Source organism: Apteryx mantelli, chromosome 6 (assembly GCF_036417845.1).
Source record: "Apteryx mantelli isolate bAptMan1 chromosome 6, bAptMan1.hap1, whole genome shotgun sequence".
In the NCBI taxonomy this organism is placed as follows: domain Eukaryota; kingdom Metazoa; phylum Chordata; class Aves; order Apterygiformes; family Apterygidae; genus Apteryx; species Apteryx mantelli.
This window is the reverse complement of record NC_089983.1, coordinates 12,860,585-13,409,263: the sequence shown is the minus strand read 5'-3', so window position 1 is coordinate 13,409,263 and position 548,679 is coordinate 12,860,585. Positions and strand designations below refer to the sequence as shown.

The 548,679-nt window shown below is 42.8% G+C and overlaps 2 protein-coding genes across 14 annotated transcripts; both read right to left on the bottom strand.

Moving 5' to 3' along the window:
- Positions 1-28,820: 28,820 nt before the first annotated feature.
- NRP2 (neuropilin 2) lies at positions 28,821-94,286 on the bottom strand. Of its 5 annotated transcripts, none has more exons than XM_067298778.1 (17): positions 93,963-94,285; positions 85,655-85,832; positions 73,175-73,356; positions 70,973-71,203; positions 70,711-70,866; positions 68,789-68,958; positions 67,644-67,799; positions 61,784-61,928; positions 61,225-61,574; positions 59,730-59,874; positions 56,047-56,163; positions 53,393-53,545; positions 46,017-46,279; positions 44,927-45,023; positions 43,720-43,740; positions 34,105-34,173; positions 28,821-32,301 (listed from the first exon to the last, which is right to left on the bottom strand). In XM_067298778.1, the coding sequence occupies exons 1-17, from the start codon at positions 94,033-94,035 to the stop codon at positions 31,997-31,999; spliced, it is 2,811 nt and encodes a 936-aa protein (XP_067154879.1). In that variant the 5' UTR covers positions 94,036-94,285; the 3' UTR covers positions 28,821-31,996. The 5 variants fall into 5 exon arrangements, with proteins under 5 accessions (XP_067154879.1, XP_067154880.1, XP_067154883.1 ...); XM_067298779.1 differs by having other exon boundaries at positions 28,821-32,250; XM_067298780.1 differs by lacking the exons at positions 28,821-32,301; positions 34,105-34,173 and adding an exon at positions 38,594-40,741 and having other exon boundaries at positions 43,699-43,740.
- Positions 94,287-102,899: 8,613 nt separating this feature from the next.
- Positions 102,900-543,302, bottom strand: PARD3B (par-3 family cell polarity regulator beta). 9 transcript variants are annotated; one of them, XM_067298768.1, is made up of 25 exons: positions 543,096-543,297; positions 513,084-513,185; positions 397,041-397,212; positions 396,681-396,740; positions 375,933-376,042; positions 344,947-345,038; positions 334,748-334,834; positions 331,016-331,141; positions 326,252-326,610; positions 323,107-323,246; positions 322,219-322,347; positions 307,901-308,086; positions 300,770-300,940; positions 297,294-297,423; positions 291,167-291,269; positions 288,895-289,010; positions 276,640-276,684; positions 265,505-265,579; positions 246,195-246,401; positions 244,942-245,176; positions 203,464-203,574; positions 186,865-187,161; positions 155,096-155,231; positions 135,048-135,127; positions 102,900-106,947 (listed from the first exon to the last, which is right to left on the bottom strand). In XM_067298768.1, the coding sequence occupies exons 1-25, from the start codon at positions 543,213-543,215 to the stop codon at positions 106,587-106,589; spliced, it is 3,750 nt and encodes a 1,249-aa protein (XP_067154869.1). In that variant the 5' UTR covers positions 543,216-543,297; the 3' UTR covers positions 102,900-106,586. The 9 variants fall into 9 exon arrangements, with proteins under 9 accessions (XP_067154869.1, XP_067154870.1, XP_067154875.1 ...); XM_067298769.1 differs by having other exon boundaries at positions 155,096-155,228; positions 543,096-543,296; XM_067298774.1 differs by lacking the exon at positions 186,865-187,161 and having other exon boundaries at positions 543,096-543,302.
- Between the last annotated feature and the right edge of the window lie 5,377 nt (positions 543,303-548,679).

Sequence of the window (548,679 nt, the reverse complement as noted above, 5' to 3'; positions counted from 1 at the left end):
GCACTTGCTTGAACTTGCTCAGAATTTTCCAGATATTCAATTGTGCTTGACTACAACTGTGATTAATTTGGTATGAAGACAAACTTTTTTTTTTTTTTTAGAAAGTGATGCAAAGCTTCCTAGCACGTTAAAAGGCTAACTCAGCATCATGTTTTAGAGGTGAATATCCAAAATGAGAAAAGCAAGCTCACTGGAAAAATCTTCAGTTTTCATCCCCAGGGAGAGACAGGGAGTTGAATATGCATGTTTCCCGTGATGAAAGCAGTGAGCAGAATGCAGGCTTGTGCCCTGGGTAGTGGTGGTGTCATCCAATACATCAAGAGAAACACAGCTCTTTCCGTGTTAGACTTAAACGGATGTTAAAATGAACTGTGAATAAGAATTGACCATTGAGGAGATTTTAAAATGAGCTGCAGAGTTGACCATTAACATGCTAGTACTTTGCATCTTACTGTGTATTGAATGATTTTGCTTATGCGAGTAGGTTGTGTTTTTGAGTCTTTCCTGTTTCCTGGCTAAATGGGGCTTCCATGTCCTTTTAGCAGAAAGCAGCTGTCAGAAACCTGCTCAGTCACACTTAAGCACTGTTGAAACTCCTGCTAACTTATGCTTCAGTTTTAATGGAGAATGCTGTTCCAATTCTGTCATCGAGCCTTATTGCATTCCACACTTTGAATATGGATGCGGCACTATTTTTCTTGGCCACAATTCAGCCATGGGATTTTGTCTTCCTTGCATTTCTATTAGAAAAAGGTAACTGATGTACTGTCCCATCTGAGCTTTCATGCAATCGTCCACGAAGAGTTCTATAATACATATGTTTGGGCGTGTGTATGGGTATGTCTGTGTACTGTGTGTGTATAATACATATTTATATGCACACATATATTACGCTATTTCAGTTTGTGTATGTGGAGAACGTGCCCATTGACTCTCTCCTGATATATACTCATGCATACGTATATTAAATATGTATATAGAGTGTAGATGTCCTGCATATACATGTGTATATGTTACAAACCTTGGTTGGCAGTTTTTTTACATTTCGCAAATTGCTGTCCTTTACGGAATATTTTCACTGAAACTGCATTATATAGAAGAAATGGAGAAATGTGTTATCAAAGTTTTATTTTAAAAAGGAGACTCTTAATTATCTAAAGCCATTTGTAATTGTCTTTTGACTTTTTACTGGAAGGGTTGTCACAAAATGCAAGCAGGCAACCCCTTACTCCCACTGTCTGTTAGATGGCCCTAAGAAAGAAAGGGGAACACAAGTTTCTAAGTATGTATTTCCTTCAGGATTTTCGGAGCCATACTGTAATCACGTTCTGCCCCAGCCCCCCCTTTTGTCCAATTACAATTAGTGATTCATAGTTTCTTTTCCACAGCTTTCCCTCATTACTTTACCTTCGTAAACCATTGTTCACCTCCTACGTTTAACAGTACTGATCTCACTAAGAAGATTTCATGTTCTTCTGTCATTTCAGGAAAAATATCAGTTCATCACTATTATTGTTTCACATTTTAACATACTTTGTAGAGGATGGATTTTTTCATGAAGCTGTCTGTAACAAGTCTTCAACTTACTTAATGTGAGAAGCCTTCACTGGAATCTATTGCTTGTTTCCGAAGAGTTTCTGCAACTTTTTTCTCCATCATCACATTAAGTAATTCCCTTCTGATTTGATGCCTGGGGTTTTGGGGTTTGGGTGTTTGGGGGATTTTGTTCTTGTTCTTGTTTTTCAGTCCCCCACCAATGCATTTATCTGCAAGTGGAGCAAAACAGATGCCACAAGCCCAACCAATATCCTTTGTGCAATTAGCAGTAAATATCTTTATCCTAGATTTAATTAAAAAGAAGATGGCAAATGGACAATCTGAAGTGCTTAGAGGGAGCGATCACTCTTTTTTAAGGCTGTCTCAGAGAAGTTTGTGTTTGGTGTCATTTTAAAGGTAGCTTGATCACGCTTTGATATCAGAAACAGCCTTGTAACAAAGAGCCTCGTACAGTAGTTTGGCCACTAGAGTTTCAAATGTAAACAAGTTGCAGTGGGAAAGCAAAGGTGAGGCAGTGTATTTTGAACCAGTGAATTGTAGCTTGCAAGCGTAACTGATTTTGAAGTAACTGCATGGTAGCAAGGATTAGCAGTCTCTTACACCCCTTCCTTGTTCCCTTTCATCCCTGACACACGTGTTCAACAAACCATACATTGGGAAAAATAAGCAACTTTATGACAGCAAAGCTAAACCCACTTGGCGACTGCTTAAAGGGAACATGCAAACTTGCCCTGCCGCATCCTGTCTCACGCCGTTAGCTGCAAGACTAGCTAACAGGCACAAAAAGCCCGGTGCAGTTTGCTTCTGCGGAGGCGCCGCTTTTGGAGGAGGCGCTGCGAGGGGATGCCCGAAAAGACGGGCCGCGGCGTGCGCGGGCCCGGCGGCAGCGGCGGCGACAGCAGCTCAGCCCACGGCCTCGGGCAGGAGCGCTTCCGGACAGCATTCCAGGGATGGGTAGGAAAGCGCGCGTTTGTGCTTTCCCTTTAAATAGGAAAAGTTGGCTCACATGTTCCTCATACTTCTCAATGAATGTACTGTATTACCATAAAAAAAAAAAAAAATCAATGAGATGATGATAGATTGGTCTCCTTTTGTTATCTGGTCCTTGTTTAATTTGTTTAAGGGTTTTTGTATACAAAAGTTTACATTTTTATGTATATTTTTCTTGTGTAAAAACTGATGTAATATGTGTATAAAACACTGTATGTATTATCTGTATATAGTGTGACAAAATGATTTTCTTTCTTTCTTTTGGATGTATTAATAAATCTTGCTGTGAAGTAGCTGTGTTTACTATGGTGAAACCCTCTTTCCCAAGCCATTTTGCGAAGTCCAAGATGCACGAATGTTGCCCAGGCTGAAATCTAATCCATAAAGAGATTTTTTTTTTTACGGTGCCTAAGTACAGTTATTAAACTGTCCTTTGCTCAGATAGCTGTAGAATCTGATTCTGCTCTTGCTTATTCTATAGTGCTTTCTAATAACATTAGCTAATTAGTTCTGCAAACAAATTGGGCCTTCAGTCTCACTCTTGGTTCTAATTATAGTGCTTTCTAGCTCTGCATCGCTGACCCGGAGAGCAGATCCTCTTTGTCTTGTTTTCTGTTTTGAGTTGCAGAACGGTACTTGAAATGCAATTTAAGGAGTATAGAAAATAATTTTGGCTTATATGTTGCAATGTTTTCTGAGATTTAGAAAATATATACCTGCTTTGTCACTGCAACTGGTAAGTAGCAATTTGGCGCTATTTTGAGGCCTGGCATGTGAATGAGAAACGATGGCTGCCGAGCTGCCGGCGGGGCTCCTGTCGGCGCTCGGGCAGGACTGCTAGGCAAGGGCGCGCGTGTGGCGACGGCCCGAGTCGGTACCAGGCAGGGAATCGCGTCTCCCTCATTTCTGAGAGAGGCAGCTGTGCATTAGGAAAAAGCTGCAATTCCTGCCACTTTGCTTAGACTGGTACTAACCTTTCCGTGCAGCATTTGCTCTCCGAGAGTAGCGCTGAGGACTGGTTCCTTTTAGACAGATCTACCCCTTGGACGCATCGCAGTAAGTAGCCGGTTGCTGTATCTTCCTTCCACTAATTATATTTTGTGAAGTGTTCCCTTTTCTTTCTGACACGAGGGTACGTTCCCACAACTGGTTTCCATCTCTGATGCCTTTGAACTTGTGACTTCCAAGCAAAAGGCAGCCATGGCCCAAGAGCGACCACAGCCCAGCTTCTGCTTTTCATAAGCAGTCTCAAAGCTGCCCTGGTCATTGGAATAATAATCAACAGAGATTGATGAGTAGGGGATTCAGTAATCTGACTTTTCTTTTTAATGAACAGTGGCCCCGCCATTCCAGACAGCATAATTAGAGCTGCATTTCACAGTGCCTGATTGCAATTTGGGCCAAGGGAGAAGTGGTGACAATGAATGATGTAGTCTTCCCTGCTAACACCTACGTACTGCGAAGGATTAAACCGGCTTGTGCTTTTATATCTAACCTTCTTGGGAGGCGGGAGTACACTGGAAGTACCACATCTGAGTGGTCCTAGCCATTCTAGGGAATTTTAATGTTATGAGCATATGGCTGGGCACTATAGGGGTAATAGTTAGCCGGTGATTGGGAAATTCTGTGCCACAACTGATGCGATTTTGGCTGCGTGCGTGGATGTCACGTGCTGGATCTGGAAAGTGCTCCTATTTCTGAAGTATCCCTTGAAAAGGAGCTAAAATGGTGAGAGATTTGGAAGATTTGATTCCTATGAAAAAAATAGATTGGGGTGGCCAAAAAATCTGCTTGTAAGAAAACAGCTTAAATTTCAAGAGTAAGTTGCTATTCGGTGTAAGACTTGAGGTCATGATGAGGACTCAGATGGCGGAGGTTAGGAAAATGTGGGCTCTTTCTGGGGAATGACTCCCCAGCAGATAGAGCTGGCTGGTCTGTGCTCCTGAACTGGGTGTTCCTGAGCATGTGCTTGATGCAAAAATGAGCTAAGACCCCTGCACTGACTCGGAGAGACCGAGTGGGGCACCTGGGGGGGTTTCCAGCACTTCGTGAACCCAAAGAAATGCTGCTCTTACAAGACTGATGGCACGGCTCGCAGTCTCCACAAAAAGCAACCGGCCATGGTGGCGGTGCTGTATTTCAAAATGCAGATAGGTTCTGATCAAAGCATCACTGCGGGAAGAGCAGGGTGCGTCTTTCTTTGCGTTATGGCAGTCTTCTGGAGCGCCAGCCGCAACCTTTTAATAGCCGGCAGTTGTTTTCTCAGGAAAGCTCATTTAGTTTGTACTTGAAACGCAGGTGACTCATTTTGTTACAAGAGCGAGTGGTGTTCTTGCATTCAGTGAAGCAATCGGAAGGAGAAACCTTGGCTAGATTTAGGAGTTGGCTTCGTGCAGAGGTGAAGAAAACCTCTCTCTGTGCACAGCCATGGGCGATTGCCCCATCTCCGGGAAATAACGGGGACAGGCTCCCTCAGCCTCTCTTGGAGCCTACAACCCACGCCCAGGGCCGGTACTCCGCAGCTGTCCGCTCTGAACTGAAGATGTGCAATGCTTGGTTAAAGGGGCTAAGAGGTGACTGTTGTGTTTACTGGCGTGAGGTTCGGTCTAGGAACGGCTGCCTTGTTTTATTGTTATTGCTGATTTATGGCTTGTGGAGGGTGCCTGGGAATAGTCATGGTAAGAAAGAAGCATCTGGTAAGAAAACTAAAAAATGCCCCTTCAGTTTTATAAAAGGAAGGTAGCTTTAATATTCAGATGTATCTCTGTGCTTCTGAATGGGAACGGCAGTACAAACTTTCTACTCCCACATCCAAGAGCTCTCTTGAAAGGCGTCCTTAGGCTTTCTTGTCCCGTTCACCCCTTGCCATGCCACCATCCTGGGGGCCTCTTGCAGGTCCGACCTTCAAGGCCCTCTTTGCTGTGACGGCTGCCAGAAAACTGGCCTCAGTTAGGCTGCCGACGGAGATGGAAATGGCTGTCAGGCTGAGCGGTGTTTTCTCTCGGCTAACTCCCACGTGTTCTTCGAGCCCAAATTTACTGGGAGGGAGTAAGGGACTTCAGCTGCTCCGTTCCTTTGTGTAACTTTATGCCAGGTAAAGGGGCAGGAAACAGCGAGTTGTCTGAGGAACCATCACCTGCCAGCGGCTGTACGGGGCCTAGGACCCCCATACCCTGGTCACAGCCCTGCAGCCTCTCTGCTTGGCCACGGCCTTGGTCATTCCCGTTAACTGCTTCTCTCATGTCTCCTGGCAGTGCTTCTCTATTGATTTAAAAGCTCAGACAAATTTGAACAAACCTCATCTGCCAGCAATAGACTCTCTCCTGATGGCACCTCCAGCTTCGATGTCCTCTGCCAGCTGGAGCCTGTGCTACGACACTCCCGTAACTAACAGTGCAAAGCTTTATGTTCCCACAAAATGGCTTGCGCTGCTGTGATTCATTGGAGTCAAGGCTTGCTCACTTCTGCAGGGGCTTTTTTTCCTTCCACCCTTAGTATAGTCAATATTTTTCCAGCGTTCCTCTTTATATGTTTAAATGTGTTGGAGTGTTTCTTCTCAGGCTGTGGCTTTCTTGCGTCTGTGGCTTTGCATGGGCTGAGAGTGGCAGCAACACCATAACCCTGCCTCCCGCAGCTGGGGCCAAAGCCTTGACAGGAGTAAAGGTGGTCATCCATGTCAGGTTTTGGCAATACTCTGCCAAAGTTTAATTTCAGTGGGTTAAATCCAAGATATATGAGGCACCTTGGGTTCTTCTCTGCACATTCCTACTGCCTGTTGGTGCAGATGTTTAAGCTTGTTGCCTGAATCGAGAGACACGTATTAGCACAAGCAGAGGATATGTCCCTAAGTGTGTAGTCTTCTCTAATTTTTGCTCTTAGCAATTTGCTTGCATTTGCTGTGGCTGCTTTAGTAAAAAGCCTTTCTAGGCCAGCTGAGTGTTCAAAGTCAGTAAAGCCACTTGACTTATATCTGAGAGCACTTGTTTTTTCCGCCCCAACCAGTTTAATGCCTTGTTTAATACTGCCAAAATGAATTTTTCTGTTAACCAGCATTTGTTCAGTGGAGCCAGCCAGTTACCTTCTTTATTAAACTCTTTTTTTTCCCTCTCTCCCTTGGGTCCTGCTGTTTAATATAGCTTTTGATTTTTTCTTTCCTTCTCTTTTGCCCAATGTTTTGCTTATTCCATACAATGTTTTTGTCTTGTCTTCTCCCTCTTCTTTCCCCTCAGACTGCAGGTAAAATTGTTGCTGAAGAGACTCTGGTAAGCAAAATTAGATTCCTATCGCCTTAACCTTAGAATGGTTCCTTGTCAGATTTTATCCTCTCCGCTTTGCTTCTTTATTTATACCAGTTCTGCCCAGGTACGAGACCTTGCTTGGCACAGTTGTTCCTGATATCCACGACTAAGACACCAGAATCAGCCAAGGTCTCCCTCTAATATATAAGTTCTCCAAGGTGGGCCCTTCCAAGGGTGATGGAGATGAGGGTCTGAACAAGCCATTACCTAAGCGCTGCCCTGTTACACTGAAAAAAGTCCAGCGTAAGGACTAACAAGTCAGTAGAGGTCCTGCAGGAGGAAGGGTGTCTTGATCTCTCTCTTTGCGTTAGTTGCCGTAAAGAGGGAGCTGTAACGTGCACTGAAGATGGCTCTGAATTAGTTGGGAGGAAGAAATGGTTGATCGTCAAAATTGCTTTCAATCTCTCCCCGACTTTTAGAAAAATTAAGCAAAGCTGCTAGGGTGTTTTGCATGCCTTGTGAAGCTGGCTACCTGTAGCAAATTTCCTGTGACGACGTGCTAAAAAGATGATGCCTTTATCAGACACCCTTTCCCATTAAAGATGCTTAGAAAGCTCGCAGAGCTGCTAGCCCCTGTTCTCCGCTGGCCGTGGTGCCAGCTGCTTTCAGGCAGGCGCTGTGCTGGGGTGAGCAGTGCTTTTCCACTGGCTGTTTGGGACCTGTTTTGCAGCCAAAGATGTTACTTGATGGAAGGGATGCACAGATCAGAGCAAGCTGCATCAGCCTCTTCCACTTGGAGTATTAAGTTTTATGGCTTTCCCAGTGCTATGAAACCAACACATGCTATTTTATTTTTCATTTTAGGCATTGTTCTGTTTATTTTTCTTGCAAGGTTTTATACCAAGATAAGTGTTCTCAGAGGTTTTCAGTTGCTCTGAGAAATGCCTTGGCAAAGGAAAGTATTATTGTGCAAGGCCTGCATTGTAAAATGTCTGTAATTTTTATGTGAAAAGTACCAGACTGTCAACAATGGAAAATGAAGCTTTTCTACTTCTGTTTGCAAACAGGTAATTTGCTAATTATTTACCTAGGGATCATACTTTGCTCTTGGAGTATCTGAGTCCCTGGTGTGCTTATAATAGTCTTGCCATCATGATCTGTGCATGAGGGAAACGCTGTTTGGGGTCAAAAGCAGAGAACGAAGGCACTGGCTGGATGGAGGGAATTGCCTGGGAACTGCCGCGTGTCCCCGGCGGTCACCGTGCTTCCTTGCTGGTGGGTGCGTGGACACCACTGCTGCGGTTCGGCAAGGAGCAGCAGGCCCTGGCAAGGGATTTGTGCAATAAAAGCATCGCCTGAGTTTTTAATAATCAGCCCGAAGCCTTTCCCGCCCTGCGCCACGTTGTGCCGGGGTGACCCTGGGCGCGGCGGCCGCCCGGAGGAAGCGGCAGCGGCGGCCGCGGAGCCCGGCCTCGGCCTCGGCGCGGCTGCGGCGCCAATTGTTCCTTTCGAAACCAGAAATTACATTCGGCGATATGCGGTATGGTCTGCGCGGAGCCTCGCCGAGGCAGCGGGAGATAAGGGAAAGCGTGGGGAAGTGGAATATCTTTATTACTTTTTTCAAGGGGAGGTTCTCACTCACTTTTCATTTCCTCTTGCGTTTCCTTTCTGTATTTGTGCTTTAACATGAGGTTTGATTCTGTCTCGATAGCATTCAAGCGGAGGCTTACATATTTCATCAGAATTGTCTCTTTTGCTTTCGGGGCTGAGAGTCCCAAACAATATGAAGCACTCACAGCCGCGTGCACATCTGGATTCCTTTCATCCTCGCCAAACCGCCACTTTCCTTTATTCCTATTCACCCTCATTACTTAATTTCCTAAAGAGGCTGCGGCTCTTTAATGCCTGAGTGACGTATGTCAAAATGTCTCACTAGGCTCTTCCACGATGTGATAATTCAGTATATCCTGTTTCCAGAGCTGAGGAAATACATTTCCTTCACTTTAGCTCATTACTCTTTAGGAAATTGCTTTTCTTCAATTATCCTGACAGCCTGGATTTTGACAGCTCCAGAGCTGGGTAAAGCTCCTTAGAGGAGTCTCTGCAAACTTTTTATTTTTCCATGAGACTTCTCTATCTGCCATGTCCTTCCTAAAGGGGACTCTTTATCTGGGATTTTCCTTACCTCTGCTGATGGAGGTTGGGTGTCAGGACGCAATACGTGAGGTGTTCCCATGCGATGCTGGTGCAGGAGGCAGCGCAGATGGAAATCTAGATCGCTTCATAAGAAGAGGACACTATGCCAATACAAGGGACTGTTTCTGCTTGATGGGAACCTCTTATTTGGATGCTGGCCCTTAATGAGCCTCTCTTTTCTCCAAAGCTGCTTCCCTCCGTTGGCGTGAGAGCGTCATCAGCAAATCGCCCACCTCTCCTAGGGCCGTCCTGACCCAGTCACTCATCCGGCTGCCGCAAAAAAACCATTTGCCAGCAGAATAACTCTCCTCTTCTTGTTTTCAGGTTTCGGTCAACTTTAGATGACAAGTCTGAAGAGGGCAGTCCACGGCTGTCCCCTCACCCTCTCCCCGAGATGTAAAGGGCTCCCGGCTCTTCCCTGCCTGGGTTTCTGATCCCCCCCTTTTTTTTTAACCGGTCCCCAGCTAGTGGCACCAGCTAAGATGCATTTATTCGCTTGAGACTTGCAGACACGTGTTTATGCTACTGCCTTCCTATCTGCTGCTCTGAACATATATCTCATTTTCAGGTGTAATGAACCTCTCTAAACGTCATCTTGTCTCATTCTCAGCTTTGAACATTTTTTGGCGTTTTCCCATGACAAGCCTGATGGGACAGAAGCTTCGCTAGATGAGTATCTTGCTTTCTGATTGTTTTTTTCCTCTTTTGTGATGAAAAAGCCCCTGTTCGGTATTCACCACCTGGGCGCTTGCTCAGGAAAGAAGACAAACCCTCCAGCGGTGTTTTCAGCATCAGACGGCTGTCGAGTGAGTGGGTCTCATGCTCTTTTTAGGGACATGCAGCTGCGTCTGTCCAGCTCTGCAAGCAGAACCAGCAGCTTTGTCCTGTGCAGGAGGCTCTTCTCTATATTTCATTAGTTTACCTTAGTTTGGTCCTATATTTTGTAGCTGTTTTGCTGCTGCTTTTTAAGCCAGCCCTCAGAGCTGCAGGTGTGCGCTCCTGTTGACAACTCTGTTGCCTGCAGTTAAATCCAGACACCAAATTGTGGAGAAAATTAATGACACCTGCAAATTACGTGCGCTTAAACACCGAGCTGTTTCATTTTCAAGTGCAGTCAGGTATTTTGGCATCGGAGGCCCGTGCCCTCATGCATGCGCATACCTTAAGCATGTGAACAGCTGGAATTTGCTCAGCAGAGCCGCCCCTGTTGAAAGTCAAGCAAATTGCTGCGGATTTGCACGACGAGGTTGAAAGGGCTGCTCTGCACATCTGGCGCTGCGTATGCCGTGCTGGGGATCCCCCAGCCCCGCGCGCTCCTCCGAAGCGCGGGGCGACGGTGGGACGCTGCCCCCGGCGGCGCTGAAAGGGGAGCTTCGAAAGGCCAGGCAGGCAGGGGATGTGCCAGCGCTGTTCGTCTCCAGCAGCTGTTTCGAGGGCGGCAGGGCCAAGTGGCCGTTTGCTTCCCCAACTGCCATGCAGCCACGGCCAGGAGGGCCCCGAGGAGCCCCTTGGGGCTGAGGCCGGCGCGCGAGGGCCTGATCCAACAGAGCAGAATTACCAGGAAACGCAAAAAAATCAAAGCAAGTCGGGGGAAGCAGAGACACTGGAGGGATGAAGAGCTCAGCAGCTTCACAAGGTGGAGGCAGCTAGCTAGTGTCTCCGTAACACCCCAAATGCGTGTGCTGACACAGCAGCCCTCTGCCTGGCTCTTCGCTCTGCAGGTGTGGCGCTGAGTGCGATACCAGCTCTGAGCACCGTGCCCGTGGCAGCAACGCCACTGCGAGGCCGCGGGAAAGTCTCGCTCGCTGACGATGATGTATTTAGCTCTCTTCCAGTTGTCTAATATACAATTCCTTCTGGGCTGACTGGCTTAATCACAGATCAACTGGAAAAATGCCGATGACTGGAAATGCCGTCAGCTGTCCGTGGGCCAGGCTGGCCCCGAGCTGATAAGGAGCGATGCAGAATATAAATGTCAGCGCGGAGCTGGCGAAGCACGGAGGCTGGTGGCATCTCCTCCCCGTCTTGTGGGAAGCGGAGCCACCGTGGTGCCCACCCGTCCTGCCGCTGGCTTTCCCCTTAGTCCCAGCTCGTTGGATCGGGTTGCTTCTGGAGAAACTCTGCTCTCTCTTAGAAGGGAAAAAAGTGGCGCGATCCCATGGCTGCGGAGAAGTGCTGAAACTCTCACCCCGCAGACTCGCACGCAGAGGGTAAGTAGACCTAACTCTCATTGCTTTCGCTGACATTTTTAAGGCCTACTTTGTCAGGTGCTGGGTTGGAAGCTTGCTTTCTCAAAGCCGTGGGTAGATGATGTGGACAAGGGGCCTGGCCCATGTCAGGTAGAGGCAGGGGGCTTGGAGCAGGGTCTGGGCACTGGGCTTGTGCAGCTGGCGCCTGTCATACCTCAAGGGAAATACAAAATGTGTGTTCAAGGTTTGGATCCCATAGGAAAACCAAATATTGCGTTCCTTGGGAAGGAGCATCGCCAGAAGTAATTATTTAAATGTATCCTCTCTGGAGAGAAGGGCATATTAATTCTATATGGGGACTGAGCTGCAAAGCTTCAGCCTTGCAATTCCCAGAGGAGACGTGTCTGAGAATGTCCCTCAGGCCTTGAATCTTTGTACTTCCCTTCTCTTAATATATAGAGCAAATTAAACCTAAAGAAGTTTAGGGGACTATAGTTGCACAGCAGGCAGATTATAAGTAACCTCTGAACACACGAAAGCAACCTCTGAACATTTCCATCTGTGTTTTATTGGGAAATCTTTGAAAGAAAGTCTGGGGGAGAAGAGAGGCAAAGAGCAATATGCAAAGGCTGCAGCTGGCATCAGTGCTGGATTCACATTGCTAAAGCGTTGGGGTTTAGGAAGAAGGGGAAAATCCAAGTATTCCTCATGCCGTTGGGCTCCTTGACTGATCTCTGAGCTCACCCACCTTGTGGGATTTACCTGCTCTGCCCAAGCTGCAGCAACCAGCCTAGGTTGGTCGTGCCACCCAGGAGGATCTCCGGGTACTTTTTCCTGCCAGCACTGATGTCAGCTGTGCTCTCCAAGTCCTTGTTGGGCGCTGCCTGAGCTTGCTGCCTGGTTCTGGTCTCGTCCTCACAGATACTGCGCAGGTTGGACTCTGCAGGCAGCTGAGTGGCTGCTCCTGATTTATGGTGGCGTCAGGAAGATCTGGATGAGGGCTGATTGATTCTGGCAGCAGAAGCGTCCTAATGCCACCAGGGAGAGCGCTTGTCCTCGTGACTGGGACCACAGGGAATTGTGGATCTAACCTTTTCTCTAGCTTGAAGTGCATTTTTTGGAGATGGATGATCATGCTGTATGTCAAGCAGCATTTGTCACAGGATAATGCCAGCTCTGACCTGCAGTGAGCAGGGCTTTTCAGTAGGGCCAGTCAACAGCTTCCTTCTCTGTCGCATCCTATGGACTTGCCAGCAAGCTGCAGCGCAGTGTTGCTCTGGTTAGTGGTGTGGGGACGATGCTCTGGGAAACGCTCAGCCTCTGGGCATTTTTAGGGGGATTTCCCCAGGGCTCAGCTATGCAGGATGACGTCTAAAACTTTTAAGAAAGTCCCAGAAATGCCACAGGCCTTGGCTGAGTCCCACTAGATGGAGCTCGGAGTTCACAAACCGGGAGCTGAGCTGACCCGGGCTCCCCGCACTGCCCCGCTCCCAGCCCAGCCGGGGAGCCGGGAGCAGCCCAGGCTGGGGCTGCTGGTGGAGTCCCCACCGTGCGTGGGGCCCCTCTGGTGCAGGAACGCTCTCCGTGCTTCTCCGTGACCGCCAGCGACGCCCAGCAGCTGAGAGCAAACGGTCCCCATGGAGCCGTGACCGAGGCATCTCACGAGACGTCTGCGCTGATCCCACACAAGCCGTAGTGTCCTGGTTGTCTCACTAGGCAGGGGGTGGGGTGCCACAAAAACGACACTTTCCTGGGAGCAGCTACTCTGCACCCAGAGCCAGCACAGCTCCTGCACGCCAGGACCTTCCCTTCCCTTCCCTTTGCTTCTCCTCGGGCTCAAAGATCAACATAGCTTCTTGCATGTGCTTGAAAGCAGGGAGTTTCTCTCCCCGCAAGACTTTAAGGAAGAGGAATACCTTCCTTGCTATGTTGCCTGGTTTCTGTGTTGCCCTGGTCTCACTAGCAGCTTGTGTCCGTAACCCTGGAGCAGAGCACGTTGTCAAGTTACTGCAATCACCACTTGCTCTCTAAGGAGCAAGAGCATCTTAAACCCTGTGAGCTTCTCATCAGAGGGGAAACCCATGCTCATCCCATGGAGGGGAAGAAGAGAAGACATGGATGTTACCAGGGACAGATGGGCCTGTGCTGCTGGGCTGGCCCCTGAGCTCTGCATGACCACAGCCTGTGGGTGACCGCTGGGTGGTCTTCTTGGGCCTTGTGTCTGCATCTGGCAATGGGATATGAAAGGATATGGGAGCAGGGATGTACAAGGCAAGGCCAACCTCACATCTGGATCCAGCAAGATAAAACACATGAGTTGGTTCTAGGTCTACTGTTGACCTGAACTCTCAGGCCAAACCCTGACACTCCCTGCTTTAGCTAAAAATGGAAGTGGTGGCTTTGGGTGGCAGCCACTAAGGAGCAGGTAGAAAATGAACGTGGGAACAGCAGAGGAAAATGATGCAATGGTGAAGATTAGCATGAAAAATATCACCCTTGTTGTCAGCCACTGCCAAATGTCTTCAAAGCATTGTAGCAAAGATGAGTTTTAAGGAGAGACGTGAAGGTGCACAAAGAGGTGGCCTTGCAGGCATTGAACTCCTGATGTGTAGATGCAGGGAAGAAGAGAAAAGCTTTGCTGGAACTTTTATTTTTTGAGTGGGTAATTTAATCAGTGACATTAAGCCCTCCCAATTATTTCTTGCCATGGATACTGCCTATTTATTAATTTTCCTAATATAAATCCATCAAGCTGTTGTCATGCAGCAAGGAAGCAAACAAAAGCACCCCAGAGTTTTGATTGGACCATAGAAAAGCAATCGAAGAGGTTAATTATTGCTGTTAATTATTTGCATTGCAGACTTGGTTGCACACAGCGTTGTCTGGTGCCCTGGGTGCTGGGTGCAGAAGGAAAGCCAGAATGGCTGGTACTTCGGTAATCAAGGCAGCCATGGGAAGAGGGAAGGGAAGCCCTCCCATCTTTGGGACGCTATCGGAGGCGTTGGCATTGCCCCTTCAAGAAAAATGGCCAGGTGCTAGTATGCCCAGGTTGGGACGGCAAGATGCTTTTTCAGAAACCTCCAAATGCAAGCAGCTTGGCTAAGAACTTGTTTCCCTACCTACCAGAGTGATTTGCTTAATCAGCCTTGACTTCCTGCTTAATCATCGTGGCTCTGCTGGCACGGTGACCGCGGGTCCGGCCTGCCCAGCCCGCGCCCGGAGCACGGCCTCCAGGTCTGCAGGAGGAAGCGGACAAAGGGGCAGAGGTCCAGCAAGAAGAAGGTTCAGAGGCCCGGAAAGCTTTTTTCCCCAAAGGGAACCATGAAGGAAGTTAGAACTAATTTAGCATAACAAAGGAGAGGTTAAGAGGTGATTTGATCATCATCTCTAAGTACTCACATGGGAATGAGATTTCTGGGAGTAAAGGGCTGTTTGATTTGGAGGACAAAGGCATACTAACATACTGCCTGAAAGCTGAAGATGGAGGGGAAAAAAGTGGCAACTCACTTTTTTAATGCTTAAGATTATCTATGAATGTACTTAGGGGTAGTAGAGTCTCCATCCTTCAATATCTTTAAATCTAGATTGAAGATCTTCCTAAAACACATGCCTAGGGTCAGACAGAAATTATGGACTTGCAACTCTGTGGCCTGTATCTTGCAGGAGTTCATATTAAATGATTTTATTTGATCCTTTGGCCTTAAGATCTATACATCTACTTGCAATAGCTAACAGCTGCCGCAAACCTGCTAAATCCATCTGGCAGTTTGTAGGTGACCGCAATGTCAGATAGACTTTGTGTCCACCTTACCTCACCAAACGCTGTCCTGATCTACAGCCTGGGCTGCTATGTCGTCGGGCACAGCAGGGTTCTCTGGAGCACTGATTTCTGTGGTGCAGCATTTTTCCCACACCGTTTTTCTGTCGAGGGATGTATGAAGACTTGCTGCTGTACAGTTTGATCAGAGCATGCTTAGAGGTCTGGGCTCTGCTGTTTGCTGAGGACTCTTAAAGTATACTGCATCATCCAAACAGGCTGTATGGCTTTGCTTGCGCCGACTTCTGGCTACTCTTAAATGCGACAATCCATGAAATTGTAGGAGCCAATACCTACTTTTCTAGAAAATGTTACTGTTTGGGGGAAGGAATCCTCTCCTGCCCCCAGGAGATAATCAGGTTTTTGATGGTGAAACCCAAATTTGCCTGTCACGGGCATGATCCCAAAGCTCTCTGCAGCCAATTTCTCCTGCTGAAAGCCTGTTGCACTGACTGAATTTCCTCTCCTCGGAGACCTTGAGATGCTGAGCCGAGGGCTGTATTAACACTGGGCTCTACGTTTGATATTCCTCCCTTGAATTGCTACGCTCTGCTGCCCAACCATGCAGTGGTTCCTCGGCTGATGTAAATCAGTTTAGCTCTGTTGCCTTTGCTACTCCTTCCCGTAGCCCGGCTCAAGCTTTTGGCGCAGAGGCAGGCACCACAGAAACCTTGCTTGCCCCTGTGAGCCCCCGTGTAGGAAAGCAAAGTGTAGCTAGGGATGTCAATTAAAGCCAAGTCAGCCGGGGCAGAGCCTCGGTGGGAGCGGTGCTCTTGTTATCTGCATCCTGGGGCCAAGACTGGTGTTTTTCTCCTGCTCTGGGGAGTAGGCATGGGAAGTTTTGCCACCCAGCAGGCTCGTTTTCCCCCCTCCTTGCTGGCGGTGCGGAGGAGTCAGCCCCTGGTGAACGTTGCCACGGACAGTACGTTAGAAGACGGCATCCTGCAATAGGCCTTGACTTCAGCAGGCTTCCTCACGGATGAGGAGACTTCCAGCATGACTAAGGGTATTGCAGTGTATCCTTAAGATAACATCTTTTGCTTGCCAACGTGCGGGCTGTCTGCCAACGGTGGGGGAGGAGATCTGTTGTGAGTCTTTTGTATGTGCTCACAGTAAATAGATACATGCCAAATTGATTGCACTTGCCTTCCTATTTCTCCTCTAGGAGTAGAAAGGAGGGAAGAACGAGTCCCTTGCAGTCTCCCCCAAACCACCACCCTGTGCAGCTTGGGACACCCGAGGCAACCCACCTCTGCACGTGCCTGGGGGAACGGGGTCGGGATCCAGCTTCTGCAGCGTGACCGGGATGATCTCCCTCTCTGTGTCTGAATGTGCCGCTGGGGGATGGAGGTGCCGGTGTCCCTGTTGCATGGTAAGGGGAGCTGGGGCAAGGCAAGGCGACTTGACCGCGTGGCCTGGCTGGTGGTGCTGGAGCTGCTGGCCAGGTGGCCCCTTGCCTGGGGTGGCCCCTTGCCTGAGCTCGTCGCCGTCCTGCAGATCCAAGCAGCACGTTGTGATGGCTCGGACCAAGCTTGTGCCCTTGGTCCTTGACTACTTGGAAAACCTCAGGACAGCAAAGGGTTTTGATCTACTGCCTTGTTGCCCAAACGTTAACTTTTAACTAGTTTAAACACTTAATATGATGGCCTTATTTTTAAGACTGCCAGCTGAGCTGACTGTGCTTAGGATTATCATTTTCAGCTGTTCTCCAGCAAGGTGCTTTCTCAAATGATTTAAAAAAAAAAATCAAAGTTGTAACCACATCTGTGGCTGCCTTTATCTCTGGGAGTCAGGAAAACGAGCTTGGAGGCCAGGAGGTGCTTTCTGAAATGGAAGTCTTTTCCTGCACATTGCCCAGCTTCTAGCGGTGGATAGATCAGCCACAAACGTGGCTCTTGCTGAAATTTCTGGCACTGGGGTTCTGCAGCAGAGTGAAAAAGAGGAGTCTAAAAGTCACCTGATTTAGGCTGTTATCCTAAATCAGGCGTGACTTCTCTCTATGAACACCATCCAACTGTGCTGATGCATTATCCGGCCAACCTGGTAAGTAGATCTATAATGTTAGTGAGTGTTTTTATTTACATGCTTCTCTTTCTATTAGTTCTTCCTGGGCTGTGATATCAGTCCATCACTATTTCCTATCGCATTTTGCAGAGGAGGAAGTAATACGCATTTCTACCTCGGCAAAAGAAAACAGCAGATGTGAAGAACACAGCTGGAACAGCCTTCTGTGTGTCTTTTCTAAGTTAATGGGCCAAATTCTCAGGTGGTATTAAAAAATCAGTGGAATACCAATGAGGTTACATCGGTTTACTTCAGCTGAGAATCTGTCCCCATCATCTCTAGAAAAACTTGATTAGGTCCAGTGCGTTGCTGACTTCTTTTATGAAGAAGCTGTAAAAAGTTCTTTTCTTCTGCTAGTGCTTCTCTCCAGGGAGTTGTTGGCAGAGAGAGTCAAGTCTCTCAGCAATAATACATTTCAAAGTTATTATGCCAGCAGAAAAGAAACATGGGGATTTGAACTTGGTTATATATATATATATATATATATATATATATATATATATTTTATGACAGACCAGAACACTAAAGGTGTGCGTGGGGAAAGCACGCAGATCTCCCCAGACCTGCCGATGCGATGGGCGTGCTGTGCCCATGGGGAGCTGAAGGGCTGCAAACAGGGACCTTGTTCAGATGGGGGTCATCCCTCTCCCTCCACCCCTCTTCTGTCATGGGCTTAGCTGTCGCGGCAATGCATTCGGATAGCGAATAGCGCAGCCGAGCCCAAATCTTCATGCTACTGTAGTAATAATAGAGCTTTCATGTAGGAAATGGCTGAATTATCAGCTGAGACCTCCTCTTTTTGTAATGATTAACCCTCCGCTAATGATTTGCTATAATATTGGGAGATGTTGAGTGCTGAGATATTGATGTTTAATGTGATCCAAAGCAAAGGCCCAGGAAGCAATAAAGACTGACTCTAGCTAATGTGCGAGGGACTGGGTTTCTTTCTGGGCTCTACGTTAGCTGATGATCCGAAATGTTTGCCATGGTGTGGCAGCCTCACCTAACGGAAGCTGAATTTCTGGCTAATAATTTAATGATGGGTTTGCTGTATTTCCAATTACTGGAAAAAGCCATGATTCTTTTTTTTTTTTTTTTTTGCTACATGTCATAAAATTGCCCTTCGTGCTTCACAGAGGCAGGGAGAGCACCTCGCCTCTCTCTGAGCAATTGCACCGCGCTGGGGCGCCTACCTGGTGCTGGTGCCCAGCCTCCAGCCAAGGTGGATGGAGCCGGCCGAGGCTGGCGCCACTCAGAAATAAGGTGGCGTGGGAGGAAAACTTGGAAGGACAAATTACAGCAAGTATTGATTCCCCCGGCTGCTTGCAGAGGGGATTGCATTAGCAAGGCTGCCAATGACATTATGTGCAGAATCTTGTCCACGGCTGGTTCAGTGGCATTAAGAGAATTACTTTGGCCTAATGAATAGGAATAAGAATATTTCAGCCTCCACCCTGGAAAGTAATGGTGGATCATCAAGTGTACAGCCAAGTTCAGTGCTAGTCACTTGCCAAGGGAATGCAAATGAAAGATTTCTTTTATTTAATGGACACCATAGCATGGTGTCCAAATTTGTGGTCTCTTTCCCTGTGGATTAGTTTTTTCCGTCCTTCTAAATCAGATCTTGTCTCTGTTCCTGACTGACTTTTTTTTTTCCTTCAAGCAGAAGAGAATTTTGCTGACTCTTACACTGAAATCTGTCTATGGATTGCACCAAAACTCCTCGATCAGCTTTATTTTTATGTTATGATCGAGGTGAGAAGCTGGTGTGCCGGAGGGGCTCAGCTCCGCGCTGCAGTGGAGCCGGGTCCCTCCTGCGCTCCTCCAGCGCAGTGCTGGTGAGCCGCTTGGCCGAGCTCGCCGCTGTCCCATCCCGCCGAAACCGAGGGGACGTGGTGGAGCCCCTCTCCCTGGTGTTGGGCTCCTCGCTTGCTCCAGCCAGGCACGCATCGGATCCTTGCATCGCAAAAGCAGGGCTACGTGCAGAGACCAAACAGAGGAGTGCAAAAGAGCGAGGAAGTGGGCTAGCGGGAGAGAACAGAGTTCCTATAGGATCCAGGGCTTAATTTAGTGTTATACCAAGTTGCTCAACTCTTCGAGCACAGGCTGTGCCTCACCACAGCTCACAGATTAGATCAGCATGAGACAAAATACATGCCATAATGAACAAACATTTTCAGATGGGACGCAGCGTTTTGCTTTATCAAACAGTAATGATTTGTAACAGTAATGGCTGAGGGTGTTTGGGCTTTTTTCCCCCTCCCGGTTCTCTTGAAAAAGCAGAAAATGTTCTCAAAGTAAGCTGAAATTGCAACCGCAGATCAGTCACCTTTCAAATGAAATGAAATTCACTGGTGGTTAATCTTCGTGTGGCCTTATTTGCTTGAAGGGCTGAAGGGAGGTGGGTTTTTTTTTTTTGTTGTTTACTTTTTCAGAATCAGGGTTCTTTCCTAATTAATGTTTTAGTTGACAGGAAGAGCAGGTTTCGGCTTTGTTTCGCCAAGTGTTTTGATGTCTGAACAGAGATGTCGAGCTGGATGCGTGTTTGCAGAAGAGGCTGGCGGGAAAGATCAGAACTGATTCGTTATGTTCTCAGAGAAAGAGGCTCAATGCCCACCAAAGAGAATGGGAAACAGCTGCAGAGCACCCAACATCCACGTTTTGGAGGTGAAACTGTGGCTGCAAGCTGGTGACAAAATTCCTATTGACCTTGTGGAAGGGATGATTTTGTGCCGGGTGGCTATCACGCGGGCTGAAGACGAGCTCCTAAAGGGGAGACGCTGTCCTGGTTGTGGCAGTGCTGGGGATGTGCGCCAAGTCCACGGCAGCTGCTGGAGGGCTTGTGCACTTGGGTGGCCCAAGCTGCGAGCCTTTGGGAGCCCTTGAAGGGAGATGCGGTGCCCAGCTGGTCCCTCTCGGTCCTGGTGGGCACTGGGGCAGCTCAGGGCCCTTCTCCTGTGGGATGAGGCCAAAGCATGCAGGTTAATTAGGTGCTCCTGCTCCTCTAAGCTTGAGAGAGGAGGAGATCGGAGACACAGCCAGACCCCTCTGGGCAAGAGAGATGGGCTGCTGGGGGATTTGGGAACGGACTGTGCTGGGAGGGATGTTAGGTCTCTAACCATTTGCAAACAAGCTGTCAAATCGTGTTGACAAAAGGCCTGCAAAACCCTCTTCTGGCTGGAGCAATGCTTGGGAAATGCATCTCCCGAGTGGGGACTTTCACAGCGATGAGTCCTTTATTGATGTGGTCGAAGAACATGGCAAACACATGACCCATTGCCATGATCTGTCAGACTGGATCCTGCTAATACACTTTTTTAACCCTCTCTGACACCAGCAGCCAGAAGCTTCTGTCACTACCGAGACATTCAGCACCATCCCAAATCCCCCCAGGCAGGGGTAGATGAGAGCTCCCTGGAGGAGAGCTGACACTGGCGCCTGGGAAAACAGCAGTGCAAGCATGGGAACCGGGTCAGGAACTGGCCACGGCTGCTCCCAGCGGAGAGCAGCAGAGCGACTTCTTGGCGTGGGTGGTCAGCAGTTGTGAGGATAGCGGCGCTGATGCTGCTGGGAGAAGCGGGGGGACTTTCATCTCTTCCCAAAGCATGACTGCTTTTGAAGGCTGTCAGTCCATCCTACTCTTTTACTGCCACCTAATCCTTCATTTGCAGCCTTTGGCCCTTCATAGCAAATCGCTGCTGGAATGGGTTGTGGCCTGGGGTCCGCACTGGGATGGATGGAGGTAGGATGGATGTCCTGGGCGATCTGCTTGGACTCCACAGCCAAGACCTTTGTTTTCTGGGCAGGCTTGAGTTGCTTTGGTGATCCTCAGGGAATGGGCACCACATCGGGAGCTCCTGTTTGGGGAAGGGCCTTCACCTTCACAGGCGACAGCAGCCATGACCTGGCACCAAAGCCCTTCCACTAGACATCCTAACTTGGCTTTGTTGGGTCTCTAAGAGTACAGGCCTTCCTGGACTGACTGTCACTCACGGTGATGGCACTGCAAGGTCTGAAGTTGGTCCTGGCTGAGACGCTTCAGACGAGGTGCATAGACATGGAGCTGCACACTCTCCTCTCTCCAAAGGGTCACGGTGCCGTGTCCTGGTGTCAGCATGGGAAAGAGCTATGCTCAGTAAGTTAAAAGAGTGTCTTTCCACAATTAGGGCTGGGAAGAATTTGAGGGCATTATTTTCTTTTTAAACAATAAATAATAGCAAAGTCCATCTCCTGCCTCTTTTAAAAGCAGCTCCCTTTCCTGATGGATAGATAGATATAAGAGGATTCTTGAAGCCACAAATCTGCTGCGGCTTTATTACCTGAATTTGTTGGAGTTGATGTGATGGAAACTTCATACAGAGAGAACTCTTGAAAGGTTAGAGAGGGAACCAGCTGTCTTCAGAAAGTCTTGATGTAGAGAAAACAGGCAAGAAAACCCACATTAAAAAAAAAAAAAGTACTTGAGCTGGATGAATAGGTGTCAGGGCTGAACGCGGGTGATGCTGGGAGCCGGGTGCAGGGCAGCCCTGACACAGGAGCCAGCCCTTGCCCCGGGACACAGTGCGGTGTGGCGATAGCATGGTCCGTAGTGAAGCTGGCTGCCGGGAATGGGACGGCTTCTCCACCCTCGCGGGCTTGGGCTGGGGCTTGGGCAAGCTTGAAAGACAAGAAGAAAAGACAGTGAGAATGATGGTGGGATGTGCCACCTACCTCTTTCCAGATCTCTCCTCTCCTCCTGGGATTCAGGCAGACAGAAAATCCAGCCTGATGATCAGCGGCCTGGGAATTGCCTACCCAAAGCAGGAATAAAATCAAGATTGGATTCCGCTTTTGGAAGGCTGCATGCTGGAGAGAGGCAATGCCGAATTTCCAAAACTCTTGCAAAGGCTTTTACAGAGGCTGAACCCTCACGTCTGCGAGAGCTAACAGTGCCCTGGAAAACAGCCAGGCAATCCTGCAGGGAATGGATGCAGAAAAACATATTTTTTAAGCTGGTCACTGAATCAGCAAAGATCTCACTTTATTCACGTTTAACTTGGTGGCTTTTCTCTGCTTGGTGTAGCGTCCTGATACAGAGCCCAGCAAAACCAGTGGAAAGATCCTGATGATTTCTGGGCAATTTTGGCCATTTCTCGGCTGGGCTGGGTCCCATCTGAGTGCAATCGTTGCCAAGAAAGTACAGGATAAACGAGCATGACGGGACCTGCGCCTACCCCAGGGCCGTGCGGGAGATGGTCAGGTCGAGGAACTGTGGCTGTCAGAAGCGGTCAGACAGGGCTGGAGACAATGGTGAAGCGGGCGCGGCGGGCTGCTATTGTTTCGGGGGAACGCTGGCATTACAATGCAATGATGTCAGTATGACGGCGTGGTGCAATTAGCTATGCACGTAGCGCAGTAGCTCTTTTAGTGGAACTTTTTGTAGCCGAGACCGAAGCTTAAAACTCGCCCTCCTTGTTGCGAGGGGGAAGGTGAAAAGAGGAGTTGCGTTTGCTGGCTTTTAGGAGGACTCCTGCCTGAAATAGCCTCTGCCGCGCCGAAACCTCACCCTCGCCGGGCCAGGGAGGAAATCCAGAAAAAGGAGCTGCAAGGAGGGAGAAAACAGACGACATCTTTAAGCTGTGATCATCTAAGAATATTAACTGCACTCGGGCTTTGCAACTGCCAAAAAGTGAAGCTTGAGAAATGTGGCGCCAGGAATCTTGAAGTCACTTTTGTAGCCTTGGAAAATGCAGCTGCTTTGGGATTTCAGCCCAAGACAGTTATTATTATCCACTGTGCAGAATGAAGCTTCTGTTGGGAGCTTTTACAAAGGCCATCAGTCTTCACAAATACTGGTTGTTTTTATCACCTGGCAGTAATGACACTCTCTGGTCCCTTTAATATCCGAGTGTGTTCCCAGAGTGAGACCGGGAAACTCATCTAGGGCTTGGCCCCCTCGGAGAAAAACAGCTTACAATTTTCTGCCAGGTAGCTGTAACCGCTGCGCAAATGGGCACAGTTCACATCATAAAAACCGCTCTGACAGACATGACCTCCTGGAGGTTTATCTGAGCCGTTTGTCGCTGAGCGGAACAACATATATCACGGCTGAAACACATGCCAAGAAGCGATCCGCACGCGCGCTTTGGCTTTTCGGTAATTATTTCTCACGCAGGACAAGCGCCCGACGGGGAGCTGCAAGAGGCTGGCTGTGCTTCCCCAGCTAAAACGACGTGATCGGGGTGAAAGGGTCCTTCTGAAGGCGACTGCTGACGTACAGCTGGCTGGTGGTAAAACCGCACCTCTGAAATCCAGCCGCCCCATGCCAAGTCTGGGCCAATAGTGGGCGAAATGGTTAACGCCGCGCTGTTAGCAAGGGGCACCCGGGCTGCGCTTCGGAAGAAACCCGTTAAAAAGCAGCTCAGAAAGCTGCGACGCCTGCCCCTAACGTGTGTACAACGATGCGTCCGTGTCAACTTCCATTTTTTTCCTCGGCACCAAGATTTCTTGTTTCTCCAGGTAAATAGCGATGTGGAAAGGCCTCCAGGTGCCTGCGGAGAGCGGCCTTTCCCCAGGCGCGCCGTAATTCCTGGGCTGCCAAGAGCTTGTTCGCCGCACGCGACGCCCGCCCCGGGCGGGATCAGCTGGAGGGGAAGCGGCTCGCGCTGTGAAACCGCGGGGCCTCAGCCTCTTTAGCTTGTTAAAAAGCAGATCGAGAGGTGACTTAATGGTGTCGCGTGAATGGCCTAAAAAAAGACCCGACCCCCCCCACAATAACTTTGTGGACATTAGCAGTCTTGTAAACCTTTTTTTGAGTCACCGTTCTCTTTTTTTCTCACAGTTACTTAAACTGTGTTAAAAACAAAATCAGTTCTTGAATTCCTGTTTACCAGAAAATGAAGGTTTCAATAGGAAAACATAGTTTTGGGGGAACAAAATGACACGACGTGTCTCAGATTCCTGTAAGCAGGGTAAGATAAAACAATACTTGAAAATCACCGTGAGAACAAGAAGCAGGGTCAGGAAACATTAGTCACTTGACAATGTTGAAATTTTTGTGCATTTATTTTCCTGTTTATTTTTATGAACTCTTCCAGAGGGGTGGAAGGTGTATATTACTGTACAGAGGAGTCGCCTTGTGTTGTCTGTTGTCATTTTTAATAACTCTCTTATTTGACAGAGTTCACCTGCCATTTTGCGCCTAGAGTTATTACAGTTTCTAATATAGGTGATGCTCGTGCTCGGCTGTGACCTTATTTATTTGTTTTTCCCCTCCTTGTTGTGTAACTCGGTCGAAACGATCCGAGCCGGCAAATTCATACGCTTGCCCCGTCCCCGCCGCCCCGCAGGGCGATGGGGAGGGGGAGACGGGGCGGCGCAGGGTTTTCCCGCGGGCCGGGGGGCTCCGGGGCGCCCGCGGGAGCTGGCTGGGGCGCTCGCGTTGCCGTGGCGACCGGGGACGATGGGCGCCCAGTCCCGCGGGAGGAGGACGGGGAGATGCCGAGGGAAAGGCAATGGCATCGGGGGAGCATCCAACCGCACGGGGCCCCGGCTGGGAGGAGGCCGCGGCTCCTGCTCCTTTTCGGCTGCGGGAAAGGCCCCTGCCAGCGCCAGTGCTCGTGACGCTGCCTCTTGCAAACGTTTAAACCTCATTAAAGCGTCTACAGTGCCAAGCTGCTCCTCTCCCCCTTCTAAGAAAAAAGCCGGCTTTCTTTAAGGGACGGTAGCCACAAAAAAGAGCAGCCAGCCCGCGGTTACCATCGAGCAGACCACAGCCGATTTAACGCCGGATAAACAGAGATTTCAGCTGCCCTGCTAAATAGCGCGCGGCACGGCACGGGGCTGGGAGAGCCGGCGGCGCTGGCCCGGCTGCGGGGGCAGCGAGGAAGCGGGGATGCTGCCGCCGGGTGGGAAGGCACAGTCAACAGCAAGTTTCTCTTTGTAGCGGATAATGGTGAAAACAGCTTGAAAACTTCACACCGCGAGCAGTGAGAAGAGCCGTCGCCGCGCACACGCGCACGGCGAATACTGTCATTAAGCGCTTGCTGGACGCCGGTCCCAGCAGTTCGTTATCCCCCTTCGCTGCTGGGCGAGGCGGGCGAGGAGGGAGGGTGCCTTTTTTTTTTTTTTTTAAATAATGATTTTTTTCTAAAAAAGCGACAGCCTTGCGGCCGCCCCGCTGGCTCCCGGCCGAGCGGCCGCGTGCTCGCCCAGCCCCAGAGTCCGCGCGCGGCTCCTGCCATGTGAGCGCCGCCGGCGCCTCTCCGCTCCCGCCACGAGGCCAGACCGCCTCGGAGAAGCGGGCTTAAATCCCCCCCCCCCCCCGAAACGAAGCGCGCGCGCTCGATGGGTTTCTCTTTCTCGGGAGGCCCCGAGCCAGCCGATCCCTTCGCAGCGCCGGCGCGCTCCGGCCGGCCCTCGCTCGCGTGTCCAGCGCCAGCGCGCCCCAAAGCCGGCAGGTGCTGAGCGCTGCTCTGGGCAGCGCTGCTCTGACGTGGCTTTCTCTGCATAGCTCGCTCTTTTACGGCAGGCAATCAATCAATCAATCAATCAGATGTGCTGCCAGCTTTTCCCCTGCCATGTACACCAGCGAAGGGAACCAGATGCTTCTTGTTTTTCCCCCGAAACGCAGCCGAGCGCTGGTTTTGTTCAGCGCTGCAGGGCTGGCTGGCAGGCGGCGTCTCGCAGACCGGGCCCTCGCTGCCTCCCGCTTCCCCGGCTTCCCGGGCCGCTCTGGCCGCGGCGCCCAGGCGGAGGCGCGACGCCGGCTTTCGTTAACCAGAGGTCCAGGCTTTCGCTCTCCCGCCAGCTCAAATCTGGTGCTCTTCGGGGTGGGGACTGCTCCTCATGATGCGGCCGTACAGTATCTAATTCATTCAGGCCCAGCCCGTGCTCGCGTAGCAAAACAAGCCCTCTTGGGTGGGAAATGGGTAGAAAATACCTGCACGACCTGAGCACTTTGGGCAGGTTTTAATATTTTCTCTACCACCATGTGCGCTTCTATTTTTATAATCATTTCTCTGCTTTCAGCTCCTTATCTTCTTTAGCTTTCCCTTGCCTTTCCACTGTTTATGCCTTAAAATCTTTTCATCACCTTTTCCTTTTTTTATTGTGGGGTCTGTCCGGGCTTTATTTCTTCTCCTCGGCCAGATTTATGCGAGTTGTCAAGTCCTCCAGCCATTTGTCTCCAGCTGATGACAGACTTGCCTTCCCCCTCCCCAGCCCCAGTCAGATTCATGGCTGTTCTTACGGTCCTTTAATATTTTAATGCTCAGCCTATAAATTTCATTTTCTTTAAGCCTGCACCCTTCTGCCGGGCCGCCCTGGGCCGCGGCCGCCAGCCGGGTGCGCGCCTTGCCGCGGCCCCGCTGCGCAGCGCGTGTGCGCCGTGCCGAGGGCCGGAGGGGGGGAGAAAGCACTGGAAACGGGAAGCGTAGCACGCATTTACTTTTCCACAAGCTCAGGCGATTCCTCAAAACTTGACAGGAATTGACACTTTTTTCCTTCAGAGCCATGATTTGTTGTGGACTCGTTGTGCTTTTTATTAAAATGCTATCGCGGAGCGCTTAAAAAGGCTGGCGTTACAGCTCCCCGACTTCCGTCTTTAATAAATGCATCCTCGCCTTACATTTTTCCCCTCTGATGTGTCGGCTGGGGGACTCTCTCTCCATCTCAGACACACGCAGGCTGCTTAAATCAGCCTCATTTCCCTCTGAGGCAGGGAGACGTTTTGCTCTCGGGAACTTTTCACGCCCCGAGTTAACAAAACTTCCCCAGTGCAAGGGATGGATGTGACATTGCGCGGAGGAGTTGGTGGAAGCGGGCTAGGTTATTGCTGCTGCATGAAGGGCTCCCCAGCCCTGTTTTAAGCACATTGAATGTCTTTTTCTTTTTTCTTTTTCTTTTTTTAAATATGAGGTTGAAATTCTTTTGGCAGCCGCTGTCCTTGACGGCGGCTGGAAGCGACGCCTCCCAAAGACTGTTCCCAGTGCTGCCGCCGGGTTTTGCCAGGGAGTTTTGCAAAAATCGGGTGAGCACAAACCCCTGCTGCTCTGCCTGGGAGCCGTGTGCCTGGAGGAAGCCGGGCTCGAAGCCAGGGCAGGATCGCTCTCTCTGCACCCCCAGGGACCAAGGGGGCCAAAATAGCGCTCGGCACGCTGACAGCATTTGTAAAGAAGTCGGTCAGCTCTGTTACTCGGGGTGAGATTGGCAGCTGATCTGAGGGGCGACGAAGCAGCCCTGCACCGCTGGCCGGGGGGGCTGATAGGAAATTATCAGCAACATCTGGGAGAACTATTTCCTCTGGGTTTGTAAACATTTAACGAAGGAAATGCAAGCAAAGTCTTCTGCAGCCAGCAGGCCGGAGTCGCCGCTGGCTCGTCACGCAGCCCTCCGCAGTGGCACGAGGAAGGAGGGCAGTATTTCTTCCCTTCATTCCTGGCGTCGGGACCAAGGAGGGGGGGTAGAGCTGCTGAGTGTTTAATTTAGCTCTTTCCATTTCAGATAATTGTGGTGCAACCCGAGCTGCGATACAGGAGCCCGGAGAGGCGTCATTCCCTCTCAGCACATTAAGGATTAGTTATTTTCCTATTAAACTGCTTCAGCCATGGTAAGTTTGCTGGCTTCAGTGGGCTGCTGCGCAGAGCAGGCGTTGGGAGTAAATCCTGCACGGTCGGGTGCAAGCAGCAATACGGACCTATTGAATTCAATGCAAATTTTGCTATGGGCTTGCATGGAGCAAAAGATTGCAATCAATCAATCATCAGCCGTGGAGGACATGCCGGCGCAGCCAGAGCCCCGTCTTGGGGCAGCCTGGAAATGGTGAAATCGGTTTTGTTGGCCCGCGAAGCCTCTGATTACTCCCATGCCAGGGCAAACTCGAGCCCCCGCTGGGGGGGAGGCACCGGTGAGCATTTCGCAAGCATCGTGGTGCGGGAAACCGGCCCCTCTTGGGTCCCGCCAGCCCCAGAAGGACCAACCCCAAGGTGACCCCAGCTCATGCTAAAATACTAATGCTTTTGGTGTTACGAAGTGGACGTCTGCCTCCCCTTCTGCTCCCTGTCCAAGCGGGAGCTGCAGCCCATCTATTAGGTTTCCAGCCCAGCCAGCGCACGCAGTCTGCTGTGCCTCCCCTTTTCCTATTACCTGCTTCTGGCTCTTCGCTTTAGCAGTGGCGCGTCTGTAAGCGCCGTGATTTACGGGCGGCGTTACGGCAGGACAGGCCTGACACTGATTGAGTCGCTTATCTGCCGGCTCCGTCCTGCTCCCTGACAGCCTCTCCCCCAGGTATCAATCTGCACATCACCGCTTTATTCCTGGGTGAGGGAAGAGCTGTCAAGGTTGCAGCTACGCTGTCATCTTCATCCAAGCTGCCAGCTGCCCTTCATCGCTTAAAGAGCCTCTTTAACACCGGCACGTGGGGAGGCAGGGGGGCGACCACCTTGGATGTCGGGAGACTGCGGCGGAACGCCTCATGCGCGGGAGGTGCCTGGGGCCTGGTGGATCGGCTCTCGTTTGTCAGGAGCCCCGCAAATACACGAGAGCTGCCACGGTGTAGGTTTAGCCCTGCCTCTTTAGCCCCGCCAGCTGCGAGAAACGTCAGCTGTCCGCCCCAAGGAGCCCGCGCTGCACCAGAGCTGGGCGGGAAGAGGTGACGGCTTCCTCCCGCCAGCCCGGCCGCCTGGCTGCCGCCGTGCCTCGGTTTCCCCGGGGGGTTCTGGCAGCCCGCAGCCCTCTGCCTTCCGTTTGCTGGTGGTTGTTCTTTCACAAATAAAAAAGGCTGCTGAAACATAATCTCTACCATAATGTTTATTAAATAGTAATTTTAAAAGGTTTTTATACAAATCATATAAACACGGTTTGAATTTTTTTTTGTTTGTTTTGTTTTTTTACACTGAAGAATCACAGTAAAAGCTCTTTAAGTCCATAAGTCCTGGCTCAGCCAGTGAACGGTCAAATACCTTGAACTGCAAACCTTGGAGAAGTTCCATTTCTGCATATAATTTCTTAATGGTTTAATTTCCATGCTCACCCCCGGCACCTTCCCACCAAACGAACTCACTCAGTATTGCAGCCTGCCTGTTAGCAACGCGTCCTCACCCTCAGCGGGGTGTGGAGGCAACAGCAGATTTCAGCAACGGCATTAACACTGACTTCTTTTTTTCTTTTTTTTTTCCTGAATTTCACAAAGGGAATTGCGATCAGCAAACCTAATACAGTTGCAGAGGAGGATGCAAAGAATTGAATGCACTGACTTCTTGTTTTTTTGTTTTTTTTTTTCTCCCTGTTAAGGTTACAATCAAACACAGTTTTCCGTAGTAGAACAGTAAAGCACCCAGCAGAGGTAAGTGAGGTATCGGCTTTGCAGCATTTTCGGCCTGCTCCTGCCCGGTAAGTGCACATGCGTGGTCCCCGTACTAACCAGCGGGGAACGGGCAAGCCGTGCCGAGTTAGTGCCAAGATCAGCAGTACGCTCCTGCCCCAGGTCAAAAGGTACATGAACACGAGTCAGTCCCACGGGATAAGTCACAGACACAATACAGACAGCGAATTCACGCGCGTGTGCAAACACACTACTTCTGGATATACGGATATACGAACTCTGCTCTCTGTACGCCTACTAGACACCATAACGTTACCGTTTTAATTATATACTTTCACCTATTGTTTGCCTAAGTCAACTTTTCTACGGTATGGTCCTTTTCCATTCATCCTTCCCCTCTTGTGTGACTGGAAGGGGGTAAGATCATAGAGTAGCAGCAATCCTGCTTTGAAATGGTCTGGCACATTTCCCCTTACCGCGGGCGTCTCCTTTGCACAGTGAAAACCCCCTTGAATGCAATTTGTACGTGAGGAATGCCAGAAGGAATAAGGTGGTTCAAATGGAGGATCTGAGATACTTCCACTGCTGTTTCTCTTGGGCACACAGCGTGAATTAAAAAAAATAAAGGATTTTGTGTGTGAGTCTCGGCATGTGTGCGTGGAGACAATGTGGATGTTCTGATGACACAGCTGCTAGTATCTGCTTCAGCAGTAACACATGCATGTTTCTTAGAGTGGATAAGGGGCTTTTTTTCCCCTAAAAACTTGCTGTCTGATGGAGCTTTTCATGAAACACTAGACAAATGCTTTTCCTATTCCCAGTGCCCTGACAAACAGCTGTGGCACTGTCCCCGCTCCTCTCCTCTCCAGATGTTCCTCATCTCCCCAAACACCTGCCCTCCTGGAGGACCTGTTGCTGGGATTGGGCAAACTGGACGTCACGTCACATTGCACCTTCAGCGCTCCAGGGTTAGCAAGGAGGGGGGGGGGGGGAAAAACCATCAATCCCTAACCCAAAATAGTTTGCTAATTTAAAATCAGGACATTTCAGGTACTTCCAAAGAGCTCCTGAAAAAAACAAACCCAATGTGCTGGAAAAGTTCTCGCTTACATATGTGCAAGCTGCTTTGGACAATCCACCTGTACCAAATTGGAAATGAAGGCATTGGTTTGAGGCCCAGCACTTGAATGTTTTTCCTCCATTAAATTGTCTTCATAACACTCCTAGGTGGAGAGGTATCGACTGTGAGACAATATAGCCAGACCACTTGAAAGTAGAAGGATAAGACTTCTTCAGCGAGGCTCTACCCAGTAGAGATCCAGTGAAGAACAGCAAAACGATGGGGAAGGATGAAGGCCTCACTTGTTGTCTGATACAGCACTGATCATCGGATGGCGGAAAAATACTTCTAAGGCACTTGTTTAAAGTAAAAAACGACACCAAAAAAATGTAGCTCATAAATCAGATTGCAGGTTTTTGCTACTGATCTGAAGCAGTGTAGCTTTGCTCTGGAGGGGAGAAGACGCCGGCGCCGGCAGGAGCCTGCAGCTGCGGGGAGAGGGGAGTGCCGCAAAACCAAGCGGCCCTGGCCGGCACGCAAGGGTTCAACATCCCGCCGCGGACCGTTTTCCCACCCCTTCAGCCCGAGGCCTCTGCCGTGTGCCTCAAGGTCAATGCCTAGTGAAGCCCCCCTTTCCAAAAGTCTGAGCTTTGGGAACCGGACAGACTGTGTCTTTTGTTTGCTGCAATTTTCTCATTATGCCCCCCCCCCCCAAAAAAAAAAGAAAAAGAAAAAAGGGCAGGATCAAGAGGGGTGGAGAGAGTCAGAGAAAGGCCTTTCTGATGAAGGCCTCAGCTGTTTCAATCCAAGATCTGGATTTAATAAATGGCTCTTATTCACAAATCACTTTAAGGCTCTTCAGCGTCTCTCAAAGAGGTGCTTCTACACACAGGGTTTCCTTTCCATTTTGTTTCTTAATGACTTCAGAAAGCACTGTTGTTGCCATCGACAGTAAAACCTGCATCGTGTCTTTCCCCCTGCCAGGAGAAGGAAAGTCAAAGGCAACAACCTGCTCCCATCTTCAGGACTAGAAACTGCAGCTTCTGGGGTTTAGCATGATGTGCACAAATCCCTACAGCCAAAACAGTATCTGGGTGGGGGGGGGGTCTAAAATGGACAGGGTCTGTATGTGTGTGTGTGTGTTATTTCTAAGGACAGGACAGCTGAAGAAATCCCTCAGCCTTCTCAGCAACTTATCAGAGAAAGGAAGTGGGAAATAACAACCAACATCTAGTTTCTCACATCCAAAAGGTAAACCATCCTCCCGCGCCACAGCTCAGCCACTCACGTCAGCAGAAAATGAAGATGAACCAACAAACAAGGGTCTCGGCTCCCTGCCTTGCCCTGCACAGTCCAGGTCGTGAAAACGCCCATCCAGTCCTTGCCGACCGCGACCCGCTGGCCGGCGCTTCACGGTCGTGGCCGGTGGCGGGAGCAGCGGCTCCCCCCACCCTCGCTACTCCCGGTCGGGTCGCTTGAGATTATGGCATTCAGTTCCCGTAGAAAACAGCAAAAGGTAAAAAGTCATCCCCACCAGCCCACCTCACCGGACCGCGGTGTTGAGGGAGATCCCGAGGTGGCCCGTCAGGCCTCCGAGCAGCACTTCTGGTGGTTCATTTTGACTTTGTGCTTGATGCCGTCATAGAGCTCGAAGTTGTAGTTCTCCAGGGTGGTGGAGCTGCGCGAGGACAGGCCGGTGTAGGAGCAGGTGCAGTAGAGCAGCAGTCCGGCGCAGATGGCCCCTAGGAGGACGCCGAGGGAGCTCATCGCTATGATGGTGACCAGGATGGGATCCAAGGTGTAGAGCCAGCTCTTTTCTTTGTCCAGCTTTGGGGTTCCTGGAGAGTTAGTAGAGAACAGTGTGTCGTTCCTATCCGATCCAAAGTAATCTGCAGTGAAACGGGCATTTATTATCCAGGGATCACATTTTTGTTCATATGACACATTTCTTACATGAAGCTGTAATGGCCAAAGAGGCCACCTGAGCTCTCAGTTGGTACATCTTGGCAGGGTTTGCTAACCCCTGTCCAGAAGTGCTGAAGTACCCAATTCCCAAGAAAGTTAGGAGCCCTAATTCCCTTTTGCATCTCAGTCTATGTTAATAGCATACTAGCTCTGAGACTCTGGCCCTTCAAGGGCTACTGAGTTCAAAATTATGGAAACAATCTGTCACAGCTCCCAGACTTAATTTTCTCCATCTGCAAGTCGAAATGCCATGCAAGCAGCAATTAATGCTTGAAAGTTCAGTTCCACTTGTCCTAACACAAATACAATATATTGACTTTGCAGGGTTGCTTGCAGTTGAAAAAGGAAAGAAAGAAAAGAAAACTAATGTCTTTGTCCAGACACTAAGTCACCACTTTAATGTACATTCTCAAGTGTGCTTTGGCTCCTAAATTCCATCGAAGCCAACGTTTGTAAGACTCCTAGATAATTTTGAGGATTTCTGTCTAACTTTACAAGTAGGCACTCATACCATGTTGTTTGCTGTCTGTGCAAAATCATGTAGACATGGGCAATGTCCCCTGCGGTCTACATTTGGCACTGAAGAGGGGTATAATTCAGCAAATGAAAGGTTAGTCACCCTTGTGTCTACAAAGTGGAGGAAAGCTGGATGCTCCAAGAAGGTCAATTGAGAGAACCTAAATTACACTCTTAACGTAGATGGCATGAGTACTCTACAAAGCGTTAGGCAATGACATATGGTAAACTGCTGTGTACCAGGTAATATATCTGCCTTGACGAGAAGAAGGCCTTAGCTACAGAGCTATAATTCACTGATGTCATTTGCTATTTTCCTGTCAGTGGGCTGTGGATCACTGTCTCTGCTACGCCATGGGGCACTCTGCAGAGGGCAAGCCCCTCACCTAGAATTAGTGGAGCGTCTGTGTCAGGCATTTGTCAAGCACGTTGCCTCACCAGAAGCCTGCCCACGTACAACTCCTTCCCTCTGACAGCCTCCATGAAGCAGGGAAGGAGGCTTATTCTCTCAAAAACCACACAGCAATGACATCTTGGCTTCAAACTCGAGGCAGGGAAAAGCTTCAGCTAAAACCTCCGTGAAGATGTGAGAGCCAGAGCCTCTGTCAGGGTCCAAGGATTTCAGCAGCATTGTGCTCCTTCACTTGCTGAAGGGCAACCCATTTTGGGGAGGTTAGGGAAATTTCTGAGAGTTAGGAAGGATAAGCGGGTTTCAAAATACAAACCTCCTCTCAGATTGCTAACATTTGGCTTGAACTGGGCTGTTTGCTTTTTCTCAGCCCTACATTGCAATTGCCTAGAACTGGTGGTATAAATTTGGAACTATGGAAGGGAGGAACGACATTGGTGACTATATTGTAAAAAGAGGGAAAAGAAAGCTAACTAATTTGTCCAAGACTACATGAGAGGCCCACAGGAAGGTCAAATGAAGGCGAGGTTTCCTAATTTCCAGGCTCCTTGCTGTATACCACCTGCTTCTTCACCTTGCACAGCTCTGCACGATGTGGCAGAGGCAGAGCATCATCTGTGGAAAGGGATGAAACATCTGAGAGTCTTATCACAACTGGCGAGAGCCCGACAGAAAGGCTGCGCCAGCCCTCTGCTATCCCCAGCTACAGAGGATGTCTTCAGGGCTGGGAATAATTGTGGCATCTGACACTGAAAAGCAAGCTCCCCTCAGATAAATCACCATGTGGCATTTCAGTACCAACCATGATCGTCGTCGTCTTCAAAGCCTTGCTCGGGGATGGGAAAGTCATCCTCCATTCTTGGGAAGTTCACTAGAACAACAAAATGGGAAGCACCGTTTGTTTAAAAAGGCCATTTGGGGGCATTATTGCCAACAGTCACTTGGTTATGGGACCTGCCAGAAGAAAACAATATTTGAACTACTGCAAAGTTCCTCCTCATGTGGCCAAAGTCAGGGAATACTCTTGTACACTCGCGATAACAACAGGATCTTCCCACTACATCACATTTCATGTCTATCAAACAACCAGCTTTTAAGGAGAGAGAGAGAGAGACTAAAAAGCAAAGAATCCAGGTAACTTGAATAGCACTAAAATATTGTCATTGGTGCCTTCATAATGGCCATAATTCACTATTAACATGTTCATGGGTATTATCCTTATAACTTCCAATAGGATCTTAGTACCCATCATTACTTTCCATTAATGCTAGAGTCATTTAGCACACTCTACTTTTCATCTTTCCCCATACATCTTAGTGGACACAGAGCTCCAGTGACCCAGATTCTCTTTGGGTTTCAAATAAATTCACAGTAATTTGAGGAAGTCATGTATCATCATTACATGTTTTAATGCAAAACCTCATGGAAATGGGGAGAGTGGTAAATGGGTGTCCATATCTAGGCATTTATGTTAACATCTCTCTAATCCAAGTTCCTTTTATGCTATTCAGCATAGATCAAGCACTAGCAACCAAATGCACACGCTGCAGTCTGAGCAGAGAGGTAAGTTATTTTTCTGCGCAGTCTTCCTAGCATTATCTCTGTGTATAGAAATGATGTTTCTTTTTCAGTACTCCAGAAGAAAATGCCCTTTCATTTCAACCTGCTTAGGGTTTTTTCAAAGCTGACTGCAACTTGGGGTGCTCAGCTGAAAAGACAACTTGAGAAGAACAGGAATGCAGGAATACTAGAAAGTGGTAGAAGTCACACCCCTGAAATCGCTGTGGTCGAAAACCAAGGCTATTTTATGTCTTGTGCAGAAACAGCAGGAAGGATTTTACTTAAAAAGGAGATTACTTAAAAACAACTGACCAAAACCAAAGAATGTAACTTGTGCCTAAAAGCCATGTGCAAAGAAATTATTTGAAATTTCATGAAGGAGTATTTGCATGTATTTGGGCAGAGATTTAGGCCTGGAGAAGGCCTCCTGAATCATCGCAGCCATCTCCTTGCTCTCGCAGGCAAAGCTGTTGTGCAACCCCTTTCCGCAACACCTCGAGGCTTGCTCTCAAAGGAGGGGGCCTCTGCTGACCTCCAGCTGACTGCGCACCACCTCCTGCCACCAATCCCAGCTGTTAGACCCCGTTTCTATCTCAGCCTGACAGCATCTCACGTCAGAGGGGCTAAACATGCATCACAACCTCTGGGCAGCCTAATTGGCACGTGATTTACCTTAACTTATATTGGTGCTGTCCTGGAAGCTGTGGCAAACAGCACAGTCTGGTGCACGCCAGCCTAATCGCATCTGGGACTCCTCCCCGGGGACTGATGGCTACGATCCTCTGCCCTGGTGCTAACGATCTCTTCCCAAATACTCATTCTTGAGAACTGCCTTTTGCCCTCCTCGAAAGGATTCAAGGCTTGCTTTGACTGCTCAAGTGGACCTGGCAAGGGGGACGCACAGGCGACGACGCTCGTCCCTTCCGGAGATCGGCTTTGTGTTAGTGAGTCGGCTAATTACGCTGACGCTAGGCTGCTGTTAGCTTGTTGAGGAAACAGAGGTGCACAACATCTTCTGTAAATCCTCATTTTAGCAGCAAGTTCACATGATTTCTCAACACTTCCCGAAGTGACAGGCCCAGATGGCAACATCTTCGAGTTGGGAGAAGTGCCTGAGGGCCTCGTGCAAACGTTTAGAGCTGAACATGTGGAAAATAACTTGCAAAGCAGTTCACACTCGCAGGCGTCTGCTTTGCTAGTTCTCAGCCGTCTGAAGACAAGCAGTGATACTCTGCCATCAGCCTCACCCGTACAACCCTGCAGAAAGTGTAGGTTGCACAAACATATGCAAAGGTGGGAACCGGACCATAGTCTGCAAAAGGAAGCCAAGTATAGGGAAAGTAGGTGGAAGTCTTCTGCCTTTCAGTGTCCCAGCTCCTCTGAATTTTGTGTGAGAACACATTAGCAATTTGGTGCTCTTTTTTATTTCCCTGGGTAGTTTTGGGGTAAAAGCCAGAGAAAGAAAGTATCCGTTAATCAGTGCTTTCAAAAGAATAGCAGTTCTTCAAGTCTGAAAGGAAGGAGCATGGGGAAAACTTGAAAAGAGAACATTTATACAAAACCCTAACCCAAAATCTACTTACTCCTTCAGCAATTTTCTCAATTCCCTATGCTAATATGACTCCAACTTATGCTTAAGAACTATCTTCCTCCTCGTCGTTTCACCTTTCTCCTCAGGCCTGTGGTAGGACCTTATTAATCCGTTTTCCACACGCCGTTTGATTGCTATCAAATTGTACGTCATGTCAGGCAGCGCGCTACACTGGTTATGGAAAAATATAACTCGACTTTGCTTTTTCCATGCTGGGGTTTCTTGAGTCATTAACAAAAATCAGTTCTGGCTGTGTGGCTGTCTGTGGGAATTGAAGCTGGTGGTCTCAGCTCAGTTCCTGGTGGAGATGTTTTCCCGACACAGAAAATAGCCTGGTATTTGTCATTAATTAGGCTCCTTTGTAACAAATCTCAGCAATATTGTCACAAATGGAACAGGCCATGAAAGCTGACCCCCTCTGAAAACAGCTCACAGAAAAACCCTGCAAGCTCTTGGGCAGAACAGGGAAAACGGGTACTGCCCTGTCGTTGGTAAATGGAGAACTTCCCTCTTAAAGGGCAATTTTCAGGCACAATTTACCCGGCATTTTGAAATGAAAAAAAATTGCTAGGGAAAGGTAGGCAAGGAAGTTAAAGGGAGCCCCTGTACCTAAGCGTGAGGAGAGCTTTCTCCTGAGCCCTTCCTAAAGCGCGTGCTGAATGATGGCTGTGAGCATCTAGCCGGTCATGCTGAAAAGATGATGTTAGCGATGTCGCTGGAAACGGCCGGATGCCGAGAAAAGACTGCTATCTATTGGATCGGAGAGCAGAGCCAGCTAAAAGGCTGATTTATGGAACCTGGGAGCAGAAAGAGGAGATCCTAATCAAAGATAAGCAGCGCCTTAAGTACTGTGTCCATATAGGCTCACAGGCAGGGGGAGCGGGATAGAATTAGTATTTGCAGAGATTAAGCAGCTTTAATGTACATCCGTTTTAAAATAGTAGCAGCGGCGGGAGGGCTTGGGAGGAGGAGGGCGGCAGGTAGGTGCAAGAGCAACCGCCGCGGCCGCTGGCGCCGGAGCGGCGCCACGAGGCCGGCCGGCTCCGTCCTGCCGCCCGGACCCGGGCGCAGTGTCCCTGCCTCGGTCCCGTGCGTGCACCAGCAGAGGGATTTCAGCCCGGCTCTGCCCACGGCATTTTTTGCCTTCCTTGTCGGCAAGGCTTCGGGCACCCTCTCCCTCTCTGTTTTCTCCCATGTGCACGTTTGTTTTGAATTCTGCTCGGACAGTCACTGGTGCGCACAAAATGCAAATTGCAAGTGCATGGGCTTCGCTGAGCTTACAATTAAAGCAGACGCCAAAAAAAAAAAAAAAAGGAAAAAAAAGGAGAGACGTGGGTCCTTGGCTTTGTTTGTGTTTGAACTGCCAAAGTGAGGGATCGCATCTGATTTTTTTTTTTCTCTCTTTTTTGTTGATGCTCTGAATTCCTCGCAAAGCCAGGAAGTTTCATTGCAAAGCTAAGCCGAATGTCAGGGTGAAGAGCACGACAGAAGGAAAACAAATGCAGGAAGGAAAGAAAAACCACTCGAACTGGCAGCAAAATATACTTTAAATGAATTTGAGACACTGCTGACTCTTCCAAAGGGGCACCTAAGAGGGCCAGCTGAGCTCCCCGCCAGGCTGCGAAGGCAGCTCCTCCTCCTCCTCCTCCTCCTCCTCCCGGGGCGCCCCGCGCTCCCTTTTGCAGACAAGGAACGCGCTGCAGTTTCCATGACTGGCTTTTGCAGCGGCTCAGCAGCGTGGCGTGCTGCCGGGCCCGGGCAAGGCGGTGTCCCGTCTCCAGATCCCTGGCCCCAAAACGCCGCGCAGTCGCGGTGAGCGATTCAGCAGCAAGCCGCGCTAGCCAGACCCCCAGGCCACCCTGTGTGTCAGCCCGGCCGCCCGAAAGCCCCGCCGAGGAGCGCTGCAGGTGCGAGGCATGCAAAAGCCGCTCTCGGCAGCCCGCTGCCGCGAGCGCATCGAGCGCCCGGCCGGGAGCCGGCACCTTGCCCGCGGCGCCGCGGGAGCGGCCGGAGCTTCGCTTTGCTAGAGGAAACCGTCCCGCTGCCCCGCAGCAAAACGCCGAGGTAGGAAACGCCGCTTTGCGCCGCTCGGCGGTGTTCTCGCTAGCAAGGAGAGAAGAAGGAAGGAAAACCCCAGATGTTTGTATAAAAATATCATCATTTTATTACATTCCACACAATACATCTTCAAAGAATTTCAAATTTCCACAAGATAATTTTTCCACACACAGGCAACTGGGCAACGCTGGGGATGTCACGGCTCGAGGAACGGGGGAGAAGTGGGGGGGATAAAACCCTTGACGTGACCTTTTGCTTCGTCTTTGGTGATTTTGGTTTTAAAGACCGGGTGCCACCCTCTCCTCGCTGCCCCACCGCCGCACGCTGGCCAGCGGAGCCGGAGGGGAGCTGCTAGCGGGTTTAGGACCGGGCAGGGATCTGACCACGCAAATAAACACGAACAAGATGGAAAACCTTGCTCACTGGAGGTACCTTTTTTTTTTTTTTTTTTTTTTTTTTTTTGCCTGCAAACAGATCAGAGTTATCGATTCCAGCTGCTTTCGCATGTCATCATGCAGCAAGCTGGGTAAGGCATTTTCGCTCTGGGTCGCAGCGGCCGCGGTGCCGGGTCCCCCCGGGCACACCGGCTGGGCTGGGCTGGGCTTGCTCGGCGTCGCCAACGCTTGCAGACGCAGAACATGAGCAAATGCAAAACTCAGCGACGTCCGAGCAAGCCAGTTGGCCGTTTTTATGATTCAGCAGCTACGAATCGGGCGGAGGGAAAAAAAAAAAAAGAAAAGAAAAGAAAAAAACCAACCTCAGACCCAGAAAGGGGAATTACACTCGTCTCGTGAACGTTTCCAGCAGAAAGACACAGAGGAGCCCTCTCCCCCTTCCCCGTGCGAAAGCAAAACCGTCAGCACCCAGAGCAAGGCTACTTACAAAATAAATAAACCTCCAATTCTCACGAAACTACAGTATTTAGCATCCGCCTTAGATCTGCTGAAGTCTACGCGTTCCCCTAAGGCTGGCTTTAACGGATACAAACTAAACATTCATTATGAGCTTCTCTGGTATAAGGCAACTTCAAAGAGATTCAGTGGCGGGCAGGGGGCGAGGAGGGTCCCCCCTCCCCAGCAATGGCTGTGGCATCGTGCTGGCTGCAGAAAGGGGAGGATGGAAAGACCGTACTTTTGGGACGTTTCTGGTAGCCGTGCAAGGTGGACATTGCTACTGTCCAGCCTGGCCTGGTCTTCTCGTTTTGCACCCGGGACAGTAACGCTCTCAAACAAGAAACCCAGCCAAAGCTAGATAAGGCAACAAAAAAAGCATTGCTCTCTTCCCCAAGTAAACAAATCAGGATACGGATCATAAATGGGGTCCCAGACCTTCTGGAGGGGAGGTGGGGGGGTGGTTAAAAAAAGAAAAAGGAAGAAGAAGGAAAAAAAAAAAGCATTCCCTGTGCAAGTAGAAGCAACACAAGCAAATTAAAAAGGGGCTGTTTCTAAATATACATTCAGTCAGTCAGTCGGCCGCACGCGCTCCCATGCACACTTACATCCAGATTTAGCACACAAGCTTCCAGACTTGCCGTCAAGTTTCCTTGCAGGTTGCCTACCGGGAAGAGGAAAAAAACCCCAAAAACCCCTACCAACAAAAAAAATTACTCCCCAAACGGACGAAACGAAACGAAGCCACCCCGCCGGCCCCTCCGGCAGTCCTCGAGAAGCGCTCGAAGGGGAGCGTTGGCTCGCCGAGTGCCCGGGGCGGCGTGTCTCTTCTGGCGATCCGAGATGCAGCATTAGTTTACAAAAGTTTGTCAAAGATTCAGGGCGGGCGGGCGGGGGGGATGGAGAGGGCCGGAGATGTCTAAGAGTTCACACATATGCTAGGTAAGGAGGAAAGTGCAAAACTGAGGCAACGTATCTGAAGTCTTAGTTTCTGTCTGTCTGTCTGTCTGTCTGTTTTTTGCGTTGCGCTCGCTGCCGTCCCGCCTTCCCGCCGGGCTCTCAGCAGCGCGCGCTGGGCTCTTGCTCTAGCTTTATGGTTAGGGTGGGCTCCACGGCCCCGGGGGCCCCGTTGGCATAGTGGGAGGTTTTGTAGGCGATGGCGTGATCGCTCTTCTTGGCCGCATAGCGGAAGCGGTGGTAGTGGAGCACCAGGGCCAGCGCGACGGAGACCAGCACCACAACAGCACCTCCGGCGGCAATAACGTAATACCAGTAGGCTGGGATGGGCTGCACTGACACCGTGTCCACTGTGGGCTCGGTCCCTGGCAGCAGGGTTGCCCCTGGGGAGGAGACACAGAACAGGGTTGCGAGGTGGGAGGCATGCAGACGCGCACCGAGAAACACACATGCTCGCAGAGGGGGCGTCCTCCGGCTTCGCCGCGCTCCCCCCCTTCCCTTTTTTGTGTTTTTTCATTAATTAATCAGGCTGCCTGCATGGCAATGCAGATTCCATATGCATGCTATTTTTTCTGGCCTCAACAAATGGTTTTTCCCGTCTTTTTTTTTTTTTTTGGCCTGCTCCAGATCAGCCGCCCGGTTTTGTCTCCGCATGACAGATGTTGTCGAGCAGTGACAAAACACGTCGCGTTTCTAATTGGAGGAAGACCGTCATCTCCAACGGCTCAGGAAGTTACGGCAGAAGACTGGGAAAGAAATTAAGGGGAGAAGCATTCGTCACTCTCATGGAGACGGCAGTGAAGAAGACCTCGCCCTCCAAGCGCCCCGCACAGATTTGTCCTCCCTGGGTGCCCCACTCAGACTTAGAGAGCCACTTCGGGTTTTTTTAGGGTGAGAAAGGGTCGTTATGATTATTTACACTGACTTCCCGCAACGACAAGGCTGCAAATTTCCACCCAGCGCTCATCCGCATCAGCAGCTCGTGCTTTCTGGAGCTGAAGCAAGCCAGGACCAGGAATTCATGCTGATAAACCAAGCGCACACAGCCAGGAGGGACCGGGAAAGCCGCGTCTCCCTGCAAACCCGAGGCTTCGCTCTGGCCCGTCCCGGTTAACCCTTCCCGCCCTGCAGCTGCCGCGCGTCCAAGGAGGGGGCGGCCGTGCCTGTGGGTCGTCCCGGGACACGGCGCACACATCTGGTGCTCGTGCCTCCGAGCTGTAAATAACGAGGGAGGGACGCACTTGGGAAAGAGCAAAAACACCCTGGGGAGTGCCCGGCTTTGAAAGCAGCAAGGGAGGCCCCTCTCCCCCCCCCCCCCCCAAAACACTGCCCCGCGAGCACGGCCACCGACAGACGACGGACGGCTTGTTCTGCCACTGCCGGCACGGGAGATGCCGCGCTCGCGGCTCGCTGGCGCGCGGGGCAGAGGCCAGCAGCGTTTGCGCTCGCTGACAGCCTATGCTTACACAGCGCCTTCCCCGCGCGAGAGGTTCGCAGGCATTAAGCCTCGCCTGGCGCTGATGTGCGCGGGGCCGGCGCCGGGGGGGGAGTGCCCGGGATGGAGGGGGAGGAAGGGCGGCCGAGGCACCTGGAGAGCTCGCTCAGCCACCCTGCGTCATTACGCGCTCGCGCTCGCTCCCCTCCGAGCCTTGGCGAAGCCGGTTTCCCACAGCCGACCGCTTGCCCGGCTCCCGCTCCCCGCCGCCCGCGATGCCTGCTCCTCGGGGCGAGCCGCGGTGGTGCGCTGAAAGGTACGCCGGCCCCCCGGCGCTGCTCGCCACGCGCTCCCCAGGCCCGCGGGCGCGTGCTTCCCGCCCTGCTCCCAGCCGTCGTGAGTTTTAATGGCATCCGACCTTTTTCAGATAACCATGTGGTAGCGGGGAGCAGGGGGTGCTACAGAGTGTCTCAGTACCTCCTCTACAATCGTTCTGCTCCAGCTTCCCTTCTTCTCCAGCCAGGGACTTATCCCCTCCTTCCACTCCCTCTTTCTTTTGGGCATCTTCATCTGCCTCTCATTTTAGTAGCGCTCTTGCTCTCTCCGTTCTCCACCTTTCCTTCTCTTTTCCCTCCGCCTTGTTCCCTTTCCCTGCTCCTCTGTCCCACCTTTTCCTGCCCGCCAGCCGGGGAGCCCTGCTTTCCTGTTCTCCTTGCAGAAACATCTGCGGGGCTTTGGGAGGGGCTGAAGGTGAGGACGCAGCGGGAGGCTGGAGCAGAAGATGACACTTGCATTACAAGCCCAGAGAGGGAAGGATGCCGCCCGGGAAACGGGGACCAGACCAAGGGGAGCAGAGAGAAACGGTTTCAGTGACGACCGCCGTCAGCCGAGCACATCGTAGCAGCTTCTCAGTGACACCGTGAGTCTGAGGAGCAGGATAAATAAGCAGCCTACAGACAAGCAAGCCAAAATTCCCTGGAGTTATGGCACGGATACGGCTGTGAAGCACAGCGTTACACCCCGAGCCCAGCCACGCGGAGCGGCCCCGCAGCAGCAGCAGCGGAGGCGGCGGCAGGAGGCAGGACGCGGCGTCCAAACGAAAGCCAGCGGCGCTGCCCGCATCAGCAAAGCCTTCAAGATTTCCGGGCAGCCCCGAGTTTGCTTTCCATCACCACACAGCCCCCCAGCGTGGACTCGAGGAGACAGGCAGTAAAACAAAATCCAAACTCAAAGCGGGGGAAGAAGCCCCCCAAGGGACTAGCTGCATCCCCCCCCCGAGGTGGGATAGCTTTCCCCACCCCAGGGCGAGAGAAACAGCACCCGCGCTGCCTGCTGCGCGAGCGAGGCGCTCGCTCTCAGTCCCTTGCCCTCCTGCTGCTCCGGGGGTGCGATCGGGAGCACGCCGGTTCCTATCCTTCAGGCTCATATTAAGCTATTAAATGCACCATTTCACCTTGTTTTCCTGTTATTGACTGTCACCTCCAGAACGCCTCGCGGCTGCTTGTTCTCCCACGTCGCCTCTCCCTTTCCCAGCAGCTGCAGCAAGACACCCCTCACCGAGAGAAGGACCCTTCCCCGCGCCAGCGTAAGCCCTGCCACCTCGTTTCCCTTGTAATTGGCGGCTGATTTTTGCTTTAAGTCTTTAAGGCTTTCCTTTGCACGGGGGGCTCTCCAGGAGGTGCCTCCGGGCGGGCAGCCCCAGGACAGCGGGCTCGGGGCGCCCCCCGGCGCGTCCCCCAGGAAATCAGGCGGCCACCCTCTGCCGCGGGGCGGGGGCTTCTCACACGCTTGCCCTTCCACCGCTCAGAGCATTTGCCGTTCGCGCAAGCGCCCGATTCATCCTCCTTTTTGCCTTAGAAGCCCATGCCATCAGAGAGGAAACACTAAAATAAGCGCAGTTTTTACCTGGAGTGTGGAAGTTCTCACCTGGGAAAGCTGTGATGGGTTCTGCAAAAGAAAACAAAAAAAACACCCTAGGGTTAGCAAGAGGAGTTTTGGACTTCAGGGAAAATATGTACTAGGTTGAGGGTCATTCGGATTCAGCTGGTTGCCCTGAGTCATCCAAAGGCAAATGCCCACCTGGCCCAATGACGAAACTCTGAAAACCCCTAAAATTTCCAGCAGTTTGGGTTCTGGCTCCTGCTGGCATGAGTATCCGCAGAGGGAGCGTGTCCCTTCTGGCTATCTGTGCCATGCTCTGCTCCCTGACGGTGCCAATAAACAAAGGCAAGCGGGGTTTTTTTTTTTTGAAGATGCTTTGAAGAAGTAATCTGTTACAAATTACTGGATCTGAAAAGCAATAATCAGTGCTTATTACTGATTACTTTCTCACAGAAGTAATAGACTTCTGATTATTTTTAGATTACTCCTGCATTACGCCTGTGAGTCACACAAGCAGGCTCCCGCGCTGCTGAGTGCTCTGAAATCATCGCTCAAGTTCAGAATGCGAATGACACATTTGTCAAAGGAAAAAATTATTGTGACTTATTAGAGGTCTTTTCAGGCTGGAAAGGAATCAGATTACTTCCCCGGACTGCATCTGAAAAACAGTAGCCTGCGCTGGTGTCAGTTATTCTCCTGGCTCTCACGGCGAGGAACGGCACTGTACTCTGCCTTTTCATTATTATTTTGGCGACATCGGAAATGACCCATGAGTTATGTTAGAAGTTTTCAGTGACGGCCCTTTGTTGCAGCTGATCTGAGACAAATTCTCCCTACAGTTTCAGGATTCAGGCTCGGCTTGCTGGAATGGGACGAGTCATTCTGTGTAGCAGCCTGGTGTTATTTTTAGGGCTGGCAACGCTTGAACCTTCATAATTTACTAATGCGCGTGTTTGGAAGTATTAAGCGTTAGGTTCATGAGGCCCAAGATGCAGCAACGGTGGTGCGAGGTGAACTGCTGCGCTCGCACGCGGGTGGAAAGGAAATGCTATCGGTGTTAATCATCAGCCGTGCGTCCCTCTAACGCCGTAGAAGGCAAGGGATTAAGCCACCACAGCCGAGCCTTTGCACGGGGAGCGTGACGCATGGAGCGTGAGCCCCGCGGGCAGACGGGACCAGCAGAGTTCAAAGCACCCAGGAGGCTGGGACCGCTCCCCCTCCCGTTTTTTGGGGGTCCCGGCGCTGCACCTACCCATGCAGTTCTCCAGGGGGATGTCCGTGCCCAAGCGGATGTCGTCGAGGGCGAGCTCTCCCGGGTGGCCGTTGCGGATGAACCCCTCGAACACGATCTGCGAGGAAGCGGGACGGAAATGTCACCGTTGAGCCGGCGGAGGGGGCTGCGACGGCAGCACGCCGGTCCCGCTTCCCGCAGTCACCGGCCCGACCCCAGGGAAGGCCTCTCCGGGAGAAGAGCTCGTGGGGGACACCGTCACAACAACCGGGCCACGATCCCCAGAAGGAAGGGAGGGACACCGAGGATAAAGCTACACTGACTGTAAAGGGCTGTTCCTGTCAACATGCCATAAGAAGCGTTGAAATGTTAGAGAAGGGTCAATTTATTCCTGCTTAATCGCAGGCAAAATATATTTACAAAAATAAACAGTCGTTAGCTCCGAGAAGCGCTGAGCGGAGAGGCTTGCGATATTTCCATAATGATGCTGTTATTTAGTTAATGCCTATACATCCGCATGCAACGCACAGAGCAGCCAGCCAGCGCCCATCGCTCTCATCTGCAGGCACGCTGCGCTCGCTGGTGTTTTAAGGAAAGGCTGGGCGAACGCGTGCACGCCAGCGATGCCGAGCCGGTGCCGTGCCCGCCTTCGCTTTCCGCCTCCCGGCGCGGACCCAGGCGAGGGGCGGCAGCCGCCTCCCGAGCGAGGCTCTTCCCGGGGCGCTGCCTCCATCCGGTCCTCGCCTCTTCCCGCCCATGGGGACCACCGCGGCATCCACCCCTGGGGGCTGGGCGGGGGACCGGCCACCGCGGGACCGGCTCTCCCCCCCCCCCCCCCCGGCCTCCTCGCACGCCACCGCGGGGGCTCAGGTTGGGGGAGACCAAAAAAAGGAAGGAAAAGCGTCTGCAAAGGGGGAGGTTTGAGGAGGATAAAAGGCAACAGGCTGAACAAAGGCCCGAGCCTGTGCAGAAGACAGGCACTTGCTGAATAACAAACAGCGTGTCGCTCGGTTACTATAGCAACCTGGGAAACAGTGAAAACAGCCCCGCGCCCCGGACCATGGTGCTCCCGGAGCGCGGTGCTCCCGGAGCGCAGCGCTCGGCGCCTTACCCGGTACTCCACGTCGTAGCTGGGCAGGATGATGCGGCCCTCGCGCCACTCGTCCCCCTGGTCCTCGGCGATGACCCACAGCGCTTTGCTCTCCTGGCTGGCCTCCCGCCACACGCGCAGCATCACCCCGCCGCTGCCCCACGCCTGGTAGCGGAAGACCATGCAGACAGCGCTGCGGGGCAGGTAGATGGTGGGGCTGACGAGCCGGGCACGCTGGCCCTCCCTCCTCCCCCTGCTCTGCAGCTGCAGGTAACTCCTGCCGTCTGTTCAGGGAAAAACAAAAGAAAGGAAAACCCAATTACATTATTTTTGGTGGCCACTGGCACCAAGCATCGTGCCTCCTACCCTCAGTCCTCTGCTGGGGACCACGGGTGGTGTCCCACCTGGAAGCGGGGCAGGGCAGTGAGGTCCACGAAGATGTCCCCTAGGCTTCTTTCTTTCTCCATCAGACAACTGGACCTACCTGTAAACACAGGCGGGTGCACACATGGGCAATTGGGGGTCTGGCTTTTGGGTGGTCCAGCTGGGAGCAAGGAAGCTCTGGTGAGGACAAGGGCATTTTGGCCCCAGGCCAGTGGCCACAGCCCCACACTTCGATGTATGGGACGTACGTGGGTTGAAAACCAGCTGCAAAGACAGATCCTAGAGGGCAGGATTTGGGGACTTTGGCCCTTGGGAGGAGACGGAGACGAACCCAGCACTGCCGGAGCACCTGCATGCCCAGCAGCACCGGCTGGCTCACTCCGGAGACGCTGGCGCATCTCAAGCCCAGATCCCGCGCTTCTGCGGGGCATGAGGGGTTGAAGGAGAAGCACCCCCGCACACCTGCGACGTCCGGCCAGAGAGGCGGCTCTGTGCTCGGCAGCCCCCCGCGTGCACCACCAGCCCCACGCCAGCCCCCGGTCATGGTAAGGCACGTGCCTTTCTCACCAGCACGCCGGCATCATGGGAGACCGATTGACGTAATTAGAACAAGTTAAAGAGCAGTTATAGTCAGGAAAACTGGCGCCGCAGTAATGACATTGTGGGGGGTTCATGGTTATTCTGCTTGGGATTTGCTCCGTGAACAAGCCTGAAGCGGGTTTTTCTAACTGCCAGTGCCGAAAACTCATCTCGGGTTGGGGACATCAAGCTGTGCTCTTTCTGCCTCTTTTCATCCCCAGCAGTAAACACGCCACAATCAGGATCTAGCCGGCAATTTCTTCCGAGGATACGCGAGGCAAAATGCAAGCCCCACTCTTGTTCTTCCATAATGCAGCAAAATCGGCCCTAGGGCACAGCGCAGAGGAAGGACCTGGCCGCAGCGAGGGAAGCAAGCAAAGGGGACGACTGGGTAGTTGCAAACCTGAAGGTGGTTGAAATACAGCACGGGAGTCATTTTCTTTAATATTACTTTTTAAGTTGTGCCATGCTTTTTGTCAGTGCTCAGGGTGGAGATTTGGTACATTTGCTATTCCAGGAGACATCCAAAGCTGAGACTGGCACTGGAGATGCTTGGTATGAACACCGATAGCTAGTTCAGGTCTGATGGATCAGGGCTCGCATGGCCCTTGGCCCCATTGCAAGCTCGTCACTGCCAGGGAGCTGGGCCGAAACCAATCACCGCGAGCTGCAAAGCTTTCTAAAATAAATTCAGCACAAGACACCAGAAAGATTTGCCATCACTCTGCTCCTCGGATGTACAATCAAAACATTGCAAAAGCGTATCCATCCCATATGAACCTGCACTGACTTTGTGGCGTGAAGGACAAATCTGTCCCCGACCAGCCACATGAAGAAAGAGCAACTTTCTCCAGCAATACTTCCCAGCACCTATGAAATGTACTTGGCCCACTTGCCACTTTATGCCAACAAACACTAGCAGAAAAAAGATGAAAGCATGTTTGCCCACTTCTGCTCGAGTGACTCACTTGAAAAAGTACCACGCCGTTCCCTAATGGAGGAGCGTTCTTGTGATTTACCTCCGAGTGGTGGCGGCGGAGAGGTGGGCGACAAACAAGTGCAGGAAGGGGGGAAGAAAGTGCCAGCTGCACTCGATGCCTGAGCAGTGATAAGGCGTGATAAGTCATCAAGGTCTCCTGAATTAAAACTCTCTCTCTGTAATTCTCAGCAGCCTCTTCAAAGAAAAAAAGCGATGACGACAACAAGAAGAAGAAAAAGCAACAACAACAAACAAGGTGGCAGAGCAAATGCGACCGTGACCGCGCAGTTATCTCAGGGCTGCGGGGAAGTTCAATCTTTGGGTAACAACCCTAGGAGTGACGGGCTTGGGCACCCGCGAGCGGCTTTTACAGGGAGGGCTGAGCGCGAGCAGCCGAGACCCGTGATGTCGTGCGAGGATGAAGCTGCTGGATTGCGCTGAAGGCTAGCTGGACCTCCCGAAAACCCCGTGAATTTGCTGTGACAGCCTGAGTGAGGGTGCTTGTGGCGCTACTTGTTGAAGCAGCATGTGGGAGCCCAGCGGGTCTGGCTCTGCTTGATCCGTAAATGGGAGGCTTGGGCACCGAAAGCACCTGGACGGTGCTAAAACACTGGGAGGAAGACTTGCGATGAAGAGCTGATCAGTTCCTCCAGGATCGGCAACGCGTTGTAACCCCTTTCCCAGAAGCCAGCTTTGCAGCCCCTATTCCAGCGACGTCCCCCACTGCCCGCGCTGGCCCCAGCAGCTCAAAACGCTGGCGCGAAGGCTGCACCCATGGGCCGCGGTGCCTGGCCGCGCTCACATCCTGCCGGCCTCGCTGCCCTCTGCCAAGAAAAACACCTTCCCCCATCGGTCTGAGCAGCCCAGCTGGAGGTTTTCCAGCCAAACGCGTCAGGTAGGATGCACACAAGCAATTACTGAGATTTCAGATTCCCTGAGCGCTTCCCCCACGCGGGGTGGTGTTGCCTTGCAAGCAAGCGCTGCTCCCACGGAGGAGCCACGCTGAACTGCCTTCGCTTGCATCCCTCGCAAAGGTCACCGCGCTCCTCTTTACGGCCGAGCTGCTTCCGCGGGGCGTTGTAGCGACAGCGCTGCAGCCACCTCTCCTTTGCAAAGCCAGGCTGTTGCATCTCTGCTCCCGCGCGGCCGCCGGGGCCGGGCGAGGTCCCCCTGCCCCCTGCCCTGCTCGGGGTCCGTGGGCCGTGGCCACCTCTGCCGTGCTCAGGGGCGCCGCCGAGCCCAAGCGCCCTCGCGGCTGCAGGGTGCTCTGGTAGCACGGGGATGACAGCTGCATGAATATGCAGATTGAAATTGGGTAGGTATTACATTTTTATTTTATTTTATTTTATTTTGGGCAAATCATGCAAATTCACCTCCCAAGGTTGCCACTGTAATTTCAGTGACAGGCCTCTCCTCAGTGACAGACTTGCATTTACGAAGGGAAATCAATCCTCCATATAACTAATATTTATATTAACTAGATCACTGCATCTGATGGAAAATCCCCTCAGTTTTGATTATGTGTTAATTAGCCTGCCAAGTCCTTGCCATTTTAGTCTCTAAATCAGTCCGTGAAAAGGCATAAAACCCCACACTCGCCCAGAAGCAAGCGTCAACCTCCTCTTCGGAGGACAGGCCATTACATCCTCTCTCTTAATTAAGCCTCGTGTCCTCGAGAGCGCCGAGGCACTGCGAGTCCCTCCGGCTCCCCTGGGGAGGGCACCGTGTCCCTGGCGAAGTGAACGCCAATTAGAGCCTGACATACACGCCACTGAGCACTGTACGCCCCGTCCACCTCCAGCCGCGAGGACGGGATCAAGGCCTCCGGGCAGAAGTTCTCATGGACTGCAGCAAAAAATTAAAAAAAAACAAAAAACGTTCTCTTTTACAGATCCCATGGGAAAAACACAAGGATGGTGAAGGGTCACCGACAGCTTAAGAACAGCTCAACGTTTGTTTTCCTTACAAAGGGAGCTCTTACGAAACTTCAGAGCACTGCAAACATTCCCGGCTGGAAGCGCACTGGCGCAAGCGAAGCTCTCCCTGCAGTGCCGCAGCCGGCGCGAGCCGCGAGCCGCGAGCCGCGTCCCGACCTCGGGGCGGCCGGGCCGGGGCCCGCACGCGCAAGCGGAGGCCCCAGCGCCACACGCTCGAGCGCGCTGCGAGGCCCAGGCTGCCTCCCGCCCCGCCGGCACGCGCGACCTCCAGCGCGCCCGCGCCGCGGGGCTCGGAAGCCCGCCGCCCCCGCTCACCTGAGCGGGACGCAGCGCGCCGGCGGTGACGGCGCCTCTCGGGCAGAGCCCGGGGCCTCGGCCCCCGTGGTGCCCGCCAGCACCACGCGGGACTTTCTTTCGTAATGCCTCTGAGGAAGGGCAAGGGGAAACAAAAGGTGCAAAACACGCCTCGTCCAGCTTTCCTGCAGCGGCTTTTAGTGTAGCGCCCCGGAGCAACGCGACGGCACCTGGGGCTACCACCCAGGGCCTTTTCGCCCTTCAGGAACAAGACCCCTCGCGAAATTCAGTTATCAGTCGAGGTGCCCAACTTATCAAACCAGGTTTATTTTCTCGTCCTTAAGACCTCTGCCTTGATCCCAGCGGCACACTGCCATGGGGTGCAGCAGGAGGGGGGGTGAAGCCTCACCGAAACCTGAACTTGCTGCTCCCTGAAGCTTGCTAGATGCGGCTACGGGGAGTCTTCTTACAGATGGGAAGCATCTGAAAATGCAGAGGGAAAAATCCTGGCAGTCCCTCTTGTAGGGGCAGGGAAAAGGGAGCAAGGGTATTTTTTAGGCTTGCAAAGGGCAGGGTGACAGCTGGAGCCGTGCCGGGTTTCTGCCGAGCTGGACACCTTGGGTCCACTTTCACCAACGGGGTCCCCAGACGCGTAAGGGGAGCCTGTACGGGAGGACGTGGAGCTCCTCCACGGTGCTAAGAGCCCAAGGAACACAGGGCTAAAAAAAGACATGCAGAGCTGCCTGAAAGAGTATCTTGGAAATAAAAATAGTGGAACGAGAGCAGTGGGTGTCTTGTCAGTCTCGAGAAGAAGCTCTCCGTGCCAAAGACGGGGAGGAATTGCATGCAGCGCACAAAATGAAATCAGGAGATATCTGAGGAATTCAGGCCCGTCTCTCAACAGACTTTTCTAATCAAATGCCTTGCAGAAGATATTTCAACATGGTCATTTCCTTCCCCCTCTCTCTCATGCACCCTGAGCCAGGGCTCCTCCTTTGGTGATTATTTTTTTCCATTTTAATTCTATTTTTTTTTTGTTTTGCCATTTTCAAAAGAAACAGAAACACATCCCGCATGGCTCTTAAAGGCGCAGCGCATTTCCTCGCTACCGTGGTGCGGCCACGGGCTCTGGCCAGCACCTTTAAATCTGAGGGAATCGGGCTCCAGCAGCTTCGCCTTCCCGTCAGCGCTTGCCCTGCCTCTAAACCAAGCACAGCTGCTCCCCTTCACCCAACTGCTCACCCCAGGGTGGGGAATTCGCAAGAAAAGACCACCCCGAACAACGAACAAGGGCTTTTCATCCCTCGCTCCCTGGAGGGCGAGTTTTGTAAGCAGACACGCAGCGCTGGAGGGAGCATGACGGGAAAGGCGGGAGGAGGAGGAGGAGGAGGAGGAGGCAGCACGAGCCGAACGACGCTCCGGCTCGCTCCCCAGCCAGGGGCTCGCCCAGCCGCTGCTTCATGCTTCGCGGGTTTCTTCTAGGAGCTGCGCAGGGAGGGAAAGAGCAAATAGCTGCTTCCCTCCGCAGCTTCCCGAAGCGCGGCGCTGCCTTTGCCTGCCGGCCCTTCGCAGCCCGCGGGCAGGCCAGACGTGCGGCCGGGCCGGCCAAGCGTCCCCGCTCAGGCTCGCGCATGCACGTGTGGGAGCCTTCTGAGAAACTATGGCCAAGTAATTGTAGGGAGACTCGGGGGAGAGGAAATGAAATGAAAAATTGAGACTGAGTTATAAAAATAAGTAATTTTTATCCTACTTGCAGGAGGCTTATATTAATTAAACATTATTACAGCGCTTGAGGTGGGGAGGGTTATTAAGCCTGGGGCTGGCTGTAAGTGCTCTCTCCCGTTGCCTGAAGGCTCCAGCAATCTCCAGATATTAATCTTCTAAAGCACTCAAATGCTGAAGAGATAAACACTTGAAATATGAAAATGTTTTTCTCCATAGCAGACCCTATGTCACGCCAAAGAATTTGTCAGATGTCCATACAGGCTGCACTTATGGCACTGCTGTGCCCCTTAGAGAAACGCTGGGCACCTCAGGAGCCGCAGAGAAAAATGATGTGTGCGTTTGTGTGGGGTTGATTTGTGTGTGGAGATGTAGCAGATTCTCCTCTTCCCATATGTTTCTGGAATACATATTTTCCTCTTTAGCGCTGCCTACCAGGTGTTGGCTGCACGGCTTTCCAACTGGCTGGCAGCACCGCCAATCTGGCCAGCGCCTCTGCCAGGTGGCTAACAGGTTCGCCCGAATGTTTGCATCTCGAGAGGCAACCTCCCCCGGGGGGGCCGGGGACGAGCCCATGGCCCACGCAGCTCCTTGCAGGCAGCCGCCCGAGTCGCTGGGCGCCAGGGGAGATCCAAAGCCAGGTAAAACCAGCCAACGCATCCTTAGGGAGCTTGGCGTTTCACAAGTAAGGAGTGACAGCAAAGTGAACTGATGTCATGATGAAGCAGGCTACTGTTACACGGAAACCGGCAGATGTCCTTCATGCCATCCATGCAAGAAGTCACCCAGGGTAAGAGAAAGGTCCTGGGGCAAGTTCCAAGACGCGAAGCTAAAGAAGTTGATCTATCAACCACGCCGCCAGAGGCAGGCTCATTTCCAACCCGTGCCAGCACATCTTTGTGAAGACCTCCATAAATTATGCTCTGCCAGGCTCATGCAAATCTTCTGCTTCCAAAGCACAGAAAAGAAAAAGAGCAGAAGTCAAACAACAAGAAGCTGGCATATTTCTGCATTCTTAGGGCTTAAATCATCCTACCCGTGGAGGAGGCTGAAACCTAGCCTATGCAAGCCCAGAATGCAGAACAGCTGAAGTCAGGACTATAGTCAATCAGAGCAAACATATGGGAGGAAGAAGAGCATCTCTCACAAGAGAGGAAATGTACTCTGCAGAAAAAACACTGGGTCCAATAGAGGACATTTGGATCAGGATGTGGAACAAATCCCAAGTGAACCTACTTGGTCACAGGGGATTCAAAGCCCAGTGTCTGATTCAAGGCCATCTCAAGAGGAGAGTTAGTGTAAGTCAGTGCCAGAGGTCACAGACCTATAAATAAGACATGAACCAATAAAGCATAGCACCTGAAAGCTTCCACAAAAGAAAACATTCATGCCTGCACAGCCTTCACAACTCTCAAGAGCTATGCAATGGTCAGTTACACTGCTCACATGGAGAAAGCCCCATCAGCCCACTCCCTGCTTTGGTATGATATTAACCATCTTACCAGGCATGGACTCGGGGCTTGGTTCTGCGTTGCCAATCCAGGTGCTTGTAGGCTGAAAAGACCATGTATAACCTGTTTCCAAGTCGTGTGACCAACCACAGAGGTCTTCAGGGAGATCAAAATTGCAGTTGAAGTTTGCAGGCAGGTGGAAATCTTAGAGAAAGAAACAGAAGCAAAATAAGGTTGGATTGAAAAATGACTTGCCCGTGAAGGGATTCTATTAAAAAGCAACCCAAAACTAAAATAGCTGGCAAGCCATAACTACAGCAGAAAGCATGAAATCTCACTCACGCTGATGCTTTTAACCTATCTCACATTTCCTCAGCTCCAGGGATCAGCCTTAAGTTCTGCATCATCAAAATGCTCACGCCATGTCCTGCGGCTGATCCACCAAAATAAGCAAATACAAAAGCAGGTACCAAATGCTTCCAGACTCTAATCAGCACCTTCCCTTCATCCCCTAGAGCAATCAAATATTAAATGCCTTCTTAAATGTCAAGGAAGAGCGCTTCCTGAGTGCCCTTGTGCTCGGCAGTTCCTTCTCTGGCTCCAAAAGGAGAATCTCAAGTGCTCCAGAAACCCAGCTCCTGAGTGACAGATCTAGCCATTTGCACCAGACGGGAGCTGTCTGTCAACACGGTGAGCTGTCACTCACCGCTTCGTACCTTCGCATGGAAATGCCACCAGGGGAAACGTGGGGCCACGATGGTCTCAAGCTTTAGGGTTGCGAGTGAAAGGAGCCGGCCTCTATTTCCAGCTCTGCTATGGACGCACTGCCTGGCCTTTGGGCTAGTCATTTAACCTTTAATTTGTGAAACAGGAACTGAGCTAATTCCCCTGTGCCAACAGCTTTAGAAGCTCTGGAGGGCCTTCCTGCTGAGACCAGCTCGTCTGCGGCTAGGAGCAAGGCCCCGGCTGGTGCCCTTGGCCCGGGAAGCAGATGCGAGGCACGGAGGTCGCAGAAACGGTCTGGGATGTCCCAAGCGCTCAGCGGACGTGCACGTAAGAGAGACCAGTTTTAGGCTGGGTTTTTCCTGAGCAAAGAGGAAGCTTTAAATCACAGTGCCCCCAAAGCGAAGGGCGGCTGGGAGGAGGCGAGTGACTCAAGCAGTAGGCATGGGGGAACTTTGCTGCGAGGGGCAGAGGGCTTTCTTTACACGCTGCCACTCGGAAATAAAGCAATGCAGATCATGGATCCTTTTATTCTCATCTAATCGTGCACTCTGGAGAGCGGCATTGTTTCTCCTCGGCCGTCATAAGTCTGATTGTCCCGGGAACACCCTCATTGTTTGTGGGGTGTGAGAATGAAAGTCCTCGCTAGCCGGGAGGGAAGCCGGCGCGGAGGCCGGCCGGCTCCGCGCACCACAGCCTGCTCCGCTGCCTCCCTCGCGCTGGCCATGGGCCGAAACGTCCTCTCGGCAGCTTCCCAAGGGCCTCAGCGGTGAGGGCGTTGCACAGGCTTATCACCGAGGCAAAGAAATGAGCCCCAGGCCCATCCAGCCGCTTCTGCGACCTGCATTTCCAGAACCGAACTCCAGGGGAATCCCGACGGGAGGTGTGAGATAGCCAATTAATCTTTCTTTTTTTGTAATTTATGCATTTTTAAACCCATTAATTTTTTTCTCTGGGAACTGCGGCTGAAGTGACAGAAGCCCTGGGAGCTGCCTCAAAGGGCAGCCTGTCCTGGAGAGGTCTCTCGCTGAGGGCTGCAGTCCCCGTCCAGCGTCCAAGCGCCACCGCCGAGGCGCAGGCTCTGCTGCTGTGTAGGGGGTGCGCGTCTCCCGCACGGGCGCCGGACAGCTAACCCTGCACAGCTCTTCCAGGCCCTCCCCCTGCATCTCAGCGCTGCACAACCTCCAGGTGCTCACGGTCTGCTCGCAAGGAGCAGAAGAATATGACCTCTGGCTTTTCAGACAGCGACGTGAGGCAGAAAGGATTAACCTCCCCCAGCACTGGCTCTTTACAAGCAAAGCATGTAGTCTAAATTACCATCCAGCCCCTCCTATAGCCAGCGGAGAGACGTGAGCACCACGGATACCAAAATCATGCCACATACATCCAACAGCCATCTAGGACTAAGGGGATGAACTGCTGCCGGGAGTTAGCTTTCTCTTCTCTCTGCTGCCTGCACAGACTGTCCTCCTAATTTTTTAAGCATCTGATACTAGGGCAGATGATCCCCATCAGGCTGTAGGTTGTCCTCAGGACACCTGCCTTCTCTGTGCGTTGTGATCTACTGCCGCGGTTGTGCCCTCCGCGGAAGGAGACCTGCCTGCTCTGCAGTCTCGGTCTCTCCCCCGAATCACCTTCTGAATTTATGACACCCCACCAGGGGGGTCTGGTACGGAGGGGGCTCCACACGAGGCCCTAAGTGACTTGCTTCAGGTCACATAAGGAAGCTGGGAGAGCAGCTCTTCAAGCCCTGTACCCTAGGCACTGAATTAGCTGCTATCTCTTGCTCTTGCGTCCTTCCTTGATATCACTTATCAGATTTTGACTGGGGGCTTTTTTGAGCTTGGCCTATCACTAATGATATTACTCAAAGCTTTCCAGGAATCAGCCCCATGCATAGGAGCAAATGGGAAGATAAGAGTGTTTGCTTAGCTCTTAACCCATCATTTATCGAGATAAAGATGAGCTGCTCTGATACATACCCTCCTCTTCTCCACAGCTATCGCCACACTCTGTTGCCTCTTCATCAGTCGGGTACGGGGTGGTGGTCAGGTCGCTATTCAGGGTGGGCACCAGCGTCTCTGCAGTGGGCTTCACGTCTGAAAAACGTGGAGCAGAGATAATGTTTGGGACAGATGCTACAAAAACCCCAGGTGGGAGGAAACAAAGCATAAGGCTTTTTTCTCATGTTCGTACAACGGCAGGAAGAGATAGGACGAGAGCATCACGAAGTTTCCATGTGCTACGAGTGTCAGCAGGGCTTGAACTCCATGTGAACTGCCTTTTCTATATGGGACTTCCTTTGATTTAGAGTCCCCATTGGACAGGGCTCTCCTCTAGACACACGTCTTACCTCTTGTTCTTAATTTCTTAATCTACACTGGCATTGGCTATCCAGTTAGCTATCAGTATTGGATAGCAGAGATCACAGGCAGAACATCCTTTTCTTTCCTAAAGGCATATGACATGCAGGAAAAACACACACAACATTCCCACCAGTTGTGCCAATTTATGAAACAAGTCACTCAAACCCACAGATGACGTAACCACCGACGGACCCAGAGAGTCCCTAGTGCGCGCTGGCTCGGCCGCAGAAAGCATCTGGTTTCACGCTGCAGGCTCCTGACTATGCTTTTAAAGCATCTCTGTCCAATTTCCCTCTGTCCAACATGGCCCGTGTGAACAACCTCTAAGTAGGTGTCAGGGGAAATTTAAACAAGAAAGAGAAGGATATTAAGAGCAACAGTAAACGACATCAGGCTCCAGCCTGCTCTCCTTTTACGGGTGTGTTAGCTGAGTGCAGCAGGCTTTACGCTTTCCACTCTTAAAGAGGTTGCTTTGCTCAGTTATGTGCGATTGTGTTTCTTTGTCGGCACCCTTCAGGATATCATTTAATAAAGCCAGAAGCAGAAGGAAATGGCTAAATACATTGAATATTTTCCATAGGCTCCTTTTCCTCCTTTTATTTTCCTGTTATTAAACATGCTGCACATAAACTCTCAGGGTTTTTTTTTTCCCCCCCCCAGCAGCTGTCTTCTGTTCATGGTAAAATACCAAATAACCTCAAAGTCTTTTAATTTGTAAGTTCAAATTTGTTACAACCCCATAAAACTCCAAATGCAACCAAGAAGCAAATTGCAAGCAACCAGGCACAGAAAAAGGTCATAAAAAAGAAAAGATAAAAAAAAAAAAAAACAGCAGGTGAAGGCAGCATATCAAAAGCTGCAAGTTATTTGGAGCTGGCACATTTTTTCTTGGTTGTTGTTCTTGTATATTGAGATTTATAGCTGATATTTGACAGTGTGGAAGGACCTTGAAAGCCAAGTCCCATACGGGACACAGATGCTGAGCAGATGTAAATCAGCGGTGTTACACTGCCCTGAACAAGCCTCGGAAATCTTGAAAAATCAGTTGCCATGGCAGAGCTGCAACAAGATGGTTACAAGGGATAATGAAAATAGCAGGGAGGACAGTGTGATGCGTGAAAAGGAAAGTGAAAAAAGAGAGGTCTCCCCTGCTCGCTTTCTCGCTCCCTGGCCCAGCAAGCGTCCGTGCAACTGGTGGTAGCTGCCGATCAAAATGCAAAGTTACGGCGCAATTGGAACCAGATGTTTGGAACTTCAAAGGAGAGAAAGCCAGCTGCTAGCGAGCGTTCATCAGTCTCCGCTCTTCAGAGGAAAAATTTTGGCAGGTCTTTGAAAGAAGCCAATTGCCGACTGGTTGCTTCACGATTTTTGAGCTACTAGCCAACCAGTTTGCAAGCCCAGTCGCGGTTAGTTACCTGTTTGACTTGGTAATTAAAGATGCTAGTGGCTGATAAGAAATGGAAACGGCTGGGCAGGGTACACCAGGGCTTAGGCCCTCACATGAAAACATTTGCAATCAGTGTGTTTTAATGCATCTCTTAGCAGTGCTCCCAAGGAAGCGTGATAGCTGGAGTCTCCAGCGCCAGCTCGGCAACGTGTCGGGGCCTCCCAGCCGAGAGGGCTGATCTGGGCTCCATTGGGGGGACCGGTGCATGTGGATAAAGCCATGGACTATCTCTGCTTCCCAGGTTGCACCAGGGATATAAATGCTCTTTTAACGCGGCGAAGCCACAGGATTACGAGCCGTGCTCTGATTACAAAGCTGAATGCCGGTAAATCAATAAAGCTACGAATATTTATGTCTTGGCCGTTGAGTTTTAAACATTGCAATGTGAAAAAGATTAGATGGCCACCCTGGGAAATGACCATTGAGCACTCTGCCTGCAAAATGCACGGGCTGGTGCTGCTGATACTGAAACCGACTGGGGACATAGCCATAAAGGAGAATCTGGACCAAAAATAGCACAAGAAGTTGAGGAAGCCAAACCCCTCTGACCCATTGCTTCAGGGAAGCGCGCTGGAGGGGCCAACATGGTCACGGTCGCTGGTGACATGCCAGCAACCCTGGGGATGGCCGGGAGCCATGGGAAGCAGCAGTGTGGGGACAGCCCGACCACTTCTGCATCACGCCACGGCCCACGGTGCTCACAGCAAACCCACCACGCCTGCTCCTCCTGCTACAGCCCCCGTGGCAGGAAAGAGACCTAATCTTGATTTAGATCGTTTACACTGGATTCCCGGTTCGGGGGGAGATTTGCCAATGACCTCAAAGGTGACGAAGTATCACTGTTAATTGTGTGTATGTGTGTTTTATGCTTTGCTGTCACATGCCTGTAATGCATCTCACAGCACATCACAGGAGGAAAAGGGTAGTAGAGACTCCACGAAAGGCTGGAGAAAAGCTCCATGTCTTTTAAGCTTCCTAGAATGGGAATTCTTAGAAGAAAATGCCTTCTACAGATGTGTTTTTAAAATGGAAATCATACCTCTATCGCTGACATCTGGAGACCAGATTCAGATTTAAGCAGATTATTAAAAAAAAAAACAACAACAAAAATAAAGTACAATTAGCCCCTGGCACTGAAAAGCTAGCATCAGACTGAATGAGCTGTCGGGCACATTTTTGGCTTTTGGGGATGAAGCTATGGAGCAATCAGTCACTGCTGGGACTCAGAAGGGGCAAAGCACCACTTCTACTGGTCCCAGGGAGCAGTAAGACAGTTTTCGCCTCTGTATTAAAAGTAATGGTGGCTGCAACACGTTTCACTTGTGAAAAACAGGTGGGCAAAAGCGAACACGGTTCCCTGGGCTTAGGGAAGTTGTAGACCTGCATCGCAACCTCACCTGCGAGAAGGTTTCCACCGGGGGTCTGAAGGCAGAAGAGCAGTTATTTTAACGGCAAAGCCACGATGTGGCGGCTCGGGGGCTGTTTATGGACAACTCTCACCCACAATAAGGCCACGGGGTGAGATTTCTCGGCCTCTCCAGAGGCTAATGTTGCCTAACCCATTGAGCCAGCCTGCACGACACCCAGAGAAAAGACCTGAGAGGGGGGAGAAGGGAGGTGGGGGCACATCCCGCCTCCGGCTCTTTGGGCACGCTTGGACTGGGGCCCAAACACTGCTGCTACCGCCTGCGCCGGGGCCAGCCCCACACGCCGTTTCCTCTTAAGCTGAGGGACTGCAGGGAGGGAGAAATCGCCTTTTGCTCCCGCCTCGCTGTTTCGGCCCAGCGAGCCGGCGGCGGACGGGACGGGACGGGATGGGACAGGACGGGAGGGGAGGGGAGGGGGCTCCTACCTGTCCAGTCGCAGCCCAGCACCTCCAGGCGCATCCCAATTCCCGCGGGGGACCACCTCTCCGGGTGCACGCGGACGTACTGCGCAGGGACGGGGTCGAACCGCCGCACTTCGGGGATGTCGTAGTGGATGTTGCCCTCGAAGAGCTGCGGAGAGAGAGCCAAAGGCCGGTGAGGGGGGCGCCCCGCGAGCTCTCCGCGGGCCCCAGGGAACGCAGGGGATCGATTGCCGTTTCATCGCCGTTTGCAGCTTGCTGCCTACGAGCTGGCACCATTCCCCACGGACCGGCCCGAGGGGACCGCGCCGCACGCGGCAGAGACCCGAACCTGCCGTCGAGGCGACCTGCGCCCGGAGGCGGGTGGGCTGCAGCCTCGCCGGCGGGGACCCGGCAGGCGGCAGCCGCGGTCTGAATGGCCTGGCTGTCCAGGTCCGGCCGTCAAGGCCAGCCAAGCAGAAACTGGGCTGCTCTTCCTCGGTTTCCAGAGGAGCAGAGAGGCTGTTTCTGAGAAACTCGCACAATCTCTCTTGGCCTCTGCTTTATATCCACCAATCCAATATATCCACTTGGGTCAGATTCTGATCCAAGCTATGCAGGGGAAGCCTGGTGCAAGCCCGCTATCTTCCAGCATAAATAAAATCAGATTTGTCCTTTGGCAAGTACAGAAGCTACTGCATGCTCTAGGATTGTGTAAATGCTCACTTTTCCCCACAGTCCAAGCACTGCTGCTTTTCAGCTTATGTGCAAGGATGTGGGGAATAAACACGGGGCTAAAGATAGCACCAGGCCTTCTAAGACACGTTTGTAGGATCAGGAAAACTTAAAACTCGCCCAAATCTTAGGAGCAGATGTGTTCGCATAGAGACAAAACAGGCAGTAGCAGTGAACTCAGTCATTCCTCAAGCTCCCTGCTGCTCCTGTGCTGCTAAGCAGAAAGATTAGCAGCAACTTCACTGAAGTGGGGAAAACACGGGGAATTTCCAGGTCACACTGGTATGGAAAAAAGATCCTCATATAGCAAATTTCCCAAGGAGAAGTTGTGATTCATCCTGCTGTTTCAGAGGTGCAAGCCACATCAGCAACATGCTTTCTCCCTCAACTCGGTAACTAGTTTGTGCCGAACCTCATCCAACACCTCATCACAGGGGCTGTGGCCTGCAAGAGCTGGGCACAGCTGATGGTGATGCTCACATCCCCAGCCCTGCGCTAGAGGCCACTTCTCATCGTAGCAAACACCAGAGGGAAGTACTGGGCCTTTTGGTCCATAGCGAGAAATGAAGGGAAATTGCCCACCCTGAGGCAAGGTGGAACCTACAACCGGTAGGATGGCTTAGGGGCATGATCGGGGGACACAAGGGGGGTTTCATGGCAACAGCCCAAATTCCCAGGCCTCTGGGAGGAGGAGAAGCTGACTCCCCAAGACCTCATTAGGGAGGCTGAAGACAGCCAGCAACATATCCCCCTTTGCAGCCCTCCTGCTACCCTCGGCAGCGCCTACCTTGGCTTGCATCGTTTTGGGGTCCTGGATGAAGTCCCAGTCCTTTCCGTTCATGCTGTAGGCCACCTTGAACTTCTTCACGAAGGAGCGTGACTCGGTGGTGGTCACGCTGTCACCTCCGCGAGCCCCTTGGATGATGACGCCCCTGACGTTCTTTGGGACGCCCAGGTCCACCTGCAGCCACTCCTCGCCGGGCTGCGCTTGGGGGACGCGGGGGAACCAGCCCGAGCGGCTGCTCACCAGGCGGGCCATGCTGGGGGACCAGTCGTAGCCCCTGATGGACGAGGCCGAGATCTGTGCGTCAGGGATGAGGCCGGAAAGCATCCCCAGCAAGTTGGAGCAGGGCGAATCTGCAGGGACGGAAAGGGCATGAACATCCCCAGTGGACGAAGGGGGCACCCCCAGGTTTCCCACGGGTCGAGCCCTGGGCACTAAACCTTCTCAGTAGCACCGGGTGCTTCCCTTCACCTTGGGATGCTGGGCATGGGCGCCTGCCTGCCCGGGCGGCAGTGACAGCCTCCCCGGGCGTCCCTGGGATGGAGATGGGGGAGTCCCTCACCGGTGATGCGGCAGCCGTACAGCTCCAGCCGCAGGGCGATGCCGTTGTGCCAGCTCTGGGGACGGATGCGCACGAAGCGGGTGAGCACCGGGCTGTGGATCTTGTTGAGAACCACTTCCGTGGCGTCTTCGTTCGCCTGGAACGTCTGCAAGGGGGAAGGGGGCAGAAACACGGTCACGGCCTCTCCTGGCAGAACGAACGATCGGCTCAGCTGCCCAAAATCGTCTCAGCGGGACCCACGCCGGCTGGCAGGGCTGCGCGGAGGACGGCAGGACTCGCTGCTCGGGACATGCTGTATCACGCACCCCCTCTGTGAGCGAGCGACCGGGGGTGACACGTCCTTGCACCCAGCGTCGCAGGGGTCCGGCAAGTGCGAGCACGCGGCATGACGTGCACGGATGCTGCCTTGCCCCGGGCAAGGAGCTGCTGCCCAGGCAGCCCCTCTCCTGCCTCTCCAGCGCACGAGAAGCTCCCCGCACTGAGACAGCCTTGAGGAGGAGTTTATGATCCGACATGATGTGAGAAAGCTGCTGCCTTACCAGATGGCCGTAATCAGTAACTACCAGATGGACTTCAGAGCCACCCCTCCCTGCCAGGGTTTTAATAGCCCGGACAAGGACTGGACACTCGTGTTCCTCGTTTAGTCTGCAGTGCCACAGGTTGGAACAAAAAGGGGGGAAGAAGAAAATGCCAGCTCGGGTGCAGTTTTGGACTGTTTCTGTGCCCCAGCATGAAGCCCCAGGGCTCCCAGAGCAGGCTGGGTGCTGCCCCTCTTTGCCTCGAAGCACGCAGGCTTTCAGGCCAGGGTTAGTGCCTCCCCGATCCGCGCCAAGAACGGCACACGCACTTAGATGCTGGCTGGGCTCTTCGGCTGTCTCCTACCCTACATATGCCGCGCTAAGTGCAGGAGCTTCGCTAAGTTTATCCCGGAGCGAAAGAGGGGAGTGCAATCCCTGGCACCGGCTCCCTTCTGCTGGAGGCAGGAGGCAAACCTGCGATGCGGGTCAGGGAAGGGGAGGGAGGCTGTGTCCTGGCCTCTCGCCCCGCACGGGAGCAAAGAGCCCTTTCTAAGCCGTGCTTCGGGCCCGCGGGCAGGACAGGCTGATGCTGGAGAGCTGCCCGCGCACCGCGGCCCTGCCCCGGGAACGGGAGGCCCGTGTTCCCGCTGGGCAGGGAGGAGCAGCCACGCCGCGCCGCCTGCAAATCCGCCTGGTAATTGGGATTTGGAGCTGATGTGAACTTGGGCAGAAATGCTAATCTGGAGAATATACATCACGCTGCTACCGTTTAGCAGCACAGCGTGGTTTATGTGTTTTTAATATCCTATTTTATCCTCTCTGACCCCACTTCCCATCCTTTTCCTTGCTCAGCAGACACCAAATACCCTTTTTTCCAGCAGGAGGGCTATAAGAAGAGTGGTTACTGTGAAGCGGCCTTCAAGTGCGCGGGTGTGTTGCTTGTACATGTGTGGGCGCTCACACGCAGGCTGTAAGGATACGTTTCCACACCACAGCAAAGCCTCCGGCTTTATGTCAACACAGCGGCCGACATACAACACCTTACCCCCGAACCTAACACCGGAGGACAGGAAATGTTCATCTGAGCCCGTGCAACTATTTTAGCACAAGCAGCACCACGTCAGGTCAGCCCAAAGGTCCCTCTGTCCCAGCGAAGCAGCTCTGACGGTGGCCCCAAGCAGACGCCTGGGTACAGAAAGCCTGGAGAGCTCCTTTCCTTGGCAAACTCCTTCGCTTCCCGCAATCAGCAGTTTGAAGGCTCCACGAGCCAAAGGTTGCATATGGACCAGCATGTTTAACAGTCACTGATGAGGTTTGCTGCTCTTTTTGGTTTAACATATTTCCCGTTTTGTTCTTTTTTAGCTTGCTTAGCGCATACAAGCATCAGGGGCCAGAATCCAAATTTACACCAATGATGTGATTTGTTGCTGACTTCTGCAAAGTCAAGCTTGAGGGAAAGCAGAACCAGGACTGAGCCCAAAAGCTTCATCACCACCAAATGCATTGCTGAAAGCATCTCTCACACGACCTCAATCCCCACCACCTGCTTCCAAGAAAAGCCTCAGTTCTGCTTTAGACTTGGGGCCTGGTATCGTACTCAACCAGCTATGCAAGTTCAAAGAACCTGTCTGACTCAGGGCCTGAGTGCTCTGGACTCCCAGTCTGTGAGGGCAGAAATGACACCGGACCCCTGGCTCTAACATCAGCTGCATTGGCAGGATCTGCCCCAACCTACTTCATTTCTGAAGAGCACCGACTGATCCGAGCAAGTCATTGCTTGGTCTCCAAGTCAGCATAACGTAAAGGGGCCCAGGTTGCAGAGTGGAAGTGCATCGTGAGCCTGCAGGTCCCTACGCCGCTGACCAGAGCCCATGGCTGAGCGTGTCTCATTGCGCTGAAAATGCTGATTCCAGACCCAGAGAGGACTGTGGAAAGACTCCCATTGACTTCCACAGGCTCTGTATCCTGCCTCAAATTAGCTCTCACGGCATGGGAAGCGCTAGCAGGAAAACGTGTGAAATTGGGAGCGCCAAGAAAGCAGCGATTTCTTCCCCCTTACCAAAATAGAACATTGCTATTCCTCCCATCCTATCTGCTTTCCATCCCACTCAGCACGTATTTTGAGCCAAGTCTTCAAATGGTGCAAATCAACATGTCTCCATCGAAGTACAAGAAGTCACAGTAATTTACACCAGCAGAAAAAAAATAAAAATCTGGCTGTGAGGTGGGGAGATGGCGACACACACACGCACTCAATAGCGAGCACACGTGCACATGCACACGCACACGCGCTGGAGGGTGGCAGAGCCACAAGACGAATGGGAGAACCATTAACAAATTAAAAGCACCTTCCGCGAAGCAGTCAAGGGAACTCATTTGCACCGCTGCATCAAAAGGCCGCCAGTCGCCTCCCCGTGTACTTTATGTTTACCTCCGCCTTAGTCCAGTCGGCAGGCCTACACGCAGAATTAAATTGATAATCAATGAGAGCTGACCTGCTGAATTAGTTTGCTGCAGAGAGCAAGGGGAGGCAGAAGACGCTGGGCAAGGGGAGGATGGGGCAGGTTTTCCATGCACGCACGCCTGCTCCACCCCAACGCTTACCAGCCGTGTTTCTGATGCTTTGAAAGTGCCCCGGGCGGATGGGGGATTAGCAGAGCTGCGCTAGCTCCAGCGGGCACAGGAACCGTGCCAGCTGCAGAGTTTGGCGCGAAGGGCAGGGAGCAAAAAGCACCGTGAAGCCGAAGAGGCACGAACTGGGGCGGGGGGAGGTAGCCTCCCTCCTGCCTTATTTATAGTGTGGCTTGGCTGCTCTGCAGTTTCTTGGGGAGCTAAAGAGAGCGGCCTGGGGCGGCCGGGGAGCAGGCCAGGGACGGCAGCAGCCCTTGCGTCGGCCACGTGCAGGCGTCTCTCCAGACCCGCTAGATTTACAGCAGGATTATGTCACTCCCGCGGAGACCGAGCCCAGGAAGAGAGCATGCTAACAGGATTAGGGCTTCAGGATTTAGACAGAGAAGCATGAAGGAGAAAAGTAGGGGAGATTATTTTCCTTGACAGCTAGGGAAGGCACAAAATGGGGCATGTTTGATGGCGAGAGGCGGGTGTCCTCGTGCTGCCTGCGAGGGCGGCAGAAGCCGGCTGGGACCCGCGGGGGCTTTGGGGCGACGGCGGCGTCTCGGTGCAGAAGCACGCGCAACCTCCTGGCTGACACAGGAGCATCCCTGCGCTCTCCAGAGAGAGAGGCCACGGGACTGAGAGCGCTTCTCTCCCTCCCCAGGCGAGCAAACACGTGCGGTAAGAGCTGAAAGGATGAAGAAATGCCCCTAAGGGAAGGCACAGAGATGTTCAGCTCCGTGCAGCGTGCAACCTGCCTCCTTGCACCCGTTTGAAACACCACCTGATACACCCCATACGTGCACGTGTGTGTGCACACATATATATGCGTGTGTGTGCGCGCACACACAGGAACAGAGAGTGCCTGCCTGCCTGCCGCCGGCGCTCCCTCCCTGCTCCGCGTGGCACCGGCTCAAGCTGCGGCAGACTTGACAAATCTATTTGGCACGGTTCGCGCCGCTATTTCAGCCTGAACCGTGCAGAGCACCGCACTGACGCAGGGTGGAAACTCGCGCATGAACTGCAGACGTCTGGGAGCTTCCCTAATGCAACAGCAGCGGCGACGGAGGCGGCAGGCAGGGAGGCAGGGAGGCAGGTGGGGGCTGGAGCCCCCCGGCACCCAGGCCCTTCGGTGAGGGGCCCGGCGCCGCTCGGCTGCTGCGGGCTCGGCCTCAAGAGGGGAGGGAACAGCGTCGTCCTGATGCGAGGGGTAGGCAAGCCACCGAAAAGCAATTACTTATCCTCCAGCCTCAGGAGGTGTCTGCTAAATTGAAGCCGGAATATGGGAAAGAAGCAAGGGTGGAATAAAGGAGTGAAAAAGGAGAGATGTGATTTTTTTCCTCTTTTTTTTTTTTTTAAATGAAGGGCAGAAAACAGAGCTGAAAAGAGCTGGTAGGACTCAAGGGCCACGTCCCGAAATGGTGGCAATTCCTTTGGCTCTGGGCTGACACCAGCCTGCCCTTAAGGGCCTTGCTCCCTGCAGACCGATGTGCATTGGCCCGGCTCACGCGCCCTGGTGGGGCTCTCACGTCCCATGTCCACCATTAAAGGGATGGGAAACCTATGGCCACGCGTGACTAAAGTCACCATCTAGGCCAGATCCCCACCTCAGTGAGACTCTGAAAGGTAAATTTCCTACAACTGGCTGTTCTGAAACAGCAGCCTGGCTGCAGTGTTTATTTAGCACATCTTTCCAGCCGGCATTTTGCCGGTCCCCCATCTGCCTCGGCCCTTTGGAAACGCTCCCAGGGAAACCTCCCACTCCCCAGCGTCTACGTCCTGCCCGGAGCAAGGAAAAGCCGCCCGGGTCCAGGGAAAGGCCTGCTCCAGGTCTGGAGCATGAGAGGGGCTCGTGGGGAAGGAGCAACCCCATGGACCGGGAGGGAAGGAAACGCCTGGATGAACCCTGGACAAGGCAGACAAGGCATTTCAGGCCAGCGGCATCCATGCCAGCAAAGGGAGGGGACAGCTAGTGCAACAGGAGCGTGGAGCGAGCAGGAATTGCCAGGAAGCGCGGGTGGGGGCACTTCCCCAAAGCTCCTGCCCGTGCAGACCCCCCCCCAGCTCCCCTCCTCACCCAGTGCCATCCCGAAGGCCTGGCACAGCCAAACGCCCGTATTTCCTCACCCCCCCGAGCTCCCGTCTCAGCGCGCCTTCGGGAAGCGCGGCTGGAGCACGCGCCAGCTCCAAGGTCTCGATGCATCACTGCCTACCGCGCCGGCCAGCGTGGAGCCCACGGCTCTGACAGCCCGAATTGCTCCTCGTTATTTATTGCTCATTTTGTTCTCTGGGATGGTGCGATCCCCTCTTAGGATTTGTGCCCTTTCATTTCCAGGCCTCAATAACTCCTGAACTACAGTTTCATGCGGTTTTGTGATTGTTAACCCAGCATGCAGACAGGGCTATGGCCATAAAAGCTCAATGAATCTTGTATGGCAAAACACAGGCTGTGAAAGCATTTTCTCCTTCATTTGCAGTCAAAGAACATACTCTTGCCACCACGAAAGATGCAGCAGCAGCCAGGTTTTCCAAGGAACAGTGTTTCCTCGTTGCTGTGCAGAGGAGAAGGGACTATTTCTGCTCAGAGCATCATCGCGGTCTTTTAACAGCTCATCAGGGAAAGGGTCCCTCAAAGATTACACCCCCTGAAATCTCTCTGAGCTCTCTTCCCTGCCATCAGCTGCAAGACTCACGCCGGTGCATGCGAAAAGAGACAAAAGGGCCTTTACCTTGTGGTTTTTGCCATGCCGGTACATCATCCAGTCCTCCCCGTTGGTGCTGACCTCCAGCTTGTAGGTGCGGACGTAGTAGCCGTTCTGCGTTTCTCTGGAGATGGCGCCCTGCGTAGCAATGGCTGTGAGCACCGTCAGGAACTGGAGGTCCACCTTTCCAGGGGAGAAAGGGACAGGAGAGGGAGCGGTGACCACCGGGGAGCCCAGACTGGCTCGGGAGGTCCTCCCTCGCCTTTGAAACATGAATAAGGTGCAGATTCAGCCTGTCTCGCTCCATCCGTGGCTGCACACCGGATCCCAAAAGACCTGTAAGAACTGATTTCAATGGGCACAAAAACCCTGGGCTGACTTCCGCAGGACACCTGAGAGTAGGACCACAGGGCATAACTGATTAAGGATCCTGACATCTGTCCATACGGGACCATCACAAAGCCTTCTCCCTGCCTCACACCAGGCAACAGGATCTGCGCAGGGACTGGAAGCTCGTGTCCGTTAAAGCAGGACAGAGGCTGACTTTTTCCATGTAAAACAAAAGCATGATGTCCAATTAGCAAGTGCTGCAGTTCCTGGCTTTTCCTTTCTTTTTTCACAATGTGGGTTGAGAAAGGTCAGCTGAGCTGGCTTGGTAGCACCGCCATGAATGAAGAATGAGACATCTGCTCGAGGCAATGACATTTCACCACCTCCCCTCCTCAGTGCCCTTTAGCAGGCAGTGTCTCACGGCGATGTGACACTGCCAGAAACCCTTTGTGGACAGAGGCTGCGGATCTGGCCAGGTCCTAGGGAAGGCCTTTGCTCCGCCAGGCCCCTGCGTGATGTTCAGCCCACTCGTGCTCCCAGCATCGCTGCGGGGATAAATGCTATTCTAGCTGTTTTTCCACAAGCCTTCTTGAGACTCTGGTCCTCAGGATGGCGGCAGAGCTCCCTGAGTCTCTCTGGAAAGTCCTCCAAGTTTTTGGGGAGGGGGCTGTAGAAGGCCAGCGGGTCGAGTCAGCCCTCGTGCCGGCACGTTAATGGCTGGGCCTTGTCAGGGTGGCCTGGCCTCCGGTGGAGCCGCTGGGCTGGCTCCAAGGTGCTCGCCGCGGGTGCCCCGGGCACCCCTCGGCCACCCGCTGACGGCAAGCGCCCAGCGGCATGCGTACCTGGAGGTACTCTTTGTTGCTGTCCACATTGGGGGTCCAGCCGTTGTCGTCGCTGTTGAGCCGGCTCTGCTGCGGTGTCCACCGCCCGTCTGAGTAGGTGGAGGAGGCGCTGATCTGTGCGTTGGAGATGCGGCCAGACTCCATCCCCAGCGGCGCGTTGCACTGGAAGTCTGGAGCAGAAACACACACACGCACACAGAGCTCAGCTTGCGGTCCCTGTGCTTCACTCCCGGCTGGAAGGCAGCCACGAACTCTCCTCCCCAGCCATGCCCGAGCACAGCTGCCTGCCTGGGAAGATGAGCAGATCTGCACCATCTTGCACATTCTGCATGCTCATGGAGGGCACTGCAAAACTAAACATGGGGCGGCTTTATGTTGGGATGGCCCTTTGTGAACTAACGCAGTCCAGATCTTCCTCCACCTCCTCCTCTGCACAGTTTTGGCACACAACTCTGCCCCTTCCTTCCATCCATCCACATCAAGAAGTACCGAGACCCCTTGCCATGAAGTTCTTCATCTCCTTGGAAGCAGGAGGTGAGACGTAAGCACTGACAAGGCAAGGAACAAACCAGTTTAAAGGTTTTTTTGTGCGTGTGCGCGCATGTGTGCTGCTACACAGGATATCGGGCCCATAGGAATTAACCGGCCATGAACATGAAAGAATCTGGCATGCTTTTATTTGAGTTTCCTCATTTCTAAGGCTTTTAAAAGTTACAATTAGCTCAATCTCATTGCACATCTCATATATTTTATGGCAGCTGTCCCATAAAAACAATAACAAAGAAAACATTGATAGGAAATACCGTGTGGGCCAAAGCCCACTGCTGCTGTAGTCCACCAAACTATCTGTGTTTTTAACGTGGCCAAGTCAACTCCGGGCTAGAAGTGATGGGCCAAGTTAAGATCTCCACGGTGTCATTAAAGTTTCAATTTACGCCAGTGTAAATCAAAACAGGCCTGGCTCCTTAATGTTTTTTGTGCCTGATTTCTCAAGCTTTATGTGTTATTAGCATTTTATTTCCCAGACTTTTTAAAGGAGAGAATAGAAAGGGGATTAAAGAACAGTTGAACAAAGTGTGGCAAGTTGTAACAGGGAACAGCTTGTGCATGTCTTTAACTCACGCAGCCTCAGCGGAGACACCCCTAACTCAGTCCCAGCGCAAGAGGCCGTAACCCAGCTGCCCTCATCCCACGCGTCCCTGCTCTTGGCCCTGGGGTTTCAACCCAGGGTCAGAGACACCCTCTCTTTCTCCAGGACGGAAGGGTGGCCTGAGGGCTTTTCCTCTTGGATCACAGGCTCACAGCTCACAGAGGGCTGTAGCTCTGATGTAGAAACACCACGGGAAAGCAAACTGAATCTTTCCCAGCCTGCATGTGCTAACACAAAGAATCAAAATGCTCTTCACTCGCAAAGCACACGACTTACTGTCCTCACACCAAGTTAATTCATCTCCTTTAATAAGGGATCTAAAACAAATTTCGGTTTGAAATGCTTTGAGCTTTGGGCATTTTTTAATTAGACAGCCAGGAAATTGCAATCGGCACATTGGGGCTGTATGTTTTTGGAAAACCAGAGGGAGGGAGTATTTTCCCACATTCTTTAGCGATACTGCTGCACCTGCTGGGTTGAAGTCTTCCCCTAAGTCCTTTGGGCTGAGCACACGCATGAAGGATTTCATCCCAAATGGTATTAAGAAAACTTCACGAGCAAGCAAAAAGATAAGGAAAGGTCAGAAAATGTGATTCATCCTTAAATCTCACTGAGGGAACACACCCGGTGTCACCGCCAGCCAGGGAGACCAGCCCTCGCAGCCGCGCCTCCCGGCCCCGTTCGTGCCGTGCCGAGGCACGGGCCAGGCACGACAGCCGGCACCACCTCCGGGGCCGCGCGCGCACGCTCAGCTCTGGCGTTGCTGACTTACTTTCTGGCACTTCCTGCTGGACCAGGTCGTACTGCGCAGAGAAGCCGTCCTTGGCCACCGCCAGGTCCGTGTGGAAAGTCAGCGAGAGGACGCCGGTGGTGGAGCGGATGTCCGACGGCATCTTGGTGCCGCAGTACCGGCCGATCAAGGGGCCGACTGCAACAGAAAGAGCAGCGAAGGTAGCGCCCGCGTGCCCCTGCGCGGAGGAGGGCTTCGGGCTCCGGCGTGCCAACGCTGCGGCCCGCGGCGCGGCGCGGCTCACCTTGCGGGATGCCGTCCCAGATGTCCAGCCAGTCGTACTTGCAGTCGCCCTCCCCGGCCTGCAGCGGGTCATGCTCCAGGTCGAAGATGAGGAAGTGGAGGAGAATCTCCGTCTTCGGCTTGGCGATGATGGTGAACACGCAGTCCAGGTTGTGCGGGTACTTGTCCGGGAAGCCCGGCGACTCGATCGTGCCGTTGGAGCTGGTGAAGTTTCTGGAGCAGTCCTCGGAGCCTGCAACAGAGGGACAGACCCTGTGCACCCCGGGTGCCCGAAACGGCGACCGCCGGCTGGCCCGTGCCCCATCACCCCGATCCTGCCATGTACGGCCAGGGCCAAAATGGCACCGAATAAGGACCCTGTTCCCAAAAGAGCTATTGCCGTTCGGGGAGGGAGGAGCAGCAGAGACACCCTCTTTCTGGAGAAAGCTCTCCCTGACCGCAGGTCTCCTGCCGCTCAGTGAGCTGCAGCCTCCCCCCCCCCCGTTGGCACAGGTGTCCGTGCCTCAGTTTCCCCTTCAGAAAAGGACCTGGAGGGGGGTGCAAACGCCCTTGCCATTACTTGGAAACCCCCACGAGGAAAAGTCGTGCGGGGAAGGAAGCGCTGAGCCCCAAGCCTCCCCAAGCGGCCGCAGGAGGGACACGAGGGCCGCTCCAGCGCGCCGCTCCGCTCCGCAGCCCCGGCGGGACCGGGGCGAAGGGGGGCCGCGGCGCGAGGAGGAACAGAGCCCTCTTTCTCGCGCGCCCCGCCGCCCGCAGCAGAAATGCAAGCTATTTCTCTCCCTGGGGAAGACCCCCGCGCTGCCGGCAGGGCGGACAATGTCGGCGCTTGTGCGCCGCCGGCCCCGACAGCGGCCCCCATTGTGCCGAGCCGGCGGAGGGCCTCCCGGAGCCCTCCGAGGGGAAAGGCGTCTTTATCCACGCTTGGCCGGCTCCAGCGAACGGCGAGCGGCTCTTCGCTGCGGGGACGCGGCTTCGGACCCGAGGGCAGCTTGGCAGGGAGCGAAGCCGAGGGACGCGAGCTCTGCGCCAGCCTCCCTCCGACACGGCCCGCTGCTTCCTCGCCCTCCCTACCAGCAGCCACAAGATCCCCTTTTCTCATTGATTTAGCCCCTTCCTGGCTCCTGCCCAGGCAGACCCTTCCCACCAGCCCGCTCAGCCTGGCCCCGGCCACCTCGGTCTGAGTCGGGGCACAGACCCGACCTGAGGACAAACGCAACTCGGTGCATGGGCTCCTTGGGTTCGCAGGGGCGTACGGGGAGGGAGAGGCCGGGGAGGCCGCGGTTTGCCACCCTCCCTGCTGGCAACAGGCGAGCCGCTCAGCGTGTACCCGCGGGGGGCTGCTGGCTGCCAGGGAACATCTGGCTCCGCACAGCTGGGCTCACCCCCCGCGCCGGAGTCCGCGCGCCCTGCCCGGCCCTCGAGTAGGCCAGATGAGCGACCCCGCTGGGCGCGTTGCTGAGTCTCCAGCAGGTGCCGGCGTCCGTTTCGTGCTGGGTGTGCTGCCGCAACACCCACGCGCGCGCTGTGCTCCAGTGTGCTGCCGCGCGGGCACAGGGCAGCTCCCGTGTCCCCATCCCCAACACGCACTCGCGCCCTCGTCCGCACAGAGCTGCTTTCATTTCCTCCAGCCTCCTTGCTCCCGGACACTCAGTTCTGACAAACATTTAGACAGAAACACTATCAAAAGGCCTGCGAGCTGCGCCGACTTTCCTCTGTAAAGGAATTATGAAAAGCTCCTCTCATCTCCGCCTGGAGACGCCGGCACCGCTGACAGCCGCCCCTTGCAAAGCGGAGCTACCCCGCTGCAGACGCAGGGCTCCCCGGGCGAGAAACACGGCGGCATCAACCGGCTCCGAACCGCGTCTCCACAGAAGGGGGAGCTCCATGCGCTCCCAAAGGAGGGACGATCCCCGTGCAGCCCTAAACCGTGCGCCACTGGGAAAGGAGGTCCTGCTGGTGGTCCTGCAGGACAAGAGAGGACTGAAGGAGGACTCCTGTTTCTCACGCCACAGCATGATCTGAAGATGCACCATCACGCACCACTAACACCTCTACCCTTGCAGAAGCATGATGACACAGACTTGCTTAAAAAATAAACACATAAAAGGAGCCCTTTCTCTGCAGAGAACATGCCAAAAGTCATATTGAAAGGGTGGCTCAAGACATCTCCTTGTGCAGATCACCATGGCCAGCAGACTCTGACCTGTCTTGTAGATCTCGTAGCGCAGGGAGAAGCCGGCACCCTGCCTGGCATAGTCCGAGGTGAACTTGATGTAGAGAGAGGAGCCAGAGGAGATGATGGTAGGAGGTGCTATGTTCCCACAGTGCTTGCCCAGCAGGTCTGCTGCTTCGCTGTCCCCATCCCGGATCTCGATGAAGTCATACCTGTGGAAGCAGGGGAAACAGCAGTGAAACCACCCATCTGGGAGATGCCTCAGGATGCAGGGAACAAACGCAGAACACCTCTTTATATCTGCATATGCCACAAAACCATCGTCCAGACAGGTTTTTGGGACTCTGTCACCCCCACCCACCCCATGCATCTTTCCTTTCTGTCTGCCTGGCTGCATTTAAGTCCCATCCCCTATTGCTCCTCACATCATTAATTTACTGCACCCACATCCACACCAGTTTCAAAGCCAGCTTACAAAATTTAGGACACAATTAGCTTGCATTTGCACAGGTCTGCTTTGGCATGGGAGAAGCTCAGACACAACCCTCCTGGGACTGCTCTCCTTCCCTTACATCTCTCCTGAAGTGTTGCTGTGCTACTTAGCTCAGCTCCGGCAGCTGGCATGTCATGATCCTGCTTATTCCACTATCCAGGTGGGATTTGGCCAAGCACGTACCAAACATTACACAAAAAGTCAATGTTCGATCAATATGAGCAGGTAGCTATTCTGTGCACTGTCTGACACCACATCGGTCCTTTAACAAGTGGGGCTGGTACACTTACTTAGCGCTTGGACAGCAACACTGATCCTCTTCTACGAAGTGCTGACAAAGATTTTGGAGGATAAGTGCTGCATAAGAGGTGGGTATCCGCATTTGCCATTGCCCGTTCCTTGCAACCCTGTCACCACGAGGTGCCTTTGCCGAACGCCACAGGAATTTGCAGGTGCCCGGTTTTGAGGAGCTGCCTCCCTCCCTCGCAGCTCCTGCCACCCGGGGATTCACATGCACGCGTCCGACCAGAGCCAGGGGCAAGACTTGCACGCCAGTCTCAAACCTCTCTCCCGGTTTTGTGGCAGCAGGAGCTTGGGGCTGTGCTCAGCCCGCTGCAGAGGCCCCTGCTTGCCGCAAAGCCTGGCTGGAAAGAGAAACCGCCACCGGGGCTTGCCTCCGATTTCCATCTAGGCCATGACTAGGTAGCAGCAGGCTCTGCATGCGGTGGAGAAGCGAACAGCTTTTACGCAAACATCTTGTTCTTCAGCTGCCTTCCAGCACACTCGCTCTCCCTCCCCTCTCCCTGTCTCCGGCCAGCACGCTGCTATTTACAGAAACTGCCCATCTCTCCTCCGCTGCTCATTTGCTTTGTATCAACCTGCTTGAACAACAGGCTGCAGCTCCTCTCGCGGGGACGGGGACGGGGACGGGGACAGGGACGGGGAGGGAAGGTGCGCTGCAGCGCTGCCAGGAGTCTGCCTTTCTGCTTTGTCACAAGATCTCCTGTTTGGGAATCGAGAGCCGAAAGGAGAAGTAGCTCGCCGGATACAGGGTGATCCTCATGTGACTCATTCCCATTCTGCCGAGCACGCGTTGGCAGGCTGCAGCCTCGCAGCAAACTTGCAGGAACTCGCTGTGCTCTTCCACGAAGAAAGATGGCCTGAACAGCTTCGGTTTCCCTCCTTTCTGGGACTAAATCCGGCTGAGAGCCAGAAGCAAAATGCCCACAGATAAAATCCCATCCATGCCGGACCAGCGCCGAGCTAGTTGCAGCTAGCCAGCTTTTAACGTGGTTACGGACCCAGCAGGCTTGGCCAAGGTGAAAGAAGCCAAGCGATCTTGAGAAGCGCCTCAGAGGAGAGGTGCTGGCCCAGGAGGAGCGTTTGGCTTTGCCGCTGGGTGGAAGTGCATGGATGTCAGCGAAGAGCTCTGCTCCGTGCAGCTTCCTGTCGCCTCGTGACCCCTTATTACCCCAACGCCATCCGGCAGCACCCGCAGCGACCCTGCTAATGTCCGTCACGTGTGGCTTGATCCCATCTTCTCCCCAGCGAGGAGGAGCATAGAAGGCAGTGCGAGTGCTGCTTCTAAGCAGGGTTTTTCCCTCCTTGTTTGTCTATTTGTTTAAAGTAGCGCTGAGCAAACAGCGGAGACATTTTGTTCTCTGAGCAGTGACTTGATCTCACCGCATGTGCAGCCCTTTCACATCCGAAGTTCAGGGCTGTGCTCCAGGACCACTGACTACTAGTGAAATAGTGCATATTTGGCAAAAACGAAGCTGGCAAAAACATGACTGTTGGCAAAAAACATGGGTAACGTACTGGATTGCAAAAGCTGCTATTTGCATGGCACAGGTTAGCTGCATCCCAGAGAAACACATCTGCTTGTGTCCTCGTGGGGTTACAACTCGCCAGTGCAGTACATGGCTTCAACCATTTGACTGCAATGATCAGAGCTTCTGGTGTAGCCAACGCACAAAACATCCTATCTCTAGCCACACGGCTCTGAAAGCAACCAATACTGCAGAAGCAATTTCTGAAGCAAATTCTGGACCAAGAATTATTTGCTTATTGAATGGGTGAATAACTTCCAATAATACATGCAATTTGGGAATATTGCAATCTGCTCATGGCCAATCTGCAAATGGAAAATGAAAAGAATGAATCTAGTAAGTAAATCATCAGGAAATATTTGCCTCTCTCTAAATTAAACCTTGTTTGGCTTCATCCAAGCATCTAACTGAGCTTTCTCCTACTGGAGCTAATCCTTAATAAATCAAATGTTGCAAACAAATAAAGAAGCCCCTAGGAGAAGGTCAGGGAACCGTTTTTGCCAAATGTGAAATGAATATAAACACATCAGAGTTTTCTAGTTAAAAAATCTTGGCCCGAGCCCTCTGCTCCTCAAGAGGCAAAACTGTCTTTGTGTTCCTTCAGGTCATCTAAACAAACTGCCAATTTGGACAATATTACAGTCAGGAGATGTCTCCTACCCAGATGCACTGCAAGAGCATCTACTTCCTCTCCAACATACCAATTAAGCTTTAGGCCTTAAAAATGAGCCACCAGAGAGGCCCCTTCCCAAGCGCACGCAGTTCAGCAAGAACACCGGCTCATCCCCACCGCACTCTTTTGGCGGCACGTGCTTTGTTCGCCTCCACGTGTTGGCCCACGATCAAACAAGCTGATTAAACCCCATTCGCTTCATGCTGGGTCACCGGCCACGTTAAAAATCTAGTTTGGCCAGAACTTTGCTTCTGTTAAGCTTATGCATGGTTTCCAGATTTAGTTCTTTCCATGTGAAATACAAGAAGAAAAGCTGGAAGGAAGAAAACCCAACCCTGTGGATGCTTTCTTCTCTAACCATCTCATTTCCAGATAATTACAGCCTAGCTCACGGCTGGGTGGGACACATTCATGTGGCAGGCGAACCGTCTCGACCAGTCCCCAGCAATTTACATTTCTCGCCTATAACCGAATGTACTGTTCCAGCCAACGGGCACCAGCACACTCGTGGGCTGAACTCTCCGACATTACCTCCGCTGGGGGAGCCGCGGTGTCCGAGATCACGTTTCAGGGCCGCTTCTTCTCCCCGTCTAGGCATTGCTCCAGGGAGACAACCACAAAGACCCCGAGGGGGCTAGGGTGCAGCATCCATAACCCGCAAGGAGGGTCAACGGACTAGCCCAGTTCTCTTGCGGGGCAGGCGACCGCAGCACGATTATTTTCAGCTGCTGCCTGAGTAGGAAGGCCAGTCAGTTGGTTTAAAACCATCTCAAACAAGCACAGTTTTCACCAGGGGGTTTTAAAGCAGGGAGGCAAAGCTAAAGTGCTTATAACTACCCAGACGATGGGGGGTTGAGAAGGAGGGGACCTGCGCTGCTGAGATGCTCTTCTTGGAGCTGTTTAACAGAATTAAGCGGAAAAACGTACCGTGCTTACAAATATTGCTGCGTTTTTATTAAAGATTTTTAGTAGAAAGTGCTTTGCTGATGTTGAGAGCTTTTATAAACTAATTATAAAGCACTTCTAATGCCTGTATTACTCATGCTCGCTTGCTTTTTCCTCCCGTCAGCCCACTGCTTCCCTGTCTCTCGTTCCTCTGCATTTTCTCTCGGTGGCTCTGCCGCTGGCTCTCCAAACAAAGCCGCAAGGCACAGCGAAAGCAAACAGCCGCAGCGGCAGGGCTCGCGAGGGACCTCCACCTCCTCGGTCCTTTTCTGTGGCAAAACGGCTGATCTGCTCCCTGGCCCTTTGGCCGTGCTCCCCCCGTCCCCTGGGGCCACCACAGCCCTGCCAGGCGTCCACCCAGGGGCTGGCGGGCTCCAGGACGGCCGCGACTCACGCCGGGAGCAGCGCGGGAGCGCCCGGGCCGGCCCCACGCTGCTGCTTTCGGGAGGCGCGCAGTTCAGCTAAAAGCGCAGCGGTGCGTCTCACCCCGCTCCACGCACCATCAGCCAGCCTATCGCCCCCTCAGCCCCGAAGAGACGCCGAGTCCTTCCTCACGGCAACAGGCTTCAAGGACGTTGCAGGGACATTTGCTGAGGATGGAGAGAAACGAGAACCAAAAAAAGGCAGGCACGCGTTCTCAGCCACAGCGCGAGTGCCCCTGAACATAAACCGGCACCGTCCCTGCTTCCACGCCCAAGCAGCGCCGGTTTCCCAGGCTTCGACCTGGCTGGCAGTTTTCTCAGGCGCTTCCCAGAGCCACGGTTTGAAGAGGCTGAGGGCTCTCACACAGCTAAGCCCGCTCTCCAGCGCTTGCCAAGCAGGAGGGAGTCACAAGGCTCCAACCTGAGCTTCCCCGATGTTTAATTTGGAGCTGTATTTATAGGCATTTCCATGGGGCTCCTGATTGCACCTGGCAAACATTAATGAACGTATCCTCACAAGACCCCGGCGGGTGGGAAGCAGAGAGGAGCGGCGGCTGGCCCCGGGTCACGCAGGAGGCTCGCAGCACAGCCAGGAATAGAAGCCAGCCTTGATTAGACAGATTATATTATATTAGAGGAGTCTGGCCTAGACAGACAGAGAGACAAATAGGTACTGACGGCATGCCAGCAGCCCCAAACTTGGGAATGCCCAGTGTTGACTTAAGCCTTCGAGACCTCCGCTCTGCCCGAACCATATGCCGCCGTGCCTCAAATGCATCTGTCGAGAAAAGGAAGACAAACCGCAATTCTGGTGGAAATGCGGCAGACGGATGCATACTGTGCAGATAGCGGGGGCGGCGGGGGGGCCTTGCTTAGCCACAGCTTCAGCTGGTGAACACAACCGTTCCCTTCCAAAGGGTGGCGGGCACTTTGGTGTTCAGGAATTGTTATAACAAACATAGGGGTTTTTTTAATCCACGCTCTACGAAAAGCCTATTTCTCAGGGATGAGCTTGCAGCTGCAGTATAAAGGTGGTTCAGAAATGGTGAACCAGCAGCTCCGCGCTAGTTTTGCAATCAAGGGGCAGCTAGAATTAATGTCCATTACATGCTAGCTGGCTTAGTCGATTTTTTCTGTGTCACCACCCATCTTCGTGCTCTTCCATATGCCTCCTTCAAACCAAATCACTATTTCATGGGTGGCTACACTGTGAAAGGCAAGAAATCTTTTCTGTGATTTTTATACAATCTTAAGCAACCGCAGGACATAACCTACAAAGGTTAAATTGCTACAGAAAGTACAGGGAAGTTTTAAATACTATTTTTTTTATAGTCATGGCAGCAGAGGCAAACACCTTTGCCATCTGATGAAACCAGAGCAATGAAGTTTGATCTTAGCTGCCAGTCCTTAATCAAGGTAATTAATTATAAATACAGCAGATGAATTGGATTCTCCTTTGACTTGGACTGGTTTTACACATGCGTAACTCATCATTTTAAGGGCAATCGCTCCTAATCTACACAGGGGTGAGAAGAGAATCAGTCCTCATAGACACGGATCCAGCCATAGATCTGTGCACAGGCCTAAAGAGCACGTATCATATCTAACTTTAGCCAACTGAACGTCTGCTGGGCTACCCCTGCTCTCAGTGGAGAGCAGCCCTCGCATACGTCTCGAGAGGGGAGCCATCCTTCTTCTGCATTGACTACAGAGGTAGTTTAAATCACTCTTGTTGACGGGAACATTAAATTTTAGGTGGCTGAAGTTGGAGAGATGAATCTGGTCCTGGTTTGCAGCTGGGGCGAAGGGGCGACTCGGAGCAGGAGGCGCTCGCCCTTGTTTCGCCCTGAAGGACAGAGCTGCCCCGGCGACCGCAGAGCCCCACGGGCTCGACCCCGGCCTCCTGCCGCCGCTGCACAGCTGAAGGCATTGCACAGGGGTTTCACGACTAAAAGACGTCAAGGTGCGGTGGTGGCAGCAGCAGGAGAGGCAGGCCTGGGGGTGCGCGTCTCTGCGCCTAATGGCTCGGGATTTCTCAGAAGTTTGTTTTGACTTTGCTACATGCAATTACATCCTGAGTAACCACAGCATTGTGGAGCTGTGCAACCGCTCCGCTGTGCCTTGGATTATTGTCCTACCTCCTCAAAAATCTGACCAGAATTTCCGAGAAATGCGAAAAATCCAGTCATCCAGTCAAGAGAAAGGAGAGATGGGGGGAGAGATAGAGAGAACAACTTCAACAGATTGGAAAATGTCTTCAAAAACACCTCGAAGACAAAAAATGGAAACTACAGATAGCCTCTATTTATATGCCTTGGGCTGTTTTCACCCCCATACCAGGGCCGCTGATAGGAAGAGTCTTTTAGCAGCTACAGTTAGGTTATGCTTGGGGGTGGGGTGGGGTGGCAGGAACAAAAAAAGTGGCCAAAACGCATCTTGCAAAGGCTAAAACACGTCTTTAAGCTGCTCCTGCGGCAGGTTTGGATTCGGGAGGGGCTCTTGGCTCGTGGGGAGCTGCTGCCCCCCAGCCGGGAGCACCCAGCTCGCTGCGCTCTGCCCGTCCTCCCCGGGCTGCCTTGGCCGTGCCGCGCGGCCGGGCGCCGCAGAAGCACCCTCCTCCGGGGCACGTCGGGGAAAAACCGCTCATTATATAAGAAAACAAGATGTGCTAATGCACACTTGAGGGGGTTTCTGCAGGCTGTCATTCAGGAGATTTTTACTTCTGTCTCCAAAGCGGTCTCTATAAATTCCTCACCCTTCTATCTTTAGCTACAGGGGTCTTTTGTTGCAAGATGTCTTTGGTATTTTTGGGGGGGAAAAAAGTCATGGTAAAAATCAGCAATAACATCTATAAACCCTGCCATGAGTAGCCCCCCCTGCCAAGGCGTTCTGCCTTCTGTTGCTGCTGCTGCAATTGAACCGAGGCAACTTGCAACCCTTCCCTACCCCAAAACACAGGACACTTGAGAAACTGCATTTGCACTTTCCTCCTTCTGCTACAATCCATCTGTGGAAAAAATTAGACTTTGGTTTCTTTGTCATTTTACTGTCACCACTCCCAGGCACTTGATCACCAACCGAAAGAAAAAAAATGTGTATAATAAAAGATAACAACCTCAAGAGGAAAATTTACTGCCGAAAAGCAGCAGAGCAGGCAGAAGACAGAGGGCAAACGTCGACTTTACTCACTTTGCAAATGGGGGAGGCAGAGCCCCGTCACCGGCACCTTCTTAGGGCAGCAACTCGGGGCCAGTGTCCCACAGCCAGGCAATAGGATGGGGATCGCCTCAGGGCCCGGCTGGCCCCAGCGGCTGGAGGCAGATGGGAAGGGCTGGGGACTGTCACTCTGCTGTGCCAGCCCTGGCCTGGGAGCAGGACATCTCCAAAGGAATGTCCCAAGGGTTGGCCCACCATGCCTTGCTTAGCCACAAGATGCCCCGAGGAGCTGGTGATAACTGGGATCAGGTGGGAGCTTTGCAGCTCAGATTTCCACGCGCCACTCATTTGCCCTTGCTTTCCTTGGCACACGTCGTCAAGCACCAACAGATACCAGAAGCATCAACAAGGTTGCAAGAATAAAACCCTGAGCAGCCCACCTCGCAATTTCTATCCCGTGCTGATGACGGGTGGTCTCCCCTGGACTGGGCCGCCATGGGACAGCTTCCCGACCCCGCGGCTTCTTGGACACATCCGGCTCACCGCCGAGGAGCTGGCAAGCAAAGCGTGGCCACCAAGGCTTGCCTGCAGCCTCCTCTCCTCGGCCGTGTCCACGACACCCTGAAGGCGCCAGCTTGCAGAGAAAGCGGAGGCTGGGGTGGACGGCTCCCCAAACCCGATCCCTCCTTGCGTGTGCAGGTGGCACAGCGTCGCCTCCGCCACCCCGAAACACCGGCCCGCCGGTGCCGGGCCGAGGCGAGCGCAGAGCGAGCGGTCGGCACGCGGAGCTGGGTGACACCTCTTCTCCCTGAGGAGGGCAGGCCTGGGAGCGGGGGGACGGGAGCCCCTGCTGCTCCCGCCAGCGGGACCCGGCCCCGCTCCGTCCGGGGAGCTCGCTCGGCCCCGCTCGGCCGCGGTGGCGCGCCGCGGCGCTCTGCCCTGACAGCTCAGCCGTGGAGTGTTTACACGTCTCCCCTGCCCTCCCAGGCTGCGGTTCAGCTCCGGCGACACCGAAGGCAACAGGCTCCTCTCGCGGCGTGTGATGAATCAATTACTTCCTCTGACACTCTATTACTATAGCCCTTACGTCTCCAGATTGCGGATGAAAAGGCAGGCTGAGAAGCGGGACAGGGAAGGGGAGAGGTCTCCGGAGGTCTCCTTCAGTTGAGTTGTTGGACATCTGAAGAAATCCCCATCTGCCATATTTAAAGGCACAGAGAGATGTTTTGTTCCCGAACGGCAGAAAAAAAATCAGAAGGCTTTCACAAAAGCAAGCCTAAGAAATCAAATGGGTCACAAAACTTCAACAAGATGCAGGGAACACAGAATAATGGCAAGTCCCCTCTGCTGATGGAGATCCCAGACTTTGCTCCTGCCCATGATTAACAGCCAAACATCGGCCTTACCAAAGGCATAACATGAGAGCCAGTCCTTACACCTTCCCTTTTCTTTGTAAAATAATAAAGTAAATAAAACATCATGGAAACACTCACAAAAGAGGAAGGAAGTTGAGCAGCTGCCTCAAACTCCCGTGCTGACAACAGGGATGGGGGGTGTTCCTACTTCTTGGTGCACATCCGTCAGTAACCCCCAGCTCCGACAGGTCCCTGGGAGTTTCCGATACACTGACCACTTCCCACCCATACGCTGTGCCCGCGGCCCAGCCTCGGAGGGCCGGGGCCGAGCTCTGGGGCTCTGCCACCAACAGCGGACAAGCACTGCCCATCTCAGCAAAGGGGGACGCCTCCTCGAGAAATAGGGTCACTCCCTTCCCCGCACCTACCTCAAGGTCCGCAGCACCTCTGGTGGGAGCGATATTTGGGGCAGCCATGGCACATCCCCACAAATCCCTTGGGATTCATTAAAAAAAAAAAGTTCTTCACTCTTTCTAATGACCCACTGATCTACCCGGTAACCCAGCATAAGGAGGGCTTGCTACAGCGTGCGTGAACCGATCTATCAAAGACCGTTGCTTAAAACATCCTGGCCGTGACTTGCGGCCCGTGACTGCTATTAACTTAAGTGGAATTCCAGGACCGCCGCAGAGCGATTTGCAACGTGTTATTACATTGCCATTCAAGGGCGGTGCGCAGCCGCCCCAGCTAACGGGGACGCAGGGCTAGCCTGGTGCTAAAAACAAACCTCGCCCCGTGCTTCCAGGCGAGCTCGGCGCTGATCTCCAGCCAACAGCAACCGGATATTTCTCCTGTGTTCAGCCTGCGCTTTGCAGCCTGTTCTTTTTATTTTGCATTCATATTTAATAGCAGAACCTGCGCCTGGCCAGAAGAGACCGGGAATGAACCAAGCAGCTTATTCAGTGCTCTGTGTCATCATGCTGACAGGAAACAAGGTGTGAAACCAGATCCTGCAACCCCACGTGCCGGATATCGGCGAGGCGGTGTGACGCAGGGTCCTGAATCGGCCGGTGCCCCCGGGGAGAGCCGCGGGCAGCACCCTGCCGAGCGGCAGGACGGGCAACCGGGGCCGCCCTGACCGTCTCCCTCCTGCGCGAGGGGTCAAACGCCGTCGCGGTTAACCCACTCGCTGAGGCTTTGCTTTGGAAAATGACGGGGAATATGAACCATACAGGAGATACTGGCCAAAGTTTAAAAAACAAACAAAAAAAAAAAAACAAAAAAACCCCACACTCATTTGAAGCTGAGATGAGCTGCAGTGTCATGTTACCCAGACTGAATTATTTCCTGTGCACTGGAAACATTGCTTCTGGCTGCCCACACCGCAAACGTACCAGCGAGTAAACGCCTTTCTCAACGTCTCATCTGTGACTTCTCCTCTCTGCAAAGTTAACGCTCAACTTCTCTGGCGCTGCAGGAGAGGCGGTCACTTCCCGTTGCATCCCACTACAGAAACCCACAAATCCTGGCTTTCTGCAGCGCGGGAAGCGTTAGGAGACGGTTGTGCTGCCGCAAGGGCCCTTCGCTGGCCAGCTCGCCCCACGTGCCCAACCTGCGGTTATCCGGCCGGGAGACAGCGGTGCCGCGGGCAGGCAGCAGGGAGCCAAGGGGAGGAGGAAGAGCCCGACTCCGCCCCCCCGGGCCATCTCCTGTTTGCCTGCTCCTGCCTGCTTTTGGAGCCCCAGGCCCACGGAGGTCTCCGGGGACCTCCGCCAGCATTGGGCGTGTGCCACCAGAGGGGGCTGCAAACCACCGCGGTCGCCCCCGAATCCTCCCCAGTCTGGCTCGGAGTTACTCATCCTTTGCTTGGACAGCGTGTGCTGGGAAGCACTGCGGAAAAAGCCTGCTGGGGCCGCCTTGCTCTAGGTTGGGCTTTTTTTTTTTTTTTTTTTTTAAAAAAGCGAAAAAGCAGCAAAGCAGCAGCTTTTACCAGTCCAGAGGGACCCGCTGGGGCTTCAATTGCGCCAAATCGCTCCTTTCACGCTGGCCGGGGGGGCACGCAGCGACTGCTGCGGATACTTTAGCAGGCCTTAGAACGGGTTTTAGGAATGTAAACGTTATGCTTCACGAGGGAGAAACTTTAGCCTAATAAGGCAAAACGAAACGGCGAAGGAGGAAGGCCCGAAGGAAGCGGTTACGGAGGTCCACCTCCGGCAGCTGGAGCGCCAAGGGCGGCCCGGCCCGGCTCCCGCAATGCCAGGTGGCGACGCCGGGCTGCGCGGGACCGGGCTGCCCGGAGACAGCGCGCCACAATTGAGTGCATCAGCCTGCCGTGCTTCCGGGAAGGCGCTTCACACCAACGACCAGGTGTCAAGGGAAGGGCTCTGCCCGGAGACGCCGTTTCTTTGGTGCCGAGCTCCCGTTCCCGCTGAGGCTCCTTCCGCCCGCAGCGGCAGCAAGGCCTCTGCTTCCTCGCGTCGTACCCTCCGGCACGCAGGGGAGATTTATTTCCAAACAGTCACCTGTTAATGCTGCTTAATGCCCGAGCACTGACACGGCGCTAAGATTTGTTTCTTTTTGGTAGGCCACTTAAGATCGCCCTCCTGTCCATTTCTTCCAGGCAGTATTTGCATTGCACCGCTTGCATTTATTCAGTCGCACCTCCTATTACGCACTGCCCAGGAAGGTCTTTTAAACCCGCTCCCCTGCCGTGCCTGGAGCGGGGGGCAGGCACCCGAGCTCCGCTCGGGTCCCACCAGCTCTGCCCGGCAGAAGCCCACGTGCACTGCAGATGGGCGCCGCTCCTTGCGCACGCACGTGGCGGCCGCGGGGAGGGAGGCGCGGGCAAAGCCGGCTCTCGGGAGAGGTCCGGCACGAACGCCTGCCTCCTGCGGAGCAGCGCTGCCCCGGGGGCTGAACCCAGCCCGAGACCCAGCAAGCCCTGGGAGATACCTGGGGCCAAAACCCTCCAACACAAGCGTTTCCGCTGAAGCTAAAGTCTCCCTCGCTCCCATACTCTGCCAGCTGACGGCACAGGCCTGCAGTCTTCCGCTGCCTCCTCCCCTCTCCGAACACGAGCCTGCAAAGTGCTGCCTCCTTGCACACACCGTGACTTTGGGGAGAGCCGCCGGCGCGTGGAGCCTCGTTAGCCCACGAGCGGGGCGGATTTACGGCGGCCGAGGACCCCGTTCCCCACCTCGCGCCCGTCGGCGCATCATCAGACCCCAGGCCAGCGCTTCGCGCCCCTCAGGGCCAACGCACCAGTGCCCCCCCGGCGCCCGGCCCTTCCGCGAGCGGAGCCCCCCATTCCGCAGGGCCGCGCCAGGCCCCTTCGGGAGACCCCCGGCGCCTGCCCGGCCCCGGCGGCCGCACGGCTCACACCTCCGCGACACCACGTCGCTCACTCAGCCTTTCCTGGTGCCCCTTGGTGCCGCTAGCTACCCTTCGCTAGCTGCTAGCTCTTTCTCCCGGACAGCTAGTTTCGGAGTCCCTCCTTAGGGAAAAGCACCGCTGCCACCACAACCGAAACGCCGGTTTGCCCAGAGCAGCAGCACGAGTCCCACGGAGAGCGTGAGCGGGGACAGGCGCCGGCGCCCGCCCGCCTCCCGCCGAGGAAGAGGAGGAAGGAGGCTCTTACTTGCAGTCGTGCTTCTCGATTTCGAAGTGCGGGTTGAAGTTGAGGATAATCTTCTGGTTGGGCTCGGGGGCGTAGATGACCCACTCGCAGTTCTGGTGGGAGGGGTAGTCCTGCGGGTAGCCCGGCGAGGTGATGTACCCGGCGTCCTTGGCGTTGAGGCGGCCCCCGCACGGCTGAGCTGCGGAAACAGGGCAGGGGACAGGGGCTTGAGACGGGCCCCGCGCAGCGGCTGCGGGGCCAGCGCTCGCGGCTCGGGGCTGCGGCGGGCCCCCGAGCGCGATTTCGTCGTCAAAAAAGTTTAATCTCATGAACGCTGCAAACCAAATTTATTATTGCGTTACTCGCCGGGAGGAAAATCTGCATCGCAGGGTCAATTGATAACGCGCTCCAGATCCCAGCAAAGTCCCTTTCTCTGCAGGGCCGCTGCCGCATGCCTCTCGCATCCCTCCCGGAGCTGCCTCCAGAGGATGGCAGTGCCTCTGCACTCCCACCAAAACAGGGCAAGAAATGGCAAAACCCCTCCACCACCCCCCCCACTGAGGGGCCAGGGTGGACCTGGTGACCCCAGCCCTGCTTTGGAGACGGGCTTTTCCCTCCCCGCCAACGAGCAAGGGGGCGGCGCGTGGGGAAAGCCACAGTGGCTTTCCCAGGCACGTGCAGCGCCTCCGCCTGCCCCCACGAAGTCCCAGCCACGGCCAAATCCTGGCTCTGCCGGGGCCAACGCAAGGAGCGGGGCAGCACCCTTTGCTGCAATGCTTTTTGGAAGGGGAGGGGAGAAAAAAAAAAAAAAGGCATTTTGAATTAGCTCCCGCAGGCAGCGCGTGCCGCGCAGGGGAGCGACGGCGCGGGAAGCCCCTCGCGAGAGGCGCATCCGGCCACCCTGCCGGGGACAGCGCTTCCTCTGCCACCAGAGACCACTAGCTCTGTTTCCTCCGCGGCTTTCGTGCCCTCTCACACATTCGCTCTTTAAAATAACTGTCTTCTCACCCCCCCCTCCTGCCAAAGGCAGCGCTGCAGCCTGCCCCTTTTTCTTAAAATAGTTCTGTAAGAATTCTGAAAAATTCAAGGGGGGGGAAAGTCGCAACGCGGCCACGGAAGGACTGAGAACACCAGAAAACATCTGGTTTTGCTCCACAGGAGAGCTTGCTCAACACACAAGCATTTACAAACCCGCATTTTTTGCGCAAATCTCTTCGCCGCTCAATGAGGCATATTTGCCCACACACGTGTCTGGGGGGGTCTGGGGCGGGAGGGAGAGATAAAGAGAGACGTTCACGTGGAAGGAAGAAATTCACGGACTTGTTGACATCAATGTACAAATAGACGTGTAATTCACACTTCACTCATGTACGCACTTTCACACCTTCTCATAAAAATTCACACCTCGTTTGCACACATGTCCACCCCCTCCAGCAAAGAGAAATATTCAAGCTGCAGATTATTTTTCTTGGAAAGGGCAAAGTCTCGAAGCAATGAAAATACAGTCAATCCTTCCACACCTCGTCATCCCCTCCCCGTCTCTCCAGCTTTCACACACATGCTACCCGCTAGGCTGATACCACCAACATCACCCACCGCTCGGGAGCTGCTAGCCCCTTCCTCGCTTCGGCTACTATGAATACTCCGTGAGCCACTACGGTTAGATCTGTTGTACCGCAACCGCGACGTGAACAAGGCTATCAGCTTGCGGGGCTCCTTCTTGGCAAATAACCTCAGGAGCGGAAATCTAGCTCGACCCTGACGGCAAAGTCTCCCCCCTTGCCACGGGAGCCCGTCACAGGCCAGCAGCTCGGGAAACCCACAGGTGCGATGCTGCCTTCAGGTCGGCCTGGCGCGTAAGCGAGATCACGGGCGCCCACGCGGACGGCCCGGTTCGCTCCGGGGCGAGGCCACCAGAGCCCAGCTCTCCTCTCCTCCGGCCAGACCTCCTTGGGTCTCAGGAGCCAAACAGGACCGGCAAGCGACCTCACTGGGCGGGTGGGGGCACCAGCCACCTTCCCCAGGCGCCGACATCGTCACCCTCGCTCTGCGGCAGGGAAGGTCTCCCACCTGCGGGAAAGCCTCGTCTGCCTCCCGCAGAGGACCGGGGTTTCCCTCGCCTTCGTCTCTCCCCAAGAGGCTCCAAAGAAACGAAGAGGGCTGCGTCAGCACCGCGCCATCGCGCCCGGGCACCGCAGAGCGCCAGGGAAACAGGGGCTTCTTAGAGCTGTCCGAAGAGGCGAAGCGACCAGCACCTTTGCAATTGTTCTGTTGGGGTTTTCCCTCCATTTATTGACCCGCTGGCATCTAGCGGAAAAACACCAGCAACCAAAAAAAAATAAAATAAATTAAATCCATCACTGGGCCCTCTGACGGACAAGGATTTGCCTCAGCAGACATGCCAAGCCCTCACTTTGTATTAAAAAAAAATCAGTCCTGTTCTGCATGCGGCAGAGCTTCAAGCTGCTATGCAAGTGTCTCCTTTCCAGCCGACTGCACTGAACTTGCGCAAAATGTAAAAAAAAAAATGGTGAGCGGCATGGCTACTGCCCAGGCCGTACGCACCAGGAGTGAGACGTGCTCCGCGGCTAATGGGCTCTGGCAGCTTTTGCCAGCCCTGAACTCACTTAATAAGGTTAAAATTAAATCCTGAAGTCTCAGCCAAGTCTGCCAGGTGCGCGGGACATCCCGTTGCTCAGTAAGCGAAACGCAGGGGTTGGAAAGCCGACCGCGGGGGCGGTGCCAGCCTGCCGGCGGAGGGGACAGCTGGAGCGCTTCGCCAGCGGCGGGGCCATGGGAGAGCAGCCGAGCTCCTCGATGGACCGGCGCCTCCACGCAGTGTCGGAGCGGGCAGTGTTCAGGATGGGTAATCCCAGGATTGCCGCTTCCTTCAGGGTCACCATGGGAATTCAGTTATCCCAGCAATTCTCCCCTTGGAGGAACAACGCCAGCAGGAACACTGCGCCAGAGGAGGATGACCAAGCCATGGGGATGGGACAGGAAGATCTGGAGAAGCTCACGAAGGCAGAAGCCCACTAATGCTTCAGTGTACTGCAGGCAACTCTGCAGTTCCCCACAGAGATGGTTTCAGTAGCCAAGCTCCTTACCCTTTCCGTAAGGCTCCTTGCCCTTTCTCACCTCCTTCCCTGCTGCAATCTGCTGGAGACCACTTGACTAGAAGAACATCCCCCCACCAAGGCTGTGGCTAGCAGTCTGCACTCAGGGGTGCCAAAGCGGACGGCCAGGCCCAGGCACCTCCACCCGCACCTGGGGCCTTCCAGCTCCACGAAGAGCTCGGGACGGAAGCGGAGCGCTCTCCCACCCGAGCGTCCTGCCCCTGGACCTCCAGGAGCTCCCCGGCCCAGCAGGGCAGGGCTCACTGCGGCCGTTGGACCGCCAGCGCGCAAACCCGGGCCAGCTCTGCCCCCAACGTAAAAGCTATCGTCATCGCGGAGGCCGGTCCACAACAAGCGCGCACGCAGCCGCTCGGAGCTTGGCCACCCGACGGAGCACCATGGCGCGTTTGGGTTCACCGGGCTCGCCTTCCTTTGGGCACGTAGGCCGGGGCTGCGCAGACGCCTGCCCCAAGCCGAGGGCGTCCTCGTTGAGGGCCCGTCCTGCCGAGGACTCGTTACCGTCCTCATTCGCCTCGCCTCGCTCTAGCCCCGGCGACGAGCCCGCGTGCCGCCAGCGTGGCTGCGGACTCACAACTTCGGCAGGGGACGCCAACTCTCCGACCTACCCGATACCGCTTAGCCGCGGGGCAAGCGGAGACGCGCGGCAGAGGGAGATGAGGAGATATTTCATCCCCGGCGTGCAGCGAGCACGTTAACAGGCGCGCGGCTGCTTTGCATCGCGAGATGAAGCTTCAGAGGCTTCCTGAGCAAATTAGCGGGCAGACGCACCCGAACGCCACAGCGCAGCGCGCGCACCTCTCCCCCCGCGCGATGCCCACGCCAGCGCCGCGGGACGGCGAGCAGCCAGGAGAGCTCCCCACGCTCTTCCCATTTCGGCAGGGGCCTTCAGCTGTTTCACTAGGGTTTCGGTTAAAAGCAGAGTCGCTTTACTCTTAAATAACCGAGTGCACTGGAGGGAGAGACAGAATGAAATTTGGAGATTTCTGATATCCACCCTCTCTTTGTCGTGTTAATCCACAAAAGAATTAAATGGCAATTGGAAACAGAGACCTCCTCGAGCTTCCTTGTGGAAGAGGAGAGGGCCAAATCCCGCGAGCAAATCCAGGTAATTTGCTCCAAAACCACTGGACTTCAGCTGATTTCCACCCCTGCAGTTCTTCCACGGGCTGGCACCGCTTTGTACCGCTTGAGTCAGTGGCAACCTCAACCTTTAAAGGTTGTATTTTGGGTCTGCCCCCCCCCCCCCAATCCACTGCATCTTTGATGCGATTTCCTATCCTGCTTTTACATGGTGCTAACTTTGTTATTTGCCATCTTACAGCACAGGCAAATGCAATTCCAATAGGGCAACTGACCTAATAGTGTTAGTTTTTATATATATATGTATGTATAAAAACAAGATGTGCCCTGCTCTCCTGGCTGGCCTGCAAACGTAACTGGCGGGTCTGGGCACGCCGCCGCCTCCCCGGGGCGCCCGGGCTCGGCGAGGCTCGAGGGCTCCGCACGCCGCCCCGCCGGCGGGCCGCACGGGGAAGTCACGCGCGGAGGACGCGGCTTGCAGACCAGCCCCACGGACACCGCCAAAGCCAGGCTGGCTCTGGGGCCACAGCAGCAGAGCGGGAGATGCTTCTCACGCCGCCTGTTAAAGAGCCACGGATTCACCTAGGATTCGCCTCTACAGAGCTTCAGGCTGGACGAAAGGTGCTCAAATACTGATTAATGTTGTTGTTGCAGCTATTCCAGGAATAAAACAAAGCGCATCTCACCTCCCGCCTCCCTCACACCTTTCAAGCCCATCTGTCGCAGCCCGCTCTTGCCCTCGCTTTCCCTGCCGGCTGGTTCCCCCTCCGCCGGCCCCGGCACCCGGCAGCGCCTCGCCGGCACGGGGGACCCGGCGCGGGATCCGGCCCGCCGAGCCCGCGGCGAGGGCTGACCCTTTGATGCTGCGCATGATTAAAGCCACGCCACCGCGGCGCTCCTCCGCCGCCGCGTGCAGCGGCCCGGATTTGCGTCGCTGCTAGTATTGCAGTTTCCACCAGGGTGTAGACGGGGATTTTTGAAAATAGCCCAGCTACCTCTTTGTCTGTGTATTATAATTAGAAATGTGTCAAAGGGCTGCTGGAGAGCGAGGGGAGGGCTGGGAGCGCTCGCACCCCGCCGGCCCCGGCCTGGCTGTGCGCAGGCACATCGGCCCTCCGCGCTCCCGAAACCCCACGGGGACGCGGTGGCGGCGGCTCTGACTCCGCTGCGCAACAGGGAGCGAGTTCAGTCGCTTCCAGTTTGCCCTCACGCTGCCACAACCTGCCCCCGCCGCCACGGCGAAACGCCGACTTCTTCTGTTTCGATTTCAGATAGGATCACAGGTCTCAGATATATATGATTTATTTTTCCTAGCACAGCTGGTCTGTCAGAGGTCATATAATTTGGCAGCCATCCCAGTGCTTAAAAATTAATTTTTCCTTATTAATACAGCTGGGGGTCCCACAGGATAGGATCCCAGCCTTATCTGAGCCTGACAGCTTCCTAAACCCTGCGAAGGATGCTTTCCCCTCCCGGGCTATCCGTGATACAAGGCCACCCCATCCTGAAGCCCCGTGGCACTGGAGGCTTTTGCGAGGAAAGCAGCCCACCCGGCTCCTCCGAGAGCCCAGCAAGCAGGCTGCTGCCGCATTTTGGCCACCACGAGGTACCAAGCGTGGAGCAAGCGCCGAAGGGAGGGGGCGAAAGAGCAGGGCAAGGAGGTGGGAAGCGCCTCCGGAGAGCCGCTGGGAGCAGCACACCCGCCCGCCACAAGCCAGGGGTGTTTTGCAGCAGGAAAGTTAGAAAAACAAAATCCAGCATCCTAACCCGGGCCGGAGCCCCCCACCGAGCTCATACTGGTGGTTCGCAGTGATGCTCCCCACGACGGTCTGGTTCCTGGGCTAAAATGGCTTTTGTTCACAGCAAGAGCCCAGTTAACAGCACCACGGGCAAGAGGCATTACCCCAAACGCTTGCGCGCGTTACCCCGAACGCTGGCGTGGGCGTGCGTGCGTGTGCACGGCCGGATGCCTGCTTGGCAGCCGTTTGTTTTGGTCCCCCTCCCCACCTCGCTACATCTCCCAAGTCATTACTAAAAATACTAGCTTTTAAGCAAACCATTTGGAAGGCTTCAAGAGCGGGCTTTGCTCAGAGCGGCATAAACAGCATCTGAACGTCTCAGTGCTTGGGTCCCTCAGACCTGTTACTTTCTTACTTGATTGCTTTTGGGGGGAAGATGAAAAACACGCAGCCTCCTGATTTCCCTTCCAGGGTCTCCCACCCACTCCCCTCCGTGGCCGTCTTCACTTGGCTACGTACAAATTGGCAGCCGCGCTGTTTATCTCTTACTGTAGAAATACTGCACGGAGGCTTTTTTGTCATGCGGATTATCATATTATTGTCTACTAACAACATTTCCCTTCTCCGCTGACCTCCCTTGGGGAGCCTTAAGAGGGACCTTCATTATGGGGGAAGGCTTTCAGACACACCAGGCTGAAACATAAATCCATCCACCTCGGGCACGTTTTTCCTTCTAGGCTGGCTAATTTACCGAAGCTGACCATAGTGCGATCACGGTCGTGTCCCTTCGCTCACTGGGCTCGCAATAAAGTCATTCGAGCAGGTCTGCGGCACCACAGCAGCATCTCGGCTGGTGTCAGGCGCAGGGAGAGCAGAGCAGAGGAGAGCAGAGGACTTCCTCCCCGGATCTGGCACCATGTGATGCTCCGCTTTGCTGGGAAAGCCCCGCGTTCAAGTAAACATTTCTTACCGCGACTGAACGGCCTCAGAGACACAGCTGGCTCATAAAACCCTTCCCGGCAACAAGTCCTGATCCCGAACCCACGGAAGGGGAGGCGGCGGTGCAGGCACGCACAGGCACACGCAGCCCCGCGGGCACACGCAGCCGGGGCTGGCCAGCGCACCCTCGGGCGTGAGCCCCGCGGTACGGCCGGAGCCGCCTCCGCACGGCGCCTGCTCCGGCGAGCCCAGACCAGGCGCTGCCTCCGAAACGGGCAGCGCCTGGAGAGACCGTTTCCCTAAGCAGGGGCCTCTCTGGACTCTTCCCCTTCTCTTCACCCCACCGAGTACCTATTCATTTGTTCCTTATTTGAACAAAAGATGAGGATTTCCCCCCCCCCCTTCGTAATCGTAAGGGAGGAGGCGATGCCAACTGGCAACCGAGTGTACGCGGAGCCCATTTGCCGGGAACACCTATGCCTCGCTGCTGTAAGAAGAGAGGGGCTCTCTCAGCTGACAGCCTCTGCGACTTCCCTTCGGAGGGGAGCCGTGGCCCCGCCGGCCGGGGAGGCAGCGGCGCAGGGGCGCCGCGCACAGGGGCGCGGGGAGGGCCACGCGTGCCCCCGGGCTGGGGCTCCAGCCCCACCGCTCTCCAGCTGCTGCCTTGGCACCAGCATCCCGCCGGCAGCCCGGGGGGACCGCGGCGTCCCTCGGGCGCTGCCGGCTCTGCCGAGAGCAGCGGCAGCCCCGACAGCGCGGCCCCACGGAGGCGAGCCGCCCCCTTCCCCTCCGGGACCGCCGCCCCCTCAGCCGTCGGGGGCCCGGCCCCGGCCCCCCCGTGCCCCTCTCCTCTCCCGAGCCGCCGCCCGGCGCCTCCGACAGCAGCCGCCGCCCGGCTCCCAAGCGAGTAAATGCCCCAAAACCGCGCGCCGGCGCCCCAACCCCCCCGGGCCGCCCCGGCGCTCGCAAAGCGGGCAGGCGGCCCCGACGGCGCCGCAGCCGGCCCCGGCTCCGCGGCCGCATCCCCCGGCGGGGCCGCCTCGAAGGGCGCCGCGCTGCCAGCGCCGCCCGTGCGCGGCTCCCTGCTCCCGGCCCGATCCTTTCCTTTTCTCACCCAAAGTTTCCCCCGGCCGCCGTCGTCCCCGGGGTGCGGCTGCCCCCGCCGGGTCCCCCCGCGCCCCCGGATCCGCAGGCAACTTCCCGGCGCGGCTCCGCGCCCTCGCCGGGCAAAAGCAGCGGAACTTGCGCCTCCGCGGCGCGGCTGCGCCCGGCTGCCGCGCGGGGACGGGGCCCGGGGCGGCCGTCACCGTCCCCCCGCGGCGGCACCGCGGGCAGAAAGCCGCGGGTGGGCGACGGGGCCGGGCTCCGCGCGCCGGCGCCCACACGCGGCCGGGGCGCCCCCGCTCCCCCCGGCGCCCCGCTCGGGGGTCTTACCTGTGTCCCCCGCGCCTCCGGAGCCGGGCAAGCACAGCCCTAGAAATCCCCACGCGAGAAGGAACGTATCCATGCTTCGGAGCAAGTAATCACAAAAATAATATAAAATAAAATAATGCAAAATAAGATGCGCCCCCGCCGCGGCTGCAGGGCCGGGCTTCTCCGCCGGCTGCCCGTGGGCGCCCCACTCGCGACGGGCAGCGGGCCCCCGGGGCCGAGCGTCTCTCCCCTAGGGCGACGCGCGGGGCCGGCGCCTCGGCATCCCCCGGGGCGGCGGTGCGGGCTGGGGCTGGGGCTGGGGCCGGGCCGGGCCGGGCGCCGTCTGCCCGCGCTCTCCCTCCCCGCCGGCGCCTCGCAGCCTTTTCAGGCAGGGCGGCATGTGGCTGTCAGCGCCGCGCGCAGCGCCGCCCCCGCGCCCCCCCGCCGCCGCGGACCGCCCCCTCGGGGCGCCGCGCCCGCTCCGCTCCGCTCCGCACCGCACCGCGCCGAGCGCCGCGCCGAGCAGGGCGGCGGCGCCCCGCCGCCCCCCGGCAGCCGCCGCCGGGGCTGCGCCCGCGCGGGGCTCCCGGCGCTGCGCCGCCGCCGCCGCCGGGGAGCGGAGCGGAGCGAGCGCCGCGACACGCAGACACCCAAAAATTGTCGGATGGGGGAGCATCAGGACAAGAATTGTCCCTGCTCGCCGCCTGCCGCTGCCGGAGCCGCGCCGCCCCCCGCCGCCGCGAGGGGCGAGCCGGGCTGCCCGCGCCGCTCCGCTCCGCGCCGCTCCGCACCTGCGCGGGGGCGGCAGCTCCACCTGCCCCGGGCCGCGGCTTCCCCCCGGCTCTCCCGAGCGGCGGCCCCGCGGCAAAGCCCGCCGGCTTGCCGGCCTCTGCCCCTCGCAAGGCGGGGCGGCACTTCCTCGCCCCTTCGAGCCCGCCGCGGGATCGGGAGCCGGCGCCTGGCGAGCCGGGCCCCATCGCGTTTTAGAGGGGGAGTTTCAAAGCGCACAGGTGAAATGAATCCTACAGCCCCCCACCGAAAGGCTGCTCTAAAAATGAATGGTTTCGTTTGTTAATCAGTCCCGAATCTATAGATTATAACTTTCAAGTTTACGGTAGACAAAGGGATAAAAGCTATGTTACCTCTGTTTTTTTTTAGGTTCATAATTAGCGAAGAGACACTAGCATGTGGCAGAAGTAACATACATCATCGTGTGGGAGAGAGGGAAAGTACAAACGTTTCGGTGGCACTCGTTTAGGGTGATGAGACTTGTTGTTTCGTACTCCGCCGTCTATCCGTTACAAGCAGCATCACCAGCTCACGTCAATGAAACCATGATGCCTACCTGTCTGAGTGCGTTCCCGCCTCGGGAACTTGCCGAGCTCCTCCGAGACCGGCAAGGTTCATCGACAGCAGCAGCTTTGGCCTGACAGACAGATCTGATGTTCCAGCCATTGCCCGGAGGGCTGCAGCATCCCTGCTCTTCCAGTGTGCTTTGATACCTTATTTTGCATCTTCTGTGGCTCAGATGTGCTCAAACTCCTGTTGAAGTCAATGAAAAGTCAGTGGCAACTGAATCTAGTGCCTTTTTTCCTGTATTTTGATGTGGAAGTTATGCAACTATTATTTACTACTTGCTTATAGTTAGACTACTATCAAGCTAGCAAAGTGTGATTTTTTGTGTGTATAAATAGCCCTCGCAAACCATAACAGAGATATTGGAGTGTAATAGAAATCCACAGCATGAATCATTCCTCACTGGGGATGTGCATGGAGAAGGAAGAGGTTACCGAGCCCTAATCAGTGGTGGCCCCATCTAACAGAGCGTGCAACACGGGGGCAATTTTCCCTGTACGTTCAGGCAGCGCTTCCCTGGTTAAGGTCAGTATAGGAGTGCAAACGGGACCTTGAACAGGTACCAGCTCTGATCTGCGCTGAGTGAGGCGAAGGTAACCTCAGGAAAGAAAGTGGCGATGGGAAACAAAGTTACCTGCTGCTCCCCAGAGGTTTCCCCCAGCTGCTTTTCAAACGCTCTCTGCAAACCCGCCACGTGTTTCATGTCGGAGCTGGAAGTCTCCTCTCCGGAGCGTGCTGCTCTCAGGAAAGGAAACGCACAACTAAAATGCCTTTTGCCACCAACGCTACCAGGTGCATTTTTTTACCACTGCGGGCGTTCGGGACAGGATGGCAACCAAGCCGGTGATACTTGCCAGTCCCGCTTAGGCATGGAAGTGTCAAAAACCACCTCTTTCCAGGGCATTTAGGACTGGGGCCCTCTCTCAGGTTTGGAGGAACCTGCTGTAGGGTGAAGCTACCTGCTTCTAACCTACCTACCTGCAGTCCCGGGGCAGCCTGCAGCAGCGCGAGCGCTGCCCCGCGCACCACGTGGCTCTCCATCCTCTCCTCCCACGGGCATTTAAAACCCAGCACGCGCTCGCCAAAGCCAGCAGGAACTGCAGCCTTCTTCCATATCTGTACATTAGAAACATCCACGAGACCTCACTGAAAATGGGACAATATGTAATTTAACAGTACAGTGATATCTGTTGTACCATCTGCGTCAAATTTGGCTGAAGGAATTTTGCAGCCCGAGGGCTGGTCATTGCCGCGGTGCAGTGAGGCTTCTCCTGCCTTGGTCGCCTCCGGTCCGGCCTGGGACTCTGCTTCCCGCCCGGGGCCCGCAGGCGCGGGGTTTTCCCTGGCGCCCTTCAGCCCCGCTCGTCCCTCTAATTGCAGCTCCTTTTCCACGCCGGTCACGCAGCTGCTTTTATTTTCGGTCGCAGCTTCCTCTTTCTAAACGAGTCCTCCTCTCCCCGTGAACCGACCGTCAGGAGGTGTCTGTGGAGCGGGAACCCCTCCAGCTTCTCCTCGGAGCCTTTCCAAATCTTGGCTTAGAAAAACAAAACGAAAACCAAGGCTTGCTATGTATTCCCGTACCCGTCTCCGGGCTCCAGAGCAGCGGAACAAACAGGGCTTCTCCCCCAGTTTTATGTCAAAACACGCTACGTAAAGCACAGGGCTTGGCGGCCTTCCAGAGAAAGCAGCGCGGCCGCCCCGAGACGGGGCCAGGACTGCGAGGGGCCTGGACAAAACCGCAGGCGTCGCCAGCGGCAGGAGAGCAGGGCCGCGGACCCCTCCGGGCGGGCTGGGGCAGCGAGCGGGGGCACTGCGGCCGAAGGCTTGGGCTGTCCTCCTCGCTCACCGCGCGGGCCCAGCCTCCCGCTCGGGCTGCCGTTCGCCTCTCCGCGCGGCGCTCCGACATCCCCGGCTAAAAGGCTCGCGGTGCATCCCGTGAAACGTTCTCCTTAGTCTGTCAGGTGCATGACGACGAGGCCTCGTTTTCTAGCCGCCAGCAGGCACTAATTACCTTAGCATCCCGTTAGCCCTAGCGCTCAGCCAGGCTCTTCCCCTGGGAATTCATCCACGTTCGAAAAACCAGGCCAGCGCCCCAGCTTGGGAAAAAAGCCGTTCGGCACCGGCCATCGGCCCGGGCACCGGGAGAAGCAGGGAGGGAGAGGGGCAGAGGAGGCAGGTGGCGAAGGCAACAAGGCCGGGGGCCGCCTGGGCCCAGGGCGGCAGGGCGGCGAGGAGAGGGAGCGAACCAACGCGGTTACGGTCCCTCGTTGGATTAGCGGCGAGGGGCAGCGCGATCCTGGGCACAGGCGTGCTGCGGCTGCCGGGGCATCGCGCGCGGGGGGGCGGCCGAAAAGCCCCCGCGTCTCCCGAGCGGATGAAGAAAAGCTTTCAGGCTTGGCCGGGCCGACTAAGTTCGGCTGGATGTTCGGCATCCCTTCATGGCGCGGCGCGATGCTGCCGGCTGCCCAGCTGTGTGCGGACGGGTCGCCGGCACAGAGCCTGCAGATGAAGTTGTCCCCAAAAGCCTCCCCCGGAGCGCCGGGGCTGCCGGTGCGGGGCGCAGCGTCTTCCCGGCATGTGCCGGAGCGCCACTGCGACTGCGGGTATCATTAGCATCAAAGAGATGGAGGAATGGCAGCTTCTGGTTAAACAAACGGAAAGCTGTATTTAGTCTCTTTTGCCACATTGTGATAGGGAAGAATAAAGGCTTTTAAATATATTTTACAGCTGCCGTTTCTTAGGTTTTTCTGCCTTACAATAGTCGCCGTAGTTCTGACGGGGAAGTTGTTGCAAAGGCTTTTTGTTTTTAAGCCTCCTATTGAAATAATACGTATTAATTGCCTCATTCCTGAGTTTTTTGTTGTGGTGGAAATTTCGGATGGGGGTGTGGGGGAGGGGGTTGTAGACCGTCCCCAGCTGAGAGGAGGTGTCCTGGGTGAGCAAGGAGAGCGGGGTTTGGCCGCGGCGCTGCGAGGGAGCGGGACGGCTCCCTGCAAAGCGAGAGGGCAGGCGGCACAGCGGCCCTGGGCAAGGGCAGAGCCGGAGTCATCATCGCGCCTGCAAGTACCACTGCTTCCCGTGCAGTCGCACGCCAGCTCCAGGCCTCTCCCCGCCGGGTCCCACGTGTGCCGGCTCCTGGAGGCGAGGCCGAAACGTAGCTGCGACTCGGAAAGCTTTATTCCAAAGAGACAAAGTCCAGCTCTAAAATAAGTCCCCCCCCTGAAAATCCCATCCCGCTTCTGTTGAAGTCAATGGCAACTTTCCCACTGATTTAACCGGGAACAGGATCCTGCCACTTCCAGACAGATTTACAGCCAACACATGCTGTAACGCTCCCAAACTGCATGCACTTACTTCTCTTTCCAGCCCTGTTTTAAAAAATTATAGCGAATGCCTACGGATTTGTGCGTATGAGTTATTGTGCTGCTAATGAGAGGAAGAATTACCCGAACACGGTTTAGATGGTCATCTGCTGCCAGCGCGGGCGAAACTGCTGGGTCATTCGCTGGCTTAGTACCACCGCTCATCCCATTAGCATTTCCATTAGAATTATTGCAAAACGTAACTCAATTTCTCCCTTTTTGGCGGCCGCGGGGAGGGACGGGGGCTGTTTTTGCGACGAGGGTTGCTGAGGCGTCGGAGCTGGAGGCCGGGGCGCGTTTCTGTAACCGGCAGCGCGTGTTGCTTTTACCCGCGCGGCCGCCCGGTCCCGGGGAGGCGAGGGGGGCGGCTCGGGCGTGCAAACGCCACCGGGGCGGCTCGGGGGGTCGTTGCAAAGGGGAACCTTTGCACCGAGGTCGGCGGCGGCGGCTCCCCTTTCGTGCGCAGGGGCCTCCTCGCGCCTTCCCCGCCGCCGCGTAGCCCCGCGCGTGCGTCGCTGTGGAAATCGCGCCCTCCCACGAAGCGCCTGGCCGGCGCCGGCCTCCTGCCTCCGCCGCCACCGGCGCCTCCGCACTGATTAACCCGAGGATCAGGACGACCTAAAGCATCTCGGCTCGAGGACGCTCAGGCGGGCGTAAGGGTAAACCCAGCCCACGGCCCGCGCAGTGTCCGGCCGGCGTGGCCTGGAGCGGCCGGGTGCAAACCCGCCGGGGCCGCGGGCCGCGCGGAGCAGAGGTCCTGTGTGCCGGTGGGCGCCGGACCCGCCGTGCCGGGGCTGCTTGCAAAGCGCGGCGGCCCCGGGCCGCCTTGCTCCCGGGCTTCGATGGGCGCGTCGTTGGCTCTCGGCATCTAAAAAGCAAATGCAGCTGGATTTAAACCTTACTGGCGAGAGAACAAGCGCCTCTTGTTCAGCAGCAGCATCCGAGAAGAAACATGTAACGGAGCAGGCGGAACAAAAGCTGGGCTGCCCCGAGCCGTGCCCCGAGCCGTGCCCCGAGCCGTGCCCGTGCGTGCCAGCTGCTGCTCCGTCGCCCTCCCCGGGGCTGCAGGGCCGGGGAGGTCCCCCAAGCCCCGCGGCAAACGGACCCCCCGGGGCGCCCGCCGACCAAACCCGAGACTACGAGAAAAACCGCTTTGCAGGGCGACTTGAATCATCTGCTGGCGTCCCTTAGCCAGCACCTGCCGGGGAAAAAAGAGAGAAAAGCCCAAGTCCTCCCGCCCCCCCCAGGAGGGAGCTGCCGCCCCGCCGCCCGCAGGCCCCGCTGCTCAGCCCGGGAAGGGGAAAGCCGAAGCTCGCCCCGCCATCCCCCCGCTTTGCTAACGCTGCCCCCGAGGAAGGGCCGGGGCGAGCGCCGCGGGGGTCCAGGCTGCGCGGGCGCCGCTGCCGCTCGCAGGGCAGCGTGGCCAGGAGCCCACGTGCGGAGGGAGGCAGCCGTCGCAGGAGACGGTGCTGCGCTTTTCACATCCAAGCCCCTAAATACACCGTGCTTCGGCTGTGACCTCGCGCGCTTGCTTTTCTTTCCCTGTTTTGCCCTGCAGCAATGGCAACACAACCCGCTCTCCAGCCCACCCCGGCGCTGCCCCCGCCTGCCTTGCTCCCCTCGCTGCTCCGTCCACTCCACTCTGTTGGGCCATGAGAGCAACTGGGGGACCGAGCTGGGAAACGGTCCCTATCGAAAACAGCCCATCGGCAGGAAAAAAAAGCCTTTTTTTCCCCCCACCAGGCAGCCCGGTCACCCTCGTGCTCCCGCAGCACGTGAATCCCCGCGAGCGGGGGGGAGAAGGGAGGCAGGGGCCGGGGCGGGACCGCGCGCCCCGTGGAGGCGAGGGGGGAGCAGCAAGGCAAGAGGCGCCCGGTGGCGAGGAGGGGCCGTGCGCGTGCGTCGATGAGCGGACCCAGAACCGCTCTGCCGTCGCAAGCCGTCCGGCTCCCTTTTCCGGGCACCGCTCCGGCCCGGTCGCTGCGCGTCCATCCCTCCCAAAGCAGCAGAAGGTCCCCGTTTTTACTAACCTTTCTCGCGCGCATCCACCACCGTGACCGCTGGCTCTTCGCCCCTTAGGAGAGAGCCGAAAGCATGGCTGGAAGTATGCTGGAGGAGCGAAAGCAGCAATACGTAAGTATATATGCATGTATGTGTCTGTGCACACACACACACACACACACATATATATGTATGTACGTGTATAGGAGGAAGGGGAAAAGGAGGCTTTATTTACTTTCATTTACTTATAAGCCATTTTCTTCAGATTTCCTCTATTCTTTTTTTCTCTTTTCATTCCTAGAAAAATTACAGCAGATGAAGCCTCTTAAAATCGTAGCTTGCTAGTTTGAAAACCTCGGCTGCGATCTGGAGGAGCAATGCTTTTTATTTTTTTGTGCTCCCGGTTGAGGGATGTGATGTATGAAAACTCCAATTTAACAGAGCCTTGAGATTAAATCGCATTGCGCAGGTAAGGTTTTGGCAGAGAAGCACTCTGCGCTTCCTGACAAGGACCAAGAACTGGGGGAAGAACAGGGTAGATTTTAATGTAAGTTTACTTTTCTTGTATGAATTTTAATGACAGCTTTGCCGGCTGCTTCTGTGATTCATAAGAGAAAATTAAAAACCTACACCTTGAAACTTATATGACAATGCCACTAACATCTTGCAGTTTCTGGCATTATCTTGGAAAACCTTTCAGTCTTGTTTCTATGCCACATTGTTTTCCTCACAAAACGCATTTTAAATATAAAACACCGAATGTTCATTGCTTCTTTATAGCATTTTTATTCATTATCTGCTGGAGGCAAAGGGCACAGTTTTATATAGAATCCTCACTGAATGTCTTATTTTGCAATTTTACTCCACTGTACATATTTCCAATAAATTATTTTCTTTCAGATGCAGATATTCCCCTGGAAAAGCGAGGCAGGCTGCTTCCTGTGCGCTGAGGTTTTTGCCGCGCGGGTAGCCAACCCGTCTGGCTTGGGTTAGTCTGTCAGGCACGTTTTGGGAACCGTCCGAAAATTAATTCCCTTTTAAAGACTATAATCACCTTTTTGGTCCCTGAAGCTGGTCGAGGCTTTTTGTGCCAGGCCGGAGATAAAACAGCTTTTACACACGTCGAGGCCTCGTCCCAGGCAAGCAGGAAAGGCTCCGAGAGAAAATCCGTGCGCGTCTCGCGAGCCGTCCGCGCCGCGGCGGTGCCCGGGGAGGCTGCGGCCGCTCTCCGCCCCGGGCAGGTCCGGCCGGGACCCACGAGCGCACGCTGTGACCGAACGCCTCTCAAAATTGCTGTATCCACACGAACTGTAATTTAGCGTGCACTGACACTGACTCAGAGCTGCTCGTGGACTGCGCCTCAGGCGTAAATGCCAAGATCCGCATTGGGAATGTTTTGGGGTGCAGCGCAGCACGTGTTGATTTTCTGTGGCACTACTGCTGCAATTTCTGCTGCAGCTTGTGCTGCAAACCTGCTGTACTTTTCCGTCCACCCATTTTGTCCTTCTACTCTTTCATTTAGGCCTCTTTGAAGCAAAAAAAAATTTTCATCACAGAAATGCTACATTTTCCCTTCTCCCTGTTTTAGTGACTTTTCACTTAAATATCTGCTATTTTGAAAATTACATCACCTTACATTAAATACAACGCTCTTGCCTGCATCTCAGCGTGCTCTGCAACCCACAGCTCCGATCCCACAAGGATTTATGCTTGCGCATAACCTGGGGTATGAAGGCAGCGTCACCAGCTTCAGCGAAACGACCCACGTCCCTCACGTTAAGCACCTGTGTAAAACTTTCAGGGAGCCCTAAATCTCCGGCAAGACAGCGCCGCCGCCGCCGCCGCCTCGCTGAAATACGGCCTCGGCTCGGTCGCCCGAACGGCGGGGGCGGCCTGACACCGCCTGGGCCCTGAGCAACCAAAACGCAGCCGCCCAGGCTGGATTTCGGCCGGGACGGCGCGGGGCTCCGGCCTCGCTCCTCCTTCCGGGCAGGCCGGGAAAGCAGGACTCCGGCTCTACAACTGAGGACACACAGATGCGAGGGAATCAGGCTAAGCCTCACGAGTGCTTTTTCCACGAGACAGCAAGCGGCTGCTGTGGGCTTTTTTTCCCTTATAAAGGGCATCTTACCACTTCTGATCCATCCTGATCGCGCACGATCTGCTAGGATCAAATCACATCCAGAGGCGAGGAGGACTTTGCAAGTACGAAGAAGAGAAAGACTCAACATACAAAATATGTAATCATGTACAGTCTTAAAGCCTTTATTTTAATGCAAAATAAAACAGGTAAAATTTATATAGCCATATGTAACAAAAGATCAAAATCTTTGATGTGGTACTAGAAAAAAACCCTTTAAAATTGTGTGTTGAATTTCTGCCCCCAAACAATCACGCATGATTTTGCAGTCATCGGTTTCACTGAGACGCACGGGTGTCGCCAGGATCACTAACGCCTCCCTCCCCCCGAATAACAGAATAGCGTCTTACGAAGCGCCGTCTCCTACGCAGAGCTAGTGAGCAGCACGCCAGACTTTGCACGCAAGGCTCCCCGGCTGCCGGTGGCGCCCAGCACCCCTGCGCGGAGCAGCGCGCCAGGATGCGGCCCCGGCAGAGCCGCCGGGAGGACTCGCTTGCGGCTCTGACTCGCGGATAAACAAGGCTGCGGCGGCCGGGAGGGGAGGTAGCACGGCGCATCTGTGAAAAAAAAATCAGGCAGCACGTGAAGCTACTTCCAGGTCGGGAAGCCGGACTGAGCTGCAGTCCAGGGCTGCGTGCACTTTTTCAAGGCAGGAGCCTCTTTCTTAATACTCAGCTCCCCTGCCTTCTCCACAACTGATATTTCTTTAGGTATCTGAGGGGTGCCCAGAGGCTTCTGCACCATCGCGCATCACAGTGGTCAAGCCTGCGCAGGGGCCAGGCTCGCGGCTCGCTAGTGGGTGGTCACTCAGGAAGTCCACAGGCTCTTCTCCGTATCTCTTAGTCCCTGGACTCTCAGCGGGGCTGGCCAGATGCCAGGGCCCCGAAGGCAGCCCGCGCGCCGCCCGGCTGCCCGGCGGTGCTTTGCCCGCGGCCGCCGCTCCGGCGGCCGGCCAGGCCTCCCCGCGCGCCCGCCGCACCAGCAGCGCCGGCAACGCGGCGGCCGGACCGGCACGCTGCGGGGGAGCGGGCGCCAGGCAATTACGTGTCAGGAGCACTTCAGGCTCGCAATTTTCCCAAACATATGGACATATGGGGAAAAGAACAACTTGTTACTTAACGGCTCTTTTGGATTTTGCAAGTGTGTATTTTCAACCGTCAGTTGTAGCACCTCGTGAATTCTGCACGGTACATATTTTTCCACAATATGGTGCTAAAATCATACATTTTACACTGCAGAGAAGCTGACTATATATACTGTAGCTACACATTATACTTTTGAAAATACTGTACCTCTACCAGATACTAAACCAGCAAATGGCAATTTTCTCCCAGAACAATGGCACCAGAGATCAATGAGATGCTCTGCAGCACTTTCTGCTCTTGGTCCCCCAGCTAGGTCAGGCTGCTCTTCCTTCTTAGCTCCTTGCCTGTAGGATGTACCCATATATTATACTCGTATCGCTTTTTTTCTTTTTTTTTGGAAGAAGGAAGAAATGCCGTGCTGATCTAAAGGCAGAAGCATCCCTTAATAACCTGTTGGGCAAGATTAACAGCTCTGAAGGTGTTGGCTTGCCCCGTCAGCCTCAACCCCGCGGAGCCGACGCAGCCAAGGGAGCTGCTGAGGGGGACTCGGGTTACGGGGAGACAATTGCGCAGGTCCTTCAAAGGCTATAAATAACGCAGGAGCTGTTTCCATCCAGCTCTTGTTTGGCCCTGGCTCTTGAAATACTGTAAATAAGTTTTGTTCACGGTGCTGCGATGCCATTTGAAGGGTTAGTTGGGAGTGATTTATAAAGGCAGTAGCTTATAGTCAGAGCTGTTCTTAATTGTGGCCTGGCTTGATAAAGCCACTGTCGCAAACATATACGTTTCTTTACAGCTGGATCAAATGTATCAGGGGTTATATTTCAAGCAGGGAAAGGAAAGTATTTTAATTTGTTTTCGCTTCACTTTCAGCAGGCCTTCATGACACCATCGGCTACCCTGCGGCTGCCAAGTCCTGGCTAAGTATCCTACAGCAGCTAAAACTCTTCTGGAGAAGTACAAGGGTGTGCGCAGCACGTATGCAACAGGCAGGGTTTCCTCGGGGAATGCGCCTTATTTATGGAGGGTGCCGGGAGACATCCCGCTCGCATCCACCCCCTCCCTCCAGAGGCCTTTCCCTCCTACTTCACTAGGGAAGAGGGCAGAGAGCAACGGAGCAAGAACAGAGTGCGCTTGCTTCCTAATTGGTTGCATCCCTCTCCCTCCCCTTGCCGCCTCTCGCTCCGGGCTGGATTTAGTCCTGCCTGTGCCCCGGGGGACCCGGCCCTAGAGCTGACCCACGGAGACGTCCCCCGCCAAGCGGGCGTCCCTGGGCGGCGGGCAGGGACGGGAGCGCAGGCGCCGGCTAGGGCCCGCCGGCCGGAGGGAAAGGCTCCCAGCGCCTCGGGCTTACGCTGGCCTCTCACCAGCTTTCGGGGCGCAGAAGCAGCGGCTGGCGGGACGGACCGCCGACCCTCGCCGCTAGCTGCCGGCTGGCCCCTGCGGTGTGCAGACGCACCCTGCCCGGGGCCCTGCGGACCGCTCACTCCAACGAAGCCTTTCCCCAGGGATAGCTGGTAGAGGGACATGCTACCAGCAGGACGGACCTTCCCAGGGTTAGGTATCTAACAGCTGGGAAGCGACCTGCGGGATTTACTCTGTCGCATACCAAAGGCGTCAAAAGCACCACAAAGAAGTCCCTGTGCTAGTCCCCGGCCAGGTCCCCGGCTCTCCCTGACGAGGAGAGGAGCCCCAACTGCTCAGCGATGCTCCCGAAAGGCAGAAGTTAAGGACACTTAGAAACGTCTCAAAAAATACTTTTCTAGGTGGCAAGACTGCATGGCTTCCCTGTGGCAAAACCTGGCGGGAGACGCCCGAGTGCCCACGGCCCCGCGGGGCTGGGCGGCACGTGTCCCCGTGTGCCCGGCCTCCGGAGGGGCCGGCAGGCTGCAGAGCCTCCTGCTCCTGTCCCCAGGGCGCTGAAGCCCTCCCCGGCGCTTTCCTCGCCTTTCCCCTCACCTCGGGCTGCCGAAGCCCCCTTGGCCGCCGGCCTGGCGGCTCCGCGGCCGCAGGGACCCGAGTAGTTTGGCACTTGGCACTGGCCCGGGGCTGAGCTGCCTTTCGGGGGCTGCCGGGGGCCCTGCCCCGACCGGCGCAGGCGCGAGGCCGGCAGCGCAACCACCAAACAGAAAGAGGAAGACGCAGATCTGGAACTGCAGCATCCTTAAAATACAGAGCTGCTGGTCTGACCGTGCCCGGAGCGTGGCCGCTAGCTCCGCAGCAGCCCTTTGGCAAGCCAGGATCGCAGCGCTGGATTACACGAGATCCTCCGCTCTGCGAGAAGTCCATGCCGCGTGCCGTGTTCCCGCTTAAAGGCTCCGCGACTGTGCTCTGAAGTAAACTTTGGTGACACCGCTGCCCTTATGCAGGAGGACCGCTACGTACTGTGTAGGTGTAGCTGGATGCAGTAAATAGCCCTGAGCTGTAGTAAGTGTTGCGCTTAATTTCTAGCAGCCACCTTCTATTTTTAAAAAGTATTAAAAGTACTCAACTGCCTGGTACCTCACGTACTCAAAATTTCACTCCGTACCGCACGTGGCTTTAGTTCGCCTTTTAGCAAGCATCTATCCTGAGCCCAGCTCAGCAAGAGTGACTCCAGGTCATGTGCCAGCCTTCCAGGCAGCTTCGCTTGGGAACAGCTCTACAAGGGTGACATCCGGCGGGATCCCTGCCGGGCCGCGCTGACAAGTCCGATTTGTGGCTATACAGCCGCAGTCACGGGGTTCTTCTGCCTGGGATCCTGCTGCCTGTACTGGTACTGCTCTGGACTGGTCCCGCGGTGTCCCGCTCGGCCCATTTCGTTATAAGCCGGGGCTCGGTGGGGCTGAGGAGGGGAAGGTGGCACGTCCTGCCGGAGGGGTCCTTTATGCGGGTTCGCGACGGGCTGCGCTGGGTAGTACTGGGGGTACCTCAATTCTGCCACTCTCGTGTCTGCCGTGTGGGCGTAGTTCCCCTTAGGTGGGTGGCCAACAGGCTGTCCTCCTTGGTAGTACGGAAGATCTCTCTCTTTGTATATCACTCGTGGCCCTGTTAAATATTCCAGTGGCTCTGCAGGTCCACGCCTGAGGGGGAAGAACATAATACAGCACATAAAAAGGCAGTCTGCTAGGCCAGCGACACGTTATTGTACTTAGGACCTATGTTTACTCTGGGAAAGGAAACGCCACCTCAAGCATGACAGGTCCAGACGAGTCAAAAGAACTCGTGAAGGGTAACAAGCCTCCCACCTGCATGCCACAAAGGTCCGTAACACCCAGGACGCGGGAGGAAGGCTCCAGCGCACATCAGAGCCCGCTGACAATGGGGAGCACTGGAGCCCTGCGGCTCCGAGGCAGCCTCCCGCGAGCCATCCGCCAGAATGGAAACAAAGCGCCGTCAAACAACGCGCGGCTGACTGCGCCTTATCTGGCCTGAGGATAAACAGATGAGTTGGGTCTGCAAGTCTGCAAATCCCACAAGCTTACATGCACAAATATTCATGCTTTCCAAGCCATTTCCCACTATTTTTTTTCCTAACATGTCAGACTGTAAAACTTTCCAAACACCATAGTTGGAAAAACTGGAACTCCTGGAAGAAACACCAGGGATGTCAGTCTGCAATACCTGCGCTTAATGGGCGAGCAGCCGAGGGGGGGTTCAAAAAACCTCCTGTGATCTGGAAGGCCTGATGTTACACCAGCTCTGTAACTCGCCTGCATCAGTATGGATCTGACAAGCTCTAGTTCATGCGAAAGGCAACATGTGAACACGTCATCCCCAAGGATGTGCCATGGAGTCCGTTCTGTGCCTTTCTGCATCTTAATTCCATGATTTGCACTAATGAAGGATTGATATTTCTTCCTAGTACTGCTTAACTTGTGATACCTTGAAATGGCAAAAATAATTGTTCTCGCAGTCATGTCACCAGAGCATCCGCAAAAGTTCAACTCAATTAGGAGTTTTTGCCAGTCTGATTGCAAATGTCTTTGCACTTTGGGCAAAACCTCCCATTGACTTCACAGGAAGCTTCTTTCCGAGTGTGAACTGAAGGAAGACGGCAGGGTTTTGACCCAAAACAGGGGGCTGAAAGTATAAATCAATTACACCTGCTCTGTGGGTTTGGGACTAAACTCATCAACTGTTTAAATATAGTTTGCATAGATTTATTAAAAAGCTCATCGTTCTTGGAAGGCAGATCAGGTGTTCACAATTTGTCAGTGCCTCTCTTTTGTTCACACAGCGCTTTTATAAGCATGCTTCCCGGTGCTTAATCTGAGCTCCCAGACTCCACTGGAACTTGTTTTGCACAAAGTAAAACAAAACATGTGGTTTTCTGCTGCACTCGTTTAAGCCCATGGGGTAAATCATGGACATAGGCAATGAACAAACATTATCTGCCTTGAAATGAACCTACAATTCTCCCCCTGGAATAACTTAGTGCAAATGTTTCCTGTTTAAAATGGAAAGAGCAAAAGGAAGAATTCCAGGCCTTGGACTTTTAGGACCCTATGCTCCCCAGAGACTTTTTGCTTTAAAAACAGAACATTATAGAAGACAGGCACTCCTGGCTTTTTTGCCCCCCTCTCTCTCTCCTCGTGAGACAGTCCAGACAAAGTGCTGAAGGGCCTGAAGCCACCCTCTGAGATACTAAAAGGACTCTTAACTGCATGTGTTGAGACAACTGCTATCTCTGCTCACACACCTACGCCTTGCAACAAAGCCTAATTTCCACAGCAGGCAAACGAGTTCCTCCATGTATTTCCACGCTAGGAACGAAGACAAGACTTGTTCGCTAGTCAGTCCCATCGCACTCAGCTTTTAATTCCTCCGTGCGCAAAAACGCAAACTTCTAATCATAAAAGGCTTCTCCAATGCTAAGAACTGCTCTGAGTCAAGCAGCAAACCAACAGGAACAAATGTCAAAGCTACACCGGTTAAGATCCTGTTTATTAGATTTTAATAGAAGTCCTTGTTGGCAGCTATAATTAACCAAATTCTTGTGGAGTACGTTAAAAAGGGACTGAACTGTTACCAAGTGCGTGGAAGCTGATCCAGAATTCGCTGAAGTTATGAGGAGCTGGGCAGCTTTTGGACAGAGCTCTCACTGCAAAATTGAATTATTCTAAAATAACAAATTCAAAACAAATTGGTACAAAATGACTGCTGAGAGTGGGACCAAGCCACCAGCATCATCTGCTGAACCTTCAGCACACAGCCCATTCCCCAGCTCACACGACAGGTCTGGATGCTGCAGGAAAGGGCAAGGGATGCATTTTCCCATCCAGCCAGGCCGCTCAGCTCCCCAAGAGCTGTTTGCAGCACAGCCCCAGGAGAAAAGCCCCAGGAGAAAGCGTGACGATGCTGCCGCTGAAGCTGGGGCTGTACAGAGGGCATGCACATCCAGGCAGCTTTGATCTACGACTGCGGAAGGAAGACGTGCCAGAGCAATCTAAGCACAAGTGGGCCACAGCCGCTAGGCGCGTACCCAAGCAGCTCAAGTTTGTGCCATCAAGTCTTCTTTGCTGTTACAAAAATAAATCCATCATTGGTTCACTTACAGTGATACCATCTCTGGTTGCACAGGCAAACTGCAGAGAGGAACATGTGGGAAGGGCAAAATCTTTCTTAAAAAAAAAAAGAAATATCCAAGCTGTTCCCTCTCAGGCCCAGTTTTTCCCTTTTCTGAGGGTGAAACACCCGTAGGTGGTATTGCTCTCTGCTGCGTCTTCCTCGGGGTGAGGGATTAGCAGCTGGGAGGAGAGGTCATGCAGGGGGACAAGGCTTGAATCCATTTCACACGGATCCTTTAGGAAAGCCCCGGGAAGACAGGAGGTGTGTGACATTTTTGGCATTAATACAAGCAGTAACCTAACCAACAATTATGGGAAGCCTTGCATAGAAGCAAAGGCTGGGAAAACGCTCGTAACTCTGCCCAAAAGGCAGCCCCGGACAGCAGGACCAGGCAGGGGGAAGTGTCATGAAGGACACCCTCGTGGCTCTACCACAGGATGACACACTACCCTGCTCACTTCCCTGGTGACTCCAACCAGTGTTGGGTGTGCAAATACACCCGCGAGGAATGACGAAGCTTTTCCTCCCGTTTACGACCAGCACTGCATGTTGAAACTGAGTTATTTCCTGATGATTCATTCTTCCCCATCCACCAGCAATGCCCGGTGAAGTCTGCTTGTGGGGAGCTGCATGCAGTGTGAGGAACCCGCCTGGGGAGTCTCTGACATGAACCTCCATCTGACAAGTCTTAAAATAAAAGAGAGAACAGCTGGGCCCTTCCCACCCTAAACGTTCTTTCAGATTAGCCACCAAAAAGTCAATCTTTTTAAGGGAGAAGAAACATCTACAGATGCCAAGCTCTGGCTGTAGAAATGCTGTCACCATGAGGAGTAAGTCTGGGACACCAGGGGCAATTCTGAAGTGGCAACTCCAGACAGAAAGAGCAGGGCTCCTCTTAGCAGCACCACCTTCACTTGATAACTCAGGATGTATAAATATATAGTATTGCTTATCCTTTAAAAAAAAAATCACCATAACAACTCAAACCAAACACTTTCTACTTGGCAGCCCCTTGTAGATGCTCCGCTTGTTTCTGAAAAGCAAAACAAGCCTTGCCTTTTCTCTCGGCGGAGACTGCCACCTCCGAGGAGGCCCTAATGAAATTCTTCTCCCCTCCCCTTCTGTTTTTGTTGGCTCCTGATGAGTTCAGAGTTCACAGGGCTGTATCACACCTCCCAAGTGACCCACAGTTTGGGGGTCAAACCAATAACCTCAAGTGGAAAATCAGTGACCCAGGGGAGTGATCGAAAATCCACAAATTGGGTCAAGCAGGTCCAGCCACTCAAAAGGACCAGGCCAGGAGTGTGCCCTCTGAGAGGACATGCTGAGTAGGAGTTGCTCTGACCGTCAGCTGTTTTCCAGATTTTTGGCCAGTTGTTTGACCTGGGGGTCCAGTGAAATTAATGGCAGGCAGAAGTAGGGAAGCTGACACAATATCCTGGGAAGGAACTGATCTCAGAGCTCGAAAAGTGTTTTTGCTGATAGTTCAGCTCTGCTGGCTCCCAGTGGAAGATGCAGGATCAGTGATGTGGGTCCAGCTAAAAGCAGGGGCTGCCCACGATGGAAGCAGTGGAAGGAGGGTAGGTAGAAGCACCACCTTCAAGAAAGGAGTCAAACTGGTGGCACAGTGTGAAAATGCGCTCCCCAAAGATGTCATGGTCAAGGTGCCACTTACCAGGATGTTCATTTTGCTGTGAGAAAGAGAAATCTGAGCCTCCCCCACAGAGAAATCACAGGGCACACACAGGGAACTGCAAACATGTCTGGCCACTCTGGTTAGCCCCTGCACTGGTTTATCTTCTAAGTGATCGACCAAGTAAGAACTGTGCTCCATTTCAGGCTTTAGGAGCACACAGTAGCCTTGTCCAAATAAAGCAAGTGACTTGTGATTAATCTTCAATTAACAGTACGTGTGTCATTATTTTCCCTACAACAAGTAAAGCTTGAAGTATTTTGTTGTTTTTCTATCTTCGCTTTATTTACCTTCTAAGCGCAAATGATATGAAGTCTAATATTCTCCAGCTTTGCTGCAGAATTTTTGGGAGCTTCTGGGATTATTTAAAAATGAACCAAAGGATTCAGAATACTTGACAAAGGCTTCCTTTACTCAAAACGTTATTTAGTCATTGAAGTCAAATGGGTATCTGTAGGTTTCAAAAAACCTAACTAAAAATACTTTTTGCTTTCAGGAGTTCCACTTTTTTTAAAAGCCTGCATTTCAGTAATTCCTCAGTTGTCCAGAACCTCACAGGGTAGACTGGCCTAAATACCCAATGTTTAAAAAAAACAAGTAGAAAAAAACCATTTCATTTCAGGTTTACTGTGCTCATTGTTAACCCCCATTTGCAGGTCACCTTTAACATCAGCCATGAAGACACATGCCTGGGTTATCTGAAAGCAAAAGAAAGCAAAATGATGGTCTGGCTGTTCGTGCTGTGTCCCGTCATGTTGGGGGTTTGGATTTCATCATGACAAAAGAGTTTTTCTTGCCTCTGTTCTATCGGGAGAACCACAGAGGTCACCCTCTTAGTACCTGGTAAAAAGCAAGGACGGGAATGCTCCCTTCTTACATCACTATCTCCTTCTAGCTGCTGCGGGAATATTCTGCAAGGGATATAATCTCACAGGAAAAACTGCCTTCTTGCTTTGTCAGGGAGTACTCTGTGAAATAAACTTCAAAGACAGCCACAGACTAAGCAGCAAATGGAAAGCCCACATTTGGCTGCAGCCTCTTTCATGTCTAAGCAAGACATACAGAGACTCCGGGTGATGGCATCAGGCAGCTCGGGCTGCGATTAAAGTACTGGAGAAAGCAACAAGGTCCTATTTGTGTCCAAATTCTCACTAAAGAACTCCTTTGTATGCCTCATGATTGCATGCTGTTTGTTCTCAGCCAGGAGGATCTACTTTTAAAGAAAAAAGGAGAGGCAGATCTAAGAAATTATGCAAACAAGCAATCTTACAGTATCAAATACATTAGTTTGTCTTTATGAAGCTCTTCCTAGCATACACTAAAAACAACTGACTGAAAAGGCCATGTAGTCCCTCTCTCTCCAGATACAGTATTAAAGACACCCCAGTGCTGTTTGTAGTCAGTAGCACTAAGAACTTCTGTTGCTTAATATTCAATGTGCATATAACTAAAAAAAAAAAAAAAAAAAAATCACCGCAGGTTTTTAAAAAAATCACTACATGACTCTGAGCTTCATTAAAGTCTGTCTCTATACCTTAATAGGCTGGATACTGCTATAACAAATATTCTGTGCTGTTTCAGACCAATACTTCCCACAGCTGATGATGGGTTTTGCATTTAAAAAGTCACAGGAAATCAAATTTGGTATCTTAGCCCTGGGAAGACTCTGCAGCACAAGGAAGCGCTCTGTGGCTGCAGCCTGCGAGAGAGGCTCGTACCTCTCGGTAGAAGGCAGATGTCTAGCAATGTCATCCTAACCTCAAACACACCACACACACATTATTTATGGGCTGAGCTGGTGGAGGTGCTTTCTTCTCCTGTTCTTTTATCAACAATGCAAGGCTAAAAAATCAGATAACGTAAACGAATACAATCCCTGGCTCTCATGTAGCACATGCCATGCGGAGAGAGCTGTTTTTAGTTTGAGGACTGTGTTTGGAATTCCTTCAGTGTCAGGTTTCCAGTTACCAGCCCCTCATCCCTGGGCCAGGCACGGCTGCGGTTGGACAGGATTAGCAGAACACTCTGCAATGTATATTACATAGCTTTGACTTCTATAGGCTTTGCAGACCCATAAAAATAATGATCATTTCATGACCTATGTTACTGGGGAAAAAAGAATGGAAAAATCTCTCTCTCCTTTTCAAAGGATTCGTGTTTGTTTTGGATTTGGAGAAGAAGGGACCCATACAAGCTTGCTTGAAATTCAAGCAAGAGTACATTTCAGACACAGTGCAGGCCTGATTCTCTCCTCTTGTGTGTGGTTTTACAATGTTTAACAGCGGCTGACTGCCCTGAACGTACGAGCTTATCTGCACAGCTTTTATCTCTCTACATATCATGGCTTTGAATATTTAGAAACAAACATGGAAAAAGCAGCACAATCCTGGAATGTGAGTGTACAGAGGTATTTATATGAGTCCAGTTGAAGTCTAGCATCTAAGTGGCTGGAGAACAAGGTCCTTTTTTTTTCCTTTTTACTTGCAGAGGGCGAAATTTGGAGAGATGTTGGGCCCCACTAGCTCCTTGGGCAATTACAAGGAACTGGAAATACTTGGGTGTCCCACTTGCCTTACACCCGGGATTGAGCATAAAGTTTAGTGAGGTACCAGCTCTCCACACCCATGACTACAGTGCAGAAACAACAGTGAGACAGGGAAGCACTCATCTGGCAGATTTTAAACTTTAGTCTAACCTTATGTAAGATTTCCTGTGACAACATGAACGGTTTATTTTGCACACAAGCAAATTGAGTGTTCCGAATCCCTGTTGGAGCGAACTGAGTCACGGATTGGTTAGCATCAGAACTTAGAGCGGTAGTTAATTAAAAACCCTTCCCCATCACCAACAAAGCCGTAAAACACTTGCTGGTGCTCCTTTGCTCCGGCATTAGTTTATTTTCCATAGCAGAACTCAGGGCAGCTTCTGATAATCCCACCCTGCAAGCAAAGCTTCCCTTTCTTTCCTTCCCTAAATCCAGCCTACAAATATAAGGAACTGTGACAATCAGGATTAAAAGACTCAAATCAACAGCAACAAAACCCTGAGAACGCTTGCTGGTGCTCCATAAACGCCCAATACGCATTCAAAACAACGAGGCCCATAATCCTTCCTCAGTCCCCCACTTGTTTTGTTCCTATGCTCTCAGGCATGGTACATCTCCACTACCAGGAGGCATAAAATGAAGTAGCACCTATTGAACAAGACATCGCTATTCTGTGATCTCTTCAAGCTTAAAGGGATCTTAAGTAGATTGGTGCTTTAAGTAGCGAGTCGTTACAACATGTGTCATTTCATATGTTACTCATTATTCAACACAACATAACACCGTGCGAGTCATTAACCTCTTGGCATCGGTAACCTCCTCCCAGTGCTAAGCAGTCATGCTTGCTGCTCAGGAACCTCCGCGCTCGGCCGGGAGGGACCTGCCCGGGATTTGCAGGTCCCTTTGCTCTTTTGTTTTGCAGCTCGGCAGGGGCCAAAAGCTCTCCTAGAGCCTCAGAGTCCTCGGCCTCTCGGTCTTTGGTCCCCTGCCTCGCGTCCCTGAGAGGACGAACGGGGGCCACGGTGTGTCGGAGGGGAGAAAACTTCTTTTTAAGGGGCCTGCATTTCTGACACCTCTGAGAGAAGCAAACGCTTAGGCTTCTCGGCCAAATCCCGCCTTTGGACGCGGACCGGTGCCGATAGGGAGAACTGCCACCGCGGGGGTGAGGCGCCGCAGGGAAACCTCTTGGCAATTTGTATCCGCGCCCCGTCACGGCGCAGCAGCCCTGCGGCCTCGGGGAGCCTGCTACGCCTGCCGCGAGGAGAGCGCGACTACCCCGGCGAGCCCCGTGCCGGCCCCCGGCCCGCCAGCCCGCACCACCGCCCCGACCTCCCTGCCTCAGCCCGGGCTCTGCGGGAGAGCGCTGCTCTCCTGGAGGCTGCCGGGGGAGAAACTACAGGTGCGGCGGTGGGGCAGGAGGCTTCTGTTTGATTTGGAAGAAATTCGGCGGCCTGAGTCAGCGCTGCCCTCCAGGAGACACCAAGCGCACCACGGCAGGAGCGCTCCCGCGAGCAGGGCAGCCTCCGCCGCTCGCCGCGCTGCTGCTAGCCACGCCGTGCCGTGCAGTGCTCTCAAAGACACACAAAACCAAATTCTATTCTCCTCTCATCTTTCACATGAAATGAATTTAGAGCACAGCGATTATTCAGCTGTGCTGTTAAAATGATTTTCAACAAATAACAGAAGTCATTAACAGAATCTTCCTAAGTAATAACAACCTGGGCCCAGGTCTTTACTATTCAGCCGCTGGGATCTTAACACGCTGTCTGATCTTTAGTGGGCTAGTAAAAACCTGTAAGAACTGGATATTAATGTTATTACCAAGCTTTTAGTCCTTTTTTTTTTTTTTTAAGAGCATCTCTCATTTAAATTAAAACATTCCTTGCAGCGCTTTCTCCCATTGCCATGATGAAGCATGGCTGTCAATTCTGCCTCCGACTGCACAAACTGAGTAGTAAAATCATGCTTCAATAAAAAAGGGAAATGATTTTTTGAAACTGATTGTAGCTGGCTATTTTTCCCTCCATCTCATCATTTCTGGGTCCAGCCATTCTGTTAAATGCACTGGCATATGCCCGTCCATTTTTCCCCTTTAGCAGCGAAAGCAAAGCTCAACATCCAAAGGATGATGACAGCTACTTTTGGGGAGTGATGGGGACCTTAAAAAGAAGCTCCCGTTGGCTTCTTCAGGCATTATTTCCATGCCTATTGTTCCCCTGCTGCTGATGTATTGATTTGCTCCTAAACAGCACAAACAGCCTGTAAATACATCCTTCCCCCCCACCCCGTATATTTTCTTTTGTTAGAGCCATTCATTTCTATAAAGGCATTAGATTACAGATTTCCTGGCTTGCTGCACTCCATTAACATGCTGGTAACCACCCCTTTTCCAGCCAGCCATTAAACACCACCTTTAATAATTGAGATTTAAAGGTTCAGGGCATGATAAACAGCCGAAGGTATAACTTTACAGCTGTCTCTCCAAAGGTGTGTAAACCTCCAGATTTGGATAGGCAAATCAGTTCATTGGACTTGCATTAAGTCGCAAACACTGCAGGCGCTCTGAGTCCTGAAGTCGAGCTTTAAATAACAGGGGTCAAAGCCCCGAATCCCCCGGGGCCGGGCGGGAAGGAGCCGTCCCTTGCGGCGCCGGAGAGCAGTAGCACTGGCTGCTGCCGGCTGCGACATCCCGCCGGCCGTGCTGGCCCCTTCCAGCTGTGTTTATGCTGGCTTCTTCCTCGAGAGCTTCTCCTGTTACGCCAAGCCCAGCGCAGCCGCCGCTGCACAGCGCAGTGCCCGCCGGCTGGCCGCGCGCTGCCCGCCACGGGGACCACGCTCGCTCCGCTGCGGGGACCATGCTTGCTCCGCCGCGGGACCACGCTCGCTCCGCCGCGGGGACCACGCTCGCTCCGCCGCGGGACCACGCTCGCTCCGCCGCGGGGACCACGCTTGCTCCACTGTGGGGACCACGCTCACTCCGCTGCCCCGCGAGTGCGCAGGTGGCTTTTCCAACTCTGCGGCAGTGCTTCGCGGCTGGCTCTGAGGCCCTGCGAGCCATCAGACGTTGGATGCCGATGCGATCCGGGGGCCACTGGCCTCTTCGGGGCTGCGGGTAGTAAGAGGTTAACCTCCAGCTGTGAGGACCAAGTGTCTGCGCTCCACCTCTGCCACAGTTATCTCCCCGGTGCTGCATTTAAAAATACTGCATGTAATTAGCTGTTATCAGGCTGTTAAGCAGCGTGCTGAAGTGTGAACTTATCATTCAATTGTTTCCTTTATTTACCAAGCCCTTGCCATTCTCCCGGGCGGCTCTGGGACAGTGTGCTTGCTCAGTTAGATTAGGAGGCTTTAGGGCACCAAGTGCTGGTAGCGAGAGCAGGTCCTGGCGAGAGGAGGCGGGATGCGGCTGCAAAGGTGTGCGGGTGCTCAGACGCGCGCCCCGCAGCACAGCCGTGTGCCCCCGCGCCTGCTGCCGAGCACGTCACTGCAGCCCTGCGGTAGAGCCTCAGCTGCACGGCACTGGGGAATTGCCAGTGCGCTCCCCAGCCTCTGCAGCTCAGCCTCCTGGGCGCCCGCACTGTTTTTATTCCTATATATGGCACTGACTTTAATGCCTGTAGATATATGCGAGTTACGGGGCCCATTCACAGATGGGGAAAACAACTGCTGAGTTTTGTGCGCTCACTTGCTCTATTCAGCCCCTTCCCCCCTTTCATTCACTGGACTTTGTTTCCCTAGCCAAAAAAAAAAAAGGAGGTGAGCCTGGGAACCAGTGCACATCCCTGTGTGTTAGACCACGCGCCGGAGTTCGGGGACCTCATGTCAGGGCAGGACAGCCACGTCCCCTGCAGTCCTCCCTGCCTCGCTCAGGCCCAGCTTTGGTTTCCCAGAGCCATGGTTCACGCTTTTTGGCCAGAGCCTCTTTGCAAGCTGTGCTTTGGGTCTGCCACCTCCTCGGCTCACCGCAGCTGCGATTGCTGCAGCTGCTCCCTCACCCCCTTCGCCCCCCTCCAGGCACGGCTGCCACCGCTCCCTTCCCCTTCCCGTCGCTCTTCCACACGCTCTCCCATCCAACAACCCAGGCTGCTGCCTCCTCCCTCCTCCTCTCCTGGCCTAGGATCCTGCCTACTGTTCCCTTCTTTGCTCTCTCTTCCCCAGCAGCACTGGCCCTGGCAACACCAGCAAGGCGTCCCAGATAACACGACACACCATCAGCCCCATGCGACTTTTTCTGTGCACTCCCTGCAATGGGAACGGTGTGTCCAGCAGGACTTATTAGCATGGTCCCTGGGAACTGCAGCGTCCTTTGCTCTTTGTGACTGGGTGCAATAACCTATGTCCACAAACCTACGTGCATCCCCCCAACACTTGTAATAGATGAGATATGCAGCTTCTAAACAATTTCCTCCGCGCCATCTGCACGCCATACTGCACACCAGATGACAAGATAAAATTTGCAACAGCAAAGTTCTTGGAGCACAGCAACCTTCCAGAGACAGCAACCACAGCCTGTGGCAACAACAGCTATACCAGCTTAGTCATGTACCTAGGACAGAAGACACCAAAACGCTGAAGCTGGCGGAGGGAACACAGCAGAGGCCAGAAAAAATGCTTGAAAAACACACCAGAACACTGCATCCCTGAGCAGTGGCAAAACCGATGCCAATAGCTGGGAATCAGCGATCAATGGGCAGAGGTGACAGCACAGCACCTGGAAGACAGGGGCAAGCCAATACTGAGATAAAGAGATGCTTTGGGAAGCACCACCAGGTATGGTTTTTAATTTGCTTTGAGTACACACATAGGTCACGTGGCAGAGACTGGCTCTTGCTGAAGACTCCTATGTGCAAGGCATGATGCTGTCAGCAGCTTCATCTTAAATTATGAAGAGCACAGTCACAGAGGCACCCCCAGGCACCTAGTCCTGCTGCACCCAGGAAAGCCACTACATGCCATTAGTGAGAGAAGGGAACAACCAGCACTTCCCTCTCTAAACCTGTTACGAACCCGGCAGATATTCCAGACAGCCCTGAAGACAGTGTGTCTCAATTTGGTTGGAAAAAAAATCTAAAAAAAAAAAAAAAAAAAAGTTCTAACTTGAAACAAATCTTTCACATAATGAACCAATCAAACAATTATCTTTGCTCTAGTATGTTCAAATCAAGGAAATCATCATCGACAATAACAACCAATTTATAGAGCTCATTTAAAGCCACAGCATCCCTGGCTGCTGATTCACTAATGAACAATAAAGGTCACTCTACTACAATATCATCCTAAATATTTTCAGATTGTACGGTGTGATAGATTTGAAGTGGCATGTTCATAAAAAAAACATCGAGACACTTTGCAGAGGGAAACAGGACCGGAAAGAGGTCTGCGCCGTGCCTAGATACCAGACCGAAGAGGGAGTAACTCAATGCTGCGCGGGACCTGGTGCCCCGGCCGCATCCGGGCCTCAGCCACAGCCTCTGGATGTCAATGGAAACATTTCAGGGAGCTTTGGATTAAGCTCTTGCATAGGAAAACAGTATCTGAATGGGGGCAGGGAGGGAATGAGACATCTGTATCCTGGAATCGAGTCAGGAAGTTAAGGCCTGAAAGCCTTAGACAGCAAATAAATAGCCAGAGCACTAGATGCGGGCTGCTGAAATGCCGCGCTCCACACAGAAACGTTCCTTTCCGATTCTGTCTTTGAGGTATCCAGAGAAAAGAAAGACCAAAATACAACTGATTTATTTTTACTTTGTAAGTGCTCATGATCTAGACAGTGGTACATATACGCAATTACTGCAAAACAAGATTTTCTACTTGATGAACAGCATAACTCTGCTAGATGGATGCTCCATCTATGATTATTAATAACACGGCAACCGTGGCAATGGAGCCGAGTGTGTCCCAAATTGCAGTGTCATGTCTCTGAGTGTTACCAGAACCAGATGCTTCAGAGGAAGCTGCAATTAGCCGACAATTAATAGTTTGCATAGGCCCCACAGGACAAAAGCAACTCCTCCTCCCCTCCCCAAAACCCAATCCTAAACAAAACAATTATAGGTCTAAGTCCACATTTGCAGTGAGAGGTGCAGGTTTCAGAAGCACAAAACAGTTGATGGCATGTCTGCACTTACAGACAGCGATAGCAAAAAGAATAAAAACTTGATACTTAATTTTGACAGACCTACTGTTTGAATCCTGTAGGAAAAAAAGCACAATATGGGAGAAAGGGTCCATGGGGAGTTTCGAATGAAGTCTTTTCCAAAACTCAGTGTTAAATCTTCAGTGTTGACTTGGGTTCCTCTTTAATAAAAATATGTGAAATGCTATTTCCCATAAAATGGGATTTTCTTAAAAAGAACTTTGCAACATTTCAAAGGTCCCTCTTTTTTAATGATCAAAAAGTAAAAGGGGGGGTATTTCATATCATATCAAGCAGCTACCAAATGCAAGGAATACTCAGGAAGAACCTTCCAGTTTTCTAAGTTGGAAAACCACAAGGCAATAATACAATTCTAAGGACGCAAAATGGTCTCTGTGTACTGAAGTCCCCTGAAAAACTTTAAAAACTTGTGGTATAAACTAGTGCAACTGAAAATGAAATGTCTAAGGAGGAAAAGACCAGGGTTAAGGGTTCTGTATTGATTTTTTTTTTTCCACACTGGGATTAAAGTGATTTCAGCTGGGACCCAGCATTACAGATGTAATTATAATTTCCATTTATATTTTTAGACTGTGTACAAAGAAGTGTAATAATGGACAGCTGAACATTTTTCATTGTCCGTTAAAAACGAAATGTTTCTGATGAAATCTCTGTAAGACCAAGGACCACTGCAGTAATCTCTCAGTAACAGAGCTTTCTTTAGATGTTCGGTGACGAGAGGGAAGGGAGAGCTGTCAGCCCTTCACACAAAGGAATCAAACTAAAATGACATTAAGGTTGTTATTCCCCTCAATAATACTAAAGAGCTTCCAAGTTAAGATCAGTAACAAGTCTCTTCAAAGAAAAAGTCCTATTATTTATTAAATAACCTTTTTTGATATTATTTACAGGATATTTAACAAAAAGCATTGCATTAAGGCAACATTAAGGAGGCATTATTTAAATAACAGAAAGTTCAGAGAGTGGAAAAGTGAAATTTCTGTGAGTACCACTGACTGTCTCCCATCCTTCCCCCATGCTTTACAACATACATTTAAGTCCAGGCTTCCTAGAGGCTTCTGATAGCCAGGCGCATGATTGCTATTGAAAAGCAAAACATATTCAAGGTAAAGCAGGTGCTTAAGTGCTCTGATGGATCTGGGCCTAAAACTCCATGCTGTAAACCCCAACTCAATTTCAGCTGACTAATTGACTTCTCTTTTTATTTAAAATCCTTTTCATTTCAACCAGATCTGCTCTGCCGTTCTGCGTTTTCTGCCACAAACAGCGGTGCCATGAGGACGGTGGCGCAGCTTGTACCCAGGAACAGCTTCCCCGGGCCATTCCCAAGGGGGCTGCACCACACTAAGCAGTAAAGTGATCCTTAAAGAAAATTTGCAAAACCAGCATGGGTAGATTCAGGCAGCCTAAATTCAGCCTAGTCCCTAGTCAGTGAAAAAGCCAGATGCCATTGGAGACCTCTAAAAAGCTAATTAGAAGAGTAGCTGCAGTTAAGTCAGCCAGTAAGAAACAGCATGCACAGGGAAGTCAGGCTTTCTGAGCATGGCCGTCAGTATCCTTAAAGATTCTAGCTGATTTTGGAAATCTTAATTACTGAATGAAGAGTTGTAAAGTGTGTTTGCTGTTTGCAGACCTTTAGAGAAAACAGAGTTAGTATGTCCCATGTTAGACCTTTCTCCTATTCATTTTGTCCCACCTACAGTCTTGGGTGGTTGATTTCGGTTCAAGACGATATCGGTATTACCTCTTTAAAAAAACAAAACAAAGGGAAAAATTGGGACCATACAATGCTTCTGAAATGCATTCTTTCTACACTGAAGGCTTCTCTGTTTTCAGTAAAAAAGTATTCCTATTCTTCAAAAAACAGCATCTCAGACTGAGTCAAAATTCATAATAAAAATGCTAAACGAGGCACCCAAACCTAGTGACACATGGGTATGTATAACACAGTACGCTAACACCTAGATCCAAGCAAAAAGCCATTCACATGGATTTTCAACTGTGAAATCCTGCTGAGATGGGTTTTGCTTGCCAGATTTTGTCATGATCTACAACAGACTGCTCTCCAAGTACTTCCTTTCACCTGGAAAACAAAGGCTATTTTTCTTCTTTAAATGAAGAAAAGCTCCAGCTACTCAATATCCAAGGACCCCCGTTGGCTCGGGGTTTTGCTTGATAACCTAGGCTGGGTTTCGTTCACACGCTTCCTGCCTGCCTCTCCTCTCCCGCTGAAACCGGCTGCCAGCTTCCAGGGTGCTGCCTCAGACCATCTAACACCCAGCTCCAATTCTCCTTGCTGAATTATATCTGGAGTGGAACAAAAATGGCAGATAATTCACTTTTGATTAAAGTTAACACTCTCCTCCTCTTGCTTCCCATGTCAGTTATACAGCGGACGTGTTTGCATGTTCTGCTCTGCTTTTTCAGCTGTTGCAAGTGCATGAGATATCAATTGCTGCATGTACAGAGGATGGTGACTTGAGGAACAGCTTCCAGTTTACATGGCTCCTCACCTCTATCACTCACTCTAACATCTAAATGAATCCTGTTGGAAAAGAGTCCTGAAGCAGAGGGATTTCTTAGGTTCCCTCTCTCTTCTCCCATTTTTCCCCCCATTAAATGGTTCATCAGAGCAGATTAACTCTTTAAAACTGATGTTTATTGAAATGGCTGTAGGATCCCATCTGCTCACGCAGAACAGAGCAAGGTACTAAGTGAAGGCCACACTGATAACAGGTAGAAGTCAGTAGTTAGTATGAATTATGTCAATAACTGTATAGCCAGATTAAATTACATTTGGCAGACAAAGATTTGGAGTACAGCAAAACCGCTTACCATTATCTTAAAGACGCATTTAAGTTTTTAATAGGTGTATTACAGTATTTAATATAGTTCCAAAATAAAGCTTGCTGAAAGTCAGGCTAGGCCTATGTACTACATAACAGCAGCCACATGCCTACAAAGTTTTGCTGGCACACTTCTGGCATATCTGCACTGCTTGCTACCTGTGGGAAGGATGCAGATTCTCCCAAATAAGCATCAGTAAAAGAGCAGTATCACTGTACATCTTGTGTTTTGTTTATGCCATATTTCAAAGAACTGTTCTAGTAGAAAATTTTGTACAGGTGCTGTGACAGAATTAGTACTAATTTACATAACTATTAAATGCTAGAACAATACAATATTTTCCAAGGCTTGAGATGAGGGTAACATTTTGTAAGAAAGCAGGGATTCAATTTTCTCTATAACAGGATACAGCAAGAGTTTTAACTCCATGTTGGCTCTCAAAAAAAGTTATTGGTTTATAACCATTACTGATCTGAATGTTACCAATTATTAAAGACCTTGAATTACATTCATTTTTAAGTCCTTATTTTACTTCACTTGTATCTGTGGTGCAATGGGATGGAGGTGGAGAAGAGAACAGATATGACGCGAAGCTATATTCCTTGTCCTAAAATCTCCAAAATATGCAGAGGTTTGGACTGCTAAGATTAGTAGGCAGAATTCATGGGGAAAAACCAAGTATGCTAATCAGGTGCAATAAATGACACCAGAGTTTAATCCAATTGCTACAAAATTGACCTTGCCAGCAAAGAAATAGAGGAATATACTCTACCAGTGATTGCATTTCAGTCTGCCCTACTGCTTGCAGAAATCAAGAGGAGTATCTCCATGGATTGCAGTGGTTCTGGATCCAGCTCATACTAGCTTCTGCAGCATTTCTTGCAGAGTAAGGTGCTACTCAATTTGGATCACCCCAGACAAAGCATGACCTTAGAAAGTGTCATGGTTGAAGAGCAACATAAAAGCCTTAGGTGAATATATAGGCAAAGAAAGTTGGATAAAAACCCATGGAATTTAGAATATTCTCTTGATATGTGTTTAAGAGACTTCAGTGCAGAGAAATTAAATATGTCACCCACTCATGAAATGGAAGCAGTTTGGCTGCCAATCACATGAGCTGTGTTGAAACAGCTGCTCTAGCAACTGTTTTTACTATTAACTTCTTCAGTGATTCTCTCAATCCCAAATTAGACATCTCTTTCCTTTAATCACCAATTTATATAAAAGCTCTCTCCTCACAAGGCAGGGTTTCACGTAGAATAACAATCACCAACAACAGCAGTTTTGTTTAAATCACTGCCCTTGTGCTTCTCTGTGGATCGGATCACTCCCATCCCTATTTATTCTCATTTCTCAGTGGGTGGCACTCTGAGTGCTCATGGCTGTGTCTCCTACATGTTTGCAAAAGAACCCTTATATTTGCAGAGTCCTTGTATTTGAGTCCTTAAGTTTTCATAGCCTGTCATTACCTTCCAGCATGCAATTAAGACTGCCCACATACAATTCATTTTCCTACTTCATCATCAAAATCTCCTTTCCTGTTCCATAAACGTGTATGCAATAATACATATAACTGACTTGCTTTAAACGTCTTGCTATTAGAAGTTGAATCTTGCCATCACGACAGTGCAACTTCCTTGTACTTTTTAATGTCTTCCCTGTCTTTTTTCTGAACTTGCTTTGCAAAGATTGGAGGCAGACAGAGGGATGGCTGGATTTTGGAGAAGTAACTGCAGTCTGCCTCCAAACGATGGGCCCCAAAGCAAGGTTGTGATTCATTTACAGGAATCTAGCGGAGCTGTGATAGAACGTGTAAGATGCTTGTGCACAATGCTGTGGGAGAGCTGCAGGAGGCTTGCTCAAAAACACTGATCCAACAACCTCAAAAATCGCCTGTTCTACAGACTATGTACTTACACCTGACACTGTTGACTTCCTACACTTCTCCTTTGCTGTCTGGTTTTAAAGGATGTTCACTGGCAACAGTCTTTCAACTGCACCTCCAGACCTATTTATCCAGAGAAAGCCAAAGCCTGGAACTTGCAGTGGAGTTGTCTTTTCTTATTTTAAAAAGAACTTCCATACAAAAAGAAAAACTTGTTTCCTTACCTTAGCACCTTAAGGTCCACACTTTTTGATCAGTTCTGATTTATAACCCAACATAAGCAGCAACATTTTTACTTCAAATATCCATACTTTCTCTTATAAAGCAGTCAGCTGAGCTCCCCCGTCTGCCAGTCCCCTGGGCGATTTCAATATCCACCTCTACAATGCAGCGGATGTATTTGCATCTTGTGGCACACGTCTTATTCCCCGGGTTTCACTCAGCACATCACTCTGTTGATGCATTCTATGGGACATATGCTTTTGGTTTTTAATTTGATCTTCTTTTTAATTTGCATTCACTTATCTTTTTTCCACAGATCCTTCACCTCAGCCTAACCATTTTCTACTGACACTTATTTCTTTCATTAATATTTTGTTCCCGAATAGTTGTTTTGTTCTTTTAATCATTGGAGGCATAGCTAACATTGCTTTCCTTTCCTGTTAAGGAGGTAATGCCTCCATAACTTCATTAAATTTTATAATATTAATTCAAACACTTTTGTTTAAAGATAATATTTTCCTCAATAGCCTGTATTTTTAAGCTGAATTTAGTGCCCTTAGTTTTAGTGGGAGGTCTTTATCGCCGGTTATACACTAAAATCCCCACCAGATTCATGTTTTTTGTAAATGTGACACTTTGAAGTATTTCTATTTACTCCAGCTAATATCTTCTTGCAAAACAGGCTGGCTGTTTAGTTTCAAAATATTAATTGACTTTTAAACTATTCCACATTGCATTAACTGGCTCTTCACTATGAGGAGTTGAGTGACTTATTAGAAAAATTGACAAAATCCATCCCTGTCTGCCTCCTTCTACACTTTCAAAGTATTCTTCTGGGACATCTGGCTTTTAGCATTTTTTTTTTTTTTCAAGCTACGTCCCAGTTGTTGCAGATATTTTCTTTGCTAAATTTTCTTTAGTTATTCCCATGGAAATTACAGAGGTGGCCTGTCAGCCGCAATCCATGATTTCATGCTGCGAACCTTGACCTTTCTGAGTTTCTAAGGAATGCTTTTTCAGTATTAAGGCTTAATTTGCCTTGGATAGGGAACATCCAGTTAGTTTCAGCTGATACTTTGCTCTGTTTTGTCAGAAAGCTGAAGGCATGTTTAAGAAGCAAATCCCCTCCCTTTTGAATTCAACTTGAGAGACTTCTGTAAGTGATCCTGTTTACAATTTTACTTCCTCCTTTCAGCCAAGCCTTAGAGAAATGTAGGTCACCGCCGACACACGATGGTTTTCTGAAGCATGTCTACAGCGTGCCGCCCCTGCCCGCCTTGCTCTGCTTCCCTGCCCGAGGCTCCTGCTAGTGAAGGTACGCACAGGTTATTTATGAACTTGGCGTGTTTTTGGATGAACGTATTTAGACACGGCACACAGCAAAAGCCTTCCAACATCGTGTATGACACAGAGGTGATGTTGGTACCGTGGCACGCTCGAGCGGAGCGGGTGAAACGGGGACGCAGCGGACAAGCCGCAGCGGAGCGCTCACAGCCGCGTGCCGCGTGGAGCTCCCGCAGACCGGAGGGGCCGCCGCGGGCTCGCTCCGTCCTCCTCGCAAGGCTCCGGCTTTCCTGACACCTCGGACATACCGGGCAGTTTTCACAGCAAGCGGTTTTATTACCTTGCAGAGCTAAGTACAGTTAGTTAAGCAAATCTTAACTGTTTGATACTGGATTGAAGCTAATCTTTTAACGAGCACATCAGCTCTGTTCCCAAGCCTGTGCGAGACTGAGCTCTATTTTTCCCTTTGCTTGTATTTCATCTTGGCTGGTTTATTGCAACATTTCTTGGAGGTCCTTGACTAAGACCAATATTTCCATTAAAAATGATTCTAAATTCATCTGCCAGGACTTAAAAACCAACTAAAACCATACACATATTTCATTTATAATGAGATCATCACACTGGAAGATACAGACAGATAAGGTTTTGCTGCAATTTCAATGAAAGTACAGCTGTCAAGATAAAAATCATATTTAAAAAATATCCCTGAGTTACTGATATTACTTTAGATTATTAAAACTGAAGAGAAAGTTAATAATCAACTATGCCATAGAATATACTGTTTGAATATTATTTATATTTTATGTGACTAGGATGATGAAATTAGGTAGGTCACTCATTTTTGTTCCCTGCTTAGTTTTAATCATATTTAACTTTTTAAGTTTCCAAATTATCAAGTCATCTTAGTTTGCTGCTCTGTTGGGGGAATATTTTAAAAAATATATGATTTATATCAAAAATTAAAGTAAAATATTTACTCGCAATTGGTTTTCAAACCTTTCTCTTGACTCTCTCAATCTTTTCCTTGACATTTTGTGCAGAAATAAAGCTAGCAGAATTTAATGTATTTAAACTGTCAGCCTTCTCTGATAATGTTTGTTTTACTAAGGCTGGTTTGTTAACTTTTCCTGGCTGTTCAAGCCAATGGTTGGCAAAGTTTTGGTGTATGGGGGAGTAATTTATTCTCTTTTTTTTTTTTAATCAAGAACAATGTGTATTTTTTAAGCTTACTTACCAAGAGTCATATTTATAAACTCATCTTTAAAAAGCACAGATATTCATTAGTTCCCTGTCTTTGGAAGCATTTTTTTTTCTCTTAAGGGGCAAAAAACCCGAAATAACAGTAACAGAATGGGAATCGGGTTAGCATTCACATGGCAGTGACTTCACGCGGTCTGGTGTGGCATATGAGGGACACAAGTGCTTTGTGAACCAAGAGCAGTGCACGACAAGGGGAGGCACAGAAAGAAGCAGGCAGGATTAATGGCACACAGCGTAAAACGTTTCAGCACTGTCGAGAAACTCCTCACAACAACTGTACCCACACTAATAAGCTGGAAGAGGCAGAGAGTGGAATGACAATAAAACAGGACAGCCTTGACAGCAGTCAAGGAGAAGCAGTATGAGAAATAGGGGAGATATGGTCTTTTAACTGTACCCCAAAACTATGAAATATTTTCCTATCTCCCCGCCCCTTGCTGTATTCCACCACTTCAGAGGGCAAATCTGGGCGCTACTAACACAACATTGTGTGTCAACCCGACAACGATACTAGCTTAGCGAGTTTCTGGTTGTAACGGCTTTTAAGCTCTGTTGGCACTTAGGAAGCTTACTTCTCCCCTAAAAGTCAAATTTGCCTGGAGGTAGCCAGGCCAGTAGCGGCCTCGTGCGTGCTCCGTGGCCATGCCGAGCGTGCAGCTGGGACGGTCCCAGGGAGCCCTGCAACCTTGGGGGCGCCAGCTGGGAAAGGCCCCAGGCTGACCCAAAGGAGCAGGCTGGGTTGGAGAGGCTGACCAGGGCGTACGTCCATTCAGCAGCCTTAGCAGAGCGCAGGAGCAGCAGGGAAAGGTGTAAACCTGTGTCATGATCCCAACAGAAACAGTGAATATCCAGACAATCTCCTCTTCCTGAATGATTTTGGCATCCAAAAGTTTTGCTCAGTCACTGCACCGTTAGGTCCCAGCTTTCTGCACACCTTCAACCAGGCTACATACAGCTCAGCAATAATCATATTGTGATTGGGTAAATGACACAATTTTTGGTGGTTTCTTTTCCCCCTCCCCTCCTCTTTTTAAAGTACAGCTGGAGTAAGCGAGTCTAAAGGCAGAAGACACAGAGGTGGGGAAACTTGCACGTGGACTTTCAATTTGAGGAAACTAATTGACAGGGACAACGGAGTTTCACCTCCAGTGCTCATGGGCTTCATCAGCTTTTTTCTCCCAGACCTGCCATGCATGGATGACAAAGATGAACTTTGCAGAAGGTGGCCCAGTTCAGAAAAGGGTGCTACACTATAATCTGTACAGCAACCAACAGTTTGCAACGTAGAGGTTTATCAAGAATATACATGTATACCAAAACTCGTTAGGACTGCATGACTAAGGTAGAGAGGATGGTGCGGTCAGCAATGGCATTAGAGGGAAGGGCAAACAGCTGAATTGCTGCTCTTCCCACGACCAGAAAGATGGTTATGTCGTTACAAAACCTTGCAGGAAGCCTAACTGTAGCTCTCAATCCAAGTCTGCTTCAGGTGTACGGGGGACATTTCAAAATCTGAAGTCACCACAAGAGGCTGGTATGTCATATTACACACCAAGGTTTTGTAGAAGTGCATACTGTATGTTCAGTTATGCAGCTGCACTCCCAGAATATGGCTTTGGCGATTCTGGACTGAGTTAACAAGTTACTTCCCTGCCAATAAGGTTTTGGCAAAAAAAAAAAAAAAAAAAAAAAAAAAAAAAAAAGTTATGAAAATACATCTGTGGATGCTCTTTTGATCCAGGTGAACGATGCTACAGTGCAGACAGTGCTAGGGGCAGCACTGGCATTGCCTGCAGTTACTGCAGCCTGCATTAGCATTGCCACTCTCTCTGCAAGCCACGAAACACAATGTTGGGCTAAAACAGAAAAAAGGCAATTCAGCGGAGCCGTGTAAGGAAGAAGTCAACTGCAGAGAGGAACAACGGGAAATTGAGAGGCAGAGAGCTATTAAGAAGTGGCTGAGCACCAAGACAAGACACTGGAAGATAACTGGGGAGATCAGCAGCAGTACGGCGGGACAGAACGACGTTGTCAGCCTTATGGGAGAGCCACTGCGTGACACTTCCCAGCGCACATGGGTCAACACGAAAAACAGACCACAAGGTCAGGCCACCTGGCTGATGGTTATAACTGAGACTGCATTGTGGGGTGATACTGTGTAAAGTACTGTTGGATGTCAAGGAAGAATGCAAATGAAGTATATGAAATGAGAAAGGGAAGAGACTTTTTGCAATGTGGGATGGATTACGTTAAATCAAAGTGATTTAAAGTAAAAAATTTAATTGTGATTTAAATCAACAAGCAAGGAATCTTGATTTAAATAATTGATTTTAACCTTGCTTTTTCATCCGTGCTCTTTGGTTAGTCAATTCCCATAGGTTGGGAATGCTCTGACAAGTTGATTTGCAGCTAATTATAGTCTCTGCACTAAAATTGTGATTTCTTTTTGTTAACCAGGGGAATATACCATATACATATTTAAGTAATGCCAGTATATTAATTTCAGATTCTGCTAGATAATGCTGAATGATGACTCATTTAATATATAATTAACTTTTTCTTGTGATTTTTGGTCAAGCCACTTTCTGATGACGTCTTTGGGATTCGATTAAATTGCAGAAATCCTGCATTTTGATATAAACTTGATTAGTAAAACAAAGGCAAGCAGCTTCAACTGCAGGAAAAAGCTAATGAAACTTGCTAAGTAATCCATTCCTTCTCTTTGGGGATCCTTATCTCTTCATGACATAGGTGTTACGGAAACTTTGCTTTTGATCCAAGCAGTTGGAAATGTTTTTGACTTGACTGTAGGAGGCTACCTCATACATTGACGGCATGGGGACCCCAGCCCCTTGAGTCAATGCTGTTCTCATGCTTTGTAGTGAAAGACTTAAGTGCTCCATCTATTTAGTTTACTGAAAGGTAGGTTTAAAGATGACATAAATGATCACTGCCCAGAAGTACTGAGGGGGAGGGATTTTGCAGACTTAGTTTTTAAAATCTAGCAGAAAAAACCATCAGTACCTGGAAACTGAAATTGGACAATTTCAGACCAAAAAAAAAAAAAGGCACAATCTTTTTAACTGAAATAATTAACCTCTGAAGAATGTCATGAATTCTCCACTACCTGAAATTTTAATTCTAGGTTAGATGCTTTTGTAAACGCATTTATAAACTAATGGTATGGATCAAAATTGAGCTTTACTTTGATACAGAAATACAGAGGGTCTCAGAGGGCTCAGACTAGGTGATCAAAATGGTCCTTTCTGCCTTTATACATGGAAACTGAGCATGTGCTTCTTTTAGCTACTGCCTTAAGGAGTGCGAGTTGCATGGTCAATCTGAGCAGAAGCTTCCAGCACGGCAAGGCTTTGTGCTGCCACCGTACTGCAAGGCTAGTTCCTTAATATATTTGCCAGTTTCCCAATTTGAAGGTGCATGTTACATACACAGCTATTCCTGTGGACCAGTTACTAGTTTGCTCACCGATCTCCTCCCAGACACTGAAATAGAGCTGAACTCATCTTCACAGCCTGAACTCATTTTTCCATGCTAGGAGCTATATTCTAATACTCTTAAGCGCCTTTCCAGCCCCACCCCTTTTCTTAACAAAAGCGCCTGTTTTTCAGTAGTAGGAGGGTTCCAGAGGAAGTCTGGAATATCAACTTTCTTTTGGAATCAGCACTTCTTACCAGGAAGGTGGCTCAGCTTTCTGATCTACACTCATGATGCCAAGCAGTGTCCTGTCTCAGGGTCTGGTAGCCTCTGCTTCTGGTCACAGCCAGCTTTTCCACCACGGGGGCAAGAGGTACGTCTTCCAGACATGACACTTCTCCAACCAAGGCTGCCTTTGGCAAGATTCTCATTTACGTTAAGACAGACTTCCCTAAAAGTGAGCTCAAAAATAAAACTATGAACAAACAGAGCAGCTTCAGCTTCCTATCTGTTCCTTAGTTTCATGGGTAAAATATTTTGGACTACATCAGGAGAATGCTTATTTAAAATATATATATTTTAAAAAAAAGGAATAATACAAATATTTTCCTGGCTCCCACACCCTTGCCATGCTCCTTTTCCCAAAAGAGAAGCCTAGGGAGTATAAGAATCAAGCCATTCTCCTCCTAAGTGGGAGGATTTAACATCGCTTAATAATACTATTCAGCACTACTTAGCCTTAGCCCCAGGGCAACACGCAACTCTTGAGTGCAAAGAACTGTATCTCTCTTGGAAAGCCTTCCCGTCTGTCTTTCCCATTTTGCTGCTTTTCTGCAGACAGCGCAGCACAGTGCAGTGCCAGATGAAGAGCTGCCACTCTCCTGCCACAGTAACTTACCATCTCATTCAGGAGGTAATGTTTGCCTCTGTAGGCATTTCTAAAGAAAGTCCACACAGACTGGCATTATTTTAGCTAGAAACTTAACTACATAACTCAGCTGGCCACTCATTAAGCCAGTCACATACAAAGCCTTCCTCCAAAGACTGCTGCCTCCTATTTTCAGCTTTTAATTAAAAGCATAACCTTACACAGGAACAGATCCTACACCCATCAAAGGCAAAAAGGGCGTTGCTGAGCTCAGTGAGACTGGGACACTGGATTTGCTGCTGGGTCTACTGAAAAGGCAAGCACACTTGACACAGCTGAATTTCTCAGATACACTCAGTACAGATTTAGATCACCTGAAATCTGGCCCACAATACCTAGGCTTAAATTAGCAGCTACAGGGAAGGATGGCAAAAATACAAAACTAGAGGGCAAAGCACCACGGATGTTTTAAAGCTCAGCCTTCACAGCCCAGCAGCAGATGCTGGTGGATGCTGCTGACAGTCTGACTTCCCCTTCGCGCAGGAACAGGGGCAGTGCCTCAGGGCACCGCACGTTTATAAAGCTGTTAGGCAGGTGATCCTTGCTCCCTCCTGCCCAGCGGGAAGGGAAACCAAAGCTCTCCTCCCTCTCTGTCCAGGCCCACGCACGCTCCCAGGCAGCTCCTGCTGCCTTCTGAGGAAGCAGAGCAGTCTCCCTGGGCAGCCACCAGTTACTCCTGACACGGTACCGGTTCCTTCCCCTCCTCTAGGGAAACCCCCCGAGTCGAAGACTTTGTTGGATGTTTGCAGGCATTTTTACTGTATGTGGTTTCTCAACCAAAGGATGTGTCTATAGTTTAGTTACTGCCTTCAAATGGCATTCATGTCAGCCATCATTTTGGAAATTTCTCCTACGAAGTAGGACACTCATGTCTTCTATCATGTTTTTAGCATTGATTTTTGCAGGTTAGTTGTGTGTAGTTTAATTATACATAGTCTTTTTTATCTATTTTAAATTTCAGTTTTACTGAGTATCTACTTTCTTGTGAATTACAAGAATAAATTAGCAATTGGCGCCCAGTGTAACTCTCTACGCAATTTTTGCATTCCTCTATCATGTCTCCTTTTATTCATCTTCCCTCCAAGCTAATCAGCCTTATTTTTTCCAATCATTTTAAAATGGAAATTTCCCACTGAAATTACTTTCATCACCCATATCTGAATTCCTTTTATTTCTGCTATATCCCTTTTGAACTAGGATGACCAGAACTCAGCATGTTCCAGATGTAGACACACCCTTGATTTACACAGCAGTCAAGTGCTCTGTGTATTCCTTCTTTCCCGTTCTTTTTTAAAACTGTTGGCCTCCTCGGCATGTCCCCACAGCATACTGTTCACCACTTCTTTTCAAAGCAGCTCTGTCTGAATCAGATGCTGAATTTCACCATGTTCTTGCAAAACCTCCATTTAACTTGCTGGAAACATCACTCTTAGGTGTTACAAGAGGCCTGAGCGTTTGGCTGGCTAGGACTAGCGATTTAGGAAGCCATCCAAATGTTCAGTAAGCTTTTGGAGATCGGTGCAAGGCGTGTCGCACTGCCTAAGAAGATGATGCCATCGAGGGAGGCAGACCGTGCTGCAGCGGGATTACGCGCTCTCTGTGAGCCGTATGCCTGCACGCTCACCTGCGGGGAGCGCTCCTGCCCGCGGGGAGCCCGGCTTGGGGGTGGCGCTCCCCGGGGGCGCCGGCACTCGAGCAAGCCGCCCGCTGGGGTTTACACCCATGTTTTGTAAGTTTTGCAGTTTCACATTACCGCAGTAATTAAGCCCTGGCAGTCACAAATGACTAGATCGCTACAGTGATGTCTAAATCCAGAGGAAGGGGATGCAGTCTTATTGCCAGCTGCTAATGGAAATGAGTGATTTCTTTGTTCACATGGCTGAGTGCCCAGAAGTACACAGGAATCCAGGTAAAAACCACCATTTGCCAACCTATTTTCCATGGGGGAGCCATGAACACTACTGTAATGGGCAGCAATAAAAAATCCTCAAGAGTAAGCATCGGGTGTGCACCCTGCAAGGTGGTGCTCCAGAGGTGGTAGCTCTTCAAAGAGCACCTTCCTGCTCCCTAGCATTCTCGTATTCATTCGTGGTTTCATGTCTTTGGGTTTATTCCCCTCCTTATCCAGTTCCTGATCTCAGTCAAACTGCTAAGTCATATCTTTTTGGTATGGGTGTGGTATACAATTGTTTATGATTTTAGCCATGTAAGTCCTCTTTAATAGAAGATACCTAAAGAGGCTTCAGGTGAGAGTTGTAGATGCTGGGAAACAGATTCTTATTGCAATATTGTGTTGAAATGGCCTCTCCCTGCAAGTCTGGTGTGGCATGATTTCAAAAGTAAGATATTCTTTTTATTTTCATTTGGAGTTGGACGCAATGTTACATATTTCTCCATCAGTCTTTGCAGTAACACCTTTAAATGTAAATACCTCAGTGGAAAAAAGAAAAAGAAGCAAAAAGAAAAGAAACAATGCACCTTCACTGATTTCCTAAAATACCATCAGTACTTTATACTTGAAAATCTCTTCTGGTTGTAAACAACTTTTCTTGCTTTGCTTTTATATAGGAACTGACGTTGCTTGTAGGTCCAGCAAGTGGATGGAGCGACCTCTTGGAGGTCCTTTCCAGCCCTCTGATTCTCAGGAAGAATATTTTCTATTTTCGTTTTCTTCCCCACTGTTTCCCACTAGTGCTCTCTCGCTCCTCCCTCTGGCTTGCTAAATCTCAGTCTGCTATTACAACTCCCACAGAAACGGGACTGAAGTCTCAGAAATGCTTCCGTTTTGTCATGCCACACCGGTTTCAGATTAGAATTATTCTTCATTGAGTTGATAAGGATTAAAAATTAAAAAAAACCCTCAGAGAATTTGCTCTCATTTCTGCAGTGCTCACCTAAAGCACAGAGATGGTCTCTGGGACTAGGACTGCTAGTCAGATGGTGTTTGCAGCGACACTGGGACTTCAGTAGCTGTGGCTGCTGTAGCAGACACTTTCCACAGCAGTACTTGGTCCAGCTAGGATTATATCAATATAAAGTCGGTCACAGTTATGCCCTGCGATGACCTGCCATAAGTCTTGCAGAGCCAGCTTCCTTAATGTCATGTTCCCTCCCTGTGGATCATGACTCTTGCTGACATGTTCAGTGAGGGACACCTTTTTTTTTTTCTTTATAATCAACTGTCCAAATTATTAATAAAGTTGTAAAGACAGCATTAAATCAGCAAAAGGTGGCAAGACAAAACTGCGCTACTTTTTCTCACTTTGGGGCCAGACATCAGCTCTGGGCTGATTTCCCTAAGCACGGGAGGGAGGGTGAGGGGAAGTGCGTGTGTCCGGGGCTTGGCACTGTACCTGGGCAAGGATGCATACTGCCTTTCCATCCCTTCAAAGTGGAGGTTGTACGAGCTCCCATCTGGACCTTTTCCAGGCACCTGTGGAGAGGAGAGTAATTAGAGATGGAGATCAATTATACACCCTGGTTACTAACAATGCATCTCGAAGTGATAAGCAGGAAACACATGATGCTGCATCGCGCCAGAATCAACAAAAGGAAGGCAGGGGCTCAAAGAAGCTGCAACCCCCCCTCCCCCCACAATCTTGTCGCTGCTAACAAGAAAGGGCTCCGTATCAAACAGCTCTTTAGAACAGGTACAGTCTCGGAGCCTTTGCCTGCCCGCGTGCCAGCTGCGACGCTGCCGCCCCTTTTCTGGTCACTGGTCCTCCTCGAATGCAGCGCTACCAGGAGGTAATCTAATTAAGCAAACGCGCGCTTTCCAATTCCTGCAGCGTAAGTATTTGAATCAGAGTTAGCATATTAGTATCAAGTTTGCTGGGTTTCTTCCCTTTGCGCAAATATAAAACACGATATAAACAAGCTACGCTTCCATTCTTAACACAAACCCAGAAACTCTCCGTAACACCGCTGCAAAGCTCAGTGTCCAGCGGGGAGTTAAGTGCATTTAGCACGCTCCGGTGCCATTTCAGAAGGGAAGCTTTAGTGTGCTCAGTCCAAATGCCAGCTCGCTGCTTGGGGGGGTTTCAAGATGGCAACTGGAGTTGGCCGGAGAGCGAAATTCTCGCAAGAAGGCTCCAAGTGGGGTAGGCGACGCTGAACTTCAATGCTTTTAGCGCGCAAGAGCTCTCCCAATTTCACTCACTCAATGCCTGCTGATGGCCCAAAGTGTTAAGAGCCTTGTTAAAATGGAGCTATTAGTCTTTTCCTCCATAAATGCAGGAGGCTCTGGCTGCATTCAGTGTTTCCTACATTAGTATGTATTCCTATTCCGGTGCTGCTGGAATCAGCAGTTTTATAAAGCAATATACTAAGAGGCCATTTAAAATCCCCTTCCCCTTTTACAGATTAATGGCAGAAGGGAAGATTTAATGCCTTTTCAAACATTTTTAACAATTCATTAAAAAGAAAAGAATAAATCACACAAAGCTTTCTGCAAATGCCTGATTATAAAACGAGAAAGACAAACAAAAATTAACATGTTTTTCACGTCCTACAGGTTAGCGTACACTTCTGTCAGTCTTGTAATTCAGGCACAATACGTCATTTTCCCCAAAGAGATTTAAAAGCTGCTACAATGGGAAAGGTTGTGCACTCAGGTGTAGTAAGTCTTATCTACCTGTACAAACCTTTTTTTGTACAATCTCTCTATAATTACATAAGTCAAGTCCAATGCAAATAGAGGCATTATTGCTTGCAGCTACTAGGCAAAGTTTAGAAATTATTCTAGACAAATACCATTATGTACCTTGCCACGCTGGGGTTATTTCAATGAACATCTGAGATACTCGTAAGTGAAATAATTATTTAGCACAGACCTTTTGCTAACTCTCCTTTATCTGAATCAAAATAGAAGGGAGCCCTTATGGGACTGATGGTCAGAAGAAAATAGCCACCTCTGATTTCAGATGACTCCTACTTTAGCAGTGCCTCACTTTGGACCAGAAAAAAATCACAATAATTGCCCTATATTTCAAGAAGAGGGCAGTAGGCTAAATCGATCATTCATTCACTTTTCCACCAGTAAAAGTGACATATAGAGAGGATTTATAGAGACAGAGTCACTTAGGCTGAGAGTCACAGCCACTCTGGCCATTCTCACACTGCTAATTTGAGCAGGTTGGTAATTTCCCTTAATTGATCAGTTACTCGGCTGAGAGAGGAGCCTCCGAATTTCTGCTATTTTACCGAAGGGAGAGAAAAACAAATATATAGTTGGGTTTGCTCAGCACCAAAGCCACGTAAAATGCTGTCTGCCTGCCTGGCAGGTGAGAGGTTATCAATTACGTGCCGTGGCAAGATGTTTATGAGCTAAATGATGCCTACGGAAACTGCTGGTGCATTCCCAAGCCCTGGCAAGGGTCATGGTGATTACTTTCACACCTATCGAGAGCAACAGCAGCCAGCTAAGGCACGGTAACTGGAGCAGGTTTAGCATTGCCTTCCTGGTTAGCAGAGATCCCCAAACTTATACCAGCCACCAGAAAGTAAAAAAAAAATATATATATATGTATTTACATTGCAAGGCCTTTTTATGGCCTGAAAATATCCCTTTTCTGATGGTTTCTTACAGACCAAATAAAATGAGGTACCCCCTGCCAGTTCTGTTTGTATATATGATTTGAGAGACAGTTACCATAGAAACACCTTGGTGGTGGAGGCAATTTTACTAATTTGGTTCCATCTAGCTGCTAAATCTCCACACCCTATATAAAACAGCCCAATACCCTCCAAAAGCAAGCTCTGGCTCCGTGTCTTTAATTAAAAACTCAGCCATCTCTCCTCATTTCCCTTCTCCATCTGTCCACGCACCAGTAAAGACGTTATATCCCTGAGCTAAGAGCAAAATGGTTCCTGAAATAAGATACCACCCTGGTGAAGAGAGAAGTTGCTAAAATGGAAACACCTCCCTCGTTAAAGTTATTTGTGTACCAGAAAGAGCCAAAGCAAAGGGTGCCATGCCGCCTTTGCAAACCACGCTCAACACTGGCTTTAAAGCCACTACTTAAAAAAGACCAGCACAACTCCAACTTCTCCTTCCCCCCAAGCCGTGCAACGCAGCTCCTCAGGACAGGTGCCTACGTTTTAACATCATATTTAGCAGTCGTATGCTATTTAGGCAAGCAAAGAATAATCTAACAAAAAGGATCACAAAGTGGACGAACGCCCCGGCAGGGTCGGCCGACGTGGGGCGGCAAGGCAAGCGGCGAGGTGCGCAGGTGCCCGGCCCCGCAGGCGCGTCGCTGAGCTCGGCCCGTATCGGGCGCCTGGAAGTGCTTTGGCGATCAACACCCCGATCAGCAGAGAGGCAACAGCAGATTAAATACACATTTCGCAAATGGATGGTAATGCGCCACAGCAAGAATGATTGGAAACAGGCATCCGTATTTTTAGGGTTTAAATTAACTACATCAACTTAAAAAAAGCCATCATTACGGAGAGATCACCTCCTAGTCTACAGCAGTCTCAAATAACTAACAAGCAAAACATGAATATGCAAAAATAATGGGGTAGAGAGAAACACTGAAACAGCCATCATACCATCAGTGCAATTAAAAGAGCAGCACGCTTAAATTAAGGAAAGGAAATGCTATCTTTATTAAAAACAACAACAAACCACTCATGAAACTTACTGCTGCAAAGTAGTGCTATGGCTAAGCCCTTTGTAGAACTGAATATGAATAAATTGGATGCAGACATGAATGAGAACAACTAGCAGTATGTTGGGGGAAGACAGTAAAGTCTCTGGAGGGTTGAAGAGCTACAAACCCTCAAAGAATCAGCCATCCTCTAGAAGAGAGAGCAGGTGGGAACTTTGACTATTAGCAGGTTATCCTGCTAATTGCCCATTTTGGAGCTCTTCACTGGCTTCCCTGAAGCATACAGCAATGGTCACAGTTGAAGACGAGATACCGGACAAACGGACAAGAGACGAAGCGAGAGCAGACTGCGGGCTCTCCGCACTTCCCTGGACAGAGTCTACATTTGTTCCAAGGAAAAGAACCGTAAAAAGCTCAATAATTTCACATTCTGTAATTTGATCCAAAAGAGACAGAAAGAGAAGCTAACTGTAATGAGAAAGAGAAAACAAAGAGAAAAAAGAAAGTTTTGCAGGTGTGAATGCAAGCCACGTCCCTGTCAAATACGGGAACTGCAGGGTACTTTAGTGTAGGTTTCTAACATGAGGAAATGATAAGCTAGCAGCAAATCTCAAACCTGCCAATTTCTCCCTAAGAAAACTTCCCAGAAAAAAGTGATGTGAACATGCACATGTAGATCAAACCAGAGAACAAACGTCTTAGATCAGCCAAATGTTTGCACAGAAATTACAAGGCACGAGTAGAATATACCTAGGTTCACCCAGGTAGGTGTCTTGAAATAGTCTAGGATTTGCCTACAGGAAAACACTGGGGCTGCAAAAGACCAATTCTTTACAAGCAGAAAAAGGATTTACTTCATCCTGAAGCTTGAAACTGCCTTGAAAAATGCTTGGAAGAGCGCACAAGGCCGTGTTTTGCCCCAGGAGACATTGCATTGCATTTTGTCCCTCCTGCCACTGGCTTCCTCGGGGAGTGTTTGGGAAAAGCTAAGAGCCTCCCTGGCCCCTTCCCTGGCGGGCAGGTGGCAAGGCTTTTGGGGTCGGACAGCCGTTGTGGTACGGACAACCACAGAGGCTCTGCCTCCCCCCCAATTCCCTCCGGGGCCGCCCGAGCTGCCGGCTCGGGACCGCGGTCAGCTTGCTGTCCCCCCGGACCCGAGCGGGTGGTCAGACGACCCGGACTTGGCGGCTGCTCGCAGGGAAGAAAAGACTGATAAAGAGCGGTGCCCGGAGCGGCTGCTGCAGGGAGCTGCAGCCCGTTTCCTCTCCTGCCATACGCAGCCCGTATTTTATGCTTTGGAAAGCTTTGACCAGCTCTGCAGAGATCAATTCCTTTAAAAATTTGATTAAAGTTTCTTAATTCACTTTTATACTAAACATGTCCTCTGCCCTTTTCATTGATTTTTTCTTTTCCTTTTTACCCCCTGTTTTCATCCTTTCTGAGCAGAAAGGCCCCCTCCAAACATTTCAATTACTGTCAAGATCAGAAAGCAAATACAAAGGAGCCTGCGCTGCCTGCAAGATAAGTGGCAACACAATAACTTCATCAAGGCTGATCTGATTTTAGCGACACATTTGTGAGCCCGGTGTATAACTCCACTGACTCCACTTGAGTCATGTCAGACTCGCCCGAAATTACAGGAGATCAGGAAGGGCTTATGAAGATAAGCAAGCCAGGACTCCCTTCCTAACTTTTTACTGTGTATGCTCAGGAAAGTCGCTTGAGCTTGTGTGTCGTGGTTTTCTCCCTTAAAAAACGGCACAATAGTACAGCTGTATTTCATGCGAGTGACGTGCACTAGAAGACAGGATCCAGCACAGGACGCCGGCAGAGTGAAGCATATGCTCTGCCATCACCCAAGTGCTTTGAAAATCCCCCTCGGATCTGCTTTCCGCCTGGAAGTCTGTGTATACACGTGGCACATGGTACCGCTGCGTCGCTGAGGACATTTTTCACTAGTCTTGTGATCATCTGTTAAAGGACTTGATTCAGATGCTGGTTTGACCTCTCTTCTCAAAGCTCCTCTTTTGTCTGCGAGCGTTTCTAATCACATGGGCTGCGATTCAGCATGCCAAAAAGAGTCGTGGTACAATGGAATTTGCCCTTTAACCTCCAGGTCTCCCCTCTGCTGAGACACAGTTGGTTTTTGTTTTCAATTAAGGGAAAACTGAAGAAAAACCGAGAGAGGTAAGAGTGGATTTGCTCCCCACCCTAGTCTCAATGTTTCATACACAGGTGAAACCTCCAACTCACCCATTTGATTTTTTGCATTTTAACAGCCTTCCTGGCTCTAGTGACTGCAAATGGGATTTAAGAGGACAATTTGACTCACTAACACTTACTTTAGCTGTTGTTAAAATGGGAGGGGGCTTAGGTAAGGCAGTGAACTGGATGTTCCCTGTGAAATGAATGAGGTTGATCAAAGATGTCTTTTTAATTGCTTGCTGCTATGATATCCTAATTATCCCACCCTTCAAGACCTTCAGCATTTCCACAGAAAACATGTTTTCCTCCACCCAGCTTTTTTGTGTTTTTCATCAAAAGGTAAAAATTAAAAATTCTAACAATGTCCATGATTCAAAAGAATTTTCCTGATGTTTTCCTTACATACACAAAGAGGGATGTATTTTGCTTTCCTGGTTTTGCAATGAAAGTTGAAACAGTGATTTTGCGTTATTATAACACTCATCATTTCTCCCTCTAATTTGGATGGTTTTTAATAAAGCTCCATTGATTCCACTGAAAGAAATCCCTCCTGGCAAAAGCAGAACACACACGCTGATTGCTAAATATGCAGCAATTATCATATTCAGCAGCGCACTTTAATATCTTATTTATAGATGTATCTATCTATAATTTGCTTTAATTAAGTTGCATTGATTTTAATGACAGAAGCAGTCCTCAAAGAAGAGGCTAATGTTATATGAGCCCATCAGTACTGCTCTGCCATTGTTTGGATATAAGACAGCACCTTAGTACTTCATTTTGATATTCCTAGTGGTGCTTTCCTTGGCTAAGGGGCTGCAACGGCAAACCAAGACGACGTTGCATGGGAACTTGCAAAATCACCGCCACTGGTGGGAAAGCACTTTTAAGTGCCCCGTTACATGCCAAACTTGCACACAGGACAGTTTAAATGAATAAGAAAGGAAACAAAACCTCCCCAGCATCACAGGGCCTGAGAAACCTTGTATTCCTGCGCCGTTTCCGCTTTACAGACATCTTGGGGGTGTAGTAGCTACATGTCCTCAGTTCACCGCCTGATGCCTTGGAAGTTTTGTTTTGGCTAGGCTGGCAACTAATTTCAACTTTTCTGTTTTCTTGTTAACAGAAAATACAGGGTAAATAGTTTGGGAAGGGGAATCAACAAATAGGTGCCAGTTCACAGCCCAGTCCCCCAGGCACGGTCTCGCAGACCTTTCAAGTTCTGCTTTCTCAGTCACACAAAATGTTGAGCCTGCCTTTTCTTAAGCACATGCTCACTTCTACGCATTTATACTCCTGTTAGACTTCACTATCTCGTTTTGAGCTTATTCCAGAAACCCCTTGATACTATTAGAACTGTGACTAACATTGTCAAAAACCACCTAGGCGAGCTAAAGGAGGGTATCGCTGCAGTCTTAGCAGAGTCTCGCAGTCTTTGTTCCTGCTGGGCGCTACCACCTCCCTTGGCCCTGATTCAGGAAAGTATGCTAAGCACATATGATGGTGGTTTGTTTTAATTTCAATAGCATTTGATTTCTCTTGGAGGAATTCCCAAAGCTGACATACACCTGCATCTCTCACTGGCTGTATCTCCATCTCCTTCTCGGTGAAAATACACAGCAAGAACATCTATAGCTGTGTATCCAGTACTCGCCTTCACACACTTGAACCCAGCGTACTACTAATAATGAACTCTGCCTCTATGGCTCCAAAGTAACCCTGTAAGATATTATTGGTTCTATCTCAGAGACTTTCAGAACACAAAATATACTGAGGTAGCTTTATAACATTACTTATCTGGATCTTAATGTATCATTCACTGTTGTTAGGTTGTTCTTTTTTTTTCCTCCCTAAGTGTGAAAAATAAGTGCTGGCTTTTTAAATCACTGCCTTTTGGAACATATCAATTTATAGACTAATTTTATAAGAATTGTTCATGTTAAAATGCAAGGGCACGATCTCAAAGGAAAAGCGCCAAAGTAGTTATGCAAGTGCATTTTCAGCTTCTGGTCATCATTTTTCATTCACTGATTATTGCTTAAGTGTTGATTAATAGTTATGTTCATGCTGCTAGAATGCATTTCCCTTGGGTAAGAAAAACATCCTTGTCTAAAGGAAAAAGGAGATAGTAATCAAACCGTCCTTCCTCTTGCCCATGAGAGAAACAGACACACGCTCCAGTTACAAACGATCTTGGTTTTGCTGGTGAGTAGTTTTGACAATTCTCACTTAGACCAGCTGCACGCAGCCACAACGCTACTTTGTCGGTCAGACGGCTAGACAATTACACGTCCCTCAGTCTCTCCATCGCTTCTTTTGTGGGGGAAGAAGGGAGCTGAACAGTGGGGCTCAGTGCTGCTGCTTATATATATGTTTATATTGTCACCGTCCCTTCTCCCCGTGCAATAAACACTAGGAACACCGACGACAACAGCGCTCTGAGCCGGAATTAAGCGGCACTGATCATCTCAGGATTTACTTTTCCTCCTCAATAATACCCTACCTCTTGTTCAAGGAGGTGAAACTAATGGTTTAGAGATTTAGAGAGAGAGGAAAAATTCTCTATAAAGGCAATAGACTGAGGGAAATACAAACACAGATGGGAACTTTAAAAGGGAAACAGGCTGTTCCTATAACAGTTTAAAAACATGGCAATTGCCTTAGCTCAGTAGCAAACAAGCTCAGCATTTGCTGTATCTTGCAACGCTAAGGAGAGAGAAAATAGCAAAGATGGAGGTGAAGCCAAAACTGCAAAGTGTTTTCGCACAGCCCCACGAAGATAATACTCTGCTCTCTGAACGTCAGCTCTGCGATCCCCTGATCCCCGGGGCTGGAGCACTGTCGGTTTCCTGTGACCATGCAAAATGAGATCATTTCCTGGCCTGTGTCCTTCTCGGTGGGTGGCTTCTTTTTCCATTAGTCGCCTAATATGTTTTGGTTAATTCTACCTCTTAATTGTCTTTAATGAGCACCAGATTTGTGACACCTCACTTGCAAACCTATTCTCAGAGTACGGAAGCAAACAGAGGCCTTTGAGCCGAGACCAAAACTTGAAAGAAGTGCAAGAGAAACCCTCGGCGCGCATCAGCATTGATCCTTCCCAGCTCCAAGGGGGCATTTCAATTGCTCTACCACTGAACCAAGCCAAAGCAATTAATCTCTTCCCAACTACTACAGAGAGTAATTTAACTTGTCACCGAGGTACATCTGTGATGCAATATACGGCACACATAATATGTAGGTCTGTATACGTTTCTTAAAGCTGATCGCTCCTGGTTGGGCTACAAGACTGTACCCCTCCTTCCCCCTCTCAAATGAAACCAGTCCTCTGCCTTAGCCTCCCTTTGAAACTAAGCTGCTTCTCGTCCCTCCCAGCCTTGCATTCTTTGCTTCTCTTCTCACTGTAATTAGTTTACAAGACTACTTATCCAGATGATTACTGCTTTTAAATGACAGTCGTCTTTTCTTTTACTCCAGTTCATTGTTGTGTATCATTTTGTCTTGCCATCTGAATACCCAGTTCTCTAAAGCATTTTCTCATTATGTTATCTCCTAATATAAGACATTTTGAAATACTTCATGAGAGGCACTGTATGAAGCAAATTCAATTGAATTTTCTCTCAAAGTCAGCGGCTTTCAGCATCTTTCTCTAGCTAAGTCAGCAGAGTTCTTGGCACCCATGCCAAGGGGTAATGGCCACTCTTCACAGCCCAGATCTGAGCTTGCGCCCTTTTTAGGAAAAATGAGATGACAGTGTCAGAACCTGGAAAACAAACAGGGGACAGATCGATACTTCCACTTATGATGAGGATGGCAAACAAAACTGTACAGTGCATTTTTGAGGCTTTTACCACTCATATTAAGGTAATGCTATTTTGCCATCTCTCTCTCTACATCTGGTGTTGGTGCCGAATGCGTACGCGGGGGGTATGTCTGCATGTGTTTGTAGGGGGAGGGAAGAGGGAGGGAAGGGGGAAATAGCAGGGCACGGAACTAAATTGCAGAGCAAGTAGTGGAAATAGACAGTGAAAAGCTTCCCGCAGGCAGGCAGCTTCCCAGGGGAGAGCGAGCCTTTCATTGTCTATAAAATCATGCCTTGCTGGAGGTCCTCAAAAGTAGAAGGGGTAGCGCCTAGAGGCAGTAAATCTCTCACTGTTGTATTATTACATTCTAAACACTTAGCTACTGTGGAAGCCGGCACACCGCTTCAAGAAAAGAAAAGGAGGAAGACGGGGAAAACTGAACAAAGGGAAGAGGAGGAAGATGGCAATAAAATTGGGAAAGAACCCCCTGCCACAACGCTCCCCAAGAATAGTTCACATCAAAGAAAAACGGCAAAGAGTAAATTGTCACGGAGTTAAAAGTTAACCTCAACTCCTCCTTTTGTGATTTGACACCACTCTGGCACAGTATTCTTTGAATTTGAATGGTTAGTCTGTAGCACAGGGTATTAAATCCACCTTAATCCTGTTAAACATAGATGCCACTAAAGAGAGGCGCTCTCTCAATGGCATTATAACAAAAGCTCTCCACACTGCAAATTCAATACGGTTAACAAAAAAAATCCCAAACCTGGATTAATACTGAGCAAACAACATCAGCATAAGCAGGCTTAGAGAGAGGAATTGCTTTCCATATGCTACGGCATCAGGTTCCTCCGGATCTTCAGATACCAGCCTGTAAATGTTACAGACATTGTTTCTCCTGCTTGCAACTGCTGTTGGGTGGCGACCTTCTTTGCTTGCTGATACCAATTTAGCAGTTGGTACAGCTTCTCTGTGATCTGGTACTGTCTGTTGTTTGCTGGTACCAGATGGATACCAGATGGGTAAGTGTGGGCAATGGCTCCTCTGTGTTCCAGTCCCCAAAATCACTGCCTATAGGGTCAGTCCTGTCAGTTGACTCCTAAATGGCACTTCAAAGCAGCATTCTGAAAAAACCTCAACATCTGTTCCTTACTCCTAATGACCTTAAAAAAATGTTGCAGACATACTTCCCTTCAGCCAGGAGTTACCATGCATCTGCAGGAAAAATACAACCTTGCAGATGCTTGCAGCCATCAAGCTCACCCCTGGCTAATGGCAGCTCCAGAAGCCACCACCTCAACTCTGAAAGTCAGCACTGAATGTGAAGTATAATCAATACATTCTTTTCTGTGATAGCTCCACAAAGTAGATGTTCAGAGCTATTTCAAGGCATTTTTTCAAACAGTACTTTCAGCGGTCAAGTGGAAGAACAAGGAAGGAAAAAACTTAAAAGTGCCTTTGAAAGGCAGCAGAGATACCTGAGGGCCAAACAAAGCATAGAGGGAAAACCAAGGAGAGAGAAAGTGGTGGAAGAGATCTGTTGTAAGCATTAATTTGTGATTGGTCTTTCAAAATGTTGACCTGGTTGTCAAACTACAGGCAGGAACTGAAAGGTCAGTTAACGGTTTTGAATACTGCCTACTGCAGTTCCCTCCTATGCTATTTTGTATGACTACTACTATTTGTAAGAAAGAGGAAAAAAGTTTATTTAGGACAGTATAGGAGCATTTAGGTAAATTCTCTATATGTGCTACAGCAGAATGCTGTCTACGGAAAAATACAGCTGACATCAAAGCATATTCCCCACCCCCTGTCTTGCTTCATGGAGAAGTTATGATAAACAGGTTATGTGTTCCCTAGGGTTACCATGGAAACTCATTCTTTTCAGGCCATCATTTGCAAAGGTAAAATTTGCATTAAAATGTGATGGAATTTGATTTTGTGCGTGTGTGTGTGAAACTCAAGTGGGGTCATGCTACCACACAGTATAGCTATTATTTCAAACTCAGAAGCATACACTGAAGAGAAAGATCTATTAATCCACGTAAACACCTCAGTGACCAAATTACAGTTTAATTGCTAACTTGAAAGGTATCTTCCTAGCAAATTAAGAGAAATACTTTGAAAATTAGCTTCAAATGCAAATGTAAATGTTAATACTGATCCACTGGTGGGTACCACCAAATAGCATTTTGTTAAATTCCCCTATAATCATTGCACAGGGAAGACTGAATTTAGATTGTCAGACTGACTGTGTTTTGATGGTGGCAGGACAGAGATGGAAGGCACAGGCATGTTTGTCAAATTATACATTCTTATCATGCCTTGAAAGAGTTATTGTCAAATTACGAAGCACAGAATATAATTTTTATATAGCCATGCCTACCAGAACCCAAGCAACCTTTGGAGCTCCACAGGACCCGCCTTTGCTTGCCTTGTTCTGTGCCATATCATGACTTCAGCATCGTACTTTCACTCTAGATACCTGCAGCAGCGACTTTCCTAGGAGTACCTAGAGGTGTAAAGTGTACACCCGCTCAGGCCTCGCCAGGGCCAGTGCTCCACCACGGCCACCCCCAGGACTCACTGGCACGTGCAGCACTGGCCTTCCTAACACAGGAGCGTGTCATCTCCAACAGTAGTTGAGTCATTATTTCCAGCCTAGCAAGCAAACAGATAAAAGGACTAACACCAGAAAATTCTTACCAATTACTGACCAGACTACATTTCAGAAGAGATGCCAATATTTGTCCTCTTTCTCAGTTGTACGCAATCAGAACATACATGCTGACTTCAATACACTACTCTATGAAATCCACGATATTGTGGGACATTGGATTATTCACATATCACCTGCCTAGAATAGCAGGACCTCCTTGGAGCCAGCAGGGCCAGAATGTGTATTTCTGCTCCGAAGGCAGACAAGCCAATATCACCTGGATTACTGTAATTAGCTCCTACCATACAGGACTTACGACATACAAGCGTTGTATCATGCTGCCTTTCATACCGACAAATGCCTGCTTACAAATTCAATTTATTAAACAAAGCAAGGACATTAAAGAAAGTTTAAAAATCAGAAATGCAAACAAGAATGAACTGATTACTAACTTTTGCAGAATTCCTCCAAACTCAGCATGCTGATTAGATGGAATAAGTTCTAGCGGGATCCCAACTCAGCAAGAGTTAAGGCACCAGCACTCCTTTTTTCAAGTCCTCTTTGACAGTAAGAGTTGAGGCTGAAAATTGAAAAGAGCTGGCCTTGAGCAGAAAAGCCAAACTCATGTACGGCACCAGCCTTACTGAGTAAACGGAGCTCTCTTTTCCCATATTTTGTGCTTTATTTTAACACAGTCTTGATATTAGATTAGAATCTGCACTATAGACCTTAGACTAGGAACTAATAAAGTTATCCGCCCAATCTCTCTGTGTCTGAGGCAGTGACTTTATTTTTCATTTTAAATAATTATAACAATGTCGTCTGTTTGTTGAGAAAAATAGAGCCTTTATATATTCACAGATGATTGCTTATACACAGCACCCAGAGATACATTCTAATTACTTTTCACACCTTGGCTGTGAAGAAATCTTGAACTTTTTAGTGTTTTTAACTGCAAGACAATAATGTAGCCAGAAGACTCTGACACCCTACGCTACCGAAGCTGTGCCTGTGATGCAATTTAACAAGCAATTCTGCTAATGCATTTTGCAGTGAGGAACTTCAACAAAACTCAAGAAGACCCTAGGCCTGCACTTTAGATCTCATGTTGCAATAGTGAGAAGATCTGCATAGACACAGCATGTAAGAACTCAACCCAGAAATCAAAAGTTATTGGAAGTCTATTATTTCAGTTGGCTTCTGTCACATACCTAACTATAACAAATAAAAGATTTGTACTCTGTAACAACCTCAACAACATAGTTGTATTGCTTGCCCCAGCTTCTTTCACCCTTGACCCTGCTCTGCACACACTGGGTCAACCGTTGCAGTTTGCCTCATTGAGGTCATTCCTCCTTCTATGACATTAAATGGACAAATTTTGCAGGGCTTTGCCAAAACTACAATGTATTTTAGTGGGACATTATCCCCAGTAAGGGCAACTGGACAGTGACCAACATCTTTCTGACTAGGGTGCTGTCTGGGACAAAAGTAGCTAGGCAACTTGTTTGTATCATCAGTAATTTTGTTGTTGATTTAAGAGAGATTTTTTTTTAAATCAACAACATACTACACAAGGACATAATCCAGGGAGATTAAGCTGTGAGAATACACAAGGAAGTCAACCTTGTCAGCATCTATCTGATAAGGGCCCTGGATACCTCATGGTAAAGGCAAAGACTTCAATTTGTGCCTAGGAAGGGGTCACATCTGAGGCCCGATTTCAGGCCCAATCTAATAAATACCTAAGCATGTGCTTAGCTACAAACATGAGTTTCAATGGCAATATATACTCGTCTTGGGCTTAAAAAAATGAGTGTTGTGCTGACTGGGGCCTCTTTCCAGAAGTTGAAGCAGGCCTCTTACTAGTGGCCTGAGGAAGGGGAGGTCACTTTTAAAAGGAAATCTACTTTTTTTCCCCTTGTAGTCAAGACCCACCAGCAGCTGTATTTGATTCGACGGTATGTGGGGCACTGACTTGCTAGAGGTCGGGACCGAGCTGTCATGGAAAAGTCCGTTTCACTGAGGATAAGGGAAGGTTCAAAGTGCAAAGTATTAGCTTTGGTGACCCCTCACGAAGGCTCAGCGTTAAAATCTCAGTCCTCTTCCACCTTCTCCACGTGACGCAGCCCGAGATTTGACAGAGGAGACGCACATGCTCAAGGGCTGTGGACACATGTTCACGTACCTGGTAAATGATCTAGGAAATCCACAAGTAGATGAAAAACTGTAAAGCAAAAACTTGCCGAAAATGAAGCATGTGGCAAAGAGCCAGGTGTGGGCTACGCAGACCTGTGATGATGCCCTTGCCAGGACCCACAGTCGGCGCGGGGCCTAGCTCCGAAACGGCTGTTCCCGTGCGCGTACAACCGAGCCCCCAAGGCTAGAAGTTGCAGAGCCAAGGCCTAAGCACACAGCGCAGCAACTGTGCACAGTATTTACGGTATGGATTACTTGCCACCAACTCCCCTCATCAATACAATTACCAATCAGGGGGTTGTTTCTTGCCTCCCTAAGCACATCGCCAAATTAGGAGAAATACATCCAACAGAAAACCTCTGGGCTCTTTGCAACGCACCGAGGCGACGTGCAGCAGCTGCCAGGGCTCTGCCGTGCCACCCTCACGTTCTCGGCTCGGGCGGCATCTGGAGACCCTCCACTAACCGCAAGGGACGTGAGCGCCGGGGCACGGGTAAACACGGAGGCTCCCGGCGCCGGGAGCTCTGCGAAGAGGCGTGCACCCGGAGAGCCTGGCAGCACCCCACGCGGCAGTCTGCTTCACTTCAGCTCTTTCTGTGGAGTAACAGGAAAGCTTAGGTGTTTGTCCGCCTCAGAATCAACACCCGGCCTTGAAGCACCACAAAACCCAGTCGTCTGATGAGGTACCTCGTGGGATAAATGACACGATGCGTTTCTGGAGTTCACAGAACATTCTGGGTATAAACAGTACCCGTGGGCTTTGATATGATGACATATGGCACCAGAACCGCTTCCCCCGGCAAATAGGAGCGCGTACATAGTGTTAGCATGAAGACACGAGCGTTTCAGACTCCCCTCTGCTTCAGATATTCTATGCCAAATTTAACCTTTGTGTAAATAGGAATGACTCCAAACAAGTTATAAGAGTCACTCTGTATTACTAGTATTAATGAAACTGAATTTGGCTTTCCTTGCATGTGCCATTTGGAATAGTTTATTTTTTGCATGAGGTTTGGCAGGGATTTCTACACAACAGTTTTCCCCCCAAACCTACCCCCAAAGCCAGCCTGCAAATTTCAGAATCTCTGCTTTGCTAGAACAGCTTTTCAGAACATACCCCAAGCTGAAACCTTCGCTGTACAGGGAGAAGTAGCGACCATAAAGAGTTCTTGATTGGTGAGTTAATCATACATCCTGGTAAAGTATTTTACATCCTCTCTTAATTAATATGTTTTAATAACACATACACAAAAATATTTCTGACCCCCAGTTTTCAAAGCTGCTACACTTCATGTAATTCACCCTTTCTTTTTTTTTAATTCAATGTTTTCTACTGACTAATAGTCTGTGGGCTTTCAGAAAGTCTGGAATTCATAGCAGTTTCTGCTATATGGTTTTACATAGTACATAAAATTGTCATTTCTCCCATTGCGCTAGAAGAGAGGAATGTTATTATTCCAGAAGTTGGAATTTTGGTTTTGGTTTCTAACTGTAGTCCAACACAAACGTCTGTGCATTTTGGGAACCTAACCTATTTGAAATGCAACATCCTGAACCTGGAATTAATTGATCACGAAAAGCACAAACAGCTCCTTATTCATTCTGCAGCAAGTATAGAAGAACCTTTTGACACATTATGGAAAAATAATGCAGTTCTTAACACTCCTTTTCTTTTCTGTTTGATTTTTAGGCTTGGACCCCTGCCAGGCACACAATAAACTACTTGGCCTTTAACACAGACAGGCATGATTCTTCTTCCATACTCTTAACTGGGAACTGACAAAACTCAGTGCATCACAGATTTGCTTCAATCAAAAGGTTCAGAGCCAATACCCAGAGACAGGATTCCTTATATTTTTAGGTTATTTATCAACCTATAGATCTGATTTGCAAATGAGAAAGAAAACAGCCCTTAGAATGATTTAACATAATGTTGGGTATAGGATCCAGTGAAGCTGATGTGGTTGCTGACAGGTGAAGCACTGTTCGCAGTGTGGCCTCGGTTACATGCAGTCCTTCAACATTCATAAAAAAGAAAGTTTCAAGAAGAATTTACTGCCATCCTGACGGAAAGAACTGATGTTTTAAGTAACTGGATTTGTACGAAATCTGTAAGACAATCCAAGTAAATCCTCAAATAGATGATTAATTCCTCATTATTTAAAAGTCCTTAAATACAAGTGCACACATACACAGACACACACGCTAACTTTATGGCTCGACTTGACAACTCCTCCTCTTTTTCTCATGATCTTTTATTAGTCTGTGACTCCAGAGCCCTGAGAGTGCCTCATGCAAAAGCCCTCTAGCTCCTGAGGAGACTGTTTAAGTTCCTGGGGCTTATTGCTTACATACTTCTCTCAAGGTTTGACTAATACTGCTGTATATGATAATACTATATAAACATATTAAATCTTTTTCTGTGCACCCCAATGCCCTTAGCATTAGGTTTCTACAGAATATTTTCATGAGTGCTTTCACTATCTAACTGACACCCTACGAAGACATGACTATGTATGCACATGCCTAAACTCTGTCCTGAGAGCTGATACTTCCCAGTAGACGTCCTGGCTGTCAGAACATTTCACAGTAATCTCATGTTATACTGACAACAACAGGTACTTTTTTTCCTGGACAATATTTACGCTTACCACCAGCCTGTCCTTTGGTTAACTAGGTCTAGCTGAGGTTTACTTTAAGCCTTGTGATCTACCGTATCGAATGTGGCTTATCATTTATCCCAGTTATACACTGGGGGGGCAGGGGGGTGTCCAAAGGATGGCAAAACCAACAATAAACAGAAACACAGAGAAAACGGGAAAGAATTTCAAAGGATCTGGCTATATAGCACAGACAGTGCCATATACATGTGTCTGTTTATGGAGACCCACTAAACTGAATTATTCAGCTACTTCTTACAAAAAATGAAGGCGCAAGAGAGCAAAAATTCTTCCAACAACAGATGAGAAGAACAGAGGAGAACTGGAAATGGATGAGGGGGAGGAACGGATGATGAGAGAATAGCAGGCTTATTTGAAATGAATTTTTGACCTTATTTTTAAAACATTTATGGATCCCAATTGCCTGTCATGAGATCATTTTCCCTTACAATACTGTCTTTTCAGCCGGCTCTGCACTTTAACTTGATTTATCCCACTTTAAAAAAAGTAGCTTGTTAGAAATACCCCTTCTATTAGAAATTCTGTCCCATTACAGTGTCAGCTAAAGGCCACTTGTCAATGTCAGCTTTATCAGATAGAAGTTTGCCTCATGAGTTCTCAGATACTTTTCTGGAGGACAAGACCCAGGGTCCATTTCTGAGGCTGTTGATTTGCCATGGATAGTGTCTTCTCAAATTATCCTCTGTTATTTCCCAACTTATCTGCACGTTTCATGAGATGGAGGGTAGTGATTACAGCAGCTGCTGTACATTAGAAAGACATCTTAAAGCAAAGCTGGCTTAGGTAAAACAGCTGACTGACAAAAGCATAGAAAGAACTAATCGAGTATTAAAAATACATAGGGAGACACAGCACCTCCTTTCCAGCTGCAGCTTCCCTGGTGACATAACCTCCTGTGGGAGGTAAGAAAGCTTATACCAGAAGGTTTTCCTCCTCCTCAGCTGTCTGCTCGCTCTTTAAAGAGAGACCTGACATCCTAGAGATTAGAACAAGTTTTTATTTATTTACAATTATGCAATTAGTCATCAGCCTGTCTCTTCACTGATGAGTAAAAGTGGAGAAAATCAGCTGTTGTTCAATCTGTGTTACCACAGTACTGCTAAGGGTCAGCAGTCTGAGGTGGGAAACATGATATTAGTTATAAAATGTCTAGAGGACTGTCCTGGCAAGATGCTTTTGAGACATTTGTTTTCTTTTTAATATTTTGATTCTATTTTTGTTTCTTCTTCCTTTGAATGTATGAATGTAACATATATATTTTAAAAGTAAAACCACATGTCAGAGTAAAGCTCAAGAACTTCCAGACAGGAGCCAAAAGAGAGCGAGCTGTGGCCCCATTGCTGTCCAGACCAAAGCAAGGCTGGATGGATCAGTGGATGCACCTTGATTTTGTTGCAGTGAGAGACCAGAAGTCTTTGAAATTTGTAAGCCACTTCAACAGGAGGAACTGTTGCAGCAACAAGTTTCAGAGTATTACAGCCCTTAAGGTAGACTCTGAGTTTAAAGCAGATTGCCATTTCTCACAACAAAAATGTTTAAAAATATTCTGCATTTGAAGAAAAACCCAAAACAGTCCTGGTGCCACTCCTATTAATCAGTTCAAGACTGAGAGATTCAGAGCTCTCTTTCAGGTGCTCTGATTAAGTATAACTTACCTCATAGGAAAAGCAAAGCTTTGGACATCAGTAATCTCTGGGCATTACACCTAATAGGAAAGGCTTAAAAGGGATTAGCTACAAGGAGCCTTTGTGAATCTTAGGAAACTACGCTGGACCACAAATCTGAACATCCTCTGAGAGTTAATAAAGCTCTATCAGTTTCAGATAAGAAGTAGAAATCCTCAGGTTGCTGAAGATGTACCACTGGGCAGGTCTGGTGTCCCTGTCAGGACACTTAATATGCTGTAAGATTTCAAGAGATGGACACATTTGATGCATATTCTAATTTTAGTTTGCAATAGCTATTCAGAAGAAGAAAGGCAGCTACATAGATTCCCCAATTTGGGTGACAAAATTCAAGGCAGCAGATTGAAGTTAACTGCTCTAAGGAAAGAATTATTTTGCTGAAGGTGATATTTTTGGTAATTAAAACAGAGTAATATATACAAAAACACTTTTGAGGGTTAATAAACAAATATATATGTTAATTTATGTAAAACCATCATTTTTAACTGTATCTCTCTGTGGTTGCAATAAAATCTAGTCTCACATAAGATTTTTTTTTGACTATCACCCCAGCCGCTAAAGATTTCACTTCATCATTTGCACTGATAGCGTAGGGGGCACTAAAAACAATGGTGATGTTAGTAAAAACCTCAAATCTATTTTGATTCTAAAGATTTTAAACACAGGTCTATCTGTTTGGCGCTCTCTTAACTAAAATTTTAAATATAGCATAAATGGCATCATGTCAAAGAGCTACATTTTTGAATGCTCGTTGATTATATTTACTTCTGAAGAGACAGAGCCCAGCACTGAAATCTTGCTGAGGTGAAGCTCCTCAGTGCTACAGTTTGATCCTATAGGCCATAGCTGTTGCATTTAACACATCGAAAAATCAGATGCTCTTGATTTTATCACTGGTTCTACCATAGATTACCCAAAGATTATATGTCTCTGTGTCCTGTGACTCCCAGATATACAAGAGGGAATACAGTATGTCTCTAACAGTTCCTTACCATTGGTAAAATATTTTAAGATCCTTTAATGGAAGAGGAGCAAAATATTCCATTTTTCACTTCATAAAAGTGACTGAAGATGTATCATGGCCAGACTGCTATTGGCTTGTGTGCAGAAGGAAGGGCAGGGGCAGACATGCTTACATTTCCTCCCTCTCACTTTACAGCAAAGCACAGTGAGAGTCTGTTCTTCTAATGCTCTCATTAAACCCAGAGGGAATCACTGGATGAACTAAGAGAGTACCATAAATCCTGCTGAAAAGCCTTGATGCCACCACATGTGACTGAAAGTTTGGCAAGGATTGCAGATCTTGGGCCTCCCCTGGGAGAGAGGAAACCTGGGCCTAAATCAATACAGCGAATAGACATGTTATTTTTAGCCAAGTTTTCAGGATATCCATATTGTCTTTGGTGGGTGGGCATTAAAAGATTTCTTCATTTCTACAAAACCCAAATTCATGTCAAGTTGACACAACGACTTCTGGAAAGCAGGAACAAACCAGCATCTTCTGCAAACCCTGAATGCTGCAATAGCACTTTGCATCATGCTGTGGACCTACCCAACGCTGCTCGTAATCAGATGGTTGTGTTCTTCCCTCATCATCCTCATAGAAAGGTAAGCCCTCTCGCCTGGCCTGATGGTACTCCTTCCGTAGCTTCTGGATACGATCAGCATTCACACCACCTGGACAGCTGCTGAGGGAAAAAAAAAAAACAGTTAAATAAAACTCATCTGTACACATGTATCTTAAACACGTGCCAGATACCCACTTGAGCACACACGCGAAGTACTCGCACCTGTGAGACGAATGCACTGTGAACCTCTGACTGTCCTGACCTGCATAGTAGCTCACATCACCCCTATTTTTGCATTCTCCTATTAATAAAGCTCCTAACTGTGAACTTGATCCCCGTTTTCAAAAAAGACTCTCCCTGTCCAAAGAACTTACAATTCCAGTACACGACAAGAGACAACAGATGGATGCAGACAGATGGGGGAGCACAAGGAAACTTTTAACATTCCTATGAGCAACTATAAATGGCTATCATATTTTAATAATAATGATGATGATAAGCTGCCAGAAAAATGTTTCCTTTTGCTCCCACGCTAAATGTGGAATTTCCCTAAAATTACATTTGTTCGAGGTAAAGAATAGATTTTATTCACAAAGAAGCACAGAAAAGGTTTTATCTCATAAGAAACAACCTCCCTCCCAATTATACAAAGAACTAAAACATCAGCCATGAAAATACAGGGGAGGCAAAAGAGATGGGAAAGCACACTATCAAATCTTGACACCATTTTTTAAAGTGGTAATTAGGCAGTAATCCAACAAAGACTTGCTTGCACGCTGAACTGCATGCTCTACAGACTGCTTCGGCAAAGCTAGTGCAGTTACTCAGTTTGTTGAGTTAAACACACGCATGTCTTTGTGGGTTTTGAGCCTCGTAAGCCTTCCAAAACCTTACAGCTGGACTTACACAACCGTGGAAGCTCATGCAATACCTGGAAGGATTAACCACCACCCCCACCCCAACCTGAAAATCCCCAAGAATAAAACTTCAAAAAATACAGCTACGTTCAAAACGGATAAACTAAAAGTTTCCCGCAGCTATTTCTAGCCTTGCTCTAGTCAGCACTGGGGTGGATACTGACTGCATGGCTCAGTAACATTTACCGGCATTCACAGGAGATTAACGTACAACTTATTTGGGGCCACTCCTAAACCAACACCAATAAAACCTGGTTATTGCAGCACATCCTCAGATATTCTCTTACTCTGCAACCTTAACTCTGCCCCTCTGAGAATGGGCTACAGCAGGACGGATTTATTCACATGAACCACCCTCCACGGAGCATCTTGTCATACCTCCTTCCCCCGTGTTTGCCAGACTCTACGGAAGCTGTTTATAGGATTTTTCATAGCAAACTGAATTTATAAAGCACATATAAAAGATTGGACATAAACCCATCAGTTCAATAATAAATAGTTTCTAGTATCTAATGGCTATCTAGATTGGTGGCTAAATTAGGTTTGAAATTAATTTCCAATGAAGGGAGATTTCATATAGAGTGCAAATGCAATGGAGCATGCAGGCAGCACTGGGAATGTTTGCTTGCAGCATCAGGATGTTTCCATGAGAAGCGAACACTGGAATGACTTGCTTCCGCGGCTCCTAAGCGATCTGGGCCCCTCTCCTCTACAAAGCCCCGAGGTCTCAAGCTTCTTTGGCTGGCTTACCCAGCTTTTCCAGAGCACAGGAAATTTTTCTCATCATCTGCCAAGACGGTGCAGAAAGCTTGTACAAACTCTGTGGTCTATTAAAAAAAAATGCACATTCCCTCTTTTTCCTCCTGACTCTTTCCACAGTCCTTGTCCTTGCATGTGAACAATTTCACACGTGAAATCTCGTTAACTAGTGGAGAACCTCTCCAGTTTCCAGGATACTGGGACTGAGACTGGCTAATGGGGGATACCACTTAGGACAGTGAATTCTGGAGCACAATGCAAGATCAATACAATACCTGTGAAAGCCTCTGACTGTACTTGTGTCTACAGAAAATAAAGAGTTTAATTAGGGCTGCCACCATACAGAAGAGGCCCAAAGTGCAGTGCTGTCCTTGTTGCTTGGCCAACATCATTACCCCCAAAGCAGCGGAAGCTGAGAGGGGGAAGCAAGGAAACACAGGCAACGTCTGGTTTGAATCAAGCTGCTCTGGCTCCCTGCAGCTCTCTGCAAACTGTATTAGCACCTGCGACCAGTGGTCTGATTGCCACATACCCACTTTTTACCTCCAAGTATGTTTTGGCTGAAGAGGTAATCTGAAAATATCATAAAGTTTTTTTTTCTTTTTTTGAATGAAACTTGAGATTCATTCATTCAAGCAGAGTGTCAAATACTGTGAGAAGCAGCAACAGCAGCCTGCGCTCCATTTGCCGCAAATCTCCTCTAGGTGAGCTTCCTTTTGCTAAAGCCCATCTAGCCAGCAAGTGGAAGGAGCTGCAGGACAAATGGAGATTGATTATATATATATTAAAAGTCTGGGCTTGACAGCTTTTTCTTTGGCAAACCTCTGCCATGCCATATTAAAGTACAAAACCTAACCATGAGAATGAGTAAGAATATTTGAATGAAAGATAGCACCAAATGGAAATTTATCCATCTGGATTAGTGCGAAAACACAAGCATAATCTCTGTGGAAACAAGCAGCTCCATGAAGTCTGATTTTCTGTGCCTCTCCTCTCATGCGGATTCTCTGGTGTCTGATAATGTGACTAAGTTCACACTGCAGTGTTCCTCCTGGCAAGGGCATTAATCTGGGGCTCTCTCTCGCTGCTTTTTCATGAAACTTATGGTGACTTAGTGTCTTTGAACATCATCTGTCAAATCTGATCAAAATTGGCCAGTACGTTCAGAAGTTGTTAGAAAGGTGCGTGGGGGTAGGGTGGGAACAGACTGGCAGAGGGATGATCAGTACAACAGCAGCTTCATTTTCTTAGGAGAAAGCTTAAGACGCAACAAATCATTTTTTTTCTCCATCACTGCTTATAGGCACAAATATAAAAGACTGGCTTCTGAAGGAGCTGCGTATGCAGCTTCCCATGAAAGTTTTACCCACTCCTGAATAACGTGAGATGAATATGATGCCCTATGCAATGATCACGAAACAGTTCTGAATTTCAAGTTGGCTCCCGACAATTATGTGAATATATGAACCACATTCAAACTCACCAGATGAATTCAATCAGCACTGTGCAAATATCGCATACATAATCTATTAGTTTACCCCAAAGAAACTGAAGCATTGAATTCAAACAGAATGAAGTCATCAGTAATATAAAAAAGAAACCGATAAGGCAATATTAAAAAACCCCACAATTTTCCAAGATTTGCAGAGAAGATCATACATTGACTGTAAACTATTCTCTCATCTGCCTATAAATACATAATTAAAAAATATTGGTTTGATCAGATAGCAGTTCTCAGACAGGGAAACGATAGATGAATACCGGTTCAAATGTTTAGGATGCATAACTATTTATACTGAAAAGGAACCTGAACTTACAGAAGAAATATAAAAACAATACTCCAATCAAAGTCAATTTATTTTAAGGAGACTTACTGAAGCTTTTCACAAAGACTAGTAAGGACAGGAGACATTTCTTTTACAGTAGCTTCACATTTAATGTAGCGCTCCCTCCTCAAGGAGATATAAACTGTCCTCGTCACATCTACAATTTAGTGGAAAACTCCCTTCTCTGCCATGCACTGCAAGTCCTTCCCACAGGGCTGCACAACCACACGTTTCCCATTGCCCCCCAACACATACACGGGCTCACAGGCACAACTAACCGACCCACCAACTTCTCAGGTGTCACGACAAAATTGAGAGAGAACCATCCACTCCACATGGGAACAGAAGACTTGACAATTGACTTCAGGATGGTTTTCTACAATTGCGCTAAATGCAAGGAGACCGACTCAGAAGTGGATGATGCTGGGATGGAACTTGAAGCTTTTGGGGGAAGTTTTTAAAGAACATGTAGGTGGGGAAAAATATCTGAGAAACTTTACATAGACTTTAGCGAAGATTCAGAAGCTGATTTCATACAATGGTAGCAAAAACCCTCCAAAATCCCAAGCACAAAGTAATCTTAAGAGGAGAAGTTCAACAGTCTGAATAAGCTGCACATACTGCAAGGACTTTTTTGGGGGGAAATTAAAAAAAAAAGATATATAAATAATAATACAATAAAATACATAATTATCTCATATGAACAATCAGAAGAGGAAAAAAACAATCAGCCATCCTGTAGTTTTGCTGGAGATGAGCCTTACAAACCAAAGCTATCTTCTGGCTTGAAAGAAAGAAAGAGTTTCTGGGTTGCTGGGCTGTATCACTAGCTAGACAGACAGCCGCCAGAAAGCAGGGGCTGCAGCCTTGCATCTGCATTTGTCAGAGTCACTGAACAGGTTCCCTTTTGCTTACTGCAATTTTAAAGAGAGTTTTTTTTAAAGTTTGCTGGAAGTCAGATGCCTCAATTGCTTTACAACAGTGGGCTCTGGGTTTCAGTGAGGAACTGCTGACAGTAGCGGAAAGTCGCCTACTATTTCATTCATTTCGATTAGGGTCTAAACTTCTGCTTCTCTCAGACACTCTGTCTGCAAAATAGGACTGATAATATTCTCTTCCTCCAGTGTTATATACTTGGAATGTCACAAAAGAAAATTGCTCTAGAGCTGCTGTCACGACAGCTCCCCAGTCCTGTTTTCTGGATTCAGACCAGTCTGTGTGTCCAGATCCAACCACTAGACCACATGCACTTTCAAAGACTTTTCTTATCCACAGTTTACTGGAAAAAGACAAAAGATTTACACATCCATGATGGAAAGAGCAAAATCCTAAAAGCGATTGCCCTGGTTTGTACCCCCAGGAGTTTTGGGTGTCCACTGACTTTTTGGTCAGGTGGCCCTCTAGTTAGCCATGTTAGCCAGGTTGCTTCTTATGGTGCAAAAGTCTCCTGTCTTAGATGAGCAGAATTTTTCAAAGCTTTTCCTCCATGTGCTGTGAACTGGGAAGAGAGGGTATCTATGCTCTTGCATCTCCCCTACTGGTAGGGAACTCGGTGTTTTAGCAAAGAAAGGACAAGCAACGCTGATGGGCTCCGACTGCTCCATTGCACCTCAAAGACTGCCCAGAAGGTGCCAAAGATCTACAAACGGCCACTTGAGCATGAAGTCAGAATAGGTGTCCCAAAACAAAATGGAAACTGTAATTTGGCACGGGCTTTTCCTCAAAGTCCCTCTAACATCATCTAAAACATGACTGTGAAATTTCATTCCATCATCTCTGTAGAGCTAGATGAGCAAGCACCACAGCAGTACCATGGCATTCCTAACATGAAAGATGAGTTATTTTTTCAGTGAATCAAAACATCATCATTAGTATTTAATATATACAATATGGCTCAGCTTTTGCACAAAAATATCCCCTCTATTTTTCCTGTAAGTAACTAATCTGGATTTCAATCATTCAGGTTAAAAATGTCATTTTTCAAATTAGTGACTTCTTACTGCATCTCTCTAGATAGCACAAAATTAAAAACAAGTGTCACATGTACAGGCTAAGATGAACCACTTAAAGCTGTATATAAACACACATTTTCTGAGGCAATAAACATTTTGTTTCCAGTGGTTTTCCTAAATGCATTAATATTGCACAGGGCTTTTTTGCCAGCCACTTATTTCCAACGCTGATTTCACCCAGCTGACTGTCAGCCTCTAAACAAACAACTTCTGTTTCCAAGTTGGAAAGAAAAGAAAAGAAAAGAAAAGAAAAGAAAAGAAAAGAAAAGAAAATTTTTTCTTTTAGTGAATTTTCCATTAGGAAACAAACACAACACAAAACTCGATTCACACTGACTCAAGAGAATGGACAATCTTCCAGTCACAATCTGCTATAAACCAAAACTGATTTTATAGACTGAAAGGAACATACTGGTCTGCACAGAGATGCACAACATAAAGGAGTCCAACAGAGTGAGTAAGAGAATATTTCACTTATGGTAAAACTTTCATTTTGGAGTTACAACAAATGAATATTCAAGACATTATTCTTTCAGTTCCAGCCCTTGTTTTCCCACCCTGAAGTATTACACTGCTTAGGAAGATATTTATGCAACCCTAATAGTAGGAAGGAATAAAAAGAATGGTGGAAAGCGATAAAAAGAAAATCAATGATAAGAACATAACTCTACAATATTTCAGCTTTCATCTTTGTCACCCACCAAGGGAAAGCGAGTTTAGGAAGAAATGAACATTTGTTGTTTTCATATGTACTCAAGTAAATGAATGATATTGCAATAAAAGACTTGTCAGAAGTACCTCATTGACAGTACCCATATTGCCTTGTAGGCTCTGGGATCATCTCTGACGTTCAGACAGAAATAGCTCAGGTCTCAGCTATGCACATCGCACAGTGAGGACCCAATTTAAGGACCATGGCTCGCTAGCTACTGGAACTATGGGAACTGTTTTATTGGGCTCTACACCACTTGCTCTCTTGCTCAGGGCAGGAATATATCTTGTGTATACACAATCACAGTGTGTATCAGTGGAAAGAGGCCTGAGTAGGACACCTGATTTGGAAACTTGTGAAGAGTGGCTGGAAGGAAGACGGTGGGCCCAGTTCCATATAGACAGGACTAGCCTGAAAGGGTCCAGATAGATGGGCTGACAGAGAAGCAGTAGGTGGATATGTTTCTCTCCATCCATGTGTGCGTAAATACACACAAAGTTAAGGATCACAGATAAACCGCACAAAACCAAACTTCACTGAAGTAGCTATTTACATTTATTTGAACTTACATACTGATGTCCCTGAGTCGTAATCTGCTTTACAATACTTAAAAAGAAGTCATAACTGCTCTTTGGTGGAACATACGCTGTCACCTCTCAGTTCTTTAGGCTAACATAAAAGCAGTACAACCACTTATGTCCAAAAGGTCAAAGACTCCTAGGGCAGCACATGACTACCATTTGTCTGGATGTAAATTGAGTCCTATTGACCTGTACCATCACTACTGACCCCTTGACATTAGAAGCTTAGTGGAGAGAAAGAAGATAATATTCTTAGGTTCCTAGAGATTCATTAGGAAGAAAGAAGGGAAGAGAACCTTGCATGATATGAATTTGCAGTGCCATTAACCTTTTCTTTTCCAAAATAGCTTATAACATGTTTACAGAAGCCTCACAAGAATTATTTGGAGATTGAGACTAACAGATTTGTATCACTTTCAGTTTTTCCAAACTGTCTATAAAACATCTCTCAGTGGCTTGACATGAAACGTCCTTTTATGTTTCCCTCCTTTCACATGACATACAACACCTTTTCCTGTTTGTCATGGCAGATGGCCTAGACATTCAAATGAGCATCATCTCTTCAATCAAGGGCACTTCTCGTCTCCCTTTCTCTCCTATATAACCTATAGCTGGCTACAGCTGGCCAGAAATAATGGGAGGTATAGCCTAATTTGTTGCTTTAGGGAACAGAACTGGCACACTAAGGTTTAACTTCATCCTAACACCAGACGTGGTATGTGCTGCTCCAGCAGAAACATGTTATTTGCAATCAAGTGGAGGGGAAGGAAAAAAAGGGGACATCATCTTGTTTATAGTCAGCTTGTTATCTTTACCTGAAAGAAAAGACATCGTTTTTTTCTGCTCAATGCTTTGTATCTCATCAAGGGAAGCAATCACTAGATTTTAACTAATAATAATAAAAAAGATGCTTATAGTTCAGGCTGGCTAATGGCAATGTCTGTGTTTCTGGCATGTGACCAGTTTACTGCTGTCTTGTTGATCCGAGATGTGCACGTGTCTCCAAAGGGCTAGGAAAGCAGAGAGATTAGGGACTCGGCTGCTGACAACAACCAAACTCTCTATAAACAATACACAATGAAAATAATGAAAAACAGATTTTCCTGGTATTTTCAGTAGCCTCTAGACAATGCAACAGTTTCTGGTTTCTTCACTAAAGATGATATCAATTATGCCTTTTATCCATCATGCAGAAGTCACGTGTGAGGCATAATTGAGGGCCTTCTCTCCAAGGTAATTTCTTCTGGATTTACATGGCAAAATACTTAAATTGCCTTTTTTGGCACTTTGTATTACAACAGGGCTTGGGAGGGGGGTATTTTACTTTACTGATGCAAAGCAGCTGGCATATTTACAATAGATAGGTCACACCAACACACAGAACAGATTTTCAGCCCTCCAACTTCATTTACAGCAGCTTTAACAATTCAACAAAGCAAACGCTGAATGCTAAATCATTGCGAGGAAATGTAGCTCCATTTCTTAATGGCTATCACACCTGCCTGCAACTGGCAGCTAGTTTTTTTCATTTGCAGACTATTGCTTTTTTGCACTACAGTTTATTAAACTTATCGCTAAAGCTGAAATAATAAGTACTCCACAGGCTTCCAATGAATTAGCCATTCGGGAGTCCCTCTGGAATTGCCTTTAGCACACCAAGCAAAAGCAGGAAGCAGCGAGGGTGCCGATTCACTCCAGTGGGGATTTCTGTTCTCCCTGGGGATGGCAAGGATCGAGGATCTAAGGATTCGCTCGCAGCAGATGATGCTGTCCACATTCGAAAACACATTTTGCTGAAAACTACAAAGCCAGGAGTAACTTATCCATTTTCTCATAGAAATTACTTCTCTGAGTTTCACGTAAGAGACCATATTCTTCATTCTACACACATGCAAATTTATGCCATTGGAGTGGCAGCAACTAATCCTCTCTGTGGTTTGTTTTTATAATATCTGGCCTAGGTAGAAATGAGGTAAAAATATCAGCCTCAGCTCAACAAGTCTCTATGTCTGCAATCCTGTTACAGACACAGTTTACACTTTTTTTTTTTTTTTAAAAGAATTTATTTATACCACGTGCAAAGTGTCAGGGAAAATGATAGATCTCCAGCCAAAATGCATCCATGCTATAAAGTTGGGTTTTTTTGGTGTTTTTAATGAATGATCACTACTAGGATAACATTAATACAGTATCAGGACTTTTACGGGGAAAAGAATACAAATGTAATTTATCTTTTTTAACTGTCAACCACATTTCTACTAAAGCTTTAAAGTCTGTAGCTTCCAGGGGCCTTTTGTCTTTGTGCCATGGCAGGAATATCTTGGACAGCTGTAAGAGCTTTGTAAGCCATCCTTCTCAAAATCCATTAGCTAATTCAAGGAACCTAATTAGAGCTGCCATTTTGATGGAGCATAGTGAATTCTCAGTATAAACTACTAACACCATCAATGTTTATTAAAAATTACAAGAACCGAAGCTCTCAGTTCCACATAAATACTAATGGACAGATACACAATACTTACTAAAATACACAGTGTTATGTCCACAGAAATACATGCAGATCTACTTACAATAACCGTACATGCACAGCCCAGTGGAATGCATTTATTCACAAATACTGAAGTATAGAAGTAAAACCTAGGGACAATTTTACACAAACTGTTGAAAATTGACTGGCTTCCATTTACACCATCCTTATGTGCATTAAAGGAAGCAAAGCACACTAAAGATGATTTGTTTCTTGTGTTTTTCCTGAGTAGTGTGCTGACAATTTGGAGCGTATTTTGAGCTTACCTCAAGAATGCACTCCAGCTGGAACCGTTTTATAGCTTCTCTTAAACCAGCCACTCCAATCACCATGCTTTGTAGACATTTACACGTATTCCAGCACTACACTGTTTAAGGCATCCAAAGATTCAAAGGGAATTTGCACTGTTGAGCTAAAACTCAAATTTTGCTGTAGACAGCAACAAAACTGGCGAAAGGAGCCAGACATCTGGAGCAACGCTCTCCTACATTCTGCTGTCTAAAAGCCCAACCACAATGAAAAAGCAACTCTCCGACAATGATACAACACATGATATACTGACCATTCTCAGCATATATCAGAGATCTAATTGGGTTAGCCTGTACAAGCATATGTCTTCGCAGCAGAAAGAAAAAGTTATCTGGCTACTTCACAGCTTTGTTTTTAACTTGATACTTCATAAATGGAACTGCAGAAAACCTCATATGTTACCATTTCAATCTGACGTGCACTTTCATACGCATCTAACAGTGCCTGGATTCTATTTATATGTACAACTAAATATACGTGCATAGAAAAATCATCAGATTTGCTACAGAAAGACAGCAGATGTTCTTATTAAGCCACTGGCACATGCAAGGTGAAGCATGTAAGCCTTATAAGGAAGGCATTTAACATTCTAACTACAAGCGAAAGAAAAGGAAAGATAACAAATGAAATTATTTCTAATGCATTTTGCTAGCTGACAGTGCAATGCATAGCAGAACAAAAGCACATTTGAGCATGCTAGAATGGTCCTTATAATCTATGAAGCTTCTCACAGAGAGAAGTATAATCCATACTCCCTCTTTCTGGAACACCCCAACTCTAATACAGCAATCCAAAGTCCACCCATTCTGAATATATATTGAAATGACACAAGGAACTTTTAATAGAGGTACAGGAGAGACTCAGTTATATTTTCTACATTGTAGTAGTGCAAGGGGCTAGAAATTTTATGGCAATGATACTGCAGAGACAACCTCTGAAGGTAAATTCATTTCGGCTCTCTTACTGATAGGGCAGTATTTCCAAACTATAACTCAGATCTGAGAAGCTTCACAGGAACACACTCAAATGTCAAAACAACATTTACCACTAGCTTCTCTCAGGAATTATATATGGCAAATTTAGCTTGTGGTTACTGCTCAAAAGAAACCCTGCCAGATGCTGAAGCAGTTGATGGATTTTGCAAAGCTCTGCTGCCTTCAAGGCCACCCTACCCAGCTTTCCAGCATCCTCCCCTCTGGGGGCATCTTTTCCCCTGCAGCTGGGCTTTGCACCACGCTTTGTTCCCCTCTGCAAAGACCGAGGGGCGCACGTTCCTTCAACCAGTCTTCATTGCAAGTCCCATGTCAACAAAATAAAACACTGAGCAGAACTGTGTTTTGGAGAAGTATTTCTGAACTCAAAGGCCTAAAGTTAAAAGTGGAGCTTTATTACTTTTTATTATTGAGCAGAGCGAGGGGAGCTCCAGGACTTTCAGACATGCACAGCATCGCTAGCTCCTTCTCATTAGGGCTGCAGCTCCACTGCACCCCCTTACAATTACTCCCACTGTTTTACTTGGAGAAGTCTGGGCTGATTTTCAGATATTTAAGATGGAAGGTAAGGGTCCATCCTCCTTTTTAGTAACTGTATTGAGAAAATGTTAAATTAAGATGGAAAAAACGAAGTCACAAAATCTTCCAGCACAGACTTCAAACAACACACAAATTTCTTTGTGTATCTCATCCTGAAGAGAAAGAGCAAGGCTCTCTCTCCACATTCGGCTGGGATGTCCTAGGAATGCCAAATCAAGCGTTCAGCATATCTCTGCTGAATTAATCCTCTCCCTTTCCCCAAAGAATACGGAACACTGTCCTTAATTTTCTCAGTTTCTCCATTTACATTTGCTCATATGGTTTCAACTGCTGTCTTTAGTCCCACTCTCCTTCCAGTACTCCTTGAGATCTTCCAGAAGTATCTCACAAGGCAGTCTGCTAGTAACCATCAGGCTGCAGGTGGCTTGGGACACCAGACAGCTCTTCTTCCTTTCTGCATTGTTTCAAAATGCTCATGAACATGCATTAAGCTTCCAGTGTGTCAAGCTCTCAAAAGGAAAGAACTGCCTCTACTTTGAAGCACTTACTTATCTCCCACTGCTCTGCCCTGACCCAGCACCTCCCCATATACACCTCATTTATTCATCCCAGCTCTAGCTGCTCCAGCAATCCTGCCTCTTCCCTGTCCTGCCCCTCCATGGCTTTTCCTATGATTTGGCATTCAAACCGGCTGACCCTTTTGCTCCCAGAAAGGTGTCTCATAAGAGCAGGGGGACACTGGTCATATCCAGGTCCCCTCATCCTCTATTCCTGCACCAGGGACCTCTCTGGTCCCTGCAGCCAGGAGAACCTACTACTTGGAAAATATGTCTAGGCTCCGGCACATCAAGACTAACACTTTTGGCAAAGTCAGCAGCCAAGTTTCTATCATGTGTGTGGGAAGTACTCAAAGTCTCACAATTCAGTCAAATTGTCGACGTTCAGGGGATGGCAAAAGGCACAGTCTGGTACAGGACTAGGCTGTGTTCCCTTCCTAAATATAAAGCCCCTGTTCCAGGGTACGGAAAGACTACAGCTTCTTACTGAAAAGAACCATATGCTTCGTATTTTTACTTTTTACAGAGGCAAAACAGACCTTTGTTGCCTCCCTCCAGGCCCCCCCAAAACAGCTGTCATCATGTTCCATATAAATTCAGCTTCAGGACACCTCCCACATAGGTGTTTTCAACCCAAATGGTTAAGAGCTGGTTATTACCAGCTGGAAATGCAGTTTTCCAACGGAAGCCAGGCCACCAGCTTCCCTCCTAACTGGAGCAGTAGGGGTTGGTGGGGCTGGCCCCCTCCCACATCGCCCAGTTTGCCTCTGGGGACTGCACGCTCCCGCCTCATGCTCCTGAAGGCAGCGTGGAGCTGCCTCGCTCCCGGCCACCCGGAGCATGAGCGCTGCTTACCAACAGCCGTAACACCTTTGAGGTATGGCTCAGGAAGCACGCAGCACTCCCGCATGTGCTCCAGATTAAGCTGTAGTCAGCTTAATGAGAGAGTTAATTGATGAGTGCTACTTCCTTCACTTGTCCATTAAGATAAGTACAGCACATGGACATTTCAACCCATCAAAGACAAGAAAATGCATTAATTTTGGTTTTCTTAGAGCTGTTAATAAATCTGACACTGTCTGGCAGTTTTCTTCATTTCCTACCATTTGACAGATACTGTGATCACAAGTTACAGAAGATGTTTTTTCCTCTGAAATTATCACTCCAGTTATACAAGCCAGAAGGAAACTTTATCAAGATACAGAGAAGCTGGGTATCATTTTTATTTTTAACTTTAGGAAGCTGGTTTGTGAATATCTCTTAATGTGATAAAAAATAAATTCATAATTCTATACAGTACTATTAAAAAATACACACACATTGTAAATGACTATTAAAACAAATAATCACGCTGTAGTTAGTAAAAGTCAGTACTCCTCTCGTATAATCAGCCTGACTCTAGTTAGACCTCTTTACTGTAAAAACTCCTGCAACTGTTTTCTTCTCTTTTTCTCTCTCAAACTGACATTTGTACAGAATCAAGAAAAATCTTCCTTAATAATTTTTCATTACTAATGGCTTTTTTTGGTATGTGTATTTGAGGGGAGGGAAGGCAAAGGGCAGGAAAAAGCTGCTTTAAGTGCTCTGCAAATGATCCTCCTGAATCTGGGCCTCATAAATCCTATCAAATGTTATATTTCATCAATAGGCTGGAAAAGCTTTTTTCTCTGCAATGATGAAGCCTGGCTTTAAAATTTATGGTTTCATTTTAGAAATGGACTATAAAGAGAGTCTGACTTAGCTGTCTATCAACTGTAGCTGACATTAGCAAGTAAGGTGTGGACTTTCAAAGTGTTATATGTATTTTTTTTATTTATATACATGTACATACATACATGTGGAGATATATGAGGACATATATATCACTGTGGGTTTTTGCATGCATAAATACATGCTTTTTTATCTTGTTTTAAAAAACATTTTCTTCCAGTGCAAGAAGGTCTGAGGTATTCAGCAGATTAGATTGCAAAGTGATAAAAGCGTCCAGACCAGAGTTGGTTCAAAGATCTGCAGCAACACAAGCGAAAGCAAATTGCATTTTGCTGCCCAGATGATGGAGATAAAGTAGTTTAGTTTGTCCTCATCTGTGGGATGGCAAAATGCAATTCAACATTGGCAAAGCAAGTTTCAGGAAGAGGCAGTAGAGATTTCAACAGGCTGGGGGAAAAAAGGAGGGAAGGAAAGGGCCAAAAAGTTTTAGGTGGGGGAAAACAGCTAGGAAAGGACTGAGAGATTGTGAGGGCAGAGCTTCTGCACCTCCCATGCATGGGGATGGAGGGGGGCAGGCTCCCCTCGTGCAGTTCTACCCCACCTCTCTTCCGTAAGCAGCTCTGCCTGCCCAGACTGCTCCTACTTGCTCTCCTGCACTCCCTGGGGGAAGAAGAGAGCAGAGGATACCATTCCTGTCACCACTGATGGGAGCCGTGTGGCTGCAACGGTTGTCCCCTGCGAGCCCCACAGCTTGCCCAAGTGGAGGAGGAGACGGGCTGCGCATGCTGCGGGAACGGCCACTCCTTGCCTCCTCCATCCCTGCCGAAGCTGGAGGTCTGAGCCACTGACAACTGCATAGCTCCCCTAGGCTTAAGCAGTGAAAATGTAACATTTCTAATAGGAGCATTACTGTTTCCCCCCAAATTCTCACCCCAGAGTGCTTGAAAAACAAGCCATACTAACAATAAAAAGATAAAACAACATAGCTGCGGCCTGAGAAAGTGAGGCTCTGCTCTGAATGTAAGGGAGCCTGTCTCCCACCATCCTCTACAGAAGAGCCTCATTTCCTAACTCAGACAATTAATGATGGATTATGTGAATACAGGAATACAGCAAATCAGATCATGCTGTTGAGGCTTTATAAGAACCAAATGGAAGAGTAGTTAATCTAAATCTCATGTGGGATGGTTCCTATTGCATGTTGCCATCCTTGCTGCTGAGCCTGGCTGAAACGTTACTTTTGGTGGCAACACATGCAAAAGAGCACAAGTCCTGTTCCTCATTATAACACAAGGAAAAATCTCACCCTGGGGAAGACGGTCAAAGCTGACAAGTGAACACTAAAGAAAAGATATTGAGAAGGAGGGCTTAACAGTAAATGTATTCCAAGTCAAGAATAAGAAAACAAAGCTCTTCTACTGCTTTTATCTCATAGCATGAACAAGATGAACACAGAAAGAACACCTCGTCAGCGTGTAGGATCCTTATACGCAGCGTCCTCATACCTTCTTGGGAGGACACTTCCAGAGGTAACTCCGGACTCCCCTCGCCAGGTCCCTCTGCGGAGGGAGGCCTGTACCAGAGGGCGACGCAGGGCAGGACCCCAAAGCACCCATCCCCAGGGCCTCTTGTGACTGCAGAGGGGCAGCCTTGCTCACTGCTGTCAGTGACGGCGTACGAGACCAAGGGGCAATCCTCCCTTCGGTATCACCAAGCAGGGCAACAGGTAGCAGAAATACCACCCACCCACCTTCCAGTGGTTCCATCGACGTTCTTCTGACGCTACGTTTCCACTGTGAGTATATAAAACAACTTACAGAAATGAAAGGAGCTGAGCCCCCTTTATTTCCACAAACTGATACTTGTATTATGGAAGGGTGACTATCACATCTTAAGCCATATGTAGCACACCTCTGGAATTGTACATTTTTTACTGCAAGGAGGCACATAACAGCATCACATCATGTGAACAGAAATTATGCAAAAAAAAAAAAGACTAAAATAAAATCTTAAAATGTTTTCAGAGTTATACAAGTTAACTCATTTAACAATCAAATCCAGGACACTAAAAACAATATTGACATGAGCAAGCTGTTTTCAGACACTCAAATGCACTCACACAGATTACAAATAATTCTTGCAGTATATTTTCTCCCATAGTTTTCCTATGTGTTTCTCTTTGAAGGTTTCACAATAATGCATGCATATTATTCAGATTTCAGCTTTCCCTACAGATCTTGTACTTTTTCATACATGAACTAACTCTCCTCTATACAAACCTCTTTTGCTAGTCTGCAAAGAGAGGCTCCAGGCACTGTTCATACTTTTTAATCTTTTTCTTCCTCTTTCTTAATTTCTTCCCTTTTTAAAATCTTTTCATTTGATTTTTTTCCCCAAAGGATGCTTTCTTTTTCTCTTTTTCCTTCTTCCTTCCTTGCCTCCTTATTTCCCATTTTTTTCCCTGAGACCTATCTCTAACCTTCTCTTTTTTCGTTTTTTCCTTCCTTGAACTCTTATGAAACCCCAACCTGTTTACAGGAAAAAACAGAGCTTAAGGGCTAATGTTTTACCCTTTACTCACCATCCTGTATCTGGCTGCAGTCAACGGTAACCAGAATTCATCACCATCAATGGATTTTCAGTGACATGCACTGTATTTGCTCAGGTAATGGCCCCATATATCGCCTTTGAAATGAGGGTGTGACCGTTACTTAGGGATATTCTCAAGAGTCAGTAATTGACTTTGCTGTGGAATATGCTTGCATAGTGTTTTCCAGGCAGACCTGCAGAAAAACAAGCTCTGAAGTTTTTTGGGGATGGTGTTGTGCTCTCAAAAGGTCACACCAATATTAGCCTGAGCACATCACCTTTGCATGGGAGCAGGCCATTAGCTAGCTGGTTTGGAGGCATAGGGCCGCCTCTGAAAGGGCAGGCAAACACATGAGGGCATGAGACCTTGCAAAATTTGGCACTGAGGGCCAAGGTAAAGGCTGTAGGCTGCAGTGGCCTTGCTCCAGCTTCTGACACATAGCTTCCTTCCCTCCCTGTAATTTTGAGATGGCCCCAGATCTTTCCAGACTGCCTCATAAGTACCTGTACACAAAATGTCACTGCAATGCCCCAGTCAGAGATATGACTCTCCTTGCCATCAGCCCTGTACACGTGGAAAATAGAAAGACAGTCCTGTTCCCGTGCACAGAATAATGACGGAAACAGTGAAGGCAGATGGGGAAACACAAGGTAATATGGAAACAGCACTGGTCAGCAGGGTGTAACAGTGAGGGGGCAGATATACTGCACCTGGACAAGTTACAAAGACAGTTTTAGAGTTTTTGAGCCCCACTGCTGCTTGAATACATTTCAGATAGATAGTATACTTCATTTAAACCAAAAAAATTGTAACAACTTGATAGAACTACTGGACTAATAGGATAAAGCAGCTTTGGTGCCAGGTAACCGTAAAACACATGTGCAGAAAACCGGTGCCAATGCAGCCTCCAAAGTTGCTATTTCCAGTGTAGGACAAATGTCTATCCACTTCACTAGTCCTCAACTTCGTAAGCTTGCCAGCTGAGCGCAAAAGTGGATCACAGCCTCCGTTCCGGGAGCAGGAGGGAGCCTGAATTACCGGCCGTGCTGTATTCAGCCCGTCTCTGTATACCCGCCCACCTGGAGAGAGCGAAACAAGCTGGCCCACCAAGATTCAGGAGAGGAGGGGAGGAGAGATCGCTTCCATCTGCTCCATTTTTTCCTTAATGGCCAACGTTTGAAATCCCCATGGAGGTACATTATCTCTGACTTAAGCATAGAGACCATAACATTTTCTCTTCCCTTGTTTTTTCTATGTTCAAATGTATTCTCCATTAATATACAAAATTACCTTTTTTCCATCTAATTCGCTGCTCCCCACGGGACAGCCATTAAGGCTGGTCCATGAATACACCACATTTACAGGCAAAAGCAGGAACAGAGAAACCCCCTCACTGTCTCGTCCCTCTCCAGGAGAGGGCTTGAGACGCACCGTATACAGAGCCCTTCAATCTTCTGGCATACAGCTTAGAAATCAGAATGGGATTTCCAGCTTGTATCTCTTGCTTTATTACAAGAAGTACGGTCCTTAAAACGTGCACTTGGCTTTGCCCCATTCTGTTTTAGGGTCTAGCTTTCAGTTTTGTTTTTTTCTGCACATTGCAATAGGTAGCCTCCCTCCTTCCTGCACCGCTCCCAACAGCCCCAGCTGTAGCAGCGGAGATATCCACAGGATTCAGGCTGCTGAAGGAAAACGCAAGACCCTGGGTCTCCATTCTCATCTGTGCTTCACTCCTGATCACACATCTGGATCCAGCACAGTGATGCCAAAGCTGCTATCTACATCATGGCGTGGGATTAGGTCGGAGGAGCACTGTGCCAGCTTGTGTTTTGCCACATTGAAAAGAGCAGTGCAAGCTGTTCAATGCTGCTGCGCAGAGCAGCGGTGGAGACAGTAATAAAGGATCACTCGTCACGCTAACAAAATCCTTCACCCCTAAGCTGGTGCAGAACCAGTCAATTTTGTGACCTTCAGAGGAAAATAAAATAACAGTCTTATATTACCACTATTCAACTGCATATTCCAATAGTATAAGCTTATGAGAACGCAACTGAGGCCAGCAGGCAAATTTGTTTTAAGAAAATAGATTGCATTCCAGGGCATACTGAATAGTACAAAACCAGAAACCCTGAAGAATGGTATTTCTCAATTTGTCTTTTAAGAGGTCTTCTTCTGTAATGCCATAGCTGCATCTTCTAGCTGGTCCCATCAGAGGGCTACACTGGCCACCGTCAGAATAGCAGCTGGAAAACCAGCACCCTATAGCCCTCCTCAGCATCTGAGCTAGACTACGCCTTGAGGCAGCAGTACTGTATTCCCAGTTCAGAGACATCCCCAGTGTGCTTGCTTAAGAATTCCTAAAATTTGTAAAGAGATTAAAGGCAGACTTCTGGTCCTACAGTGGTCAGGGAAAATAACAGAACAGTGGTTACCAACTTTTAAATGTTACTCATCACTATCCCCACTAAAACCTACTTACACCAAAAACAACCATTCCCCCCACCAGCACACAGTAAGAAAATCTGCTTAAAAACAGTACAGAAAGCTTTTTTTGCTAAGCAGAAGCTAAGTTCAGCTGAAGAGGATTCCAGCACCTACATACAATTTTTTGTTTCATAGAGGCTGTGCAACCATTCCTCCTCTTACATACAACTGTGCATATCACTGTGTCAGTGATGCTTTTGCAAAGAGGGTTTGACAACAATAGAGAGTCCCCAGCCTGCTAAATAAGAAGTGACAACTCCATTTGAAAGCTGTCTCTGGATGTGTTTTATGTGCAGAAATTATCTGTGACAGTTCGGATCAAAATAGAGTTTTCATTTCATGTGGGAGGTAAATGGACGATAGAATAGGTTACTTTAAATGCTGTAGTCTAGTCCAATTAATGTTTCAGACTTTTTTTTGTATGGATTTCTTCTGTATTCTGAGCTCTAAACTTTGGGGTAAAAAATGTAAAACTCACTTTGTCAATAGTGTGATGCAAAGAACAGGCCAAAAGGTAATAAAAGTGGTTAACAAAAACATCCATGCAAAAGTATGGCAGAAAAGCTCAAGTTACAGTAATCTGGCTGTGAAACTAATAAGTATAAAACAGAAAAGAAAACATCACTTCATCATTCTTTCAGGGAGAACCAGGCATGGGAATCGGTCCTGATTTCCCACCTCAATCAACAGAAATTTTGTCACTTACTTTGATGGAAACGGGACTTATGTATCATGCTTTTCAACAGCAGACAAATCCACACGCTATCATTTGCTTTTCAGATTGGATAAGATAATTTTATAATTTCTAGCTCAGTAACAATGACAATTTGTACTTTCAAAAAAATGTGAGATCCAAAATATTGCTTTGACCTCTGATGCAAGGATACACATTTTCATGTGTTCTGGAAAATTATACCTGCTGATTTTTTCAAAGATATGCCTCATTAAGTACCAGCACGCTATGCTATCAGAAATAAGACAGGATACACTATGAAAGCATTAATGATTTCATGTGTTCTTGTATCCTTTTATGTGCTGTGGCAACTGCTGCTCTCCCATCACATATAGTGGTTATCACGTTACTACCGACATCTATAGAAATGAAGCACACACCACCAAATTTATGTAAGTATTTATCTAAATTCTGATGTGAACTGTCACATTTCTTCCCAATAAACACAAATTCACATTTGTTACTTGTACATCAACCAGCCGTTTCCTGACTCATTTTCGAGAAAGGCGTTTTCGTAATGGACAGGATCCACTGCTGTGCTACTCGAGCATAACAGTGGTTCTGCTGTAAAGCTGGAAGGAAACCGTGCTGCCTCTGGCCCCCTTGCTTCCTATCTGCCACAACTGATGCAGAAAACAGTAGTTTGTACATTGTTTTTTAGATATAAGTACTATATAAGCAGTAAGTATTATCATTAGAGAAGTTATGAAGCCACAAGTGAGCGAAGTCATATCAAACAAGGGCCAATGGACCTTACTTCAGGCATTTTGTTTATGCCACACTTTAAACAATGCATATTTTGAATCTTTTCTGAGGAACAGCATTTTTCTTGGCACTATTTTCAATTTCCACCCACTTATAAGAGCAGGTGTCTCTATGTATCATTTCTCAACCCAATACAGAAAACATTCAGAAATACGTTGAAATTTTTCTCCTAAAGCCAGGAGGGAATTAATTTCAGGTTCCATGGGCATTACAAAAAAAAAAAAAAAAAAAAAAGACCTCCACTACGAATGTATTGTGCCACTAGAAAAATTAAATGAGACAAAATATTCAGAAGATATTAGACCTCAGTATCTCCACCAGCCATGGACCAAATACTGGTAGTCTTATTCCTCAGAGGCAGGTTTTAAACACAAAAGAGAAATGAAAATACACTTATGAGTTAGAGCCTTTAAAAGAAAAACAACAGCAGAACAATGAAGCTGCTCAGACGCTTCGTGTATTCACCATAGCTAGTAGTAATGAGAGAGAGGGCAGAGTGCAGATCAAAGGCTAAAAGAAATACTGTTAATCATTTCAGAAGCCATACAGATGTGTAAAAATATCAGTATTTAGACTAATGAGTCTAAATTTTGGGAGGAATACCTGAGCACTTATTATATTTAGATTGATAATCTATTTGCAGCAGCACTCAAAGAGAATTAGAGTTCAACCTATTCAGGTCTGGAGCCAGAACATGTCAGTAAGTGCAAGAGACTTTTCAAGCTCTGTAGCAAAGAGGTCAAAGCATCAACACTGATGCAGACAGTGGTATTTACTGAGAAAAGGAGGGAAAGATCATTCCCCCCTCCCCCAGTCCCCTTTACTCTCCCTCTCTGAAGCAGCCGCTGCTTAAACATTGCCATTGTATATACAGGCACAAAATAACTGCCTCCTGGATTTTTTCACATCAGGGACAGGAATAGCAGAAAATGTCAAAGGAAGAAAGCAACACCTTATTCAGGTGAAGGACTGCAGACTGTTTGCTAGTAATTCGTGTACTGACAATCAATAACAATTAGGAACAGGCTTCCTGCTCCTTTGATGCTGTTCCCCAGCCGCCCTCCGCAAGCTCGCACCCTTTTGCCATGCCGTGGAAGTCAGCGCTGATTTTTAAGCAAGGACTGGCATTGCCGCAAGCCTCCTCTGTCATTACCTGGGAACAGGGCAGAAGCAAGCCAGGTCCCCCATTAGCAGCACACTTACTGCACACAAGTGCTCAATTAAAGCAGAGCTCAGACAATTATTGAGCATTATGGCGACTCAGACACAGAAAACAGCCTTCCACCACCATCCCAAGATAGAACACATTTTCAGCGTGCTTTCATCCCTCCGAAGGTGCGTTGCTGCTTACTGTGCAGCAGCAAAGGTGCACAGGAATTGCCAGGTTCCTACTGTTTTCATTTCCAGGCCATTCACAACACTTGCATCTCAAACATGTCCTATGCTTAAACTTACAGGCCATTCTCAAGACATTTGTTTTTCATGCAATTTATGTAAATACCATAATGATCACTTGAGATTGATTCCCATTTACAAGGTAATAACCGTATCCAGGGCTAAGTAAGCATCAAAGCCTAAAGCCAGAAGTGTTTATAGCAGATAAACTCCAGGGCTGAAGAACAGGCTTTAGTTAATACTTGTTTGAGAGGAAATGCCCTTAAGATACTATTATGCTGAAAAACGTTATCCAGAATTGAAATTTTAAGCGAATGAAGAAATTAAACCATAAATATGGGTCAAAGACTGAGGATGAGATGTTGTTCAAAATGATAAAACATTAGCTAGCTCTGTCTTCCATCGTTTCTCCTCACTGTTCTCAAGTCACTGAAGGGAAGGGCTGACAGGCTCCCACCATGCGTGTTCAAGGAGGACTGTCACATGGACCTACAGGTAAAGAAGTGGGGAATGGGAGAGAAAAAAGAACAGGAAAAATAGGAAGAGAGAACTTACTATTCTCCAAGTTTCCACTTCTAGCACTTTCTAAAGGTATCTTGCACTCACTCCCTTTGCATCTTCCTTTTTAACATAGATTTTGTTTTGCCTTTTTTCTGCTTCAGCTTGGTAGATGGAAAAAATGAAGGCAGCTACCTGTTTTGCAGGCCACTGAAGAGTATAAAACCTTTCATGCAATCACCACCCTCCATTGGTTTCTAAAAACAGCCTCCAGACATCAAGGACAAGTTAGTGATTAAAAAAAGAAAAAAAGAAAAATAACCTGTGTGGTTATCTGAAGCAGCATCATTTTCTCACGTGCCTCTCCTAATGAAAGACCTCACTTTCCCTCAGATGCAGGCCACAATACACTTTAAAACAAGTTATTTGTTTCCCTTCCAAGGCAGCCCAACATCAGTCTCCGCAAAATGGACAATTCCTTTAAATCTTCCCGAGACCGATACAGATACCTTGGTCCAGGTCAGCAAGTGATCTGCGACCAAACGGCCTGCCAGAGAAACGGTGCTGCGGGCGCCGCTCGCCGTGCTCCGGGCAGCGCCAGGTCTCCGTGCCAGACGTGCAGACGCCCTCAGAGCCTCAGTACAGACCAGCGCAGCTCCATCACGAGGCCAGAGCCGATGAAGGGACAGAAGACAGTACTACTTCTTGGCTTGCTATGACCCCTTGGATTACTGTCTGCAACAGTGGACTTGAGATTTTGGGCAGAAAAACAGCACGTTTTAGAGTTTGTCATCGACTGTGTGCTCTGCACAGCTGTCAGACAATAATCACAATTATTTTCTTTTTATTCCGCATCCTGTTGCCTATTTAACCAATTCTCTCACATCCCTTCAGTCCTCCCAATATTTTTGCTAGCACAATATTGAGTGATTTCCAGCTTTTCAAACAACATGAATTCTTACTTTTTTTGCTGACCACAAGATTGGGTTTCATGCCTCTGTCTATACCTGCTGCAGCAGCACTGCAGTTTTAGTGAGTCCTTGGATGACCATGTGCCAGTGGCATCCTGACACCAGCAGGGAGCACTGTCCCGGCCTTCGCTCAGGAGCGGTGGGCTTATCCTGCTATCAGATGCTTGAACCCTGCATGAGGAGGTTCCCATCGACTCATCCTGAGGTCACCTCTGTGGCCCTACTAGCGCTTGACACAAGATACGGAAGATCTAAGTCACCCATTGAAGCAGAACTAAAATGAGCAGAAAAACCGTGCAGAACTGCCAACAAATACCCCCGGTAACCTGGGACTGCAGGAAAACCAGGGTACAACTAGCCCGCTCAGAACATGTAACAACTCCCTACGACCTTATGGGAGCCTAGAGACCGGTTTCCCCTAGAGTTAAGCTGTGTGACCACCACACAGACCACAGCACTTGGCGGGGACAGGAGCAGTCATGCTGAAAAGCCCTAACAGCGTCACCGTATCGTTCCTGGTGGCAGCATAAGCTGGCAATGCTGGCAAGGTGTCCCCTGCGGTTCCCTGTGCTGCACTCATCTGAGTTGGTGTAGGAATCGCTCCTGGTAAACTGAGGAGAAAACCAATTGCTTATTTTGAGAGCACACGTGACATTGTGAGATGCCTCTTGAAGACTCTCAGGACTCAGTTACACTCCTCACTGCCTCAGAAGAAAAGGGCTTTCTCCTGTAGCTCGCAGGAACCAGTTAGCACAGGTATTGCTGACCTTGATAACTCAAACCGAGGACACAGTAAAGACATTTCTCATGGCTCCAGTCAGTCTACGTCCCTTTTCCTTGTCACATCTAAATGTTACTTCTCCATCCTTATTAGACATAGTATCACTGCCTTCCTAACTGGATCCAGTCTCAGCATTTTGAAGCAGGCCAGTAATAAGACTATTTTTCACTCCTCCAAACTTAACCATTTGTCCATTACTTTAAGATTTTGGGGAGACAATTCTTTCTCTCCCACCAAACTTTGACTATTTTTAAAAAATAGTTTGACCAGAAGCCACAAAATTAGCTTAACACAGGGAAAGTCATGCCATCACCTGCAGTCTGAACAGATGGATGTTCATACACACGAACTGGTGTGTGTTCCAGCCTCTTCCACCTCCAAAAAATGACATGGCCTTAGTATGCACAGACTTAAAAATGTAGTACAGTAAAATCCCATACCCTCATCTACTGAATAGTTTATTAAAACAAAGATTATCTCTACCATGAATGAAAGAAAGAATTCCTTTCTTCCATTTAACTAACTGGTAGCAGCTCAAAAAAAATTAGGAAAGGATGTTTTTGAAAGTCATGGGTTTGGACAGAGCGCGAGCTCCCGGAAGTCAGCAATGCAGATTCAGGTTACACTGGGCTGTGCAGCAAAGCCTGCGCAAGGCTAGGTCACCAGGGCTTTCTCTGGAACGACTTGCATGTCCAGAAGCTAGAAGATGGTAAGGCAAAATAACTGTGCCAGAAAGGTGGGGGAAAACCAGCAGATGGTAACAAAGAGAGGTGGGAACCTGGCTGAGAGAAAGAGAAAACAAAAGAAAAAGCAACGGAAAAGGTTTCCTGGCATGGGCTGCATTGGAAGGGCAAGCCGCACCACTGCAAGCAACATAATGACCTTCTGCTCGTTGTTCCTCTTCAGCCAGGGAAACGGGACTAGGTTAACATTCATCATTTAACCAGAACTGCAGTATGGAATAGACCTGATTGAGAACACATCTTTTTTTCCTTCTTAGCTAGCACAATTCTGCAAGGCTAACAGCGGGGCTGAAGAGACTGATTCTGACAGGAGATGACCTCAAGTCAGGCACCTTGAAAACCCCAAAGTGCATTAAGTAGAACAGACTACTGGAGAGTAGCAGGAAAAGAAAATCACATCAGATTTAACCATATCCCCTATATTTTAATTAAAATAAGATTTAGTAATTTTATTTAGGATTACCAAAAACCCAGAGGAAAGGCATTTCTCTGTCTGTACCGTTACCAGACAACTGTTAATTATGGAAAAAACCTGCAGTACACAACACTACATATATGCATCCATACTGCACATCCAGCAAGGTAGTTTTCCTTGTTCAAGGAAAATATCCCAGTTCCATTTAGCAGACAAGGCAATGTAAATACCACATGCTATTAGGGTTTGCACTTTAAGTATGCAAGTGACTGGCCTATAAACAAGATTTTAACAGCTTCTCTTTTGAACAACTCTGACTGTTTAATTAATCTTCAGCCATTAACCATTCATTTAAAATGCCACTTACGAAATCTTAATTTTGCACATTATCAGCTGGTTCACAAATAGCTATCTATGAGCAGAAGTGTAATGATCTTCCTCTCTCTTCCTTGGAGCTTACCAACCTTATAGTCAACTCTGGCTTCTTAATTAACCACACACATATTAGCATTTAAAATGAAATGGCATTTTGTAGGAAAAAAAGAATTAATGTGCAGGGAAAAGTTAATACACACATTATTCTGCTGCTGATTAAAGAAGCAAGCATGAGCTTTTGGTCAAACATCATCCTGTGTAAGGCAGAATTTAGCATCTCTTGCTCACACTAGAGAAATATGCTGTGGCAGAAACACAAGCAAGGCCATATAATTGCATTCCAGCTGCATGGACGACCTCATTTTGTCTTTATTTGTATATTTAAGAGGCTGACAACACCATCTGCATTTTACTCTCTATCCTCTGGTATGGTCTCTTCTTCCAGTAAAAGACCTGCTCTTTCTCCAGGGACTTATGTTTTGCATTTGCATACAAACAACTATAAGAATGGGACGTTACCAATAAATAGGCAGAATTAACCTAAAATAATTCCATGCAATGATATATCACATAAGAAAAGAGAGGGCTGGAGGGGGAAAAAAATTTGAATGCCTATGAATGCTTAACACAGCTGCCAAAACTTAGGCTCACCAGCATCTGCTGCAGGACAGTCACAAGGGAGTTGTGGGAGTGTAGTATATAAAATTTTACACATCTGTCAATAAGTGAGGTGATCCAAACGCAAACCCTAGCAGTCAGGAGGCATGTAGGCAGATTTGTGACTATTCCTGACAGACTTTAGTTCTGCTGAACAATGCATGGCTTGGAACAAGCATGCACGCATTACATGGGAGCAGCAGCTCTGCTCGGGTTAAACTCTGACAATTCCCTGCTGTTCAGACACGCTCTAAAATCCTCCGGGCTACACGAGTTCCACAAACCCTCGGGCATCCATGAGAAGCAAACGATAGGGTGAGGGTCCCAAAGTTGGGAAGATTCAAACAAGGGGTCTCAGGAAATGGCACTCAGAGCTGTAGCTCTAAACAGCTTTTCTTGAATCCTATCAACAAAAAATATGATTATTTTTGCACATAGTTGGGAAATCAAACTAAGGCTTGTTTAAACATGTTCCAAGTGGTCCCGTTACTCAACATTTTTCTGCTTGGTATAATTAGTACATGGTACTCATTGCTCTTTTCTAGAAAGGAAACTGCAAGTGGTGCCAGGAGCAAAAACTCAGTGCAAGTCCAATTGAACAACCTACACTCTTGCGAAACTGGTTGCCAAAAGTATTTCTGGACTGCCCTGCTTCCACAACTAGGCTAGCTCTAGGGCTCCCACAGGAACCACTGAGCCTCTGCTATACCCTGCTTGTGTCAGTTTGGATTTAACTTCTGTCAGAAATCTAGCAGGCAGGAAGGACAGTAAACGTTGCCACAGGTTGTGCCTGCAAGACATTTGGTTTCTTTCTTTTTCTTTTTTTCTTTTTCTTTTTTTCTTTTTAAGCATTATGGGGAAAAGCAATCTGATTGCAGTCACAAATTCACAAGCTGCCCTGGCAAGTTTGAGAAAGAAAATAATTCCCATAGCTAATGGAAACGGAGGAGAGTCTTGGGGGTGCTGGGCAGCAGAGGAGAGGAAACGTGAGTAGATGAGTTTAGGACAGCAAGTAGACGAGGCAGATCAAGAGGCTACGTGGTAAGACAGAGCAATGGCTTGCTCTTACTAGCCATGCTTTGTAAATCAAAATATTTCAGTGCATGATCATAATTCTTTTCCCACCGTAACTCAGGGAACAGTAGCAAAGGGCGCTCAGAAATTACCGAGCTTCATTGCATTTCTGCCTTGCCTCTGCAATATCAGTCTTACAGAACAACCACACCTGGGTTAATGACCATCCACTCCTACAAGAGCAGATTGCTTTTTTGCTATTCAGTGATAAGAGGTGTTGCAGATGCATGAACAGTGAGCAATGCTTGTGATATGTTGTATTGAGTTCCAGAAAACTTTGGTTTCTGGATTAAAATAAATACAAGGCTCAGTAACATACTGGGCAAATCTAACTTGCCCTTGCTTTGAACAAGCTTTTTCTGCACAGCTGTAGATTCGTACGGCCTTGGTTCGAACAGGACAGCAGCTACTTACACCTGCCGGAAAGACAAACATTTAGCCTGCTCTTTAGAAAGAATGCTGTTTGCTGAATTTTAAAACTCTAGAACCTTTTTATTCCCCCCTCAGACTTAAACATGGCTTATACTTAGCATTTGGTTTCTCAAGGTACACACACAACTTTTTTATTTGATCCCATTCAGGGAAAGGTGGACTGTTTTGCAGGGAACACAACAGCTCTGACCGGCTTTGAGGGTAGGATGCAAGGGGCAGAGTTAAGGTTGTGCAGAGGTTATTCCTTTCATTTCCTTGTTCGCAGTTCTGCCTTTTGCTAGACTGAACAGTCTGGAAGAGCACACATTTCCATGAGGAAACTTTTACCCTGAATTAATGAAGACTCATTTTTCAATTAATTAATTAATAAGTTCTTCCACAGTGGGACCAACACTGCATCTCCAAAACCAGAAAGCTGGACCAGACCGGGGCTTTGTACTCTATTCCTATGTAAAAAGAGAGTGATTTTTTTTTTTTTTTAAATCTGCAACAAGACACAGCTCTGAATTTATTCCTGCTAAACAAAGGAAAACTGTATTCATTTTTGTCAGACCAGCACTTTGAAATTCCCAAAGATAAGACACATAAATAAATGAAGAATTATACTTGGCAATGAGTTTGGCATCAGACTTTAAAATGTTTCATACTTCCAGGCTGAGCAAATAAGTTGAGCGTGTCTTCAGAAACTTTCCGGAGATGCACTCAGAGTGTTTGGATATACTTGACAGCACCATGCTCAAGGAAGGAAAAAAGGAAATTGCTTATTCAAAACGTGAGAAAGGGTTGCAACATGTGTCATGCCTGACATTTAAGTGATAACGGTGCTGTACATATGCTCTTTTGGCTTTGGTCTGACACCTAGGCTCTGCCATGGTGCAACTTAGCACTGCTACGGTACAGCCCTGACGACTAAACTCGGCGGCTGCGACTTAGCACCGCCGGCAGTGCCATGCAGCCTGCCGAGACGCAGAGACCCGGCGGGTTCCCCAGCTGCACAAGGTGGTTGTGCAGCCTGCACCATCCTTTGGGATGGCATTTGCATTACAGAAAATTGTGCCTAATTAGAAATAAACAGAAAAAAGCTCTGATTTACAAAGAAATGTGTGATTTTGTCAGCTAATTTTTTTACTGTCTTTAACTTAACATTCACAGAATACACTGATCATGCTAATGCTTTTTGCTGTCATTAATAAGGACAATTTACATTTATATAGCACCTCTCTATCCCAAAGCTTTCAGCAAAATATACACAAAAAATTACATCTATTTCACTGAATATAGTCATCGGTGGAAAGAAAATCAACAATTGTGCAGCAGTGCAGAAGAACGTTACACAACAGACACAAAGCACAAACCAGAAACAACCCAAAGCAAAACAAACTGAGATCGCAGAGGCAGTCTTAGGTAAAGGGGATGTTAGCCTGCAAGCAGCACTGTGGACCGGGTCTGTACATGCCGTGAGAAGCAGCGTTTGCAGGCAACAAATGTACTCCATAATGATTCAAGAAACAGCGTTCATGCGCGTGCAGCCAACTGCTCTCTGCACCCTGCAAGAGTCTCAGTTCAAGCTGGGACTCTGCCGAGGAGGATGAACTGGCTGGATACTGGGAATGAGAGGAGGGAAGGTGCATAAGTGCAGACAAATTATCAGCACGGATCTGACCACAAAGATTCTTTCTTTACAAATGGCCTCTGAATTTTACAAGCCATTAATTATGTTAATACATTCTTCTGCAAAAAAACAAAAACAAAAATGAACTGCTTGTTTCAAATGAAGAGTTTTAATTCTCAATCATAATGACACATAACTGGAATTCCCAGACCAAAATGAAATCATCTATTCTCTCTTTGTTCAAATCCCCTTTCTACCCCCCAACTTCATTTACTTTAGTCACTGCTCAAGTCTCCACACACTATATTATATGTTGAGAGTCAGAGGTGGAAGAAAAAGCCATCCATCTAAAGTAGAATTAATAGCAAAACTTTGAGAGAGAGCATGCATGCGTTAGCAGGACCAAAACATGAGCTATTACACGACAAATGTGTTGATAAATGTTCATCCCTGCAAACGAAAAATAACTTTAGTTGGGCTAATAAGCATCCATTATGCCCCTTTCCCATCATTTTTAGGCAGACAAGGTAGTTTTCATACACGACCCCTGAAAGCAGATTTGTTTTTATAATTAACATGTTATCCAGGGGTTATTTTTTTTTCTTATCTCTTTCTTCTTCCAGTGCTCTCCCTCCAGCCTAGAAAGATTTCCTTGCCTGGAGTTGCCAGTATATTCCAACAACTGTTGGCTGAGACCTCACAACCCACTGTATAAATTCACATCAAATTATTCAGGTTTGGCACATTTCTAATGGTGAATAACAACCACCTTTTTGTCTCTGAGACAAAGGAAAGATAGAGTTAGAAAAAGAACAAAGGCAGCCTAATAAGAATCCCACATTCCCTGTTTTTTCCTAATCTAGTTAAACAGCCTCTACAAGCCCGAGAAATTCAACAAAGCTAAGATGTTGTGGACTGTTTGTCCTCCTGGAGAGAGTCAACACAGACAGAACAGCTTCTCAGCATGACTTCTGATCACAGTGTCAGACATGAGATAACTTTTTTTTTTTTTTTTTGCCTGTTACAGTTTTGGTTTTAGTTTTTCCAAGAAATCATCATGATATAACATGCAATTACAGCTAAATGCATGCCAAAATCCAGGAACCCAAGACTGTACCCAAACTTGGTTGGGACTTCAACTTTGTCCCTACAGCAAGTCAAGAGTTCATTTACTGTAGTTACCAGCATGATACGAGCAAGCAATTAAAAAAAAAAAAAAGTCAGTGGGATAGATTTGGCCATTTCTTTCCAGCTGCATTCAAAGCAACACATAAAACCCACCTCAAAAGCGATGACATTTAAGATGTTAAGCTATAAAGTCCCTGTTAAAACTGAACTTATGAAGTGACCTTCATGATAATGTCTTAATACCATGTCATCTTTCTGAGTTACAGCTATATACATTAGTTTTTGAAAAATATGTGAATCAGATATGTGGACTCCCTCCTGTTGAGAATTCCCTGATCTTGGTTTACCCAGTTAGTGTGACTGGATTTCTGATCCCTTCCCTATACACGGATGCTCATGTGACTTCAGTGACGATCACCTCAAGACTCTTCCAGGAAAGCAAAACCCATTAGATGTCAATAAGTTGTGATAACTGCTTTTCACCCTCCTCATCCTTACACAGTAAGGAAAGAGTTAATAATAAGGAAGAAGAGAATTAGCAATGTCATTATGTTTGGAAAGCTCTCTCCCATATTGTATTTAGGTGAAAAAAGCAAGACTTGGCCTATTCCCTGCTACACACTTAGATTTATGTCACAAGCATTTTATTACTATTTATAACAATGACTCAGTAGACATTTTTAAAGTACGATGATGCCACAAACTGAAAACACTCCTATATCTGTGCTCACGCATTTCTCTAAAATTAACAAGTGTGGTATCACATAGCACAGACTGGGGCTATGGGGAGACGCTGCAGATCACAGCATGAACTCCAGGCATACACTTGTACATCTTGCCTACACACACATACACTGGTCTGAAAAACATGACATCAATTTATTAACACCATGATACTAATGAAGCCTTATGTTCTTTTAGCCCCAAATTCCAGAAACAACCAGTTTTAAAGCCCTCATAATGGTGAGTGCATCATAAACTCAAGAGGAATCTGTTTTCTTTTTAACCCAGGGAAAAACTTGACCATCTTTCTTTAATGCTATCAACCTGGAAGCTTGACAGTAAGGATTAAAAATTGCTCTTTCCTTCCCACTTGGTTATTGGAAAGGCTGTGAAAGGCAATCAGTCTTGTGAAGCCACACTTCACAGTCTGCATAAAAATGCCATGATTCCCACTCTTCTCCCCAACCTAATTGAAAGTGCATAATATCACACAGCTGGGGAAAAGTAAACTGTAAACATATGCAATATATCATGCTATCGTACAAAACCTCTTACTAATAGGCACGTGATGATCAGTAGGATCAAAAGGGATCTGAAAACAGATGATTTTTGCCGCAGTGTAAGAACTTTTCCTGAGTGAAAGAGGAAAAAACACTCTCTCAGCAGTGCGGGAATTGGACTGCAGCCGATTCATTCATTCTGTTTGTGAAATATGGACTTTTCTTTAATGATTTCTTTCTGACTGCTGCCTTGCATAGATGCTCTGGGGGCACTACTGGAGAAAATTTTTTTTTTGCTAGGAGGAAACCCATGGCTTTCTGCTCAGTAAATACAGGATATTTGGGCTTCTGAACACCCAATCCCTACCTCCACCCCCCAAAAAAAAGAACAACTGCCAATGCATCTTTGTTTTTAAGGCCAGGTGGTAATATTACCTGTCACCAGGAGTCTGTGGGTAGTGCTGCTTGTTTATTTTTGCATATAATCCTTCCAAGTGCTCCCTCTCCATTGGCGTTGAAGCAGCATCACGTGGATATACAAAGGTTTCTGCTACTGCTGGTGATGATGGCCTGTAGATGCTTGCTGCTGGATAGGCCTCTCGGAAGTGATTTACTCTGGCATAATTTGGATCCACCTCATCATCATCAATGTCAGGTCCTCCCAGTCCAGTAGAGTAATCAACCAGACCTCTCACTTGCTTTTGCCGTAGCTCCTGATGCTTTGCACCAATCCTAGCAGTGAGAAAGAAGCAACAAACATGCAGGTGGATCTACTGCAGCAATGGACCCACAGCCTGATTCATCATGCAGATCTGGAGCACCAACACTGAACATAACTGTTCAGATTTTCCAGTACAGTGTGAAACCAGTGCCAGGTAAAACAAAATGGTACACGTGGCAATTTTGTTGTCTATCTCTGACAATCACCTTTGTAACCAAGACAAGTCATCATTCTGATGAAAAAAATTAATGATGAATATAGGGTGGCTTTTCACAAGTGTGTACAGTTTTAATTCTACACCTGCACTCCACTTTGCAGTTAATATTTTAGGATTACACCTCCTCAAAAGGTCTGTATTTAATCCGTGCCAAAACTTATATATCTAACCTAATCCTGAAACTTTTCATCTAAATTAGCTAATAAAAATACTACTGCCCCTTGGTCACTTGACCCACCCAGATTCTTCTAAATAAACTAATTTGTGAAAAGTGGATTAAACATGAACATAAATGCAGGGATGGCACAGTTGTCTGAAATCAAAGGACCAATTTGCTGAAGATTTAATTTTTTTTTTTTTTTTAGTTTGGCTACATAAATGGGGAAATCATCCCTCATTATAAAGGGGACAGGGACAAAGTAAAACAGTGAAGAAATTAATAGAAACCTGACAGAGATGAATTGGTACATATAAGTGAATTAAAGACTATTACTGGCAGTACTCCACTGTGATAAAGCCTTAAGTGGTATTGCAAAATGCTGCTGCTAATCAGGGCCCTTGTGTAATCATTTTGGAATAGTAAAACATATTCAGGTAAATTTCAAACTCAGCTGATCTTCAGTGATTCAACATTTACTCTGGCAAAAAAACTTCAGCAATGTTCGATGAGCATGCACTGCCTGCTAACTGTTCAGCTGCTCTTCAAGACAGCATAATTAAAAGCAGTGAGATGGATCAGGCAGAATGCTGACCACAGTATGTAATAAATAACATTTACAGAAGATAATGAAGCACAGAGGAAAAAATGAAGAATGGAAGACAGATACGCACAGGCAGTGACTGACAGAAGTCAACATGCACTCTTGACTGCATCTGAAATACAGCAGCATCTCCCTGTACTGCAAAATAAAAGTGTAGAAGGAACAGTCTAATTTGTACTATAGAAGAATAACTACCACCAGTAAAACATAATGGGTTCAGGACTCTGGATAGTGAAAAATGAAGATGTTCTGGAGAAAGTCTGGAAGATGAATGGAGAAAATGGTGCCTTTAAGAAATAGATGAGCACACTGGGAGCTTAGTGCTGTTGATCCAGTCTGTCAGACAGGAGCCATTAACTGGAGAATGTGATTGATACTGTTTATGTTGTTTCATTAACATTTATTTTGATGATATAATTTTAATTATTTTTCAAATAATTTATAACTAAAAAGATTCACAAATAATTCTAATCAGAACAACATGCCTTTTTATACATACACTTGCATACATTAATGTACATCATGCAAGCTTTCAAGTTACGCCTCTCCCTTATCTGTGCTAGAGCATAACTAGAGGTGACACGAAGTAAAACGACTCGTTTTTAATACTTAAAATGTAGTCATACTTTATAGTGGGATGAGCCTGCATATGACACAAGGGCTTTGGCAGTCAGAGAGGGTGCCCACTCTCCACTCTGCCTTTCCTCGGCGAAGCAGATCACCCTTCTCCTCTAATTATTTTACTATAAAGACTATGTGAGAGAATATCATCTTCCTAAGACCCTTTTTCTGCTTTTCCCCAAGTCACTGATCACAGCCCAGTTAGTACATTTTCTTTAATTTTTTAAAATATCGTTACATTAAGGCTTGGTGGGTATTTCTGATCCCCTACACTAGTTCTTAGATATGAAAGGACGGTAAGAAGAAATAAGCTACAATCCATCTATATCCTTAAAATCTCTCAGTTTTCTACATTTATGCTTCTCAAGAATTTATCTCCTCCTTGTTCCTTCCCTGAATTTCTCTTCTCTGCACAATTTCCCCTCCTCTTTCCGTAACCTCCACTCCACGTGTGTGGTGCCGCAGGTTTCACTAGTCTGCATTCAGCGGCTGGCCTGGCTCAGGCAGGCGCCATCAGCGAGTGCAGCCTCCTGCAGGGTTAGGCAGCGTCCTGGAGAAGTGGCAGGCTTCAAAGCGAGCCTTTGGGTCTGCACATTTCTTAGTCTATCTGTAAGGGAGATTTTATTGGGGAAACCTATGGAAGGCATGGCCTGATGTCAATATATGATAAACTCAGTTAGTAAGGCACATATTCTCTCATTTTACTGCCAATTGCACCGGCTCGGCTGGCTAATGGCTGAGGGTTTCTTGGGATGGTGAGAGTTTAATGGCATTTGCAGAATGATGGGACATACACATTATCCTTTGTAAGACCAGTGGTGGCATTGGGAGAGACCTGGGTAAAAGTCATGCTTTTATTCATAAAGCAATGGATAATAGTGGGGGGAGAAAGTCAGCGCTGAGGAGCTATATATGAAAACAGAAAGTAAAAAGCAGTGGTCAGCTTTCATTTCTAACCAAACCACAAACCACTGCTAGCAAATGAGTAATTAGAGAGCAGCTGAAAGTATGCAAAAGCCTTTATCCTCCAAGGGCTCGTGAATAAAGATAAAAGAGAGATCATGCAGCAGGGACTGGTGGAGGGAGCCAGTCTGCCCAGCTCCGTGCGTAACAGTTTGCATTCATCGTCCACAGAAAGGAATTGGGGGCAAAGTTAGCACCCGGCCCATCCATGCTAAACCCAGTCTTTCCAGGTAGCTCATCGCCTGAGAGCACTCACTGTACTGCAGCGACAGGGGAGGATTTCCATTGCAAATAAGGCCTCAGACATCAGTGAAGCAGGGAGGGAGGTCTACACTGCTGATTTCCATCTTTTATACATAAAGGGACTTCAAGAGAAACCCTCTTGCGGAAAGATTAATATTTTACAAGTTCCACATGGGATTATGTTTAGAAATGTAAAAATGAAGGCACTGTCTTTGTTTAAAGAAATTCACACAAATAGCTGTTAGCTTCTGCATCCAATAACTGTCAGTTGGGTCCTTGCTTCTGATTATCCTGCTTTTCTTCTACTAAAAATGCATACAGTGGTTAGAGATTGCTGCTGTCTTTGAGATGAACTCTGAAAAAACACTGATTATTTGAACGTCCTTAAAAACCTGGGAAACAGTGGAGGGCTTCACCCTCACCTAGTGATTAAAAAAAGCCTAACAGACTTTGGTGGAGGAACAGATCATCTGAGGTAAAGGCTTCATGGCACACAGCAGGGAATTTCTACAAGTGCAGGTGGGATGGTACAGCATGGACAAATGGGAAGACGTTGCATTTCAAGGAATGGTCTCTCACATGCCAGTGCAAAAAGCATGGCACACAGTCCCAAGAAGAGTTGTAACTGCTTCTCAGAAAATGATGAGACAAAATATTCCTTGGACCAATACATCACCTATCCCCTAGGAATTTGAGACTTTGAAGGCAAAAGAGCAGGGCAGAACAGCAGCATCACGTGCATCTTGCTTTCATGTCTGACAGTGAGAGTAATTTGTCCCGCTATCAATACTGGTATATTCTGCACAACAAAAGCTGGAATTAGGTCACCACAATTTTCTTTTGTTCCCGTGAATAAGCCTAGCTTCTTCAACTTCTCCTTCTGAATGCAGCCTTCAATTGCTTGCATTATTATAAGTTGAACCTGCTCAAGAACAATTATTTCCGTTCTATGTTATACTGACCAGTCAATACCAGGTTATGTGAATTTCTTCATGATCAATGTTTCATCTTTTCAACATTGCTATTATAATTGCGTTAATATTTCTTGTTTCTTTCTCACTCTTCCATGGAAATCTATAAAATTTGCTCAACGATCTCTCTTTTACCCTATTTTTCATTTCAGTCCAAATGCTCAAATATACAGAAATAAACTGTCAGATGGTCGATTTCTTTCTTTCTGTTTTCCGGTCCTTCCATGCCTTCCCTTACATTTTTCACCTTAGAAGTTTCTTTGCATTTTTCTTAAGTTTTAAATACCCTCACTGTATATCAGCATCATGTTTTCACCCAGTTCTAATGCAATTTTTTCTTTAACACATCCCAGTAAGTGCCCAGGAAACCTTTACTGAGGTGTGACAAAATGCATGCCCTTCTCCTTCCAGCACTCGATAATGCTCTGCCAACCCAACTACGCAGGCCAGGTCTGCTATACCGCATCCTATTCCTCTGCCATTTCTCCACTTTCTCTCCTAAATCTGAAACAGCATTAGATTATATATATTTATTCCCCATTACTAAAATATACATGTATATCTGTCAAATCAACAGAACTATCACAGCAATCGATTAACAGTTACTAAGAACACACAACAATCACAAGAGAGCCCAAAACTGGAGCACCACAGGATGGGTCTGGTTAAACAACTGGTGCAAATTTGTGACAAAAGATAAAACGTCACTCAGCACCATGACACTGGCAGTGAAACCAGAGATGAGGAGAGGCACAGGTCACCATCTGAACAATTTAGTGTAGCAGTAAGGTTTCCACAGACTTCCTGATGAGGGAAAGGGAAAAGAAAAGCTCACACAGAATGAAGGGAAGTTAGATATATTTCCTTTCGGGTATCCCATATCAATCCTACTCGCTTTCTTCCGCAACCTGAAAACCAAGCTCTCCAGTTAAATCACTGCATGACAACTACATCAACGTCCCTTAGCTGCGTTTCTGTAATAACACAACCTTTTCACACAGGCAGCTGGAGGACAGGCGACACAGAAGTGCTGCATCAGGCAATGCCCTTTTTATTTCCTGTGACCCATCTCTTTTTCATTAGCATCCAAACACATATCCTATCTAAATCTTTTCTGTTGCTTTCAAGATCCGCTAGCTATCACCACAACCTTTCTCTACAACGAATGATTTCAGCAAAAAAAAGCAGTCCTATAAAATATATAACCTGAATAAAACTATGGGTAGCATTTTCAAAACATGTTGCACCCCATTTTTAGAAGTCAAATGAAGAGAGGATCCTATATGCCTAAGGTACTTCTGAAAGTGGGACATGGTATTTTGCAAACGCTACCCTGCAACTCAAGCACAGTTTGGCAGCACGGCACCAGAGGTGTAAGCCAAGAAAGCACTCCTATTTATCCTTCCCACAATCTTCCTATCTGATGTATTCAAAAAATCGTACACACTGATTTCTCATGTACTACCCCATGAAAAGATGCATAAACCTAGACTACAGCTGCCATAAAAGGGTTAACAGCCCAAAGAGCTCCTCTCCAGCTGCAGCTCAGAGCTCAGACACACGATTGAGTTACTGTGGCTTAACAAGTTATTGTGTTTCTGCTGAGCTACTGTCAATGACCACATATGTATTCGCCGCCTGCGACAAACACAATGTAAAACGCTTTAGCTTGACATCAGTGACAGAGATACTGACAGGCACAAGCTGCCTTAAAATACTGCCGCTCCAGCAGAGCGAGGCAGCTGCGGGAAAGGGTAGGGACCACCTCAAGAAAACTCCAGAATAAAGGAGCTGAGCAAGAGCGACTTAAAGAGCAGACCCAGAAACGCTTTCAGGAATGGCATGAGGACTAGGAAAGGCAATAAAAGCTATTCTTCATCTCTTGCCCCACCAGGCCAAAGTCAGGGGGGTGGCTGCGTTGGGAGGGAGAAAACGCCGAAGCCTCTAAAGCCTTTCTTACTCAGGAAGCTGCAGGGCAGCACTTCGCGCCCGAGCAGAGTTTCTGATGCAGAAGAACTGCCCCAAAGAGGCCCGGGACAAGGGACATGCAACCTTCACTGCAGGTGTTGGACCTCCTCCCCCCTCGCGCTCCCCGCGAGCTCTGGGGCAGCCTGTCAGCACAAAGTTTGGCAAGAAATGCCTCTGCGGAGGCCCTCAGCCAGCTCGCGCGCAGCTCTGCGGGGCAAAGCCCCTCGGCACACTGACCCGAGGCAGCCCTGGGAGGACAGCCCCACGGACACCGGGCTGAGGAGCACCACCGCAGAGGTGGGCTCAGCGGTGCAGGAACGTGAGCCTGAGGCAGACGTTATCTGAAATTTGCTCCAGCCCACAGACTTTAGAGCTGGAGGTACGAACCCTGCTGTCACCACGCTTTCAGACAGCAAGTATTATGCAGACAGCCAAGTACCTGAAGGTACATTTGCCGTTTCCAGATGCCTCAGAGACCTTTTAGTCTAACCTTTGCTAGCTATTTACTGAAGCAGCTTTTCCCAATACTTTCTGCTAAGCTGTTACAGCTTCAGCTGTATCCACTAATCATACACCCATACAAAATATCCAAGTGATTCCTGTTCACTAGATGATGATGTTTCTTTTTTCCTTTAGCTGGAAACAGAACATGCTCTGTTTGTATCTCAAGACGGGCACAACCCGCAGCATGCAAACCCAGGGGTGCCAGTCAGCACCTGCAAGGAAGCCAGGAAGCTACATTTTTACCCGCTGCCCTCAAATGTAAGGGCAGCCTTTCTGCAGAGATAGAGTTCAAGGTCTACTGACAGCACTGAAATTGTTCAAGGGATCCAAGAAAGCAGGCAATATATTATTTTCCTCTGATTTTCCAGGGAAAGCAGAAGAGTGATACCTTTTTTTTTTTATTATTTACTATGTAGCAACTGTGTGCTTAGTACTGAGCAGAGCACAAAGAATGACATGATTTGAGCCCCAAGGTGCCAATCTAAGTAGTCAAACACCACAATCGGACAGAAAATATTTGGTGACCAAACAACGAAATTCACAGAGGATGGTTCAGGGGCCTTGTTTCATTCTTAGGATGAATACAGCAAAATTTCTTGTATGGCGGGTTAAAAGCACAGATTTTATGGAAGCGCAAACAGATGTATGAATGAGATGCTTGTTAAGTCATGAAAGATGTTCCTGGGGGAGAAGGAAGAATAGCAAGCAAAGATAAAATGTGCAACAGAAATAAACAGGGAGGGAGCCAAAGGTCTTTTAAGATAATTTCTATTCTGCTTGCAATAAGAAGAGCAGAATAAGATCAGGAAAGTGAGTGTGTGTTCGTGCAAGCAGTTTGAGGTATACCTAAATTGCAAAGAAAAAAAAAAAAAGACCTGATGCTTTAGGTTAGAGATCATTGAGATGCTAAACATTTTTCCACTCGTTTGGTTGTTCCTTGTGAACAGCAGAATAAAAGCTACTGCACTGCATTTTTCCACTCATGTGACTCTCCCTGAGATCTACATACCGCAATGATTACTCAATTTACATCTGATTTAGTATCTTAATACTTCAACTGTGATTTTACATAACATTTCTGCTTTTGTCTCTCATTTACCTAATTCATACATATATTGAGTAACGGGTTGTCTAGGGGAAAGCAGCCTATTTCTGCAGGAGGTCACTTAGATTTCCATTGGGTTTAATGTTTTAATTCCTTTCTAGCTGCTAGCAAAATATATTTTGGTAACTAAAATATTGTATTTTCATTCATTTACATAATAGTGGACCGGATACATCCTGCCTTCAGATATTCATAAGCCATAATCACTGATGGGAATGGGTATATTTCACTTGAATATCTGAGGAGATAAAAAAATTAAAAGCACTGGACTGAAATTATTTCATAATTGTTGTTCAGACAGGCATGGTCTATAATGCCATTAACAATATTATTCAAATCTACATCTTTTATCAGGAAAAGACTCATTTGTGTTTTTTCAACCATCATCTAGGAAAACTCAAGAGGCAAGCAGGTCTCATAGCTTAAAAAAAAATTCTCCTCTTTTTGCCAGTAAATTGAGGACATCTGATATGGACTCATCAAGACTCAAACAATATCTAATTTAGTATTATCTTTCAGGGTATTCTGTTGGCAGCATATTTGTCAAAAACATCCTCTCCATAAGCTATGCAAGCGTTTCTTCATTCTATTGTGCTAGATTTGAACAATTTCTCCCCCATAATTAGTATCTCTAATTGTAAATAAGAACAGAAAGAGTCTTGTAAATAAAAAAGGCATGCCACAAAAATTCAAGCCAGTAAGAATGTAACTCGGGCTAAACAAGACAGATTTTACAACAAAAGCATTAACTAGCCCAGTGGTAAGAAACATTAAACATTGCCTGTTCTAGAGATCTGCAAAACTACTCCGCAGCTCCTGTATAATGCTGAACTGACCAAAGAAGCTGCCTTTGAAGGCTTGTGAGCAATAAACAAGGGGGACAGAAAAACCTAAGGAGACAAAGCTGTAATGACAGCAGAATTTATGTTTATGACAAACTGATTTCTTTCATACTTCAAAATGAGGATTTTGCTGAAGGCCAAGTATGAGTTTTGGATAATCAAGACAGAGGTCTTAATGCTCTTCCATTTATTTCAGAGATGGCAGGGAGTGATTACCACCTCAGACAGGACCCTGCCCGCTAAAGCAAATCTTGGCTGTAATGAATTCAGTGCATTTTATTCCTCATGAAGTTTGATGAGAGCAGGATTCTACCCTTGTTGTACAATCTTGGAAAGTTTCCGTACATCTTTCTTCTTAGTTGTACTCCTGGGTAAAACTCAGCAGATTACTGAAAGCCAATTATCACCTCAATTATATAATTTTCTCTATTCATAACTATCCTGAGTTGTTTTTTTTTTAAATGACAGTATCATAGAGAAATTTAGGTTGGAAGGGACCTCTGAAGGTCACCCTGATCAATCTCCCGCTGAAAGCAGGGCTAACTGCACGGTTAGATCAGGTCGCTCAGGATTTCATCAACAGGATGTTTCTTGTTTTGTGGCAAGGCAGATTAGATAGTGAAATCATTCCAGGTTTGACAAAATTATTTCTTTAGCGACTTTCAACTGAGACTTTTGTTCTGAGGCCTTTAAGAACTTCAGGCTCCTCTTGCAAGACGGCCTTGCATCCACAGGATCCTTGCAGACCAAAAGTAAGGATGTTGCAGGCCTAGTTCTGAAAGGCAGCTTCCAGGTTTTTCTTATGGCCTCACTGATTTTGGGGTAGGCCAAGAGCTGACCTCCATTCAGTACTGCATTGAGGAAATCCCTAGACCAGATTAGTCTGTCTCCTAGAAAGCACTCTACAACCCAGGTTGGCTAGTATACTGACAAGCTTCACCGTATTCGTGTGGCCTATAAAAAGTTGCTAACAGCAACATTTCTGTTTTACAGTGTCATTTTTAAAAACATCAAACAACAAAACTCCCATACACACCGAAAAGTATCACACATTGGCACATTAATGCAAGAAGGAGCCAGGCCATTGACACTGAGCTGCTCTGACCTTTCAGCTGGGCAGGAGCAAGGTCTTTGTAAACTGGTCTCCAGAGCAAAGTGAAACCACTGCCTCAATGAAGGGCAAATCAGGGACATTATATGGCTTGGGTGAAACTTTGGGGAAATTTAGCGGGCCAGGCTACGATGCCTGAAGAGTACTGTATCCAACAGTCTCTGATAGCTTGAATAGTATTGTGATAGTGAAAGAAAAAGACCAGTCCCATGTGACACTCAGTTTTTTTCAATTCCGAATGTTCTTGAGCTAGGACATTCTGGGATCAACTCCCAGCCTACCACTGTCTTAAAAGGTCCTCCGCTGGCGATTAGCCACGTGAAGCAGCTCAAAAACTGCTGTTTGGTTCCAAATGCCATGTCACAACCTGTGAAGGTAGTTGAGAACTCTATATCAGCTACTCATAACCAAATATCAGTCTCTCAGTGTTCAGCGGTAGGCTTTTATTACATGTTCTGCTATGCATAGCGGCAGCAGATCTAAAATGAGAATCATTCAGAATCAATGGGTTGGGATTAATCTGTCCTCCTGTCCAGTGCAAGTGCTGTCACAGTAATAAACAGAAATCTGATAACTTCATACTGTCAGCACAAAATGAAACTATGACCTTGACCTGTGCAACATCATCCAGTAATTTTTCATAACTTCAACATACCGTACTACACTGCCATGATCTAATAAGAATCTAAAAGTAATTAACTGGAATTTTTGAAAACTGAAGCCTTAATCAAATATGTATTCTTATCAGGGTTTCAAGCCAGCAGTAAATTGGGACATTTAAAAAACTGGGATCTAATCCAATCCATGATCTGATCAGGGTTCAATGGTTATAATAAATTGGGAGTATTAAAACTGGGATCACATCCAACACTTTATTTTGTCTAAACCACAGGACCTAGCTGTGCTGCAATGTCAGGAATATTCAATGAACAGATACGCCATGTTGGATTAACCCTTAACAAATAAGGATATAAAAACTCAGGAGTCCCCAAAACACGTGGTTTAGGGCAGAGCTGAACGGTGAGAGAAGCAATTACCAACACTTGATCAGAGATCAATATGAACTATAAACAACCATAATAATACTTTTAGACTTGGCAAGACTATAATACAGGCACAAAAGCTACATGGGTTTGTTAACAATGTGCACTTGCATGTGTGCCCTTTAACATGTATTACACATTTAAAAGTCATACTTCTGTTTTTGTAACAGTCTGAGTTTCAACTTTTGATTCTGAACAATTTGGCTTTTGTACCATACTGCCATGGATGCAGCTATTCTTGTTTTCATTTTGATTTCCAGTAACAAACATATTCTTTGTAATTAAATATAACAAAACAAATGCTGACAGAAAAGGAATAAAGTTTCACTCACAAGTATGCTCTCATATACAAACGGTCTCTAAATGTTTTTATTTCTGTAAATGCATTCTCTTCATACAGGGATCTCACAGCTGCAAAATTAAATCTCTGTTTGCCAAATATCAAAAACATATGAATTGATTTTAACCATGGGAACAGGCAACAAATACCATAGCTGATAAGATGAGAGAGAAGCTTTCTTCAATTTCTGGAAGTTTTCCGAAAAAGTAAAGGAAACTCAGTCTTTAATATAGAAACTGAAACCATTTAATCTACCCAAATTTGAGATTCACTGTTACTAAAGTATTCAGTTCAGACATTCAGGAAGCAAGGGCCAGATGTTCCTTCTGCTTCCCTAACTCTCTACGTAAAAATTTAATACTATTTAAAAAAATTCCTCAATTAATTCCAAACAGGAGTACAAAATGAAGACTGATTTAACAAAACAAGCTACTACTCCTATGAACAAGCATAGAGTATTATTATTATTATTTACACAGAGTGCCTCCATATTCACCAATTCATATGTTACTTATTAAAATCACCCCGTTTTCAATAAGGTGCTTCATTTTGTGAAGTTTTATTCTAACATCAAGAAAATGTTCAACTCTGCTGGAAAAGAGACTTTGGTCTCAGCAGGAATATTCCAGTAAAATAATCCTAAACAAACAGGAAAAAATTGTTTTCTTTCAATTGATAGTCACTGTATTTGCATTTGAAAGGCAAACAAATTATTATGTGTAAAACTCAAGTGCCTAATATATTTATCTAGTTTGTTTTACAATGATTTTCAAAGGTTAGAAAATTAAAAGGCAACCCCATGTGAGTGGGAAAGAGATGGGGGAAGGGAGGAAGAGAAGTCTTGTTTTGAGGGAAAGAAAAGGGAGAATCTCTTCCAGTATTTAATAATGTAGTGAACATCTTGTTGTTAAAATGATAAATTCTGAGTAATTTATATGGAACACACTAAAAATACAGATTTGAGTCAGCTTGATCAAAACAAACCTCAGACATCGCATTTGCTTTTTCCTTTTATGGGCAGATTCTAGACCTTTGGAGCCCATGTTTTATTACAGCCAAACTCTTTGAAGCATGAACAAAATGATGAGTTTATTTAAAACAGGGCCTCAGTCCAATGAGCCACTTGACTTGTGTCAGGGAGGACAAACCACTCCCTCAGAGAATTATATCACGAGTTAAGTCAGTCCTCCTAAGCTATCTCTGCCATGAAGTCCTGACTTTCTCCGGGAAAGTGTCCATGATGCCGCATTGCTGTGGCACGAGAGAAAGCGAAGGGAGGTAGGGGGAGAGGGAGCAAACTGTGAAATTTAGAGGAGGTGCGGACTTCGTATTCAATTGGACACAGATAAGGCTATTACTAAACAAGGAATGCCTAACATCCTAAATTCCCCTTAACCATTTGGAGCCTGCAGAAGTAGCAGTCACATAATAAAATCCTGGCTTTGAAAAGAAAGGAGACCTGGTGCTGAGGTCTGGGACAAATTCCTAGCCTCACAGGGACTTTTTAGGAACCTGGACAAGCAGCTGCACATCAGATTCCCACCCACAGGATACTTTTTTCTGCCAGATTTTGTCTCTTCTACCTAAATTGTAAGTGCTCAGTGTCAGGTCCAAGCTTCCCTGACAGCAGCTAGCACAACTAGAGCCTGCTCTTGGCCGGGACTGCTAGGAAACACAAGCAGCAGGAAATAGCAGTGTCAGCATTTCAGTGCAGGACGTGGAGCTGCTGCGGAGGACTGCAGCTACAAGGGAGTACAGAGAGCAGGACTGAACACTGACACTAGGAAGGTGTGGAATGGAAACAGAAATTACTAAGCTAGAGAAACACAAATTTTATTTTCACTTTTTAAAGGTTCAGAGCTGAAATGTGGCGGCCCACAAAGGGGCTGCCAGGCAAATCTGTGCTGTGGGCTACTGTGCAGCAAGTCCAATCCCTCTGGGAAGCATCTGCACTCCAGTGGAAGTGCTGTATGCTCTGTCTGCATACGCCTACTAGCTCTTACACGTTCTGGATGTGTCAGACTTGTTGCACATGCACTGTGCAATTCCTTCCCTGTGCAAGCAGTAAATCCGACCTACTCGGAGCATGAGGGACTTCTGCTCATGCAGCACACCTACATGAGGCCTGATGTTTCTTGTCAGTGCCAGAGCCCCCGAGTTTGTACTGAAGAGTCGACCCATAATTGTGCAGTGAGCACATCTGACATTTCTGCATGACCGTAAATCTTGTCAAAGTTTCTGGAAGAAAAAAGGCCGCATCCAGGGAAGGACAGATTTATAACAGGCTTACCCCCGAAATTTTGTGAGATATTATTGTTCCCATCCAATACCAGTCAAAAAAAACCTGCAAAACTTGAAGAGATGGCCTTCTCCTGTAAACTGGAAGTGCACTTCCTACTGAAAGATATTTCTTGGCTGAGATCTTGGAACAGTATTTTTGTTTTTTTGGAGACCTGCCAAGTATATAGTGCATGCAAAACCAACCTCCAAAACCATGCAAGGTCCACAGCTGCTAAGATGCTGAAATGAGCTTAATCATTAATCCTGTCACACCCTGCCCAAAAATCAAATACTCTGACCTCTTCCACTAGTGCCCAAAATGGACAGCTCAGCCTCTGAAAAAACCTGTCAGATGAAAAAACATGCGTACTGGTTAGTATGACAGATCCTGAAATATTCAGGCAGTCAGCATTTAAGAAAACTGAAATTTAAGCAAATAAACTGAGCTGAATTGAGGATCTGAACAAAAATTATTTATATAGTTAATCTTGGAATGATAAAGTTAGATATATGTTTAAGTTGATTTTAAAAAGGTTAGATGTTAGAAAATAAATCTGTATTTTGTTCAAGCTGTAAAGTACAGGATTTGTTCATAGATATCAGGGGACAAAACATGCTACATTGCTATCAACAGTTCTGTAGTCTACTTGTTCTACTATTACATTCTTAGTAGTTTTAAAATGAACTCATGTTACTCAAAAAGAACAAATCTGAAAAATACGATGCCTATGTTCTAGTAAACTTCAGTGGAGCTTGGTTTTATAAAGCTGAGACCAAGTATGCAGAATTGCAGCTAGTGAAGTCATAGAAGCAGAAGATCTATGGTGTGGATGTGCTGCAAGGTTTTCTTTGCCAATATGTGCATTAAAATCTTGGACTTGAATTACATTAGAGAATTACTGAATCTTGGGACAGGGCTATAAAACTTGTCTTTCCTGAGCATCATCACTAGGTGAACAGTCAACAACACAGCAAAGAGACTGAATTCCCATTAAATCAGAAAATGTTTCCTTCAACTGATTTTCTTCAATCGCCCAAACAGTTTTTGCCCATATGTGAGAACTGGCTACATTATAAAATTTTCCTCGAGGAAAGATAGTCTCTTCTGTCTTATGATCAACAACTCAAGCTGGGTTCAAGAGTCAGCCTACAGATAGTCTTATGTGGGCAAACATATAGATATGCTCTTATTTTATTTAGAAAGTTGAAGCGACTTGCTTGTATTTACAGTATATGTTGTTGCATTGCTTTGGGGATAGTGTAAGGAAATTTTCTCCTCCTCTCTCTTTTTTTTTTTTTTTGATCCCAAGAAGATATTTGATCCCAAGCTGAATTACCTGATGGAAAATAGGGTGATATTTCTATTCTTGTGCATTATGAAAGAAGAATCAAATAAGTGAGTTAAAAATATCATCTCAGTTCATCCACTTCTCAACACACCTGCTGTTCTCCATTTCAGCATCAAACTTCCAGGTCAAAATTGAAATCATTATTAGAGAAACCAGAATGATGAAGACACCGAGCTGCCAGTTTCTAATGCAGTTTTACCAAGTTACTGTCAATCAGTAGCTGTGATTTTTAAAAAAAGCATTCATCGCTGAAGAAATATTAAGAACAATTATCTCGTGTCCAATTGGAACGTTAGACCTCTAGACAGAAGGGTTCATTCCTTGCAGTCTGCCAACATTTTAGTAAATGACACTGGCCCTTTAACAGATGGGATACATGCTTCTTAGCTTGCCAGGATCCTAATAAAAGACACTGGCTTCTTTAAAATGAAGGACACATACCTCTCAAATTGCCAGTATCCAAATTGGGAGTCAGCAGTTTAAAATAAAGGCACTCAATCTGGCAAAATCAGGGACGCGATACAAGAATTTTAAAGTAAGTGGTACAAAGTTTCTGCTGACATTATTTAACTGGGATGAACTAAATGCTGGAACTTTGGCTAACCATATCCAGTAGCAGCACTGTAGCAACTGGATACCTTACTAGCTTTTGAAATGAGTAGAGTAAATATTAGCAGCAGACTTCAAGGGTTGGAATTTGGATTTCCTTTTTATATTATTTAAATCGGACCCATTAGCTGCAGTCATAAGGCTGACTGTGCAGTGCACGACCCAAATGGAAGCAGGGCACCTCTTCCCGGGGCACTGACCAGCAGCCCAAGGACTGGCCTGTGCACCACTCTGTGCATCGAGGAGAGGCACTGTCTGCTCAAAGGGAGCAGCAATACCTATTTCCTTCCCCTCTCCCAGGAGCAGGACACTCCAGGAAGGGAAGGAGACCTCCAAAAGCTTTCCCCATGCCCCAGTAACCCATATTACTATAGCTTGGAAAGTCTTACAGCAACTGCAGAAATCTCGAGAGCCAGCAGCATGTGGTCATTAACTTTTCTGATGGGAGCCACCAGAAAGGAGCAAAGACCGTCTTTGGCACACCATGAATGACACCTGGATGAGCCGGGGAAGGGGAGAGAGGAGTTTGCTGAACCTTGTCAGCGCTTACAAGTTCTGCCCAGTTCCTGAAAGGCAGGCACGGGGGAAAGCAGAAAACGATAAATTCTTTGTCTGGAAAGATAATGAAACTGTTAAGATTAGGCAGCAGAAGGGAGTATTTTATGAAGAAGACAGAGAAGCAGGGTTATTTACATCAGTGGTTCTTCAGAGCTCACCTCGGAAACGCTCACAGCGGGCACGCGTCCAGCAGCGCCGGCGAGCCTCAGCTTCTTGCCCTCCCTCGCCTCGCTGCTTGGCGACTGCTGCCTCTGACTCTTCAGAGTAATTTTAACCATTTGACCATGCTTTCTTCCTATTGTCTCTGGGTCTGTGCAGCATTTGTTGACTATTACGCCAGCGTAGGGCTAAGCAGCAAACTCGTGCAGCAAAGAACATACCTAAGTACAAAAGCTACCATCTGAGAGCCCAGCCAGCTGGAGCCACGCGGGCCTGGAGCACGGCAAAACACAGCAGAGGTGGGCGGGCGGCAGGGAGGAAGGGAAGGAAGCAGGCTCTTGCTTTAGAGAAGCGGAGGAAAGAAAACCAGCAAGTCAGCCAGGCTTGGGAATGGGCAGAGGGGAAATGGGCTTTGGAGGAGCTCATCTTTACCAGTTCCATAGATGTTGGGATGTGAACAGCAGCTCCTGTGGGGAACGCACAGAGACGGCGGCAGGACGAAGGGTTGCCCCAAGGCACCGGGAAGCTGCGCAGGCCCCTGCACTGCCGAGGCCCCGCTGCTCGCGGCACGTGCTGGGCCTTCTCCAGCCAGGCGCTGCTGTCCCCTAGCTGCTCCTTGTTTGGGAGTTTTTCATCTGGTGAACAAAGGTGCTGACACCATTTACTCACCTTTCACGCTCGTCTTTCATTTTCTCCAGTTCTTCTTCTTTAAGTACGCTGGGCTTTGGACTCCCCTTCTGATCTGCTTTCCCACTTTTATCTTCTTTCTTCTTTCCAAATCTGTTTAATATATCAAGGGAGGGTCAGGAAGAAGTGGTTACTAGAAGAAAAAACAGTACTTACCTATCATAAAACACAGAGGTTTTAGGCAATCACAACACCGTGAACTTTTATCTTGATCTCTCACAAATGTCGCACATTGCAGAATATGTTACAAGTTTTAAAAAGGCTATACGCAATATGAAGGGCTGATTACAAATTGATTTGGACCCTGAGCACTGTTTGAAAGAGAAAGTTAAAAAACAAGCAAACAAAAAACCACCCCAAGCCTGAAATGCAAGGCACTGCAGGGCTAGACTATTATTAGTGCACATTTTAAAGTAGCCGAAGGTTCTTCTTACCACAGGGCGGCTCTCTGAAAGTAATCTGCTGTGGCTGTGGTGCCGGCACACAGGCTGGACCACATGTTCTGCTCTTATGATAACCGTTGTCTCTCACTCATAGCTGGTCTTAATTTAAGGATTTGTTCTTTGTTTAAACTGAGGGTGTGATCAGAATTAAAAAAAATCCCCCGAACTTGCAATATTCTGAGTGTACAAACCTAGACAGTTCCTAAGAGCTCCTTTTTAAAGTACTTCTTGGTTTGTCCTGACTAGTAATATACTTCATTTAATATTTATGCTGTGAAAGTGCTCCAGAGACCCCAGTCAGGACTGGGGTCCCACTATGCTATACACTGTGCAAATATGCATATCATAATAGTCTGCTTCATGCAGCCTGTAAAATGTGACTAAACTGGGGAGCTACATTCCATTTCTTATGGAGCTAAACATAATTCTGGGTCAAATATGCTTATGGATAAAGGGCCAAAAAGCATAAAACCCGCCCCTTCTCTTCCCCAGTTTGAAGTTCTCAATTCCACAAATGATCAGCTTGTGTCTTCCTATTCAAATTAATGTGTCCTTCCATGCAAATCAATGATAACAATGTTAAAAAAGTAATGATTTCTTCAATCTTCAATCAAAAGTAATGATTAAATATGCTATAGTGCCAGCTAATTATTCCAACTCAAAACTGCAAACTCTTCTCAAAGTCTTCAGCATTACCTGGGTGATCCTTCTTTTACCCGTTTTATTTTTCATGTCAACTTAAACTGCCTCAAGTAGAATAGCTGAACTACTGTGCATATAGTTAAGTTCTAAATTATTGACTTTAGTTTTCTCCTCTGACCAAAGCAGAAATCCTGCAAATACTCAGTCAGTCTCATAAGGTAACGATCCAAATTTTTAGTGTATTGAATCAATAGTTCTGAGCCTGTGGTCAGATGAAGTTCTTAGGCAGCCTGCAACAAGTTTTCCAGACAATGAGAACTTGGTTATAAAGGGAATGACAGGCATGAGACAGACATGTAACATTTGGCGCTAATGAGAGCAAGGGCAACACTACAGGTACTAGGCGTGAGATGCTTTATCATGGCTCTGCCATGTGTGCTGGGCGTAGAAAGAGCAGTGTCTCAGTGCACAGCTTTTCTTCCTTTTTCTTAGATGTGACAATAAAGCTGGTGCCTTACACTCTTTCAGGGATCCTTTGATGGAAATATATATGTAGCTCATCTACAAACCATTTTCAATTCTCTTCCTATGGTCTCACTCATTTCAGTACTTCCAGAACGATAGCAGATACTTTCCATGCTTTTGCTTTTCCTGAGAAGAGAGCGACGCGCTGATTGCACTGCTGGTTTCCAAGTGCTGGCAGTCCCCAGAGGCTGGAGAGCCACAAACCCCGCCTGACACGGGGCAAGAGCAGGAAAGTGCAGGCTGTGAGAAACAGAAAGAAGGGCTCACCGATTGAGACCACCCTGGACTAAAACACAAGCTAGATGAAACGTCGCATATATTGCTCTCCTCTCGGCCAAACGACAAATGTTCCTGGGATGAGCCCAGCAGGCTCCACCTGGAAACCCTCTGCTTTCTGCTACTCACGCCCGCCGCAAGGTCTCCCAGCAGTTCCCTCAAGAGACGCTACATTAGCACGTGCATCTTGGTCCTAATCTAACTCTGGTACTGTGTTTATATTCAGTCTGCCTACTTTTCTCCCACGGTTTCAATTATGGTTTTGCAGAGTCTCATATTCGACTGTAGTATATATTGATTTTGAAAACATTATTCTTGAGTATTTTGTATTGCTGCAGGGAGCTGAAGTTGGATATGTTGCATACTCAAGAGGAATATAAAAAAAAAAGATTTTACATCCCCTCACTTTCTAGTCTAGGTATTATTCCTTGCTTACCGAGGAAATACATTTTAAACAAAATAAAGCGACAATTTTGATTGTAATAACTGCTAGCTTGACAACTGTCAGCAAAAATAGCGCTGTCTGCTGGTATAGCTGCTCTTGCCACAAATTGGCAAGTTCTAGTGTAATTATAAACTAGGAATAGTGAGCTGGTCTTGATGAAAACTTTTGTTTTGTTTTTTTGCTATTTTTGGCTTCACATGGGATTTGTGCAGCCTTACAACATTCACCTGTTATGCTAAATATATAGCATATAGCTCAAGGCTGGAAAAATGTTCAGATTTTTGGCCTCTTTTTCACATTATTAAATCCTAAAAATCCATTCCTTTTTTATTATTATTGTAATAAGTTTTGCAGCTCAACAAAAATCTCACATAAACATTAAAAAATAAGAATAGCAAAAATTTAACGCTGTTAAGGAAAGCAATACAGAGTACGCAGCACTAAACCACAAAAATCCAGCATCATCTCTGCCTGAATTTATACACCATGTCCTAAAATTTATGGCCTGTTCGCTGGTGTGTTCTAAATTACCATGGACTTAAAATGATGAAATTAACTTCTACCCATTGTAATTTTGCACAGTTTTGTGCACTACAGGCTTTATGGTTCTCTACTGCTTATAGGACAAAATATAGGACAAAAAACAAAAGGGAAGAGTGCTTGCAGTCCAACTGGGTTTGATCCTGTTTACACTGGAGTCAGTGAGAGGTCCACTGCCGACTTCAATAAGGGCAGGATAAAACCTATTGTCACAATTATATTAGGTAATTAATCAAATTCATATTAAAATTCTATGAAAACTGAATGGCTTTAGGACTTGAGGTTTCCAAATCTCCAGGCAGCAAATAATTGGATTATGGTAAAACCTGCTGTTTATATTAATACTATTGACAGAAGAATAAAAATATTAATGAAAAAATGTATAGCACATCAGTTTTTGAAAGGTCTATTTTGCTACACTGTATACAGTAAAATTCTCTTAAGTTAGTATCTGACACAATTGTTACTCTTTGAAAACTTTTATGTAGCAAATGGAGGAATTTAATTAGAAGACCTGAAAATAAATGGATCATTTGTATCCTCTCATTCTATATCCCTCTATATGAGTTTAATTCAAGCGAAGTCACTGGTAACCATAATGACAGGAAAGAAATCCCTAACTTCCCAGGTTGTTTGAATGGCTGCCCCAGTACTCTGACCACCCCCTGTAAGCGCCTGGGAAGTACTGTTAAAGAAGTTAAAGTGCTAATGCCCGTAGCGTACTGCTCGGTTGGGAACGTCAGAGCTCCGACTGCTCTGAGCACAGCCCTTCTGCACGCAGAAGTAGAAAGGGATTTTCTTTACATGATCAGATCTCAGAGACACAAAAATGCAAATGCGTCATCCCTAGGGGAAAAGCACATGTACAACATGTTGTTGAAAACATGTTTTACTACGGCAAGGAACCATCCTATTGCTTTATCTTTCAAAAGAAAATACCAATGTCATGCAAATAACTACCATTTTCTCCCCTAGAAGCGTTAAATGAATGAAAGCTCTGAATACCAAATGCGTGTCGCCTTTTTGCTGTAATTATTACTATTCCATTGGCTATGGTATAAAAGAATATGTACGCTTCAAAAGGCTTGTAAGGACAAAAATTAAAACAAACCTTCTATAGGCCTGCTCTGCTATACTTGGCATAAATGTCTTATATGCAAGACCTAGAGCTGTGGTCATGGCAACACTTCATTTCTGTGTGGAGCTGTGAGCTTCCAGATCTCAAATGTGTTGATATTTGCTTCAAGGATTAAAAAGCAGGGAGGTCTATAAAGTCCCAGACTTCTAAGCAGGAGAAACATCTGCCGGATAGAGCCCTAAGCAGCTTGCTGACTAAATTCAGCCATTTGGACTTTTTAGTTAATTCGGTTGCTCCAGATCAGTAGGTGTCACTGCAGCTAACAGGGTATATACTGGAATTGCAAACATCTGTGGGGAAATAATTCAAGACAGCATAAGACACAGTCAAGCAAGATACACAGCCTAACAACGTCATAAAATCTTGACATCTGCAGAAATGATTTGTAAAAAACCAGAGTGATTTGTAAAGTATATATAACAAAAGCTCTGGCTCTTAGTCATTTCACAGCAAATGGGGAAAAATGCTGAGATTATTAAAGCAGCTCCCTTCTGAAAGACTAGAAATAACCCTTAAAATTAAATTTAAATGTGAGTAAGAATGAATGAGTGAGCAAGAAAGATAAAGATACTAATAAGGTATGATTTTCAGGTCCACACAGGGACTATAAAAAGCTTATTAACTGCCACTACTGCCGTGTGTTTTAAGTTATTTTATCACTCAGCTTTACAGCAGAAGAAATACTCTAGAAGCAGTGCTGTGCTTTGATTAATCACTTTCATACATACACTTTTACAGGGTATTAAACATTGCCGTAAAGATCCTTAGTGAGTCAGACTTGTTTGTGATTACAGGCCAGGCTCATTTTACATTTATGTTAATGGCAGTGTTAATGAAATACATCTTTTACATTTTCAGTGGTTTTCTAAATACCTAAAAGGCTTCTTATTAAATGTTTACTTATTGGACAGAAGTGCGCCATTGAGTGTTAATACTAGGGGGACCAAAAGCTTCATAAAAGCTGAAAAAGCTACAGAAAGAAGAGAACTTGTTTTGGAGCAGAGCGGGCTCGCAGCGAGGCTGGGCAGCACCGCTCGAATCCGCCCCGGCGCCCCAACGCCGGCGCACGGGCTAAGCTGGCGGCGAGAGGCTCAGCTCTGCCGCGGGGCCAGGCCCGGGGCGCCCTTCCCTCGCGGCCGCCCCTGCCTGCCGCCGCTATCGCAAAACAGGAAAGGCTGATTTGGGGGGGGGGGGGGGGAGAAAAGCCGCTGGTTGGATTTGCTGCTGGTTGGATTTGCTGCTGGTGTCTCCCTGCCCGCCCGCCCGCGGCGCTTCCCTTCGGCGGCGGCGCCAAGCAAGGCGCAGGCGGCGGGGAGCAGCACCCTGCAAGGTAATTCAGAGAATCAAAAATAGCTCCGCTGAAAAGGGAAAAACGGTCTTACCTCAGATTTATTGAATCAACCGAGGTGTAAGACAACCTGTTAAAACTTCCTGTGCTATAATTACGATTCGTGTTTCGCAAATTTAGCTAAACTTCAGGAATGTCAGTATGCTCATACTTAGCCGTCTTCGAATCCATTTGGGAGATAATCTGCATTATTCTAAAGCTGCAATCACAGTAAAACTCATTATGGACAGCAAGAAAAGAAAAGGTTATGTAGGAAACACAAATAAGCTAAAGATTTTTTTTTTTTTTTTAACAGTGAAGCAGTCTCATTAAAGAAATTCACATTATCAACACCAATATTTTGTTGTTCCAGTTTCTTTTGCCAGTGTTGAGAGGACAAGCCCCTCCACCACCTTTTTTCAAAATTTACTGTATCTGTCTGCTGAAACTAGACTAAAATGACTGAGCTTCCAGATCCAGTCTAATGGGAGTCAAAACTTAGCTTTTTTAACAACTCTGATTAAACACAACCTCCCCCCCCTATTTCTTTGATGCTCAAATTAGCATCTTTTCTCCAGCATGCTGAATTAATTAGTACAGTGACAAAGAATTAGTCCAGATAGGATCAAAGCTGAAACCATATTTATCTAGAATTCCAAATTAAGAGCAGGGAGCATTAACCCTCAGCATTTCATGCAACTTCCCTCATTCCATACTACGTAAACCTTCCAGAAGTTCATTCAAAATATATCGAGTGCAAATTTTTTCCCACTGAAGTTTTGCTAAAGGGAAAATAAATTCGCCATGAAATCTGCTACAACGGGGAACTGCCTTAATGCATATACCGCATATACCACTCATTATGTAACTTGGAGGCATCAGTAGAAGAAAACAAACAAAGTTAAATCACATTTGTATAAGTGCTTGGATCATCACATTGTGCACAGATTTAAGGGCTAATCAAAGAATTCATAACACCACATCTGACAAGCCTGCCTGCTATAACACCTCCCACGTAAATAATGGATCTATAATCTCCAGAGAGGGTGACTCTCGGAAACGAAACATCAGACAAAAGCCCTAAATTACACAGTGAAGCTTACCCTGAAAAGCATCAGCCGTGTGGACAGTAATAGAAAGAATTCTTCATCGCCAGCACTGTTGTCTTGAACGCTATCTGCGTTTCAGCATCAGAGAAATGATTGGAGGCTGTCCTCCATGTGAAGTGCAAGAGGCTGCTCCTTCGCCTCGAAATTGCAGACTAAAGGTAATCTAAACTAACATCCCAAAACCTTTTCACGCATCATCCTCCCTAAGCCTGGAGCTCCATTTTTCAAATGTGAAACTTGTCCTTAATGTAGCCAGGAGTGAGTCACAGTAACTCATTCTGGTAATTAGGCATTAGGAAGACCTCACCAGTGAGGTAGCTCTGTCCATGAGCACCATACACCAAACGCTACCTCCACAGCATAAGAAATGTCCAGAGACTAAACCCAATGAATATGATGGTACCCTAAAATTCAGGACACCTCAGTTAGAAGTGGCTGCTGCAGAACCAGAAGGGGTCTGTCTCTTAAATCAACGGAGTGGAGTAACTCTCATCAGCTACTATGTAAATATAGACAATAAACAGCAGCTATGAAGAGTAGTCCTTAATATTTCAAGGAAATTATTTTTAGAAGACATGCTGGAGTTGTCAGAGGGTGGGAGACATTGTCTGTTAAGATGGTTCTCCCCCCCACTATTATTTGACTGGAAAATTAGTGATATTGAACAGCAGCTCTGCATTTGTTTCCATTAAATGATGTTTCAAGCACTTGATGGCAATGTGGTTGGGTATTTTTGGTTACCAGTACAAGAATTCTGCATCCCACATCATGTGTATCAGGAAAGAAAAACCTACAATAATACAGCACAGCTATGATTTACCGCTTGACCAGAAGGAGAAGCTGATTTATAGTCTGTCCAATGCACCAAGCCCTACTTGCTTGTCCACCAGACTGTGTAATTACCCTTCACCCAAGTAAGGAGTTATTCCCATATATTCTTATTTTTCCCTATTTTCCTACAGCACTAGCCATTTTCCCCCTGCTTTGTTCTGTCCTACAGGCAAGTCATTTCTTCTGAAGTGAATACTAATTCTGTTTTAGACAGTGCGCAGAAGCACAGCTATCGCTGTTCTGTACGGAGCCTGCAAACGCCAAACTGGGGGCAACAAGGCAATCCCACCCATGCCTTGGGCACAGCGACTCTGTGCTCAAAGCACAGCGAAAGGACCAGAGCAGAAACGTCTTTTCCCTTGACCCTGCCTGCCTAATTTCTGTTTCACAGCCACACATTTTCTCATTTCTCCACCAAAACAAAAAAAAGCAGCAGACATTCAGGATAGCTAGCAGTTCTTCCAGGAATTTGTTACCCTCTGTCATGTGGGAAAAAGAGGAATGCAGCTGCTGAGCAAACCCGCTCCTCCGAGGTTCAGGCAGGGAGGCAGAAGCGAGGCGCAGGCGACTCCCGGGGCAGCCTGCGGGAACTACTTGCTGATTCGGCCATTTTCTCAGATGTGGGTTTGGAAATTGTGAGTCAGGCAAGAGCCAATGTCCTCCGTGTCCCACCAGCGCCTCCAGCCCTCAGCAGGTGGCTGAGAACGACAGGGACAGCAAAAAGCTGAACTGAAGGGAGGAAAAAGATAGTCCTTTGGGAGCCAAACTTGACAAAAACAGGCTGCTGGGTTGTTTTTTCTTTTCTTACATGCTTTCTCCTCCTCTGTTCTATGTCTCTTCTTCTTCCCCTACTACTAGTGGCACAGCCCCAGAATTTACTAGAGTTATCAACTACATATGTATGTATAGTATACATATATTATATGCATGTTTATGATAGTAAGGACTCTTCATCTTTCTTGTATCATAACTGATGATATTTGATGCTTTTCTTAGCATTTCAGCTGCTAAGGCACTATATGAGAATATCCACTCACACTACAAAATATTTTGCTCAACCCTCTTTGGCAATGGAAGAACAACTTGAAACTGTGACATTGTGAGAACTGCAGATACAAAAATCACAACGCAAATTAAATACACATAACACATTTGCAAAACAAACCCGAAAACCTGCTACATTTGCACTCAGAGCCATGATACTTTGAGGTGTCAGACTTGCTAATCATCTCACATCAGCAACATTCACCTTCTCAACCAAACCACATGCTTTCCTCCCCTCTCTGACACAGTGGGAATTTGTCAGGGCTTATCTGACTTTCACGTAGTGAAGCTGCTCACAGCAAGCTCCAAGGAGACCTGCAGGGTTAGTAATCTCCAGGAGACTACACGACCCTTGCAAAACAAGCAGCAATATAGAGGACTCCCCTGCTTTTGGATTGAGACAACATCCTGGCCTCCACGAAAGCTCCGGGCTCTGTAGGAACATAACTACTCTGTCATGATCACGCATGGTAAGCAAATATCATCATACCCTTCTACAAATGAAGAAATTGGAACATCAAGGGTAATGACAACTTGCCCAATTTAAGAGGTCCTATACTCTTTCTCTACTATTCACCTTGGAGTTATGACTATGGTATCGTTGCATATCTACTTGCCTTGTTTTCCTATCAGTTTGTTAAGTGGCTTTTTCCCTTTTACTACTTTCCCCATCTTCTTTGAGGTCTCTCCGCATTCATTTTCTCCTTCTCTCCTCACTCACACTCTTCCCCCCGCCCTTGCTCCATCCTCCTTTCATGTGCTCTGCTGCTGCACTGCTACGGAAATACCTCTTCCTGGAGATTTCTGCTGGAAACTCCACAAAAGGAATGTGTCTTGGGAAACAGACCTCACGCCTCCCAGACACTGCACAGCAATAAGCTGTGGAGGCATGCAGAGATTGCTACGGTAGCTGAGCTACCAAAAACACATGCTCCTCTTTCTCAGCAGGACGCATTAGCCTCTGCTGGAGCTTTGCACTGCTTGGGCAAACTGCTCACAGCATTTGAGAAACACTGAACTAAGACAGTACACCATGAGGAGACTCCGAGCCTCTTTTGACGGGAGGCTTGCAAGAGGGAGAGGTATGGATGCTGAGTAGGAAAGGGAGGTAGAAAAGGCAAAGGGAAAACTTCAGAAGACTTTTGTTAGGTTCCGCAATGAACTTTGGAGGTTAAAGCGTCACAAATCCCAGCCCTGCAGCCTCTACTACAGTTGACATTTTTACAAAGCAGCAACATTCAAAACAATGCCAAAATAAGACAAGGAGAGGGGAATTATATATACTGCATGTTGAAAGATGTGTTTCAGCATAATAAATAATAGATGTTTTTGCATTTTTAAACTGTCAAAATCAGTCCTTCTGATAAATAATACCTTCCCTCCCTGGCCTTGGCTATTGTACATTACTAATTAGACATAGTAGTTTGTGGTTAACATCCTTCCCTACAGATTTATTATTAGCTTGTATATTCTGTTCAGTAGAATTCTGCTAATGGTAAGGTCTGCTGGAGGCCAATTTCATGAAGCCACTGGGAGGAGAAATCTGTTTGCCTGTCAAAACAGTGGCTATCAATTAGAACTTGTACATATGATTCCTTAAGTGTCCTGGATGGTAGCAGAGATTTCCAGTGATGCTTTAGGGGGTTGAATCATTTTTGTATCAAACTAAGGGAAGCTTTCAGACAAACAGCTGTCCACATGAAACAATTTCATCATGTTTTTTCAGGGCAAGTCCAGAAGAACCCGTCTGGCCTTCCAAAATTCCCTCAGCTATCTTCCCAGAAATCCTAACTTTAAAGCATTTTATGTGACGTACTGACGAACCTGATACTAGCTTATTTCTGTGGTTTTCTTAGGAAATCTTCTCTTAGGATAGCTATAGCAACAGGAGAAAAAACAAGGAAGTTGCTGAAAGACACAATGCATCCAAAAAGAACCAGTGGAATGATGCAATTCCACTGTTCAATGATTTAGGACTGAGCCCTGGAAAACAGGTTGCAATTTCCCCTTTGATACCACACTCGGATCTCATTAGGATCGATAAGAGTGGTGTGGACATACTGATGTGAAGATGCTCCCCAGTATTTTGCAGGGAATTAACAAAACTCACTTGGGGACTGAAGGAGGCAAAGGCTGTCACTCTCTGCCAGTTCATTAGGCAAAAACCTCTGCTACAAATCTCAAGAGGAAGCTCTTCCCTGTTCTCCTCCCTACAGCAAAAATCGACACCAAGCAAAATGTCAGGAATGGGAGCTGGAAAGTGGTGACATTCAGGGAAAAGATAAACTTCAACCTGCCTTTGTCAAGACTTTCTGCCACTAGGTTTTTGTTGATTTTGAAAGTAGTTATTAGAAAACAAATTGATTAGTAATAGCCACGCTCACAAAATGGCTCTGGCAGCTGAAGGACAAGGGTTCAGCATGGGGAAGGCTTCATCCAGTTGCTGTACACAACAGACACTCATCAGACTGGGAAACTAGACTGAACTTATTAAAAAGTTTTCCTCAGTGCCACTTTATAAATAAAGAATAAATATCAGCACTAAGTGACTGAAATTTTCAGTCAATTATGTGAACTACACAGCTCTGTCGTATCTGCTTTCAGTAGTATTGCTCATGAACCATGTGCCAGAAACTGTCTTTATAAGGCTTCAATCAAGACCTGGCAATCATTTCTGTTTCTTGAATCTTAAAAGCAATCATTCTTGTGGAGTAATCAGAACAAGAAATAGGTTTTACTGGACCAAATCAGAGAAAATTTCTAGAATAGTGCTTAAAACCATTAAGTACTTTTGTTTTGCAGGCTATTACAACCATGTAGCCCAAAGCTATACAAACAACAAACAGCCCAGATTCCCAAATCTTTTTCCTCCTTGCACATTTCTTGCCTTTCACACATTGACTCCCTGCCACAGATGTGTATAAGCTAATTTTAGAAGATTCTTTATTAATGTTTAAATTACCATCCTCTTGTTAGTTTTTGTGTGACAATGTATGAAAAATCTATTTCTCTGCTTTTGCATTCGGATATAGCGATGTTTTATTTGCTACACAAAGGCTTTGACTTCTGTTCACAATATCCCCGCAGCTCCATGCTCTCAGGTGACATTCGTTCATTCAGCTATTTGCAAAACTAAAACAGTGATGTTAATTTTATCTAGAGACAAAAACATGCACAAATATCCTACAAATTCTGCACGTTATCATCCCAGCGTAAAAAAAGTAAGCCTGAAAAAGAACTTAAAAAAATGAGGGTGCTAAAATGAGAAGATGTTAATTCAAAGCCCACAGCAGCACAGAAGGCCGAAGAGCACAGATAAAGTTTGGCACCCATTTCACTAAAACTTATGTCATAGTAGATGCCAGGAGAAGACAGCATTATTGTATATAAAAAAGAAGTAAACGGTGTTGATAAAAACTACTGTAGGGCTAACTATGTCAATGAATTTAACACTTCTTTTGTTTCCAAACTATTCCAGATACAATCATGGTTCTTCCTGAATGTGCTAGTTGCTAACCTTTGTCCATCAAATAATTTGTAGGAACAGTTTTGGCTTACAGGTGTGATCCATGAACTGAACATGATCATTATTCACTACAGTGAACATTATGGTTATTCATGGTCAACTGCAACCAGTTGCATGTGTTGTTTCTCCTTCCTGACTGGATGACTCATCCTTCAGAAACCACCTTCACCAGCAGAGAGGAGGAGAAGCCACTCCTCACTTCCTGAGCAAACACATTTTGGCCAGGGGCCCAAATATTTACTGCATAAAAAACCCCACAACAGTATGAACAGAAATGTCACCACACGAGTGCTCACAGTTGATCAGTTATGTCTAGCTGAAAGTGTTTCATTTGTAAAACAAACTAGAGACCTGGCTGTGAAACAAATTAAGCATATGCATTTACATTTCTTTACTGTATCCTTGATTTTCTACTAAGAGGAAGAGTGAAAAGAGTGCCTCATTTATCATCTATATACCATTTGTTATTTGATGTCTATATACCGCCTCTTCTTTCAATTTATTAGATACAATATTTAAAAAGTAATTTTTCTCATAATAATAATCATTTCTTTAGTTGTCTTTGTACTCTTATATTACTGTTGTGCGTCTAGACAAGTGGACCAAAGATGAACAGAATTTTCAGATGAAGCTGCATTATTGATTTATAATGGCATGATCATGTTTTTTGTCATGCCTTCTTGTAACTAAGGCAGCCAGTTGTCCGGCCTCAATTTTGTTCTTCTTCTTCCTGCAAGGAAATGAAACCCTTTTACTCCTTTCCCTGCAGTCATACAATTTCCTGCCATTTTTGGGCTCACTTATACATGGCTGCTCACTTGTACCACTGTCTCTTTTCCATCTGCTACAGGATAGGTAAGTATCCTTACAAATACAGTCCACTGAACTTTGGAAAAATGTAGTAAGAGGATATAAAGCAGAATTACTGTCAAATCCAAGGTCCTGAATTTCAATATCTGGAGAGCTGTATACCTGGAAAAAAACATTCCCCCAAGTCCACTCACAATAAATGGAATTAACATCTGCATCTTTTGTGCATTTAATGCTCCAGTGCTGCTGTTGGACATCTTTAACAAACACTGCTAATATTTTAACAAATTGGTCAAAAACGGGATAAACATGAAAAGGTACAAGCTTCATGTACTGTATTTTCACATTAAGTGGAGCACAGCGATAATTTCCTCTTATGTAATATGGCTAGTATTTTTTGAAAGTGAAGTAACACTGAAAATGCTCTAGTCTTGCTCAAGAAATATCAAGGAGAAGCATTGGGAAGTCTGAGAAGCAAAATGCTTGGACATGGGAGGAAAGTAAACAACAGATTTAACTGCACTAAAGTGCAAAATATTTGCTTTTTGTCAATGTGAATACAGAAGAATTCAAATGTAGTATTTAGATTTAAGCTAAAAGGGACAAGGAAAACAGACATATGGGAGGAACAAATTTCATATCTGCGTTACTTCTGTTGTGGGGAATTACCCTGGGGAGGAGAAAACACCAATATTGAGATAGATGTCCAACATCACTAATATCTTGACCTGCAGAATGTAGTTCAGTTGATTTCCGAGTGTTAACTAAGCTTTTTAAAAACATGTTTACTAGATACCACATTCCAATGTGCTTTATCAGCACAACTGAACAAAACAAATGCACAGAGAAGCCCAAACAACATCCCATCTGAGAAAACCCCTCCCCTCTCTCCAGGAGTCACTCTCCTGCATTTGAACATGGCCTGGGAGACAGAGCATCGGCTTTCTGTGTCCTTTTGGTTCCAATCACAGCATCTGCTGAGGAATGCTCATTTCCCTGAGGCAGAGCCAAAAAGAGAAAGGTCTGTTTCATTCTAGCCCATCTCTTGAATTCCCTAGTAGATCCAGTGTTTACCATTTTACAGAACAGCTGCTCAGAACAAATACAAACATTGTGTTTGTCCTGTGATATTCAAGTTATCGTACCAGAGAAACTGAATATCAAACAGAGAGAAATCGAAAATAAGCTCAATACAACTTTATCAAGACATGGAAGAGACTTGTCCATCTAAAATGAAAACATTAAGATAAATGAGGAAAGGCCTCTATTACAATCATTAAACACTAACCTAAGCCCAGGATTAAGCTTAGCCAACTTAACTCTATTCATGACCCCAATTTTTTGAACCAACTCTCATCATATCCCTTGAAATGAAATGAGCTCTCAGACCTGTTTTCCCCTGAATTCTTTCTGAGAAACTGGTGTGATCCTCCTTTTCCGAATCTTGCACTTGACCCCAAACCAGCACCCCAAAATAACTCAACAACCCATATTCACAAGATGAATAATTACAAGTGCTATGTAAATTCCTTCTATCACTAGCCTGCATCCTTAGCCTCTGGGCCCTTCCACACCCAGTAAAGATGCTCAGTTCCTTGCATCCTCCTTTCCCAAATTCAAACCATAATTATCTCCATCAATGTCAAGGACAAGCCACTGCACTCTTCTCTCAGTAGTCTTCATCCTCTGCTGGCGAGCTTTAAGGATCCAGCAGTAAGACAAGCTCTCCAACTACTGCTCTCCTTAACTGCAATCCTAATCATAGGGCTAATGAGGGAACCATACACCTGTAGGATTCAGGTATGTAGGATTGCACAGACTCCATGGTTCCTCCATCCTTTCAGCTCTAGTGACCTCGCAGAATCCACCAAAACCACTACAAACCTTCTCATCCCAACTTTAATACTAACCCCAGTGTTAACAACAGATTAGTATTTAGATTCATAATTGAGATCAACAACAGCATGAGATTTTGCTGGCACCAGCCACCACAGTTTTGAGGACTTTGCAGGGCAGAAAAAGTACCTGTGTTCTTTAACACTTCTTTTTCTGAACCCTAACTCTAACTTAATTAATTCTAAGTGTTAATCCTAGACCTAAAATACAGCCCAATGACCTTAAATCAGGGCTAATCTTGATTCTTTCCAACTTCTGGCACCTACCTTTGGCAATGTCCCTAAAGGCTAGCAAGACAACCAAAAATGGTCATTCCCCCTGAACCCCAAGCCCTTGAACCCAATCTGAAGCCTAGTTTTCAACCTGGGCAGACAAATCATACCTGCACTGACAGTAACCACAGACCCACATGCCTGACTGTCACCAGCTCAAATTCCATCCTTGTTGTCCTTAGAAAAGCAAACTATGCGCTTCCCCCTGCTCCTGTTCTGAATCTCACCTCTAATCCTTCCATGGCCCTAGAGTGAAAAATAGGTGACTATAGCAACTGTATCTGCAGCAGAAATAATCATACATCATCAGATGCAGCTTTTACCAGCTCTCAAGCTTACTGGCTCTTTGCTGCCAGCAATACCCAAACTCTTCCTTTCCTGAGCTCTTATTGCAGTGTAAACATAAAATCATGAGTTAAAACTGGGGTAGTCACTTGTCTTTGTCACTATTAATCCTAAACCATTTGACTACATTCTGACACACTGGCTTAAAGTCTTGTAGCACTTGTGAATCCACTAGGAATCTGTGGTTGGAAGGTGCCTCAGTGGCCCATGATGCCCTTGTGTATTTGAATGGACAGGGGACTGCGAGTTCTCTTTCCTAGCATCAACTTGAAAATTGTCTCATCTCGATCTTTTCTGCATCTAAGATAGGCTGCTGCAATGCATCCTTGTCCTTGCAGAGCACCTGTAGAGTCAGCCAGTGTAGAATTAATTCCATTTGCTCCCTGCTGTTCTTGTACATGCTCTGCAGGCTATTGGTGACTATCTTAGATTGGGGATATGGCTATCCACCAGACTGCTTTCCACTCGATACCCTTTCATCATGATGAGACCAGATGGGATCCACTTTTGGAGTCTGGCTGGAGCACTTTCTTACTTGAGGATCAACATTTGTGGAACTTACTGGTCTTGGAGGACTGCCAGGTCCAGAGTTCAGTGACATTCAGAAAAGAACATTTTCTTCAAATATTTTGTTATTTGTATTTGCATGTATGTGATAGAAGACAGTGAGGGAAGAAGAAGCAGCTGATGCAGCTTAACAGTACAGTCAGAATGCATATGATAAGGACTATGAGGAGGTTTCAAAGCTTTCTAGTGTTTTATAAGAACAACTACATTACAAGGTAAGTGCTTTGTAACAGTATAAATTTTAAAAGTGCAAGCTGTCCCTTATTTCCTGAAAAGTCATCAAAGACTGAGAAGAGAAGGATGAACTCAGTGGGATAGCTCCCACCAAGCTAATAATAAGTGTTAAACAAGAATTAGTCTGGCATCTGTCATGAATTCACTATCATATAAACTGTGTGATCTCTCTGCACCACCATCGACCAAAAATTTAATCCATGTGAATAAGCTATTGTATTCATTTCTAGTACTTTTCAAAGCTTGTTAAAGCCACGCAGAACTAGAAAAACTGATTTTTTTCAATAGGCTTTTAACCGTAGGTGCAAAGCATATTCCCCCTTTTCCACCCCTTCTTAATTTGCTTATATAGGGTGATTTTCAAAGGCACAAAGTTTGGCCTCCCCAAATCTGCAGAACATGGTGGTTCTTTCTTCTCTGCAACATGCCTTTTAAGTTTTTTTCTACCAGAGCATCACGAGCCAAGAGAATGTGCTTCTGAATGGCAGAAAGACTTTTCTAGCTCCTGCAACATCTTAGAAAAGTGTACAGAATCATAAAATAGTGGCACTTCTGAATGGGTAGCCCGTGTGCCAATTGATTCTTCTGTACTCGGGAAGAGGTCTCAGGAGAAAAGCAGAGAAAAGGATGAGGAACGATGCTGGAAACTTCTTTAGTTGCTGAATCCTCAAGACACTTGGCAAAACCTCTCCAGAATCACAGAAACTTGCCTATTAGGCACAAGCAGAGCAAGCAGCTGCCTAGATCAGCCAGCTGGCTGAGGAAGTTGTGGCCCCATCTCTTCTTCCTCAGCTTCTACCTCCACCACACTCCTAGGGACGAAAGGGGTAGCGGGACTTCTGACCGCTCCGCACTGCGAGGATGGGCAGGGGCTGGAGACGGCCTCGCAAGCCCCATTTGCTCAGAACAGACCAGCCATCTGCACCCTGCGCTGCCAGTCTGGTGCCTGCCACGGCGAGGTGACATTCCCTAGCAGTTGGTGCCAAGAGGAAGTTAGAAAAAAGAAAGAGCCATATCCATAGAAATTCAAATAAATTCTTCCAGGTCCTCCTGCCCCCCAGAACTCCCCTTATTCCTCCATCAAAGGAGGCTCTGACTTCCTCTCGTGTTGCCTGTCACCCCCTCCCAGAATACGTGAAAAACAAAAAAGAAAACTCAATGCTGCTGCTGTGCACAGCGAGGCTCTCAGCAAGCCTCCCAGTATGAAGGACCTGAGGGCCCATGGGGTTCGGGGAGAGACAAAGCCCAGAGCCCAGGCGGAGTGTGGCTGCCAAAGGGAGGGGTAGGCTGAAAACAGAATTTTTCCATGAGAACTTGTTCATCAGGGATATGGCTGGAGGTCTTGGGCTAAAGTTAAGGTGGTGATATGAGATTATTTAAAAAAATTCTTAGCTGTGTTGCCTGCATATTGAAAAAAAGGTTGTTCTTTCCCCTGCTTTAGCAACAAAAATAAATAACTACTGGAACAAATGGAACTAAAATCAAAATAAACACGGCTATTTTGATCTGACATTAATTGTACAGTAGAGCGTGTTTCATGCAGTGAGCAAATTGTTCATGCCAAGGTTGAAAAAAATTAAAATAATTAAATATACACTCAGTACTTTTTCATTCCCACCTACTAGTTCTACTTTAAGAAATCCTTAGAACTTCTCAGCTGAACTCTTTTAGGAAAAAAAGCACATGCAAGACCCTGTCCCGTACATTACCATACATAAAAAAGAATATTTGTTTATGCAGGAAGTTACAACACTGCTGCTGAACTGTCTTTTTCAGCGCCCCTCTCTAGACAGCCTGTATTCACAGGGGAAATGCCATCAGTCCACTTTTATTCAATGTCATAACTGTACCTATACAAGACTAGCAGTCCTCCAAGTGCTCTGCTTGGGAAGGGAGCAGGGACGGTTCCTTGTATTAATATCGAAGCTTGCTTTAAGCAGAGCTTGCGTGCCCCTCCAAAGGTTTCAGACAAACACCCGCCTGACGAACAGCTCAAGCCGTTCCTGCAGAGCTCGAGCTAATAGCTGGCTCGGTGCTCAGACCCGGGGCTGGCACGCCAGCGCCTGCGTGAGCGTGAGCAAGCCCACGTGTGAGAGCAGGGATGCTAGCCAAGCACACAGCGCGACTACAGCTAGCAACTGGCACTATCAGCTCCAGTCAACAGCAGTATGTACGTAGGCACCTTCAACCAAGCACAGAGCATGCAGCCTAGCTGCAAATATATTCCTTTTTCAGCTCCTTTCTGAATTAAAAACCAACCAAGCAGTCCAAAACAGGCTCTGAGGAGAATATAGCTAGCAAGTTAAAACCTACTGCATCAGAAACAAACAAAACCTTATAATCACCAAATTATTTTAAAAACCTTTTAGAACGCTATTATTGTGTCTCATGTAGTTAGCCCTGCCTGATATCAGGTGCACGGGGAAGAATAGCAAAGACTGATTTAGAAACGTAAAGAGTTACTCGCTTCTGCCTGTCTGATCACGAGTCAGTTGGTCCCTACTGTAATTATGGTCCCCACTGACACTAGCAGAGGCAGGATACACGCAGCAGCGAAGCAGGAGGAGCTGGGAGCCAGCGCGGGGCTCTGCACGGCTGGAGCCCCTCGCTTGCCCGAGGTGGCGTGGGAAGCGCGTCCCGACCCGCTGCAGCGCAGGGCAGCCTGCTGCCTGCCACCCGTTCCCCCGGGGGACAACCAGCACATTGCTTGGGTACCTATGTAAATGTTTGCTTGCTTAGCTATGAACATATTTAAATATGCACATAATCATGCCCATATGTAAATATCCCACATTTTGCAATAGACACTTATTTAAATGCGTACATGTTTAAATAAGAATCACAAGTAGGAGACTAACTTCCCTCTTGCTACCATCAATGTGGGCCTGATCCGGTGCCCAATAAAATGAACAGGAATTTGCAAACTGTGTTCAGTGAGTGTGGGACTAGGCCTCAGAAGTCCCCCGTGGCTCCCTCCTACTATCAAAATTCTCCACCAGCTCCATACTTCCTCAGGCCATGTATTATAATAACTGAATCAGACTAGGGAATATCAGGACACAGAGGCCTTGTGAGAAGAGGTACCTGGGAGCCTCAGACTAGTGAAAAGGCAGAGATTTCCTCCCATGCTCCTTTCAGCACATACTTTCTCATCAGGTAAATATAAATAAGTAGCGCAGCAGTTGTTTAGTGAACAGCTTAGGGACATATTGTTCCCAGTGTCCTAATTTTCCTGACACAATTGGTAAATTTAGACATCTAATTAACAGTCTGTGCCATTTTTCAGGTTACTTGTTGCTGTTTTTTTTAAGGCTGTCAGTTAAGCTTTCCATACCTTAGACACATATTCTCCATCTCCAGACTGAGCCCTAGGCCTCACACACAGAATGATTATAAATGCCTCTAACACACCCTCATTTTGTTTATATGGGCTCTACGTAGCTCCAGGGAGATGAACTAGGGTCATCTCAAAGGCTAGTTTCAAAGTAATATTGTAACACCTGCATGCGTGGGATGGAGCGGACCAAGCAGGAGAAAGGATGGAAGAATTTACAGTTCATTTCTAAAGAGTCAGCTGGGGTACAAAGGGATCCAACAACAGACATAATATAAAACATCTACTGCATATTGGTTGACATTTTCATAATTGCATTCTTGACTCTTATTTTGTAGGTCCCTGTTCTAGGTTCATAAATGCATATTTTCACCCTCATTTGTCTTCTTTTGTGGCAGTAGCTCTTGCCTCTAAAAAAAAAAAAATTTTCCATAGTGAACAATTGTTTAACCTTAGCAGTGACACTGTTCGATTTCAAGTCCCTTTTCATCACAGAAGGAGCAAAAGAAATTAAGAATCTTCAAATAAAAAGGAAAATCTTTTGCAAGTTCATTGCCACATGCAGATATAAAAGGAGCTTGTAATGTTATGACAGAGACGCAAGTTTTGTTTGCAGTGTGAAGAGTCTTTGACCAGATCAATGCTACAGGCCTGCACTAAAGTGAATCCTCTTTAACAAGCCCTGAGTTTATTATTCACTTCTTTACTAAAGGATAATAATCATGTATCATATAAAGTATACACCCTCTCTCTCTCTTCCCACAGAAGCAGGGTAAAAATTAGTCTTCTAAGTTTATACTAAAAACAAAAAAACAAAGCTAAATACATGTATGTATCAAACTTCTATAATGATATTCCAGACTGAGAAGGCTTGATGCAGTTTGGAAAAAGAAATATGCCAAGAGAAAACTAGGTTCTTTTCACCTGTTTTGAGCTCCTGGACCATTTGGGTAATTGTCAGATACCTATGTCCAGACCCAGGCAAAGGGAAAAAAAACTCTGCAGAAATATCTATTTATACATGCTCAGATGAGCCACAACATAATTCTTCATTCTGTTACTAGTAATGATCAAACTAAAACTGCAAAGGTAATTACCTTCAGGGTCATGCCTCGACCACATGAAATCTGCCTTGCAGAAATCCAGGACACTAAAAATCAAAAATGCCTGCAATGAATTTCAGGGGGAAAAGATAATCCATAACACTATGCACGGTGAAAGAAGTCTCTGCTATATCTTTCTTTTTTTACAAACATGCTTTAAATATTCAGTTTCCAGGGGGTGGCTGCTGTTTCTTTTGGCTACTTCTATGAGGAAGAAGGGGTGTGCAGCCCCATGTAGAGCTAGAAGGAAAAATTCTGACACTCTTTGTCAGAAATCAAGCGTCTTGTAGTACAAAATCCAATCTGACATCATGCTAATGTCAAGTAACGAAGGCCTCCGCTATGCCTCCCCGGCAGCTGCGGCCCACTGGGACAAGCCGGGGCCCTGCAGCAGCCAGCTGCTTTGAGGGCTCTGCTCTCCTTGGCACAGAAGCTCAGCCTCAAGGGTGGGTGCCCAGTGAAACTAAACCGCGTTTTCAAAATATCATGACACCCTTTTCGCTGCCTTCCTCATCCCTCCCTGGATGCTCTTTAGCGGGGTTCCAATTCTTATATTCTGCCTGGAGATGAAATGAGGTGCTCTTGAAGGTAATTTAGTAATAATAAACTGTGCAGTACATGATTTTTAAGGCTTTCTGCTTCAGGTCTTTTGGTAGCTCTTTCAATGCCGTGGATAAATTTCTACAGGAAAAGCAGCAACCCGGGTTTGCTGGATCTGTGTCTCCGGGGGCTGCGCACATGCCTGGAATATGGGCCGGCCAGCACAGGCAGCTCTGCACCATTGCCTAGCCAGATATTCATGTCAGAGATCATCACAAACCTCCACAAATTCAGGTCATGGGGAGGTTATTCTTCTGAAAGGGATAAAGTATTAGAATTCAGAATAAAAAAGCATCTTACAAATTTAAGCACAAGGTTGTGACCAGTGGCTACTGAAATACCTAGAAAATGTCTGTGAATAGAATAATTATTACTGGTTTCCAAGGTGAAAGCTAGCACCTTTGACTGAAGAGTAACAACTAACTTGGGTTAGCAGAAAGCTTGATTGAAACCATTATGTTTCACTCACTCACTGTGGTTGATCATGCCTACGGAGACTTCCTTCATTATATAAAGCGTGTAGGAGATAAATGGAACAAAAATCTCTAGGATAGTTAGGTCAGACGACATACACCACAGTGACACATTTTCCTCTATGAAGCCAGAAATTTCCAGTCCTCAGACGTGATAGATGTGTCAAGTTTACTTTTCAGGGAGAAAAAAGGTGCTGTTACAACTCTGGCTAACCTTTGTAGCAACCCTTAATTCACAGAACAAGTGTGGCATCTTCCCTGGGAAAAGTTGATCTCCTGCTTCATGCCTTGAAGCTACTCTGTGCCTTAAGTACCATGACAAGATTTTGAATCAGACAATAAGGATGAAACACGGGAAGAAGGTCTGGTGGGTCACAGGGAGGGAAAGGCAAGGAGGAATCAGAACAGCAGATGGTAACATTTGTTACGTTTCGCTTTTACAGCCCAAATAAGTCTAAAACCCAAAGCAACTATGCTGCTTCAATGTAATTAAGTGCTTCACTAATGTGAAAAACCTTTCTTTATGAGACACAGCAGAGTACAGAAGAAGGTTGCCTCTGAATGGCCACTCCAAAAAACCACCCTAATCAAAGACATTTGCCAGCCTTATCGAATACAGATGAACAAAGTTAGGGGCTGGAGAACATCTCTGTTAGCAACAAAAATTGGCAGCAAGTCTTGGGTAGATTCAAGTACCTTAAAACAGAATTCAACTCTTCATCATACAAAATCCTAAATAGATTTGGGAGGTTCTTCAAAGTCCAAACACATACAATAATGTTCAACACATGTCTGTCTTCAATGTACTTTTAACTCAAACTCAAGTATTTAATAAACCGATCCAGACTACTGCTCTCAAGTAGATGGGAAATGAGTACGAAGTACTGACCTTACCGGGGGAGGGGAAAATTCAAGAGGCTCCAGCTGCATTTTACCCACAGAAATGCCCAACTTCCACAGCTGGCTGCTGAGATCTGGAGAACATTCACTTTGCAGAGTTACTAGTATGTCCTCAAAACCCAGCAGGCGCTGTGTTTACCTCTGTGTTAAGAAAAAAAATCCTTTTTCTTTGGAAAAGAAAAACAATAAACTCCATTTTTTAAAATGCATCATGAACAAGACTTCATTGTACGTTATCTATGAAAAGTTAAGTACAGCTATTCAGAGCACAAAGTATAACTCAGAAGTAATGAGTCCTGTGATAAATTAAGACATTGCTTTCATACATTATAGTGCATTCCCTGCAGATTAAGGCATTTTGAGCTACAAAGCCAACCTACAGCTTGACTGGACTATTTTTTTAATAACTGATGGGATTACATGCCAACATTTATATTTTATTTTGAACAATTTTCTTTAACCTTATCAGAGACACTTTTCTGAACATTAAAATGAAATAACATCAGATTTACGATTAAACACTGCTTCACTGAGTTCACAAGTTAAATTTTGGAGCAACATTATAAAGCAAAAGGAACAGCATGTGCAGCTGACTCATGCATTTTCATTGTCCAAGAATCAAGTGGAAAAGGTAGAAGAAAATGCACACCATATATGGTGAAAAGTAGACTGGATTTTTAAAATACTTCCAGTCTTTCAGTGTTATTCTAGGATATTTTTAGAAATCCAGTTAAAAAAAAAAACACAAAAAACACCACTTTCAAGAGATGCAATGACCACAGTGACTTTTTTCACAAGCTCTGAAATCACACCAACTACTCAAGCCGTGCTAGAAGGGGACCAAGAAGGGGGCAGCAGCAGAGACCATCCTTGAAAGGGAATGGCCTGCCCTCACAGGGGAGATTTCCCTGCCGGGTCCTGGGCACTGCTCTGCACCTGGCAGCAGGGCAGCCTGAGCATCCAAAAACTCCTGCGATTCCCCCTACCTCCCGGCATTGTTTTATTTGTATTTAACCCATATTATTTACTCGCTAAGATGTTGCAATAAATAATTGGTGTTTATGAAGTGGTATACTGATTTTTTTATTAAATTTACTACTACAAAAAAAAGGATTAGCTAAAACTCAGACGTGATTGCAAAACAAAACAAAAACAAAACAAAAACACTCTACAAAACTGACCAGAGATTCATTTGCTCTTCATCCCACTTCCTAATATCCACTAAGAAATTCAGCTGCCTGACCTCTGCTGCCCAAGTTCCCTAAATGAATACTTTGGAGAGGCAAACAAACAACATAAAACAGTAAAGCTAAAGAGATTACCAATTTCTCTCTGATTTCCTGCTGATCATTGCCAGGCTACGTTTCTGCCCCAAAGTGCAGACTTCATTATTAAAGATGGACAGAATGCAAGCATGTTCAGTGGAGGCCGGTTGTTCAGGAAATAGCTATAATTTGGTAAATAGCATAATAAACACTTTAGCATCCTTGATGCAATGGGTAATGAGCCAGTGCAGTCATAAGTATGTACATAACAATGTTAAGATCATACTGTATTTCACATTATATATCTACACACACACTCATGTAGAAATGTCTGTATAATATGTCAACTATTACATTTGTTTCCCTCCTGACATAAATTTATTACTTTTTCCTCTGTACTCAACCAGTCACTCGTAAAAGAAAACAACATTTTATTTTCATTCTTTGCTATTTCTCTTCCATTTCACTTCTAGTATACCTACATAAACCATCAGAAGCTTTTGTTCATCACGGCAACTGAATGCATTATATTTTGAAGCACCAGAGACCCTGGAACTAAATGCAATCTCACAGCAAGTCATCAGCATGTCTGTAGCCCATGCGGTGGAAGGCGATTTAAATCCCCAGCCTGTTCTCCATGCCGCCATGGAGAATAATGACAAACCATAACATAACCCATTCATCTCACAGCTGAGGGGGTAATGAATTACAGAGATAATTCAGCCACTCACTATTAAAAGATTACAACATTAAAAATGAAGGATTTTTTTTTAGGGCAAATGATTATGTTTTCACATGATGCAAGTGAAATAGCTTACAATATTATTGATTCTCTACCACATTGTAAGGGCTAGCTTGCATCCAAGCTCTTGGAGTGAACTAGATTTAAAGTTAGCACTTCTCTAGTGTGAATCTCAATCCCAGTTCAGACTGTTTACTCCAAAAACTGAAAATATCAGTATTATTTAATAGGAGTCTCTAGACTTTCTTGCAGCTATTTTCCTCTAATAGCATTACCCAGTTATAATGAAACTGCAAATACCTATAGTAGTTTTTGCTTAGTATCATTACTCTCTCTCCACCCAAATCTGTCTACATTGCATGGTGCAAACTATGAAAAACACCACTGGAACAAAGCCTGTGTTTACATGCTGGCCTTTTAAGTCGATATAGCCTATGGTTTCAAGTGAAATAACAGTGGCTTCATTTCAGAATAAACCTGTGAGTTGAAGTACTGAAAAAAAAAATCGTTATCAAACAAGCATCAGTCCAGTCTTTCCATCCAAGGGATCTGGTTACCCATAGACTTTTCAGGTTAATTCAGTGACAGATGAAATATGTACAGAACTGAAACTGCTCCTTATGTACTATGGGTAAATGCATGTTTCCACAGGAGACTACTCAATCATTAGATGCAGGATACAACATCATCTAATATAAAGCGACTTTCTAATACAGACCATCTGCAACCTTTCTATCAGCTCCATCAAAATGTCTACCCAGGGTCAATTAAAAAATACCTCAAAAGTTTGATTCATAACCTTTTCGCTTTCCCAAATACACTTCTGCTCTTTGCAGAGTAGGAACCAGGAGGCGAGGAGAGGGGAAGGCCTACGAGAAAAATTAGGTTGTCAGAAAATGTCAATAGCCACAGTGAATCCACCGTAAATGATTTTGAAAGTCTGTTTCACTTTAGGTATAGCTGAACAACAACAAGCATAATGCCAGCTCTCATTTTGGAAGCCAGCCGAGAAGGGTCTCTGTATCCAGACGCAGCCCCTGAGCGGCTGAGGCACCGGCGAGCCCCGCGCGAGGACGACTGCGGAGAAAGCACCTTCCCGGCTGGCGGGGGGGCCTGGAAAGCTAATGCTACCGGGCCGAAAGGAGGGCAAGGAAAGATGATTACAAGCTTCACGTTTAGCCCTCCGTAACTATGTTGAATTTGATCTCTATTTCTTTCATTCGCTCGCAGGCATTATATGGCAGCCTGCTTGGCAGGGCCGGAGAAGGGCTGCCGGAGGGGGCCGCCCTTCCTCGGCGCCCTCGCGGACCCAGCCAGCTCACCTTCTCCCCCGCGCCAGACTACTAGGCCATTTTCAAGAACCGGCCTGGCCGCTTCAAGCTGCTGGGCCCCAGCCAGCAGTCACATCACATCGTCCACGTCGCCGAGGCGCTGGGGCGGGGGCTGAGCGCGCCCCGAGCAGCGCCGGCGAGAGGAAGCTCTTCCACCGGCGTCGCCCGGCGCTCGAGAGGCACGCGACGCGCTGCGCGCTCCACTGGCGGCCGCGGGAGAAGCACAGAGACATGTCTTGCTTTTCACGTTCGGTATTCCCGCTCCACTCCCGGGGAGCTGCCAGTACCCTTTCTCACTCGTTTCCAGCCCATAAGCCTGCCGCCAGCCCGCGAGGGCCGGTGCTACCTTGGCAGGCTCTTGCTTTCCCCAACGCTGCCGGCGCCACAGCAGAGCCTAGAGAGCCCGAGCAGCCGCCGCCGCGGCCTGACCCGCCATCACCGTCCTTCCCTCGCATTTATGAGTCAGTGCTTTGTTGAAGGTTTATTACTATTACATACCTTTCTGGACCATCAGTTGATACCACTTAAAGTTCCCTTTAGTTTTGCTCCCTGCTCCAGTAATGTTGGCACAGGCCAGATTTTTACAGTTTAATAGCAGTGACGACTTTACAAAAGAGGTTACGTTTTCCACCCACATCTCACACATCTTTTTATAAAGTTACACCTTAAGTTCAGTAATTACAATGGTCCTTTTCCTAATATATTATAAAATATACTATACTTCTCTTTTCTAGGCTAGTAAATTTTATTAAGCAAGCAAACTGTAGAGGTCACCAGTTTTTCATTTGATAAGCATTTTCTCTTTGTTTTTCTGGGAAGCCAACCACTAGAAGAGATCAGTAAAGTCACAGGTTGAATTTTTTGAATTTCAAAATTGTCATATTTTCTTGTATTTTTACAATAAAATATCTTGGAGTTTAATTAGAGTGACTCTTCAGATGAGTACTTCAGCCCAATTATATTAAAAGGTTTCAAAAAGGAGAAATCAAGAGTAAAAATAAAATATTTTAATTGACCCAGTCTTATCTTTTTTTCAGAATTATCCACTCTGTCATGTTTGAGGTTTTGAACTGCTGCCTCACTCGGGCAGAATCACTCAGTGAATTCTTAAACCTCCCAAGGACAGAAACCCTGCTCCCTCCCGCCAGCACTGAGTGCTACATGACAGAAACAGTCTGTTGGATGGTTTAAGACTAATCCATACTTGCTTGAAACAGCTGCTAGTTTTTTCTTTAGTAAGACTGAAGGCTCCAGGATGCTCTCCACTATTTGGAATAGCTCCTGGTTATTCAGGCTCCCGAAACCCTTCCCTATCTATCACCCTCTCCTTCATTCTGGTCATTCCCCTTGGCCTCCCTCAGTATTTGCATTTTGTTTTCTACAATCAGATCTGATCACTTGTGCAGCTAACTCTATTTCTCCTACTTTTGTCATGAAACAATAAATATTTTCACTGTTAACCTCATCACTGGTCATGTAAATTTAGCCTGGGCTCCTGGAATTTTTCTGTTGTCATCTATATACACAAGTTCTAGCTGTTTTTCTAAAGGAAATAGGTTATAAACCTGCTTGTTACAGTAATTTCTCCTCAGTTTCTTTGTTCTGTGTTCCAGAACTACTACAATATGTTGACTTTATTAAAGTTTCATTTTTTTCAAAAGACTGACACAATTATTATGAAACTGAGTTTCAAAATGGACAGATACTGAACTGAAACTGCCCTATTAAAGGTCTGTAATGATCTCTCTGTGCTCAGTCAAATGGGTTGTCATCTGTGTTGGTTCAATGCAACTTGTCCGTGACATTCAATACAATTGATCACAAGATGCTTTTATAGAGCATTTGGTTATCCTTGAAATTTGGCACCCAGGGGCCTTGCAATGCCCACAGCTTGAGCTGTTCTTCACTGAATACCTTTATTCATAGCTGAGAGTAAAATTGTTCTTTTATCTTGCACCTAAAATTCCCTGCACACATTCGGCGGGATTCTGTTTGAGGCCCACTGTTTTGTTCTTGATAGCAACAGCCACTGGATGATTTTAATTAAATCTCATGGCTTCAATTATCTTTATGCAGACAGTATATCAATTTAAGTTGCTTTCTAGGTTTCCCTCGCCCCTCCTCCCTGAGGTTTTATTTTGGTTTTCCTCTCCTCTTTTCAGTCAGTTACTTGAGAAGGCTACTGAGCAAAATTTGGGTTTGTTTTTTTGTATCACTTTTTAAAACTCATTTTAATTCAATATTTACAAACAGAGTGAAAAACTCATACTTCAGTGCTTCATTTACAATCTTCTCATTTTAGCTTATAAATTAGCATGACATTTTATGCAACCAATTTAATTTTTTATCTTTTCCCTTCCTCTGATCACTGCTGTATATGAAATCTCCTCTGATTTATACGACAGATTTCTGCATCAACCTTTATATTTGCAGGCTTGTTTTAGGTCTGTGTCTGCCTTGCATGATGATTTTCTTGCATCATTAAACTGAAACCTAAATGTTCAACATAATTTTCCATTTAGCTTTGTGGAAACTTAAGGATGGTGCTGGTCTAAATGCAGCCAGATGTCATAAAATGTTCAATCCCTCTGGATGTGGATTTATCTCTACAGGAGGGAGCAGTCCGGTTTCAAGCTGGCTGGCATCTTCTAAAGACAACACACAGGATTCCTCACAAAGAAGCCTACTCGAACTGATGACAGACCAAATTCACCAAGCTGTCATCTACCTGGAACAGCTACACTAGACCTTTCTATTGAGTTTTAATTATTGTGCAAAGGCATTACAATATCACTGCAACAAATGCAGTATCAAAGTCAACAGCAACCAGTGCTATCGCAAGCAAGCAGCCTCATGAGAGTGACTTAACCTTTGACCAGTAAATTTTATCTATGATGGGTAATTTGTGTCCCAAGGTACTCAGCGAACAGCAGACATAGGCAAAACAAACAAAGACTGAGAAAGACAATAAACTGACAGCCATGATCAACAAATCGTCTGGGCATCCCATGAAGCCATTAATACAACACCCCATTAAACATGCTCATCTCCAGAGGTGGGCTGTTTTAACAGGTTTGGGTGCGTCTATCTCCTTGAGAAGACGAGTGAGATATGTTATAGCGATGTGATGAGATTGTTGTACTGTAAAGAAGCTCCTTTTAGCATAGGGAGTCATTAGCATCCTCCTTGCCCCCCTCCCCTGGAGGGCTTATAGTACTAACACCTAAATCCACCACCTCCTCTTCTAACCTTTGGCAGTCATAGAAGAAATAGCATGTCAGGGAGACCCAGTTGTTACCAAATACTCTGGAAGTTAATTATATAATACTTTAAAAGATTTTATGTACTAATGCAGCAGTTTGATAAAAATACAAGAATACAGATAACAGGTTAAAATAGCAAAGGTAGAAAAATTTGGACTCTGTGTGGGTACGTTTCTGTAAATTAAATATATACACATAATCAACACATCTCAAAAAGAGTTACCTATGTATTTGAATTTTAGCTCCACTGTAGCCTTTTACTATGGTGTGAATGCATTGTTTTAATAAAGATCTCGCGCAAAGACGACAGCAGAGTATATAATACAGCTGTAGTTTATTGCTTTGTTCTCTGTTGGGCTGAGGCCTCAATAAGTTATTAAATCACTGAGGTAAATCCTGAACTATTTAGTTATTCTAAACCTCAATCCTCTGAGAATTTTTTCTACTCTAGGGTTGTGGGTTAGGTTTTTTTTTTTTTTTTTAATCTTTCCCAGTGAAAGATTATCTTTTCTGTGCTCTATTTTCAATTGCATGTAAGTGCATGGCCAGCAGTCTATGGTATAACATAAGTTTTCTGCAATAGGTCCAGGGCTTGTAGTGATTTTTTTCCCCACAATGACAGGATCATCTTCTTTCAATTTCTTTAAACTCTGGCCTAAAACCAGAAAAGATTAAACTCATTCTCTCCAATTTTAAATATCTTCACAAGAGGAAGCTGGTATTTAAGCTAGAATAAATATGAAGCATGAACTAAATAAATATACTGCTATTGGAATATTTTTGTTAGCACGCTTCAGATTCTCTAAAACTTGCTGTGCTTCTAATTAGACTGAGAGAGCACATATTTCGTACAAGAGTGGCTTCCTTCCTCCCATCAAAGCATGCACAAATGTATAAGTCTTTGTAAAACACTGAAGTATCTCTACAACACAGATTTGTAATAGTAATTTCCATGCAGGAGATGCAATAAAACCAAATCCACTTTATTACAGCAGCAGGGACTAAAGCCAGTTATCCACTCAGAACTAGCAAGCTTGCATGCCAAATCGGTTTTCACTACTCACTGGGTACAACATAGTTCACAGGCAAATCAGCAAATTAGGCAGTTTACAGAGAACTGGCACCATAAGGTCTACAGGCCTCATCACAGGGAGGTCTTGCACAACATCGTCAGCATTCACACGACAGATCACATAAATACAACCTCCACTTTGCAACTGCAGAAGTCAGGAAATATCTCCCATGCATGAACAAAGAGGCTAACACTACTGCTACAGGCAGGCAGAACTCAAAGCAGAACTATGGCTAGAAATTGCTCTGTGTTTCTCTACGTAACAGCAAACCATTTCAGCCCAGAGCTCCTGTCACAAGCCTGAGTCTTCCTTGAGCACCCTCCATTGTACCAGACGAACGATGGCAAAGAGGTAGGTACATTAACCTATTGCAGCACTTATACCCATAATAATCTGCCTTTTTAAAGGAAAGAAACATTTGCTAATTTCTTTTAGAATAATTTAGGTCAAGTAAGTTACTCTCCAGCATATACTCTAATCTTAGTAAAAATGTTCTGCAGCCACACAGTGGCTTTTAAGTTTTACAAAATCTTCATATTTTGACAAAGCTCTTGTATTAGGAATTATACTTACAGTGCAGACTCCATTAAAACAAACAAGCAAAAATTAGTAATTTAAAAACATGAACTAAGATGACTAAATGACTAACAGGCTGAGCTCCTCAGCCGTCCTTCCTCACTGCCTATTAGGGAAGCTGAACAATTTAGGAGCACATGAATAGAAACAAGCACCTCCAAACAAAGAAATGGATATGGAAAATATATTTGGAAAGAGAGGAAAGCTAACTTTGAATAGTTTATTTCCTCAACCTAGTTTTAATTAAAACCAGAACATTAGCATATCTGTTATACTAAGCCACTGTACTACAGGTTTCCACAGTAGAGGATAAAAAGCTAAACAAAAGGACGGCAGAGGTAGAAGGAATAATGCCCGACTCATTACTCACCATGGTTCTTTGGCTAGAAAGAAAATAGCAGACAATGCCGGTGGCCTTCTGTCACCAGCAAAGAGCTTTGCAATTCTATTTACACGTTATTACCAACCAACCTGATAACATGGGGTGACTGCGAGGCCAGGTATCCACTGCTTTCACATAAGGGACAATGAATGGCACAAGCATACAGCGAATTACTTCAAACCCAATACTGAAGCTAAATGCTGAAAGACTGTAGTAGATACTTAGCAGTCTGTATAGGCTGTGTTACACACACACACACACACACAGAGATGGACAATTTTTCACCTTGTGAGTCAACTTTTAAGATTCTTTACTAATTCCCCTCAACAATAAGAAAAACCAAAAATTAAGAAATAGGCCAGCAGTGGGAAATTGCAAACCACAAAGGGAAAAGGAAGCAGGCATCTTGTTTTTCATCCACAAGGAATTAGTCAAAGATTTCTAAAGAGCAAGATCAAATCCTTTCAAACTGCCCCCCATCCAAGGCAAGACCCTAGAGAAGTCACTTCAACTGATCGAAGGCAATATTTCTGTGAAGGAGCACTTGCTAGCAACGTTCACCTTTAGGTCTGCATCGCGCTGGGTGCAGCCACCAAAGAACCGCAGCACTTGCTGCCCAGTAGAAGCGTACGCAACTACACCGGTGTGTTACTGCTGGCCAAAGTGGGGAGGAGACTGCGCTGGTGGCTGGGCTGGGAGAGGCAAGCGAGGTTGCGCTCCCAGTGGCGTGGGCAGCCCCCAGGCCCAGAAAGCTGGCAGTGGCCAGGCACCAGGAGCCAAGCGGAGAGGGAAGAAGCCGAGACACAAGTTCAAGAAGTTTCACTGTTTCTTGTGTGCGGTCGGGTCTTCAATGTGTTGTGCAAGATGGCAAATTTTAGAGACCATCTCACTGAGTGGGTTTAAGGGTCACGGGAGATGACATCCCATGCAGGGGCTTTTGTGCAAAGGGGGAAGGTGCTGCTAGTTTCCATGATGACAGAGTAAGGAGATAAAGAGGAACAGTTGGTAGAGAGAAAACGAATTTGCCCATGTTAAATTTGAAATGAAAAATCAATTTTCCTGCCAAGAAGGTATAAAACCAGGGTAAAAGGTCAACTAATATTCTGAGCCACTGTATTCCAAAGCACATTTCTGAAGGTAAGAACATCTGCAGCTAGGAGGTAGCAGGGAGAAGAGGAAGAGGAGACCCAGGGGGACCTCCCGTGCTAGCAGCAGCAAGAGGAAGGGCTAAGGGCAAGCAACCCAGTCCCAGCAAAGAGCTCCTTCCAAAAGCACAAAAGCTTGTGGACTGGGCTTGTTTCAGCTTTTTTTCAAAGAGAGAAGAGACCAAAGTTTGCTAAAACTGCATGGAAAGGTGAGTCATAATGAGGAAAGGTTAAAGAGAGACCTGAGAGACTCTGTGTGGAAATGAGAGACTGGGCAATACGAGATTAAGAGAAAAAAATGGAATCATTGGAGAAAAATAGAAGGAAAGACACTACGAAATCTGCAGAGAAAGAAGAAAGTATCCTAGAGACCAGAGGAAAAGAAGATGGGGAATCATACAAACCATACTGCTTTTTGATACTCATTTTCTTAAAAATAAAGCTATTTGTCTGCTATACTTTCATGGAAGTAGCCAAACTGTTTAACATTCTTATTAATATATTTAACCTAACAGTGACTATAAGAAGCAGGGAAACGCTACTATTTTCATTTTATATAAGGATAAAGGATATCCTTTATATAAGGATAACTGAGGCCTAGAGCAGCTAAGTGAGTTAACCAGTGCCATTCAGGAAGCCAGTAGCAGAGCAGCACTTGAAACAAAGTCCCTCACAGACTATATTCCTAAATCCTAAACCATCTCTTGTCTGCTTTCCCTCAAAAATCCCCCGAGAAAAAGACGATGGGAGAAAGGGACAGGGTGGCTCGAAGGGGCCAGGTTTTTTCTGAAGCTAGCGTTCTTCATGCTCTCCGAGATTGTGACTGCCCTAAAAGGAGCTTTGTTCCTTTTATATGTCAGCAAAACAAAAGGTCAGACCATTGAAATATTGGCCAGGTCTGACTTTCTTCTATTAATAACAAATAGAGACACATTTTTTAAAGTAATAGTTAAATAAATGGCTACATGTCTGCAATCATTTCAACTTAAAATGTCAACTGGATTTGAGATGCCATGTGCATTTAATCAATGACTCTGCATTATAATATAAATATTACTTTGGTTTGACTGCTTTGTCTGGCATAAATCATAATTCAGTGAGATGAGTACATTTCATTTTCTCTACAGATGGCTGTTAATGGCAATACCTATTAAACTGGCACCTGCCAGCACTTTGTAGTTAAGGAATCTGTCAGGAGCCCCCCTCTGTATCATTTTGCTGCTAATTGTTGTCTCTCCCCCTCCTCCCCCCCATTTACCACATTCATACGATAAGAAATACTGAGACAGAAAGTCAACAAAGCAGACTTTTTTGTCTCAAGGTAGAATTCATACTCTGTACTGCATTTCTGAGGAAAATACGTATTTATTAGTTAAAATGCAGCTCAGGCAGCCTTAATTCTAAACCTTGACTTTAAAACCTTCAGGATCTTTGACCGCAATGCAGAAACACACTACATACAGAAACACCCAATGGACCATAACTTATATGGAAAACCTGGTATTCAAGTTTTATCCTCAGTCAAGAGATGGATTTTAAAACAAATAATAGCCAACGATATTGAGTGAAGGATAAACACATCACCACAGTGTTCTTGATGAGGGGATATCGTCAAGAACACACTTTGCTTTTTAAGGCATTTTTTGCAGAAGGGGTTACGTGGGAGACATGCAGATGCACACTTAGAAGAAATAGGCCACCTCCAGGAAAGGCTGGCTCATACTTCCATTGGACTGGAGTTTGCTTTCATTTTAGCAGGTGTGAAATAGCCAGAGGTGAATACTGACAGGGCAGGTGTACATTTAAGGAGGCACGTCACTGAATTTGGATGCACAAAATTATCCATACAGACAAAGCATGTTATCTCTCTCTCTCTCTCTCATATATTTTTTTTGATTAATAATGACTTGAATAATGATATTTTAACTTGAAGTGAACATGCAACTATTTTACAAAAAGCATACTCCCCGCAAACAGTTTGTAAATTCCAGTCCTTTTAAATAGTCAGAGGGAACTTTCTGCTCTGATCTGTTAAGTAAATATAAATCTCGTTATCCAAGTTCAGTAATGAGAGTAAGGGGTCTATTCTTCTTCACTGCACTTGCATATATCTAACGTTAATGAGATTTATGCATGCATATTAAGAAGAGAACAGATGCTTAATTAAACAAATAAGCCTTTAGTAGGCAGTCCACGTGATCATTTTTAGTACAAAACCCCCTTATTTTCTCTGTTTTAGTCTGACTATGAATGCAACCAAGGAGAAATCAATACGGTGGAGGAAAAGGAAGAAAGTGATACATATCATTTGAGATGTGTCTTTTTTATTTTTTTTACATACTTGACAAACTCAAAATACATTAAACTAACCAGGCACCCCCTCTCTCTCATTCTCTCGTGCTCTTTAAAGGAAACAGGAGTTGTATTTACCAACTTACCTATTTGGAAAGTGGAAATATTAATTAGGCAAAAGGAAATCAAGGCCTCCGAATAACTAATTTGCCTCATTAATTGACTATCAAATACACAAGCACGATCCATTTCAGATCATTTTGCTACTGAGGACAAAAAACCTCTAAAATAACTTTAGTCTAATTAAATTATAATTTAAGCCAGTCTTGTTTTTTTGTCTGTCTGTCCATGTCTATGCATTGACTTCCATCATCCTACATATATATGTATATACTTATATAGATGCATATATGTGTATATGTATGTGTGCATGTGTGTATAAATATATGTATGCACACATGCAGACACTGCCTTTCTCTGTCAATCACATCATCATGTTATTTGCTCTTCCTTCATTATATTGCTGACTTTTCTCACCCATGCTTAACTTCTCAGTGCAACTCAGACCAGAAGAAAAATTCTCTCCATATGCTATCACAGTGCCATACTTAATGAAAGTCAATATCTGTATATTATGCTATCTACTCTGCAATACCATTACAGGCTCAACAGTGCTAGCTGTAAAAAGTATCATTCTAAGCACAGGGCCTATAACAGTAACAATGAAAAAAAGGGTCATTTCTGTCTTCCATCTAGAATGAAAAATTAAAATCACTAGGGCACTTAGCTCAAAGGAAAATTGGCAAATTAAGGGGACAAAAAATAAAATATTCATGGTTCATATTGTGAAATGGAAGGTAAATAATTTAAGATGAATTGTTATGTGAGAAAATGTACTATTTCTAGAGAGGAAAAAGCAAATTAACTAATATGCACTTACGTTCCCTCTTGCTGCACTTGCAGGTACATGCACAAATACACATCTCAAGCTGTAGTTACGTGCAATATTTGTCAGGGTTAGATATGTTCTCACCTTTACCAATTTTGAATGTATTCACTAGTACACGAGCAAAGCCAAGCTAACTTTAATGCTTAAACTTAAATACTTTAACTTGCTTTAAAAGGAGGAGCTTTTTTTTTCTGAATCAAGGGTGTAAATAATGAATGGATGAACGAGAGGGTGTTCTTCCACTGCACTCCAGTTTGGCAAAACTCTTTACTCTGAGTCACCAATTACACACTTGCTCTTAAATTTTTACATCACAAAAAATCATGACTTCAGCCTACTGGCCTCTGCCTATGGGTAACTAGCTATTAAAATTTCATTGGTGTGGCTGCAGTCCATTAGCTAACTTACCTTCATACCCATAAAGCTGAAAGAGCTACCGAGAAATTTTACAATCACTATCTGGAAAAGGTAGTAAGAGAGCCATAGACTTCTTGCATTTATTACACACCAGGTCTGTAACAACCGCTATGGGACTAGGATACAGAGCAGCAATGCGTGGCAGATGTCACATTCCCCTGATGATTTAAAGGTTCAGTCTTTCTCCAACTTAATTTAGAAATTAACTCAAAGCCTACCTTTGTTAGAAAAGAATATTTGATAGGACTTCAAAGCAAGGCAATTAAATAACTATAGATGACAAATTTAAAATCTAAAGTTTAGCACCTAGCAAACTGAGGAATAATTGTTTTTTTTTTTTAGATTAACCTCTTGGTTAGATCAGCTTTGTGTTCCTGGTACTAAGTGCTAATGTGTTTTGCATTAGTGCTCAGTGTCAGGGATTTCCACCACCCTGCACCAAGGGGTAAATTAACCTTTCCAGATAGCCTCCAGAGCCCCCCACAGAGCTTGGACCGACTTCTGAACTCACAACACCGTGCACTAGCTTAAAAGCAGAGAAAATGTTGTTTCACTACAGCATTTTTCATAGAAATACAAACACCTTCAAAAAGAAGTACAGGGAGGCTCATTTGAGGCAGACTAGTCTTCTTAAAACACACCAGGCCCTGAAAACAGCCAGCCGTGTTAGTGCAGGAAAGGGAGGAACCAAGATTTTCATGTGGTACGGCACAGTCTTGCTGCTGCTATGAATCTGTAGGGAACATACAGAAGTTTAGCACATAACTGAATATCATATCTATTCAGAAAGAGTTTAAGCACTGGTGCTAGACACTGGCTTCTTCCTGAGACTGCAGTATAAATTTAGTCACAGCTCTGCTAATGATAGTATTTAATGTAACTGTTTTCCTGATATACAATATCAATTTACTTTGCCTTCTGTTGTCTAGCATTGGGTTATTTAGTGAGTTATGATGGTGCAATGTGCCAGAACACATCAAAAAGTAAAATAATGCTTGCTTAGCCAATGTTACATACAGTTAACCAAATCAACTTCTGTTCTTTGGACAGCACATATGCAAATCCAATACTATGGCAGGTGATATATGCATCGGGACTCAAAAAAGAAAGATAATTTGTACAACCAAACAACGATACACAATCTCTACACAATCTCCACCGTAATAAAATACTGCTTTGGATTATAGAAAGTTAACTAATCAGTAACAACCAGTGTCATCTGCCTCTGAAACCTCCAGCATATTAACTTACTTTGCTCCAAGTGCAGGAGTCAAAAATGCTACAGCCAAAAATTCTGAGTAAATACTCAGAAAATACTGAGTAAAACACTTTTTTTTTTTAAAACAATGATTACAAAAATAAAAGCATGATTGTTTGATGGTCTTCCTGAATCACAGTCACCTAAATAAAGCTTCAGTCCAGGAAAAGCTTAACAGGAAAGCAATCATTCTTTTTTTTTTCGTATGTGTGTTAAAAAAAAAAAAAACAAAAACCCAGCAACTACAAGTAAATAGCAGCTGAGCAACAGATGAGGCACTAAGTGAAATCTGTTAGCAACTGCTAACAGCTTTGCTATTTTCTGTTGTTAAATTAAAAAAAAAGAAAAAAGAAAAAAACCCATGCAGTAGCAATTCCAATATGTTCAAAAATCTCAGATGCAAAAGACTAAAGCCCAACACTTACACCTTCTTGTACTACAGATAAATGCTTGGGTTTGGTTTTAATATCTTGAAACGCTTTGTTATTGATTAAAAGGCAGAAACAAGCCAATTCACATGGACATACTATCAAGATAAAACTTGTTATAGCCATGTATGACACAGTGAGTACAGCACAAAAAGCGCAGCAGAGACAAATGCGACTTTTCCAGCAGGTGCTTCATGTCTCAAACTCTACTTTCTTTTGTCCTTTATACCTGACCCCTTGTCACTCTGCAGAAAAAGCCAGAAAGTGCATGTGTCTTCGTTAGCAGTGAGCTTTCTGGTGACATCTCAGAACTAGTTTCATTGTCCTTCAGGTCCAGGAGCTTTCGCCAAGGATGATCATTTCTTGTCTCAGTCCAATTTTCACTGAGGTTCAGGAAGTCTGTTCTCCTATTTAGCGGCATCTCTGCAGCACTGCAGAGCCGTGCAGGCTCAGCTGAACCAGCTCTGAACGAAGCAGCCCAGGAATTGCAGCAATACAAACACATCGGCGTGGGGCTCCTGCTCTCAGCAGGATCAATTAGTTGCATGGCTGCCAATCACTCAGCTAGTTTGAAAAATTCATGGCAGTGAATTTGCAGTGTCCCAGGCAGATATAGTGCCTTTCTTCCAACCTCTGCCAGCTGCTTTCATAACTTCTTTTCTACTGGGTCTTCCTCTCCTGCCAGTCTAGCAGGGGCTCTATCCTGCATTCCCTGTTTTGCAGATGTCTCCCACAGGAGGGATCACAAGTACCACCACCACTTCTGCAGCAGGCACACCACAGACTCCTCCTCCACCCAGCTTTCTGCCCCTATACAGTGTTTACATTCCCAATGCCTCCTATGGCAGCTTCTCCACCCCATTTAAACTCAGCATATCAAAAACTGAAGTCATCTCTGTTTCTAAATACTTTGCTCTATTTCTTTCTCTTAAGCTACCAAGAATTAGTAGTCACCTTGTCTGCTGCAAAAGCTCACAACTTTTTGTCATCTTCAGCTTCTCTCTTTTCTCCCACAGATGTTCCACCAATAAAACATGCCAGTTCCATCTCCACAACGTCATGAAAAATCTGGCTGTTCCTTTCCAGCCATGCTGCTAAAATACTTGATCATCTAAAACTTCTTCCTGCAGTCTCCTCCTCTCTAGCCCTCCTGACAAACACTTCTCACTCTTCCCATCACTGCAAAACTATTTTAAAAAATACTTGTCAGATCCACTATTTGGACAGAATTCAACCCCTCTTAAGTTCCCCCATTCTCTCCCTATTACCTCTTTAAATCATATTCAAAATCCTTGGTTTTGCTCTCTTTGTTACCCACAGCTGTTCCTCCCTGCAAAAATACCTCCTTGTTTTTGCCCATCTTGAGCAGAACATACGCTCTCTCCAATTCTTTTGTAAACCAATGCTGTTTGCTCTTGTTCAGTCTTTACAGGTCATCATCCTTCTTTCATTTTTATCATGCCTGGGGTTCCCTAGGACTCCTGCCTTCTCAGGAACAAATTTTTTTTCAAGAACAATTTAGTAAATTCTGGAAAAACACACTCATAAGGACAGAGAACCTCAAAAACTCTCCCAGCTGACCTGTTAGCTCTTACAAACAGCCCTTCCTCTTTTCATTGTAATCTGTTGCCTCCATCTTTGTGGCTTTATACAGATTTTCAACAGTGTGAGACAGAAATTCCCATTTGTGCTGCCATACAGGTAAATAAATACAATTAGTGTCTGCTGGGAAGACTATTAATCAAAATAAAAAGCTAGCACATGAAAAGAACAGATGTATAAAAATCACGCGTACAACCAAAACGTGAACTACGTTCTAAAACAGTGAATCACTCAGACTGGTAACCTATTGTTCCCAGCTTTGCACATTGATTGTTATGAGACTTTTTTGTCGACTACAAATGCTTGGTTTGGATTTTGACGTCATCCCATGTCCTTTCTGGCTCCGGCATCACACCCCCGTAAGGAAGATCTTGCAAATAAAACTTCGTCAAGAGTCTGTCAGTGATGCATGAGCCAGAGTACTGCTGCTTTTGTCAGACCTCTGTGCCAATCCCTCTCTTCCTCCCACAGACCTATTTGCTGCAAGGAGCTAAAAAAGGGAATGAAAATAGACATAAAGCTAAAGATACACAAGAAAAGAGTTGCTGAAGTCACCCTCCTAATTATTCAGTGTTTTGACTACAGTTCCATGTTAAGCCCTATTTCTTTACACAGTACGAACACAAATGCACGTGCGCAGCGCAGGTGTGAGCATGTGCTTCCTTGGCATTCCTAAAGAGCCCAATTTGAATGCAGACTGGTGTACCCACGTGTCTCCCTAACAACTGCCGAAACCATGGAAATTTGGCACATAAGCATGCCTGTGTATTTTGGACAACATATCTTCACTGTTCAAAAGTTGCTGGGACAATTTTGAGGATTCCTATTGATGATGCATGGAAGAAAGTCATCTAAAACCTTCCATGTACAAGGTCAATATAACACAGGATGTTTGAATCTGGAGGACTTCTCAATAGAAAGCTGCAATACTAGTTCACATAGCACTATCCTATTGAACACTATTGTAAGTGAGATCACCTTACAGCTGAATTTTAGATTACCAGTTACGTGCATCTTTGACTAAGCAATGGCCGCAGCTTTTGTGTACATACCCAGCTGGCCTACAATACAGCATGCCAGGAGAAACACCAATAGCCTCCTAAAGCTAACAGTGTTCAGTACCAGAAGTAACCACATGGTCTTATAGACTATTCTCCTCATTACGAGAGATCATTAAATTTCCTCCAGATACGCTGTATTAATTTCAAAGATCTACTTAAATTAAAACACTTTAATCCTCAATACACTAAACATGCATAAGAGGCAGGGATGACAAACTAGGGTGTCTACAGTACTCAAGGCTCCAGCAAAAGCAAGGAAATGGCCAGATGAGTTTTGCCCAAACAATCCCAGCAGATTAACTCCTGCGGATGCAGCAAAAACCCATCCTCCTGTGCCCAAGCCTCCCTCTTATAATGGCCCTGCCAATCTGCCCAATGGAAAAATCCTTCCGACTTCAAACGTGATAACTAAGTTGACTCTAAACACAACCAGTGCCATCTCTAGCCATGACTCCATAGTCTCAATTTGAAGGCGGCACCACGGCTGGGTCTGAACGCCCAGCACCGACGCATGTGGTCTGGTCTGTATGAACTATGCAACTATTCTGCATTCAGGTAACAAGTCCTGCTTTGTTTGTTTGTTTCTTTTGACAAAGACTGTGCTCAGGGATTCCACCTTGTGTAAGACTTCTCTGAGCACGACACAGCTAGGCATTCACAAAGATGATTTCTCCACCATTTCTGAGCATCAGGCTATCCTGGCCACTCTCTGATAATTCCAGAGATGCAAAACCAACCAAAAGCCACTGAATAAATCCAAAATTGTGTGCCAGGTAGGGAGAAAGTTGAGGTTTTGACCACCGCAGGCAATTGCTGAAGCCACGAAAAATAAGATTTTATCATTGCTAGTAGTTTTCAGCAACTGCAAATGTTATGAGACTGTTTATAGTAACACAAGCAATCCTGCTCTCCCCAAAGCATGCGAAGGAAGAGCAGATAAGCGAGGGGAGAGGAGGTGAAGGTCTGAGTGTGGGAGTGGGTCATGTATTACTCAGAAATATTCCCCACAAAGCCATTCCCCTCCACACACTCTTGCTTGTTTTTAGCCTGAAACCTCAATTTTTTTTGACATATGGGAATGAATTTCAAAGGCACAAAAAGACATTTTGTCTGCCAAATGTCTTCTGCCTCAGCTACAAGTTTGGTGTAAAAGTATAAACTGATTTCTTTTTAAATAACATAAACATTATTTTGAGTCCAACTAAAATAATTCTTCCTCCACTTTATGAGAGTATCAGTGGTTTCATATAATATTATAATGAGCATGGGTTATTCTGCTTTTTTAAAATGCCATACCTCAACATGACACCGAAGCCTTTCTTCTTCTTCTTTTCCAGATCTTCATTTTCTTCTTTCCTTTTCTTCTCTTTGCTTTTAGCCTTGCCCTTTTCTTTTTTCTTCTCTTTCTCTCTGTTTTTTTTGTCTTTTTTCACTTTGGCTTCTACCTCTTCTGTTTCGGGATTCCCCGGAGGGATGGGTTCCATGTTTTGCGCTTCTTGACCAGAGTGAGAGCTCTTATCAGAGAAACCATCTGCAGAGATGAAAGAGCAGCAGTGAGAATGGTTAGGGGCCACTTATGATCACCAAAACATGTATGAACACATGAAATACAGCATCGGTGTCTACAGAGTGCTCAAATGACTTGCAACGCATATTCACTTAATTGAATAATTTTAAAAGCAGACTAAACATATCTAGTGAATTCAAGCAGGTTTCTATTGTAAATTAAATACAGAATTATTATAGTGACTTGTTTTCTAGTTATTATTCCTGTTATGAAAACCCTGACATGTGGTTAAACACTATTCTATTTGAAATCTGGCTTGTTAACCTCCATCAGCTCAAGAAAGCCGACACACTGGGAAGCAAACACTGAGAGCTGACTTCAACAAGAGGTTCTGGGGACTGACATAACCCACCTAGGTAACAAAATGATTTCATTCACTCCTTGGGATCTTTCTGTTTTAATGTATGAAGAAAAGAATAGATGAACTGTTCTGCCTGGTTGGAAAAGAGGTTGTTTTTTTTTTCCCCCCCTCCTATTTGGGAGCTCAGGAACCAAGCACAGTTGTAAGCTTCGGGCTAAAAGAAAGGGTATCTCCAGTCAGGGGACTGTAAGCCCATTGCAATAAAGTGAGCACTGGGGTGCTGTCAGTAGATTCTTCCTTGACCAGATCAGGAAACAAATGTCCTGGTTGGAGAAGGGGGGCTCTGGACAGTTCTGTAAAACAAACAAGATGCTTTTCAATGTAATCTGAAGAAGGCAGCTGTTTCTTGAAGCTGAAAAATACAGCTCCTTAAGGATTGAGGTCTAATTCTTCCAACCTACTCCCGCCCCAAAGGACATAAGTGAAAGACTTTCTACTAAACCCAGCCACGGCTGGATGGGGCACTGCAAAGACAGCTCCATTCAGCAGAAGACATAAGCAGCTTTTAAAATTCAACCAACTTCAACTGGACTAAATCACTTGCTTATCTACTTTACTGAGTTGACCACCAGCAGCGCTAACCGAAGGTGGTTGCTTCAGTAAGTACCAGCAGCAACATACCCTCTTCAACATCCTCAGGTCCATCGTAAGACTTGTCAATGGCAGCTCGGAAACTCTCATTACATCCCCGACCACGGACCACGTGAGGCCTGGGTCTGTGAAAAGGGAGTTCGTTCTTCCTAACTTCAGCCACAGCCGTCTGCAGACTCTCCAGAGAACTGGACTTCTTCAGTCCCAGAGTAGGACCAAAATCTTTGCTGGAAGAGTCTGGGAAAGAAATAGTTAAGGTTTTACACTGAAAACCACAAAGAGAAACGAAACTAGTCAGACAGATACATTTAATTGTGTACTTTATTACTTGGGGGCTTTGAAATAGTATGCAATCAATGTAATTTGTTCTGAAAATAACATTAAGTTAAACCTAGTTCAGTAGAGATCCCTGTTCAGACTTGGGGTGAATGGCACGTAATTTATAGACCTGCCAACAGCGATGGGCCAGAGCAAGCTCTCTGTGTCCCTTTAAAGCCCACACCGACGAGAAGGATGGAGTTGTTTCGTTTCCCTTTGACAGTAATGTCCAACTGGACGCTGCTATGAGTCTCAAGGAGGACATTATCTGTAGACTCACAGAAATAAGCACTGCTGCACAACCAGGCTTTTGGCTTTTTTGAACGAGACAGGTTGTATGAATGGCTGATATTTTCAAACACACTTCTCCTGTGAGAAGATATTATTAGTTCTCTTACAGTCTATCCAATCTTTTTCTTCAAGCTGAAACTGGTGCTATGCTATCAACATACACAGCAGGTTTTTCAAGAAACATAAATATTTCCAGCAAAGTACAGCTTAATATAAACTATGGTGCTGCCTCCTTCCGTGTTCATAGGCATGAGAAAGCAGTTTATACAATAAAGAAAGAGCAAATACCTTCCCAAGTCCCCCCATCTTTTTTCTTGTTGAATGCCTGACCTTCCCACCTTAGAAAGACTTTCTTTTGTGGCAGCTTAAGTACTACTAGGCATTAGTGCTAATTAATATTAATACAATGATAATGGAATAGGCACTAAAAGAAAAGAGTTCAGAGCACGCGCACTAAACAGAGAAAATCCCAAATGTGGCTTAATCTAAAAGTTTTTATAGTGTCTACTTAATGTTTATATGGCAGAGCAGTAAACATGATGCATAAGCACTGAGGAATAGACTTCGGCTTGCTATAGTCTTGGAGCGCACAAAATGCTTTGGTTTTCAATGTTTGTAAGTGATACTAACACAAGCAGCAGGATAACGTAAGGACAAAAGACCTTCACATACATGTCCATATACTGTCACTCCTGAAGAGGCTCAAGGGTCGCAGGAAAGGCAGATATATTAATACTATGCTGTGATTTTAGCAATCCTAGAATACAAATACTTCTGAACTCAAACAGTGTAATCAGTGAATTTCTAAAGGAAAAAAATAAGCTAAGAACTGGCACCAAATAGAGAATCATTAGTACTGTATACATAAAGCAATTTACACTGCCAGTGCAGGCTCATACGTAGCTGGAAGGAAGAAAAGAAAAAAAAAAGACAGAAAAAAGCTTAAAAAGCTTAAGGGAAACCTGGTTGCTAGGTCACAAAGTGCAACCTTCTTTCGTTCATTAATTGCCATTCTGGAGACTACCATTACTGCCAAACTAGTGAGTGCTAAAATGGGGTCTGAGCAACAACTTGCATACAACATAAAGGTGCTAAAAACCCCTCAGGTGGTGTGCGCCAGCCAGAGGCTGCGCGGTGCCCCGCAGGGCAGGGGCCGCCGGCTGCGAGAGAAGCCGGGACGGCGCCTGCCTGCGAGGAAGCCACAGTCCCGGCTCACGCTGGACGACTGCTCTTAACAAATGATGGCAGTTCCTAGAAAAAGCCAAGCTAACGCCCACGGCTTTGGAGTGACATGCCCAAACGTGACACGTGTCAGAGGTAAAGCTGCCTGTTGAGCCCCACTTCAGTTTCCGGGGTGCACACGGGCTACAGCGTGCGGTCGGTCACCTGGGCACATCCCAGGCGCTTCAGGCAGGGCTGCAAAGCGAAGGCTCTTTGTCAGACACATGCCTTAAACAATCGCCTGGGAAACACACAGCGCTATCGGCAAAGTGCGCTTCTTTCTGTATAAATAGTCTGTATTTTGCCGTTTTGTCCTAACATGAAAGTCCCCCCGAGGAATTAATTTTAGCAATAACTAGCAATAACTTCCTGTTTTCTGGTACTTTAAAGAGAGCACTTACAGTGACTCGCATGTCATATTTTCAGTTTTCTATTAAAATGAGAAAAGAGAAAGTAAATGGAGCACTCTTTACTTACCAAATAAATTCAGAAAAACATTCTTTTGGAAAACTGAAATTTTTTTTAATGCCCCCAAAGTTAGGGCAGAAACAGAATTGACTTATGATCACTTCATTGCCTAATGTTATCAAATATTGGGTTACATCAAAAAATGGAATAAAAGGGCAAAGATTAACTACTTTTCTCTCTCAGTGGCAATGAAAGTGAAGTTTCATCTGTCATCTTCCCATGTTCTGTTATTTAAAAAGTATCCTCATTTATTCAAAAGCTACTGAGACCCTTTAGTAACAGATTAATAGTTAGCATTCAGTCGCCCTTTCCTAAGGCTGTAATCATTTAGCCTGAAATTTCACTGGCAACATTGGAAGTTTCTCACTATTAGCATCAAAATCCTCCCATGAAAAAACATCTGAACCCAGGTGATAAATGACTGCATTTTTCCTTATTGATGCCAGGAGTATCAATGGAACCTCAATAAGGAGGAGAATATTTAGTCAAGGAGTTTACATCAATGGACATGTTTGCTGGGTTCATCGGGGAGAAGTTTATATTTTTCCAGTTCTGCTTTTATTCCCTTTACCTTTCACGGCAAGGCTGCGGCCATCACTCCCACTAGCGCACAGCTGAAGACACAGGAGGAGAGGGGCTGCTGCAAGCTGGCAGACCCATCAGCGTGCTTGCAGAAACGGCATCTGCAGCTGGGGCTTTCCGGGGAAATGCCCAGGACTCCGCAGCCAGCGGGACCGGACCAGGCTCCCAACCAGGGAGAGTCCCCTCCCCTTCCCCCCAGTGACCTCGGCTATTTCTGCAGACCTTTAGGGCTACTTTAAGCCTGAAAACATGAATTTTCCTCTGGGATTAAAAAAAAAAAAAAAAAAAAGCCACTACTCTCCCTGCCAAAAACCCAATCCCCCAAACTGCCATCTAATCTTATGTTATTAGCAGACATTTCTTGTGCATGAGAGAGAGAGAGAGAGAGAGAGAATATCTAGCCCTACTTAGATTTTGGATGCAAAAATATAGTAAGGCAATGAGTAATTTAATTGTTCATTATGTGCAAAAATACTTTTCCCATAGATTTTAAATTTCTTGAGGCCTCATTTATAGTATAGTATAGTTACAGTCTTATAGCATAAGGATAAAAAGTCAACTGCGGAATCCACTTTATTTTCTATAAATGGTGCATTATTTTATGCATCTCTACTGAATTTTGGAAAGAAAACAACAACTGATATCAGTAAGTGCCTATGACTGGCTGAAACCAAGTCACTGGTTCCAAGATAACATCCCTAAGTGATCACCCTTTAACTGGAAGACAGGATGATATGTACCTCCATTTTCTATTTGTTTCATTCAGTGCCAGCATGGCTATCAGAGATGGGTTTTTTCCCCTCAATGCACAAGTAAAAGTAAACTCACTTTCTGTTCTTTTATTATTATCAGATATTTACAGGCTTCTCTCTCCCACATGTGCACACTCCTTTCTCTTCTGGAGCCAAGCAGAAGGAAAGATACCAAAAGGGAGAAAATCAAAGGGAGCTGGGAAGCGCCGCGGCGCTGCGGGCAGTGCAAGCCGCCCCGGAGGCAGCGACCCGAGCGCAGCCGTGGACCCCGGCGCCCTGCAGGAAAAGCAACTCCTAAGACACTCTGAAACTTTAACGTTTATACTTATTTATCATTAATTTTACATGTTTCCTTATTGAAACCTGAAACTGTAAGAACATGCTTAAAGCATAATATTTACAGGAACAAATTTGTATGAGCTACACTAATTTGCTTTCTAAAATTCTGAAAGATATAGTGTGGTTAAAACCACTTTATGAAGAAAAAAAATGACAGGAAAGTTTTGCTGAGACTGAGAAATCAGAATAAACACAGTTTTAATAGATTACATAGATTCTGGCTCTATAGTCACTGGAGCCCTCAACATACCCACTCCTGTTTCCTCCTGCATGGCACAACATGCTGGAGGCGCACAGCATCCTAGGGAATACTAAATGGTTAAGAAGAAAACAGCAAGTCCTCTACCCCATGGGTACACAGTGCACGTTCACATGATGCTGAAAACACAAACAGTTCACTGATTACCTCCATGGACTTTTTTCACACGAATTAATGTACTGCTAAACTTAAATTGCCCCTGTAGAGGTGAGCCTGGCAGAGAAAATTTCCAAAGCACCTAAGCTTCTGCTCAGGAAGGAAAGGACAAGGCTCCTGCTGCACAGGATCATACGGTACAGCAATCAGGCTGATAAGCAGGGCCCAGCTTAAAACTGAGTCCAAATATATCCTTGCTGTAGGGCTACCATTTGTATGAGAACGAGCAGGCTCTGTTAACCATGGGAAAGATGTCCAAAGATACAGAAAGCAAGAGACAGCCAGTAAGACTTGACTGCTTTACTCTCCTTTGCTCCTTTTAAAAATCTACCCCTAAATAAATCGATGTGTAAAGTGAAAAGTGTTGGTGTCCCTTTTAATAAGCATAAGGTCAAGAGAGAAAACAGTCGCCGTTATTACCGACCTCCATGTGACAGGAACATCAGAGACCAGGTAGACAGACATGGCTCTTGCCCACAGGGTTGCAACATCATATGGTGGCTTGAATTAATTCATGTACACTTCTTTGTGAACCATTTTGTTTAATGTAGTTCCATTTATTTCTGGTAGGATTCACAGTATGCACAACTGCAAAGGATTCTTCCTCTCACTTATGTTTTTAAATTCAGATACTTCCTCAATCACCAATTGACTCAATGCAGAGAATGATTTAGGAAGGAGGGATCTGGAAGTCGTTACCTCAGTTAGTTAGTGATTTTCAAATAGAAAGCTTTAGGAGGATATTTCTGTAGAGTAGCCTTAAATGATACTGCGGCCCTTTCAATGCTCGTTTATAGTGTAAGCACAGAAAAGATTATGAAGGACTCGATAAAAAGCAAGACAAAAGCACCAGCTTTCTTGCACTCACAAATTAGAGACAACAGGCATCGTTTTGCTCATTTGATACCTCAGAGCAAGCATCTCAAATGAGAAGCAGGAATACTGAACACTGACAGAAAAACCTAAGAAAGAAAAATCAAAGTATGGGGGAATTTAACAAGTCCTCTGATTAAAAGAGCCGGTTACAGACTTCTTATTCACAGATATTTCAATCCATTTTACTACCTATAATGATTGCAATTTAGCTCATATTTGCACAAACTGCAATTTCCTCCATGAATAATGGCAGTGCACAATTTGGAGCCCAGACGGTATGCGGGGAATAAGGCAGTCATTAGGCAAGAGGCAGAAATGCAGGACTCCTGGCACCTTTGAAAGGTATGCTGGGGCCGCTGCTTTCTACAGTCTTATCACTAACACACACCGATACTGCAAGGCAGTGTATTAATATTTCAAAAAGAATAATATGTACATCATGAAACATTTCTAAAACATGCTAATAAGTTTCACAGAGCAACAACATTAAAGCTAAGAATTAGGAGTGAAAGAAGAAGGAGATTCAAGCAAAAGCACATGGAGAAACGGCACTTGCATTTGCTGTGGTAGTGCTGAATGTTGGACAAAATGCAGGAAAGCCAATCTTTGCACAAAAGAACGATGTTATCTGTCAAAATAATTAGTTTTCTTTATTTGGTTACATAAGTTTAACCTCTGACATAGCCTTCCACTTCCCAGCATAGCTCTGTATCTAGCAAAAAGTTTTCCTCGGCATTTGAACCCCCACTCCTCCAGCAGGCTAGTGTTTTCTTTCCAGTTGGTAAAAACTGAAGCACTTGCTCCGAGTATAAATTCAGCTACTTGACCTTCTACAAAACAGGAGCTTTCTCCTCAAGGATATTTATGTATATTAAATTGATTTTAGATACAGGTGTTACAACCTGCTAGGGGAAAACAGATACGGGAAAAGCAACACAGACAGGAAAAAGTCCAGTTTGCAGAAAAGATGATTCCCCGGTGACTTCAGGCACCTTGTAAATTGAACTTTGTGGAACTGAGGAGCAGTAAAAATTGGAGTGCCCCGTGATTGCCTCACTCCTGTTTCCCCCCCACACCCTGATAAGGTCACAGATTTCATTCCTGCTTAAAAGACTGGGAAATGTGACACTTTCTCAGATTAATTGATCTAAATTACACTTCTTGTAAGCTAGAACAACATTTTTGTTCCCAGAACAAAGCTTAACATGAAGTAAGAGTCCCTGCGCTAAAATTCAAGCAAAGTCACTTTTAACAGCAGGAGGCTAAATTCTAGAAAGTTAAATACGACCTGTGGGACAGGGGAGGAAACTTCTTCAGCAGCCGAACAGCAGAAAGGAAGCCAATACTTAAACTAAATTCATGGTTATGATCTATCAATTTCATTAAGCCTTAAGCCCGCATTGAAAAAGTCTGCTGAATTATTACTCAATCTTAGTCATCAAGCCTGAAATAAGATTTTCAAAAACATGGCTAATTTAAATCAGAAATAACAAATTGCAACAATGCAAAAAGTTCGTAATAAGCTTGTTTTCTTCCCTAATTCAAAGCTTTTTTGGGTTATTTACATGTGAATGCAGACAGAAATCCTCTTCTATCAATCATTTTATTCACAATTGTTTTGTTTAAAAAGTGCTATGTCATTTTTGTGCATTGAGTTTTGGCCTGGACACATTTTAACAGACGCTCATATAAGCTGCATGTTAAAGACTGCTTTAAGCATCATTTGGGGATTAATTTAGGCTGCTGCAACAACAAGGAATTTTATTAATGTAAAAGAAAAGCTAAGGCAAGGCAACAGAGAAAAACATATTGCAATTTCACTAATTTAACCAGCAATAAAAAAATTAATTGTGTAAAACACTTCTTTTGTGTCTGCTTTTTCTTATCCAAGAACATTACAGAAAAAGCTAGATTTTAACAAACTCACCTGGAAAACAGACACCCTTAGCTAATAAAGGTATTTCTTTTGCACACCTGCCCACACGCTAATGAGTGAATCCTACACGCTTGAGATGTTTACGAGCTCTATTTATTGCTACCCTACCACCACCAGACTGCCCAACAGCCGCTCTAATTTAAGAAGCTCTAAATATTGTTGCCATGGGTGACACATGAACATGGAGTAAGGCAAAGCTCTGCTAATAAAAAGGCTTTCACAGCATTTCAGTCCTTGCTCATGAGTAAAGTTAAAATTTATGGCTTTTAAAATACTGGATCTGAGAGAGGTCAGGTTAAATGGCTGCTAGTAATAAAAGGAATCAATATGCCACAGCATCTGAAGCAGCCAGCAAACTAAATAAACACTTCATCCAAATCCACTTGGCCCTGAATTAAAAGAACATAAAATACTGTATTTATTTTGTTTGCCCTCCACCAGTCAGTGGTTTGCATTGCTACATCCGCTCGAATTCAGCACAGAGCAAGCAACAAACACATGTTGGCCAAGTAGCAATTAAACTGTATGTCAAGGCTAGGAGCAATTAACTGGGCATTAACCTTATCGGGGAACCACTTGTGGATTAGCTGACTACAAACATACAAACATCTCAGTCTGGGAAGATTCTGCAACGTGTATTTACAAAGGCTTCAGAGGACTCAGACTTTCTGTCTCAGGCACACACAGGGTAAACGAGCCATCTTCAATAACAACCCTTTCTTCATAATCCCTGAACAAAACCAGAACCACCTCTTGCAGCGATGAGCATGTCCTAGCAGCACAGAACCGTAAGACAGCTTAGTCCTTACTGCACTTTAACATAAAGCAGACCAGAAGAAGTAATGATGCGACCTCATGTCTTTTAATCCTAAACCTACGTTTGGTTCAGTTTAGAGACTGATTTTCAAAAGAAGTTATGAAAACCTGTTCTCTTGTATTTATTTGTACATGTTTAAATGGTTGTGTGGAGGTTAATTTTCAGTTTAAGAAATTACTGTACATTTTGCTCGAAATTGCCAGCAAACTACCTGTATAAAAGATAAAAAAAGCATCTGGAACCTATATACACCAGTCACTGTCTGAAAGCATGCATGCCTTTGAAATTGCTTTGTTTATGAGCTTACTAATATTTGTCTTGAAACAGTTTTGAAAAGCTTATGCGAAAAGCCAGCTCTTAAACAGGAATATGCAGAATTCTGTCAAACCTATTATTAACTAAGAGAAATGGTTATCTGGCACAGCTCCGACTCAAAATCCCTACAGAATCTGAGAAGGATTATGTAGGTTTTCAGCAAAAGAGTCCTCAACACAAGTTCCTTTTTATTTCCCAGTGAGATTTTTAAGATCACTTGAATGTTTAAAAGTTTGATAACAGTATTTTATTGCAGCTTCCTAACAGCTGAGCCCGTAGTTGTAGTGACATTGCGACTTTAACCTACATTCATTTCATATGCTTCAACATTTTTTAAACTATCCTCTGGACTGAAACCTCTCTGCTTGGTCTCATTCCAGAGATGAAGATTGTTTTTGGAGAATGAAAACAACAAAACCCCAAAGAACACACCTCCCTTTGGCCAAATCTGAGTAACTGAGGAGTGGGAAAAGTGCATCTTTCCAGCTGGGTAATGCTTTTTTCCCCCCTATTCACCCATAACTCAAAAAGACTGAAAGAAACTCTTTCAAGCTTTGCATGCAAGTAGCCTGTGAACTAGGTCTTTACTACAGCTTTTAGGGAAGGAAAGTTTAATTTCCATGTCTAGGTTATTTCCTCTAACATTAGTTGGATCTGGGTAAATTTGGCAGTAAACTTACACCTAAAGTACAGGAACAGAAATACATGCACATTCCCATAGGTACATGAGCATACAATGATATTTCATATTCACATTTTCAGCCATTACAATGATCCCATCCACCCACACATCGGGAGCTAGAAAGGAATATTCACAAATGCTCCTCAACCTATGTGTTTAAATAAGACGCACAGTTTGATAAGAAACTCAAAAACGCAAAAGGGTCATGTCAGCAGAGAGAAGATAAGTAAAATAAGGAAAAACTTTAGTACTGAGAACATGCTTTAGAGGTCTTAGAACACGGAAAATATTATCAGGGCTTTTTTCCATGGAAATGAATCCATATAAAAAAATCATGATCAATTCATGGAAAAATTGGCAAGAAATTCCCCTTCTAAGCAGCTGCAGCAGATGACTTTGCTAAACTGTCCTGTAGCGTGCAAGGACACAGACTTGTATCTGATGACATCCGGCAGTCTTCTGGGGGTTTTAACCAACATCACTCACAACTGGTTTACAATCCTAGCCTTGCTTAAAAAAAAGTCAAAACACTATTTTAGCTATACTGGTTAACTCTGAGACTTAACACATATGATGTACTACTTCGCATTTTACATTTGTTTGGGTATATGGTACTAACCCTCCCTAAGGGGACTGCAGCTCCCTTGGTGGATATGTATGTCGTGATGTGACATTTTAATAAAAAGGTTATTTTTAAAAAGAAGCTGGCAAGGAGGTGAATGAGAGATCACATACAGCTGGATTCTTAAATCTGTATTTCTGAAAAACCCACTCCATCCTTAGACTTTTAGCAAATGTGCGCCTAACCTTAAATATCCCCCTTAGATAGGGAAACCCTCCCAGATCCCTCAGTTTTGTTTCCACTATCATTGCAGCCATTTTTAGTATCCTAAAGATGTTATCCTACTAATTACCGAGTTAGGTATTAAAGATTTTTACAGTAGTGTGCAGTTTACATTGCTAAAATGTGTTTCAATGGCGAATAAGAAAAACTAATAGAATTGCTGCATGGGACACAACCTAGAATATGTAGTGGCAAATGAATACATACAGACTTTTCTTAAGATCTTCTGTTGGACCTTATCCATTTTTCTTGCCTATGTGCAAATAATGGTACCCTGGTCCCTTCCACTTGCCTGACAAATGGAAAGTGGATACAAAGATGTTCCTAAGAATAATATGGTATCAGATTGCAGAAACGGAGGATCAAAGGAAAAGAAGGGTCATTCCAATTCTTCCTGTTGGCAACCCTCACCAAGCATTAGAGACTTTTCTAGAGAAGTTAGTCAAAGCACTGTCCTAAATTATGGTCAAAAATTCCAAATTTCCATAAGTTTAATATGATGGTAAGCAGCAGCTGGGAAATGCCACACGGATACTGTAATCGAGATCACTTGGCATAGGTTAAGCACAATCAAATAAAATTTTAATACAGACAAATCCAAGATGACTTATCTCAGAATGAAATGGTTTCTTTTAAGCTGAGACTCAACGTGATTGGAAAATGCGCGCTTCTGCTCAGTAACACTATGAACTTTTGAAGCATGAACCAGAGTCAAGCCGCAAGTGGATCAGGATGCATTTGGATAACCAAACTTTTAATCAACCATATTAGAAAACTGGCACAGCACCACAGACCAGCTGTAGAAGTCAGCCTTTCAGACCTCAGTTTGATCTACTAAACCACTTGGTGGTTGGGATCCCTGGACAAAATTTCAAAATCTGGTATTACAAAGGCAGCTGTTCTATAAGATCGTGCCACTCTCTTTAAAGTTATTTTGAATAAATGGCAATCCCTTCAAAATAAATCAGTACATATGAAACAACTTAAATTAATATTGAATTGCAATCCTTGCCTAGAGCAGAATCCTAAGCAATTAATAGCAACGGCAGCTTTTAGGAGCCTTACTCTAGTATCAAAGTCTCAATTTCTGATGTTCCGATCAACAAGGACTCTAGAACTGGGACGGATAATTTCATTTTCAAGCTGGTTCGAGCCTTGGAGCCAAATCCTCAGCTGGGGTAAATCAACACCTTTCCTCCGGCTGTCAGCTCAGGCAGCTGAGTGTCTGGCCTTTGATCTCTGTGCTCTGCTGGCACCGTACTTTGGCATTACACATACCTGCCCACCGAGAGTCTGCATTAACTCATTTTACGTAAGTTACCCAAGTATCAGATGTTAATAACTTCAGCCTGAGGTGGATTCAAAGTGGATACTCTCTTTATTGTTTTAGCAGTCCAAAGAGCCATCTTCAATCGCCCCCAAGACCTGCTAAGGGAGTGAGAAGAACTGAATATTTGTATGTCTTTCAAAAGGAAATGGTTTACTCTTTTGAAAGGTCTGTTTTTATTTATTCAAGAAATCAAAGCTCTGGAAAGAAATAATAGCTTTAAAAGTATAAACTGCACAAAGATGCATCACCTTTGATTATCAGGAGTTTTGAAATATTGCCTTATACTTTAAACACATCACACGTGCTGTCTAGGGCGAGAGCACCTCTGCAAACTGCAGCTCATAAGGGCAGTTTGGTGTAGTGCTTCCCCCGGGTTATTCTTCTTCCTTGTTTGTGTCTCTGGTGAGTGCTGTTCAGATAAGTGACTGCCAAAACCTCATTTCTTTTTATCTACATTACAGCAAAATTTTCAATGTATTGGTTTTCTAACTCCACAGCCTTTTTTTTTATTATTTAGTATTTAACAAATATTTGCATATATTTTAAAGACAGCTTTATAAGCAGTATGCCCCAATTTGTTTTTTTCTCTTAAGTAACAATCTCTTTCCTCCTCTGCTGATTCTTCCTGGTTCTTGGGGCAGGATTGAAAGAATCCATCTCAAATATGCTGGATAATGCTAACTTCTGAAATACTAATCTGCAGCTCTTTAAATACAGCTTTGGTTTTGCTCAAGACTGACAGCTAACTTCACTAGAGCCTGAAAAAGCATGTAGATATGACCTCTAGACAGAACACCTTTATGGAGACAAACTAACTACATTAATGTGCAAAGCAGGAGTTAATGTTGATCATCAACCAAGGAAAAAGTCTGTATATGAAGAAATGCTGTCAGACATGCAGCACAAGTAAATAAATAAATAAAAAGAATAATATATCTATTTTAACCCTTTTCTGTTATGGTATTTTGAGTGTTAGCAGGTATATAATTTTCAAATTCTAACATGATATTGCAGAAGACATTTTGCCATTTAAGATCCTGAACAACATGTTAGCAACAGTAAATGTCTTCCTTCCTAGTAATCTCATTTTGAACTGTATATTTGGCTTATTTAACACTAAAAGGATAGCACATCAGTCTCTCGTCACCCTCAAATTCCAGATGTTGTCCATCAATGCACAGTTTACTTACACATGAAGGCAAATATATTGGCTATACACACGCACAACCACACAATATAAAGGTATAAAACTGCACTCATTGCAATGATGTCACTTCTAAAGCTGCATTTCTAAATGCTAGGAGAATATAAAATAAAAATTAGATTCTATTACTTGCACTACCTTCAGTAGATTCTTAAAACTAAATAATGACAGTATCACTAATATTCTTGAAATTATAGCTTCTGCTCCAACTACAATGAAAGGCAGTCTCACACCCATTAAGAACAATGCACATTAGCATTTTGAACAATTGCAAAGATATTAAGCAGCTCTGCTAGGTTTCTTTAGCAATGTCAGAACATCTTATTTTGCCTTTTTACAGGGGCTAGTGCTGCAGTTTAAATTATTCAAGCTGACCAAACACAGAAAAAAAAATAGGTCTCATGTTCAATGATCTCCCTAAATAAAAAATCTGTCATCTATACAATTATACTAACTTCTTGTTTCTTCTACAAATATTCAGAGTGAAAACTTGCATTTGTATTCTGCCCTGCAGCCTATTTTTCTTAAAGTATTTTTGCCCTCTTTATTCTCTCTCTCTGGCTGTGAACCAATACTTGATTTGCATTAAGAGGGAAATTCAGTTAATCTGTGAAATGCATGCCATTCCATTTCCTCAAGAAAAGGAGGCAAAACAACCTGTCCTGTGATTGGGTATAGACTTATGACGATCAATTACTTCAATATTTATATAATTCTTAAAATTTCATGCATATTATCACATGGTTAATCAGAGCTGCTCTGCAGCTTCTTCTCTTGACCTTTAACGAGTATGCCAATACTCACACTGGATACCGATCCATACTAAGGAATTTACCCCAGACCAGAAGACTAAATTTGGATTTTTGAAATAGAGGCTAATGTTATTAAAGTGAGAGAGATAATGGTTTTTCCACCACATGCTTAGTTACTCCCCCTGCCAAGAAACAGTCCCACAGAAAGGAGAAGAAGGCTACTAGTTAGGTTCACATCTCACTATACGAGAAAAGAAATTACTGGACAATCAGTCAAAATTTCTCCTCATAGCAACATACCTGATAACATAAATATTTATGTGGGTAAGCTTTCATGTTGTAGATGCTAAAAGTTTACACGTGTTCAAGAGGCAGGAAAAGTCAGCAGAAGCAAAATCCCCTGAAGATTAGCAAATACATATAAGCTGTTCTGGCTCTTCAAGTCCCTGAATATAGCAAGGAGAGCTCTTGAAGAAATAAACTTGTCATGTCTTTTTGTTTCTCGTTAGGCATTAGCATTAGGTCAGTATCAGATAGAGGATACAGGCTAGACCGACTTTTTGTCTGAGCCAGTATGACTGTTACTTTCTTGGGATGGGCTACACAGGGACGGTGTCCAGAATGAAAAAAACATCCAGCATAGAAAGGCCAATATATGAAAATCTGTGTTTTAACTAGATGACACTGCTTCCTGTTCCTAATTCAATTCTTCATTACCTGCACTTTGAAAGCACACAGAGCCCCTAATCCTGGGTCACGACCTCACTGTGCTTGGTGTTATACCAACTCAAAACAGAACAATATTCAATACCTCAAATAATTTTCAATTAAGTAGGTTTAGCTGTATTTCTGCAATACTGGCTCATTTCAATATATGGTAATTCTTTTGAATAGCAAGACTATATAGTCCTTTGTTTCTGCAGCACAGTAATTTATTTATGATTTTTCAACACTGTTAAGCTATGGTTCATTCCCTGATACATCCACTTTATGCTCCTGTGCCTCTTCCAGGATGCTTCTATGCCTCAGATGCTTTCTATTTTAAATCAGAAGAAAACAGATGTTTTGACGCAATATTAATTTTCTCAGTTTTCATGTTCAGATTGAACCTGAATTGTTAAGGTAAGTACAGTATTTCAGATGAACGTTGCAAGCATCAGCCCATGTTGGAGTCGATGTCAAGTTCTTTCCTCATCTTTTAAAGAAGACATTAGCGGTTCATCTCTTTTGAGCAGTAATACAGAAGAGCTGAGCACAGAGTTTCCTGATGTTCACTTAAACTGCTTTTGCAATTTGTTTAATGATAGAATGGTCCCTTCTTACTTGCACACTGTTCATAGAATAGGTTAATTTTTCCATGAAATTGAGCATTTTAATAAAAAAGCTTAAACCTGTTTTAGCACAGAAACCTTCTGATTGGGAGTTGGTATTTTGTGACGGCATTTAAACATAGTCTTGTTGCTGACTATGTAACTCTTTAGGATCTGTGCTCTTATCTCCTAGAAGATGACTTAAATGATATTTCTGTGTGCTGAAGCACATTACAAACATACTACTCTTCTAGTTCCTTCAGTTTGATCCAAAACAGCTACCTTGAGTAATAATTAATATTGATATTTCCTTATACCATATGCCTGTTGCATTTCAATCACTAGATTTGCTTACTCTGATTAAGTAACTAAACTGGTTATCTTGAACTACAGGCAATTGATTTATATGAAGGTACTAAGAAATTCTATTTGAAGTTTAAAAACAATTCCCTACCAAAGATAACAAACACATGAAAGCTCAAATTGCAAAAGCGTATTTCAGTATTAGTGCTTCTAGTATTGTTGGCCTTTTCATTGTTTATTGATTCTATTTACTCAAGCGTTCATTCCCAGGTTCCATTTTCTAAAAATCACTAACAAAATGGGCACTCTTTCCTGCTAATGCAAATTACAGAGCAGTGAGGACTCTTCATATACTGTAAGTGTAACTCATCATCAAACTGGGAAGGGAATTGATGCCTCTGCTTCTTTACCTATAAAAATTTTCTTACAAATGTGTGAGCTCCCATCTTTCAGTTTGGATCATAAGACATTTGCTCTAACAAGAGAGAAGATAAAAGAAAGTAGGTGGAGCTCTTATGTCAAAACACAGTGCTCTGAAAGGAGTCCCAGTTGGAGACACATTTATTGCTGCTAAGGTTTGAAGAACGTGGAAATAAGCAGGACCACCTTCAAGATAAGTAACTGCTCGAAACAAGTAAGAGCAGAGTTAGCTCCACATTTGGTCATTTTACTGTTTCTTTTACTCTAGGGGAGTACGGGAAGATTCCTGCTCCTCCAGCTGAAGTAAGGTACTACGCATACAAAAGGGTGTTGGAGCCTAGCCAAAACCCTGCTATAAAAGGAAAGAGGGTTTTGCTGATCTGGTGCTAGGAAGCTGTGGTTTTTCTCCTCAGACAGAAGTCAAGCAAACATGTTATTTTGGATATGCACTTGATCACTCCAAGCCATGCCTCTTATCACTAAAAATCAATCATTACCTACATGTAATCCCTGGGTTCCTTAGGTGTCCTGCGGGGCGAAGGAGCAGTACAAAAGGCAGTGGTATGTGTCTATGATTATCTCAACCGTGCTGAGAGGTGAGTGCTCAGGTCAATTTTAAAAGATGACTTGTGGGATCCTCCATGAGGGGAAGGAGAAAGGGAGAAAAGGAAAGAAACTAGGCAAGCAGATACTCCAAAGGGATCACATTTTGTAAAATATTAAGTACTTGTCCTCTGAAAATGACATGCTTTAAGGTTTCAGCGTCAGACAATCTTGTGCCCTATACCTCATGACCCCCAGGTTATTTACATTAGCTATGATACTTAACCATTTTATATTTATGTTATATTATTTATGTTTTATTATTGTTCCAAACCCCAGAGTTTAGCCAAACTATTAGCTGTTTAAAGTCAAAGTGATTCTTTAAACCAGATGTGGCTAATAGACTGCAGCAGGATCTTTCTACATAGTTTGCTATATTAATAAAGACACATTCTTATTTGTTTACACATAGAGTAATACTGTAGTTACTACATACAAAATAAAATGCATAATTTATTTGCATTTTCCTTTCTCATTTTCTGAAGAGGCTCATGAAATTTTAATGGAAGTGGTTAAAGGAACAGACTATGTATTAAAATTATATACAAAAAATGACCTTAAAGAGTATTATTAACATTGCAAAGTAAAGCACTCAGGCTTGGAGAATGCCACAGCAGAGGTGTCCATCGTTAACTTGTCTCCTTCTACGCATGCACTATAACAAACTTCAATTATATGACCCAAATACTTGATCACCTACAATTTTATCCACAGAACTCTAGCTTCTTTCTTCCAGGGAAGAGCTACAAATACTTTCTTCCAAACGTACAGCAATTGATCACCTTTCTTATTCAATGCACACGTTTTAACATCTGCTCTGATGACAGCATTAAACATTTCTTCAAGTATTTTTCTCTGAAACACCTGATGCAGTACTAAAGTTCTTCATAAGCACCAATGAATTTATCTTTATAACATTATTTCAAGACTAACAAGTACTATCTGTGTCTTGGAAGGAATGGAAACAGAAAGATGAAGATCAGTTCAGCTTCTCATTTCAAGGTCCGATTCCTCTGCCTCCACTCCCTCTCCTGAACACTTAACATCGTGCACATCGGGGTGCAAAGCTCTGTCACCGCTGCCCGCACTTGCACGTTTGTGGCTACATTGGGCACTGCTGCAAACAAACCAGCACATGTGCAGGCCAGGCGCTGCCGAGGCAAAGGACGCGCTACCTCTTAACACTTTGCTTTAAGGAACTCCCCCCCATCACACAGCAATTCCGAGATGCAGCTGGAGCTAGAGGGTAGTTCAAGTAGCATTTAATGGCTAGAAATCAAACTGTTTCTTTTCCTGAAACCCTCCACATCATTCTCAGCACGTCCTCGAACCAGGATATACCAACCACGTACACATCTTTCACCTTCAACAACAAATGAGGTGAGGGCTGAGTCTTACAGACAACAGCCTTCTTTATGACCCTCAAGCAGAGCCGTCCTGTGCACTGAAAGCGAGTCTTTTGGGAAGAATTAGGTTTTCATTACATAGTCCCACACCATCAGCATTCACAAAATGAGGCTGAGCTAAGTCTTCATAGACAACCTTAAAGCTAGTGCTTTCTACCCAAGACACCTCAAATCCTTATTTTAATACAGTTTGTACATATAGCTTCCTAGGTTAAAAAAAAAAAAAAAAAAAAGGCAGAGAAAATTTTTTCACCACATCACTGCCTGCCATCCTTTTCTTTTACTTTCCCTAAAATAGCCAGTTTTAGTTTCTAGTGTTTAGGTTTCTGATGCCAGGGCCCTAGCCGAGCACAACCTGCTCTCCCCCATCCCAGACTTGGCACCCTCTCCGCACTGCACCTTCCCACCCAGCCACATGCTCTTTCCCTCTCTGCTCCCACCTCAACACCCTTTTCCAGCCCTCCCCCCACTAGCTATCTCTTTCCAGCCTCCAGCTATACGTTCTCCCCTTTCCCTCTCCTAAATAAAAACAAGCATCACAGAGTTATTTTAGGAGAAAGTAAAACAACCTTTGTCAAACAAGCAAACAAAAATCGAGCCTCAAATGACACTTGAACAGAAAGTTTTAGTTCAAATGGCTCCAGTTTCACAGAATCTGTAATGGGAAGTGTCATGCATGACAGTTAACAGGTGATAACACGGTGACTACTGCACACTGCAGCATTATACACACACACACACACACACACACACACACAAAAGAAAAAGCAAGCCAGCAGAGCAAAGGTTTTTCCTGAGACTTAATCATTTACCCACATTTCCTACAGGATAGTAGAAAAAAGAATGACTGGAAGAAACAATTTTCCCTAGGATCCTTCTTTTTTGAGGTATTTGCTCTTTTAGTATAAACTGATATTGTGAGTTATTCTTTGTAGCTATTTTGTGATGTACATTTCAGTAATAAGCAGTGAATTACTCATGCAACAGCTGACAACATTTAGTCCTGCACATAATGTTCATTCTTTTTAGTACCTGTAAAATTAGAGGTAGTTATTTTCTGGAAAAGAATTAAACTCTAGAAGCGTCAAACAATTTTGTTTTCAGAATTAAGCACCTGAGCAGATTATAAAGCAATAAAAAAGAGGCACCTGAATAACCACATTATATTGGATTTCTCTTTTATAATGTATCTGTTTGTCAACAGCAGTATTACAACTGGCAAACTAAAAAAACAAACAAACAAAACCCACTTCATTGAACACAGAAATTTATGCCAACTGCAGACAATACATCAAAAATTGTAACTGCACAAAAATCCCAAACAAATCAATGCCAGTTACTCCAGCCTGTGCCCCCTGCACCGCTCCCGCAGTAGAGAGGCTTGAGAACTGCCATCGCAAGTTAACTGGGTTTGCTTGGGGCCTCTGTGAGAGTAATCACCCTTCAGGGGCCACTGCAAGCTCCTGGTGCCGAGTTCGTGCCCCCATTTGCCTGGTTCGGGCCACAGTACCAAAAGGGAACTGATCCCTACTTAAGCTTCCAGCAGGGCAGAGGACTCATTTTGGATAAGCAGGTAGGATCCAGCTGGATCAAGCCCCGAGTAACTGGGTCTGATCTCCCAGCTACTCTGCTTGAAGCAGAAGGTTGGACTGGAGCCTGCTGAGGGCCCTTCCTTCCAGCCGGAGTTATTCCATGATGCTGTGACACTTGTTGATGGCACCAAGGATGGAGTCAGTGGTAACATAGACAACGATGGGAATATAAATGGATGACATAAATGAAACTGATGATCACAGAAGTGAAGTAAGAACAATTTAATAACAAGGTCACTCACTTGGGACTAAAAAAGAAATTCCTGATGTAGCTGCGAGCTGCTGAGTGAGAGGACACCTGGCACCCTCAGCTGCAGCTACCTTCAAAATCCTGTTTATTGACATGGCAACACGACAGGACTTCAAAATAAAAAAGGAGGGAGAAGAATCCTTAAAAGTGGAGAATTATAAAATACTTCCCTGTCTATATTCAAGCTTCAGAACGTAAGGAAACTGGTGAGTACCTGGTATTACAAAATGAAAAACAACAACAACAGCTAATTCTTTTGGGTGAGGCCATGTCATTTTTAACTTCTAGGTGGCTATTAAAAAAAAAAAAAATACCTGGCACACTCAGCTGTAGCAGGCAAGGTAACTCCAGAAGAGAGGGGCCAACACCCTGCACACAATTCTGACCATCTGCATTCAGGAAAGATGAATTCAAAGTGAAACATGTACAAGGAAGAATTACTAAAAGACAAATTTAACAAGCAAAATGAAGGCTAATGAGAAATTTCATCTATCAGGACATCAGGGAGACAAAGGGGTAAACACCAGAGGAACTGCTATGTTTTGAAAAGACAGCACAGTGCCATTGCTTGAAGTAGGAGGAAACAAACTGCTGATAGTTGACGATAGCTCAAGGAAGTGGTTTCTACTCTCACATGAAATGCTTTCCATTTGGGCTGCCACTGATATGTACAGAAAAACCTCTCCCACTCTGCTCTTATGTCAGAAAAAAAGCATTCCAGTAGGGCACTTGATTAGGAATGATATTCTGGGTACTTTTGGAGGGCTGTGTAGGTAAATGCTAAGTAGTATTGCTGTATTGAAAGACCCACTAAAAATAATGCTCTTTCATGAGACATACAAATAACAATGTAATTCTTTTCTTCAAAGTTAATTTCTGAACCACATTGCTGTGCACAGCTTTTATTACACAACGATGTGTATTAATAAATAGCACCAGCAACCCATTTTATATAATAAAACCTTATTTCAAATGTTGCGAAAGGTAAACACTATACAAGATATTATTCCAGAAGTGAACTGGACTAGAAATATCAATTACTGGTAGCTACCTTCAAAATCCTGCTTATTGACAAGACAACATGACAGGACTTCAAAATAAAAAAGGAAGGAGAAGAATCCTAAAAAGTGGAGAATTATAAAATACTTCCCTGTCTACATTCAAGCTTCACAACATAAGGCAACTGGTGAGTATCTGGTACTACAAAATAAAAAAAACAACAACAGCTAATTCTTTTGGGTGAGGCCATGTCATTTTTAACTTCCAGGTGGCTATTAAAAAAAATTCTGTTCCCTTTCCTTCTTCAGTCAGTAGCTCAGTTAGTTCATTTTTTTTTTTTTCCCTATGTCTCATACTCCAAATGGTAAGTTAGAGGGGCAGATGCATTATCTGGGAAGTTTTCCAAATTCATTAACTCCTTGGCACCAGTGCCTTCAGGATGTCCACTGCCAGCACTGAATGTCATGCCCAGCAAAAACCCAGCTCCTGGAGGGGAAGGATTAATGAAATGAGGCACTCAGCAGTGGCTGTTGGCCTCTTTGGTCACCACAAGCAGCTAAAAACCACAGTAGCTGCCAACACTGACCATGGCCAACTTGTCAGTACCTAATACTCTGAAGGTCTTTCCTGAACATCTGCAGACCATTCACCACAAACAGGGCTTGAAAAGCATGCAGATACTGCTCGGAGGAACACAAATCCATAGGCAGGATGGCTACGACACCAGCTCTAAGGGCACAGAGCAGCGAACACGGTGCCCAGCGTGCGAGACCCATGCCAGTGGCCCCTCCTCGGGCCCAGAAGATGCAGGCTGAAGCGACTCTTGCTGCGTTGCGCAGCAGATTCGGCCTGTCTGCCCCCAGCTAAGCGGGCTGATGCCTGAAGAGCCTGAGGGCCCCGGAAAGGCAGGAGACCACTGGCTGTTTTCAGCTGTCATCTGAGGGACAGGGGGAGCTCCATGAGGAAACAAGTTTCAGTACCAGTCACGCAGGCACTCTCATGCGCCATCTGTTCAGGCACTGTCACCGGCGAGGCTCTCTGATTTCAAGATAAACAGCAAGAGGTCCCCAGGATTTTAAACATTAAACTTTGTTTGCTGACTGCTGTGCCTTACTTTAAATCTCCACAGTTTCAATAAAAAGCACACCAAATTCACATAGGCTTGACATTCCTCAGACTTCAGGCCTATCATTTCCTATTCTTTGAATAGGGCTAATGCCAGCTTTCTTGCTGGTTAACATTTTGTCATTTCCAATGACTTGAAATTTAGTACCAATTCGTATCCTTGCTCTGAGCGTAATGTTCCAAGAACAAGAGACTCCAAGATCTCCAGTCCTAATAACCACCTCTGCAGAAGGGCAATGCCTATTACCTTGGCTGGGACACCGACCTAATGCAGTTATACTGCTTCTACTTTCAGAGATACCTCTTTATTTCTGCATGATTTAACACTGCTCATATAGGCACATCCACCATATTTGAAAGTTCTCCTGAACTTGTGTCAGAAAAAACCTGGAAAGTGAGGAGCAGAAAGCTCCAACTAAAAGCAGAAACTTTCAGCAAAGACATGAAATGTGGCAGGTTGGGAACAGAGGCAGATAGTCACAAGAAAAAGCATCACCAGTTCTCAGCAAGAAAATGCATGCCCCAAACATCCTACAATTGATTATTTGTGCCAACACTGCACCATTTGCTGGAGAATTTCAGCCCGCAGCAGATAAGGCCTCGGCAGGCACGTCTCCCCTTCAGCCCACTGCAGGCTAATACACACAGTGTATTTACCACAATTCAATTCAAACAGTAGCAGGCCATCTGGGAAATGAATGCTTTCATTACAGCTATTAGAAGTCTGCACTTTTATTTAATGTTATACTCCCAAAGATTCTGGGTTTTTTTTTTATACTCTCTTGAGTTGCTTCACTGTTTTTTGCACAGAGAGGTATTCAGTAATGTTGACCAGCATGAGAAACAGTGAATTATGAAGTGTGAACATTAAAACACACCCACGAACTTCAGTTAATATAGTAATACATCTTGAATCACTTAAGGAAATTAAAGAGAAAAAAAAAGGTAGAACAAACATGGGCGTATGAGTATCTTGGCTGGAAAAATTCTTGTGTGGTGGAATTTTTTTTTCCTGCGGTCACTTTTCCCACCTCTGTATTATAAGGCAGCTATAAGGTTGGATAGCATCTGAGCATAAAATTCCACAGGTCATGTTAAACAAAGCTGCTGCCCCTTTGCTCCTGGAGTGAGGAGCACACAAGGAGGGAAAAGGCTGCTGGCTTTGCAATCCCTGGATGCCACCAATCCACACTGGGTAATGTGTAATTCCCCTATTGCTGAGACTTGATGGAAAGGGAGTAAATCTTTCACCTCCATTGTTCATTTTTGAAGACTGAAGTTTGGCTATCTGCCACACCAGGCCTTCTCCAAGAAAAGACCATCATTACTGCCATGTGGACTTCCCTTTCCAGGTTTATCCACTTGTAAGAAGAGAGGCATTTCTGGCACCCAGAATCACTCTCCAGCATCTTGCTCTAACAAACCAAATCTCGCAGCCTTGGCAGATATTCCCCTCGCTGGGCACTCAGAAGAGAGCTGTATATGGGTCCTGTCTGCAGGAACTCCTCTGTTTCCCTTCATGCAGGGCATGCTCAGATATCTGTTTCTTTGGCATATTTTCAGGGCACAAGCTTCCTTCACGGAGAAGCCAAAGCTGCCCAGAGCTTTTGAGTATTGTGTACCTGCACTTTGTCCTTAAAATGTGAATATGAAAGGGCTTTCACTGCTGAAACTAGGTTTTATTACGCCCAGGTTACTTTTGTAGTACAGAAAATTTGCATTTGCTGGGTGAGACAGTGAAATTAAAGCTTTGAAAACTAACTTTCCCCTTAACCCATATCTTTGCATGGTCTTTTGTTCTCAAGTCCAGCAACTTTCTGTGGTCACCTGGACTGAAATAAACCCTACCAAAGGTGCGTGGCTGTGATTTTATATTACGGCAACTACAGACCTTTGGATTTCCAATCGTGCCATGATTATTCTGCATTCAGCACTGCTGTAGATCCTAAACCACACACAAAGGCATTAGGAGAAACATGTTTCTCCTGCAAGTTTGCTGTTAAGGCCAGATTCTTGCAATTCAAGGATGAGACAACAGTGATGCTCCTCTTCAGTTTGTAGAGGCTTATTGCCTTTTTCTTTTTTTACTCCCTGTTCCTGCCACCAGGAAAGTAATTTTACTCATGACAAATCAAATACCAGTCTTTCTAAAAATCAGTGCAAGTTTCTCATTAGAATTTAAATAAGGATATGGCATCACACGGCAGATCGGTTGACCTAGTGGCCAGCTGTCTCTGAAGAGCACAGGCCCCATGCCCATCCACTCGTGGAGCTTGTCTTACTCCAGCAGAGTGTTTCAGCATGAAAAGCCCAGCGCTGTTCACTTCCCATCTCCCCCAGTGCTAGTTTTTGGCTGGTTTAGCTCTTTCAACCATCTCACTCGCCAAGCCCTGGGACTTGCACGAAGGAAGGGATGGGAACCCAGCAGCTGAGGGTAGGAGGTGACTAGGACTGCATCTTTCGGTGGCAGCAGGCTTTTAGCTCAACAACATAACATCAAACTGCCCCCTCAAGCATGGGATTTTATCAACAGCTGACTTTCTCAGGGCCTAACATAAAAGGGGTCACAATGATCATCATCACACAGCTAATAAAGCCTTCAAAACCAAAAAAAAGCTGTCAAAAGCAGAGTTACAGCTGGTGAGTTATTGGGGGCATAAAATGATCCCTTTCTGAGAGTAAAGGTGACAGCTTGTTTTCCACAGAGGACAACCACCTACCCAGGTTACCCGAAAGCGCTGCTCATCAGGCACACAGGCCTGGCTGGCAGGGGCGCCCACAGGGATGGGCGGCCTGGCACTCAGGAAGGCTTTGAACAACAAAGTGCGCTTCACTTAAATCCAACGATACAGCAAATTCAGTTAATTCAGATTGCTTGCTTGAAGCACAGGAGCTGATAAGTGTCCAGCCTTCCTCTTCCTGAGTCAGTGAAAAAATCCAACTCCTCATGCAGAAGTACATACAATTTGATAGAAGAAAAAGAGATATTGCTGTATCAGTCCCATTTTTAATAGTCTTTTTAAAAATAATCAATACCTGGAATGTCCAAGTTTGAGCTTCTCTGGCTATATCAGAAAATATTAGAACTTGACAAGCATTCTAATTTTGTTTTCATCTCATTTCAATACACTTTCCTATCTCTGACAGGATAAAATACATCAAGTTCCAACAGACAAATGAAAGATTTTTCCAATCAAACATTTCCAATTTATATTTAGCACTCTAAGTACTAGATCAAATTAAAAGAGCATATTTCTCAATACTGCTTTTTAAGAGTCAGCTCATGAAAGCAGGAGGCCCAGGATTTATTCCAGGGAACTTCCAATGCTAGAGAATCCTGCAGCCCTGCAGGTCATTACAGTGCTGTCCTGTCCCAAGGCCTGATCACAGCGCAGTTTTGGTTGTTGTACAACTTGGCAGCGCTAAACAAACACCCCCTTCCTGCCCCTGCCCCAGCTCTAACCAGGGTGGATGGTTAGAGCAGGAACAACCCATAACACAGAAACCATTACACAAGTACTTAAAAAATGAAGTGCACTAAGGAAAGGGTAGTAAATCCATACTGGCATAGGGTACTAAGTAAATGAATGTACCATCCTAGATTCATTAGGCTGTGTTCGAAGAAAGAAAATAAAAAAAGTAGGCAGAGATTCGATGAAAGCTATGCATTTTAACTGCTGGAAGAGAAATCCTTATAGCCCACAACTATGTAACAGATTCAGTGTAACATCTTTGACACCAGACCTTACCAATCATAAGCATAGAAGAAAACATTAACTACATCAGTGACATACAGGAAAAATGTCAAGGAAACTTATTTTTTGGTTTCCTGGGTGCATGTGTCAATACAGAGTCTCAGATAATAACAATTTCTTTGGAACTATATGGTCAAAGAAACACTTCGGTTGGAAAAGCATAATCAAAGTATAATAGAGTTAAATAAATAAAGATCACCCCAGAAGAGAAGTCCAAAAGGTAGTAATACAAGAATGAAAATCTAAACTATTCCCAGCAATAAATTGTCGGGCATAACTCCATAGTTTCAAGACTCAAAACTTCGAGAGACCTGGCATATGGGTAACACTGTGGACCCCACCATCATATAAAGATGCTTGCATTAGCTTTTATGCGAGTCAAACAGCACAGAGCTCCACACTGGTTGATTTAAGGGAAAATTACCTTGCACAGTTTCCCATGTTGCCGCAGTGTGCTTGTCTCCACTACTCAGACTAACGTATTGAGAGGTAGGTTGGTATTTCTGTGCTGTACTGCAGCCTGCAAAGTAGGCAACTCCTCATTCTCACTTGCAAGACTGACTGACACGGCCAGGTATTATATTATCAAAGAGAAATAAAATGAACTAAAAATCAACCTTTTCCTCCTCTCTCAAACGCAAAGACGAGTGTCAGATTCTATATGCCACACACTTCCAGCTAGACAGAGGCAAGGCCCTTGTTTGGACAGGCACTTCACATTCCTACGCCAGGCAGCTCAGCAGTTTACATGAGTCTTTTTGACTGTGGTGGGGATGGGTCTAGTTACTACTGAAATCTGCATGAACCCATCCAGTGCCCCCTTTGAAAAGCTCAGCTTTAATGACATTACACCAATGAGAAGGTTTGTTTAATAAAATTATGCGAGCTGCCATGAGGAGAGGAGAACGCCACTTCTCTATGCACCTCTGATAAAACTGTGTTACCTGGAGATCAAAAGTGTAACAGAAGCCAAACTTGCTACAATTGGCACTGGTCTCATTCTGTCCAAACAGCCCTAGCAGCATCCACCGTATAGGCCTTCTTTAGTCCCTGCTTTCTCTTGTCCCCACCAGTAACCCCAACAAAATCCTAGATTAAAAGAAAGCCTTTTGTGTAACATCGGCTTGCATAGACCACTGGATTTTGCTGCTGTACTCCTAGGCCTACAAACTTTGCAGGACCCAGTTCAAAAAGAAAAGTTCTCCATTTTTTTTGCCTGCCCTTCAGTCTAAGCCAGAAATCAAATTGCAGCATTAAGCTTAGCCTAGCAGTTATTTACAGTTTTACCAGAAGAGTCTCTAACACTGCATTCTGCCCGCACTAGATCCCATCCTGTTCCAGCAAAAACTCAGTTCTTAAAATCATAGATTATGTTTTTATTTGTAAACTTAGCAGCAGCCAGGCATCACTGAGGTTACTGGACTGCAATCATCTATGCTACAAAAGCGTTAAAACAGCCTGTGGCTCCCGCTCCCACCAACACTTCCTCAAAACAGTTCAGGAGTTGGAATGTGCCAGGCACAGCCTCCAGAGGCAACCTGCAGCCGTCCTGCAACAAGCATTCAGAGCACAGATGGGGATCATCCTCTGCCACTCAACTTCAAAGTCAAGAGGGATGTTTAGTTTACTTGTATAGGCACAATCTTAGTGTCCCATGAACTTATTTCATCTACAAAGATAACCATGGCTTTAGCAATAGGCAGGGGAAGGCAAGGATGAAGCTTGGTCCATTGCCCTTTCCATACCCCATCCCAGCGGGACACATGCAACCCTGCAAAAAGCCTAACTTCTCAACCTGGCAGGATTTGGCTATAAACCTACATTTTCAAGTCTTCTTTCCTTGAACACTAATCCTACCCACAGGCTTACCCATAACCAGTTAACCACGCTGTCACGAGAAATAACAATAAGGGGCACAACTAGTCCAGAATCATCCCTTAAACTACCCCTGCAGGCCCTTCCCTGACCAGAGCCTGTCCCTAACTCTAGCCATATAGCATTACTTCAAAGCAGCTAAGTACTCAACTTGGTAACAGAGCTACCCTTATTTCATTCAATCTTGCCAGTGCCTACCCATAACCCAGCCCCATGCTCCTCATAGCAGCCAGCAAGAAAATAAGATCTTCAGCTCATGTTCTCTCAAAACCATCTCCAAACATAACCCCAGCCAAAAGCATAGTCTAGTGACATTAAAATAAAAATAGGAAAGCTTTTTTGCCCATTTTGCTAATTAATATGTCAGAGCTCATAAAGAAAAACTCATCAGTTTTTCTCCAGCACTGCATCATCTGAAAGAGCTGTGTCAGCAGAGACCTCAGCAGACAGTCAATACATATTAAAAGCGTTCTAAGCAGTAAATCAGAAGAAAAAGAAAGAATTTAAGGGAAAAAAATAAAAATAGCTGCAAAGAATTCAGTACTAGATTTCAATAGCCGATATAAATCAGGTTACAGCTGATGTAAAATAGTCTTCCCTTCCCTGTGAAGGATATCCTCCTAGCTCTCCTATAATTGGTTTTCTAAAAAGCTAAGAGTTCGTGAAAAATTGAGCTAATGTTCCCTGATTTTCAATGCCTGCAAATTTTCAGGCCCCTTCTCTGCTCTGAGATAGAGGCACCACTTGTCTAGTTCTTAATTCTCATCTGTGGAACTGAGTTTGGAGAATGCCAACACTGCATGGCTAAGCACAAAGGGAGCTTGTGGGCAGAAAATACTCCTCGGAGCTCCTGCAGCAAGGGAGGCTGCCATACAGACACGCTTTCTGCACTCTGGCTTTTTCCAGAGAGGGCCGAGCAGGCCACACCAACACAGTATTACAGGGCTTTTGCCAATGGTACTGCAGAGAACATCTGCGACACTAAGGACACAGATGAGCTCTGCACGAGTCCACATCCTCTAAAAGGACAGGCCACCGACGAGAATCAGAATGTACAGATGCATTTCTCCTGCGTTTCTGTGAGGGTGAAATACAGAAACATTTCTCTGGCCATCTTCCAGTAGGACATGCTTACAGTTCAGGGTGTGTCCAAGCATGTTTCTAAAAACCAAACCTATTTTTTAAAGGGAAAAAATGGAACTTTTGTTTGTGGGTGCAATATATAAGAAGACAAAGATGGGGCTACAGCTACAGATCCTTCTCATGCATTGGTCTTCAGAAGAACTGTGATAAAACTTTTCCTGGTTTCTTTTCTTTGAAATGAACACATGCCACCACTCCTGCTGCTGCTCAGTAACATGCAGATATGCTAGGGATACAATAGCTATGCCTAAAGCTGAGCCTAAATGCTAAAAGAGCCACTGCCCCAGAAGGAACAGAAAAGATATTTCCCTAGAGAGAATTACTCAACTGTGTATTCCGTAGAACAAGTCATGTTGAAGGAGAGAAGGGATAATTGCATTGATTGTCAGTAGGTGATAATTAATTCTGTAGAGAAATATGTTTAATTTCCTGAAGTCTAGAATAGGGTGGAAACTCTTCTTTCTGTAATGAGAAAATAACAGTGTTTTGCTCCCTGCAGAAGAGGCTGCAATGTCTCCCTTAACACATTCTTATAAAAGGTATTGATAGGAGAAGGCAGCACAATGGAAAATGTTAAAACAAGAGTTCTCTGATGTGACAGAATGTCAGCAGGATAGGGATATGATAAATAATTCCCAAAAGTATATAGTAAAAAGGGACCAGAGAAAGAGAACTTCACATTCTTGAACAAACCTTAAAAATAAATACTTGAATGGAGCAATAAGAAAGATGAAACAGCAGCTTGATTTCTGTTATGAGGGGTTAGGAAATGTTAAATGGTACTTTAGAACATGGATGGGTGAGAAGAAGAAGAAGAAGAAAAAAAACAACCCCACCCCACACTTTTCAACATTTGACCGGTATTTAGAGCAGACAGAAGCAAAAAAAATCATTTATACTCCAGCCTTCTCAGAAGTAGCTTTTTCTTTTATTCCAGAAGAAAAGAAAGATTAAAAAACAACCCATAGGATCTTTGTATTGATCCTTAGGTGATCTCTTGACCACATATTTTCAATTCCTGGTCTATGAAAATAGATGTCAGCTACCCATAAGAGGTCTACAAAGGATAAGGCAAACAAGCTTATGTTCAGTAAGCATGGATACACATTTTCACATAAAATTTTTAGGAGTCTTCAAATTGAAAAAAAAATTGAAAGACACTGTTCAAGAATCTAGAGAAGTGTGCAGAAGAAAAATCAAAATGCTGCTAAATTACAATATAAAGTTTGTTATATATGTAACAACTGATTGCCAAGGAGTTATGATCTCACCAGGTTTCCTTCCAATATTCTTCAAGAGGAGTGACTTCCACTATCTTTGGAAAACTGAATGATACTGTAATGTTTATAGCTATTTTTCTGCACAGAAAAAACAAACAAACAAACAAACAGGTGCAACATCCGTAGCTTTTCCTAGTTGACAAGATTACTTCTTGGATGCTTTCACATCCCAAAGACAAAGTAGAAAGAAGTTCTTCTCCCCAGGAGTGATAATATTACAAGACACATGAACCACCCCTTGATTCAGAAAGACAATACAAGAGGTTCACAGACTTAGGAAAGAAGCCAGAAGAATTTTAAAAGAATTTGTCTACTTTAAGTTCAGGAAAAGGTCTTCAGATAAGGAAAATCCACACCAGAGAGCTACAAGATAACAGAACTAAAGAGAACACCCAGCTGTACAGAGCAGGAATACCATGAACCATCAGAAATCTAATAGTTCACCTTTCTTTGCATGCATTCAGCCTTTTAGTTCTATCAAAAGGGTGGAAAAAGGCAACATGTAATCACACAACAAGGGGCAGCCTGGAATTTCAGGGTTTTCTAACACAGGTTAAGATAAATTGCTGAATAGCTGGCGTTTACTAGAAACTTTTCCAGGTTTCCTATGTCAGGTTAGCTCCATCTTGTCAAAATTTACCATCTTCTGTGACATTTTCTTGTAAGTTCTTATAATATGAGAGCTGCAAGTTGTACAGTACTATGGTGAGGTTTGCAGAACTTATTAAAGAATTAGGTGCAGCAATGATAGTAGTGTTGCCAAATACAATTTTTATTGCTAAGGACTGAAAAATTTAAGCAAAAACAAATATTTCTACTGCACAACCACACTGAAAGAAAAATCTTCTACAGATAAAAGAATGTCATAGCTTTTTATAGTGTTATCTTCAATACTCCTGACAACGAAAGTGGAACTCAGAGCAAAAAGAAAAAAAATCATGTTTTTTGATTTTTACATAGTTTAAGTTCTCACACCCCATGAGACGTTGCGCATTCTCCCTCCTACTTACTTGAACTCTCATCATCTTCAATTTCCAACATTATATATATATAAAAAAAAATACAGCTCTTTCTGCAAATGACTCAGCTGCATACACTGCCAAGCAAAAGCAATCCCCAATCCATCACTGTGGAAGTTGGAGGCAGAGCATGCAAAGTAATGCCTTAATTTGTAATGCTTTTAGTCACCACAGTTTCTGTAAGTTGGTTCCATTTACTGCCCATACTGCTTTCAAGTTACTTGCTCTTTCTCCAAACAGAAGAACAGCTTACCTGATGTGTGTCCAGCCAATGAACTAACTTTGCTTTCATCTGCCACTGGGGAATAAAAGAAGAGACACAAAGATCAGAAATTCATTTAAATTCATAAGCCTTTGAAACACTGTCAATTTATTTCAGACACACAGTGTCCTAAATCTTTAAATTATAATCATTTGTAAAAGGCCTTTTCTCCCTAATCCACCCGGGGTGCTTCAAAGTCCAAATACCTGAATCAAAGTCCACTGAAACCAATAAAAGGGCTACCAGCAGTCCTCGAGGGTTACAGATCAGGACCTCAGCACTTACATGCTCAGAACTGAGTTGTCAGAAGAGCAATTGCATTTGTAAATAACTCATCTTGCCAGACAAATCATGGGGCATAGGAGAGTTGTAACATTTTCAGATCAAAGGCCTCAGCTGGTAAAAAGAATCCAGATGTGGAAACCTTCCCATCTGTAAGACATCTCCATGACTCGCAGGACTCTCTGCAGACAGTGAAGGCTCCCAAAAGATGCTCTTTTGGAAGGCTTGTGCTTTTTTATGTTATGATTTATTTTATTTTATCTGTAAATCACACCTCTGTAGTACTTCACAACATCTTATAAAGAAAGACATATACAGTATTAACAGTTTGCAGACAGACTAATGGAGGAGCCGTTTCTGAATGTAACAAAAATTGTAATTTTTCTTTAGTAACTGTACTTCAGTTTATCATCATATATCTCAAGAAACTAATTAAAACACTTTCCCAGAGGGCTGAGTGGAAGAACCAATCACCATTTCTTAAAATGAATTCTATGCAAAAAAAAAAAAAGTGTTAATGTAATGTTAGGGATGATAAAACAAGCACAGGAAATGAATGTTAGGGCTGAAAGCTTGTTCCTCATTCTCCCTGCCCAAGCACTCCCCTGTGTTACGCCTTAATATATGATCTCTTTATATGATGCAATAAATTGTTGAGTCATATCAATAATATTATAAATGAGAATTTATACAAGCTTTACATAGTGGTCACCATAAAAAAGTTTACCTACAGAGTTATCTACAATGGTATAGCAAGGTGCTATTTTCTATCAAGGAAAAAGCTGCGCAGTAGTTACTGAGATTTAGCAGCTACTACTGGGAAATAAATTCATATGAGTAAGTATGTTCTTATTTGCCCTCCCTGCTTCACTTTGATGCTTACATCTCTAGGACAGGTTGAAATATATCATCCCAGTTGTGCAGATGGGAAACCAAAGAAAGAAATTAGGGAAGTGTTTTCCCCCAAAACAGCATCAGATTCAGGACTGGAATCCACAATGGGAATCGTGAACCCACCACTGACCCTTGTATCACTTCTCCACCTTTGTAATCTGATTGTCCAACATTTCCTCATCAGTAAATCTGATGTAGTTTAATTATGTTGTGGGACCCAGATGCTATACAGTATGACTAATAACGCTGACAATGTTATGCAGAGATACTGCAAAAAAAAGTACTGTTACGGCTAGTCAAAATCAGAAGTCCAACTAAAACGCAAGGCGGTTCTGCACTCCTTGTCCTTTGAACTTTTTTCTAGGTTTTTGCAGTCCCTGGAGATGACGATAACTGTTCACCTCCTCACTTTGCAGTTTAACTGATGCTGTAACTCAAAATGACTGGAAAAGGATTTGTTATAAAGCCAGTTCAAACTTTTCCCTCCTCCCTCTCCCCTAAATCTACCTTTAAGCAGAAAAAACATGGAAAACTTTATTCCCAAAGGTTAATGTTTTGACAAGTTATGATTGTGTGAAAACAAGGGATTATAATGGAAACTGATTTGCAGTCTTAATTATAGCAGTCACTAATGGCAACTGCTATAATATATGGTAATTACTTGAAGCAGGTTATGTTATAGTACATAGGAACTTAAAAAAAAAAAAAAAAAAAAAAAGAAACCTATACTGATGACTGGGTTTGCCTGAGACTAAGTTTTACATTATTAAAAGGGACAAATCCATGTGACTTAATCATATTTTACACACCAGCTACACACACAAAAATTAGATTTTAATACTGGAGGGAAAAAGGGCAGAGTAAAATGATTAGAAAATGAAAAATAATCTTACCAGAACACAAAGTTAGCATTATGAGTTTAAACACACACCCAAAAAAGGAAATGCAAAAGTTAAAGTTTGATATCAAAGTTAGAGCCAAGCGTTTCTCCTTCCCGCCATGGCTGGGACACATGCACATGCGCGACAGGAACAAATGCAATCGGGGAAGGAGGGGGGTAACCTCTGTTTCATGGGCTCTCACGGTTCGGCAGTGACCCCCCGGGTGGCCACCTTCCCTTGCAGCGCACAGGAGGGGCACACACCCGCTTGCTGGGTGAAGCTGCCGCTAATTAGTAGCCCTTTTCCTCTGCGAACAAGGGGAAGAGGAAGGAAAAGCAGGAACAGCCTAACAGGAGATGAATACTCATTTCCCTGAATTACTCTCTATATGTCAAAGTTGAAAACTTTGTAACAGAAGAGTTCATTTAGGAAGTATACAAGACGCCTCACTCTGCAAAGCTGTCATTCAGTATGTTATTCAGCTATGACAAAAATAATATTTCACTGGTTATCTTGCCTTAGCTTTTTAAACAATAAGTCCTGTTCCTTATCATCAGTAAGGACTAACTGGACATTTCTTTTCTAAGATCCAACTGATGCTGCTCTATCTATGCAGAAAGGCATCTGAAAGGTTTTAACCATGGAAAAAATATCCTCTGCCCTTAAAACTCAAATAAAAAAAATTATAATTATTTTTATATTGCAACATCAAAAAATAATTACATTGCAACTAACTATGAAAAATTGCAGCTCAAACAGGATCACACTAGGGAACGCTCAGTGCCAGACTGGAATATATCAGGAAAGCATTTATGGTACAAAATTTTAACTGTAGATATTTTTAATGGGAACACTATGAAATATATTCTTGAGGTAGAACTGTTAAATGCAATACATTTCAAAAAAAAAAGAAACTGCATAATTTGGGGACAGTAAACATAAAGCTCAAGCAAACAACTGGAAAGGATCAGTGCACAGGAGTAAACACATTGAAGAAAAAGAAAAACAAAGATAACTTAAAAGTTAAACAAATACTTCACATGTATGAGATGTCCCCAGAACTCCAGAGCATGATAGTTCATGAAGTGATTGGTGTTTGCTAGTATAAAACATGCTAGATCTTTCAGAGTAACTTATTTAATTTAGGAACTGCATTTTCACTAGAGAAGCCAATTATGTATTCATTATCAGCACTTGAAATAATTGCTGAAATAAAAGTTCTACAGCTACTTAATAAAAGCATGGACATTTGGGAAGCTAGCAAGACCACTGATTACGAAAGATGGAATATTATTAAAACATACATATCTCTCCAGCTGAAAGCATACAGCTGATACTACCCTTTTTACTATGCCATCAACCATAACAAAAAGCAAAAACAAAACAAAAACAACACGATGTAGCATGAATACTCAGATGTATTAAAATTTCTTATGATAATATTCTAGAGTGCTGTTTTGCTTTAAGCAGCTAAGAAATATTATCCAGCAACAGTAGAAATAACCACAATGCGTCCATATTCCTTCCATGCAATTTTTTGACGTGATTTTTTGATTTTTTTGATTTTGATTTCCATGCCCTACACAAGAGAACCAAGGCAGGCATTTTATTTCAATTGCATGATTTTCCATGGATTAGCACACAATGAATCTTCTGCATTGGCTCAGAAAGAGTTTGCGTTCTCTAAATACAACCCAAGTTTCATTGAAGGTCAATAAACTAGTTCCCAACTATTGTTTAGAGAAGCACAAATCAATGCTGCTGCCAATAGCGATAACCAATTTCCCTCCTTTTTTCTGTTTCAATCTCTGCACCATTATACTATTTTTCCCCCAAACAGGGAGTTACTATTATACACCAGATATGGGGTACTACTGTTCAACTTGATGCCTCTTTTCTGAATGATTAGTTTTGCACATTGACCAATAGCTACTTAAAATCTTTTAAGTGTGTGAAAGTCAGCGTTATACTGCTGGACAAACTGACGCATGCTTTTGAAGACCAACCGCAGTTCTCTATTCAGAAAAGCAGCAAACTGATTAAAATTCCAATAAATGAGAGATAAGAAGGAGACAGCCTAAAACATTGAGAAATTTCCTGGAAAACAAATCTTCCAATAGCATTATCTGTCTGGAGGAAGCTCAATATAAAGCTTAATATAAGGTAATGAATTAGCAAGGGCTGTATTCCCGAACCACATACACAAGGGAGGTTTATGTACTTTTTAAGAATCTAAGTTAGCTTCTATGGGATAAAAAAATGAAAATAAAGCAAGGCAACAAACTGGCCACTGGTTTTCCAGATGGATCGTATCTTTACACAGCCCTTTCAGCATAATGAAGGCACAGCATCATCCATTAATTTTAGTCAATGATAGTGTCAATGACATAATTCTCCTGCAGCTTTTATTTCCTTGCTGAAGTGTTTACCCATCTAGGAGTGGCATAAATTACTCACAGAGATTGTGTCAAATGTTGGCTCACAACTATTATTTAGAAAAGGCTGCTAGCTATTTTCGCTTTTCCCTGTAGTACTGTGTACAAAGACCACAGGCTTTTACACTAAAATCTGCAGGAGCAATAAGCTGCTTATCAGCAAGAAAATACGCTGTCACAGTCTCAAAATCTTTTTCTTCAGTAAATTCCCCCCTCCTCCCTCCAGTGACAGAAGGGGAAGGGGCAGAAGGGGCCCAGTTCCCCAGTGCTGGGGTCTCCTGGTTATCCACCATCAAGTCATTCTTGAAAGATTATGAGTCCCTGATAGATTCCTGTTCACTTCAACATTGAAAAGCAGTAAGACTAGCACAAAGCTCACACAGGGGCTAAGGATAAATTACATTGCTTAGGTGGTAACAAAGACAAACAATTTCCAGACTGGGATGCCCTGCTCAACACATTCAGAGTCAGGAATAAATTGGGTCTAAACCAAGATTCTGGGTTCTTTTTCTCACCTGTACAAGGTTTTCTCTAGTTTAATTTTTCAGAACAATTTTGTAAGAGCTGATTTAATATTTCAATTCAGTTGCACTCAGAGAAGGTCCCCAAGCCATGCGCCTTGTGTGCCAGCATGCGGGAATGAGAGTGCGAGTGCCTAAGCTTGCACCCACTGTTACTACTATTTGTTGTGTGAGAATCAGCAGCCCCGTTGATGCTGTCCACTGGTCACATCTATGACTACATGGAAGCTTTTCTCTTGGCAGAAACCAGCATTGCTTTATAATTTCAGGGCCAATATGATATAAATTTCTTCACTTTCTTTTCATGGCACAACTCCTCATTCTTGAAGGTTACACTGCTAATAGAGGCCATCACCTCTTCTTTTACACTTTTGTCGTCTTCCCTAGTTCTCTCTCACCTCTATTCCACTGAAACTGTACAGGGCTAAAATGGATCCAGCTCCCCTGCTCAGCATCTCCTGCATGTCATTAACACTTCTTCTCAGCTCCGAGGGTTAAACCACAAGTTCCTAATCTAATCTGTCATTCACTGGTTGAAAATGTTGATAGGGAACAGATTTTCAAACAAAGTGCTCTTAAAACTGATTTTAAATTGAGACTTCATTATCATCTGTACTTTCTCATAGTAGCTATACATTAACATAATTACTATTTTCTTCCCCTAACACTTCAATAGTCTAAGTGCATTAACAGATCAACTTGCTTCAGCTTTGTTAAAGCAGTCAAAGAAACTACCACCTCACCTATATGTTAATGTTTTCTCTGATCACCATCACAGTTCATCTGTCTGCTCCCAGGCTGCTCCACCACACACTGCCTTGAATACTAAGAGGTTTCTACAAAACCGGTTGAAAAAGTTGATGTCCCTTCCTGCCCGCTTCTGCCCTTATGCCACAGCTCACCTCCCCCTCCACTGTGCCAAGGCAAGTTGGGTATAAAGCAGAGTAATGGAGATGGCCTTGGTAAAAGTGTTCCCCTTCATAGGGGAAAAAATTCATTTATGAGTCTGCCCCACCGTACTCCTATCACTTAATAATTCCTTTTGTTTCACTCCCTACTTGGAGATCTTACAAGCAGAATTTAGAAAGTTATTTAAATGATGAAAAGTACATGTAGTGTTCATGTCTAAAAAATTTTTCTGCAAAGCGGCCTCAGAAAATTCACATTTAATTTGACAGTATTAGAAAGTTACCCATGACATGAGCTAGATGAATTTTAAAATATCTCCTGGCCCTTAATCCCCCAAGACAGTTATAGCCATATACATTACAATTTTCCCTAAATCCATGACTTTTTTTGTTTAAAAAGTCCTTCTCTTCAAGAGATTATTTGTCAAATTACTGTCAGAAGCCAATAACGTTGAGAAGTTTATTTGAATACTGAGCTATCTTCTCAGTTTCCTCATTAATACTCTAATGAACTTAACTGGCTTCTGAATGTGGTTTTAAATTCGTTTTCAACCCAAAAAACATATTCCATACATACCATGGCCAAGAAAGAAATGATTTTTAAATACCAAACAACTTTTTGTCCCACTAACACCATTAACACTCATTAGGGACCCTCCCAAAATATATTCTTTTAATTGCATCTGTATTGAAACATTGTTCAAACTGAAGAGCAACTTCCATTAGCTCTGTTTGGCCCTCATTTGGTTACCTTTTGATATATTTATGTCAATATCCAAAATTATGCTCAGAAAAGGGATAATATGTTTCAGAGCAAACCAAGAAGGTAACAGTTAATAGCATCTTGACTGCACCTTCTATCTCCTTCTATAAACCCTGTTTTCTCTTTGTTTTGAGGTGCCTTTAAATCTAATGCATCCTCTAATTATCAAAGAACTGAACAGTCGGTTACATGTTGCTTTTCTTGCAGAACACTCCATACCTTAGATCTTATCATATTCACTTGATAATTATTCCTAAATAAGTAAGTGAAGTTGGCTGATATCTCTACTAAACATACCCCAAGGTTAAGGGACTCTGAGTATGTCTAATGATGTTTTAGCAAATAATATTTCACTCGCTTTTAGAAGTGAGTAAAGGACAGCTCCATTTCTTCAGGCTGTAGAGCTTAATCAGTTAAGATCTGTGGATTTTTGGTTTTTATTGGGAAAAAAAGGGGGAGTTGAGCAATACCTTGGGAGAGTGGTCATGTGTTATTACAACAACACCCTTAAATGTAAATCTACACAGTACTTTGCCTGAATTGCTACGCTACAAAATTGCTATACGCTCATAAGATTCAATTCCATGTTGCTTCAGGTTAAAACAAGCTACACTTTCATGTTTTGAATACGCTTCCCAGGGCTGTAGCTTTTACAGTACATTTATGCATAGCCTAAATCTGTCCTAACACATACACAGATTTATGGAAAATAAGGGTGCTGTAGATAAATAATAAAACACCTTTCCCCACCCTTCTTTCTTATTTTTAGAGCACGTTGATTTTCACCTTCCAGTACAACATAAAAAATACCAATATTTCCATTCATTCACCACAAAAATTACCTTTTTAATACAGTTTAAAGAAAAAAGAAAAACTAGTGAGCACGGATTTTGATGAATTATTATACAGAAGCTATTTTCTACATGACCATGTTAATGCATAGGAAAATGTGCATATATAGTAGGTAGTTAAAGGAAAGGAAAAAACTATCCCTCCGACGACTTGTACAGAAGCCATTGATTTCCTCTTCTTCATTTTTATCTACCATTTCAGAAAAAGTGCATCACTTATTTGTGAAGTAGGAAGGCACAACAATAAATTTGTTTCTACCATTTCTGAATTTGTTTTGCTCATTTTTAGCACTCTATAAGCACAAGTCCAAACTTGGCAAGCAGTATAAATCTAATCAGTGCAGGCATGCACTCCAAGTCAGACTTTGGCTGGCCCTGCATGAATTCTTGAAAGCAAGGTATAAGCAGATGTCCTTTCTTTGCTAATATATCAAGCACTATCATTCCTAACAAAAAACTGCAGTTGACTGAAGGTGTCAAGTGCCATGCCCAGTAAAGGAAGGGGGTGACCGTGCTCCTCTGTCACTAGCTCAAAGCAAAATTAAACATAGTAAAGCAAAGATATACCATAAGACACAGGGTACAAACTCTAAAAGTGATCCAGGAAGCCCTGTCTCAGCACAGGGAAGAACATTAAACCTTGTAGCTGATTGGAAACCAGTCTGTGCTCCATTGTTCTGAATGGAGCAGTGAGCTTTGAGAAGCTTTGGACCATCGCGTTAAGTGAGAGATGCTAAAGCAGGAAACCAGGGGCCCTACAAACATTCCCGCAGCATCCAGACTCCTGGTGCAAAGACACCTGTGCATATGAGGTAGGGTTCTGCTCATGCCTGAAAAAAACAAAGAAAATGCCACACTACCACTATAGCTGTCTTTTCCTATTTTTTCAAGTTTCCACAACAATAACTCTTCCAGATATACCACTGATTTTTTTTTTTTTTTAAGTACATGCATGCAAAAATTAAGTCATCTACAAATAACTAGAGTTCTTGAAATACACCATCTTCAGAAAAAGTCATTTTTGGATTCGTACTATTTGTGAACTCAGCAGTTAAGACTTCTCTCAGTTCGTATGACTTACGGCATTTGCATGACAGCCTGAAGCCCAGCCTATACAATGAGGAAGAGCGGTTCACAAGCTCTGGTCCTGCCTAGCTGTCCAATCAATAACACAGAAATACACTAAGAATCAATAAACTAAACCATACATTACTACTGGCAAGTAACCTACAATTTTTGCTGCATGTGCCAAGTTCCCATCATTGCAAGATTTGCTTTGTAGAATGACAAAGATAAATTGATGCTACATGTTAACAGTATTGCACACTATTTGATCACCCTTCCTTACTTCCTGATACTATTCATTAAGAACAGTAATTTATAATAATAATAATCATTATTTTATAAACACATATGACTGGAAAACAAATAAAGCACTCAAAGGTTTCTGGGCCTAAAATACATAGATTCAGAGTAGAAACCCATTTAAAATTGATGTTCCTCTTTTCAATTCTATGTAATTATAGACTAGCCTTTACTTAACAGATCTGCTTCTTGTGTATATACCAACCCTCACCAAAGCCAGAGAGACCGTTACAATATAATTTCATTAGCTCCCTAAATTCATGAGTGTACTATTTTGTCCTCAGGTCCCCAAACTGCAGCAATACCTGGATTCTCAGGTCTCTCATGTCCAACATTTTCTGTTATCTGCATTATCCCATTTTATAATCCAGGCCTTTGTTGTCCTATGAATGCAATGAATGAATTATATATATATGTTTCAAGGTAGACTGTTTCATAAGTGGATACTAGTACAGATTTCATTCTGATGCCCTGTATTACACTAATATTACACTAATCCTTTTGTCTACAGAGTTCAGGTCTAGAAAGACCCAGGTGACTTCTGGACCTTGTGACCTGAAAGACTGGTTGCGTCTTTCCACATCTGTGGAGACACCTGAATCAAAGAACATTCAGTTTAAAAGGGAAAAAACTGCATCCAGGTCACATTTTCTGAAGCCTCAAAGCTCTCCTCCTAGAGTCCAATTTTTTTATTTTTCTATTCAACATATTATTTTTATTTATTTTTGGGGAGTGAAGGGATTTGCATAACTTCAGAAAAATAGTAAGTGGACAGCATCACATCATCACATGGATGGAGAAAGAAGGGCTAGCAGTTACTCAAGCAGTCTTGGATACAGGACACCTTTCCTTTTTTTTTTTTTTTTTTTTTTAAAAAAACCCACCAAATCTGCTACAGAGTTCCTCTGCAGTGCTGAAAAAGTCATTGTCAGCCTCAACTCTGGGTCTGGAAGATGAAGATAGTAGCACTTTCCACCTTTTTTGGTGCCAAACCATGTACTGAAATCAATAATGGGTACCACAGGTACCAAACAGCATCTTAGGATGAGAATTTACTTTGGATCATGACTATAGTCAAGTAATGAACAAGATTTAAAAAAGAAGGAAAAAAAAAAAAAGAAAAAAAAAGAAAAAGCCACACACACAAGAAAACCTTCCTTCTCTAAATACCCATTTCAGGGTCTGAGCTATATGCCCTATTTGGAAGCACAGCTTTAGATACTGGAATTTTATTTGCCATTAGAAAAATTTTAGATTGTAGTTATTTAACTTACAGATTTTTCACATTTATTCTCCATTAAGCTTCCCAGCCAAAAGTCTCTGTTTAACATCAGTCAAAGGTGGGAAGTCCAAGGCAGTACTTCACTTCCTGCTACAGAATAACTGCAGAAGGTCCTAGCTCTCATCTTTATCTCCTCAGTTTATTTGCCAAGCTACAGGCAAACTCATATACTTCATTTTTCAGTCAGGTAAAGAACTTATGCCTAAAAGGCTAAAGTCAATTTTTTACTCAACAGTCTTTTTCCAATAAATGATCAGCAACCCTAATAAGAAAATGATTACACTTGGGCACAACTCCTTATAAAGTCTGAATAAAGATGAATGAAATTAAAAGGCCTGAACATAATCCTTGATGGGTGCAGTTCTGTCTTGTGTCTCACCTCATCATATATGAGAAGGATAAAATATTACTGTCTCCAACCAGACTGATCATAATCTCTCCTTCCCCTTTCTTCTTACTTTCATATCAGAAGAGGCATTTTCAACAGCAACTTTCTATCAGAAACAACTATTATACATTCTCAAAGCATCCCTTGTGGGTGTTTGGAGCAAGTGCAGGTGATTTATACTGATTTTAATCTTATAATATAATTGAACACAGACTAGGACGAAAAGATGTAGGAGTTAGCTGGTAGTTTTGAATATGCTCTCAACAGCATTCCCATTACCTAATGTTCCATTGCCACTTGTGAGCCTTCTTTCCCAATGACTTCTGTGGGAGTTGTAAATGAACCTTTCTAAATAAGACTCTGAAGTTGAACTTCATTTTCTCTAGAAGGTTATATATGGTATTTTATGTTTTGACTTAAGTCTGTAACCTCATTCCACTTTTGAGCATCTACAGTATTTCCATTCTAAAAAAATCTAGCTGTTCTTATTTGTCAAAGGGGTGGGCAGAACCGCAAAGGGATTAATTTCTGTTCAGATCATGCAGTAGCTTTAAAATTCAAGTGTTACCTGCCTTAAAAACTTCCCTAAAGGGGTTCTATCCATTCTTGTCATGCATTAACAACTGTTCGACATGCCTTACACTCCATTACAGGCATACAGACATTTTATGGTACATTAAAATGACATTACATTAACAAGACAATAAAAATCAACAGTACAAAAAACAAAGACCAATCTAGAATGTTTCAGAGGAAAAAAAACAACCAGCAGTACCAACAAAAAGGCATCTTGAGACTATGCAAGATACTGATCATTTTCCATTCATTGTATTTAGTCTGATCCAACACAACACAAATCTACAATTAAATACATCCTAATGATGGCTCTCAAAACGACTGCATCAACACTTGAACTTGAAAAAGCCAGATAAAGGATGAGTGGTGCCACAAAGAAGAACGAAAAGGAAAAAGAAAAGCCTATTTGGTTTCTGATTCTTTGAGGCTTAAGAGCCTCGTGAATTTTCCCTTGTACTGCCATTAAAACATGACTCAGTTTTCATCTGCAATAACCCGTCAATCTTCCACCTGCAAACGCTTCGGCAATATTGAAAGAACCATTTACTTTCAGTTTCACCCACCCTGCAAGATTTTCTGAACAGCTTTGATGGGTAGAGGACCATAACCTTATCACTCTTCAAGCATTTATAAAGATCTACTGCAACACTTTGATTGCCCGTGTTTGCTATTGTCAATGAAGAAATATACAACTTGTCTTAAGAAAGTTAGCCTTTGTCCAGTGTAGTTTTGCAGTCATTTATGTTCTATAGGAAAATGACTTTTGTGGTTGCTGTTTTGCAGTATTTTTAGACATACAAAAATTGTGTGGCAATTCTTCCAGCTCATTTTTACAAAAGGTCTCTCTTCTCCTCAGCTAAGATTTCAATACAATGGATAGAATGGCCTTTAAGAAAAAAATAAATCTCTCTTTGGCTTCAGTAAAAAGGGTACTTGCAATTAGATGCTACAGGAGGCAGACCATTGTCCCCATCACTGCAGTTCCTCCGCAGAACTCGCTCCCTGATGTTTGTGTGGAAGAAACAAAAGCAGGAAACAGAGATGGTACAGATGTGCCGGGGCTAAAAAGCTGACCTACGTGTCACCCCACCCCCTCTTACCCAGATCCATGCTTTTTGAGGCTTTCAGATTAATTGATTCAGACCGCTTGGCTGGTGTCAAAGATCTGAAGTTGATGTGCTGATCTGCTAAATACACTGCTGAATTTATGATAGGGCTGCAGGAAAAAAAAAAACAACATGTAAAATATTTAGGCACCAGCTCAAACACAAGTGAACTAATTAAAACATGCACAGTATACATGTGTTTCCTCCTCCAGTTGTTAGCAGCCATGCATTTTAAAATCAGTCATTGATCCTCAAGTTTCTTTTGTGAGATTTAACACCTCTAGTCACTTGTTTTTCATTACATATGCAAATACAAATATAAATTCTTAGTGATAATTGCTGCTTTTACCCAATTAATATTTTATTTAGCAGAAGAAAAGAGGAACATACCCAGTGCCTGCAATTTTCTTTTTGCCTCTTGCTAGTTCCATTTGACCATCGCATTTGTAGCATGTAGCAACATGCTACAAAAGTTGGAGAAAATACAGCCAACGTTCCTGGTTCAATTCCACCAGATCTGCTAGTCTGAAGTTGCTTAAAAATCCTACCACCATGCACTTTTGCAGAGCATGTTTACCTGGAGTCTTATGTAGGGTGCCATAAGGCTCTGAAGAACTCAAAGATATTCTTTTAATTTCATTTTACTTCAATTTAGGCAAATACCTAAACATTTCAAAATTCCTCCTGAGTAAAACTCAAAGGAACTTTCACTGGTGAGGAGTCAAAATATCTCATTGCACTGCACCTGAAATCTTCCATGTCTCTCTCAAATTAGAAATTTAAGTTATTTTAAAAAATATTCTAAAACCAAAAAGCAGTTTCAAAATTAAAAACATCTCTTTTTAGAGCTCTTCAATCAGAAGCTTTTACAGTGTCAAAACATTTCCCCCAATTTTTTGCTGAAACACAACTTCAGTGAAACCAGCGTGACTTCCCACAGCAATTCAATTTCAGAGCTTAAGATTCAAATGGAAAACCAATACAACTCTGGAAAAAAGCCAGGATAGGAAGGAAGGCCTATAAATTCATCATCATCTTAATATCATTATCATTTAAGAGAATGTTTTTGCTCAGATTTTTGCAAACAATAGCAGTTGCAAATTTAGTGCAGAGATTCATTACTCTATGTAGAGTTTTGTTTGATTACACTATGCTACATATATGTGCCTGTTGCTTAACTGGGACGCCAGAAATTATGAAAATACTCCAGTGAAATTAGTGCATGTTACTTAAAAAGAAAACAGTTACAGGATTCCTCAATGTGTAAGGAATTTAAGGCATCGGTAATAAAGCACGACATACCTACTTGATACCATTTGCAGTCAGGCATTTTAAGGGTAGTTTTTAATCATATGGATACACACAAGCAAAATAGTCAGGCTAAGTCTTTTAACTGAAATGTAGACTCCCCTAATTTCATTGCAATGAAACAGTTACATGACTATCACAACTGTGAATTTACACAAAATGAGTAAACAGTATTCAACATTGAATTTTCAGCATTACAAGTACAGTAGGTTGAAATAAATGATATTTTGACTTTTATCCTATACTACTTCAGTGAAATCAATGCTACCACCCAAAGCACATGCCAGCACAAACTTGAACATGCTTACAGCTTTTCTGCACTTCTTCCAAACTTTAATATTTAATAAAACAAATTATAACTTGCAGCTGCCATCAGACATGCCAGCCTTTGGAAAAGGTACTCTTAAAATATCTGAAAAATCTACCTAATTTACAACTGGTAAAATGCCCACTGTTAATTTTTTTTCTAGACATTTAGACACGCAAACTTACTGAAACTTGATTTAATTTTTTAACCTCAAGAATTTCTTGGTTGACATTCAGTAAAAGAAGATTGCTCGCTACAAACCGAATTTGGTTCGGACTTTTAAACCTTTAAAAGACTTTAGGCACTGCATCTGCACATAGCACCCACTGGTATAGTTTAATATGTATACTTTTTTTTTTAAATTAGGATTATGTTTTGGGGATTCTTTTGTGTTTTACTGAACCCATTCTAGGCATTGTGATCCATGTATCATGGACAGGAGGCACAGTGCAGCTTAAGAACAACAGAAATCAACAAAGAACTGACTGTTAAAGTAACTTTCCCTGTTTGCACTGAAGAATCATCCCAGTGACTAAATATGATGGTACAAATTAAACAAAACAACAAGTGATTTTAAATCGGTCAAAACTATTACCACAATCACTAACGAGCAATTAGAGCCACAGATATTACAAATAGCCAAAGTCAAACCTGTGATTATTATAATCCTCACTCAGCAGATCCTCACTGGGATGTGGGGGGAGAGGTGGAGGGGTTTCATTCTCACCATTGCCATGATCAGACATTGGCAGCTCTGAAATGAAAAAAGGGGTTAAATAAGCTGCCAAAAAAAAAAAAAGTACATTAAATCAGTTCATTGATCAACGACTGGACTGGAAGGCCTCAAGCAATCCTGAAGTTAGTCACAAATTATTCAAATCCCTAAACTAACTAAACTAGAATTAAAATCACACCAAGCAGAAAATATACCCCTTGAGATTTCCTGAAGAGCTGATCTGCAGATTTGCATATGCATAATTAAAGATAAATATAGGGAAACTTTGTGCTTATAGTGAAGTTGAGTGCAAGGCCCAAATTACTTTACCCCATTAGATCTGTTGTATAGCTGCATCCTAACTGATCAGAGGCTCATGGCTTCAGTCCCTTTGACAGGGAACATTTACCACCTTTCATAAGAGAACTGTTTTCCCAGCAAAGAGCTCAAGAGAAGAAAAAATTCTGTTTTCCCATAGCAGGAGAGAAAGCAGGCAATTTCTGAATTACAGTCTTCACCTTCCTAGTATTAAGGTAATTCCTTCTTTACCTCTACAAAAGACATTCAGTTTACACCAGAAAATTACTTCAGACTGAGAGAAACATGAACTACTCAATTAAACCATCCTGTGGTTTACTAAGTAACAACGCTTACATAGCTGCAGTAAGTATTTAATATCACTGCTGTGCCTGTTGTAGGCCAGCTCATTATTGTGTCCTGTAAATTCACCTCTCAGTCTAAAGGTCCAATTTTATAAAACATACGTACATTTTTCAATGTAGTGCATGTCTTCACCCTGCTTAGATTTAACAGGAAACGTGGATACTTGATACTTCTCAGGTCAAAATGGCAGAGAAGTGATTTAACAATACTGACACATCACACTTTCACGTGCCCCGGCTCTTTTGTTGCATTGAATGTTGCTAGGGTTTTCTTCTTCTTTTTTTTTTTTTTTAAACACAATCCTGTATGAAAGTACTAATCTAACTTAAGAGAACAAAAGGTTTACAGGGAGGGGAGCAAGCCAGACAGCAACAGACAATGTGTGTTAGGTAAGAGCATGGAGACTGTCCCCTGCCAAAGCAACAGAGTTCCTAGCTCAAGGACCCTGTAAACGGAGAGCCTGGCTGCAGCTGGATAGCTTCCCAGAGATCACAATGCCAAGGAAGAGGTAAAACTCTCTCTCAGACAAGCTGAAAAAATCTTCGGAGGCAAGAGAAGATGGGCAGATGCAGAGAAAAGTTCTAGTGGGACCACGAGGAAATATGGGGTGCCAGTCGGACGCAGAATGGATGCGTTACGTTGTCGGGTAATGCGCACATGCTCGCTGCATTACGATCACACTCTTTCAGGTTGCAATTTAAAGACAGGAAACAAAGATGAGGAAATGGCATGTTTGCACAGTACAAAGAACATTTAACAAAGGGAATCTAGTACTGTTCAATATAACTAAGTGATTTGGAACACGAAGTGAATCAAGAGATGAAAAAATCTGCTCACGTAAAAATATTCAGAACTGCCAAAAATAAGCAGACTGCGAAGCTCTGCAGCAGGATATTAAGTGACTAGGAAATAAAACGCAGGTGAAATTCCAAGTCAGTGACTGCAAAGCGATACACATGGTGGGCAGGGGAAATCCTTGACTACACATACACAAAGCTGGGCTATTACGTTAGCTATTACCACTCAGGAGCAATACCACGGGAACATTGTCATGCCCTCTTTGAATACATACTCAGTGAAGTCAAAAGGCAAACAGACTTTTAGAGCATTAAGAAAATTAAGTCTGAACGCTCCATCTTACTGGTGCACCTAATTTTGAAATAGCAACTAAGGTTTCATGCACCCCATCGGAAAGAGGCTGTGGTATAATTCAGAAACATACCAAAAGGGTAGCGAGGATGGCTGGACACATGCAGCAACTTTCCTGTGAGAAATTTAAACAGACGAGGATTATTTGGCTTAGAATAACAAGCAATAAGAAGGGATGCAAGAGGAGTCCATGGAATTGTAAAAGGCATGCATAAAATGAAAAGGAAAATCTCACTGACTGTGCCATGCACAGTAACTAGAAGGCACCCAGCGTAACTATCAAGTAGCACATTAAGAAAAACACATAAGTATTTTTTCCTATATAATTAAGCATGGAATTCACTGCCATGAAAATGTTATGGAAGCAAAATTTTATTTTTTAGAAATATTAAGAAGTGGATTAAACAAAGTCAGAGAGACAAAGATTCACCAGCGGCACAATGGTCCAGACACAACCTCTGATTTAGGATGTCCCTAAACCACTGACTACCCAAAGCAGGAAGCCTGATGAAGAAATCATAGCATAGCTACGCTGTGCCTTACCCTCTTTCTCTAAGCAGCCTCTGATGGCCAGAGTCAGAGACAGTACTGAGCATATCTTGTCATTTTATGAACTTTGATTCATATTAATTAATATTTCACTTCCCAAAGGCTGTTGGGTGACTGGTTACCCCAGGTGCTGTTCCTGGAGTAGACACGTAGTAGGCACAGAAAAATGCCAGACTTCCTGAGGAAGTCGGGAGCAATCACAGGGGACTGCAGCTCCAAACCAAACGCCAGCAGGAGCAAAAGAGCAAGAGAACCGAAGAGGGAGTCACTGGCTCCATGTTCAAGACCTCAGGAGATGATCTTGGCAGATCCAGAGCGATCACAGGAACAGCTAACCCAATAAATAAATGCACTGGATTTTCAGATATTAAACAGCTTTAGGAGGGTGAATATTTGAGATTGTAAGACGCACATAATGTTCCAAGCAAAATTTAACTTTAAAATATAATTTAAAATTTAACTTTCTCTTTTTCTACTTTCACATTATCACAAATGTATGAAATCATACTTCTAAACAGAGATTCCTGTACAACCATGAAGATTTGGCAGTTTATAGTAGGAGAGATACTTTATCATGATTCCACTGCTTAACCATAAAGATAACACTAATTTCCCTATAACCCTATATTATACGGGGTTATAAGAAATATGTAAGAATCCCTAATGAAACACATTCCAGTAATCTTTCAGCACCAGAAACATAAAGCTGCTGGCACTGAAGTATTATTTCTCAAAGAGGTTGTTCTAAAAAAATGCTGTATCTGCGCAACAGCTTGGCAGCAAAAAAAGGGAGGACCTGAAGGCTGCAAGTATTATTCATGCAAAAATAGACCAAACATTGGCATTTCAATATTGGATCAGCCCTCCCTCTCCCCCCCCCCCCGCCATCCCTTCCCCCCAACTCTTTATTTAAATATCCACAGGCAAGACAAAATGTAATGTTTTGGCTGTAACCACTTTTTCCCAGACATTAGCTTTTCTTGCTCATGTATAATAAAAAGGAGTCTTAAAACAGATAGCAATATTAGCAGGCCAAGCTTCAGTGTATTTTTGCTGAGCTTTTATAAGAGCTTTATTGGTAGGAGCAGTGAATGATATTGGAAATAACTTATTGGAAAACATTAATTGAGAAAATGACATTTTATTAAACCTAATTCAGCTCTTGTCATTAAATTCTTGCATTAGATCCAGTCTTATGTTAAAATCTCTTCTTTTATTGTTATTATTTATATTCTTGTAACAACTAGACCTTCACATCCAAGGTAAGGATAGTGCACCATAAGAACGTACAACACGGGACTGTTCCTGCCTGTCATGAACCCCCCCACCATATCTGTGACTCGTTTGCTTTAGCAGGCATATGACCCAAAGTCCACAGGCGAGTTAATGAGGGTTCTGCACAGGTGTTGTGCTTTGCTTTTACAGATGCCCTGAAGGACTGAGGACTTCTATCAGAAACAATGCAAAAAAATTTTTGAATGAACGACTGGCAGTAAGGGATAGGCTGATACGGAGTTCAAAATTAGATAAATATTTCTACAACGGGCAGAACTACTGTAGGGCCAAAGCGCGCCTCACCCAGCACATTTCAGATCGGAGTCCTACTGCAGACATCCTGCAGCTGAAAGCCCTGGTGCAGTTCTCCATCAACACCACATAAGTTTTACTCATCACATAGCAAATCTTAAAAAAAAGTCGCAATACAATGATACTTCCAGTCGGTTCCCAGCAGTACTAAAAATGTCTTTGTCTGCTGCCCATGGACCCTGATCTCCCATCTGGCTCCCAGGCCAAGGCTGGGAACCCCCAGCCACTCCACACCCTCCCAAAGCCAGCTCCCAGCAGCATTCCTGAGCATCCTTTCCACATCCCACACCCATTTGCTTCTGAGGCCACGGCGGTTTTTCTCCTTTTTCCTCAGCTTTTAAAGTAGTTTTTAAAATGTAAAAGTATGTTTCTCTACCTTTTACATTCATCTAACTTTTACTTGGGAAAATATAATAATAGAAATCCACAGATCATCTTGTCAATTGATTCCACATGATTTTTATTAATTGAACAGCTAAAGAATGAGGCTGAGCTCTGAATGCTCACTATTCTGTCCATATCCTTTGCTTTTTCACTTTCATGTATGAAAATATGCAATTTATTTTTATGTTTTGCATTGCTCTGTAGACTGAAGTCTGATGCCATAAATATCACAGGCTGAAAGAAAACCTATTAAGACACACACATACACATATTGATTGTTCCTACAGTTCTTCAGAACAGTAGTTCTCAAACTCTTTGGGCAAATGAACCATCATCAGCCCCTAAAATGTCTTGCTCACTATTATGCCTTCTTGTCATTGAAAACATTGTTTTATGAATAAACTGTTAACTACTCGTTATGATCTTCTGGATCATCTGAAGTACTGTTCTTCCACAGATTTTATTTTGAACTTTAAGTAACAAGTAAAGTTACCTGTTGCCAATCACCTGTACCATGGATCTAAGCACTTATTCAGATCTTTTTAAAGGAAGTGTTTACAGGTATTTACTGCTCTGTGATGCTTTGGCAATGGCTAATTCTACAGGGCAAGCTAGCTCTGTGGATGGCCTTTTCTCCCTGTAACTGCAGAACTCAGTAGAAACTCCATACAAGGGAGATGTAAGGTTGACTTAAATACTTACTGTGCTTGAGTTTAAATCTGCAGTTCTTTGATTGGAGCCACTTTTTCAAAATATTGGTGTCAATGCAAATGATTAACCCTTAAATTAAATGGCGGCTTCTCTTGAGTTTACAGACACAGACTCTCAATGGGCTTTGGTTAAAACCACCCCACACGGTCATCACGACAGTCTATGAAATCACATTTTTCAGACCACCTAGATTCCACAGTTGTCCAGGAAAGTGGAAAAAGTCACACATAATTCATGCACAAAAACAAACTTCTTTTTCCCGAGTAGAAGGTATTTAAGCACGTGTTTGGCTTGAAGGACAAGAGCACATTTCCCCATTGAAAGGGTGGGGCCAGGACAATCTCAAATACTTAAAATTTGCAGGTAACAAGTACCTTGCTGAGCCGGGTGCAAACAGGACAGATGGTACAGTTTGCCATCAGAAAAGGAAGACGACAGGAAAATAAGCAGTCCTATGTGCTTTTACATATATGTTTACATGCATGTCCCAGACATTTAGGTTTTCTTTGTACAGTGCTCTACAAGCCTGCCTAACTTTTTAAATGAGGTGATTAATGTAATTCTGATCTGTAAATTAAGGGAGTATTTCTAACCTTTGAACAAATTTTACCATTAACTCTAAAATAAGCTAGTATCAATATAATGCTTTTGTATAAAATCATTTATCTTATAATAACTCAGGACATAAATCTAAGAATTTTATACAAAAATCATTGTACTCATTAAAGATATATATAAAATAAACATTTTGACAACATATATTTTGCACTCATCATTTGTTTTTTATCCAACCTTACGTGTTGGGGCAGCGAGCTAGAAACTGTTACTTAAACTGGAATTTGTGCCAGGAATCTAATTCACAACTTCTGAGTCAGCTCTCCCACCCTCTCTAGATCTTCATGCCTCCAAGTAACATAGTGTGCACTTACTCTAATTAACCGCTTTTCTAGTTGCTGTGGATTTCAGAAAACACAAAAACACAATGCACTTTCTTTTAGCACAAAGGAAGACAGAGACTACCTTTTAGTCTGTCCTGAGGACTGCAAGTTACAAACTGCTGAAGAACAGTATCGTTACGCCGGGAAGCAGCTGCGATGTTATGGCTCCCCTCAAACGCTGATTTTTGAAAAGCTCCCTGGTCTGAGCGTTCCTAAGGGAAAAAACAGAACCATATATTGTTACACAAAAATTAAATGTTCAACGATGCAGAGGATCGGCCATCACTGCGCTACTCTGCATTTGTGTGCCGTCTGTGAGGTGCTCATTGTACACCGCTTCTTTTCAAATGAGAAACATGAAAGCTATCTTCAAAATGACTATTCGTTATTGCTGATCACGAAATAAGACAATAACTAGGCAGTAACAATCACTAAGAATGATACACAAAAACGAAGACTGTGTTTTTTCCTGACCCACAACTGGCTGCATTCAAATTCTCCATCTGGGAGGGCAGCTTGTGACATTGTCAACACAAGAACATGGGCAATGCCAATGGTATTTTTCTGCCAGCCAGCTGGTTCCCTTCGCTCAGAGACTGAGTGCATATGTTCTCATGATCACACACTAGAGCAGTTTTGTAAGGAAGGAGTTACACCAAACTCCCAAATGCAGGTCTTCTGGCTAGCAGCTAAACAAACTCCTGTCACACCTCTAGTCAGCTTTTCTTTTGAGACCCCCCCATATACATTCCATATCGCCTAATTTATTCTCCTGAGCAGTTGCTCAAAAGGGGAAAAAAAAATAAATAAATCACAGTTTCTAAAACTGGGACAGACCCAAAAAGACATTTCTGTACTTGTTATTCAGAGAAAACAGAAAACCCACACAGGAGAATATTATGGCTAGTTTTCAGAATAACCTTTATAGTTTCTGTGGTTTTATATCCATTTTTTTTGAAGGCATCTCCAACTGGCTTCTATTTTTAAAGTGCATTTTCATTATGCCAGCAAATGTTACAGTGTAAGTATATCATTCCTTAAATTACATGCATAGTCACATCTATGGAAGAAATGCATGCACAAACCTATATCACTTATTTGCACAAAGATGTTTAAAGCATTGGCAATTGATGCCTGCATATCAGTGCACAAAAAAGGAGAGTGGGTTAAATCCTCCTTGCAACCGGCCTAACACAAGCTCCTAAATAATTATTAACCCCCCCCCCCAAAAAAAAAAAACCCACCCAAATCCATGCTTTTGGCTAAAAACACACCTCGTCTCAGAACACAAATCAATTCTGAGAGCCTAATGGTGACAACGTGCCTCCAAATCTAGTCTCAGGGGACAGGCAACACATGCTACGTTCTCCCCTCCTCCTCAGTGCAGCATGAGCCATTTGAAAAGGGTATTTGGAGCCTCTGTCCTAAGGGACAGACAAACATACACCCCACACAGTCACTGACAATTATGTTTCTTCTCTCTGCTTTAAATTCTTCAGTTTACTTAGGATTCCTTGTGTCAGGAGGTCCACATTTACTGCTCTCTCAGGTGTACTGCTGGCTAAATCAAGCCTTGCAACAGCAGAACTACTACTAAATTAAAGACTCATACACAGTGGGATAGGGAGCCTTGAATTAACAACAACAACAAATCTGCTTTTCCAGCTCTTTGATAAATGACACAATCGATATCCCAACAACTGATCAGTAACCAGCATAATTAGAGTATTCAGCTTATAAAACAGAGCTGTCATGGAAGACCTCCATTAGCGTCCTGACCAATAAAAACAATAATGCATTTCTAAACATATTCAGCTTCCACCAGGCTGTACTCAGTACTCAGGAAGCTGTTTTGGGGAAAGGAAAGAATGGGCAACAACCCATTTCTGCTGTGGTCTGCAGACTCAAATGGAATTACAATTGAACCTCAAGACTATCATATAAAAATTAATTTCTGTCTAAAACGAATTTGATTCAATCAAGACTTCATTATGTATTCTTCATACGGCACGAGTCAAGATTATTTACCTTTCATACATCTGGATAAAATACAAAACCATACGCTCAACTATAAAAAAAAGAGTTTTTATATTTTTATTAGGTCAATCTGATGTTCAACTGGAGTATTTTTGCAAAATTTGTTTTTTATCAAATGAAGAAAACTAGCAGGAGTGAGCTTTATTTGAAGGTAAGCTATCTTTCATCTGTCACAAGAATCCACAATAAATGTAACACATACTTTTTGATTCTTCCTTACAGCATAATGCCATGGAACATCGAAAAGAAAAGCAAAAATGTGTTTTCCTCTAATATATTCCAGAATTACTAATGAATATTTTTACATATTTTCCTGGCAAGACAGACATCAGAGAGGCTTGTGCAAAGTATTCTCCTGACAAAGTTAGAGCATAATGTTCAGCAAGTAATTTTCTTCTAAATATATTTCTCAATCAATCCACGATGGTAGTAAATCAAATAGAAATATAATCAGCAAAATGATAAGAGTTAACTATTTATACTACAAGACACCTGCACACTCTTGGCCCTCCCCTCTATATTTTACATGAAATCACCTACAAATTGGGATTATTCTCAACACTTTAAAATGTGTAAGCAGGACTTATTAAATAAAAAGCTCAAAGACATCTCTTAGAATTCTGTGATGGGCTTTATTACAATTTTTTAATATCACAAATCAACTTGTGTTTTAAGGAACTGCACAGCTGTTGAAATTCTAGGAAAATATTTATTTGAAGGTCAAAATCAAAACTGAGATAGTAAGTGAAGGGCAGCTAATTTGTGGCTCTCATAAATAAGAGAGAGTGAGTGAGCACATGCATGTGAGGGAGGGAATGAGAGAGATCCTAAAAACAACCCTTTTTGAAAACAAGCTGTTAATGGCACATGTCAATTGATATGAGGTCTAGAAAACTAAGTGTCAAAATTTCTTCTTGTTACCTTGCTTAAGCAAGTTTTATGTTAATCAATTCATAAACAGCCTGTCATGAAGGGGTAGCCTTCATCTGACCAGAAAAAGTAAAATATTAATTCTTTGATGGTAAAAAGGGACTGGAACCAAGAACACAAAAAATAATATGTAGTAAATTAAAATACTAATGAAAATTAAAAAAAAATAAAAATGGAAGAATGAAGTAAAATCCAGGTCACAGTCAGGTCACTGATCATGAAAACATATGAAATCAGAGGAATTTCAATCACTTGTGTCCCAACTGTTCCCTGAGGAGGTAAGAGAGTCAAAACTACCACAAAACAGTCACCCCTTTATTAAACCTTTTTGGGACGACATTATTTTTGTTCTAAAAGAAAGTTGCCAGAACGCCAAATTAAAATAGGAGGCAACTTTTAGCCTAGCCTAAACAGGAGCAGGAAGCCCATGAGATGCCAACCAGGAACACTGTGTCAATCCTGACTCCGGGAAGTCAGCAATTCATTTTGCCAGGAGGAGCTCTGTGACCAAGTCTTGGGCCACCATCTCTTGAATGCAGACACACCAAAACCGGAAAGGCATTTATCTCACAAACGCTTTTATCGCTTCACCTCTGTTTGTGGCTCTAGTCTCCGGAGAACTACCAGCTGGATCCTCCCACGAATGTTCCCCTCCATGGACATGGAGCGCCTCAGCGTCTCCATAGCTTCATGGTTTGACTTGCCCAGGAGTGACTCTCCATTAACTGCAACAAGCTGATCATTTACTCGCAAGCGACCATCCTACAAGCAAAAAATAAAACAAGAAAAAGCAAGAAAAATTAGGCGCAGGCACTACATACAGGAAAGCAAGATGCAGACAACCAGACATTGCTTTTTAAAAAGTAAGAAACAAAAGACTGCGTAGTACCAGCTCATTAAGAAAGAAAGGAGGGGAAAGAAAAAAAAAAATCTGTGTGTCCATTAATTGACCCATGTTTTCTTCCATTCACAGCATTTTGGGAAGAGTTCATAAGGCAATTACAAACATAGACATACATGCACATGCTGCTGCTTTTTTGCGTATACAATTTAATTTATACCAGTCCTATAAAGGAGAAAACAGGAAAAGGAGCTTTCAGGTAGTTAAAAGGACCCACACCATAGCTGTTAGTATCTACAGCAAAACCACGAATGATCACTGAAGTGTATTTTAAATATGTTGTTATCTGCTATTAGGATCTGGTAAGAAACAGACACCGCTCCAAAAATTATTTTGTCTTATACTCTCACTAGTGTTTATCTTGTCACAATTACTGTGCCACCATATGGGGTAATGTTCTCAGTTCAGAATGGTCATTAAGACTTAAGCATCCATATTTTAATTAACACTGTTCGTGTATTTTAACATCCAAACCTGCTGCCAATAACAAAATTGGGGTTGTGCCATCTCAAGTAGCCTGTGCTTTGAAAAAAGACATTCAGTTTCACTGCCAGGATTAACTGACATTTGTAGGTGTAATAAAATTGTGGACACCGCTGTTTGGTGATTGAGGAGTCCTATTGCTATTGTCATGATCATCTGTGATTGATTGATTTCTTCTCATATACACGTGTGCCATGGACTTTCCTCTCTTTAACAAGAAAATAAAGTCTATTTAATTAAAGAGACTAGAGTCTCTTTTAGAGCTTGTTAAGTTCACAATTAGCAGGTTGGCATCAGACCACAAAGAAAGAAAAAGGGGTAAGAGACTGAAGAAAACCAGTACAAAAAGGGCAGTGGAGAACAAATAGCAGGAAAGGAACTTGGATAGAAAAACACTCTCTTGGTTCAAATGAATTGGATTCAATCATAGGCTCATTATGTATTCTCTGTAAGGCACTCGTCCGAACTGTTTACATATCTCATACATCTGAGTAATCCAAAATATATATACTTTTCAATTTTTATTTTTTCTGTCACTATGATGTTCAATTAACTCTTCTAGTATTACTGCCAAGTCTAAGTGATCTGTGCTAAAGTGAGTTACAGTAGTGGTGACAAATCCAGTTTTCTTAAGTGATATTTTTAATGGAACTGGGTATCACGCACGTTACCACAGCAGAGTACGAGTAGCAAGAGGTGCCACAGTGCTGACGAGCAACAGCATGGACCAGAAAAGTAAAATCAGCTGGGAGGGGAAAGAGTGCAGAAAGACAGAACTGGAGGATGAGTCACGCAACAAAGGAGGATTGAGAGAGAGAACATTTTTCTGGGGAGGGTTTGGGAATGAAAACAGCAAGGCCATTTGGAAAGGAGACCGAAACCCCTCCCACCACTCTGCTCAGTGTTTTATGCCAACATAAATTTACATACAGCCAAAGTCACTATGTTAACCTCACCCTTCCTCTATGTACAACATGATGCCATCAGACACGCTAAAGTTGAGGGAGAGAAGAGTTAACATTGTCGAACAGGGAGTTTTATTACTTGCACATGTTGCAATTCCTTTGTGCTCTATCAAAACTTGCTGAAATGAATGGAGCCATTCATGGCAGCAGGGGTTTGGAGAAGAGAGGAGTTTATTTTTTGTGAGTCTCTATAAAACTTTGAAAATTTTACAGGTCTTCATGTCCCTGCTACGGCCCCACTGGCTCCTGGATTCCTTTTTTTCCTTTCTGTGGATAAACACCCATGTACAAATACTTGTTAAAGTTTCTTACAAAAATAAATACAAATACATTTTCAAATGCATCTTAGCATGACTACATTTTTTGAGTATGCAACTATCATGAATACAATGCATATTTTTAATGAATCATTGCAGCCTCAGAAACCTCTGAATTCGCCAGTTCTTTGAACTTGCTTTGCAATTCTTCCATATGAGAATATGTATTTCTTTACATTTTAATAATGTCAGTTCTTAAAGAACTACTTTGACATGCCTCCCTTCTTTCCACCCTGTCACATGCTCCACTTAAATGCAAAATTCCATATTTATGACTGGGGGAAAAAAAGGAGTACAAGCTTTACTAATGCTGATCGACCACATTTGCTATGCCACTGGTACATGGTAGGCTGGAAGACGGCTGAGCACTGTTGTGGCAGATGATCGGGTGGAAGTTACTTCACAAAGAAACTTTCTGCAGTTTTAAAGACTGAAAAACCCAAAGTCTAAACAGCTTTCAAACACAGATTTGCACATCACTGGTGTTATGGCCTGGTTTAGAAGACTGAACTGCAAGACAATCTGCTTGGCTCAAAACAAGCTAAATGTTGTTTTAACACATTTTTTCTTTCATCTCTGAAAGGTAGGCTTCTTTGTGGCTTCTGAGTAGAAAAACAACATTTGGCATTTCAGCAAAACAGTTTTCAAATGCCATCTCCAAAACTACAAGTGAGCTAACTCTCATAAAGGGGGAAGTTAATATTCCCTTGCTTATTCAAACCTGGGGTTTGTGCAGAGGGTCTCAGCACAGGCTAGAGCCTACCACCACGTGGCTACCAGAGCCAGAGACAGCCACGAGATGCCCACACTCTCCCGGCAGAGCAGGGAGACGCAACGCCACGCTCCTCACGGAGGTTCGTTTTTATCAAAGCACACCTCGTTGTTCCCCCAGCACATCAGTGACATTTCTCTGGGAAGGAGCTTTGCGATGGCATTTATCGGGATCACCCGAGTCCTCATCCACTGCACGCAGCAGGCAACGTTCATTGCAACAGCACTCAGAAGTCCCAAGCAGGCTCCAACCACGCCAGGCTTGATTTGAACAAACGCACACATAGAAAACATCCTCCTCTTTATAATCATGGCTCCGCCGCGCTTCAGCTGCAGTTGGTAGCAAATACCTGATAATCAGGAATTTGTCACAACTGAAAAGCCAAGACGTCTCAAGATGAGTCAAGCTGAAACCCCTGCAGTTACCGGGCAAGATGATGCATTTAAACTCAGTCAAATGTTCACTGGTCTTCCCGTGAAAGGCTCTGCATAATTACAAATATCAAGTGTTCTGGTAACACCTTTCTCAGAGCTGATAAAAACCAGACACACTTTAAAAATTACAAAAGGAAGTTAAGAAGGGACATGAAGGTACAATCAGTGAAAGTACGTATTTTAATCTTGCAGGATAGAGTATTAGAATTCCAACTAAAAATATTAAGGCCTATTAGTTTGTTATTTTTGGTAGCCAGAGTAGTGAATAGCCACTGGGTGTTACTGTATGACTCAAAAAAATGCACTGGTATTTCTAAAATCTTTAACTAGCACACAAAACCATAAAGTATAAAATTAGTTTTAAGATTTCAATTTTCCCTTACATTTTTCTCAAATTCCTTACTGAGCTTTACAAAGCTACTAACACATTAAAGCTAAATCAACGTGCTAACATTTTGAAAAAAATCACTAAAAAAAAGTTGGCCTCTCTTCAGACCTTCTGTTCAGAATGATAACAGACAACACCAACCAACCAAAATTATACATAACTCTTTCTCTAAGAAAAAAAAAACCCAACTGGTGAAAGAAATTTTATGAAATTTGGTATATCAAAAATGCTCAGACAACATTAAATATTAGAAGGATTGCATTTACTTCAGTGCTGAAACAAAATGGATTGACCGTCTGCCTGTTACACGTCTTCTTCTGAAGACAAGTGGTGACTGTATGGCAGAGGTATGTGTTTTGGTTTTTTTTTAAATTAGCATTAAAACAAAATCAGAACAGATTTTAAACTCTAAATGCAAAGCGAGATATAGTGAAACGATTCTCATGTCCAAAAGGCAGCAAACATTATGATTTCCCCATGTCATTTTTTCCCCAAGAAAACTTGGTATGCTGAAAAGCAAATACACATGCTTAAATCCATAATACTCTGTTTCAGAGACGGTTACAACGAATAACATGAGAAAATGCTCTGGGCGACTACCAGCTGGAAAAAAAAAGTGTTTGTATTTAAAAACTGGCTACAAGAAAGCTTTTAAAATAAGGACAATAAGCACAGATTTAAATATTTATGCACACTTTTTAACATGATACAAGAAATTTTATTAATGTTAATACCCACTGATTGTTTTGTGCTATATAGAGGTCATTAAACAGAGGGCAGACAGCTATTTTCCATGCATGTGCAACAGTAACCATGGTTCTGAAGACATACTTTCCAAAATGGTAGTATTTGGAAGTACTTGCATCAAACAAAGAGGATATGAGATTTTTTGAACATAGTTTTGGTCGAAGCTAGAGCCTCAGCTACACTCTTTGCTCGGGAGCCTACATTCCGATCTTTCACTGATGAGAACTGCACAGGTATAGAGCTATAACACAGGAGAACAGGTCACAGGACTGACGTTATCACAAGACAAAATAATCTTCCGCTCATGGTGACTAACTGCAGCAGTTGCCCATTTATGCAAGTGAAGGCACAAAGTCCTACTTTATTAGTCTGGAGGCTGCTCAGGCCAAAACAAACAACTGCTCTGGAGTAACAAACGGAGAAGAGAAAGTGGTAAATGCACAGGGCTCGGGAGAGCTGTCCTACCTCTCTGCCCTGGCAATACTAGTCAGGTAGCCAGCCCGAACGGGGCCCCTGCCAGCTTTGCTGCTCAGAAGAGTGAGCTTCCTCGTGAGGAGGCCCCGGCGCTGCAGCTGGGGTGGACGATTACGCTGGCAACACAGCTGGAAAGCAAGCAAGGAGGGCAGGCTCCTTCTCTCCTGAGTAACATCAGTTGTACGAGGCAGCAGACATGCAGATAAATTGAGTTTATCCAGCCTTAATTTGGCCAGTCAAGCCCTTAACCCATTTCTGATACATACCAAGTAGATGAGTTTAGTCTCTTGAGAAAATCCAAGCTTTGAAATAACTGTGAGACTGGGACAAGTAAATAGGAGCAAGAAAGTATTAAACATTCACATCAAGGCTAAAGTCTTGATTATTGCTATTTACCAGCTACTATAAATAGATGATCATGAAAGTTTTAATGCTGTGAATTGTCTTACTCAGCAGGCGGATGTCAGTAGAGGAATCTACATAAACTGAATTAAAAGGTTTTTTTTTTTTTGGTTTTTTTTTTTTTGTTTTTACAGAAGAGAGAATTGCAAGGAATTGCTGAGATAACACAAAAGAAAAAATTACATTATGGATCTACAACAGCTAAACATACTAACCCCAAAAGACTAAAACTTTTCTTTATAATTCCAAGAAAGTTACCTTTTTCAAGTTTTATTTGGACAAAAAATACAGTCAATGGATTTCCTAAAGCTTAGGAAGTAATTCAAATAGCTTTTAATCATAAAAATGTACAAGAGTCCCCATCCTTAGAGGGAGCAGAACAAGTCATAATACTGTCATCTACCAATTTAATTCACCTCAGAAACAATTGGTAACTTCTGCACAACTAATGACATCCTCAGCCAAGTTGCATTTTGACTAGAACAGCAAAAACATCTTGAAGAAAAAGAAAAAATATATAGTTAGTGAGGTTTTTATTTTCAGCAGAAGTTAAATGCATAATCCTTAACCTCACAGAATTACTGATTTCTAATTCTTGTAAACACAAAACAAGTTTGCGTTTTGATTGTTTTCTAGGTTTGCCCACGCCACTTTGGGCAGACCAAAGGAAGTGCGGAGAGAATGCTAAATACAGAGATGTAACTCCTCTGACGCTGAGCCCGGGGCACACCAAACCTTCCCAGGAGCTGCTGTGGGGACGCGGGGCGGCAGCCTTTCCTCCTGCCCAGCCACCCCGGCAGCTCTGCCCACCCCTCGAACCTGCAGGGCACCTACAGGAACAAGCAACTCAGAGGTAATAGGAAAACGCTTTGGAAAGCAAAGAAAGAAGCTGTAGAAGACAGAAGCAGATGTGGAACAAAAAGAAAGCACTGGAGACAGGTAAAGACTTTTCTCCATATTTGGCATTTTGAAAGTCTAAACCTTACCATTTCAAACTTGAGTAAAAGGCTTCACCCTGCTCTCTTGTCTCACAGCTCTTGCAGTCATCATCCACCCTCGACACACACCCTAGATTGATGTGTGAAAGTGGAGAGCCTACAGCAGTAAGCGCTGTTAGCGCAGCACACCATGTCTTTCGGAGATGAGAAGCCTCTGCTAACTGTCTACAGACTGCCTATAAAGTCCAACACACAAATCTGACGTTATAAAAAAAGCTTCAGAAAACAAATCTCCTAAAAATATGACAGACATGCAGTTTAAGTCATTTCGGTAACCATAACTATCAGCAAAATAGTGAAATAAAACAAGTCAAAATTAAAGGAACTATCATGTTAAGCAAAAATCAACACGGATGCCCTAGCCCCCACCAAACATATGTAGAGATTCCTTGTCCTAAGCCACAGGACAGACTATTAAAACACACCATGAGAAAATGGAAATCAGGACCCCTCTGGCCTGCGCGCATTTGGAAATCCTAGCCCACATCATCTTCACTTCATCTTCCAAAGACACCAAACAGTGTGTGGGCATTTGCACTCAGAACTATGCTCTTTATTAACACATAGATGAAATATATTGTTATAGAATATATATGAAATATACTTTTATAGAATCAAATCAAAGCTTTAACCAAATGCTGTGCATTTATATACATAGTGTAATATAATGTGTTGATAAATATATTTTTTTCAAAATACACTATTTAGAATCACACTACTTTCTGAATGTGAAAAGAAAAGTAACCATCATTATCATCCCTAGAATAGTTATCAAGCCAGATTCAGGACTGAACATACAAATGTCTGAATTCTAACACAGTCTGATGTGTTTTTTGCATACCTTAAAAGCAGCACCTCCATGAATAATGGACTTGATGAAAATCCCAAGATCAGCTCCAGTCTCCCGAGATTTGTTGCCTTTTAAACTCACACCAAGTCCAGCAGAGCCAGAATCATTCAGAGGAATCTCAAAGGTCAGCTGCTCTGTGGTTTCTGGGGAAAGAATACTGCAGTTTGGCTCTCCTTTCTGTTGGGGAAAATAAATATGAAAATATGGGTGAAAAGGGGCACAGAAACAACACACAAACTAGTTTTACAAACCTACTGAAACAGCAAGTAATAGTTGTCCTTTTGAGAAAGTAACTCAAAGAACCACAGTGTTATAAAAGGCAATGCATTTGGCTGTGTTTTGGTCACATGATGTAGCCTAAAATGTTTTATTAACAATACTTAGGAATATGCCTAAATAGAAGATAAAAATAATTTAGTTCCCCATATTATAAAACTGATGTTGCAGGAGAATATAAAAACCTGACACTTATTTTAAACACAGCTGTATTAAAAATTTAAATCATAAAACTCTGTCTACTTGTAATGGTAAATCGCATTCCTCACTGAAAACTGAGTTATCTTCTTAAAAAATTATCCTTCCCTTAAAACCTGACTACAGAGGGAAGGTGGTCCAACAAAAGTGAAGGTGAGAATTGAAAATGCAGTAACCTATTCTGCATTAACCCCTTTGCGCATACTTTTATTCCACACAGATTTTTTTTCTTCTGGTATGGGTTAATCCAAAAATTTTTGCTAGATTAGATTGTTGTTTACAAGACTGCAAAGTCAAGTATCCATATCTAGGAAAAATCAGAAACAATGTTCTTTTACTATAGACTATATCTGCAGTTTTCTAATGTTTGTGTTTCTTTTTTTTCTTAAAGCAAACTGGAAACTAAAACCTAAAGAAATTCTAGCATCAAGTATTCATACTGGCATCCCGCAGAAATAAAACTAGAAAAAAGAGACCTAGTATGGAGTAAAGCGTGCATGTAAGATATTAGCGCAAAAGACCTTTTGCATCACATCCAGTTTTATTTCACACTTCCTTTCTCATAAGACAATTAATTGGTTTATGTTTCTGGTCATTTGGATGTTTTCTACTCTTTGTAATACTAGTGTTAAAAAATTAATAGGAAAAAAATCATGAAAATGGAACACAAACAGAAGCTGGAAAAGATCACTGAGGCCTGTTTTCAAAGGTGTTTAAGTCTTCTGTTAAATTACCAACTAAAGGCCACACACAAGGAGGAGTGTACTAGCTGGGCCAATCCTCCTCATACCTAATGAAGAAGGACCATTTCCAGGGAATAAGTTGCAGTTCATACAGTATTAATGAAGCTGATATTGTCAATAAAGATGCCAGCAGTACAGATGGTTTCTCAGCAGCCAGGGTAGTCCCACATATTCTTCATCTATTATACTGTCGGATCAGAAGTGGACAGATGACCTTATACGACACAAGATCGACAAGCAATGTGACCACAAAACTAAGGGCAGAAACCAAAATCCCAGAGAAACAACAAAAAATAGAAGAAATAACCCCTGAGTGTACTCACATTTATTTCACTATGCCACTTCATTGATGAGAAGCCGCTACCGGAGGCTAGGGAGAAACCACATGACCCAGAGAGCTAGGACTATAAACCTCAATCCCAAAATATGATGTATACACCATGCACAAATTCTTCCTGGAATATAACTACATGATACCAAGTCAATACAATTAACCTAACTGCCAAATATAAAATGACATAGCACTGACACTGATAACTGTCTTGATACTAGCACTTATCTCCAGGACTTGTGCTACTCATCTGTGCTCTTCTCTTTGTTCACCAGAAGCAGACAATTCTCAGTCACATATCTGGCACTTTTTTCTTAGCTGTGGATATAGAGACATCCTGAACACAATCCCTGGAAAACTACAAATTCATACTTACTACTGTGAACAATACAGAATGAAAATTCGTAGACACTCCTACTCTGACTCCCTTCAGAAGAATTAATGCTAGCACAAAACCAGAATTAATGGCCTTCTAGCATAAGCATTTTGCATTTAACTTTCCCAAGCTTTAAGAAACAGTATTTAGGAGCGATATTTTCTTTTGTTTTTTTTTTAAATAAATAAATGCTTGTCAGCTGATGTAGAACTCTTAGATTAGGGCTCCGCAAAGGGCATGTCCTGCCTGGACAGGGGACATTCTTCTCAGGTCTCATCATGGTCGCAGACACATGATGTCTCCTGAAGTCCTTCAGGACAGGCTATTTCTATTACTTCACTGGTCCCCTGGGCAAACAGTTCCTGTGTGCTGCTATTCCCAGCTCAAAGGCTGGGTGCAGAGCCAGAATCTGAACTGGCACACTGGTTCCTGTAGTACAGACCTTAAATTCATCAGAAACACTTCTGCTGCTTGAACAGAATAGCAGATCATCAATTATTTCAAGGTACACCACTAGAAGAGGAGGAGACACTAGGGATTTTTCAGCAGTCATGTGGAGAATAAAGGATCTTTGATACTTTGCCATTCAATTTCTGAAGAGCAACCACACTGCCAGCTTTGCCGGGGCCCTACTTTTGCATCCCACTCACTGATCTCAACAGCTTGGAAATTCTGAATCTAGTCTCCACAGTCTCCCCAAGAGTCTCAGGGTCTGTCGTGGGCTTTTATCTGAGTTACGTTTTCTAACCAGTCCCAGTTATTCCTTCAGCCCTAGCTTATCAGCTCTGACAAGTCTTTCTCCCCACGTTCCTATCCAATATCATTCATTCTACACTTACCAGTATCCTACTACCAGTTCTGGTTTCCAGAGCTCATCTTGCCAGATCTCACCAGGCCATTCCTCAAAACACATGGCAAAGGTAAATTCTAGCCTCCCTCCTTTCCCTCCAAATCTATTCTTCCACTTAAACCACAACACCTACATCTTGCCCCTTCCATATATTAATAGTGTTTTCCTCTTTCACAATACCATGATCATAGCAGTGAAGTAGGTTTGTTACCACAGTACATAAAGGTGCCCTGCTCTCAGGCCTGATGCCTACCTTTATGAGAACAGTCAGAAATTGTTATACAGTATTGTCTCAGTATGAACTTGCACTTTATACAAAACAGAACTTGGTCACATTCAGGTAATTTTTAATGGATATGGCTGAAGGTAAACCCCAGCACAAAATCCTGCAATTTTTTTCCAAGGAAAATTTCTTTCCAAGATGTTTTTGACAAGAAAAAAAAATCAAGTATTTTTTCATTAGCTTCTTTCTCAGAAGTGTCTGAACCATTTTACTTTAAGCTCCAAGATGTATGTTAATTTCAAGTTAAAAACCTAAGGCATTTGTTAAAACAAAATCATAAAGCAACAAAGGCAACAGGACCTATACAAGTCCCTCAAGCCAATGTATGAATCAGAACCACATAGGTGAGTCTGGTATTGATTAGGATGCTGGACTCAAATTCAAGCATTCCCATTTTTATTATTGTTCTTGTCACTCACCCACCTTGTGACTTTGATCACAAAGCCACAGTCTTCCCCGGCTGTGTCAAAACCTCAGTAACGTCGGTAATAGGGCTGCCTATAAGATGCAGGAAACAACCCTTCTGTTCTCTGTGGTACTGGTAAAAGCTCCACAGGAGCACCGTATTCAGCTGTGGGCTTCAGGAAACAAATTGGCTGGAGTCCAGAGGACAGCGATGAAACAATCTTGTTTAACCTTGTGAAAAAGAGCCTAAAAGGGGACTTAATAATCATCTTCAAAACACTTTACAATAACATTTTTCCCCCTTTTCTTTGCAGGCAATTTTTGACATATGAAATAGCTTGTTGAAATAGCAGTCAAGGAAATGTCAGCAAGACTCAAGGAAAATTTTTACCCTTGATATCTGGGGAAAAACAGACTGACTAGGTGGTCTCTCGATGTCTCCCACTATAAAGTTTACTAAGATAACAATACTACATGTAGTTTTACAGTATAACCGAGTTGAGTTTTATATTCTGATGCAAATAAATTGCTAAAAGCAAAGGAATCAAACAAGTAACCCTGTTGTTCCATGTTATATAACATTTCCCAACTTCATTTGACATAATTATTCCATGTATTAGCTCTTGTTAGTAACGTACCAGATTATTGTCTGCATGCCTGGATGTGTTATCTATCAAACTGGAGACATTAGGATATATTCAGCAAGACACCAGACATGTAGAGTAAATCTTTGTCAGTATTAAGTTTCCTCTGCTTTCTCCAGTATCTAATTTGGAATCCATAACATTTCACTACCATTTACCTTGCTACAGTTCTCAGGGAAACAGTTTCATCATACAGAAACCTCAGTAAATTTAATTTCAATTTACACAACAGCTGCTTTTAGCTATTACCGGGGAACTCACTAATCTTTCCCAAAGCCCTTCACAAGTGCTTCTTGTTCAGTGTAATCAAACTAGTCTAAAACCTCTCCTTTGTAGTATTTACATTCAGCATTACCTTAAGATCCAGGTAAAATTGATTTAAAATAATACTGAACTTTATTTAACAGTACTGTCAAAAATGAGTTACCCATGAGGGAAAGTGAATGACATTTCAATGATTTCACAAGTACGGGTAACAGGAAAGGTGATGCATGGGGGGGGGGGGGAATAAATAAATCAGTGATGAATTCATTATAAGATTAAGTAAATACTGTCTTTATTCACTTAAAATTTTCATCTCCTATTTGTTGCATGGCATTTGATAGCAAGTGCATGGATATTCAATCTGTGAAATCGAAATCTGTACTCTCTGGTACAAATACAAGATTGAAAACCTTTCTCTTTGTGGGAGAATGTGGGAGGAAGCAGAAAGAAGAGGAAAAATAGAAGAAATCAGGAGAAACAGAAATACATTACCTAGACATTTAATTTTATCCTATACTCACTAAATGGTCAAATTTTTATCCTGATACTACTGTTCTTCACAAGGAATGCCTTTTCGTTGCTGACCAAAAAAGCTCCAGCCCTCCTGAAGTTAACAGCTCATCAATTAGGCGCTTCATTTGGGCAACTAATTTCATGAGTGATGGTCCTGTTCCTAGCGAATGCAGGTATGAATGTTAATTGCTGCTAGTAACTCACAGAGCTGAATTCCTGACGCCTCTGTTTCCCTGACATTGCTAAAACACTGTCCCAAGACATCAATACTTTACAATAGAGCAACAACCATGAACTGAGTTATGGTCTGGTAAAGCAACTCCACTCCAATGCACCAGACCTTGAACTCCTAATAGAAATACTTCTTAACTCAAGATCAAACTAGACTCTGAATTCACTTAAAAACAGAATGAATGAAATGAACTGCAACATATAAATTTCCAGACCAGGAAAAACTTCTTACAGATTTCTTCAAGATCACCAGTACTTTTTACGTTATAAAATAGCCACCCAACAATCACACCAAATTTTCCCCATCACAAATGTACTATACATCAGCACTTCAGGCATTAAATGACAGTATACCACTGAAGTTATACTCTACTGCAGACATAGGTAGGTGACTTGGTGGTAATATGGTAAACTAAGAATCTTTCACATAAACCAAAGTTCAGATAGCCAAGTGATGAGACTTCGAGACTGCTAGAGCTCTGAAACAGACTGGCCTGTACCCTTTCTTTAAGGTAGGCACCCTGAGGAAAGCAAAAGGGATTTTGAACTTTTAAGTTTTACTAAGACACAAGTATAACAGAACAACTTTTTTGGGTGGGGCAGGGTGGGGAAGGGGGGGAGGAAGAACTTCAGAGTGAAACAGGCTGAAGTAGAAAAGGCTTGGCAGTGGGGAGAGTCTCTGCTGCTCACTTTGTCCTTGTTGGGCAGGTCCTTCCTTCAGCCTTGCTAAACCTTAGCCCAGAAGCTTTCAATGCCTTCTTCAGTTGTAACAAACACTAAACTCACCCCTCTGAATACGTAGGTCTTTCTTCTCTCCCCCCACTGCAGCCTGGCCACGTGCCCCCTGCTGCTTACAGGAGTCCACCAGTCTCGGCTCCTTGCGACGCTCTCCCCCGGGGCTGCACCAGCCAGCACTCTAGAGCAGAGCATCTCAGCGCCTTAGGGAAGGCGACAGTCTCCTCTGACCACAGTGCAGCAGGCAGAAGCATCCCAAGAGGCAACTGGTCTGCCTGCCGCCCAAAAATGGCCATTAAGCAGAATGGAGCAAACAACTAAACAGGTACCATCCCTTACAAGGGAAACCAAGGCCATAAGGTTTTCATCTACCTAGCTATTGGCATGAAATTTCAATAGGAATCAGTTCTGATGTTTCTTGAATCACAAGAAACACAGACTAGTGAGCGAAAATACCGAGTTTGCTAGATTTAAAAGCAGAAAACCCTAATAATATGTACTAAATAACATTCAGCAAAGCAGATGGAAAACCTTCATCTAAGAATCTCAAGACACATTTGGTTAATTGATGTTCTGCCAGCGACTATTTAATTCTTAGATGCGCATCTACACTACAGGTCTTTGATTTCTTAATTAAAATGCTATAAATAAAGGATTCTTGAAATGTTCTAAAGTTTTAGTGATATGCAAGTAAGTCTCACCAACTAATTCCCAAACTTTTAAAGCAGAGATAAAACACTTTTAGCCTTCTCTTATGTCCACAACAAAAAAAACTGCTCAGTCACCAGTACAAACAGAACTGTAACCTTTGGAAATAAAATACTGTGCATTTTATTTTCCCCCTTCTGTTTAGTCCATGGTAATACCTACTCAATATTGTGTCAATCCTCTATCTACCATGGGACACCACTTTCAATTAGTTCTTTTATTTAATCTTACAGCGCCTGTTCTCATTGACCACTGCACTTTTTATCTGTGGATTTATGATAATCTAATGCATCTCTCTCCCTGGAAAGGTTGCCTTATTTATCCCTATTGTTCTTTTGCCAAAAGAAAAGCTTAAAAAAAATTAGCTCCCATTTAAGCCAGGAAGGAAATAGCATTTGTTTAACACAACAAGAGACCTTTCAGTACCTGTCTGATGCCCTTGACCATCACACTATTATGGTCTCTCAATATGCTGGCTGCCCCTTGTCTGGCTGCTCATTTCTGATAAGAGATGCCAACTCCCTGGAGCGCCATTCAGAGCTGAGAGCAAAAGGCAAGGGACCCAGGAGGGTTATTTTCAAAGGCTTATGAAGGAAATAAGACATTTGCATGCTTTTGCAACTATTTTCTGCAAAAACCTGTATAAGTTAAAGAGCAGTATTTAAATTGCAGCACCACATAATTATTACTGGCAGAAAAGCTTGAAAAGATATCTCCTTATTTACACTATTCTCTATGTTCTTTCCAAGAGCTTAGACACAATTAAGAAATACTTTGCTGACACAATTAAGAAATACTTTGCTGACAACTCATTTATTGAATCACCATAAAATCTACACTGTATTTTGTAATGGATATACAGTAATGCTTTTCAAAATAATACCCCAAGGTAATGCCCTGCTGTAATCTTGTCACAATCCAGTAAATAACTGAAGTCATTGCTGCATATATCCATCTTTAGCACTTTTGACAGATGCTTTCATATTGGTTCTTTAAAATCACCTATATTCCATTTTGCAATAAAAACTAAATGGTCACTAATGGCACACCCTGTTAAGATAAAAAACAATAGCAAACCCAGGGAGATACATTATACTGTACTTGGATACTTTTCACATTAACATAGCACACTAAGAATTTGTGTCATATCGGATAAAATTGTTCTGTTTTGAATTATCTAGACTCCCTGGAATTATAGCTTTGAATACTGACAGAATTGGATTCAGCTCTTTATCCAAGGCATTTCAGTTTACTATTTGATGTCACAGGAGGCTTTGAAAATGGAGATCCTCCAGTTTGCTCCATATACCTATTCAAAATGCCACGGCAAGTTTTACACAAGGAAATAGTTTGTCCTTGTGAAAGAGTTTTGTCCTAAGTAATAACTCAACGTGGCACTGCTCCTCAATGCTTAAAAATGCAGTCTCACATAACCTTTTAAGTTACATAACTGTAGAAAATAGAGGGAGACAAATTAGCAAGTTATGTCCTAAAGTAAGATATGCCCTATGGTGAAAACACCCATCCCCATCCCAGCAGTGAGCATTAGCCATGTGCTTAAGCACCCTGCTGAGCTGAAGCCTTATGTAGTTAACTTCCTTCATCATTTAGTTCCTAAAATCTTATCGTTTACAAAGATATGGGAGACTGCCTGGTATTTTCAAGGGTGAATTTAGGATTGCTGTTACTGTATGCTTTTGGAATATATTGCAAGCAGGCAGCTCACAATATTGTGATGCACAAATCCCACTCTTTTCTTGGTTGATTTACTGGTTACTGTTTTAAAAGGAAGTTAAAAAAGCACTAGGCAGGGTGTAATTCTTTTATGTCAACTTCAAACCTTAAATGCATGCATTTTACATTAAGTCAGTCCTAGAAAAAATTTGCATGGACTCTAAGGCACAGAGACTTTTAAATTATTTCATATAGTATACAGTACAAATCTGGTGATCTGCGTAGATGGCACAGTACTACAGCTGCCAAGGAAATTTAAGAATTACCCAAAGACTTAAGAAAAGTAAATACTGTAAATGTGGATAAAAGGATCTAAGACACATGAAGACTCTGCTTCTGTTGAGAAACAAGTTTCCAATCTGAGGTATACGTATTTCTGATTTCATAGACTAAGGTGTGCTGCCAAACAATTGCTGACAGCACCAGTGTTGAACAACTGATGCTATCAAGTAAACAGATTTCATCTCCCAATGCTCTGAGGCAGGACTCCTCAGAACTTGGGAGCTTTGGGCAATAATCCTATAAGCAAATACAATATCCTATGCTATGGGTAACATCATGCTTTTCATTCCTCATTTGTCTCCACTCAAAATTTTTCTTTACCAGCAGGCAGAGCACCACTGGAGGTTCTTGCAGGCAATGAGTGCTATCATCCATAGGTTTGGGACCACTCTTTTGAGGCTCTTCATATTTGCTGGAAAATAGAAGACTAGAATCTCAAAGCCAAATCACTGCTGGATTATAACGCTTATAAGGCCTTGAGAAAGAAAGCAACACCAGATGGAATACAGTTTCTGCAGCCCTCGAGACTGATGGTCATTAGCTCATAGAAAAGCACAACAAACATGTCTGCCGTCTTGATAGCTATATTGGTACCTAACAGTGAGGGCTCACTCCGCTATTGCAAAATGATAGATCTAGGTGAGAAAACATGTTTAAAATACTTGAATTACTCAAGCAATTTATTCCACATTGGAAAGGTTGGGAGACCCTCCAAAAGCTGGAAACAATAAAAATGATGGGGTACTTTTTTGCCACACCTTCTGTCCACAGGGACAGGCAAGAAAGTTCCTCATGCTGTGATTCCTTCTAAAGAATAACCTCTTACTGCCTCATATAAGCAGCAAGGCAACTAATTAACTGTGCCTCAACGCATACTTGCCAGTACTCTAGGCCACACTAAATATAAGTAACCATGCTCTGAAATAATTACATAATCAATGAAGGCTGAAAACCTTTGAGGTGCTGCACTGCACAATGCTTCCACGCTAAGAAGATACATTTGCATAGACACAACCAGCACTTTCTCAGCTATTCTAGATAAAGAGAAACTACAACCCCCAAACTAGCCACTCTCTCTCAAAAAATTCTTGGGCGCAGGTGGGGAGAGGTTTTGTAGCTTCACTGTTTGCAAAGTAATTCAAGATGAAGGGTGCCATGTGTGTTCATGATTTCCTTCTCTTTATCACGTAGAACAATTCGAGAACTGGATCTCATGTATGTTATTAAAATCCAATATATGTATATTGACCTATTTTTCTAACAGACTTTTTTCCCCTTTGAATAGAGACAGTGCAAGAGAGAATTGGTAATTGCTGGGATTATTTTGTGACTGAAAGCACTTGTCCATTTCAGGTTAATTGGGCATTAGAATCACTGCCTTAACCCACAAAAACAGGTGCAAAATCAGTTAAGTCCAGGCTGAAATTTCATCTATTATTTCCTGCAGATAAAAAGGTGAGAAACAATTAAGAGGAAGCAATAGAACATAAGCTTTGAATACTAAAAACAAAAAGGACAACACTTCAGGCATACAAGAAGTTCTCCTTCAGGCACAGAGTTCAAGGTAGTGGAAGGAATTAATTAGGAGAAGACAGAAACATAAAAGTTAATCACATGGTGAGCAGAAAAAATGCTTAATTGAACTTGCCTGTCATCATGCTTCCTTCCATTCTGTATAGTACACGCGTAAAAGAGAATCTGAGTTAAAGATCAACAGCTACATTATATACATGGTTGTTCTTTTAGCTTTTGTTGTAAAAATGCTGGTTTGCTTCCCTTCCTCTCCAATTCGTCACAGAGAATGTGCCAAAAAACCACAGAAATAGCGATTACAACTGAAACCGATAAGTAAAAAAGCTATCTTTAAAACAACATATAAAGTATAAGTAAAACTTACAGTATGTATGTGTTCTAACTTCAAGAAAGATGCACCTTAATCTTTTCAGTGCTTTATTATTTCTTGCAAGTGTGGTAAAAGGACACTTCTCTGCCTATTTGCATAATATCCCCTAGCCTGAATGCTCATTAAAAGTACAAGAATATCTGCAAAAGAAAGGGGCTAAGAATTTCATAGGGCCACAGCATGGAATGGGTCACACCAGAGCTAATTCTCATTCAAGTAGCGTTGCTTTTGCCAACGGGGGGATGCAGGAAGAGGAGGGGAAAGAAGTGATCTTTGTATCATTATTAAAAGAAATGCTACCTTCAGACCACACATTTTTTCCTGGAAAAAGACAAGATGCAACAAACACATGATCAAAACACTGTGTTTTCTGGACAGAATAGAACAGCAGCCACGGTGTGACGGGCATTTCATTTACTTTGGTAACAGCTGGAAAATCCAAACCTGTTCAGTGGAGCCAGTTTCTCTCTGTAATCTTAAGCATCCTCTAGAAAACGATCAGCATTACAGTTTAAAACCCAAACGCACCTTACAGAATGCACTAATCACAGGCCAGTCTGTAGACAGTGGTAATTAAGTGAATCAAGATCTTCCCCTGAGTTTTGGAACCAGCTCCTTACTCAGCTGTTACATTGTCAACAGCTGGCGTGAATTACTAGTAACATTTGGCTAACTGGATAATAAGGAGGAGAGCCTGTGGTTGGTCCAAATTCTACTTTACTGATCTGCTTCAGTCAGAAAAAAAAAAATCTCATTAGATCCTCTTATTCTCCCAACACTAGAAAGATTGGGCTTCCTATTTTATTCCCTCATTATGTGCAAACAATGTAACTGTATGACTCTCAGATGTTGCTAGGGCTAGCGTAACTGAAGCCCCAAATCACTATAATTTAATAATGCCCTTTTGAAACACTGATTCATCTTCACTCATATCACAGCTCTCTCTTGGCTGGTGGTAAAGGTTTGCTGCTCTGAATATATTTTTCTACTTGCTCGCAATTCATCAGCATATACCACAGTAACAACCTCCCCAAACTCTGCTTCCATCTAGCTTACTGAAGAGAAAACATTCCTGAGACCAAGCTTTCTCCAAACAGCTGCTTTGTTATGAGGGGAAGACAAACTATATTATTATAGATCCACACAACGAAATGCCACCTCCATTACTTTATTTTGTTTGCTTTGTGCCCATGCAGCTATCACATTCTTCCTAAAAATCAATGCAGGAACCAAGTTCAAGGTGAGCAACAAGCTCAAAAGTGATTTTGTGCATCATCTCTTTAGGGTCTAAATTCCAGTGGCATCTTTGCCGCAGGAAGCCGTGGAGAGCGTGCTCATTTACTAAGCAGCCTTCTCCTTTTCCTTATAACAGGTAATGGGGAAGCTAAGGAAAACATCTACTCAGATTACATTCAAGTCCCCGGAGAACTGCTCTAAGGAAGAACAAGCCTGATATCAGGCAACTACTCTATTATTGCCAGGCATTAACACCCCCTTCCCCGCGCCCCCCCCCCCCCCATGTGTGTTTAGGTAAACACTGCATGCAACTTACGTAGTCTGAATATGCAGTTACAGCTGTCCTCGAAAACTACTGGATAATCCACTGCCTTTCCTTCCAAAAACAAACATTTAAAGCATTGGCTTTTTTCTCCCCTTTGATCAAAACAGCACTGTAACTTTTGAGGTAGTAGAGGATTAGTCTAATGCAATATTATGGATAAAGCTAAAAACAAACAGAAAAGCTAAACCAATTAAAAAAATTTTTTTTAATCTCTATTAAGACTATTTTCAGATGTCTCATGATTTCTATCAAGCATCATGTTCGTATCAACATCTGGTAGCTTAGTGGTACAGCAACCCACACTTTTGCAGTGAGCTACCAAACAGATGTTGCTGGAAGGTCTGGAATTTAGAAGGACTGGTTCCATAAAATTATCTGATGTACTTCAGTAACTTGCATTTATATTATATTGTACTTGATTGAGCTAATAAGAAATACAGAGCAGTATTAGAATTCACATATCATCACTAATACCGTGAGGGCCACCACCAGTGCATCGTTCTTTCACGGAAAAAGATATCTAAGCGAAGGTCAAGCCAGCAGGATAAATGTGGCTACCTTCAGGATCTCAATCAGGCCAGTCAAAAGTAACTCACCTTTTGAAAGGTAGTTAATCCTTGCTGTAGGGGCTAGAATTTAAGAGCAGGCATGTGTGGCACGTAAAAATTATAAATAGCTTTTACATTTCTACAGCCCGTTATTCCCACCCACTGTTACCAGATTTCCAAGATAATTTGGAATAAGATGGTAAAGAATAATGCTGGGGAAAGAGAAGAGAGAAAAGAAAATACACTTAAACTCCCACACTTTCCAAGCAATGTATTTTATAACTTAAAACACTATAAGGAAAAAAAAATTGTTGATGGGTAGCCTTATAAAAAATAAACCTTTACTTAGGAGAGCTGGTGGAGAAAAAGAGATCCTAAAAAGACAATTTAGTACTTCAGACTCAGAAACTTCCCCCACATTCACAAAGATACTGGCTACACAGCTCAAGGGCTTTCTAAACAGAGCCTTACAACTTAGCTACTTTGGGAACTACTGACAAGGAACACCTAATTCCAGCCCTGTCCCAGGTTAATTATTCTGCTATTATTTATCCTCCTTAAAAATTGCTCAATCGCAAAGGGAAAGGAAAATGAAAACAAAAATAGCTTTGTTCAGGCACTTCACATGTGCTCTACGTCAGGAACGGATGTACAGGAAAAAGTGGCCACCAGCTGCAGAAGAGAAAAGGGTCACGTGAGAGAACCGAACCTACGCTACCGTTTCCGATCCTCCTGCAGGCACCAGGCACCCACACCTCAGCAAGGTCCAAGCAATAACAAGAAAACAAATGGCAAACTGTTAGCAATGTTTTGTGAGAAAACATACTGGTGGATTGTTGTAGAAGACCATGCTAACAGTTTAAAGCAAAAGGAAAAGCAAAAGGGAGAAGGCATCTTCTTGAGAGAGAAAAAAAAAAAGCGGTTTGTGTTCTTTAAAAGAGATAAAGTGAGACAAAAGCAGGAAATGCTGTCCTTCCTTTATCCTGAGGACTTCTTAATGAAAGGTCAAGTATACCCATCAATCAAGATAAGGAAGAGGCGACTAAAGAGACGACCTTCTTTGAGGGGAAACAAGTATGTATCAGATAGCACTTTTGCATTAATGTAGCCTTCCTATGTCTATTTGAGACAAAAGAGAACACAATTTCATCCTAACATAAAAAAAGTGAAAACTGAGCATTTAAGATATGCTCTTGCATGATTGCTTTTATTCTATTTTTTCCTATTAAGTCAAAGAATAGCAGCCAAGGAAAAGCCTACTTCCAGAATTTGTGAGGAATATAATGGATTTCTAACCCTCAGCACTCAGGCAGTTTGGTTTCCCAGGCTTAGAAGATGCATCACCCAGGGGGCAGCCACCGTCATTAGTTACTGATAAGCAACAGGACTCATTAGAAACACTTCAAACTTCTAGGTTTAAAGGTTGTTGCTTTTTTGAAAGAGAATCCACTTTCCGTCATGCTTGACTTCACAGTTACAAACTTCATTTACAATATTCCTCTTTGAATTATGCTTATGATGTCACTTCTAGGATGAAAATCAAATTTCACGGAATTGTATCTAAAGTGGCTAAAATCAAATGTAAATACTTTTCAAGCACAAGTCTTATACAGTTATCCTTCATTGGCTTTCTCAGCCAACAACAGTTCACTACTTTTTCTTGGGCCAATTTTAAAACATGTTACTCTTCCTGGAGAGTGGAATTGAACTAATTCTAAGTTTACCAGCTCTCGAGGTAGAAAGGCGTCCTCCTGGCGAGCCACAATCAGAGACACCGTTTCGCCTTGTTTTGTGCTCCTCAGCATAGCTACCAGCTCCTCCTGGGTCCTGCCAGCGATGTCCCGTCCATTCACCTAAGACACAGAAGAACAAAAGACTTTAAACATGTCTCTTTTTTGTCATTTTCCCCTTACCCAGGACAGGTGTCAGTCAGTGACTGAGAGCAAAGAAGAACTAGCAACAGTTCCCTCACTGCTCTCCCTCTGGCCCTGCGCAAATCACTTAACCTTTTTTGCTCATTTTCACCATCTGTTAAAGCAGGTTTGTAGTACTTACCCACCTTGCAGGGGGTTTTTGAGGCTTAATTAGTTTGCAAAGCACTTTGAAGATGAAAAGTACCAAAACAAGACCTAAGTATTATTAAAACTGTTTGCCTTAAGAGCTTTTTGAGGTTACTAAGTAGAAGTAACCCATTAGATAATGAGAGTGTACGTCACAAGAGATCTGAACATTTTAAACGGATCAATTTTAACAAAACTGCCTTAAAATGAGCACTTAAAAATCCTGAACATTAATCACAGATTTTTTAGGACATGGCTGCCAAGGCAAAACATGCTTTCTTTCTAAACTGATATTTATATGCTTTAAGAACCAAAATATTATCAGATCTCCCCTTGCTCAAACAGCCCATGGACCCTTCTGAAACAGCTCACCTTTCTCCAAATTGTGGTGTAACACAATTATTGACAAACAGTAAGAAAGCCATGGGCCTTTTTACTAAGGTCAGTAATTTTCACCATATACATCAGTAGTAGGTATAGGAAATAAAATATACATGTAAAACCCAGCAATCGATACTCAGCAACGCAAATAAAATGAATGCTTATTCTAACCTCCAGGATTCTGTCTCCTGACTGTAAACGACCATCTTTTACTGCTGCACCTTTTGGTAAAATATTCTTCACAAAAATAGGACCAGGCCCATGTACTGAAGAGTCTCTGGTAACCACAGTGAAACCAAGTCCTTCTGGACCTAGAAGATCAGATAAAGAATTCCCAGCATAAATTTCAACAAACAAATGACGATCATTAAAATAACTAAGTAATCAATGTCAATAACATATATATCACAGACACTCGTTCAAGTTAGCTCTTAAAAACAGAAAGTAAACAAAAAGCTGTAAACATGAGCATATTTTCCACATGGCCTAGAGAAGAACTATATCAATGTCAGAACACATATGTTCAAACCCTCTTGAAAGAGCGACAAATGGAAATGCTTTTGGGTAACTCGCATTAAAACAGGAGTTCCAATTTGTTCTGTATCAAAGACAATACCTTTTCTTTAAGTGGTTTTAGAATCTGCCTTCATGTGAATGTTGGTGTATCCAAGCAATCAGAATTGCTTAGTTATGAGCATAAACATAATTTCGCTGGTTTTATGAAACTTGGTGAAAAGTGGACAAACATCATGATTTGAATGCCAAAACTGCAGACTACAGACATGCTTTAAGAAAGGACAAGTGGTGTTTCAAAGCTGCTATTAATGAAGTCATTTGCAGCTTGGAAATAAACAACTCCAAACGTTAATAGGTAGATGTTTTAACAAATAAAGAATTAGGTAGTAAAATCAATATTAGCTGGTATTGATTATAAACTACCAAAATCACCCAGGAATAGCAGGGTCCATAGAAATCTCTTTATATTGAGCAGTTTGATTGCTAGTTACGTGATAGTTTCTGGAGATCTCATCATGTCAGTATCACATTCCTATCATTTCTAAAAATATAAATTACAAGTTCAAAATCCAAAGCATTACATCTAACATGGGGAAACTCTGAAGTAGGTTTTATGTTAACACAAAGCTTAAGAGTTCAGAAGTAAAAATGAGTGATTTAAGTTAAGAAATAACAAAAATTAAGAAATGACAGCTTGATTACACTCATTATGTGTTAAAAGAATAAAGTTAGACATTTTTAAAAAGGACCACTTCTAGCATCAAATTTAGCTCTTAGCCAAATCAGAGAGAGAAATTAAACAGAAAATATAAATGCTAATTGGGATCTGCTTAAGCACATTTTACTAGATGTGCATAAACCTGCTGTTCCATACGAAGACAGACATCTGCATGGAGCAGCAATTAAAAATATACACGCTAAAAGGGCAATGCTGATAGCTAAGTAACTACAGATGTAAAGAAAAGGATCATACAAAATAAAAAGGGGAAGGACACAGGTAAATCTGTGGTCAACCTCCTGGACAACACGAAATAAAGGGGAGTATATACAAACATATCTTTAAAAGAATGTCACAAAAGTACTGGTCAATTAGTAGATATGAATCAAAAATAATAAAGAAACAGCAGCAACAGACAGTTTAAACTTTTATTCTGTATTTGCAAAAAAGTCTATACTCATATCACATGTTGTTAATGAAATACTTTCCACATATTCAGGAATGGAGATATTTTAAAATCTGTAGGTCCAGATAACATGCATCCAGAATTTACAGGAAAGCCAACTTTTGAGAACATTACTGTTAACATTCCTTCAACTTTTGAAGCAGAGGAAATTCCCAGAGGGCTGGAAGAATACTAACGGTGTGTCAGTGCTCACGGCCCTGTGATGGTCAGTATTTTATTTATTCAGCTAGCTTTAAAAAAAGGCCATTACTAAAAGTTTGAAGGTGACATCAAGGAGGAGATGGATAAATAATAAACAACAGGGGATATCCCAGCCAGTAAAGAGGGATAAATAACAAATATGAAAAAGAGGTCACAAGAAGGTAAGAATGATCAAACACCTCAATATGACCAAGAAGGGGCAGGGGAGAGCTTTAACGTGTGCGCCTGCGGGCTAGGGGGCCACAGCAGACAGTCAGCCAAACCCAAGTGCTTACTGAGACATTGCAACCACAAGGACCAAAGCTATTCTGGGGAGCATAGGCAGGAGGCGTACAAGAAGCAGGAGGTTAATACTTCTGTTTGGCACTGCCTAACCATTACTGAAATACCGCAGCCAGGTTTGATGCCCACTGTTCAGAACGGCACTGGCAAATTGGAAAGAATTCAGAAAGTACCAGCAAGAAAGATTAAAGGATTGGGATACCTATCCTGCGGCAAAAGACTCGCTGAGCTCCAGCCACAGAGCATGCTGAAGGTTAGACTAATGGGAATTTTAACTACCTCCACATGGAAAAGAAATTTGATAATAAAGGGCTCTTCACTCTGACAGACAAAAGCACAACCAGAGGGTGTTGCTGAAAACTGAATAGGGACAAACTTGAAACACAAGGCCCAAAATTAAGGATTATTAACCCCTAGCACAATTCACCTGTGGTCTGGGTGGTTTCTTCATCTTTGAATATTTTTTGTCCCCTAATGTGAATTCTGTAAGTTTTTGAAAGGCATGCTCTCATTCAGCTGCTGAATGTGAGGCTGGAATGAATTTGGGGAAATACTATGGCCTGTGTCATACAGAAGATCAGATGAGGGGATCACAGTGGCACTTCTGTGGCCTTGACTGTTAGAAGTCTGTTAATCACAGCAAAGTGGTCTCTCCAGCACCCTGTGGATCCGGGGGACTGCTCTGCACTTTGGCATATTCCAGCATTACATACCAGCTGCTTGCTCTGCTTCATCTGTTTTGGGCCGTTTTCCTTGGTCCTTCTCAGCAGTTACTAACACTCTTCTCTCTCTTCTTCCTTCTGGATTACAATGCCATTAAGGCTTTTGAAGTTATAAAGACTTTTTTTTCCCTTTTCTGTTCTGGTAATTTTTTGCTATCAAAAGGTGCAACGGCTTTACACTAATGCTAAGTCTCCTTTATCCTCTTCTCTCCATGATACCCTCTTCAAATATAGACAAAATAGCGTAGAAAGAAATTCCCAAAATGTAATAGAAAAATTTTATTTTAAGCAAAAAATATCAGTGAACGAAATTGCTTGTACTCTTAATGTCACTAGTTCAGTTAAAAGTTAAGGTATCAGTAGAGAGCGCTTGATACAGAATCAATCATCTCATCATCTCCAAAGACTTACCTTTTTTCAGGTCTATCTTTATTTTCTTTGCATTTTTTTTATTGCCAAAGCCCATCAGGGGAGACAGTGAGGGCGAAGATGGCTTTCTACCCAGTCGTGGGAGGTTGGGGCTCTTAGTCTGCTGCAGTGTTGCCTGAACACCTGCCTCCAAGCTGCTTGTTCCAGAAAGATTAATCATTTTCAGGGTAGGTTTTGGATGAACAGGAGGTGGAATCTTTGTTTTTGGAACTCCTTCTTCATTATCCAGAAAACAAAGGGGAGCAATAACAGACTTTTCGTATTGATCTCGATTATAAGGAGGAAGAACTTCCAAGATGACACTTTGAAATTTCATTGCCTGACGGAAGATGTCCTGAGCCCTTTAAAAGAAAGTTATGAAAATACACATAACAAACCAGAAAATGTGGGCAAAGTTTGAAGTTGTTTACAAAGAATAAGAGAAAAATCTATCTTAAATATGAAGAAATAACATTACCTTCCAACCTACAGGGTCCCTTTTCTAAAAAGTAAGCATAAAATAAGATTTCTGTAGTACAGCATTTCCTTACATTTCAAGTAGAACAGCACATCCAGCAGGATCCCCAGGCTGCTATGAAAACATATCAGCCTGAACAAACAAGTGAAGACAATTCTTCATATAGGGCATCAAGAGAAGGGAGATTCTGATGGCAAAAGCTCACCAAAAAACTCTTGAAGTCACAGATTACTACTTTTTGGTATTTGTCTGTTACATATTTTCTTGTTGACATACAGGCACGCTGAGCACATACAACCGACTGCTCTGGTCAACAGCAGTTGTTGGTGGACACTCCTAACCCTGAGAAACCCCAGGCCTCCAGTTTTATTTATTTATTTATTTTTGAGTATAGCCTGACCAGCCCTCAGATTCCTTCACCATCCCTAATGCAACTGCTGGCTGATTCCATAGCAATAGGAAAGGACGAGGGTATGGGATATATGGACGTCTTCAGAAGAAATGTGGTGACGTAGAAGGCGCAACTATCTGCGTATTTGGCACTCCCAGATGAAAACCCCCTACCCTGGAGAGCAAAGGCAGTGGGGAGAGCGCTGTGGGAAGGTATTCTTCCCAGCATCACTCTCAAGGGTTAGACTACAGGAGAACTGTAACAGCACTGTCCCAGTGTGCCTGCAGGAGTTGTAGGTTACACACACTCACGTATGTGAAGGTTTTCCAGGACATACCTTATCCTGATTGTGAAACCACAGTATGCACACAGTGTAAGGGTGAAAAATCTTAACTGGGTTTCTCTCTCTCCCCATCCTCATCCTTGCAAGTAGCCGCTTGGTCACATGCTACAAGGTAATTTAATAACTCAGTTTCAGGAGATGAATATTTTAAAAATATAAAAGAGAAAATATAAGATCGCCTTCAAACAGAAAATAGTGGAAATAACACAAGCCATCCTGTGGGAAAGCCTAAATGGAGTCTTCAGGGGCAAAATAACTGGCTGCACTTCAAAGGGAAAAAGTAACGGATGGAGAAATTTACATTTCTTGAGACCCCAAACGCATACTTTAAAGAAGTAAGGGACTCTGTTAAAAGAGGTGCTAAAAACTCTGCAACACAACAGAATGTAATTGAATAGATTAACAGTAATTGAAAAAGCAGACCAACAGCCCCAATTTATAAATTATAAACATGGGAATACAGAAAGTAGGCTGCTGCTTTTACAGCTGCAGAAGCCGTAATCATCAGGAGCAGTACTAGAAAGCGCCACCGAAACAAACTACAATGGAAAGACACAGTATGTAACAGTCTCCACTAACTGTTAAAACAGCTTTTACAAAGATTATGAGGAACTGTCAATTCAGTATTAACACACAGATTTTCCTCTCAAGGGAGACCCTGATGACTATTTCTGTGTCAGCAGTCATGGGGACACTACCTCCTCGCATCGGTTAGCGTTCCTGCGTTCGGTAACTCTGACTTCTGTCGGGTTACTATAGTTCTCATGCCAGAGGAAAACTAAAAAGGGGATCCCACCAAGATCAACGTCAGCCTGGAAAGCTACTTCCTCCAGTCGTTCTCTACAGTCAGCAAGGAGACATGATGCAGGAGGTTATTCAGGGGAGGTAATTCAGAACAACCACCTAAAAGCCCACAGACCCGATTAGAGCCAGTCCAAAATATCCCCCCTGTCCAATCTGCAAAATACATATACTGTAGATGTCAAGTCCCCATTGCCCACACTTTTTCTCTTCAGGTCCAATGCCATTGCACCACACTACTTGTTAATATAAGGCTTCTCCAGAAGGTGACTTAGACAAACTAAGATGGGCTTCTGCTTTGAATCACCTTTTAATCACTTCTCTCCCGAAGACAGAAGGATTGCCTAAGGAGATTAGTTTCTCTGAACTACAGTTTGTCTTTGTAAATACCCCTTCCAACTCCCCACAACCTCTGACAAAATTGGAGAAAGCAAAGTGTCCTACATCTCTCATTTTCCAGGGCAAGTGACAGAGAACAGGAAAGACGATTGCAATGTTTCCAAGTATCCCAGAATCAAGTAACCTTAGAGAAAAGCACATGCTGGAGTCCTTCACTCTGCACATCCCCACAGGCTTAGGCCTCTGGAAATCTCCTCCATTCTGAAGAGAGCACAAAGCATACAGCAAATTTGTAAACAAAAAGGCACATACAATTTTGAAGGAGGTGGGTTTGATCCAGGCAAAATCTCATTTGAAAAGGATACATCTTCATTATAGAACAGCACAGGTGAAGCAACCAACATTTTAATTTTATTTCTATATAAAAGTATAGAAAGTTAACTCTCATAATCTCATATCACTCAGTTAACTCATAGTCCTCAGCTAATTCCTGTAATTTCAATTTGTATTTTCTGTATACTCGTATGAAACTATCAACTTCTTCTGTCCAAGATGCAACACTATTATACCAATTACCAGGGCTTACAGCTGTTAATAACACTGCTGTATTATCTCTAGATTCATAAGGCAATGAATACTCTACACTTGTATTCTGACCTACATAACACCATACCTATATATATCCCCTACGACTTGGCGATAAATGTGCCTGTACAAATACTGAAGGCTGGAGTATTGTTTTAGCTCTGCTAAATTTTCATTTTCCATCTTAAATCTATTCATTTTCCTTGTCAAAATCGTTTTTCCCATAGATAATTTCCCAAAGAGCCACGTATCACACAAGAGGAGATTTTTAACGTAATTTTCAGCATTTCATTCTGAGACCCAAAGACCCTGACTCAGCAGTTAAATATGCTTAAGCAAACTTCTCAAACACATGATTAAGTTTTGGCATATTCTTAAATCTCATCAACTTCAAAGGAACTTGAATATAAATTTCTAACAGTTATAAAATCTTTGACTTGTGGACTTCTTCCACGGGATGCACCAACCTCTGCACAGATTTAGCACCTATTGACAAACAGTTTGCTTTCCTTGACTACGTTCTGCAGACTTCTTAAGTAGGGTTTCACAGACATCCATGGTCCACAGGCAAGTGGCAAAACACAAGCTTTTACTTGTGCTCATGTTTAGGTGTTTTGATGAAAAGAAGTTTTTCCTAGAACTGCAATTAACCACATAAGCGATCTGACAGCACTTAAGTGATAGGAGACTTCAGCAAACAGGTTCAGTGGATGACGGTTTCCTAGTATCCCCTGTGAACATTTGGTAAAATGAAGTAGATGAAAATCCCAGAGGAACATTTTTCCTTCTCCATAGCATGGAGAGGTAGGAAATCCCAGGAAAATATTTTCTTTTATTAAAGCTGGTACCTTATACAGGAATTTTCCACTAGTGGAAGTGTATGACAAGTGCCAGAAGTTATGTACTAGCACACAGAATATATTTACCACCACGTATGCAGAAAGCAGCAACTAGATAACACACGAGGAGGCAAAAACACAGCCACAGGAACCAGGTAATACCTACTATAGAACTACAGTGGTTTTATCAAAGCCTCTTTTGCAAATATGTATCCCTAACAATGAAATTCTGTATTTGATTTTAGTCTAGAAACCTTGAACATTTGGCTTACTGTTTGGAAAATTAAGTTTTAACTCCCTTGAGATCTCAATAAGTTTTTGTTATATTATGAATAATCACTCAGCTGTCTAAACACATGGATTAAGAGTAAAAACAAATTACTATTTAATTACTACAGCAAATATCTGAACTTTGAGAGGTTATTCTTTTTGCAGCAGTGTCACATCAATTCACAGCCAATCAAAGCAACCTGTTACTTAAAGTAATTTGAGATAGATAAATGTCTACAGATTTCTAATAAAAGGTAAGACTTACTCAACTAATCACAGATTGACAGTACTAATATTCCTAAAAGTTTAAATGCTGTAAAAGCTACAGCACCAAAAAAAATAATCTAATTTCATTAAAACCATCTGCAAGAAACAAAGAAAATACGCCCCAAAGTTGGTTCATTTGGAATGTCTTGAGAAGAACAAATTAGGAAGAATATGTGGAAAAGTATGAGAAGAATTAGAAAGTGAAGATAACTGCTAAAAACTTCATGTTTTTTAAATTAAAAGCCAAAAAGGTTCACTATGAAGACTACAAGAAGATTCTGCTCCTCAAATATCACTGCATTTAGATGTTTCAGAAGGAAAACTACAAAGTTTCTGACAACTATTTTGCACGTATTTTAAATAAATATTAATCACCTCATGTAATTAATAAACACAGCATTGTATAAAATTCTGCTAGCTAAAAGTACCGATAAAACAATAAAATAGCACTCACTGTGCAAAGGTTTTATCTATAAGGTCCACGTGGTTAATTTTCACAATGCATTCATTTTCATGGAAAAGTCCATCACGTCTAGATCTGCTGTTCTCCTCAATACCACGGATAAAGAGTCCCAGCATCCTAAAAGGCAAAAAAAAGTATTGACTCCTTATTCTGTTGGGATGCACTTATACCAGCCAAAAATAGACATAAATCTCTACTGTACAGGAGAGCAGATAAACTATGAGCAGAACATTATGAGGTGCTTAATCTAAAAGAAGGATTTCCAGCTCTTTCTTTCATTAACAGGCTGGGGACTCCAAAAAACACCAAGATGAATTGTTGGACACTAAAGCTATATTACTTGCTGGAACTGCAGGAGGCATTAGTCCTGTAGGTCACACTTGGAGAAATGGAAGAAAACATCTAGATCTCCCCATCTTGACAATATTTAAATGTAGTTTATGCAGCATGTGTCTATCACTAAAAAAAATAAGATAAATTGCTCCGAAGGAAAGCACAAACAGATTAATGTTTTAACTAGACTACAATAAAATAAACTAGCATGACAATAAGATTAAAAAAAAGTTTCTACAAGCTTTGAAAAGTCTCTGAAATCTTTCAGTTCCCAAAGCCCCATGTCTTGATAAATGAGAGCAATACTATCTACCTATGTTGCAGAACAGCAGCAGAACATCAAAAATCTAAGGGGTTTTTTGTTTGTTTTTTAACCAGGTTACATGCAAATTGCAAATGGAGGTGTAGCACAGACACCTCCGATAATGCGTTAAGCAAACGAGCGTGGGTAGTGCCAGAGTCCAGTGTGGCTACCTCTGCTGAGACTGCTAGGCTTCTTCTGACCTATCCTGGCTATCTCTATAATGCAGACTACAGTCCAGTGTAGATGTATCCAATGAAACCAATATAATCTCCCAAATAACTGACAAGTGCATGTTTGTGAAGACCTTTTATAACCCATTTTTATCCACTAAATTTCCATACCACATTAGCATCAAAGACAGATGACCTTTAGAGACCATTTTCTATTGGTTTTACTCCATAAAATATTAATGTGCAATTTCCAACTTTGCCAGCACTCCAGTCGCAGAACAGAAGTATTGTACTTCTTCTCAAATTCATGATTGCCCCTAATAATTAAGTCCATTCAACAGATTCACAGCAACCTATTAACTATTTTAAAATGACACTATATTCACTATACGTCTGATTTTAAGTTTATTGCAGAATAAGGTTCAGAAATTCATGTTTATGTCTAAAGCAATGTAATTCAAATGAGAACTTGATTCCTACTGAATACTACTTTTTCAAAACATCTCACCAAATTAAAAAAATCCATCACATGAAGATTCTCTTGCAACCTGTGTTACCCTTTGCTAAACAAGTTAGAGGGACAGTGATGGTGAGAAACCCTGGCCATATTGATGATAGAAACATCCAACTAGATGCAACCAAAAAACTAAATATTAAAACCTAATTAAATATAATTAGGTGAAGATATAAGCTAATAAAAGTAGGTAAATTAAAAAAATTACAAATTAAGTCAGTTGCTATAATCTTCACTAATCCTATTGTGCCCAGATGCTACAACCATATAATGCTACAGAATCGCCCACTGGTATGAAATTCCTTATGTGCACTGTGGTGTATGAACAAGTGGCTTGAGTTAAGTACACTGTGGCTGTTTAAACTCATCACTCTATTACTTTTATTTTCTACAGTCTTAATTTTAGCATTATTTTAATGCACTTCTTAAATTTAATTTTCCGTTTTAATAATGTCTAAGTGCAAAAGAAAGGGAAGAAATTATTTCAATTAGTTTTGTAGTTTATATACAAACTAAGATTTTGTAAATCAGTAAGATGTTTTAACTAACTCTGGAAAAAAATTTGCTCTACAGCACCACGAGGTCTGTTATAAAGCCAGCATTACCTTATTAGAAGATAACAATTTACAACTGAAATATCAGATCAGCTAGTCATGGCTAGTTTGCTCCCATAAATTGTACCATATCATTAAGAGAAATAAAAGAGGCTCTTCTGTACTTTCTCATGGTTTGATGAGTTTAAGTTTATACAATAGTCTCAGGCTTGATTAAGTAAGAGGGACAAGTGATTTAAGTCACTCTAGTACTTTTACAGCAGAATCAGTATGGTTCTGACAAAGGTCTTTAAAATTTCAAGACAACTGGCTAAACAAGTGGTTTGTCAAAAAAAAAAAAAAAGAGCTTGCACTGAGGCACTCCCAAAAGCATTTGTAAATAAGGATATACTAACATGCACACAAAGTAGGTCAAGGAGCTCCACTGTTTTTTCATGGAGATCTTTGAAAGGTCCACACAATGCAGCGAGACTTCAATACAGCAACATATTATGCTGATAAAAATTATTGATTTTAATATTTACGATTTTATCACATCTTCTACCTAAGGATCTCGAAACGCACTACACACATTTCTAAAACCTTTATGGCATGCCTATAACATAAATGACTACTGTCTCCATTTCCCGATGGGTAACAGACAGAGTGCCATGCCCGAGGCAAAAGAGGCAGCCTGCAATAGAGCCAAGGACACTACTTGGACCTCCTCAATTCCCATCCCAGACCAACTTTCCTCTTAAGCTAGTGATGACATTTAGCCAGGCAGCAGGTGGTCATCTACTTTCCCCACTGGAAATAAAACATCCTGTGGGAATTTGGGTCCACCCCCAACCTCAGATCTTGCCGAGGAGACGTTTACACACACATCCCTCTACAAGGCAATCAAATCCTTCTCATTCTCTGCCCAACATAAAAGTTGACAAGTAAAGAAACATTTAAGGATTAGACAATTTCTACATTTGCAATGATAATTGGCTTTGTGTTACAGGCAGCCATTTTACTATACAGTGATGTCAATTATGGCATTGGCAATTTCCCATCTCTTATTCAGGACTGCCAGTGTCAAATTAACTCTGGCTGAATCTCTATATGTCAACTTTCAGCCTAGAAAGAATTTTTACATCTGAGTTACTTAGCTTGGAAAACAGTTATAATGAAAATGCTGACACAGTCTTAACCACAGTACATCAATATGAGCATGCTGCTATAATAGGCTTTTGTGATCTCAAGAGACTATGTTAAATCATTTATAATTAAAGTAATTGTATTGTGACAAAGAAAAGTTCATGGTATAGTACACATTTTATAAATGCTATACAACCAAATCTGAAAGGTGGCTTAAAAAATTGAGGCATGACCAGGCAAGCACTTTTTTTTTTTTTTTTTAAACACTTTTCTTGTCTGATATGCCATCAAGAAAGGGCCTGGGAAGAGAAATCCAACGGGAGGGTGGGAGGAAACACACACACCTTTACAGTTACATTTAAACACTTTTCTTGTCTGATATGCCATTAAGAAAGGGCCTGGGAAGAGAAATCCAACGGGAGGGTGGGAGGAAACACACACACCTTTACAGTTACATTATTCTACAGGAATCTGGTTTATCGTTCAGAAAAGAAAAGCAGAGGCAGTTGAAGGGACAAATAGGCCATACAGCGGTTGGTATTGTCTTAGTATATAACTTAGAAAGTAAACATTTTGGTAACGGAAGACAGCGTCATAGACTCAATCACCCATTTTCTTTTAAGCGTTTGCTCTTCCCCATGGTTTCACAGGAGATATTTTGAGAGAACCACAGTGGAAATCCTTTCATTAACATACTCCCGAACAACAAAGAAACCATCTTACCTTCCACTCAAAGATGAAAAAAAGGGCACTACATGTATTCCCAGGGGTCCACCTTCTCCAGAAATCTCCACTATTTTTGTCATTTCACTAAAAAAGAGCACAGGGAAACACACAAAATTCCGTGAAGCAGCATATGAGATGTTAAAAACATTTGTCATTTGATCTAATAGCAGAAACAAAGCCAAAGGATACTAGCCTCAGAGCTGACTAACGCATATAAAACATGATGAAATGTAAAATGGCTAACAAACTCTTTGATTTTGTAGATTAGGATTTGTGTGCCTTGAATAAGGAAAAAAGACACCAAAATAAAAGTTTTCCTAAGTCAATCCTTAAGTTAACCAGAAGAAACATTAGTATCTCAGCTATTAAGCTGAGAGACACTTCATTCTAAAAATATCTGGTTTTAACTATTCCAGATGTTAAGAATAAAGTAACTTCTATAACTTCAGCTTCACATGAGCTGCTTCAGCCAGTTTCCCCATGTAGACAAGTTGTAAACATGATCATACGCACCCATACATCACTGATGTCCTTAAGGACATCAAACAGGTAAGCAAACCAGCCGAATTTTATTTCGGCGTTTATTCTCTGCCCTCAGCTGCATGCAGCCTCACTGACATACAAAAAACAAACCAAAGGGAAATGAGAAGGCGACTCAGCTCTCTCCATGAGCAAGTTCCCCTCCCCAAACACCACCGTCAGTAACCTCGGCACTGGCTTGGCCAGCGCACCAGAATTTTTGCCTTCTCGTGGCTATGCTGTTCCAGTTTCCATAGAGCGTTTTACACCGATAGCCTTGCAGTGACCTTCATTCAATTCTGGGGGGTGGTGATTGGAAAAGGAAGGTGCTGAGATTGGCCTGGAAGCTCTAAAGGGGGGGGGGGGGGGGAGAAAAGAAACTAAAAACCTCCTTACTTCAGTAGATCAAGTTCCTACTTTCTATGCTCATCTACACTTTCCGCAAACCCTTCCCTCCCCACCCGAAACAGCACTGACACCACGGAGACAGCAGGTCAGTAGCCAGCGGGTGTCTGCGGGGTATTTCCCATCAGGTCAGGCAAACCCCAGCTGGTTCAGGCAGCGCGAAGTTCTGCCTCGGCCCCACACCGGTCCCGCAGCGCTCAGCAAACGCGCACAGCCGCTTCCCCTATCGCCTCGAAGCGCTGGAGACAGCGGCGGCGGCGGCGCACCGGCTGCACCCGGACGCGGCAACGCGCAGTCCCGCCACACTAGATAGAGCACGCAAACACGTGCATCCCGAAGCTCTTGCTCCAGGACAAGGGATCCTGGACACATTCTGGCATTGCTTTTCTAATAAAGCAGTATTTTTTTTTTTTTTTTTTTGGTTAAGAGCCTTTATTCAGTTGCATAATAATTAATCAGAAGCAACATGGCCTAGATACCATAATTCTTATCTCGCTCAGCTAAATATCGCATGGAACCAGAAAACAAGTTTATGTAGTTTTCTTTCAAGTTTTTTTTGTAATTTATTCTTCCAAGTAAGCTGCCACTGGAGTGGATTTATATTCCATTAAAATGAAATGGACAGTGCCTGAACAACAAATCATCATTGATCCCAGCATAAAAGATTTTTATATTACTATAGTGATAATACCAGCATTATCAACAGGCATGTCTATTCAGTGAATTTCCTTTCCTTTCTTCCCCTCCCTTTGTGACTCAAGCAGGGAGCTCCTGACAAAATATTTGTGCTTCTTCCAGATTTTTAGTTAATGCATTTTTTTCTTGTGAAATTGTTCAGAAAGGCTAGAGTCTAATCAGGATAGTTACAAAAAACTCAAAAAAAAAAAGTATGTGCAGAAAGTTAATTCTTCTTTCAGCTTCATCTTCTACTTCCTCCAATTCTCTTATTAGTAGACAAAAATTATAATTAAAAGGCTATTTTTATTACAGTTTGAACTTGTTTGGAACCAAAGTGTACCAGGGAATTAAGTAGCTGACACCTACAGATCCAGAAAATAATCAAAAGTAGTGAATGGGTTTTCATTTGTACAGGCAGAATTTAAATAAATTAATAAATGAAAATGAAAATTGTCCCCAGATAACCCTGTGTTGTTTAAGTACCTGCAGGGAAGAGCTGTCTTCCTAAATAACTGTAAGATAGAATAAGAATTTTCTGAGGGCAATCATGATAGACAGCTTACCTGTCATCTTAAATTAATGTATTTACAGCTATAAGCAGGCTCAAAGAAAGAAGAAAATATGAGTTTATTTTTAAAACGAACATAAAACCTACACACTAAGAAAAATAGGATTCTTTCTGCAAACAAACAGTGCGCACATACATTGTGCGTTAGTTTTTAAAACACTGTGACACATCCTAGAAGTTAGAGATACACTAAATACCCAGAACAAGAGTGCACTCTATATATACAAAAAAGGTTTTTAAAAGTATTTTTAACCAAAAAAATCATGCCTCAGAATGACTTTTCTTTCTCAAATAAATTTGCTTTAGTTACATGTGGTACTAAATGTCCCCTTAGAAAAGCATTAATAAATTGATTAAGGCTTAAGATTAAAGGCTTGGAAAAATTTGGGAGACAACTCATCAGCCAGTCAGCAGGCAGCCCGCTCTGGCAGCGGGCCCCCTGCCCCCAGGAGCGGCCGAACAGCGGCAGCGCACCGCTGCCTGCCCACCCTGCCCGCGGGGGCAGTCGGGGAGCCGTGGCTGGATGAGAGCCTAGGCTCCCGAGGCTACCAGCAAGCCGCTGACACTTTGAAGCTACATACAGGTACGGTGGGTATCTCTCAACTGTTTTAAATATCACGCGCCTGATCTGAAGGGAACTGGTGAGGCAATTCATGTTATAAAACTTTCTTGGAACATCCTTTGAAGTTCACAATCACTTGGATGAACCTTAAATTCAATGATTCTAATTATTAAACTCTGCAGGCACAAGAGACTCCAAGGTGCTAGGACATCGAGGCTCACAGAGTCAAGTTAAAAAACTGGAGCAAAGAGGTGCGAGTGTGGAAAGGTCTCCCGCTGCTGGCTGATAGCTGTGATACTGCCAACAGAAAATGTAACTTATGGACCTTCTGCAAAACTCAACACATTAAAAAAAACTCACTCCCAACAAGAAAAAAAGTTACCTTCTGAGAGTTGGTGCAAAAATCACTCCACTCCCAGCCACACTGCCTGTCCTATGAAGGCAGCCTATAAAGACTCAGAGCCTGACTGCCAGCCGGGATGGGAGGTAGGGAGCGCGGTGCGCAGGTGTGCGAGGCTTGCAGCGTGCCTGGGTGGCTACCCTGCGAGCATCGCCAGCACATTCTCCAGGTACAGCCAGAGCTATTTCCTCTGGAAATCTTGTCCTCACTGGGTTTGCAGCCCAATTTCTACACAGTAAGCACAGACAGGTTCTTATAGCAGTCAAAATAAAGAAACTTCTAAAAAGTGTTTATTTCGGTGAAACACGTCTGGACTTCAGGGTTCACCTCGACTAGAAACACTGCACTTGAGCTTCTCCAGATGCATGCTCACGTCTCCCTTTCCCTCGGCTACACTAAACCGTCCTCAGAGGTCTCCACGAGGAGACAACATCTGCTAGCATTACCTGACTCTTGTCTCCAAGACCGCATTTGACATCGCGCTATTGATTTTTAACCTGAAGAAACTATCATCATTTACTATGTAAATTCTTTATTGCTTGATGTTTATTGATTTCTGCCAGATTCTTTACAGTCCATCACATTTGTCAGGAAGGCTTACCATGCATGTTGTTAAAAATGTTGACAAGTACAGTTTAGCAAAGAGAGAATACGTGCGCATGCACATGCGGGTATGGGTGTAGTGAACATGCACAACAGTTCATTTTTAATTCAGAAAGCAAAGTTTTTAAATGGACTGCTGCATATTTAGAGTAGTTAATTATGTAACCTGATCTTCAGACTGACAGTGCCCATGTTGCCAAATACTATAGCTCTCTCTCCTGAAAAGATACTAGGAATTAACATCAAATATACAATGCGAAAAAACTGTTAGCTAAAAAAGTCTATACAAACTTCCCACCAATACCAAAAAACTAACCTGAGCCACTGAACTCACTGATGCTTAAAAGGGACCTCTCTCAAGAGATAAAGGATTTGTAATTTTGGAGCAGGCTTTTGTTCTCTAAGGGGCTTTGACCTTCCCAAATTATTAAACGCTCAGAGGATCTTGGTAGGATTTCTCTTGGGGAACGCAACTGGTGGAGCCTGTAGTGGATTAACTGCTTTGCAACTTACTGAAGACAGTAATTCCCAAACTTTTCTGGAAGAAGCTTCTTTCCACATGGGTTACCACGCAAAATCTGTCATCATGCACATGTCACAACAAGAAGCTACTGGCCGAGTGAACACAGATCAAATATTTACCATTCCAATGGCTTATTCTTTTGCCCTCTACCATTTTAGCTCTATTCAACACTTGCACGCAACTCTTCAGTCCAGGCACAACATGATGATGCAACACTCTTTGAACTCCTCACACATTTTTTAAGAGAAGGTACAGATCAGCAAGCTGCTGGATCTGAAAAAATCTCTTAGCCCAGGACATCAGTGCTGTCCTTGCAAACAGAAATGTAGAGCTGCAATTCTGAACATGCTTTGTGGCGTTTGTACTGACCACAGCCAAGTAAGAGGCAAAGAAAATGTCACTCAGATGCAGGGAGCTCACAGATAAAGTTATCGAACTGCTCTTCCTTGCTTGTATTTCACAAGCACCTTCAGTCATACCAGCCAGTGCTTACGCTCCATAAGATTAAAGCATCCATGAACAAAGGCTGCTGACATGTGGTGGAGAGCACAGAGTTATCGGCAATGTCCAGGTACCACAGAAATATTTAGAAGAGGAAGCACACACAGTTTTATCCAATAAAGAGGGTGATGACCATGTATTTATTTCATATATTAAAACAGTACAGTTGCTGATGGTAATATAATATCTGTACCCCTCTTTCCAGAGACAACAGAGACAGCCTTGCAGAGCCAGCTCAGCAAGTGGGGTCAGAAAAGCACTTTTTTTTCTTTCCCCTTTTAAACCAGATGCTCAAAGCTCTGACCAAAATGACACGGAAACCATAAAGGAGAAACTGGAGCTGAAGGTGCTAGATAGGGTTAATACAATGAAAGACATGAGAAAACCTGAACAATACCTAAATACTGATGGAGAGCACGCTGCAAGGAGAGCAAGAAAGCAACTGAACACGCAGAGTCGAGAAGGAGATTTCCAGCCAGAGTGGAGCTGAGGATACTGCTCACTCTCTTCTAAGAGATGTGTTTTTCAATTATTACCCACAAAGTTTATATACTTAATATGGAATAATGCTGAAATCCTCCAATTTCAGGTTTGAAGAGGTAATCAGTCCTCCTCTCATAACAAAAATGCGCTAATCTAGCAAAGATGTCACTGAAATCCAGATTTTTCCCTACTATATTTAACTCTCATGAGATCAACTGTCTAAAAATTTAGAGACAAATCAAACAGGCTGCAGGCAACAGGGTCCCCCCCTTTTTTCCCCCCCCTTTTTTCATATCAAGTTGCTCCACCTCTGTTTTCATGCTGTAAGACTAATGCAAGACAGAAGGATATAAGAAGGTTTAAAAAAAGTAAAAAACGGAGGAGGAAAAAATGCTGTAGTTATGCTTAATTATGTATCTACAATGGTTATACCAAGGAACTGTGACCCTAACCTCTGCTAAAAAGAAGTGGGAAGACAGCAAAACGGAGCATAATGAAAACACATAACGAATTATCTATGCATAAAATACTCTTTGAGTTCCAACTAATCCACTGCTAATATGCTAAACATACACTTCCAAACAGATTAATGTTTACTGTTCCTTAACATAGTTATTTTTACTAAAAAAAAAAAAACCCTGTAAAACAAATTTTTCAAAAACAGTATTTCTATTCTGTGTAAAGGGATTGAATTCTAGGGGTCATGACAAATTTCTACCCAACTTCTGTACAATACTGACATCCCACTATTACTTTAAAAATCTCTAAGTCCTAGTCCAGAACAGGAAGTTAAGCAAGGAAAAATACCAAATTTTATACCCAGATGGTATTAGTTTGGTTTCACTTATTCCAAACATCACCTTTATTAGGAAATCCAAAATTTAAAAATCACCTTCACAAGTTACAGGAGTATTGTCATTAGTTCTGTCTTGATTTATTCTGTTAAAACAAGTGCCAATGACACAACATTTAAAGACTCTTCTCCAGCAAAGGTCAACTTTCAATAAACCAAGTTAAGACTTCCAGACACCTAAAGGACAAGGTCCTGAAAAGTTTCCCAGTACTTTTACAGTGAAAGAAAATTCAGGTAAAGAAGCTTCCTTCTGATTAGCTTCTGAATACTTCTTGAAAGTCGCCCACACTCCTACTACTCTCATTTATTTCATTTACTTAAGGTGCAACCTTCTTATTTTACCTACTTAAATCAATGAACTGTTTTCCTTCAAATGGAAGTTTTCCTACTGAGTGAGAAATATAAAACAAGACAAGTCTGAAGCTTTTAACTTCAACAGACTAGGTTTCAAAATCTTAAAATATTAATCATGATATTCTTTTTTTTCTGCTTCCCTCTGAAATATCCATTATTGGCTGCAGCTAGATGAGGGACACTAACCTCAGATAGGTTGGTGCTCTGATGAGTTTCAGATAATTTGCTAAGGAGTCTAGCTACTATTTTTCTTAAGTGCTATATATCATAATGATCACCAGACTGGATGACAAGAAGAAATATTTTCTGGTGAAACCAGCAGAGACAGTAGTGGTTTTCTTCTTTCTTCCATAGCATGAAGGAGCTCACAATCAGACTGAAATATTAGCTTCATTAACATCATTTAATTTAACATGACATATTTAAATGAGAGTTAATGGCCTGTAAGAAATCATGACTTGGTGGTCCATCATGGCCCTAACGTCTTTGAAATATAACAAGAGACCCCCGCAAATTAGTATTATTAATAATATTTTTCCAGAAAGAACAGTGCAAAAAGAACCAAAATAGATCTTAAGATGTTAGCTTCATTATTTGTGGAAGGAACTGTTTTTATTAATAAAGAGGCTTATAACATATAATTTACTTAGATTCAGTTAAATTAAAATATCAGTAAGATATATAGATGGTCTCTAATGACTGTTTCACTATTTTTTCTTTCAATTCTTCATGGAGAAAACACTTTTTTACAAAAGTTTTTAAAACAACTATTCCCTTTTTCTTTTTATGGAAAAAGCCATAGGCAAGCACAATCACTGCCTTAACATTTATATTTGTTGACTTTTGAAATCCCAGTAAGCTTGACAGAAACCAATTTCCTTTGTTTTACAAAATAATGTTTTCTGCACTCCTCCTAAATTCACTAAATTTCAAGAAACTGGAATATATTACAAATAGATGTATTTGAATATATTTCACAATGTTGAGAAAAAAATTCCTCATACTACCCATTTCAATACTTGCAGGCAAAAAAAGTGTTTTTAATAATCTCAACATCCTCAACATAGCGTGCATGGGCCACATATATTTTACTAGAATTACTTTGCTGGGGTTCTGTATTTAAGGAAACACTGCTTCTTTCTTTTTGTTTTTTTTTGACCAATACGTTTTTTCAATGTATCAGTGCGGATCCAGATTATGAGGACTCATTATATCTCCAAACAGAACTATAAGCAATGCAGCAAGGTAGTTAGGAATATACTGTTCTGGCCCCTGCACCAGCTTTTCCTCTGCTCCCTGTCTGTTCAACACTTCGATGCTCAGTCGTCAGTTGGGTGGGCCCCAGTCTATATTCTTTATCACTTTTCCTTCCATACTCCTCCAAGATTGCAGAATTCACCAAAAGTCATAAGAGATCTACAGACAATCTATTCCTTTTATTGACTGTTATGCGACATGCAAGAGAAGACACTTTGGAGATTAAATACTTCTGGAATGTATCACAGAGACCTTTTTCACTGCCAAAGTTTCCAATGACACAACCAGAATCAGGATACGGAGACTAAAGCAAGGAACATTGCAAGCTCCTTCTGAAGACTCCCAAGTGTGAACATCAACTTGGGTAATTTTATAAGCAACAATATGCTCTCAGAAAAACAACAGCATAGGTCATAAGAGCACTCAGATGATCTAAAACACACGAGTAAAAGCATAAGGACAACAATAAATAGGAGCATAGCATGAGCAGAGCTTGATTAATCCCATTAACAAGTTGACAGATCAAAAGACATTAAAGGAACAAATGAGTGCATATATTTGGTCATGCATAATAATTACCTCAGGTGAAATAAGCTGTAGAAGTCTTTAGCTACATTCCATAAAGAGAAAGAAAAAAAACATTAGCAACTAAGCTGACTAGGTTCAATACCTGCGTGATGAACACTAATCAGTTAGTGTGTAGCTTAGAGAACCGGCAGGTGCAGAGAGTGCTGGAAGAGCACTCCAATTCTTTTTCATGACGATACCATTCTAAAAATATACATCTGTTTCAGCAGGCACATGAGAAGAAACTAGAAAATGGCATACAAAGCAGGTGATGAGGGCTCCAAGAGGGAGGAAAAATGCAAACAATCAGATGGATGAGTTCTCTCTGAAGAAATGAAAAAGACATGGAATGATGACATAGAAGAAAGACTAAGAAACTAAACATCTTGCATGGAAGAGAGTGATTTTTGATGTGCTCAAAAAGGAAAGGTGATATTTCTATCAAAATCCTGGCATGGGCCATGTCAAGACCAAAGTTAAAGTCCCTTCTCTGACTTCCCTGACAGACTTTGGGCATATAATTTCATGCCTCTTGCCTAGACCCCCTTTAGGTAAAATGGGAATATTAACATTTCTGTTTTTTCTCAGAGGTTTGTAGGGATAAATGCTCTAAGATATGCGATATTGCAAGGTTTTTATTTTATACTGTTTTGACAAATGGCTATGAATTGCAGAATTATAGCAAATTATTAATTGCCTTCACCAAAATTGAGAGCGAAATTAATTTGATTATGACATCTTTGCTGTCATGCATAAGTTTCCCATATAACGCTTTTTACTTTCATTATACAGTGGACTATTATAATACTACTACAGTCCTGCAACAAACACAACCTAATGGACATCAAAGAATTAAATTCCTTTGCCTACTCTAAAAGGTGACTCCGGTGCAATGCGAATCAAGACTGAAATTTAGGTTCATAGTGGGACAGAAGAAAAGCAGTCACATGGAATCGCTTTGTTCTAAACTTGCCATATCAAATCCTCTATTACCTCCACTGAGGATCTGACTGCCCCACTTTGTGATGCTATACTGCAGCCTGTCTTGTAATTGTGCTTTAACAAACATAAACTGCAAAACTAATTTTGTTTCAGTTCAGCCAGTCAGAATTTTCCTTGTCACTTCAGGGAACAATGAATCCCCAAACTGAATATTAGATCTGTTGAAAGCACCTGGTTTCCTTTTGTTTCAGCAGTGCAGCCATCTTTTTTTTTTCCCCAAACTCAGATCATATAGTTATTTAAATTTCACTCAAAATTTGGACCAGACAGAGTAAAAGGTGATTCTCAATCTGCCAATGCAACCTCTTCCACCTTCAGTTATAACAACACCGGCCATCTCTGGTCTGGTGTAAATGAGGAGAGGAAAAGGATGCATTCGGTCTAACTACCCTAGTGAAGCAATACACAGGGAAATATTGGTTACAGCTTTCACAGTGCATACACATAGAGTTAAGATCTGCTACAGAATATAGTGAAGAAAGAACCTTACCTTTCAAAATCAGAGATGATATTTTAACCAAAAATGTTGGTTTAGGATCATATGGTTCAGCAGTTTGGTTATTTATTGAGATATAAGAACATCCTCTACCTCAGACATTGAACACTTTTGCAAGACTGATTAGAATGCAAGAAAGACCAAAATATACAATAGCAGCATCTCCTGTACCCATATACTACAAACAGCACAAGTCAAAATCATTCATATTCATCAACCAAGGTAAAAGACTGTTACGTGCAAATAAATTCTTCAGTATGTGAATTGAGTGCATTTTTAGGATGGCAAAAGGGACGAGGAGGAAGAGATCGTGATGATGATGAGCACAATGCAGATTCACAGGCGCAGCTGCAATGAGAAGCCAGCCTTGCCTTGCATGTTGATAAAGCCTGCTGGAATCAGTGCAGAACAGAAGGTGCTCCTACCTGACAGCGAGCCGGGCCCTCTGCGACGCCAGCAGTTCTGGGGCTCCAGGGAGGGTCATCTCCCCATCCTCAAAGGCCAGCTGTGAAGCACCCTGTTGAGATTTCAAAGGACACATTCTGAAACTAATTATATATTTATGCATTTAAAACTGTATTAAATTCTTGAGTCACTACTTAAAAGGGAAAACAAGTCACAAGTAACACTACATGGTAGAGACTGAAAGGTCTGTTCTGTGTGGAGAGCACATGGTGTAGCATTCACAGAAACAGGAGGGTGTCTACAGTCGTTCTCCTCCTAACAGTCCCACCATGCTCCCTGTGACGGTCTGATTTAAATACGCTTGAAGGCCATTCCCATTTTGTATCGAGGCCACGTATTATCAACAGCCTTTCTCTCTTCTCCCTCTACCTTTATACGGCCTGCTGGGATGTTCAGAATCTCTCAGTCCACGGCGAAAAGGCAAAGGGAGGGATGAAACTAGCCGCAGGCCCATCCTAGACAAACAGGGCAGGCCATTGTAGGCCAGGGCTCCCCTTCTCGAAAAGCTGCTCTGGACGGCTCGTTTCCCAGCGCAACAGCAACAGCCAGTGTGGAAAGGGGCAGGCAGACTGGAAGGGCTGTGGAGCACCACTAAAAGCCTGTAGGGTAGGAAAGACTTTCAGCTGAGGGGCCTGAGGAGGTCACAAGCTCCACAGAGGTGCAGCAGCTACAGGCACTGCCTCCTTGCCTGCCCACCTCACCTGAAAGTCCTTCTCCCCCCTCCTGAGCCATCCCTGTTCCTGTGACAGATTCCCTAGTCCCAGAAAAACCCAATGGCTTCTTCCATTCTTTCCACCCTTGAGTAGAAGTTCGCTGGTGAAGACATATTTGCACAGTGACTTATCAGAAAGTGAAGTTATGTAACCATTTGACCAGACACTAAAATACAGTGCACGCAGGGACCTGATGTTAATGTTAAAGCTCTTGAAAACTATTAACTTTCCTTTCCTGATCCCTAGATTCTTTATGCCTGCATTTTTTACATACTGGAAGAGGGGAAGAGGTACCAATGAGATAAGACTACTGTCAGCAGGTGATATATTAGCTTTAATGTACTGTACTTCATGGCAATAATGTAAACAGAGTAAAATCTGTAACAAAGACCTTCTTTGGAGAGGTCACTTTGCCAACTCTGCAACAGGAATATAGCTGGAAGACATAAAACTTCAGCTGTCAACACACTAAGAGAACTCAGTTCAGAGCTTGATCTTAACTAGATAAAGCCTAAAGTTAATAAATAATTTTTTTTTGTTGCAGTGTCAGTTTTCCACTGTACATTCTTACCATATTAAGCTGTCCTAAGACAAACAGTAGCAATATTATAAATTAATTCCAAAGAACAATGCCAACTAGACAAGTAATTTCATTCTCAATAAGAACTTTAACTGTAGTAGAAACTGTGCATTAAAACTTCACATTTCTCTGCAAAGCTGGCTCTACCCAGAAAGATGGCTTTAAAAGTTTTGGCATTTTCAGTCCCTCAAAGATTTGTAGAACTTATTTTCAGTTTATAAGCAGCAAGAGAATTTTCTGGATTTTTTTTTTGTTTCATTTTTAAAAAAGGAATCATCTTCAGCCTTGCAAGCAAACCAATGGACTGCATGTCAAGCTGGATTCCCTTCCGGTTCACACAACACCTATGAGCTTCTGAACCTATAATACTGGCAACAAATCTCTTTGCACATTAATGGGAACATAAGCCAGAGTTGGCTTCCACTGCATAGCCAATACAGCTCACTGAAAGCTAATTTCTGTCACTAATAGAAGAACTATCTCAAAAAACATGTACAGAATAAGTGCCATTTCTTCCAATCACTTTTCACAGTAGAATCACATGTCAAAGAGCAACTCTTGTTACATCACGTATATACCAAATTAACCTCACAAATTAGGAACCCAACTTCAAGCAGTGAGTTAGCAATAAAAATCTCTCACCCCATCTTTATATGATGACTTCATCTTACAGAAGGATGGAGCCTTGGTAGCAATTCATACCACAAGCATACAAACTTCATTAGCAATTATTCCCTCCTTGCAAAGCTAACCTTCGTTAGCTAACCAATGAGAACATTGGTGCTGAAAAGCCTCTCCTTTTTGGAAGGCTAAAAATACAGTCAAGCCACAAGCAGATTTTTGGTTTGCAGATCAACTAGACTCTCTTTTCCTCCAAACGCTGGCTGCAACATAAGGCTGCTCAGTGCATGGCACTGAACTTGCTACTCATGCCACCGAGTTGTTTGGCTGTCTAAAGCTTCCCTTGCACTCTACACAACTCTGCATATACTATATTATTTCTGTTTCAGAGTTTTTGCATTACTGATGTTCTTGCTTTAGTGAGGCTACTTCCATAGTCCTCCTCCATCCACATTTCCTTGGGAAACAGATTTGACAGTAATGACATAAATGCAGGTATCAGAATGTGATTTCATCTCGCGTTTCTGTTGACACAGATTCACAGGCTTGAAACCATGAGGGACCATTTTTGATCAAAAAGTCTAATTTCATACTTAGAATCCAATTTGTTTAGTCACACAGGACAATGCTGGTAAGGGCACAGTGACACACTCATGTAAGTAAAAGGCTCTTAAGAACAATAGCAACCAATTACTTTTTTTTCTTCTATGGATAACACAAGTAAGAAATGCCTTCATTTACAACACAGATTGAATCTGGATAATAGGGTCATGATGGATATTAGGTATTTAAGTTGGATATTAGGGATACTAGACCTTCCGTGAAGGTCTTCAAAAACAGGTTAGAAAAATAGTCAGGGATGTTTCAAGGTATGTTCACTCCTGTGCCAGAATAATGGTCCAGCCTTGTGAGGGTCCTACGTTTCTATTGTTCCATAAGATAAAACTTCAACGAGGAATTAGAGGATGAGATTTGGAGTCCATTACTTCAACTATAGCTTATTTATTTATTTATTTTCACTCAGTGAGATATTCAAGTGTAAAAGCTCCTAAACAGAAATTATCCACTGCAGACCTGGGAAACCCCATGGAGGGGAGCTCAGTGCCACAGCCCCCATCCTGCACATCACTGCCTCTTTTGATTTAAAGGCATGTAGTGCTCACATGTATCACAGATTATCACATGCTAAAGCTAGTAAACACACAGCCAGATATATAAGCCTTAACTGATCAAGGAGACACGAATTGTAATACTGAAATTATAATCTGGCTCTCTGAAAGTGACTTTAGAGCTCCAGTAAAGTAGCAGTCTCTACAAAGGGGTGCACACCAATTCCTTGCACACCTTAGCATTACATCAGAAGTGCAGTAAACTCCTGCCCAACTGTGAGAATGGTAGCAACTCAACGATGTAAAAATAAGGACACAAGTAGAAGGCAACAATCCAATACACACAAAATTCCCAGTCTCTCGGAAATATCTGAAAGACTCAGTGTCAGTTTTTCAGCAGTAGAGGAATTAATGACACTCCAGCTCCCAAAACTTGACTTGGGTTCAACTGACAGTGTAATATAACAGATTTGCAGTTTTCATTTGGGAAATATGAACAAAATACTAAATGGTATGGTAAGAAGAAAAGTCAAGAAATCACATGCATCTAAGAAGAGCGGTAATTTTTTTAGTTTATTTACATAGAGATAATTGGAATTAAACAAATTTTTAGTGTTGCAAAAGCATATCCTTCAAATTAGGACTGAAACAGAAAAAAGGGAACCTATCAGAGTAACGACTCTCTGCAAATAACTTTAACCCAAATGCTTGAAAAATTCTCTCTTTATGTGACAGCTCTCAACTTAGGTAAATGCGTATGTCTAACAGTCAAAGACCACCACAATATGTTCCATCAACATTCTCTCCTCTGCGAACATGCACAGTCTTCCCAATTCAGCAGTCAGCATGGCAGTGGATTAGTCCCAACACCAAATAGGTTGGAATCAGTCATGGGACTTATTTCGGTTAGGGATTAGGAGAAACTCTCCCTTTCTTTTTTGAAAATGCTCAGTTCATAAAAAACACAAAACTTGATGGAATGTGTCAGCCTCAAAAACCCGGGAGTGGCACTGCTGGCCAGGGAGAGAAGCATTGGTTTCTGGCCAGAGAGGGAGCGAGAGACAGGCTTGGCTTCCAGCAGTCAGAGCAATTGCTCTGGTTTCCGAGGGCACGTGTAACCCCGACGGCTAACCCTGCAGGCGACTTCGCCGGCAGCCAGGCCCCTGAGCCGCCCGGCACTCCGCCAGCCCTGCGCTTTGTTTTCTTCCTATCATTGCAACACAGAAAAAATGTATTTTCAAATCTGACAAAGCCTACACCAGATCTGTTTTCCAGCTAACCTCCGCTTATGCTGAAGTTTTGCATCACCTTTTCATTCAAAAATAGCTTTCCCCGAGGTGGTTCTATCTGCAGCGCTATTTTGCATATTCACCCAAGAGCAGGATGTACCTTCTAACCCACCGGCCTGAGCTTTAGAAATACTCAGGTCATTAAAGGGCCTTTAATCCCCTCAACTGCCCCTGGTAACCTCGGAACATGATTCTGAAGGCAAGAAGGAAGTTTGCAGGTGGTATAAAATTGCAGATGTATCACTTTTAGAAAAGCTCTGTGATTTAAGCCTCTTAACACACATTTATGGAAGTTTCTCAAGCAATAGGAAAAGAAATTCATATTAAACAAGAACTAAACTGAGACAAATCTCAGAAGTAGATGAGAAGTTTAGAGAAATAGAAATTCTGTGCAACAACTGCAGAAAATCTTGAGTCCAGACTCAGAGTATAAAAAGGGCAAACACTAACTATAAATTTGAAGGAAATAAATAAGATTTATTACTTAGAAATACACACAGTACCTACTCAAAGCCTGGTACCTCTGAAGGGAAAAAGTCTTCATCTGAAACTTTAATTTAATAACCAAGTTAAAAGTGAAAATATGTGCCTGAAGTATACAGTGCTGGACTCCTGGCGGACCTCAGCCTTTGGAAGCAAAGGAAAGCCCTTGGGCACCAGGCTGTGGCGCCGGGCCGCAGCTCGCCCTCCTCCGGTGGCCAAGGCCTCTGCCAGGAGAGCGCGGGGGCGGCCGGAGCCCCCCGCCCAGCGCCTGCTCCCACCGCCGCCAGGCAGGCGCCCTTTGCGCACCCAGGAAGCCTCTCATCTGGTGCTCTCACAACAGACAATTTTAATTACCATATTTAAAATGTGAACGATTTAGCAACACTTGCAGGATCATGGGAGCATTGCTGACAGCCAGAATGAGTTTCAAAAGCCTTAGTGCTATTTTTAGCTTTAAAATCAGCACTTTCATAAATATTCCCAAACCAATTAGTAGGTGCTACAAACTGAAGGTGTTTACCTTCAGCTACGGCAACAAAAGCAACAACTGACACTGCCTACGGAAGATGAGCCCCAAACCATACAACTCAAGGGACACACATAAACGCCCTTTTCCATTCAGGAGGAATATAACCAAGCACAGGTTAACACGGGACAGCCTTAGGTTGGCAGGGTTTATGCCACTGTGCTTCAGAAAGGCTTCCCAATGTCGCACTTTGTGCTGATGGAACAAAACAGAAGCTTCTGTCATCAAAGCATAAAGCCAAACGTGTTCACGGGTTTCTAAAACAGCTAAGAAACGTTGTTCAACCACAGTAATCAGTGTCCTTCACTACGATGCTCCTGCAACCCTGACGTCACCAACAGAAGAAGGCAGCAACCCACAAGTTTTTAAAATGTTTGGAATTCAAGTCAGTATTGAAATTCCCCTACTTGGCTTAAATCAGCAATGGGCCTAATCAAAACTGTGGTCCCCAAACCCTACATTAAGCAAACACTTATCTTAACTAAGTAAAACATATAGAGTTGGGATATCTCAAGGCCAAAGAACACTTTGACAAGTGAAATACCTAACAAATTTATCAATGGGCAGACATCTGTTCTTAAGACATCCTTCTGTAAACAAGATGTTGTAACTGGGGAAAAAGATTAAAATCAGAGGCCCTGAATAGGTTAAAATTATGAACACCCACTTCTCATGGGTTATACAAAGCTCAAAATCATTCAAATCCTACAAATGAAAAGCAACTTGGTGTCAATATCTGTATTTCATCTGCTTAGCTAATCCTGCACTATCAAGCTAATATCAGACAATCCTTCTGCCCACACGACTTCACATAATAAAAAAAGCTTCCTGAAATATATTTACAAGCAGAATGGTTTAGTATTGCAAAAGAATCTATAATGTCTCAAAAAATCTCTGGATTTATTTATGTTCACATATCACTTCTTTTTTTCTTCTAAATTAGTGTAAGGAAATACAAAACAGATCCTTTCAAAACCAACCAACCAGTAACAGAAAATCAAGCATGTTTCTCAGCATGCTCTTAGAGGGCATTACAGAGCCTGTCTGAAGGAGATGTTGACCAACAGATGTGCAACCTGTCATACTTAAACCACTGTATTTATAACCACAATTAATTTATTTAAATTAAAAAATTCTTGACCATCTAGCATCCCCGCAATATCAATGCAAAATCAATGCAAAGCCATCCAATAAAATGCTGCTAAACCAAACTGAAAAAAAGATTATAGTATTTGTTACTGCATACTTCTTACTTTTCCAGTGGTCTGCTTGATTTAAATCATTCTGCCTCCATAAAACGTGATAAGTATTTTTAAACAGCTTACAATACTTCCATTTCACTTACTGATTAAACTACATCATCCTCTTGACTATTCAGAATGAAATTCATTTGAAATGGATAATTGATGCAATTGTGCAGTATCTACAAATGTAATTAATCACTTGCTAAAGAAGATTTTTAGACAGGCAACATATGAAAATAAGAATCATACAGCTTCTTTCAGTGCTGTCAATTGAAATATATTCTACTGGACTGTTAAAGGTTATTTTTCACAATAAGAATGGCTGTACATCTTCAAATACTTCTGACACAATATGCAAGGGGATTCATGTTTAATCAGCACAGCACAAAGAAAAGCCATAATACAGTATGGCTTTTGGCAATTATATGACAGTTTCAGGAACTGTAACAGCAACATTTTCCCCTTTCAGCTACCAGTGGGCTTCTTGAATGTTGTAGTGTGCTGCTCTTGGCACTTAAGAAGATATTTTAAGCCAAGGGCATAAATAGACACACTCTTGGGAGTTAATCTGGAGTAGATTAAGAAATTATTCCCCCAAATTATTTGCTACCAACTCTCTGCCAAGGGTTATCATCACAGCTGAAGTGCATTGGTGGATTACATAGACATTCCTGGCCTTCTTCAGTGAAAAATCAAGCTGGCTTAAACCATCTTTCCCTGGCTGATCAAACTACTCTGTGAGACTTTGCACTGCAGCAGATTAGGAGCATCTGTACCACATGCACAGTTCACTGACTTGCTAACTATCACCAGGCAAGGTGGGACAGTAACATCTTATGGACATGTGGCCATTTCCAAAATGACTGCTGATGCCTGAGAGCAGTGGTCAGCACCTCATGCTGAAAGACACTCTTACAGGAGTGCTTAACCTCTAATTCAGCAAAGTAAAATACAGTCTGGCAATATCAACCTTCAAAATGTTCTCCCTAAACCCTTCTGCTTTACCTACTCCCAGTTTAGGTCCAGTCTTATCCAGACAAAAATCTAGCTGATGAGCCTTCTTGTCTATGTACTGAAGACCAGAGTAGTGTTGCCAGGGATGCTTTTGAACACGATACTACACAGAAGCGTAGGACAGACGTACCATCACATTATGCAAGGGTTACAATAAAGCCTTCACTGAGTCCACAGCAATTATCCGCGTGAGCACTCCTAACCCATGGCAAATTCCAGGATTTGACTCAACTTAGTGTACAGTGAGAGTTATGCTATCAGTCCAGTTACCTGGCATATAGCACACACAAAAACCACATCTACTATGATCTTAGCCAACACACAGCAACGTACTACGCTGTGATAACTCGATCAGGTCTGAGCTGCTAGAGATCTTTGCACAGACTGACACAAAATCTGAAATTGCATGGAAATAGCAATACTCCCGTTTTTAAAGTTACAAACAAGAGTAAGTTCTCAATTTAAGTGCAGCACAGATCATTTTAAGCTTCAAGATCAGAACTGTTACATATAATTTTGGTGTACCTTGAAACTGAATATAAAGGCACCAAGAGCCCTCAAATCAAATTCCCCTCACACTGAGCAAAAGAAAAATTTCCACTAGCTGTAGCAGTACTGGAGTTCACACCTTTTTTGGCAGTTGTTTTGTATGGGTGAAGGGAAGGAAGAGGTGCAGCTGGAGCGCAAGTGTAAGAACTTCCCTTTATGAAGGGCTCACAGGAAAAGAAAAGTGGACATTGCCACAGTTAGGTCTCCAGGAGTAGCTTTTCTGCACATAAAACACTGGACTTAAGCCCAACATGTTAAGAATTTCCAGGGTGAGGCGTGAGCAATGTCTTTTCCAAACCAGTAGTATAAAGCTGCTTTTTGAAAGCATTGCTAGTACATTGATAAATATTTGGATTTAGCACCCCTACTGGCAGGGAACCAATTCTTGAAGTAAAAGGAAAATTTTGGGGAAAGAAAACCCTACAGAAAATGTAAGCAATATGGTAGACGTTTGCAACTTTTACAGGTTGGCAGTATTGGAATAACTCCTGGGAGGATGCAGCAACTGGCCAGTCATGTGACCAATCACACCGTTAAAACCAGTGACACATTTATTAGCCCTCTCCCATTTATTATGCTGATTTTAATTGCCTACCCTTGCTCAGGTAGATGTTCAAATGTCTGTATGCTACTGAAGGCTTCTGTAGGGGTTTGCATTATGAAAATCATGTTTGGATTCCAGAGGGTCTGCAGATTCTTAGGAAATGAACCTGTTTTCTACTATTAAAAGAGAGTCGGTGCAATACCAGATTAAACTCGGTTTACCACTACCTGTATAAAGAGGTAAGCTCAATGCATTTTTTTTTCTGATGTAAAGTGTATTAAAAGGAAAAGCAGCAGCAAAATTAGGTACCTCCATTCAAAAATCGGTATTCAAACATTGTACTAAATATGTCAAGACCTAGCAAAACGGAGGACCCAAGGTAAGGAGGCAGAAAGCCTTACGGGCTTCAGTAGCCCCGCTCTGTCTCCGAGTGTCTCTCCATGGTCTTCTGAAGACACATGAGCACTCTGCATTCACTCTACACTAACTGGAAACTATAGAGCAGCTTTAGCAGGTCAGGGCGCCGCAGCCGTTACTCATGTCTCAGCAAGGTTATTAACTTGGACTTACCCATGCTGTGAGCATTTAAAAGATGCTGGCTGACAGAAGCACAGGGACTCTTGTGCCTTCTTGTTAGAGATTGTGTAGATACACCCTAAGATCCTCCAAGTGTACCATTCAAATATTAATACTTTATTTATCTTTTAGCGTTTTAACTAGATGTAAAGGGCAGTTACCAAATTTACTGCCTGGAAATCTACGTTTTTTTATTTACAAGGAACATTTAGCAGTGCTATCAGGAATGCAAGACAGCAAACAACTAGGTGTTTCCAAGTTAAAACTTATCATTCCTTCTATATCACTGACTTGGAGACAGAGTCTGTGTTCAAAGAAAGTGCACAGCCTTTGGACATTTGAGTTACTATACAAATAATTTCAGAACATTCCCATGGCAACAAGCATCATTTAAAGACTGCGCTATCGTTAGTGCTATAAATGCACAATACTCTCTTTTCTAAGCTGGCTGGAAGCTGCCATGGGGCAATTAACACCGCAAAAAATAGGAATGAATTTCATATACATTTCTGCCAGAAAATCCACCAAATTATCCCAGACCAAGAGAACACCAGCATTATCTTCTCTAGCCTGACTCACTACTACTGGCCTCCCAAAATCTAGAATTGACAGAACTTCTTCTATGACATTTGCAAGTTACAAGTTTGTATTTTTGCTCCTTGCTCATTTGTGCAAAGAGAAACTGGCTGCATTCCTTCCAAAAAGTAAATGAAAATCTCTGAAAGTACTGTACAACAGGATTATTTCTACACAGCTTTACTTAGTGAACATCTAAACCTTATCTCAGCAATTTTATATATCATTGCACATCACCATTTCCCCCAAAATATAATTCAGATTTTAGTCACACCACATAAAACTACTATTATGAATACTTGAAAAACAAGAACAAATACATAATACAGGGGAAAAAAACTTCACAAATGTATTTGCAATACCAAATTAAAACTTTCTGCTTTAACAACACCAATACACAGTCCATATTATCTGAAAGGCTGTTAAAGAATGTGTATGATCTAAAAGCTGAAGGTACAAATGACACTTCAGCATGGCATCTTTATTCCTTGCAATAAATCCATTATTGAATTTAGCTGTCTTTTTCAGTCCAAATGAGAATTGTGGATATGTGGGAGAGGGTCTCTTTCAGTGATGCTCCCATTACCAAGTCTGATATTCAGAGAGAAGAAATGAGGGGAGAGGAGGCAGTTCAAACAGCATCAAATGAAAGTCCATCTTCACCACTGGCGACAGTGGGATTGGATAACAATGCTTTCCAAACTTCAAAAACTAAACCAGGTTTTAAGATTAAAAAAGGGACACAACTAGACAATATTTGTTATTTTGCTCTTAACTTCCATTCTGAACTGAGCATATAATGTGACGTCTGGCACAAACTAGGCTGGTCAACACAAATGCATGCTTTGGTTGATTCTGGAACAGAAAGGAAAAGAAAATTGTTCTCTTCCACCAGCACACCTAAGTATTGCTTATGGCCTAAGAGGGTCAAAGTTAAGCTTTGTCTAAGATGACAAAACTGCACTCACTGGTTCGGAAATTAAAAAGTAACATCTGTAAAATACGTAGTGTAGAATACCTTTATCTTGCTCTAGAAGTCATTTTCATCAACATATTTAAAGTCAAGAAGACAGTAGTTCATCAATAAGCTAAACAGATGAAACTCGGAAAAAAACATGGAGCTGATCACATTGCCCACATTTTCCCAGACATGTCTTTTTATAACACACCACTAATAGCTTATAGCCTGATAATATATACACCGGCACCAGTATATACTGGTATACCTACACTGGTACCGGATGGATCATACTAGTGCCCAAGGACTACCTGGAGTCGCAATTTGCGTGCCGTCTTCCCCCACAGACAGAAAGGCGCGCTGGGGCTTGGACCACCGGGCCCAGCCAAGGCCTTGCTCAGTTCCTCCTGACTGGGGATTGCCACTTAAGGTACATTACATTATGTTTTCCTCAGCGTATGACATATGGTAGTAATTGCTAGTTATGTTACTACTTTTCCTCATATGGGATTATCATAGTGAAGCAACAGCACTGATTAATCAATTAGCATGGATTCATTAGAGAAGAGATGAAAGATAGGGCAGTGTAATTGTGTTTACTGAACAACAGATCTCAGTGTGGTTAAAGCCAGGGCTTCCTAATACACAGCCACCTAGCATTATATATACATAATATTACAAGTATTTAGAACACTTTCAGTGCAGAACTAGAAAGAAAACAATTAGAAAGAATGTGAATATGCGTGAGCAAGTAATGCTGGAGTCTGAAGAATGCAGAGAGGGACGAGAACACAAGACAGATGGTCCTGAGTTAGGAAAATATTTTAGCTTTGACTAAACCTTTGTAAAACAGTTAAATCATTTCCTATACTATAGTATGCATAGCCATGTATGCACAGTACAGTGGCCTATGGCATAAACAAGCAGAAAAAGGTGTCGGAGAAACATTATTAACCAAATATGTTAAGCAGAAGAATATCAAGAACTAGCCTGGTTTTCTACTTAAACACCAACACAGCTATCTCTCTATGAAATAAACAGGCACATACATAGTAACTGAGAGGTTTTCTTCTCCAGATGTCTGAGGTGCATGTCCTGCACTGCTTGCCCTTGCCAGAGCTGGAACATTGAACATGGGCAATTAAAGAACATGGATATAAAACTCCCTGACGTGTCTTGTGTTTCAACCATATGATCCCCTTTAGATACTACTGCTATAGCTAAAACCTCCTGCTTGTATCTAATGGTGTCATACAGGCTGGCCAGTGATGGATATGGTGCTGTCAAGAGACAAGACAAGAATTAATTTCTTGAAAAATATGGTGCAGTCAAGAGGTATTGAAAAACCTCTCCTGCAATCTGTTTGAAAGGATAAAGACCAAACAAAAACGTAAAAGGTTACGTAGGAAATGCTTTGCTAAAAATAAGAAGGTGGAAGATATGCCCACTATACTCCGTGAAATCAGAGATCTTCATATAAATGAAAGCCCAGGGCCCCATGAGAGACCTTGTCTATAACTTGGTGCGGATTTGAATGCTCTCAGAGACCCACTCATCCAGTGTTTTCCCTGGAAGCCTCTACAACGTGCCGGGGAACCAGAGCTGGTGATTAGTTCAGAGCCTCAGCTTGGAATGCAGCCCTTGAACACAAGGTACTAAAAATCACATTGCTTGTTTAGATTAAAGGCACTTTCATTCCTGCTGGGAGTTAAGTATTCCCCCCTTAAGTTTGTGGGCTGCAAATTTATTTACTCTTCAGCAGATTCAGGCATCGAGTTAATGAAAGACTTACCAGCTTGCTTCAGTCTAAGTGGCTTACTGGTAACAGTCTGAGCATCAGACATCTAAAATATCCTTCAGACATCTAATATTTCACCATTTTCTCCCTAATTTCAGAGATGCTAAACTCTCAAATAATTTTTTTTTTAAAAAGTTGCAAGTAAACTTCTTCCAAAGTCTTATCTGGTGATAAAGACCCTGTGGAAGTGTCAGAGCACATCTCAGCCCAGGGCAGAACTACTTCCATCGAAATCCCTCTTGCTGCCGGGCTCTGGGTATTCCCCCAGGCACTTCGCCGCCCTGCACCCAGGGAGGCAGGGTGCTAGCCCAGCAATAAACCTATGCACAGCAGCCTTGCCAGCCACCCCCAGTCTGGAGATGCTCCATATTTTTCTTTTTGCATACTTTAACCCTAAGTCTAAGAATGAACTTGTCACAGGAAAAACAGGCTATTACTCTTGAAGATGCTCCTAAGGGACTGAGGGAACGTTTTAACCTAGACAGGACCAAACAAGTGAACAAGGGTTAAATGGGTGAACCTCTTCAAGGAATTGAGAACTGCCTGCATCTGAATGTAAGAAAATATACTACCCTTCATAAAGTCCTTGGTCTTGATCCTGATTCTCAATAGAAATTAAGGGAACTGTGTAGCATTTTAATTCTGTGCAACTGTATACAAAACTTTATTTCAGGATCTGAAATTACAGTCACAGTGTTACCCTGAATTTATGAGTGGATATTATTAATAAATCTGAGTTGACTCCTGTGAGCCAACACATTACTATCACTGGCTTATCTTAAACCTAGTAGGTAATTTAAACCAGAGACCAATCACCTGAGAGTATACTGTTATTTCCAACAAATCCTTATGAATCATAATGGTATTTTCACTATCTCCCAGGATTTTAAAAAGTCATCAGAAAATAATCTTTCATAAAATGATCTGGTTTCATGTTAATTATTAACTACAGTTTGAAATAACAGCACTGGTTAGTAAATAATTTGACAGCACTAAAATTTGCACTGGAAGAAAACAGGATTTATCACATGGCTAGAAGAAAGCAGGGAGCACAATATTTCTTAATCAAAGATGCATCATATTCACTGGGAATAAAATAGTGCAGCAATAATAAAGCCATACAGATGAATTAAGCTCAAAATATTGTAACGAGCAATATTTTGCACAGTTTTATCTACTTATCAGAGATTAAGAGGGGGCCAATCTTACACAGTGAGAGCTCTCTCAACTGTGACTTTTTTTTTCTTTCTTTTTTTTTTTTTAAGAGAAAATAAGCAAAGGGAATCACACAGCCAACTCCGTTTTCACACTATAAAGGTACATTTATTGACTGAAATTGCTTTTGTGAGATTATAGAGGGACTTAATTGCACTAGAGTTGTTAACTAATAGCTGCATCCTTAATTGCAAGAACAGAGGTCAGAGACTACATTGCTGTTGTGTAGGTAAGCATGACAAGTGACATGAGCAAACGAGTAATTCTCCGTAAGACAGACAATAATGCAAGTTATCAGCTCTCCTATTTCTTGTGTGCATCCCTAAACAAGCAAGCAAAACTGTGTGACCTGCTTCTGTTCTTTTGAGAAAAATAGGAGATGAGTGAGCCATGAGAAGAGTTAGTAATAAAATGGGCTTCCAGCAGAAATACCTAACTTTTGTGTATTCCTCTTTTAAAATAAACATTATCACTTATATTAGTGGTTTCCTATAAACAAAATATCCCAGGGACATGTTAGTATATATCTGTGTGCCAAAAAGTGAAAGGAAATAGCTAATCTATCTCCTCTCTAATGCCTTTATATAGCTCCATCATTTCCTAACCTCTCCACAGAAGATGCTCAAGCTGGTTTCAGATAAGCAGAGAAGCTACCCACTGTGACAAAATAGCTCCCTTGTTCCCAGCTTTTTCAAACGAGGAACCGTGGTAAATTTTACTGCAAAGACTCAGAAGCCAGAAGTCTGGCACCAAGCAGCAAAGTAAACGAAGCCCTGAGCTACTTTTAACACGTCAGCTAAATAGTTATCTACTACTTCCTTCCACACTTAAGTCTCAACCAAAGCAAAACACATTAGAGCAGTCCAACAAGTTACAAAGTAACATACAAAACAGATTAACACAGTAATATACAAGGATGTTGCTTATGTTACCAGATATGCAGCTTTCACTTCCATATTCTGTTTAATTCTGAGATTTTTAAAACATTTAAAATAGATATAAATGGCATTTTTTTCTTTCTACATTTTAGTTTAAGCAATTCCAAATTCAGGCACTCATTTAATACTTACAAGATGCTTGCTCATGTTCAGCAAGACTGAAAAGCTTTAGCTTTATGAACCTCTAATTTCAGCTGCACCCCTGTCTAGAAGACTCATTTTTATCATGGTTCATGAAATAACGGTATCCAGTCAGCACCCTGCTCCATAACTGCCCTCGGCTGAGCTGTTTGCTCTTTGTGTTACCTATTCGAGCCAGTTTGTCTCGGAGAATGGTCCAGAGCAGAAAAAGGTGAAGCAAATTATAGTGAAAAACTGTTTTATAAGTCAACACAGAGCAGCCCAGTGAAGATGCTCTTGGAAATAATGTGCATAGGCAGAAGTGGCTTACAGACAAGTCTTCCGGCCAGCTCCAGGTCCATCCAAACCTCCCCCCGATCTCTAGAATACCTCTCTCCCGCCGGCCGCCCCTCCCAAGGCTCACAACACCTTCCTTAGATTTCCTCCTTTCAGGATGCCATGACTTTTTACTGCTCCCTGTGAATACCAAGGTCAGAGTTAAGGCTGTGCTTGTGACAGAGACTGAGGAGTCCAATAGATGCACAAAGAAGTGACAAGAAGTCTGAGAACGTCTGAGTACTTAATGATGTTTCTGAGCTAAGACATATGAAGGGAGGTTGTTCTAAACATTAGTATATCCCTAACTGGCAGGTTCCTTGATTTTTAAATTTGTGTTGACAGGAAATTTGAGCAACCTCAACTGTAAGTTAACAAAGTTTTTATGTATATGAAATATTTAGGCTTTAAAACTTCAGTTCAATAAACTTAGACACAGAGTACAGTGCAGTTTTGTTTACCAGTTAAATATTTCAAATGTTATTACTTATGAATAAACCCAACATGAATTATCCGGGTCTCATTATAACTAGAAATACTCCACAAATGGAAAAGCTGAGAGAGTGGCTGCATTTGTATGTTTTTGTTCTTTTTAAGTAAACAGTATGACCTACATTAAATCCACTGAAATTTTTTATTTAGAAAAGCAAATTTGTAAGATGTTTTGTACAGTGAGGTTTCTCATGTTATCACATAGGAGAGTAAAGCTTTTTCTGAAGAATTTTGCATTATAACAATCCAAAGCACTACAAACTGCTAGACTTCGCTTGCATCTTTACTTATACTGAGAAATACTAGTCTGCATATTTTATAGCTCCAACTCTCTGTATTCTTAGTACTCAAAAGTAAAGAAACTGTCTTCTCTTACAGAAAGAAGAGGTAGAAAGAAATAGCTTCAGCAAGTTACTTTGTGAGGGAAGGAACAAGGTAGACTTTCCTAAAGAAGAGCCAAGTCAGAGATGAACTTTACCAGATTCAAAAGCAACTGAAGAAAACACTCGCTGCTTTCTTCCAAGAATGAACGCAGTAGTCCAGGACCCTTGAAACATGGTGTATCCTGCAGGCAGGAGCAATACATCCTAGACAAAAGTAGCTCTCGGGAGAAAAGAGGATCATGGAGGGAATGGCATTTTTCCAAGTAGCCGTGCATAATCTCACACAGGGCTTTACATTTCAACAAAAAAGACCGTGAATTAAGCTTCATATTTTAATGGGAAGTACTTGATAAATGAAACAAAACAATGGAGTAAGAGGATAAGACTGATCTGTGTTGCTAAACTGATGTACTGCTGCAGTTTAAGCTATTCAAAACTTCTCCAGCACATGTTCACTCTTGTATAACGGTAAAAGAGCAATCAAGCCTGGAGATCACAAATACAGGCATCTGGGGAGCTGAATGCAAACGGGGAGGGGGGGGGGAGAAAAAAGGTTTGAACAGTTCTTTTCCATCAAGGGTGAGCAGTCTACAGCACAGTGCTGTGAGCACAAAAGCAGTGTGGGTTCTAAAAGGAAGAGAGATGAGGCTTCCCATTTGATATATTCTCTCCCTTTCCTGTTTTAATGGTTATAATTTTCAACAGTAACAAGTTTAGTTAGCAAACCATCACTGAAACATTATTGACTTAAATGGGAGCCCACCCAGAACAACTTCAGTGATGGTTATACCTGATCCGGACAGAAAACATGTTCGTTTCTTCTGTGCCAGAATTGCCACGGTTGTATCCAACTCCAACACCTACAAGAGCCACTAAGCCCAGAGATCACAAAAGCAGGCATCTGGGGAGCTGAACGCCAGCTGAAAGAACAGGTTGAACAGTTCTTTTTCCTCAAGCCTGAACTGTCTTACATCTTTGAGGCAATCAAACAGGAACTGTTTATCACATGAAAGCAAATATTATTTCTGTTGTTATGGCTATTTGGACATCTGATAGCCTCAGGCAACCCAAAAGGGCCCCAACAATAACAGCTCAACTTAAAAGCCAAAGGGCAGATACCTTTGAAGTGAGAGATGACACAGAAACAGTAGTAGACCTTGAAGTTCAGTTTGATGGAAAGAACCTGAACACTTCAGGGTATTTCTCATTCATCTTCACAACCCTCTCGAAGGCAGAAGGGGCATGCTTGATAACCGATAGCGCTAAATGCCAGAGAACGTAGCAGCACAACGTGCTTCCCACAAAGACAAACTCCTCCTCGAGGCAAAAGGCAGAGACGATCAGAAGTGCAGTTCAGAAGTGTTCAGTACTTTGGCAAGTGGCACTGGGGAAAGGTTTTTGTCAGGTTCCCACTTAGCTTGCTGCTAAGAGAGGGCAGACTTTAGCAATATTTCGTGAACTAAACTTTATGGAATATTTTAAATAATTCTTTGCTAAGTGTGAGTGATAAAGTCTTTGTCAAAGAAAACATTAGCTGTCTCCTTTAATTCTTTAGCAGCCAGCCTGAACAGGTACAGAAGTTCATCAAAACCTACTGCTTGTGAGCACACTAAAATTAGTGGAAAGGACAGCACTGGATTTCTAGTCCTGTGTTTGGCTTATTGTTTTTGGAGCCCTACACCACCATTCTGGAAGCAGGTAACCTACTCCCCAGAAAATAAATGCTCACTTCTAGGGGCAGGTGGTTTCAAGTTGGACTAACAGCATGACTCAAAGTCCACAGCCAAGTCTCTCAGGTCTTTGGTTATCTTCTGAGGCGGTGTTGATACTTCTTGGCACAGGAAAACAAAATGGCAATTACTTCTCTGCTGGGAAAGGGGAATACAAGTCACTACTGCATAGGCAAGGCTGGCATGCTCAGGAAAGGATCCCACTCAGCCCCTTTGGAGAAATCATGCTTCTTTTGTCTAACTCCTGCTTCTCACTGCTGAAGAGGTGTGTGTATGTGTATAAAAGGCTTTTATATCTGTATAAAAACCGTTGTATGTTACATGGTCCCAAAGCTGTTCTAGGGACATGGATTTGTAATTCCTCTTTAAATTAAAAATTAATGGAAACTGTGCACCCAAGAATTGCAACAGTGAGAGCATTATTTACCACCTGTACTTCATCTTTTCTGTTGCTGCAGGTAATGGCTTCAATCTGTGGCCAACAGACTCCTGAAAGATGCTTGACTACTTTTAAGAGTTCATAAAAAATAACTGAAGAGCTAGGTTACTATCAAGTAGGTTTAACTTCAATATACATGGACTGTATCTTCACTGGAAAAGTTTTGGGAGTCCACAAACTTTAAAAAAAAAAGCATAATTGACAGAGAGGAAAAAAAAGATTTATACAACTGTCAGTAAAATTATAAGCCATAATTCCAGATAAGTTGGCTGGTGTTTCTGACGCTGGCAGAGGCAACTTCTCTCCTTTTGTTAGTGAAAGAACAGAGAAAATTGATTTTTTTTTTCTTTTCCATAAAGACAGAGCTAAAGGGATAGCAAGGATAGCTGCTGTTCTTCCTCATGGATTCACTTCAGATTTATTTATAGTAGGGTTCTCCACCTTTATCTGCAGGAGTCACAGTAGAGCCAGTTACTTTATCTAGTTTCTTGGTTTAATAGCTATGGGAGATATAACACATGTTCTGCCTCTGCCCCTCCCTGAAAATAAACAACACTAATCAGGTCTAAAAATGAGTTTGTCTCACTGTTCAAAGCAAATAGAAAGAGTTGGGCACAGATAAACTAATTTTCACCTGTTTCTGCTTACTGCATATACACTAACTCAATTTAGATCGATCGGATAATGTTTGCAGACTTACTACAGTGGCAAAAGGGTACTCCATCCATTCAGTTGATTTTAAAAGAGGCCCAACAAGATGAAATGGTGTTCGTGTTCCTTTTTAATTTTATTTTAGCTCTTTGTTTATCTCCTCCCTTCAAAGCACTTCCAATATGACGAACAGCCTCAGTGTGACAACTTTGGAAAATTAAAATAGAAAAAATGTGCCAGCATTAATCTGTTTTACATCGGGAAGCACAACAGCCGTGAGAGAAATGACGACATATGAGAGCACACTATAATGAACCCAGAAGCACCATCCACAAAATAGGAAAAACAGATTAGACTAGAGGTTGAACACTCCTGACACAATTTGTCTTCCCCAATAGGAGCTTTCTGTTCTCCAGTTTCAGGGTATGATGAGGTTCTTCACTCCAAAACCATGTGAAAATTATCAGTATAAAAGCTCGGCATTCTCCCTCTTCACAGAACGGTTGGGGTTGGCAGGGACCTCCGGAGATCCATCTGGTCCAACCCCCCGCTCAAGCGGGGTCACCTGGTCTCCTAGAGCACGTTGCCCAGAACTGTGTCCAGACAGGTTTGAATATCTCCAAGGACAGAGGCTCTTCCTGTCCTCTTTGCTAGCACGTCTTACTTCTTTGAATTAGTTGGGGGGGGGGGGGGGGCCAGAACCTGCTTTAAGTCCAAATTTACAAAATGAAAGCACGTAATACGACAGAGTCTGCAGGAGACTTGTGTGGCCCGTGGCCTTTTCCACCGCAGCCTTACGCCGCCCTGGAAAGGAGGGAAAACGGCCAGGGCGAGCGAGCGCGAGCCGGGAAGCGCAGCAGCTCGCAGCGCCTGCGGGACGGGCTGGCCAAGCCGGGGACGACACGAGCCAGCATCCCTCGTGCCCACGGCGGGGAACGGCCAGGGCGGCAGCAGGAGAAAAGGCTGCCGGCGCTTCCGAAGAGACGAGCCGATGGAAAAGCCCCAAGCGGCAGGGCCACGCTGCCTTCGGCCCCCGCCGTCCCGCCGAGGCGGCCGCGGGAGCCAGGAGGAGCGCCGGGGCGGGCGGCCCCGCGGCACGCGAGGCCCAGAGCGGCCCAGCCGGGCACGGCCGCGCGGCGGCCCACGCCCGCTCCGAAACACGCGCCTGCGGAAGAGGAGGCTAGAGAGGGTTTGAGGAGCCCGACCCCAGCAGCGAGGGGAAAAATCGCGGGTAGGTGCCTGGGTTGCCAAGGCCTTCGCTGTTTTCCATGTTGCTGGAAAATAAGTTTTACTTTCTGATTTTCAGTCTTAGATTCCTTTTGGACAGGCACCCTTTCATTACCTGTGAGCTGAAATCCACCTTCTCTTCATAGCAACACGTGTGAGACAACTTCAACTCTCTTATAAAACATACTGTTAGCAAAGGGCACCACATGAACATAGACACTGTATGTGCCAGTGAGGGGCTAGCACCACTTTATATTGCTTTGCAAAGACGTGCCTTCCCACTAAAAACATCTGCCGATATGATCAGAGCAGAGGTATTTTTCTTCCTTCTGCTTGAAAAAAAAAATATATATATATATATTTAAGAACTGATGAGTGCTATGAACTTGCTTTCTAACTCTATTTTTAATTTGTATCATTTTAATATATGTTTACCAAAAGCCTAGATTCATTATTTCAGCTATTTAAAAATCAAAAGAAACATTATAAAGCGTATGTACTGAATTAAATAATATTTTTTCATGTAAGTTTTTCCGGTACAAACTAAACATATCTATCCATAACCCAGAGTTGCAAACCAGTCCTAAATATGCATTCTGGCAATAGTGGAGCAGAAAGATAGACCTGAAGCAATCTTAGCAATTAAATATGAAAAAAACCTGAAGCATTTCTATGGTCATCATAATTATATCACCAACAAATTATAAATATTGAATCATTTTAACAAAAAACCAAATTACTGTAAACCTAGAACCTGCATGCTAAACCTGTGCAAAAAGGTAAATGGCATCGGATGCTACATATAAATACTTCTAATGGAACTAACATGAAGAATTTGATGTTTTATACATTTTCTATATAATTCTAAATACATAAAATAGGGATCAAATTCATTTCCCCAAAGGGACATAATCTGTTGGCATAATACCAAACTTTGAAAAAAAATTAAATTTTATTTATAGGAGCATGCACCTGGTTCTGATGAACTTTCTTTACCTGTTAATATCAGTGTTTGTATGATTGATGACATTAACAGAATAGCGTCATCAACGTGTCTCAAAACAGCCATTTGAAAATGACAGGTATATACAAACTAGATGTTGAAAGGTAAAAAGGCATAGCATCATTGCTGCACGTTAAACAATCATTTTGGTCCACAGCGTTTGTAAACCCAAGGATAGCTTTCTTATCATAATTAACACAGCAATCCCCAATTTAAAAATATTTCTGCTGTTGACATTTTCTTGCTGTGTTCTCAGCTGCTAAAAAGAAGAACATATACTAGAGAATCTCTATTTGTATAGGAACTAGGCTGTCAATTTGAACACAACCAGGTATCTTTTCTAGCAAGGTTTAGTTACATCTATGAATAGTAATCCAGAAAATTTCCCTTCTCTTCTGCAAGAGATGAGGGATTGTTTTCTCTAAATGATTACCCCACTCTTAAAAACAGGGAATCAAAGATAGACAGAATGGAGTAGACTGAAGTGGAACTTGCTTCTCCTTTTACCCCAAAGTTTACAGAATAATTTCTAAATTATAAAAAATTTTCCACTGTAATCACTTTTTTAGTCTATCCCAATTCTCTCTATTCTTCTGAGCCTCCCTGGTAGAAACTTGAGAAGGACTTGTAATAAAAGCTTAGCATTGTCTTTCCCTTTTTTTCCACAAGGAGTAAAACTTTGACTTTACCTGTTCTTACCACTATACAAAATAATTCTTTGGAGAGAGCACACCACCTCAACCAACATTTTCAGAATATGTTTCCTAGAATATTATTCTCAGAAACATAACATTATTGAATTCAATCTCTCAAATGGAAATCTGAAAGCATCCAAGAAGGTAGGTACTATGAATGAAGGCAATGTAGATATATTTATGACTTAGTACACAGTAGCCACCAAGGTGCCATACCTGTTTTTTTGTGCTGCGGAATTTTCACTATTAAGAAAAGTGCATTTTTGCAGAATCATACAGAAATGTTTGACACCTGTGCAGCTATGCTTGGTGCCTCAGATCTAGAAGAAAATGTTTCTATGTTCTTTTAAATGAAAAAAAGCATTAAGGCACTAATTCTTTGGCTAATGAGAATATCACTACAAAAATTTCTTAGAAACAACAGATTTGTCATTAAGAACTGCAGCATCACAGATTTGATTTATTTAGATCATTTATTTTTAGATGAAACACCCATACTTTGGCTATGCCTTTTGAAACCAAACAAAGGAAATATCTTTATTCCTTCTCATACCTAGAGCTTTTTCTTTGTTGCAACTTAAAATCCATGTAATCTTTGTTTTCTTGTTCCCTGGCCTTTCCTTTAACATCTTGGCAACTTCTTGGAGAAGTATTTTATAAAATTTCCCTTGGAATATGCCTCTCCTGCATCAGGAACAGAGACCTCATTTGGGCTATTACGGAAAATGTCAAAAGATGAGGAGATGAAGAATAACTGGCCCTTGTTCATCAATTCTACTGGCAGAACCTATTTTAGCCCAAAACAGTGAATTTCTGTGTGATCCCTATTCTGCTGTTTGAAGGACTTAGGCAGAGCATTAAAGAATGGGGGGCTGTGGGTCCCCCCCCCCTTCCCTTTTTGGGAGAGGAAGGGGAATGGAGCTGAACTCCAGATCTGCAGAACATTCGCCATATTTCTCAGGTTGAGATGAGGACAGCTGAAAAGGAGGACTTTCCTTTTCTTTCTGTAAAGCTGACAGGTAGGCTGTGAAACTGATTGGACTTGATAATTCTAAAAAATAGCAGAAGAAAGGAAAAAAAAAGATACCAATTTATCTTCAAAGGTGTTAAATGTATAATCACCTCATATACCACTATTCAGTTCAATGGAGCAAGTATGTCACAAAAAGCCTAGCAGCTTTCTTTATTTAAGGTTCAAGTTCATGTTACCCTATTTTAGCCAGCAGCTAAACAAACAGCAGCGTGGATGCCAACAGGGAGAGTAATTCCACAAACTTCTTAAGATACCATGACAGGCCCTTGGCTAGTCACAGTAGGCACTGCAGTTCAAACCTGGAGGTATTATCAGCATATCTTGGAACTATTGCAAGTAAGAAGGCTTGAATTATTTAGAGAGAACTTGGAAATTCATATGTTCTAATTCAAACCTAGATTTAACAAAGGCAAATTCAAGATAAAACTTAGTAGTAGCACAAAAACAAGCAAACAAACCACAAGCCACTATGCAGCTTGATTTTCAAGAAAAAAGTCTTATGAGAGCAGCTGTTCTTGTAAGATTTCTCTTGGGGGCCAAAGTTTTTTTCTTTTATATGATATTGCAATCACTGACAAAAATTAAAGTTGAGGTGTTTGATCTAAATCTTGAATCTTGCTAAACCACCCTCACCATTGTAGTCTATATTCCCAGGGGTCTCAGTTTATTACTTTCAATCCCAACACATCAAACGTGCGACTCCAAGAGTGCAGAGTACACGAGCAGTATAACATTCCTCCTTTCATTCCAGTTGCCATTGCAAGGAACTGTTTTATAGGCACAAAGCAAATGGGGACTTGCTGACCTAAAAACAGTTGTGAATTTGCAGGTTTCAAAGAGCACTATATTATAATAATAACTGCAAAAAATGTAAATCCAGATTAGTTGAGACAACAGCTATACAGGAGAAGAACAAGTCTCCAGATAAGGTCTCTCTAGTTGGATAGGTAATTTAATATCTAAGGGACCTCTCAAATAATCACAACTTCTTTGAGCACAAATAACTATCAATCTTGTAAGAAAAACAAAGACACTGATCTCACTTTCAGAAGCAGAGATATTAATCAGACAGAGAGGAGCCTCATACCTCAGCGCACTGAAAGATGACGTATTAAAAAAAAACCCTAAAAGAGTTTTTTCCTAATGCCACAGCAGTATTTGGGTTTGGGTCGCCATTATTCTCAGTTGTCTACTGGGTTGCTGTGTTCATGGAAAACATTATTCATATATTTTAACAATATATATATCAGTAGGACATTGACTCAGAACCCATTTTATTTTAGCTAAATGTTTCTAGAGCTTGACAGTAAATGATATGCATAAGCCATGTTGATTGTCATCTTCCACTTTTAATTTCGCTGTCAGACATGCAAGCAACTTAATGTTTCATTCCAATTTCAGTGCAATAAGCCTCTTGTGTAAGCTGCCTGCTATAAGCTGTTCCAGACGGAATAACAGTATTTTGTAGGACCCCAAAGATGGAGCTATAGATGAATATGTGTCAGCAGCACTGAAAGCCTCACCTTCTTTTCCTTTTTTGTCAGCAGTTCTTATTTCCACCCTATAATTTTTCCACATTCTTTATAAGATAGGCCACATGGGAAAAAAGAAAGAGTTTAAGTCTCACAGGCATCTTCCATCATCTGCAATCACATCTACCTGACTGCGCAAGGCAGAGGACAAAGGCAGAGGTTTCCAAACAATCAGGCATCTCGGAAACAACAGCAAAAGCCCGCAATATATTTTAAAATGGAAACAAAACCCAGTCCCCTACTAATCCGGTAAGTTCCAGAACAATGGAAAACTTTGATTTTTTTCATAATACATACTTTCTATCATGTATATTCAGTAAAAACCTTGCATTCCTCTCATTGGAAACAGGCTATAGAAAGCAACACATTAACAATGAGTAACTTCTTTTAACAATTATAACTTTTTCCTGATAATTTATATACTGTATCATGGAACATTCATCATTAACGCTTATTAAAATAAATTACAAAAAGTCTACTTATCCTTCTAAAATGAAAATATGTAAATTACACCCACTGCTCATCTTGTATAATACAGGTGAAACAATACACTTTTTTTTAAATGTAAGCTGTGCAAGGAATCACAAAGAAGTTCTTCCCCTCCCCACACACATACCTCTTTGCCCCCTCAAAAAAGGAAATTACCACAGGGCACTTTTGTCCTCTTTTTCAGATGATCAATTCAGCATGCTGAAACATTTCGAATATTTAGATTTCTTAGTTTCTCCTCTACAATACATAGCTATTTCTTTTTGGTGAATAATACCACAGCACACTGTACAATGAAGGAAAAAAAAAAAATCAGTGCAGGTTTGAAAAACAACAGAAAAAAAAATCAAGAACAAATGGCTTTTGTTAATTTGACAGCCCTCAGCTAGCTGCACCATCGTCTTTGTAAGAGGTTCTCCAAGAGCAGTGGTTTTCCATGGTGCAAGACTGCCACGCAGCTCCGGCTGCCGCAGTGCCTCGCACCACCAGCTTCAAACCCAGTTCACTGCACATCTCCCTATGATCATCTCATCAGACATCAAAAGAAATACAGTGACAAGCTCCTGCGCTGATTAGACGTATTCTATACATGTTGCACAGCACGCACAGACACGCAGCAGTTACTTTAAAAATGGATTCATCTGAGTCAGAACTCTGTTGTAAAAAACACAAACTGATCCAATTCTCCCACCGTTTGAATGACAGAAAATTCTTTCTAAATCCCTCCAAATCTTCTGCTCACAGTTCCATGCAGCAGAATTTCAAGAGCTACAAGTTAAATTACTAATAGGAAAACTTTCACTAGAAAGAACAGTAAATGCCTTCCAGAATTTAAAAACCTTGCTATTCTGCATGACGGTCTGAGACCACGCTACTTCCGTGCAACACAAACTTGCCCCCCCAACAACACTCATTTTAATACCTCACATATGTTTCTGTTTCCATTTTATTTGCTACCTAATTATTATATATTGACTAGCACTGGACAAAGCATTACGAGTGCATGATCATTCCAGCACTGCCAATTCCTGAAGAATTACTGAATTTCCCATGATACTCACTTTCCTTCTCACAGCCCCAGCTCCTGGAATTGCACTGTTACAGGAGAACTGCATATTGAAATGCTAACATGCGCAAAGGAAGCTGAAATCAAAACTACCTGGCCTAGCCAGGGTGAGTAAATGCTTGGCCTGTTAAACACACTGGACAAGAGTTATCTTTTTTAAAAGAGACATATCCTCATTCATTGCAATGCAGTATCTTAGCTGTTGCGCTATTAGAAACAAACCTGAACAACTGGAGCTACAGCTCTACAACCATGATTTGATCACTGCCAAAAAAGATCTTCTGTGCCCTGCAGTGCTTTTAAACAGCATGATTATATGAGGTAATATTTTTGCCTTTTATCCTTATAATAAAACACCCAAACACTCGAAAGTACTATTGATAATCTTTATCCCAGAAACAAGCTCTGATCACAACATTAATAACTTTGTTTACATATGCATATAAAACAGTATGTAAAAGGAACAAACAATAGATCCGCATCCTTTCGTATACTCACATTATGTTAATCTGCAGATACTTAATCAGAAAGACTAGCTAATACGTTACAAACACAATTAATTGGCAGAAGAAGCAGGGGAGGTTTCAACCCTTTTTAAAAAGGTCTTGAAACATAGTGTTCTGATTATATACAAAACTTATCCAAAATTGCCAATTATATGTCCACAATGCATAAAATACAGTCAAGTTTAAGAAGCATTTAGCTAAAACTTGAGTCTGGATTGAACCACAGGAGCAGCAATTCAATTGATCCAACATCTCACTGTATCTTTAAGTATGGATAAGTACAATTTAATCAGTCATTTCTATTAATTAACTCCAAGTTAACCTAAGTATTTATCCAGGAAACATGGTGCCCTTAAAGAAAAGCAGGTCATACAGAATGTAGCATCCCCATAACAGATCAGGAGATTAACAAGAGGAGGTGAAATCTCGGTCCCACCAGAATTGATGCAAAACTCCCATCAACTTAAATGGGACCAGAATCTTTCTCAGTCTCAATCTCATGAACCCATAGTTAGGATGGATGAAGCCAGTAGGAAAGTCTGTCCCTGAGTCAAAAGAGAGATAAACAGAGGTAATAGCTCCGGAGCAGAAAGTTCAAATGCTTCTGCTACACCTTAATAGTTAACTGCCTAGATGAACCAGACTAAGAGCAGAGAAATTTAATTTGCTCTCTAGAAAGTTCAAAACAAACAAGGAGAACCCCCCCACACCCCAGTCCAGACTTTCTGCATTGCTGCGTCTCATCCTTATCTGGCTGGGGCTTGGCTAGAGGAATCTGTCTAGGAACTTTCAAGTTCACGCGGAGAACCTGAAACTGCATCTTCTCTTGGTGAGCAAGGGAAAAATGCTGAGAAAATGTTAAGTGGGAACAAAATACCTCCTCTCTCTGAAAGGCTTCAACCACCTGAACTAAACAGCATGGCAGCATTACATGGAAGAAGTGGAAGATTTTGTGTCTCTTGATAACCCCACACTCTGAATTCAGGCCAGTCAGAGTCAAGACACAGTTGGACGCACTTGGCTATTGTCCTAGCAAAGCTACGGCCCCAGGATTTTGAGAAGTGCATTATGCTAACGATGCCTCCCTGGAAGAACTCACTGAAGTCATAGGGATGGACGTTTGCATTTCCTGAACGCCTATACAAAGCCCTATGATTATAACTGGTCAGAAAAGCTTAACAGCTGACTCTAAAAAATCAGCAATTTCCCTAAGAAATACCTTTTGTTCCATAGCACATTCAGATGTTTGTTATCCCTATTTTTGTCTGATTATAGTGTCTAGATTTTTTGGTGGCAGCTATCACAATAAGGGAGGGGAAGCCTGCATGAGAAAGGAAACTCAGATTCTGTACCATCTGTTAAATGACTTCCAGTCTGAGAGAACAGATGCTGGACTTCACTATCAGCTTTTGACAGATCTAGAAATATTTTCTTAATTGGGGCTAAAACTCTTAACTATGACAGGATGTCAGAGAACATCTAAAAGAATGGCTCCAATTCTTCTCAAACTACCTGTTCACTCAAAAAAGATGTCCTTCTAGTAAGCACGGTATGGCATGAAACAACCTTCCTTAGAATGAATATACACTGGAGCACTATACAAAAACAGAATATATGCCCTGCTTAGATTCTATAAACAGTCACTGCTCAAATGGTTCCTCACCTGAACTTGGTAGGAATTCCCTTTTCTTACACTACGCATGTTCCTTTTTTTATTTTGTGCACTACCCTACTGCACATCTGTCCTGCACTCTCCTAGAGACAAGTCAGTGCTCTCTTCAAAGACTCATGATAATCACCTATCAAATCCAGCCAACTACCAATACTGGTGTATCGGTACAAAATCATATTAAGACAGCATACAGTGCAACTAAAAATTTCTACATAGAACTGAATTCTACATGTGCCAAATGCCAAAACAAACTAATTATGAAAGTTAGTTTCAGTTATAAATACAGGGGCTTAACTTTTAGTACATGCTGCATTGAAAACAATTTAACCTACCAGTGGCTCTGAGTTTTCCAACTTGCATATGAATTCAATGAAGCAATTAGGAAAAAAATATGGTTGTGGAAGAGGAAATGCAATAATAATTTTGAATTTCCAGCAAAAAATAAAGAACAAATTAATTTTCTCAAAATACCGCTTTCAAACATACCTGAAAGAGCAGTTATATACAAAATGCAGTGTTCACTTGTTTATGCCACGTATTTTCATTTGCCAGGTATCAATTCTTCCCTGTTTTTTAAAACAATCTGTATCTAATTTATGTTATTTACGCTTCTTACACTTCTCAAAAAATTATGTCAAAGCATATTTCAGTATGATTGATGATGAGATTTTTAGAAATAGTATTGTTGCAAAAATAAGAGATGGTGTAAAGTATTTTGCTATAACAGATTTTTCTTATTAACCCCCCCCACCACCACCTGGGATTTTTTTTTTTTTTTTTTTTTTTAACCGTACTCATACAACATTTAAAAAACATTTGAGAACCTTCTTCACTCTTGCCAAGTGCCTGTTACACCTAGGGCTGAAGGAGGAACACTCTCTATTTTAGGTGTGGAGAATTCCTTCAGGCCTAGAGGATTTCTGGGTCCCGATGCCAATCAGTGAAGCATTGCGAGCCTGTGGCCTACAAGGTGTAACTACAGTCCCCACATAATGGCATAAAATGCACTTGTTGTTGCTAATATTGTATTGAAAACAAAACTTTCTTTCCCTGACAGTCACAAATAAAACATGCAAAACACATCCTGGAATCAAATGCAGTGATTTCACCAATTTGTCCATTTTTTGTTGAAGTTTCATGGTTATAAACTACCAGCTCACTTCCTGACAATCTCCTATGGCAGATTAAGCATTACATAGCAACATACTCACTTGGCAAATTTCTTAACTTTGTAAACAGAGTAAGAGCCGTACTGTTAATCAAGATTTCTTCTGTGTACTTCAATTCATCAGAAAGTCAGTATTTCTTGAATATGTAACTGCTAGCAGCAGGCTTCTCAGAAGAAAAAAACCTCTCAGCCCAAACAGATCTGCCAAGTGAAGCAGGACCTTGCCAGAAGTTCAGGACACTGCCATGCCATAATGCACTCGGAGAGTGAACACTGCACCACTCTACAAACACCACAAGAAATGGTTAAATAGGACACACGCTAAATATTTACAGATGCACACACATCTGGCCATGCAAAAAGAAACAACCAACTGATAACTAAAATCCAATGTTGGTCTTCAGAATTTACAAAGTTAAGATTTAGACCCATGAAATATCATTTATATGCAAGTCATCCGACTTTCTATTTACTTACCTCACTCCAACTTAACACGAGGTATGATTTTTAAATACAACATCTTCAGGTGAGCAGGTTCCCACCTCCAGCCCTTGTTCCTGAACACAGTTCATTCCCACTGCTCCCTTACATGCACTATGACCGCCTGCAAAACCTTCCCACAAACTGACTGTGATCTAGGTTGAAGCTGCCTCCCTCCTCTCAAAGCAGAGGTTTGGGGGTTTTGAGGTTTTTTTGTTTGTTTGTGTCTGTTTTGAAAACCCAGTTACTTCAATGATTAATATCAATTCAAGAAAATGGGGACAGGGAGTGAACTGCAACACTGTAGAGGGAAGGTAAAGGGAAAGCCACTTTGCCACAAAGGCAAATAAAAGGCAGGTGTAACTGCATCCTCAGTTAAACGAGTGTTCATTTGGTATACAGAGCTTTCTAGGCAAACACCAAGCCATTTGAAATGCTCTATTTTACTTGATACATTTATATATCCCAGCTGACACATTCAGAGATTCTGCAGAGTTTAATCTTTCTGAGTAACACAAGAACACCCTCCCTTCACAAGAAGTTTCAGGCCCTAAAATTGCCAAGTAAAATATGTGGCCCAAATGTCACCAAGACAACATCACTTTCAGAAGCTCGAAGACAGCCTACAATAATGTCTGATTAAGCATTACTGCCTCCCCACTAATTGTGTTTTTCCTCCAATATTTAGTAATGACAACATCAAGAACAAATTTGTCCTCATAATCAAAGAGTTACATTGTAGAATAGGAACCTGGAAGAAAGAAGAGACCTTACAAGATAGTAACAGGCTGCCAGAGGAAGAGAGAAAAGCCATCAGAGGACAAGAGAAGGAAAAAAGAATGCAAGACTGCTGATGCATATTAAAAGGAAGTACATTTTGCTGTTAAGTAATGACAAACTGTACAACATAAAACTGAACAAAACCACAAACAATTCCTAAAAGTTCAGTTCATATTTCAGTGCCTTTTTGCACCATGGAGCGTTATTTAAGTCTCCTGTTAAGAAAAGTGATTCACTTGACTATATCATCTAAAGCGTCCATTTTGCTGGGAGAAAATACACTGCTTTACAGAAAACAAGTATGATGCACTTTGTTTTAGATCCAAATATGTTCAACTTATAAAACAGCTCTATACCCACAGATAAAAACAGTTTTTGCCCTCATTAAAATGTGAATTACACAAGACCTACTGCCACAACATGTTTGAGACTGTGGTCACCGGGATGAGAAGCACTGGGGCGGAAGTCGGCAGGCGGGCCCAAGGCTGGATCACTGCTCCTTCGCACCAAAAGCGGCGTGCCTACGAGGCAAAAGAAAGAGCAATGAGTCAAGGGAGCTGCAGGAACACAGTGTGGAGGTTCACGTGGTTTACCCGAGAGAGGCGTACAGCTCCTACACAAGCTTCTCTGGGGCAACAGCGACTGGGTCCATTACTACATCTCATGGGATTGTGCCATTTAGTATTTACTGAGGTACAGACAGGAGAAGGTTTCAACCTCAGTTATACAGACCTTCACCTCTGCTAAATTACTCAGGTGAAGACTGCTGACAAACAGGCAAAAAGGCACATTCTTTCCAAACAAAGAAGCAGCTGCAGGGATCTGTGACCGCACGTGCTGTCAAACTGAGAGGGAAACCATGCGCTTGATCTAAGGAACAACAGTGAACACAAAACCACACTGGACTACTTTTGCTCGTTCCTACAACTGGTAGTGGTTATGTAACTACACCGGCGCTTCCTCTGCCAAAAACCTTTCCTTCCACACTGAGGACGGTTTTCACTGTATTTTCTGCATTAGCCCAGCAAACTGGGATCTTGCAATCCAATTTTCAACCCCTCCTCTGGACTTTCTCCTGATGTATCTCCCAAAGCCATAGTGAGCAATTGCTTGCCTGTCCAATATCAGTTCAGCAAGACCACATTCAGCCTGTAGGGAAATTCACTTTGGATGCGATGCTGTGACCATACGTATGGTCATAAATTTTATTTTCAGAAGCTCATAAGATGCAATACCCCACCACTACTACTGCTTTGCCTTCCCAACCTGAAGCATGTAACCACCTGAGCTCAGGCACAGGTTTTTGGGTAGAGGGGTACGAGAAGGATAACAGATGATAACTCGCTACATTAGTTTCACTTAATGTGTAATATGTCTTGGGCTGGCTCTGCAGAGACAGCCTAAATAAGGTAGAAGGAATGATACAAAGAGGAGCAGGGGGGAAGAATTTCATTCCCAGATCTGCCTTTCAGCATCGATTCTGCCAGGTTTGCAAGAGAACAGCTGTAGCTGTCACAGTGCTTTCAGAGAGGCTACAGCCCAACCAGCTTCCTCGCAGGCATCTCCAATTAGACTTTCACCACCATTCACGTGCTCTGTTTGGGGACAACCCAAAGACCAGTGTGGAGCTTCTGGTAGCACAGCTGTCCAGTTACCAGAACACGCCGGTTCTTTAAAACACTCCCTGCAACACCTCCAGGCAGGGGGAGAAGACAGACACTTCTACTAATTTGAGCAAAGTATTTTTCTTGTTATCCAAACTGAAATTAGCAGACTTGACTTTTCTTTGAGTCCTCCTAAAATAATTTATCCCAACACTAAGAACAAATGTAGAGAATATCAGTCTAAGAGAATAATTTTTCACAAGTTGCAAGTGAGTGAGAACAAGATCATAACTGACAGTTATACTATTAATTATAGTGGTTGGGATTGATGGCAGCCCTAATTACTAGATCTGTAATAGAAGTTTGTACTTGCAACACAGTTGCTTTGTTAACAGAGGCACTAACCCAATTCTGGAGGAACTGCACCAAATTCACCCCCAGCCCAACTTTGTTGTCTTCAGTGTAATTACGGCTGGAACAAATACAAACGGCTGACACCAAGTAGCAACTAGAGGATCTAATGCTATTATCCTTCCTCATGGTAAGCAATTTTTTTTTTTTTTTTTTAAATACACAAGTAATCCTTTTGACCACCGCTTACGCAGGAAATCAATAAGAAAGGCAAAAGACAAGACTTAAATTTGTGTCCTAGAATTGATGGAACACAAACAAAAATCAAAAGGTGAACCCTGGTTTGCTGGGCTGAGTGCCTGTCATCTTTATACCAAGAGCTGGGCTTGTTTTCACAAGGACATTCTGAAGAAAGGGATTGATCATGAGAACTATCCGTATTATGCAATTTCCAGAAGTGTCGGTAGGCCAAAAGGAAACCAAACTCCCACTACTCAAATCTTCCTCTTCTTCACATGGCGCTGAAGAGAGAAATTTTCTTTCCTCTAAGCACATTTGATAAGAAGGTTATGGACCAATTCAAGTTTGGCCTTCACAGCAGCTACATCCTAGAACCCACCTTATTCCTTCACAGCAATAAATGGCCACATTATAGAAAAGGATTTCCTTTTCCTCCTCCTCAAACCCTGAGTTAAGTCTAGTCATTGAGACAATATATTTTTCTCTGGGACAACACTGTCGGGCAAACAAATGTCTGTTTCTATACTGTAATGATTCCATCTTGCCAAACTTTGGTGGCAAAATTTTAAGAACTCTTTTCTACGACACACCGCAGGGCTAAATCACTACTCAATTTCACATCTTTAATCAATAGTATGAATATATGTTTCAATACATTTGATATTAAGTATGCAATTTAATACTGTTATTAATTCTCTGACTTCAATAAGTGAAATCACATTTTCTGCATACTTTTTCAGCTAAACAAACGGCTTCCCTTGAACATGAACAGAACCCTCAACCCCAGATCCCTCCCGACTCCAGCCAAGGCACACTGCTTGAAGTGCCCATATCGCCCTCAAATGGGCATCCGAGTTCCCCCCTCACTATCTTCCTTTCCTTTACTATTGCGAAGATATAAGACTCAATTAAAGACAAACAAAAAAGGACCAAAAGCCCCATACCACTAAAGTTGTCTGACTATGCTAATCTGTCCTACTAACAGAATACTCATTCCAAATCTTAGCAGAAACTGCATCTTACTCTCTTGCCTGTAACTTATCTTTACCCTTTTTTTGTTTTAAACATGGATTGTTTAGCTGTACAATAGTAACTTCAATATCAAGCTTTTCATAAAGATGACTGTACAACAGCAGCAACACTGAGCATTATGGATACTCCCCTCTTCCATCAATATCACAAAATAGCACTCGCATAAGGAAACAGATACAGATTCAAAAATAAATTTTAAGAACTCTAAAACCACAATGTGATAAGTACTTCAATTTTTAAAAATAGGATACAGCAAACATTCATACAGCAACAGATTCCAAATTGTATTAATAATAATAATAAACCCTGAGACCAATACCCCAGCTTCACAGTTTAAACAAATTAAGTCCAGCTGTAGTTTATTAGTGGTCCCAGGCAGCAGACCCAGTTTAGTTAAACAAACAAACATGTTGTATTTGTGTATAAAAGCTAAAGCCAGAAAGTGTTGGATTTTAAGTCACTTCTTGATTGTTAAGTTAACACACATTCTTTAAAATCACTTTTCCCTGCATGAACAAAGAATTTCTGATGACCCACACACAATTTCCAGGCCCTCTTCAACACAGCAACTTGAAAACAAATCTTGAGACACTTCCATATGAGCCAGACAGCATAATCTAGTCTCCATTCCCCTTTCAGATAAACAGGAACACCATAAAGAAATGCTCTTGCCAAACAACTAGAAAACTAGGTGCATTGATACTTTCATATCTAAATTTCACAACTCAGAGTCATATTCCAAACTCAAATTAAAACATACTGTTGCTTACACTCTTGAGTCCATCACCTCAACCCCTTTTCTGGTTTCTGTCCTCCTTTGCTCATGGCGAAAAATACAGTTACTCAGAGGATTAAAAAAAAAAAAAAAAAAACACCACTCCACTGTCAAGTATAGAAGACAAGGATGAAAAAAGCACTTATATCAAGCTCATTCCTTCTCCCAAAGCCAAAGCTCTCCAATTAGATTTCTCCCCTTCCTGAGCTGTCTACTACAACTAATTCCTCATCTCTCACTCCTTCCTCTCGCTGAGCGGAGCACGAAGCCCCGTCACTGCAACTGCTGGAGACACGACAAGCGCTCTCATCTGTTCCAGGCTCTCCTGGCTCCTGCAATAGGTGGAAGATGTCATCTCCCATAACATACCATTCACGTAAAGCTTGTTTAATAATATGGGACCATGTTTCAGCACTTCTATCTGTTGCCTATTTTGACTGCTGCAAGATGCTGTTTTTAATCACATCACCCCTGCCCTCAATTTTTAAAACCCCCTTTCACTTGCTGTCTGCCACTGTTTACCAGAGAGACGGAAGAAAATGACATTGTCCCATTCTCAGTTTCACAACCATCTCAACTTTGATACCAAAGTTTGCAGGAGCAGAAGGAACATTGGAAATTATATCTTCCAACTTAGGAATATGGCTTGCATCAATTTGCTTTCATTTTATGCCTGAAAGATTTTATTTACTGCCAAGGGGGTTAAAAATTTATGGTGTTCATCTGGAACATCTCCTTGCTTGTACAAGAACGACTAGACTTTTCTGCCCATTGTTTACACTGCTGCCTCTTTTCTGCCAAGTGGTAGTGAAGATTAGTGCCCTGTAGATCAGTTTCCCACTGAAGGAAAAACCACTCACATGGAGTCTATTTTCTTTATTTTTTTAAAATTTATTTACTGACATATCAGTTCTTGAACAGAGATGTCACAAATCATGACATCTTTGTGATTAAGCTAAGTCAGCCGAAGTCTTTAGGTGAAATTATCCAAACCCTCCCTCTGATCCTCACCGTTACACATGCATATTGCCCAAAGACCCAGGAGCTTCCAACCACTAAAACTACCTTTTCTTAGAGGACAAAAATAAACTGAACCAAAAAACCCTCTCTAAACAGAGGAAACAGAAGTGGCAGGTAGGGCAGATTACATGAAAGACTTGAGAGGAAAGTGTACCCTCCTCCTTTGCAGGGTGAATCCCCTGTTCCTTCAGAAGACAGCAATTTTCAGGGGCTCCCTGAGCTAAACAGCTCTCTTCTATCTCACCTAGTCTCCTCTGGGCTCAGAGTCTGCTCCCTGCTTCAGGAAGGCCTTTCACACCCCTTGGTGCTTCCCAGTCCATGCTCCTCCAGGAGGCTTTTTGCTTTCTATTTCAACCTCTCCCTGCCTTTTCTGGTCTGCACACCGAAAGGTCCATTACAGCCAAGCATGCTTGCTTGTGCTCATGAAGGAAGAAGCCTCCCCAGATCCCACCATCTGGGACTCTGCTAGACTCAGAAAGTCCTTCTCTCACAGCCTGATTTACATAAAAAAGGGGGGGGGGCACATAGCAGTAAAAAATACACAAACAAAATAGTTCTATCTTGTCACACCCTTCATGACTGTCAAGCCAAGACACCAAAAATTAGAGAAGTAATGTTAGAAAGCAAATAACAGCTTGAAGTGACAGCTATTCCCACAGTGTGGGAAGATGTCCACGTAAAGAACAAAACAAGAGTAGAAATAACCTTGCAATAGTTCATGTAACACTGTGATCTGAAGGGGCCTTTGGCTAACACAGTATGGCAGCTCCACTGCCAACATCTCGGTTGGAAGCCGGCTTCAGATCAAGAGATCGCAAGAGATCTGGAATGTCAGTATTTTGAAGAAAAACCATAATATCGCCAGCTTCAAATGGGAAGAAACATTGAAATCTTTGGGGAAAATATTTTAATAGCTTCAGAAAAAAATCTGAGCATGTCACTAAAAATGCAAAGACAACAAGTACCACAAACAAAACCAAAAGTAGAGGGATATGCACTCATAATTATTATATCTGTTTTCTTGCCCAAAGCTGCTTGGCCCACAAGAAGGTCTCTGCAGAACTGGGCAGTGCTAGTCAGGTTTCAAGCCTAAGTCAAAAATCTGACTACTGCACTTGCTGCTTTGATCTCTTCTTTACCATCTAAAAGATTAAAAAAGTAAAAGGTTTGTTTCTACTGCAGCTTTCCTCAGAAAGTACCAAAAGACAGGAAATACACTACATAAAAGAAAATAAATACATCTATAGCTCCAAAATCAGTCCAGTGCTGCTCCCTTTCTGCCATGTCACCAACAATTGTGGAAAAACTTCTTCCCAGTTCAGAAAAGGACAACAGATCCCTCGAGTTACACTGAATCACACTGAGTTAAATTTAATCAAAGTACTACAAGCAGAAAACGAACAAAGAAAAAAAACAACAAAAAAAAACAAACCAAGGCCAGTTGATCCTTGCAATTAAGTACAAAAGCGACAGCAATAGCAGACACTATTTTGGTACCCTATTCTTTCAGAAGCCCCATAAAGACGCGGTAACTGGTGATTAATGTGAAAGCTCCAAGGCTGTTGTGGAAGCTGAGGTTCCATTCTCCTTCCAGGTGGTACCTTCAACAAGAGAAGTCTTTTCCAGAAGCCTAAGCAGCACTAAGAGGCTTTCATCAGAATATACAACAGCCACGTAACTGCAGCTCGAGCCATCTGCTGAGCCTCATGAAAATTTGGGATGCTAGATAGACAGTTTACGCTTTTGCTAGCTGTAGCAAATGGTGGTGCTATCTGTGTGACTATGTTGATATAAGCACCCTGACAACACACACTAAAAGTACAATCCATGGCCATTATATGTACATACATACCTCCAATTTGTTCCTCATCATCTTCCTTAGAACACAAACAAAATAATGGAAAACCATCTCTGATACTATTTATTACAAACACACTACAGAAAATTAGACACATTTACTAAAGAGATTGTCTCATTTTTTTCCCCCCTCCCTTAGAAAACAAAATGTTTTCTTTTTCCTTATTACTTTCCTTTTATTATGATGTGTTTCTGTGTTGTTCTACTCATGCTTCGGCATTAGGGCTGAACATTTACAAAAACCAGTGTAAGCTCAGACAGAAAATGTATTTCTTTTCCCTGAACAATAAAACACAGAAAACGTACCCCTTCCCACACACCAACTTGATCATATAAACATGTTACTTACAAGCACTACTCTTTTGCAGTAGAGGAGCAGTTTGTATTTTAAACCTAGGAACTCAGTGAAAAAGTTTGAGTTCTCGCCTTGCTGTGCTGCATGTCGCGGATGATGAAGATTCAAACACATGCCGAAAACTGTAAAGTTTTCCTCATGATGACAGCTTTTAACCTCAATTACTTCAGGGTGGATTTCGCCCTCCTTTAAAACTTGCCCAGCGCACTTTCCTCTACGGTACCACAGTACCTTCTCCCGGTCCTCCGGAGCCCGTAGGGGTGTCTCAGCCTCACTCGTGACATGCATTCTTTGACAAAGCTGATAAGAAAAAGTCCCGCAGTTTCCCTCCCTTAAAGTAATTTGCGTATCACCCAGTTTCAAGCTATTTAGATCAATTATTCTTCCTTTTGCTAGCAACACCCTCAAAGAAGATTAGTATCTACACAGATTCATGGTTAACAGTATATTTTCCCTTAACTCTTATGTTTTGGAAATATTCTTTTTTAACTGCAAATATGGTTGAAACAAGCATATGGTAGAAACTACACTTAGATTTAAATTGGTTACACTAGAAAAAAACAGAAGAGAAGTTCTGCCATTTGTGCACAATTAAAAACTGAAAACTTGTATCAACACAATAGCAAAAGCAACATCTCTGTGCAGAATGCAATCCTATTTTCTCATTTTGCTTTTTAAATATCTTGCCAAAAAAGATGTAGGTAGACATTACCACTCACCCTGAGTAGGAGGGTATCCTGCCTCGCTTTGCAGCACTTGCATCCTTCGGCCAAGGAAAACCCAGCGCCTGGGGCTCGCAAGGGGTCGACTGCTGAGGAGCAGCAGGTTTGGGCCAGAGGGTGCACCCCACGGGCGCCCAGCCCCGCCAGGGAGCCCCAGGGGCTCCAGCCTCGCGCCCAGCCTGGCCCCAGGCCAGCGCCTGACGGCAGAGGGCTACTAAACGCCAGCCGGGGACCACGAACCCAAAGCCTCGTCCCGCCCTTGCTTCACTTTGCCCTTTTGCTTTTAAATCTCCCTGCTGAGGAGAGCACAGTTCACCTCAGGGCTGAAAACAGTTTATTCTTTGGGATTTAGGATGCAGCCTGGTGTTACAGGGCCAAATTCAGAAAACTGCTGAAGACAACCAGAGTTTATCACCCACAAGCATTTTCTGTGGACTGTGCTATATATAACACAGTCCAAATCATGCATTCAGAATGGATTTTATTGTTGTTTGGGGGGCAAACACTCTCAGGTGACCACTTCTGGGTAAGCTGCCAAATGAAGAAACATAGGCAACACAAATACATGTGTTTAACTGCATCAATGGCAACTCTCTAATATATTGTGAGTTGTTTTCTTCCAGGTAACAGGGAAGACCTGTTTTAGAGAAGAACAAAAGATACACTCGGACTGAACACAATAAGCGTCTGGAAAGAGATTTACAATAAATCATCTACACGGTTAAAGTCATAATTTTAAATTCTGTTCCTACATATAAAAATGCTGACTATAATGGGAAAAAAGCTGTCCATCAAGTATGTATCAAACTGTCAACTGCTAAAGGCCACACTAATGACAATAACTCTTCTGCCTGCTTCCAGATTACATACTTGACAGGACAGACAGAAAAACTATTTTCTCTCCTGTATAATGCCCCCCCCCCTTTTTTTTTTTTTTTTTTAAATAAAACCTCCTTTGGAGCAAATCTTAACAAAATTTCAAATTGGTGTTAAAACAAACACCATAAATACTATATGCATACACACACACACACACATCGAAAATGCACTGCAACACAGATGATTATTGGCTGGAAAATCTGACATACTAAATGCAGGCATATGCTAAGAACCATTTAAGTGGGAAGTCGGAACAGCCTTTAAACTGGTCCTGGCATGAAACAATTTAGGCACTGAAAACAAACATTACAAACAGGATATTAATTTATATTTAAATACCAGAAAGGTCATTAATATATGCCTAGTTTTCTTATTTTTAATCAGAGAAATTTCATGCTAGTAGGTATACAGTCCTTCCCAGTAGTGCTTTTTCAGAGTATTTTCCCATCAGTATGGGTCAATTCTGCCATATACTCACAGATATATTTCTTACCACCACCTGAAGCATCATGTAATGGCTCTGCCACGCAGTTGAAACGTAGCTGACATTAGCTTGTAAATTCTACCTTGCAATAGGACTGTATTTTTTTTTTTTAAACTTTTTAAAAATATAATGCTCCCCAATTTGACTTATGTTTAAAGCTAACTCAAACTGCTCATAATAGCACCTATCAATACAATTTAAGATCTACAGCTATCTATTTCTTCTAAAGTGCATACTGCACTTTTTAAATTCCCATGGATACAAGATTAGATTAATCAACTAGGCTGATGTAACAGTTAGACAATTGACTTAAATCTATAAACAGATGAAAACCAATTTCTAACAAGCTCTCTTATATAGCAACACAATGCAGAACAAAGTATTTCCCTACCACTCTGAAGTGAAATGTATTTTTTCTCATAAAGAAAAATTAAAAGGAATTGGCACTTTCCTCTATAGGCTTGGCTTTCTACTGCTCTTACCCAGGTGAAGTATCTATAGGAATCACACCAGCATCGTGCACCTACTGACTGATAAACGTTCTCTTACTTCCCAGTTCGGACCAAGGATTATAAATTACAGCTGCTTCAACCATTTCATGTCTTTTAAGTGAGATTTAAATTCAAAACAATAATCTCATTTTTGTTATATTAGGTTTCTTCCTCCTCTCTACCCAACTCCTGTGAAGTCATAATTTTATTTTTTATATTTAAAGTGTAATCTCTTTCAGATGGCATTCATATGTAAATGGAAAATAAACTCTAGACATGCATAAAAACACCATTTAAAATGTTTTCTTGTTAGTTGAAGTCTTCCAACTTGCTGGACACAGCAAAAAGCATTCGTTTTATTAAACAGACCGGTTTAATAAGCAGCATATTATCTGTAGTTACTGAATTTAAATCAATCATTTTAGGCTAATACATCCTACAAGATTTTAAAACTAATAGATCTCAGATGCTCGCACCTCATTTTTATTCACAGATTGAAAGGTGAAAATAAGCAGTTCTGCTATTTCAATTCCCAGCCCATTTCTCAACTTCAAATAAAATCCTTAATGAACTGTACTAGTTGAATAAACTGACACAAAGAAAATACTCTGCGCACCTGCAGCAGAGGCCGTGCTGCCAAAGCTGGGTTAGCCCTGCAGCCAACATCAGCCACAGGTGCTGGTGCAGTCCCTGTTCCCCAGGTCTCTGCTTTGACCTTCCTCAAGACTCTGGCAGCTAAAGGGTATGGCTTGAATATCACTCTAATAGTATTTTACTGCTAATAGCAGAACACTAAAACAATAATATTTTAAAGCTGTATAATGAATTAAGACATTAGCATAGTTTTTTATAATATTTAAATATGTCTTGAGTTTTTAACAATTTTATTGAATAAATACATCAGATATACATATCTGACCTAAATTAAGACCCCCCCCCCTTTTTTAATCTTTCCTAAAAATAGCAGCCTATTATGATTATAATCTATTTTGGTCACTGTGAACTGGTTTGTCTCAAACTTCAAATTTCAAACTCATCCTGCCGATTTTAAAACTTCAAGACAAAGCAACCAAGCCTCCTGAACTTGAAATTTTCAGTGAGGCTTCAGGGAATGAGGGGGATGTAAGAGCAGCCCCGCTCCGTCAGGCCAAGTGCCCAACTAGCCCATTACCCTGCAGCTAAGAGCAGTCAGTAGCAGATACTTAGGGAAAGGGTGTAAGAACAAGAAACTACAAAGGGATGTACTCTACCAGCTCGCAATAAGTAATGGTTGAAGGACTTCCAAATCAGAGTTGCATCCACATCATCACATTTTAATAGCCACTGATGAGCCATCTCCTGTGAATTTGTCTAATTCTGTTTTTAAGTTCATTTATATTTTTGGCCTGTAACATTACATTACACAATTTCATTGTATGCTTCATGAAGTGGTGCTGGTTTAGGGATATTTTTCTTTTTAATCTTTTGAATGATAGTTTTGTTTGGTACTCCTAGTTCTTATGTGGTGAGGAAAGTGAATAATAACTCCTTATTAACCTGCCGTAAAATTTAAAGTGGGAAGATGACTACTTCTGTAAGAACGTTAAGGAAGGGCATAATCACAGAGGGCCATTTGCCCCTTTTAGTGGTTTCATCTTAACCCTCCCACCAAAATATTCTGCAGGATCCATCCTCACCTCAAATCCTCCTGGCCATAAACATTCTTCTTTCACTTAATTAAAAAAAAACAAACACGCTTCCCTCTAATGAAGTAATGGAGTTATGAAGAAAAAATACAAATCAACAGCCAGTATCTGTGGGAAAATTGTGCAACATATTGGGAGAGGGGTGCATCTTTTGCCAGCTATGTTCAGGAGTAGTAAACACCCAATTCTCCATTTTACTCGGCTGAGATTCCAGATGTCTGTTTTGAGAAACAATCAGAATCTGAAGTGGCACTTCAAAGCAAAGAGCCAAAAAAACTGTCAGCTAAGGCTCTTAGAAGGGTAAATTCAATCAAAAGCAATGACAAAGAATTGTATGACATCGGACAAACTAGTTGAATCACTTAACTGTTACTTGTAGCTTTTCTAATGATGGCTTTCATAAAGATGTGTTTGTCTGTATACTGGAGCAAGTTTGCATAGAAGTAAACAGTAAATAGCAAACCATTAATGAACAAACATTGCAAAAATGTGTAGAACTATTAAGTCACAAAGGTGTGGTTTTTTTTTTAAGTGATACAACCTTTGACACTATAGCTATGCATTACAATATATGAATACTCACAAAAATAGCAACATCACAAAATTAGTAAAATAGGGAAAATTTTGGAAAATGTTTGGAAAAACACTGATGTTGAGTAAGTGTCAAAAAGCAGCGCAGAGTTTTGTAAGAGCATTTACTCCATCATTCTGAGTTGCATTCGCCCCCCGTCCCCTTTCCCTCGGGCAATAAAAGGCTGGAAACGAACATTTCAGATAGAGAGCTACTTCAGCAAAAAACGTAACTTGAAATGGAAAATGTTTTTCTCCCTATTTAACATATTTTCACGTGGATAACTCCTTGCCCCAAAATAACACACAGTAAGCCAAGGACAAAGGGAATTGAAGCAAGGGGAATAACCAGTGGGAAAATATTCTTTGGGGAAATAATCAGAGGCCGAGGGGCTATTAGAAAGAGCTGTGACTCTTTGGCAGCCTACTCCGCACGCAAATCTATAACCTACACTGCTACTCAAGTCCTGGGGACGGAAGGAAGGGCTGGCTTATTTTCTAAACAGACAACCCAAAGACAGTACAGAAATACACGGAAGGTTTTTTAATGCGCCTTTATAGAAAGCATTGTTGTATTGTTTTTGCTGCAATACAAAGATAAACTTCAGTTATGCTGGCGCAAACTTCATTTCCATGAATCAAGGACAACTAAGCAATACCAAGCTTAAGTCATGAGGTCAAAATACATCAAGCCTGCACTCTGACTGAAATGAAAAGTTATCTTCAAACCTTCAGCTCTCCTGAGAGTAGGAACCATTTGTTTTAAGAGCACTAGCAGACTAATTGATCATCACAACTCCTTAAAACCAGATTAAACTGAATGCCGCAGAGGGGAAAAAATCCATCACGTATGGTGTCATCCCAAAATGCCTGTGACAAACAGCATGGAGCAGTGTTTGCTAGCACCACTTGGAGAGCAGCTTTCAGGTGCAGAGGAAGAGAAAGATGTCATATTTGCTTAAGCAAATAACCAGTGCTGTCTGAAACCAAAGGAAACACGTGTTTTTATAATACATTTTCTTTAAAACTGACCAATTTCAACATGTAAATTTGCCCCAAATGAGACAGAAGAGAATTACTGTATGCATGTATTACACCCAGTATACTGACAAACAACAAACCTTGCAGGATTAAGATGAACAGGACAGTTTTATGTAAGGAAAAATGTCTTTCCTACTTACTCTGAAACAGCATGTATGCAAGTAACAACATTTTCTTTGTAAAATGCGTAATTTCAGTTCCTACTTGTTTTCATGTATTTAAAAAAGCAGAATATATTTATTTTCCTCTTTGTTTAAAAATGTACTGAGTATATATCCACTGCATAGTGTTTCAGCACCAACTTGAAAGTGGACTAACCAATATATTCTGCTAAAATGCCCCCAAGCCTACCTGTAATACTTCTACTTTAAACTAGCAAAATAGAGAAGGTACCTTTTGAGCTCTAAAGTCCCACAGAAAGACAACCTCCATACCCCAGAGGTAAAAGCTTAAGCTCCATCAGACCTATCAAGGGAGAAACAGCCAAAGGCTCCTGGAAAACAAAATTGCCTTCACTTCCCTTGTACTTCAAATTAAAACACAGCCAATGGAAGCATCTCTGTTTCTATCAACTGCTATGAAGATGACTACGGGACAGCTTTGACTTACGGAGCACCCCGAGCACAGAGGGCCAGTCAGGCCAAACGAGCATCTTGCACAACTCCATGAAGCAAGGTGCAAGCCAGAGCACCTCCAGGGGCACAGGTAAATATATCAAGCTGATTAAGCAAAAAGATCAGTACATCTTCTGAGGCCCCTGAAACTACTTCAAGGAAGTCCCAAGACAGTGCAAGTAAGTTACCCTTCCCATACATCAAAAGACACAGCCATAACACCAATAACTGTATCAAAATGAAAAATTAAAACTTTTTAGGCCAGTAGAGTTATTACCCAGTTCTAGACCTACCGAGGGTCAGAGCATTCCCAGGTAGCAATCTCTGCTTTCAGGAAACGGATCTTCGTAGCAAGAGACACTATATAAAATGTCCAAAACGTGAAGAACCCTTCAAAAGCGTGAGTGCCTCAACTCAGCTTGAGCCTCAACTATCATATTGTCATCCGTCAGCTTATTTTAAAAGAGAGACTGTAACCAGTCATTCCAACCATCATTTTCACCCAAGTCTTCCACTTACCTAGCAAGTTGATCAGATGATATGTTTAAAAAAAAACCCACTAAACCAAAAGCTGTTTTTATCAGATACTTAGCAAGGCATGCAAATTTTACAATACCATAGCACAGTTCATAGACAGTTCAGTGAGAAAGCAAGAAACTCCCATTTACCAGACAAAGTTTCCAAAGGGAGAAATTAAACTCTTGCAGTTTACAAAAAGAATTTTGTAACCTTGATATCAATAGCTGTTGAATCATAAGCAATTTTTTTTTAAAACTTAAACTGAATTTTAACCAAACACTAATAAAGCATAAATCTATACAGTACTGTATAGCTCTGAGACAATATAGTAAATAACATGCTAGATTTTATTGTAGTACCCAGCAATCAAAGTAACCTAATTGCATCTGCTTCCCAAAAAAAATCTTGTACGCAGAAATGGCTTCAGGAATCTTCTTCTACCTGATTCCCAAAGCAAAGGGGAAATATGAAAGAATAATTAAAAACATTGCTTTCAGGGGAGAAAAATAAAATCATGGTGATACCTGTGTATATCTCATTTTTTCTTCCTACCTTAGAATTCAGAAGTGACAAGTATCACCGAACACTGCCTTTCTTCCCCCAGGCAAAATCACGACTACTTAGTGCCAGGAGAGAAGCAAGAGAAAAGCAGCAACCAAATTTGTGTGCACTCAACCATCATCTATCAAACAGAGCAAACAAGGAAACTCTGAATCAGTCAGGAAGGTATTCCAACTCAAAGCGACACGTCCATAAAATGGATCTTCCATAAATAATTAAATTAGTGCTCTCCTTTCTGCCCATATGGGCTGAATGGTAAAAACAAACTGACATCAGGAAAAAAAACCCAAAAGGCTAAACCTCTTGCTCACCTTTTCTGTTCTGGTATCCATCATACAGAGAAAGCCCCTAGAAAAGCACACTGACCTATTAAGTGCAAAAAGACCAGGAAGGTACCAATAGCTTGTTTATGGGTGCACAATAGATTTTTGAAAGAGCTTATGAGACCCCACTGAACCACAAACATCAGAATCTCAGACAAATACAGTTCTGCTATTTTAATTTAAAAACCTTATAATGAAGTACAAACTCTACTTCTAAAAGCAAAGAATATGCGCAAATATGCTGCTAAATTACATATGACAAGAGTTACAGCAACACGCTAGTGTTTTAAAGAAAACGGAACATTTCTGAAGCCACAGTGCCCTGTATGCTGCCGGAGGCGCTACGTGGCAGATGAAGCCAGTGAGCACATACCAGCCTTTCCCTACGGACCAGCGCTCTACAGAGAAGAGCGTTTCCCTGAACATTACTTTAACAAGAGTCTGCGGGCAGCAGCTTAAAACAACATGGATGCATCAGGTTCACAAGCAGAGGACTGGTGGGTTAAAAGCCCTCCAGTCTGAAGTGGGTAAACACCAAAACCAAAATGTTTTGAAAATATTTTGGAAGATCACACCAATTTACACATAAATTAGTTGTTACCCTAAAGTTGTGGTTTACCACTCTGTGTCGGTAGCTCACTTCTAATAATTCTAAAAATAAATACATATTTGCCCCAAACCCTCAAACTATTAGCCTGAGAACACCAGACAGGACCATTTGCAAATATTGTTAGCATCCCTCATATATGTATCCTCATCCATCGTAGACTCTCTAAAGCTCTTACACATGACACACAGGACTATCATCCACGACCACAGCCAAGATGAGAGAACAACAGTTTAATCATACATCAACATTCAAACAATAGTTGAGAACAGGAAACAAAGGCTGTCGGTCAAGTAGGTCTGCAAAGGAAGTCCCTTTTCTGCAAAGGCCTCTCAGTCACCACCTCTGGTCAAAAAGAAATATTAAAAGACAATATACTCAAAAAGCACCAATGAAAACAGAACACTAGTTAATCTCAGAATTACTCTTTCACCTTTATACAAGGATCACCAATGTTTCATAATTCCATACACTTGTTAGTTTGTTACCAATTATATTAAAGATCATTTGCACACACAATGTGCCAAAAATAAAACATACTATATTTTGGCAGTATAAAGAAATTCATACATTATCAACAATAGCAGCTAGTTAGAACATCATAATCTAAATGACATTTGATTAGAACAACAAAAACCACCTCCTGTGCAGAATAAAGGAAATGAGTGTTTAAATGATTTTATACATCAGTTTTAAGAAAATATCATGACATCTCAATTTACCCATTCAAAACAATGTTATCTAATTACATAAGGTCAGATCAAGGAAGATGCAAGAATGATACAGATAAGAAATGAAACATTGTTAAAGATTAATAAAATAAAATAACTTTGAAGAATTCCAGTGCCTTATGGCAACACTGGGAAAGTTGCTAACTGTAGATTACGGTCTGGCTCCAACATAATTGGTAAAGTCTAGTCTTTAAAGGCTACACCTAAGTTCAAAGGCAATGCTTAGCCTACAAGAGCCTATATCCTAGGCGGGAGAACGGCTGAGGAGTCAAACACAGATCGCCTTACTTTCACCACGGGGGAAAGTCATGCGGCTACACAGAATACTTTGATACACTACGATTTCACAGCTCATTGTAAAATTTTGTGTATACATAGTCTTATACCTAAGAAATGATGTTAAATGGCAACAAAGAAGTTAAGACAGCATTTGGTGTTAAAGATTTTTAAATTTACCTGGATTAAATTTTTCAAGAGTAAAGTAGACATTTAGTTGCCCATGTAATTTTTTTTTTTTTTTAATTACTTCAATTTCTACATCCCTAATTTACTCTGGAAAGTGCTGCTCATAAGTCACTCGAAGCAACAGTCTCACCAGACAAGCTCTCTCTTTACTGCTAGCTCAGCAGCTGTGCCTACACGTACTCTACTTATCCACAGAAATAATAAAATCAGTAAATCATTTTTTTTCACTGCTTCAAACAGCTGATTGGACAAATTAAATGCTTGCATACTTCTATAAATTTTATAATATGTATCAACAGCTGTCTTTATCAACATTTGTATTTTGTGGCATGAAACTTATTCCTTACCCAATCACATTTTCTGTCAAATGGGGATTTTTTTTAAAAACATCTGATTTATAATTATTTCATTCTTAACTGAAACATACAGCAAGATTTTCACTATTAAAAAGCTTTTTTTTTTTTTTTATATATCTTGATAGGAGCAACTGAGTACAATTAACCAACTCCTGCTAGCCCTGCTATTCTTTTGCACTATACCCGAATGATGAATGGAAAAGAGAAAGGGAACTGGAGGCGTAATCGAACCCAGAGCCCTCTGCGGGTTATACTTTCAGCGCTCTCCTGTTCATTAAACAAAACAAACAAAAAACCCAAAAAAGCAAGACGCTTGGAAGATCTCCTCGGAATGGAAACAAAGTAAGGAATATGCCCCCTTCTCCTCTTCAGGTTTCTACAGAGATACAGTATTACTTTTCCAAGCCATTCCAACAGGACTGAAGATAACACTGCTACTTCTCAAAAAAATAGGGATATTGGGTGTGCAAAAGTACACATGACATGATCATTAGCGCTTCATCTACACCTGAAGGCACGAGAGCAGGTTGCAACAGCTAACTCTGACTTCTCCTGCAGAGAGGAAGAGTGAACTGTAGGAAAAGGGCTGGTTCATTGCATCACCATTTTGGTAACCAGGATTAATAGAAAAACAGGATACAAAACTCACTCCCAAATTGAGACTTTTATATCTAATGGAAGTAAATGACTCGGATTCCCTCCGTAATTTCAGCCCTGAACATCAGACACTGCAGTAAAGCCTTTCCAGCGCCGCTTACTTTGAGGTCCGAATTCAGACTGTGTTGGCCACAACACCCGAGAGTCCAGTTCTCTGCGGGTGCGCTGCAAAGACCAGATGCCAGTATTTCACCTCATGTTACGGACACAACAAATAGTGTATTAACTAATGGCATAATTCATTCCTCTTAAATTTATCACCACAAAAACCCATACCCACAATTTTACCTGCTGCTGGAACACCGAATTAGCTTGAAAAGTGGAAATGCATTAATTTCAGGAAAAAAAAAAAAAAAAAAAAGCTGAGTTATGACCTGAAAGGTTGTTAGGAGGTACTAGCTAAGTATTAAGAAAATAATTTTATAAGAAATAAAATAACAAATACACACTTTTTTTGCCCTAATGTTTTGCCAGTATGTGGAAGCAATAAGATCTAACGTACTTTTAACTTTCAAGTCAAATACAGGACTGCCTTAAACAAATAAACAAACATGAAAAAAAAAACCACAAAACCCCCTCACCCTAGCACATTTTCAAAGTTATGAATGATTTACTTACTCTTTTTACTTTTAACTACATAATGGAAAAAGTATGCTCTCAGACTCAAACTGATTAATATGTAAAGCGTATAATCACAAAAATTGAAAGAGTTAACCAGGTACCAAAGAACAATTTTCCCCCTTTTCTCCATCTCTAGGCAAGTAAAGGCTTTAACACCGGGTATAAGAAACAATTAGCTTAGCTGGATCAAATACACAATTTTCTAAGAGGAAAAAGTTTGAAGGCAATCTCTTAATGTCTTTTCTAAAATCTATGTTAATTCTCTCATGTTTGAGAATGATAACATTTAGTTTTACATGCATCAAGCTCTAAATATTCTCTGGGTAGATCACCAGAAATACATTGGTCATGGATAAAATGGTGGATCTCGTTTCATTACCTACAAAACATTCAAATAAATTAACACGCACAAAATTGTTCTATAGTCTGGCCACTTATTTTAACAATGGATTCCCTATATTCAATCCCTAAAGCCATTCTGTAAAAACACTCTCTAAAAGGCCAAGAAAATGACAGCTTTTGAAACACAGCTCTGCTGTAGAAAGTTGCAACATTTAAAAAGAGTTTTCTTCTCAGACTTGCTTACTATGTACATTTGATCTCATCATTGTTCTCAAAGTAATAAAAGCTTTTTTTAAATTTACTTCTGCTAGCAACACTGAGTCAATTCCATAATTACATGGGGAGCTGGACTACTGTTCATGCATCAGTGATAATGATGCAACCAAATTCTCCTTCTATTTTTTCGTTTACTTTTCAATTTGCCTCTAGTGGAATTAGGGGCATAATTTAAGGTCTGTGAACTTGCACTGGAAAGGTAAAGGTAAAACTTTAGACTAAAGAATTGTTATCATCAGTGATGCAAAATCCAGAAGAGAAAGGAATTAAGTTTCAGAGCCCAGATTGAGTTTGCAGGATTGACAGGTATAAAATCTTTCATTTAACTTGTAAAATAAGACAATCTGAAAGAGAAACACTGAGACAAATGCTCTGTTTTAAGAGGCAAGCATTCATTTTAACTTCAAATGCATATTACTACTGCACTGAAAACGAAATAGAACCCTAATTAGCTGCTCTTCTCGTGCTATATTTAATCTCCTTTAACTTCTGTAATAGAAGGATTCCATAAATGCCATGAAAACTGAACCATCAGGTAGCTTACCGGTGAGACCAAGGGCATGAGCATTTAACTTAACTCTTTCACATAAAACTGCATGAGGCTGAAATACTGAACCAAACTTGTATATAATAGCAGGCTAGATAAACCACATTTACCAATTTTTTTTTTTTTTTAAACATGCTTCTGAGATACATGGAGAACAATCTTTACCTTCCAAAACACACTAAATTGTGTTTACACCATGTTATTTAAAAATATGCAACAGAAAGTGGCAAACCATTCAAACATAGGACCTTTAGCCACAAACTTTTCCATACTTTGTGCATATCAAACACACCACTCTTAAATACATACAAGTTATGTCATGAGTAAAGTCTTTTCCTGAGGTTTTAAGTATGAAACACTCCTGTATGTCACAGAAACTAGAAGCAGTTTTTAAATGACTTGTTGGACCAGAAATTTGAATCCAAAAATTTTCATGAAATTCAGTTTTGAACATTTTCTACAACAGGCACAAAATCCAGCAGGAACTTCTGTTAAAAGTGAAGTTACACAGCCTCGTCCAGCAAGCTTTAGTAGAAAATTTATTCTAATTTTTTAATCGGCCTCTTCCTTTAAAAATGCAATTAAAATAAACAGACTACTGAACGTTCAATTTCTGAAGTCATAAACAGATTACTTCTACAGCAAGAGGAGCACGCAGAGACATAAGGCTCCATCCTTATCCCACCTGCTCACACTCCGGAGTTTTATTGCACACCGTTACGAGGCTGCCAGCAACACTCACGAATATTGGGTGAATTCAGGACACAGAGATAATCCAAGTTCTTAACTTTTATGGTTCAAGCCACATCACTGATTTTATCATGCAATTTGGGCATGCAGACCTTTGGCAATGACCTCTCGGGGAAAGCAGAGAAGCCTTGCTGAACATCATTCATTTGCTAAACACTGTCAGGGTACTACTGCTTTACAGCTAGACAGTAAGGGGATTCACCTTCAGTCTGTTTTCAAAAGCTTCTCTATCTAGTATCTAGGTGACAGCTTAGTCCGCTCTCAGTCCAAAAAAGTATTTCAAACTGCTTTGTGTCCAGCATACAGGACTAGCTCGTCATAAGTTGAAACCAGTCTCTGAACTCTGGTCTTCCAGGCATGCTGTAACAACACAGGGAATCAGAGTTGCAGCACATCACATAGTGCCCTCCGATATAAAAGGGAATTAAGCAGAAACCTCTCCTAATCACAGTCTGCTCACCTGGAAGTCAGATAAGCTACTAGACTCTGCTACTCAGTTGCTTCAAAGGAAAAGAGTTAAACTGCTTGCAGTATCTCCCTCTTTCTACCTTCCAACCCCAAAACACCAGACTAGCTCAGACAACTGGGAAAAGTGCTTGCAAGCAGCAGTTTCACACTCATTGAACCCATGGTCCTCAACAAAATTGCTGTTTTTTTCCCAACGACTTCATAATTTTAAAATACCTTGCATAGGTGTCATCTCTTCTGCTCTCAGATTACAGTGAAGACTCGCCTGCAATCTACCTGGACAAAGAAGGGAGAAGAAAGAGGCCCCAGCTGTACAGATGGGCTTAACATCCAGTGAGATGCAAGGCTCAGGTGCATGCTTGCCATGTCCACTTTCAGTGTTCGGCAACAACTTGTTAAAAGCCCAGCTTTTGCCATAAAAATTATCCTCACTGAATTCTGAGGTAAATGATGGGGTGCTACAAAATTATTCTATAAATACATAGAACTGCACCATAGATACACTAAGAAAAGAAGAAAGGGAAGAAAGAAAATATTAGATGTTGGTCAAAAAATTAAATGGTAAGATATACATACCTAGTTTCAGGGCAGAAGGAGTCACTTCAATCTCACCACCAATAGGTTGGAAGGCAGCCAGCTGAGTGGCCACCTCCATCTCAAAAGGGTCTGGGCTGTTTCTGTCCGTCAAAGTGCCATTGGTGCCATCAATCTTATGGTGAGGTTCTTGTTCATCATAAACAGCAATCAGCTATCAAAACAAAAGATAATACAGTTGGCATATTTCAAGTATTTATTTTTTAAAAAGCAAATCTAATCCTTTAAGGGACTACCAAAATATTGATCATATTTGAAAACAGCTAACAAAAACCATATACATTCAGCAAAGCATATGCATTTGTGTTTAAACACATTGAACTCAATGCGACTCAAGTATACACTTCAGCACTGTCTTGTGCTGAAGGCACGCTTTTCTCAGAGTTAGCATGCTATGATTAGTTAGCATCTTACGTTGCTTAAAATATTTAGATTTGAAAACGCTTAAGAACACAAAACAAATTAATTCTTTGGGGGTGGGGGATGGTTATGTTTTAAAATTTTGATGCTACTGACTGACCCACTGGGACTGACTGACTGACCTAAACATGGAAGTTGTATTGAGCGAGCAGATACAACTTTTAAGTACGTTATAATTATATTCCAAGGATAAACCATTTCCAGCATGGTGACAGAGTATAGAGTCTCCCTAATACCCCAGCCTATGCCTGTTTTAGATCAAATTAACCTGGCTTTTTACAAGAAACTTCCTCTTGGTCCCTAATACAAAGTGATCAGATAATATGCATCAGATAAAGCACTACCAGCAACTATCTCAGTTATGTGTGGTTAGATGGAAATTGCTGTTACAGTTCCTAGATCGGGGTGTGTGTGTGTGTGTGTGTGTGTGTGTGTGTGTGTGTGTGAGAATTCCCAATTAATCTAAGCAAATCAGAAGACTCACGGCTCCCAGCAAGCCAGAGAGCTGGCACCTGGCAGCCCACGCCAAGAGGACAGGAGACAACAGCAGCCATTCAAGTAGTTTTCCCACCTGCCACCCTAAATCTAAGCAGCACAGTTCTCCCATGCCGGGCAGTAACTTTCAGTAACTTTGCCTACTTGGCACAAGATGACTTCTTCATCTTAGGGGGTTCATTTATGACACTTTTTCTGAACTCCTTCTCATTTACTAAAAATTTTATTTAGCTCATGCTGAATTTAAAAAGACTACATCATACACAAATTGTTAAGCAATGTTAAGATATCTGTATAAAACAAGTTTAAAGGGTTGATTTACTTCTCTCTCTCTCTCTTCCCCTCGCTCTCTCATTTTTAAGGTACATGTACACACTCTATAAAGTTATTAACGCATCAAATCTCCTCCGACACTCCCAAGACATGTCAAAAAAAAACATCCTGCGAGTAGCAGTGTATTGAAACAGAGACAAACACTTAAAGGAACTCATTTGCCTAAGGGAAGAAATGAAAGTATGAGAGGAAAAAAGAAGGAATATGAAGAGAAAAATCCTGAAGTGCTTCTAAGGAAGAAATCGACATTTTCTGGTCTTCCACTCATTTATAATTTGGTTGCTAGAAATGTGTCAGTTCATATTTATGAAGGCATATTTCAGAGGGACACAAAACCCCTTAAATAATCTGGTAGAAAGCCTGCTCTCCTCTTCCGTCTGGAGCCTGCTTCCTTTCCATCGCCACACGAATAGCTCTTACCACATACAATTTGTTCGGTATTTTCCAAAGCTTATGGGAGAGATTAATTCCAGTAACAAAGACAACTCTCTTTGTACTTTATTACTGCATTACAAGGGAACTACCCAGGTACTCACACCGCATTCATCACCAGACCATCACTAGGCCTCGCGACTACAGAGAGCCAAAAGGGGGGTTGACAGCCAGACGCAGATGGAACTACAGAGTCTTTCCCTGTTTGGTTTTAAATGACTGCTAATGTTGACCTTACGGAAAAGCTGATTCTGTACAAATCTGTAAGACTTGAAGTCTATCATGATTCAAGAAGTTTCACAACTGTGGCTCACCCCTACAAAGGTTTTTTCCCCTCTCAATCTCACTTTTTCTGTGGAAACTTAATTTCTGACAAAGTAGTTGTTACCACAGAAGAGAAAACTTGATACTGTGTAAGACCAGCCTGCTGAAAGCGCTGAAGATGGTAGTGGGATGTGAAATTCACTGGAGTGTTTGCAACGTAGAACAGAGAAAAGGGAGCCCGCTGTGACCTGGCGGTAACGCACACGTGAATTCGCCCGCTGTCCCAAGCGGGTTTCTCCGCAGTGTCATGCCCTAGCGCAGTGAATACTCCACGGCATCGCAGTACCTCACGCTTCCTGCCCCAGAACGTTGCAGAGGCCAAAAGCAGGGACTGGCTTAAGTAGGAACTGGACAAACTGATGGAAGAGTTCAGCAAGAACTATTAAACAGAAACATGCAAGCAACGCTTCAAATTCAAAAGCCCCGAAAACACATAGTAGTGAAAAAACAGAAAGGTAAAACAGCAGCGGATTTACTTTAGCACTACCTTATTCCTATATACTTCCAGTATGTGCCACTGCTTGCTAACAGAGACAAGTGCACTACTCTGACCCTGCACAGCCACTCTTGCAGGCTCACATATGTTATAATATTATTGCATACTGCACTGCCTGTTCAGGTTTCTAAACACTGTACGTTTCCCCTATTCTCCAAAAGATCAAATGAAGCATTAGCAGGAATGATAGTAGTAAATTATTTTAGCAAACAGAGGAATAAGAAAGACCACAGGCAGATTTCTGATGTCTGAGATAGGGTAGCTCACCTACCAGTCAACAGAGAGGCAAACTGCATTTTTGCTATATGCCAATAATTTCACTGGCTCCCCAAGAACCAACAGGTTCCCAAGAAACAGCAGCTGCCTTGACAGCCAGTCAGAAATGAGCTTGGTTCGGGCAATGAGGCATGCAAAAAAAAAAAAAAAAAAAAAAAAAAAAAATCACAGTGACCAGAAGTGAATAGAAAACCCAGTTCTTCACTTTCATAATTATATCGAAGAGTTACAAACTATTTGGAGACTGTTTCAGTTCTGAACATTAAAGTGGTTCCAGCTCCTATTCACCTATCAAGCAAATTCAGCATATTGAGATACTCATGGCAGCTCCTCTCCTCCAAACCCCTGCAGCAGAGCCAGGAAAGACCACACACCCGCATCCCGATGCGGACCCGCTCCAGCGCTCCGTTCCCCAGTTCGCCTTGGCACTGGCGGGGCGCAGGACAGGCCGCTGCCGCGGACCCTGCTGGGGACAAGGGTGCGGGGTCGGAGGCGGCAGAAAGGGTCTCTGCTGCGGCCGCGGGAAGATGCGTCGGAGCTGAACCGCAGCGGCCTCCCGCCCGACGTGGGGCAGAGCTGTTTCTTACTGCTGTCACTCCTCGACCAGCTTAAGCGAAAAGCCTGCAGTTCCCTAGTCTACACCTAGGCACTATTTTGACAGATTAAAAAAACAAGGAAAATGTATTTCTTTATGGTATGGAACACACCATCAATTAAGTAACATGACCTAGATTTAAACTCCCTTTTTTACAGTGTGCAGAAAGGAAATATTTCAAGTACCACATATATTGGTAACTGAAAGATTTAATGTCTTTCCTCACCAATGAAATAAACAGTCATTTATTTTCTAAAATGTTTATTCAGGAGGGAACTACTCAAGACTGCAGTTACCAATAAGGTTCTCCTGTAGCAATTCTAACATTATAAATATGCTACTGATCAATCAAAACATCATAAATATCAGCTTCAGGCTTTCAAAGGGAATGAATACAATTAAGGTTATGTAAATCAGCTATTCAAAAATAATTGTAGTAATTGACTTCTCATTTTCAATATGGAAAATTCTTTAATTGGAACAGATTGAGCCTCTCCTGACACAAGAGAAAACATCTTCAAGATGCATTAAGAAATCCCATACAAATATATTACAAAATACTCTTTGCAATACTAGTTTATCCTCTACTAATATTTATAAACGTTGAGAGTTAGGTAGGTCAGCTTTTTTTTTTTTTTTTTTTAAACACATCAAGATATTACTCTATAAATTTGTAAACTACCTAAGTTATCCCATTACCCTATTCAGATGTTATATGCTTGCTGTATTTAAGCACTTCAGTTTTCTACAAGTTATTTAAAGAACATATCACTATTTGCCAAAGATATCGGTATTTCTGTATAACTGAAATGGTAGCAACACACTTTGTTGTGATTTTTATTAAAAGGTGTTAGACTTCAACAAACTACCTAGACAATTAATAAGTTATCAAAACTCAGCACTTCTCCATGTTGTTTTAGGTTACTAAAACCCACCATTACTTGTATTTACATAGTCACAATATAAGACAGCAACAATGAACAGTTTATTTTATTAGTATTTTTGTTGATCATAAATGTGACAAAATTATTACAAGGCAATTTAGTAAGGTCAAATTTTAATTTTGCATGGTGTCCAACGGTTCAGCTCTTTCAATATTTTATTGATATTCCAATTATGGAGCCTACAGAAAAGTAAAACAAAATTACACAAAAATTAAATGACTATATTCCCAAACATATAGAGCAACACACATGCATTCAGTTAACATTAACTCTCATTAAAATAAATAAATAAATAAATAAAATAAAGAGATAAACAACAACAGAGAGGCAAATGATGTTCTGGGGTAAAAGAGACTGAAAACAAAGCAGCATAATGTTTCACCTACGGAAATCATTGGCCACTAAGATGCCGAAAACCAATGGAATGTTTCATTTAAAAATCCAGGTAAGATAAAGTGTTCTGTATCCCTGTTCTCATATGAAACAGCACATTTTCCAAGGGCTGTCAGTCCTTCCAAACCTAGTTACACCCTACTCCATAGCATAACCTTTAGCAATTTTGTTTTCACCCCATTTGTATGCAGATACAGGCCTACGCTCTGAACATACAGCTGGCATATATACATTGCAACCATTTTCACTATGTACTGGAATATGTATCATACACACAGGAGGCAATAACAAAGTCATCCCTCCAAACTAGAATTGCAACTGTTTCAAATGTTAATTAAGCACAATTAAATGTAAATAAATTTGTAGAGTTTCAGAATTTCAAAGAAAAACAAATTATCACCTTTGAACGAATGCAGAACTTCGCAAATCTTGTTCTAAAGCACTCATCTGCAAAATCAAAAACAACTAGCTTTCTGTAGCCCTGTATACCATTTTAAATAAAAGTTTCATAATTATTTCTCTTTTCAAACTATGCTTTTAACAACTAGTTTACTGTTAACAAGGTTAAAAGCCATACATTTTAATAGCTTTTTTAGGCTGAATTAGAGAATAGACATCACTACTTCCTTTCCAACCCCAAACACCATGGATGTATGCAAGGTACTGAGAGAGAAACGATAAAATGAAAGCTTGCTCACAACTAAATTACTCAGCTTTCAACTACTGTCAAGATAAAAAAAACCTTAGAGAGACAAAATTTCCAGTTGCAGGCTAGCATCAGTACACGATTCAATAGGTGAGATTTTCAACAATGGGAAGGAAAATTTGAAAGACAAAAAGGAGTTGAACATCCAACTTGTAGTAAATTTTAAGTTGGATGGAAAAATTGTCGTCTTACTCAGCTTTTCCACATTCACAATTATTTTTTTTATATTTTCCCCTCACTGTGGACAAAAAAAGCTAGTAAAAAGTTCCAGCTTTGTTTAGACGTGTTTGCTTCAGTACTGATGCTTCCTGTTCATGATTGCAAATGTTCATCAAAATAAGACCCTTTAATTTTTTAACCATATCTGTATTCCTGACAGCCAGTGCTCCTGTGGGAGTGATTATTACTTATAAAAAGGATGTTGAGAATTTTCTTTCTTTTTTTCTTTTCACAGGAAGCACTCCCATCTCAACAAAGACCTGTCCAGCGGGGCAAATTAAAAGCTCAATAACTTTTTCATTGAACTTCGTGACCTACAGAGAAGTGATGGCTCAAGTTACGACAGAAAACGAAGTTCAGCACAGAATCACATTACCTCTTTGTCAGGTATGTGCATGGGCAAATAAAAGATAAAAGCCCATGGATACCAAATTCAGGGATCAGAGAGCAAGGCAGCAACACACAGTGCTTCTATATGTAACGTGCTCATGTCAGAATACAGCGAAGTTTGAAATCAAAAATAAGATCAGGATGATTTAAACTCTCCCAGCTGTTATGCCCCTGCAAAAAAACAGGCCCACAACACCAGCTGGAGGAAGGCTGCAGTTTGATGACCTCCGTGTGACAGATGCACAGAGGGACGAGAGCCCCTGTCTTTTCCTTTCCAGGGGCAAGGTGCTTTGGACCAGGACAGTTCTTCACTGCCTCCCTTGGAGGCACTCAAGCACCCGCACAAGACAGAGGCAAAGTTACCTCTTCAGACAGCTGTTTGCATCAGGCTAACTTAATTTCACAATCAGACATCTATTTGAGGCAGCCATGGTCTGACTTTCCTCCTTCCCCAACCACTTGTTTCTACTCCTTCTTCACACAAGCACTAGGATCTTGCTAGATCCATGATGAGCTGGTTCAGGCAACTAAACCAGGCAGAAAACCTGCTCTGAATCTTTCGGCTCCTCAGGCCCCACAAAGCATCCCAGCACAGGGTACAGCAAATGCTAGGGCTAGCCCAGGGAACCAGCATGAATGAGAGGGGCAGTCTGGAGTGGGATCACCTCTTCCAACATTAAGTACCATTAATATTCCAGCTGAGCTGATCAAACTGCATCCTCAGCCTCACAAAAGCAAATTTATGTCAACACATCACTGAGTCAACACCTCCTCAGACTACCACAGCTTTTCATCTTCCAGTTATTGCATATCTCTGCATTGGTTAACCAAGTTGGACCACTGCTTGCATCACAGCTTCCACAAGGTGACAAGAAGCACATTGAAGAATGCGTGTATATGTTCATATCACAAAATCTGAACACAGCATCAAGGATGTTTCTTCAGTTTTCTTAAGGAGTTCATATTCTAACAAACTCTTCTACGGGCTCAGGTTATACTTTCTATTTCTGCCCATAAAGGGACAAAAACACTTTAGAACAAGGCAGTGAAAAATATTAAAATGCACCACATCTTGAATGAAAAATTTCATAAAGTCACTGTGGAACCTCTTCCAGAGCTCCACAAACTCATTAACATAAAATCAAATTTTAATATATTAGTTATGAAAGACTCCCAATCAAATGGTTGAAAGATGAAAGTCTGGCAATAGTACAACATAGACAAAACTAATGTAATTAGGGCACCTCAAAAATGGACAAAAGTGTTGTTTAATTTCGCAGCTTTCCTGGAGCTCTACAGTCTTTCTTCAGTGTTCTTTCAAGGTATTCTTCCGGCATATACTGGTAAGCATTTGAAATGAGATTCCTTGCATAATAGAGTTTGTCTTGGAATTCCTTTAACTTAAAATAAAGGCTGTCAAGGAAAAGTACCAATATACACACCATATGGCAGCCTTCATTCACACCTACATATGAAAACAAATTACAAATACATTACACGAAAACTATGGTGATTAGCCCATCTTGTTTACCTACATGCCACAACTACACCAAAGTATCTTCCAAAGACCTGACATTTTTCTGATTCTTATTATTCATATTTCTTTTGGTATGACCTAAAGGTAGCCAAGAACAACACCCTACAGTACACAGCGCAGACACTGGTAATCTCTGTTCTCAAATGTTTTCAATCTATGCAAGGCAAATACAGAGAAAGAAGAGAAAGAGCATACCTAAGGAGACACCAGACCCAGCCTAATCCCCCACTCTTTTCAGGGAAAGGGAAAGGATAGCACTGCTGGTATGGAGGGATCTCTGACCCAGGCGACAACATAGCCCCACAAGCAGTTGTTTTGGCACAACCAAATGGACTGAGCAGAGGCCAGAAATGAAGAACCACAGCGGAAATATCCGAGGCTAGGAGTGGCAGAGCCCTGCAGCTTTTAATTTGCTGAAGTGCCCAGGGCCACTGGAGGTCCTCGATACTGCCAAATGCTCCAAATATATGTATTTCACCCTAAATAGGCACATGACTTTTTAAAAGGGCCAGAGGTAATATTTTGAATAATGACTTTCTCAATAAAATAAGCTGAGCATTTCAAATTATAGTTAAACTGTAAAAGTTTGCCCAATACATAAGATACCAATTGCTTCCAGTCTCCACATCTTAATCGGCAGATCTCTTCCAACAAATTTGAGGTTCATCTTCTTACCCATCACTTTCCACGTCTAAAACCGATTCTACATGAAAAGCTAGCAATTTTTTTGTGTGTGAGACCAAAGCAAAACATATCCCTATCTTCCTATTACTTCACTGTAGCTGAACAGGCAAATTTTTCTGAACGGTTGTGGCAAAAACTCTACCTGATTGATGAGACCTTACACATTTGCTTTTTCCCGGCCAACCTATTCCTTCATTGGCACATGTGACTGTACTTCAAACAATGCAGCTGATTGGGTACTTAACATTGATATTTGTGGCAAAGTTTGATGAGCCTTTCAAGCGTGACTGAGATGTAATTTTTAAAGCCACTTAGTAACTACTTGAGTGCTGTTACGGAGATCCATAGTAACAATACGGACGTCCCTTGAAGGTTGACTCTGGGTAGCTTCCCTGGCAGATATAAATGCTCATGCTAAAATGTCAAGTATTCATAATTATGATGGCAGATGCATAAAAACATAACACAAGCCTTATTAGGGTTGATTGAAGTAAATATACCAAAGGACATTTCTCCTTTCTTGTATAAGAAGATTCATGTTCAATGCTATTTGTAGGCTGTCATACTCATTATGTTTTCATGTGAAATGCCTTCTGAGTTTTGCTAGATAAGAAATGCCCTTTGTTTTTATTCTTCCTCTATCCAAGTAAAAAAAAAAAAAAAAAATGGAAGAAAGACAGTAAAATGCAAGATTGATTATTTCCTTTCTGTTTACCTTGAAGCCAAGTACTTTCACCTATACGGACTGTACAGATGACAAGCTGATTTTGGACAGTCTGTTTAAAATAGCGCTGTAAAATATAGTTATTTATACCAAAGACTGTATTAGTTATTATAAACATGCTTGTCAAATGCACTTACTGTAATCTATCTTTGAAAAGCTAAAGTTTACTGTGCCATGGCATGTGAAATAAGTCAGTTTATCCTTAGAAAAGGGAAGCGATATCACAGTTACTATATTGTGGGCAAGTGTTGATAAATGTTCACTTTCATAAAATGAATTAGAGTCTGTTATCTAATTTAAAACAGTACTTTGATGCTAAATTAACAGTTTAGCCCAATTCCATAGGCGAGCCTCCTATGGCATGCACTATAAAAGCAAGCCAGCTAACAATACAAAACCGCATACAGGTAGAACAAAGGATCCACGATAACAAGCAATATTCTTAGCCACAGAGGGACAAGTGAGCCAACGGGGCAGAAAGGCAGATGAAGAGGGCCCAAGCTGCTCCCAGTCCCCGCTGCACCATGAGCTGCTCGGGTAGCCCGTTTCTGCTTTTGCAGGCACCTTCCCTTTCAGAACTATTCAGCAGCCCTCGCCAGTAAACTGCACTCTCTCTTACTGACCAAGCTGGGAGAATAAACTGAGCAGCCCTTGGACTCATAACGCTCTTCACTGCTAGAGCTTTTCAACAAGCTTTCTAAGGAACCCTAAGCAGGAACAAAGAAGCACTAATCAAGCCAGGACAGAACCGCGAGAGGGGGTGGCAGGCATGGGCGTTCACACTTGTTAGCACCCGCACTACCCTCAGCCTTTCTTTCCAGTAGTTTCCTTCCCAGTCCACTCATACCCGTCTCTACCTACTTTTCGACATGTCCACATGTGTGCTTGTGGCCTGTTAACTCTCCCCAAATCCCCACTAACTGGCTGTGGTCCTCTAGGATGCCATTTAAGGTGGAGGGAACACTTCAGGGCTTTGTAGAAAAGAGGTAGAGGCTGAGATGGGAACAAGCAAGGGGCTACTCCCTGCTCCCATCTTCCCCCATCCAGTCACATCTGATCCGAATGTAGGAGCTCACAGGACAGAAACAGAGCTGGGAAAAAATGAGATTAGGGAACCCTTTGCCCATTTCTGACCGACTTGTCCCAAATGCTCTGTTTATGACCTGCCTTGGCTACATATGCTTGAAGAAATCATTGATCTTCAGTACTCTGCCAGATCTACTTTCAGTACCAATAATTTTTACTTGTTCTCTCTTTTTTTTTAAATCTCTCAGCTGCATACAACGAACACAAATTTAAGAAAGCAGAGCCCCCAAGGTGGCTTGCTAAGCTTCAGCTTATATTCATATCTGAAAATTCCCAGAAATTTAAAACAAACTGCAGTAAAGAGACATTATATCATTTCAGCAAGATCAGAACATATAATTGAAATTTCTAAGTATTTGCACGGCTCTTCATATACAAAGCAATAATTTATGATGATAAAAACCACTATGTATCTGCAACTAAAAAATTAAACTTTGATATGTATTCCAGATTCCATTCCAAGTTCAGCTTGTTTTTCATCTGGGCCACTAGGTCCTCTTCTGCAAATCTGCTTTACGTCTGTAGATGCAACCAGTCTCATTCAACTCAACTCAGTAACTTCAATTAAATCAATTAGATTCAAGGTGCTGAATGAATAAACAAAACCCAAATCAATGTCCACCAAGCTACTCTTTTTTCTCTCCCACTGTTCTGACAGTATATATCAGGTGCAAAAATACAGTTTTTCCTTTGGCCATATTTACCCAACCACAGCGTATGAATTTGCTGTTTGTTTTTTAATGGCTTAGTTTTTTGTTTGTTTGTTTTTTGTTTTTTTAAAGAAGAAATTAAGGGATGAGGGGATGACATATAGGGAGTAAAATAAGAGAAATGTAAAGAATACTTTAATTGTAAAATCCATCAGAAAGTATAAAACCATCTGTACAGCATAACACACATGACAACTTTCATTAGTATAGACAGCCTTGATAAATCTTGGGATGTTGCCACATGTCATACAGTTCTCATTCTGTGTTTCTGTCTATGCAGAAAAACATTCAGTATTTACAACTGCCAAGAGTCCTATTCTTACCGATGCCTAGTTTAGTGAGGCTGCATTATTTGCCCCATCTCTGACAGTTTATATGTCAGGTTCCAGAAACGTAAGAGCAAGCTTCTAAAACCAGTTGTCATTGTGATGAGGAAAGGGCTGTCTCTAATGATAAGTTAACACTATCAATCCCTACTAGTTTGTTATTAATTCTGTCAATAAATGGTATTCCTAGGGGTTTCTAGTACATTACAATAATACACATATACCCCTTTGGAACAACAGAAAATAAATACTTCTACCTTCTTTGCAGAGTGTCCTAACTTTCCAAACAGTTAGGACACTTTACGCTTCAGAACAGTAAGCGTACCACAGCTGACCTTGACCTAAAGTAAGTACGTTCCTAAAATAAGCTCCTAAATGTCATGATTCTTTTACACAAAAAATCTGAGAAGCAGGGAGAGGGAGGAAAACCAGGAGAGGGAAGAAGAGAGAAGATGAATAGAAGTGCAAAAGGAATGTCACCAAAATCCTCAAAATTTACTTAGTAATTGACTTGTTCACATAGTTGGTGTTACCATACTCACTAATGAAAGACCACAAAGTCAGACGTTGCCACTCACAGTAGAATTATGGGCTGTCTGTTTTCTGGGAGTGGGGGTTGTTTGTTTGGGAAGGCAAACCAGACTAAGGAGGCTACCACAACCGAAGAAGAAACCTTCTATCAAGTTATGCTCTCCTAGAACATCAGTGAGACACAAAATAATGAAACATGCAGAAGCTTTCAGAGAAGTGTGGTGGTTCCAAACACTTCAGCTCCAGAGACAGACATGCTCAAGTGAGCTATCAGAACAGAAGGACTAGAAAAAAATATTTTGACTTGACATCTTAATGCACCATTACTTTGAAAACAATGAAACTCAAAGTAAAATTTCCAGAGATAGTCACAGCTCCGGCAATAACAAAAAACCCCTTCAGTGACAATTACTCATTTCAGCAATCAGTTCATAACAGACATCCTACTGCTGCCTTGCTCATTATACTCCTTAAAAGAATGATCTACATGTTGCAAGTTTCAGTCATTTTTTACCCTAGCATTAGCTGCCCACAGCATAATTTCACAGTTAAATTTCTAAGTTTCTCAGTAAACGAATTAAATGCTGACATCACGCTCAAGATTCACAACAAAATTAAACATACTATTTTAAGGTTTTCCAGTTGAGAGGTGGAATTCAGAATATAACTGCCAAGAAAATGGTATTTGCCAGGTTAGTAACAGCTATGTATGTATCCATGTATGTTGTGTATCACTTGGATGTAAGTGTGTTTGCAAGCAAACAAGTTTTCACAAATGTACTCATCCTACTAACCGCACATTGGTGCTTGCTATTCAGATACGAATGTGTCCTATTTAAACGCATAGGCAAAATAACAAACCTTCCAAACATGACAATAGGAATGTTCTTATCCTTAAGTGATATTACAATTGCCTTTGTTAGCTGGATTTCAAAACGCTCATTTATAAGGCTGAATTTCAATGTCCTAAGTACTTGTTGGACAATTACTTGATGCAAAGTTTTGCAACGTTTAGCTATAAAAATGTGGACTACTAGAAGTCTCCCCTCTGAACAATGACAACTATCTTTATTGCAATGTTTTTTAAGGAGACTATCTTAAGACAAGCATTGAAAGAAAAGGAAACTGTTCTGTTGTACTGAATACAGTGTACAATACTGAGCATGCTTTCTTACCTATACTAATTAAGGTAAAACTCATATTAGTTAATAAAAATGCTGAATACATTTAACCAAGAAGTTGAATTCAGTTAGATTCATATTATTCAGTGAAATAACTTTTTTTAAATGATCCAAGGCCTTGCCTTTTTTTTCTTTTTTTCTAAACGTCTTCATGCTTATGGCCTAGTTTAATTTTGACTATAATAGTTCAAATATTCTGCAAACAGTGACATGTCTTGAGAATAAATGACTTCAGACTATTTGGACCATTATTTGAAATTTTCCAATAGGATCTTTCAGAGAAGCTTGTTTATCTATTCTTGACTCTTGATTACAAATGATAAAGGGATTTATTCAGGAAAGCAAAGCATTTTTTTATTAAAAAGATTGTCAGAGTGAATTATATACCACTGTCCAAAAGGACATTCAACTACTCAAACAGTACAATAAGAGATGAATAAAATTCTTCCAGCTAAAAGAATATTCTCCCCAAACATTTCAATTTTCATGAATTAGGTTCAAATAGCTTGAATATCATCAAGCAGAAAAGTCATCAGGGCTGGAGTCACAAAAGCCTCAAGTATTTTAGCTTCCTCTAGAAAAATAAACATGAGTATTCCCCTCCCTATCCACTAAGGTCTCAGCAGACCCCGGTAAAAGGGAATTCGTGTTCTCCTAGCTTTACTATAAGCACCTGAATGGATTCATAGAAGACTCATATTTGCTTTTCCACTGCCACGTTGCCTTATTAACCGACATTATTCTAATCATCTGAAATAGGTGAATGTTCAAGTTGGTAGAAACTGCTAACAGCGTTATTGATTCACTTCTTTGTCTATGTTTATGAAAGATTTCTGCATGCGTTTCCTCTGGTAAAAGCACGAATACCCTATTAAGAAAGTGACATTCTTGTCCTCAGAATAAGTTTCTCCACCTATACAGTTGTCAGTTAATCTGTGGCTACACCAGACTGAATGGTCAGTCGTTTTCTCCAGGTAAACCTTATTTCCTTAACAGCATGCTACAGTTTAAGGCTTCCTAGGCTTTCCAAAAACAGAGAAAGAAAACGCACACAAAAATTCCTGACAAGATTACACGTGTGTTCATGCTGGCGTTATCCTCTATGCAAATTCTTTGCTTTCCAGGAGACAAAGTGTTTCTTCATACTTTTACCTGAAACCAAATTTTGTGGGTCCTTATCCAACATAAAATAATTAGCTTTTCATTAGTAATTCAGCAGGACACACTCTGCAGAGCTCAACAATAGTGCTTAGGAAGGTTCCCAAAACAACTTCACTCTTGATTTAAAGATCCGGATGTCCAAAGCGCTTAAAAAAATTCACTCTGGAACAACGAATGGGAGTTGCACTTAGCAAAGGCAAGGGCGTTGGCTATCCACTTTGACACAAATTAAAATGAGAAAGGTTTAGGAGACAAAAAAAAAAAATCGCCTCTCTTCTCTCACACAGTTCCATCTTTCATAGCCACAAAGAGCTCTCTAAAAGTAAAACCAGGGCCACGTTCGGTCGGAGCCTGCAGACAGGTGCCCACAGCCCACAGAGGCAGGGCTCAGTTTGGTCTGCTCTTGCTCAGGGCTCTGTGGCATAGCAGCAACCCACCCCCAGAAAGCAATTTTCACAAGGCTTCCCCCAAAAGTGCAGGCAGCGCTAGCTGCATGCACTCCAGGTGCTCCCTGCGCACAGATTCAGAGGCTTCAGGGGAGCCGAGAAACAGAGCCACCTCTTTCTCCACGCACACTAGGAGAGCTAGAGTAGCGGAAGCTCATCTACCTTTCAGAGCTGTTAAGAGGCAGAGGGGAATTTGCCAAATACCAATGGCACAGGATATTAAAACAGAAGCTATCATCATGGGTAGATAGAATAAAATTAATTTTTTCCTCACAATTGCATTTGAAATTAGAATTAAAAGTAAGTTAGCCTAATAGAAGTCAAACGCAAAGTAATACTTGTGATAAGAGGCTTGTGGTCCAAACAACAGTTCTGGCCAAGTTTGTGGTAAAGATACAGTTGAGCTCTTTGCCTTTTCTTATCTATGCTGATTAAATTACCTGGGAGAAAAATAAGATTTTTAATCAAAAGGAAGCCTGCAGAGCTGTGTTTCTAGGCTGCTGACCCTTCCCACTATCAGCAGTTGACTAGTAACTAATTAGTCCTTGGCCTCTTGCCTTTCAGGACTTCAGTACAGGGAAGAGGCAAGGAAAGCAGGTCCATCCTCTTCCCCGGGCTCCAGGCCAAAGTCACTGCAATGGTTACTAGCGGGTTTCTGCTAGCCTCCTAGCTAGTTCTCACCTTGCTTGCTTGCAGACTCTACCAGTTACTCTAGTAACTGCTACAGCTTCAGCTGACCGGCAGAGCTCCTCGTCTTTGGACATGCCACCCCTTTCCACCAGGATTACAATCGGTTATACTGTTTCTGACCTACCCTCGAGTCGCCGCTTCACGGCATGGAGAGAGGTAGACCCTTGGGTCATCTGGAAGGTAATGTAAATTAGAGAAGAACAGTAATAGGATTCCACAGCCACCTCCTACTCTCCACAGAAATGCTCACAAGTAGCAGATTTCTGTCAAAAGTTTTAAAGAAATTCACACTGTTGGACAGGGGAAAGCCTTGGGCTAAGCATGTGGAGCTAGAGTTTCCTGACAGGGCAAAGGATGAACTCCCGAGAGCCAAAGCTGACACTTTTGCTAAGAGTATATTCCCTTCACTTCAGTTTATCCAGGCTATTCAATTCAACAGTCAGCTCATTCAAAGCAAAACCAATCACATGCGAACTGAAAAAGCAGAGAAGCTTGCTCATATTATTTTCTTACCGCCTCCAAATAAAAACTAAAGTGCTCCAGAAAAAAAATAAAACCACAAGGGCCGAACATTTAACTCCTAAACTTTGAAAGACTCTTTCTGGTCTCAACTATTCTATCATCTATACAGTCTACCATACATTATCTATAAACTGCTTCTGTTTAATATATCAGCTTTAAATACAAAACTCTTGATAAATTTCTTTTTAGGACACATCCAGAATGTTTGCCATTTTTTCTCAATTAAAACTCATTTTAGTTCTCTGCAGCTTTAATTGAACTTCAATTTCCAAAACTAGCTTGACACAAGCCATGAAAAAATTAATATTCTACTAAATAAGAACTGTCACTCAGCATTTCCTAAGCTAAATGTAAAAATCGAGACTCTGAATAAATGTATGTTAAGTATCATTGCATAAATATGCATATAATACATTTTCTTCATAAAAAAGTGTTAAATTTAATGTAAAGATATTTAATTGCACATCAACATTTTAATCACGATCAACCATTGAAAATGAATAATTTTTTGTAATAAATTTAGAAATACATATAATTCATATCCAATTACTTTAAATACATTTCTTGTTCACTCCCCAGTTCAGAAAAAGGATGTAACCCCTACTAACTAGTATCTCAGGACATAACTGCTATTAACTACTAACATATTTTCTCTTCTGCAGTCAACACACTTGTTATGCTGGCAATGATATCAACCGGAGACCCCAGTTTCTTGTCCAAAGGTGCATCACTGAAGGTGTACCCACACTCAATCTTTTTTTCTTGTTATGCCATTAAAATATTCCACCCAATTAGAATGCAAATACAAAGAGATAGAGAAAGCATACAGAAAACTATTAACATTCAAAGAGCTCTTGGTGCCCATTATCAGATATTAATTCCCACATTAACTCATGTTTCACAAAAAAAAAAGCTGTTAGCAGCTGCATTAAAAGTGAACAAAAGAGGCAACAACTGCTGACGTGATTATGCACCTACTCCCTTCTGAAAGTTTCCGTGTCCGAGAGCACCAAACATGCACTGCTTCCACTTTCATTACACACCAGATATGCAAGGATATGTTATTGTAAGACGACCTTGATAGTCCCTCCCCACCCCCCTTATTTCAGTATTTTTAGCTAGCCTCCAGAAACAACCAGTCATTTTTACCATGTCTCTAGACAGTTTTCTTTAAAGATCTTTTAAGTCCTTTTTGACACTTTTGGGGGAAAAACAAAAAAGATAGTGTCTTAGAATCTGAGGAGCCAGTTTCAGTTTCAACTGCATCAATGTGGCAGCTGCCAGCCAGGAGGCTGCCGACAGATGGGAGAGCTCATCGCAAGCAGGCTCTGGGCACATTTTCAACTACCTGCCCAGGTGCACCCACCCTGCTTTGTGAGAACCACCTTCCTTTGCCTATTCCTTTCTGTTGCATATCAAGGCAAGTGCTCCTGTTGGTGGGAAAAGTCAAAGCAGCCTGCCATTTCACGCAGGAGAGAGGATGCCAAGAACAGCCACACTTTCCATTCTGCACATACAAACAGTATTTTGTCCACCCTTGTATGGAATTTATTCCTGGATGAACACAGACCTTTGAATAGATGAAAGGTGGATCCCTATGTGATATAAAATACTTTTCTCATTGTTGCTTGCATTCTCTCTTTTACAAATCCACGAGTTCAAGACTCTCAGATCAGCACTATGTAAACACAAATCATGTAAATTCACAACGCATGCCAATGTTGCAGTCGTATCGCTGGTCCCAGCAGGATTCTGGTGTTACCTTGCTTAATCTTTGACATGTACTGACCAACCTCATTAGTCTGCCAGTCTCTTCAGAACAAGATCACCCAAAATATCATTAGAATAATCCTAAAACGTGCAATGCATCCAACCAGATCACAGGTTCACCAATACTCAGTAAGTCATTCTTAACTAATATTTTTCAGGTCTGAGTTAAAAATAAATAAATAAATAAATAACCACACAGATTACATCATCTCTGAGTCACATACGGAGGGAGGTTTATCTTCAACACACATAGCTTCCTCCACATCACATGGATGTGAAGTCTAGTGACTAGCTATGGCCCCTCTGAGAAGCCTGGCACTTCTCCCGGTTCCCTTATGAACGGTCCCGTTACCCACTCAGCGTCAGCGGAGGGGCCCGCACCAGAGAGGCTCAGAGTTGAATACACCGACTTCAATTTTACTTTTAGATCCCTTTCATCATTTTCCAAAACAAAAGTAAAATATAATAAAAAGTAAAGAATTTAGGACCACATTCAAATATATTATGTAGCACTGTGAATTGTCATATAAACATGAGGTAAATCTGTTTTCAAAATACCACAGAAATCCAGTTCCAGCTCCACTGTCATGATACAGATTCATGAGATCTATCAGTTTGTTTTAGTATGAAAATCTATGACATTTAAAGCATACGCAAATACTACTTAAAACATCCTAAAAAGAAATACGAACAAGAAAATTTATCAGCTCTGCTAATAAACAGGAATTACAAAGCATTCCAACCTTTTTTTAATTCAACACAGATTTTTAGCTACAGCAAGCAGTGTGAGAGAATATGAAGAATTTCTCTATATCATTAATGGATGACATGTCCCGCATTAAACATTTTCTGTTGGCACATACAAATATTACAGAACACCTAAATTGTAAGTTCTTAGTTGTAAACTAAGTGCGTAATTCCTGGATTTCTAAGAGACTAAAACTTCATTGATCGCATTAAGCATATTTACAATTAGTTGCTAGTGTCACAGGTTTTTTGTTTGTTTTTTTAAATAATCAAAGACACTGTGACAATAGAAGGTCACAAAAATAAAAAAGTACAAAAGCTGCCCTGTGTTTTTCACAGTTTGGCAGCATATGAAAAAACCATGATTCTCGCTTCACAAATGGGCACATAAGGCACAATGAAGCTGGTTCACGCAAGATACTACAGAATATCCATGGCAAACCTGGAAATGAAGCCTGCTTTTCTCAAGTCTCAAGTTACTATTTTAATCCTGAAATTATCTTTTCTCCAGGACAACATTTTTCATCAACAGCTTAAGGGCTTTACAAAATATTTACTGCAATTTTGCAAATAGGGGAAGCGGTGCACTATGTCAAGTCATTTACCCAGGACAGGCCAGAAAGCCAGCGGGGGCCTCAGAACTGAAGTGCCAGCTTGGTGCACTCTCAAATAGGCCACTACGTCTCCGTGGTTCAATGCAAACACTCCTGTTACAAAAAGCAATAAGAAATTTTAATCTGTTGTTTTTAAAAGGAAAAGGACTCCAACTTTATGATCCAGCCATTCTCCTTCAAGCTCAAGTGAGCAGATTCTGCACAAATAGAAAGGTGCTTAAAATTAGACACCTTTATTCAGTATTTCAAGTAAACCAGCTTTCAAGAACATTGAGCTCTGGAGTTTTTACACAGACCAGTACTGTTGTAAGATGATAACAAAGCTAGAAACCCCACCACGTACACTTAATTACTTGCACTTAAATTACTTGATTTATTGGGAGCACATATAGCCATCTCTACAGAGACACATGAGTATCATCAAGTAGAAGCCATGTGCTCTCAACAAAGCATTAGTCCAGCCTGGAATTTCTTTGTTGGGAACAGAATTCCCACACTAAGAGATGGGAAATTTAAAATTGCCGATATGGATTGATGAAGCTCTCACACCTAACATCAACATGCGCCCTAAAATAAAGACACTCAGCTGCAAGGCTCATGCAGAAAGTGTTGGAAAAAAACATTCTCAATGACCACAAGGCTGACAAGCATAAAATCGTCTGTTTTTTTTTTATATTATATACATTTCTCAAAATTCATCAGTTTTAAGACAGACGAACACTACATCCTTCCCCAAATCTCCTACTTAAGTGCACTTTTACAAAGAAAAGGAAAACTTTTCAACAGCCTTTGTAAAGCAGTCTCCCCCAACCCCTATCACTGTTGCTAAAAAGTAATAACGTAACAGATATCAGGATTTCGGAGTAGGCAAAACATGCAGAAATTTAAAAAAAAAAAAGAAAAGAAAAAAAAAGAGCATAATTCCATCAGGAGGTACTAATAAAAACACATGACCAAACTCTTAATATATGCTAGGGGGGCCCAAGTTTCAAGGCTTCACATCCCCTAGGAACACTTGCTTTTCTTTGTAGTATGAGAGGCCTTTCGAAACACAAAAAAGCATGAACAAGTAACTGGAGAAAACATCTTACAGAACAGTTTTAATACAGTTTTGCCAAAAGTGTTGCAAACCAACCTTTGGAGGAATTCAACAGATGAACACCGACAGTATGCACTAGCTTTGAATAACAGAGACCAGTGGTACTTGCATAAATTTTAAATATTCAGCAGCCACTTAACAGCAGCTGTGAAAACTAGAGATGCATAAACAAAAAGAAAAAAGTTAAAAAAAATTTCAAATCACAAATAATTGAAAGACACGAACACTCATATTAAATTTAGGCATATACAAAATGTTTCCTGAAACTTTAAAAATATATATTCTGCCTTTAAAATGGGGGGGGGGGGGACTCTTTCATATTTTGATCATACAAAAGGAATTCAATTACCAGTGATGCAATTCTAATGAACCAGTACTGATTACAATCTTTTTCTATGAAAAGGTATGCAAAACCAACAAATAAAATGCATCAGAGCTTGGTAAAGATCAGTAGTTTAGCCTCAATGTTATCTACTGCACATCTGCCACACCACATTATCTTACTACTCAAGCATCATTTTTGCATTTCAATGTACTAGCTCTATCAGATTAATGCCCAAGACATTTCAGCTGTGTTTCAAGTAAATAAGTGGACATACAGGAATATTATGCATGGCCTATATCATTGACACTAAGCAAAGAAAATGTGATTAGCACCAAATTGCATCTGACAGGGGAATCAGAAAGCTGTCAAACACAATGACACGGATTCAGTATTTAGAAGGTAAAAGGGGGAATAAAGAAGCTGGCCAGTCTGGCATGGAGACAGCAATAAAACACAACAGCTATGATAAATTAATTCATTTACTTATGAAAAATTAGAGGCTTCCACACACAGCTCTCATTTATAATCTTGTCAATCTGGCAGAGTAAATAAAAAGCCTATACAATGCACACAGTGGGAGGGAAAAAAAAAAGGAAACAAAAGAGGGGAAGAGGAAAACCAGATTTTTGCAGTTAATCTAAAAGAATAATTTCTTATTTAAAACCACACTGGATCAAGTCTTTGATAGGATTACTTAATGCAAATATACATTATAACAGTGGTTACTGTATTTACTAGAGACATACCCTGTTATAACAACAGCAGGGTTGACATCAAACACACAAAAGCCATATAGAGCAAAATGAAACTTTTAGGTGCAATAGATGTTATTACTATGACTATCAAAAGGGTACCAGAACAAGTCACAGAGGAAAAAAAAAGTGGAAGTAAATTCAAGGGATCAGTCCTGGAACAAGAAGAGGTCCTAGGAGGAAGACATGTTCATGCCCCCAGTGTGCCTGTTAATGGCAGCTTGATCCCGAAATCCTTTCAGGGAAGGGAAGGTCTGCAAGATCCTGAGTAGCCTGCAGAGGTTTACAGAATGCTCTCCTTGGACCACTAAGGAGAAGCAGGCTCTAACACCTCAGTAGCAATCAGGCAACAGTAACTGACTCAACTGAAACCGCTGTTCTAAGAAGAGGAGCAGAGAAACACTGTCCTTTCAGAGGAATATTTCACTGACCACCACGTCTGGGAATTGTCTGTAGATAAGTCCAGACCAGAAAGTAATAAACTTCCTGACAATGGAGGAAAAACTGTCCATATCTCAACAGAACTGTGTGGAACACCAGCATCAAAATGCAAAAGCACATAAGCAGCACCAAGGACAACTGCCAGCACCAAGATAGAGGCACGCTCTTCAGGTTTTGCTGTTCCACATTTTGAGTGATCATTTCTGATTAAGAGTCTCTTATCTTTAGATACATACCTTGGGCCATAAATGTTAAGAGTACATTCAGTTCACACATAGTCCTGAAACACTGGACAGATGTCTCCAAAAGCTAATGAAGGTAGCCAGCTCTGCCACTTGCTAGGCACTTATACTACAGCAGCCTACAGAGGCTCCAAGAAATCACAACTCCACTGTGCTGCATGCCCCAGAAACATGTTATAAGTTGAGCCCAACTCCAAAAAAGAAAACCTGTGGTCTCCAAAGACAGTCAGTAACAGTGTTCTCCTGCCATTAACTACATGTCCATTCTACACAGGAGCAGCAGACTGACAGACTAGATATCTTGATGACAAGCACACAAGTCTGGCAGAGCTGCTAACTTCATCCATATCAGGATGACTTGTCCCAAAGCACCATTTTCCCTCTCCAGTCCAATGCAATTTTTGTCAGCAAGTACAGGTGAAGAGGGGGAAGGCAGGGCAAAGAAGGAAAGTCGTACCTCTAAACCAACACACACACACCAGAGGCCAGTGCGCTGCAGAAGAGCAGGGCTGCGGGCTTCAGGAATGCCGCGCAGCGAGGCTGGGCAGCTCTTGTGCCGCCTGCGCTCTCCTGCCTCTAATGGGCTCTGCAACTACAGCCATGCCAGCAAGGGCTCTGTGCTGGGAACAAGCCCAAAAGCTCAACATTTGGCAAGTACACCAATTTTCTGGCGTAGGATCAGTTTGTTCACCTGCACCTATGAAAAGCTGGTTCTTCTTCCATGCAAGGAACCACAAAAGGGGCTGAAGTATGAAAGGTTTTTTTAAGCAACCTGACAAACTGCTGGACTTACCTTTTACATAGAGACAAAGTGAAACACAAGTACTGAAAATATTAACTAAAAGTTAAGCAAGCAAACTTAGACTAGAAGCCATCATGATAGGCTGGAAGTAGCTCAGACATCAGTCAACCTCCACATAAACATACCAGGAAGCCTGTGCACATGACTCTGCCATTAACCATGAACTCCGCCTGTGTTACAAATTACATTCTAACCTCCATAGAGTTAAACTACTGTTTTTTTTATTTTTAAACAAGGCTATTTTGAAGACTGTGAGGTATTTTAGAACAGATATTTTTTAGTTTGCTTTGGACAAGTAATTACAATAAACCTATTTTCAGATACATAGAAAATTACAAACCCTGAAGATTTTGAAATTTGTACCTTTGACATATCTCTAACCATTACTTTTTTCTTTTTTTTTTTTTTAAGAGAACATTATTTTAACCAAAGTATTTTCATTTTGGTATACAAGTAAGTATTTGGTCTCCAATTCAATATATACAGTTCAATACACACACACATACTGCTTGACAGCTTCTGTTGCAAATTCACAGATTATAAATGTTGCAAGGCCAGCTGGGGCTTACTTGTGAATTTCTGCAGATTCTAATTTTTTCCCCATCCAAACTTAAGTATGTAACCCGTATGCTTCTGGCCTCCAAATCCAGGCTTGCTGCTGACTGTATAGAAAGATAAGCAAAACAGAAATGAGAATTACTTAGAAACCTAACCTCAGTCCATGAATACAACACTGCGGAGGGAAGGGAAAGTGGGTAAGCAGCAGTAGTTGCATAAATGATCTCCTACCTGTTCACACTTAGAGGTCTAGTGACTTTCTAGAAACATTACAAGTCTTGACTAAAGCACATGACTGTTTAAATTCCCAGCATCCTACATATTTAGAACAAAATCCAACCAATCCTGTACCATCCCCATAGGGGAACATTTGCTATACTATCATTTAGAAATAATGTGTTTTCCATTTTTCTTTTTTAAATACAAAATGGCAAATACTGTTTTAGGATTAGCCAGTACTTTGGGTTCTATGTCAATTTTAGGCCTCCTTTGCTTTTCCATTTTACATCACTGAATTTTGCTCAACCTTTTGACTGACAAGCTTCATATATTTTTATGATACCAACACAGAATGACCAGAAGAGGGCACAAGGGACCCTGAGGAAGCCACAGTTCAGGCTACTGAAGAACATTTATGAACCCACCACTCAACCTTTAATCAGCCAAATTCACAACAATAAGCTCAAATAAATTTTTAATTCTTTCATATTTGATTTTTACAATGCTTTGAGACAGGCAATTTTAAAAGTCACTTAGTATGCATCAGTGGCAACACAACCACAGGAAAAAAAACAGAATCTTTAAATGACATCTACACTAAAAATCTTAACATTTAATTCCAAATTTTCAGCTGATTACAAGCCTTAGGCAATATCAAATGTGCATATATACCACTTTACATGGCCTATTTGAACTTGTCAAGAGTATAATTGAGGCATGGAGCAGAAAAATCCTGACAAAACTGCGTAAGATGATCATTACAAGAACTATTGAAAGTGTGGCCAAACCTGTACACGAGATAATACCTGTTAATGATAAGCTACCTCATGCCACTTAACTGCCCTTTTAAAAGCATATTAGAAGCACACTCTTTAGGATAAATACCTTCTATTTTGACACTGCCTGCTACATTACGGAAGAAACATATTACAGCTCACAACTATGCCATAAAAGCTTGGCTTACGATTAGACCTGTTCTATCATACCCTTGAGCAGAGTTTTTGTTTTTGTTGCTTTTAAGGTATACTGCTACAGAAAAGAGAACATAACATCTAACTGAACAGGTAAGTTAAAAAATATCCTTTTTAAAACAGCTATAGCTATGCTTGGAGACGTACAAACCAGATTATTATATATTCCAACTGTCACTGAGAATTTCACAATTGGTCAGAATACAAAGCATGACTAGCTGTAATGTCTCATTTGAACATTTGCTACTGAATTAAAACAGATTTTTTTAAGACATTTTCCTATTATCTTTTCATCTTTACTATTGCAAGAGAGTAACTTTAGCCCATAGGGCTGAGACAAGGAGCAGATCATAGACAATATGGTAATGCTGGAATGAGCACTTAAGAACAGATAAGACTTGAATTAACCATTCTTTAGTTCCTTTTTCCTTCCATTCCTTTAATCTTCGATTTCACTCTTTCAGCACTTGTCTGGTGCCGTTTCACTTGTTAAGAAACTGTTATGAGCTCTTTATCCTCTCTTTAAATTTCACGAGAGGCAGCGATATTAAGCTCTGCTGCAAAACAAACACTGAACTGCAGTCTAGGTAACTTATCATTTTCAGCCCTAATCCTCAAGCTCAAGCAACTGCAACAAAAACCCAGATCAGCGTTTCTCAAAATATTTAAAGCCATGTAAAGGGTTCACTAAAAATGAAGTTTCTATAGAAGACTAAGTAGGTGCAGATTAGAGCACAGGTCCTGCAGTATTGGGTCTGTTTGATTCAATTTGGAGGACTGTCCTGACCCTCTGCTTTAAATGTGAATCCGCTAAATAAATACTTTCCAGCAGTAAAATCCGCTAGAAATTACAGCTTGGCAGAGCGCTGCCAACACAACCCTAGCAAAAGGATCAGTGTAATCCAAGGTAAGCATGGCACAGCTCAGTCCAACTGCATACAAAACATCTCCCACCTACCTGCTGGCGTACATGGAAGGGGGGAAAAAAAAAGGGGGGGGGGGCAAAAAAAAAAAAGCCCAGCACCTGACTTTCTGAAGAGGAGGAAGGGGCCAGCTGCTGCTCAGCCAGGAAGCACAGCAGAGCTGCACACTAATGCTAGTCACTAATGGTACGAGAGAGCAAGCGTGGCACCAGAGTGCCACAAATGCTCATCCGAGCACACACGGGTTTGAGTCGCAACATGCATTTGAAGCCCACGGAGGGCTGAAAGGGCTAACGGCACTGCTAGGACCCAAAACAGCTTTCACCCTGTCCCAAGGCCAGCACAACAACAGACTACTTTGCATTGGCTCAGGAAGAACCGCGGCTTCATTGCTTTCCTTCAGGGAGCCACAGCCGCTGCTCCCCAAAAAGGAGGAACCGAAAAATGGTACTGCTAGCTACATAGCAAACCAGCAACAAAAAGCACCCCGCAGCAAGGACTCTCCTCTTTCCAGACTACTTTGGCTTTCTGAAGTGCTAACAAGGAACAGTGTGGAGGAGTCGAGGGCTCCTCAGCGACCCAAGCTGACGAAGGACTGCCCTAGAGGAGGTAACACAGACCAAGCGCCCTCCCACAGCTCTTTCCACGCTCTCACTATCCAATACCACATCAAAATCACAGGTAAAAATAAATTTTCCTCCCCAGGTAATAGCCCAGTAGATTCATCCTGGCCCTGTTCTTGTTCACGGATAAAGTCCAATGCAACATCCACAGCCCAGAAGAAATTTTTAGCCATTACTGGCAGCGCCCACCATCTCCCCCACATTCCTTCAGCACCTCCAGTCAAAACGGTAGTGAATAGGCGCCGTCGAGGGGGGGTGGCAGAAAGCAAGCAAGCAGACTACCTGTGTATCTAAACAGCACAGAAATATTTATCACTAGTGATTATGCAGGAGATTAAGAGAACCCGACTATACTGTCAGAGCCTCAGGCAAGTTTAGAGGCTAATAAATGTCTGCTCCTCTGGAAGTTAAAGATATAATATGGAATCAGCAGGATATGAACACTGAGCCACAGGATGTCTTTTTCAGAAAATCACAGAAGTTATAAAACAAATTATTTTACCTTTCTGATATGTGATAACAGCAGAATTCTGCAGCAAACAGAATTCATTTAAGGAAAACATCACCGAAGGAAAGCTACAGAGTACTTGCTTCGCCCTCGCAAAGGCACAAGGGACGAGGAACAGCCGGGCCGCCGCTGGCACCGGAGCGGGCGGCGAGGCCTCCCGGCGGCTCCATACACAGCGCGCCCGACCCCCCTGCTGCACCTTCAGCTAAGGCGCTTCCCAAACTGGTGAGCCTAAAGGCAGTCCAGGTGTAACCAAGCGTGCTCGCTCAGACTCAGAGGTGCTCCGAGGCGAATGAGTAAAAATAAAAAGTCCTGAATCAACGAGCTTCCCTGAAATGATCACCTAGACTTTTGCCGTAGCCGGAGCTATTCCCATTACTTGCTGCTCCTCACTCACACACCAGCAGCAAGTACTGCAGTAGGCCCAGTGCAATAAGGCAGATTGCACAAAAATACTCAGCAAGGAGGTGCTTACTTAAAATATAAGATTTCACTGACTACCTAAAACCCCCAGTTTTTCCTGTTTCCCCCAATTTATTCACCTCCCATGTCTGGCATCATGGTATCGAGCATGACTTGCATAGATTAATCATTTCACCTTCAATGCAAATGCCGTTAAATTTTTGAAGAGAAGGAAAAATTGTGGAAAACAAATCCAATACAACACTTCCAGCAAAATGAGTTTTTAGAATTTATTTTCCTGAAGAAAGGCAGCCTGACAGTTCTTTAAAGAAGGAATGCACTAATACAAAATTAATGATAGAAGAAATGGTTTATCTTGTCTAGTTTGCAAACATTTCTTTATATAAAATAAGGTATTAGCTAAATAATGACTTTCATAGCATATTTTTCATTGAAAGCACATGTATACAAATTGACAGACAAAATGGCAACCAAAATAAAATATTTAGTATTAAAGGTGAAATATTAACTGACAGGAAGGAGGAAAAAAAAAAGGAAATTTAAGTTATGGCCTTCTATTTTTCACTTTTCATGTTATATCTAAACTTCAAACACTAAATGATGTTGCACCAGTCTCCATTACAGTAAGCATGCAAAATAAGTAAGGCAAAACAGAGCTAAGTGAGCTAAGCGCCAGCACTACCTTTTGATTTCTGTGCTTCTGGCAGTGCGGCAGCAGCGCGGCAGCACAACTTTGCTATTAATTGACTAAGTTTGTGCTTTCCAGTCTCCCTGTGCCATGGCACAGCACCTTCCCGAGCTGCTTTACGAGTCCAGAAAGAATCCCCGTCTCCTGAGAAGCAATTAAGAGGACTGAAAATAACAGTGTCCTGCAGAGGGTTAAAGAGAGCACTATCAGATAAATATAGAAAAAACAAACACGAGTGTTTTAAAATTAGATTTGCATACTCCAGAAAAACATAATTAAACACTAACTGCATTTTGCAGAAAATAAACTAAGAAATCTCTTGGTTCTACAGAAAACAAAGTTATTAACCATTTTACTGCCCGCTTGGAAGGACTAAGCGGATACAACTGATACAAGGCGCATTCATTTTTCTACAAAATGTCATCTGACAAAATTTAACTGAAGAATAATTTCACTTCATGAATCCAGAAAACAAAAATTTTTACGAAAATTGTTTTAAATGGACAGCTGTGTCAAAAGGCATACTCGATACAAATAATACACACATGTAACAACATATTTAGATAACTTCATCCAGTGTCTAATAAGCAGCCATTTAGAGTACAGTGGGGTTTTGGTGTTTGGGGTTTTTTTCTGTTTGTTTGTTTTTTAAACTCAACGCAAAGTGGAACACACTTCCCCACTCCCGCCCTCGCAAGAGGAGACATTACTCAGAAACTGCCCCACAAAGTCAAATCATCTTGGCCAAAAGCAATCAGAGACAGATTACACTTGTGCTGGGGTTTGGATTAATGATAAACAGCATGTTTAGATAGGGATCAGAAGTCATAAAGGACTCAAAGCCCTTTTTCTAACTTTTAAAACTTACAAGCTTTCCTCCATCCTTGTGCAGTATGTCAGATGCCATCACTTTAATAGACTCTTTCCCCCCAAGTAGTAGCTTTATCCTTTACTCACTACTGCTGAAGTCAATGACAGACCTATATTATTTATACCTATCCTATTTCACATTCAGTAGTCAAAATATACACAGAAACAATTCCCGAACAATTACTAGTTTATGAACATAACTGTAGCTTAACCATTCTTGAGAAGACAGTAGGTACCTGCATCCTTTGGATAAGCTGGTTTTCAATGCTTCTTACTGCATTCACAGCAATAAGTTAAAATTTCTATTTTACAAAATATATCTTGACCTAATGGGTAATATTGGTTATTCATAAAAATGTAACCACTACTGCAGGAACCCCTGAAGTTGCCTATATGTTTTTTGAAAAGTTGTATTGATTATTTATCAAGAAAAAACAGTCAAAGCAAGTTATTTTCAGTTCTAGACAGAGTCTAAGGTTACACCTGAGATGCACCTAAGAAACCACAAAAGACATCCATGGTATGCATTAAATGGTCAAATTAAAAAAAAAAAATCCTATGGTACTCATATCTGCTCAGCCAGCCTTGTTTGGGGGAAAAATTGTTGAAAAAAATCATGGAGAATGTACTGTAATGCACATTTATCACTTAAATATCTAAGAAAGTTTTGCATATATATTCTGACCAAGTATGATTCCACTTCATACTAAATTAACATTCCTCAAATCTGTACTACTTATGAAAAGCTACAAATTTCTGTTTTGTCACAGGTTACTGATTTCAAGGGATTTCAGGGAACAGTACTTTCAGAGCTCACTGGAGATCCCTATGAGAAATTAGGAAGAGTTTAAGAAATTCTCCTGTCAACAGCTGTCTCTGCAGAAACAAATACTGAATCTGCAAAAATGAAGCAAAGGTTCTTGGCAATTTTGGCTTAGTGGACTACACGATTTTTGTAAAACAAAAATAAACAAACAAAACCCCCACCAAGGCAGCAAGAGGCAAGTATTTTATTTTGCCTTGTGCTGAAACCAGAAGAAAAAAAACCAAGCAAGCACATACTAAGAGGTATGAAACACAGCTTTTAACAAGTCAGTAACAACAGTTCACATATGATATACTAGATGCAAGTTTGACCCCAGACTTTCAAAAAAACAGCTGAAGCCAAGTTAAACAACCGAAGCCCGATCGCTGGGCTTTACCCTGCAGCGCTCTGCATGCTTTCCTTGCCCTTTAATGTCGGGAACAATCAGATGCACCTAACGCTTCAGGAGCACCTTGGAAGAACACACTTGCACATGAAGTGCGTGCCATGGCAAAAGGCAAAGCCCACGGTTCTTCCCCAAATCCTCGACTACCTGGTTACGCGTAGAGCAGAGCAGGCGGGGAGGAGAGGACAGGGGAGAACCCAGCGCTGCAAGTGCACACCAGTACGAGGTTCTGGGAGAAAGGAGGTGGCAGCATGAAAAACTGGTTAATATAGCCAGCGGAGAATTCACAGAAAGTTTTATTTTGAATGAGGCCAAACAGCTGAATTAAAAGCAAACTTGCAAGGAAAGTGTTGGTTTAGAAGGTACCCAGATTCAAAACAAACTAAAACCTATGACAAGTAAGATGCACCCTGTATTTCAGCTAGGGAGTATTTCATTGGTTCTTTGAACAGGACAAAAACTGCCTTGGAATAATGGCTAACTGCAACAACTCAAGAAAATTTATCGAAGAAATGCATAAAATATGGATATGCATTAAATCAATCACCAAAACTGTCTTTTTTTACTAATGAAAATTATAGTTGAGTAAAAAAATATATTAAGAATTTTACCTTTAAGAAAAGCCTCAGCCAGATCAAAAGCTCAAAATTTTGCAATAGGGGATGATATACAACTGTCTAAAAAATTTTTTTTTCAATATCTAGGTGGGAAAACTTTGAGTTAATAGAGAAAATGAATTTTTAGCATTTAAAAGGGGACACAAATGTTCTGCTGTGACATCTGTTCTTAGGTTCTACTGCAGCAGAAAACCAGAAAACCACCAGAATTTTAGCTGTCAAAACAAATCCTCAATTTAAAGAAAGGAGGAGGAAGTGAGTGCTGAACAATTACACACTTCCAACAGTACAAGTCTGGCATTTCGTCAGAAAAAGCAAAGTGCAGCCTTAACACATCCAAATGCTAGAACAATTACTAAACTGGAAAGGCACTCAGATGTACACCCAGTTGTATATCAGCTTGCTGAGATCTGTAAAAAAAAATCCTCAAGTCAGACTCATGAGATATTTATCACCTCGTGGGCATCTAAACACATGCTCAACTTCACACATATGAACAAAATCACTTCGGTCTAGAGACAACTAAGTTGAACACTTGCTTACGTGGCTTTCTGGGCAGGATAAGACACCCACTGTGCTATACAAGTCTGTTCTTCTGCCTTTTAACACTAGAAATAACACGAGGGTTTTGCAAATGCTTTTAAACCTAAATCATATCAGGGAACCTAAGTTATGAAAAAAACTAATTTAACTGTTAGAAGCATTTAAAAACACTAACAGCAGAGTAAATGGAGAAGATGACTTTGTACATTGATGCGCAGCAAGTATTTGCAATTCTGCATGGAACTGGAATCCTGAAATGAGCTGAAACTTGTCAGCATTGAGTAAAACTTCTCCAGGGAGAGAAAAACAAAACAAAACAAAGAACTGGGCACACTAGGAAGCACTCCTACTTGAAAAGCAATGAAGGCTTTTCTTATGTATCATGTCTTCAGTTATTCATAATTAAAGATATTTAGAAAGTCAGGCAACTACAATCGATACCTGGGGAACACTCAGTGACCTTAATGAACACTATCTGAAAAGCAAAAGCAAGCCAAACCTCACCAAGCTTTGAAGAGGGACCTACCTGAAAAGTCATTACAGTGCACTTACAAGTTTTAAATAGTATTCAGGATATTGTTAACTTTAAAATGTCTTGAGTAAAACAGGCTTGAGATATTTATCTGAACTCACAAACAGCATAAAAGCATGAAACTGCCAGTTTTCCAACAATCCTCCTCAGTATCCTTTCTACTTTCTCTATTTTAATCACATTTTTAAATAAAGCCTTTTGGAAATTTGCAACTGTTACGACATTGATCCTTGAAGGCAGATTTTTCAAGATTTTCTTTTTAATAATGCGATGACCTTCTTGAACAATCTATAACTGAATTTTAACAAGTTGGTCTAAGCAGAGAAAATTGGAAAAAGGCATTTGAGTAAAATGCAACAGCATTGGAAGTGAACTGTGACATAGGTTACTTAAACAGCATTTAACATACTAGTAAATATTGAACCAGTATGCAGATCACAAACACATCCCATTCTCCTTCAAACATTTGACATTGCAAAGAAAAACACTATCTCACTATCTTTGAAGACTGTTATGAAAGACCAGTTTAGAAGTACACCACTGACCACAGCTTTACAACAGCTTCAAGCAGGGAGTGTTCCTGTTACATGGGCTATCCTGAGTTCCAAGATGAAGACATCATTGCACTACTAGCTACACAGCGAGCTCCCAGGTTAGAGAAATTAACTGCAAACAAGGAAAAACTGTGGGAGCTAAGGTTATATTCCTGCCTAAAACCAACACAGAAAACAGAAATAAAATCTACATTTTACAATCCCTTTTGAATTTTTCATTTGAAATATTATAAGTACAATTTAAAAATGGAAACTGCCACAAATGTAACTGAAGTAAATATTAGATATTAGAAATAATTTCCAAAGCTTTCTAATAGACAAGATCCTAAAATAACATGTCAAGACCTGCAGCCAGCATCTGGCGACTCCCCTACTAAAGCACATCCCTAGCAGGAACTCCGTGTGGTCCCAGGACCCTCCAACCTCCGAGCATCCTGGAGCACACTGTTCCTTCCATCAGCAGAGACACAAAGCAGCCTCTTCTCCTACAAGAATCTGTAGTTTTTAAAAATCAAGTATCATACGAATGAATTCAACTCCTTTGCGTGCACACATGCTGCTTCATATTTTAGCTACGGAATTCAAAATCTAATATTGACATGTTAATTCCCAGAAATATCTACAATCAGCAGTTACTACTGCATGTACTACACATGCAAGTCTGTATATTTTCCATACTTTATGAAACATATATTAAGGAGGGTATATCAATATCAATATCAATGATATTAAGGAGGGTGGGTAAATGAAACTCCCTGAATTTGATGCCAGACGGCTGGCATAAATCAGGTTGTGATCTGATCCAAAATGTTTCATATTAAAAGAAGGAAAATTCCCAACAATGCCTCACTTTTTGTATAACTAAACTATCTGTACCAAGCAGACAGTGAAGAACGATTTTCTGTTTAACTGGTCAAGTTAAACAAGAGAATTCAGAGTTTGAAAATAATACTTTTCAAAAGTCTTGCAGTTCTTTCTTTTCCTCCTACCATGCAACACATTTCATTGTTGATTAAACAGGAAAATTTACAATTGAGCAGCTCTGCTTCTTGGCCTTGAAGGCAGTAGGACCAGTGAGTCATTAGAAAGAAAGCTTATTTAATCTGAAACAGTTTTACATTTATGAAAGTCTTGCATGTTGGACTTAACCATCACTTTCTTTTCCATCTTTCACATAACTGTCAATTAAAAAAAAAAAAAAAAACTGATAGAGCTTCTATGGCTAGTTCTGCAGCTTGCAACCTGTCCTTCTTCCCCTATCTCTTAGCTGTAGCATTTTAAGAGCAAATTTCTATCCTACATCATTTTTGTTTGTCATATGGATTTGCTGGTGATGCTGGGAGCAGAGCAAAGCTGATTCCAAGCAGCAGACATAACGAGATACTGTCAGAAATCGCACTTGGCAATTCCTCTAAAGCATCCAGCTTTGTAAGAAGTGAAGCAAGATTTTCAGCGTACGGAATAAAAACGTCAGGTAGCTACCATTAGCATCAGTCAGGTAGTCAGCCAACGGCCAAGCTACTGGACAAAGGCGCTACCTGAGGTTTGTTAGCTGTGACAAATTCGGGGTTTAAACTGGCAAAAGGTAGACCTTTTGGATTTTGTTTGGGGGAAATTGATACAAATCAATTCCCCAAATGATTTTGGGGAAATTTGATACAAAATTTGATACAAAGAAAAAAAAAAGCTTGAAAGAAATTTGTTTCCCTTCCATGCCAGTTTATGGCACAGCAGTTCAGGTTCCACTCATTTTTACGACAGTAACTCACAACACAGATTCCACGACACATTAGAGTACTTCAGCTGAACTGTTTTTCCTTGAAAAAAACCTCCAGTGAAATACTCCTCACTAGTAAATATGAGCTAACCCTCCTTTCCTCCACAGTAAATAATTCTGCCTTCTTTCTTACAAATTATGATATAGTGGTTTCCTTGTTCATTGCAATTTCCTTCTAGTGTTTCATTTAACATCAGATAGAGTATAATGCATATTCTATTACTATTTATTTATATCTCTTCTCAAGTTAAGTTACAGAAAAGGAATAATTCTCCATCAAGTCAAATTCCCTGAAGATAGAAATTTTAATAACAGATGTACATAAGGTTATTATCAAAAACAGAACAATTTTGAAAAGTTTGTTTCCATGCCTAATAATATTGCAACATATAATACAGCTTTGCTGTTAACTCAGTGTAAGGCAGCCTAAGAAACTAAGATTCATACCTGCCTCAGGGAAAAAAATTGTGCATTTTGAAAAACAATTAAAACAATTTGTGCTAGCCCATCTGATCGCCATCTCCAACACAAAGTCAGACTATCCATAACTTGCTGTGAAGTTTGGCAGAAAAATAACTTAGCTCAAAAAACCTGCTGTATTTGCTGTCTTTATTATGGAGACCTTCCACACAGCAGACAAAAACATCTATGTTTACAGAACCTGGGTGCTTGTGCTACTAAACATCAATACAATCTGTGTTTATATCATCTCCATACTAATCAGATCGATTACTTCTGATATATTGCCTTGTCACACCACTGTAATACTAATTGGGCAAATGGGGCTGCTGGGAGATGAAGCTGATATACAGGTATTTAATACCACACTGTTTAAAAAATAAAAAGGGTGTGTGTTGGGGGGGGGGGGGAGCGGGAGGAAGCAGGACCTATGTGCACCTCTGCCCCAAGGACTAAACAGAACTGCCAGTAAATCAGAGGCACTAGACAAGCAGTGTCACACCAGTTTTGTCAGCGACCGTCAAATAAGAATATGATCCTGGACGGTACAACAAAAACAGCCTTGAATGAGAAATGAGGTTAGTGGTTCTGCTGCATTTTTCAGAGGCAATTACAGTATACTATTTCAGTATACCCTAAGAGTGTCTGAGGATAACAGTAGGACACTGAGTAATAGCCATTTACATGGTCAACCCTTACATAACTCTTTCAAAAGACATGCAAAGAGATAACCTTGCAATTAAAAATGTCTTTGTAAACATTATTACAACCCAGCGAATTTTTATTATAATAAGACTCTTTCACAGTTAATTATCATCTTCTGTATTATTCTTGTATCAAGAAATTTAACTTTAAGTAGTCATTATCTTTTGAGTTCTCTTTCATCTGTAGAAATAATGTTAGTTATTTCTGAGTTCTATTAATCTCATTTACAGCTAGTAAACCAAGATATAAACTGTATCTATCAATGAGGCACACTTAATATATTACAGAGCTGTTAAAAGCATTCCTGTTCATTTATAGGTCTATTTGATGAAACTGCACTTTGTCTTAATATATGGTGCCAAAAACTAGTTTAGGAAAATTCCTCTTCATTGTTCCAAAATGGACTGATGCAGATAGCAGAAAACATAAATGTAAAATTGTACTTGAACATTCTCAGATCTAACTTTCACTTTTTCTGTGCCTGGAAATAGCAAGTAGCAAAAATTTTGACTAGATCATTCTTTTCAAAGATCTGGGTTGGGTTGTTTTTTTTTTTAAATGCAAAGTGTTTTTTATAATAAAAAAAAAAAATCAACATTTATACAGCATTTTTTGGACTTGGACATCCAGGCTGCTTTGAGATACCAAGGCTGAGAAAGAGGGTGAGCTCTAAACATTGTCTACTATAAAAATGGTCCAAATCTACAAGACATGTAAGAGTTAACAGTCCACACTGGCATGGAAATGGTTTATTGCATGAGTAGATCATACAGTTTTCATAGAGGTGACAACTAGATAGATGGATATTTCTCTTACAGAGCTGCTGCCAGAGCCACCAGGCATGCAGATTAGTCTCTTCGTGCAGAGCCATTTTGACCAAGATGGCTTGTACTGGTTGCTGGGTGCTGATGGTGCATGTTTCCGTCCTCTCTTTGCCAGGGATCAGCGCGTCTGCCACTCGAGTGGAACGGACAGCAAACCCCGTCCCGTACCAAGGTAATGCAGGGTGGCATGAAGGAGAACGGCAGTAGCACCTCGGTAGGACCAGTCCTGTGGGAATGTGCACTACCTCTGTGTGATGGGACACGTGCACCCGAGTTTTGGCCATCACACACACTTGTCACAATAAACAAAAACAACCCCCCAAACCACACCTGTGGTGCCCTCACTGAAAAGGGGAAAGAGGCGTTTCCTGCCAGCACAACTCCTTGAGCCAGCGGCCGGCAGGCGAAGACCTGAACACGAGGCAAGCAGGGAACAAACACCACCATGAAGGACTTGTTCTGGGCAGCCAGATTCTGCTCTATTCACTTACTGCAAAGTGAGTATAGCAGTATTTCTGTACACATTGCAAAAGCTTCTTTAATGGAAAAAGTAGCAGGAAGAAGAAAAAAGAATATTCTAGAATATTGCTTTAAAAAAAGCCTACCACACCATCTATCCCCATATAGACAGTCATAAATATTTAACATGTTTACTGTATTGAATACTTGATATCATTCAACAAAATAAAATGGAAGATAAGTATGTATTACTGCTGTTCCAAAAGTATTACTGCTTATATCAAAGCACTTGACTTATCCCATCTGAATCATCTTCTCCAAAAAGCCCTCTAAGCAAAAATAAAATTTAGAAAAATGCTTGGTTTAACTGCTGCGTAAGTTAGATAATGTGTGATAGCAAAAAATCCAGAAAATTATCCAGAAGCTACAAAAGCTAATCTTGGTTTCTTAAAATACATTATCGGAAACTTAAAACACTACAACATAGACTGTATTCTTAATTTTATAAGAAAATACATCCAAATTGCTGGAGCAGTAAAGAAACATTAGCCAGCTGCTGTTCACTTGGGTTAGAGGAGCAGGAAACACCCCTGAATACTCCCAGACCTCAGAAGAGCATTGACATAGAGAAATTGCTCACATGATGAAGATATACATGTGTGAATTCATAAATACTTTTACTGAAGAGCAGATGAACCCAGTTGCACACCATCAAATATCTGTTTCATCCAATGAGAAGGTTCACGTGTTTGCGTGAATGCAAGAACACCCAGCTCCCAGCTCTGAATTCAAGGTAAATGCCTAGACGAGGGTGGTGCAAAAAAGCCTGTACTGGAAGGAGTGATAGAAACGCAGTAGTGCCAAGATAGCTGCTTGGTTCACACTAAGAGTTAAAAATAAATATGTATGCTGCAAATTCTGCTGCTCTGGATTGTATTTTAGCACTGTGTTTCTGCTTCTTCCCTCCCCATCATTTATTTTTAATCCTGATCACTTGAGCATAACAAGACATTTACTGCTCAAGAGCTGATCCACTCCTGCTACTTATTCCTCACTGAGTATCTCAGCCTACGATGAAGATGGAGTTACAGCTGTGGAGGCGACTAGGTTCACTGTCCTCAGAGACGGGATTAGAGCAGGGCACCACCAGACAGTTTCCTTTAGGCTGGGGGAAGACAGGAGGAGGGTTATCTCATGTGGATCTACCCACTTTTACTGTGCACGTGTATCAAGCCTTCCACCGTCCAACGCACCTCATTTTGAACTCGTTTACACTCCAAAGTATGGATTAAGTCAAATTTGTTTCAAGTCATAAAACAGGGCCTGAAGTTTCAGGTTCAGAAGGAAATCAGGAGAGTTGCATCTGCTCCCATTGTGGAAGCTGAACGCTGCGCTCTAATTACGCTGTCAAACGGAGGATTGTGAACTCTTAATAAACAGAGACCTGTTTTCATGCAAATTTTACTAGTAATAAAAAGATAGGAAGAAAAATATGTCAGCAGAATTGTTCCTGTAAGCAAAACGTTTTTCAAATGCTTTCATGAGTTGTCAGTAGCTCTACCTGGGAACAGTTACTAGGGTGAAGCATTAACGACAGCTGCAAGTTTTCAGTCAAATGTTCTGCTTGGGACTCTCACAGAGGAAAGCACAAGGTAACAACCAGAAACACATCCACAAAGGCCTTCACGCCAAGATTTATACGGAAGCACCACTTACACATGACTGGCTTTATTCCTGTTAAACAGGATAAATCCAAGGGGGAGGAGTGTTTACAAAAAATCCAGAGCGCACGCATGCCCCAGCCTGGCCTTCCTCCATACAGACCTTGTACGCTGACAACTTGCAAGTTTTGTGGGACATGGCAAGGAACAACTTATTTCCAAAAACAGTTACAAGAGCATCAAAAAAACAAAAACAAAATAACAAAAAAAAAACAACAACAACAAAAAACCCAAAAAACTCAGAGCTTTACAAATAAGGAGTGGAGCTATAGGAAGATAAGGGTGCTTTTGGAAGACAACACATCAGGCAAGACTGCCACAGAAAAGACTCCACAAAATTCTCTTTCAAATAATTCTCCCCCCACCACAAAGAAAGCTTAGACAAGAATGCCATAGTATTGGGGGAGAGGGGAGGAGTCAAAACACAACCAAAATAATTAGTCTCTTAATTTTTTTACTTTATGTAAGCTGTGGGGTCTAAAACAAAGCATCAGTATTACAGAAGTTGGTGCAATGATAACCCGAAGATGATTTTGCTTTTATTCAGAGTTAATAACAAATTATCTTAATTTAACTGAAGAACTTTTCAAAAAAATTCAGCTACAGATCAGTAAGTCAAACCCAGTGAGCCTGTAAGTCTGAAGGCTCTAGGCTGCTCTATAAAATGGCAATAAAGGCGGCATTTACCTACTGCACAGGGGTGCTGTGACAATTAATTAATGTTTGTAAAGTGCACTGAAGATGAAAATTACTAGATACCGTGTTAAATATTAATTACTGTGCCTACAACACAGTACTGGAATTGTCACAGTGCTCCCATTGCAAACTCCTTTCACTGAACAAACTCAAAAAAAGTTCTCAGCACTAAGCCGAGCTGATCACCCCCTCTAGCACCCGCCATGCAAACACGCATGCTCAGCCCATGGCGGCATGGCACCTTACCAACCAAACCATAATACGTCATTTTGGGTCCACTCCCACACGTAAGTGGGCACAGTTCACTTGCCGCATTGCTGGTTGTGATCATGAAGATAGCTTATGTATACAACAACCTGGCTATAGTTTCTCACCCGTACATTGCTTCAAGCCACTGTATAGTTCAGAAGAGAGTGAGGGCAGTTTTACAGCATGCCCATGGTTAGGGAAGCCAACATCTAGTGCAGCAGCCAGAGCTCAGTAACAGTTCATCATCATCTCCATATAGATACATTTTGGGAAAGAAGCTAACTTTTCAGAGACACCAAATATGCAGTTCTGAACCCAGTGGAAACTGTCTCAATGTCACAGATTTACAGCCTCACCTTCCTGTTTCTCGGTGGCATAGCTCTTTAAAAGGGACTAAAACTACTATAAGAATTTGAACTATAAAGTAAATGGCATTTTTAGAGCTGACAGTAAATTAGAGAAAAATAGTGAGATCCACACTGGAATATAGATTCTATAAAAGCAGCAGTATTCTGCGCTGTCGTCTTTTTAGCGTATTTTAAACAAGCAAGTTGGAAAGGAAGTCTAGGAACACCCACCTTCTGGGATGGTGCTTGGCACACACACTGCATGTGGAAGGGAGAGGATTATATTTGACTAATTTGAAAATTCTAATCAAATATAACATCCATCCAATTATGTCTTTCTCACTGAAGGGAATGCTAGAGCCTGCTTGCTCCCAGCCAACCACAGACATATATATAATCAATAGCTTGCAATGATATGAGGTCAACTCATTCATGCAAAGATATTTCCAGTATGGTTCAAAGAACCACTTAACCATGCTTGTTAAGTGAACAGCCTATTTCACTTCTAGCTCAGTCACTGGGTATTTTCTTTCGAAAGAATATTATAAAACATTAATTGAATGTGTCAGAAGAAGGATGTCAGAAGAAGCGTATCAATACAGAGAGACACTGCAGCACATGTGCTTCAAAATAATTGCAGGATGCTGGCTCTGCTCCTAAGTAATTATTACATCAGTTATCCTATTCCCTATAGAGTTATGCAAATGTATTTATTTATTTTAAAGATAACCTGCCCATGGGAAAGTAATTTGTGTGCAGCTACACATCAGCTGTAATTTTCTGAGCAACAACAAAGACTTTTATTTGATTGTTTTTAAACATGCACTTTCTATATTCCCAAACTGTTGTGTAGAAGGCTTAAGCAACTACCCAAAGGAGATGGAGGAACAGAAGATCTGACTACTCTGATGACCCATAGTTACATTAAATATTTAACATCTCCTCTAAGTCTCTAGCCCACAGCAATAAAACCAGCCTTCATTTTTACACCATTGTGAGTGCCCTGTACCAAAGTTACTGGCAACCGTTAAAAACAGAAAAATTCTCAGCTGAAGCTCTGCAGAACAGAAAAAGCAGCCAGCAGTTCGGTAAAGGGAGGTAGTAGCCCACACCCTTCCTTTTTACAGAGAGAAGAATTTTTCTCCAGCTGGGATTTTCTGCTACACAGAAGTGAAACACATCCAAGTAGTTACACAATCATTATATCTTTCCCTATTAAGGCAAAGAAAACACTGTGCAGCTTAACTAATTATTGTAAGCACAGAGACATGTCGCTCCCTCTGCAAACCAAATTCCTGCTCAACATCAGTATACGTGCAATTAAACATGCACTGTGCCAGGCCTTGGCACATGGCTGGCCAAGATCCTTCCAAAATAGAGTGGGCACTGCCAACCAAGAATCACAGTGCTGGCTGCGTGCAGGCCCCAGCTCCCGAGCCTCGCTGGGCACAGCAGCTTCTGGGCAGAACCACGCGGCAGATCACTAGGCTTCCAGCTCTCAAGAAGTAGTAGGCAAAGCTCTGAGCCACTTGAGATTTTTAGCACTCAGAATATCTGAGGAATATTATAGTCCTATCAGGATTTCATCAATGAGAAAGTACTGCCCCTGTCCCCACACACCTGCTGGATGTTCTTTCCATCTTTTTGGCAAGCCAATGATCCATTTTCCGGAGTCTAACAGAGGGATCACATTGTGGGGAGAAACCCGTTTCCTTATCTCCAGCAACTCTCTTGAGCCATTCCAACAGATCTCCAGTCACTTGCCTCTCTTGAATGCTCTTATAAAATTTCTGTGTAACCAAACTGTGAAACCAGAAAATAGATTTCTTGTGCATTTAAACAATATGGCATAAAAATTGAATTTTTAGAAATTATACATAATTTGATAGTAGTCATTTTCCATTTTAGGATGTTCCACCATCAAACATAGGAAGTCTTTTAGATTCCCACCCATTTCCTCCCTCCCACAGAAAACTGTCACAAGAAACAGAAGGAGTTGCTTCTAATCAACAGGTTGCCAAGTCTCAAAACACATTTCCACATATCTCACAATAATTGCTGTTATCTTCAAACTGCAGCTGTGGGAGACATTAGGAGATGAAAATTTCAGCTTTGATTTGAAGGAAGTTTCTACCTCTTTCAATTCTGGAGGAAAGCTTACAGTCATGAGGTACACCCCATAAAATTACCAAAACACAAGGCAAATAAGGTCACTGCTTCCCCCCACCTTTAAAAAAAAAAAAAAAAAAAAACATCATTTGAAGACAACTCAATCTTATGACCAAGGGAGGGATTCATCACTGAAACCCCCAAACTTTGGTAGGAGTAAATCACACAACAATTTATGAGGATGGAAGACAGATAGACAGGGAGACAGAGAGAGATGTATGTGTACACATACGTGTGCGCACCCTAGAAAGACTTTAGCAGATTTGCTCATCTCTAAGAAAATATGGCACAAATAATCATAGTGACAATGAAGCTTGACAGTAGGAGTACACAAAATAAAAGCTAACTATTAATGAAGTATCATTAACTCTTCCTCTGTGCATCTTCCCAGCTCTAGACAGCACATTATCACTACATTTAATCTAGGAGTCCTCACGCAGCTGTAAATCACTTTGCTGATTATCCATTTTTATCTTTTCTCTATTTTCTCTTCCATAATGGAAACAGCCAGTGAACAAATCCCAGTTTTCTTCTTTTCTAGTCTTAATTCAAAGAGAAGAAGGCTCGAGAGTCTTGTTAAAACGATACATTGCATTTCCTTCATCAATACATATTAAAGGACCTGATGCCCACTTGCAGAAGCAATCTCTGCATGCCTCAAGTCTATATGAGCATCTCTTAATCTTTTTACTTTTTCAGACAACACAATGGCCAGCTGTGCACTCAAAGATCCCTTGGAAGACTCTCTTGCATCGTAACACAAACTTCACTGCAGCGTGGATGAAGGAACTTGCAACAAACAAATTTCAGGATACATGGACAGAACTTGCACAAATGTCTATGAAGTTGGGCTTAACGCTCGTTCTTTCTCAGCCAAGCTCTGTTCAGGACATCACTAAGAAAGTAAGGAAATAGAACTTTACAACATCTTACATCCTTGCATTTTGTGGCCAAGATTCTGTGAACCAGATGTGGACCAGATTCCGCTGGTACAGAAGGGAGCAGCCAGGGCTCCGTTATCACACGCAATTGCCACCAGTCCAGAGGCTGTTTTTAGGCTCATACAGAATCTGCTTTATGCAGAATCACCCTTTGCATAAGAAGTTTGCTAAGTTTCAGCCTATCATCTCTAAACTATCTAAAATGGACTTTGGAGCACTGGACTCACTGGATTCCTTTAACAATTGGGAAAAAAAAAACAAAAACACAAGAACTCTGTTTTGGTACTTGAAAATGGAAAGGAAACCAGAAAGCATCATTATGGTGTGGATGACAATCAAGTAGGGCCTTATGGGCCTATTAGCTAGCTTTTACATTTGAGATAATTTTAGCGATAAGCAGCAGAGCAAAAGCATTGTAAAAGAAATTTTGGAAGACTTTTGCTGGAGCAAAATTTAAAGTCCCCTTCAACATTCAATATAACTGATAAAGCTGAAGCAATTTACACTTTTTTAAAAATCCAAATTCCCCTTTAAGCATAAAAAGATGACTGTTCATTGTCATTGTAAGGCCCAGCAAAAGAGCCTGAAGATAAAATCCAAACACCCTGAAGCCCACTACAACCTATTAAGCAATCATCCTGTCAAAACTTCTCTACTGTAGAGCTGTATTTCTACAAATTCTGATGACAAACTCCGAAACTCAAAATACATGTACTGATGTGTAGAGGCTCTCTTTCCTAAACAATATGATCAAATCCTGCATAAATTATCTAATTTTTGACATTTTTAACTTGAAAGGGCATCATTTTATCATGCCATTAGATATCATTTGCTCACCTTTCTTCTTTATAAATAATTAAGTTAAAGTTTCTGGTACAATGAAAATTATAGTAGTGGAATACTTATAGCATGCACTCTGGCACACTGACATGAGCAAGGCATGAACAACAGAAAATAAAGTCAACACCCACCAATTGCAGCTTTCCAGTCAGGTTAGAGTGCTCATTTATTTAAAAAGGTAATTTTTGGAAGGCTTAATCAGTGCCACAACTGCGTGTTTTTTTGTTTTTTTGTTTTTTTTTTAAGTCCTTTCTTACATTTCTTTGAAAACGACTTCCTTATATCTTTCTTATGACAGAATGCATCACAGGACAACCTTCAATAAGGAGGAACCATGGGTCATAAGCTAGGTCTTAAAGGACTAAGGTCAAGCTTTTGAAAAATCAGTGGCTGAAGTCAGCTACCTGTCTACACCAGGGTGGGGTGGGGATCTATCAAAGCTCAAAGCAAGACTGAAGTGCTGAAGATTGCATTGGCTTCCACAAGGCATAAGGCTGCTCCCTCCCTTGGAGGAGGAAAAAAAAAGGCAGGGAGGGAGGAAATGCACTATATATTTAGCAGCTTAAATGGGGATTTTGGTCCTCAACTTCAGCCATGTTGTAAGGGCTTAGCCAATCATCTGCTTTACTAAGAAAGATGCACTTTTCTGAGTACTTCAAAGTAAAACAGTTAATACACACTGAGTTCTATACCTCATAATGTCAAAAAATAAATAAATGAAAATCATTGGAGCTATTCCAAAGCTTTAGCTATTGACATTACAGACAATGGGAAATTCATATCCTTTACTTTATACACTGCATTTTAAATGCCAGGGTTTAGGTGTCCATCTAGACGGACTCTTCCATAGACTCTTTCAGAGTACCTCACCCACTAGACTAAGTAGGCTTTTAACAAAAGCCATTTCAGTTAGAAAAATACTCATTCCCACATGGATGCAAACATTTGCTCTAGTGAAACACCACTGTAACTGCATTTTGAAGCAGTTACAGGCTTTAAACAGCAGCAAATGGAATCCATTCATTTTAGAGGTCTCAGCCTCTGTCTACAATTGAAGAGGGACATACTCTGCAAAGTCGAGCATTCAGCTGCGGTTCTTACCCATGTGCTTGGACAGCCCGCCAGAGCGCTGCAGCAAGAGACTTCTGCTCTGGAAAGTCACAGAATCAGTACTCGTGAGCACAACCCAGCCCACACCTTCCCTGAAGGACAGGGACAGCAATGCAAATCTGCAACTACCTAGAACAACGGTCAGGCTTACGACACCTCAACCACAGAAGATTCAGATAATTTTCGTAGGGTTTGCAGATGCAGCTAAACCCTACATACGATATCGCATACATAGGATCCCAAAACAAGCTGGTATGTATATATTGCCATGTTGAAACTTACAGCTAAACTTCTTGGATATCATCTATTCACACAACAAGAACACATGACGCTAGCTGACACTCTTCATAGACTTAAGTCGCAGCGGAGTGTTGATCTAAATTAAGCAAGAGAAACTTACGCATTAAAGGACTGTTGTGCCATGTTGTTATATTTGCAGACAATCCCCAATATACAGCACTAATGTATAATCTACAATATTGCAATGTTTTAATACAGTATTTTGGTCTAGAAGTTTATCAAACTTCTTTAAAGGTATTTTAATCATTTTACATTCCCTTCAGGTTCACCATTGTAACTACTTAAACAAAAACCTAACAGATTTTAGCTTAAAAGTGGGATACGGAATTTGCATAGATGACAATTTCTACAGTTCCATTACAGAATGAAAACACACAGTGTAATAAATCTGTGTGCACTATGACACAAACCAATCACTAGCTACCTAATATTGCAAACACCTTAATCCAGAACTAGGAAGAAAGTATTATTTTGATTAGGACATAAAACAGCATTGCAGAATGCTGGCTCTTGTTCAGCATCATGTTACAAGAACTCTTATGCAACTTGAAGCACCACCTGTTCAACAATATTTCATGCCTGTAAAATGTGAGCAGTATTTTGCTACAGTGCAGTATTGTAAGGATAAATTCATTAGACAAGGTACTCACAAGAACTATCCAAAAAATTAAGTATTACAGAAACAGGAATAGCTGATCCAGAAGAGCAATTCTTATTTCCCTGAGCAAGCAGCAGCGCCAATCTAATATTCCAGACAAGCACACACAGAAGGATGTCAGTGCTGATGGTCTACTGCCCAGGAGACCTACTGAGGACTGGAGACTGAGCTACTGCACTCAGGATGGTTACTTCCAGGACTCATGAACATCAGCATGGAAAAGATAAGACTTCGGGCTACCATTCCCTGTGGTACCGGCTGCTTTATTCAGATAGAAATTCAGCCTCTGGGCCTGTCAAGATAGCATCTTTTGCAATATTCAAACCACATAAATAAGTTTGGAATGCAGAAAGTATTTCTCTTCTCTTGCAAAGGACATGCAGTCCACACATCTGCCCTCCAGCTCAAAGGCAAAATAACAGCTAGATAGAAGGAAAACTTAAAATAAGGAGAAATAAGCTCTCAAGGTATTCTTAAGTACTAAATAAAATATCTAATTGATTTCAGTAGTGTTTGAAAACTTAACAAATTGTGGTGCTCAGCATCATGATTATCCACATATGTGAACAGCGTAAGGACCTAAGAAATCCAGTTAGAGTATCCAATGCAGTAATTTATTGCAATTAACTACTTCAAAGGTGACCTTTAATAAACTATCTCACAAATACACAGGAACCTTATTTAAGCAATAAGCAAAACATTTAGTATCTCATGTTATTTCCTTCATTTCATGCTTTGGCAGTACAAGGCAACAGCACAGTTATGACAATAAGGGGAAGAATGGGGAGAAGGTACTTTTAAGCTAACACACCCAGGCACTAGTAACAATTAGCTAATGGTTATCACATCTCTATACTTATGCAGGACACAGGTAGTTATCTAGGTTACACAAACACTTTATGATTATAAGCTCTTGAGAAGATTCTCCAAGTTGGTTGTGTTTACAATCCATTCCAATTTCATTGGCATAGTCCTATGTACAATGTCTTCATGATAACTCTGCTGTCAGCTTTAATAATGCCTCCATTCCTCAAAGCAGCAAACTTCAAATGAAAATTTGTGCCCTTCAAGTGGGATATGCCCATGGGCTACGGCACACTTACTTACCAACAGTTGGTTAAACAGTGCGTCTTCATTTAGGAAGCATTCATGGGCTATAACATGTTTTTACACATCAGAACTCCAACAAAGTCAGCCCCTAGTGAAATAAAGAAACAAGTAAACTTGGAAGAAGAGTCCCTAGCACTGTATCTATTTACAAAAGATCTTATAGCTCCATCTAGCTCTGCCTGATGGAACTCTCTGCGATATCTAAGAAACTGCAACCCAGAAAACAAGAAGTCTCAGACATCACATACACATAATGATGTGGGATAATACTAGCTGTATATATACTAGTTCATAGCAGACAGCTATGATTCTCCCTTTTTGAAGGAAACAGTTAAGTACTTCTTTCATACATGTACATCTATTCTCCATTGTCATCACCCTCTTCTCTCTTACATAGTATCTTAGAGGAATGAGTGCTCCTTCAACAGATGGAAAAAGACCTATGGGCTTCCTACTTTTTGATCTTCAACACTTCTCATTGCCACACTGTTTCACACGCATTATAGCTATTGTTTATCTCCAGAGATAAGAAATCAAGGCTTCCTCAGAGACAACCAACATGGAAAGAGGGATGCACCTTACTAACAGGCTAAATCCCACATGAGAGACCTCTCAAAGAAGCTACAGCCTGCAACAGGATGAAGAGATGCCAACAAGCCCTACAAGTGTGGTCGGTAGCTGGGGAGCATATACAATTTTGAAGGATACTTGCCTAATGCTGTTTAACACAGGGACACATACCGTGTCTATCCCAGGACAAAACACTAGCAACATGAGGTCATTAGTCCCCTAAGAAACAGGATCAACCCTCTTGCATCTAAACTATTTCACAACTTCGGTGCCGTATCTGAGAAAATGCCACTTTGGTTCTTTGGAGTGAAAAACCTATCGAAAGCTTGAATACTTAAAGTGGAGAGTATTCATAAAATGTTAACATTTTTCCTCAATTTATGTTGATACTTACTTAAGAGCATAAATTTAACTGTTTAAGTTTTCCTATTAAAGGTTCTGCAACAAGTCACCACAGTGTATGCTTGTATCAAATTTTCTTACTATAGGGAAAACCAAAGCCATTATTAATCCAGAATTCTGATTTTACATCAAGATAAAATACTAAAGAAAATTAGCTCAATGAAAAAAGGAGCAGAACTCTGGTAACTTTTAGTATAACACATTGCAGGTAACTGGACTTTGCCAACTACATGGTAAACAAAAAATACCAGAATAAATGAAGAGATTTAATTTATTTATAGTCCCTGAAGCTCTTGTAAGTATAACTTGAATTCTTTAAAAAAAAAGAGCAGGCTCTGCATTTTTGTGCAAGTCTTTGTAAGATCTCACACTTCACCATATTGCTAATAAGTCTTAACAAAATAATTAGAAACAGAACCATTAGAAAGCAGAACCTAATATCTTCATGATAGTTATTGTGACTACTTACAGATTAGCAAAATGAGTTTCTGTAGCATCTCATAACTACGATCTCTTTAGGATAAACTAGAATATTCTCCCCCGTTTTCCTGGCACAATAGATTTCTGAATGATCATAAAGCAGCAGCAGGCAAGTGTTGTCTGTGTTATCCATTTTTAATTAGAAAGTTCTAGAAAAAATCTCCAGCAGTAGCGTGAATTACCCCAAGCTACAGCATGTCCTCTCCCAATTGGAGTAACGAGCTATTATGCTATAATATCGCTATCGCCATTTGTGAAAAGGTTTTAATCACCAATTAAACTGACATTGACCACTGTGCCAGAATGACAGAAGAAACATTTAAGAAGAATATATTGAAAATTAGAAATCTTTAAGTAAAAAACCCTCTTGGTAAATGTTTTAGAATCTCTTTTACAGTACACTTAAAATTCGGCTATTTCTCATGCTTCTGAGCTGCTGTGACGGCAAGACAGAGCAGTTGCCAAGCTCTCACAGGAATATTCAAGCCCAGGCCAGAACTTTGCTTGCCCTGTCAAATCCGCTGCTCAGAGGGATGGCTAACACTTTCCAGCAGTAACTGAGCCTGCTAAGCATATCCTTAGTAACCAGTACCACTAGTCTTCAACGTAGAAGTGCTCACTTTCTAAATAATTGAAACACTTTTCACTCAACTTCCACTTCAGTTTGTAGCTTTTCAGCTAGCTGCTGAGGCTCATCTTGAGGTATTTTGTAGCAATCTGCAGAAAGAGAACCACAACCACATCAGGAGATGGTTACACTGGTGAAGGAAGGTCACACTGGTGAAGTTTTCCCCTGACTGGTGGGAAGCCTGCTGCAAAACAGCAGCACAAGCTGCTGAATTACACAGATTTTTATTTTTATTTTTTAAACACACCAAGAACACCAAATGATATCAGAAGTTCAGACTACAGGAAAACTTCTAGGATTCTGGGGGAGGGGAATCCTCTAGGTTCAACAGATCTTCCTGACTTATCCTAGGGCATCAGAAAAGGAACCTGGCCTGAAAACTAGCAAGAAAATAAACTGTATGGGCAGTGGAGCTGTCAGAAATCTTTAAGGTATGCTCACAAACTGCTCCCAGGAAAAGGAAGGACACTTCCAGATCTGAGTTTAGGTAAGCCCAACAGAAGACATACAAATCTTTGCAAATTCATTCTGAGAAGCTGACACTGCTGAATTTGATAGTGCTGTAAAGCTCATAACAGATGCCTGGATGAGAACCCTTCAGTGTCCAAGGAGCCAGTGCTTTTATCAACGTAGGCTGGGCTAAGCAACAGTGCTTTGGCCATCTCAACGCCACCACCCACACGGGAGCACTTTAGCAGTGCTACAGAAAGCACATTGAAATATTCCGGGGTCCCAGCGGGACCATGCAAGTGCCTAGACTTGATCAGTACATCACTGCTTCATTTTTCAGAAGTTCTCAATGCAAGGGAGTGCCTCTTATTGCCACCCCTACACTCCCTACCTCCAAGGGAAACTGAAAAGTGCTGCAAAGTCGACTGAAAATATAGTCTGTTGCATGCTCAAAACTGTAACCAGGCTTCTAGAATAAAGATTACTGCTAGTGGTGCTGTTTTCAGTCACATAAGGAGGAAACTTGAGATACCTGACCTCACTCTGCTCTTTACACCCTGCTGGAACAGAAGCAGAAAATGAAGGAAAATAATCTGCTGTTCAAAAAATTCTGATCTCTGACCATGCACCCCAGAGCCAAAACCAGAAAATCATCGCCAGAAGAACTTTATAGCCTCATAAATATCTTACAGTCCCTAGTCTCCTCTGGAGTCAGTATTCTGAACCCTAAAGACTACTTTTATTTGGAAAAATTGTGTTTCCTCACAGTACCTACAGAACACAGCGGATGTTAAATTTTTGGTGTTTATTTTAGTTTTATGGTTGCGAGTTGGGTTCCCCCTCACCTTCTCCCCCCCCCCCAACAGATTCCTCATATAAATTTATCCGTAGTCCTCAGTGGCAGACAGTAGCTAATGAGGTTTGTAAGCAATGTGAACATCCACCAGCCCTACTTCTCTTCATCATCTTATTGCTTTTTTTATTGCATTTCAGAGCATTCTAGGTAACATGCTAGATCTGAGCATCTTCCTAAGGAAGTTGTTCTTATGTTCTCAAAATCATATCCAGTTACCCTTGCTGGGCTGTCCTAGATGCCTCACATTTAAGTAGAGAAAGTCAGCATGTCCCATTTTTCACTTTCATTTCAAAGCTTCTCTTACCTCACTGAACAGTAGACCATTCAATAATATAGAAGAGCTCCCCCATGGTTGTGTTGCTTGTTTCATTTAAAGCTTTTCCACAAAATCTTCTTATATTGAATTTAGTACAGGAGTGTCTCTTCTGCCAAAGGGAGCCCTGCTACAATTTGTGTTTGAAAACGCCACCTTACAACCTGCTCTCTTTTCTTTGTAGTCTGGTAGAATTTGTACTCTTGGACTGCATTATTTAAAAAATAGTATATAGATTAAAGATACCAAGAATTACACAGTTCCACACATTCTGCTGTAACAAACTTAGTTAAATAAACTATTCCGATTAAATTTTAGTCATCAATAATGCAAAAATAAATACAAGTTGCCTTTCAATCTTTCTTATTTCCCTCCTGAAAAATACAAGAAGCTACCTCAAGATGATCATGTGCTCTTATCTTGCAGAGAGAAACAAGTCCTTCCATACTTCATCCTCTTATTTTCCTGAGACTCCAAAAAAGATACCTACACACTAGAGTTTCAGCATTCTTCACTTGCAAGATTGCATCTGTCTTGGCTAAACTACTGCTTGTCACAATACAAAGCTGAAGGTACTAGAAAAATGCTTGAGTGCTTCACGGACCACATGTTCCTGCTTAGCATTAGAAGTGTTAAATATCATGCACACTGATTAAAATGTCAATATTTATTTCAAGTCATATCAGATGTCTTTCTATAATATTTTCTTACAGTGTTAAGAGGGGAAAAAAGAACACACACCACTTGCAGTAATATAAAATGTAAGTGGGGATCTACTGTATAACAAAGCGTCTAATGGGACCCACCTAGAAGTGACACAGGGATAAGGGAAACCACATAAACCATATAATCCCAAGGAAAGTTCTCAGAGGCACAGAGCAGCTACCCAGAGTAATCCCTTCTTTACTAACACCCTCACACACTGACCACGTTTACAGTACAAGGAGCAAAACAACAGTTGCAGAAAGCAAATCACGTAAAAAAAAAAGTTCTTATGCAGAAGAGATTCAAAACTGGCTAGCTGCATAATGTTCAAAAAGAATCATAAATAAGTATTCCACAAAATTTAGTCCCCCCTTCCCCTATATCAGAATTAGGGAAAATGAAAAAAAAATTGGTGCAACAATATCACTCAATCAATTACCACTTTTCACTTGCAGGCAGCATTTACATTCAACATCTAAAAATCACTTTTTCCTCTCATTCTCTCAATTTCTGTTCCTCTTCTCATGCCTATTTGAGTCCTGTGCATTGCCTCTTGTGCAAGAACACAAGATAAGTTACTCAAGGAAAAATCTGTCAACTTCATCAACATACCACCCGCCAATTCCATGCTCAACAGTCTGCAACACCTTGCTCCAGTGTTCCCTTCTCTCAAGGCTATACTATTCTCTTGGTTTCGCAGGTCTATTCACCCTGAGAGCATGCTGCCCATCTCCTCTACTGTGATGTACTTTGCCTGCAAACCTTTAACAGATAAGAGCACTGTTTCAAGAAATGGTCATTTGAAATTTCTGATTTCGAAACAAAATGAAAAAAAACAATCCCCACAGTAAACAGAGGTGAGACGATGTCCATGGAACATACTCAAGTTTTTAAAAATGCCAAAGATCTCAAAAGGAATTTATACAGCTTTATTTTATTTTTAATTTTCATATATACACACACACACACACACTCACACAGAGACACACACAAATATTTGCCTAAAACTACTGTTGAGGTTTAATGTATATTTTAACAAAACAAGCAACTTTTAATAATTAACTGGACACCAACAACACAATAAAAGTTGATTCAGGCTGGGTTGTGTTAGTCTTCATGTTAATCTGCTTAAAATTCCTGACTTTAAAGAATGAACTAGGCCTGCATTACAGGCTTATAACAAGGCTAAGCCTGAGAAGTTCTATTAACTCCCTCCCTGAGGTTACCAGGAAATTCCTTAAAGCAAGCGAATTTTTGCCTTTGCTGTGGATTATGCTCTAAGGCAGTTTGTTCTAGCTCCCTTAAGGCAATGAGTGTATCATGTCTGCATCAGCAGCTAGTTTCCCGGGGGGAATCACTGTCTGAGATGCTCATCAGGAGTCACAGAATAAGTTAACAGTAAAATCTGGAAGCCTGCCACATTCACTCTCCATATACCCCAAATAAATTAAGTTTTAACTGACTGTCAAGCATCTGGTTCATTTGTGAGAAATAAGTTTTATCCATCTAAATTCCAGATATTCAAAAGCGTAACTGAAACCCTTAGAAAAAGTAGTAATCTGTCATAACGGATCCATGATAACTGTGACTCCACAGTTAATGTGCTGACTTATTTCCTGAGTCTGAAAGGGTAAGAACAAAACTAGGTTCATCTTCCTTATGCATATAACCTTATGCATTTCTTTCCTTATATCCTACTTTTCTTCTATATGACATCTGTGAAATCTGGAAGTTTAATCAATCAAGTTACTATAGATAAGCAACTGTGAAAGAACCCGAAAACTAGTGTACAAATCTACTGTTAAATGAAACTAAGCACTACTTTCCTTTTAATTGGTCAGGTCACTGCATGAACCTCAGAGTTACTGAAAAGGTTCTCCAATAATTTATTTCATTAGGGTTGCTGGCAAAGTTCAGAGCACCCAGAGCAGGATCTGAAAAGCCTGCAAGTAAGAGAAGACAACAGAACACAGCTTAGCACAGGCTGCCGTCTCAGCCACGCTGTGGAGACACACAAGTGGACAACTCCATAGCTATTTTAAGAGGTCCCACTTAGCGAAGCCACGATTGCCTTGCCTTTTCTGCTGTCCAGAAAGGGAAGAAGTCTGTCTGTGTAAGGAGTGGATATTGAAGCACTGTGAAGGAGAAAAATCAGCGTCCATAATTAAAAAAACTTTTACTCCTACAAAGTGACATTTCTGAAGTTCTGTTGAACAGCTCCCTGTATCTAAAGTGATGGAAGACAGTTTTTGGTTACATACTTAATATGATAAATAACTTTAAATAAATAAAAAATACTGGCACTTATGAGTTCCCATGGCTAATGGATTAGTCCATCTTGTATTCAAAGGCCTGGGTTGGTGATAGCCCATGTGGTGATAGTCCAACTGCTAGATTACTAGTCATTAAAATAAGACGATCTCATTTAGACTTTTCCAATTTTTTTTTTCCCAGGAACAAAGTTACACTGGCACTATAATGAAAACTTGGCCAAGATTTCTGTTCCAAAAAGTAATAAAATAATTGTGATATTAGAATTTTGTTAATAATATAAAGAACTTGCAGCTAGAGATCACTGGCCTTAATTATTAATTTTTAAGAGATCCCCTCCAGAAATGTGCACTTTGCCCACTGAAGCCCATTTCAAAAACAATAATTTTACAGCAGTGGTATTAAGATGCACAATATGTGTAAAAAGCTAATTTTGGATACACTAGAGTTATAGTAAGTTTATCCAGGAGATTAAATATTTTACAGTTGTTTTACTATTTGTAAGTTTATTTTTTCCAGGTGGAAATCAATAATTGTAATGAAAGGGGAGATTTTTCATGCTGAAGCAGCAGCCTAAAGTATGCTGATTAACACTTGCTCTTTCTTCTTACCTAGTAACAGGAATGTTAACCATTGTGTGTTTTAAAAATCATTAAAATCTCCAAAAGAACTCACTATTTGTAAACAAAGCAATTTCCAATTAAAAATGAAGCGTCATCAGGAGTTGTATATGTATACTTAATACTACCGAGGCGTCAAAAAAGTTTCAGCATTTGCAAAAGCACAAATTAAGGTGCAAAATACATTTTGCTGCTATACATATCCCTGCTGTGAAAAGCATCATACTGCTAATGTTTCTTCTGTTGTTTTTTTATTTATTTATTTTTATTCAAAGTTAGTGTTTTCTTCCTTGAATAGTGACACTTCTTTATATTTTAATGGGTGGTTACTTCCTTCATATTTTTATTTTTTTAGAGGTTTTAGAAGTTCCATTTGATTTAACAGATGTCCAAGCAGTTATCATCCATTCTTCATTTGACACTGACTTTTTAGAGTACTTTCCATAGTTAAATTATTGATTAAACCACCTTAAGAACTCAGTTAAACAAATCCTTACAGTTCCCAGTTCTATTGGGAAACAGTCACACAGAGCACACTGCAAGAAAGCATCTTCAATATCCTCTGTAGCTAAACATACACTGTATTCTGTGGTTAATAACAGTGACATTATCATAAGCAGCCATCAGAAAAGCTTGTTAGATTTTATGCTTTTGAGTCATTGCAAGTTTCTACACCAATTCAAAGTTTTACAGCTCTGAAGCAGTTTCAGTACTACATAAGTCTTCACTACCACCTCTTAAAGAAACAATTTGTGCAAGAAACCCATCTCTGTAGCTTACCTCCCACCCTCATGAAAGCACCTTCCTGACACCAGGGGCAGGCAGTGGCGTGGAGGAAGTCCTGAGAAAGGTGAATACGTGTTTCATGTCTCTTCTTGCATACTGTCTTGCGAATCTTGCAAAGGTAATGCTGAACAAAAGCTTCCTACGCTCAGGGGTGATCTTTTCCAACCCTCGGCAGACTTTGAAAAGGTCGTTTTCAAACAATCTCCCTACCTGTTGATCCAGCAAGTTTGGAATCAAGTTGGGGGCAGTGGTGCATGGAAAGGCTGGCAGAATGAACATTTTCCCATTATTTCAAGGAAATTCAAGAGGGGTCAAGTATCAACATCTTCCATTGCCAGCACTTAATGCAAGCTAGCTGAGCATTCTCCAGTCATGTGCCTATTTCACAAGAAGTGCAGCTAGGCCATCTGAGACCCCTTCCTTCTTTTCTTTTGCTTCCGATATTTGATTTAGAAATCGATGCATCTTTTTAATTAGACTAGGACTGCAACAGAGATTTTGATTGCTAAGTATTTACCACTAGTCCAAGTTAGAAGCACAGACCGAGAGCGCACAGGAACACTTGTTCAGGATTTCCACCTCCACCATTGCCCAAACTGATGTATAGAAAACTAGTCTGGGGATTTAAATGGTATGGAAGTCAGCAAACCCAGCTTGAAACAAGTCTTAGAACCGCTCTGCCAGAAGCTCGCAGAGCCTCACCCTTACTACTAAGCTTTCTCAATAGACCTGAAAACCACCATTTTGGTTTATGTGAAGTAACAAGTGTTTTGCAAACAAAAACCTTGTTTTACAATAGAAGGTTTTATCTTGCATAGATTTGGGACAACCTAAAATAGAATATTATTCTATCTAGCAAATAATCATCTTTTCCATGGTATAACGCTTTTAAGGCATAACTAAAAAAAGGCCAACAGATGTGCCACGTTTCCTAAACCAACCTGCCTCAGAGAACCATATTAGAGCAGATGTAGTGAACATAACATGGGCTTGAACCCATGACCTCTCCATTTGCTTCACCTTTCACGTTACATTCCAACCTTTTATTCCTGGACCTGTGACGTCTGTCTCTGACTAGCTATGTCAGCAAAAAAGCAAAAACTGAAGCTTGAGCCTCTTGCAGTTTTCTAGAGCCAGCAACGTAACGTGCTGGAATACCATGCTGGGCCATCATTTTCAATGCTGAAGAGCATCACTTAGCTTAATAACCTCCTACTAATGTTCCTTGACAAATCTATCAAACTGAAGCCTTGCTAAACAAGTGACTGTGAATGCAATCTCAGGAGGAGGAAAATACTACAGCTGCAGATAACACAATGTTTACAGATGCCTTTAACAATATACTTAAACTTTTTTCAAAATGTGAAACCGTTCATCTCATGCTTTCTCAAAAATGCCATGAATTCTGATTTTCAGAGTAAAATTTGAGAAACTCATTAGGTTCACTTAAATTCATCTAGGATGTTCACACTGCAATTAAGTTATAGGCATAATTTATTTAAGTTAGCACTTAAAAATGGAATAATTAGAACTTTTATACAATTAAGAATTAAGGCCCTCTAGGGCACTGTATGTCTGCAGAATTACTACTTGTCCCTGTTACATTAAGGCACAAGCCAAAGGCAAATTGACTTAGCCTCCTGGGAAATGTAACAATCCCCAGAAATTCTCTTAGATTTAAGTCAGCTGTCATTCATTAATTTCTTACTCTTGAAAAGTCATTTTACTTTAGCTTCACCTTTCTCTGTTCTGCTCTTACCATCTTTTGATGACAAGTTAATTCTCCAGTATTTGGTTAAAAACAAAAAAAAAAAAAAGCAGAACACACCACAACATGGGTGAGTGACATAAGAATTTGCCAGGTTCCAACATCTTCATATTAAAAGTGACTGTTTATGTCACCTTACTGCAGAAGGTACTACACTCTGCCTGTAAGAGAGCACCTAAAGCTCTGTTTCTTTAAGAATTGCAATCAAAAATTAATGACCCAGTTTTAGTGAGACTTTGAGCAACTGTGAATATAAACACCATACAAACTGTAGGTACAGCACTGTCAACTAAAAGGTAAGAATAATGCCAAAGAAAGATCCTGCTGGAAGTTTCAGAAAGGCAGCTGAACAGAATTCACAGAAATTCACAGCTTTGATAGATTTGCAGTTTTGAATGCTGTGTTTTCAGTCATTGTTACTAGCTTATTATTTTCATAACCAGCACATTTTATCAGTGGTTAAGAGAATAAGAAAATCTAGTTCAGGTTCACTGTCTACTGAGCTGTGTTTCTGTCAGACTGTCAAAAAGTATGTCAAACGTAATGGGAGACAAAGCATAATGGGAACACTTACGTAGGAGCAACTGAACTAAAATTTCCAACTCATTTCACACATAAATCCTTTTATTCAAAGTCAACCTAATCAAGAATTGTTTCAAAACTGAGCTTAGTGCTACATTTTAAGATTGCAGGTTCTATTCCAACTTTTCAAAGCAACACAGTTAAAAAGTGAAATATATTTGATAATTTCTCCATTGTTAGTGACTGTACAGTACAAACAACATGACCCAAGATCATAAAAGTCATCTCCGTCCCACTGATAACGGCGTTTGACTTGCGAGTGCAGTTTTGGGTTGGAAAATCAGATGCAGAAGTTGTGCGTAAAGCTTTTTAACAATATATTCGAAACCTACTGGCAGTCTCTTACCTTACAAGCACCACAGCCCAGTATTTTATTCATTTAATTGAAATAAGTGTTCTTTTTAGGTTCTATCTTGAAATCCAGTTAGCATTGAAATGCATTTCCAAATTTGCCTTAAGTAGATACAAATTACACACAAAAGACTTTTTAGAAGCTGCAGAGTAATTGTAGAAAGCTAAAAACAAAACTATGTATAGACAAGAAAAGCTAATGATGCTCAAAACCTCGCCTCCCCCTTCCAAACGAACTTGCCTCCATGACAATTCAGTAGTTGAGGCTTTTAACGCGGGCTGCAAAGGGACAACATGCAAAACGAACTGCTCTTGGGCCAAGAAACCAGCACTTATTATACACAGTCCCAAGGGATCCCACCACACCAGCTGGCCCTGAGCCGGTCTTCTGTCTAGTTTCACACAGAAGTAACAATAGGAAAAAACCCTCACACAACACTGTTCTGAGCCCCAATTCTTGAAAGTAAAATCCTCTGTGAGGGTATTGCTTCTGTTTAACCAACTATATGATTAATGAACCAACAGTATTAAAGAAATCCCTCTTGAGACCTAAGAGTGTAAGAGCCCTTCTCAAAGTTTTAAGCAGCTTCATTAAGTTTTTATTTAATTTTAAAAAAAATCTATAATTTAAACTAGCCAAGATTATCCCTTTTAGATCCACACAACAAATTAATTTGGCTTTATTTGTTTTTAAGCATTAGCTTGACCTCACTAAAAAAAAATTAAAAAAAAGCCTAAAACTCATGTTGATAAAGGCTTTAATCACTTAACTGTACTTTTTCCTAGCTTCTCAAGCTTCACTACAGTTTGAGGTCCTCAATACTGTATAACATACACATTGCCAAAGGGGACAGAGCACTGAAAGAGCCAGAAAGGCATGACTTCTATGGCTTAACTTCATTTCAGGTCCTATTGTAGGGTGATCGCTAAACCACCTTCCCCATATGGAAGACAAGAAGAGTAACACCTACCACTGGAAAACCTGTAGAGTACCATCACTGTGAGGTTTCAGTGCATCTTATCATTAACTTATTTTCTGACATTTCTGTTGCTCTAGCATGGTGGGCTTTTCTCCACATTCAAGAACACCACAGGCTTTCCTTTTCTCTTTATTTTTTTCCTTTTCAGACAACCTAGAACTATAGCATACAGCAACTAAAACCAGCATTAAAGCAGAAGTGGTCTGTACACTGTGCTAAGTTACACAGGTAGATCCCAAGACCACACAGTCACATTACTCTCACATACGCAACAACAATGTATTTTTAATTATTCAAAATAAGGATTTCTTAGTTTGGCGAACCATCCCTCACATTGATCAAAAGAAGAGCAAGAACAAAGGAAGAGCCCTTAGACTTGCAGTCTTCACTTGGTTTGGGGTTTGTTGGCTGGATCACTTTTCTTGTTTTAAATCCCCTTTCATCAGCAGTCCATCACACAATTATAAAACAACTCTCTACACAAGTTGCCAATCAACCGCACTCTTTCTCATGCTTTATAAATTATCTTGCCCATTTAGGAAAAATATTACTTGTTTTTCTAAGAGAAAAATGGCAAAACAACCAGAACTACTTTTAATTCTACAGCATGTAAATCTGATATAAACCTTTAGTCCTCATCTTCCTCTGCTGACATTGTCAACACATTTAAAAATTAAGCAGCCACCCAGGGGTTCTATAACTCCTGTTTTAAAACCCTAGAGACTGGCTAAATTTAAAAGGACATGAGAAAAATAAATGGCGTGTTATTTACATTTCTGAATTATGCTGATCATGGCAAGGAATCTCTTGGCAACCGTTACAACATACTGTAAAATTTTCTGAAGCAATAATTTCAAAGTATTTTCTGTCTTCACAGTGAGTTATTCTGATATTAAATTTCCTATGAAATTAACATGACCTCTGGAAACGCAGCGTCTTAAATTTTATTACTTCGCTTATTTAAATTCCATATACCCCACTATGCTTTATGCATTATTCCTAACAACTTCACAATATTAGGAAGTTAATTTCTAAAATTACTCTATTTTATTTTTAATGGTGGTCCACAAAAATCAAAGAGATTTAAGTGCAAAGAAGCTTTCTACCTCTCCGAAAGGACTGCATTGATAAGGTCAATCCAAGTTTTTTGTTTGTTTGTTTTTAACATGAAATAATCTGGCAGCTTTTCAGAAGCAACAATCAAAGCACTCTGGGGCTTAAGCCTGAGAATCACAGACAGACAGATGGACAGCACAGAACAAGTCTATTACAGCAACCAGAAGCCACAGCCAAACACATACACTCACACCTGCCAGCTAGTGAAGAACTCACTTATGGACAAATTTGGCTGCATATAACATATTCAGAAATATACTTGTATAAAAGCGTTCATTCCCAGTTGGTCTCCTACAACTGGAAAAGCACTGATGGAGAGAAAAGTCAATTCACCTGCTAACTACATAAGCATAGATATAACGGGAGAGACTCATGAGCACATCTAATGTCCAGCACATGCAAATTGCATGTTGAGGCTATTTGCTAATATTAGGGGCATGCAGCTGCCACAACAGTACTGTTTCACCTGCTCTGATTCCCCGGTTAAGAATCATGATGCCATCACGTTTTAACATCATCCATGCTGAAAATATCTGATACTGAGAACAACTCTCCAAACAGAAACGTCAGAGACTGAAGTCTAACGAGCAAAAGCTAAGACAGGTTTATGAATTCAAGAGAACAAGAATTCCAGCCTTAACTGTACTGTCAATGAAATAAACGTAGCTTAAATTATGCTTAATGTTATACAAAAAACCCTCCTGGGCTGAAGCTGAAAATTTGAAGAAGTTTTAGAATGAGTTTTGAAGTTGCTAACAAACATGGAAGGTTTTCTTAATCTTAGCTATAAAGTGATTCACAGTTTAGCTTTGGACTACTGACTTTCTATAGTTTTCTGGTCTATAGCATGAGTCTTGAGTTAACCTAATAATCTGTATGACTGCTTCAGTCAGGACTGAGGGGGGAAAGCTGCAATGGTCAAGGTACATTCAGAAACACAGGCAAGTTTGATGGAAAAAATTAACTTCTGTTGAAAGCACAACTGATACATTTTTAGAACTTCCTTTACTTTTCCCTTGCCAGGCTTCACACACATACAGCAAGTTTTAACCCAATTATTTAGAAACACCAGTCTATCTACTTGACATAGGGGTGAGCAACAGAAAAACCTTCCCAGGTAGTGAACATGATACAGACCTAAAGGACAGATCTAACCAGTGTTCACTACCGAGCTCTATCGACTCCCTCCATGCAACACCGAAGGCCTTACCCACCAGCGCTCCTACCCAACCGCCTCCCGCGCTGCATTGCCGCTCTTTCTAAATCCATGTCTATCACTGGCTGTTAGACTTATGCTCTTCACTGAAGCATTTAATTCACCGCAAGTGCTAACTCTGATCTGGGGGAGCAGGGCAGCAGGGCAAGGGAAGAGTACCACTGTTAAAACATCAGGTTACTTCTCAGTAGAAGAAAAAAACTGAAACAGCTTACAACACATAATAATGTTTACTGGTGTGCCAAAAAAGCCATCTTCTCTGTAGACTCCCTAACATGTCAAAACACACGCAAGGAATGTATACAAGACTGGATTTTTATGGATTGCACAGCTTTCCCATGTAATGCCTAACAAAATAACTATTATACAATTTTTCCTCATCCAATTTTTCAGTCTGTCATCTGGGCAATAGCATCTGAGATAACATAACAGAGCATGAACACATATTCCTTGCAATTAAAATCAAGGCTGTTTTAATGCCATACAGTTGTATATACAACACTCTACACAAATTCTTTAAGAAAAATCTGTAGTGGACAAGAAAAAATTTTAAAAACCACTGCATTGTAATTGTAAATTTGTCAGAGGCAAAATAAATTTAGCAATTGTGAGTATACAGACTTTGTCCTGGGGGGGGAAGGAGAGGGGCAGTTGGGGAGGGCTCCAACTGCTAAGCCAAGACATCATGCTGCTGGCAAAGAGAACCTTCTTCTGTGGATACTGCCAGATAGATATAGATGACCAGGAGACTGGAATTCGAAAAAGTATAGACTGATGAGATTACTCAAGAATTTCTTGTTAACATTACTTGCATGGCTTTTACGATGCAAGTTTGATAAGGAAAAATACAATGATTAAAGGCTAATAAGCAAAAAAACATCAATAGCGGGGAGGACTGTTAGGTGTACTTGCAAGCTACCGCTTTGACAGACGCTGCTGATATAAAATAGATCACTCCCTGGCTAAACCACAAACACCTACATGACATCAACCGGCCAGATCTTCAGCACTGTGCTCCTAAGAAGAGCGTGGCAGTTGTTGGAAACAAGGCAAAAAAGCAGCCTCAAATGTTAAAGCCTAACAAAAAAGTAGAAGACATCTCCCCCCCAAAAAAAAATTTTAAGAAACCAGTCCTCTTTCGAACCCACCTTTGCAGCCTCTTTGGGCAAAGACGAAGGGTTGACAGCCAACTGAATTCTGCATGCACTGGGATGCAGCAAAGCACAAGCTCCTCCTGCTCTGAAGCCACATGGCTGCAGTAACAGATGACTGTTCTTATAATAAACAATACACACATTGACAAGGTATTAGTAAGAAATTTAGCAGTGCTCCCCACAGCCAGAAATTAATACGCAACAGCTTGTCACATACTGTCAGACACATACAGCTATAATCTGATTTTCACTGAAGTTACCAGTGAAAGGCAAGCAAGCTGCAATTATGCCAAATGACTGCAATGGCAATTCTAACCATATATAAAATGTACTGTTTTAATAGGAAAAAGGAAATAAACTGAAAATTCTCTGTTGTACAACCAAAAAAATCCCAGATTGGGAACCAAATTTGTTGGGCATCAGACAGAAAACAAAAGGAGCTTACATGCTTTAAGAGATTAAGTACCTCTTTAAAAATGTATTTTCCATTTTCAAGGACACTCTATAAATCACAGAAATAAATAGTGCCAGGCATTTACCATATTTCAATTTCTATAGCTACTTCCTCTTCTAAAATTTGGAAGCAACCAAATTTCAATAGGCTTTTGTTTTTTTGTTTTTTTGTTTTTTTATGGTGGTCACAGAACAAGAGAAGCTGCTGGAGAAGAAGAAAGAGCATCTGGAAAGTGAGACCTCTGTCACACACAGCCTCCTTCAGATGTTTTGATTGCAGAACCTGTACCCTGTTGACATTCATCAAGGCCAGGAAAACATGTAAGGTGAGAAAATGGTGACTGATCAAACACAAAAGAATGTGTTTTCAAGAGACTGACACAAGTTTGTTTTGTTTTTAAACTGACTTTACATACTAATTCCCCATAGAACAGCAGGCTCCCTTCATATAAAAAAGCCAAGATATCTCCAAGATCAATCTTAATAGCTCTTTGTGCTTCCACACCTAATCCAGCATAGTGAGAAGCCGTGTAGATTTTGGCAGACTCCTTTAAAATTCTGTAAAGGCAAATTAAAACCTACTTGAACAGAAACAAATCCTTGGAGAAAACTTTCAAACTTTACTTGCAGTCTTCTGGCACGTTAGATTTCTCACTTAAGAGAAGATCCAAGAAGGTTACAGTTAAATTAAAGCTAAACATACAAAAATATTTGTGACTATTGTAAGATCTCCAGTTATGTTAAAAGAGCACCCTTGGCACACTAGAGAAAACGTATATATTCAGAGAGAGCGTGAAGCTACTATGACTATGCTTTGAAAGCTAAAACGCACTGTTTGTCGAACTGACAGCCTAGGGGTCCTCCCTTGCAACTTCTGACACGTATAAGAGGCCAGAAAATTGAAGTAAACAAACAAATAAGCCAGCAAAAAGCCAAACAATAAATTACAACATATTGGTACATCATACATTTCCCTTTTTATCAAAGCCTACTATCTGTTACGCTTCCCTTCCCCCCCTTTTACAACACCATGTTTTAAGATAACATCTACATGTGTTAAGGATGAACCAAATGATTAACTGCAACTTTGGGGTTGGGGAGGGGAGGGGGAATGAAGAGAAGCCAATATTTAACTTACTAACACAACATTTTTTTTGCTAGTCTGCAGAAGGATGGACAGCCTTGTAAGGAATCAAAGAGGTTAATCACATTCACATTTTATAAACCCCAGCTATGTCTATCAGACATACTAGGGTCCAGTAACAGTTTATCGGTAAAATGACATTTTATAGAATTAAGGTTACACCTTTAAAGTCTATAAGCATTAGAAACTTGGTTAAAAACAAGTAGAAGGGAGTCCTTTGAATCAATTTAAATAAATGAAATTTAGGTGAAAAGAGCATGAATTTTAAGTCTTGAGGGCAAGAGTTGAATTTTTAACTAAACTAGATTTTTTAAGACAAATGCTGAAAAACAAACAATTGATATAGAAAGGAAAGCTTAAAAATGTCTTACCAGAAAACCCAGGTTTATAAATAGGAGAAAAGATAATCAATTTGTTCCTAAGTACTCCTTAGTTCCTAAGCTTTTTATTTTCCTCTCTCAATTGCAGCTACCTGTGGAATTGGCTACCAAGGAAAAACACGCCACTAATAAGGCTGAGTCCAACTAGGAGAATCTAACACCTATTAGAATGGATCTGTTCTTATGCTAATAATGGCATAGTCAGTCAACATGACATAAATCTTAAAATTTTAGCAGAAGTAGTAATATTCTCATATTTTAGAATTAACTAAGAGTTCAGAGGCAAGTTCCTTTTGCAGAGCAATGACTCCTTAGCACCAGACGAGTGCCTCACCTCAACATTCATGTGCTCTTAAACGCTGCAGAATTTAACTCCATATAATCTATGCTTTGATTAGGAAAAGTTATGTCCCCTGTGTAGGCAGGGTCCCCAAAATCCTGAAGCAACGAGTACTGGACTACAGATTTTCGCTTTCGCTAGAAATGAGCAGGCACTGCCTTTCTGCCTCTGGCTAAGGGGCCGCTGGAGGCAAGAACCCTCGCCTCTCCTTTCTGCTGCCGAGCGTTGGCATCGGCGCTGCTGCTGATGTTTCTCTCTCATTTGTCTACTACACTTAGGTATTCCCTTTTTGCTCTAAGGTCTTCAGTGATGCTCTTTGCTCTGTGCTCTCCATGAAGGCTCAGTCTCAAGGCCTGCCAGCTCTGCTTTTAATCAGAAAAACAAATGCACGCCTGAAAAACAAATGCGTGCCTGATGCACACATGATCTTCCTCTCGGTGTGCAGACTCACTGTGAGGAGTTCTTTGGACAACTGTTTTTAGTCTGTCACAGAATTATTAATACAAGGGATGGGAGTCGATAAGCCCTATTCCAAAGGAAATAACCAATTCATTTTAAAATTTCATCATGAAAAAAAAACATTAACTAGGTTTGGCAGGTTTTTTTTTTTTTATTTGTTTGCTTATTTTAGATTTACTATTACCAAAAACCTAAAGTTAACATTTAAAACAATCCAGCCACATTTGTGATACTACTGTGCTACATTTTGGGGAATCCAGCTTATAACAAGTAAATTTTTAAAACAAGTAAACAATTCCCAAGCACAACCACCATATTACAGACTTTGTAGCTAACTATTGTATTATCTTCCTTCAAAATCACCAAAATATAGTAGATAGTGACGTTTCTTCCCCAATTCATGTATGAATAATGAATTCATGTATAAGTAATAATGAGTGGACAGATTACACAGGTATCAATGCAACTTTATACTCGGACCAAGCTACTTTTACAGATACAAATCCAAATTCTCCAGATTCACACAGCCGTAATGGAGAAAAGGATCTGGATTTCCGCACTGAATGCCACTGCAGTTTAAAATGGCACCCCATCAAATTATCCTGTGCTGCCCAAGGAAGGAGGTGTGCATTCTTGCTGGTTTGGGAAGGGTTGGCAGGGGAAAATGTACGTTCTCAGGTAAAAACTATCTGATCAATATGCTGAATCTCATCTGGTAATTCCAAGGAAATTGATCCGTCACTATAAGTTCCCAAATAAAAGTCACAAACACCAAAAGTCTATTTGGAACAAGTTTGTCATATTCTCATGCTAATACACACAGCCATTTTGACCAGACACTATTCCTTTGTCCCTAGAGGTACACGTACACAACTGTTTGCCATTACACAATGCATCCTATTATTACGAAAAAATTCAAATACATGCAATTAGTCAGAAAATTTTACAGAGAAACATTAGTCAGCTTTCTGAGCTGTCTTCCCTCCCTCCCAACAAGTAAAGTCAATTCACTCCTACATGTCAATTCAACGTATAAAACTGATAATCATGAAACTGAATTTTAAAACATTACTAATCAAATTTCATTTGTGCAGAAGAAATCTTTACTATCCTCATTACCTGCATAACGGGGAACATTTACTAGATGTCCTACACTTTATATTCTTATTCCAACTATATACACAAGTCTGAAAAAAATATTGCAAGACACCACTAATGTTAGATTGCTTACATCAGTTCTAGATACACTAACATCTCAACAACTGTGAGCATGGATCATTGATTCATTCACATGCATGACAGTCCTACAGAATTACTTCCTTTTTTTTTTTTAAACTTGTGTTTATTTCCAAGAAATAAGCAAACACTTAGGATAATTACCAGTAAAAGTTAATGACCCACACAATTACATGAAAAAAATGAAAAGTTTAAGAACTGAAAATTTCACTCACACCAACTGAATATGAAATGCATCCCCTTAAATTTCATAAAGCATCTGCACATTTTCAAGGTTGCATCTGAAAGGTATTATCTTCTCCATTATCCTAGAAGCTTTCTCCATTCAAATGATAGATGTCAGCTTTCTCAGAACCATATCAGTGCCTTGTCACCTCTAAGGTTTTACAGCTTGGAACTAAATGCATTTATTCTCATATCTGAATGTCCATGCTACACTCTAATCAAGTGAACCAAGTTTCATGATCCCCAATCTCATTCCAAAAAAACCCACTTGTTTGCACCACACATCTGCACTTAATACAACACTATTTGAGGACAGAGTCTGACAAGAAGTGGAAAACTATATTAGAAGGAATATCAGACCTATAATAAGAAACGGCTGTACACAGATATACACACTTCTGTGTAACTTATCAGCATCACTGAACTTTTACAGCTATACAAACACCAGTGAACCACTCTGCTCAAAAAAGTGCTGGCTATGCAAATTATAACACACAGACGTTTAAAGAAAAACAGTACCTGGGAAAATGGTAAATTCAAGATGAAGTTAAAAATAAGAGGGGCTGGAAGACTAACTAGGTTGTGAGAAAGGGCTCGTTTCATGAGCTATAAAAACCCCTTTGCAGCCTTCTTTCATCTATTCCCCACAAAGAGTTACACAACCTGATCAGAATCTGAGTAACCCAGTGCTCTGTTTGCTAAGCAGTAACAAAATACATTTTCTCCTGCAACACTTAGTTTTCCACAAACAGTAATTCACCTAGAAGGTATCTGTGGCATCATTTTTGACAGTTAACTGTTTAAACACAGTCGAGTTTTCCTTAGTAGGAAAACTTTCCTTATATTGTTACCAGTCTGGACTGCACTAAGTAATCCAAAAAACCCACGATACCTGTCATCTTATGAAAAAATTCTGTGCAGTTTCCTAGCAAAACTAAACATGGGAATCTATCCCAAGGTAACAGTGAAATAAAATAAATAAATACCCCCACTACGCAGACACTTTAAGCATAAAGTAGGCTTAGTATCAACTTGAGGCAGTGATACAGTGCTTTCCAAAGAGACCAGAGTAAGCTTACCTTGGAATAAAACCCAACAGGGTTTTAAACACGGTATTTTTATGAAAGAAAAAGGAAGTTCTCGCATTTCAAGTCTACAACAGCCTAAAGCATTGCAGAAGACTGCATACGGGACACCTTAAGCTTACAATACTGACAAAACCACACAAATAGTTTGCAAGCAGCAACTATACGGTTTGGTTGCAGTGCACGGGACAAGGTCCCACTTGCGCGGCTAACCGGATGCTGATGGCCTAGCATGTCCAGCTTCTCCTCCCCGCGACAACCCTCGAGGGGATCGGGAACCCGGTCACCACCCAGCTGCCTTAGCTCAGTCACCCACAACATGAAGGCTGCCCAAGAGCTGACATCCTTAGTAGGGCTAGAAGAAATGCTAGGGATCTGGGGAGCAATCCAGTGCTTCCATCGCAGCTCTGAAGGGTGCTGGGTTGGAACACGCTAGTCTTCCAAAAACCTCTGTAGCACACTTGCTCGGTAACACTATTGCACAGATAAAGCATTCAATCAATCTGTAATAACACCAACCCCAGAACCGTCTTCCTGCATAGAGTGGAAATGCTATCTAAATTAAGCTTCCCATGTAGCCAGTTTCAAACTGGTAATTTTCATAGGAAAAAAAAAAAAAAGTCCTCATTAAAGCAGGAATCACAAGCGACTAAACTACCGCTGAACCAAAGCATGTGTTAGGCAGTGGCCCGGGACGCAGTCTTCCTTCTTACACAATATGGCTCCTTCGCACTCTGCCTGATTGGGAAAAAGCAGAGGTGCTACACTAAAGCTGCAATATCCAACCTTCACTTGATATTTATCTCCAGGGCAGAAAATAATTGGATGTCACACCTACTAACTCAATTTCATTCCGCTAATTATTCTTTAGTGATATTCTTTTCTTTTTTCCCCCTCACCACTGCATTTTGAATAGGATTAATGAAGTCACTGGTGAAATTATTTTGAAGACTATTGATCACCTGCAGTAATTACCCCCTCAATATCTCATCAGAAAAATCAGTCCATAAAAACAGAGAGACAGATTTATTTCATAGCTTTCAGAGAACAAGATCTAACGCTGCTCTGAATTTCTAAATTTTTTACAAAAACAAAAAACAAGAACAGGCTTAAGACATGATTATTCCACCTCACACCACTGCAGAGAGCTAGCCAGTAAGATAAGTGTTAACTACTACACATGAGCCTGCTTCAGCTAACAAAAGCTAGTTCTCACTTCTGCCCCATAGTGTTTCTCTGCTGCTGCATGGACTTCTATATACAGCAGTTTTTTGTTCTTGCTGCTCAGTGTGGTTCCCCAAAAGACTATCAAAGTAAACACTAAAATCTTTCATGTCTTGTTTGTTATGTAAAAAGTACATTCGATGGAAAATATATTTATCAGGAATGTTCCATATCAAACATATATTGGTTCCAGCTTTATAGCCAGTATTGAAGTACAAATATTGCTATTTTGTCACTATACCCGATCCCCAAAGGCTGACAGGTCACTGCCATGGTATGAATTGAGAGCACAGCATATGCTAAACCACAGAGAAAATAAATTGGTTTGGAGTGGAAAGGAAAAAAAAAAAGGCAAGTTTTACAAAGAACCACAAGATGGTAAATATTTCCACAATCCTAAAGACAGTCCGCGCATACATACTACAGAAGATATACATACCCAAGCACTAATCAAACTCTGATGCAACCTTCAACCCCCAGGAGGACTGAAAAGCATAAAAATCAGCAAAATAAACAGCAACAATGTATAAATAGACTATTCAAGCAATGTCAGAAAATAAAATGTGATAAAGCTGAACATTTTGCCACTTTTATAAATGATTTGTTTTGGCAACATGACAAAGAACTTTTAAAATAAAGAATCAAATACTCTATTTGCCTTATAACTCTACTTTAATTGAAAGTAGTAATAGACTACTACTCAGGCTACAAGCACATAAAAAGGCAGACAAAAGCAAAACAGAAAAGAACCTAGTGAAAATCATGCAAAGATTAAATCCACCAAATGTAGACAGCTATGAATACACAAAGAAAATCACTGTTAGAGAAACTTATTTCATCAAGTTGTTTGATAACTAGATGGCTTAACCGTTTCATTGAGTTTCTTTTGCTCCTAGGGTGTTTCCTAATGAAACCACATAATTTTGAAAGTCTGTCCTTCTCTTGGTACACTTTTCTATACAAGCAAGCTGCAAGTCTACATCTTCTAAAAGATATACCCACTTTTAAATATACGAGTATTATGCACATTATATTAGGAAAATATTGAAGAGGAGAATATGCACATTATGTATATAAAGAAAAACAAACACTAAGCGTGCCTTAAAGTTTTCTTTAAGAATTTGGCTTAGTTGCATTCTTCATACACAAAGTTATGAAGAAGCTGTATACAACGTTCATTTCACACACACACTTTGACCTGGAAAGCCAATTAAAGCTTCTTAGAAATGAAGAAAATATCTTACCTATATAAATACAGCATGGGTTTTCCAATCCAACATCTCACAGCTTCCACCAACAATATGCAAGTTTGTGTTTCTGTAAGAACCCCCTCCATTCCAGAAAGGCATGAAAAGTAAAATATGCATCACAAGACATCAGACAAAACCATGTCAGCTGGTGTTTGAGCAAGTATGTGGATTCCCATAGGGAGGGCAGATTCAACAGTTAAAAAAAAAAAAAAGTGCGTAAGAAATCAGTCACAGGATTTCCCAAGTTAGCACACACAAAACAGAACTTTGGAATAGAATTAGCACTACTGTTGAGTACTGAACACGGGACTGTTTCTCTTTGATCATCAGGTACTGAAGCATTATGCACTTCTGTTCAGGATATGCTTAAATCAGTACTTGCCTAAGGGGCCACAACAAAAACAAGCAGTTAATAAATAGCTCCACCTGAGCTTAGCAGCACTATTGCCAAAGTGACCACGGCCAACTGCATTCATAGCTGACCTTAAGTCAATCACCTGAAAGACAAGAAGATAGAAGGTAACTCTGCTTAAAGTAATATTTATTTTCCCTGTGTATTCAGGTACATCAAGAATTCGGAGCCATGAATTTGCTCCTCTAAAAGCTGTTCCCAGCTGTTCTCCAAATTCTTTCTGGCTTCGATACAAGAGTGAGCTATCAAAGCCAGTCGCACCTCTGCCCGCTAGCCGGCTCCCTGTATTCCAGGGACTCCCAGAAGCAGCCTTCCTGCCTGCCTCTTCCACCCAAGGGCAGCCAAGGCAGGTCCTCAGGAAGACAGCATGGTCTGTCCCAACACCACTGACCCGTCCCAGAGCGCGACAGATTTGTGACCATTTCTTCAACAGCACCACTACTGAAACGGCTTCTTCTGTTTCTCTAAACTATGGTAAAATCCATCCTAATACAGTTTGAGGTGTATCTTTATACAAAATTTTTAGTGTATTATCATCATATATTCTCCTAGAACTTTGCATGTAACGACAAATTACTCAATTTTTAAACCCCCCCCCCCCCAAAAAAAAAAAGTTACAAGATAGAGCAGCTCTCACAATAAGGACATTATTACACAGTACCATCTTAGTTTAACATTTCACAACTCCAGCAACAGAGAAAACATCAGCATTACCATATTGTATTTGCTTTGTTTTTCATACAATCCAATAACCTGTCTCCCCACCTTGGCCTGTGCCATATATATCATTAAATGGCAAGAGCGTCTTTGAATACTCTCACCCTTCAAATCAGGTTTCCTTCTACTCTTCAGAAAGTTATAAAGCAATTTAAACCACAAGGGACTGAGTTTAAAATCTCTTCCAAAACATCAGCTGGCATCAACTCAATTACCTTGTTAGCTGTACAGATACTCAATTCCCATTTTCAAACTCGCTGCACTTCAGGCCTTAATATTCTGCAGTGTTCATATTTGACATTTCTTCTTTTTCCCTTGTATTTCACCAGAGAGAGTTTTGCAAATTGATACAAACATTTTCAGTACCTCCTTTACCAGTGTAAATCAAGTCTAACACTAAGATCACTGAAGTTGTACCTGATTAAAGTGACTGCAGCACTGAACTTGCCTATGGTTTATAAACTTGATATCACGTATGCTTTTCAAAATATTACCAAGTCTTCAGTAAAGTGAATCTTCAGCAGCATCATTTATGAAAAGAGGTAGGAAACAGCCTTGAGAGTTCAGGTAAACAAGTGACAATAAAAATTCCTTCCCAGATTTTATCTTGTTGCAAGATGCACTAAATCCTAAAAGTAACTAGATATTTTACGTTCATAAAGACATGTTATCTCCTAAATAAATAAATAAATTTTTAGTTTATCAACAGAAACTCATTCAACATTTTTAACCTGGTGGCTAGAAATAGAAAACTACTCAGAAAACCACTACATTGAGTAAAATGAAGCCATTCCTTTGCTCTCTTGTATTTTCTTTATTAGTAGTATTGCAGAGTTATGGCAGATTTTAAGAAAAAAAGCAAAAATTCCTGTCTTATGAACAAACTGTCTGTTGAATCCTGATTCTGCATTGTAACCAGAGATGAAAGAAACAGGAAAAACACACCAGTATCAGGCTGATGCTGGCAACAAAGTCCCTATAAACCAAATAGATTTCATACATCAAAACTGTTGGCACAGAATATATGTTAATTACAGATACAGTCATTATAGGCCCATAGCTTAACAATATCTGTTCTTCCATTTTCCTTATTACTATAGCATGTATATTATCATGGTGTCAGTATAAGCAACTACAAAGACAACAACATTAATAACTGACAATAATCTACTGTTACGCCGTTACTCTATTAACTCAGTGCCCGACTTCAGGCTTCGTCAGAAGGAGAAGGGACATACTGCGGCACAAATTCCTATTGACAGGGCAGCTCCTGGCCCGCACGGAGGGGGACCGGGGAGCATCCTATTGCCTCTTTCAGACGTTACTGAGGACTGCTGATTTCTGATCCCTGGCAACCAGAGAGCTGCGCCTCCCTTCCTTTGCAGCTCTCTCACAGCTGCACTTCGCAAGCACACCCCGATTCGTAGCTCCCAGTCCCGTTATCCCGCGCCCGGCTACAGGCTAAGTCCTGCCTCGCACCTTCCCTCAAGCAAACGCCCGGGGGGGACGGGGGATTCCTCTCTCAGTAGCCTGCTCGCGGCACTTCACTTCGCCAACTTTCTGCCTACAGTTGGGCACCTAGCTCCTCTTTTTAGGTAGTTTCCATTTCAGAAAACCAGACGGTATTTTCCACTGTTCCCGAATTCTTCAGTCTGGATACTTTTGTCTTCAAAAAAGGAAAGACAGTTTCCTGCAGCTTTTGACAGACTCCAAGTTGCCAGGCTTATTTTATAACGCAGCTCGTTTGAGATACTTTTTCCTCATACCTCACTTCAGGAATATGCTGAAAATGAAATAAAAAAACTGAAGACATTTCACTTGCTATTTCAGCCACTCAAAATTGTGACACGATTATAAAATGTTTTGTATGCAATAACTTCAGAAAATATACAAATTATCTTTTTCTTTAGTGTTGCCTAATAACTCCTGAAAAATACAGAAGGGACCTTATGAAAAAGTCTGTTCATCACCTTGTTACTCAAAGTTAAATTAACCAGAATTCTAGTTTTAATCATAATTTTTTGTCATTTTAGACACCAAAATTAGCAGCCAGTGACACTTTGACCAACATTTTTTAAAAATATGAACTCCCTAATTTTAGCTAATAACTACTGCTGCTGAGGTTTCTATAGTTACTCATGAAGGGGTCACAACTCCCTGAAACGCATGCTGTCTCTAATCACAAGCTGCATCACGGAAGGCTGACAACCTTTAATGATTAATTAGGCCACGATCAAGTTCTTGGTAAAGCACACTTCAGTAGGTAATGAGTGTGTTGTGAGACTGTAACAAGCAGTACAACTGCAGGTTTTCAAATACCACCGTGTGACTTTAGGTTGTATCCGTGCATTTTGGTAGCAGAAGCACCGGAAGTCCCCAGGTTTGCTGGCTAACCATAGCCGCCGGCAGCAGCCCGCACAGCACGACCAGTCACGATGGTGACACCTGGCGAGACTCCCCATTCTCCCAGCTCTCCTCTCCCCTGACCTCACCGCGTAGCACGAGAGGCTGCATTAGCCGCCCTGCACGTTCCTCAAAGAGGCGACAAGCAAAAGCAGCATCCGAGTCCATAGCACTTGGTGGCAAACTGCTAGGCTACGTGGAAATCCCCAGAGCTTATCAGCAAGATCAAAGTACAATCTTCTGACAACATCTGCCAAAAGATCTAACATCTTAAAACAAAACACAGCACACTTGTGCCTCCCCGAATTGGTGCTTCACTGTTGGCAATTCATTTGCTATTGTCCCCTTGCTTTCCTCTCAACTGCACAGCACTGTGAATCATACAGAAAGATAACTACTAGGAAGCATTTCCAGATATTTTATGTCAGTATTTGCTTGGGAAGGAAATGGAAAAAATACTGTAGAAAACACTGAAGAAGGTAAATGTGCAAAAATTGCATTCAGACTACAAATGTAACAAAATACCATTTAAGTTATGCAGTATAACAAGTAACAACTTCAACTTTTAGTGACCAATTATTTGATGCCTGGATTTTCACCATGCCTCAAGCAAGTAAGAGGCTGCTTTAACCTCAGACTCCTACTTACAAGTGCATTTGTGACATAACTGAACTTAATTTTGTGTTAACAAATATCACCGTTGGGAAAAGCAGCCTGTTATTTCTCCATGAACTAAGAACTTCCACCATACTTGAAGGACTTCACTCCTACACATGCCCGACTTGTGCCTGCATGTGTCAGTCTGACCACTGGCTTCCCTCCGTATAGTATGAAAAGTTTTTACAGTTTGGAGTAGGTTAAGACAAAGATGATTATAATACTTTTGCTCACCATTAACAGCCTTGCCTAAATCTGGACTGGTGAGGAGGATAGGGCAGAAGAACAACAGGGACAGTTTGTACAATCCAGCAAAAAATAAACTTATCCTGCCAGATAATCTCAAACTTTTGCTCGCATTTGTTTAACTGAAATACGGTGCTCGAGAGGAAAGAGCATTAATAATAAAAGTTAGTGAGCATTCTATATAAATTCATCTTACTTCAGACTTCAAATGCCTTTATCCATCACCTGAACACTATCACAACATTGCTAAGGCAACGTGTTATCACAAAGAGAGATGTGAAAAGTATTTTGGAACTTGAATGCCACAGAAATTAATACAAAAACCATATTTGCTCAGAAATTCAACACTTCAAAAGTCATTTTTATAAACAGAAGTTGAACACACAGAAGCAGGCCACTTCAACTGGAACAGGCATAAGCATCCTGGGAAGAGTTAAATCCCTCCTGTAGACACAGTTGAGCCTTACGAGCTCATAGTTTATTTTTTATGTAAATTGTTACAGGAATTGTAGCAAGTCAGCCACACTTAGATTTTTGTGCTTTGGTCCTAGAAATGAAATTTTAGAGCTGCAAACTATGTAAAGATAAATACATACGCTCAAATATGTGCCTAATGCTCAACATGCAAATCTGCCAGTTTTAAAAAGGAATGTATTCATGGCGGTTGTGCTAACTGGAGTGAAGCTACACTTACTAGATGCTGCATAGTATCACCCTCTTTGCCTTCTCACATCGCCAGCAATGCAATCAAGAGGAGGCCACGTGAAGTCAATAGGAGTTTTTTCCAGTAGCTTCAATGAGTGGTAGGGTTTTGTTTTTTTTTTTTTAAGTCTATTTCTTAAGTAGAAAGGATACAGAGCTAGTTAAAAAGCTGAAAACCCAACAAAACCACTTTTAACCTGTCAATACTACATCAATTTTGAAGTCAACAATAGTTAATTAATTCATTTCTTAAATCCTCTGGGATGAAGAGATAAGTTGGCTTTGCCTACGAGTTGCTCTAAATATTAATTTTTTGCTTGCCTACTGGGACTAAATCAAATACAGTTAAAATGGTTACTGTGGTTACAGTGATGAATCAAGAAGAAAAAAGTTATTTAACCCTTGAAATAAAAACTAAAAGCCTACAGAAGACAGCTCAGCACTACTGTCATTTACATGACAAAGGAAAATACAGATCCACGCTTCAAGGAGTTTCAGAAAGCAATGGTCATGAGCCCAAATCCCCGACAAGTTGACATTTTGCTTCAATATTTACAATGTATAACATTTGCACATATTATTTCTTCATCAATAGGCATAAATATTACCATGTCTTCTTTACAATCATGACAAAAACTAAACATTTTATTTTACTAACTAGTTAGGGAGGGGAAGAAGAATGTTAGATTTAACAAATTAGTTAAATATTCCACCTAAGAGGTTTTTTTTACTGGGAGAGGGAAGGATATGATTTTTTATACACTTTATACATTAACCTGTTAATGTCAAAATTATATTAATAGAATTTTATCATGTGAACATTAGTGTTATCACAAGAAGGTCCATCTGAACAGCTCTGCATGTTAAGTGACATTGCTCTCTTATATAGACAGTACTAAAAGGATAACAGCAGAAATCTACAGCTTTGAACAGAGGTATTTGAAACAGAAACCTTGGAATAGCATCCTTTTAAATCATGCAGCAATTTCAAATGGTTCTAAAACAAATTGTAATTAACCATTAAGCCGCGCTACAGTATCGAACAATTCTCTTATCAAGTAGCTCGTTTCCTGGCAGCACCGCTGGCAAAATTCTCTCTCCAACCTCCCAAAAGAAGTCACGCCACACCTCGTCACACCAAGAAATCACAACAGAGGAAGAAGGGAAAACTGAGCTCATTTTGAAATTAAAGAAAGAAATCTATGAACTACTGTAACCATTTTAATAACCATTGCAGCAAGGACACTAACAAAGGTTTGGTTTTCTCATTCATGCACACACATCTCCTATTCCCTGAGAGCACTGGGGCTATCCTTATCTACAATTCCTACCCAATTCTAGCAATTTGCTCAGCAATAAAGCTAATTCATATTATTTATATTTTTAATTTATTGCAGTTTCCCCCTCCACATTTCTCAAAACATTTGCCAAAAAAATTGTACACTTTTTTTTCAAACTAGAATTGGGGGGGGGGGGCTTTTGTTTTTAAAAAAGCACAATTCAAAAAGTGGAACATCATTACCAGTGCTTCTCAGTAGATTGTATTATTGAAATTACCATGTTTATTGCTTCAGTAAAGAGTCAGAGGACCAACCGTCTAATAGCCAGACAATAAAGATTAAATAAACCCAAACACACACACAGTTTTTATACATGAGAGAGTTTCCTAAAAATTTTAGAGCCTCTTTTATTGAAGGCCACATTCATATTTCATGGATATTAGAATAGCAGCCCCTTCTTCCCCTCCCCTCTATGAAGTATTAGTTTCAGATAATACATATCTGCAGTTTGGCCAGCTTCTTCTCAGCCCTGCCTTGTGGCTTCCATGTACACATGGAACCAGGCAGGCTAAGGAAGCATAAATATTTCAATACACTCCAGACTTTCTAAATTATATGTATCACCAGTCTTCCAAGACTGGAGCTGCAGACAGTTATCTGCAGACAACCTGTGCTCTTGATATGAACAGAGGTTCACCCCACTCCTACCAAAATTCAGTCTTTCCCTGGCATGTAATCCAAACGTGTTATCTAATGTCTATTTCAGTTGGGTTTTTTTTTGTTTTTTGGGTTTTTTTTTTTTTTTTTTTTTTTGGTAAATGATCATTACAAACTTTGCTGCATTGTGAAGCTTAAAAAGTTTTGAATTTGGTCCTGGAAGTTTACCTGCCTCAGCCTTTAATTTTTTGCTCTATAGACTAGCAATGATAATCAAATATGAATTGTTAAATGCAAACTATAGAGGCTCTAAAATTAGACATCAAGCCCATATTTTTATTGTCTGATTGTACTGACAATATGCTACTCAGACAGCTCTAGATAGCATTGTTTCTAACATTAACTTGCTCATTTTTAAGATATTCTATTATTGTCTGAAGATATACATAAGGCAAATACTGGGCATTTAAATACAATCCAATAGACCATTTCTATTTTGTTAGTTTAAGAGAAGAACTGATCCAAAATTCTTTCATAAAGCAATATGGAAACAGTTCTAAATTCCAATAACATTTATCCCCCTGCAATCTTTGTCCTGCTGCGTTCTTGCACCTGAGTTGCTGGTGGGTTATATCTGCCCAGGTAACATTTCAGACTTCTGAGGAAAGACCTGGAGTCTTCAAGCGACTTGCAAAGTTCTAGGTCACTCCGCATCAGGACTTTCTACATTTTATGCATAGCTAAGAAAAATACGTAATTCACTTGAGATGTTTTGCCTTTTTGTTCCTCAGCTCATTATCTACTGCATACAGGAATGATACCTAGGAATAATATTAATGTTAAAATGTTCATGCTGCAATAATATCTAAGTTTTTTTGTTGTTGTTTTTAACATGACAGATATCATCCACAACATACTTACTAGCCTGGTGAAATGCAGCCAACCAGCATGCCTCCAAGAAGGGCAGAGATGTATTCATTTTAGACCAGGTATTTTACAGAGAATGAACTATTTCTTTCATTATTAGTTTTTCCTGCTGCCTAGGGACAGCTGTTGGAGTTGTTCTTTCCACCTCCCACTGCTTCTTCAAGAAATAAATACAACCTTTCAGTATTCTTGTTTTGAGCAGAAATAGGAGACAAGGAAAAATGGAAAACCATAAAAAAAAAAATCACTGCTGTAATTCTGAAGTTATCCACATTTTGCATCCCAGCAACTGAGAGGGTAGAGAAGGTGAGACCACATGCAACTTGGCTTTCTGGTCCATCGCTGGTATAAGAGATTCACTGTATGAGAGTACACAAAACGAAAGAATCCTCCCTTTTCCTACCCTTCCTGCATTAATGCTGTATGTCAAAGCTGTACATATAAAAGAAACAAGTTCCCATGAAAGAGTTGGCAGTTGCACTCAATAGCAAGAATTTCCATTTAGTACAACAGATAAACCCAGTTTTCACTTTTTCTCCCCAAGCAAGTGGAGTACAATGTGGTTTCAGAGCAAGCCTGTATTTCCAGGTCATCTTAGAGAAGAAGTCACTTCCATCATATTACATTTATTTAATACACGATGCAAAACACGGAACATTTTCAGGCTTCAAAGCTGAGAAATCTTGCTTTTCACTGAAGCATAGTAGGTTTTTCCAACAGTGAGAAATCCTACAGGAAAGGCAAAAGAAATCACCTGTTTTGTCTCACAGGATTGTTTCATGGAAAAAGTAGGTACTGTAACAAAAGAACTTTTAAGCCTTACTTACAGAAGTGCTGACTCATCAATACACTATTGCAAGAGGCTTAGTGTAAGAACAGGTTCATACTAGGTTCTCCTTCATGATAAATTTAATTAATTGTAAGCAATACAAAGGAGCCTTATAGAAGGTATACACAGACAAACTGAAAAAGAAAAAGCACCATTCACAGTTCAGCTATCTTAGACAAATAATGGAAAGGACCAAAAATCTACAAAAAAAGAAAAGGTCTTCATGGACAGCAAAAAAGCACCAAGTGACTTTGCCCAAAGTCCTAAGCACACTGACTGAAGATGAGTAGGAGATTTAGCAAGAGAATGGAAGAGAAGACCTTTTAAAACTCTTTCCACCTCACTATGTAAAATATGATCCTAGGATTAAAATCTTTGGATTTTAAACAGACTTATGTTAAAGTAATGAACCAGTAATTTCTTTCTGTTCTCATGCAATTTTGGATATCTCCAGATTTTCTTACAAAAGAGGCATTACTCCTGCCTTTACTATAAGGTTGTAAAGGAATAAATTGCTGATTGGTAGTGTAGTACTGACAATAGTCTTAAAGCTAAATGAATCCAATGCTCTTGACATCTGTCATTCTGCAGAAGTGTTTTAAGCCACTTCATTTATAAATTGACCCAGTGAAGGTTGTATAACTGAAAGTTCCTGATTTTTTTTTAAAGCAAGTATCCTTTAGACACATAGCCACATAAATACTAGACAGTATCTTTGTGACAGGGAACGAGGGGAGAAGAAGAGCAAAGCAAGCCGTTCAATGAAGTTACCACAAGATATGGACAGTAAATAGATAGCAGTAGACAAGACCATGAGCACAAGTCCTTTAAGAGGCCAGCCATCAGTTTGATCCAATGGAATATGCTGCCCCCTATCATAAACAGCATTTCTCAAAGCTACAATTAAGCCCAACAGTGTACTAAAGACCACCAAAGCTATGAACTATTACTTCACGGGTAATTTCTAAAGCTCACAGAAATTAATTTGAAGGATGAAGTTAATTACAAGCAAGCAAAACATCAGTTAGCTTTTGTACAGAAGAGATCACAGACCATCATTAACTCACTTGTTCCCCTTGGAAGTTTTTAAGAAAGCTCTCTGGCAAATAACTCAAGTTCAGCATAATACAGTCAGCTTTTGTACCAAAGTCCTGATAATGGTCAAAAGTTCCTCCTGACAACTCTTCCAGTTAGGGCTACATTACAGGTGTTAAGTCAACAGAACAACAACAAAAGGGATCGAATCAACAGCAAGCGATACCCCAAAGGAGTGACATGAACAGTCATCAACTAATACAAGGTATTTAAAAGGAATGAGAAAAAGTTTATTCCGGATTCAAATGAGTTTGACAAGTCTCTCTTCAGTGGCAACACTTTCTTCAGCTCATGTGTGAGCGAAAAGAGTCTACAGATGGAAGGAAGGGAAAGGGGAATCCAGAAGGAAGGGGAAGAAACTGCATTCACATGGGCAGTTTTCATTAAGCATTGCTAAGCATTTACTTAACTAGATGATCCTGTAGAAAACCGTTCCATTCTCCAGGCTTGGCAACATACAATGGCCACTCTGAAAACGCTCACTGTATCATGAGAAAGGGGAATACTAAGTCCAGCTTTGAAAACAAGCTTAAACTGTTCATCATAGCATAGTGACGCTCCACAATGTATACTTAAACCTGAAGAAAGTCAAGTGTTTTTTTTTTTAAAAAAAACAACCAAAATTTTTTTTAAAATTCCTTTGTTTTAAGCCTGCATTAAGCCTACAAACTTAAAAGGTCAAGTAAAGATCACAAAGGGTGCTCACTTCTAAGACTTTGCCTGTTAAAACTGACTTTGTGTTTGTAACTCCACGCATGCAATGAAATAACTTCTGACAGGTTCATTAATGCCTGTACAGCCAGCAAATGCTTGCCACCTACAGGCATTGATAAATTTTACTGAAAGAGTTCAGGCAAGACAGAGTAGGCTTTGAAATGTCATCAGCGCAACTTTTGGGCAAGGCTAAGGTAGTGGCCTCAGAGTTCCCTAGGCACTTCCTTCCAGGTGCAGTTGCCTTTAAGTAGAGGAGGAACCCAGTCCTTAGCTTCGCTCTGGTGAGATGACTCAAAAGAAAGTGTTAGATACAGCTGGAGGAAGAGGAACGAGACAGGATCTCTCAGCCAAGAGAAAGAACTTAGCAAAAGTTAAAGGAAAAACACGGTGATTCCCTCCTCCTTCCTCACAAAGAGCTTGGGGTTGTGATTTCCTCAAACAGCACCAAACCTACTGCTTGAAGACTGGATGAGTCCAGCCAGAACAAAACAAAAAAAACTATGATGATTTAAAAAAATAAAATAAACAAACTACTCACTGACCCAGATAGACTAAACAGCCCAACCCTGCTAAAGGCTGATCCATTTATCCAAACCACATTACTTGGGTTGTGTGTATGCTTGATCTGTAAATGTAAAATTCTGGTTGTTAAAAAAAAAAACACTTTTTTTAAAAAAATAAAGAAATGCACAAAATTTATATACAATTTCAGTCAACCCTAAAACACCAAAAGGTAATGAACACAAAGAATCAGAGAACTAGAAGAACATCAGCCAGTATTTCCTCATTTATGTATCCTGTTCCGATCCAAGGATGATTTTAGCCATACATTTGGAATGGACTGTCTGGAAGACTGTTACAGTGGTTTGGTTTTCAAACAAAAATGCAGAGAGCAGAGAGGTGATTGTCATGTAAAATGGAATCTCTTATAATGTATGCATATATAGTTTGTCTTGAAAACCTCCAAAGATAGAGCGCGCACTGCCTCTTTAGGTGGCCTGTTGCACTGCCGGACTGTCCTCATGGTGGAAAAAAAAAACATTTCAGTTGGAATCTACCTTGTTCCAACTTACGCCCTTGGGTCTCTTGTATTCTCACCATGCACCATGGTAAAGAGCCTGGGTCCATCTTCTCAATGACATCCTTGCCACAAAGCGGCTGTTAGGGCACCCCAGAGCCTTTGCCTCCTCCAGGCTGAATGTGCCTCATGCCCTTAGCCTCTCCTCAAAGGGCATGTGCTCCAGCACCCTGAGCATCTTCTTGGTGGTCCTCTACTGAACTTCCTCCAGTTGACCAACATCTTTCTTGCATAGGGGTGCCCAAACTGGTCATAGCATTCTAGGTGTGGTCTAATGAATGCCAAGGAGAAGGGGATATTCACTCCCCTTGAAGTACTGGCTATGCTCCTGTTAATGCAGCCCAGGATACTGCTGGCCTTCCTTGCTGCCAGGACACTCTGTTGCCTCATGTTCAGCTTACTGCCTACCGAGATCCCCCAGGTCCTTTTCAGCAGAGCTGCTCCCCAGCCAAGCAGTCCCTAGCCTGCCATAAGCATGACAGCAAATGAAATTTTGACATTCCTCAAAAAGTAAATACCCCCTTAGAAAGATGGCACTGATTTCTAGAATGAATGAGAAATTATTTTGCATGTAACAAGTACAGACAGCAATATATGCTGTAAGGCTTCCCACAGACTAGAGAAGCTTGTTAATTACTCATGGTGGACTGATAAAACAGCATGCTAACAGAGTCAATGACAAAAGCTTTCCTAAAATTGCTTTTAGCAGTAAAAATCCTGCAACTTATTTTGGAGCTAAAAAAGAAAAAAGACGAAGACAACATGTTTATGAAAAAGTAGGAAACTATACCAAAAATATGATTTGTAATCATATGTACGTAAGTCACTTAATTTGACAGCCAATTAAAAGTAGTACTCTTTTTTTTTTTTTTTAATTAAAGATTCTCCCATAACTGAAGTGATATATCCTAGCAGGACAAAAGCTTCATAGGCTGTCAATAACACATCAATTGAGAAAGCAAACACTAAGCTGAAAAAGTAGTATTTTTCTCTCTACCTACCGATGCCTTTAAAACCACCTAAGCAATGTATTTCTCTCCCCACAACACAGCTAAAGGGAGAATCATCCATTGTCTTCCTGCAGATTTTCAAGACCACAATAAAGCTGCTTATCTGAAAGCACAGAAAACGTGTCCTGCAATCAAATAACTCGAACTTTTCATCATTTGCAGCTGACAGTACCAATCCTGTGACACATTGCTTTGACTAAAAATTAATGGGAAAATAAATATTACTATTTGCTTCCAGCTAATTACCCAGCTTATTCTGTGTAAAACAGGAACTTGTGCTCTAAGTCATTATTTGATCTTGAAGTTTTCCATCAGTTTTTCCTCACCTGTCAAAAAAGGTCACAGAACCACAAGAGCTATTGCATTTTGTTACCCTTGACTCTACAGAAGCTGAAGTCCAATCCCACAAAATAGCTCTCAATTCCTTATAGGTAGCAGGATAGCAAAATGTTTTCAGGTTATCAGAATTTCCATTTACTCAGTGATGTTTGCCCATTGAAGTTTATGTTACAAATAACTCTGATTAGTTAACTTAAGAAATGAAGATGAGACTGAGAGATACTTCCAGTGACAGAAGACTATTCCTTTTTATAGGCGGTCTAATTTAAGTCTGTGCAATTAAAAAAAAAGACATTGTGCATGTTCTAATCTTGTATACAGTGATGTTTATAACAACATGCACCTATTGAAAGGTAAACTACAACAAATGATAACAAAGAGTGAATGCAGAGAAGTGCAGAACCTCATATACCACAGTGCTCTGAGAACAGTAGAAGAAACTCTCCCATTTTCAGTCAGAAGATATTAAACAACAAGGAAAGGTGACAGTAACAGGAATATTTTAGTTAATATTCCAATACACCTTCAGTACTTCTTTCTCTAAGCACTTGATCTCCTAATTCAGAGGAGGAGTGAGGGAGAGGTCAGAATATTTCAAAGTCCCAGAGATGTTATTTGATACACCAAAATAAAAAAGAAGATCATGAGGTTAGTACAGAGAGTCCTTTAAGCAGATGTAGCAATAATTATCCCCAAGATCCAATTTTCAGCAGACTTTATGGTATTACTCTTTAACAGAGGAATAAGTAATTTCCATAGAAGGTACACATTTGTGTCACTACTATGAGAAGAATGAAATAAGAGCCTGAAAGAAATTATCCTACAAACATATACTGAAGCACATAGCAAACTGATAAGCCCCTGGATGTTAGGAACCTTTCCCATCCTATATTTCAATCTGGTGAAGATCCCCAAATGCCTTTTTTTTTTTTTTTTTTTTTAATTCCTTCTTCCTTTAGCAGTAGTGGGTAAGGTAGGGAGAGGTTGTTTAAGCCGTTGTTTTCTAGTGAAAACAGACAACAATAGGTCCAAAGTTACACTCTAACAATGTAGGTTGTCATAGTAAGGAAGCATCTCTATGCTAGGAAGGTTTCTTCAGAGCTGCTCCAAAATTTTGAAATTAACTTCCTCAGGAGCTAAGAGATCACCAGCTGTGCATCTTCCTGCTCCCAGTGGAAGATGAACGTGACCATAGCTTTTTCAGCACAGATGCAGAGCAAAATTTAATAAATAAAAAAATAATAATAATAATAATTAAGCCTCTACCCAAAGCAAGTTGTTTAGCCTTATGCCTTTAATTTCTTCCAGGAGAAAAAGAACACATACAACACATTTCATCACTTCGCCCAACTTTCCACCTAAAAGTCCAAAAATTTTAGCAATATCAGGACATATCAGGACAGAACTTTTTCCTACAAGAAATGAAGTCTCTCTTCCTCTCTCCATACACAGCCCTCTTCCAAGTCTCTTTGCTGATCACCAAAAGTTTCCACTATTACAGAATTCTTACTAAATGTTAAAATAAAATTCCTGCTATTTAATTTTTACAGTAAAACCTTTAAATGAATAGGTGCCTTTTGGGCACATACTCTTACACAAATACAGAACGAAAACTTTTTATGAATAACATATATAGTATTATAACCTGTCCTGGGACACCTTTCCCCCCCCCCCCCCAAATTACTAAATTCACCAGGAATTCACTCTCCATGTATTTGTTCCCACCGTAGAAAACTCTGCATGTAGCCTCATTTAACACTTCAGCAGGTTCTGGCAAACGTCCTCCAACTTGGATCAAGTTTTCCACATCAGTCTTGAAGTACATTTTGGAAAACTCGGTCCACTGAGAGTTAATTTCTTCCTTTCTGAAAATAAGCCCGCCTTTGAGGTCTCACTTCAAACACAGACAAATAAGATATATGCAGAACAACTGAAAATTAAGATTGGTGTTACAACTTAAACTCCAGTATACACATTTCTTCCTATATCCTGGTTTTCCTTTGTCATTTTGAACGTTCAGAAGTCAGAGAAAAAAATAAAAGAAAATGAAAACAGAATGGCAAACTTGAGCCTCTGATCAAAATAAGCAGGCTGACAAATGCAAGCTGAAGATGTTGTGCAAACAGGCAGAGGCACAAGAGCAGCCCATGGTGCTTTCAGGGAAGTGGAACAGACCAGGTAGGTCTTAATTAAAGCTTGGCCTACCAACCCATTTCATAGTCCCTACACATCCTATTCTAAAGGATTTATGTAACTAATTATAACCTGATAAACAATTTTCACTTATATTAAGGATGAAGAAGAAATAAAAGCCACAAAGTATATGGAACAACAGGAACTAACACCCTACCACCCAAAAAATTATCTGAAATGCTTTCTGCTTTTTTCAGAGGACTGTTCTCATGAAAATGCCGAGGGAAACATCCAGATAGACTGGCATTTCTCACACTGTTCTCTCTTTAGCACAGTATTACATGTATTGACTAGATAAGATTTGTCTTCTGCTCAGATTTAGGTACCCCTAGGAACATTGAGGTTATAAACAGTTTTACACTAAAACCATTATCAAGCCTAAATACAGGTAACTGTTTTGAAACATCATGGATATTGCTTTTAGATTTTTATACAGTTTGTTTAAAAAGGACACAAAACCCAGCATTTTCCCATTTAATCATGAAACAGTGGTTCTTGAAGAAAAAGGAAGAATTTGATATACAATTGCACATAAAAATGCTTGGAAGAATAAGAAACAGTATTTAAAAGATTTCATAAAGGGAAAGAGAAGTATCTATAAAGGATCAGTTACTCCTGTTTCAGACATGACTTCACTATGGCTTAATTTGAACTTATAAAAGAGAAGGATACAATCAGTGTATTTTAAATATTATCTTTACAGGTGAAGTCTCAGTTTTTGAGGTTAGGGAGGAAGACTTGTATCAAGATCTGTACCATATTAGGAAAAATAGTAATTCTTAAAACACCTTTGAGAGAACATGTGGAATAAAGACGACCTTTTCTGCAAAAAGACAGAAAGCTACAAGTACCAACTAATCGCAAGCATGGGCTATACCACCTTCTCCCTTCAATAAGCCTGTCTTTTCATGTCACAGCAAAATATGTACTTGCCCATACTTCTCATCTGAAATGCTCCTGATTTTTGTTGTATGTGCTTAACACCACAGCCTGCTGTCAGTGGAAATCGAGACAGAACAGAGCACGTTGTGCCTTCTGTAAGCCTGCTGCTTTTGAAAATAAGTTATTGTGACATGCCTCACGTGATTTTTTATTTTATTTTTTGCCTTTTCTTACTCTGGCTTATGTGCAAAATTAGACTGATGTTTAAACAGTGTCAGGCTGTCAGAGGGAGAAAATGACAGTGCTACCGTGACATGGAACATGACAAGAAGAAACAGTGATCACTTTCTAGAAAGTGAAAAGTTTTACAAAACGCACAACCATGTGTCTCAAATTTGTTATAGTAAGTGAAAGAAACTGAATGCTGATCAAAATATGCTTCATAAATTCTAGTTAATCAAAAAAATTAGTTCATTAGAACAGTAAACATACTTTGAAAACAAAGATTGGATGGAGTTAAATAGTTCCCTAGGGCAAAAGCATTTCATTTGGGGAAAAAGGGCACAGAGTGTGTGAGTGAGGGTGTTCATTCATGAGTGTCTGCGTATACACACACCCCACCCACCCCCGAAACAAGTTAGCTTCTAACTCGGCACTGTACAGCACTAAAAATTTCCAAATGGGAAACAATTCTACTGGGAAGACAAGAGGTGAGAATTTGGCTGTAAATAAAACACAGTTCCTTCCACGTTCAAGTAACATGGTAGCAAAAACAAACAAACAGACTCACACCAAAATAATCAAAATATTTAAAATATTTATGCCACTATTTTACATCAACCCTATTACAGCAGGATACACACCTAAATATTTTCCATCTCCGTTTCCATTTTCCACTAAATTGTGTCCTAATATTGGACAGATTTCAGAATGATTCCTCATTTTTTGTGCAAGTGGGTCATGTATTAGCTTATTTATTAGACATTAAAAGAAGGAAAAGGTTAGTGAGCACTGCTGGTAGTGAACAGGTTAGCAAACTCCAACAGGAAATCAAAAAGAAAAAGGAAAATGCAAAACAATGTAATATAAAATGTATCCAGAAAAACACTGTAAGAAACAACCACAATGTTCTGATTATGGAATTTTAATTCCTGAAGTGCTAAGATATTTCATTCCTAACTGCAGCACGCCTGAATTTCTCCACTGGAATGAAAGGTATAACAGTATGGAAATGGGAGCTTATTTACTCAAAAACTATTCAGCGGAAACAAATACAAAAGTGTCCCCCCCTTTTAACAGGAGAAGGGTCCTTCCCTTCCCTTCCCAGCCCAACCACATCCAGTAAATCCTTTCTGTGTGCACTGTAGTTAAAATACTGTTTGAAAAATAGTTCCCTATCAAACCTTTTTCCCTTTCACACATTTCAACCCAATTAAAGACAAGAAAGATTAGTGTGAAAAAGACAGTTAATTTTAGAAAATTTATGCATAAACCCAAATGTGTTTAATTACTTCAGTATTTCCCACATGTAGGAGAATCATTTCTAACTAGGCTATAAAACAGTGTCTTAAAAAGTAAAATCAATGACAGGAGTAGTCCAGTACAGAGCTATCAAATGGATATCAAATTAAAATTTAGCCTCTAATACACTTCATTTTTCATCAGATTTTAAAGAAAACTACAGAACAGACTCAAAATTGTTCACTTACGTGCTTATCAGGAGGGCACAGTAAAATTCTGTAAGGACTCATCTGTTTAAGAAAATGAGATCCTCCTCTCCCTTACCTTCCTCTGACCCCCCCCCCCAAAAGAATGAGCAACATAGAAACAATAAGCTTGAAATAAAACCAAAAGAACTAGCTCAGTCTGCCCCTCGAGAAGCCATTCCACCCCCACCAGGACACGGCAGAAAAGGGAATCTGCAAAAAAAAAAAAAAAAACACAACACAAAAAACAAAAACACAAAAACACACGAAGTAGAGAAGTCCTGGATAATGGATTCACAGAAACTTGGCAACTCCTTCAAATTCCTACGAAACAGGCCAAGAATGTACATTTACAAAAATCTTCAGAGTTTTTTTCATTATTTAGTTTCATGCTAAACAACGTTCATAGCATATAATGTAGCAGCTTTCATCCAGAAAGCAAATGACAAAAGATAGTCAAAACAAAATTTTGCTACAACTTCAGAACCAATCAACAGTAAAAATGCTGTTCTTCAAAATCAGAAGTTGTCACAGACTTTGTTCTGGGGAGGGAAAAAAGGAAAAGAGGGGAAAGAGGAGGAAGAAGATAGCCAAGCTCCAAGGGAAAAAAGTACTTTTGAGTAAGGTTTGTTGACTTGGAGACTTGAGAACTGATCTGAAAGCTATAGGTGCATGCCTTGGACTTCCTACAGAGCCATATCTGAGAACATCTAAATTCATATGTGCTATTTTTACCTACAGAACTCAGCTGAACCTAATTAGTGTAATTATCCATTTTCCCTCCCCATAGTCAAAATACACATGCCATGCATTTTTGCAGGCATAAGTCTATGCAATCTTTTAAAGTTGCCTCAGTGTTCTTCCAGAAAGGGAAGAAGTATTATTACAGTCGTTTCAGACTCTTAAATTACTCTGTTACTAGGATCTAGGAGCTAAAACACTTCTAGAGTCCCACTGTTCAGCTATGTAGCGTCAAGCTAACAGAGGCTCACCTTTTTTGTTCAGAACTACCTTCATCTCTTCTTACTTCATCACCAAAAATACCTCAAAACTCTTACTAGCACCAAGTTCTCCAGTTACAACAAAGCCCTTAAAAACCTTAAAAATCAGCAAGCTGTGCACCATTTCTTTCAAATTTAAATTTACTCCAAAATGCAAGAACCAACTTTTTTTGTTCATAAATACTGCATTTAAAATCTTTGGGAAAAGCACAGTGTGCTCAGGTACAATGGAGAGCACAGTCAGTTCTCCAAAAGTAAATAATTCATAGATATTGTCAGAAGACAATACAATACAAAAGACAATACAAGTAGGGACCAACTGATACACAGTGTTTAAAATGTTACCACATATAGGGATCAAAAGATCTAATTAATCTTTACTTTTTTCCCCCTCTTTTGAGAACAGCCATGCACTGATTTATACTCTTTTCTGCAAATATTTCTGTATTTTTCAAACACTTTAAATGATCTATGCATGTGCCATGTAAGGTCCCTTAGTTCTGTTTATTCATAGTTCCATTCATGACTGAAGCAGAAGTTTTAGGTTGAAATATACAGCAGATCAACTCAAAATAACATGTAGTTAAAAAGGTGTTATACTGCAAGCCACTGCAAGCTGAATATCTTACTATAAAATGCTAAAGTTCACCCAGAGAGATAAATGAAACAGTACTACCTTGTTACAAAACACGGTCAAAAAGAAAACACAATCTACATAAATAATAAAAAGTACATGATTACATTATTTAGCTCTTCAGGTTATTTATATTTTGTGCCAATGAAAGTCACTGAATGTAGGAACAAGCAATGAAACTAAATATATTTTTTTAAAATTTTTTTGCAGTTAACAACAGATCAATATCTAATTGTACAAAAATTGCTTTTTCTATTAAGTTAGAAGAGGTGTCCCTTAGACCTGTTATTAATTTCTCAACACTAGCAAGCTAACAAAACACTAGCTATTAACAATAAACTGAAATAAATAAATGCTAGATGGCCTCCAAACCCATATGTTTTTTTCTTTTCCTGAAATTGTTTAATTGCCTAAAACTTCAGTGCATTCAATATACTGATTGCTATTCTATCCCACAACTGATTTTTCAAACCTTTCACAAAGTTTTCTCTTGAGATACACACATACAAGACCATTTTAAAACGTAACGCAGCAGGGCTCTGCCAGAAGTAACGCATTATCACTAGCACAGTGAGCCACCTCACCAAGGGGGCACAGGTGATTTCACTAGCACTCACACGCCAGGCACCAGGCTCCAAGGCAAGGGAGAGAACATGGGATCAGCAGCTGGATGGCCAAGGATAAAAGAGGTCCCAAGACATCCATCAGACACGCCAAATCGTATGGAAAGCCCCCCCATGCCTATACACACCCTTTACATAACGGGGCTTTGTCACATGATTAGAACCAGAGCTCATACAGTTCACAGGCTAACAAATAATGATGCACCAGTGTGCTTCTATAAAATCTGAATACAGATTTTACATTTACAAGAGGCTAATATTTTTGGCACCTTGCCAAAAAGCTGCTGATCTCCCAGTACCATGCCATTGCCAAGCACAGATCCTCCTGCATGCTGCCCAGCAGCAGGGAGAGGAGTGGCTGAAGACCAGTCAGCAACGTACAGCAGGGTCTGCAGGTCTTGCAAAGGAAGCAGATAAAGGAGAGAATCCCATTGCAGCAGGAGGCGTTGTGCCGAAAGGTGAGGAGAAGGAGAGACAGTGTCCCAGCGGCAGCTGGCACTGCACTCTCCAAAGCACCTTACCGTAACACATACAGAGGGAATGGGCAGGTGGGGAAAGACTCTCAAACCCAAACACAGGTCCATAAGATGCAAGCCTTTGTGCAAGCGATTTAACAGCCTATTACTTAACGCCATCTGCATCATGAAAGATGCAGACGGCATCATTTATGACACTACTGGATAATTCCTACCTTCAGCCTGGAGAATAGAAGCTCCAGCTGGCCTGCTCCTGAACTCAACCTCCCTCAGAAACAAGCTACACACCCACTCCCTGGCCAGTTCACTGAAGCCTACAAAGCAGTGGCTCCTCCGTGTTCTCCTGCCTTTAAACTACTCCTATCCCCTCGGCTCTCTGCAAGGTGCAGCATCTGCCTTGGGGCTTCTGTCGTCTGAAGATTTTGCTCCCTGGTTTACAAGATCAGCAGCTTAGCCACTCCAGAACAGTCTGTTAACATCTGACATTTACATCTGCTATTTCTTGAGCAAAGTTATACACATTCTTATTACACCACCAAATTCCCCCAAATCAGAAACAAATCTCTGAAAGGCACTACCAGCAAGAAACAAATGTATGAAAGAGCAGACTCCTCAGCTGAAATTGAGTGTATAATGCTTACTTAACCCCTGTTTACAAAACACAACCCTGGAGACTCGGTTGATGCTATCAACAGCACCTGCACACAGTGAAAGAGGACTCTGACCTGCTGAAGAGCTGGACTACTTGTTGTAGGAAAACGTTCACAAAAAACACAGATCCGCATCACTTCAGTTGTATCTGTGGCTGACCTTATCCATGCACAGTAAGTTTTATTATCACAATCGCTTCTGAACTGTCTCTGACCATTTTCACATACTGCCTAGCTCTTGTAATTCCTTCAGCTCTACACCTACTCTTCCACAGGTGATGAGGTTTAATAAATCTGTTTATCATGAAGTGCCAAAAAAGATATTTAAGATATTCCTTATGTGCTCTAGTACTTTGCCAAAATCAAGTGATCTCCTTTAAAACTTGGCAATCTCAGCTTAGACAGACAGTTGCTTGCCACATTTCTCTGAAGGAGCCTTTCAGACTTTTAGTGTTAGACTTCATTAGAGAAACTGTCTTGTCTGCAATATGTTCATCCAACCAACTATTCTGTATCACTTTTCTGATAAGACAGCAGCTGGAAACAAGGGAATTAACATGAAGAAACATACAGGAATAAGGAACACAGGTTGCATCTTCAGCAATGGGGGCTGTTCCTTGGAAAGCATGACTCAAAGGGATTTTGCAGTTGTAACAGACCCATCAGAGACCACAGCTTCTCAATGCTAGCAGTTCATAATATAAAAGCCATCTACTTTTTTTAGCCTTTAGCTGCATAAGGGAGTAGAAAGTAGGTATATGAGGCAATTACTCTTGCATACAGTATTAACAGATACAACTATAATGCATACAGTTCTGAATGTCAAATTAAAATGGGTAAGGATGTGTGCACACACACACACGCACAGAAGAGAAACAGAAAACAGCTGAAGGCCAGAGGGGAGGGAAGCTTTTCAGTGAGTGATTGTAGGAACTCAGTCATTCAACTTTTCCAAAAGAAGTAGAGATGTGATAATATTAAAATAATGTATTTCGTCAGAACAAAAATTTAGACAACACTTGCTATTCAAACAAGAATCAATGCTAAAAGCTGACATTGGACACATTTAAATTGAAAACAAAGTACCAACTTTGAACGGTGACAGTAACCGCACCTCAGTGCGGACAGCCAGAGAATCTGACTCTCCTCTTGAGGACCTTCAAATTTAGGCTGAAAGTTTCGCAGTTCCTCTACAAGTTACGTTTTGACTGTTCAGTAGGAGAATGGACCCAATACTATATGTTACAGCTCCTTAAACTTCACCCTTTATTTGCTCTAAGTCAGAATTAGTCAGGAAACGCTCTTCAAAAAGCTCAAAAGCTTTGTGAGATATTCAGTTTAGTTCCTATGAGGGCTGGAGGCAGTCAAAGCAAATCTGATTTTTCTAATGAAGAACAAAAGTCAGAATATTTTGCAAAAGCAAATTTTTGACTTTTCTGTCTAGTCTTACAAAAGACTTGACTACATAATCCTCCCTTTTGGCTTAAGCTGCAGGGATCAATGAATAGGAGCAGATAACTCTTTGGGGAATGACAAGTATTTCAAACTGCTACCAGCCCACAAACCACAATTGATCAATTACTTATCTTTAATTTTTTTATATTTACAGTAATTAATACAATGGAACTGAATTGTAAAATCAAACTATTATTTTGATTCTGTATTCAGTTGTGCAAATAACTGTAGGCTTATCTGCCTACACTTATTTGCGTATGTGTGGGTTGCAAAGTACTGCCAGGCATGAAGGAAAAAAAAAGAAAAAACCCACACCCACCAACACAAACCCACACAACACCACACAGGCAAACACAGAAACAATTCATCCCAACACTACTTAAGCAAAATTTTTTAAATCCTGACCTCAGTTGAACCAGCTCAACCAGGATACACACGCTTACTTTCCTCCTTATAATGTTGATCTTGCAGCATCCTTCAAGAGACACAAAAACTTAACATTGCCTCTGTACCCAAAGCATTCAAGCAACATTAATTCACATATCCTTACACCAACTCTGTACCCTAAGTACACAGACATATTAATCCACCTACCCTCATATCAACTCTGTGCATTACACATACCCATGTAAAAGATGACTATAGGGTCATAGGAATGACAGGCAACTTGTGTGGAGACAGTTCCAGAACTATTTAAACAACAACAGAAGACACTGAGCCCAGAAGCATAGTTTCTTATAACTTAGGTCAACATTCACTTGTGCAATGCAGTGAACAGCCTCTAACTTATCCTTTTCCAGCCCATAAAACAGGAACGATGGTAGTTGCACACTTACCAGGAATAGTCAATTAAAAAAAAAGCAAAGAAAGTTCTCAGGGTTATAAGATTACGATGTGGACATACAACACACTAAAGCCATTCAAAATCTGCAAATCATTGGTCCTTATGCCAACTAAAGCCCCAATACTAATTACATAATGCCACGCAGGCTATTTTTTTGTTTGAAACTGCAAGAGCTCTAAAGCCACAGAATGTTAAGTTGTAGGCAGCAGGAGGCAGGTTCAGAACAAGTGAGGGGAGCGATTCTTCAGGTCAAGTGCAGTTAAACTGCAGAAGCCCCTGCTGCAGAACGCTACACATGAAAGTTCCCGTGAGTTCAAGGGCTAACTCCAAGAAGAGAAATCTGTCAAGCCTTTCTGCATACACAGAATCAACATCCAACTTAGAGGTCTGAGCTGCAAACTGTTGGAGCCTTAGAGAGCGTGAGGGAAGGATCACATGCTTGCTCTGCTAGGGAACCAGAGCTAAGCAAAGGCACAGCATCCATGACACTGCCCAAGGAGCCAGCAGGCAGAAGTTGCTCTTCTGGAGAAGCAACAGGATAAGGGAACAGTTAAGGCCCACAGGCATCATTGTCAGGGCTCCTTATTCAAAACTGTGGAAGGCTTGATCAGCCAGGGCCAGGGAAAGGCAAGTAAGGATTTAGTAACTTGGTGGAGCAACAGGGTGTTGGGAGAAGTCAGCTGTACATCATTAACCCATAGGCTCATTTCTGGCTTTCTAGGTACAGACAACAAAAAAGTCTGCTTGATTGGGGGGGGTGGGGAAGAGGCAGGCAGGTCAAGGATTGCTTACTATTTCTCCTTCACCTTAAGTACACCTCTGTGCCCATTACCTCAAGCATCTTTGTTAAACTCAGAATTCCAGAGGAGTTATTAGCAGTGAAGAACATCGAGTATCTCCTATTTCATTACACTATAGCTTTCCTAAATTTGATTTCAGTTGGGCATTCTTTAGTTGTATGCATTTATGTCAGTTACTTTTAAAATTGGGAGTTTGCTTATTACTTTAATAGGTTTTGGTGTGGAGGGAGAAAGGGGGGGGGGGGCCTTCATCTTTATTTCCTCAACATTTCTTGGATTTCACAACTAGTCTACATCTTTGACTATTCATTTGTACACTGCTGTCTCCTACAAAGCTAAAAGTGTTATAACCTTTGTATATACAGAGGTGCATTTTCTTTTCATAATTGCTTTGCAAGTTGAGAGTTAAGCAGTTCTTAAAGCTAGGTACTATTATCAACACCTCAGCAGATGGGAAGCTCTGCAAATTCAGTGAAAACAAATAAGTCTTCCCACATGAGAAAAACCTTAGATCTTTCTTCAACCCAAGCCACTATGGAGAAGAACTAGCAGACAAAGGAAGATCTGCTTTCATTGCTGGATTGTAGGGATACTACATGCAGAACCCTCTCTGCACATGGCAAAGTTTTGTGCCCTGTTACTGATTTTCTTTAGAAAGTAAAGTAAATTGTTCAGGTTTGTGCAAGGGTAAGCACTATTCAGCCTTGCTTGTAGCAGGCCCCCACTACAGGCCTAATTCAGACCACGACCTCAAGGCTCACCCTATCAGGCTGCCAGGTCAAGCTATAACATGAGTGTTAGGGCTTCTTTAAGCAGAAAAGCATCGATTCCCAATTCACACATTAAACCCACTCTTTCAGAACAGGTTTAAGCATATGAGGAAGACTATTTTAGATCAAAAGGTATTTTGCTAGAGATTTTAAAACATCATCTTCTATCAAGTGGAAGTACTTACGTTCACCACTTCTTTTCAACATGCTTTAATTCCATGACAGTGACTTCTAACAAGCCAGTTAGACCATACTATCCAGTGTTTCTTAAAACAACTGCAGCCATTAGCCCTAATCACATCAAACATGGTTATGTCAGATTGCAACCGTAACCATCACAAGGATAATGATACGTGCATAGATTTTTTATTCAGGCATGGGTGGATTAACCCTGATAAACTGAAAACTTTACATACTAGATAAATTAAAAAAAGAAGAAATGGGAGCTAGGTCAGATGGGGAGGATGTTGTCCCTAGTTCTCAAGACTGCACATCAAGGAAGAGAACAAAATAAACAAACAAAAAAAAATCAGAGGGCTAAGAGATGCCTTTGCTCATCTCCCAAGACAAACAATCTAGTGTTTTTATTTTCAGATGTTTGGACTTTAAGAACAACGTATTAGAAATAAACACTTCATCTTCAACAAATATTTTCATTTTCTCTGTATTAGACTGCAGTCAATGTGTCTTCCATAAACTGGGTACAATTGTTTTACACTATTTGAAGTTGTACTGCAGAATACATTTACTAAGCAACTAATATCGTGCTTTAACACAGAACTGATTCTTATAACATGATGTTACATTCACAGTGTGGTTTTGGGGGTTTTTTTGTTTCCTTCCTTGGAATAAGGAACATACTGGGGAAAATGCCAAGTACTGGAAGTCCCAATAACACCCACTGTTTACAACACAATCAAATGTTAACATAAGATAAAGATATTTCAAATGCTGCTTGTTATTCTTTCTTAATTCTACCTTCTATGATTTGAAGATATTTAAAGTATGTTTATATTCTCAGCTATCCTGCAGAGAGTGGCTAGTGTTACTCATTAAACAGCCAACAGAGAAAGAATAATTGGAAGTATTTATTCATGTGCTTTACACATCTGGGACAATTTTAAAAGGGACTTTGAACTCCCCCCCCCTTTTTTTTTTTAATTTTTACTTTTGAAGTAATAAATAAATTAGCCAGAAAAGGCACTTTTCACTTGCATTTCCAAGAGCATTTTGCAGCATATGTTGCTATCCCTATGATTCCTAGACACAGGAGTACACCCGGGGCGTCTCTGGGTGCTGCTAGGCATTATCATTCTCGCCTCCCCCCTCTTCTGCTAGGGGGTCGTCACCCAGGCAGGTCTGCTCCAACAGCTGCACACAGCAACTTTCAAGCCCTGTTCTACTACCATCATAGAGTTAATTAAAGCAGACAAGCAAGCAATCCACAAACACCCTATCGCTAGTATTTATAATGATCCAGGTAATTTTGAATCATCTTACATAATTCTCTCCGAGCCTGCAGACAAGTATATGTGTGTGTGTGTATATATGTATATATATAATATATGTATGTGTATATATTTTGGAAACAATCATTGGATCAAAGATCAGAGCACAAAGGGCATTCTTTTCAGACAGGCTATGCACTCTATTCCCAGCTTTTACACTATTACTTTTTAAAAACCCTAAACTGTAGACTTATTCATATCCTCATTAGTTTTAATGAAGAAAAGCTGGGGTTCCAAACATCACAATTTTCAGCTTTTCCTTTCCTGTACATGGCTAGCCATTGAGTTTTCTAAACTTTGCAGTGGCATGGCTGATCAGCGGAGTTACAAAGCCCTTCTGCTGTACCATAATCCTTTCACACACAAGAAATTTTTTTTTCCAAGAAGGTGAGGATCAACTCTTCTGCAATATTTTTGCCTTCATGAAAAAGGGCTTGTTGGCTGCCAATCTCTATTTAGATGAGAGAGTAAATAAAAAAAGACCACACACCTATCAAAACCTAATCCTGAACACTTACAGCCCCACTTATAAAGCAGGACAAGTAGAGCTGTCGAGCATGCAATTCACCACATAGAACAGGTAGAATAGTCCTGTACTACCACCAAGCTGGGTAAAGGATATAAGCCCATATATAAGAGGGGGAAGATGCCTGATGTAGTGTAGGACAATTCTTAGAAATGCTGTTTAAAAAAAATAAGTATTTTATTCCCATATTCCCTGCCAGCAACAAGCAAATGGAGCCTTTTTGAACAGAGGACAGCAATATTATTAGACAAGCAAAAGACAATCAGTCTCTGGAACTTGTGAGCTACTACAAGCAAGGAAGCAGACACAGTTCAAGAAAGCAATCCAGTGGAAGGAGTAAGACACTGCCCCAATTTCCCAAGGACATTTTTGTCCCATTCTGGTGTGTTACAGTCCAGTTGCATGCAATTTGCTACTGATATTTTCCTGTAGTGTTTGCAGGCAAAGAACAGGATCGCACCACAGTATTACAACCCCCTCATGAGCACCAGTAGCACCACCTTCTCCATACCCCCGAAGTACCTGCTCCTTCCCACACAGTGTTTGGTCCCGTTGGGCAGGCACAGGGCCCACAAGGGGAACTGACTTTGGGAAGCTGATCTGGATAAAAACAATAGCATTTTATTTCTTTATCAGACTAGTACAAACACAGACCAGGTACAATATGAAAGGCCACAGCAGCACAACAGGAGGACTGAGCAGCCAGAGACGGGCAATACATCTTTTTTTGAAAGCAAAACTAAGTTACACCAGCTCAAGTCCCCAGGAAACCATGGCCCTAGCAAAGCTAAGCCTAAGAGATGCCCATTTTATTTCATTTCATTTCAATGGCCCTACTGGAAGCACACCCTTCCTACACTGAAGTAAAAGCCCCTTTTCCACAGACACTAGGTTATACATGCATGGCTGTACACATAACTGATGCCATCTCCTCTTTTACACTGGAAGGCTGAGACAGCATTCTTAAAGAGCTCTAGGAAAAGGGGAACATGAATCATTCATGTAAGACAGCAAAGAGCCTAGCAATTACAAGTCCTCTGCTGCATCTCTAGCCAGCCCCTTGAGGGCTAGAAGGAGAAGGGAGGGCAGCGAACACAAAAATACTGTATGTTTGTAAGTTTTCACCTTTGTGAAAGGCAAAAAAATAACTTTTAGGAAAAAAAACTTTTGTGAAGTGTACTCCGTATTTGAAGAACTGTACACAGGCTTGATTCAGACAACTTGGCTTATTCTGCAAGTCTCTCTAAATAAATTTCTCTTCCACTTTATGTTTAAACCAAAAATGTAATACAGTAGACTCGAAAGAATTCTAGCAATAAAGGCATTACTTGAATTGCCATAACTGGAGTGAATGCTTATATTAAGTACATATTATAACACTACAATATAGAAAATAGATGGTGCATCTTCTTCTAATGTTTCAGCACTTGAAATAATTTTCTATTAATAATAATAAAATTTTCAGTTTAAAAATATCTAAGGTTTTTGCAATTTCTCTGACTGGTTAAATTATAAAAATTTAGAATCCTCTGATAAATGATTTTAGGATGAGGGGAAGTAGAGAAAGAGACACCTCAGAAACACATGTGTAATCAGTACAAAAATAATTAGAGGCATCTTACAACTGCCCTTTGAGGTAGCATCATAAATGCAAAATAAGAGCTGAACCATAAAAACAAGTCACATTACCCTGAAAGCCTCTACCCTGCTCTGAGAAGTCACGAGATGAGGTATAAGGGACAGGGGATCTAATAGGTCTTTCAATGCATCATGGAGCAAAAGGAAAAGACATAGTATTCACAAGTTGGAGGGGAGGAGGGGGCGGAGGGTTGTTTTTTGGCATGAAGTTGACCTTATTAACATTCCTATGCATAATACAAGAATTGCCTCTCTCTCAGGCATTTATTTCAAACTGTAGCTACTCAAACTTGTACGGGTCAGTTTAACACTACTGGTCAGCTGCTTCTTTTAAATTTGATCTATGCCCCATACAATTTGCTAAAATGCTGCTTCAAGCCCCTGTCCCTCTGCTTACTCAGTTTAGCATTTCCAAGGCAGTGAGCAAATCGTGACTATATTTGTGGAACATTCTATTATTTCCACTTTTTATTGGAGGCTGTTCAATTCACAATTACCAGCTGCTTCACTCTGCTTTTGGATAACCAAAAGGCTCAGTTCTCTATCACTACCAGTACTTCAATCAATCTGAATATTCAATAAAACATTTTTTAAAGTACAGAAAAAAAAATTTTTTTTAAGCTACAGCCACATGCAGGAAGCCCTCTGAATTTGCTCTATTTCAAAGTCTGGATTAGAACTTATGCTGAACTTCAGGCATAATAATCCATTTGCTCAGAACTGGCCATCTGACTGAGCGAGGGTCAATAAGTAGTAAATTTAACTAGTGAACTAGTGAAGTTAACACTTGTTTTGGACAATAGAGATAGACCAGATTTAAAAAGTGTCATAGTAATGCCATTTATTGTACAATAAATCTGCTCAAGTTACACAAGTGACAAGCCACAGTGCTGACTCACTATGATAAAAGACAGACCTGCTGTTACTGCTGTCAAGAACATAGATCAAAGGTTTCCATAGCAATAAGGACAGATACAAAATCACACCCTTTAAGAAAACAAAAAGAAGTTATGTGTAAACTTCTTCATAGCATACAAACTTTCTTGTAAGTATATCATAAAATGTATAGTCAAAGGTCCCCCCGCTCCCCAACTCTTGATTGTGAGTACAATATGAAGGTGGTCACTGGAATAATTTTTGCATTAAGTATTTGTTTAAATTACATTAGAAAGAAACCTTTAGTTTAAAATAATTTGCTAAACAACTCAGGCTTCACCCATGAAAGGTAAAACGTACTGTTGTGGTCTACCCAATTACATAAAAGAAAACTCAGGGAAAATTTTCCAAGAATTGTTGTCTAAGAATCAAAGTAAAACCTTCTTCACATTTTCAAAACTTAATTGGTATCACATGGGTGTGCCGCCAGTAATCCGACATTTGACAAGCACTCCTTTAAACCATGCGGAGATGCTAAGAACACTTGATCTTGCAGTATAAAAGAATTAGGTTTTGGCTCACTTGACCATAGGGAAATAACAAACAAGCTGCATCAAAACAAGAAGTACCCTGGACTGAATGATGATTACCAGCGGGGTTCTGCAAAGATACAGTCTTAGGAACAATCCTATGCAAGATTTTAACTTATTAGCACAAATGGTAAAAAAAATCTAATGGAACCTGCAGACCACAAAGAATTGTAACTACATACATGAAGAATCAGATGATCTTGAGGTCCATATTGAAAGACGACTGATACAATTTTATACTAAAACATTCAAGACCATGCATTTGGAACTAAAAAGAATTTCCCTACAAACTGGAGGTCTAGTGGTTGGGAAAGATAAATATACGAACCTAAGTTTATCATAGGACCACTACATGGCTCTTTACATGGCTGTAAAGAGAGGCAAATGCAACTCTGACGTGATTTGGGTTAACTATCCCCAAGAAGGACAAGGCAGTATTAAACTACTATAGAAGACATGGAAGAGACCATCAGTGAAATAATGTGTGCAGTTCTTGAAAACTGACAAGCAGAAACAAAATAACTCTGCCTACAACAGGTGCAGTCTATGCTTAGACCAGGCCTGGCTTAAGTATGTGTGTGCTAGTCAAGCGGCTTTCTGCAGAAAGGTGGGCCGGGGGGGGGGGGGGGGGGGGATAAAACACACACAAGCACTAGCTCCTTCTAACAAAATTTATGAAAGAAACTGTCTTTACACAGGATGGAGGAGGTTTAGCTTCCTTGCTCAGATCCATTCCATGCTATTCTTCAGTAATGCAGTGCTTCTGAGTTAAGAGATGGAGTAGAAGGAAAAGGCATGTCAAATATGATAATTGCCATCGTGATTGACAGTGTGTCAACACTCTTCCACTGATAAATACTGCTTTTGTAAAAGAAAAGTCACAGAAAAATCTTCATTTGTTTCTCTCATTCAGTAAAACAGAGACAGAGGGAGAAAGAAAAACAGAAAAAAACAAAAAACCCCACACATCCACAGCACACTCCAAAATAGAAATTGGAGGAAAAACAGGTACCTATGGACTGTACTCAAAATAATCACTCCTCCTGCCCAGGTAAGAGAAACGGGAATCCAGATTTTCCTTTTAGGTCGTATCGGAAAGGAGCACTTTCCACTCTACTCATGTCAGTCAACAAAACTGATTTTGAGGAAAAAAGCTATATGATCTTAAATACCACTGAGGTAAAATAGAAGCTGTCATCTTAAGGCAAAAGAAAAAGAAAAAAAAGCCTTTCGCTCTATTCATTATTCATCACAATCACTATAGCCAGTTCTGAGGGGGAGGAAAGAAAACAAAAAAAAACAAAAACCAAAAAACCCACTCTACAGTTTTATACAAGGATTATAAATGAAACCAGTAGGTAATTTTAACTTCATATAGATCTGATATCTTGAAACTATGTACACTACACATGGTGATCAAAGCTCCTCACATAATACATTTCCTACCTACTTTAAAAGTTTGGCTTCAACGTCTCCAAGGTACCGCAACGTATCTTGAGGCACCTGGTTCCTGCGGCTGCATTGTTTGTTCCTCTCGTTAACGTTACTCCAGACTGGGCTACAGGAGCTTCCTCATCAAACAGTTTTTCCTTACAGCTCTGATTGCCATGGGGTAAATATTAGATATAAATGAAAATTTGGGAAACCTTCCTTGTAGGCTGAACATAAAACGATGTAAGAAGTAACATGTCATGTAAGAAAATTTTCAGAAGTGTTAATACAAAATGCATTTGCACCATATGAAAGACTCCTTAGATTTTAAAGATGTAAAACATCAAGATCAGGAAAACCTCAGTATTCTGAAACTCAGTTCTTTGATTCCTTATCAGTCAGTAATCTTTGTGTAGTCCCAGGAAAGCAAGCAATCATAACTTGAAAGCACTACTGATATGACCTGGGTCAAACTAAACCGGGTAGTTTAAGCTTAGGACCTCAGTCAACAGCAAATGAGGACAATTCTTCAGGAAAAGTAGAGCAAGTCATCTTCTGTAATGGAGGATCTTCCAATAAAATCATTAGCAACCTAATTGCATTAACTTGATTGCATGAGCTACCATAGTGTATTTTATTATCCTCTTCAGAATTATAACTTAAGGATACAAATTCACTAGAAATGGTGTACTCCTTTAAACACACCCTAATTACAATAGCCTGCTAAAAAAAATAATAATAATCATAAAAGAGTAGAACTTCAGTTCATCAAAAAGCTAGTTCCTATTTTATTAAAAAAACAACAACAAAAAAGCAAAGAGGGCAAATGAAATTGTTTCGTTAAAAGCAGGAGATTGGTAGCAAATATATAGATTTATAACTACTTTTAATTAGTATGAAGTCATACACAGTATGAAAGAGTTCAACTTTTGCAAAAACAGTGGTGTAAAGCCATGTACTGCATTTATGCTTTTCTAGGAAGCCACATAATGCACATCTGCATACTTAGTTGACTAGCTCTTCATGCATATTCACCTCAAGTTTTGACTATTACTTATTTGTCTTAGGTTAAATTTTTCAACAACATGCAACAGAAAAAGCATCATGAAATGAGGCCTCCAAGCAAGTTGAAGTATGTGTTATCATCATTAATTAAAAAAATAATTTTTTAGCATTATGCTTTGCCATATATTGTTTGCGAAAGACATTCCTCTTTCATTTGCTCTACTACTGTGCATTCCTTTAAGCTATATACAAGTAGACATCATTTATCACATTCATCTTCAGAATACAAACACCAGGTAAAGATTACTTTAGCTTTATATCCATACTCAAGCCAAACAAAATCTCTCTGAATATGTGTAACAAGTCAACTGGTATGAAATATTACTCCAAGTATCACAACTACACTGGGAAGGTAAGGATGCACCACTTACATTCACTTTAATTCCTATTGTCAGAGACGAATCAAATCATTACATACCATTTAAATCATTACATACCATTCATCAGCTACAAATCACAAGTACCTGCTGACAGGATACAGAAATATTGTGCTATTCCCAAGAAAATACTCCTAAAATGAAATACAAGAGAAGAAAAGGGGCAAATGTTCATAGATTTTTAGTAATGCATTAACATACAGAAATGTAAAAGTTACAGCTTCAATATTTGATAGGATTCTATCATATTTCAACTTCATGTAGTATTTAATTTCTCTATCTAGAATACTGTATCTGCACAACACAAGTGTCTATACTCTTATATAAACCTCTACATATATTTAAAGATCTTCAGTAGCTTCATTATTGTACTCTTAAAAACTCCATCTGGCACATGACATAACTCATCACCATCATGCTTTATGAAAAGAATCATAACAGTTAGAAATGGCAGCATTAACTTAACCAAATCCACCAATTATTAGCACCTGATAAAACACACAGTTATTATGTAAGATGAGTGTATTTTAAACATATGGAAAGCAAAAGCTGCTTTTTCTTCCAAAATTCAATGACATATATAGTTATCAAGCATGGTCTTTACCAAGATTTTTATCCTACACTTTGTTCTGGCACAGAAACTCAGGCTAAAAGTGACTGAAGAGCTTTGGACTGAAGAACATAAATACAGTCTCTAAGACTTCACCATCTCCTCCATCTAGCATTCCCTCTAGAGGAAGGCGCAGTACGAGGGAATTGCTCAGGCAAAGCTGCCTTTCTTGGCTGCAGCTGCCCTCTAGCCACAGAACCTGACCTAAGGTAACAGCAGAGAGCAGTAAAGTTGGTAATTCCACTTGCAGTGCACATCCTAGCCTTCCTCCACATACCCAGCACAGAGCTGGAAAGACTCAGGCCAGGCCATCAGCTACTGCACCAGCTGCTTCTGCTGCTGGCAGACGATGCTTCCTTCTCCACAGCAGCCCCTGCCCTTGGCACAGGCAATGGCAAGGGCACTCTCTCGCAACTTTTCGAAATCTCTTTGCACCTCGCACCACCTCTCCCACACGCTTCCCAAATGGTCCCAATACCAGCTAAGTTTCAGTCATCCTTTGGATTCAAGCATCTCACTTTCTGAAGATCATTCAGATTTGGAAATGAATGTCTCTTATTTTCAGATAAAGCAATGAAGTCTTGGAGGCTCCAAACCATTCAAACCTGAGGAAAACATCTTCCACTCCCCTTTTTTCAATTAACTACCCTCTGTTACATGAACGGACAATTCTTCCACTAGGAAGCAAGTGTTTGGGAATGAGATGAATCCCAACAGGGGAAAAGGCAGGCATTCAGAGAGGTGCAAATACAGTAAGAAACATTACCCACTAACCAGAGAAAGTGAACCTACCAAAGTGTCAGGCATCCTTCTGTAGTAAATGAGATTTGCCACACAAACACAAAGATAATATAGCTTTTTTACACTTCAGGATGCAAGTCTCCCCAAAAGCATCTACAGTACCTACTATTGAAAAATGGCTAATGAGCTAGACTGGTCATAAATCAATTCCTGTATCACTCATCTTCCTCTCCATATTGTGAGTTATTCTCCCACAGGTGCCACTCTGAGGTACCTTGATTACAGCTTACCTCCAAACAAGGAAGAAGTCTTTAAAAAACAAGGATGTCATTAAGTGTCTGAAGGGAATTTTGGGGAAAGAGTTGGACTATTAGTACAACAGGAAGAAAACAACTCTAACAGCTTTATCAGAATAAAAAACAAGAGAAAACCAAGGAAATGGTACATATTGGAGAAAGCATAGAACGGGTTCAGTCAAGGTCTTCTAAAAGACAGCAGCCCAACAAATGCATTCTCATGTCAGAACGTTTGGAATGTTACAACTTTATTTCATATTTTCCAGCTAAAATACTTATTCCTAGATGTCATTTCTTGCTATATTTTCCTGAATGCATATGGGGTGGGGCTTATTTTTCCTGTAACTAATTAGTGGAACTTTAACAGAGAAGCAGCATTGTACCTTGGTTCTCAATTGCATAATTGTGAATGTAAGAAATTATACCGATGTTGCTGAACAACTGTTCCATCTGTCTTTGAAGAAAAAGAAAGCAAAAACCCCTCAAGTCTTTGAATTACTGTAATTTAATTCTTTTTATTAATGCCATCTTTGCAGAATGACAACAGAATGAAAAACTGTAAAATGTTAATACTGAAGAGAGGCATACCAATAATTTCAAACTACACAACAAGGTAACTGAGATTATAACCTAAATCACTTCGCTGATCAAATGCTGTCACTAGTGACAGTTTCCTGATTTTTTTTATTCAAAAGTAGCAGTAAGGAAAAAAATGGCATGTGCTTCAGAAGAAGCAAAGTAAAATACTGAAAAAAGAATAATAAAAGTTTCCAAACAAATTCCAAAGGAGGCTGGAAAACAAGTCCATCTACTCGAAATCTGAATTCATTTGAAGAATTATTTCAAACATGCAGTAGGATTGGGACAAAGTTAACCTGCTCAGCAAGCAATAAGTAATTGAGGCCCTGATTGTCAGGGTACCGAAATGCAGGAGAAACTTTTGCAGTGTGCATGTACATTACTTCATGATTTTAACAAACATTAAACTACCAAAAAGCCCAAAAACAAAATCTAAGGAAGAAAGAAAACCTTTAAGCCTAACCCTAACTTCATATTTAAGCACTCTATTTTGTGGCAATGTCACAACTGAATATCAAGAACGACCTATTAGATCTTAAATCGAGTCAAATGCAATTTTATGTAGCACTGCAGATTTAAGAGAGTACACTACTACTAATTCCACTCAAGATTTGAAGAAAGTGGAACCAACATCAGATCCCTGTCCCAAGAGATTAGAATTCTGCTGTCTCATTTCATTACATGGAGTTACAGAGTAAGTGGACTTTCTGCAAGAAAACACTACTTCTTAGTCTAGTACAAGTTAATTTACCATTTAACATATTGAATAGTGTTAAAACAGAACCAAAAATGAAGAGCTAAGATCAAAGATTATATAAAAAAGCTCCTGCTAATCCCTGTTGCTTTCAAATATTCAAGAAGTAGTTGACTAGTGGTAGTATTTTAGTCAATCGGTCTATTTGATGTTAAATAATATTCCTAAAAGGTTAATTTTTGCATTTTACATTTCCATTTGTATCTTAAACTACCATGGAAGTTAAATAAAGCTCTTTGAAAAGTATCCTCAGCTACACAAAGTTCCTAACTATTATTAATTAATGGAGGGAAAAAAAGAGAGGTCACCGTGCGAAGGGGGTAAGAGGAACCTCATGAGAGAGGGCTATGAGCAGCGTTAGCCACCTATTCCTTCACAGAAGGCACTTCTGAGCTCCCAAAAGGATGAATTATGCTCACCTGTCTGTGCACGTGCTTATAAGCTAACAGACTTTGTGTGACCCATTGCTGCATGCCACCCATGCCCAGCATAGGGAAGGACCATGTCTGCCTTGCCCCGACCCCCTTCCCACACACTCTTCCTCCCCCCAAGGCAGGTACCAACTCAACTCAGCCTTACTTCGTCTACCAAGTAAGGATGGATGTTTAGACAAGCAAGCAACTTTTCTGGCTGCAAATGTGAAAACACATACTTCAGCTAAAAGTTGTCTCCTCAGGTTGAAATATGGGGGCCACCACCCTTTCCAACCTTTTGTAAGACACCAAATCAAGGTGAGCTTCCTATTAGGATCAATATTGTGTATTCCAGGAAGTTGGTACACAAGGGTTTTTTATGCATTTTTATGGAAACTCATATGCCATTTTCTTCACTCATGCATGCTACCGTTGCCTTAAATAAATTTAAGGGATGATGTCTCAAACCTGAACACAAGATTGCTTTTTTTGCCCTCTCAGGAGGAATTTGCTTTCACAATACTATTAGGCCATCAGCAGTGTATTTCCATTACAACAGGAAAGCGCCAAAGCACAAATCCTAAATTGCCGGCAACTGCTGAAACATAAGTGAGATTTCTACTAGCATTTCAAAACTTCACAGAAGTTGCATTAACTTTCTGAAATAGTTTCACAGGAATTAAAAGAACAGAATATTACATAGGAGGAGCATATGTATCAAGCTTATGACACTGAAGCAGTTGCCCAAAACAAGAAAGAGCTGCACTCCAATTCCTTAGGCCAGGAGACAAGTTGTTTCTGAAAAAGGAACGAAGTACTAATACAAAACTCCACCTCCTTCACTACTGTGAAGCTTAGGACAACACTTACACAAAGTGTACTACAGTACGAATTTATTATTCTCTGTATTGCAGTAGTCTTTGGAGCCCTAATTGAAAAGCAGAACAAAGCGCCCTGCCTCAAGCCATTTGCAAGCTAAAAAAGATAAGGAAAGTAATAAATCAGAGGCATATTACAGACAAAACCACTATTTATCTGGAAGAATTTGTTTTTAATACTCATTTTACAGCAAGACGACACACTAAAAGATCTTTCCATAACAAGGTTACATTTTTTTCCACAACGTTTATCACTCGTTTGTAAACATCGACATGCATGTGTTTACATGCGCTCACTTTTAAACATCAACATGGGTTTAAAAGATTCCAAATATTTCTGACACTAAGGAAAATGCTTAAGAAGGCAGAAGCATCTCCCACCAGGTTCTCGCTACCCAATATTAAGCTCCTCTGCCACAACATTTGGATGTTCATTCAACCCACCATTTACAAACAGCTGCACTTAAGACTAACTGCCTTCCTCCCTCTGTCGCTCTCACTGTTTGAGGCACAGAAGCTCTAATAACTTCAGTTGTCGTACCACCAAGAAGCTACTGTACTTAGTGGTCAGGTGACAACATGCATTTTCAGGTTGAGACAAATGTTGAAAACCTTTTCAAGCAGCGAGTGACCCAGGTCCCAAAGCTTCTCCCTGCTATATTTGAATATTCATTTTAAAAAAAATGACAAAACACAAATAAGGTAATGGAAGACCAGTAGAAAAGTCAATCAAAAAAGCACAGGTTTTGTTTCAAATTGGCATGTCTTAAATACAAAGGATTTTTAACTCCACAAACCTACTCTTAAGGTCTTTTAGTTTTAGAATACATTAGCTGATATAAGCATTATTAGTCCCTAGATCCACTTTCGCACTTTCAACATTTGTAAGCACCAGAGCTTTTAGTTTTGTGACAAATATGCTATTATTTATTTTCCATGGAAAAACATTTCAGAGAAGGTTCACAGTTAACTTCATCTCTGTGCTGAATGTTACAGAACACAACCTTAACCTGGAAAAATAAAATTTTGGTGTCCGTATGATAAGAATCTTTATAGCTAAGTTTGCTTTCAAAGCTGGTAAAATTGAAATAAGTAACCTTTGTAATATGTTCCACGACAATATCTATTTTAAGAAAAATGACATTATACAGCATTAAATATGTAAAAGCTTAGAAATTTCTAGGATACATAGGTTAATTTATGCATAAAGGCACTGTGTTATGGCTTTAAATCTTCAAAACTGAATTTTCTTTAAAAAGCTAAGTAACATTTGACCAGGTGTCTGTTCTTAAAGCTATGATCTTGAAGCACATGCTAGACCTGAAGTTTATTACAGGAATGTTTCCAGTAACCAGGAGCACATGATAGTGTAATTGCACACCCCGGAATGTAATACCACACTTAAAAAAATGGTTATTTTAATGATTAAGCTAATGAGTTCTGAACTTCCAACCTATGTGGATACAGTTTCATAATTACACAGCTTGAAATCCTCATCAGCAAATCCAAACGCTTCTGAAACTCAAATCATTTTATAATCTTGAATAATGCATGGGACCTCAGCAGCAAGAAATTAAAACAAATTTCATAAAAATGCAAAGCTTCATAATCTATATTCTAAAAGAAACTGCATTACTGAAATAAAGTGTTGCTTAGTAAGTACTAATGATGGTGATTTATTTTCTCCCTCTAGTACTCACAGTTCAGATCCCACTTCAAAAATAAACAGACCAACTCCTACCAAAATATCATTACATATATATGGTGGCTCACAGCATACCCTACTACACAAGAGTGAAATCAGACATCTGCTTCCTAAACAGGCATTGGCTCAAAATGGCATAAAACCTTTCCCTCCTAGAAAGTGTGAAAACATTATATTTTTAAAAAAAGGCAGCAGCTTGACTGGCTGGCAAACCATTTCATCAACAGGAAAAACAAAACTCTGCCTTAGTTCATCCAAAGGTCAGCAAATTCAAAGCCTACAGCTTTTTCCCAAAAGAATCCTCCTCCCACCACACCCTCCCAGCCCCAATTTATCTTTTTTGCTGTTGTTTAATATAAAGCCTAGATAAACTCAGTTGGTTTCCAGGAAGGATTGGCAAGGTGCTTTTGAACAAATCCAGTAAGTCAAAAAGCCTGTGGCTCAAGATGGGGGGAAAAAACCATCATGGCAGTCCGTGCAAACAGCCAGGTACTCCATCCTGCTCTGGGATTTTCCTGTCTCACAGTTCTTCTCCAGATGAAATTTTAAAGGTATAATGAATAAGATGATGGTAATTTTTAAGATACACCCTTTCTGATACTTCCCTTCCATGTAGATATAAGGTGCTTAATTACCAGACACCTGCAGGCTATTTACACTCTGGCTCTCTTGATAGACCAGAAGTTGCATGGAAGTTTTAGTCAGAGTAACATTTTGTATTTATGTCTTCATCATCCAGAACTAGCTAAGGATACTTAAGTAAACAAAATACTGGCAACAGTAATAATTTCACAGCCCAATAACTTTTACTGTGAGAAGCTACAATTGAAAGATCACATTACAAATTATTTATGTAAGAAAAAAACAAAATACTTCAAATGTACCAAAGCTAAGACCAGTGCACCATAGCTTTGGAGGCTGTAGCTAAAATACGCAGAGAATAAAAAAATTAAGTCCACTTTGATTTCAACTTCTATAGGGTTTGACAGATGAATGAACTATTAATTATACAATGTTAAACACATTTTAAGATCATTTTCCTCTGAGCTATAGGATCTCATTTTTAAAAGCATGCAAAATATGAATGCAGGATCAGAAGCACTAAGTCACATAGACAAATACCTACACATATTCAAGCAGAGATATTATCCACAGCCTCAAAATTACACTTGGGGGGAAAAAAAACATTAAAATCAAAATGAAGAACAAAAACCCTTTCATATCAGTTTTGCTGAATTTCTGCAACTTCATTTTTCCCCCACCGTGAACATACCAGGCTTTTGATCTCCCTGTATTATCTCCGTAGCACCACAGAAAGAAGCATAAGACTTGGCTGCCTCAGGAGAACAAGGCCTCTCTGACAAGGCCGTCAAACTTTAAGAAGTATAACCAGGACGCTGGCAGAGGCGCTCAGCACGCTATGGAAGTTTGAAGCGCATATTTACCACAACGGCTCTAAGTCAGTGAAAGCAGCAGTGAAAGCAAATGACTTGGCTATAACATTCAACCAATTAAACATCATAATAAAACACTGTGCACCAAAAAATCTAGTCCAGAACAACATTCACCACCTTATAAAGAAAGAGTCATACCACTTGTTTTTTTTAAATGCATATATTCTTTGGTGCAGGTTTTATTAAAGACAAAGGGCATCCAGACTACTCTGTGGACATTTCACACTTAAAATGTTACCTCCAGATTAAAAGAAACTAAGATCTTTAAGTCGCTTTCTATGCTACTATACACTTCTTTAATATTTATTCTTTAGATCAAAGGGATCTTCTTCCCCTTTTTCTTTTAAACTTCTCCTGGGAAAAGTTAGGTAACAACTCATAAAACAGCCAACTTAAATACTAGAGCACATACTTCAACAGGTAAAAATTCTCTGCTGTAATTAAGTCCTACACAACTCACCTTTTTATTCTTCAGTTTGTGTCATACAAAAGTATATTAATCTTGTATAGGAAAAACAAACTCCATTTGTATTCTAGTTACCAGAAAGTTACAAAACCCTAGAGAAAATACTAGAAAGCTCAATTACACGGAAGTCTAGTTTGAAGTGAATTTCAATATGAAGTATGTATTACTTGCATATATCATATATTTGGGCATCAGATCAGAAGACAAAAAAAAAAATCTGTCGTGTGTGACATTTTCAGGCTCTACTAACCCATTTGAAGCAAATACAAACAAGCCAACATCAAGGCTTCTGCCACTGACTCTCAGTGAAAGGTTTTAAAATAGCAATGTTAGCAGTGCTGCTGTAATTCCCTTAAAGAAAAATACCCTCAGTTCATACCCTCCACAGCCCCCCCTTTTTTAAAAAAACAATTGAGATACTCCTGCTTATTTCCTTGTTATTTGACTTTATTTTACCATTCATTTCCTTCATCACCTAAGATGCTATTCAGCCACACCTTCTCCACTTACATAAAAGTTATTTTACTTCTGATTTCTTTTTCCATTTCAAGAGGAATCAACCGGTGGAAGGAAGACAAACTTTTCAAAGGTTGACTGACTTCCATATATCTAAATTTAAATAAACACAGCACCTTGAAGTGTGCAGTCACCTTCACAGCTGGAATGACAACTCTGAAGGTCTACAGAGTCAAACTCAGGCCACAAAGTAACTGTTATACAAGAACCACATCCATCCAGCATTTCCAGTGACTAAACCTACCTGAAAATAATGGAAAAGTTCAAAATCTGCTAAAAGAAAACAAGTCTATCAGGTATTTGAAGAGACATTTTCCTTGTATAATTACAACAGTCTTGATGCTTTGCTTTTGAATCTATGCTTTTTTTGTAGTTACATGCTGAAACAACTGCTTCAGACCAGTCACACATTCACAATACTTCTTGCTTTAACTCTTTACTGAAACGGAAGTCACTTTCAAACAACCCTCTCAGAAGTAAGGTTTAAGGGAATTATCTCACATCCTCTACAAAAACAACTTCAGTCAGACCTTCAGCTTCCTAACAGTAGCACACATGGGCCCAATAGCCAATTTCAATAGTCAGCAGATGATTTTGCTAGCATTTTGGAGACGTTCCAGGAGACATGTTTTCTCAATATTGCATTTCTGCTGGTACTGAACTAAGAATCCATTGATTTTGCTATTTAATATTTCATTAAATACTTAGCTAAAATAATTGTCTGAACTACACTTATAGCATTTACTTGATTTCATCATTAGAAATATTTAACTGACAGTTACAATTCCTATAAATCTTTAAACTGAATGTCATTGTTCCAGTATTTGTTGTTCTGTGTCCTTCAAAAGCTTCTGCTCCTATTGAAAACATACCTAGAAGTCAAATATATTTAACAAAGAAAAAGTCCAAGTAAAGATATTTCTAAGACCATATTGGCATGCTGATATTTCAGTATCAGCCTAGTGCCAATCACATTCATGCACCCTTTGCCTTCCACTCCTCAAAAATCCTGTGACCTGAGAAAGTTTTAACATAAATGGATTATCTCAATTAATGCGTAACTTCATTACATCTTTTTAGTCTCTCAGAGCACTTCGGCTCTGTACGTTACTGTTTTGTTGCTTGTTTTGCCTTCTTTCTTTTATTGTACCCTGCCAACTCACCTGAGTATTATATTAAGCCAGATTCTGACCCATGCCCTATCGCCAATAACAAGTATTGTAACCCTAAGTGACAACAGAGGTTACCATTTTATGGGTAACTGAACTGTATCCTAGCAATTCGCTCCTCCATAAGGAGAGGGAATACAGTAATGCCAGAAACAGCACTTTGTAAATGGAAAGAAACCCATGCAAAGGCAAGGGAGGGGGCCCTCCCCATTGCAAGAGTGGCGAGATAGAACATCTGCTCACATATCTTTAAAGAAGTTGGCACAAAAGAAGGTACTTAATTTGGTACTAGCCTACTTGTTACCAGAAGGAACAGCCATGCCCTACTATTCATTCCCAACTTGTTTCCGTTCCCATCTTTGTACTGGTGCTAACACTCATGTAACAGCCTATAAAGCCACCCTAGGGAACTGAAGGAAAGGGAGGTTAGTTTTCAGCTACAGCCTCAACACCACTTGAATTCAACAAGCAAAAGACAAGGGGCAGCAACACATGGCCCAGGACACTGCTGGGAAGGAAGGGGCACAACCGCACATTTGGCCTGATTAAAGAGGCTTTATAACCCCAATGTGAACCAGGTTTTTGCTGTGAAATACTCTCTAAAGGAATGTGTCTCTCAGTTAGCTATAGAGGGAACTCCAGAAATATTACTATCACCAGGCTAAACCACCACCTTTGCGGAAACCCTTAAACCAGAGAAGAGGCAAGCATTGCAGAAGTCAGTAGATGCCTTGCATTTGATTGGAAAGAGAATTAAAGACTTGAATATTTGAAAATATCATTCTATATTAAAAAAATAAATAAAATCAGAAAACTATATAGGTACTACATAAAGTTTACATAGTTAAGACATATGCCAAACAGGCCAAATGTACACAATATGCGGGGCAAACATTTTGTACTTTTTTTTTCCCCCCTCCAAACAACATAGGAATTTTCTTTTGGCAATTCTTTTCTCAAAGAAAAAAAATCATTTCAAGAGAAAGATCTGTTAAGAACAGTTTATAAAGACGACTCCATTTATAGCTTTAGTATATATATAAAAACACACACACAAACAATTTAAATAATATTTTTATTCAAGTGGCAAAATTTGGGCTTTTGAATTACACCTATCATTCAGAACAATCAGGACACAAATTACTCACTAGATAACTGAGTGAAAACCGATGACAAACTATTCACTCCAGCTTTGACATCCACTTGGTGCCACAGATTACTCTTGGGGGGGGGGGGGTGACAGCACACAGGCTCAGCAGAGAGGGGGAATAAAGAATTCCAAGTAAAGAATTTCCCAAGCATTTTCATATGACGCATGTTACCAAGCACACATGATACTAATTGAGGACTGTTTTGTACACAAGCAGGTCAAGTCGGCCTCTCCAACATGCATATCCATGCAGTTGACAGCAATGAATTTTATCTACCACTGTACTGCCCATTCAGTGAGCTTTATCTGAATAATTCTGAGTTCCAGAGGAAACCACTAAGTCAACACATCTGGAGTCTTAACACACTGCCACTCCTAGTAATGCACATTAGGCATCCAACCGCCACCATTACACATTTGAAATCTGTCCGTTTATTCCTTCTTTTTGTTATCCCTCAATCATTCACTCATCTATGACAGCATTTTGCTGCTAATCTCACGAGCACTTGTGCCTCCTTAACTGTCTATTGTTAAGGACTGTCAAAAGCTTTTGCAAATCCAAACAGATCACGTCCAATAGTTCTCCTTGATTCACTGTTTTGTTATCACAGAGAAAGAATTTCAATAGGTTACCATGCACATTTTCATTTGCAAACTGTGCTAGTTTACTGCTATCAAATCATGCTCTAGAGCAGATTAAGGCTTAAAAAATAAAAAGACCAGCTACTTTCCTCTGCCACTAAAACAGGCCTTGATGGTCAGCAATGTCAAGTGCACTTTTGTTTAAAGGCGCTGAGGTTAAGTGCAACATTTCTTTTAGGACAGAGTAATTGATTTCATGAGAGACTGCACTACTGCCTGGGATACATAGGAAAGGATGACAAGAACAAGGGTGCAAGGACAAAGCCTATTTATTTACCACATGGAAAAATCATAATCAAAGAGAATCAGTGCACAGATATAAGTACTAAGTATTCTTTAATCCATTTGGGAACCTTAGATACCAGGTCTCATTATGTCCTCCCCTTTTGAAAAGCTTAAGGATCCCCTAGGCCACATCCCCCATATGCACTAACACCAGCCCAGGCTCAAGGGCTAACAGGCCAAAATAAAACTATTAAAAATATTAGCCCTTTTATATGGCTGGTTCTTGGTCATCTGATCATACCAACCCCCACAGGTAGGTAGTATCAACAGTTCCTATATGTGCTGTGAAGGGGCTGTGGACCAATTCCACTCCCCAAATGAAAGAGGTTTGCTTGGCCCTTTACCAACTAGTCCCATAACATGATTCCTAGATTCTCCCCTGGTTTTATCAGGAACAAACAGATTTGTCGCTGCAGCTGGCTCAGTAAGTCTTACTTATCACTGTTTCACCAGGGCCTGCTGAAAAAGAGAAGATGGCAGTGGTGTCTCACCTACAAGCACCCTTACATGCATTTCCTTTGTATGGGGCACATGTAATTGAGACATCACAGGAAGGGAAGACAAAGTTTGTTGTATTCCCAAACTGCTTCAGAACATGTCTGTGAATAACACCCAGTTCCACTGGGGTCCCTCTCTAGGCAACCTCAGACTACCGGAGTCCTTCCTAGCACTGCTACAACAGAAGATGCTTAAACCTGCAACTGTGTGTAAACTAGCAATTTCATTAGAAACACATTCTCAGAGCGATACACACTCAAAGTACTAGTAAGGCTTTAACAAGTAAAAATTGGATGATATAATCAAATATTCTGCAAACTACCGTTATTTGAGTAAGTGTTCATGTATTGGTATTTTAAATAGAGGAAATCCTAGGTAGGCATATTTATTTTTATTAACCAGTGAGACTAATAATGCGTTTCCCTTCCTTTTGATTATTTCATTTTATAGTACCATATGTTCATGGCCGCCTTCTTAATATATAGCGGTATCAGTCCTCAGAATCTAGTCTTTAGCCTCCAAACACTATTAGAAAAAAGTCTTAAGATGTTTGAAACAGACTTTCAGTAAATATGGACAAGCAAGAAATACAAGTTGAACAAAAAGAACATACATTAAATATAACTTCATTGCTCAAAGAATTCCCCTATGGACAACAACAGAATGACACTGAAGTACCCCTTAGACAATTTTATAAGGCACCAAGAAACACCATCACATTTATCATAAGCAAAACATTGCACTTCGTAATACAATTAAACAAGTAGAAGGGAGATTAAGTCATTAAATAACCAACAGCATGCAAAATTCCAGCATTTCTGCTTGCAGTGCGCAAAATTACTTTTAACATCACTGAACATAAGGCACTAAGTAGAAAAAAAACATTTGTCAAAGCATAGGCATATCCCACATTTGGGTCTTCATTTTCAAGTCACTACATATGGTTTCCTCTGATTTTATTCTATATGCTGAAATAAGTCACCAATTAGTTTCCCAAAACTAAATTATTCTGACAATTGTAAAACAAAAAAAACAAAGAGAGAAAGAGAGAGAGAGAGAGAGAGAGAGAGAGAGAGAGAGAGAGAGAGAGAGAGAGAGAGAGAGAGACATCTACTATTTTCCTACCCAAAAAGGACATATTTGAACTCTCAGTTAGACACTCATAGCTTTGGGGAATTTGTACCTGGCCTACTCAGGCCTTCAGCAGCAAATCCAGAAACTCCTCCTGAAATATGACAGAGTTAGGGCAGCTGGTTTTGTCACTGCAAGTTTTTTTGTCCATTTATTTTATTATACATATTCAACCATGGTAACTGAATGATCCTCAGAAACCTCTATGCAGAGGAAGAGATTATAAAGATATTTGAATGGCATAAAAAGAAAAGTCCTGTAAAACTAATTCCTTCGTCACTATATTTCCATACAGCAATAAAAAGAAACACAAAACTGCTTGAAAAGGTTAAGTTCTAAATCAACTACTAGGCTCCTCTGATAATCTTCATTACTTTGTTCATGCTTTGCTTTTATTTTTACTCCAGAAACAAGAGATCTATAGCACCTCTAGGCAGATGTGTTTAATTTAAGAATATCTTAATATCTGCCTCAACTGCCAGAGATCCAAGCAATGAGAAAGTAGCATTAGTTATTTGAAGAGACACAGCAAAAAGCAAAAGTAGTATTTTCATCCAAGCTCTACCTTATCCTTGTCTTCCACAACGTCTGCCAGCACATCATCAGGGTCCAGGATTCCTCCATCTGTATACTCCAGGTGGTGGATATTTACCCAATAAGTTGGATCCTGTAAGACAGGCACAAGACATCTCAAACTAATTTTGTATGGTTTTAGCTCAACCAGCCGAAGCAGCTTTGCATCCCACCTCCTTCCCACCCGTTTCCCTCTTGAATCATGAGGCAGAAGCTTGAAGCCACTAACATTGAAACTTAAAACATATACAGAAAATGAGAACTACACTCCCCCCCCCCCCCCCAAGACACTTTCATGTTCCTACCAATAGGACGCTCTGCAAGTGATCTTACAGAAGTACATTCACATCGGCTTATTACGCAGTTCAATTCTTCAGTAAGATAGTTAATACAGAAACTGAGAAATAATGCTTTTTTCTTCTTGAAGTAGTTTATAGTTGGACAACATGGGTTATCATCAGCACACACACGTGAATGCGTATACGTATGGACACATCACTCCTGTCACTTTCTGGCATATATATCTAACCCAGTTGCTTTCTCTGAAGAGGCAGCTGAGGCTACAGTGGCAAAAATAAATGGATAAATAAACCCTAATTTATTTTTACAAATTAATGCTCTCAAATTCTGGTGCAGTTCTGCATGCAACACAACAGGGATCATGTCAGTTTTCTAATAATAATGATTTCCTCATATATTAACTACTCCACTTCAGAAACTGAGAGCTTAACCCCCACTCCACTGACCCTGAGACAGAAGGGCTCAAAATGGGCTGCTTAACAGCAAATTTTCCCCAAGACAGAATACAAATCAGAGTAGACACCCAGTCACGTAACCACTGCCTTCAAACAACAGGCTGACCGCATACACACAACTTGTAGCAGGGGCAGGCTACATGAAATGTAGCTATATTTGAACAGCCTTAGATAACACATAAATGTTTATCCTCTTAGGGCCAGCTACTGTGGTTTAGCAAACACGTGTCAGCTCATTAAGTCACAGGAGCATGTTTAAACACTCTGTAGTATCAGCACTGGTAAATGTTGCACTGGATTGGCACATTTACAGCCAGCTGAAAGACAGAAGCATGCATAGGTGAGATGACCTCCATCAAATGCCATTGACACTGGCCAGAAGATGCTAAAATTAAGACCCAAGAAATTGGCACACACACACAGAGCCTTGAAAAAGGTTTCACAAACAGACAAAGAAAGAAGAACACAGCTGATGCTGTCTGCAGTCCCAGTGATTCTGTTACAGGTGTAGCACCCCCTGCTTGCTCCCCAGCCAGTCTAGTTACAGGTCTCAGAAGCCAAGTGAAGCATAATAGGCACACTACCTGGACTAGCAAGTTCCTGATTCTAGTTATGCTCCCCAAGTAATGAAGTTCTGAAAACTAGGGATATTCCACTCCGTATTTACATATAGGTAATCTATGACTGTGGCCATCAAGGGATGTAGACAGCAGACAAATCAGGGTAATCCCATTGTAGGTATAAACGTGGGCCAATTGGATTAGACCTCTTTATCAGCTGTATCATAAAAATAGTAAAAAAAAGACATTATCAACAGGTCAGCCCATCATGTGCTGCTGCTAGCTCTGTTGTTGAGCTTTCTAACAATTTTTTTCTTATTCTGACCCATCTCTTTTTCAAAGTTCAGTTTTAGTTCTTCTATTAACAAAACCTTCTTACATCCATGATGCCAACACTGCCCCAAAGCCTATTGCCATGAAACCGTACAGACACTTCAAAGAGGATTCCCAAACAAAATGGATAACTAAAGCATTCTCTGTAGAAAGCTTTTTAAGCATCCTCCCTTTAAGCAACAAGTTATATTAGTTCATAGTGTTATAAGTACAAAAACATGGAAGATTTTTTTCACCATTATGTTTTTAAATAGTCTCATTACATAAGCCTAATAGCTAACAACATCTTCAAGCCCATAAAAAAATATTATTTCTATTTTTAATGTGTAGGGCAATAGAAAATTTCCATGTAAATTAATATTTAATCTGCATGAGAAATGTATTTATCTCCCCCTCTCCCATTTTTAAACAGCAAAACATATATTGCATTGGTAAAAGTAATTCTATTGCCATTAGCTCCAAAGCAGCATGGTTTTACCCTTTTTCAATTGCAGAATATTATTACAGAAATTAGCATGCACTAGCACCAATATACTCTTTCTTCTGGCCCAGATGCTCTCCCAGTTTGGCTGTATGCCATGAGTTTGGTATTAAAATTTAATGCCTTGTGTTTGAGTGTTAGGTATTTGTAAGGTACAGTAGAGCTGAATGACAATCAGCTAATTAAGCATATAAAAGTATCTAACCTGTCTATTTTATCTTGAATAACTACAATTATTCAATTTTGCACTGAAATCACTCATTTGCCAAGTAGCAAATGTTTGTTCATCCTAGGTATCAAGTATTCAAAATTACAAAATTTAACAAAAGTCAAACGTGTTTTATCTTTATAAAACGATCAAATCCAGCTAACAACTACAGCTCAAAGCTTTCTTTTAAAGCCCCCGGTTTAGATATTTTATACTACACTCACAAAATTCTAAGATCAAAAGGCAAAGAGGAAATATCTTTCTGTGCAACAAGCAAGCATGTTAACTCAGATCATACAATTTACTTCAATACAGAAGAGTTGTGAAAGAGCGTCACTTGACCCTACCAATAAACTTACAAAATCTGATTCTCTCAAACTGGAATGCATCAGTAGCTACAGATGTTCCTCCTGAACCTTTAAACAAATACAGTCACAAAAGGTATTCATAGTTAATAACACCAGAACAGCAGACTGCAAAACCACTCCTGTTAATTAGACAAACTTCGGCAGGTAACGTTTTTTGTCTCAAGATATATTAAAACCAGTTGTATAACTGGTTACATTACATCATTTCATAAGTCTCCTGTACACAGATTAAAGCTAATGTTGGGGGGGGGACCAAAAAACCCCACCGAGCTGACTGAAGTGTTTTGCTTCCAATGCTTACTTCGATTTGTGATCTAGCAGTTTGCATCAACTCAGATGTGTCTTTGAAAGAGAACAAAGAACAAGAATTCAGCAAGTTGGCAGGAAACAAGCCCAAGCCAAACAGCTACCCTTACGTGCATCACGCTTCATGAAATCTCAGCCTTCCTATTACTTTGGGCCACGACAAATACAGTAATTTACTTTCTCTGGGTATGGCCACTAACAAAAGCATCAAAGTCTCTAAATCAGTCTGAAAAAGCAGAAGACGTCAGTTCTCACCAATACTTTGAAGCAAGTGCAGCCTATACTAGATTTCTCATTAATTTAGAAATACATGTTCAGAAGAAGACTTAGCAGAACTTCAGTACACACAACTTAGAGAAGGGAAATCACACTAAAATACAGGAACTAAAGCAGAACAGGATTCGTATGGTTTCCTTAGCGGAAAAATACTCTTACTTCTTTTGGAACTACTACTCCCACCCCTACTCCCTCCCTTTCTAACTCAGATATAGGCATACAGTGAAGCCCCTACGACCTTTTTATCTCAAGGACTCCCGATAGGAACAACCACCAGAGACTACAGCACTGAACATTTGCTGTTTCAGACCTTAGTTTCACAACCATATTTCTAATAACCACAGCTTCATCCCCCAAAAGTTAGAAAACTACCACCAGGCAGAGGAAGGGGGGGAGAGGGAGAGAGAGAGAAAGAGATTAAAAAATGCTTTTTAGAGACTGTTTGATGAAAAAATAGTAACTACTGGTAGATAGCCTGTATGGAGAAAATTCCGTGCACAGTCACAGAAGTAACAACAGTTCATCTGACTGGCAAAAATCACTCACTCATTACAAAGAGATTTCAAAGTCAGAAAACATTTTTTGTTCTTTGGATGAGCTCCAAACACTGCCATACACAAGCTACAAAGCATCTATTAAAAAAATAAAACCTATATAGCAATTTCTCCTGTGCTTCTTTACTCCCACCAAGAGCCCAAACATCTTCAATAAATAGAACTTTGAAATTCTAGCAAACTTGCTATTTAAAACAAGCCATTAAATATCAGCAGATGTAAAGCTGAATATCCTAAGTCACAAATAACAAATACCATTTTATCCACAGGATGGGAAGAGGCTAGACACTAAAAGGAGTAAAATGAACACGTGTGTGCACATGCATACACACCTACTCCTTACAAAGTATTTTTCAGAGTTCAAAATGAGTAGAAGAGGTCTCAAAATAACTCTGGCACATCCAAGACAGAATCACTATCATCATCTGAGAAGCCTAAATTGGGCTGGGGGAGGGGGGGAAGTGTCCTTGAGTTTGGGAGCAGTCTATTTAAGTTTCTTTTTGAAGCATACAATATGACAATCACAAAGAGTATCACATTTCTGTATACTGTAAAGCACTAAAGCAGGAGACCTTGCATTTCCAAAATAGTACTTCTTCAAAAAGTTACCCTGTATCACCAGAGTTGAAGTACTTGAGGAAGACAGTATTTCTAGTTCTATTGTGCTTTCATCCAGACCAGAAAGGTCCATTTCTCTGATCACTGGAAGGAAAGCTAGAATCCACTTAAGAGGTGGTAGGCTGTTGCTATGTCACACATGGGGAAGGTTGATCCCAGCTTGCAACTCCACATCAGTGCAAGGAAACACCCTGGAAAGTCACCCAATGCCTCCTTACAACCTTAGACATCCAGGTAGCTGCCACATGAAGCCACTACTGCAAATATACTTTCATATTGTACATCTACATACTGTAGAAAAGTGGGAACTTTTGGTTTGTAAAGGGACAGGAGAGAGAGGAAAAGGAAAAAAGGCACAAAACCCCCAGGAACTGAACATGTTAAACCTACTAGAACCTTTAAAAAGAAAAAACACCACCACCGAAACAGACTCCTTAATCCTTCTCCTATAGGAGGGCCCATTCTAGCAAAGAAATAAGGACCACATGCAAAAGAAGAGAGGTTTGCAGCCTCCAAAAACATTGTCCAAATTAAGAAATAGAGAGGTGACCTAAGTTCCCAGGTACCAACAAAACTGTATCTTGAACCTATTAATTAGCTGTGATTCTGAATGTTTTGCCCAATTGCCCTTTCTTCCACAGGAAAGTTCAATATTTTGAACAGTTCATTACTCTCAGAAGGACATTTCTTTTGGAAATAAGTTCTTCCAATTTACATATTTCATGCCCGCTTTTGCTAAGCACTGCCTCCTCCTGGAGATCACAGTGTTATTCCACCGTGAAGTCTGGTGTGTCCGCGTTCTACCTGGAATAGGGGAAGAAAGCAACTAACAAGTTAACTAGTCTCCAGCCCGCACCTACCTATACTGGTTCTTCCATCTCTCTAATAATATTTACATTGGTAGTTTCCTGCTCTCTTGGATGAAAAGAAGTCTTTACACAGGTACGCAGTAGTTTGTGAAAGCTCTGTATTAAACTAAATCACAGGCAATATCTTCTCTATTTATACCACCCATCTTTACTTCAGTGTGCAATGATTCTGAACTATTCAGATGAAGACTATTTATTCACTAACCACTGAAGCCACAATATTGATTCAAAATGGTCCAGTCTTAAATATTTTTGTCCTTTTCTTTTAACCTGCATAACTGTACTTCCAAATAGCTCCAGAACAAACATTTCTGTTTAGTTCACTTTTGTTTTAATTCATCCCAACACCACCAGGCTGTTCAAAGCATCTCAGAATTTCAAGTGGTATGTAATTCTTCCATGCATGTGCACGACACGCTGTCCCTGTCCTTCCCCCCGCCCTTCCCCTCCAAAAAACAAGATTCCTTCTTTAATTGAGGAGTCCTACTTCAAGATAAAAGTCCTCTTCCAAGGAGTGACAGTGTCTAGAATGATTCCTCCCAACAGCTTCTTACCCTTCCTGGCAGCAAGTTCACATACTCAAGGAGACAGTCAGTGTTGTAAAGCAAAAGAATGAGTGTCCTGAAAACATAAAACAGTAATGGCAGCCTAGAAGCTCTGGGCAGCACACAAGTATGTTTGCAGTACATCTGTGCTCCTAAACGCTCTCATGTTAATGGGGTCATTTAGGATAAACATATCTGTAGCTTTTCTTCCAAAAACCTTAATAGCACAACCAGGGAGAAATTCGCTTACAGCACTTGCATATCCCCTTAGGTATGCTCCAGTAACAACATCCTAATATTAAGGGAAAGTATGAACAAGTTCCCTGGTATAATATACACTAGCACTTCCCAAATGAATATTGAACAGTTATACTAATGTGCATGTTACCTTAGGGTTGCAAGTCATGTTTGTGTTTAACATCAAGCCACTTAAAAGCTATTTATCATCAACCCCTTTATGTGTGGGAGAGCACTTTAGGAATTACTATGCAAATATTTACCAAATGATAAATTAAAACCAGGTCACATGAATGCACAAGTACAAAGTAGGCAGAAGTAACAGATTTAAAAAAAAATAAATACTTTTGATGTTCCCGTTGTCACCGAATCCTAACTTAAATGTTGTCACCTAGTGCAGTATCTTTAGTGTTCAAATAATTACAATAATTTCAGAAAATCTTCTGTCTTTTTTGGTTAACAGCAGACAGGTACTCAAGTCTATAATTAAAATTCACTCCCCTGTTTTTTTTTTGTTTTTTGTTTTTTTTAAATATGTCCACACATGTACATGCTTTTTCATATACCAAAATCTTGCAGCACCATCTCAATTGCTTTTGTTCCAAACTTGAATAGGAATACGTCAGTCTACTTTTCAGAAAACTAAAATGATGTACTTGATAAATATTGCAACTTATATAGCATATTCCAGACTGCTTATGAGCAAGACAACTCTAACAAGTTTTGAATACATTTCAGCTGGACCATCGATAAAACAAACACCACTGCTTACTGATTTCAGTTTATTATTGTTTGGTTGTTATTTGTTTGGCTGTGCACAATATACAAAGTTAAGTACAACTCCTAACCTGAAATTTCTTATTTAAAACACAGAAAAGATAAGATGCACTGAAAAATCTTCAGAAGCAGGAATGACTCAGTAAGACTCCCCTCACAATTATGTTGCAGACTGACATTTCAGAAGCACCTCCATATTATATTGCAGAACTCTAGCTTCACTAGAGCAATTAAATTCCAGTGAAGCACAGCATGAAAAAGGATGTGTAAAAGAAACAGAAGCCACATACGCTTTTTCTCCATTCACAGCAATAGCATAAGTGAAGTTTGGGACAATGATAGATCAAAGTTTAGAAAAAGAAATTTGGACTCTGGCTACATTGTTTTCTGGCATTTAGACAGGAAAAACAGAAACCAACCACACCACACTTTCTGATGAAGGAGATATTTTGAGTTAAGAACTGTATACTTGCTAATGAAAGAATTATGTTTTTATATTTCATTATAGAAGTATTCTATCAACAAATTGAATCAACTCTTGAGGATCTTCTTGCCAAATGTCTTTGATATCTTTCCTCAATCAGTATTGAGGCCTATTACCTCCCAATATATAACAAGTACTTAATGATTTCTGTAAGCATTCTCAGGCTACATGATGTATCAGTATCCACAGCCAGGTGATGTTTTAAGTATTAGGTACTTTCAAACCACAGCTTGCAGAGCTGACAACAAGAGAGAGAGCTGGAGAGAAACAGAGATGGCAGAGTTTGTCCACAGCCTTTAATTTCATCTCTGCATACTTCTCAAAACTTATCACTATGTTAAAACAGCTTCTAGGATTTTTTTTTTTTTTTAAACCATAACCACCTCCAAGTACATCTAAAGTGGGTCTAGTCAAACAGCATTACAACTGTCAGCATTACAATTGCCAGCAATTAAACTACTTTACCATCACCAGCAGTAGGACAGGGGGGTTATTATGGGAAGATGGATACCGAGTTCAAAAAATAAAACAAAACAAAACCCTCCATTAATTGTTAAATATTCCTCAGCCACAGCAGAAGGCTTTCACATGAATGATCCACAGCTGAACAGTTAGATCTCAACAGCAGAAGAATGTACACGCACTTGAACCTGCTTATACAACCTAAGCGCACAACCTAAGAAAAAGAACAAAAGTTTATCACTTCTCTCCTCCCCCTAGCAGGCGAAGAGCCAGGTGTAACTCATACATGTGTAGACAATTGAAATAGTACAACTGTATGATTTTTGTAACAATATTATATGCTGAGGAGATTACATTTTTAAAGAATAAAAGCAAACTAAAGAAGTTTGGGTAGAAAGCCAGCTTACTGCACAAGAGATGAAGCCTGTTCTAGACAGTTACTGGATTCAGCAGATTCTAATACTGATGAGACCAACAGGCCAGAGGCAAATATGCCTCCCTTTATGAAGGCCAACTGAGTATAAATTGGGCATTCTTTTCACAAAATTAAAAAGAGAAAGCAACATTTGAAGGTTTTCGCTGCTCAGTTTTTCCAGAGGTAAGTTTGCATTACAAAGGAATAAATTTCAGACCCAAGTTTCTAGTTCTCAGTATTGAAAATAAAATCCAAACCTGAAATTACATTGTGTTTTTATAGCTCTGTATTTCAACTGCAGGAAATTAAACAAGATGTTTTTAACAATTTCTAGTTAGAAACTTTATAGCAACAGAGCCTTTAACATAAAACAAGAAACAGGGTACAGCAGATTGAGATAGCGAAGAAGATGCCTCTCATGTATACCAACGTATTTTTTTCCTTTGAGAAAACTGAATCTGCTTGCATTAGAAGTGAAAATGCTGTAAGATGCTAGAGAGAAGATAAAACTTATTTATATCATTCTACCAGGTGAAGGACTCTACAGTCTCTCATTTCAGTAACTTTCAAGAAAAAGATCTATCAGGACTGCATTCAAAAGACAGAAGTAAAAGCTAGGGGGAAGGGAAAGGACAGAAGGTAGTCTGTTCAGCAAAACTGCTTTTAAGCATCCCGCAACAGAACTGCAAAAAAACCAAGAAGGTTATACAGTAAAAGAAGTTCTGGAAAGGTGATGGTAAAAGGTGCTTCCTATTCTATCTTCCAGACAAAAGTACTGTAAAAAATAAAACCAGATAAGGAGGAAATTTAGAGTGGAATTTTGTCTTAATTGTGGGGTGATGGAGAATAGGAAGTGATTACTTCAAGCAGTTGAACTTAAAAGTTCTTCACTCTTAACAACAGATTTATCAGGGCTGACTAAAGGGTTCAACTCCCCTACCAAAACATAGCCTCGCCTCCCTTTCCACAGCATTAACAAAGAATATGGGCATTTTCACTTCACCTGATACAGCTGCAGCCATGTTGCCCTCAAACTCGTTTACCATGAGTAAAGTGAAGAAACAGAGCAAGCAAGAAATTGGGGCAGCGAGCAATACTGACCATTTTGAACAGTGTTTGCATTTGTTGACTTCATGCTAGGAAGAGCTGTAACAATCTCATAACGCCTCTTACTTTAAGCCAGAGGCTTTGCTCTCAAGTTTCCCTCTCTGCAAGAGGAGGTCCAGTTAAAAAAAGGGACCTGAGCATATGCATAAATGCTTTTGAAATCATGCAAGTACTTAGCTGAAGTAATCACAAGGGTCTTACACATTTCAGCAGGCTAGGAGCACAACTGGGACATCACTGCCTGCTATGTGAGGGCCACCTAAAATGAGTTTTCACCTGATAGTAAGTCACTTATGCAACCTTTGATCATTATCTGGAGAAAATTAAAAAGATGCTACAGTACAATGTAACTATTGAGCATGCAACCATTCTAAAAAAATACTGGCAGCCACCTCTCCTATCTAAGGCTTCTCCTTAGTAAGCCTCCCATATCAGTTGGCTTGTAATGGTTAGAATGAACTCTTTCCAAGTTCAGCTTACACTCTCAGAACAAAAATCCCAAAATATCTGCAAGCATGAAGTAATCTGAAGAATCCCTAAATCTGTCCATTATGAAAAAAGCAAAAAGTTACCTGCAAATAGAAATAAGGGATTATCTTTTCACAAGTATTCAATACAAGTCAATCACAAAAAACCTGAACCTCACAGGTCAAGATAAATATAACACAGATGTTTATGGAGAAGAATACACTTGATCTGTTCATGCCTGTTATATGTCAGCCCACATGCCCCAATTTAAATACAGGAAATAATACGAGAAATCACAGGAAACAGTCACCCTAAATAATATAGCCATGATACTTGGTTTCTGGCCAAAGGACACTCTTTGATTTTCAAAGAGGTTAAGAGATTTGCTTTGTACAGTAAGATGACAGAGGAAGAAAATGAAATTGTACTGCTTCAAACAGGAATAAATTAAACATTTAAACATGAGCTGAACCATAATGAAGTTGTTACAAGGCAAGACAAATGGTTTGCCCTACCTGGCAAGACCTGCTTTCAGAACATAGCAGAGGAGACTATTCTAAGGGCAACTGATTGCTACAAGAAAAATCTGTATATATATTACACACATATACACCCACACATACATATACACACACACGTGTGCAACTTTTTGTTCAAATTTTTTCACTTTATCTTTCAAAACTAGTTGTGAAAACTTACCCTTCCCCAATCACTTTTTTTTTTTAATATCATTGGATGTGATATTGTGGAAGGGTGCTGTCTTAAATTAGTAAAGCACTCCTGGGGGGGGGGGGGGGGGAGGATTTCACATAAGGTTATACCTGCCCTTACAAGTTTTGCTCTTTGAAGGTGTTAAAGGCATGATGTCAAAACGGAGATTCCAAACAGATCAGGCAAGTATAGAAACAGATTTATCTTCAGGTTGCTACGCTGGTCAGCAAGCCTGAAGTTTTTGTGAAGTCTACTCATATCTTTTTCCTTGCTGGCTCTTCAGGATCAGAGTGGAAAGAACAAAACAAAAAAACAACAAAATTCATCCATGAGGTTTGTGGAGTACCACAGACTCCTGACAGGAAAACTAGTACATACTGGGAAAGGGCACAAAAGTCTCCTCTGGCTTTTCTCTGAAGTCAAGGCAACTAATGAGTAAAGTTAAATACATCCATAAATATTTGTAAGATCACAGCCTTTCTTTGTTCCGTGTAAGCTAATGCAAGAATGCCATTTCTCATCCTCAAAAGACTGCCAGGAAGACAATGCCATTATATGATTGAAAGACTGAGACTGTGATTAAAGTCCTAAAAGAGCCCAGGCAGCAGGGCAAAGCCAAACCAAGATGCCATTTGATGACGACAGGATGCTTCTGTCACTAAGAACATCTATCATGCCACAGAAAACAGGAAAAGGATTCTGCTCGTAAAACTCATCCTTTAAAATCTTCCATCTCAAATTCAAGAAGCTAACTGGTTAGCTAATAGGTTTCAAGGTGGATAGCTCTCACCTCTTATGATCCAGAAGGAAAATTTAGGAAAGACAATCCACTCTTGAGAAATTAGAAAAAGTTATACAAGGCTGTTAAGAGGGCAAACAAAGCTAATGCTGCCAGCCAACTAACAGACAGGGCCTACAACAAGAAAGCCTAATTACTTTGTCTTTGAAATGAGACAAACACCACAAGCACAGCTCAGTATAAGCTTTATATTTATTAAGCTAACTGGCAAAAAAAAAAAAATACAGCCAATACACATGAGTCAAAATACAACAGCATGAGATGAGCAAGGAATGATAACCACTTCTGTCTCCTTCACCTATCATCTTTAGCACATCGCCACCCACCCGATTTCACTTGGGATGGATGGAACTCATCTTTCTTCTACTCTGTCTTCCTCTTTCTTTCTCTCATTCTTTTTCATGTGTAATTAACATACTCTGTTTCTACCAAGTAGATGGAAAAACATACACTTACAAATTGTAATAGCCATCTCCTGATAGCAAGGCCAATTAGACAGAGAGCTTCAATCTTAAGCAGTCCCTCTTGGCAAAGATGCTTGCTACAAGCAAGCTGACATACAGATCACATACACAGCACCATCCTCTCAGTTTTAATTTAAAAAAAAATGTTCTAGTTCAAACTCTAACATAACAATACTGCTCTGAACTCCTGAAAGACAAACAGTAGAACACAAGCACACAGCAAATACTTCAGACATGTTATAAAGCACAGCAAAGGGAGCATGTTGAATAGGTTTCCTCCACCCCAATCATTTGAGGGCTGCATACCGCAGCGTACAGCAGAATGGGCAGTATCTCTCTCATCTGTACATCAAAGACAGTGCTTGTAAAGAGAGAATAAAATAGTTCTCGTTCATTAGCCATGTTTAAATGATCATGCTTTGAGAAATTAACAGGACTATCTATTTAAAAAAAATGGAAAACCCATTCATTTTTTGCAAGGCAGGGAAGGTATTTACTCATCTTATTAGTGAAGCCCAGTATCAGTAGAAAGCAGAGAGATGAGAAAGTTGGTTTATCCAGGCATTTGAATACTCAGAGAGATACAGATATCCCACACTGGCTCTAAGCAGAGAGACAAAACCAAACAAATGCCCCTGTCCCATCCCCCTCCCCCCCCCACACACACACAGGCAGACAAATCCCTAGCACAGAATTCCCAACAGTCGGATAGAGCACAGATATACAGATCCAAAAATAACCTAGAACATTTTCAATTACGCTCAAACTGCAATTTGATTTGTCACTCTGGAATCCTTCAAAAACACAGGCATTCTGATTTTATACTGAATCAGAATATGAGCGAGCACCAGGCTCTAAATATGGCCTACTAGCTGAATGTTATCTGAAGACTGAATAAAACATAACATAGGGAATACTCCTAAAAAATACACTCCTCAAACTCACTGGTAAGTACTAGGGAATCACATAGCCAACCTTTCCGTTACATTCCAACATTTGCCATTTAAAAATAATTAAATACTTTAGTGAAGAACAAGAATGCAAAACCAGAACAGGCAGAGATATTTGGAGACATATTTAGACAAACAGGCCCAGACTGCTGTTGTAAGACCTACAATAAAAAAGGCACTTGAACAAAGTCTCAGTTAAAATTGCACTGCACTGTATGCCAGACTTTGAATTAAAGATTATCTGTAAGAATGGAAAAATGGCAAAAGTACATGCATCTTCGCATCTTCAGTTATATTAATATTTAAGATAAGAATGTTAGCTCATCAAGCCCATTAGACTAGATTGCCTCAATAATGCAGAAACATGAAAGCCTCATCCCTGCATATACACACCCACAAACACACTTAAGTTCATATAACAGCTCCAGAACAAAATATCTCCGTAAGCAAGCCCACAGCATTCTGAACTTTTACAGCCCAAGATCTTCCCGCCAAGTATTAGCTAAAAGACTCAGGGTCGTATTGTTATGTTAATAAGCAAGTTGTTACACAGCTACAGGCACCTGGCCAAAAATTAATTAGCACTGAGTCTGAACTTTTGTTTCTTTGAGATCTGAAGGTAATATTGGGGGGTAGAGAGGCCACACAATCATGATTTCTAAAATCCAATTTAAAGAAAGCACATAACTATAAAGCTACTCTTTCAGACTGCCAGCAATTCTTCACACAGAAATAAGGGGAAAAAATATTAGGAAAATAAGACGTATGCATACTGAACTATTGTATTTCAAAAGTGAAGTCTGGGTTAAGTGAGTAAACAATGATGTTTCTATTTTGCCAACTAAAACTGAAGATACCTTAAATTCAGAGCAACCAAAGCATCTCCGGATAGTTAAAACACAGAGCAGGCTGTGAATTTGCACAACTCAGTTCAGTTACTAGCACTGCCCTGAAGTATACTAGATCTCAAACAAACAGATTCAGGGCTCAGGCTCTACAAAAAGAGCAGCCACCACTTCAGTTCTACATCTACAAACTATCTGAGATTATTTTATTTACAACTCTCCGGGCTTTCCTTTGGTAAAGCGGTTAACGTATGTGTAACTGACCCAAGATTACTTAGCAGAAATGGTGGAAGTTTCAAAGACAGGATTGAGTAAGAACAGATTCCAAACCCCCACAACACCAAATACAAATGCCTGTAGGACAATGCAGATCAGGTATGATGAAATCCTATAAAACTGCAGAGTATAAAGTGAGCTTTAGGCAACACTCAAACAAGAAAAATGATTTACAGAAGTATATCCTTAATTCCACGTACAAAGGCATTACTGGGGGAGGGGGGTGGCGTGAGCAGGGAGGGAGAAAAAAATCCCCTCCTGCAAACGTATGAAAGTATCTCACCTCTCTCACAGATAACAGTTGGGTGACACAGGAGCAGATAAGTCCTATTTCCTGTGTGGATCAGCCACTGAAGAGAAGTGGGGCAGGCATTTTGCCAGAAGGTTCACAGGCCTGCACTGCCAGTAAGGTCAGTAGACTCCAGACCACCACTCTTTACGTACACTTCAGGCTGGGGTATTTCAGTAATGGCACCAATTCCCTGAGATGCCACTTCCCATGTCGGCTCTACTCAGCCTCCTCTACACTCACTGGCAACATAGAGGCAGTTACGTAATTTGTTGCTCTCTTTAGAGAAGTGTCAAGCATGGATTTGGGGTCTCTTTCCTCACACAGAAAATGGAGAAAATACATGACCCTTCATAGGAACTTTGGTCACAGTGCTCCAAAGTAGAGCCATTACGGACAATTGCATGTTAGTTTCAAATACCCAAAGCATTAGAAGATCTAAGCTGAGTCATTCTGAGGCAGATGCAAGTTCATAGGTTCATCACAGAAGGAAGAGAAAGAAGAATGAGGGGAAGAAGTAACAGATGAACTAAGAATTGGATGGGGGAGGAGGGAAGGGAGGGGAAAAAGTTCTCAGGTATAGGGGTATTTGAGCAAGAATGGCACTGATGACACTGCTGTTACATGCCAGGTCCTTTCTCCCCCTTCTCCAGAGATCTTCAGCCAAAACAGAAATCACAAAGGAGTGGGAGGTAACCCTTCCAGAAATTTAAAAGAAAAGAGAAGGCCTCTTCAACACAGGGCAAAACCAGAAGTCATTAAGAGATTTCCTCATGAACAGCAGGGGTAAGGCTGAATAAGAGAATCACTGCAGAACAGTCAACATGGGCAAGCAGGGCATTCAGCTCAAACGTGGAGAATGACACCTGAGGCACATATTCCAGTTGCTGTTTTGTGGCAGCTTTCTCCAATCCTCTTACCAGGAGTTTCTTTCTAGAGTTTGAAAGAAAATCTCCCCTTATGCAATTTTAATCCAGTCAGTACAACCTTGCAAGGAAAAACTTCCAGTGAATCAGAATTTTCCAGACAACAGCTAGTAAGTAAGCTTGATTGCTGTATTTGCATGTATTTGCAATAGCCCTGAGATGTCATCCCAGGCTTCCTGCTCATTTACAATTTGCTGCCACCCAACACTCATACAGATCAGTCCTATTTACTTTTCAATCAGCCACTTCATTCATTCTTTCTGGGTTTGGCAATGGTACCCCCAGAAACATATTACGCCAGGCTCAAGAAGCTACAGAAATAAGATTTTACTGTAAAAATAAATGGAGAGATATTGGAAAAGCCTACAGCAAATAGGTCATGACTAGGCAGTATTCACAAAAACACTCCAGGCTGAACAGGTTCTAGGAATGCTTTATCACTATCCACTGTCAATAGGACTCCCAGCACAGCATTACCTTCTCATTAATGGCAGTGATTATATCTCGGTTTCCCAACTCACATACATAACTACTGGTAGAGAGCCCGTAACTGATGAGTTCAGCCACAGGATGCTGTGTTCAGTGTCAAGCCTTAAGGCTTTTCAGGAACGTAATTGGATCTACTTTCACTAAGTAGTAGTTTTATTGATATGTGCTGGTGCCTGAGAAAGAAAAACAGCACATGCAATGAAACAGTTGATCCTGCTTTCAATGGCTAGTAGGTAAGAACGCAGTCATTGTCAGCTGATAGAGAAATGATAACATCAGAAGTTACCAGTATGTTGGTCACATAGGGTAAATGATTTGGCATGCTAAAGAACCTGCAACAGATTTGGCTGCATTATTACAGGCATCTCTTACACTAACCATATCCTAGACAGAGTTAGGTTTCAAAATAAAAAACAACAAGAAAAAAACCTGACAATTCATTAAATAAGCATTAGCAAGAATACTACAGTATTTAACAATTTAATTAAATCATTAAATTGCAGTTTGCATCTTTGAATATTAACTCTCATACTCTTTGACTACAACCATTATGTAAAAAGTATGGTTCATATTCATAGTTAATAACTAAACTTAATTTGTGTTTTTCTTCCAATTACAAAAAAAATTTTTTCCTTCCCTCACGCTTTCTGTGTCAGACTGTTCCCTTCCTCCCCCACTGCTCCAATTGCAGGGAATCATGTTTTCACTAGCAAAAAGTGATAGCATAAAACTTATCAAGCACAAGATATTTCAAAACTGAAATAACATTTCACAGCATGTAAATAGCCCACTACAGCCTATTTGAAAACAACTACTCTTTGCAACATGGTATGTGGAAATAAGACCTGCACTGTCAACTTTGCTCATGAACACCAACATCCTGAATTTTGCTACACCACCAAGCTGGGTTTTATTGTTCTACAATCCCTATTGATAAGCCAAACAGTTAATCCCTAAACAATGCATAAAAGGTTTCATTTCAAACCAGAAAAATGGAAGACACTTATAATCACCACAGCATTCACATTTGAATGACAGCTAAACATAAAGATGCATGAAGCATCCAGCCATCTGGAAAGAAGCTGGTATTTTTTCATATCATCTATTCTCAAACCTTTAAGACAGAGTCAGAGGTTGACCAAGACTTCCCTTTAGTGAGATGCTCATTTCATATCTATAGCCATTAATAAACCACAATACGAACAATAAGCCAGACTCCTCAACTTTGTTTAAATTCAAAAGATCGTTCTCTCATATCAAGATAAGCAATTGTGTATACTTCCAGATTTCCATTACATTTGAAATGCCCAAGTTACCAAAGAAAACCTACCTGAAACAGTGTTTTTCTAGCATCTTTGAATCAGGCCTATTAAACAAACATTGTTAGTGATGGATATCTATTTTGTTCTTCTGGACAAGAAAGAATATTTTGGCAATATGCATAACTGCAAAATTCATGCTATATAAAATCAAAATGGGTAGTCAACCTATATTCAGAGTTAAATGGTAATGTTAAATGGTACTGCAACAAAACAGAAAATACAGATTGTGAGTGTATATATAGCAGAGAACTGGAAATGAGGAGAGAGAAGGAAGAAGGAAGATAGAGTTTACCTTCAGCACTACATTTTTCAATGCTATATAAAATGTCTAAGAAAAAACACTGCATGTAGAAAAGCAAGTCATCTACTCCTTTCAGTTTCTGACCTGCTGCAATTACTCCCCCACAACACACACAATCTAATTTGGATGGAAGATAGCCTAAACCAACATTTTTCCACACTCAAAGATTAAGGGGTCAACACTGGTACACTCCTATCTGATCCATCTTACTTCAAGTGTAAGTGTATGAAAAAGATAAGAGTTTAGAGCAATTTTGTTTTGTTGGCAGTTTAGAAAAATAAGTGAATTGAATACAACAGTAATCTGAAGGAAAAAATACCCTCAGAAGTAATATATTTAACATACACAGGTCATAAGTGTTTTTTTCAAGCATTTGAGTTATGTCAAGTGTTTTGAGCAAAACTTCAGAATTAATTTTGCTATTTCTAAAGCCAGCAAAGTGGTTTTTAAAAGGGTTCCCCCCCCCCAGAAAAGTTAGCATCTCCCATCAGTCAGCAGCAGAATGAGAGCTATCCAGATAACTATTCTTGAAATATTAATACAGAAGACTTGTTTTGTTTTTTGAGTGCTAATCTTCTTGCATATCACAGATTTGTCACTGATCATCACGAGGATAGTCCCTAATGTTAGGATTTTTTTTCCCCCCTGTGGATCTACTTCTCCCCCACCCCAAAAATCTATCCCCCTCTTCCACAGCAGTCTAAGCAAAGCCTGCATGGTGACCACTGCTATGTAAGCACTGGTTTCTCACCACGTGCAGTGTCAAAGTCCTTTGTGTTGGCCAACCTTTGTTTCAGCAAGCCTTTCTATCCACACAAAATATGGTTAGATCCAGTTGAAGAGAACAGTCTCCTTTCCCATCTTTTTTCTTTGGGCAGTCAAAGAACAGGCTGAGGCAGGAGAAGCAAAGGAGGACAGCTAAGTTTCCAGTATCAGCTAAAAAGCAGTGCCATATTTGTTAAACAAGGCAACTGCTAGAAACAGACTATATGAACAAATACAGTATTTGACTTCTGAAAAAATACATCAATTAAAAAATATCAGTTTGATATCAGTTAGATAACTGCTGCAGCCTATCCTAAGGAATGGAATGGTGGGGGTGGGGGTGGGGATTTAGAGAAGAGAAAGACAACTTCTGTAGAAAACCTCAACAGGGTGACTAACCTAAAGAAAACACAACTGCAGTCAGTGAGTCAGGGCAAAATATATCACATTTTTGGCAGACTTGAGGAAAGCAGGTATTTTCTCAAATTTAGAACTCCTTTTTCGGCACAAAATAAGACAGCTTGTAAAAGTAATCCAGTAGGCTGTTGACAAGCCCTTACTGTAGCCTATTATTTTATTTATTAGAAAAATGTTACATCTTAGGAAAAACCATTATTGCAGCTAACAATTTTTTAGCGCCACATGAGTGGAAGCAGCATCATTTGAAAGTGAACTGTATCTCTATAGAGAGATCAAAATATATAAACAGTTGATTAATGTAGAAATATGTGTCTCATTTTTTCTCCAGTGAAATTTCCACAAATACTGATATTTTTTCTAATACAAGCCCTCTGGAGACTTCACTGAGGGAAAAAAACTCCTGTATCTATCACTTTTGGTTTCAAATAGGCTTTCACCTGGATTAACTCACGGTTCAAGAAAAAACAAGGCAATTTTGTTTTCCTCTTAAAAATCTGCAAATCAAGAGTAGGGGAGAAAATTAGAACTAACAGTTCTAAACACTTCACAGAATATGGGGCCAAATCTTCAAACATATATACATACCTAAAGATGTATGTAAATATTTAACAATATTTTCAGTAGTACATCCAAAGAAAATTTGGAAGTCATTCATCATTTTAATATAAGCTGAAAGAAGAATGAACTTCTTTACAGAAATATCTGAAGTAGAGCATGCAAAAACTCAAAATTTATTTTAATATTACAAGCTTGTTTCAATAGAAAAACAAACTGGTGAGGTGTAGTAAGTTCATCCAAGTTACTGAGGACAATATGACACAGGCTAGAGGATCAACAGAGGAAGCTTCCCACCTATCTCACTTTAACTGTTCTAGCTGGTTTTCTTCATAACTGAAATCCCCTCTGTGTTTCTCAGTTGAATCTGGAACGACTGTTTTCACCCCAGTTCTCAAAGCTGTATTTACTGCCTTAGTTTTCATCCCCTTCCAGACAGGGGCTGAGACAAGGCTACTCTCTTAGATAACTGTCATACTGTGTTTCAGTTCTGTCTCTCTCCCAGTCCTTCTCTATCTTTACTGTCCTGCTCTAGATGATTTCTGGTTTGGTTCAGGACAGAGACTTAGGCCCATAAGTTTTCATTACACAGCTGCATAACTGTAGCTGTTCACTACCCATAAAAGAAAAAGTGTGACTAAGCCTTTCAAGGCTTAAACAACTGCAAAGCTGCAAGCTCACCTTAGTCAGACTTGCAGAATCCCTGAACTACTTTTAAAAGAGCTACAAACACACAGTCATAAACTGTGCTGTTAATTGTCTCCCTTACTTCTGCACTACTGTACTTCTGTCCTGCCTTTGCAGTGTGTAGTATCTGGGGGAAATCCAGCCAGACACTTTGAGTCAAGAGAGCCCTATATCAAAATCCTGACTGAACAACTGAAAAAAGCCTTATAGAAAAGGCTGGCAGAATGAGAGTTTAAATAGCTACTCAGTCAGGAATCCACAGGAGACATTCTGCAACTGGCCTCTATGCAGGAGCTGCGGGCTTGGACAGCATAAGCAAGTCTGACTAGGTATGAAGGAGGTAGTTTCTTAAACAGACTTCCAGGTCACACAATACCTTTATTTATTTATAAAATGCATCACTTAAAGGTGTCTATCCAAATCAATCTACAGCCAATGCCTCTACTAACCGCAAAATCCAAACCTCAAGTTTGCAGTCTGGTTTCACTTCTGGCTTGTGCTCAAAAATGAAAAAGCTGGCAAGCAGAGAGCATTAGTGGAAAGCCTTATAACACTCAAAATACTATCCATCAAATTCATCACCAAATGAATATCACAGGGGATTATTAAAAATTACCCCAGTCAGTTTAGACAAAGGTCATGGCAGACAGACCATGCCACTAAGAACTGTATTCAACAGAAAACATCTGAACTACAGGGACTGAAGTAAATGCTACCTCTGCATTCAGCAATAGTAAGGCTCCTAAAACACAGGAGAACAGCAGCATTATATGGCTTTATCTCTATTAATTACATCCAGGATGTGAAAACAAAAGAAACAAAACAAAAAAACATGGAAGACCTTATTCCTCCAATATTGCTGGTTGGGGAGAAACAGAAATAAGGTGTTACCCATATATGAAACTCACTGAAATTGTATGATAAAGATCTGTTCAGTTTAAGTTTGCCTGCACCACAGGCACATCTGCCTTCAATACAGACGAGGTGCATCTTTTCAACCAATCACCTTCTGTGGTAGTTTAAGAACACCTACCTCCTCACTGGAGGGAGAGCGCCTCGTTAATGGCAAGTTCCAGGGAAACGTGAAAACAGAGACTACTTTACCACCATTTTTTCTTCCACAAGTAACTTGAAGGTATAAATCCTTGTCCAAATTAAAAGGAATAATCCTCAACTGTAGGATGGTCTACAGGCAAGTGCTCAAGGCCTATTCTGGAAGACGCAGGACATGCAGCACATAGAAGATTAATCCACCAGGATTAATAGCAGATTGTGAACATCAGAAAAAAATTCTTTAGTCTCTTCTTCAAAAGCCCAAAGAGGCATACTAGATTCTAACCTCTTCGGAACTGGAATTACTCTTAGTTGACCTGTCTATTGACACCCAAATTAAAAGAAACAGGAGAGGAGAGAAGATTACTTTATATAACTATCTCAGAAAATCTATAACTTGGATATCCAAGTTTGACAATAAAGATGGGCTCAGCTCCTGATGCATCAATCACAATGAAACAGTATCTTCCACAATAACCTGAAGGTCTTCTAAGTATTTGCGAAGGAAGGATGAACAGAGGAACTGAACAGTCAAAGAAAAAGAAAAGGTCACTCAGTTCTCCAAAGACTCAGGTCTCAAAGCTTCTGTTGACTTATCAGACTCTCCTTTAGATTACACTCTACATTTTCTTCTGCTGATTGTGAAATTAACGTGTTTTTCTAAAGGAAAATATAGGGAGAGTACATTGCTAATATTTATCAGCAGCTGGTATTTTGTTGGGAATCTGGAAGATAGTCTATCAAATAAGCTGTACTGCAAAACCATTTGCCTTGTTGGAGTCTCACTTTTAAAGTCACACTCCCAGTCACAAAAAGACACCAAAGACAGCCAGCTGTTAACCTTTACAGACCATACTAAACTTTGCGATTCCCAAATATCAGTCTTTGTTAGACTACAGTCAAGCATTCAGCTTCCTCCCTATCTACCATTTATACAAATAGTATCCTAATTACAGGCTGTAAATAGAGTGTTCATTCAAGCATTTTGTAGTTTTCTTTCTCACAGATATAAGCAATAAAGAAAAGCATTAAAATAAAAGGTCTCATTAGGGCAATAACTGCTGCCAATGTGTCCTTATGAAACCAAAGAATGACTTCTCTAAACCTCCCAATTCAGGAGTATCCTCAGGCACAAAGGTAAGCACTGCAGTTGTGCTATGGTGCCTGCCATAAAAAAGCATGGCCATCAGTTCTGAATGGATATACTGATGGCACAAAAATTATAGGTTTACATTGGATAGTCAGACAGAATTTGATGACAAATTAAGACATTACTACAGTTCACCTAATGGAGATATCTATAGCACAATCACTAGATAAATAAAAAAATTATAGAAACAAGTCATACATGTTTCTTGCTTAAAGTAAGGATAATGATCCAAAAAAGTCCTGTCCAGGGTAATCAATTTCTTGATTTTTTTTTCTTTGCGTATAAATTATCAAAGTAATACTATACAAAAAAAGTTACTGGTAATAAGACTTACAAAACAACCACAGTAACACAGAACCTGAGGGGAACGAATGATGCTTTTATTAAAGAAGATACTATATCAGTACTGCATAGACTTATTTTCTGAAAGTGCTTGCAACATGCTGATTCTCCCAGATTTTCACATGAAGCAGCTTCCTTGGTTAACCAATATATTTATGGCTTTATCTAGCCAGTGGAATTTAGAAGACCATTTCTACCAACAGATAGCTCACATGAGCCTGACATTTTTATTTAAAGCCAATTCTCTGACATAAAAAGGGTATATCTATACGAATAAGCAAGACTCAAGAACGAAGTATAAAAATACAAAGCAAAATCTGTTTTCAACAACAGTAATTGCTAAAGCCCTCTAGCATCATCATGTTGAGGAGGGAACACAGGCATCTTAATATAGGGCCAGAGGGTGTTTTCAGTAATGACAGCAATAGGTCTTCACGCCTAGAAAAGCCACAGTTCTTATGACATTAGCATCATTAGGAAAGCCTAAAGAATGTTGTACTCCATAGGGGAGGAAATGTGCTGGTTGAGTAGTAGGATGCAAGACTGCACAGTATGGTGTAATTCAACTGACCTATCACACTGAACAAATAAGGAGGAAAGCACAGTCACATAACACAAACTGAAAGACTTTATTCCCAAATAATTGTATCTGTTAAAAACAAAAGCATTAAGAACACAACCCTCCATTCTCAACTACTTAGAAAAAGGTATTAAAATGGCATTTTAAGTAACAAGCAAAAGTATCTCACTTCCATCCTATGCCAGAAGGGATTCTTTTTTTTTTAGGGGGGGAACATTAAGATTGTCATACTGCATGGTGCTTCCTTAGCTGGAAATTAATAAATGAAAATTATAGTTTGGGGTTTAAATTAATTCTCCACAAATTCGTACAAGATGATTTAGACGACTTCTTCATTTGTGCAAAGCAGTCTCTACAGAGAACTCTGTACTGCTTTCTTCTATGACCGCTTTAATGGCCAGTATTGGCCATTAAATGGTGTTCTGAAAGCTTTGCTGTCTCTCAAATTATATCAATTCAGTAATAATCAGAACTTGATAAAGATGATCTGGGAGACAAAAACAAAACCTCCATATTATCATATACATTGAAGCCTGATAGGCATTATTTCCAGGATGAGTTATTCTTATTTTGCCTACTTTCATCAGGTTCACCCAGCTCTATCCTTCAAGTGTTCTTCTCTAGAAAAGCCATTAACATCAGGTTACTTAATATTAAGCCAGAAGCACAAGTTACTGGCATTGGTCTACTTCTTAAAAACACTAGGAGACCCAATAACTTATTTTTCAGGTTAAGCATATAAAGCCCCACAGACATTTCGTATGACAAGTTTGACTTTTAGTCCAAAGTTTTTCTGTTTGGATTATAACACCTGTTAGAAGGAGCAAAGGAGACCAGATGGACATCTACCAAAAAACTCATTACATCTATACCAGTGACTATGGTGCAGGATAGAAGCAGATTTTATAACATTTTATTCAAAAGTGAAAGAAGGGCAGGCACTTTTTAACTGTACTTTTTCAGGATTACTTTGTCAGATTAGCTAACTATGGATAAACAGAAGGCCACTGTCAGTGGCTCACATATCAGTCCCCCTTCCCAATACAGGCATATCCAAAGTAATAACTACACATTAAAATAGGTGATGGATATGTGGCAGTACTTAACAATAAACCTGCAACACACCTCTCACAGCATTAAGTATTTGGACAAATGTTTAATACCAGAGCTTCTAAATCTCTATTTGACAACTGATCAGAACTAAGCGCTTCAAGAATTGATTACTAAACTCTTATTTCTCAACTTACAAATCAGGGTGTTAAAATGAATTTAGCAGTCTATGAAAACAATCTGTTTTCCAACTACTTAAATTTCCAGATCAAGAGCATCTTTGTTTATGTGAAGCCATCATCTAAGACATGCATGTACAAATATCTACTATGAAACTTATTTAAACTACTGAAGGTTTTTTTTGTTGTTTTTTGTTTTTTTGTTTTTTAAAGCTGGCAAATCCTTCACGCCTGCCTTAATTGGAATGCTTTGTATACCCATCATTTTACTGCATAGTCAATGAATAAAAACACAATGATTTCAAGAAACTGATACACTTGATTCCAACCAGCACCATTGAACTATAACAACTCTGCCTAATTTGGAGCACATGCAAAAACTAATTGCTATAGCATAGGTCACAATGAAGTCACCGAGACAGGAAAAACTAAGAAAAAGTTGTCAAAGGATTATTTTGTTTGTGATTAAAGACAGCTATATATTAACAATATAATTCATATAACAATTCTTTAAGAAACAAACCATGCCACTTGAAAGCTACTTCCAGTAACAATGCCACCGTTAAGTCAGTGACAGACAATTTGTTTTATGTAGAAGTTCCTGAAATAATTTATTTCCTTCTCTCCCCTTACCTATATAGCCTCTCCTCCTATATAAGGATCAGTTACCCATAAACTCATAATAATAATGGAAATGCAATATATCAAGTTATGCCTTTTTAGCATGGTATCACAGTGGGCAAACCTGAAGGGTGAATACAGAAGTGATAATTAAGCTGTTCACTGAAACATATCAGTTTCCAAAACAATTTAAAAGCTTGCTAACAGAATTCCTCTATAAGCTACAGTATAAGACAAATACGGAAATGAATGGTTAAGAACATTGCCTAGCAAAAGTACTTAAAACAGAGCTTAGAATTGCTTAGGTAAAACACAGCTTATGGACTAATCTCATTCCTATTAGAGCATAAAATAAAATACCTTCCTATGCCAAAGTGGAATAGGAAAAAAAAAAGTCAAAAACTGAGAAGTAAGTGCTGCACAATTGTATTACTCTCCCTTTATGTAAGGCTAAATACTTATGAACATTTTTCTGTTTTGGGCAAATAATAAGAAAATTTCTTTCAAGACCTTCCATATATATCTTCAGAAGAAATCTGTTGTGGTTTTGCAAGTTTTTTGCAAGCAGAGTTTTGATTCAAAATAAATTGTCATTTCCCCTCCCCCCCTTCCGTTTTTAGAGAAACTGCAAGAAGAACATTTAGTACTCCTTCTGCTTGCTGGCTGCTTTACAGCAGCAACACACTGCTCCAAAGAACTGTAATTGTCATGTTGTGGGGCAGGAAAGAACAGAAAGAAAAGGAAAAATATTTTATTAGTAGGAATTAGAAGCCAATACCGACAGTCAACCTGCAGCATTAGCTCTTTAAATGCATCTAGTGTTGATGAGATCACCGGTACAACCTGAACAACCCACTATTTTCTCTCCAATCAAAATTCACTATTCTTGTATGAACTTAACCACTAGATCATGCTTCCGACCCAGCTGACTACCAATTATAATTACCATTACCTTTGTAGAATTAACTGTTGGTTTCTGTACAGTCTCATCAGTGGAAATGAGCACTCTAAATGCCCGCTACAACTGGAGATCAAGTCTGAGCAAGACAGTTTAACTACTATTTGATATTCTGTGGGTCAGCATTCCCACAGGGAGGCCCACAAGGGCTGTGAAAGTGACCCACCCGAGAGCTTTTTACCTGTGGTTAAAATGACAAATTTTAAACTGATGGTTAAATGACAAACTGCAGTGCTTATTAATTTTGTTATGCAACTTCCATGCGCCACTCATTCAAGTGGCTTCCTATGAACAAGACTTTAGACAGAGTCAAAGTAGTCACTCCAAGCAAAGCACCAAGGTATGCAGCACACATGCAAACACGAGCAAGCTGATACAGAGATAACGCTTCCCTATCTCCAGCTCCCAGAGAGACAGCAACATGCAAACAAACAAAAAGCTGGAGAAGCAGGTTTCCTATACATTTCTCCCGAGATACTAAGTTTCACTGCAGCTTTAAGAAAAAGTCATTGTGGATTTCACTTTCTAGTCTCATAGCCATTCTTTTCACTGAGCATAAATCACTTCATATACTGAGAACATTAAAGGCCTTGAAGTTAGCAAGATCACACACAGCTGGAGCTAGCATCTCCAGCTGTAAACAAAGGACTGCCCTAGAAAGCTAGTAATTCAAGTATTGCCCCTCACTTGGGGGAAACGAGCACAGCCACGTGAAACACTTGAATTGCCCACATCTAGGAGTTGCTCTAACAGAACGCCAAAGCACGCGGGCCCAGACACCACCGCTGGCCATCCTTCAGCGCTGTCCCACAACCTCCCACTCTCTCTCTCTCTCTCTCTCTCTCTCACAAGTCACTAAATCAAGGAAGTACCTCATCTTACTGTTGAGCTAAGAAGTATCCAAGTGCTGTGTCTTATAGCCACAAAGAAGCAAACTCAGTAACAGGCATGGCAATCTGAATATTTTGCAGTACAGCTGCTCTCACTCAAGCAAAGAATCTTAAGTGGTGATAACATGCAGATGTTCCCCAAAGCACCAAAAGTACCAAGTTACAAGAAATAGTAAGGGACTGAATTGACAATAAGGAACCATTAATCCTACTGTATCTAGCTGTCAGTAGGAAACCTTAAAACATGTATTAAACAGCAACAAAAGTAGATATGGACACACAAGTTCCATCAAGCTTTATTTCACTGAAACACAAGTTACTTTGAGATGAGACAGTAACTTACCTGAAAATTTATTGGCAATTCTCAAAAAACAGCTGATTAACAAAATGTTTTGTTAAACATCTAATACTATCATGAAATTCCAAAGCACAGAAGTCTTACTTGATTCTGTAATAATGATAACAGTTTAGGAGTCCAAACAGTTACTTGTATCCTCCAATGAATTAAGCAAGATCTGCCCATTCAGAAGTGCAACAGTATTCTCCACAATTCACTGCTAAACTCAATAACAAGATCAAAAAACAATCACTAACTGATTTTTCAGCTAAAACAATGGCCCAGTATTTTGTTTTATTTAACAACAGCAATCGAATCTTCATGATCAAACCTTGCCAATGCAACCCAGCCAAGAAACCAAACCAAATTTGCTAATAAAATGCAGCAGGCTACAATAAGCAACGGCGTGCAGAGTTCTCAGCTATTTATCAGAAGTCTCACTGAGATGGAATACTTAGCCATTTAGTACACAAATTTCTCCCTTGTTATAAATATATTATAAAATTAGTTTAAAAGGAGCCGAGTACTTTCAGCCAATTACACATCTTGCTAGTTTTATAAGTAACAGAAATACACTTTTTTTTTTTTAAACAACATACATTATGAAGTATTTCATTCTCACATCTCCCCCTTTACCAGACAGTGGAATTCCATCAAATGACCGCAGTGCAATAACAAAACAAACAAACAAAAAATAATCAAGTGTATTTCGGGGTACTTCTGGAAGCAAAACAATTCATCTCATGTACATTTTGGGGGTCTTTTAGAGTACCATAACAAGATACAAGCTTCCCAAGTTTGTATTAATCTACCTTTTTCATTTTCCATTCCGCAACTATGAAAAATATTCCTTGTACCAACTTCCCTCCCTTCTCCAAATACTTTAGGCACTTTAATAATACGATTTTCCACTTTGTTTTTAAAATGATTTTAACACTTTAAAAACAATTACATAAAGCACATTTAAGGTGCCAATAAAAACAGCAGTATTCTGTCACAGGAAGCATTCCAAGCATTCTAAATATTTTGAAAAGAAAACCAAACCTTCAGTTATCTTTAACATAAGCCTATTCAGAAGTTCCCCTCTATTACGTGCCCACACTTCACAGCAGACTTTAGCTAAAGATTATCTTCAGATGAACCCACTCTCTATAGGATTTTACATTTTCATAAAGAAATTTAATTTTAGGAAGAACTGGTAGAATGAAAATGGCAAGAGATGGATTCATCTACTTTAGATGGGACAAAACCACACCACAGGGTAATAAAACTAATTGTTTGCAATTTCTGTACGATCTACTTAACCAACCCCAAATTCTTCCTCTGAAAGGAGCACAAACTCACAATGATGCTTGGCAAGATAAAAAGAAATTTATCTACTTATCTTTTTGCTAGTTCCACTGCAAGTCATGTAGATCAAAAAATAATTACTCAAAGCAGTGCAAAAAAACTGTTTAAGTTTCCAGTGAACAATGGGGAGAGAGGGGTGAGAAGTCACCAAAACTTCATTTAGCAAAGTGGATTAAAACTTGTATTTTTCAGGTCCTTAGGTTGCTTTCCACTCTAAATTTCCTTGTGCACCCTCCGAGTCACTGTTGTACATGGTGATAAGAGATTTCTGAACAATTTGTGCTGTGCCCCCTTTGTCCATCTATGACACAAAATAGGGAACTTGAGACTTCTATAAGGAGGGGGGAGAAAAATAAAGAAAGAAGGAAAGCTCACCTGAAAAGGTAAGAAACACAACAACATCAAAAATTTGAACTCCGGCCTCTCGCTCTACTACAGAGAGGGCTGGATGTTTTTGACATCACAGTATCTGAAGGGGGCATAAATGACGACCAAGTAGCATAAATATTATTTCCTTAAAGTATTATCTACCTTGAACAGCAAAATGGGTACAAAACTTCAGGAGGTGTTACAGTCCGATTATTTTCTCATGTGTTCAGCATTTATTTGAACCCCTCTCAAGTCGTCAGGTAACCCCCCCCCACCACCACCACCCCATAGATTGCTTATTGGGTCTTGTAGAACAAACAGTGCTATACCTTGAAACGCAGAGACCCTTCTACCCCTTTCTAATAATAAAAAAATGAATAATAAATAAGAAAAGAGGAGGGAGACATTTGAAATAGTCATGCAAAAACTTTGTCAGTAATCATCACGAGACTAAGCCCAACTTCATCTCAAGTACAGGCTGAAGTCAAATTTTAAAGTTTCCAAATTCACCTTAGCCAAGAGTCATTTTGTTTCTGACAAACCCCACTTGAACAGGGCCTACACGCTTATTTTAGTACTCTGAACCATATTTCAACGCGAAAGATCTCATTGGCCATTAACCATAACACCACCAAGGATTCTACAAATATTTTGCATTTATCACACGTGCAATATTCGTAAGGAAAAACATTTTTTCTATACAAAATATCTGTCAAACTGCATGTATCTTAAGCAGGTTAAAGCACTACAGGTGCTTACAGAGATTAACATGGAGACCACTATTATCTCTACCACAGAGAAGCCTTGGCTGCTCATGATGAATTTAACTGACCAGCAGTAAGTTTCCCTCAAAATAAGCCTGCAAGGCAGAAGAATTTTGGTTCCCATTTCACAGAGGATCAAAAGCAAGGTCGGGCTATCACACAGGCGATCGGCCGCAGAAGAAGCTAGCGCGGTGCCCACATCAGGGCCCGGGAACTCCTGGCTGCACTTCGTCATTCTGAGGTCTTGGCAGAAGGATGGGCAGCCTGGCAAGCCCTCGTCCAGGCCTTGTAACTAGAGTTTCTTTCATAAGCGGGCATTTGCAAAGCTAGGCCTTTCACCAACGCTGATGAGCGTCCCACTGGCCCCCAGCACCTATCGCTCGGTGGGGGCACGGGGGGGGGGGGGGGGGGGGAGTAATTTTACCTTCAGTCGGGCGCACCCTGAAGGGAACTGCAGCTACCTTCCACGCAAGGGAAGCCGCTACCCCCGTGGCTGGCGCCGCGAGAGCAGGGGCAGGGCTACAGCCCAGGGGCTCTAAGGGAACCACAGGGGTTTGCACGGAGCTCGCCCCACCTCGGCCCTTCACCCCCACCTCCCGCGCGCCGGCCGTTCCCCCCCGACCGCCCCCCGCGCAGCCGCTCGCCGCCCCTGCCCCGCGCGGCCGTTGCCCGCCCCGCCCCTCCCCCCCCGCGCGGCCGTTCCCCCCGGGGCGGCGCGGCGGCGTGGCGCGGCGCTCACCTTCTCGCGGGCCCTGCGGTAGCGCTGCAGGGCCTGCTGCGTGAGGTCCCGCACGCGCAGCCGCCCGTCCTTGCAGGGCACCACGATGCCCGTCCGCCCGAAGCACACGGTCACTTTCATCTCAGCGCACCGCCATGCCCGGCCCGGCGCGGCCCCGCAGAGAAACGCCGCGCGGCCGGCGCAGGTGCGGGAGCCCCGGCAGGTGGCTGCGGGGCCCCGCGGCGCGGCTCGGCGCGGCTCGGCGCGGCGGGCGGGGGCGGCCCGGCAGGTGCGCGCCGAGCCCCGCGGCGGCGGCGGCTGCGCCTCGCCGCGCGCGGGCAGCGCCGGGAGCGAGGCCGCGGCCGGCGGCGGCGGCGGCCTCCTTCCGCCGCGCCGCTGTGCCCGCCCCGGCTCGCCCCGCCCGGCGCTCCGGGGCGGCGCGGGCCGGGCCGGGCCGGGCGCGGCGCAGGGGGCGGCGGCGCCGCTCGCCCCAGGGCCGGGCCGAGCCGGGCCGGGCCGCGCAGGCCGCGCCGCTCTTAAAGGGGCCGCGCGGGGCGGCGCAGAGCCGCGTGGAGGGACGCGCGCGGGCCCCAAGCCGAGCGGGGGGCGATCTCCGAGCGCCGCGGTGCAAGCAGCTGCCCAGCGACTCGGGTCGGCACCGCAGAGGGGTGGCCGAGCACGGGGGCCCCAGCAGCCCCCCCGGAGCTAAAGTGACCCGCGGAGGTGTGGGCCGCGCTGGGGCCGGGGCCGTGGGCTCTGCCAGCAGGAGGTCTGCGCCGGCCCGGGGAGCAGGCGCAGGCGAGCCCTGGGCCGCCGCAGCGTAACCTTGCCCCCCGCACCCCGGAGGGCCCGCCACCAGCCCGCACCTCCGGGAGCAGGTCACGGGAAACGGCCCCCTGCGCCGTCGGCTTCCCCAGGCGCGTACGTGTGTGCATGCACGTGCAAGCGCACAGATGTGCCTGCCATATGCTCCCGACCCCAGCAGCTAACTCGGCTCTGTCCTCCCGGGTACAAGAGCGAGCAGAGGAACAGGAATATGCTCTTTCCTCGGGAAACAGGCCGCGCTGGGCGAGCCAGGGCTGCTGGAAAGGTTTCCCTGGAGCCGGTTCCTGCAGCAAGTGCCAGCTGCATGCCGGGGTGCCAGCGGGCCGGCTCCAGGCCACCTCGCCACCCGGCTCCCTGGTACCCGGCGGGCACAGCTGGAGCCGCGCAGGGAGCAGGCACCCACCAGGGTGGCCGCACGGTTTCCTTTGGCCAGCGCCACTGCAAAGCATTCATCGATCGAACCCCTCGTCGCTGCCGCGGGGACCGGCGGGTCGCCTAGGCCGGGGAGATGATTCATGTTAGCAACAACCCAAGGGAAAAAAACAAGGAGGGCAGACTCCATAAATGGGGCTTGCAGTGAGGGGGCCGCCGGGGGGCAGAGAGGCGATGACTCCTTACGCGGCTCCACGAAGAAGCAAAGGGCAGCAGCCGTGCAGCCGCCTCGCTGAGCGGGAGGCGAAGGCAGGCCAAGGCCCTGCTGCCGTCTCGGCTGCCGCCGCGCCAGTGGGAAGCCGGCTCCCAGTGCCTGTACGGCTCTGGCTATGGAGTACAGCCCTTCAGGTTAATAAGTGACTGTGAAACTAAGGGCTGGGATGTTTCCCTCTTTTCCTCTCTTCCTGTTAATGAGCAAAGTCTGACACGCTCAGGAAAAAAACGGTGCTACGATGTGTTTCCTCAAGTCCTGAGAAGTGCAGGTGACAAACACGGAGTTGGATAGGGTTTGCTGACAGAGATCATGTCTTCTGTTAGACCAGCTGGTACAGCTGGAAAAAAATTAAAACAATTTTGGGCCCAACTCCGTATCGGAAGCGTAAGCAGCAGGTTGCATAGTGTCCATGGTTACACAGTAAGGACTGATAAGTTATTTCAGAAAAGATAAACAGAAGAGAAAGGGTTTTCTTTAAACACGCATGCTAAGTGTCTTACTGAAACTGAGATCATCTGTAATTACATGCATCAGCAAGGGGGAGGAGGAAAGGTTGCAGAGGAATCACCAGGGTATTTACTGTCTGATAGGGTTCGTTTGAAAGTTAGGCATGGCAGTGCAAATAAGACATTACTGTGTTGTGGGCGCACTACGTGTTTGCTTACTCTGAAACGGCATGGAAGGCTTTGAAGCCAGCTGGTAACAATTAACACCTACATATCGAGGTTTTACCTGCAACTGTCCCTGGGAGTGCAGGCGGCAGAGCTTCCTGAAAAGAAAAGCGTTGCTCTGTCAGCGAGCTGGCCCCAATTTCTCTCTTCTTTTGAGCAGGGGGGAGGGGGACGAGGGGGGAGCAGCACTTTTCTCCTAAAGCCAAAGAAGTTCGCCCAGTCCAGCTAACAACAAAACCCGTCATGCTGGCGCAGCTGAGGGGCAGCCTGGCAGACGCGACCAAGACAGCGTTAAGCTGGGATTCCCACCAAACACTTTGTCATAACAAACTGGAGCCTGAGGTGTAAGGGGGTTAAGAGAGCTGAACAGATTTTCACCAGTTCTCTACGTCGCTTGCACACGCGTGGGGCCATCAGGAACTATGAACAAAAACAATTTTCTGGAAAAAATTTTTTTTCTATGTTTTGCTATATTGCTGCGCATTGCAGAGGGGCCGGCTGCTTAGTTCTTTTGCAGAGATGTAAACCATACTGCACTTTAAGGAGGTCATCGTGCCACTACTGCTGTCAGCAGGCGTGAGCTGGCTTTGCCGCCGGAGAAGGACTCGGGCTCCCTCACGGCCCCAGCTGCTTGCTCCCATCCACTGCCGTTCCTGCGCCAGCACAAGCGGCTCTATGTCTGCGCAACGAGGCGGTGCAGAAAACCGATTCCTCTGAAAATGGTTTTTTTTTTGCCAGATTAGCTTTCAGCCAAATCAGTTCTGCAGAAACCAGAAGATCAGTAGAAGTCAGCAATCAGTTCTGTAATCTGGTTGAATGCCTGTGCTGGCCCAAGGGAGGGCATGGCACAGCAAGGCGGCAGACTGTTTCTCTTGGTTTTTATACCGGCTTACAGTGCTTGGCAGGCAGCCTAGTTACAACAGTTTCCTACATAAATACGTATACATAGCCATGATGTATATTCATAACGCTCATGTATCAGTTTCCCGAGAGGCGGCGAGCAGATTTAGCAGCTCATTGTCGGGGAAGGCTCCACTGTTGTCTTCCTCCCTCCCTTCGCCCTTTCCCACCTGTTGCTTCTTGGATGCCTCCGCGAGCCGTTTCAGCGCGTCAGTCTGGTAGAAAACTAGCATAGGAAAAAGGGAAAACTGACACAGAAAAAGCACAGTTGTGCCCAAGCGACTGCCCTGGGCAACCTGCTGCGGGGCCCGTGCGACGTGCCCAGGCGTAAGAGCGCGGGGCTCCCTCCTCGCCTGCGCCGCGCCGAAGGAGAGCAGCGTGGCCTGCGCCGTGCTGGCACTGCTGGGCTCTCCGAACGTCTCTCCGCACGGATCCCGTGCCGGTAACGCAGCCCCGCTAGCGTCTCCGGCCTCCCTCCTGCCCGTGCCCCCGGAGGCGTCGCATCACCGCGATGCCGGCAACAGGACTGGGATTTAAGATGTCTAAATTCGTATTTTCTCTAAGCTGAATGGCCCCTACAGTATCTCTATTATAACAGGGAACTGCGATAAGGATAATCCCTGCTTTGCTTTTATATGTCGCTGGGGTATTTATCCAAAGATCGCAGAACAGTCAGCAAATGCCAGTGGAGATTCGCAAGTGTTGTGCCAGCAGACTTGGACTGGTTAAGCAACTTGCCTGAAAACACAAAGGAAATTTTCCTACTTTTGCTGCTGACAAGACAACACAAGTTTTGACCTTTAATTTTTGGCTCTGAGCAGTGCCTCTTTCCTGCACGATCACCCTTTAGGCATTTAACTGTTTGACATCAGTAGCCACGGCTGCCAAAGAAGATGCTCTCTGAGCACTCGCGGTTCAGCCTCTTTTCTACCGCTAACAAACCAGGCAAGAGGGATACAGTCAGTTTTAAGGTCAGTTACATTCCAAGAATGCCAAAAAAGAACATTAAGAGGTTGTTATTATTATAGGCATCGTCATCTGTTCCTGGGCTTCCAACCGGCATGGATTTGGGGATAAAGTCGAACCAGATGAAAAGAGAAGAAAAAACTTTATCATTTAAGTCGTAATCTCTGGAGAGCTGATTTGTGATTTTTTTAATGTTTTTTCTGAAACACAGTAGAATGTATTTGTTTGCTGCTTATAGAATGTTGTTACCAGTAAACCCTTCAATTACTAAAAACAAAAGTCATAATTCCTGCTGTTTATATTTTGCATTTCTCCTAGCCTGGATAATGAAAATCAATAAAACCACTTTCCCTGCCAAGGTCTCAGTGGTACAATGTTGGTGAATAAAGGGGAAAGCAAACTAACAAATGTTCGCGGGAACTGCAGTAGAATTAAAAAAAAATACAATATAAAAAAATCTATTTACAACCTATATAAAAATCAGATTCTTGCAAAAGTTTAATTTGAACCTAATTTAAAGCTGAAATAACAAATGAACGAATCGTGATGCAGACTTGCAGAACAACATCTCTCTCGGTCTGCACTCGCGATGCCATCCTTAGTTCACTCTGGATTGTCTTTCTGCTCATGTAACTGTATTGATCTGGCTCAGCACAGGTTTTTTTTTTAATATCTATGTTCTGTAAGGAGTGCGACTGCATAGCCGGTAGTAAGTCCCCTGCAATATCAAAATAAAAGCATGGAACCAGATAGGAAATATCCACTTTGGGTTAATTTAGGCCAGACTGCAACTGCCGTTACCGCTGCCCCTGTCCCGGGCTGTATTTTGTGGGAAACCTTACGCACACGGACACACGCGCTGCAGTGTTTCGTGACATAATTCCCAGCATATTTCCTAAAGCTGGAAGACGCGGTAAGTGCTGGGGTGTGCAAGAGTGGCATTCAGAAAGGTACCGATAGGGTGACCTCTACCACATCATTTTATCTATTCGGCATTGTTTTAATCTCATTATAACACTGTTCTCATAGTGCTCGTGCCCCCATTCCTCTCTCCAAAACGTTGAATTGCCATCATATCTGTCTCATCAAGAGACACGAACAACCCTGTGGATCCTTCCAGTTTATACTGGCATAACGCCTGCCTGCCAGTACGTGTTTAAAGAAGGCTCTGCGTACCAGAGCTCCGTGCCCAGGGCCAAGCCCCAGCGTGCTGCGGGGAAGGGGAGGTTTTGCGCACAATGGGGTAACGATTTGTTTGTAGTTAAATAAGTGTAAGGGCTGTCGATAACAAGCTCTGTTTATGGTGTGGACAGGAGATGGCTCCATCTGAATATGCCCAAAGGGAATTAACATTCTTAAAAGTTTGGCAGGTGCAGAAATTAATCCCTCAAAAAACCCAAAGGTATGTTCAGAGAAATCTGGAAGGGAAGGAAAATCTAAATGCAACCCCAGGGAAGATTTATGTACAAAAGTTATATGTTTAGAGACTTCTTTAAAATGGATCCTCAGCCACAAAGTTAGGTAAACACCACAGATACCATCTCTAGGACTTTTAGAAAGAAAGAAAAGCCTTTTGAAGCTAACTTAAAAGTGTAGG

Bases quoted from the DNA above. Each gene is read 5' to 3' on its own strand.
- NRP2 (XM_067298778.1), bottom strand. From the start codon at position 94,035: ATGGATACGTTCCTTCTCGCGTGGGGATTTCTAGGGCTGTGCTTGCCC. The intron at 85,833-93,962 runs GTAAGACCCCCG...CTGTTTCCGCAG, and splicing joins CGGAGGCGCGGGGGACACAG to CTCAGCCGTGCGGGGGCCGC. The intron at 73,357-85,654 runs GTAAGAGCCTCC...CTGCTTCCACAG, and splicing joins ATCGAGAAGCACGACTGCAA to GTATGACTTCATCGAGATCC.
- PARD3B (XM_067298768.1), bottom strand. From the start codon at position 543,215: ATGAAAGTGACCGTGTGCTTCGGGCGGACGGGCATCGTGGTGCCCTGC. The intron at 331,142-334,747 runs GTAAGATGGTTT...TTTGCCTTTTAG, and splicing joins TTTTCATCTTTGAGTGGAAG to GATGCTGGGACTCTTTATCC. The intron at 187,162-203,463 runs GTGAGTAAATGG...TCTCACTGCTAG, and splicing joins ATGAAAGACGAGCGTGAAAG to GATTGGTGCAAAGCATCAGG.